This window comes from Eulemur rufifrons, chromosome 7, assembly GCF_041146395.1.
Source record: "Eulemur rufifrons isolate Redbay chromosome 7, OSU_ERuf_1, whole genome shotgun sequence".
NCBI classification, from domain to species: Eukaryota; Metazoa; Chordata; class Mammalia; order Primates; family Lemuridae; genus Eulemur; species Eulemur rufifrons.
The window spans coordinates 210,671,064-211,247,779 of NC_090989.1; the positions used below are offsets into that span (position 1 = coordinate 210,671,064).

Below are 576,716 nucleotides of genomic sequence, written 5' to 3' on the forward strand. Positions count from 1 at the left end.
TTATGGTACTATCTAATAAATTATAATGTTCACCTTTACTACCAACACCCCCATTTTTCCCCTGCTTATTTTCCCCCAAAGAATGCATCACCATCTAATTTACTATTTTAAAAATTTATTTTGATTATAAGCTGTTTCTTCCCACTCTAAGGCAAGCAGATACCTTTATCTGCTTTGCTGTTGCTGTATTCCCAGTGCCCAGGGGAGTGCTGGCAGGCAGATAGTTAGTAAAAGTTTGTCAAATTTTGCCCGAATGATGGAGGTGGTGGAGGAGGGGGAATTAGAGATGCATGAGTCACTTTGTTGGACAAAAACTCAAGCTGAAATATCTGGTGGAAACTTGGAAAAAAAGCCAGGAGCTCTGTACCCACCCTTAAACTTTGGAGTTTTCAGAACCCAGCATCCTGGAGAATTTCAGTTTCTACACTGAAATGCTTCTGATTCAACACAAAACAACTAAAATAGAAACTTCCATGGGCAGTTCTCAAATGATTTCAAACTCAGATGGCCAGGTCAGAAAGTCTGGCAGCCAAATTTAGAAAGCTGGAAATGGAAACAGCAGCAATCAAACAGCTACTTTCCTTCCTCAACTTGAGGCCAATAGCAGGATGGAGGAAGGAAACCCTGCGGTTTCTGAGAGCCGTCTGGGCACTGGGCGGCAAGTCGCCCTTTCTGTCTGTGGGCAGCATGGCTCAGCCTTGGCTCTCAGGACAGGCAGATGCCAGAGGATGCTCGAGTGCACTTTGGATAGGATTGGGGGAGAGTCTATTTGTCAAAAAAGGGATCCATCTGCAAGAGGACAGATCTCTTTCAATGGTATTGAAGTTTCTGAGTCCATCTAAGATGCATGTGCTGCATTAAGTAGATGGTAGAGTCTTTTAAAAAATGGTATTAAATATCTATGTGTTTTCATCAACACAGTGCCATACCTGAGCACAGATATCTTCTTATTGTACCCTTGGAGAGTCCTTGGAACATTGAGGCTAGAACTTAACATCTCTTGTGCCCATATCATCTCTTTTTTAAAGCCTATTATCTTTGTAAAGAAAAGTTTATCTGGACAACTGCAAGAAATCGAAGGGGTAATTCCACCCCTGACTCATATTCTCATATTTGTTGTTGGCATTTTCCAGCATTGTCCAGTTATTATCCACATCTACATTTTTTTTTTTTACAAATACAACTTTACATTTATGGGGTACAATGTGATGCTTTGGTATATTTATACAATGTGGCATAATCAAATCAAGCTAATTAACTTATCTGTCACCTCACTTACCTATAATTTTTTATGGTGAGACATTTGAAATTTACTCTCTTAGTTATTTTGAAATATATAATATGTTATTATTGACTATAGTAATCCTGATGTGCAATAAATCTCAAAACCTGTTCTGTCTTTCTATCTGAACCTTTGTACCCTTTGGTCGACATCTCCCCATTTTCTCCCTTTCCACCCCTACCCCCAGCCTCTGCTAACCATGATTCTACTCTCTACTTCTATGAGTTCAACATTTTTAGATTCCAAATATAAGTGAGGTCATGCAGCATTTGTCTTTCTGTGCCTGGCTTATTCCACTGAGCATAATGTCGTTTAGATTCATCCATGTTGTTGCAAATGACAGGATTTCCTCCATTTTTAAAGGCTGAATAGTATTCAATATGTGTTCTGTAAATAGCTACAATTTTAATATAGTTTCTATTTTGATTTTTTCCCTTAATTTAAAATGTACTTTGGCATATTTCTACATATACCTCATAATAGTAATGTCAGTAGCTGTGTAAGATTCCACAGGATTCATACATGGCCATTTCCATATTTTTGGATAGTTGGACTATTTGCTATAAATAATGTTTTAGCACCCCACTTAATAGCCTGTGATCCTCTCTTGATGGGAGTACGCAGAGCTGGCTCTAAGTGTTAACAGAACAACTGGTCGCTTGTTTGATGTGAAAGGAGGCCATTGCCTAACTCCTTTCCCCAAATTTCCCCATTAGCCTGTTCTATTGCCTAAAATCTCCATCACAGGCAAATTCAGACTGAGACTTAAACTTCAGTTAAATGCATGTTATTTTTATTTGGAGGGCAATATGTAAGTCGTTATCACTCGTGTCTTTTCTACTACTAATTAGTGTATTAGCCTGACTCATCATTCCACAGGGAGACATTAAAGAAGTGGGACTGGGATGGTCATGCTTTGACAAGGGGGTATGGGCAGTATCTTTGCAGGGAAAAACATGTTTCAGGCCAAGGACCCCTTGGACCTTCCATAGGAAGGCCCAAGATTCTTGGCTAATAGTGAGACTTCAAGAAGAAGAAGAGGAGTACTGTTCTGAGAGTCAGTGCATCCCATACCTGAAATCAGCTTCCTTACATTTCACCTCTTGATAAACGACTTCTTTTAGCTCTGGCTACTCCTCACAGTCTTATTCTACAGCTATAGCATGTGCTTTCAGTAAACCAGTGTGACACTGACATCAGTAGAAAATCTCTGACCTTAAGTCTTACCTGCTTGAGGTGACTTGGCATGGCGGGGCCCAGTGAATGCTTGAGAGGACCGCAGCAGGCCGCCCATGTGGTCGGCTCAATGGACTCTGCCCCATCCTTCCAAATCAAAAATAGCATCAGCAGTCTCTGGAATTCTTCAGCAGGATAATGGAGTAAGGAAGGCAACTGGAACAATGGTGTATGTGGTAAAATCTCATTATTATTATTACTTCCAGGAAATGGGCTCTCTGGATTAATGAGCCCACACAGTGTTTACATGGGAAAAAATTAAATTAAATATCACTGGCGTTGACAGCCCGACTGCCAGCCAGCTCCAAATGGACAGCCAAGAAACATTAAATACGAGCGTGCTTCCAGCATCTGCTGCCTCTGCCCTTGACGTGATCATTTGTGAACTTTGTCTTGCTCAGGGACCCCCAGCTGGCAAGCCTGCTCCACCTTCTGGCCATTTGGGGTTAAAAATCAAATGGCGAGCTCTGTGTGTTTCCTGGGATACACCTTGTACTGGTCCCTCACCTCCTGTCGTGGCAAGCTAAGCAGAGGTTCTTTAAGAAACTCACATAAATTTTGTGCTAGCAATCTGAAGTATCTGGTGACTGAAGTGACAGCTCTTGAGCATGGAGAATGGGCATGTTTCTCTCGTTACAAACCAATATCTGGCAGTTCAGCATGGATCACATCCCATGAGGATCAGGATAATCGAGACAGACCAGAGATGCCCTTTCTCTCAACTGTCAGGGTAACGGACTCCGTTTTTGTTGTGCTTTATTGAGGAAAACGTGCGCATCTTGCTCTCAGCTGGGCTGTCCATATTAAGTTGTCAGGTTGAAACAGTGTGGTTGTAATAAGAACTTAATATTCACATGACTATGCAAACAACATGGAGAGATTGAAGGTTGCCCATCCTGACACTGGTGACTTTCCTAGGGACAGTTCAGAGCTTGGCATATATCAGGGACTTAGAAAATTCCTCCCTCCCTCTGTCCCTTTCTTCCTACTTAGGTAGAGTAAAATTGGAGAGGAATACTTAGGCAGTAAGTGGGGATAGTTGGAGGTTTATACAGCAGTGGGATTTTTTTTTTTTAATTGGACGAATTGCCAATGTTCTCGGAAAGTCAGTTAACAAAGCTCTCCTGTGGCTTCCACTTTTGATGTGGCCGCCAGATGCTTGAGGAGTGACTCAGAGACCCAGCCTCTGAGACCCCCGGAGGGGAAGATGGGCCTGATATCTGGACATTCCTTTCCCACCGGCAGCGGACTTGAAATGAAATTATCGTGGCAACAAATTTTATGCGATAAGGACCAAGGAAGGGTCCACGGTGATGAGGCGGGCACACTGAGATGGCGCTGCAAGGTGGGGATACCGTCGGGAGACTGATTTTAAATAAACATGTCTGAATTTATACAAACAAATCATTTGAAGTAGTCACCATCTAATGATATATTCTTATTCCAGTAAAATAATGCAGGTGAAAGTGCTCTGAAAACACTCAGGCACTTTGTGGTGGATGATGTTTTGAGATGTTGACTAGTTCCTCCTCCAGCCTCCATCATTATTTTTTTCCCTCTTTAGCAGAGAAGAGAGGAGAAAGAAGAGAAAGCTTCTTCCCGTTTTTTTTTCTTTCTTTCTTTTTTGAGACAGGGTCTCACTGTCCTGCCCAGGCTGGAGTACAGTGGGGCTATCACAGCTCACTGTAACCTTGAACTCCTGGGCTCAAGTGATCCTCCCACCTCAGCCTTCTGAGTAGCTGGGACTGCAGGCACATGCCACCACACCTGGCTAATGTTTTAAATTATATTTTTAGAGATGGGGTCTGGCTATGTTGCCCAGGCTGGTCTTGAACTCCTGTCCTCAAGCAATCCTCTCACCTTGGCCTCCCAGAGTGCTGGGATTACAGGCATGAGCCACAGTGCCTAGCCTCTTCCTGGTTTTAGGTTTCAAAAGCCTGTGACCGATGTGAGCTGGAGAGGACTCAGGGCATAGCTGAAATGTTTGAGAGGAAGAGGGGAGATTCTTGCTTTTAGACTAGCTGGAGGAGGGTGGATGATGCCAAGAGAACAGATGGTAAACGGAGCCAGAGGGAGGAGGCCACACGGAGGGCACTGTGGGCTTGGTCTGAGCACCCACGAGCCAGCTGGGAGCCCAGTCAGGGCTCACACACCCCAGAGGACATTGTTCATCGTCGAGCCCGGGGGCTAAGCCAGCGTTTACTGGGGCCTAGTGAAGTCTTCACTTCCACAGTCACCAGCGGCTTCCCGGAAGCACTGTCACACTGTGAGGACAGTCTCCCAACCTGCACTCTCCTAGGACACCTGCAAGCCTGAGAGAAGTGGCATGGAGTCTTAGACACCGAGCAGGTGGGGGTGGAGTGAAGGCAAAGTCCCCAAGCTACTCCTGGGAGGGGTAGAGGTAGGGGCTGAAAGAAAACAACTTGGGAAGCTCCCGAGTTGGGAAAGTGCTTAAACAGCCTCATTCCACCTGCCAATTCTGCCATTGTATAATTCTATTTTTATTGCAAGTTTAACATTAATATCTCATTTAAAATAGGGTAAAACCCTTCTTTCACAGAGCCCAGGGCGCAGTGACAGCAAATCTTTGCCCTGAGAGATTGGTTTCAATATCTGGAAATGGCTAAAGGTCATTTGGAGGCACGTGTGTTGGAAGGGGCAGCTAAGGCACAGCACAGAATCCAGTCCCAGGTGGGAGCAAAGACTTACGTTCCTGTATTTATTTCTGGTTGGAGTCACCTTGAGCATAGCTTTTGAATGCCCCGTGGTGGTCTACCCAGGAGTTCTGTTTTTGTTAAGCTTTCAGATCACCTCCCTGTGTGGCCCCTGCTGGCTCCGTGTCTGAGGGAGTCTTGAAGCTGCTATGGGCAGCCTGTCAGTTGGTCATTGTCATCAGCTTGTATGTCCCCTGTGCCACAGTGGTGCTATTTTACCTGCCCTCTCCCCTACCTTCCTTCAAAGATTGGCAACGAATTTCAAGTAGTCAAGGATACCACAGCAAGAACCTACTACTCATACACGGTAATTAGGTGCCTCCTCTCATCCCAATTTATGGGATGCTCTTGCCTTCCGGGTGAAGAAACCTGTTGCAGTTGTCATCATTCCATGAGCATCTCTGAAATATCTAGCCAGATTGTTCTGTGAGTGTTCACCTGCCTGTCTCCCACCCTCCTGAGACCAGGAGCAACTGGATTCCATCCACTCATTTACTTCCTGCTTCTCCAAACAAATAGTACTTGCCCTGCAGCAGGCAATGTGCTACGCTGGGGTGACACCTGAGACATGACCCCTGCCTCGGGGAGCTCCCAGTGCTGGAGGACGATGGACACAGACACAATGGTGATGCAGCATGTAGCAAGTGCAGGCAGAGAAGTGCATGAGGGATGCGGGGATAGCACAGAGGAACGGAGGGCGGGCTTTGTGGCAGGCTGTGTTCTTGTTTGCAAATACACATGCCTGTCCCTTGGGCAAAGGCCATACTTCCCCACCCTATTAATGTCAGTCTTGGCCATGAGCCTTGCTTTGGCCAGTCAAGTGATATGAATCATTTAGAGTCAGAAGCTTTAAAACCAGCCCGTAGTCTGCTACATTCTTTCCCTTTGCCCTTTGCCAGGGTGACCAGCACATATCCAGGTTGTACTGTCAGCCTGGGTCCTGGAGTGGAGCTGACATGTGATGGTCATGTGGAATAAGCAAGACATAAATTGTTGTTTAAAGCCCTTGAAGTTTTAGGGCCATTTGTTACTACAGCATATAGCCTGGTAAATTCTGACAGATACATTTTCATTTGTCTTTGTACCCCAGTGTCTGGCGCTTGGTAGCCACTCTGTAAATGCTTGTTGAATGAAGAGCTGAAGGGATTAGATCAGCTTGAATGAGAGAAGAAAGTGAGGAAGGGAGGCTCGGTGGTGTCTGGAGGCCTCATGTGGAGAAGTTCAGCAAGAGTTTGGCTGAACTTGATGGGAAAGGCCCACAGCGCCTCTGTCTCCCCTCATGTCTTCTGTTTGCTTGCCATGTCACCAGCAAGCTTTCGAACCTGACCCTACCGATTGGCCAGAAAAGAAGTGACATTAGAAAGATACTGGGTAGCTCACAAAATCATTGGGCAGGGGAGTCATTGCTAGAGAAGCAGACGTGGGGCTAAGTTCTCAAGAGTAACACCACAGAGCTTCTCAGAGAAGGCAGTGTTTCCCAACTCCATTAGTAAGGGTAAAAATAGTGGCTTACAGAATACAGAAACTTACCTCTCCTTCATCTAACAGTTCTAAGGTGAGCAGTCTAGGTCAGCAGTCATCCAGGGACCCACAATGCTTCCAAGTCATTGTTCTATCATCCCTCAGGGCATTGTCTTCATACGGGTTATCAAAGCTGGGTGGCTTACATATCTTGGTTCTAGCGAGTGGGAAGAGAGAAAAGGAGGCACATTCCCAGGCTTGCCCTAACCTGAAAGCAGCACGTGACACATTGCTTATATTTCATTCGTAAGAAGTAGTCACACGTCAACACCTAACTCCGAGGGACATGTAGTCTAGGGAGGCAGCTGTGTACCCAGAAAGAGTTCTATTAGTATGTGTGTAAGTCAGAGATCACTGCAATAATGCTCTGTAACAAACTACTTCTAACCCTGGTGGCTTTTAAACAATAAGCATTTATTCTCGCTCTCAGGAATTTGTATGTTGACTACTGTTCAGCTGAGCTAAGCTAGGCTGAGCCAGAAGGCTCTGATTAAGGCTATAGGCTGGCTGGGCATGGTGCCAGGCTGTGGGCTGGGCTCGACATATGTTTGTTCTGGGGCCCAGCCTGAAGGGCAGTGTCTCTTCGTGGCTTGTTCTCAGAAGTGCACAGGAGTGAGCAGAGATGCTCAATGCCTCTGGAGACTCAGCTCAGAAATGCCACACTGTCACTTTCACCCACATTCCACTGGGCAAAGCAGGTCCCATGAGCAAGCCCAACGTCAATAGGGCAGGGAAAATACTGTCTACTTTATTGGGAGATACTGCAGACTCACAGAATAGAAGTATGCGTGTGTAATTCTATTACAGGGAAAGCACTAATGATTGAGAACCGTAATTCAATTCACACCCTATGAGTGAAAGAGATAATGTATGTTGATGGACAGCTAGAAATCTCTGCCTCATCTAAGTTTTTTGTCTCTTGACATTCATAGAATTTACATAGCACACTGGGATGAGTTGGAGAGAATTTGTGGCCATCAGTATGGGACTTGGTGAAAAAGCTCTGTATATACTTATAGTAAGATTATTATAAGATAGATAAAATACAAAATATTAGGGAATATATGAAATATTAGACAAATATTACACTTCTAAATGAAATATATTCAATTTTCAATGAGAAACTTGTGTTTACTTCTGTGACATGAATTGTTTCATTGAGATATAATTCATATGTAAAAATACATCCATTTAAAGTGTATCATTTTATAACTTTTGACAAATGCATGCATAACGTCTTTTAGATATCAAGTTTTATGCTTGAAATGGCTACTGTTAAGTCCTGTGGAAATTTCTCATGGTAATAGTGATAGATTTTAAATGATAGGCTTAACCGTATAGAATTGCCAATATTAGGCCATCTTTGAAATGCAGAAATGTCAATTTCATATGGTTCAACTTAACACAATTAAACTTTGTCTAATCAAGTACAGGAATACTTTGGAGATGTTGCGGGTTTGGTTCCAGACCACTGCAATACAGCAAATACTGCAATAAAGTGAGCCACACAATTTTTTTGGTTTCCTAGTTCATTAAAAGTTATGTTTACATCATACAGTACTCTATTAAGTGTGTCATAGCATAATATCTAAAAAAATATACATACCTTAATTAAAAAATACTTTATTGGTAAAACATGCTAATGATTATCTGAGCCCTTGGTGAGTTGTAATCTTTTTGCTAATGGTTGCTAAATGTTGGGGTGGCTGTGGCAATTTCTTAAAATAAGACAACAATGAAGTTTGCTGCATCAATTGACTCTCTCTTGAAAGATTTCTTTGTAGCATGCAAGGCTGTTTGATAGCATTTTATCCACAGTAGAAGTCCTTTCAAAATTGGAGTCAATCCTCTCAAACCCTGCCACTGTTTTAACAACCAAGTTCATGTAATATACTAAATCCTTTCTTGTCACTTCAACAGTGTTCACAGCATCTTCACCAGCAGCAGATTCCGTCTCTAGAAATCACCTTTGCTCATCCATATGAAGCAACTCTTCATCCTTTCAAGTTTTATCATGAGATTGTAGCAATTCAGTCACATCTTCGGGGTGCACTTCTAATTCTAGTTCTCTTGCTATTTTCACCATACCTGCAGTTCCTTCCTCCACTGAAGTCTTGAGCCTCTCAAAGTCACCCATGAGGGTTGAAATCAACTTATTCCAAACTCCTATTAATTTTCTTTCTTTCTTTTTTTTTTTTTTTTTTGAGATAGGATCTCACTCTGTTGCTCAGGTACAGTGGCCTCATCATAGCTCATTGTAACCTCAAACTCCTGGGCTCAAGTGGATCGTCTGCCTCAGCTTCCTGAGTAACTGGAACTACAGACACTCGTCACTACGCCGGGCTAATTTTTCTATTTTTTTTGTAGAGATGGGGTCTCACTTTTGCTTAGTCTGGTCTTGAACTCCTGGCTTCAAGCAGTCCTCCCACCTTGGCCTGTCAAAGTGCTAGGATTACACTTGTGAGCCACGGCGCCTCATGTTGATATTGTGACCTGCTTCCGTGAATCACAAATGTTCTCAATGGCATCTAAAATGGTGAATCCTTTTCAGAAGGGTTTCAAATTACTTTGCCTAAATATATCAGAAGAATCACTATCTATGGCAGCTATAGCCTTATGAAATGTATTTCTTAAATAATAAGACTTGAAAGTTGAAATTCCTTCTTGATCCATGGGCTGTGGAAAGGATGTTTTGTTAGCAGGCATGAAAATAACATTAATCTCCTTGTAGACCTCTATCAGAGCCATAAAATGAGGTATGCCTATATTTACAAATAAAATTGAAGGTTTTTTCTTCAGCACATATAGATATCAAGATACTAATCCTAACAGTTCATTAATAAAATTGACTAGTCATCACATGTGAGCTATTTTAACTTGATTTCTCCAAAGTTGGCATTTTGCTTTGAATACACAATACTAGTTAATTCACATACAGACAAACACACACATTTTACACATTTTTAAGTTTTAAAAGTTTAAAATTTTCAATTTAACTTCAGGTACACAAAAATGTTAGTTAAGCTACTATATGTAAGCTAAGAATATCCTTTAACAAATCTGCAAGGTGAGATTTGCTTTAAAAAAATCCTCATTTAAGCACATACATTCTTGACAACTCTCTTCCTTGGAATGCTAATACATTTTGGTATAAAAAATGCAATGGCACTCTGATTCCATGCTTCAGTGAAAGCTGAAACCAGACAGACTCTAGGAGCTTGTATTTTGTTAGATTCACCATTTTAGTTTCATCATTCAATGTGCAATGCAGAGGCATAGGCAAACATTTACAGAGGAGAGCTTCTCTATGAATAAACGACATGTGTTACTTGAATCTCAAGGTTTCAGATAAAATTCATGCTATATTGGACCTTTACATTTCCTGATATTACAACAAAATCATGAGTACACAAACACTTGTAGTATTTCCATCATATTTCTTTTTTTTTCCCTAAATCTTCATTTATTACATTGAATAATTCATCTGCAATAGTTTGATTTAGTATTTTGGTTGTGGAACAAATAAATAATGTTTCTCCAATCACTTCTCTTTGAGCTTTCTAATTAATGCCATAAACTGACATAGTTACTCATATCTGCAGTTACACAGATCAATTGATAATCTTCTGAATTAGTGTGGCTTTTCCATTATATGAAATGTCCTCTGTGTGTCTACTGTTAGTATCATCTGATGGGGAACTCTTTTCTGTTTCCTGTGCTTTCAATGGCCCCAGTTAGGCTTTTGACAATTTCCATGCAGGCAGACAAAAAGAGCAATTCTGCATTTGTGTGAGGCATTTTAGCTTTAGCGATTAATTTTCTAACTTTGTAACTAGTGTTCTGATATTATTGTTACCAATCTCATAAAAGAACTTTATTTCTTATTTTGTGCATGCAAATGCATAAAAATGATGGCATATTTTTTTGTGTAATATGTAGTAGTAGGGTGAGGTGGTGGTGTAGCTTGTATGGGACCATTGTTTCATTTGATAACTGCAAATATTATATCTCGCTGAGGAAGATAAGACTTATTGGGGCAGATAAATCCAACTTTCAGAGAGTCTTTATAAATTACCTAGTGATTCAAACTCTTTTTTTAACTTATGTGTCTCTCTTATGAATCTGATAGCTCTTAAAATTTAATTAAAAACCTTTCCATAAACAAATATGTGTAAAAAAATAAATATTTAACTACAAAATACTCAATGGGACCAGCGGCCTTTAAGAACTTAAGAAAATCTTTTCATCAATATATTTCATAATCAACTTCATTCTTAAGAATGTTTTAAAATAAATTATATGGAAAAATTTAAAAAAATGTAGTGCATACAAACAAAAATGTTGAAACTTTAATTTTCATTTAATTCAATAACAAAAATTCTGAAAAACTAAACAAAATATAAACATTACTGACCTACATAACCTAAAATATTTTTACAAACTAACCTCCTCATGTTGTAAAGGCCTGAAATAACTTTTAATGAGTAGAATTAATTAAATTATGTTTATCATTATTATTAGAAATACAAAGAAATTCTAACAAGCACCTGAAATTGGCTAATTGAAAACTCCCAAAGCAACTAAAAATTAAAAAAGCCCCAAGAAACCATGGAGAGAATTCATAAAAAATTCAATCATTTAATAGCATCTTTTACACAAGTAAAAAAATTGTGAAAAGAGAAAACTTATAAAGAAAACTAAATGTTTTGCATCCATCTGAAAGACAAACAGTTTCTCTAATGATAACCAAATTACAGTTAAATTAACCATCAGAGGACTTGGGATGATCTAACGGACAAGGCAAAGGCACAGGCAGGTGCTATGTGTTGTGACTCCTGTCGAGTGCTTGCTGGCTGCAAGTTAATAATGCACGGAGTTATATGTCCCAAAATAATATTCATTGAATTCAGGAATTTCATAGTGTTCAAAATATTTTCAATGATCATTTTTAATAGACTTTATTTTTTAAGAGCATTTTTAGGTTTACAGAAAAATTGTGCAGAAAGTACAGACTTTCCAGATATTCTACCTACCCCACTCCAGGTTCCCCTATTTTAACATCTTGCATTAGCATGGTACACATTTATAACAATTGATGGAACAATATTGATACATTATTATTAACAGACATCCATAGTTTATATTAGGGTTCACTCTTGATGTTGCACAGTTCCATGGGTTTTGGCAAATGCATAATGTAATTTAACCATCATTAGAGTATTTACAGAATAATAGCTTCACCACCTTGAAAATATCCTGTACTCCCACTTATTCATCTCACCCCTTTCCCTGAGCTCATGGTAATTACTAATCTTCTACAGCTGGCTCTATAGTTTTGCTTTTTCTAGAACGGTATGTAGTTGGAATGATACATACTATAGCCTTTTCAGATTGGCTTCTTTCACTTAACAATCACATTTAAGGTTCCTCTATGTCTTTTCATGTCTTCAGAGCTCATTTCTTATTTCACTGAACAATATTCCATTGTAGGGATGTACCGCAATTTGTTTATCCATTCACTTATTGAAGGACATCTTGGTTGGTTCCAAGTCTTGGCAATTATGAACAAAGCTGCTATAAACACTCATGTGCAGGCTTTTGTGTGGACAAAAAAATAAGTTTTCAATTCATTTCTATGAAGGCCTAGGAGCACAATCGCTGAATTGTATGGTAAGACTATGTTCAGTTTTGTAGGAAACTATTAAACTGTCTTCCAAAGTGGCTGTACCATTTTACATCCCTACTGGTGATAGATGAGAGTTCCTGTTGCTCCACATCCTCACCAGCATTTGATATGGTCAGTGTTTTGTATTTTAGCCATCTGATAGGTGTGCAGTAGTATAGGTGTGTAGTTGTTTTAATTTGTGATTACCCAGTGAGATACGGTGTTGGGCACTGTTTCATAGGCTTACTTGTCATTTATATATCTTCTTTGGTGAGGTGTCTGCTCAGAGCTTTTGCTCATTTTTTCCAGTGCCATTTGTTGAAAAGACTATGCTTTCCCCATCGGATTGACTTTGCTTCTTTGTCAAAGATCAATTGACTGTATTTGTGTGAGTCTATTTCTCAGCTCTCTATTCTGTTCCATTGATTTATTTGTTTATTCTTTTGTCAGGACCACATTGTCTTGATTGCATAGTTTTATATTATGTCTTGAAGTCAGATAATCTGTCTTTTGACTGTGTTTTACTTCAGTAGTGTGTTGGCTACTCTGGGTCTTTTGCCTTTCCATATAAACTTTACAAAAAAAATTGGTTGATATTCACAAAATAACTTGCTCAGATTTTGGTTGGGATTGCACTGAATTTATATATCAATTTGGATTGACCTGACATCTTAACAATGTTGAGTCTCCCTATCCAAGAATGTGAACTCTCTCTCTGTTTATTTTGTTCTTTGATTCCTTTTATCAGAGATTTTTAATTTTCCTTATATAGATATTACACACATTTTGTTAGATTAATAACTTTCTTTTTAAATTATCAATCTTTAATGGCTGTAAAAATGCTTAAAAATTTTAAAAATCAATATGCAATATTTATAACCATCAATCTTTTGTGGTCAGGCCACCTGTTAGCCATTTGTGGCTCACCAAAGTGCTGTGACCCATGGTTTGGGAAGTGTTTTGATAAGGAACAGCAGCTACTACGACTGAGCATAAGACACTAAAATCTCTCCAACTGCCACTTCTTTATTAAGAACTGGACATTGCAGCCACTGCTATGGCTGATGTTCTCATGCCTCAAGTGGACCCATCTTTCCTTTACTCAAATGTCTCTGGTTGTCTTGGGAGACAGGGTCAGATCTGCGAATATTTGTAAGGGGATTTTAGTTTGGCTTTTGTTCACCAGACATAGAAATTTTGTTTATACTACAGATCAAACTGGATCTTAGTTGGATGCTCATCCACCAGCAAAATCTCTATTGGTCACACCACTGTGAAGTCCACTTGGATGCCACTGCTCATGACTGAATCAGTCCTCTTTGGTACTGAAGGTTAAGACCTACATGTACCACTATTTGTTCTCTACCGACTCTGGCTCCCATTATCCCCATTTAAATCAGGGAGCTCCTTTTGCCTGCAGTGGCTTTCCCAGCATCCCTGGCCACAGAGAACAGCCACTGTGGTGTTTTTCAAAGATGGTGGCACCTCCTTCACTAGTGATCCCCGGAAAGCCTTGGTGGAAGCCCCCTCAGGAGAGATACAGTTAGAAGAGAGGTAAGTTGGCTGCACGTGAAAATCCACTGCAATATTTTCTTCTCCTTGATTCTCTGGATTCTTTCCTACACACATATCAGGAAATTTCCTCCTTCTCATCTTCATTTAGCTGAGTCCAGAAGTTAGTCAATCAGTTTAGATGGTACATTGAAATCAGAGCCACCAGGAAGTCCACTCAAATTGAAAAATTTGGACTTATTCACACACACACTTTTCAGTTTAAATTAGCAGAATCTTGCAATTCTTTCTCTTCCTGGGGTTGACTTTCTAATTGATCACCCAGGGTGTGCCTGGATCTGGTTCAAGTATTAGGAGTGGGAGTAGCAGACGCAGTGGGAGGGGGGTGGGAGGAGATTGGCTTCCCTTTCCAGGGGGACTGGCTCAGATGAGGTTGGAAGAGGATCTTCAACCAAGGCAGGAACAGCCTCTTTACATAAGGAAGAGAGTCTGCTTCTGCTGCCAAGGGGGTTTGGGGGCTTGAGTTCTTGGGAATCCTCCAAGTCCCGTTCCTACTCTCAGATTCCCACTCTTTCCTCCTGGTAAGTATGAAATCTGGTGAGGCTGATTATTTAATTGACTTTATAGTTTTGCAATTTGTGGATGAAATTGTGAAGTTTGGTTTTTCAGTTGCTTCAGCCTGAGGGTTCAAGTAATTAAACATTTTTTTAGCTCTGTCATTTGAAAAAAAATATAGATTTTTAAAAAGAGAATTTAGGACTCAGAATGTGTCACTGCTTTTTAAAACAAGTGATCCAGTTTTAAACTCATCCCTGGAGTTCATTCTTTGAGTTCCTCTTGCTCTTCATATTATTATTATTTTTGACAATGGCCACTTGATTTCCCAAAGCCTAGTCTTCAGTGGGTGCTTCAACGCAGGTGACCATAAATGGCAGTTTACCTAGCTGTTTTTTTCATGTACGCCAAGTGTTTCCAGAGCCCATATCTTCCTACCAGTGAAATCTCAGTCTTTATTCCTAATCAGGCCAGATGACCAATCTCAGCTTCTTCTCATTTCCTCAAAATTTTGTTTCTTGCCATCCCACATTGGGTGATCTCTGTTCTTTGTTTTTCCCTGCTGTCCTTGTTGGTCTTATTTTACTTCCTTGAAATTTGAGATAATTTTCGGGTATTGACATGACTCTTTTGGGGACTACAGTTCACTATAATAGGATGGAAAATGTGTGGACTTAGAGGAAAAGTATAGATTGTGTCCAGTAGTGACTTCTCTTGGATCTCTAGGCTATCTGCTCTTTGGATTGGGAGAGGATTCAACCATAGCTGCAGTTTTCATCCCTGCCACCTCACCTGTATATATGGGGTTGACAGGTGATAGGCTGTAACCTGGCCTCCACTGGCCTGGTCTCAACCCAGCTTCCCCGTCGCCTGTGGGATGAGCAGAACAACCACAGGTGTGCTCCCCTTTGAAATGAGAAAAGAAATGGAGAGACTTTTTGAAGATCCCAGGTTGGCCAGTTGCTGGGCTAAGGATGAAACCCACATCTTTCCAGACCCTTAATACTGACCTCTCCATCAGGCCTTGCCCTAACTCTGGAAGGGCCCAGGATAAGAGTACACTTGCAGGCCCACGTACTACTGTCTAAATATTTGTAAGCAATAATCCAGCTATCAAATGTTCCATGAAATAAATTCTATCCTCCCATCTTGACAAAGCATTGCAGTTTGGAGTATTCAGAAGAAATGTGGAGACTGAGTCTGGCCTGTAGGGTATTTATGAGTGATCAACCTGGGACGAGGCAGGCACAAGCGGAAGAAGGAGCCCAAATGCCATGCAGACCCCGCCCCCCCAGGCCTCAGTCTACCCCACCAGGTACCCTAGAGCATACACAGCCCCTCAGACTGGACCAAGGTAGGGAAAATTGCTGGGCCACCCCTCCTCCAATCCCAGGACAGGGCATACCTGCGGATGAGGGGCATCTGTTCAGGGTCAGCAGCAAACCTTGAAAAAGCTGACAGCTAGGCAACAAACCCTTTCTCTGACAAATGTTCCTGCACAATGGCCTGCTCTGTTCAGGCAAAGGCAGTAGGGCGAGAGGCCTCCATTTCTTCCCTCCTGGACATCCCAGCCCAAATATTCAAGCTCCATCCACCTGCCTCAAGAGCCGCCCCTTGACAGCCCCTGGGCCTACGGTACATCACACAGGGGCTTGAGCCTTCCTGGGGACAACAGAGAGGCAGGAGATCCCTTTAACATTCTGCAGCAGGGTAGGGAATTCCAGGGTCCTCAGTACCCAGAGATTGGGCTAAAACGGGGTGGGGCACACCTCCTTTGCCAGTAGACTCCTCAATTCCTGGGCGACAGGGAGCTGGAGGAGGGCTTCTAAAGGGGGAGGGTTGGACAGGGACCCCTCCTGCATCGGGTCTAAGGTCCTGCTACCAACAATTATACTGAGATGTTGGGAGATACAAATGAGGAATTGCTTAAGGAAGGCTCTGAATTTCTTAGAGAAAGGAATTGACTAGTGGTTAACGTTAAATAAAACAATGGCTTAAAAAATCACCGTGAGTACCAGGGATTGTCACTATTAGCTGTATTCCCGGTGTAGCTGTGCCAGGGCTTCCTGTCACTCTCAGGGGGCTCGCCCTGGGCCCAGCAATCCTTGCCGGCGGCGGAATCCCCCTGGGGGGCGTGGGTCAGGATCGCTCTCCGTCCCCCACCCGCGGCCAGGTCCCCGGGGCTGAGCAGAGCAGGGCGCTGTCGGGCGCGTGGGGGAGCGGGACAGGGGCGCGCACGGCCAGGAGCCAGAGAGATCGCGGCCAGGGAAGGGAGGAGGCGGCGAGGCTGAGCAAGGCAGCCCGGCCCAGCCTGACGCAGCGGCGGCGGCGGCGGAGCAGGCCACCGCCAGGGCGCCCGGGCCAGCCGCGCCAGCCGTCCCTCCGCCTCCTTCTTCAGCCGCTTCGCGCTCGTGGGAGTGTGTCGCGCGCCCGCCGGGGGTCACGGGCTCCGGGCATCCTCGGCTGGCGATCCCGAGCGGAGGGAGGCGCACGAGCGCGCGCGACACAAGGAGGCGGGGAAAGGAGCAGGCGAGGCGGAGGCGAGCGAGGAGGAGGGAGGGACCCGCCCGCCGCGCCCCGGTCGCCAGGCATGTGTGGCCGCAGGCGCCCGACGCTGCCGCTGTCCCGGGGCTGAGCCGCGCCCAGGTGTCCCGCACAGTGCGTGCGCCAGTGTGTGTCCGCGCGGGCGAGCACCGCGCCGGCCCCCAGCCTCCCGCTCGCTACCCCCGGCCGCGGTGCATGTTCGCCTCCTGCCACTGTGTGCCGAGAGGCAGGAGGACCATGAAAATGATCCACTTTCGGAGCTCCAGCATCAAATCGCTCAGCCAGGAGATGAAATGCACCATCCGGCTGCTGGACGACTCGGAGATCTCCTGCCACATCCAGGTGCGGGTGGTGCCAGGCGAGGGCGCAGGGCGCGGGGCACACGCCGGAGTAAGGCAGGGGGGCCTCTGCGGTGGGCGTGCGAGAACAGGGACCCCACTCGGGGATGGGGGGCGGCTGGAAAGCCAGATTTTGCTTCCTCAGTCCTGTGAGGCTGGGAGCCCTAGCCACGCAGGGGGGCACGGTCCTCCGCAGGTGCCAGGCACGCGTTATCCGTGCCGGGTCCCATTCCTCTGGCATGCACCTTGCGCGCTCCTCTCGCGCCCAGGCTGGGGGCGCGGGGTAGCTGCCCCTGGGGGGACACTGGCCTTTCTGGCCCCTACTCCGCCAAAAAATGGGAGCTCGAAGGGCCGAGAGGGGCACCTGCATGTCGCCCACTAGTCTTTCTTCCCTTCCTCCACGTGGAAAGGCATGCACAAGCCCGGGTTCACTCATTTCTCTCTGTGGGCACAGAGGTGCCCTCAGTCCCAGGCACCTGCTTCCCGCTCCCTGTTGCCCCCCTGCCGGTGGTCTTTACTTCGCTTGGGGCGGTGGCGAAGTTTCCCCAGAGTGAGAGGCCGGGCAGTCATGGGCTCCAGCCTTGAGGGATGGAGCGCGCGCTGCGTCGGACTGGAGCTATCTGGAAAGGAACGTGTGAAGTCTTAGTGTTTCAGAGAAAGGAAAAGGGCTTGTGAGGCCAGCAAGTGGAGACTCCTGCAGGAACCTGGGTCCTGGAAAAAAGCGCCCCGTGGAATCTTGGTGGACATTCACTGTTGCCCAAGTTAGAGAGGGCAAGTTGGGTGAAGGCTGCTTTGCTGGCAGCCCTACCCTGGGTTAGTAAATGCCTTCGAGCTGTCAAGGGATCTAGTGTGAACTGCAAGGGTGTGTGTGTGTGTGTGGGCGAGTGTGTGTGTGTGCATTTGTGGTGTGTGTGTATATGTAGGCAGGTGTGAGTCCCTCTTCCGTGACCCCAGAGATGCCCCACTAGGCACGCATGATCTGGAAAGATTGTATCAAGGCTCAACAGTATTAGCCTCTGACTTTTAAGTCTGTTTAATTATTTATATCTGGGATTTCCTCTTCTCACCTACACGAGTCTTGAGGCTCCAGGACTGAGCTGTTTTTAAAATACAGGGCACACCACCTTTGCCCGTGGGAGGTGAGTGAGGCAGCGTCTCCCAGTGGCAGGAATCTGCCTCTAGGCTGTGTGAGCCATGAATGAATGAAAGGTCTTTCACTATGGTTTTTTTTTTTAAATTTTTACTTTAAATTTTTGCTAGTGGGAGTTAACGACACTGGGACAGTTGCAACTAACCTGTAAGCTGACAGCTGGACAAGTTTCAAGGCAGGAATATGGTCCCCCCCACGATCTCCCAGGAAAGTAGGCTCCCATTGAATTTTCTGGAGGATCTTGAATTTCATTCTGAGCTAAGCACCACTGCTAAACTTAATAATAAAAGGATTAGCAAGATAGGCAGTTTTTCTGCTGCTACAAGGGTTGCACAGAAACGTTTGGCATGTACTGTCTTGTGACTCGGAGAGTATGGTTTGTGCACTCTGCTTTAAGTCCTAGAGTGGGTGCACAGGTCTTTTAACTCGTAAGGAATATGTAGATAACGGAAGGACTGGCAGCAGAGAGCGAAGCTCTGCCTGCCCTGAAACGCTTGGAGTTGACATTTGTTTTTTTCCCTCCCTCAGGACTAAGTCTTCCTTAAAATAGATAAGTGTCCCCAAAGGACATGTATTTGTTGTCTGGTGTTCTGGGAAACAATAAATTGTAGCTAGTCTAATACCAGTTTGGAAAGTTCGAGTTCTTATGGCCTAACTCATGCCAATGAGGTTAAAATGTTATGTTTCAAAACGCTGATTTGGGCATTGATTTTAAATGATCAGATGTTTTATTTTGTGGTACACCTTTTTCTGCCCCTTCTGCTCCCAAATGGAGATTATTATTTAACCAATTAAAATGAATTAAAAGATTTTATTTTGGTAATTTTGGACCTCATACTTTCCTAGAATATTCCTAACTGGGAATTTAAATTGCACTTCCAGATATGAGGTTACAAAGATCTCCCATTTGTTTAGAGGGAGAACAAAAAGATTAAAAAACAAAACAAAACAAAACAAAATCAGTTGGAGTCACCTGCACTTGTGCTGGGAGAGTCCATCCATGTCTTCTTCCTTCCTTCCTCCCCATAGATTCACAAAGTTAAAGGATTGTATGGACTGTCACAGTGTCACACATACCCTCCCTGCTAGCCCATGCCTGCCTGCCTGAGTTAGGAGCCCTCACCTCTGGTGCTTGCCTGGCTCTGGAGGCTCTGTAAGAGCAGCAGAGGCTCTTGGAAAAGTGTTGGTTGCCTGTTCGCCCCAGAAGTGCCTGTGGAGCCCAAAATAAGTGGGGAAACTCAGGCCACACATCCCTGGGAGCTCATTAGTCTGCATTCTCTAGTAAGCGAGCATTCCAGATTGAAAGAATGAGCGGCTCACACAGGTTTCCCTAGCCAGGTGCTGGAGGGCAGCTGCAGGTGATGGATGCAGGCGATGATAGAAACTTCAGGACTGCTCTTTGGGACCATGCAAATAGCTCTGGTGCCATTTCTCGAGCATCTCCCATGTGCCAACTGTATACTCATTATATCTGATTTCTATCACAAGCCTCTGAGTAGATATTATTCCCATTTTAAGGATAAGAAAACTGAGCCACTAAGAGCTTAAGTGACTTGTTCAAGGCCACATCTCTAAAAAGAAATTGAGCAGCTGGAATTCAAATCCAGAGTTGTCTGGATCCAAAGCTCCTGTACGTCTTTGTTATATTTCCCGACAGTTAAAATAGCTGAACTTTCAGTGAAATTTCCAGACACTGAAGGAGGTAAATCCAAGGTATGGGTTTTGAACCAGTGACTGAAGGCCAGTGGGGATTCATGATCTGAACGGCCAAAGCGACCCTCCTTGCGAGTTTGCAAACTTAACGTGTCCAGAGTCTGGCAGGGAGGCTGTCATCCAGAGCTGATTGGAATGCCCCAATCCAAAGGCTGTTGGGGTCCATTTCCATCTCCAGGAAACTTGGTGTTTGCTTTCAAAGAAATGGTACTCATAAATGCTTTGTTAGATTCTACACACTGCATTCTTACATTTTAGATTGTAGTACCCCCAAAGTATGCCTGTGCATCAAAAGATGAAGCCTTAACCAAGCCGGAAGCTAAGGGAGAATTGCCTGGTTGTACTCTGATCACAGGGTCATGGTGAAGGGGCATGTCTTTGTTCCTCTTCAGCGTGCCTTACGCAAGGGGGAAGAGCCAGTATATTCTTCTTGCTCTATTCCCCACCCCCCACCCCAGGATCTTTGCATCTACCACCATATTGATTATAGGAAAGAGCTTTTGCAAATTAACAGCTTTTAAGTATTCCTTTTCAAAGTGGTATATTTTTGGTGGTATTTGGGCAAAGAAAACTTTTAAACACACAACCTAATGGCCCGGTCTCAGCAGACTGGTGGCCAGTTCTAGTAGGAGATGCAAAAGTCACTGGCTTTGTCTCTTTTCTCAGTTCTGGGATGTTGTCCCATCATATCACTTGTGTGTGAATGTTTAGGCAGGTGGAAGAGGGATTCCAGATGGACAGGGAGTGAAAGGAGAGTCTAGGGCCCCAGACAGAGGCCTGGGGAAGGGAAGGAGTTGCTTCCCTTCCTGGGCTTATCCAACTGAGCCAACCCTGAAGTCTGGATTATTGTAGGAGGATGAGGCTTAGCCCTAACTCTCTTTCATTCAGCATTGCTGTTTCAGTTCTGGCAAGGTTGGTCACAACTCTTTCTAATGAAATTGCCATTTTTAATTCTGACTTTTATTGGGCAAAACATAGACTTTTGACATTATTCATTCTTTGGCAAGGCCTGGTAAACGTGGCTGACATTGTTGGAACTGGCTGGAAATTTGTATTGGAATAGAAATCCTAACATAGTGCTTTGTGCATAGTAGGCACTCAGTTAATATAGATGTGGATTGAATAATTTCCTCTCTAGACTGTTAAATTCATGAGGGTGAAAACTTTTGTTGTTGTTCACCACTGAATCCCTAGTACTTAGACTAGTACCTGGCATACAGTATGTGTTCATTAAACACTAGTTGAGTGAATGAGTTCTAACCCAACCAATATTTATTCTAGCCCGTTACCTATCAACATGAAGTTAACATGACAGCATTGGATTAAAAATCAAATGTGTGGTTTAGTTGTGTTACCAACCAGCTGTGTGATTGTGAGTGAGTCATTGGACATTTGGAGTCAATTTTCTCTCTTTGTAAACCAAGGAGTTGGGTTAGATAGATGGCTACTTTTTAGAAAGTCTATGGTTTAATTATTAACAAGACAAATTACATTTGAGCAAAACATTGCTGGTGACAGAGTGGTTGTGTACACATTGTCTCATGTGACGTTCATAACTATCCGGCATCATCTTCATTTTATGGATGTTAGTGTGTTACTGAGTGTTATCTCAATCTTATAGATATGGAAAATGAGATTCAGAGAGATTAAACAATTTGGGACACTGGAAAAATAAGGGGATTAGAACCCAGGTCATTTGACTCAAAATCCAGAGCTCTATCATCTCTAGATCACTGCTTCTTGGGACTTGAGGGTTAGGCTGCTTTTGGCTGCAAGTAAGAGAGAAGACAAGTTACAGAGGACTAAATAATAAAGCACGTATTATCTTACCTAGCAAGACATCCAGAGAGAGCGGGCAGCTTCAGGGTTGTTCCAAAGCAACCTGGGACTTTGCATCTTTCCACTATAGTCACTGTGATGATGAGGTGGCTGCAGTAGTTTTGGATGTTAGTCAGGGACTACCACATCCACCATCCAAGAGGAGGTATTTTTTTGTGCACTTCTTTTTTTTTTTTTTTTTTTTTAAATCACAGAGGAACACCTTTCCTAGAGGGCCCATCACTCTTCCCATCAGATTCCATTGGCCAGGATTGGGCCACATGCCTAGGTCCTAGCTGCAAAAGCTTCCAGAATTGTGTGCATCTGGCATCTTCCCTCTCTATAACGGGAGGTGGGCTTTGCCATTATGGGAAGAATAGAGGCGGGTGCGTGTGTGTGCATGTGTGTGCGTGTGTGTGCATGTGTGTGGTGGAGAGGAACAGCTGTTGGCTAATCGTGCAGGAATGTCTTTCAGAATATGTCAAACTGAGCTGTGATTATTGTTACAATAAACCTTTCAGGTGAGTTTAATAAGATATTATCTAAGCCCTGGCTGATTTTAGGCAATCTTTGTATGATCAAATATCAGAACAAGAAAAAATTATTAGGTAATTCTTTACAGTGTGTGTTGTTAAATATCAGTTCAGTCCTTACTGAACTGGTGGGTTCTGCGCAGCTAAAAGGCATCTTGTCTAGAGCAGGCACAGCTCTATACAACACGCAAGCTTTGTGCTTGTTCCAGTGGCAGGGTGGCAAAGTAGTCATGAACATGTGTTCTTGGACGCTGCTTGCTTGGATTTGAACCTGGCTCTGCCATGGATTAGCCAAGTGTCTTTGGGCAAGTCACTTTACCATTTTGGGCCTCAGTTTTCTCATCTATCAAGTGGAAATAATAGTAATACAGACTCATAAACTTGTTGTAAGGATTAGATGAGGAATATATGTCAAGTGCTTAGCTTAGTATCTGTCCCAAAGTAAGAGCTGAAAAAATAGTGACTGTTACCTTAATACTTTGTGAAAATATATTAGAGATAACCCTAAGTAATGTAAAGGTTTTGACTTAGAATCCAATGACTTTAAGTCCAAAGTCCATCACTTTCTGACTGTATAAGGCCTCAAGCAAGTCACTGGGCCTCCTGTTCTTTTCTATAAAATGGGCATAATCTAATTCCTCCATTGCCAACTTATATGGCATAGGTAAAAGGATATTGTAAATGTCAAAACATCACGTAAATGCAGAGTGCTACTGTTCTAATCAATTTAGTTGGAAAAAAAGTTAGTTTCTTACCTGTTGAAATGGGAATTGGATGATCACATGCAAACATACACATGTGCTAAGTATCCAGGCCCCATGGTTATCCTGTTGGTGAAGTCCAAGCTAGGTCCTGCTGACAGCCCCATCTGGTAGTAAGGATAATCCAACACTTTTCTCTGTCAAACTCATCTACAATGCCATTCAGAGACGACTGAAAGTCAGGCACAAAGGGAACAGAGGAGAGAGACAGTTTGTGTAATGCCGTGGCCCAGCTCTGACGTTTTTAGGCCTAGATTACATGCGCCAGATCTTTATATTAAGGATATCCTAAAAAAAAAAAAAAAGTGATGTTATTCCAATGGTCTGCTAAGATCTTTTCTCTTGGTACATTCAAAGCAAAGGCAAAGTGTACTGACTTCAGGGATAATGCGACTCTGTTAGTTCCGTATTGTTTGGATGGTGTATCAGCTGGAATGCCTTTAACTACATGCAACAAATTTCGATTCAAACTGGCTTTAACATTAAGGACATTGATTGACTTATATGTCCAGAAGTCCTGAGTTAAGGACTTAATTTAAGCACTGTGGCACCGTTCTCTGGAGTCCCCTTGCCTCTTCCTGCTTTTTGGGATGGCTTCATCCCAGGGCTTGTAGTGAAATCGTTATATTAATAGCAGTGCCAGTTTTCACATTTTCACAGGACACCCTCCAGGGTAAGAGAGAAGCCACTTCCAATTCGTCGTCATCCCCAGTAGAAGTCCTGCAGTCATTCTAATTGGGCCTCCTAAGTCACATTCCCACCCTGAACCAGTGACTATGACCACTGGAGGGGAAGGTGCCAATTAGCTTAAGGCACAGAGCCTAACCCTAGGACTCAGGGTGGGGTCAACTTCCTTCCTGGTGGTGCTTTACATAGTGGAGAGTGAATACCCCCAAATCAGGGATCTCCTTGGTAAGAGGAAGGGGGAAATGCCTCCTAGAAAGGTAACTCACAATACCTATTCCAGACACTTTGTCTAAGTGGTTCTCAAAGTGTGGTCCAGGGACCCCTGGAAGTCCCTGAGATCCTTTCATGGGATCTGTTTTCAAAATAATACTAAGATATTGTTTGCCTTTTTTGGCTAACAGTTTTATTGAGATATAAATCACATTCCACATAATGCACCCACTTACAGTATACAATTTAATGTATTCATAGAGTTGTGTAACCATCACCACAATCCATTTTAGAATATTTTCATCATCTCGAAAAGAATGCCATGCCTTTTAGTGGTCATATCTCCATTTCCCTCCAAACCTCCCAGCCCTAGGCAACCATTAATCTACTTCTTGTCTCTGTAAATTTGTCTATTCTCGACATTTGATAAAAATAGAAGCACACAATATATGGCCTTTTGTCTCTGGCTTCTTTCACTCGGCATACTGTTTTCAAGGTTTATCCATGTTGTAGCATGGATCAATACTTCCTTCCTTTTCCTTGTGAAGTGGTATTCCGTTGTATGGATATATTAATTTTGTTTATCCATTCATCAGTTGATGAACATTTGGGTTGTTTCCACACTTCGGCTATTATGAATAATGTTGCTATGAACATTCCTATTAAAGTTGTTCTCTAGACACATTTCATTTCTCTTGGGCATATATCTAGAAGTGGGATTACTGGGTCATATGGTAACTCTATGTTTAATATTTTGAATATCTGCCAAACTGTTCTTCAAAGTGGCTGTACCTTTTACATTCCCACCAGCAGTGTATCAGAGTTTCAGTTCCTTCACATTCTTTCCAACACTTGTTATTGTCTATTTGATTATAACCATCCTAAGTGAGCGTGAAGTGGTTTTGCTTTGCATTTCCCTGATAGCTAATGACATCCAGCATCTTTTCATGTGCTTATTGGCTATTGTATTTCTTCTTTGGACAACTGTCTGTTCAGATCCTTTGCCTATTTTTAAATCGGGTTGTCTTTTATTATTAAGTTGGAGTTCTTCATATATTCTGGGTACAAACCCCTTATACAATAAATGATTTGCAAATATTTTTTCTCATTCTGTGGGATGTCTTTTTACTTTCTTGGTGGTGCCAAAAAAGTTTTTAATTTTGATAAAGTTCAATTTATATGTAGTTTTTGTTGCTTGTGTTTTCGGTGTCATAGCTAAGAAACTATTGCCCAATCCAAGATCATGCAGATTTACGTCTATGTTTTCTTAAAACAGTTTTATAGTTTTAGCTCTTACATTTAGGACTTTGATCCATTTTTTATTGATATGTAGTTCACATACCATAAAATTCACCACTTTAAAGTGTACAACTTAGTGGATTTGACTATATTCACAAGGTTGTGCAACCATCACAACTATCTAATTCCAGAATATTTTCATCACCCCAGAGTCAACCTGTACCTATTAACAGCCACTCCCCATCTCTGATCCATTTTGAGTTAATTTTTGTGTATAGTGAGAGATAGAGATCCAACTGTATTCTTTTGCATATGGATATCCAGTTGTCCCAGCACCATTTGTTGAAAAAACGATTCTTTCCCCATTTAGCTGCCTACTGTAGTAAGTGTTTCCCAAATGCACTTGCTCTCCAGATGAATCTTAACTCTTAACACTCTAATAACATAAAGCCACGTCTTATTTTGAGATCCCTCTTTTGATTATGGAAAGTGTGCAGCAAGTATTCATTAAGCGTTTAAAATGTAAACTGTTTGAGTCAGGCCCATTAGTCACTTGAATTTTTAAGCTGTTACTTCTTTTTCTGAGTAGGCATTTTGGGGAATGTGAAAAATATTGCAGGAATGGAAATATCAGGATTTATCTCCTGGCCAGTCTAATATGAGATTCACACGGCGTAAGTGATAGGCATTGGGAAGAAAACACGGCCCTCTTTTAGTTCTCATCTTGAATAAGTCCAAGTTGCTCCTCCCATGAAGTAGCAGAGGGCCAGACATGGAGCCCAGAGATGGGAAAAACCAATGGGATTGTGGTCAGGATCCATTAGGGCAGATTTTACAGCTGAGGTTTTGAACTTGATTCAGGTTCAAAAGAGTCAGCATCGAGCTCTGGAAGGGGTCTGTACGTGCTTCTCCGTCTCTGATGTTTCTGTGTATCTCCTGAATTTTTATCTAAATGCAGATTCTGATTCAGGAGGTCTTGGGAAAGGCCCTGAAATTTGGTATTTCTAACATACTTCCAGGTGCTGCTCGTGCTCCTGATCTGTGGATTGCACTCGGAATAGTAAGGCACTAGTGGAATTTATGTCTCCTAATAATATTCTTAATTTTCTCAGGAGTGGAGACTGTTCCTTTTTGGCCTTTATCTCTCTCAATAGTGCCCCACCAGGCATGTTTCTTGCAGTAGATGTTCAGTGAATGTGTGAGTGAGTGAGTAAATGAATAAGGAAATCCATCCTGGCATGTCTATCACAGATATATCCAAGTGCTGATTAGACACTGTTGCTAGGGATGGAATAATTCCTTTTGACTCTTTGCTCCCAGCCACATCAAGAGATTGTTTTTCGAAAAAGGATTTCCCATGATGGCAAATCTGATGAAATGTTCAACGTCCGTGAGAGCACACAGGGGCCTGGGGTTAGTGACTGCCTTCTTGTCCCTCTGGGCCACGTTTCCCGTTCTTATTTTCCTGTACCCTGGAGTCTTGGTGGAATTGCCGAGGAACTCTGGCAATATCTTGGCATAAATAAGTCATTGTGTATAAGCCAGCAGCGCCTGGAAGCCCCCAGAGGCACGGGGGGCCCAGCTGTTCTCACTCGCAGAAGTGACCCTGCGGGACAGTGACCATGGAGGACAGTGCAAATGCGTTCTAGTTGTAACAGAAGCTCTGGAGCTGTTTGCTGTGCTGACTTTCCCTGAAGGTGCAGGATGGAAAGGAGAGGATCACTTTAGAAAAAAAAACGAAACTTATTCTAAAAAGGAAGAACCATTTGTAAAGATCAAGCAATTATGTTTTTCAAAAGGGAATTAAAGTTTTTGAAACCATGTCAATCTTATTCAATAAACATTTGTTAAATATCTTCTATTAAAATATATGTCAAGCACAGAGCTGGGAACTAGAGACATAAAAGAAAACAAAATCAGCTGTCAAGAAGCTTGCAGTCAGTTGGGGAAAGGTAGACAAGATAGTAATGCGAGGACACAATGACAGATGTAGAGACAGGTGTATGCAGGTGGAGGACCAAGAGGAGGCATCTATATCAGGTGGGGCATCAATTAGTATCTCTGGTATAGATGAACCTTAATTAATAATTAAAGGAGGGGTGGAAGTCGTCAACTCTTCCAGAAGGAGAAAAGGGTATTACAAGCAAGGTGATTCCTTGCTTGCTTGGTATAAAGTCCTGGGCACGAGACAGCATGACTGGACGTGGGAGTGAAGGAAGGGAGGATCAGGATGAGTCCCCGTGGCTGGTCTCAGTGATGGGGTAATGGTGATGCCATTGCAGGAGAGACAGCCCCAGTCACATCCTTTGTATAGCCCACTGCAAAATGAAAATGCTGTGGCTCACGCCTGTAATCCTAGCACTCTGGGAGGCCGAGGCGGGTGGATCGCTCAAGGTCAGGAGTTTGAGACCAGCCTGAGCAAGAGTGAGACCCCATCTCTACTAAAAAAATAGAAAGAAATTATCTGGCCAACTAAAATATATATAGAAAAAAAAAAATCAGCTGGGCATGGTGGCGCATGCCTGTAGTCCCAGCTACTTGGGAGGCTGAGGCGGTAGGATCGCTTAAGCCCAGGAGTTTGAGGTTGCTGTGAGCTAGGCTGACGCCACGGCACTCACTCTAGCCCGGGCAACAAAGCGAGACTCTGTCTCAAAAAAAAAAAAAAAAAAAAAAGAAAATGCTGGCGGGGATCCTATTAAAAAAATTGTTAAGAATTTCAAGGTGGCAACAGCAGACCATTAGACAAAGTACAGGGTCCCTGAGCAAACGTGCAGGTCACACACCCATGAAACTGATGTTGAAGAGACAGACTAAAGGAGAAGCAGGTTGGGGAGAAGGTGGTTAATTCCATTTGGGGTACATTGACTTTGAGGTGCCCATATGGCATCTTAGTGCAGAATTCTCAGTAGACACTTGGATACAAGGAATGAAAGTTTCCAGAGACACAGGTCTTTCATAGAGACACAGGTCTTTCATAGAGACACAGATAAGAGAGTCTTTAATGTCCTTGCAAGTGGTGGCAGAGACTATGCACTATGAACAAAACCAGCATGATGAATCTTCCTTCTTTGTCTATTAATAATATATTTCTGCTTGAGGCATCCCTGTAGATCAAATCAATGGATTATGAGCTCTGGAATTCTTTCCAAGAGTATTTGATCAATTTTTCTTTGTTAGGCAACTCTGGCCTGAACAAGAGCTGGTTTCCATTTTCTTCTGCAAGTAGAACAGCCAGACCAGGGTTGTCAGTGGAAAAGAATTTTCCTGTCCTTAATCCTCATGTCCTAGCTTGGACTTGCAAATGAAAAAGACCTCTCTCAGCTTTAAAGTTAGGAGTTTCAAAGCATAGGATTTCCACTCTAGGGAAGTTGCCCTTTGAGACAATGTCATGAACATTAAGTAGATAAAACATTTTAAAAGCCCATCAACATGCTACAAAATTAAGCATGTTATATGAGGAGCAGCTTTGCAAATTATGCTGTAATAATTTATCCTTTATTTATTAATTGCTTATCTCTCAGATATCTCTTATGGCAAATTTTGTTTTCTACTTAGTTTCCAGGGAGTTATTGTGAATATTAATTAAAATAATTCAAGTTCTATAAAATTACTCAAAGAAATAATCTAATATTAGTAATGTAATGACCTGAATCTTAGATGTACTATAGAGTTTTGTTTGAATATGTCTATGCATTATGCTAAAGTTTGAAATATGATTATTCTGTAGCAGGGAAAAGCAATTAGCATGTTAACAGATCAGGGTTTGGTTTATTATCTCTCACCTCAGAAGTATAATCTGTTGCTTTAAAACTGTAGGCCTTGAGGGTAAACATTGATCTGGAAAGTCAAGATTGACTGAACCAGGGTCTTCAAACACAAACTGAAAATGCAAACACAATATCATTTACTAATGGATGTCATGATAAAATTAAGCAGTCTTAAAAAGTCAGTAACTAATTAGCCTTATTAATAGTAATAGAAGGGAGAACAAAAACCTAATTAACTAGCTGGCTAATAATTCTTCCTTGATGTTTCTAGCTAATGTTATTTTTTGGCTGGTCTATACACAAATCACTGCCTATAGTTCTGAAAATAATGCTAGTCCTTGTTATGTAGGTGTTATGGTAGTGTTGGGTATTTATTGGTTCTTTGATTATCAGCAACCTTTATCTTCACTTATATTCCTCTTGATGTTCTTGAGTAGGATAATAATAATATGTATTAGCTAGTTAATTAAATTGAGATCCAGAGATGTTATGTGATTGGCCTAAAGTCTCATATTTAGCAAGATTAGGATGGAGTATTGTGTCTTGAGATTTGGATTTGCTCCCATTATACTAAATACTACCCTTATTTTGCTTTTGAACCTTCTTGGTAGTCTAAATGATATAAAACTTTCCTTTCCACTGACAACTTTTTAAATAGCACAGGAGAAAAGCCATACACTGATCACACTTCTGGGTAGAAAAAGCAAACTGATGTCTTCGAACTGTCATCCAAGGACACAGTGTAAATTCTTTCCTGTCTACTTTCTTTTAGCAACCTGTGGCTGAATGTATATCCAAATAAAATCATAATCAATTTATCATGGTTATATAATTATTTGGCCGTCTAACGTAACTAGATAATTGAAAGATATCTCCCCTTTCCCTTTATATGTTTGGCGTAATACAGATATTGCTGGTAGTTTGAACTTTCAAATTAACTCCCAAGAAACTACAAAGAGAAGAAAAGGAAGGATGATGTCAATAGCATTTTCTATCTGTCCTCTAAAGTAATTTACCTTGCAGTTTTGTGATTGACTATGGAAGTGGAAATCTTAGCAATCCCAGAGTAGAAGACCTCTAGAAAAATATGAAAACCAAGTGGTTGTTGATTAGGCACCAGCCATGGCCTTGTCAGGCTCTCTTTCTTTTGAAGGCTTAGGAAGAAGAGAAATACAATCTCAGGAGTCAGGGGTGGAAAACACACTCCAGGTTCTTTCATGCCACCTGGAGCTTTGTCAAGGATAACTTCACCTCCTGTGTTCCCAAACATCAAGGGACAAGTATTTCTGCTGAGGGTCATCATGGCACAGGGGACCTTGAGTGACACCTTTGGCCTCCTGGTTTGGAGATATAGTCTCTCCACCAGGTGTAGATGGCATCTTCTTGGTTCAGTGCTGATTAAAAGGAAAAAAGGAGGAAAAGTTGTGCAGTAATTCAAGGGCAGCCGTGAAGCCTGAGTTTGCAGCGCCAGCAGCAGTGTGGTAATTTGAGAAGAGCAAATTAGAAGAACAAAGCAGATTTTAATCATATGCCACAGAGAGGAAGGTGGTTTAGGTTTATCTCCAAATTGTACCTCCATTAGAGAAAGGGAGGCTTTTAATGCTATTATCCAATATATATTGTTAAAGATTTCTTTCTTCCTTTCCCTAGGCTTTCCTTAGTGTGCTCACTGGGTAGGAAATGGCAGCCTTTTTCTCCCTTAGTGTATTGAGCTGTTGTTAAATATAAAACATTTTCTTGGTGTTACTGGAAATGGGGGGAGGGGAGAGAGAGAGAGATATTTTGAGATTCCAAGTCTTTACCCTTTAGGAGATTTCAGTCTGAAGGCAGAATTGAAGACTTAAGAAACTGTCTCCTCTCATCCATCCATCCATCCATCCACCCACTCCTGCACTCCTCCATCAGCCCACCCATCCACTCATCTACTAATGCATTCATTCACTCACCTGCCCATGCATCCACCCATCCATCCACTCACCCATCTACTCCACCACTCATCCATCCATCCATCTAAGAAACATTGAGCACCTCTTCTGGGAACTGTTCTGGGTACCAAAGATACAAAAGGATAAATAAGAATATGGTCTTGCCAATCTAGTAGAAAAGACAGACACATGAACAGATTCAAGGTGGTACTGTTATGACAGAAAAACACCAAGATGTTATTGGAGCTCACAGAGGGGCCAAGCAGAGCCAGAGTGTGGCTTGGGGAAAGGCATAACCCTCCTTTAATCTTTAGTGGCTCTCCTCCCAAGTTACTATGTCTTTTAAAATATATTATTTATGGTTTATTTCTTTCTATTTTTAAAAATTTTTATTGTGTTAAAATATATATATATCATAAAATTTACCATGTTAGCCATTTTTAAGTGTACAGTTTGGTGGCACTACATAATTCACATCGTTGTGCAATTATTTAATGTAATCACCTTCCAAAGTTACTACTTCTTGAAAGGATAGTCTTTGAAATGGATCACTAATATTTTCTTACTCACATCTAAAGTGTGAATAAGAACATCTTTAAGAACTTTGTTCTTTTTCTTGCAAATATCTCAGCAAAAATTGTACCCTGCTATAAAATGTGATTTGAAGACAAGTCACACACACCCTGCCTGGCTTCCTACCAGATTTTCACCCTCAAAGTGTCTCCTGTATTGAAATGCTGAAGCAGCCACTGGGGGCTCCTACTCCAGCCTGGAAAGGCCAGGAAGACTAACTGGAGGAGATGATGTTGGAGATGAGTTTTAAAGAAACAGTAGACACTGGCCAATAAATTGGGGGAATGTGTTGACGAGGGGTGCAGTTAGGGAAAGAAGGACATTCTTGTAGAAGGTTGAGCATAGGGAAGATGGTGTTTGTGAGGAACTGAAAGAAATGCATTGTAATTTTACACATCAACAGAGAGGTCCATTATATGCAGTGGGAAGTTGGCAGTTACCTGCCCAGACTGTGCAGACAGTGGAGTGGATGGTCAGAGTCTGGAAAACAATATTGGCCACTGTTTATTAGTGAACAATTAGTACGACTCCATTGAGGCATGGTGTGTATGGGCCAAAATGAGCTGAAAAATTGTTTTTCAGGTCTGACTCGGCTCACACTTCCAGAGTTAGAGGCAAGATTCCTTGGGTGTCTCGTCTTGGGCTTTGAATGCCTTAGTGCTTTTTGAAAAGCACCACCTGGAGGGACATTAGAGTTTTCCAGTTCTTAGTTAAGGTTTTAAACTTTTATGTGCTGTTGGGAGTGGTGATGGTTCCACATCCTATGGCCTTCAGTGAGCCCAGTGATGAAGCAAGTCTTTCTTAATTACACATCAGGAAATTGGGAGAACTTTCCAAGGCAACTCACCCCATTAACCTGTTAATGGCCTTGCCAGAGAGGGCCGCTATAAGTAACCGTAGAGGCTCCAGAAAGTCAGTATTTAATGGAGGTGAGAAGAGTTCAAAAAGGCGTCTTTATGCATGTTGGACCAGTGCTGTCAGATAGAACTTTGGTGATGATGAAACTGTTCCATATCTGTGTTGTCCAGTATAATAGCCACCAGCCTCGTGTGGCTATGGAGCCCTTGCAATGTGACTAGTGTGACTGAGGAGGTGAATTTTCATAGTTATTTAATTTTAATTCATTAAAATGTTAATGTAAATAGCTACACATGCTGGTGGCTGTGACATTGGACAGCACAGCGTTAGCCTCTTAGTAGCGGTTAACTCTGGAAGGAGCAAGGAGCGGAGTCAAGGTGGAGGACAGCACAGAACGCTTTGCTCTACACGTCTGTGTCGTTGGAAACTTTGGTAAGTGTGTGTTACTTCTGTAATTTTAAAACTATAAGAAAATTTGAAGAAAATAGACATGTTTTTATTCTCAGAGAGGACTTAGAAAGTGGGAAAGGATTTTAGATTTTTAATCCAATGCCTGCATCTCTCTCAGGGAGCACTTGAAGTCCAGAGAAGGGAAGGGACCCGCTTACCCTGGCGAGTGACAGATGGGATTGGGACCCAGGGACTCCCATGTTCGTAGTTCTTTCTACTTCGTGATAAGGCTTGTTACACGAGCTTGGTTAATGTGATATTTTCTCTTTGTATCTAGAGATAGGTGACATAATGAGTAAGAAAAAGGAAATTAACTGCTAAAATTTGTAATTATTGATAAATAAACAGCACCTCTCAAATCGACAGCTTCCCCTCATCATTTATTTTGGGTATCTTTTCTATTTAATAATAATTATAGAAGCACATGGAAAAAATTCAAATAATACTAAAGATTATCCAATAAAAAATAAATCATCCTCCTATACCTGACCCCAGACGTGCTCCTCAGAGGTTGGCACTCTCCACAGACTTTTTGGATGCAACATTCCGGAATTTTCTTTTTCCTTCCAGAAATCAATATTGATCATCATTTTTTAGGGAGTAATACTAACTCCATTGAGGTGTAGTTTGTATGGGCCAGAATGACCTGGGGAAATGATTTGTAGGGCTAGCTTGGCTCACACTTCCAGAGATAGAGGTCAGAGGCAGGGAGGCTTTTGTCTCGGTCTGAATGCCTCCAGAAATGGTGGAACCCATTTTATATTTGTGTTTCTCTAGCTCTTGTGTTCTCTTTGGTGGGTGTGCATTTGTGCCAGATGGTTGAAAGTCACTCCCAGGTTTTTGGAAGTGTCTTTACTGCCTCTTCCATCACGTCATTTTATTTCCCTCCTTATTGTGACTGGAATAGGTGACGGCTCTTTCGTGCTCTTCCCTTTCTCCCCTCCATGTCTTGCAGACTTAGGATGTCTTCAGAGAGGATCTTTCCTCCCAAGGGCCCTGTTTAAAATTCCACTGTCTCGGTGATGTGTGAAGAACGGTCAGAGATGCTGAAAGACATCTGATGTGCAAGATTCCACCCAAGGAGTAGTGACATTCTTAGATCCCGGAGGACTCCGGAGAGTGGGGGCAAGAGGAAAGGGGGTCTGGCCTCCAGGAGGAGGGCAGCAGAGGGAGGGCCTGGAGATTAGTTCGGGTGGGCGTGACATGCAGCCGAGGGGGTCGGGGGTGTGCATGACTGCGGTTGTCCCCGTGGTCATTCCTGCAGGAGGGCTTAGGGAGGGTTAGCAATTGATGAATTGATCAGCCAGTAAGCATTTACTAAGCCAACAAAATCTTAATGCCCAACAAACACACTGTGTGAGTCTTGTCCCTGAAGTGACACTCCAGCCACTCCCAATCACACTACCCTCCGTCACTTTTTCAGAGCACTTACGGCTGTTTATTAACTTGTTCATTCCTTGTGTGCCTGTTTGTTGCCTGTTTTCCCCACAGATTGGCGGCTCCATGAAGACAGGGGTGCTGCCGCATCCCAGTGTCTAGAACACTGTAGGGCTCAATAAAAATACTGATTAGGCCAGGTTTGGTGGCTCATGCCTGTAATCCCAGCACTTTGGGAGGTCAAGGTGGGAGGATCATTTGAGGCCAGGAGTTCAAGACCAGCCTGGGCAACTTAGTGAGACCCTTTCTCTACAAAAAATAGAAAAATTAGCCGGGCATGGTGGTGCCCACATGTAGTCCTGGCTACTTGGGAGACTGAGGCAGGAGGATCACTTGAGCCTGGGAGTTTGGGGTTGCTGTGACCTATGATGACGTGGCTGCACTCCAGCCTGGGTGACGGAGGGAGACCCTCAGATTAGCTGAAAGAATAAATAAATGAACACCTTTTAAACACCTTTTATCTCACTTAATCTTCAAAAGCAGCTCTAGAAAGTGGGAATTAATGTCCCTATTTTACAGGTGAGGAAAATGAGCCACAGAGATGTTGGGTATCCTGTCCCAAGTCACGTAGCCAGTAAGTGCTGGACTGAGATTTGAATCAGAGTCTGTCAGTGTTTAACAAATTAAGGTGTAATTTCTAGAGATGTCAATTTTGAGCAATAACTTCAGAGAGGGGCCCTACAAAATAAGCAGGTTTCCTCCTTCCAGAGTGTCGGCGGGGAGCAGATTGGGCACCTGCTCCACAGCAGTGTAGACGGAGATGCCCACACAGCCCTGTCCACATGGCGCCGTGGAGCAGGTGTATCCCTGGCGTGGCGTCTTGGTAGATACTTTGAGCAGTTGTGAATTATTTAGGTGTTGAGGCCGAAATGCTTCCTCACATTGAATCATAACTGGAAATTGTGCTGAAATGGAGGCCAAGACGTTGAGCAGCTATTTATTTTTCTTCTGTTAATGAACGGGGGAGAAACAATAACCCTGGCACAATCAGCCGTATGTTTCACCTTTTTGCTGTTCTTTCCCGGCTCTCCAAATGGCCCCTCGGTGCTTGTGAGTATTTTTATTTTTATGATATAATATTTTGCAAAATACCTGAGAGCCACTTTCGCCATTCCGGGTGCCCAGAGAGCACTCAGCTTGATCCATTTTCCTACCAGGAGAGCTTAAGCCGAGAGAAGTGAGAGGCCTAACGAGCACTCCGGTCCCGGCGAACTCCCTCCTTCTCTGGGCCTCACGGCTTCCCTCCGCCTCGGCTGCTGTGCTGTGTCGGGGATCGATTGAGCCTATTATTGTGAATTTACACAGCACATTATATTTTGTAAAATGCCTTAGATTCCATTTATTGGTCATTTCCTGAGTAAGTCACTAAGTAGGGGAGGAGGAGAAGCCGGTAGAGTCCAGGCCCACACCAGGCTTTGCCTCGTGCCTGAGCCTGGCCAGGGCACAGCTTTTAAGAGGGGCCAAGTGCCTCTTCTCAATGAGGGTCGTGCTGTTCAGAGTCTCTGAGTGGGATCCTCCCACGTTTTTTTTTAAGCGGCTTTATTGGGATGTAATCCACGTACCATACGATTCACTATTTCAAGTGTATAATTCAATGGTTTTTAGTATATTCACAGAGTTGTGCATCCACCACCACAGTCCATTTTATTATTTATTTATTTCTTTATTTATTTTTGAGACAGAGTCTCGCTCTGTTGCCTGGGCTAGAGTGCCGTGGCATCAGCCTAGCTCACAGCAACCTCAAACTCTTGGGCTCAAGCAATCGTCCTGCCTCAGCCTCCCGAGTAGCTGGGGCTACAGGCATGGGCCACCATGCCTGGCTAATTTTTTTCTATATATATATTTTCAGCTGTCCAAATCATTTCTTTCTATTTTTAGTAGAGACGGGGTCTCGCTCTTGCTCAGACTGGGCTCAAACTCCTGACCTCGAGCAATCCTCCCGCCTCGGCCTCCCAGAGTGCTAGGATTACAGGCGTGAGCCACCGCGCCCGGCACAGTCCATTTTAGAACATTTCATCACCCCCCCCCAAGAAACCCCTTAACTGTTACTCCTCCACCTGTGCCCCTCCCTCGCATTTCCCCCAGCCCTAGGCAACCACTAATTTACTATAGATTTGCCTTTTCTGAATGTCCCACATAAATGGGTTCACAGAATATGCAGACTGGCTTCTTTCATTTAGCAGGATGTTTTCTAGGTCCAATCATGTTGTAGCATATATCAGCACTTCATGCCTTTTTATTGCCAAATACTATCCAGTCGTATGGACATACTGCAGTTTGTTTATCCATCCACTGACTGATGGACATTTGAGTTGTTTTCTGCTTTTTGGCTACTATGAATAATGCTGCTGTGAGTGTACAAGTTTTTGTGTGGCATATGTTTTCATTTACCTGGGAGTAGAATTTCTGGGTCGTGGGGGAACACTGGCTTTAACTCCTTGAGGAACTGCCAGACCGTTTCCGACATGGCTGCACCATGTTGCGTTCCCAGTGGCCACGTGTGCGAGTTCTGATGTCTCCACATCCCCACCAGTAACACCAGTTATTACCTGACTTTTTGATTGCAGGCATCTGAGTGGGATTGATGGGGTGCAGTGCATTGGCATTGTGGTTTGGATTTGCATTTCCCTGAAGGCTTCCACCTGCATCGTGCCTATAATTTTTTTCCTTACGTGGCTGGAAGGTCTGTTGGGAGTTTACATTTGAACAAGTGAGAAGGGTGAGGCTCTCTTTGGAAGCCCTCCTCTTCTTAGGCAACCTCACGTCTATGGGACATCCTTCATGCTTGAGTCTTCCCCATGCATAGGGCTGTGATAGGGGGACCATCACCAAACTGCTGCCCAGGGCTTTACTCTGTTAGCCACCTTCAGAGTTCATTTTTAATAATTGCACAATCCACAAGAAAAATGAAGACTTAAGGCAATTTGACTTTAAAAGTCAGTTACAGATGTTGTTCTGTTATATTCACAACCTAGGTCAGGAAAGTTTCTAAGGTTGCCGTGTTTTTGTGAAGACACTGTACGTCAAGCCCACAACACAGAAGATGTGTGTTTTCCAGCTTTTCTAGGTCCTCAAAGAATGAAGAGATAAACAAAGCCCAATCCTTGGAACTGTATGTGTGTGTGTTTTTAATTAAACTCTATTTTGAGATAATTGTAGATGCATGTGCAGTTGTAAGAAGCAATGTGGATAGATCCCATCCTTGCAACTGTTTTGCTGTGGGAGAAAATGAAGACTTACTGAGGACTGGAAAATAACTCTGGAAAGGTGCCAAGAATCCAAACTATTTCTGCTGCCATCAGCTCCCTGCTTCTCCCAGGATGTGGACCACATGACCAAACAACCCAACAACCTGCTCTCGGGGAGTGGTTACTTATTGACAGTGGCTGTTCAGTCTTGCAATTTATTTAGGCTTAAAATAGACAAACCTAGTAACGATAATCGTTTTCTTCCCTCTCATCTCATTCTTAGCCACTTGCTGATAGTGAATCTTTTTTGGCCATGGCTACTGCTGCTGCTCCTAATCTGTTGAACTTTTAAAAGAAATCAAGCCTGCCAAAGATCTCGTTTTAATTTAGATCTAACTCGTGCTGGAAGAAAAAAGTACTCTAAATGAGGCAAAGAATGTAAATGAGCTAAAGATCGTAAAGTCAGTCAGCGTAGTACCTGGCATATCATTTGAGTTTGGTGCTCTCATTGCTTCAATACATATTTATCAAGTAGCCACTGTTAGGCACTGCTTGAGGTGCTGAGGACACAGCTATGGACAGGACACACAGGGATTCCTGCCCCCACGGGGCTTACATTCTCTGGGAGAGAAACCAAGAAAAATAAGTAAAATATAGAATATGTCCACTGCTGGTAAATGGTTTGGATAAAAAGCAGGGGAGGAGGAAAAGTAGGAGGGAAGAGGAATCAGGATTGAGTCCAGCGTTTTTGTTTATTTGTTTCTTTCTTTCTTTGAAACAAGGCCTTGCTCTGTCTTCCAGGCTAGAGGACAGTAGCGTCATCATAGTTCACTGCAACCTCAAACTCCTGGGATCAAGCGATCTTCCTGCCTCAGCCTCCCGAGCAGCTGGGACTGCAGGTGCACGCCACACCTGGATAATTTTTCTATTTTTTGGAGAGACAGGGTCTCACTCTTGCTCAGGCTGGTCTTGAACTCCTGGCCTTAGGTGATCCTCCTGCCTTGACCTCCCAAATTGCTAGGATTACAGGCATGAGCCACTGTGCCTGGCCTGATCCTAGTTTTAAATGAGGTGGTCATAGAAGACCTCTCTGGGAAGGTGACATTAGAGCAGTGGTTGGCCAACTTTTTCTGTAAAGATCCTGATAGTACACACTTTAGACTTGGCTGACCACGTACTCATCAACCCTTTGTAGTGCAAAAACAGCTATAGACAGTATGTAAAGGAATAAATATGCCTGTGTGCTCATAAAACTTTATTTACAGAATAAATAAAGCTGGGTTTGGTCATGGGCTGCAGTTTGTCAATCCCAAATTAGAATAAAAATGTGGAGGAAGTGAGAAACCAGGCCTTGTGGTGTCCGGGGGAAGAGCAGTTCAAGCAGAAAGTACAGCCAGTGCAAAGGCCCTGTGGTGGGTTTGTGGCTGCCTTAACTGAAGAACAGGGAGAGCTGAGTGAACAGGCAGAGTCGAATGAGATGAGGTTGGAGAGATGATAGGCACCAATCCTGTGGTGGTCTGTAGGCCAATGTAAAGTCAACACACATTTCTTACGGACACTCACAAGAATAATTTATGAACTGCTTTTTATACAATTGAAATATAGCATGCATAGAAAAAAGTATGCAAAATTGTAAGGGTGCAGCATGAGACATTTTTATATAGTAAACACTCTTGGTGACAGCACCCGGACCCAGAAACACAACATGACTAGCGTCCTAGAAGGTCCTGTTGTGCCACTTGCCAGCACTACTCCCTGAGGGTAAACCACTGTCCTGGCTTTTGACGTCATAGGTTAGTTTTCCTTGTTGAACTTTATGTAATTTTACATAAAAGGTTTTGTGCAGTATGTACTCTTTTGTCTTCTTGTGCTCAACGTTATGTTTGTGAGTTTCATCCTTGTTGCTTGTAGCTGTAATTCTTTAATTCTCACTGATGTATAGGAGAATATAGTCATGCACTGCATAGTGGTCACAGCCCACATATCTGATGGTGGTCCCTTAAGATTATACTAGGGCTGAAAAATCCCTATTGCCTAGTGACGACGTAGCCGTCCTAACATATCACAGTACATTACTCACATGTTTGTGGTGATGCTGGTGCAAAGAAACCTACTGTACTGCCAGTCACATAAAAGCCTATCACATATAATTATGTACTTGATAATAAATGATTATGTTACTGGTTTATGTATTTACTATACTTTTATTGTTATTTTAGAGTGTACTTCTTCTACTTACATAAAAAAGTTAACTGTAAAACAGCCTCAGGCAGATCGTTCAGGAGGTATTTCAGAAGAAGGCATTGTTGTCACAGGAGATGACAGCTTGATGTGTGTTGTTGCCCCTGAAGACTGTCCAGTGGGACAAGATGTGGAGGTGGAACACAGTGATGCTGATGATCCTGACCCTGCAGAGGGCCAGGCTAATGCGTGTGTGTGAGTCTAAGTTTTACCAAGAAAAGTTTAAAAAGTAAAAAATAAATGAAAATTTTGAGAATAGAAAAAAGCTTATAGACCTCAGATATAAAGAAAGAAAATATTTTTGTACAGCTGTACAATTGTTTGGGTTTTAAGTGAAGTGTTTTTTGCAAAAGTCAAAAAGCCAAAAATAAAACCCTAAAATATTTATAAAGTAAAAACATTACAGTAAGCTAAGGTTAATTTATTATTGAATAAAGAAAAAAACTAAAACTAAATTTAGTGTAGCCTAAGTGTACAGTGTTTATAAAGTCTACAGTGGTGCACAGAGATGTCCTAGGCCTTTGCCTCCACTTACCGCTCACTCACTGACTCACCCAGAGCAACTCCCGGTCCTGCAAGCTCCATTCATGGACAGTGCCCTCATGAGTACACCATTTTTTATTTTTTATACTGTATTTTGACTGTACCTTTGCTATGTTTAGATGTTCAGATATACAAATGTTTACCACTGTGTTACAGCTGCCTGGATTGTTTGGTCCGGTCATGCTGCACAGGTCTCTATTCCAGGAGCAATAGGCTCTGCCATCCAGGTTTGTGTATACTCTGTGATGTTCACATGACAATGCAATTGCCTACAGTTGCATGTCTCAGAACTTATCCCTGTTAATAAGCAATGTACGACTGAATTCTATCATTTAGGTTTTTTTTAAAACTGTTGATAAATATTTAGGTTGTTTCCAGTTTGGCCATGACACATTGCTTTGCTGGCTTTAACTTAAAAAAAAAAATAATAAACACTTCAATATACAGAGCCAGCCATATTTAGAGGCTTTTGGAATTTTTGGAAAATAGCTGCAAATGTCTGAGAACAACCGACTCCTCCAGGGATGAGGGGACTGAGTCTTCCTAGTGAATCTCAGGAGTTCAGGGCCGACCAGGGCTGCAGCTGCCCGCAGACCCAGCTGTGCAGGGCACCGTGGAGAGCTGGTGTGGTTTGCACAGGTTGTTGTCGGGGGGCTCCATCTTCCCCTTCCCATTCCTCTAGCAGATATCTGTTTGTTCCAGAATGAGGCTCCTGGGTGCAGGGGCCTCTGGGTTCTCCCAAGCTCCTCCACAGCCAAGGTCTGTGGGATCATGGAGAACCTTCATTCTCTAATTCTGTCAACCGGCCATGCGGGGAAACTAAGCTAAGGCCACAACACTTTCTCCTCACCTCCTAGGCGGCTCAAGATGGAATCTACTTAGAGAAGGGAAGGTGGCATTTGTGAATGTTCTTCATGAAGAGCTCAGGCAGCACCGCGAGCAGATAACGTTTTGGTGATTTTGAAGCTGACCTTCGTGAAAACACGGCTGTTGTGCTGAACCTGCAGACCAGGTGCAATTTGCAGCTGTAGAGTCATGAGGCGGAAATCTGATCTCTTCGTTAGGAGGACCTTGGTGGCTCTCCCGTTTCTCCTGTCTCTCTCTCAGGCCACCTGTCCTATTGCCCCTCTGCTCAGTGCCCCACCCCCAGCTGCAAGTCATTTCCTTAGTAAACAAAATAGCCGCTGCCGATCTGGTGGCCTCAGCACTCGGCTACGTGTAGAGCTCTCCCGGGTCCCCAACCCGGGCTTAAGCCTTCATCGTCCTTCTTGAGCACTTTCCAATCTGCCTGGAAAGGGACGTTCCCCCTTGTGGATTTGTTCTAAATTGAGGAGCCCAAAGAAGACAAACAAGTAGATAAACTGAGAAAATTAGTAGGCTGGAAAAAACAAGACAGAAGGCAGCCTTTCAAGTTAGCAGTTCTGAGCTTTCTCACCTATTCTCACATTTATGCTGTATTTTATAGGATTTCCCAATAGAGTGGATATTTCTAGACTATTCCATCACTTCTATGAGAATCATTGCAAAATAACCCTTTCATGGTACATCATTGTAGGAGGGGTGCTCTCCTTTTCCTGAGTGGAAGAAATTCTCGTGCTTGGCACAGAGGAGATGCATAGAAATTGTTTGTCAAAAGAGTGAATGAAGAAATATGTCTTTAGCTTCCTGCAGCAACTCTGACATCCCGCTATCCTGGGGCACCCTGAACCCAACATCGGTTTTTGTTTCACTCTAGCTGACCCAATCTGAGCACCGAACATCTCCCAGGGATTTCCTGTGATTCATTCATTCACTAACTGTGCAGGGTACTGTGAGAGGATCTTGGACACAGAGCTGAGCAACACAAACTTAGGGGGCTCACGGAGAGGCTGAGAACAAGCAAACACTCATACAAATAAAAATCGTGGCAGGTGGTGAAGGATTCTATGTAGAAAAAGAAAGTTGGGTAAGGAGGACTAGAGAGAGAAGAGGTAGGGAAGAGGAACTATTCTTTCTTTATAGTCTGGGCTGGGAAGATTTCTCTGGGAAGGTGATACATGAGCAGAGGCCTCAAGGAAGTGGGGAAGAGCACTGAGTGGTGTCTGGGAGAAAAGCATTCCAGAAAGAGCACAGGTGTAAAGGTCCAGAGGCAGAGGGGAGCTTGGTGAGTGTGAGGAGCATGAGGAGGAAGAGAAGACCAGAGAGGGGGTGGTGGACAGCCCTGGGGGTCTCATAGGCCACCTGAAGCACTTTGGAAGGTTTTGGTGAGAATGACAGGGTCATATCTGTGTTTATAAAGAGGATCACTCACTTGCTATGTTGAGAATAGATCCTGTGGAGACCAAATGCAGGGAGACCTGTTAGGAGGGGAGAGACGTGCACATGGTGGTGAGAAGTTTTCTAACGCCCAAGGCCACCAGAATGTCCACTGGTCATTGGGGGTGCTCTCCTTTTGTGTGAATTTCAAGCTCAGGAGATCAACGCTGGCCTGGCCTTGGAGAGGGAGCTCGCAAGGACCATCCCCTCTTCCTGAGCCCCAGCCTCTCTTCCTCTCCGAGGGCCATGACCACGGAGCAGGACAAACCCCAAGGGGGCCGTGTCAGCAGCACTCAGCACACACCGCCCACATTGCAGCAGCCTCCTGAGTGTATCCTCCTCCTTCACCACCTGCCAGGGCAGCCCCTTGCCCGAGGGACAGGAGAGTTTCAGCTTGTGCTCATTACACAAGGCCTCAAGAAGCTGTCATCTCCCCTTTCCTTCCTGCCTGAATGAGGTGAGGCTTTCCTGCCCATGATTTCAACAGGGCTTCTGCTCTCCTCCAGCTTCTCTGGATCAGGACTCAGCTGTTCTGCTTAGCTGGTGGAGGCATGGTCCTGGGGCACTGGCCATTCCCATCCTTATGTCCAGTTTACAGGGCTTCATCATTGCCATTCGGAGTCCACGTTGGTTATCCCTTGCTGCACAACAAATGACCACACACTTACTGGCTTGAAAACGACACCCATCGATGAGCTCTGTAGGCTGGAAGTCTGGGCAGACTTGGCTGGGCTCTACGTTCAGGGTATCACTGGGCAGCACTCAGGCGTCGGCTGGCCTGCGCTTTTATCCGGAGGCTCAGGGGAAGAATCTGTTTCCAAGGTCATTCAGGTTGGTGGTAGAATCCAGTTCTTTGCAGTTGTAGAACTGAAGTCTCCATTTTCTTGCTGGCTGTCGGCCAGGATTCACCTTTAGCTTCTAGAGGTCACCGCATTCCTTGTTATGCGCTCTCCCCACCCCCCTCCAGCTTCAAGTCAGCAACTTCGAATCTCTCTCCTGCCACCGGCTGGAGAATGCGTTCTGCTTTGAAGGGCTTTGCTGTATTTGTTCCACCTAAAAAGTCCAGGGCAATCCCCCGACCTGATAGTCACTCTTGCCCTGTAGCACAGCATAATAACTGTGTCTGTAACAGCATAATCATGGCAGTGCTGTCTCATTGCATTTGCAGGTGCGTGGGGCAGGGCAGGACATCATTAGGAGACCCATTTTAGAAATTCTGCCTACCCCGCAGTCAGTGGTGTTGCAGACCCATCCTTGTCCTCGTGGCTGCTTTGCTTTGGTAATTACTACAGTGCGCTTTCATTTCCAGGACCTGAGTTCCCCCTTTCTCAGAGAGGCGGTTGGCATTTTGAAGCCACTTGGTGCTCCAGAACCCAGCACAGGCATCAGAAATCAGTGTTTAGTGTTTCTGCCTGACTCCGAATGGCAGGGGGCCAAGGAAGTGATGGCCTATTACATCATTATATGATCATTAAAGAGTCTCATTAAAGCTAAAATTATGGGAGCCAAGATGTTTAAGACATTTCTGTGGTTTGATGTAAAGTCTCCTGGATCGTGAAATTGGAGGCAACCCCTACTGTCCCTGTGCATCTGCTTCTCCCCGTCACAGCCAGCCTCCTGGTGCTGTACCCGACACGTCTGCCCACCTCTTATGGACACCTCCTGTGACCTCTTCCATCCTTTGGCAGCCTGTTTAGTAAAAAAATTCTTCCCTCTCTTGGGGCCATATCGGTTTCCATCTGACTTTTACCCAGCGTACCCATTTATGGTCTATGGCCACACCAGATGTCTCTTTTCTTTTGTAAAAAGTGGTTATTCAGATATTTAGAGGCAGATATCAAGCCTCAGCACATCTCTTCTCCAAGCTAGACTCCAGCTTTGCCAAGCACCTGGTGCATGAACTCCACCCCGGACACTGGAATCCACCTTTGGGATGCAGGCTCGGTCAAGGGCAGAAGCCTTCTCTGTTGTACTCGCCACTGTCTCCCCAGCTCCTGGCGCACTGCCTGCTACACAGTGGGGACCGATAAATATTTATTGACTGGAACTAAACTCTAAGTGGCCCATGCTTATTTGCATATTCTCCGTGATTGACATTGCCCAGGTTTGTGATCCATCCTAGGTCCCCACCTAGAAACAGTTTATGTTTTCCGTATTAAAGCTGTTCCAGAACAAGGCACACACACAGGTAAATAGAACAAGTTAATGATTCAGGCACTTGAGAGAAGTTGCTTCCATAAGAAACAAATTTTGGTGCTTGATTGAAATCGTACCTCATTTAGAGCTGCAGTGGAAAGGAGGAGGTAAATTCATTACAGAGAAAAAAGGGCATTAACCCGAGATTTGGTTTTCCGTCTCCCTCTCCACTCATGTGCATGGAGTCACTTAATCAGATACGTTTCTCAATGTGGGCGCTGGCTGCAGGGACGAAAATGAAGCCCTGCTAGCAATAAGAAGAAATTCCTCCCCAGGACAAATAGGAGAGTGGCTGCCTTGCTGCTTGTTACATAGCAATCACCTTATTACCCAGAGGCAGCAAATACGGGTTTTCAAGGTGGGTATTTGCTGCAATAGTCTAACATTACCGCTCAGCGTAAAACGCATAGTTTTGTATAATGTAATTATTGACACATTTATATCATTTTTCTATGGGAAAAATGTAGGTAATTATATCTGTAAGAAATTACAAGTATATCCATGGCTGAGTAGCTCAGCTCCGCCTGAATGTATTTTAATGCTCCCGTGAAAGAACATTGCACGTTTATAAAAATTTCAGTATGTAGCTCTACTCTCTGAAAAATTAATGGGGAACCTTATATGTATAAGAAGAGGCTTACCTCATCTCCGTAACATTTATCTTTCCTCCTCCCAACAGATGTTTACAGATTCCTGTGATCTGTAAAGAAGTACAGTTTTTTTGGAATAGGATTTTCAAAGAAAAATCTCTAGTTGTATCACAAAGATCAGTAGAAAAGCAGTTATAGAAAACAATTGCTTGTTGTCTTTTAATGTTGTTTGATGAATATCAGAATAACTAGATTAGTTTGTTTTTGACACCTTTGATTTGGATATAATATGTTTCCCATATATTATGCAAGTTAATTTTTAAAATAGAACTAATCATTCTAGGTGGGGAATTTTACTTAATTATTTACTTTTATCTCTCTTAATAGTGTGCCTAATAATTAACTGGCAGTTGATTATAAAGCATTGAACTGTAAGTTATAAAGTGCTAGAGAGAAGCTAACTCCTATTTTCCACTCTTTTCCTTGCCTCCAAACTCATATTATGCTGTCTCTAGATATTTGCATGTTATTAAAGTCCAAAGAATGGATTAATTCTGCAACCTTTTTAGCAAACTGCATTGACTAATTAATTGACTCTGTCATTCAGCAAACATGCACTGGGCACCCCTGTGTTTAGATCACAGAACTAGAGATGGAGAGAAGAAAACCTCTATAAGAGATAGAGGGGCCTTACCTTCAACAAGTCTACCAAAGGTTCTCAAAGTGTGGCCACATCCTGATATTGACATTGTGTGTGTGTGTATGTGCGCACACATGCCCACGCACTGTATGCAGGCAGACAGCCCTGGAATATGCCAGAGTAGCAAATGGATATTCAATGATTTTAAAAACGTTAATAGACTTTATTTGATTTTATTTTTTTTCCATCAGAGGGGTCGGCATTCATCAGCACTCTCAGATATCCCTACCACAGTAGGCTTCATCAGAGCTAATAGACTTCATATTTTAGGGCAGTTTTAGGTATGCAGAAAAATTGTACAGGAAGCACAGAGCTCCCACCTACCCCCTCCTCCACCCTCCCCCACTCTTCCCTATTTATGAACATCTTGCATTAATGTGGCACATTTGTCAGAATTGATGAACCACTGTAGATACATTATGAATTAAAGTTTATAGTTTACATTAGGGTTCACTCTTGGTGTCGTACACTTCTGTGGATTTTGACAAATGCATAAGGTCATGTATCCACAATTACAGTGTCACACAAAATAGTTTTCCTGCCCTTACAATCCCTTGTGCTTTGCTTATTCATCCCTCCCTTCCTCCCTGCTAACCCCTGGAAACCCTTGATCTTTGTATTGTCTCCGTAGTTTTGCCTTTTCTAGAATGTCGTATAGTTAGACTTGCCTTTTCAGATTGGCTTCTTTCACTTAGCTTTATGCATGTAATTTTCCTCCATGCCTTCTTGTGGCTTCATAGTTCATTTCTTTTTATTGCTGAATAAGATTCCTTTGTTTGGATGTACTACAATTTGTGTGACCATTTACCTATTGAAGGACATCTTCGTTGCCTCCAAGTTTTAACAATTACAAATAAAGCTTTTATAAACATTCACTTATGTGAATGTAAGTTTTCAATTCATTGGGTAAGTACCAAGGAGCACTATTGCTGGATCACATGGTAAGACTGTGTGTTTAGCTTTGTAAGAAACTGCCAAACCATTTTGCATACCCACCAGTAATGAACGAGATTGCTGTTTGCTCCATATTCTCACCAGCATTTGGTGGTGTCAGTGTTCTGGATTTTAGCCAAAATGGTGTATAGTGGTATCTCCTTGTAGGATAATTTTTTTGTACTGTAGGTTAATTTTTAAAGGCAACCAAGGCACTTGAACATCATAAATGCACCACATGAGTAGGCAGCAGTGGAAGCTAAGAAATACGAACGCATTCTGCTCTAGGTCCATGTTTCAGAAATACTTACTTTCATCATCATTTGTACTCGTGAAGTTACCTTTTTTCAGCCAAGAGAAAGAAATGGTGAAAGCTTCTGGGGCCCCCTCATCAGCCTCCTGCTCAGGTAGAGTTTTCTTTTCTACAGCATTTCCTGCACAGTTATTCCATTTTAAAGAACTGGCCCTGTCAGAATTTTCATCCTATTGTCAGTGCGGTGAGTTTGCAGCTGACTGGCCCTGAGGGGGAAAACATCTTGCTCTCAGGTGTAGTCTAGTGTCATTTTGGACAGTTCATCACCCATAGTTTTTGTTTACTTAGACAATCCCATGGCTTCTTCTAAGTCGGGTTTGCTTGGGTACCTGACAGGTCAGTGTCAGCAGCAGTAGTGATCACCAGCTTCACCAGCTTTTCCTGTTTCAGCAAGATTTTTGCATCCTGGTGACAAAAACCAAAGACCCAATACAAGGCTGTTGCCATGTTCGAGGTAACAGACTCATTTTTCACATCTGTCTCCTCTAAAAAGTCTGAAGAACTAATGTGGTAGATCTTAGGGTAAAGCTTTTCTTTCTCTCCCGGCTATTTCTCCCTAGTGTTGCTTTTCTTGGTTCCATCCCATTAATATTTGTAATAATGTTAGTTGGGAGAGGGGGCTGGGAGTCTTGTCTAAGAGCTCTTTTGCTTGGTCAATACATTGTTTTTTCTTTGATTATATTTTTTCCGTGGTGGCGGAGAGTGGCTTTGAGGGCAGATATTGAAAGGATGTTCTTGGGCAGAGCTGTCCAATAAAACTTTCCACGATGGTGGAAATATTCTGAGCTGTCCAATATGGTGGCCACACGTGTCTCTTGAACACTTGAAACCTGGCTAGTGCAATGGAGGGACTATATTTTTCATTTTATTTAGTTTCTATTAATCGAAATAGCCTCATGTAGCTAGTGGCTGAGAAACGTAGGTGAGCACATGAACTATTTATCGAGCGCTCACTCTTTCTTTTGGCAGAATGAGAGAGATTTTATGAGAGGTGGAACTAAATTAAATTTGAAAACTTTTTGTTCTATTATCTTTCATCATAGAACTTGAGATGATTACTTAAAAATGTTTCTTGATTTGATTTTCTGTGTCTCATAGTTATTAAGAAGTTTGTAAGTAGTACCCAGGGGGTTTAAGGAATGTGAAAATCCAGTCTTTTCATTGGTGTGCTCTATCACTCAGGATAAAGTAGGGAAGAATCCTTTGCTTCGGTTTCCAGGTACGATGAGGACCATGGAGAGTACTCCACCAAGCTATCTAGTTGCAGGGGTGGATGTGACCTGGGCATAGCCATTGAATGAATCCCCTCTGCTCTGGAGAATTCTGATTTGGAAACCAGAGAAATGTATTAGTCTGCAAAGTGCACTAGTCAGGATGGTTATGCTGTTACAACAAATTCATCCTGAAGTCTCAGGGTCTCAACACCCCACAGGCTCTGATGCAGCTGGGCCACTGTTGAGGGCAATTGTCCTCCATGCTGTCACTGGCTATCCTGGCCACTTCTATCTTGTGCCTTCATCATTGAAGCCACCAAGATCCCTGCAGGAGAGAAACAGAGAAAGCGGAGGGCTGCATGCCAGCTCATAAGTGTTTAGACCCAGGAATGACACAGTCTCTTCTGCTCACACCCCTTTGGTTGTGCTTGACACATGGCCCTGCCAACTGCAAGCAGGCTGGGAAATGTGGGGGACCCTGTGGATATTTGGTGAGTAGTAAATGTCTTTTCCATACCAAATCCTTAGCACTTAAAATAATCTAAACACTTTAGAATGCTTTTGGAATTTTAAGCTATTTCTTTTAAGTCACTTAGGTATAATTTGGGAGGTTGTACAAAATGTTTTATTTCTAGGTTTTAGTCCCATGTTGGAATTTATTCACATATCCTATTTTTCAGTAATTTTCACTCTATTTACTTTCTAACATTTGCTTGTACAATGCTAATGCACCTTGTGTTCCTTTGGGCATGGTGCTCATAAATAAAAAAAGTTATGGTAGCAATTTCATTATCCACCTGGACAATTTTTAGTTTACGTCTTTTTGGGATGTGAACTGAAATACAAGTGGAAAGAGTATCATGCATGATTCCCTCAAGCATGTACTGAACTTGAGTATTACTATGACATTTTATAAACACACGGATTTATTTTGTTTATTTTTAGTTTTGTAAAACCCTTGTACTGCAGACTCTGGGGAAACACAGTCTTCATTCATAATAACCAGTCTTAAAGTGGCAAACATGATGAAACCACCTAATTTTTCCTAAATCTCCTCTCTCCTTGCCTATCATTTTTTTCCTGCTGTCAAAGGGAACTTGCATAGATGTGCATTCTATTATTATATCCCAAGTTTCTCTAATTATAGAAATCCCCAGGGCATTTGTCAAAAATGCAGATTACCTGTTTTCAGTGGATCTGAGATGGCGTCTAGCAATGTGTATTTTAACAAGACTCTGTGGTGATTCTTAACATAGGGGTAGTTTGGAAACTTTATCTTACTTTAAGGTAACCAAGTTGGTTTGGCAGGTGGGGAGTAGGATTCTTGTCACAGGAGTAAGGTTAATGGCAAAACACCAGCTAATGTCCTTAATAAAGAAGAGTTGGTGATCCAGGGTTGCATCTCATTAGCTTCCCAAACTTCAGTCATCGCTCTACCATTTTCACAATTTTTGCCATGGTCACCTACTATTCGTGCAGTTATTTAATATTATTTTTCAATTACATAAAGCAACTTATTTTAATTGAAAATATTATGCTGTGGAATCATGGTTTTACCATTAAAAAAAGCCTGTGTGTCACTTATAATAATTTTAGGTACTCATTGTGGAGCAGACGCTATGTTTGAGGAGCATGGTGTGAAATAATTCATTATGCCAGTGTAAGAAGGTCTCATGCTTACAAAGCAGCAGTTTATGAATCTGTTGACTGAACCGAGCCATGCAGGCTGGAGACAGGCAAACGTGCCTGCCAAAATTCAAGCATTCACATTCCATTTACAGCCATCGTTACCCTTAATCAAAGCAGAACATTTTTGCTAATGGTAATAAATACCCAGACTTAATAATCAATGGGCACTGCAGCTGTAATTTGTGCACTATTCATTTGTTAGCCCCTGCCTTTAGCTGGATGTACCCATCGCTATGTTTATTTATGGTGACCACATTTAAAAAAAAAAATACTGTTTCAAATAGCCTAGGATTTTTTTTGTTGTTCTTTTTTAGTGAGTACTACATCTGTTTACCATGATTTTTGTTTCAGATAAGATGCTCACTGTACAATCACTAAATACATATACATCTATGTCCAGACATGGCACATTTTCCACGTTCTGTGGAAGGTTCTGGGAGGTAAATTTAAATGCGTGCTTTGTTGATATTTTTGGCAATTTGAAATAATATGTAATAATTCCAGCTTACCTGACAGCTACATCCTTTCTATTTTCGTGTATTTCCCATCATTCTAGCACCCTCCCTTGGCCCCATTTCTCCCTCAGTTCCCACTGATTATAACAAAATTCCTTGAAAGATGATTTCTCTTCTCCCAGCCTTTGTTAGCCCACCCCCATCAGCCTTCTGTCCTCTTACCAAGGGCACCAACGACTTTCACTCACTCAGTGCAGTGGCCAGTTCTTGGATCTCCTCTTATCGACCCAAGGGCACTTTTGGACACAGATGGCCACTCTGTTCTCCTGGACACTTGCTCTGTCTTGGCTTCCAGGTCCCTCCCCACTGTCTGGGTCTACTTCGGCCCCTGTTCTTGGCCTATCGGTTTCCTTGCCTACTTCTCCCTCGTCTCTGCTCCCCTTACACTGGGCCCAGATAAGGACAGTGTGATAAAGACAAAGATGAATGTAGGGAGATGTTTTGCAGCATAATTATATCAGTAGACAATTGGAAACAATAGAAAAACGGTTCAATAAATCATTAAATGTCCATATAGTGGAATATTGTGCAACTGGTGAAACATATTTTCTCAGAAAAATGGATGACTTTGGAAATGGTTATGATTTTTTAGATAAGAAAACAAAAGTAGGATGTACAACTGTGTGTATAGAATGATACAATTCTGCAAAAGATCGTGTACAAATCTACGCATCCACACACATCACATAAATGCATAGACAAATGACCCACATAAATAGATCACAATTTTAAGAGATGTTAACTGTTTAAAAAAATTCCAGGAGGAAAATGTGTTACTATTATAAGGAAAATAATTTTTAAAAAAGCAAAATCTGCAGAGATCTGAGAAAATCCACCCTCGGAATGGGTAGATTTCCAGGGAAGAGTGTGGCAGGGAGCCAGCTGGGGAAACATCCTAGATTTTCGTGAATCACATCTTTTGATTTAAAAAAAAATTCAAATGAGCATGAATTCCAAGGATATTATGCGCCTTCTCATTCTAATGTTAGACGAAAAATACATATGGAAAAACTTTATGTGATTTTTTTGAATAACCACTATTTTAGAATAGTTTGCTCCATGCCATTAATGCAAATAATTGAAAAGCACCATATCATAGTCTCTGTAGAGAATTGAGAATGATTAAATTTCCCTTGTCGAAATTTACATGTTAGCAGCGAGGCAGGACGAGGGTGGGGGGCTGCGGACTTTCCCAGACTCCCCTCGGCCCCCAGTCGACTTCCACGCTCAGCGCATTTCATGGCAGGCACTGCTGTCACATGGGCTCTTCCGCAAGGGAGGCTAGGAAAGTGGCCGTTTGGTTTTTCCACCCTCTGTAGTAGAAATGGCGGGGAGAAGGGAGTCGGACATGGCTTTTGGGTTACTGGGCGACGAGCTTAGCACACGGAAGAGCTGTGCAGCCATACTATGAGTTGGCGACGCTGGCCGGAAGCACCATCACAGCGAGAGCCTCACAAAGGAGACCATGACAGTGGCCTGGACGGGCAGCACCGGGGAGGCTGGGCTGCCGGGATTCCTGAAGATTCCTGGACAGGAGCAGCCTCAGCAGGGCACGAGAGGATCCTTACAAGTGACCCCTCCTTTGACTTTGGAGAAGAAAAGAACCTGCCACCTCTCCCTCTCTCCATGAACACTGCCCTTCCCCCAAAGCTGCCGACCTCACCCCCACACCCCTGCCCACCCCTTCTTCCAATCATTTCCTTGTAGGGTTTTCCTTGATAGGATTAAGACCTACGTTTCCCAAAGTCTGTTCCTTGTGATGGTTATAGGTGTTCTATGAATAATAAGCTTGAGAACTGCTGCCCTTCATATCCTGTCTTGTAAATTCACAAGTTTCATTAACATCTTAAAGGCTCTGAGAAGTCTTGAAGTCAAAACAAACAAACAAAGCAACCTATTTAATTATCAACTACTTAACTGTGTTAAACTCAGAATTTCCCCACAGCATTTGGCCACTGGGGCCCTCTTGTACATATCAGCTGCCAGGATCCGTGTTTCACAGGACACGTTTTGGGGAGCGCCAGGTTAGCTGGAGAGTTGAAGATGGCAGGGATGAGAGGATTGTACAACTCACCTATTTCTCTGGGTAACAATATGGCCAGTGAGATTCCATGATGTTTTCCCAGACTTGGGGCTAGGGCACAAAGCTGATAATAAAAGACGTTGACCTCCTCACTTCCTGAGCTTGGGGAGGTGCCAGCAGTTGGGCGGTTGGGGCCAGCCACCTCCCTGCAGGTCTTACTGAAAAGTAACAGTTCAGAAAAGTGGCTCCCCCACCAACATGCCCCAATGCTCCCTCCTCCCCGCCAGCTCCTGGGGCTGCAAGGAAATGATGGAAGAAGGGGTGGGCAGGAGTGTGTGTGTGAGGTCGGCTGCTTTTTGGGGAGGGCAGTGTTCATGGAGAGAGGGAGAGATGGCAAGTTCTTCTCTTTTCCAAAGCCAAGGGAGGGGTTCTAGAAGGATCACTTGCAAAGCTGGGGGCATCTGCAGGAAGGGAGACTGGTGTTCCATTTTCCTGTAGGATGTCTCTTAGCCACCGGACTGGCTGTCCCCACTCTGTGCTTCCTGAATAGAGGCGAAGGGAATGGAAGAAGGGAGGAGGAAGCCACTGTGAGGACAAGCTCTGCAAATTTCTCGTTCACCCGCCCGGTGACTTGAAAGGCTGCTGCGCTTGAGCGGAGCTGCTGCCACCCCACCTGGAGGGCTGCCTGCGAGGCCAGGGGACTCCTGAGAGTTGTGGGTGGTGGAGGCTGAGGAGGTGGTGGGCGAGGTGGCTACGGCTGCATCTTGGAAGTGAGTGGAGGGGAGACCCTGGCAGAACCCTCCGAGGAATGCATTGGTGCTGAGAGTTGGGGTGCCTGCTCCCCTAGAGGCCCCCGTGGCCAGACAGGGTTAGGTGGATAAGCAGCAGCAAATAAGAAAAAAGAAAGGGGGGCAGTCCTGCCGCCCTGGAGGAGCAGGGGTGGAGAGGAGGGCAGGCGGGAAGGGGCCCTTCGTGCTGGCTGCTGCGGCCATGGTGATGCAGTGTGTCACCCCGCAGCACAGGGGCAGCTTTGGGGAGCAAAACCCCCACACCCATGCCATGGTCATAGCCCAGGGAGAGGAGATTTTTTTTCTTTTAAAAATAATAACATTTATGCTGCGAATGAGATTTCTTAGTGGATGAGCTGCAAGAGCTTTATCATCTCCCCTCCATGAAGTGCTTCTGCCTCTGCCAGTCCTCACGGTGTAGTTTTAATCTTTTCGCTTAATGCTCTCAGCTCTGTCAGTTGTAGATTCTAGAGGGAAGAGGCTTTAATCAAATCGTGCTCTGTTAGGACATTAATTAATTTAGGGCTGGATTGTCCTGGGGTGACCTGTGGGAATGACAGATTTCCTCTTTTTGTCTAGGGGACTTTTTCCCTGGGGGCTCAGGGTGTGACGCATACATATTTTTAAATTAAAAATTAAATTATATATTTCACAAATACATACAAGAAGAGATAATATTATAACAAACACCATGAGCGGCCATCCAGTTCGGGGAGGAGCCCATTGACAAATACCACCCAAAGCCCCCTCTGGACGCCTGTCCCTGCCCATGTCTTTTTTTCCCTTCCCCAGAGTCACCTGCTGTCCTGACTGTGCTGCTACAAATGCACATTACTGGAATTTATCCATTTGAATAGGATAAATTTCCCAGGCAACTACATCTGGTTAAACAGACAGAGCTCCAAATACAAGGTCGTGGCTGAGTGTCACATAACCCCTTTCCTACTAGGGGCCGCTCCGAGGTGGTTTTCTTGGCTAACCTTCCTTTGTGCTGCCCTGCAAGGGTCTGTGTGGAAGGACGAGGGTCGATTAGAGCTTGTGGAGTTGCCAATGCGGCAGAATCTTCCAGACAAGTGACCCCTGACGGCTCATCACAGCCTGGAAGTGCCCATGCTGGCCCCTGTGCTGTGTGTGGCCTCTCTCTCATGGAGGGACAGAGGGCAAGCTGGCCGGTGTGCCGGACGTCCCCTGAGGGTTCATTACTCAGCAGGCCCCGGGCAGAGGAGTGAGCGTCCAGAGAGTAAGGACACCCAGCCAGCACCATTTTTATATTGTCGAGAATCATATTTGTGATCTTTTCTTGATCACAACTCAGTTTGTTATTGCAGCTGTCCCCTGTTGCTTACGCTAAGTGGAACAGCAAACTAAGGACTAAGTGTTCTTTTTATCTCAAGTTTCTGTACTCAAATGTTGTAATTGAGGTAGCTAAGAGGATCCAGGCTGGTGTAACTGTATTTCCTGAAGTGTTCTAGGTATAACTCAGAAAAAGCGATTCCATGGGAGATTAAGGGTTAAATAAACTAAACTCCTTAAAAAACGACAACTACAACTGCAGGACTTCACAGAGACTTCAGTAGACTAGTCTTTGTTGTGATTATCCAAGAGTGAAATATCCATGTGGTGGTTGACAAGTTATTGACCCTTGAAACCTTTTAAAAAATGAAGCATCTCATGAAATAAATGATGGGCTCAGAACATACTTTGGGATCTGCTGAAATGAAATATTTGGAATATTTCCATACATTTTCACATTGTGACGATTGCTTTCCAAATGCCTGCTACTGGCAATGACAAGGAATTGTGTGTGTGTGTGTGTGTGTGTGTGCGTGTGTGAGCATGTGTGTGTGTGAGACAGACAGAAAGAGAGACACTCACAAACTGGATCTTTCACAAGCTGTTTAATCAGTCCATCAGTCTGCAAATTTTAGAAAGCTCATTAAAAGCATTTTTTTTTTTTTTACAAAAGGATTCTGTTTTCCTAGTATCCAGGTTTCCTACATTCTCCAAATCTTTTTTGTGCCAGATAGATTAAAAGCTAATTCCATTAAAGAATGTACGACTGCACAAGGAAGTTAGAAAAATGCCTGTTTATTTTTCTGTTGCAGCCTTCCCCGGGGTGTCCATCTTCGGGTGAACTCTATCTCCAACGGCCCAGTGCTTTTGACAGATTTGCAGTCTGTTCTGCTTCTGGGATAAGCAAGCCGCAGGGAAGTTCCTGTAATGACTGGGGAGAGATGCAATTAGCAGATTAAAAAAACAAGGTGATAGAACATAAAAGAGGGGCTGGGCATTAGTGTATTTTAGAGTTGGGGGGATTGAAGGTCTCTAGGGCATGAAACAGAAATCTTATTTATTAGAATTGGGGCCAGGTGTGGTGGCTCATGCCTGTAATCCTAGCACTCTGGGAGGCTGAGGCCAGAGGATCACTTCAGACCAGGAGTTTGACACTAGCCAGAGCAAGAGTGAGACCCTGTTTCTACAAAATATAGAAAAATTAGCCGGATGTGATGGCGGCATGTACCCATCATCCCAGCTATTCAGGAGGCTGAGGTAGGAAGATTGCTTAAGCCCAGGAGTTTGAGGTTGCAGTGAGCTGTGATGAGGCCACTGAACTCAAGCCTGGGTGACAGAGTGACACCCTGTGTCAAAAACAAAAAAACAAAAAAACAAAAAAAGACAAGAAGGATGGAATTGGAATGCAACTTGGTTGCCCTCTTGTCTTTGAAATCTCAGCTACCTGGCCGGCTTAAAGTGTCTGACCTGGGAAGTCTTGGGCAGTCATGAGCCCCTCGTTTCTCTCTGTTTATTGTAGTTGGTCACCACATTGATTGAGATTTTGTTTAACGAATTATCTGTCTTGAATATAACAGCAGGTAATAGCAGCTATTAAAAACCATTTTTCTACAGCTATTCGAGGTTGAATTGAAAAGAATAATTTAAAAAGTGTTGATTTCAGTACAGTTGTTTAAAGACCAATGAAATGATGTCTGAGACGAAGGGAAATGGCATCATTAATTGTCAGACTGTCCAGGTGGTTTTACTGAGTTTCATCATGAGCTTATATAAGTTTATTGTTCTAGATGCCCATCTCTCAAGTGGCCTCAAAATATGGTGCCAAGGCCCCATACTGCGGCAATTGGAACACTTCTCTTTCCTTCCACTCCTGTTTAGGTGATATGGGAGCCTGCAGGGTTTTGCCATGGGTCACCGCGGAGCCACTTGAGGGGATTGTTGAGATGGCTGGGGAGACCTGAGCAGGATTTCCTCCTGTCACTTGACACACACACACACACACACACACACACACACACTTGGCTGTGGGGCTGAGCTCTAGCTGAGGGAGAAATGGGAGGACTTGACAATCTACTCAGCTTCTGGTAACCTACTTAGTTTCTTTTCCCCATTTTCCTCGTAGCGTTTTATTCATTGTGTAACATGGACAATGTCTAAAGTCATTTCTCATCCATGCGCTTTCGTTAGTCAGTCAAACATTTATTGAGTGACGCTGATGGTCCAGAATTAGATCTGGGGACTGGGAAGATTTGCCGTTGAATGAGACAAGGTCCTCGCCCTTAAGAATCTCACCCTTGAGTGGGTAAGCATGTGATGAGCCAGGGATGCCTTTGCAGAGAAAGTGAATGTTGAGTGTGAAATGAAGTGAGGAGAATAATTCAAATATCAGGAAAGTGGAAGTATTGGCATCTGACTTTTTAAAAAACAGGGATCCCCTTTTCTAAATTGTAGACATTTTGTTTTGGGCATCATTGACCATTTATCTTTTGTAATCCTGTATGTCCCAATCCATGGTTTTAAGCAACTGGGTGTTTCATTGTTGATTCATTTCCACTTGGGTTTCAGTAGCACCATGACTATTTGCATTTAAGGATGGCTAAATCAATGGAACTATGTGATTCACACATTAGCTCTGGGCCAAATGCAGAGTGAGGTGTTTTAAAGGGACTTTGAACAAAATACCCATATTTCTGGTATTCTTCCTTTTCGCATACCAGTTTGCTCCTCTGATGAACTGAGGCTGAAGGGGAGCATATCACTGAGACGTTTGTGCATTCTCAATGCCAATTATTTAGTTGTATATAAGTTACGTAACTGTAATAGAATTGTAGAAAAGCCTCACTGGTTAAGCCTGCTTTTTTAAAAGGAGGCCAAAGAAGTACATATTTTGGTGTGTTCAGATGTGATACACGCAGTAACCCAAATAAGAAAAATTCTAATAGTCAATAGCCTGGGGTCTATTTCTGTTCTGGTTGTTACCAAAAATTGGTAAAAATGTAGTTTCTGTTGTTCTTGCTTGGGAACTGGATGAAAATTTATTCTGAGTTAGCTTTGTATCACTTTGATGGGCAGTTAGCTCACAGTGAGGTTCTGAGTAAAGACATTTTGGTAAAATTTTAATACATTTTTGGTATCATTTGGTATCATTTTTGGGGTGTTGGATCCTTGAGTCTACACTTCCTGCCAAACTCTCAAGCCTGTGCATCTCCCAAAGCCCCTCTGACCTGGAGTCAGCCCTGGAAGCTCTCTTCGGACTTCCCCGAGGGACTTACTTGTTCCCTCCTCTGTGCTAGTTCACATATTCACTGTTGCATGTTCCCCAGGGCAGTATTTGGTTAAATCTCTCTCTCCCACACCGGGCTGATAAGGACTTCCCAGTACATCTGCATTCCCAGTGACCCACTAGGGCTGGCTCGCATTTGGTGCTCAGTAAATGTTTGTTGTGTTAAATGTGTCTGTGGAGAGCCTAACCACTATGGTGGCTGGCGTTCCAAGTTCACCAACTCCAGCAGCATCCTGCAGATCTGCTATTACATCCCACCAGTGCATTCAGAAGCCTTTTTAGCAGCTTTCTGAGATGAGGAAAATGTAGTTCATGTCAAAATTCAGTTTCCTACAAGCAGAGGGAAATGTAATACAGATAGTCTTAAGCTCTCTCTTCATTCCTTTGAGGTAGGCTTTTTTTGGGGAGGGGAGAGAGGTGGTAAGTCTTGGTTTTTAGGAACAAGAGAAAAATGAGAAATGCTTTTCACAAAGCCTGCCTGATTCACTTTGGAAGGTGGCTTTTCTGTGGCCTTTCATAATCTACTGCTAACGACATTTTCCCCACACAGGATTGTGAAATAAATTTTACATCCTGGTAATGATAACTTGGGTGACACCATTAATATTCTCTTCCTTGCTCTGCTGAAAACAAATAGCATGTTGAGTGAGATGAATGGCAGGGGTTGGATAGGAAATAATGCTATTTGCCGTACAAGCAGTGGTACAGCATCCTTGTTAACCGAATGCTTAGACAAAACATGCTTACAGTGGCTCTTGGGAGAATTTTCGTAATCAGTCTATGGCTTCATGTTGATTCAAGATGTCATTGTTAATGCACGAGTTTAATTCTTCATGTTGCTAAGCTCAGGCATAGAGCTGAATATTCAGTCATTGCTCTCAAAGGACTTAGTGATGGGTGTGTGTATGTGTGTGTGTGTCTGTCTGCGTGAATTGAAACATTAACTAATGTTCCTTTATGCAAAGGCACAGAGTAAGCCCCATTATGTTACAAGTTTCATTGGCTTAGAAATAAAGTCATGGGCCAGTTGATGAGATGGGCTGGGCAACAGCTTGGCTCTTTGAAGGGTAGGCAACCTGGATGCCATCTTTGGGAAAATACATCTTCCTTCTCTGCTGCCTGCTAGCCACCAAATGTAACTTCCAAGGGTCTGTGGAGGCCCTGGTGGTCAAGTCCTAGGTGACTGCAATGTGGACATCCTGGAAGGGATGCTTGGTGACAGTCAGCCTTGGTGACTCCTCAGCACCATGAGTAGGCAAAGTAGGTTTTTATAGCTCCATTGGTCTCAAATTTCAAATTTGTGCCTCTGGGTGGAATTTCGTGAATGTATTCATATTATATTATTCACTATTGATTAACATAAATATTTGCTTGTATAAGGATGTATTAATTATTTGCAGTAGGATTGTACATTAATATATTAGCATATACGTTATATATCATATTATATACACTATACATTATATAATATATACATTAGCATATTAGAATCTGGTAAAAGAGCTCTTTTTTCCCATAAAAATTTTCTGAAGGTGTTTAAGAATCATTGACCTGGAGGAGAATTTCACCTAATTTTTACAGGTAAACGATCTTCATGTGTGTGCATACGTGTGTGTGCACATGTGCATGAATGACATGGTGCATTAGTGCCTGAATGAGAGGTGGAATTTGGATCTTCTGATGTTTAGCCTAACATTCTTTCTACTACTTCACACTAACTTGTTACTTCTTTGCCCTTTTCTGGCTGACCTGAGTCATATCTGGATAGTGGGAATCCCAAATGCAAACTCTTAGTGATTCAAGATGGCATTTCCCGTCTGTCCCTGAAGTGGGGGATGGGTGCAGGTTGTACTGGAAACCTACAGGGCTTGGCAGGAAGGCCAGCTTTGGACATAAGACATGATGTGTCCCTTGTTCAAAAGTTAATGACTGGAAGAATTCAAATGTTTCTAAATTATTTTCTCTGGTTTTAAGGAAATCGCTTAATGTAATTGAGTGACATGCAGCAGCAAAGTACAATGAGCTACTTACAGATCTCTCATCTCCTAAAGATCAAAAAGGAGCTGGAAAATTAGTCATGTGCTTGTTAAATTATTTACGAATTACCCTGAGGTCTAATGAGATGGATGCTCGTGTTGAAGGCAAACCAGCTGATTTTCCACATTAGATTACTGAAAGGCATTTTAACATCAGAATTATAAACCATAAATACATGTAATACTAAACACCAGGGAGCAAACAGAATAAGCATAGCTCAGGTTTGTTGTCTATGTACGATCTTTCCCAGACCCTCTGGTGTAGAATTTCGATTTGGGTTCATCTGTCTGGTATCGCCTCTAAGAGGATTTATTACTGAAAGACCCAGACGGAGCTAGTCATCAGTATTTGTTTCTCTGGGGAGTCCTCTGGGACAGACCTGCAACAGTCCTGCAGTACACGCGGGAGCCGAGGCATAGGCATCTATTTATTTAGTATCCACAACAGTGGACCTTATTTTATTTTTTTTTGATAAGACCATATATGTCTCTTGACTGATCTACCTGTAAGAGAGAGTGTTTCTCTACGTTGTTTCTTTTTACAACTACTTTGATTTTAGTAGGATGCAAATAATATCTCCCAAACCTGCATCATTTCCCTTTGAGTAGATTTGAGACTTTTACTTGATATTTCATACCTCTTTAAAAATTGGCAACACATTTGTAAAGTATCCATGTCTACACAGGACTCACAATCTGTCTTCCCCAGTCTTTTGTCACATTTCCCCAAAATTGATTGGGGGGATTTTATGACTTGGAAAAATTCCAGTACATATGCTGTATTCTATATATTGGCAAAGAATGTTAACTTACAAACATGCTTGAGTGTGTGCCCCAGACTTCCATGAGGTCCCTTCCTGTAGCTAGAGTGGAAACAGATAATGAACACTTGGTCTAAATAAACTCTCTAAAGAGACTGATAAAGGATTTTGGGGAAAGATTTGCACTGATTATTAAGTTGGCTTTAGACGTATTCTGTTAAGGGATAAGCACTTATCCTTAAGCTCTGAAATTTTCATCAGACATTTTCTCTTTCATGAGAAGTATTGAGTAAATTCTCTTTGGTGAATTTGAAGGCCTGTTATGTATGTACCCTTAGAACCAGCAGCTTTTCTTGAAACACATTTCCCCGGGGCCCACAGGAGAGTGTGCAAGCTCAGTACACGCACTTGGATTCTTTATACCCAACAAATGTTTAAATTCACCTCCTCTCACTTTCCATGGGGCCACAAGTTACATTTGTATCAGATGAGGTTTTAGTTGCAGACATTAGAATCCACAATAGCTTGTTTATTCACGAGGACTTACTCAGTGGTGTAGGTAGCTCACAGATTCACTGGCAGGGCTGAGCTCCCAGGGGTGACTCCAAAACCACACTCCAGAGCCAGACCACCCAAGGTTCTGCTGCTTCTGCCACCAAAGGGCTGCCTGTCACTCCAGCGTGCCCCTGCAATGGCTCCTGGTCCACAGGCCTTCTCTGCCATCTCCTAAGCCTTTAAAAGCACATCTCACGTGGCTCTCAGGGGAGGGCATGGGCTCAGTGTTCAGGCCTGGATTCTTTGACTCACACTGCTCAGCTGGTGGCATCCTGTGTGTTTGTGTGTGACCCACCAAACTGGAGTACCCCTATTTCTTGCCCTCTGGTTGCATTGCCATCATCCTTCTGTTGACACATAGCCTAGGATGTCTTCCTTCTTTCAAGAGTCCATCCTTAGTAGCTTCTGGCTTCAGGAATTTTCCTTTTTTATAACGTCCTACAGTATTTATCATATATACCAATCACTCTGTCATAATAGTTTTTAGAACATTTATATCTCTTATCTTACTGACTAGCTTGTAAACCCACATTTTACCCTGTCTCCCTGACCTAAACCCAGTAGAACCTACTGTTAACAACCTATGCACATTTGCTGTCAGTGATAAAGAAATGAAAGCGTGGAGTCTGCGTTTTCTTGGACTATCCTACCAGCGCTTTCAGGCATTCTAAATAATAAGTGCTTAACGGAGGCTGCTGACCACTCCAGAGGCAGATGACAGTACCAATCGGTGTCTTTAAAAAAGAAAACTCTTTGTCCATTGTTATTTTGTGAGTTACACATGGTTGTAAAATGCTTCCCAGTTTTTGTTGAAGTCATCTAGCAGGGAATCCAGCAAATAAATATTCTTCAAAGTTTCCAAACAGATGGGGTGCTACTTCCAAAAATGTACCCTGTACGAACTCCCTGTAAGCCAACACCTTCCTTGTGCATAAGTCTTGGCGGTGGTGGCCGAGGACAACAGTTATCGCCAAGACAGCAAAGAGCCATAAAAGAAGATTGCCTGGCAAAGGGCAAGTAATTTGCTGTCTTCACTTTTGTTTTTTTTTGTTTTATGTCTAATTTGTTAGGCTTCCCTTCATTGTTCTTGTAAACTCGCTTTTTTTTTTTTTTTTTTTTTTTTTTTTTTTTTATGAAGCAACATTTCCTGTGTGTGTTCTTTAGGCAGGATGTTGGTTCTCAAGTGCTCTGTGGAAAAAAGAGTTCTGTGGTCAAATACCTTTGGGAAACATTACAATTCCCCTCCTGGGGATCACAGTGCACATTAGCATATGAAGAGTTCAGAGAAGCCTTGCCTGGAAGAAGAAATGAATGCAATTTTATTTAGCTTTCAGAGTTTCCTGTCCTCATTAGAGTAGGAACCCCTCTTTTTCCATACTACTTTTGAACACCCCATAGAAATACTCTTAAATTAAATACCCTGAAAATTTTGGGCAAACTTAGGTTTTATACATGAAATTTGGGTTTAATAAATTATGTATCTTCTAACAAATTTAGTACTGGATTCCATTCTAATGAGATTAGTCCCTTCCATATTTTTTAAAATGTAAATTTATATGATCATATGTTGGTTTTCTGTAATGATGCTATTGTAGTATTTGGTTTGTCTGTATACAAACCTTATATAGCCTTCTAAAAAAATCTTTGTAATGATCACTTTAAAATGCTGGAAGTAGAATTTCTCTCAGAACGATAACTGTCCTTTTTAAACAATATACCACTGTTAAAAGAAAGCCATTTTCCCCTTTCGTATTTGTTTTTCCTTAAAATATCTCTAGTACACAGAATTGGATTAATCATAATCCTTAGTTCATGACGCACTTACATCATTGGAACATACAAGGCCTCTCTTTTATTTGTTATTGTTATTTGTTTATAATAATTTAATAAGTCTCTATAACCCTGTTGTCCAGTATAAAAGCTGAGACCTTAACAATAAGTGACATCTAACCATATGTGCCCTCCCCAGTCCCATCTTCCTGCTTCCTTCTACCTGGGGTACCATTATCCTGGATTCTGAGTTCATTATTCCTTTGTTTTTCTTTTTAGTTTTCTTGCATCTATATGTTTTTCTGTAAAATACTAAATATATCTCATTTTTCAGTTTATAAAATGGTTACATTGTGCTCTATGTAATCTTTTGGAGCTTAATTTTTTTTCACTTAGTATTACAATCGTCCCTCGATATCCGTGGGGGATTGGACCACCAAGGATACCCAAATCTGAGGATGCTCCAGTCCCTTATATAGAATGGCATCGTATTTGCACCTAACCTATGCACATTCTCTTGTATACTTTAAATCATCTTTAGATTATTTATAATACTTAATACAATGTCAATGCTATGTAAATAGTGTTATATTGCATTTTTAATTTTTATTGTTTTTTAATGTATTGTTATTTTTGTTTTATGTTTTTCAAACATACCATTTTCCACAGTGGCTGCACCATTTTACATTCCCACCAGCAACGCACAATTTCTCCACATGCCCACCAATACTTGTCGTTTTCTGTATTTTTTAATCCTCACCATTCTAATGGGTGTAAATTGGTATCTCATGGTGGTTTTCATTTGCATTTTACACATGATTATTGATGTTGAGCATCATTTCATATGCCTTAGGACTCTTTTGAAAATCTTATGAAATTTATAGTCTTTCTGCATGGAAAAGTGTACATATGTTCACCACATTTTGCATAACAACCAAAAGGAGGGTGTAACTGACCCCCTGAAGCCTGGACGGGAGCCATAAACCTTCTTATGGGATTAACACTGTGGTTCCATAGCTCTCTCTAAGTTATTGTCATAAAGGGAATGGACTGCATGGCTTTAACTTTTGTTAAGAAGTGTGAGAAATTGACAGTTCTACACTGAAATCTAAGTCTTTTGCTACAGGAGCTTTTGTTCTTTAGGGTGTAATTTTTGGGGTGAGAGAGAGGAGAAGGAAGGGAAGCCAGTCCTGGGAAAGTGAGTAGAGCTGTAGTTCAGGCAAAGAAAATTGGTCTGAACATCAGAGCAGGGCAAATGTTTGATATTTTGGGATGAATTCTCCAGAGGAGGTGACCGTCTGATGGCTTTTCTCAAACTGAGAGCTCAAGCCATAGTGGGAAAGGACCAGTAATATGAGTAATACGTGAATTATTTTAAGAAAATGTCTAAATTGAGTGAGGAAAGTGTGGGTAGCATCAAGGAAGGCTGCAAATAGAGATGGGAAGCCCAGGAAAGGGGGCTGAAGATTCATGGCCAAGAAGCTAACAAATGAGTCATGGATGGCATCTGGAAGCACGAGGGCAGGGCAGAATACTTTTCCTCTCCAGACCCAATCGAATGGTAGTGGTGTCTGAAGCACCTTTTCTTCACCAGTAGTAGAACTTTGGTTTGGAAAGGTCTTGGTAATTTGGCTGGGAGAAGTGCAATCATTGAGGAACTTGGAAACAAAACCTCATATTCTAGGAATGGGATCAGAACACGATCAGGTTCTGAGTGACACCAGACGCCAAGTGGCTCATTGTGGAGCTGGTCACTCACTGCCCTGGGGCATGGCATAACCCCTCACTAGAGAGAGGCTTGGGCGTAGTCTGGGGCACACCTGGTTAAGAGGCTTCAGGGGCAGGAGCTGGTTCTCTGGGGCAGTGGTTCTTAACCTTGATTGTACATTGAGTCACCTGGGGAGCTTTACAAATCCCTGTGGCCCGACAGGCGCCAGACTCATTAAACCAGAATCTCTGGGAAGGGGAGGTGCGACCCAGGCATCAGTGACTTCTGAAACTGTCCAGGTGACTCTAATATACAGCCAAAGAGAAAACCTGAATTAGAGGTAGGCAGTCAGACAGTCATTACACAATCATAGTTGCCTTTGGAAAAAACTAGTTTTCAAATAACTTTGGTTGAAGCCAAACTGCTGAACCAAAATCATTTCTTCCATCTCCCTCCACTCATTCAGAAGTCTTTCTTGGCCTCGTTATCAAAAGTGCCTAAACTGAGCCAGGGCTTTTCAAATGTTTATGTGTATACAGATCACCTGTGGGTTGTGATGCAGTAGATCCAAGCCTGAGAACTGGCATGTGTCACAAGCACTCAGCTGATGGTGATGCCACTGGACCATACTCTGAGTAGTAGATTCTAGGCTCATAAGCATTGAGCTGATTTTACTCATTCTTTTATTCACCAAATTATTGGAAGGTGCTTACTATCTGCAAGGTACTTTGCTAGTTAGGTACTGAGGATGTGGTTGTGAACACAAAAGAGACAGCCTCTGCCCTCAAGGATCATAAAATCTAGGAGGAATGATAATGAACCCATCATTTCACAAAATAATTACCTAAATACAATCTCAATAAGGGCCCCAAAGGGTAAGTCCAGGCTGCTATGAAACGACATGATGGGGAGCCTTGATCTAGTTAGTAGGACATGACTGTGGTTCACCAGATAAAGTAAGTCCCAAGAGACTCGTGTTATGTACTGGCGCTCACTCTGGCTGTGGGAACTTGGTGACTTCTTTCTGTGGTTCCCAAAAGCATAGGCTATATTTAGTGTATTGACCCTTTTTTCCTGTTGGACATTTTCCCATGGTGGGCTCAGCCATTTTTTTTTTTTGGCTTTCCTTATCCACCCGATCTCAAGGTCTGCCTCTTGTCTGAGCTCCAGGTTCAGGTTTCTCAGTATTGAGGCACATCTCCTACGAGGAGACATGTTAGCATCTAAAACCCAACATATTCTGGACAAGCTCCTCATTATATTCACCAAACCAGCACTTCTTTAATATTTTCGACAGTGTCACCACCATTTTTTTTTTTTTTTTTTTTTTTGCCAATGGGGCAAAATCCAACATAGTTTTTTAACTGATATGGCTTCACTATTGTTGGCCCAAGGATACAGTGCAGATTTTTGTCATAGGATCTGAAATAAATGTATAGTAAGTACATTTGCTTGATTCATGGGTGACCTAAGTCGAATAAACAGCCCACTGTAGATGCTAAGTGAATGTTGTTTAAATAGTTGAGGCTTGGGGAAGGAGGGTAGGGAACGGACATTCATTTCATCCATGTGTTTTTGCTAGATAATTTATGTACCTTAACTCCCTTATTCCTCTCAATAGTTTTCTAGAAATTTATTGTTGCCTTTCATAGATAAGGAAAGTGAGGCTTGTAGTGTACCCAGTGAGTAGATGGTAGCAGCATGGCATGTAATCTTAGTTTTTTTTTTTTTTTCCAACCTCAGAGAACATCATGTTCTTTTACTAGGTTTCATAGCTTGTACACAGTAAAGTGCTCTCTGAACTCTTATCATTATGAATATATTTTAAAAATCAAAACTCTTTCAAATATCAGTTATGAATGTTTTTTTCTCAAATTTGTAAAATATAGTAGTAAAGTGTATCTTATAAAATCAAGCTTAGTTACTTTAAAACAACTGAATCTAACCTACAGCATGTACTCAATAAATATTAGTGCACTTTCATAGATTCAGATACTCTATTTTTGTTTTCTTTGTATTTTTCTGTCTTTTTACTTTTTATGTTCCACTCTGGGCATTTTCTCCTGAACTATCATCTTTCAGATCACTAATTCTCTCTTTAGCCAGGTCTATTTTGCTGTAAATCAATCCATAGCACTTTTAATTCCTTTTATTACGTTGTCTTTTTCAGTTCTAGAATTTCTGTTGGATTCATATACATGTATATATTCTGATTCTTTGGTGAAATTTTCATCTTGTCACCTATTTTCTTACATGTGTTAATTATTTTAAAGTCTATGCCTAATAACCCCAATATTTGGATCACCTGTGAGACTATTTCTATTGTCTGTTTTTTTTTTTTCTTGGACCTGTCTCTTGATATGCCTGGTAATTTTTAATTGAATTTGGAAATTGCAAATAAAGAATTAAGGAGGATTATGATGAGATATTCTTCCACAGAGCCTTTTTTTTTCTTTCTTTATCTTCTGGTAGGCAGTTAGAATTTTAATCATCTTAATTCACTCTTTCTTATCCAGAAGGTGTAGCCCTTTAGGGGTCCTAGTGGAAAGCCCAGCGTATATACCAAAGTGGATTCCTCCACTTTGGTGGGCCCTGAAGTCCAATTATTATCTCCTTATCAGTAGTGACAATTCTGCTTAGTTTATCATCCCTCTAGCAGCTGTTTTCTGCTGTGCTTCTCCCCTCTCTGCCTGTAAAATTTATAAATCAGCAAATGCCTCAGTGGTGATGGTGGTGGGGAGAGAGTGCTGGGTGACTTCTATGCTTCTGTACTCTGGAAACTTGGCCTTTCAGGTTCTGGTTGTCTTGGTAACTCTTAGATGCCTTTAAAGAGAAATTTTGTTTTTAAATTTTATCAGATTTTTTTTATATGCTCATCTATCATTGCTGGAGAGTGACATGTATTCTTTTCCTTTTAAGCTTTGAAATTTAAACAAGTGGGGCTGTTTCTTGATTCATCAGATTGCCCCAGAAACAGATGCCATTCAGGTATTCAGGTGTGCAGGTGAGAGGTCACTGTTTGAGTTGCAGTCGAGTCTGCTACCTGCTTGTCCCATGAGAACCTTTGACTTTTCCCTTGTCATAACTTCTTTGCATTCTAAGGAGGTAATTTGAAAATGAGGGAATTAAATATTATGTACTTTATCAGATGTGGAATGGCAGCTTTATTTAGCAGAGAACAGGTTTAATTAAGTGATAGAGACAAGGTAACTCAGGAGACTCAGGTCCCTATTTTGGTCTTCTAGATAGTAACAAAGAATAGTGACTCTTTTGTACAGGAAGTGGAGGCCATGATGCCTAGTGGCTTCATCATGCTGATACTTTTGCTGTACTTTGTACTTTTGAGAGTTTGCAATTTTGAAGAGTGTGGTAGTGATTTTTTGAAGTGTGTTTAATACTATTTTTCTGTATTTGTATACATGCATAGATACCATGTGTGCATATAAACACACACAGTACACAGGCCCTTGCATTTATATCCCCGTTTCTCAGAAAAGTATTGAATGCAAAACCATAAGTTCTTCCCTAGGAAAGGAAAGAAAATTTATTTTATTTTATTGAGACAGAGTCTCGCTTAACATGTTGCCTGGGCTAGAGTGCCGTGGCGTCAGCCTAGCTCACAGCAACCTAAAACTGCTGGGCTTAAGCGATCCTTCTGCCTCAGCCTCTCGAGTAGCTGGGACTACAGGCATGCGCCGCCATGCCCGGCTAATTTTTTCTATATATATTTTTAGTTGTCCAGATAATTTCTTTCTATTTTTTTTTAGTAGAGACGGGGGTCTCGCTCTTGCTCAGGCTGGTCTCGAACTCCTGACCTTGAGCGATTCTCCTGCCTCGGCCTCCCAGAGTGCTAGGATTACAGGCGTGAGCCACTGTGTCTGGCCAGGAAAGAAAATTTAAAGCCAGAAGTTGTTAGCCTCAGCAGGTATTTATGAGACACCTTGCTGTCTCCTCTGGTACAGCCACATCTGCCACAGTTTATTTACTTTTCTGCTTCCTTCTCTGCCAGGAATGAACCTGGAACTTGAAGTGGAGCAAGCTTCATTGCTTGTGATTATTATGAGGGAGGGACCCCAGGTCTTTGGAAACTGGAAGTTGTCCCGAATGCTTTCCTTCAGAGGGGTGGATTTTCCTATTCAAGTTCACTAACCAGCCCATTCATTGCCCCGCCCCCCCATTATTCTTGTTAGTGAGATTACACAGCAAGTGTATGATGTGCCTTCTGTCCCTCATGAACTTGGCATGTAGCTGTGGGGAAAGTCAAAAGCACATGCAAATTTAAATATCAGTAGAAAAAAGTCAAATAGCAACAGATGTTAATAAAAGGCAAAGTGCTCAAAGGAGCATACAGAACCCGCTATAGAAGTTACATAGTGGGAGGACTGAACTGGCGCTGCGTGGAAAGAGTCTGTGGCCCCCAAATTGGGAGTTCTTCTGGATTTAGAGTTGGTGGGGGATCCTTGGCAGGGAGACCAGAGTGTGCAAAGGCTGCAGGTTGGAAGGAGCAAGGTGGGCTCAGGGGGCTCACAGAGTGTGCCAGTATAAGAATATGGTGCAAGATGTGGGGCTGAAGTCCCGAGGTGGAGAGCCTCAGATGCCAGTTCCGGGTTGAGTTTGGATATTCCATAAACCAAGGGGGAACAGCAAAGGTCTTTTAATGGCGGAGTATAATGATGATTGTTCTAGGAAGGCTAAACTGGCAGGGTGCAGGATGAGCTGGAAGAGGAAGTATCATAAGCATGGAGGATGGGAGGTTTCATTATGATCCCAGTGAGGGTGGCGAGGGCTGGTGACGGGAAAAGAGATGTGAAGAGGCAGATTGGAGAATGATTTTGAGAGGACACTGATGAATGACTGTGAGGAAGGCATTTTATGTGCATGTAAATTATGTTTATTCGAGGTAGTCCAACCTAAAAATATCAACAAAGATATTTTATATGAAAAATTTTGAAATGACCCTAAATCCTTCCTTCTCACCTATGACAGAGTCAACTCTCTTGGCGCAGATTCTCACACTTTACAAAAGGGATCCATTCACACAAGAAACAGCTTTTCAGTGAGGAGAATCTACATGCACTATAAAGTTAGGGAAATGTTCTCATGAAATAAAAAGTACCTGCTGGACGTTGTGGGCCCTTTATGAGAGGGAGCTGGGTAGGGGCTGACGTGGGTCCTTCGGCTGAAGTTCTCCTTTCCTGGTGGCAATGTCATCATTTCTGGCTCCAGAATGTCTCCTCCATCGTGAGGGTAAGTGCCAGTCAGGAAGTGTCACATCCCATAGGGTGACTGGGCGAGCCACCCTTTCTCGTGTACTACCGACCTTTGTCCCTGATAAGCAGTTGCTGAACTGTGGGCCACGGAACACTCTTTGGGGCATGTTTAATGTATAAGTTGTAACAGGAGTTTCTTGCAGAATTAAGTTTGAGAAAGTATTTTATTTCCCTACCCTGAGCCTTCGAGAAAGTATTTTATTTCCCTATGCTGAGCCTTCTCTGAAGATCACAGTACACAGTAGCATATTTATGGCTCTAGAACTGGGCAAGTGAACAGAATGGTTTAACATTGTTGACCCAGGTTTGCCTGTACCTACTTGACCATGGAACACTATTGTTGCATTACACTTACTAACATCTGGTTGCCGAGTTCTGGAGAAAACCAGACTGAGAAATGCAGTTCTTCCCCGGGGCCTCTCTGATAGCAGCACAATTTCTTTTTTTTTTTTTTTTTTTTCAATTTCTTAAATGAATGAGCAAAGGGATGTTTATGAAGCCTCTGCTCTGTGCTGTCGCTATGCAAGGTGATTTACATGTATTCTTCCATTCAAACCTCAAAACAGCCCTCTGAGGATCTATGAGGCTCAGATGAGTTAAGACACTTGTCCAAAGTTACACTGTTAGGAGACGACTGGCCCAGATCTGAAGTCCGGATCAAGTCCAAGTCCAGTGCAGGACCCCATCGCAAGCTCCCTGGTGAGAGTTCTGGGTTCAGTCAATAAAACAGCAGCTGTTTCATTGCAGAGGTTTCATGCTTCATCGCTTAAACAAATATAAATGTCTCTGTTGGTAAAATAAATATTCCAGGTATTTTTCAGAGCCATTGTGGTCATAAAAGAAGCTTTGAACAAGGTGAATCTGCAATGATTGGTTTTCAGCCCTTTAAAAGGGAGATGACAAGTCCAAATGTCCATTGATGCCTTCCCTTCCTTTGCACTGGACAGTATGGACTCTCCTGAACCTGTCCATCCCACCTGGCCTTCCTGGTCTCAGAGCTCTGTGCTGGTGTCCCCCCCGCCCCACTGACCTGCCCCTTGTGTCCTCATGCCCTTCCCACGTGAACGATAGTTCAGAACAGCCAATGAGGGACTCTGTCATCTCCCGAGCATCATCGTGTGAGGCTGAATATTGACCTGAGAAATTGGAGCAGAGCTGAGCAGACAATTACCCGTCTTTCCAGTTGCATGTTGGGTTGCAGGACTCTGCAGTGAGTCCAGGGATTTCTGAGTTGCCCAGAATGTTTCAGTTTCCTTTTCCAGCTTCACGTTTTCAATACATGTGCCTGTTTGGCCAGCTGAGAAGAAGGCTAGAGCAGTTCTCTGCGCTGTCAGATCTGTGCTGAGTGTACTGTATTGAGGGAGTGCTTGTTAGTTCATCTTTTCTTCTCAATTTCCTCTTACCTGTCAAGAGTCAGGGGAATGCCACCTTCCCCCCTTCTAGAATTGGAGCTTTATAGGATGGAGTTAGAAGTAAGTAGTTTTCCTCTGGCATTTAGGCAGGACTATTAAATTGCTCTCTGCTGCTGTTTGCTTCTCTGTTGTTAGTAACAATTAATTAGTTTTAAAGACTTAGAAACTAAACAGATGGAGGAAACTGCTCCAGCTTGTTTAAGATTCTATCTTTCAGTGACTTCTACTGCATGTGAAGGAAAAAGGGAATCATCCTACAATGAAATTCACAGGTTATCTCCAAGCCCTCTTTGAGTAATGCAGCCCTTAAACATTCATTTATTATTCATCTGCAGTGTGCAAGGTCTTGGACACCAAAGGTCACTATATCACATCCTGTCAGATTAACCTGTGTGTTCTGTTCATGCATCCAGACCTTCTGATGGGGACCTTCCCGGGAGGTCAAAGGTTAGACCCTCTGTTGAGGTTAGGCACACACTGGTGTGTGCAGCAGACTTGGAGAGCTGCGTTGTCACAAGGCAAGGGGATTTTCGAGGCTGGAAATCCAAATCTACTCTCCAGTAGCAGCATACGCTCTCAAGTGAATGAACAAATGAACACTACATTCGGCTTCCGCCCTGTGCAGTCACTATGCAGGTGATTTACATGGATTCTCACTTCAATCTCAGAACAATCTCTGAGGCAAATCTGAGGCAACTGAAGCGCAGATGAGTTAGGAACTTGTCTAAAGTTATAAAGGAAATGGCAGGGCCAGAATTGGAGCCCAGACCAACGCTAACCCCATCATTGTGTCTCTAATGATAAGTTTGAGTTCGGTAAGTGTAGTAGGGTGGGATCTGGAACCTTCTCTGGGCTTTCTTAGACGTGCTCTGGTGGATGGAGAACTAGGAATGGAGCTTTGCAGCAGCTGAAATCTGGTCTGTGGTGCTTACGTGTTTCCTGAACGGTAGGAAAAAAAAAATCTTCTAACTTTGCTGTATCAGTTTCTCCTGGAACATGGGAATTGTTATGAGCTCATATCTCCTCTCAGCCAGATTTAATGGTTTCAATACCCTGGTCAAGTTGTACTTTAAAAAGGACAGATGCCCCGGTCCTATCCCCAGAGGTCCCTGGCCTGGGAATCTCTTCTTTTACTAATCCCCAGGGACTCAAATGTGCATCTGAATTTGAGAACTAGTGGGCCAGCAGCTACTCACGCAGGCATCCTCTCCACCTCCATCTTAGTTTTCCGAGACATCCCCTAGAGGAGGAGCCACTTGCTGCATGAATTTTAATTATGTATGACCATGGAGCTTTGCCCGACAATAGCTGGTTTTAATTCCCATCTCAGCTTTGAATTCAGTCATCCTTCTCTCCTCCAATTTAATGTTCTCTCTCTCCACCTCTCTCTCTCTCTCTTTCTCTTTCATTTAATAGGATGTTGTTGCTCTAATTTAATTCTATGTTTTCTGAGAGGTGGCTCATGCATTTTTGTCTTTATCAATGACTTTGAAAAGGTGCAATTATTTGGCTTAAGTTTCTCCTCCACAGTGAGTGATAGTCTCATGAATGAGATATGACTCCTTTTTCTCACCGGGCACTTCCCTGCTACCCTTGTACTCTCTCGTTTGCTTTTGATATTTCAACCTGGAGAAATTCAAATTCTCCATGGCAGGTGTGAAATCCTTAAGTTCCTTGAGATATATCATCTAATGACTGGCTGTGAAGCATCGAACTTTCTTAGAAGTGGCTTTACCAGGGGGAGGTTTTGAGTGAATCCCTAGTGGATTGCTTTTGGCGCTGTTGAGCTCTGTTGGAGTGTCCTCGATAGTAGTTAACCCTCAGCAGTGAATTGCTACTTACCACCCATGGGGATGAGACCTAATTTTTGTTTGTTTCTGTCTTTTACTTAGGTGGGTTTATTTGCTTGGTGATGGATCCATCCTTGGTGATGAATTGTCTTCAGCCAGTGTAATTCCTCATCCCTGCTGACGTCTGTATCATGTCACATTTTAGTTTAACCTCCCTTGAATGCCTTGCTATATAGTTGGGCATTTGTAGAATCTGCTGGGGCAGCATGCCTGATTTATCTTTAGTGGTGGCGGCCTCTCAGCCCCAGGCATTTCCAACACTGATGTCTTTTATTGGGCAGGGGTGTTGGGATATACTCATTGGGTCAACGTGCTGTCAGGGCTTCAGGGTGGAGCTGGAAGTCAAAGCCATGGCTATTATCAGGCTGTTTGGGTGCTGTCATGGGCTTGGCTCCAAAGAGGAGCTTCCCTGACCCTTTGTACTCTCTCCCTGCGGGTCCCGTATTGTCAGGGATATCTTATCCTCTCCTCGACCCATAGCTGGGGCAAAGGTCTATGGTGATAAATTGCTGTGTTTTTCCTTTCTGTTAATTGCCCAAAAGTTTGTACAGACAAAGTTACTAATCCTGCTGTTGGGAAGGGTGGGAGCAATTTACTAAGCCTCAAATTTTCTGGAATCTGGGACAATAGGGATTTGTGGAGCTGGTGGTAGAGCTGGGAATCAAATTCAGCAGGACTTGACTTGTCCAGGCCCTGAGCCTACATAATTCCTTGTGGTTAGTAAAGAGAAGGAACGAACCTTTTCAGAACCTGAAATTTTGTCCAACTCTGCCCAACTGCTCTTTGTGGCCATGTGCTTCCAGAAACATTTGGTTCTGAAACCTGCCTACCTGAAATCCCTGGTTTGATTACTTCTCTTCATGTAGCAGAAATTCATACAACATAACTTGAGAATGCAACTTCAGGTGGTTGTTATGATTTTGGTGGGCGATATTCCTGGAAAAGACATACAAATAGACACAACTTCAGTCAAATCTATTTTCTCATAGAAATCAAGTTTGTAAGGAAGGACTGGTTTCTGGCCTTGAATCTGTCTTTTGATTTCTTATAGAAATGATTTCAAATGATTACAAAACCTATATTTTAATTTCTTATGGAAATGATTGCAAAACTATATTTAATCAAGTGGGGTTAGCTCCATGCAATTCCATTTTAGCCCGGTGTCTAATAAGATGTATTACTGAGAACTCAAAAGTAGGTGCTTTTAGGCTGGTGTCTTTTTTCCCACTGAATTTTTCCTAAGGGTATCTGGGAACGAGGCTTAAGCATGACCCATCCCCATCTGATGTTGTCTGATAGAGAAACAGTAAAACTGGCATTTCAGTATAAGCACCTCATGCTTGTTAATCCTTCAAACTATTTACTGTGACAGAAATCAGGAAACAGGATTTTGGTAGCAGTGAGATCTCTATGAGTAAACAATGCAGTACTCAAACTGCGGCAAGCTTGGACCGGAGCCCCAGAGCTCCCAGAGACAGATGACAAGATGGTGGCAGTCCAAGCAGACCACGGCACGGCAAATCCAGCCTGTCTTAGCACGGCACGAGGAGGCCTGCTTGTGCAGCTTTCAAAGGTATGTGCCTGTCTGTTATAATGTAATCGATTCAGGTACACTTTTATTCAACATGCTGCATGTCATGGACTGCTCTGCAATGTTCTGTGTTATTTTCACAGAAACAAATTAGAAGGAGGTGTGAAATTCAAGAGGGTCTCTTTCCGAGGGCTTCTGACTGGTATACTAGAGGAGCCTTTTAGTTCCACTTAATGGTCTTTTGAGAAACCAGGCCAGATCTCTCTGCTTTATTATCTTTTCCCCTCACAGTAAAATTTCTCCAAAGCCCTGTGATCATAATAGTTCTGAAGGTGCTTTGTTGTCTGATTAAGCCCAGACACCAGGGTCTCAACCCCTGAGCTTCTCGCCGAGGTCAAGATTGAGGTGTAATTCTTTAACATTGGCCAGGCAAATGTATTTTGGTTTGGGTAACACCTGACATTTTCTCTGCAATTTGTAAGAGAAATCTTTCGGCCATGAATGTTTTATTTTTGATTATCTGTATGGCAAATAGTTTGGTGCTTTCACAAAGGATTAACAAACTTGAGATCCTTTGGTTGATTAAGGAGCCTGCAGGGCATTAAGATGCACGTCTTACTGTGTCTCAGACCTAGGTCTGGGTACCAGTTACTGATTTGCAGCAAGGGAGAAGGTAGGTGGAGCCTTGTCTGCCTGCAATTTGAACATGATTTTCCCATGCCCTCTTGTTTATGTCAGCAGTACCAGCATCTTTGTGAGTGGTCCAGATTCTTCTGTTTTAAACATTCTCCCAAACTCTCACCAGCTCTGTCTTCCTTAGTGAGCAACTGGACATTTTGTAGTTAATCGCCCGTATGTGACCTGTACACGTGCACACCTGTGTATGCAGGGAGATGTTTATTGTAGAATTGTTGGATTTTAAATTGCTCGCAGGTAATCACAGTTCAAGTTCGACATGGCAGAGGTCTGTTTCAAAATGATGCCCCTCTAGGCACTGCTGCAAGCTCTCATTATTTGCCTGTACCTGCTGGTACACGTTGCTGTTACAGCCTTTTCTAGGGTACCCGAAACGTTGGGCTCAGGGAGTGGCTTGGTGGGATGCAGCATCTGTTAGGCAAACACTCGGCATGTGGTGTTGAAGCCTCTTTTCTCTGATGAACTTACTGAGATTCCTTTCTCAGCAATATGTAGCCAAAAAGGGTGCAACTGTGGCCCAGGACTTTGGGATCTGCGGGATTGTAGAACTCAGCTCCACAGCTTTTGTGTTTGGAGCAGAAATTTGAAACAGAACAGTTTTCCAACCCTGATAGGCAGTCTTTGTTGCCAGAGGGAGGGCATATTATCTTTTTGAGGTATTTGCCCCAAACCAAAATGCAAATTCTGAAAGAAATAAAAACCAGAAAACCCCAACCCACCTCTGCTGGTCATGGTAACTTCCTAGCCAGGAGCTCTGCCCCCTTAGGGATCCCCCAGTAATTACAGGGAAGGCCACTAAGGGCCAGGTTGCATTAAAGCAGTCACAGTAGCAATTCTTGTCTTCTGTTGTTTTGTTCCATTTTGTTTGCCCCTTGGACTGGATGCTCGTGGTCCTCATGTTAGGGGGTGTTGAGGAGCCCAGTTGCTGCAGGAATCAAGGCTGTTGTTCGATGTGAAAGGAGATGAGGGAATTCTGAGTGGTAACTTTCTTGTAGAAAGTTCCAGAACAGTTTAAGTAGAGGTGCTTACATGTATTTCATGATTTATCTAAAACACCTAATTGGGAGTTTTGTTGTTGATCAGTTTAAAGCTCATGATTAAGACTTTTCCAAAATAAAAAAAAATTGTAAATGAGTTGAACACAGCTTAAATTGATTCGATGGAAAATAGTCAATAGTTTCTAGTGCTTTCTTTCCTACCATCTACTGACTTTAAAGCTGAAAGATACAATTTCAGTTCAGCTGAGGGAGCCGGCAGGCAGGGTGTAGCTTGTACACAGATCCCATTGTTGGGTTCTGTAGTATCTTTATGTCACCTTTATTTTTGTGACTTATGTGCAAATTCCCCCTTCCCCAAGGAATTCAGGCACATAGAGAATGTAAAAGGCACAGAATGCTGAACAAGTGAAAAACAAAGAAAAATCAAGCAAAAAGGCCTGGTATTTTCCTATCCTTTGGAGAAGGATTTGTGTGGCATCTGTGCTGGAGAAGGAAGGATGGAGGGAGGAAGGAAGGGGAAACTGGAGTTTTGGGAAGAGCAGTCCGGACATGGCTGTTATGGACACATGACAGTTTCCCCATCTGTAAAATGTGGTTCATTTCTGTCTTACTTTATGAACCTCGAAAATTGTTGGTAGGTTACACGGACAATGTGTGTACAATAAAGAATGAAATATAAATTCAGCTTAAAAGACTCCCTAGGAGCCACTGGTCCTGTGTCTAAGGGGCCTCATTCATCTTTGATCAGTTTAAATGTCCAAATGGAAGAGGTCTTCTCAAAGGGAGTGAAAGCCCACAACCCAGGAAAAGTGTCTGTCAGGAAGAGCTGTAGGTTATTAAATCGCCTCTCTGACACAGGTCCTGGGAGTTTTGGTCAGGCCTTGGTGTGTTTGGGCAGCTCGCACCCACTTTCTGAGAGTCTTCCCTCCCAGAGAATGCTCACTGATGGCATCTCTGACCTCTTGGGAGAGCGAGAAGATTTGATCTTAGAACAAAGAGGGGTGATGGTGACCGTCACTGTCTTCCACCATTGAAGGGGGCAGACCAAGAGCCAGAAGCCAGCTGGTCTCACTAGGGAGAGAGTGCTGATTCTTGACCCAGCAGCCCGAGGACTTGGGCTTATATCTGGAGGCAGCTGCCCCACCGGTAGAGAATATAGAAAGTGATGGGTGGATGAGTCCGGTTTGGTCAGGACGCTGCAGCCTCTGATCAGAACACACCATTCTTCACCAGCCCAGATAGAGGAGCTGTTGAATAATGTATGAGGATTGCCTTCTGCAGTAACTACGGGAATGGTCCATTCTGAAGTTCAAAGAGTGGTGGCCACTCCTGGCAAGTGTCACGATGGGAGAAAGTTTGATGACCTTTGCTGCCAGGGAACAGTGATTACTTGTGCATGGGGTGTGTGGTTAGAGTTGGGTACTTGAATGGATATGCCAAAGGTCAGAGAAGATGCTCGGGAATCCTGACACAAAGAATAGGATGGCAGTGGGGCTGGGAGGAGGCTGAAAGAATTTTCATGAAATGTGGTGGTCAGGCAGGGGTGTCTACACATCAGATGACATGTTCTTCCCTTGTCCTGCTGGCAGAGGGCAAACATTCAGAGGATTCTTTGGCCATCGACAGACATGGGCCTGATTTTCCTATGGGGTGGAAGGCAGGTAAGCATCGCACCAGGTGTGAGCTGCTTAGTAAATAACATTGCACTGATTCTGAATGGCTTTTCCATAGGGGGCCAGAGCATTTTCTTTCTAGGCTAGAATGAATTATCTTGGCAAGAGCGAAATGGCAAACAGGTTATTATTATTATTATTTTGAGATAAGAAGCCACCTTATTGTTTATTGCCAATAAGGAATCCTGACTATTTTAGTGTTTAAGGTTAATAACTTCTTGAGCAGGCTAGAAAAATCCTTTGGGCAAGATGCTTGCCGATAGCTTCTGAGTCCCCACGCTGCACTTCTCAATTGCCTCATTTCCTTTGCTGCCAAGGAATCTCCAGAACATCGTGGTGCCATTTTTACATCTTTCTCATGCAGCCTAACAAGATTAGGATATTTCTGTGGTCCTGCCAAGCACTAAGCAAACATGAATATGTATTTGGACTACAAAATACTGAGAGACTATTATTATATTGGGGATAATACTTGTTAAAGTTAATTTCATGACCATAATCGCTCAAGTGGTGTTTTTCCCTGTTGAGTTATGTGTTAACAAAAAATTATCATCTGTTTCTGAAACATGGGTGTGCCAGGATGTTCCCTGAGATATTAATTAAGATACATGTGGTCTTCTGTCACCTGCCGTTCTCTCTGATTTGATTAGGGGGGCGATGATAACTGCTGGGAAACTGCAGCTCTTCCTTTCTGTTGTAAAAGGTGAAGCTCTAGGACGAAATATCTCCAGGTGTTCCTTCTGATGGATGGAAATAAGGGCCTTTGAGATCTGGAAGCGAGTAAGAGGAGGTAGATTCCTGGAGCCTGGAAGGGGTTGCCATGGGAGCATTTCTCTAGGGGAATGGGGGTGCCACCCAGGAGATGGCATCATGTCATCCCATTGAAGGTGGACCTGGGAATCTGGACTCCCAGCCTTACCACAGAGCACTGGGACCCCAGAGGGATTGGAACCACTGGATCTGAGATGCCAGTGGGGACAGTGGGCATCTCAGCTGTGACCACTGGGGACCAGTGACCTGACTGATAAGACTCCAGGTGCCTCCTTGATGCTTAGATGCTTCAGAGACTCCTCCACCGCAGGAACTTGGCATAACCTTGGCCAGAGTAGAGGGCATGTATATGCACCAGTAATAACTGGGACTGAATTTCCTTCCAGCCCAATGATATGGGGACCAGAGCCCAATTTATATGACAAAAAATGCGAAATGTTCTATTTCTTGCACTCCTGAGTTTATCTGCTAAATAGTCATGGATAGGCATAAACTTCTCTTGAGTTCCAGGGATAAGGATGTGGACAGCTTTGGAGCCATTGTTCTTTCCCCGCCCACCTCATTGGCACTATTGTCACACTGTGTGGTGACTGCCTGTCACCTAGGCTGTCCCTGCCTCTAGACTTCTAGAGCTCAGGGGCTGCGAGCGTTCCTGCTGTCTCCCCAGCAGTTTGTACAGACATTTCAAACTAGCAGCTGTAAGATGATGGCATGGTCTGTGCAGTATGATGAATAGATTTAAATTAGTTACTAACATTTAAAATTGGGAGACTTTGCATACTTTGTTTATATTTATTTTTTTAAGTGGAAGGATAAGCAAAAAACTAATAAACAGTTACCCATGACGGGGAGGGGAAACTAGGTGGAAAGGATGGAAATTAGTTTTTTCTGAATGTATCTTTTTGGTATATTTGATTTTGGAACAATGTCGATGTTTATATCATTATAAAGCAAATTAAGTTAAAATGAGACAAAATGAAAAATGATCCTATTTTTTATGAAAATAACAATTCCCATTGGTTTCTCTCCCCCGTAGGTCGAGAGAGGGTCCTGGGAGAGTTAGTTCTCCTGCCCTTGGCATCTCTCAGTGGCCTCTGTGGTCTTGGGGAAGGAGCTGGGGAGAGTAAAGATGTGGGGTGCTTGCAAGATGCTGTCAGCTCGAAGTGAGCTGAAGTCTGCCCGCAACGGTCCACCCAGACTGGGCTGAAATTAGGGGAGAGGCTGAGAGCATGTGAGTCAGGGCACCGGATGTGTCTGCTGGTGGACAGCTGCTCCAGGCAGGGGGTCAGGATTCAGGAGGCTCAGGGTCCAGAAGTTGGAGTGAACAAGCAGGCAGGCTGAGCTCACTGGCGGGACATTAAGGCCGGGCCAAGTGGCCAGAGCTCCGAGGAGTGCGAGTGGAGTTACCAGCCGTGCAGGCTCTTTAATGAGGAATAAATGGAACCTGTTGATTCTCCCTAAGACCCAGTTTTAATTTTTCGTCTTCCTGCTTCTTGCATGATGTCATACAAGCTTTTACTATTGCAACTTACATAAGATCAATTGCCAGGAGTTTTAACTTTTCTCTCTGTTTACTCTGTTGGGTGGGAGCCAGCTAATGAACAATGTAATAACTTGATGGCAGGCAGCAGAAAGGTAGCTGAGTGTAACAAAATGTCTAGAATAATAAAAATGCATTAAGCAAATGAATAATTAAGTCATAAGTGGAAAATAGTGCTTGGCCAACTGACTATCTTCCTTCCTGTTTTAGGTCTTCAGTTTTGTTTCTTTAGTTAGGTCCCCCACCCCACCAGGTCCGTTTTGTTTAGCATCTATTTTTTGGCTGAAGGAATTTCTATATTTGATAAAGATGACCATTATGGGATTTTTTTTTTTTTTTTTTGAGATGGGGTCTTGTTCTGGGATAGACCTGATTCAAGAAAAATCCACTTCAACCTTTTTCATTTCAATAGATGAAGAGCCCAAGGCCACGGGGCTCAATGGCTTGACTGGGTTCACTGAACAAGCTGGTCGCCAAGCCCGGGTTCTGACCCAACGTGACCTAGCTCCGAGAATGGGACAGTCATGGGGTCAATGAGAGTGTGTGTGACGTTGGGAAGAACCACTTTCTTTTAGAATCAATTTGTCCTTCATTTTTCTTTGTTGCCAGTTAGGTCTGAGAAAGCCATACAGCATAAATCAGTATGTCACGTAGACTATTGATATTTCTGAGTAGTTAATCTTCTGTCAGCTGCTGGGTGGTTCTCCCCGTATGAGAAAACCCACCCGGAGTTTTTATAGAGCTTGTCACATGTGTCAACATTCTGAATTAGTTTGTTATAAGAGGCTGGGCTATATGATAATGATATATTTGTCTTTTTTGTTCACATGAACCTAATAAACCCATTTATAGGGTGGTGCCATGCCTTGAATTTTATAGTACCATCCTCTTACCAAACCCAGAGTGTCTCATTCGGTCGGCTCGTCTTGTTTATACAACAGCCCTTGGCTTGTATTGTGATATCCCTTAGCTTGCACTGTTTCGAGTTGCGGTTATTCCTTTTAAAATTGAGGATTTGCTAATCATTTAAAACATTCACGAATTACCATTTACCACTTAGTATGACAAACAGAACACATAGTACATTACATTGGCCAGGGGGTAGGAAAAACATGCTCTCATACATGTCTGGTGGGAGTTAAATTGTAGAACATCTATGAAGGACACTTTTGTAATGTCCATCAAAATATTTTCTATCTATGTACCTCTCACTCTCACTCTTCGACTTAAAAGTTTTATTTCTAGGAATTTGTGTTGTGGATGTTCTTAAGCATTGTGAAATATGTCCGGGGAGTACTCACAACAGCACTGTTTATTTCAAAAGATTTGAAACTACCTCTCCATTGACGGGAGTTAGGCTAAATCAAGCATGGCACGTCTATGCACCGATAGCAGAGATCTGTGAGATATGCTGTCAAATGGAAACAGCAAGCTGCTACCTTCATATTAAAAAGAGGGGGTTGTCTATGTGTGGAATATTTCTGGATTTATACATAAGAAGTTATATTGGTTACCTGTGCTTGGGGGTGAGGGCAGGAGAAAGCTTACTTTTCAGCGATTTCCAATTTGCCCATTCCATGTTTTCAATGATCATAGAACACATGGAACAACTTTTATTATGCTTGCTGTATACCATGTATATGCACATATATAATCATATGTAATACTTAAATTTATGTTCATTTACATATGACTTGGGTGATGGGTAAAAATAAAAATGTATTTTTCTTTCTGTAAGCTTGGTAAATTGTTGAGGTTTCTGGTATAGTAAAAGATAGTTGCTTATCTTGACTTTATGTAAGTTTTAAAAATATTTATTTAAAACACAATTATGTAAACATATATTTTTTAAATTTTACAATATTACAGAGGTACAAATGTTTAGGTTATATATATATTGCTTTTGCCCCACCCGAGTCAGAACTACAAGTACGTCCACCCCCCAGACAGTGCGCTCCGCATGTCAAATCACATATTGCCTAGGGACACGTGAATATGTGGTAAAAGCTTAAAGAAATGCATAGATATAATAAACTTGAGTTCAGTGGGGTCAATGGCATGGGGAAGTAGGTATGGAATTCAGGAGGAAAGGGTACATGATTGTTCATTGCATTTTTCTTTATATCTTCTTGCATATTTTAAACATTACATAATTTAAAACTTAGTATGTGTTACTAGCTTACTGTCAGGAAATTATAGTCAGAATTCTGTGAAATCATAAAAAGATGCAGAAACAATAAACAGAACAACAATTTTCCTTTTTCACGGTTGTATCACACCAGTACCTAAAACAGAGCCTGGCAGAGGGTGGGACCTAAACAATGTTGGTACAAATGATCAGATGGGCATAAAAGCCCTGCAAGCTGCTGATGTGGTGGCTGGTGGGCTGTGTGATGTTTCGGCATACATCTTGTGTAAGGTGACCCAGGAAAAGGAGATGCAACCGATGATGTCTACAGCCTTGCAGACGGGTAAGAAAAAAGAACTTGGGGAATTTTTTCATTAACTGGAAGTAAAGATGAGATGTAGAGAGGTGATTAGGTCTATAATAAAATTCGGTTGCTACCTATACTGCAGAACACATAGCTTGCAAAAGACCTTTTCATGGCTCTCAATAAGACTGGGATGTTGTATTTATATGTCACACTCAACGCCCCCCTGTGTAAATACTATACATTTAGTTAAGACGGTTAACGTGGGTGTAAGTCTTGATTCCCCTCAGCCATGCAATTGCTGCCTCTCGTGTACCCGTGTCCAGCCCAGGAGTCAGGGTGCATGGGAGTGATTGGAATGCCTGGCATTTACTACTGCTCACTGTCAGTGCTAGGATAAGTAACCTTTGTTTCTTAGGGTAGCCATCAGCCATTTGGTTCCTATATTTGATTAATATTTAGAGATAGGATGAAAGGAGTGTGGGAAAGTAATAAATGTAGCTATCTTACACTAGCTAGGAAAGATGTGCTAATATATAGTGACAATAAATGAATAATATGCTATTGTTGCTAGTTACCCTACCATATATAGCTAGCTAGAGCAGTGCTGCCCAATAAAAATATACCACGAGCCACAGATATAATTTAAAATTTTCTTGTAGCTACATTAAAAAATAAAAGACACAGATGGAAGTTAATTTGAATGATATGTTTCCTTTAACCCAGTATAAAAAATTTTCGTCTCAATACATAACCAATGTTAAAAAAACTATTAATGACATTTTATTAGTAGATTCTTTTTCTCTGTACTAAGTCTTTGAAATCCTCTGTGTATTTTATATTTTCGGTAGGATGCTAAATTCTCATTAGAAATAATTGATATGTATTTAGATTTTATATAACTTACAGTTGAAAAAGCAGATTCACATAGTGACGTTGTTCCATATAGACTTAAAAATTTTCCAATAAATGAATTGGGCATCAGTTTTTAAATTAAAGTTAATTAAAATTAAATATTTAGTTTCTCAGTTTCCCTAGCCACATCTAAAGTGGTCAGTAGCCACATTTGGGTCCTGGCTCCCTGTCACACAGTGCAGAGCTAGAACTTATTCACAAATTTCTACATTAGATATTTTTTTCCAATTCCAGGAATCTGTGAGTAAGTTTTTGAGAGGCTGTGATGAGGATTAGACATATTATTATGCTTGAGAACCTTATAAACTAATAAAACAGAAGTATGTATTGCTTTGTGTTAAATTAGATTTCTGAATGAGTGTTGCAGCTGTTTTGACAAACCTAATTTTGAGAACTCAGGCTTATGATCTGAAATTTAAGGTGAATAAAACTTTGGATGATAATTCTTTCACAAGTACTCTTAAGCTCACGTCAAAAGATCTAAGTAGCTCTTAACCAAGAAGTGATATCTAGCCTTCTGGTTTTTAGAGAAAAAGATAATAAATTTGGAAAAAAAGAAAGACTCCATCCACGAATAATCAAATTGAACTTCAAAAATCATGGAAAATATAAGTTCATGATTTCAGTGAATCTCAAGAATTAGTTAACAAGGGGATGGGTAATTTAGTTACTGAACATAAACTAGTAGACTTTGAAACTGGGCCAACTAATTTTGAGTGTGGATTTCACTCCAGGTTTTTGACAACTCCCATATCATGTAGGAGGATATTGATGGTGTGTGGATATGGAGAGTCCATGGCATCAAGGTTGACTTAGCTAGAAGAGAATTATTGAAGGAAGGCCACAGTTGTTCCTCCATCAGCAGGGCTTCTGGAAAGCTCTAAGAGCCCCGAGAAAGGGGGCAAGTGTTGATAATCCTCCAGTCTCCCTGTGTCTCCCTGTTGATATCTTGTTAAGAGGAATCAAGTCCGGGGACTTGGGGTTTTTATAGAAAATGGAATGAAGTCTTCCCATTAAACTCACAAATCACCAAGAATTCACTGGGGATCCTTGATAGTTATTAATAATTTACTAAACTCAATTATTAGCTATGAAATAAATACTTATGAGTTATAATAGTTATTAATTATTAAATATTAGATCATTAATATTTATTAATAATTCATAAGCAGTTTTATCTGTCAAATGGAGGGCCAGGGAAGGGACCACATCTGATTTGGGTGCTATTTGGTGGGTGGGTGCTCTGGACCGCTCACTTAGGAGGGGTGAGGGAATAAAGCTCTTTGCACCTCCCTGCCAGCTCCCACTTCACTGTCTGCCTGGTTACCCCTCCAGCCTGATGTCACGCACATCCTGTGAGAAGCTGGCCATGGGCGTTTTGTGGAAAGCCCACGCCAGCATCCCTGCCGGTCACTTGCCCAGGCTAATACATGGCTGCGTTGCCCTGCACGGTGTTTTGCGGTCACTGGGTAGGTAGTCACTGCTTCTCATTAGAATAGGGACAGAACGGGCATGACTAGTCAGTATTTATGCATGTGTGTGATGTGTGTGTTTGTGTGCTTGAGTATGTGCAGTGGGACAGTTTAACCTTTCCATCTGTTGCTCTTAAAAAAAGTTGAAAAACTGCTTTTTCTAATAAATACATGTGTATTCTGGAAAATACAATCTAACCTCTTTAATTCCCCCACCTCAGCATAATCACCAAAGAGGAATATTTCCCTCCAGCGTTTAAAAACCCTTTGTGAAAAATCCAACTGACTTTGTTTAAAAAAATAAGATGCATTTTTTTTGGTCATAAAAACAAATTGCTCATGATTTAGGACACCTGTGCTCATGCTGTCGGGTTGAAGATAATTTTGCAGTGGATTGCTGACGCCTCAGAGCTCCTGCACAAAACATACTTCATGTTTGGGTACTTCTTAAATGGACATTCATTAAAGCCTCATTTCCCACATTTTAGACATTTGGAGAGATCCGCCCACCCCCCCCACCCCCAGTTTGAAATAGTGTCTCTTTCACACCGCTCCAACTTTGAACTATTCCGCTAGTGCAGGTGTTCAGTGTTCTGGTCCTTGATTTGCAGCATGGTATTTTGCGAGAGAGGCAGTTTCTTAGCAATTTTGTTTCTCCTGCCCAGGACAGGCCGGCAGGCAGCATCTGTAGTAGCTGATCGATACCCGGAGCTGGTGGCCACCAAGGCCCCAGCTCTGCCGTCTTCCTGGAGTCTGAGCCTCCTTGGCCAGGGAGCCCAGGTCTTTGTTCCGGGATGCCGCGTGAGGACTCTGCCATTTGGAAGAGGGAGGAAAACGGATGATAATATGCATTTTTGCCCTTAACTGCCTTTTGGGCAATGGTCTGGGAATGAAAACACTAAAAACAGATATAAAAATGGAGGGTGACAGTTGGGATCTCATTAGCTTAGTGGCTGTCATAATATATCCAGGAAAGAGGCTGTGGGCATACGGCTGGCTGGCTGAGATGCTGGATCTGCACGTGTGTGTGTGTGTGTGTGTGTGTGCACGTGTGCGCCTGTGTGCTTGGAGGTGGGGCAGGCATTTCAGGCTTTGCCATATAATTTACTTGCTTAAGCTTTTAAAAAAACTGTCAGTTGGGTTGCAACAGGCTTGGTTATTTTTCTTTATGGGTGCTTCTGTAAATATCTTAAATTTCAGCTTAGGCTTTTTAGAGGGGCACTCAATGTGAAGAATAAACATACTGTGGCTTTGCGTTTGTTTTTTTCTTTTTAAAGTATTGAGGCAGGAAATGCACAAAGTGCCTCAAGTGTACTTCTTAAGCAAACAGCCTAGATCAAGATGAGAGTATTTCCATGCTCTAGAGAGCGCAGGGCCTTGGGTTAGTCATTTTGGGAATACATGGGGTTTCCAGTCTTAGGGTACCACCAACCCCGCCCCCCCAATCCAGCTTCCAATTCTGGAATCTTCATAGAAAGCTTCTGGGACTGAGTCTGTCACTTGGTTATAATTTCCCATCAACAAAAATGAGTCTAGAGCTGAGATACTGCTGCTCCGATTTTTCACTTCTGACGAAGCTGAGCTTGGCAAACGGTGTGCAGTGCCACACGGGCAGGAGGAGAGGGCCCCGAGCAGAGGTGCGTTGAAGCCTGGAGAGTCTCAGAGTGGGAAACAGAGGCCTGGGCTCTGAACGCAGCGCCGCCACCAGCCTGCCGGGAACCTCCCTGTGATTTCTGAAGGCCTGTCCTCCAATTTGACGACATTATGATTCCAGCAGAAATATGGCTCTTTGTGTAAATATAATAAACCCCATGACCTCAGCGTTCAACCGGGAAACTTCTGTGATCTGGGAACCAGACCAGATGTCCCTCTTCTAAAAGACATTTTACAGCTGTTCACTGGCCTCATTCTGTCTTCCCGGAGGCGGCGGCCGGGCCTCTCAGCTGACCGGATGGGAGCCGATAGAGCTGTTCACTCGTTCAGTGCTAGGTTTTCAAAACTGTAAAATGTGGATAGTAACACTGCTTTTCCCAGGGGGCTGTTGTGTGGCATGCCAGAGTCCCGACTGCTGGGGCAATCACTGTGACTTGGTGGTGCCCCTTGTCTTCCTTTCTTGTTAAATATTTTGAAAATCACCCCCAGCCCCCGAGAACATCCCCTCAATGAGTGCTGTTCTCCCTGATGTCCCTGCCATCTGCAAGGGCCCAGCAAGCTGGCCCCTCCCAACACAGCGTGTTTCACACAGAAAAGACCCCAAGGCCCATTTGGCTCCATCCCAGTGAGCTGAGCAAGGCCATGGGCTGATAGAGGCCAGGAATTCGCAACACAGGTTGCTGTCTGGGTGTTTTCTACCTTGACTTCTTCCAACTGTACCAGTAAAGCTGAAAGAAATTTGAAGAGGAAACTGTCGGTCACTGCTTATCTCCACTGCTGCCAAGATAATTGGGAATTTGTGGAGACCAGATGCTTTCGAGGTTCGGGTAGCTTAAGTCATCTTAGCCAAAGCGAAGTGGAAGCTTGAAAATCAGATCTGCTTTCAAGCATTTTTTTCCCCTCTCTGTGGTCTCAGGGAGGGGACTGGAGAGTGACTCACAGGCCATAATTGCCTTGGGCAATTGTTTCTCTTCTGATATACAGTGGAGCTTTGGAAACTGATAGATAGTGGAGCTGGTGCCGACTTGCTACCTGTGTTGACCACCCCCAGAAGGCTGCTGATGCACCTGCTTTTCCTCTCCCCACCCTGCCAAGGCTACCATTTGCCTGGTGCTACCTGAGGAATTAGAGCTGTTCTGCTGGGTAAGGCTCTGCTACCAGGGACCTTCTGTCACCCTCGGCAGTAGGGTGGTCATCGTGGAATCATGGCTGTCTATGATAGGGTTAGGATGGGCCCTCTGTTCTTCACCTCTCCTATGTCTAGGCCTCTCCCTGGAACTGGCTCTGATTCTTGGTTTAAGAGCAGGGGTCACAAACTCAGATGCCTGCAGGGCCAGGCAGGTAGCATCAATGTGCAAATAGGGCCAAGGGTAATTAATAGGGAATGGTGGGGACTGTGGCAGAAGTGGGTATGCCCCTCATCAGATATTATTTTCAGGTATGTGATAGAATGTTTCTTAGATCTTAGAGAAGTGTATTTAAGAATAATCTATAGGAAGATTAGAAGGGTATAAAGGCTGCAGGGGAAGTAACATTGAAATTGAACTCATAGACACTGAAGAACTGACCTTTAGATATTCAAACTAACCAAAAAAAAAAAGAAAGAAAAAAAAGAAAACCATATCTACAGGTTGTATTTAGCTTGGGGCACAAAGAATTTGCAATTTCCAGTAGAGTTTTAAGAGAAGAAGATGCATTTATTGAACACCTACTATGTGCCAGACAGTGCATTGGCATTTTTATAAATGTCATCTCATTTAAGGCTCACAGCAATCCTGTGAAGTAGGTGTCTTACTTCTAATTTTTGGATTAGGAAACTTGGGGCACAATGAGGACATATTTTGTTTGGAGTTAGGATGTGGAGGCATTAGGATTTGACACTCTGATTTTTGCCTTTTAGTCCAGAAGCTCCTACCCTGTGCCACAGGATGGCTGGGTTTTGTGGCCTCTGCCCCACTCTGGTCTCCTCCACTGTGATGTTAGCATGTGCCCTCCTGAGGCCGTCTGCCTGCTCTGGACTGACTCTCAGCTTGCTGAGGTCCAGACTCCCATCTGCAGGGTGGGCCCTGCCGATGCCAACTGCTGGATCCGTCTGTGGTTGGTTGAGGTGCTTGCTAGGCCTGAACCTCAGCCTGTGGCCCCCCTGAACAGGGCCCACGCTGGAGGGGAGGGCGGCTGCCCCGCTCTCATTCCTGGAGCTCCTCACACATGGCGAGTTAGAAACCACGATCTGCTGTCTGAGGAGAGCTTGGAAGTTGACAGTGTGCGGTAGGGGAGGAAGGTGTAATTCGCCGCTCAGAGTTGTGTTTTCTTCCCATTTCACGTACACTCCATTATAAATAAATTAGAACATTTGGAATCCTGTACATTTAGCACCCCATACCCAAATGCCCCAGAAATGCTTTCATATATGCAGAGTAAATGAAGAACAATGGGTGTAAAGTACAAAAAAAGACTTTCCTACTCGGCAGGTGTTTTCCTGCGTGTGAGGTTTTTATTTTCTAGTGTTGGTTATGGTTTCGCTCAGAGCTCTGCACTGAGGGTTGCTGATGGGCAGCCTGTGGTGCAGAAGCCTCTGGACTCTTGTGGAGGGACAGTGGGATCAGAGCTCACATTCGGCACCCAGGTGAGCCCGGGGCCAGGTGCTGCCCAGGTTGTCTTTCTTGTGGGTGTGGTGCAGGCTGGCCGTACCGGCTGTTTTCTGGAGGAAGGGATCTGTGCTTTTGTGTACCCTTGGACAAGTTACTAACCTCTCTCAGCCACAGTTGTCATATTTATGGAATAAGACAATAATGGACATCTACAGGGTCATTTTGAAGATTAAATGAGATAGTATGTGTAAAGAGCTCCTTGTAAACTCTGAAATAACTATGACGTGCTGGTATAAACATCAAGCCCTTCACCACAGACTTTTGGACTTGGGTTTGGACGTTTGTTCCAAAGTGTGCAGTAGGTAGGGTGAGTTTTAGCCTATTTTTGCTCCTCTTGTTATATCACGTAGCTTTTCACTTATGAGCGTGCTTGCCTCAGAAAAGCAATTCCTCGATGTGCAAATATTCCTAATCCTCAAACATGCCTTAAATCTTTCATCAAACTCAATTGTCCTTTCTCTTTTTGTTGCTTTTCCTAAATCCACACCTGTGCTTAGCTATGTATGATCAGACAGGGTAGTAATAAATTTCTTTGCAAGGATGAACAATGAGGCATGCTTCCTAAGTATCTTTGCTTTATCTCCCAAGAATAGGAGAAAGCTAGTTTTGCTAAACGAATGAATCTAAAATGCACATTATCGTGCAGCTGAGACTAGATGGTGGTGGGGAAAGCACAGGACCCTTCTGGTGACCTTTGGATCATATCCTCTGGGTGGCACCTCTCTGACATGGCTGGTATCAGCCAGCAGTGTCTTGTTAATTTATATCTAATGCATTTTATAAAGGATTTGAGTTGGCTAACAGGTGGTACTAGAATAAATTATTAAAATATTAAGAAATCATACAAAGTAAGAATGAGGGTAAATATAAACTAAATGAAACATCCAGACCATGGGGAAAAGTTGAATGCATGCATGCAGGTTATTCAACTTGGCATAGTTGAGGCAGGTGGGCTGTGCATATGGCTTTGAGCTTCTTGGAAGGCAACAAGAAAAAAGAAAATGTAATCTAGTCATGAGAGAAAAAACATTCATCTGTTCCTGTGGAGGGCCAAGATTTCTCAGTTCTTCACTCCCATTTGGGGCAGCACAAGAAAATAGGTGATGTGGTCAACAGCAGCCTCAAAAATGATCATACAGCAAAAGAAGGAGCAAGTGTTTAGCTTGTTGCTGCTCTTCAGGTTCTTGGTCAAAGCAGAGGGCCTGTGACTTCCAGAACCTGGTGTTAGTGGTAGCCTAGTAGGTGGTCACTTTGGGTCACTGAGGTTCAAATGCACAGCTTCCTACAGCCGTATTGACTCCGCTTTGGGTCAGGGAGAACTAGCTTCATTTATGCACAGTCAGAGGACATGTGAGTTTTGAAGGAAAATCCAAATATAGCCCACGTGCTTTCTGTTGTGCCTGGGAAGATTTGAAGAGGAGGAGATTTAGTTTATTCCTGGCTTGGATTTTCCGAGGCAATCCGGGCAGCCATGGCTGTCTGAGATAATCACCAATCGTTTCACTAGTGATGTGGGGGCCAAGCCACGCCTAAGCTTGGTGTTATGTGTACAAATGATCATTTTGGGTAAGAGCAGGGGGAGGAGGTCATTGCCTGGTCAGGATCTTGGAAGAGCCTGGCTCTCTGACTAAGGTCCAGCCGCCCTTGCCATGTGAGCAGGTCCGATGGCTGTGCTTGGGGGCCTCCCTGCCTCCCCCTGGGGTCAATGCCTGTCATCTTGGGCCCACTGTGGTGACAGCTGCCTGTTCACAGTGTTGAAGGAATGTCGAGCTAAACAGCTCTCAGTACAGACTAGATTTCTTTTCTGTGCATGAACTGCAGCCTTTGAACATTTTTTTAAGTAAGCAAAAATAAAATAAATATAGTTTTAATGACTAAATTACTCTTGTTTATTCTTGAAACAGTAAATGAAAATGTTGAAAAAAATTAAAAAGAGCCCAGTGGTCTCCTTCTATGGGTTTGAAAAATATTTATTGTTTCCTGCTTGTGAAAGAAATGCACTCTCACCAGACACGATACAAAAGAAACTTACAGATGAGAGCAATCATCGTGATTCCAGCATCCTGTGAGAGTCACTGTTAACATTTCCTTCCACTTTTTCTGTGTTTATATCTATACACACATCTCTGAAGCCATATATATTGTTATGTGGATATCTATGTCTTCATAGAATAATGGGAAGTTTAGTATGATCATTAAGACGTGTCCCAGAAGTCTTTTTTAAGACTATTGGAGATTTTAGGTTTAGAAGGAATGTTCTAGACACACCATTGGGAAAAAGGTGGGAAGGTGAAGGGGGTAGAATGAGATGGGCAGGGGAGGGGAAAGGAGGGGAAGGAATCTGACACTAGGTGCGTGTTGACTGGGGTGAGGGACAGTGCGGGCGTCGTCCCCTACACGCTGTGGTTTCTGCTATCCCAAGAGGCAGGCGTATGGAGCCGACGTCCTCAGGAATCAGAGCTCAGGCTTAGGAGGCAGACGGATCTGAGTTTACATCTTGGCTTTCCTTCCTACGACGAGTTTAGAGCCTCATTTTTCTCCTTTGTGAGATCCATAGAAATCTTCCTTCATTTGGCTATTGTAAGGACTTAAGGATTTAATGTGTACCAAGCTCTTAGGCCTGACATGTAATAGACCCTCAACGGTGGTACCTATTATTGTTACTATTATCCTAAATATGAGCGAACTGAGGCTTCGAGAGGGTAATACACCTAAGATCACACAGCTAGTAAGTGGTAAAGACAGGATTTGAACTCAGATGTGTCAGGTTTTGCAGTTCATGTTCTGGTCCATGACTAGGGCAATGGAAAAGGAAAAAGATTAATTTATTCAGTAGTCCAACATATTTCATTTTCTATATCTGATGTCTGTAAAGAAGAGGATGCCGGTGCTTTGGTGTTCATATTGGCCTTTTTTGGGCAATTACAAGGAAAGCAAAACATTCTGCTCTCCGTTTGGATGTAAAACTGGGGAAAAAGGTGTGCCTCCCTTTCTGTGGTGGCATCTGCAGCTGGTGGCATCTGCAGACAGCAAGTGAGGAAGGGTTAATGCATGTGTTTGTTTTTGCCTTGGAAGATGGCAATGAATTTCATGCTTAGGGGTGCTGACTACTATTTAGCAATGATGCTTTTTTCCACTAGATTAGGAAACAGATGTTTTCTGGTCCATTGAGGAGTTTTAAATGCTGGAAATACTTAGGAGTTATTTTCCAGGGCTGTTGACCTCAATTCTTGGATTATGATCATTCTGGCTGGGGTCCAGTGCTCCAGAGCTTTTAAGCTGTAGAGACTCTTTGTGTATTTATTCTATTCAGCTCAATGTGACCTTTTAAATCCTTAATTCATGGAGGCATAGTTTGGATTCAGGAGCCAAGTTTATTTTTTTTTTTTCCTCCTTTTAAGTCTAAATAACTATATCAGGGTCCTTGACTGGTGAACTACCTTGGGATCAGTCTTGGGGGCAGTTCAGTTGGGATCTTTGCCTTCTCAGGCATTCCCACATTCCTTTCAAAGGTGAAATTTTGAAATAACAAAAACAGAATGAATATTAGCTAGAATTCACTGGGTACTTATTCTCTCAGTCAGTATGGGATAGGTTACGCAGCTGTAACAAAAACATCCCCAAATCTCAGTGGCCTAAGACAATACTTACTTTCTTGCTCCTGCTATAATGTCCCATGGGGGTCTGTCAGGTGTCCTGCTGGTTATGGTCACATAGTTACCCAGGATGATGGAGACTTCATCTCACATGCTTCTAAGACCTCCATAGTAGAGGGAAGGGTGTGTGGTGAGTCTCTCACAGGTTCTTTAAGCTTCTTTGACCAAAACAAGTCTCATGGACAAGACCTACTTCAAATGGAGCTGGGACGTACAACTCTATCATGTGCCTGGAAGGAGAGAAGAACCAGAACACAGGGGGTTCCCCAATGACTGCCACACCTCCTGGGGACCAGACTCTGCATTAGGCACCTCACATATGTCATCTGTAATTGTCATTCCAGTTCTGCAAGGCACAGGCTCCTATTCCCAGCTTATAGATGAGAAATCGGGGACAGAGAGGTAAGGTGAATTGTCCATGGACACACAGGGTTGGGATTGAAATCTGGTCTGTTACTAAAATGAATGTACTTTCCTCCGTGTTATATTGTTTTTGGCAGTTTAGGCTTTCATCTTCTTCCACAACTGGACATTTCCCACAGATAGTAATGTTACCAGTTAATCCTCCTCCTGTGATCAGTTTTTACATATTGTTGAATATTGGCGTGGGAGGCTGGAGCTGACTATTGCCGATGGCCCCATGAGAGTGCTCCAGCTGGGAGCTGATCTACTGAACCATGTCTCTAGGGATATGGAGAGTCCAGAGGTCAGAAGTGACTAAAAAAGAATTGGGGGTCCTTTGGGGCAGTCAGAAACTGGACAAATACTCTCTTTGGTTATTGCAGTCTCTAGGGACCACCACATGACTACTACACTGAGTGCTGACACACTGATCAGCATTCACATTTACAAGGGAAACTTTGTGTTTTGTTATTTTTATTATTTATTTATTTATTTATTTTTTGAGTTGTGCCGGTTTTCAGAATCAGTGTTTTATTAATCTAAATGACAGTTTGATCAAATAATTGCCTTGAGCATGGCTTGGATTGCAGAATTAGAGTATAGGTGAAGTGCTGTCCTCACTTGGTAAAGGACCCAGGCCTGTGGCGAGTGGCTATTAAGAAGTTGGGTCTGGTCTCGTCTGCTGGTAGAGAACAGAGCATTCTCTTGGGCAGCAGTCTGTGCCAACGAACTTACTGATGCCCAAGACTACCTTCTCTGGTTTTGTAATGGCTGTTGTCAGGGAGACAGTGACACCAAGGTAGAAGTGTGTATTTTGGGACATTGAGATAGATTTTGAAAAGCAACTCCCTACTTGAAAAAAAATTAGATTATAATGAAATAAATTTAAAATAGCAGATTAATGCCTTCTATCTAGTTTTCCTACCAGTTCCCTCCTGCCCCTTATTTTATATGTACTACTGCTAGTGTTATCTTTGTTTACTTATTGGTAACTTACTGTCACCGACTGAACACCTTCAGGTATCTTCTCATTGCCTGCAGGGAAAGTCGAAACACCTTGGCAAGACACAGGTAGCTCTTCATGATCTTGTCTGCATCTACTAACAAAATAATCATGATATGTATGTAATGGTGAGTCCAGGAAGTTTCTGCACACCAGAGGACCCATTTTCAACTGCCTGCCAAAGAGAAGGCGAGCATTTCTGCTAAGAGAGGTCTCATCTTTCCTCCCTACTCAGGAACATGCTGATTCTGCAGGAAGACACTAACTACAGGAAAGACGGCAGACACAGAGTGGTCACGTTAGAGGGACAGGTGCTTTGGTGTTCTGTAACCAGCTGGTTCATTGTAGCTAACGGAGACTGATCCATCTCTGGTCCATCATAAGCCAGCAGTGGGCTCCTCAGAGCAGACCAGACCTGAGGAGGAAATGTTCCATGTAACTGAGAGGAGAGATGCTAGACCCAGTCATTCTAGGGACCTTCCCTTGGCCATTGGTCATGGGTTGTTACCACGTCCTTCAGGAAGAGGAATTGGAAACTAATGTCATAATCTTCCCTGGAGCTTGTGTGGACACTATCCATTTATGGACATTAAATGTTTTATGACTTCATGGCCCGAGCTATATTTGACCATATTCATCAAGTCTTAAGTAAAAGACACATTATTATATACAGTCCCCTGGACTGGGTATGGCCTTTATTTGGTGACCAGCATGAAGATTTTGGGCTCAAATAGATGTGTCCAGGTGAGTGGCATCTTCTCCCAGATGCTTTTTTAAAAGATGTTCACTTGTGTCTGGAGGTGCAGCTCACACAAAAAGGGCTAGGGTGTGCAGGGGTCTCCTCCCTTTCCCCAGAAGGATTCTCCTTCTCTGGAGAGAGACCTATGGCGGCCATTCACTGTGTGGGGGGAAGGGTACAGCTCAGAGGCAGGAACAACCTCTGATGGCCCCTCAACTGCAGTACACACAGAACAAGAAAGGCTGTTTCTACTTCTTGCTCTGATGAGGTTGTTTGGCCTAATTTAAGGGCTGTGCCCTGGGTCACACCTGACGGTGCAAGTCCACATGTGTGTGGGGAAAACACTCTCTCAGTGTGAGACAGGTAGAGTGGGTAGAGGGAATCTGCCAGTGGCTGCTGCTAAGTACCTGCGTTCAAGACCCATTTAGGACATCATCTGTAAGTGACAATTAGGATTTTCCCCAAATAGTCGGTAAGTGTCTGTTTCAGCAATTTGAAAGCTGAAATTCATAAGTTTTGTGTCTTTGGGGTAATGCCATATGCATTTAGCTACTCCATACTTCATGGCTTGTTTTGGAAAATACATTTTCTTTTTCCTTTTTTTTTTTTTTTTTTTTCTGGAAAATCCAATAAGATGCTTCCTTGAGTCAGACCTTTTCTTGGTATGCTCAATAGTAATTTAGCAGAAATTTTTAGCCTTTTACTGGCACTTCCAGCCTCCCTGGGAGTCTGCTTATAGCACCAGAACAGCCGGCGTGTGGGAGTCGAGGCTGATTCTGCAAAACCGAGTGTGTTTCCTGCACGTGCCCTCACATGCCCCTGCTCCCTCTCACGCTCTTGAGGATCTCCCTGCTGCATTCCTTTAGCTTTGCTCTGTCACTGCCACTGAAATAGGGTCCTGGGCTTCAGAAGACACAAGTGTGCCCTGTCTCTTTTCTCTTTGCAAAAATTTTGTTCTACTTCCACGGAAGACCCAGGTCTGTGCCTTGGTTACACGCTGGGTCTCAGCCAGGTCAGAGAATGGTGGGGTCTGTCTGGAGGAAGAGCTACTGTGATTGTGGTCAGGGTGACGGATCCGTGACAACCGTGAGCCACGGGACTTTCGTCGGCCGCATGGCATTTTGGAAATAATTTTCAAGCTCAGACTTCAGTGACAGAGAACAGAGCAGGCATTTATTTCCAGGACAGGGAGATGGGTGGACCAAATGGTAAAGAAAGTCCCAATGGATAATTTTCAATAAATTGAGTATGACTCTCATACAAACATACAGTGAGCATTCATCAGAGATTTATTTAACTCATTAATGAGAGGACTTGCGGTTTGGCAAAGCCAGTTCAAAGGAGCATACGGTAAGTATATATAGTCAATGAATGCTGGAATAAAATTTGCTGAGACACAATGAGATATATAATGGTGATAAGGGGATAAAACCATAAATTTTGGATTGCTTCCTATGTGGAACAGAAATTTTCTTGCAGCTTATCAATCTTCTAGAAGTTAACATCTGACTTGCAATCTGAATCATAAAGAATAGTAAATATTTAGTTACAAGTCATCTTCCCTAAAGCATCGGGTGCCCTCTACGTGGCTTCGTTAGACAACACTCCATGTGGCCTTGAGAGGGTACCTAGTCATCTTTTTGCCTTATTTCCAAATTTTGGGTAATTTTTCTTAACAATACATGATGGAAGCATTGCAGAAGAGGTTCCCGTGGTCAGCATCGGAACAGTCTTCTGATTTCTTGGTTGATAGTTATATTCTGAATTGTTAGCTATTTCAGAGGCATCTGTGGCTTGAACATTGTCTCTCCTGCTTTCTTTCTAGTGTGGTGTGTTGTGACTGTGTTCAGGGATGATGGCTCCTAGGTAAGCCATCTGGAACAATATTCTTTTCCTCTCTGTCTCTCTTGTTTTTTTCCCCTTGGTCCAGGTTGGGAAACTTCAGTCGCGGAGTAAGAATGTGTATCTTGAAATGGAATGATTATTTTGGGGATGGCATAATTTAAAAACAAAATTGTATTTTTATCTAGGTCCAGAGCAGAGTTTTAAATGAATCTTGGGAAGAAACTGGTTTCAGTATAGGAAATGACTATTTTATCTTTAAGTTTATAAGCAGCAATGTTTTTTATTTTTGAATTGAAAAATTGCAAGTTATCTTTTTATTACCTCATGAAGCAAGGTTTTCTTTGCTAATTAGTTGATCTCTTGTGCATGCACACACACACACACACACACACACAAAATCTTATTAATTTAAATTTCCTGAAAGAAAAATGTGTGATTAATTTGGACACATTAGATTCTTATTTAGTGAAAAGCTAAATATAGCAAAGCCATTTGAGTCCTTTGTAAAACCTGCTGGGCAGACAATTTTATGTGTCAATTACTTTATTTAATTATGTTTCAGGAGCTATGATTTTGACCCCCAGTGTGACAGAACAACAAATGTTTTTAATGGATTTCCACGGTCATTTCTTTCTTTTGGAACTGCATAATTTCAAGGAAGATGCTACCACGTCAGAGTCTAAGATCAAAATCTTGGGAGAGGGACCGCTGGGCGTAGGGGTGGGGGAGCTCGTGTCAGAGTGAAGCCGGGAGGTGGTGGCGCTACGTGGGGCTGCCATGGGTGCTTTGGTGCCCCAGGAATTTCCTTCTCTGATCCCTGAACATTCAGCACTCTCTTTTCCTAATAATTAGTTTGCAGAGATTTCACTGTTGTCTCAAGCCGAGTTAAGGTTCTAGGGATTTTTGGGTGGCACAACCAGATCCCGTTTGTCCAGATTGTGGTCTCAGGATCATGTTAGAGTCACTGGGGCAGAAGGTTGTTAAAAAAATGTAGATTCTTGGTTTCCACCTCAGATTTACTGAATCAGAAGCTGGGGATGGGTTAGGGAATCTCCATTTTAAACAAGCCCTTTAAAAAATTTCTGTTCTAAACAAGGGGATTCGAGCATCAAAGAAGTGGATATTGTCTTAATTCTGCCCCCTCTCTCACCCCTCAACTTGTGCTCCAAGTCCCAAATCAAAGCAAAACAAAGCAAAGAATGGCCTTTATCAAAAAGTCCCAAAACTATACATGTTGGCGTGGGTGTGGAGAGATAGGTACACTCATACACTGCTGGTGGGACTGTAAACTAGTGCAGCCCTTGTGGAAAGCAATGTGGAGATACCTTAAACAGATTCAAGTAGACCTACCATTTGATCCAGCAATCCCATTATTGGGCATCTACCCAAAAGAACAAAAGTCATTCTTTAAAAAAGACACCTGCACCTGAATGTTTATAGCAGCACAATTCACAATCACAAAGATGTGGAAACAACCCAAATGCCCATCAATTCATGAATGGATTAGCAAAATGTGGTATATGTATACCATGGAATATTACTCAGCTATTAGAAATAATGGCGATATGGCATCTCTTTGGTTCTCCTGGAGAGAGCTGGAACCCATTCTATTAAGTGAAGTATCCCAAGAATGGAAAAATAAGTACCACATGTACTCACCAGCAAACTGGTTTCCCTGATCATCACCTAAGTGCACATTTGGGAATAACACCAATTGGGTATCGGACAGAGGTTGGGGCTGGGTGGAAGGGATGGGTGTATACCTACTTGATGAATGCGATACGCACTGTCCGGGGAATGGACACAATTGAAGCTCAGACTCGGGGGGATGGGGAGGCATGGGCAATATATATAGTTTGAACTTTTGCACCCCCAAAATGAGCTGAAAAACAAAAAAACAAAAAAAAAAAACAAAAAAAAAATCAGGAAAAAAATATAACAATGTGTTGTCAAAAGATCTAACTTGTACTAAATAAAACATTTTCATGAAATCCTGTTAATAAAATGTAATTACATAAAAACAAACAAACAAACAAAAACATTCTTTCATTGCAATCATCTTGGATTCTCGTTAAGCTACCCAGATTACAATAATTCACACAGAAGGAGCGCAGGATTGAAAGGCAGCCTTCCTGAGGGTGTCTGTGGCTTAGGGAGGGACTTTGGCACCCCGGTGACTTCCCAGTGAGGCCGATGTTCGGGGGAGTGATTTGATCCGACCACCGTGCATTCCCTACTGCTTCCTGGTTTGCAGTAGCTTCGAAGCCCGCTTTTGAGAGACACAAACTTTCATTTAAGCAGAATATTTGCTTTCATGAAAGCTTCCATTTTTCAAACTAGGTTGGACAAAAGGATTTGCTGGGTGGGTCTGAGTATGTGAATTCAGAAGCACACGGCACTTTGCATGTTGACTAAGAGGAAATAAATTGGAAGTCTGTGTGTTCAGTGGTGGTGTTCCAATGTCCACAGCTGGGAGGCTGCAGACCTGGAGGGGCACTGAACAAGAAGCACTGAACAAGGGGTTCAGATGCTGTGTCTTCCGTTAATCATAGTCTCCTCTTCAAAGGGAAGGCCATAAATTAATGATCATGTTACCACACTTTTTTCTTCTTGTTCGCCTTTGGAAATCATAAGAATCCCTAGGCTTTAAGTCTAAGACATCGAGAGAGAACTGTTGATAAGCAGGGCCTGGGTCTCCCTTGCTATGAGCTAGTTTGCTTGCTCATTAAAATGACTTAACGATCCAGAAGCCCTACTGTTCTACACCGAGAAAGCAGGAAGGAATGGTTGACTTGAGGTTGCCGGCTCACGTCTGCCCCAGCCAGGTAGGATGCTAAGTGCTTCATGTGCATCCTCCTGTGTCATGGTGGACACTGTCCCCATTCACAGCAGAGGAAACCAGGGCTCAGAGAGCCAAGTGACCTGTCCCAGGTGACACAGCCAGGAAGGGGCAGGGCTGGGATGTGAACTGAAGTCCCATTGTGTCTAACACCACTGCCTGGAAGAACAGTCTTTTCTGTTTTTGAGATGAGGTCTTGCTATGCTGCCCTGGCTGGTTCCCGAACTCCTGGGCTCCAGTGATCCTCCCACCTCAGCCTCCAGAGTAGCTGGGACTACAGGTGTGTGCCACTGCACCCACCTTGGCCAAATTCTTTTCCTTCTGCCCTGTAGAGACCTACAACTCCCTACAAGTGACCTCAAACTCTACCCGAGGCTCAGAGGGCTGAGAGTCCAGGGGTCAAGGCATGGAAAACCCAGCCAGGAGTAACGTGATATTTTTAGTTTGGGGAGAATTTGATATTTACTAAAGCACATTGCTAAGCCTATGGCCTTGAGGAAAGAAGTTTATGAAGAAACACTCTGCCTCCCCGTGGACACCTTTCAGGTCAGGAGCCCCCGTCAGGGCCGCCCTGCTGCTCTGCAGAGGAGGCCATAAAGGGGGAGTTTGCAGAACAGCAAGATGGTGGCTTTTGACCATGTCCTTTATAGTCCTGCCCATGAGGAAGACTCGAGGGACAAGGCACAGATCTGTGGGGAGGCCTAATCCCTCATCGCCTTCTCTTACGGTCTCTTAACCTCTTGCTTCCACCATCATTGCTGACATACAGAGTTTTATGACGTAGCTAAGGGTCATCCCCACCTGTGTCCTTTATTAATACAGTGCACTAAGCAAGCATTAATTGGCCTTCCTAGCCTCCTGGGATTTTTTTTTTAAATGAACATTTTAGGAATGAAAAGGATTCCTTTCTTATTGAACTTATATTCCTTTTATATTGAACTTGCAAACAGATATTTCTGCCGACTTTGGATCTATATGACCTTTGTTTTAAAAGTCTGAGCTGCTGGGCTCAAAGCCCTTGAAAGTTCCCGAGGGCTTGGGGCAGTGGGTGGCCTTCTCTGTGGGGTGGAATTGGGCTTAACTGCGACTCACACATAAAACCTTGGAATGTGAGTGGGCTGCCGGCAGTGTGGGCCAGCCAGGCTTTGGGCAGGGAGCCACGCAAAGGGCACAAAGTCACATTCCTCCCGGGCCACCGAGCAGGCTTGGTGGCTGCCTGCCATCTGGCAGTGCTCCTTGGCATTCTCCTGGGAGTGGATTCCTGGATTCTCTGGTGCAAGTGGCCTGGGCACACACGGGTCCTGGCTCAGGAGCAAGGCCAAGCTGTGGGAACAGGTTCTGGAGGAGGTTGCACTCACAGTCCAACTCTAGCTCATCGCTCACCTGCCTGGTATAAGTTAACCAGCATCTGGGGTTGGGGCGGGGCATCCAGAGGGTAGGGGACGGGGAAGACTCAGAAAGGCAGAGTTTTTATTCCATCCCTGCCAGGTGTGCAGCATGGTCCTTTCCTGCCACCAGATTTGGGGATGCAGCAGGGGAAGGGAATTGGGTGGAGGGTTCAATTAATAGATGGGGTGTTGCTGCCTAATGAGGATTGTCTGTGCCTAGAGCTGCCACCGGTTCCTTCTGGAGACTCCTCGGGTTTCTCTGAATAAGGCCAAGCCCCACACTGAACTAAGTGTCCTCTCTCTGCAGAGTGCTGTGCTAGCAGCTGGCAAGCAGGCATGTTTATGAGTTGGTGATCTTTTGATAACAGCTCATTCCTGAAAGGCAAATGGAAACTTCCGGCTAGAACTCAGATCAGGTCATGATGTGAGAGTATGGAAAAATAATGCCAAATGCAAGCACAAAACAGGGGAAGCCAAAACAATAAAGGAGCTGCAAGACTGTGGAAGTTAAAAAGGGCATTTGAGTCAACAAATCAGAGAAAAGGGAAGGCCAAGGCAAGTGACACTTTTGACACCTTTATGGGTTCAGCAAAGGCTGATACTCCAGGGAACTAAAATAGCAGAGAAGTCAAATGTTTCACTCAATGTAAGAAGAAAAAAAAAAAAAAAAAAAGAAAGGAAAACTAAGCCACAAACCACAAAGATTAAATTAAGATTATAACTTGTGAAATACAGAGTAAAAAGTTAAAATAGAATAGAAAAAAATCAGAATAGAATAGAGAAGAAAAGGATTGAGCACAAATTATAATCAATTCAAATTTTGGAATTTAATTAAGTATGTTCTAGAGTTTTTAAGAAAACAAAGATGATCTTGGAAGGCAGAACAAGTCATTCTAACCCATATTCCTGGAAATGTACTAGAATAAATCATTCATAAGGGAATAATAAGCATTTGGAAGCACATGTGGTGCTGGTTTCATTTTGCAAAATATGAAATATATTATACCAATGCCATATTCATTTATAGCTGGTAATCTTGTTAGATAGGGGAACATCTAAAGTGGCAGATGTTCCCAAACATCCATGCTGTTGGACATTCCCAAGAAGCTAGAGATGCACAATCTGAAACAAACATGCTCCTTCGGTGAGTTCATAAAGGGCAATGGCTCTCACCTGAAAGGCAGTGTTGTTACTCAGTGTGAGCTTGCAGGGCGTGCTTTGTGTGTCAGAGGCTTCCACCGCCATTTTATATAAATTACAATATAACCTCATTGTTTAGGGCTCAAAGCATCAAATTCCTGAATGCCTGGAGGGTCAAGTAGGTAATCTAAATGAACCAAGTGGTACAGACCTGACTGTGGCCAGAGTAGAGTGGGTGGCCTGGCCAAAGGCAGCCAGTGGTTACTCCCCTCCAGCCAGTCCTGCCATGGGGGTGCTGAGCCTGTATTACCTGGTCAGCTGGGTTTTCAAGACCAGCTTTCCAGATTTTAGAAGAATCTTCTTATTTTTAAATATTAGCTTAAAAAGCCTTTTTCTTATTTCAGCATATTATGGAGGTACAAATGTTTAGGTTACTTATATTGCCTTTACTGCACCTGAGTCAGAGCTTCAAGAGCGTCCATCCCCCAGACAGTGTGCAAGGCACCCATTAGGTGTGTGTATACCCATCTCCTGCACCTCCATCTGCCTGACACCTGATGAATGTTACTACTATATGTGCACTTAAGTGTTGATCAGTTAATACCAATTTGATTATGAGTACATGTGGTGCTTGTTTATCCATTCTTGGGAAACTTCACTTAGTAGAATGGGCTCCAGTTCTAGCCAGGATAATACAAGAGGTGCTAGATCACCATTGTTTTTTGTGGCTGAGTAGAACTTCATGGTACATATATACCATATTTTATTAATCCACTCATGTATTGATGGGCACTTGGGTCCATATCTTTGCAGTTGTGAATTGTGCTGCTATAAACATTCGAGTGCAGATGTCTTTTTTATAGAATGTCTTTTGTTCTTTTGGGTAGATGCCCAGTAATGGGATTGCTAGATCAAATGGTAGTTCTATTTGTAGCTCTTTGACGTATCTCCATATTACTTTCCACAGAGGTTGTACTAGTTTGCAGTCCCACCAGCAGTCTATGAGTGTTCCTATCTTTCTGCATCCATGCCAACATTTATTGTTTTGAGACTTTTTGATAAAGGCTATTCACACTGGAGATAAGTGATATCACATTGTGGTTTTGATTTTCATTTCCCTGATGATTAGAGATGTTGAGCATTTTTTCATACGTTTGTTGGCCATTAGTCTATCTTCTTTTGAAACGTTTCTATTCATGTCCTTTGCTCACTTTTTGATAGGGTTGTTTGATTTTTTCTTGCTGATTTTCCTGAGTTCTATATACATTCTAGTTATCAACCCTCTATCAGATATGTAGCATGTGAATATTTTCTCCCATTCTGTAGGTTGCCTGTTTGCTCTCGTGATAGTTTCATTGAAGCTTTTTAATGTGATCAGGTCCCATTTATTTATTTTTGTTGTAGCTGTGATTGCCTTTGGGGTCTTCTTCATAAAGTCTTTTCCTAGGCCAATGTCTATAAGAGTTTTTCTAACATTTTCTTCTAGAATTCTTATAGTTTCATGCCTTAGGTTTAAGTCTGTTATCCACCGTGAGTTGATTTTTGTGAGAGGTGAAAGGTACGGATCCAGTTTCAGTCTTCTACATGTGGCTATCCAGTTTTCCCAGCACCATTTATTGAATAAGGATTCTTTTCCCCAGCGTATGTTTTTTTCCTCCTCTGTCAAAGATTAGATGGCTATATGAGCCTTCTATCACGACTTGTATTCAACATAGTGCTGGAAGTCCTATCCAGAGCAATCAGACAAGGAAGGAAATCAAGGGCATCCAAATGGAGGCAGAAGAGGTCAAACTATCACTTTTTGCTGATGATATGATCTTATATCTAGAAAACCCCAAAGATTCTGCCATGAGACTACTAGAATTGATAAAACAAATTCAGCAAAGTCTCAGGTTACAAAATCAATGTACAGAAATCAGTAGCATTCCTATACGCCAACAACAGTCAAACTGAGAACCAAATCAAAGACTCAATACCCTTCACAATAGCAACAAAGAAAATAAAATACCTAGGAATATATTTGACTAAGGAGGTAAAAGACCTCTACAGGGAGAACTACGAAACACTGAAGAAGGAAATAAAAGATGACGTAAACAGGTGGAAAACCATACCATGCTCATGGGTCGGCAGAATCAACATTGTTAAAATGTCTGTACTACCCAAAGTCATCTACAAATTCAACGCATTCCCTATTAAAATACCAAAATCATTTTTTTGCAGATCTAGAAAAAATAATTCTATACTTCATATGGAACCAGAGAAGACCCCATATAGCAAAAGCAATCTTAATCAAAAAGAACAAATTGGGAGGCATCAGTTTACCAGACTTCAAGCTATAATACAAGGCGATAGTAACTAAAACAGCATGGTACCGGCACAAGAACAGAGAAACAGACCAATGGAACAGAACAGAGAACCCAGATGTAAATATTAGATTTTAAACATCAAAGATGTGGATATGGGGCCATTGGTGTGCTGCTACCTCTGGTTTCAAACTTTAGAGTAAAGGATATAATAGGTGAATGTTTGCTGGCTCCTTGGTGTGAAATGAAGGACATTTCTACAGAAAACAAGCAAGTTTATGAAAATAAAAAAAGCTTTTCTATTATCATGGTCATCATTTTATAATTTTACCAAGCACAGGAACAGATATGTGAAGAGACTTGTGGTCTGTCAGCTTAGTAATCACTCTTTTTTACTCTGAACATTGGGCAGAGTTAGGTCTTTGTGCTCCATGTGCATCTGAAACCATGTGCTATACATCTGTGTGTACTTACATGCATATGCAGACATAAAAATCCCTCAACGTGGCTGCTTGTATTGATTACTCAGTTTCTACCAAATGGAGCTGATCCTGGGATTTTATTTGGCAGAGGCAAGGGCTGCAGAAGGAGGGGCAAAGATAGGAATAGGGCTGTACTTCAGGAAGATCTTTCTGGATCTTTCTGGTTTTCAGGAAAAAGAGGAGGGAGGAGACAAAGGAGCAGGGAGAGAGAGAGAGGCAGGAGTCTCTTGAGGTCATCTCAGCTACAGGTGTTGAGGCCAAGACTAGGGATAAAGAAGCTTTAATATGAAAAGGAAGGGCTTGATTAAAGCATTATGTGTTGTGTAGAATAAGACAGGACTTAGTAAGTGATCAGTGATGGGGCAACAAAGGAGTTCATGATGTTCACCAAGTCTCATGTCTCAGAAACTCGCAAATGGTGAGGAGGAGCAGTGGGGGAGGAGTGGGTTCTGTGTGGTTGGGGTTCAGCTTGGGACCTGCTGACTTACAGGTGAGAGGCAGCCACTCCTCTGCACATGGGTCAGAGCTGGAGCTAGGGGACTGAAGGAGATCCCTGAGCAAAGGACAGACAACAAAGACCCAGAACCAGGAAAAGGAATAAGGGGCAAAATGGAATTCCAGAGAGAACATATATTCAGGAAGTGGAGGAAGAACAAGCTCCCACTTGGTACCTGGTGTCATATACACGTTCTCATAGAAGCCTCACAAAGGCCTATAGGACGAGGCACGGTTGTCCCAATTTTATATGTGAGGAAACAGAACGAAACAATGAGAGTCTGGCAAGGACCTGGAAGTGTGGGACAGGCTGGTCTCTTTCCAGGAGGTGGGTGGAGGAGGGAGTGGGAAAGAGAGCTTGGTGCATGGGGGCATATCAGAATGAAAGCCAAGGGCATTTTCGGGGATGTCATGAGGAGCATGTTTGTAAGCGGAGGGGAAGGATCAAAGGGAGAGGCAGATGCAGAAGATGAAAGCTGGAGATGGACTAAATCATTGATAGGGCTGAATCGCCAAGATTAGGGGGAGGGGCGGAGTAGAGACCAGATCAAGATGGATCTGTAGAGTGATGGGAACCTGCTTCGGAAGCTCTCATTGGACAGAAACATCACAGCAGGGGAGCTGCGGGTTTGGAAGATGTCACCTGCTCTGGGAGCTGATGGCCAATTAGTATAGCCTGACTGTGAAGAGAAGTATTAACTGTTTATTTCCTATTTACCTAAATGTTTTCTACAGACCATTCATGTTAATTCTCATGAATTATAGATACTTCAACACAGAATTAGCTTTCATTTTTTTCCTAAGGAGACCATGCTATTATTAGTTGCTGTCACATATGAGTTGGGTGTTTTTTTTTGTTTTGTTTTTGTTTTTGGTTTTGTTTAGCTTCAAGTGAACAGTAGGGCAACAGGCAACTTACGTCATTATCAAGATAATGGGTTTAACAGATACTGTTGTAATGGAGACTTTTCTGGATAAAACTCCTGTAATATGGTAGAAAGAACTTGGGCTTTGGATTCAATGGGTACAAATCTGAGCTGTAGTATTTCCAGGTGATGTGATCTTAGGCTGAAGACATCACTCAGCTTTGTTTTCTCCAACTGTGACATAATTTTATTTTACAAGGTTTTTGTGATAATTAGAGATATGTAAAAAAACACCTGCCTTAATAAATGGTGGAAATAAGAATAAGAATTATGATTGTTGTTAATCGCTAAATGAACTGAGGACTAAATATTTTATGTATAAAATATATCAGACCAACATGAGTACATATAATATATGTATAATATGTGCGTTTGGTTTGCATGTGTGTATATGTACATGCACGCACACACACACACACACACACACATATATATATATATGAAAACATATTTTTCCATTCTTTTTTTGATGGTTGTTTGAATTGCTCCCAGTTTTATTCCATCACAAACCATGCTGCTATAAACATCCTCATATGTATCTCATGTGTTAGGCTTTCTCTAGGCTTTCTGTCTGGGAACGGAAGTACTTAGTATGCTCACTGTCACCTCTGCTAGGTAATGAAAAATCATTTTCTACAGTGGTTGTGCTCATTTACACTCCTACCAACCATGCAGGAGAATTTCCAGTTTCTCTGGATCCCACTAACCCTTGGAAATGTCAGACTTCAAAATGTTTGCCAATCTCTTGGGTAGGAAATGATATCTTGTTTTTTAATTAGTATTTTCCTGATTACTGGTCAGTTGGACATCTTTGAACATCTTTGCTGGCATTTTAAGTTTTCTGTGAAATGCCTATTTATGCTTTTTGCAGAGTTTTCTTCTAGTCTCATCTTTTTAAAAGGTATAAAGACACTGTGTCAGATAAAGACATATATATAAATATTCATATTTGCCCAAGTTTAAGAGTCAACTCATACAAACATTAATGGATCCATTCATCTATCAGAAAACTGAAGTTTCTTGCCTGTACCTATTAGGTGCCTATACATAACAGGTGTTGAATTATGAGTATCGAATGGATCAAGTATGGGGAGAAGAACACGTCTACCATTAAAGATGTGCACTTAGCACGTCATGCCTGACACCTTTCAAGGTCAGGACCAAGCGAGCCTATTTTTCATGTTCTGTCCCCTCAGGGCTGTGTGACCTGAACGACCTTTCTAAAGAGCTCATCCAGTGATGCCAGCGCCTTCTGACCTCTCGTGTTATTGTGGTGGGAGGGAGGGGCCTGAGACTTGCCGACCCCTTCCAGGCTAGGAGCCAGGTGCTCTCCATCCCCGCCCCAAAGCTCCCAGGTTTCCTGACGTGTGGCATCATCCTGCCTGTTTCCAACCCTGTGATCCTCAGACCGCTCCCATGGGTTTCTGATTCCACAGGTTGCAATGGAGCCTGGGAGTCTGAATTTTGAACAAATGTTCCAGCTAATTCCTATAACTGGGTGATTTTGAGAAATCTGGAACTGTGATCTAGTGGGGAAGGCCCTTTGAATGCTTTTCTCTTTATTCTTGGGCACAGATGTAGCTGGGAAGAAATATCATTAAAAGGAAAAGAGTGGCTCTAGAAGGACGTTTTCTCGGTTTCACAAAACTAAGCTCCTTCTCCAGGTGCTCAAGCCTGTGCCAGACCACTCTTGACTCCCTCCAGCCCAAAGCTGGTCCAGGTCACCTGAGCTCCTGGGTGTCCCCACTGCCAGGTACAATGATGTGTCTTGGTCTTGTGATCACAAGGCTCTACCTGGACTTCCTCTGCCCCCCATCCAAAGCGTTTCCTTTTATCACCACCTCTAGCCTGTTTCTCTGTGCTCCAGGCATGTTGATCTCTGCATTCTGGGAATGTGCACCCGTCCTCTCATACCGGTCATTCTGCTTCTGTTTCCTGTGTTTTAAATGCCCTCTCCCACCCACCCCCCTTGGGCTCATTCATCCTTATTCTTTAAGGCAGCTTTTCTCAGACTTTCATGTGCACACAAACAGCACCTTGACCTTGTTGAGATATGGCTCTGATTCAGCTGGTCTGGGGTGGGCCTGAGATTCTGCATTCCCAGCAGGCTCCCAGGTAGTGCAGGGTGTTGCTAAGCCCGGAGCCAAGAGACTTTATGACTCAGCCTGTGCCTCACCTGCTCCTCCTTTGTGCTCTTAGCACGGGCCGGCCTCTGCCACACTTCTCACATGGTACTACAGCAACTGCCTTGTCTGCCTACAAGTTTCTTAAGGGCAGGAATTGTGTCTCGCTTATCTTTATTTACATTTGCAGTACCAGCCTATAGGAGATGCTTAGCAAATATTTGTTGAACAAACAAATGATTTGAACAATCCAGGTGGATATTTGTCTGGCTGCGTTTTGTTGTTGGTGACTGTTTCCTTATTGAGGCCAATGGCTTGTTGCTTTTCCAGATGGTGCCCTCTGGCCGGAAGGGTTGGCTCCACTTTCTGCAACGCAACAGACCTTGCCAGGGGAGGAGCGCGTGCGTGGGTGGTTAGCTTTGGCATTGGAAAAATTCAACTTCTTTGTGCCTAATTTAGGTCAAGATTAGTGGGTTTAAAATTAGCCCTGGATTCTGAATTTTCTTTGGCTGGTTTGCTCACGCTTGTGAGCACACGTGCACACATCTCTCATGGATCAGGCTGCTGAGGTTTAATAGCCTCTTCCTCTTCTAACCCCATTCTCCACTCAGCGGCCAGGATGGTCTTTGTAAAATGCAACGTGGGATATGATACACCACTTGTTTGGTGGTTCCCTCTCCTTTCAGGGAAAACTCCAGCTCCCCAACAAGGCTTATGAATATAGGGCTTGATGGTCAGGTTTCCCTAGGCCAGTCCATCCTTACTCCTGCTGTCTGTGGGTGCCGCTGTCACTCTCAAAAGTGGGGATAATGAACGCTATGATGGCCCCTGCTCCTCAGCCCGTTTGCTGCTGGCCCTGACCTCTGCCTGCAATCTCATATCTTACCTTGCAGCCAGGTTGCTTGGTTGTGAGAACATGCTCATACCTGTCATGTCTCTGGTTCAGTTAATTCTCATGAAGGGGACCTTGTTGGAATTGCTCTGGCTCAACTAGAATATACATCTATGTTAACCTGTAATTACTGTAAATCCTCTAGAAATCAGCAAGATTAAATAATGAACACATGAGTTTTTGTTTTCCCTCAGTGCTTTTTGCAGAAATCTCTTAATGATTGGATTAATCTTTTAATGGGCAGATAGATGAGCCAGTCTAGTTGTAGGCAAGTAAACAGTAGGCTAGATGGGAGAAGAGGTTGCCCGTCTGCAATAGTTATTCTGCTTACAGGCTGTAATCTCCCTCCTCTCATCTGATCATAGACTTGTTTTTCAGTATTGGTTGAAGCAACAGCCCAGGACAACAAAAACAGTATTAGCTGCAAAGCCAGACAGAACTGGTGCGCCCCAGGCAGTTTCTTTTTTTTCTTTTTTTCTTTTTTTTGAGACAGAGTCTTGCTCTGTTGCCCGGGCTAGAGTGAGTGCCGTGGCGTCAGCCTAGCTCACAGCAACCTCAAACTCCTGGGCTCAAGTGATCCTTCTGCCTCAGCCTCCCGAGTAGCTGGGACTACAGGCATGTGCCACCATGCCCGGCTCATTTTTTCTATATATATTTTTAGTTGTCTATATAATTTCTTTCTATTTTTAGTAGAGACGGGGTCTCGCTCTTGCTCAGGCTGGTCTCGAACTCCTGACCTTGAGCGATCCACCCACCTCGGCCTCCCAGAGTGCTAGGATTACAGGCGTGAGCCACCACGCCCGGCCCCAGGCAGTTTCTTAATTCTTCTGAGAGTTAGTATTCACACATATAAAAATGAAAATAATGAGACCTACTTTGTGTGGGTAGTTATGACAATTAATTGACGTAATGTGGGAATATTGGGTTATGATCACCACCGGTAAGTCTGTCTTCTTGTTTTTAAAGGCTAAACCATATGAATTATTTCTGTTTGGAAACAGTGGCAGTGCTACAAATATATCATTTGGTATTTACTTGTGGCATTGTTTTTCTGTTGTGATGCAATGTTCTGTTTTTCAGCTGGGAGAGCTTCTTTCTTCCCCTTTATTACTATAAATATATTTGACTAATGCAGTCACGTTGAATTTTTGCCCATGCCTGACTGTTTCTCTTTGAGATATCACTGTGTCCAGGATGTGAAAGGACTGCTCTTATCGTCTGCAAACACAGCTGCTTTCTGTTAAGGAAATCTCCACTGCAGATAGTGGAAACGTAGCAAAGACGGAGATTCAGTGGTCTGCATGTTTTTGCTGCAAGTCCTGGAATTTTTGAAAACTACATAGTGTCAGGGTGGAGGGGTTGGGAAGAGAAAAGGATTCAACAAGTTCTACGTTGTCTAACATTGCTTGTTCTGTAGAAGCGCCATTTGAATGTGAAAGGTGCTGTTTGTGTTAGAGCTGGAGAAACGTTTACTGTTTGGTGGGGCCAGGCCACTGTTTCACAGGGTCCTTGTGAATCTTCTGCAGCCTCTCCATGTGGGCCACGGCAGGGAGGTGGGGACCATCACCGTCACAGCAGCCTGTTAGAAATGCAGAGTCTCAGGCCCTTCCCCAGACTGCTCAGTCAGAAGCTGCATTTTAACAAGACAGTCCAGTGCTTTGAACGCACCTTAAAGTTCAAGAAAAACTGCTCTTGGCCAGCACTGTCCAGTAGGATTTTCTGTGATAATGGAGATGTTCTGTATTTGCAGTACTGGATAAGATACACACTAGCCACTTGTGGCTGAGAACTTGAAACAGGGCTAGTGCAACTAAGGAACTAAAGTTTAAATTAAAATTTAAATAGCCACAAGTATGTGGTTTGTGGCTACCAAATTGGGCAGCAGAGTGTGAAACTCTACTAGGTTTTGTTTCCAGGATTCCTCTGGATGGTTATGTTGGCTCCAGGAGCCAGGCGGTCCTCCCCAGTGGTCTGGGGATACCGCTGCATAGTCTGGGGTCCTTTGCTGTGACTGTGGCTCTACACACGGTCATAGATGAGTCCAGCATTCTGACACTCTAACTTTCCTCTCAGGAGGCTCTCAGCTGGTCAGCTAGTCGGGAAAAACACTTGGCAACTAAACCAACACATGGAAAACTACTCTTTTCTTGTGGTGTTATTTCTATTACTTCACAAATCCCGGAAGATCAGGAGACATATTTCTTTCTTTTGCTTCACCTACAATGGATGTGTCTTACAACGTATATAAATGGACGCTTTTTAAGTGGCTTTGTTTCTCCTTTAATATTATTCTTCCCCCATGGTGAACTCTAGTTTGAGTAATTTTAGTTATGATCCCCTGAAGAAGCCTTGAGAAATTTTGCTTCTATATCTTTGCTCAAGCATTAGGTCCCTGACTGCAGCCTACAGGGTGCTCAGTTGGAGGTGTCTACGGCATAAACATCACCTTTGTTATTGTGGCAACTGAAGCAGGTTCTGGAACTTTAAGACTCCTCTTTTTCTATCTCTTCAGGCTGATCATCTCTAACCATTGTTCCAAACTTAAATTCTTTTTTATGGCATTTGGCAATACAAAACACTCCCCAGCTGCTCCCTGGTGATAGGCGGCTAAGCGATGATGCAAACATCTGTTTTGGCTACAGTGGCTCTCGTATTTTCCCAAGTGGAGTTTAGTGACCATCTGTCCCTCCCTCCCTCCATGTGACCTGGAGTTCTGTTGAGGTGATGGAAATCCAACAGCCATTTTGTGAAGGAAAATGAAGCTTGGTGTGAGAGGAAAGAATTTTTATTCTAAAATTGAAATAGGTATTGGCAAACGTTGTCCATTTGCTTACATGTTAGAGATGTTTTGTCATCAGGTATGGGGGAGTTTGTCATCTTCTTATGTTTATTTCTGTCCTTAAATACTGCCTGACTGCTTAGGAGGCGCCCACTCTCAGACCCTCAAGAGTGGGAAGGGGCCGAGCGATCAGGTCACCGTAGGGAGGAGTGAAGGGTGCTGGGAATTGGCAGGAGAGGCGAGTTAGGAACTTGGCCCTTTTGGCTTATAGGTCTATGGATGGGCTTCAGGGGGTTCATGGAGCTCTAAAATTATAGCAAAGTTTTGTGTGTGGGGGCAGAGAGTCCACAGCATGTGTGACTTGCATCATGTGATCTGTTCTTTGAATTCCCCCCATGTTTAGTGGTTAGTTTGACCTCAATTCCTTAGATTTAGGATAAGGCCTATAGAACATCTGCTGGGTAATGAGGATACTGAGAAAAGTTAGCTTTACTGGGTGACAACTTTGTTACAAACCATTCTGCCAGTGGGACGCTGGCCCCATGGAGGAGGAGGGGGCAAGAAGGCTCCACTCCCTGCAATAAGGACAAACAACACCCAGCCGCCACCGTGGGGATTGGTACGGATCGGGGGATGGCAGGGCTGTCCTGATGACCTGTGCTGGGAGCCCTGCTCTGCTACCTCCGGCCTGTGTTATCTAGAGCAAATAATTTTTTCTGTACCTCAGTTTCCTCATGTAAAAAATATAAGGATAGGCCGGGCGCGGTGGCTCACGCCTGTAATCCTAGCACTCTGGGAGGCCGAGGTGGGCGGATCGTTTGAGCTCAGGAGTTCGAGACCAGCCTGAGCAAGAGCGAGACCCCACCTCTACTAAAAATAGAAAGAAATTATATGGACAGCTAAAAATATATATAGAAAAAATTAGCCGGGCATGGTGGCGCATGCCTGTAGTCCCAGCTACTCGGGAGGCTGAGACAGGAGGATCGCTTGAGCTCAGGAGTTTGAGGTTGCTGTGAGCTAGGCTGACGCCACGGCACTCACTCTAGCCTGGGCAACAGAGTGAGACTCTGTCTCAAAAAAAAAAAAAAATATAAGGATAGTAACGCCTGTGTGCAGGGCTTTGAAGAGGATTCAATGCAAGAATGTGTGTAGCATGCTGAGCACATAGCAGACCCTCCATAGATGATAATGATAATTTTCATTATTCTCTGCTGACTGTTTCAGAGCTGCTGAGGACCTGTGTCCTTCTAGATCAAAAAGCATCTTTTTTAGGTTTCCTGTTACCGTAAGCAGAGGGTTGGGCTGTTGAGGAATCAGAATTCCTGGGAAAGCCTACCACTGGGAATGATCATGGGATATGTATATTTGTTCATTTGAATAACGTAGGAGGCATGAGTATAACTGTGTTTGTTTATAGTGTCTGATTCCTTGAAATGTAAATGCTCTGACTCCCACATCCCTGAAGCCAACTGGTCCCCTTTTTGCTGTTCAGCCTTTTGAGGTAGTTCGGGATAATATGGGAGATGTTGCTCATCTTTGCTGGTTTTCCCACTCTCGGTCATCATCCACCAGGCTGTCCCATCTGCTTGCTGGAATTCCGTCGAGTTTACAGGATAACAGAGCACACAATCTTACGGGAAGCTAAGCGCCAGCTGGACATATCATTTTGGGAACAGAGCCATGAAGAAACTGTGTTTTGGGCAAATCTTTATCTATTTTATGAAGAAAAATAAGTGATGGCTGTATATTTCTATCTTGGGCCACAGAGGAGTCTTTCCTTGTGGGCAACATGCAAGGTTTCTAGTCCATGGTCTACCTTGGATCATTGTGTGGCATAGTTCCACTCACTTTCCCTCATTTCTGAAAGAAAAGTGCCTCCAAGAGCTGGTATAAAAAATGAAACTTTGCTTTCAAAGAATAATAATGACAATAATAATAATAATATCATTAATTATAAAACAAACTTGGGTAATGAGTTAAGGTGGCTGATGAAGGTGATTGTTAGAATAAGGTGAACACAGAATAAGAAACATGCCTCCCAGATCTTTCTTGTTCTACATCCCAGCACATCCACGCAGCACACACATACCACACGCACTCAACACACATGTGTACACACACACACACACACACACACTCTCTAGCCCCTCACGATCATGAAACCTATAATGACTTCTCTCCCATGTAACCTGTTTGTGAGATTGGGAACCCATCGTAATGTCTGATAAAACTTCTCCTAACAAATATTTTCTTTTGGGCTTTTTTCTTCCCAAGTTAAAAAAAAAGTTAAAGGCAGAACACCCTCAGCTTTAGACTTAATGCATTTCAAAAGTCAAGGTTTCTAGGCATGGAAAACTCTAAATTCAAAATAAAATTTAGCACCGGTTTATGCGTCTTGCCCACCATCAGAAATCTTATTGTACTCCCCTCCCTATATATTTAGCTAATGTATCCCATTGGAAGTATTTACATTTTTAGCCTTAGATGTTTTTAGTCAATATTTAGTGAGTTCCCTGGCAGAGCAGCACTGGTGAAAGGAAGGAAGTGACAGGTGCTATTTCATTCCCACCTGGGAAGAGTTTCTTTCTTCATTATCGCGCCTGTGGGTGTGCCGCTTCCCCTCTCTGTGTGAGCTCTGGGAGACTCGCTCTTCTGGAGTTTGCATTTGGTGGCTTTTCTCGTGTCTCTGCTCCTGTCTCTTTTGCCTGGGCTCCCCCTGCAGCTCACCCCTGCCTCTTGCCTGGCCTCACCCTCTCTTCCTTCCCTGTCCTTCCTGGAGCCTGTGGTTTTGAACTTCCATCATGATCCAGCATCACGTGACATCAGCGGTTCTCAAAGTGCCTCCCAGACCCGCAGCCTCAGCAGCAGCTGGTGTGGTGGGCAGAATGACAGCCTCCCCCAGGCCCATGTCCTGACCCCCGGAAGCTGTATGTGAAGTCCAGGGTGATGGGGAACTAAGGTAACAAGGTTCCTTATCAGTTGACCTCAAGATAGAGAGATTGTCTGGATTATTCACATGGATCCAATGTAATCACAAAGGTTTTCAGTGTGGAAAAGGGAGGCAGAAGAGCCAGCGTCTGGGCGTTGAGAGTGTGAAAGACTTGACCAGCCACCATTGCCTTTGCAGACAGAGGAAGGGGCCACAGGCCAACGAATGCAGGTGGCCTCTAGAAGCTGGAAAAAACAAGAGCCTTGAGAAAGGAACGCAGCCCTGCTGACATCTTGATGTCAGCCCAGTGAGGTCTGTTTTGGACTTAACGCTCTGAATTCTCAAACCAGAAGCCAATAAATTTGTGTTGTTTTAAGCCACTAAATTCATGGTAATTTCTTACAGCAGCAATAGGCAACTAACACACCTGGGAACTTGTTAGATATGAAAATTCTAGAACTCCCACCCTAGATCTACTTACTGTGTCAGAAACTCCAGGGGTGGGGCCCCGAAATCTGTGTTTTACCAAGTTTCCCAGGTGACTCTGATGCATGTTTGAGAAGTACTGCTCTCTCCTCTGGCCTTCTTGTGCTTCCTCCCAGCCAGACTTTGCCTCCCACCCACTCTCAACCCTCACTCAACCCAATCACCATCGTCTCCCAAATCCAGGCAACTAGAAGGTCAGGGCTCCTCCGCAGTCAAGGTCGCTGGACTTCCTGACAGTCATTTTCCATGGTTGCATCTTCTTCCAGTCATCCCTCCAGGCTCATCCTCGACCTACCCCTCCAACTTTTTCCATTCTCTGGCCACTTGCAAGACTGTCCCTGAGGGCAACGTTGTCTCACTTCTCACTGAGAAATAATTCATCAGGTGTGGATTCAGTGAACTTCCTGGCTCTCTCCTGCCACACGTCACTGCATCTGCTTCCAAGCTCTCCTCCTTCCTGCCTCATTCGGTAAAGAGGTTTCTCTCCTCCTGTCCAAGGCTGGCCTCTGCACTGGTGTTATTGTAACAGCCCTGTCTGCTGTTGCTCACTCCTTCCTTTTCCTGACAAGCTTTTTGAAAGCACAGCCTTCCCTTAAAATGTCTCCCATTCATTTCTCAGTTGTTTTCAGCCTGTCTTCTGCCCATGTCTCACTATAACTGCTCTAGGGAGCAGTGGTCACCACACGCCCCAAATTGCCAAATCTAATGCGTGTTTATCAGCCTGATCTGAATTTACCTCTTGGCAGTGTGAACACTATGACCCTTCTTGGAACTTCCTTCCCCCTGCTCTTCCTTTATTTTCTGTAGGTCTTGATCTTCCCCTGCACATTCCTTAAATGTTGGTGTTCCTCTGGGCATCCCACAACACACTTAAAAGAAAGAATTTATACACTTTCTTTGCAACAATTTTATTCATTCAAGGGCTTCAACTTGGTTGACTTCCAGATTTGTATATCCATTATAAACATCTTCCCTGAGCTTCATATCTTTATATTTAATTGTCTTCCAGACATCTCCACTTGGATGTCTGCGTGTACTTCCAGCTGATGGGTTCAAAGTCAAACTCCCTGTCTTCGCTCTCTCTAGACCTGTTTCCATATCTACAAAATGCAAATGTAGGATCAGGTTAGTAATTTTCAAGCTATGGATCATGACCCATTTGTAAGTCTGGAAATAATTTAGAGGGTTGCGACTGGCACTAAAACAAGTGTGAAGACAAACAGAAGATACACACACACATACATACACAAATGAGTTTACCTTAGAGTGTAAGCTTTATGAAATCAGGCAGGGTTTTGCATGTTTTGTTTATTGTTTTATCTTTAGCACCTAGATGTGAGCTAGATGAAGTGGTATGGTCTGACGGCTTCATGTGGCCTCCCCACTGAGCGGGCTGGCTTAGCACAGCATGGGGTTTGTGGGGTGAAGCCGGATGGTGGACACTACCCCTGCAGCCAGCCAGTCAGCTTTTCAGAGAGAAACAGAGAGGTTTTAGGGGCACCCTTTGGTCTCCATGCAACTTGTCACACGTAGACGTGTTATAAAGCTGTCTGAGTTAGAGAGGGCAGCAGACTTAAAGCCAGGTGGTACGAAAGGAGAAGTCAAAGAAAGGAATCCCATGCAGGTACTCATTTATTTATTTAGCATACATTTAGCCGACTAGGTGCCAGGCCCCTGGCTGGGCTGTGAGGAAACATGCAGAACACACAGACACAGTCCTTGTTCGCCTGAGCCTTTGCTTTAGCGGAGGAGCCAATAGACATACAAACTGATGAATATACAAGGTTATTTCCAGTTCAAAGAAGCCCCCTGCATAGAACAGCTTGGTTTCACTTTGTGCCTCCATGCAGAGAGGTTTAGAGTAGGCAGCGACTGAGTACGCAGTGTCCCGGCTCACCTTGCAGATGGGAGTTTGTGAAATGGAAGAATGCATCAGCGGGCTTCTTGATTGACACTTTAAAAACCTTTTAAGAAAATCAATGCAGACAACATCTCGGATCCTGCACTAATGGAAGCTGTGGTTGGGAACCGAGAAAGGCTGAGCGACGGAGAAGAGAGAGTGGGCTCGCGGTGGTGGGTGGGACAGCTGAGAAAGCGTGTTGAGAGAGGCTGAAGGTCCCTTGTGGGCTGTTCAGACTAGGGAGAGGAGATTCACTTCGTATTTCTGTGGGACGATAACCTTCTCCAAGTGCCCAGATGCTGGTTCTGAAGGGAATTTGAGGAGGCACAACCCCCCCTCTGAGAAGCTGTGTCACATATGCATTTTGGATAGGCCTCAGCTCCTTATTCAATCAATAGCAAACAAATTATTCAGGGCATTATCTTGGTTGGATATATATGATAATGAACTGCTACCTTTTTTTAAGTTACTGTGAATGTCTCCAAAGAATCTCCTTTCTCTATCCCAGGAGCACAGTTTTACCGGTTGTGCTATTTGTGCATTACTTATTCCCGGCATATTTTTAAAGGCATTCCAGGGAGCTTATATGGTGTGCCAGATCTCTGCCATTCGCTCTGCCTTTCCTGCCCCAATGGCTGGCCTGACAGGTGGCACTGATATAAGCCACCTAGTCTTTTGGCATCTAGCTGGGTTCAACCCAGGGGGGCCCTGGCTGGGAGGTGACAGGGAAGAGAGGGTGAGGTCTGAGTATTTCCCCTGGGTCCCTGCTGTGAGGCTGCCTCAGGCTGATTTTGCTCCTGGACTGGTGCACACGATTCCTCCTGAAGTGGCTTCTACACGACCCTCCTCAGTGGGTTCCGTTATCTTCCCTGTGCCTTTGACCTGGTTCTTGAGGGGGCAGCACTTCTGCTGCTCCTCACCTGCTTCCCGACCCCCTCTGGTGGTTCCCACTACTTAGCTCAGACCCTTACGAACAGTCCCTTTGGAAAGAAGCCCTTCTGGAATTATTCTACGTGGAGTAGACTGCCAGCCTCCTGTGGGGACTCTGGCAGATACAAATATCAAAACATGTAACAAAGAGGTAAAAACCATTAAACAAATTGAGAACACGAAGACACAGAACTAGAAATGGAGATAACCATGACCGGGATATTTTTTTACCTTTTAATGTGTTTATTGGCCAATTGGATGTCTTTCTTCTCTCATGAAATACTTGTTCAAGTCTTTTGCCCATTTTAAAATTGGGTTGTTTGTCTTTTTGCTTATTTGTGGGAGTATCTTAAAAACTGTGTTCCAGACAGGAGTCTTTTGTCAGATGTAAGTATTGCGAGTGTCTCTCCCGGGCTGTGGTTTGCCTCTTCACTATCTTAGAGACATCCTTTGTCTCACAGACATTCTAATTTTAGTGACGTCCATTTTGTCATTGTTGTTCTTCTATAATTAGAGCTTTTTGTGTTCTGTTTTAAGAAATCTCTGTCTACTCCCAGCTCATGACAATATTCTCTTATATTTTCTTCCAGAAGCTTTATTGTTTTACCTTTCACATTCATAGCTATGATCCATCTCAGATTGATTTTTTAAAATAGCTTCATTGAGGTATAATTTACATACCATTAAATTTACTCATTTTAAGAGTACAATGCAATGATTTTTTTTCTTTTTAGTAAATTTACAGAGCTGTGCAACCATCTCACTAATCTAATTTTAGAACATTTTCATCACCCAGAAAAGAAACCTCGTGCCCATTTGCAGTCATTTCCTCTTTCCACGCCCAGCCCCAGGCAACCGCTAATCTACTTTCTGTCTCTATAGATTTGCCTTTGGAATTGCGTGTGTGTGTGTGTGTGTGTGTGTGTGTGTGTTTATGGTATGTGTAGTTATTTTATTTGAGCACAAATGTTAACTCCATGCTTTCTGGAAGTTGAAGCAAAAAGGGAATCCCAATATTTTGCATGATCCTCCTGGCTGGTTCCTGCTGGACTACAATTCTATTATTTCTAGGAAGAATTCCTTGTATAAATTCCTATAACAGGCATTGGGTAGTATAATGGACAGTGTCTGGCTACATTCTGGCAAGAGATATAGAAATCTCCAATAGTTATTTATCCTGCTGCCTCTCTCTAAGAGTTAGGGAGTTATTTGTCACCCAGTTGTGATTAGTTAAGGCACTGCTGAGAGGAGCTATTATACAATATTAAGGCTGAGAGGAGCTATTATACAATATTAAGGTTTATGCCCATGCATTTCTGATGGTCAAATTAATATGCTGGAAAAACTTAAGAAAACTACGGATTGGGCAGGCAGCATGGTTCTGTTAAATACTGCAAGTCTCAAGCAGGCTTTGAGGGCACATCACAGTAATTTTCACAGTTGAATTCTCTGAGGGATTAGTACCTAAAGTGTTGAAAATCTATATTGTTTAGTAAAGTAGGATCCATGTGCTGTGTCTTCCCACCGGGCGTGAAGGTGGCAGAGCTGACATATTGTTGTGGACATTTAGGGGCCTGGTGTGCCCTTGTATCCTGCCCATTGAGGGCTGGCACACTGCTCCCTGGTGTATTGATGTGGAGGGACTGTGAGAAGAGCCAATGTGCCCCCTGACAGGACCTTCCGTTCTGTGTGGGCACCTGGAAAAATAGATGTCTGTTGGTTCCCTAGATTTCTGCACCTTAAAGTGTGAGAGAAAAAGAATTTGAGGGGCCTATCTAATTTTGAGAGAGTTGTCACCTCTTAACCACCTCACAAGATGGATTTATACTTTGATATACTCAACAGGATCAGTTAATTTCAAAATACAGCCCTAAATAGCCAAATGAATTGACTTTTTTGGTAGAGTTGCTTATAGTTCATTCACTAAACATTGAAGACTATCTTACAAATGCAATTAGTTTATTTGGACCATTTTTGATGCTGAATGTTTTTAAGCATCATTTAACCAACATGTTCAGCTGCTCACAAAGGTTACTCTTCCTGTTGGTTGTGGCAAAAGTCTTATCACTGGCATAGGAATGGTTGTCTTTCTGTTTGTCTTAACGGTGGTAGGATATGTATCTGCTTTATCCAAAAGCTATATTAATTAAATATGTTAAAAATAAAGACTCTTATGCATTGCCTGTGTAAGATGGTTCAACCACTTTAAAAACTCTCCGGAAGTATCTACATACTGTGTATCTTAGCAATTTTACTCCTAGGTATATACCCAGTAGAAATACCCACGTATATTCACCAAAGATACATACAAGTATGTTCATAGCAGCTTTATTTGTAATTACCCAAAACTGGAAACTATGCAACAGTAGAATGGACAAATGAATTGTATATTCCTACAATGGTAATACTGTAGAACAATAAAGTGGATAAATGACTGTTCACAAAACAACATGTATGAATATCAGAAATTATTTGAACTAGAGAAGCAGAACACAGAGAGAGCAAGGCTGTAGAACCCCATTCACTTAAATTTCAGACACAGGCAAAACTGTTTGATGATGGAAATCAGAGCAGTGGGTACCTTTTTGGAAGGTAGTAACTGAAAGGTATGAAGTGAGTTTTTGAGGTGCTAGGAATAATTTCGTGCCTGATCTAATATTATAGTAGTTCTATGATTTGTTCAACTTTGTAAAAATTCATTGAGCTGTACCCTTAAGGTGTGTGTACTGTATGTGTGCTGTACCAACACTCATGTTTACTGGAAGACATGAAGGGCAGCTGGAACAGTTCTGCCTTATGTGTTGAGAATTATCTGATAAAAGTTCATTTCTATGTACACCGATTCCAGAAATGGTGCCGATTTTGAAGAATCATGAATAACCTGACGTAAGTGTGAATGGATAGCTTGGCTCGCTGGGGGCTTCTGTGTACAGATTCAAAATTTGACACATTAATGAATGAAGTGAAAAGCTGCGTACTTTGTAAATGTTCACCTCTCTTCAATGAGATAAAATAATGTATAATAGTGAAATGGTTGTGTCTAAGACTGCTTACTTCTCAACTAAGACACTATGAAGCTCAGGTTTGCCACTACCACTGGCAAGCAAGGAGGAGTCCTCGCTTCACTCACCTAGACAAACAGACAAGCAATTTTATAAAGGGATACCCAGCAGAGTAACTAACTGTTCTTACTTTTGAGAATTTCTTCCCTTTCTCCTTCCCTCCTTGAGGAATTGGTAGATAATACTTCAAACCACTGTTAGGGTGATGAACCATTCAGTGTGGATTTTTTTTGGGGGGGGTGGTTAGACAGGCAGGTTTTATTGTTTCTGATACTACAAGAAAAACAAATAGAGCAGCATTTTCAAATTGCTATACCCAGGAAGCTGGGAGAGGAGTAGATGTCACATATTGAGTTTCTGAGTACAATTTCATTAAAAAAGAGAAAAAGAAATGCATTCTGCTTTTTTTGAAAACATGTACACAATTCTTAGCTGAAAATGTCCTTTAGAATTACTTCACCATTATGCATGCTATGATTTAAATTCTTTCTGTCTATCAAATAGCATAATTAGAAGACCAGAAAACTAAGCAGCACAATTGTATTAACTTGCCATATATAACCTTGAGTAAACAGCTTAATTTATCTGATTCTTAGTTTGATTTACCTGTAAATTAGGGATAGTAACACAATACAGTATGATAAATTGCACGATATGGGTACGATGGTGATACTAAGGGGAGAACATTTAATCTCCATCCTAGAAAAAGGAGAAGAAAAATTTCTGAATTGATGTCACAGCTATATGAGTTTTAAAGTCAAGAATAAATTTGTTGGAAAAGAGAAGTAGGGGGAAAGAGTGGAACTGCTCCATGGTGAGTGTATCAAGTGCAAAGAACTAATAGATTTAAAAATCTTGTGCAAGGCAGAGTGTAGGAAAAACACATACCTGAGCCAATCGTGCATTAGTAGCTTGCATGATTCAGTGTAGAAAAGGCAAGAAGTAGATAATAAATTAGAATTGGCCAGATACTAAAGATTCTTTTATGACAGATTAAAGATCTCTATCTGCAAGGGAATAAAACATTGAACTATTATGAACAGTAGAGAAAAATGATTGAACTTGCATCTCAAATATCACTTATGTGGCAATGTGAAAATGGATTGGATGGGTCTAGAATCGTCACTATTTGGTGAACTGATAAGAGGAGAAAAGTTGGTTTATAAGAAGAATGGACTCTCCTAAATTGGTCCTCAGGATAATCTATGATGCTATCGTCAGGGCCAAGCCCTTTGCCCTCTGAAGTTTTGCTGAAAAATCAACTCATAAAAGGCAAATTAATTAGAGAAAAGACATACAAATTTATTTAATGTGTACATGACAACAAAGTATGGATAGCCAGGTAGAAATATGATTGGACAAAAAGGCTATGATCCAATGCTAACAGACTGAGTGGGGAAACCAGCAAAGCCTGTCTGTCTAGATTCTTCTTGGCCTCTCTGAGCAGCATTCTTTCCTTCAGGGTATGGGGCAGGGCCCTCTATGGAATGGGGGTCCTATGATCTATGATCAAACAAAGTAAGTCAGATAATGTCTTCATGGCTAGCTTTCACACAGAAGGGTGGAGGGAAAGTTAGAGTAATATTTTTAGGTTTTATGGTGGGCTTTGAGGAAAAAGCGTTCTGGCTTCTATGACCCTCCTTGGGGAAGAGGGATTCTGGTTTCTATGGCTAGTCTCAGGGTAGTGTGGGACTGAGAGACAGGAGGGCTGGAGGTCAGAGAAAAACTTGCTTCTGAGGCCTTCTTTTTGGTAATTTGGTAATTAGATATTTTGTACTAGGTATTTCTTTATATTGAAGTTTCTGTACCAAATAACAGATGGTTCCTGTCTCCTGATTGGACCTTTACTGATATTATATGTTTAAATATGTAATTATTGAAAACATAAACATAAAACATAAACAAAGGGTATAAAATTAGAAATAAGTTTCCACAATAAAAAATTTTTAAAAGTTCTAAATAACTCATTGGTCAAGGAAGAAATAAAAATGGAAGGTTTAAAAATAGAATTAAATCATATGTTTATTCATATGAAACTTCAAGAATGCTGGAAAACATAAATATTATTCATTATGACATTATTACCTATGTAGAGAAATATACAAACAACTTTCTTAGAAAATACAAGAGAAGCTACTAATGAATTATTAGAGTTAATGAGATTCAAATCAATTCAAAACTGGATTCAAATCAATACCCAAGTATATTAATAGAGCATATAATTTTTCAAAACCTACAGATTGTAGTAGCAAAAAAAGTTAGATATATAGATGTATAAATACTTGTAAGACTCAGAAAATTATGAGACATTATTCAAAGCCATTAAAGAAGTTTTACGTAAATGGGAGATATTAAAAGTTTCAGTATCAGAATGATGTCAATTCTCCCAATATAGTCTATAGATTTAATGCAATTCAAATTAAAATGCCAACATGTTTATATAGTGGTTGACACTAACTCTAAAATTTGGATGGAAATATAAAATGCCATGCATAGCTAAGGTATTCTTAAGAAAAACAAGGTAGAGTAGATATGTCCAAACAGCTATCAAGATTTATTATACATCTACATTAAGATGGTAATGGTAACATAAGAATAAAAAATTAACCAATAGAGAGAATAGGCATATAGAAATTCAGTTTATGATAGAGCTGATTTTGCATACAAATGGGGAGAAAATAAACTATTAAATAAATAATACTAGGACAACTGGTAATTACTATTGACAACTATGACAGTTGGCCCCTATGCCACATGGTGATACAACATTGATTTCACTCAGATTAAATAATTAAATATAAAAGATGAATGTATGAAACTTTTAATAGGAAATATAGAAGGATAATTTATAGCAGGGTTTATTCAATATGTTTTAAAAAACAATTCATTAAGGAAAAGCTGTTAATTTTAATCATATCAATATTTAAAACTCCTGCTTCCTAGAAGATATAACAAACAGGGACACAAAATGTAGATGGTATTTTCAACACATATTAATAATACAGTTGATAACATTTGTCTATATTTAATATAGATTTAAATGTTGGCTTTTTCATGGTTATCAAAGGTTATGGTTGACAGTTTTATGTAACTTTGACTTTTTTCAAAAATGGAGCCAGCACTTAAAATGCTAACATGCTTCTGGACAGGATGGCTATTAAAAAAGAGCCATTGGCAAAAGATTAGAATCTACTGTAAAATCCAAAACAGGGCAAAAAACAGTTGCCATAGTCAGAAAGGGTAATTGAAGAGCACTCAACGAAGGGTCCAAAGTATGGGCAGGCTCAGGGAAATCGGTAAGTAGGAAGTTGTTACCAACCTTGTCCTAAACCTGAACTAGTGATGCAGCATGACAGGACCTATGGTTTCTGTAGAAAACCAGACCTGCTCCAAAACTGTCCCGGCAGCTTGAGAGCCAGGGCAGAATATCCTTTCCTTCTAATTCTTACCCTCCTACTTATGCCTCCTGTTGACTAAAAACAACTAAAAGAAAGCAAAGTAGAAACTTGGGTGGATTTGGAGGCCATTGTCCTAACTGAAGTAATTCAGGAAAGGAAAATCAAATCCCACATGTTCTCATAAGTGAGAGCTACACTATGAGCATGCATGGCCATGCAGAATGGAAACACTGTTATTGAAGACTGCAAAGGTGGAAGAGGGTGAAAAATTACATCTTGGGTTCAATGTACACTATTTGGGCGATGGGTACTCTAGAAGCCCAGTCCTCATCTTTATACAGTATATCCATGCAACAAAGCTGCACTCGTGTCCTCTAAGTCTATAAATGCAGTCTCTCACCCTCTTCTCTCCAGTTATTGTTCCCCACATCAGGAAGAACTTATACATGAAGATATTTCAGGAAGTCAGTTCAAGATGAGGATGAATACATTTTCACAGGGCAAAAAAGCTAGCACTGAGGAGCTGAACCTCTAATATATTAAGTGAAATTATATGGTTGTCCCTACCTTACCTATTCCAAAATGACTTTATTAAAAGCCTAGGAGAGGAAAATGGCCTGCAGCCTTAGGCACGGATGGCAATTGAGTGTTTAATAAGCCAGGTCTCCAAGGGGCAGATGATGTTCCAGCCCTACAGGAAGGTGAGACGAGGATGTTCATTCCTGCTGCAGACATTCTGAGGCATTCTGGGGAGGAGCTGTTTTTGTTAAGAATTGTGTTCCCAAACACCCTGAGGGGCAGCAGAAGGTACCCTTTGCTTCTGAGGTACAGGGATATGTGATTACAGTTACTAAGCAACTCATCCTTCTGGGCTGGCCTGGCCTCATTATTCTGACCTACAGTTGGGGGATGGGGATGGATGGGAGAGGGATCAGTGACTTACTGGAAAAGAGCAGAAGCTTTGAGGAGGCACAGAATACAGTTCAAGTCCTGAATCCTGCTTGCATTTGTTACCTGAACCTCCACTTCCCAATCTGCAAAGTGGGGCTAATAATATTGCTATCTGCCAAAGAGACTGTATTCCTGCACTAGTACATGTAAATGGTTGATCACAGTGCCTGGCACATAGTATGTGCTAAGAATGTTTGCTCTTATTAATAAATTTGATGGTTGTAATTGTATACAAGAGGGTCTTGTGGCCAATGTACACTGGAGTCTCACATTCTCTTTCAAAAATTCTTGTCCATTCTCCAAACCAACATGGGGAAAAGTGGATCAAGTTTTCCCTGTGCTAATGGTGTGTTTTTGTTTTTGTTTTTTCTTGAGAGAAAGCAGAAGTCAGGTGACAAGGCAGAGAGCCACAGTCAGAGAGCAATCAGGAACTTAATAAATGGAGGTCCAGCTTAATAAATGCTAGAAAGGAAGATACAAGCCAAGGGCAGGAAGAGTGGGGCAGCCGATCCCAGTAACTTGCAAAATCAAGAGCGAGCATTCACTTCCACATTCCTGCCTTCCTTCTTGTCCTGGGTTTGATATTGTGTGCTTTTAACAGCCTCGTGACCTTTCTACTCTGCAGCCAACCTCAAGGGGCTACTCTCTGGGAGCCTGGTGGAGAGGAGGTTAACCTCCATGCCTGCAGATGGACGACATTTGTGCTCCCCGACGTGTGCTGCTGACATGCACAGAACTGATTATTCTGGGGCAATGGGGAGCGTATGTAATTTACTGCAGCCTTCTTCGAGCTGCCTGGGTAGACGTTCAGGACAATGGATTGGGAGTTACGTTGGTTCTGGCAGGGTTGCTGCCCTCTCCCTTTCTTCCTCCTGCCCAGCAGGGGAGGAGAAATCCATCTCCAAAGTGAACTCTGTGTTAGCCTCCCCACCATCTCCTCTGCACTTGACTGGTTGATCTTCCAATTCTTGTGCTGCTGTGGATTGTGCCCAAGGGTGTCAGTCACTTAACTCTGCTCTGGTAATTAGCGATGAAAGGAGATGGAGCAGAGGGCCCAGCTTCAGGAGGCAGAAAGACTTCACTCAAGAATCAGGTTGGAAGAAATGAAATTTAGGGTTTGAAAGCAAGGTCAGTTCCCAAACCCAGGATGGAAGAGATATCGCAACTCTGTTTTCCATAAATCATCCCAATTTTAATGCCAAGCCCCCTTCTCACCAGGGTAGTTGGAAAATTTTCATCTGTCTTTTCTAAACTTACCCCCATCTAGGAGTTGTGCCAGGTTCTGGAGTCTCAATGGGTGACAAGATACTGGAGGGAGACACGTTCATTATTGGCTGTGTGTCCACATCAGCCTGTCCCTTGGACCCGGTGGGGATTCTTGGGACATGGCTACATGGTGAGGCCAGAAAGCCAGAGTTTGTGGTCTTTTTTCTCTAGATATACCACATCTTTCCTCCCTAATGTCTTTGTGCCAGTGCAGAGAGTGTCCAAGGAGCCAGCTCAGGTTCACACAGCTTGTCCCTTCTTTCCTTTCAACCTGGAAGAAGTCTCTTTTTCCCTGTGGTACTTCAACGATAGCCATACATTCTTGGCTACTCCTCCCACAGAGAGGAAACGTTTAATTGCCCTTCCCTCGAGTCTGGCCTGGGCTTAGTGACCTACCTGTAACCAGCACAATGCAGTGGACGTGGTGGTGTGTGAAAGGCAACTTCTGCCTGGGTCCTTTGGGGGAGGCAAGCTACCCATTGAGAAGTCTGGCTTCCTAGAGACTGCCGTGGAGGGAGGATATCCAAGCTGGCTACGTGGAGAGGGAGAGAGAAAGAGAGAGAGACTGAGAGAGAGAGAAGGAGGAGAGGGGAGGGAGGGAGAGAGAGAAGCCCAACAAGCCCTCGCTGTTCCAGCCAGCCTGGCCCAGGCATCAGCCATATAAGTGAAAAAATCTTCAGTTGCTTCCACCTTGGATGGTGACAATATAATGGACTCCAGTCAAGAACCATCCAGCTGAGCTCAGCGAGTACACAGAGCTATGAGAGAATACTTAATAATTGTTTTAAGCCTCTATGTTTTAGAATGGCTTGTTACACAGTAATAGATAACTGCAAAACTCCTCAAATTCTATTCTCCTTAGTAGATGTAGACATTGAAAACAAAATCCAGGAGGTCTCACCAGCTACTCATTTTCACTCTGCTAAACGTGTCCCCTGAGGTTAGGGATCGCAGAGCCTGATACTTATTAAAAGAGGGAGTGGTGGCTCAGGGAAACATACGGAGATTAAAAATCCCCTAAATTATATCTAAACAATTTTCTCCCATATCCAGTCTAGTTTTGACTTCTATTAGCATGTGATTCCACTGTTGCACTCTTGTCATGATTGGCTATTTTTAGAATTACATGGCTTTGTGAAATTGATAGGTAAAAATGGTATTTCATTATGGCTTAATGTATATTTTTACTAAATATTTACCATGGACAAATTATCCTGTGAAGCGCAATGAATAATTTGTTGAAAAATAAGTTCCCTCGAGAAAAGAAAGTTTGAGAGAAGTGATGAAACTAGAGTTACACAACCATACCAGACAGCAATATGAGACATGACCAAGATGGTGTTTCATCAGTTTCCAAATGAGGTCAGAGGACAGGTGGGTGAAGGGGTGGGAGGTGTAAGGGCTGTGATGCAGGAGGAGGTCCAGGAGTGAATTCTCTGCCGTGAGCAGGCGAACATTGCAATAACAGAATTTCGATAGATAGAGGGGAGGGCTTTGTTCATGTAGGGGATGGCACGAGTGAAACCTCGGTGTTGGGGCATTTTGCGGAGTATTTTGAATGATAAAATGAACTCGAGGAAATTGTGGAAAATAAAGCAAAAAACAACCAAATAACAAAAGCAAAATAAAACTTAGCAACTTGAACGACAGACAACATACAGTTATATTTTTGGATTTGCCTGTCCTCTGCAGGGTAGTGTGTCCTCACAGACACTGGCTTGCATTTGCTGGTCACCGAATAGGGACCCTTTGACATCCCGTTCATTGTCCAATGGCCAAGGAGCCATCTTTGTAGGATACAGTGTATAACTTCCAGGAGCATTGCTCATGGGTTGAAAGTTGTGTTCTGCTCTGGGAGGGTTATCACCAGGACATTTTGTTGACTTGCAGGAGAAAAAGCCACTTCCCTTCCTGTCTTGAGCTCCTTAAAACGGACTGGCGAGTTGCCTGTGGGAGCTTTCCTCCTTCCCAGGAGGCCTGGGTGAAATCTTTGGGCTGCTGTTTCCGCTCATATGCACAAAGCATGTGCATGGAAACTGTGGTAGAGACCCAGAGTGATGCTTCCAGATGGGCTCTCCAGGACTCTGAGGCTCCTCATGAAGAATTCTATGGCTCTGGTGGCCTTTGATTTTTTCCTTTTCACATTCCAACTTTTGGCCGTGTAAATGGGGAGGCCCTTCATAGAAAGAGACAGGAGCTAGGAGGTGTGGGTGGCGGGGGAGAGGGAAGCAGGGAAAGTTGGTGTTGGTTAACTGGAGGCAGAAGGATCACAGAAGGACTTTTCTGTGCTCTAGAAAGTCTAAAGATCTGTGTAGCTCCTTAGCAATACTGTTTATCTGCTTTCTGATTCCCAGCCCAAGCTGCCTTGTAATTAGTGTTGCAGCCAACTTCTCAGAGCATGTGTGTAGGGGGTGTGGGTAGGGGGAGTGGAATGTGATAGAATTGTTGAAAAAGATAAGAAATTGCCTATGTGAAATGAAACATAAGTAACTGATTTAATCTGTGACTGAGTAAAATTGGCAGAATTTTCATCAGGACAGAAAGTAAGAACCGATTATGCAGCCTTGTCCCACCCCCAACACACTTGTCAAGCTAAAACCCTCTGCCAGCTCTGGTCCCACCATCATCACAGGCATTGGCTTGAGGGTGAATGATGAATATTTTCAACACCATCCCTCCTCATCTTCCCAGAACCCCCCTTTCCTCATCCATTGATGCAACTTTTAGGGGACCCAGCTGATTGGATTGGGTTCAGATGCAAGTGGATTGACATGGGCCTTGGGTCAAAGCCAGGGCCATGCTCTATGAACAAGGCAGCATGGAAACCCAGAATTGTCTGAGCTTGGGTCTACTATGGATCTTCACTATCATCTGGCCCAACCCACTGCTGCACACCTGGGCACCTGGAGGCTTAGAAATGTTGGTGACTTGCCCAGGGCCATCAGTTGGCAGAGGCAGGGGACTCTAAGCCAGTAATTGGACTTTAAGATCAGAGATATTCTCTCTCCTCTCAGCCTCTTATCTCCTGCTTCTCTCCCTTCGTGGATGGGAAGGAGGCAGTACTTCTGGATAATGTGATAAGAAGAATTCTGGATAAGGAGAATACCTCTTAAGGACACTTGTAGTCCATTGGCCTATGGAAATATATTCTGTGTGTTACCTTTAGAGGGTAAACCTGTGCCCTGTGTGGTTAAAAAGAAATACATTATCTTTATATGATGATCAGCAGCCTAATGCCTGCTATTTATAGACAAGCTAGAAAACGCAACTATAAAGGCACAAAGAAAAAAACTAAAATAACCTAAATCTCATCTCTCACAAATATCACCATCAACATTTAGCTTTTTGGCCTTCAAGTCTTTATTCTTTGTGTCTATATGTGTATATATATATAAATTTGTGTGTGTGTATAAATATGCACACATATATAAAATGTACAAATCAGACAAAAATGGTTTATTTTGTGTTTTTTTTTTCCTTTTGCGTTTGTCTTGAATATCTTTGCTTGCCTTCTGAAGAGTGAATCGCTAAAGGGGGTGTCCTCCCTCTTAGACTCGATTGTGAGCGTGCATTTCTGTGCATCCTTCTGTGTTTATGCAGTGCCTTCGGGCTCTGCTGCGATGCATTGCTAAACAATGGATGCAAACGTTCTTCAGGAAGAAAGAGCTGCTGGATTGGATGTGATATTTTCCTTCCTTCAGGAAGCTGCTGTCTGCCACCCGGAATGAAAAAGAAAAAGGCAGAGGAGGCCTGAAGACGAAAGCTGGTTTGTGATAGCTGATAATGGTGATTAAAATTCACATCAATCAATCTCCGTATTTTCAGTTTCATCAAAATGAAATACCCTTGGCTTGGGTTGCTGTGTAGTCAGAAGAGATGTAAATATAACTGAGATGTTTTTCCTCCTCGGTGACTAATCGCTTGAAGAAAGGGGTAGGTGTGATAGTCGGGAGCCCAGCCTACATCTTTCAGTCTTTAAATATTTGTGACAAATTGTTCTCGTGTGCGTGCCAGCCTTTGTGTGTGTGTGTGTGTGTGTGTGTGCACGTGCGTGAGTGCAGGAATCCCCTCAGCACACAGAGTGGTTGTTTCAGGAATTCCAGGAGCTGTGTGGGCTGCAGGCCTGCTGATTGCGCGGCTGCTGGGAACCTTCTGGAATGATGCTGTTGAAGTGAAACGTTAGGCCTTCACAGGGTGGAATTGTGGGCCATACTGGGTTGGAAATAAGGAGTAGAGTTTGAGAGGGAAAAGAAAGTGGCTTGAAGGAATTAGAAATGGAGGTGGGTGGAACTCATACATTTCTAGAAGGTCATCCACCCAAATAAGGCTGGTGCTAGGGTTGGTGGAAGAGCAAATGACATAATCTCTGTGCAACACTTAGCACAGGCCTTCATTTATAGTTAGCACCCAGGAATGTATAGCTGTTATTCCTATAGGGCTGTGACCTCTGCCATACTTCTTATCTGAGTGACACTGGATTGTGATTTCTGGTGGTGTGGCCATGTCTAGCCATGTGTGTGCCAAAGAAGCAGAAGACAGTCTGCAGCTAACCCTGTTGTCTGGCGGGATCTCCTCTCTTCCTGCTCAGCCCATTACACCCCCAGCCTTCTCAGTCTTCTCAGGATGCTTCCTGGGCAAGCTACACCACGATGACCGTGATATGCTCTGGGCCATTGCAGAGGCCCCTTTAAAACATTAATTACCCCAGTAGTTTTAAGCACACACATGGGTTCAAGCCACCCTCCACCTTGACCTTCTCAATTTCTCCTTCCTCCTCTCTGCTGGAGAAGAAAGATGATTTCTTGTTCCACAAAAAGCTACCAACATACATAATATTAGAGGTTAGGTCAGAGGTGGGGAAAGAAAAGGTAAAGCCTCGTGGGCTTGGCCCAGGGGGAGGGAATTTGGAAGTTCTGGCAACTGAGAGTCTCTGAGGCATCTTGAGGCTGCAAGAAAATTTGAACTGGCTAAGGGGGGCTTTTGGGAAATGTCACTGTGGCTTAGATCTTAGGCTCTCTTTAATGTTCCTTGAAAACTAATGAAGAATTATGTTTCTTTTTGAGTATTTTTGCTGTTGACTTGCTTTTCTTTCAATGTGTGTGAGCCCTGCAGAGACTGATCCATGTGGACTCCCTGGTTATATCAGGACTACTTGCATATAGCCTCCCCCTCCTAAGTTCTTCCCGTCCCTCTGCCCTTGTTTAGTTTTCCTCTCTCTGCTGCCTAGCTTGAAGGGATTTTCCCCTTGAGCAAAGCCTAGTTAACTGTGCAAGTGATAATGAATTTCTAAATTTCCCCATAAACCATCCAACCACTCTTGTTCTGGTGGCTTTCTGCCCCCATCTTAGAGAGGCCAAGAGCTGCCCTGTCAGATTATTCTCAGAAACTGGGGAATCCCTCGGCCCAGGGCTCTTGTCAGATAGACGGGAGTATGAAGGGGGTCTAGGCTTAATTGGATCCATGGGTTTGTTTGGTTTTTTTTGTTCACTGATGATCTTGGTGTCATCATCCTGTATGAAGTTTCAGAAGGAATTCTGCCTTCCTTTCTAAACTCCTGGGGGCGATATGAATTCCACACGCAGAAACCATCTCTTTGCTTCCTGGGTGTGAATGGCAGCTCCTAATTGACTGCTGCCATATTTTTCTTGGAGCCCTGTAATCACAAATCATTTAAAAAAATATGATCAACAGGTGATTTTAGTTAGACCATGGCCTCCAAACTCATTGAATTCCTTAAAATGCAAATAACAGTTTAGGATTAATTATGGAAATGCCTGAGGTAAATTTGTAAGGATTGTGAAATGAGTGACAATGTTCACTCATATTTTTAGGTGAATTTTTAAAAAATACTCCTTTAGAGGGCAAATCCAGCATGCTATGCTAACTGAACCAAGTGTTGGACTGAGCCCTTGAGTGATAGGTGTTAGGACCGTTCACAAGCATTCTTTCTCCCATCCTTGTAGGCACATGGTGGAATTTCACTTCCTTACCCTCTCCGAAGTTAGGCAAGGTGTGTAACTCGTTCTGGCCAATGAGCTGGAGTGACATATGTCACTTCCAGGCAGAATGTTTAAAAGCCAGTGTGGGATTCATCACGTTCCCTTCCCACTGCTGCGGTAATTGTTGAAGCAGCTGTCAAGAGGAAGCCTCCATCCTTCTGAACACCAAAGAGAGATGAGCAGAGCCCTCCCCTGCCAGTATGCACTGGACATGGACACAAGGGAGAAATAAACCTTTGCGGTGTCAACCCACTGACATTTTGGATTGCAGATCGTGGGCTAGACTAAGAAAAAGAGGCCGATATTAAGTGAAAGTGTATTTAAATTCAGGAAGCACTGCTTAATAAAAGCAGTTCACTTCTTAAAGCACTTTGCCTAAAAACTTACCTCAGCTACTGTAGTAGGGATCACTTAAAAATGTATTTTCTCCTTTTGGAACTTTAGATATTAATAATAAAAGAAAACATGTTTATGTACATGTTTATTTTGAATAACTACATTTTATTTTTTTGAAATTTTTTTGTGGGTTGGTCTCTTAAGTTGCAAATTTTGTGTTCATCCCCTGAAGTTCTCTGTTGGTCTTCCTTTTTTTAATTTCCTTCCTTCTTCCCTCCCTCTCCTTTCCTTTCCTTTGTTGATAAACTTTTTATTTCAGAGTACTTTTAGATTTATAGGAAAATTGAGCAGGAAGTACAGAGAGTTCCCATACAATCCCCTCCCCCACAGTTTCCCTTGTTGTTAATATCTTGCATTGGTGTGTTACATTTGTTATATTTGATGAACCAATGTTGATATATTATTGTTAACTAAAGCCTGTAGCTTTTATTAGCGTTCTGCTTTGTGCTGTATAGTTCCATAGGTTTTGACAAATGCATAATGTCATGTATCCACCATTGGAGTGTCACACAGAATCATTCCACTGCCCCCAAAGTCCCCTGTGCTCATTCACCTTGTCACTCCTTGCCCCACTGCCACCCTGCAGACAACTGATCTTTTTATTGTTCTATAATTTTGCCTTTTCCAGAATGTCATATGTATGCATACAGTATGCAACTTTTTCAGACTAGCTTCTTTCACATAATATGCATTTAAAGGTCATCCATTTCTTTTTTTGACATGATAGTTCATTTCTTTTTATTGCTGAATAATAGCCCATTGTATGGATGTATCAGTTTGTTAATCCATTTACCTACTGAAGGCCATCTTGGTTACTTCCAGTTTTTGGCAATTATGAATAAAGCTGCTACATTTTTGAGCAGGTTTTTGTGTGGGCATAAGTTTTCGACTCATTTGAGTAAATACCTAAAGACACAATTGCTGGATCAAATGGTAAGCCTGTGTTTAGTTTTATGAAAACTGCCAAGCTGCTTCTTCCAAAGTAGTTGTTCCACTTTACATTTCCACCAGTGAATGAGAGTTCTTGTTGCTCCATGTCCTTGCTAGAATTTGATGTTGTCAGTGTTTTGGATTTTAGCCATCCAGTAGGTGTGTAGAGGATCTCATTGTTATTTTAATTTGTGATTCCCCAATGACATATGACACTGAGCATTGTTTCATATGCTTATTTGTGATCTGCATATCTTTTTTGTGGTTAGGTGGCTGTTCAAACATTTTTGCCCATTTTTAAATTAGGTTGTTTGCTTTCTTATTGTTGAGTTTTAAGAATTCTTTGTGTATTTTGGATATAAGTCCTTTGTCAGATATGTGTTTTGCAAATATTTATCCTAGCCTGTGGCTTGTCTTTCCATTATCTCAACAGTTTCTTTCACTCAGCAGAAGTTTCAGACTTTAGTAAAGTCCAACTTATCAATTTTTTTCTTTCAAGGACAGTGCTTTTGGTGTTGTATCTAAAAAGTCATTGCCAAACCCCGGGTTGCCTAGATTTTGTGCTGTGTTACCTTCTTGAATTTTTATAGTTTTGCATTTTACATTTAGGTGTACGATTCACTTTGAATTAATTTTTGTGGAAGCTGTAGGGTCTGTGTCTAGATTCATTTTTTTGCATGTGTTTGTCCAGTTTTCCCAGCACCATCTGTTGAAAAGACTGTCATTCCTCCATTAAATTGCCTTTACTCCTTTGTCAAAATCAGTTGGCTGAATTTGTGTGGGCCTATTTCTGGGCTCTCTATTCTGTTTAATTGTGCTATTTGTGTATTCTTTTGCTAATACCACACTGTCTTGATCACTGTAACTTTATAGTTAGTCTTGAAGTTGGGTTGTATCAATCCTCTGACTTTGTTTTTCATTAATATTATGTTGACTCCTCTGAGTCTTATGCCTTTCTGCAAAATCATTATAATCAGATCATCAATATCCTATTGAGTTTAAATCTATAGATGAAGTTGGGAAGTATTGACATCTTAATATTGAGTCTTCCTATTCTGTTCATGGATACAGGAATACCTCTCCATATATCCCTTCTTTTATTTCTTTTATCAGATTTTAGTAGTTCTCCTCATATAGATTTTGTACATATTTTGCTAGACTTATACCTAAGTATTTCATTTTTTTTTTTTTTTGGTGCTAACATAGTCTTATCTTTTTAATTTCAACTTACAGTTGTTCATTGCTGGTGTATAGGAAAACAATTCGCTTTTGTACATTAGTCCTGTATCCTGCAACCTTGCTATCATCACTTATTAGTTCCAGGGGTGTTTTTTTGTTTGTTTTATTTTGTTTTGTTTTGGTAGATTCTTTGGGATTTTCTACATAGACAATCATACCATCTGATCTATCTACAAACAAAGATAGTTTTATTTCTTCCTTCCTAATCTGCATACCATTTATTTCCTTTTCTTGTCTTATTGCATTACTTAGGACTTCCTGTATGATGTTGAAAAGAAGTAATGAGTGGGGACATCCTTGCCTTGTTCCCTACTTAAGGGAAAACATGTAGTTTCTCACTATTAAGTATGAAGTATAAAACCTAACTATAGGTTTTTTATAGATGTTCTTTATCAAGTTCAAGTTATTTATTTCTTTATAACCATTTGAAAATATTTGGCAATAATAACCAACCAAGCAGAGCTGAGTTTAAATATTGACTGTACCACTTTCTAGTTACGTTGACCTTGGGTAAGTCAATCAGCCCCTTTGAGCCTTAGTTCTAGTTTCTTAAGCATGAGATTTAAAAAAATCACACTATTGAAATTGTAGGAAGGATTAGAGTTGGAAAACTTTTAAATTATTCTGAAATGAGTGCTTTTAAGAATTGGGCCTGGCACAAAATCCTGAAACAGGAAAAATAAGAAAAAGATGGAGAAGGAAAAATCTTTTGAGCACTAGTCTGTGGCAAAAACTGCTAAGAAGAGTTGACAAATCAAATATGGTTCCCTAAGCATTGGGATGGATTTGTGTGCCAGTCAGAACAGAAATGACCCAATGACTGGAAACAGATACACAAGGCATTTTCCAGAATGAAAGCCTTGCAACACAGTAGAGGCCATGGACGCAGAAAACACCCAGAAGAAAAACAAAAAGAAGGAAAACATTAATAACTCCAAGCTACCCTGCTTATTCAGCTACAACACTCCTTCAGAACAAACTGTTCAGCATCCTGATAATGGAGTGACCACCTGTTCTGGCTGCTTCATATTCTGGTGGATGCACCATTTCTTTGTCTGTTTTCCTTAGGACCCTTTTACCTTCCCTAGCCTGGGTGCTACTAAGCTTCTTGCTGTGATGTTGACAGTCTACTTCTGTATTCCCAGAGTGTGGGGGGGCTACCACAGACTTTGGTGAAGCAGCTGGTTTGAGTGAGGTGGTCACTTGTGTCTTGCCTTTATTTTTGCGCTCACTTTCAGGCAACAAATGATTTTTTTTTTTTTTTCCTCATAAGTGACTGGCTTTGGTAGTTGTTTTTATTATTATTTTCTGGTTTTTAGGTCACTACTATAGTCATAACCCTCCACCAACTTATAAATAAAAATGCTTTCAGTAAATTTTGCCTATATTTTTAATTATCTTAACCATATCTACTGATTATTACTCTGAAACAGATGTATATTCCGAATTAGGTATTTATTCTTGAGTTTACCTTCCAGACATCTGAAAATACTTGAATAACACAAATCAAAACAACTTTTGATTTCTGTGAGAGAACCATAGATTCAACCGTGAGTGGTCCCTTTGTTATTGTTTTTCTTTATGTTTTCCCCCATTTAAACTGTTTTAATATTACTTTTTTCCTCACTGTCTTGGAATGATGCAATTTTCCGAATATATGTCACAGCCAAATATCAAATACTAGTTACTCTCTGCAATGGGAAGGAACAATTAGCAAAGCAATATATCACTTGCTGTTTAAAATCTGACTATAATGGTTAATTTCCTTCTAAAGAGATGCTGTTTTGATTAAACCTATGGTCCATACCATAACAAAATGTGTGAATTTACAAAAATAGGCTTGAATTCTTTTAGCCGAGTAAAAACAGAGAAAGCATATAAAAATGAACATAAAAGTTGTTCAATCAAGCTATAATCTTTCTTAATTAATAAATGCTTGTCCTTTACAATCGAGAACTATTTAGTTCACCAGTTTCTCATTGCTATTCTTTTTCATCTGCCTATGAAGGTAAATGGATTGAGGTCCTTAATTCACTAGAGAAATGCAGCCATCTGTTCCTAGAAGACATAATCCTAGCAGCAAACTGAGCATTTAGTTGCTGTTTAGGGCCTTATAATTAGCTAGAAGCTCCCCTTGGAGTTTCTAGGCATCCAGATGGGAGTTGGATTCTTAATTCCCAGGCAGAAGAATCAGCAGAGACAATTCCGATCTTCCCCAGATATGCATTTGTCATGGCTTCCCCTTCTCAAGAGCGACATCTGCAGGCATAGGGTGCCAAGCATCAGAGTCCTCTGAACAAGAACCTCACAACCTTTATTACCAGGAAATGAGGTCTCACAGTTCCCACTCTGTTTGTCACAGAGGGGTCCTGGGAGGCACAGTGCCAACCCCAGAGTGAACTGTTTCCAGCATCCTGAGGCTGTGCTTCTGACTCCTCTGGCCCTTGCCTGCCCCCCTCATTCCGGTGAGCCTCCCCCAGGTCTCTGTTCTGTGTTGGACTTTTCTTCCTCCCAAGGGTCCCAGGACCTCAGTATCTGGATAGTCTTAGTGGGCAGCTCCAAGCTGTGTCCACTGAGGACTTTTCCTGGCCTTGAGGTTGCTCCAAGCAACTTTCCAAGGAAAGTTCTTTTAAGGATCTCTTTCTGAGACTTCTAGGTTGCCCAGATTAGGGGCAGTAAACTCAAAAACCTCCAGAGATCAGGGAAATGGGGAAAATAGGAGGAGGGGGAGATCGCAGGAAAAGTGGAATAGGGTAGGCTGCAGAGTTCATTCCCCAGGGAAAAGAGTGGCCGATACCAAACTCCAGCAGGCCTATACGGTGCAGCTCCCAGAGCCCCCAGCTTTGCAACAGCAGCCAGCGTCCAGATTTCCTGTGCAGTCTCCCGACTTAAAAATGCCAAAACACTGTGCTGACTGGACAGAACACGTCAGTGGATGTACTCAGCTCTGGGCTCACCAGCGGGTGCCCCTGGAACCGTGTTTCACACCAGGGCTGTTGTCCTCTCTGAGCTCTTCTACTTTGATTTGTCTTCTCCCTCAAGTGAAAATTTTGGTTTCAACAAGCAGAAAAGCCAATCCATACTAGCTGAAAGAACAAAGAATTTCATGGGCATCCCTGGAAATTCACATTAACAGACTGACAGTCTGGAGACACAGGCTCCGTTTCTCTGTGACTGTTTTGGCTTCATCCTCGATCTGGTTTCAAGATGGCTGCAGCAGTTCCGGGCCTCACGCCTCTGCGTATCATCCAGAGGGAAGAGAAAGTCTGTTCTCAAAGCTCTTTAAGAAAACAAAAATCATCCTGGAAACCCCAAAAAATTGTTCCTCATGTCTCATTGGCCTAATCTGGGTCTCTTGTCCTTTTCTGAACCAATCAGATGAGAGAGGTAGGATTTCCCTTATACCAAGCAAGCCTGATCCCTGGATATAGGGGTAGGTCAAACACAGTTCCTTGAGGCTCATGTGTGTACTTGCGTGTGTGTGTACATGCATGTGCATACCTGAGGGAGTCATTAGGAAAGACAAAGGGGTACACGGATCCTGGGCAGTCAACCAATGAAGTCTATTGTAAGGTGCTTTGTATCTTGCCTCTCCCCAGCCTGGTGCTCAGAGCTCCTTTCCACCAGTGTCCAAATTCTAGCAGCTGGTGAACTTGACAGTGTTCCCAAATCCTCATATTGCTGCTTTTCTCTGTCTCCCCATAGGGAAGGGGGACATGCAGGGAAATTGAGTTCCTAGAATGGCTTTGAAATACATGTTAGACCTGGCTTTGACAGCCCTACAAACAAGCCTAACGTTTCTGAGTCCACTTTCCTTGTCTGTAACATGGTGAGACTATTAACTACCTCAATGGATGTCTGGTTGTCATGAGATTAAATGCAAAGTATATTGCAAGCTCTTGGTGTACAGTAAGTATTAAATAAATAGGAATCCTAATTACTATATTCATACCTTCATGTCTGAAGGTAGCTATTCAAACTCTAAACTTTGGTTTATAGCAATCTGTTAAGTATTTTGAGGTTGGAACTGTTTTCCCCACTTAACCAGTATCTAGAAGGCAACAAAAGGCCTTGACGTAGAGTTTTAGGAATTGGGTACTGAAATCTGCCAGCCATTTTTTTATTGAAGATGAGCTATTGCTGACTTAGGCAATTTGATTTCTTTGCTCTTTTTCTTTAAGCACAAATTTATTGTTGCTTTAACTTTGCCACTCAATTGGGGAGTTGAAGTAAATGCATCGTCAGCAATTGGCTGCAGAGGAGTCAAGCAAAGAATTGAGTTCTTTATTTCTTTGTTCACTTTTTTCGCTATAGTGGCCAATTCTGGGAGGTGAATACTATTCTGCTCGACTTCCTTGTATCTAAAAGGATCTGTAAAGTTGGAGACAAAGATTTAAGATTGAGATTATTCTTAATATCATTAATAATGACATCTTACATTGGTGTGATGCTTAGCAGTTTACAAAGTGCTTTCACGTTTTACAGAGCACAGGGTTTTAAGGTCTGAGAGATGATAAATTGGTAAGTTTCACTCACTGTTTATCTCTAAGTCCTATCCCAATGCCTAGTGCATAATAGAGGTTTCACAAATACATGATTGAGCCTTAAAATAACTCCATGGGGTAGATCTGGAAGTCACCATCATTATTCCCCCTTTACAGAAGAAGAAACAGTCATGGAGAGATTCTATGACTTGGTTAAGTCCACCCAGCTGGGAAGTGGTGGAAACAAGATAAGAGACAGTGGCTTATTTTGTTTTCTAGTATATTCTTTGGGGTAGAATTTTTTTGACAAGTAGGCTAATTTGTGATTACAGGAATTAGGTTCCATGGGGTATAAGGAAGCAAGTCAAACCCATTCTTTGAGAGAATGAAACATTCTCTGGTCACCTACATGTCTTACTGCTGACCCAGCCCACTCAGCAGCATGCAGAGAACAGAAGGGGCCACGAGCCTCAGAAGAACAAAAGTCACCTTATTACGAACAGCAATAATAGTATAGTTTTCACTCATTGAGCAGCTACTATGTGTCCAACAAGATGTTTTATGAATATTGTCTTTAATGCCTGGCTTACCCATGAAAGCAGGTGTAATTCAGTTTCCAGACCAGGAGGCAGGATTCAGAGCACCTAAATTATCTTTTCACTACCTCAAAATGATTAACCAACACTTCTCCAACCTTCCCCAATCAGACATGTAGCTCTGTTATATAAAGTCTTTTGAAATGGAGCCTAGTTTGCCACATCAATGAGTCTTTAACTCACTGAGAGAATTTGCCCTTTTTAAATGCCAAGGATTATGCCAAGTGTCCTGCCAAAGTACCCAATAGGCTGGTACTTTCCATCCTATGGGAGAGGACCCTGAGAGAATAGGGGCTTATTGAAGGGAGTTCAGGGACCCACACACACCCCAAGAATTGTCCACAAAATGGGCAGAGAAGGTGGAGAGAGCAGCCCAGCCCCCTTTACACTCTGAGGTTCCTGGATAAAGAAATCCTGGACAGAAACTCCAAACCTGGTGGCACAGCTTAGAGCAGAGAGTCTGCAACTCTCTTGGTGAGAGACCAGTACCAGATTTTGTCGTCCCAATCTGTTTTGGACAAATACTTATAGAAAACACAATAAAAATAAATTACTCTTAATTTCTGCACTTGTCTCATGGAGGACCAGTAACAGATGGTTCATGTTCTGGCGTGGTGCATGGACCACACCTTGTCTATCACTGGTTTATAGATTTTTCAACACATTAACAATATTACAATCAATCATATTCACATTATTTTAGTACAATATCTATGAAAATATGAATTCACAACACACTATAGATGATATGGACCAGTATTGAGACATAAGTTTAAATATGTAGGTAAACAAATTCTTTCAATGCTGTAAGTGCATTTCTGGGAAGGTATAACCTCACTTAGAGACAGTATCAAGTCTATCCTTAAGCACTTAAGGACTGTAGTCTCAGATTATCAAATCCCACTGACCCCTAACGATTCTATGAGGCCCTGCCCACTCATTTATGTCCTACTACTTTTCACATGTAGGAAATGCAATTGTGATCATAAAACACAGCTTAGATAACAGCTCTAAAGAATTTATATTTACTGTTTGATCCCTCCCCCCCCCCCAACAATTCAATCAGTACTGGAAGTACAGGGGCTGTCCTGGGAGAGAATCAACAAAAACTTGACATTAAAAGGAAGTCTTTTCACTTGAAATCTTTGATAACCACTTCTTCACACAGACCCTGAAGCAGATGCATGAGCATTGGCAAGTTCCAGTACATTTGAGGAATGGCCAATAGAGGACTCTGCTGTCTCACCCCAGGCTCACGGTTGGTGCTGTGCGGCCCAAAGGGAAGCACCTCTTTTTGTTCCCAGACCTCAGGTTTTCCATGAGAGAAAAGCAATGCCTCTTTTGTCCATCTGGTAACATCCACGGTGTCAGGCACTGGCTTAGGCAGCAGGGAAGGTGCCTCTGTCCTCAAGAGGCTCAGGAGGAAGTGGGTGGAAGGTTCGGGTCAGAGCCACTGTTCACCCTAAGCCCCTCTCCTGAAGTGAGATATATGAGCAAGTAGCTGGATTCTGCCCATCACACACCTGATCCCCGATTGAGCTCTTCCAACCCTTGGTACTGGGCCTGTGCGGCCTTTTGTTTAGTGCAAGAACTGAGCTTGGTGCACAGAAATGATGATAATAGGGACTTAAATGACTTATGAACATAATCCAGATTTCCAGACAGGAGCATGTGGGTCTGTAAGCTGGCTTCCTTGGCACAACCATGGAGCATCTCAGGGTGACAAGGGAAAATGGGCCTTTTTTTCTAGTGATCTTTGGAGGCAGGTAAAATTTTGCACTTTTCTCATGTCAGAGAAGTCCCAGAGACCAAAGCCTCTTAAACTTTAATGTGCATGTGGATAACCCAGGGATCTTTCAAAATATAGACTAGGTTTGGCAGGTCTGGGGCAGTGCCTGAGATTCTGTGTGTCCAACAAGCTCCCTCCCGGGTGACACTGGTGCTGCTGCTGTGCCGTGTTTGCTGGTCCACAGGCTGTACTTGGAAGAACAAAGACCCAGAAAGCACCTGGTGGCCTGGAGCTGGTCTGATCTGCGTTTTGGAAGGCACTGACCCAGCTTCAGCCTCCCGCGCACACTCCAGTCACCACATTGTCTGCAGCAGCATTTTCTTCTCTCAAGGGTCTTGTGTAGTCTCAGGACATATTGCTGGAGGGTCTATTTTGGTGTGTTTAATCACTTTTTTAAAAAAATCTTTGTTGTGCTGTTGAGTACATCTTCTTTAGGGCAAAATGTCAGCAGTATCTGTCACGCCCCATCAAGGAGTGCTCAAGCCCGTATTACTGCAGTGCACAGCCTTGGCCCACATACCTTGTGTCTGTTGCACATGGTAGGGGGAGTTTCCCGTAGTAAATCCTAAGGAAGAAAGGTTTGCCATTCGATCATAAGATGAAGAACTCGTGTGTTATGTCCAGTGAGTTGATAATGCAGCAGCCTTTTAACGATGAATGGATCGCAGAGTGGGTGTGTAAAAGGATCTAAGTCCATTGATTATTTTCTGGGCATTGAATTCAGCTGTCATCAAATATAGCTTGTCATTTGAGCCTCCTGGATTGGAAAGCAATTACAGAAATTTAAAAACAAATTCCATTTTGATGGTTTTGTCTCTTTTGAGCTACATCAGATGGTTCCTCTTAGAAAGGAAGCAAAAACTCAAAGATTCCCTCAAAATTAAACTCAAAAGTGATTTCAGGAGAATGGAGGCTCCATATCACAGTGTGTGCTGATAAGCGACCGTCCTTCATTCAGTGCGGTGCGTCCCAAGGCTGTGAGCGGCTTGTTCATCCAGCTTCCTGAGCTGATGGTAGTTTTTCATGAAAAGATCATCATATGACATAGACCAAACTGATCTTCCAAAATCATTTTTGGTGGATTGGGAGAGTGGCTCACTTAACGTCTCTAATTTCTTCATTGATTTTTGCAGGTCACATTCCATCCCTAAAACATTTCATGGGTCTGTCATCGACTTTGATTGAAGCAGAAATTAATCTTAACAGATATGCTGATGAGGGCTTGGAAGGGTCTTTGCTCTTAGGAGGGTTTTGTTGTAGTGGTATTTATCTTAATCAGATTCGGCTGGTATGTCTTCCACTCATAGAATTTTAGGAGGAAAAATAATCTAACCAACATAGAAATCATCTGGTCTGGCCATCTCATTTTACCCAAGTGCAAATAGCCCAGGGGTTTACTCAGGGTCGCAGGGTCCTGTCTTGGGATCCCCGTCCTGGGCTCCCCCTAATATCCCACCATGCCTTTCTGTGTTGATTTCTGGATGTGATACAGTGGCTCTGAGGCCCGAGGAAGCAGGTCTCCCAGCATTCCTGGTGGGAGCCAGGTAGTCTCGTACCACTCACTGCACTGCCACCCCCACCAGACCTGCTCCTGGCAGAGCCGAGGGGGACACACGGATGCCCCAGGGAGACCGGGTGGCTCAGCAGGAGCCTGGATTCTGCAGCCAGTGGCCTGGCTCAAATCCTGCCTTGCTCCCTGCACGTTGTGTGACTTTGGGCAAGTCACTGAACCCCTTTGTGCCTCAGTTTCCTCACATATAGAATGAGGGCCTTCCTCCTAGGATCATTGGGAATATGTACAAAGCAATTAGAGTAAGCAGTCAGTGGTGTTGTATGTGTTCTAAGAGGGTTTGTAAACTATGGGTTTACAAACCACAAGGTACTGAGTTGTGAAGTCAGTGTTCTGAGTCATAAATGGCATTAGAAAAACTAAATGGCATGTATGAGAGCAAAATGGAACATATTAGAGCACATTGTGTAATAACTCTGCAGGGTGTTGGTGGGTGTCCCTTTGGCGCCTCTTGGTGTTTCTTTTGGTTTCGTGTGGGTGCGTGTGTGTGTGTGTGTGTGTGTGTGTGTGTGTGTTTAATGGCTCACAGGGTAAAATGTATTTCTCACTGAAGGTTGTGGGTACAAGAGTTTGGAAGCTCCTGCTCTAGGGACTGGAGCAAATGAGTCTATTTTTCTAAGCACAAATGCACGGGGTGAACGAGGCCGCCGTGGACTTGAGTGCGCAAGGTGAGCTCTGGCTGAATCTTACATGTGCTTCCTTTGCAGAGAGAGACCAAAGGGCAGTTTCTCATCGACCACATCTGCAACTACTACAGCTTGCTGGAGAAGGACTACTTTGGCATTCGCTATGTGGACCCAGAGAAGCAAAGGGTAAGAGAGCCGATCTCTGCCCAGAGCCGTTTTACAGGAGTGACCCAGACTGTGGGGCAGTGTGGGGTCTGTCTCAGAGCCGGCATGACACCCTCATTCTCAAGGGTCATTGGCCACATGGAACTGTGTGAATGGCAGAGGCTGGCACTGTCCCCACTGCACCGTGTGGAGCAGGAGAAGGGAAAAGTTTCCTTATCGGTCTTTCTGGAAGGCTGCTCTTGTCTGATTGGAAGAGACTGTCCCTGTGCCCTTTGAACCCAGGGTTTGGCAAAGCTCCTCAAACAGTGGCCAAATAAGATCTCATTATAGAACCGCCCCCCACCCCACTGCAAAAAGCTATCAGTAGAGAGGGGACTAGGGGAATGGATGCTTCATGGATAAAGGGTTTTCTTTTGCAGGGAGGAAAATGTTTGGAACTTGACAGGTGTTGGCTGCACGACATTGTGAATGTGCTAAATGTCACTGAAATGTAAACTTTCAAGTGGTTAATTTTATATTATGTGGCTTTTAGCTCATTTTTTAAAAAAATCTTTTTACAGATGAAGGGTTAAATCACTTGAGAAGCTGCTCTTTGGGCACACTAACCCTGACAGCCCTCACCGTGCTCCTGCTCCTGGACACACCTGCCCTTTTCAGTATCTGTCGGTGGGGAAATGTGAGCAGGGCAGTCTCTCGTTATTGAGCTGGTGCACCTGTCTTAGGGCATCCGGGTGTGGCATGTGTCAGACTCGGTGAAGTGACATCCAAAAGTCCCCTGGGAGGGAGTCTCCACTCCAGCTCCTGGGGTTTCCTAGTCCTGCAACCCTGCTGTGGGTCCCAGCTATGAGGGGGCTTTGTCCCCACTCTGCTCTCTGGTGCTTACAGCAGGGCTGTGTGCAAAGGGATACCCAGGGGGTTGCCCAGGAGGGGGACAGGACTCCTCTACCCTCCATAATTTGATCTTCTCCTCCCCAGCGACCCTGATCTTCTTCTCAGCTCCCCCTCCCTCCTGCCAGCCCAGCCTGGCTCTTAGTAAAAAGACATCTCAACATCATGCACCTCCTGATACGATACACTAAGGGCACATCCTCTCTGTGGTCTTCTTCCCAACAATGCATAACCTCGGTCTTACCTTGAGAAAGCATCAGACAAACCCAGAGTGAAGGGAATTCTCCCAAATAACTTACCAATAGTCTTCAAAAGTGTTAAGGTCATGAAAGACAAGGAAAGACTGCGGAACTGTCACAGTTTGGAGCAACACATCAACTTAAGGCAATGTGGGATCCTGAATTGGTTTCTGGAACAGAGAAAAGTATAGTAGTGAGAAAACTGGGTGAACTCCAGATTAAGCACATAGTTTAGTTGATGCTATTGTGTTAATATTGGTTTATTATTTTGATAAGTGTGCTGTGGTTGTACAAGATGCTAACATTATGGGATGAGTAAAGGTCATACTCTATTATTTTTGCAACTATTTTTATATATCTAAAATTATTTTTTAAGTTAAAAAAAGATAAGTCTTTAGGTTGATGTGCTTTATTGTTCTTTATATTTTGACTTGATTTAGCTTAATTTTTAATGCCCATAATTGGTTGGGTAGTAGATTAGAGGAAAAAGTGGGGGCCTCCCTGAAAACAAAACTGCCTCATCTGATGTAGCCACTAAATTGCTTAGAGGGGTGCCTGAATACTTTGTTTTTTTTTTTCTCTCTGAATCATGCAGCTCTTATAGCCATCTGATTACGAAGATGTCAGTGTAGCTTTCACATGGGTTGCAGAGTAGTTGTTGAACACACACAGTTGCAAGGACTTTGGACTCAGAAAGATATGAATCCAAAACCACCTCTGCTGATTGGTAAGCTGTGTAATCTTGCTCAAGTTAGTTAGCTTCTCTGAGTCTCTGTCCTGATGGATAAAACAAATAACAATGCCTACCTGTAGGGTTGCTATGAGAATCAGAGGTAAGGTATATGAATGCTTAACACATGGTATACATTGAGTACATGCTATGGTTTATTTTTACTTTTGATTGTTGTTACTATTCTTACAATTATTATGCATTGGCTAGGTCCAGGTGACGTAACTGCCTGAGGAAATACAGCCATGATTAGCACCTCTAAAACCTCAAAATGTTTATATTAATAAAGACTTCTTTTAAAGGTGAGGGGACCACTAATTGTGATCTTTGGAGAGAGAAGGTAGCAAGTGAGACTTGGATAATTAAAAAAATGGACTCAAAGGCAAAAAGACATACCGGCATGGGAGTTTTAAGCAGAGATTAATTAACCAACATTTTTTTTTTTTTTTTTTTACCACCTCCTGTACTTTTTCTTATTGGCAAATAAAACTGATGAGTAGTTTGCATAGAAAGCTAATCAACAGAGAAAGCCAAGTGAGTTAGAGAAACTGAAGTGGAACTCACCTCTGCTGTGGGGGCTGGTGGTTTGCCTACAACTCTTCACAACTCGATTTACAGTAAACCATTGTGGAATATTAAATATTTAGCACTATTACATTTGGAACACCATATGTTTGACAAGATGTCTCATGCCCCAGATGCTCTGAAAGTGGGAAAGACTGAGTCAGGCAATGGTAACTGTCTTTTGCTATTTTAATGGCAAGGGCCCAGGAATTCCATTATTATTACTATATTTTCATTTGATATAGGGAGGGAGAGATTGACTACTGGTCAGTAAAAATCCCCTGAATTTCTACCACATTCGTCCTCTGAGGAACTCATACAATTTTTGTTGCTTAAGATTAGGGGAAATGTGGGTGGTGTTCTCCCCATTTTACTGGTAGAGAAGCCTGGGGCAGTGAGTTTAGAAGTCATGGGAGAAATAATCGTGGAAGGAAAAGGTAGCACTTGGCTTAAGTCCAGCTTTTTTAAAATATATTTTTTAAACTCCAGCATAGTCTTTCCACCACTTCTGTTCAAGCATTCAGGTAACTTCCCTTTGGAAAGATGAAATTTTGAAATAATTAGCTGTATTTCGTAACTCTCCTTTCTGTGGCTGTGGTTTGAGATGTCCATCTTCCTGGATTTCCCCTCTTGTTCTTCCACCCCCATCCTTTCCCCACACCCAGGTAAGGAAGACATCCCCAGTGCCTTAGAGCTGAAGTGCCCCAGCCCCCAGCCCAGCCAGAGGAGCAATTACACCAGGACTTTGTTATAGGTGATTGATTTACAGTCTGGAGGGAGGCTGTACTCAGAGCTTTTGGCTTTAACTTCCCTATTTCTAAGTATCTGTTTAAGCCATTTACATCAGTGTTCTTGACTTTTCTAATGTAAGGATGTTTTGACTCATACCCAAAGATAAGGGGTTCACTTTGGAAACTCATACCTCTGGGGTACACTTGCTGAAGTGCCCGGTATTGGCACATAGGGCATTGTGTGTCATGTGTCCGCTGGACACCAGAGGGTTTCACGTGCTTTCTGATAGGAGGATGAGCTGGAAAATCACAGATGCAAGGACACTCTCATCCCCCACCCCCGTATAATTATAGCCCTGAGGTTTTTATGTTGGTAACCAGAAAGAACTAGTGAGCCTATCAGTGAGTTTTATTAGCAGCAGGAAAAGACCTTGTCTGTGTTAGAGCAATTTGCTTTTTCTAGAGGCACCTTGGGGAGGACAGGGAATGGAATACAAACTGGCCCAATGATTTGAGGTCTCACTCTGGGGATGGTGCCAGGAAGCCAGAGAGCATTATGTCCCACCAGCTGCTCCTGCCGTTGAAAGGCTGCTTCCTGATCCTCAGGATAATTGCCGCACAGATGCTCATAACTGGGAACAAGAGTGGTACCTAAGATTTAGGGCAGCCCTGCACTGAAGAGAAGGGTTGTACTGCTGCCTCAAGTCACCAATCATGAATTTGTCTGTGTAAGGAGTCCCCTTTTGCTTTTCAGTATCAAGAGGCATTAACAATCAAGGCTTCTTGGCGCCTGTGTGTTGGGAGAGTGGGGGAGACATGTACAAGTAACTTGGCTTTGTGGGAAAGGACTTTGGGCACGCAAGTTACAAGAAAGACAATACTATCATACGAGTATTAAAACTGAATATATTGTCTGGTGGTTCCACCGTGGCCCAAGGTGTGAACACTGACAGATTTGGGGAAATTGTCAGATTCCTTCAGTAGAAAGCAGGACTTGGTCTTTAATTAAAATGGTTGCTCATAATTGACTCTGTCTACATCTGATAGCCTCTCCCGGGAAGGGAGAGGAATGCCTCGTATAAGGTTGTGATCTAGAAGTCACTTTGCAAACTGGGATGTCCTAATTTTAATGGGGGGAGGAGACACACATGAACTGGTTATCTTGTGTGAGCCAGAAGGCAGGGGCTGGGAAAATGCCATTTTATCCTTTTCTGAGTCAGAAAAAAATAGGAAGATATCCAAGGTAGGAAGTTTTTCCTTCCTTGGTGGTGGGAACAACCTGGGCAAGAATCAAACTATGGAGATAAGGCTTAATGTGATCATTAGAAAGAGAAGAACTCACTAGAGGCTTCCAGCAGGCAAGGACATCAGAGCCAACTAGAGATCAGCAGGTTTGGAAGTTTCAAAGTAGCTTTAGAGATAACTTTTAAGTCGAGGTGGGAAGAAGACTAGATTGTATCTATCGTGTATAACTTGGAGAAATAAAAACAGTATAGGTTAGGCAATGTCAATTTGGATTTTTTTTCATTCAGCCTCCAGCAGATTTCTTTTAAGTTCAATTGTAATTGTGTTTTACCTGCATGGAGGGTCACAATTAGGAGCAAGTGTTCTAGTTATCTATTGCTGTACAACAGCCTCCCCAAAAGTTAGTGGCTTAGAACAACATAATTTTATTATATCACAGGATTTTGTGGGTCAGGAATTTGAGCAGGGCTCAGCTGGGTGATTCTTCTGCCCCACATGATGTTGACTGGGGTCACTCAGTGATGTTCAGCTGGTGGCTGGTCCTGTCTGGAGGGTCCAAGACATCTTCACTTATATGCCTGGTCCTTGATGAGGATGGCTGGAAGGTGGGGCTCAGGGGCCCCTTCTCGTTTCATGTAATATGGGAGCTTCTCCCGGCAGTCTCTCCAACAGGGTGTTTGGACTTCTTACATGGCTGCATAGGGCTCCAAGTATACATGGAGCCACTTACTATATAAGTTGTACTGAAAAGAGAGCAGATTTTGAGGAAAAGGTCATAAGTTTTGAACATGTTGTGTCTGGACTGCCTGAGAGATGTTGAAGTTGAGATCTTCAGTGTGTAGTTGAAAATATGAGTCTGAAGATTAGCAAAGTGGTTTAGGCCACAAAGATTTTGAAGCCAATGAGGTCTTATATTACTTCAAAGCCCTGGGAATAGATTGCAAACCAAAAAAAGGGGACTGACAAGGAACAGAGTGAAACAAAAAGAATGTGGAGAGAGACACATTCTGTAAACAAGGGTAGTTATAGACTTAATAAGAGGGAATGAGCTGCAGTTTCGACAATGGAGGGAGGACTGGAGGACATTGTTGCTCAGGTGCTAAGAACTTTGACATCAGGAAAACAGTCAAATCCTGTCTCTGCCACTTGCTGGTGGTATGACTTGGAGCAAGCTCCTTACACTCTCTATGCCTTAATTTCTTCATCTGTAAAATGGGGATACTAATACTACCTATGCCATAAGGGTGCTGTTTAAATGAATTAATCTGTACTATCCACTTATGTAATTGATCTTTTTACTGTTCTATGTTTTAAAGAGTTTAGAAAGGATGGCGGTCTGGCAACTGGGTGACCTTTGATCTTAGAACAGGTTGGTGACAGTGTTGTTAAATTTATATGGCATGATAGCAAATGCTGCATAGTGGTGAATTCTATTGTAACAAGCTTGAAGGAATGTCCTAATTTCCCTCATGATTACATTTTAGTTAGCTTATGTACTTTAAACAGTAATAAATGTTTTTATAACCTATTGCATTTTCATCAGACTATGACTGTTTTTTTCTTTGATCATACATTAAGGATTTCTTGGAAGTAGAGTAGGGGCTGGCACACAGGTGTCATCATGGCCCTCAATCTGTTTTTGTAAATAAAGTTTTATTGGAATACAGCTACTCCTATCATTTACTTATTTTCTGTGGCTGCTTTAAATCATCCAACAGCAGAGTTGGGTAGTTGTGACAGAGAACGTATAGATCACAGGGCCTAAAATATTTACTATTTGGTTCTTTACAAAAAAATAAAAATTATCAACTCCTGTTAGCATTTAAGTTAGCAAAAGGGTGGTAGTTGCTGAAAGGATTAATGGACTATGTGACTGCTTTCTTAGACTTCGTGGCCCCTCCTCCTCTGTTTTGTACAGTGTCTCTTCTCCTGGCTAATATTTCTTTTTTGCCCATCCCTGAGACCCTAGAATATAAAAGCAGTTACAGCTGAAGGAGTGAAAAACACTACACTGAAGAAATGAAGATTTTCTTACATGGATTGACTTCCAAACAAACAATTTTTGAATGTTCTTGATCTACAGATTTGTTTTTGTTATTGTTGCTATTATGTGATAGGTTTTATTAAAATTGAGGTGGAAACCATTGTACTGGTAACTATTAATAAATAACTAGGGTCTAGCTATCACCTTATCATCTGCAACACTGTTAAGGCTGCATTGATTGGATGGCATTCTTTTATCCCCAGCAGAGGCCAGAGGGACTGGAAATGGCGTAAATTGGCTACATAATGCAAGGACTGAATTTCTTTAGGGCTTTGTCCAGGTGGATGTGAGAATCAGGCCATCTTTTTAGGGCTATCATGGGAATTGTCAGTTTTTGGATCTGGTTACTATTGAGGGGAAAATCAATCTCCTGTTTGGGGAGGAGCATTCATTCTTTCTTAAAGCCCCGTGGGTTAACACATTTCTCCAGACTATAAATTACTCTTGTTTAGGGCACCAAGGATTTTGAGAAAGATAGCCGAGAGTTGTGTAATTTATTCTGTAATCATAGCCTGAATTAATTTCAACAGAAGACAGAAGCCAAACATTTGAAGATAACGAAAGTTTATATTGCCTACTTTTGGAAGCGTTTTTTTTTTTTTTTTTTTGTCTCAGCAGCTACCAAATTAGAAATCAATCTACTTAGTCGCAAATAACTGCCTAATACCCACCTTCTTTTTCCCCAAACAAGCCTAAATGAGAATGTATGAATGATACCCATCATTGCTATGATGGCGTAGAGGAAAACGATCTCTCGGGACTAAGCGTGGCTGGGCCTAGCAAAATTAAAGAGAAAGAAATATTTATTGGCAATGTCCTCATTGTTCATGGAATGTGGACTGTTAGAGCTGCAGGAATCTTGGGGGTTCTCGAATCTGCTTTCCACCTCCTCTGCCAAAATTACAGATAAGGAAATCAGGACACAAAGGGTTTAGGAATCTCTCTGTTTTTCACCTCCTTTGTGTAGCTTCCTCCTACTCTTCTTTTTCTTCAAGCTGCTCTCAATCAAAATAAATTTGTTCTAAGAAACAGTTTGAAATGTGATCAGGCTAGATTGCCAATACTGAAAACCCCCTTAAATTGGGACCTCTCACAAGGGCTTTGCAGGTTAACTTAAAAGCTTAAGGTAAAAGGAATAAACCTCTAAGAGAAGGAATTTATGCACCATGGAGGAAGTTTCTGGTAGAATAGTTAAGACAGATAGGGAGGCTGTCTGGTTTTAAGAAGCAGACCTTGACATAAAAATTCCAGTGTAAGTGATTTATTAGGAAATGTTTCTAGGAAAAATCTTGTAGGGGAGTGGAGGATTGGGACAGGAAGGGAAGAAAGCCAAGCCAGTGTGTAATGTTGGGCAAAGTCGTACAGAGGGTAACTTGGGTTCAATCCAACAGGGAAGTTCTGGAATCAGTGCTAGTCATGTCTTGGAGTTGTTCTGTCCAAGGGGCGAGGGAGCAGAGGTGTTTATACTCCCACATCTGTCAGTCATTAATTAAGAGCTATCATGGCCTGTGAAGGGTGTGGAGGGGTAGGAAGGCTCAATTCTCTACCCTGCAATGGTGTCCAGTAAGCTGAGGGCAGCCTTCCTGAAAAGAGTCAGACTGCTGAGACCCGACAGCACCTGCTGCCGATGCCTTCCTCGTGCCTTTGATTCATACTAAAGGAGGCATCCTCTGGTTCATTGTACTCCCTGAATTCATTTTGTAGACAACAATGGGGTCTTAGCTTCCTTAGCCTTTGGAATTTTCATTCTAAATGAGAATTGAGCAAATGAAGGTTTCAGCTACAGTAAATCAGCCACAAATTTGGATAGTTGATTTGCCGGGTCTTCCTTTCTGCCTATCTTAGGGAAGATCAGTTTCTAGCAAGGAAACAGACTTTAAAAAATAGCATATAATCCAAGCAGCAATCAAAAGAAAAATAGCAATGCAATAAATGTTCTAAGCCTTATATCTAGTTGCCAGGCATACAACATCATGGTTATTTTTTCACACCAGTGTAATCCATCTGCACATCCAGCAATAGCAGAGTTATTGGTGTAGCTCAGATTCCATGTCATTGGTCAACTTGTCATTCTAGTTGGAAGAATGAGAATAGGGAGGAGAGAGAAGAAGGGGACGAAGAAAGAGGCAAAGGACTGGTAGCTGGTATTCCAACTACACAGATAAATAATCTCCTCTTGCCACACAGAAGGGATAGTGATATGGGGACTGGAGGAGGAAGAGGAGGACAAAGTTGGATTCACTGAAGCTGCCATTGCACCAACTGAGGAGTCTCTCTCAGCCAGTGTGAAGACGGTCACGGCTGGTGTTTATTGGGCCTTCACTATCCACCAAGCTCTGTTCCGTGGCCTTCTTCATGGATTAACCTGTTGAAACCTCATGATGATACTGTAAGTGCAGACACCGAGGAACTTGCTTGAGGTCACACAGCTAGTCAGTGTTAGGGCTGGGCTTGGAGTCCAGGCCTGCTGGCTCCTGGGTCTGACCACAGTGTCGACCCCGGGTGCTCAGCCGGATTTGGTGTCTGCAGGTCATGTATGAAATTCTCAAGTCTAGATTAGGTGAACTCTACCATCATCCTCTGAGTAGAGCTTAGCCTTTTTTTAAATAATAGATTTTTAATTATTCATGTAATGCACCAATACATGTAAAAGGTTAAAGTTAAAACATCACAGATGAAACATCACAGAAAATATTGAAGTCATAGTTCTCTTTGACCAATACCCCTAAATTTGTGCCCCCACCCCTATTATCCTCTCCCATTGGTATCACTTTAGTGTGTATCAATTTCAGAGCTTTAAAAATAAGTTTAGATGCTTATATATGTATTCTTTGACTATACAGTAGTGTTTGTACTTTTTATTAAGAAAGAAAACATTAAATTACATGATATAGTAGTTCAAAGCTTTCTAAGCTTTCTTAATTTATGGATTTCTTAGAATCTTATTAGTTATTTTATGGTGTTCATAGGCCAAGAGAACATCTAACAGTTCCATCTAATAAGAGTTAGATCCAAATAACTTCATAAGTTTTGATGTTTTAACAACTTAGTAGTCATTTAGAACATTATACACATAAATTGCAAGAAAACCAGTATTTTCAGTTAGTTCTTAACTAACCACAATTACTTAATAAAGGGAAGTGTGTGTCTGTTTGGCACCCCTGGGATCTTATCAGACACCACCATGCTCATTGCCTGTTCCATACTTATTTTTGTGGGGTACTTGCTTTTTATCACAGCAACTGCTGTAAACCCCTCTTTGAAAAAAGAAAGTATGACATCAAAAGGAACATAGCTCAATCTGATATTGGAACTGTGTACTCCCTTGAGTTCATAGTTCACGTGGTGCTGACAGATGTCTAGTATGGCTGTGTTTCCCTGGGGTGCTTCAATGCACAATTTGGGAATTCATGGCAGCCATAGTTATAAATTTTTCAGTTCACTTTTTTCATCCCACAATGTGCCTTAGAGATCTGTCCATGTTACACACAAAGATCTACCTTATATATAAAACACTGCTGCAGAATCATCCAGAATATGAACAGACCATGGTTTATTTGCCCATTTTCCTGATCTTGGCCATTAATGTTATTTCTAATGATTTGTAATTTTATATAATCTTGCAGTGAAAATTCTTGTTACGTGCCTCCTTGTTGACATGGTTGAATTGGAGAATAAAGGCCATAGGTCAGTCAGGTTTTGTTTGCTTGCTTGTTTGTTTTAATAAGTACTGACAAATTGAGCTTAGCCCTCTTTGGAGAAATGATTTCCTTTAGTCCCTTGAAACATGATTATTGCTGGCTGATTTTTCGTAGGCCTCTATGCACCATGACTACCCCATTGGAGAGGAGTAGCTGTAATAGCTGTCCTGCAAAAGTATGCAGTGATCACTCTGTAGGTCACTGAGATACACAGGGAATGAAAGGCAAACGTAGCTGTGATTGGCCTAGAGGAATAGGACGTTAGGAACTGATTAGAAACTACAAGGCGTATTTCTTAGGACAACAAGGAGGTCAGTTCATTTAGAGTAAATAATTTCTTTAGAGCACAGATGGCAAATACATTGCAGGCATGCCTTAAATATTCCCTACCCCTCCATGGCAGACATAGCCAATCTATAGTGGCACAGCAGAAGGACATAACCAATCTATAGTGGCACAGCGGAAGGACATAACCAATCTATAGTGGCATGGCAGACATAGCCATGGCACTCATTCTCCCCAAGCCTTCACCCAGTCTTGAAACCCTCCTTACAGCTCTGGTGTGAGCACACATGAAACTAACATCACTCCTGGACCCAGAGAGAAGTTGGAGAGGCAGGCTGAAGTTAGGCAACGATGGGCTAAGGAGTTCAAAGAATGCCAAGCAAACAGAATTTGGAAAACATATTTATATTTCAGATTTTATTGGCAAAATGACTGGTGATCCTCCTCAGTGAAACAATAGCAGTAGGTATTGATCTCTGGCTGCTGTTATTTGTTTTCTTGCCTTAGTTCTAAATTATCCTATTTATTTATTCCTAGAAAAGAAATTTAACCACCAGGGGCCTTTTTATTATTCTCCTCCATGAAACTCCCATATTGGTAATCGACCAATTAAACTGTACCTATTAAGTAACAACTACAGCATCAGCCAACAAACATTTATTGAGTATTTTCACACTTACAACAGGTCTCTGAGGTGGGTGTGATTACAGTTCCCATTTTGTAGTGGTGGAAACTGAGACACAGAGAGTTTAAACATCCTGTACCAGGTTATATAGCTAATAAGTAGAACAATTAGTTCATTTTCTACTGTTCAGTTTCAACTCTGCAACTGATTAGCAGGATAATGAGGGTTCCCAAAGTGAGTTGATACAATTTTGGCCAGAAGCAAAGAAACTTGCTTTTTCAGCTTGTCTGTGCACCTGGTCAGGGGTAAAGGTATTTTTATTTTGCTGTTGTTAGATTTTCCCAAATGTTAAAACAGGTACAAGATTCTCATTATTGTTTTTGAAGACTGCAGAGATCTGAAACTACAGATTGGAAACCACTGATTTGACTACTCAATTTTTCAGTTTCTGAGAAAACAGGGAGTGTTCCTCAAGGATAATATGCATTTTAGAGCAAATTGATCAGTCAGGAGGCCACATAGCTGAGAGGTTAAGGGCCCATGCACCGGAATCCCTCTGCACGACTGGCTTCGCCACTCATCAGCTAGCTGGGTGACCTTAGGCAAGTTGCGTAACATACTGAGCCCTAGATTTCTCATTTATAAGTGAGTGGTAATGAGGACTAAATAAGATAGTACTTGGAAACCCTAAAATGGCAGCTGGCACTTAGCCCTCAACAAATGTGGGCTCTTAGTAAACTGTATGGTTATACATCGACATCAAAGAATAGCGCCAATATAGAACCTGAGGCTTATGGATGACACAAAGGAGATAGAGCGAGGTGTGAGAGCTCAATGGATGGTAAGTCTGTTCCTCCTCTGTCCTTTCCAGCATCAAGCAGGTGGGGTGCCCCCAGCATGAGGGCTACCCGACCTCAGGATGGTACCCCCTCTTATCATCTTTATAAACTGCAGGTGTACAAAGTGACTCTTCCTGACATTCCCTGAGTGGCTTCGGGACCTCACAGTTAGTGAGCTCAAGAGCTGCCCAGCTCTCAGCACGTTGAAGTGACCTTTGTACCGCTCTGGAGAGAGCCAGCCACCGGGACCAGCGTGGTGTCGGCTTCAAATGCCCGTCAGTAACACGGTTCTGAGATTCCCCAGGCCTTTCGGTTCCTTTGTTTGGTGATAAAGCTGATTTTTCTTCTTGATGACCTCAGGCCTCTGAAAATAAGATATTTAAGATCATGTTTTCCTCCCTATGAAAAAGGAAGAATTGCCTCTGCACGTGATGGAATAAAGCTGGCCTGGCCCATTATTTATTTGAAAGGAGTCTGGCCTGGCAGGGGAACAAGGTGTGGATGCTGTCTTGGGCTGTGACTCTTAAAGGTCATGGTTGTCAAATGCTCAAAGTCTTTAGTCATCTGTGGCTTTCCCAGAGCAATGGGGCTCAAAGAATCCCCTAGGAGTCGACTAGAGCTACCAGAACATCCCATTTAAGTGCATATCCTCTCCTAGCAACTGTGTGACTCAACTCTTACTCAGAAAATGTTAACTCTCTGTAATTCATGTGCTCCTCTGGGTTATGATTATTGACGAGTTTATGTTGGTCTTCAGAGGGTGGAACGCTGAGGAGTATCTATGGAAACCGAGGCTATGCTTTGGAATTCCTGTTAGTCATTTAATATTAAGTATGCATTGTGTGGTCCAGCAATTCCAGTCCTGATCTCTGTTTTTTTTTTTCTCTTTCTCCTCAGCACTGGCTTGAGCCTAACAAGTCCATCTCCAAGCAAATGAAATGTAAGTGTCAATTTGTGACTTTATTTTTGCTACAAAATGTCCAAAGATAGATTCTGTTTCCTGACAAAGTTTCTCCTGCCAGAGGAAAAATGGGTAGAGTTGGAGATGTATGGGCAAGTGGGAGCTGCTCTCTGTCAGGAGCTGGCATCTTCTCTCCTCCTCTTCTGTGACCCTGGCTCCCCTCAGCAGTCCCTCTCCCTTTTGTTCCCGGAGCCTCCCCACCTCCCTGTGTCTTGCCCTCATATTTCATACTTGAACAGAGGCTTTGAAATTGGCTGGTTAGATATCCCTTAAACATAATCACCGGGTACCTGGTTCCTTTTGACTGTGGGGGTTGCTAGTAAATGGTTCAGAGTCGGAGGAGGTGAGTCTTGAGGGGGATGGGAGAAGCAGGTGTGTTTGGAAACTAAAATCTTACTGAAAACTTTACAGATGATTGTACTGTACTTTTCCACCCCTTGGACTCTCAAAAATGAAGTAAAACTAATTTTTCTGGGTAATTTTTTTTTAAGCTTTGATATTCTGGAGTCCTTTTTTTTTTTTTTCTAATGAGCTCTTGAAAAAGTTGGCTTGGGTAACATCTCTCTCGAATCCTTGGTCACTCATCTGGGATTCTGTGAGGAGGGTGTTCACCAGTAGTCCTGGGCGACGTGATGTTTTGTCCTGGTCACCCATGCCAGGCTGTAGCCAATCTGCTTTCATTTATGGCTTGAAGGGGAACTTCCGAAGTGCACCTCAGAAACTCTTTGCCTGTCCCCCCCATCCATGTATGCCTCCACATCAACTCTCCCAGGGCTCTGAGGTGTAGGCGATGTATCAGTTTCTCATCGGAGATCAGGTTAACGTGTATTATGTCACTTGTCGTCATTCAAGGGATTCTTTTCTTTCTCAAATATGAGGAAATTATTCTGGACAGGATTTTCAGGTGCGAGAAGGAGGAAACTGAACATGGACTACAAACTAGCAACCAACATATCTCTTTATTAACTCTCTTCTTTTTCCCTTCCCTTCCTGTCCCTTTTCCTCTCTCTTCCTCCCTCCCCAGTCCTCCTTCCCTCTGTCTCTTTCTTTTCCTTCCCCTGCCCCCCCACCCACCCCATCTTTTAAGGGTCAACTCTGTGTGGCCAGTGCAGGTGTCTGTGCTGAGATGGGCACAGGTGCAGCGTGGGGGTGGGGAGTCAGGGAGGCCAGGCTGTTGGGCGAGGCGGGAACAGAGCCGGGGCACATGTCCCAGTAGAGGGGGTAGGACAGAGGTCCTAGGAGGCTGCATGTAGTATGACATGCAGGATAATGAGAATGAACTAACATGCCTGAGAAGAAAGAGCTGATGCCCAGCTTTTGTCCCTTCACTGCCAACTGTTGACATTTTGTTTATAGTGTATATATTTTAAAATATTTAGGCTACTTCTAGTATATGAAATGGTTCCTGACTTTTGTTGTTATACATCATGCAACATTTTTGTTTTTCCCATAGGCCATGTGCATTTGTGAAATAGAAATTTATCTTTAAAGATATTTCAACACCTAATAGAAGAAAAGATTTAAACTTTGTGAGAAATGGAAAGCTTGTGAGGCATTTACTGCTTAAGAATGTTGTCTTTATAATATAGCAAATCTGAATAGTCAATGGATAAGTATAATGTTTTATAAAAATGGTTTAGATGGGAGGCCGAGGCGGGTGGATCACTCAAGGTCAGGAGTTCGAGACCAGCCTGAGCAAGAGCAAGACCCCGTCTCTACTAAAATTAGAAAGAAATTATCTGGACAACTAAAAATATATATAGTAAAAATTAGCCAGGCATGGTGGCACATGCCTGTAGTCCCAGCTACTCAGGAGGCTGAGGCAGGAGGATCGCTTAAGCCCAGGAGTTTGAGGTTGCTGTGAGCGAGGCTGATGCCATGGCACTCGCTCTAGCCCGGGCAACAAAGTGAGACTCTGTCTCAAAAAAAAAAAATAAATAAATAAATAAAAATTAAAAATGGTTTAGAGACTGACATTTCACTACTGGCCAGTTTCAATCTAATGACAAATGGGATCTGCATCTGGATAAAAGAATTGTGTAAAATTCAATTTCTAAACCTGACAGAGTGACTCACTGATTCTAGGAACTGGCACAGGTCTAACCCATCACCCAGTCCCCTGTCGTATTGCTAAGGACATTACTGAACAAAAAATTATGTAATTTTCTCAAGACCATAAATCTAATTTTGTTATTGATAATGTCTTTCAGTATCAAGAACTTCCATGTTCTTGTACATATGTCCTAGAAATATTTACTGTAAATTAGAAAAAAATTTAAACTAGGCCTTATATATATTGTTAACCCAGAGAAACTGAGTCCAACTCCTGGGACTAATCCATGAATTTATCAAAAAAGATCTGATTGCAGGGCCCTGGGCAGCTTTGTCCTTTTAGTAGGCAATCATTCCTTGGAGGAAATGCTTCTCACTCACACAGGATGGTGGACGTTCAGGTCCTTTGCTCTGACCCTATTAAGATCCTTCTGACTTGGGGTGTTCCCAGGAATGATGTTTCCCAGGGTTGGTTGAAGGTCAGCTATCCTGATTAATAAACCCTGTACAAAGGCATTATTATTTCTTTCTTACTAGTTTTTTAAAAAATATCATGTTTGTGTTTTTTTAAAACAGATCAGAAATATTTAAAATAAAGATGAAAAGTATTTCCTTCCTTCTCCCTCTTATATTCCCAAGCTCACCCCAAAGAGATAACTATTGCTAACTATATTTTGTATATCCATACATATTTTGGGGTATGTACAATCCCCCAACATATATAAGGCCTTTTATAAATGACAATTGTTCTTCATCTTGCTATTTTTTCTTGATTAATTTTAGAGACTTTTCAATATCAGCAAGTGATGATTTGCTTTGTGTTAAAAATGGTTTTCATATGGTTAACTGCATGCATGTGTATAATTTATTTATTAATGCAGATCAAAGTTGTTTCTAGTATTTTGCTACTATAAATTACACCACAGTAAACATACTTGTATACATTCTTGCATCTTGTAAAAGTACACCTGTATTAAAAGTTCCTAGCAATGAAACCATTGGATCAAAAGATATACATAGTTTAAATTTCCTCTTTTGTGATAAATATCCACCCAAGGAGCTTGTAGCAATTTGCTTCCACAGATGTTACCTGAGAATTCTTGTTTCCCCAAAACCTTGTTCAAAATCGATATAATTAAACTTATTTTTCTGGCAAATTCAAGTTTATGAAGGAAGAGAAATATTTGTTTGATTGAAAAACTAATTAATTAGTTACTTAATTTGGTATCATTTTAAAATTGGGATGCTTCTCAAATCAAAGACTTATTTCTTCTGTGAACTTAGGAGAGACACAAAATTTTATTTTTTAAATTAACATATGGTAAAATTGACTTTATTTTGGTGTGAAGTTTTATGAATTTTAACACATATAGATTTTCATGACCTCTGCCACAGTCAGGATACAGAACAGCATTCTGATTTTCATCACCCCGAAAACCTCCCTTGTGCTGCTCTTTTGTAGTGACTTCCCTCCCCCAACCACTGATCTGTTTTACGTCAGTGTACTTCTGTCTTTTTAGAATGTCATATAAATGGAATCATATAGCATGTAACCTTTGAGACTGGCTTTTAAAGTCAGCATAATATTAATAACTCTTGAGATTCACTTAAATTGCTATGTTTATCAATACATAATATACAAAAGCCAATGAGAATAGAAGCTGGTCTTTGAGAAGATTAAGAAAAGTGATGAACTAGCAAGACTGAAGAGGAAAAAGGAAGAGAAGACACAAATTACCAACATCAGGAATGAAAGAGGGGACCTCACCACAGACCTCACAGAACTACTTTAGGCACATAAATTTGACAGCTTAGATGAAATAGACTTTTTCTTCAAAAACCGTGACTTACTCCAACTAACCCAATATGAAACATATAACTTGAGTAGTTTTATAACTATTAAAGAAATTTGGTTTAAAAACTTCCAGAAAAGAAATCTCCAGCCCCCTTTCTGTTGCTACTGTTGCCGCCAGAATTCCCTTTCCTTTCCTGTCCCTCAAGCCCTAACTAGGAGCTTCTCCTGGAGTTTTCTCTGTCTGAGTTCATGTCTATTTCCAGGTGTCTCCCAGGCACTGGCTAGATAGTACCAGAGAAAAGAGCATGGAACTCACCACTGGTTTAGTGGTCTTTTGAATTCTCATCTTCCTTTCCAATCTGCCCTCTACTTTTTACTTTTCAGAGTCCTTAAATAGCTGCTCCATGTATCCTGTCCAGGTTTTGTAGCTGCATTCAGTAAGAGAGACAGGGTGGGATGCAGTTAGCCCATCCTACCTGGAACTGGAGCCTTAAAAATCAAACTTTTAATCTCACCTATTAGGAAAAATGCAGGTGGGCTACGTAATCGTCTGGGCAGTGTTGAGGGAATATCTTTCTAATTTCCCTGTGTCATTGCATGTCCATAGGCACAAATGTGGACTGAGCTGTTGATCCTTTTTTTATTTTTGTAAGATTACTCAGATAACAGATTGCATGCAAACAAAGTGTTAACTCAAGTGGCATATTTTTGAATGTTTGGTTTTCAGAGTCCTTCCTTTTCCTGAAGGAGTGTTGCTATGCAACCTAACAGTGACTCTTCTCACTTATTGCTTTTAGCCTTGACCCCATAACCGTGGAATGTGGCCCAGTGTGTATACATGAAGTACATCAGGAGGACAGATATTGTATGTTCTACAGGATCTATGTAGCTGCAATAATTACATTAGCATGGAAAGATTTTTTAAAAAGTTACACACTATGGCTCAGATGTGCAGAAATGCAACATTATTTTCCAATGACTAAACTCAACTTACTTGTTGAAAGTCCCTGCCTTTCCCTTAAGGGCAAAAAGTTTAATCTTTCCACTTTAGGGTTACTCAGGATCTGCTAGTTTAGAATTTGATCTCTTTCAGAAAATTACTGAGTCAATTCATAATTTAAACATAGTCCCTTGAAAATGCATGCTCCATTTTGCAGTATTTTTCCCATATCGAGAGCTTTTCCCTTTCTTCCTACCCCAGGATGGCACTATGAGGCAAGAGAAGTTTATGCACTATTGTGGTAGTGAGGGTGATCTCTGTCTTGTGCACAGTCGTGCGAGTCCTCCCAGTGTGTCTTGTGTGATTTGGCCTTTGTTTGGTGGCCTCTTTCCCTACTGTGGCCTCTCTGGGTATAACAGGTCCCACCGGACTCTGAGCACACGCTGGTGTGTGCTCCTGAGGCCCTGGTTCCTGCCATGCATGGCCATAGACTGCAAGTCTCCACTGCTCTTGTGGTCCCCACTCGGGGTCTCTTTCACTCCTTGGCACTTAGCACGTCTGTATTTGCTACTGGGACAGGCAGAAAGTGCTCAGCCTTGAGGAAACTTGTGTACACCATCTGAGGCTTCCTCTCTGCCTAAACGTACCATGCAGCCATTTCTTCAGTTCTGCACAGAACATTTCCCCTCAACTACCCTGACATTTCTTGTGTCTTGCTCCAATACCTCACTCTGTTCGGCCAAGCCTAGAGTGTTGAGGGATGCTGGATTCCTTCTCAGCGATCCAGATGGTGTCTTAAACTTGGTTTTGTCCTCTCCAAACTCTCCACCTACCTTCCCTCTCTACCTCCTGCCCACAACTAATGATGGCTTTTCTCCTTGGGAACAAGATTAATATCCTAAAACAATAGCTTTTTTATACACAAACGGTAACTGTTTCTCAAATGTAATGGGAAAAAAGTGCTATTATTTTTTTTAATTTCAAAATATGAAGGGAGTGCAAATGTTTTTGTTACATGGACAGCTTTTATAGTGCTTTAGTCAGGGCTATAAATGTGCCTACCACTTGAATAATGTTCATTGTACCCGTTAGGTAGGTTTTTAAGCCTCCTCTCTTCCTCCCTCCCCCTTCTTGACTTCCAGTGATTTTTACTTCTCTCTGTGCCCATGTGTGCCCATCAACTAGTTATAAATTATTAGAGAGTACATATGGTGTTTGTTTTTACCATTCTTGAGATACTTCACTTAGGATAATGGTCTCTAGTTCCATCCAAATTGCTGCAAAAGACATTAATTCATTTCTTTTTGTGGCTTAGTTGTACTCCATGGGAGATATATACCATATTTTGTTAATCCACTCATGAATTGATGGGCACTTGGGTTGATTCCACATCTTTGCAATTGTAAATTGTGCTGCAATAATCATTTGAGTGAAGTTGTCTTTTTGATAAAATACTTCTTTTCCTTTGGGTAGATACCCAGTAGTGGGATTGCTGGATCAAATGATAGGTCTACTTTTAGTTAAAAAGTGCTATTCTTTAGAATAGCAATAACAAATAAATACAAATTTCTTATAAATAAACGTTAACAAGAAATGTGCAAGATCTATATGAACAAAACTTGTATTATCTTGGATGGAGCTAAAGCCCATTCTTTTAAGTGAAGTATCACAAGAATGGAAAAACAAGCACCACATGTACTCACCATCAGATTGGTACTACTTGATCAACACTTATATGCACATATGGAAATAACATTCATTCATCAGTTGTTGGGCAGGTGGGAGGGGGGAGGGGGGAGGGGGATGGGTATATTCACACCTAACTGTACGGTGCATGCTGTCTGGGGGTTGCGCATGCTTGTAGCTCTGACTCGGGCAGTGCAGAGGCAATACATGTAACCAAAGTGTTTGTACCCCCATAATATTCTGAAATAAAAAAATAATTACAGATTAAAATTTCAGTGAAATTCTTTATGGTGTTTAACAATGGTCCTGAGGCTCATTTGCAGAAGAAAATGCTCAACACTAGCCAATAAATAGGTAGACGAACAATGATGGGTCCTTGTTCTGTTAGATAGCAAATCAAGGCATATGAGCTTTAGTAAAAGAGGCCTATTAATAGACACATTTAGTAATTAAGATAGACCCAAGAATGGGAAAATAATCAGTGGAATAGAAAAAACAATCACTATACCAATCCATTATGTATAGGAATATAGGTTATGACAAAGATTGTATGTCATATCAGAGACAGAAAGATAGTTTTTTTAAATAAAGGCATGATTTTTGGATAATTGCCTTTCTACTTGGAAAAATGAAGCTAAAGGCATACCTTACACTATACATGGGATTCATTCTAGATGTCTTCAAAAAGCCAGTAGATTTAACCATATGTGGAAGTTTTAGGTAACAATTCGATAATATTTTTTAGAATCTTGGGGTAGCACAGAGCTTTCCAAAGAAAATATAAAACTCAGAAGCAACAAAGCAAAATGCTGACACAATTGTGCAAAAATTAAACTTTTGAACCAGAATATTTGGGTTGTTTGCTGCACAGAGTAGATTCTCAGTAAATGTTTGTTGAATAAATGACTATAAAACAAATTATAACCAAATTAAAACACAAGAAAAACAAAGGGAAGAACATTTGCCAAATATATAACAAGTAGTAACGTGCAGAATATATAAAGTATGATGCTACAAACTAAACAGACGAACAACTCAATAGAAGGGTGCACAAAAGATGCAGAGAAGGAATAACAATAAATGACCAATAGATGCCCAACACCATTAGTAATAGAGGAAATGCAAATTAAAATGAGATATTTTTATTTACTATACTGAGAAAACTGTAATTATTGATAATACCCAGTTGATGAGGAGATGGTAACACGTCTGGAGAGAGTGTATAAACTGGTAAAGCCAGTTTGGAGGGTAATTTGGCTGTATCTTTCAAGATTAAAAATGCCTATGTCTCTTGGTCCAACAAGTCAATTTCTATGAATCTAGCTAAAGCAAAATTTGTTCACACACAGGTATGTATTACACAAGGATGTCCACTGCAGCCTTGCTTGTAACATTGAGGAAGTAATGAAAAGCCCAGCAATTCTAGCAAGACTAAATAATTATGTGGAATACATGCAGTCATTAAAAAGAACAAGACAGAGGTATATTATTGAGATGAAAAGATTTATTAAATATATTGTTGAGTTAGAAAGGCAGATAAAAATACCACATATAGAGTGATTCATTTATATGAAAACAAAAGATTACTTTTATATGACTATATAAGAGCATAGAAGGACTGGAAAGATGTACACTCAGTTGTGGTTACCTATGGGGAAGAGAGTGGGTGAAGCGACACGAAGCTTTCACATTTTATTATATATGTTAGTAGTTATGTTAGACTCTGATCTTTTACAATGAGAATATATTCAAGTATCATTTAGTAATAAAAAAGAGAAAATAAAAGGGAAGAAAGCTTTATGCAAAAATCAAGGAAGAGAGAAAGAAAGAAAGGAATGAGAGTGCATTATGCATTAAGCGTGTACTATAAAAACAGAGCCCTGGAAGAGAGAAAGCTCACTGACTCTTCTAAACAGGCTCTCTGCTTAATCCTGGCTGGTGCCTGTCTGAGGCCTGATTAGCCCAGCAGGGTAGTTAAGAACTTATTCTTGACCTATTTACTAGACACTGTGCTGCTGCCAAGCACCCTGAAGGTGCGGGGCTGCTTGGAAATGACTTCTGCTGGCAAACCACGGTGGGGGGGGGGACCCCCAGCCTCTGCCTAATACCTGGGTCCGACTCAGCTGTAATTGCAATATTGAGTCAAATTGCTGGCTGCTGTCTATGGTGCTGCTTCTCAGAAGCTACAACGGCTCTCTCTGGAACCCGGAGATGACATGTAATTCCTGACTCTGACGTTGATACTTGTGGTCGTCGTGTCGATGTCCCATTCTTTAGCTTTCCAGCATTCCCCTTGGGGCTAATCTAACAAATAGCTCTCTTGCTGATGAATGATTTTGTCAAAAGGGCGGGGGGTTGTGAGGAGAGAGAGAGAGAGAGAGAGAGAGAGAGACACGGACGGAGAGAAGGGAAACACCAAGAGCGTCGATTTTGCCCTGGTGTAAGGAACAGAAGGAGAAAAGCCACAGGTGCCATGCTCACTCATGAGGCCAGTTTGGAGGCTCAACTCCCAGCTCTGTTCTCCCAGTTGCTCCCCTTGCTGGGGCTGCCGTGACCAATTATCACACACTGGGTGGCTTAAAACAGCAGACATTTACTCTCTCCCAGTTCTGGAGGATAGAGGTCCAAAATCAAGGTGTCAGCAGGGCCATCCTCCCTCTGAAGGCTCCAGGGAAGGATCCTTCCTGCCTCTTCTGGCTTCTCGTGGTTTCTGGCCATCCTTGGCCTTCCTCGGCTTGTGGCTGTATCACTCCACTCTCTGCCTGCAGCTGCACACAGCCCTCCCTGTGCTTCTCTGTGTCTTTGTGTCCAAGTCTCCCTTCCCTTTCTTTTATAAAGGTACCAGCCAGTGGATTTAGGGACCACCCTAGCATAGTATGACCTCATCAGAGCTTAATTAATTATATCTGCAAAGGCCCTGTTTCTAAATATGGTCACACTTTCAGGTTCCAGGTGGACAGGAGTTTTTGAGTTTTTTTTTTTTTTAGACCTCTCATACGTAGCATTTGTCTTTACTCTTTGGGTGACCGTCATGCCTTTGCTTTGTGGCTCACTCCCCCTCTCCTTTATGTATGTTGTTAGTTTTTGACGAACTTGATCACATACTTCTGACAGTAAAGTTTTACACACTTTACTTCTCCAAGTCCCTATAGAGATAGTAACTCTGCCTCCAGACCTAGGGGCAGGCTCACCTATTGTCCTCATATGTATACCTATACTTGTCTTATCATAGCCCTAGTATTGGGTTTGGAAGATTCTTTCACCTAGTCCATGGCTTAGCACAAGGTTGTGCATATACTTGGTTCATAATAAATGCTTATTGACTAGAATTGAAATGCTGCATTTAGGGAGCAGGCGGAAGAAGTTCCACTGTCATGTGCTTTAAAAAAAGAAAGCAAAGCATATGACTGAGCACAACTCATTATGGAAATCAAAAAACATGAAGTCCCCAACTACTGTGCCTTAGTTTTGGCTGTTTTTGCTCTTTCCAGGTTTCTTCTTCCCAATCCTTCTTTCCAGGAAGAGCAGCTGTGATTTCTGTCTCAGCCATGGAGGGTCTCCAGCCTGGGAAGCTGGTTTCTCTTATTCTAGTGCTAGCTCAGTAGATTTGGCCAGGTATCTCTTTCTCTCCCGCGTTGGACTGTTTCACCAGAAATTTCCATGTTTGGTCCTTCTCCCAGAAAGTTAATGTAATTTGAGCTTATAAATGGTTTCCACATTCTGCTCTTTCTTTATTTCCCAATATAAAATGAAATAATGGTGACAATAGTAATGACAAAAACCCTTAATTTTATTGCATGCAATTCTAAATGACATGTGCATTTGACAAGCCATGGATCTCTAATCTTTAACTTATCCTTATGGTATGGTTGGTGGCGACACTGACATCATTTTGATTGGGTTCAGTCGTGGGTCCTGGGGCTTCGGGGAGGACCCAGCCCTCCTCTTCTTGGGAAGGAGGGGAGTGTGACAGGGGAAATGGGGAAAGCAGAAGGAACAGGAGCTTTTCCTGGCAGAAGGCCATATATCCCTGGTATGGTACTCGTAGGGGCCTCCTTCTTCCTTCGGGAATGCCTGCATTCTTTCATAAGGGCTCACGTGGTTCAAAACTACGTGTGTTGGCAGCATAAATGTCTGAGTGGCAACCATGATGGGCCAAGAGTTTCCATGCTTGGCATATGAGGACTGGAGAAGATTCAAGTGTGGGCCGAGTGTGTAGGAACACTTTATTCTTGCTTCCCTTTGGTTGGAAATCCTTTATAATGCCTGATTTTTAGATACAATTTTATAGTATAAAATCTCAGTACCAAGTTGTATAAGTAGTTGAATTTAGCTGTCCTAGTTATTATTACAGTTGATTTACACCTACCAACATGACTCCCAGGTTCCAGTTAGTCACACAACAGCAGCAGCAAGCAGGTGCCTAGATCTCTTCTTGCCTTCAGTTTCGTGTGTTCTTGCTAACTTTTTGGCTAAAATTCTCAGGTCATTGCACCCTAGGCTCAGGCAGCATGCTTTGGATGCCAGGAATGCCAAATAGCTCCTCATATGTGCACCTCTTTCATGCCTATTTCGTCCCTGCTCCTCCATGGGAGATGACAGTCCCCTCTCAGTCTTTCAACCAAAGTAAAGGGCGAGGTCAAGTGGAGGGATCTACCTCAACCATGTCGTTTCTTCCCTGCACTACAGAGTAACCATAACTGCTGTGAGTTCAGTCCTTAGGTCTCAGGCAGTCATTAACTCATACCATCCTCATCCTGGTTTCTATCAGATTGTCAGCCAAACCTGGCTGCCTTTGGGCTAGGAATAGGTTTCACATTTTTAATGGTTAAAAAAATATCAAAAGATGAATAATATTTTGTGACATATGAAAATGATATGAAACTCAAATTGCAGTGTTTTATTGGAACACAGCGATACACATTTGTTTTCATATTGTTGGTGGCTGCGTCCATACTGCAGCAGCTGAGTGGAGTAGTTGAAACAGAGACCTTGAGACTCCCAGAGTTGAAATTATTTATTTTCTTGCCCTTTACAGAGAAAATTTGCTGACCTCTGTCTCTGTAGTTAGTTCTATTATTATGTCCATTTTACAGATGAGGAAACGGAGGCTGAGAGTTTTCAGTTTGGCCATAGCTGTTTGTGCAAGCGATGAACTTAGTATTAGAAGTATTGGACCCCAAAGTCTCTTTTTGAGCTTCTCCTGAACAGGCACAGGTGAGCAGAGCATGCGGAGAGCAAGTACTTGTGAGGCAACCGCTCAGCATGCCAGTGTCCCCTTAGGGAGTTCTTAGAGCGGCCCCAGTCAGTGCCCGCGCGTGTGTGGGCACGCCTGTGTGCCGTAAAAGCACAGGTGAGAACTATAATGGGAGGAGGATGAATTAAACACAATTTAAAAAACCCATCTCTGCTTTGGAAGCTGAGGCAACAGTGGTGATCATTTCAGTAAGTGTGATGGAGGGATCATCGCTGTTGATGCTGATGCTGATAGTGGCAGTTGTTAAATGACAGTGATCATTTCCAAGTAGAAGAGCAGTTGTTGACATAGCCCACGCTCTCTGTGGCTGGCTTATTTACAAGTATCCCAAGAGTCCTAGCTGGAGAATGAGTGAGCAATGCTCTGCCCTTTTGGTGCTCAAGTGTCACTTTGCACGTGTACAAAGAGTTTGTGCTTTCGAGCAGTTTCATTATCAAATGCAGCACAGATGAATCCATTAGCATCACTGTGCGTGGTGTGTGCACAGCAGGGATGTAGGGCGCCCTCCTCAATCCTCGCTCTAAAGCCTCTCTGGAAAGACACGGGAGGGATAATGCTCATTTGCTTAGAAATAAAAATGAATCAGTTGTATGGAAAAGGCGGGGAGCCTCTGATGCCTACTTAGTGTCTTTTGGAAAGCAAGCCTCACATCTGCAGGTGGTAGAGGTCCTGTCTGCAACACCAAACCCTTTGCAATATTTCTCCAGAGTCTTAAAGTCTAACATATTGATCACACTTGGGTTTTTTTGTTTGTTTTTCAAAAAAGTCCCAGAGGAGGAAGGTACAAGAGAGATATATTCCAGGTACAGGAATCGCTGTACAACCTGCTGGAGCCACAGCCTCTATGCTTGAATTGCTACTTAAAGGAAACTGGGGAGATTTTTTCCTAGCCGTAAGCCAGATGTATATAAGAAAGATCGTGTGCATGCTATTCGTGCAATCCTGATGTAATGCTTTTTATTTTCCTGTGATTCTTTATGATGAGTGGTGGAAGACTTCTGAATTTTAAGAAAGCCTTCGAAGTGATGTTTCTCTCTCGAAAAATCCTATTTGGTTTTTAAAAGATTTGAGTAAGGTTGTTGGTTAAAAATAGAAAGTCCTTTTTCCTCCTTTTTAGCCAGGAGCCTGTTCAATTAATCGTTTCCTATCCCACCCCTGCTCCTGGGCAAGGGTTCAATGTGGAGATGAGAAATTCTGTCTGTGCTTTGTAAACAGCTGTACCTCTCCCCACGTTCTCAGTGCTAACAAACCACTGAAATGACGCCACCCCGGAATCTGCTGATGCGAGAAGGGGCCACTGGGCTGCCCCGAGGAGACGCTTGGCCTCCCAGTCCGTGTCTGGCATATATCCGTTGGCTGTGAGAGGAGCCCTCCTGCTCTCAGAGCTATTACATGCTGCTGGCGTTTTAAAGTGCATTTTACATTTTTTCCTGCTCTGCTGCTTGGTGGTATCCTTGGTTTTCAGCACTGACGTGGCTGAGTAAATGTTTTTCAGCTGTTGAGCTGGGTTCAGTTCAGTCTTCCTCATCCCCTCCCTCCCACTTCCACCTCTCTCTTTCATTCTCTTCTCCTGGCAGGAGTGTTTATCTCAACAAAACAAAATCTCCCATTTTGGCCATGCCCCATGTGCATGTGCCAGGTGGCCATTGGATCCATCCAAACACCTCTGAAAGGTACACACAGAAGCTGGCACTGTCCCCTCTCCAGAGCAGGAAACAGGAAGGTTAGGTGGTTTGCTCACGATCACTGTTGGAAGTCTCCTTCCCCTTCAAAACTCAGGGGCTCACTTCCTGCGGGACTTGGGGTCTTCACCACCCCGTGTGCCCCATCATGGTTGCGGAAGCTGAGGACCACAGCAGAGAGGGACAGACATCTTCTCCCATGGGTGACCATGCTGCCTGGTCTAGGAAAGATGCACAGGGGTTGTCCATGATGGCGCTGTTGGGATACGGCCCCAGTTCAGCCTGCAGGTTTTATTGGTCCACAGATAGCTCCTTCAAGAGGCATTTCCACCTACTGATTCTGCACTACATGTTTGGCATGGACAAAGTCTTTCCTTACTTCATCCCTCTCCCTCTTTTTCTGTAGCTTAAGAATAAGAAGACATAGAAACTGGATTGAGCAGAGACACTTAGCAGCTTGGAGAAGGGGGTAGTCGTCTCTCTACAAGGGGATTCAGGACTTTGGACACATCCCAGGAAGTAAATGGCAGCTGCCAGGCTGACCCTGGGAAGGCTCCTTTCTCAGCATTTACACGGCTGGTGTGGGTGCATGCCAGTGCTCCACTCTGAGCTCCTGGCCCCAAACCCATAACCCACAATGGGGGTTAAAGATGACCCCCCATCTCCTTGGTTAATGACTTAAAATTTTAAATGGTTGTATTTCTCCCCTTGTTTGGTTTTACAGAAGATAATAAAAAGAATTGCACTTACCTTCATGGATTTGATTAAAGTGGGAATGGGAAGAGGGAACAGAGGTTGGGTGGGTCTTCTCTCATCCCTTAATTCCTCTCTGCCTTATTCTTTCCATAGCATGTATGACCTTCTAATGTCCTGTATATTTTACTTACTTATGTTGATTTTATACTTGTCTATCCCACTAGAATGTGTCCTCCACGAAGACAGAATTTTTGTCTGTTCACAGCTGCTGTTATTTGTACAACATTTAAAATTGTGCCTGGTACCTGTTAGGTGCTCAGTAGATATTTATTGATTGAATTAATTAATCCTCCCTCCTAGAAGTAGCTACTGTAACTGAATCCAGAGTCCCTGAATTTGTTCTAGATGTTGAGGGGGCAGAACAGAGGCTGAGACAGACAGCTGGACGCTATCAAAATGTCAGTCCTAGGAATTGCTGTTGTGATCCAGGCTATGGACCTTCTAGATGAGTGTTTTGATTGTCAGAGGGGCCAAGGGATGAATGTGATGGTGGGGGCTGACTGTTCCCCTTGACATCTGCCTCAAAGCTTGGGGTTTATCACTCATTAATTCATTCAGCCAGACAGGCAGAGAGTCAATCTTGGATCAACAATTAGCTGAACAAGACGTGTAAGTTTATACCTTCGTGAATCTTGTCATCCATAACTAAATTAACATTTTGGGGGAAATTATTTATCTTCTCACCTTGCTCCAACCCTGTGAAGAAGCATTCCTTAGCTTCACCACTTTTTTTAATAATATAATTTTGCATCCAGAACCTTAAGTGAGTTCTTCAAGGAGAAGGCCGCTGCTGCAGTGGCCTCTCCAGGCCTGGGCGATGAGATCGATCGATTCCTTGTCAGCCCAGGTCCCGCCTGGGGTTACTCCTGGATCACTGTCCCAGAACTGAGGGCTCCTTGTAACTTACAGGGAAACTTTTCTTCTTCTATTGGTGACACGGGGTAAATGACACTGAGTAGATATGAGAAAATAAAAAACGCAGTAGGGGGGCATATGATGGCAGGAGAAAATAGGACATGTTGGGCTTGAAGAGTGCCTCCTGCTGTTTTTCCTGCAGCCAGCTCTCGTCCCTTCTTATAGTGGGCTGGTAGTGAGCATATCACTCCCACCTTGCATTAATGTCTCCTGTGATCACACCCAGCAAATGGAGGGAGATGTCAGGAATGTAGTGGCTGTTTCTGTGTGATTTAGCAGTAGGATATAGGAAAAGGATTAAGAATGTGGGTCCGTTATAAACTCAGAGTGAATCAACATTGAGTGGAGGCTGTTGAGAGGGGACAACAAATATGTCCAGAATGAGGCCAGTAGGCCTGGGGCCCGGGGCTTGAGGAAGCCCAGAGCAGATAGGAATGCACTGAGGGTAGAGGTGCAGTGGGAGGGAAGGGAGGGCTCTTAAACTCTTTCAAAAGAGAGGCATTAAGGAACTGGAGATGCTTACTTTAGAGAAGACTCAGAAGGACCATGAGTGCTGTCTTCAGATGGTGGAAGAGCTCTCCGTGTGGGGAAACTCTAAACCTTTCTGGAGCTTGGAGTGAGGATGTCTGGGTGGAGGGACTTCCTACCTGCAGACGTATTCGAAGAGGGCCACCTGGGGAGCAGTCCTGAGCCTCACTATCTGATCCCTTAGGATGAGGGCGAGGCCTGATTGGTATCTGATGAGCTCAGACACCAACTGAAGCCAACTTATGGCACAGTAACCCAACAGGCTGCCCAGGTAGAAGAGAAAGGACAGCTCTAGTTTCGAGACATCTTCTAGGATCCTGCTTTCCCCAGTTCACTTCCAGTTAGCTGGCCTTATTTTTTCTGCTCCCATGAAAACATTCTCCTATGCCTATTGATCCAACAATTCAACTTCTGAGAGTCTGCGTCATAGAATAAAAATGCAAGCACTTAGTGATCTGTGCACAAGGATGTATATGTGTGTACACATAAGTTATAGAATTATTTGAATTGCAAAAATGTGGAAACAACAAGAATGACAACTAAAAGGGAATAATTGAGTAAATTCTGGCATTTCCACAATATGAACTACTATGTAGATATTATAGACAATAAGTTAGATCTATATCTACCATCTTAGAGGGATGGGCAGGATGTAGAGCTAAGTGAGAGAAGCAAGAGAGATGTACTGTATGATCTCATTTTGTTAGAATAGATTAAAAATCCCTCCACATATAATCATGTTGGTGTATATTCATTTCAGGATGGCAAAAGGGATGGAAGTGTATGTGTGGCATTATTGATATGGGTTGCAGGGTTTGGGGTGGAATGGGGTACAGGCCTAAGAGACAGGCAGGGCAGGAATAGAGACAAAGTGAAGGAGAGTTAAGGGGCATGGATCATCTGTCTGTCTGTCTGTCTGTCTGTCTATGTATCTACCTTCTTCCAGTCACCATGTATCTCTCTTTCTGCTTATGTAACTATGTATCTACCTACCTATCTTCTATCCGTCTATTTATACATGTATGTATCTATCTGTTTATCTGTCATCTATCAGTCTTCACTGGTTGTGCTTAAACGTGCATGAATTTAGAGGACTTTAATAAAAGATAAAGAGAGAAAGAAAAAAGAAAATTTCTTTTGTCTTACGTGTTAATTCTATCTTTGGCACTATTGTTTTCTCTTGTAAGAACTGTCTCAACCTTCCTATGAAAGACAATTCAGAGGTTTTATAATAAAATAAAAAGACATTAGTTTTAATACCTTAAAGGTGGTGCTTTCAACAAATTAAAAAGGAATCTGGGGAATGTTTAAAGATACAATATTTTGAATTGTACCTGATTCTCTAGATATCCTGAAAGATGAATGACTTGATCATTTATATTTTTCTAAGTGGGTTTTTTTTTTTTTTTTTTTTTTGCCATATTAAAGGTATCCATTTTCTCCTAGTGCTTCAGAAAAAAAATGTTTCCTTTCTTATATCTAGGGAACATAGAGTCAGATTAGGAGACACCAACTCAGTTAAGAAATAGCTAGTTCCTGGTAGAGAAGTAGGGCTCTGAAGGGAAAGAGTTCTAGTGTGTGTGTGTGTGTGTGTATGTGTGTGTGTGTGTGTGAGAGAGAGAGAGGTCAGTTTTTTCCTGCTGCAATTGTTAGCAAGATGCAGTCATGTGTTGTGTTTTTTTTTTTTTATGTCCGATTTGGATGGTTTCTATCAAATTATTTTAAATAACTTTTTCCATATTAAATTATCCTCATTATACATTCATATTTGTTGCTGATGATTCTTTCTACGTAAAGAAATTATCTCAATCTGGAATAACCCAGACAGTGTAGAATTGATGGCAATTTAATTCCTGCTTACCTTGTAAGAGGACTTTGGGGAGAATTGGATGCTATTTCATCCTCACATCTGCATATAGACTCAGAACTGACCCCAGGTAGCTTTACTGATACAAACACGAATGTGCAGGTGTGTCAGATCCATGGAAATAGTAATACTAACCATCCTATTTCCTTGATTTTAAGTTGTTCATTTTATATGTGAACTGAAATCTGAATGTATCTTACTACACTTATATGCATTTGTTGGGGTAATATTACAAGTCAGTAGTGGTCTTATAATTGAAGGTGTTGGAAATCCTGTAGAATCTCATTAGCTGGTCACTGAGTTCTGGATATTTGATGCAGTTGGAATACTCCAGAATCATGAACCTCAACCAGAATTGGTCTACATGATGCCACCTTGATTCAGACAAACCAGGAAGATGTAAAAGTGTTTATTTTCATGCAGGTCACTGCCTCATAGGTAGATAATACTAAAAATGTACAAAGTAGGATCTGTGCATGGCTGACTCCATTTTGTAAATTTCAATTTTAATTTGGAAGCACCATGATTTTGGGAAAACTAGTCACATATAGTGACATTTTTCCACCTCACAGGCTGAAAAAATCTTTTGTGAGCCCAAAAACCTGAAGGGTGCTTATGGGCAATTTGTCTGTCACAGGGGGTGGGAAGAACCAGAAAAGAAAATGTTCCTTGGATCTGTGACCTGGAGGGAATGAAGGAATGAGGGCGAGCCGTGCTGTGAACCGCTGTGCTGACGGACTAGGTCGCTTGCATTCCTCATTTGCTCTGGGCGTCCTGTCAAGCATTTTCTTTGAGTTTTGTTGTCGCTGTCACTTTGTTTTCTTGGGCATCATATCTGCTTCTTCCAGAAAAATCAGCCTCTCCCTGGCAGCCCCCTTCCCCCCGCCCCCCAGCTAGTCCGTAAGGCTCCTCGGCTGCCTTTCCTGTGTGTGTGTAAGTCCATGGTCTTTTGCTGCTTTTCTCATGCTTTTTCTTTATGATGTTTCAGCTCATCCACCATACACCATGTGCTTTAGAGTGAAATTCTACCCACATGAACCCCTGAAGATTAAAGAAGAGCTCACAAGGTATTTTTTGTTTGTTTGTACGTTTAATGTGCACCTTTCGCCAGCCAGGGCCTCCGTGTCTTGCAGGCTAGACGTGCCTCCTATCTAGAGCAGAACATCTCAACGGCGCAGGCACTGCGCTCAGCGTTTTGGCTTGGAATGCTTCTCTTACACTTAATTGTCTTGGGATTTTTTTCAAACAATTGTCATTGGGAGTGTAATTAACTGCACAAAAAAGCAGTGGTTATGGGAGGGAGGTGCTCTCTGAAAACATCTGACAGTGGGATGCTAAAAATAAATAGAGGATGGCTGTCTTCAGGACAGGGGCAAATTCATAGCTAGCGCAGCCCCTCGCCTATCCTTTGGATCTAAGCTTTTCTGGGAGGGAAGAGATCACTAGACAGAATGCACTATCTGTCATCCCGCATTCCGCTTGCTAAATGACCCACCGCGGGGCCGGCTACTCTCTACTTGTAGACTCTTTTCAGCCCAACTCTTTGCATTTCCAGTCCTTGGACTTCCTCCCTCCTCATGCCTCTGCTGGGGCTGCCTTCAGCCCACCTTCTGGGGGTTGGCTTCCTCGAACACCCTCAGCAAATGCTGTTGCGCAGGGTCCCAGGAGGATTGGGGAGAGAGCTGTTGTGCTCTGAGTTCTTGATGAGGCTCCGACTCGGTGACCACAAAAATCACCATATATAATCGTCTTTCAGAATAATCTGCTTAGATGCAGAGGCAACAGGAAGGCTTCTGATGTAACTTGCTCTGATCATTTGCAGGGGGAGGTTTTGGGTTCTTAGATATTTTGCTTCCTTGTTATCCAGACTCTTGGTAAAGCTTGACCATAGTGGCGCTGAGGTGACTTTGGAAGGGAGCAGATGGTTCCGTCCTTTATTATTCATCTGCCCACAGCCATTTCATGACGTTTGTGCTGGAGCCGCGGGAGGGGAGAGAGCGTGTGTGTGCAGAGGCGGATGATACATAATGGACATTATAAGTGGGGGTTGGCATTTTGCAATCTGGCCTGCTTTTTTCTTTTTATTGAGGCAAAACTTCCATGACATAAGTTAATTTCACCATTTTAAAGTGTATAGTTCAGTGACGTTCACAATATTGGACAGCCATTACCACTATCTAGCTCCAGAACATTTTCAGCACCCCTGAAAGAAACGCTGTACCCATTAGCAGTCACTACCCACCTTCCCCTTCCCCAGCCCCTGGCAACCGCTCATCTGCTTTCTTTCTGTGCGCATTTGCCTGTTCTAGACATTTCATATAAATGCAATCGTACAGTAGGTAGGCTTGGCCTGATTTTGGCTTGAAAAATGTATTTATTTATTTGATCAATTCTTCCTCATTCTTCCTCACTTGCTATTATCTACCCAGGGGCCAGGGGCTGAATTAGCTACCAAAGAGAGAGAGAGAGAGACAGAGAGAGAGATTTGTCCTGCCCTCAGGGTACTAACAGTGTAATTAAGAAGATCAAATCAAATACTAATGCCCCACTTTTGTCATTTGTTTTCTGTACAGTCTTGTCTGGAGGATAAAGATTGAATTTGTGTTGCACTACATATTAAGGCTGGATAGTTTGATGTCATTGAGAAAAGTCTCATTTGAAAGTAAAAGAATACAAAGCTTTGGTTAACAACCCCAGTTTAGCCCCTCTCAGTTAAATTTGCTAGCATTTTCCTACCTTTGATTGAATAGCTCAGGTCTGAATGGTGGAATATTGTGAACATTTTGATGTTTCCAGAAGAAATTAAGATGACTCACTACCCTTGCAGAGGTAGAAATGGATTTTTCTTGGTCAACCTGGTCCTTAGAATTCCAAACTAAGTTAGTAGCTGTGGAACGCCCCAGGTACTTAGGGTTTAAATTCTTATCTTGAAGGCATTTAGTTTTTCTTATATGATAAGTTGTTATTTTATTTTAAGATTAATCTAAAATTTGAGAAAAATTTACTACATGTGAAGTTAAGGTCACATTCATGACCATGCGTTGGAGTAAAGAAATGTTAAGAAAAAGGCAGTTTCAAAAGAGCAAAACAACAAAAATACCCACAAAAAAAGATATTGGAAATCATTTTTCCATCCTTCCTTTGTCTCTCCATTTAAGCAATCATCTCATAATTCTTTAGATTTCTAAGGCTTTTGTAGATGCTCTGTACAATTGAATGTAACCAAAAGTATGTTGGTTTTATTATTATTATTTTTAGTAAGAACCATCTTCAAATCCACATTAGATAGAGAAGCAATGTCATTAATGTTGGTATAACAATTTAGGCCCCAGATCCTCTTATGTTTTTGTTGCCTAATATTTTCATGCAGGAGTGATGCTAAAGAAAGGTGCATTTTATTTTTGTGGCTATTGTATTAAAAAATGGGCATCCTGAGCCTGAAGCCATTTGTGAGGCTCGGTGGATTATGTTGAATCCACAATAATCCCCGATTATCTCCAGAGATCGCTGATATGAGCAGAGACCCAAGCTCTGCTGTGAAAGCTGCTCTTCTTTTCTCAGGGAGCTTCCAGCAAACTGGTTTCTGAGTTATGGGATTAGAATCCAAGCCTCTCATGCATCAGTAAATCTTTATTTCAAACTATTTTTCACTACCAAATTCACCAAAAAGTGGAAGCAAATGCTTATGTGTTCAATGCCTACATTCAACACATAGGGGGAAAATAAAAACCTCATGATATTTGGCCTAGTATTTTACAGTCCTTAAAAAGGCAAATATTTGCATTGACCTTGCTATTTTGAGTGGTTTAGGACCAGCAGCACCAGCATCACCTGGGAACTGTTATAAATGCAGGTTCCTGGTCCCTGCCCCAGACCTACTGAATCAGACACTCCGGGGCTGGGGCCCAGCAATCTGTATTTTAACAAGCCCTCCAGGTAATTCTAAAGCAGGCCAAAGCTTGAGAAGCACTACTGTAAGACAATTTAGACTTTTAAAAATATTAGTTTCTTTTGGCAGATATTAAAGTGTACAACTCAGTGGTTTCAATATGTTCACAGAGTTGTGCCATCGCCACCATGATCTAATTCTGAAACATTTTCATTACCCCAGTAGGAAACCTGGTACCCAAGCAGTCTTCCTTGGTGCTCCTCTCCCCGCAGTTCCTGGAAACCACTAATCAGTTTTCTGTCACTATAGATTTGTCTATTCTGGACATTTCATATGAACAGAATCATACAATATGTAGCATGTTGGGTCTGGCTTCTTTCACTTAGCATTTTTTCAAGGTTCATCTCTGTTGTAGCATCTATCAGTACTTCATTTCTTTTTATGGTTGAGTAATATTCCATTGCATGGATATACCATATTTCTTTTATCTAGTCATCAGTTGGTGGACATTTGGGTTGTTTTCACTTTTTAGCTATAAAGAATAATGTTACTGTGGATATTCATGTACAAGTTTAAGTTCTGACCCAGATTCTGATTTAGTTGGGTGTGGGGTAGGATTTAGGGACCCACAGCATTGGTATTTAAAAAAAAAAAACTCCCACAGATGATTATAATGTATAGTCAGGGTTGAGAACCACTGGTTTAGAGCCTTGTTAGTCAAAGTGTGGTCTATGGACCTACAGCACAGCCTCACGTGGGAGCTTGTTAGAAATACAGTATCTCACGCCCACCCCAGACCTTCTGAATCAGAATTTACATTTTAACAAGATCTCCAGGTAATTCATTTGTGCATTAAAGTGTGAGAGGCACTAGTTTAGGGCAATAGTCTGGTTCTTACCTACCAAGTATAATATTGCTCCTTTGACTAAATGCACACCAAACTCTGAATACAACATTTATCAGGGCTGCCTTTATCCCATGAATACAATTCCATACTAAGCTGGGGACAGAGAGTGTCATTTCAACTTCAATCACATCCCCTGTGCTGGGCACAGTGCTCAGCATGAAGCAAGTATGAGATAGAGATTCAGTGAATGAAAACATCAGTGAGCCCCTCAATCGCTCCGTGCATCCAGTGTGCTTGCAAGTGAACCAGCACCCCGAAACAGTGAGCTCCAGTGCTCTGGGGTGGGCAGCACCTCTGTGACCTCAGCATGTTAATCACCCTCTCTGATTCTCCATTCCTTTGCCTTTAAAATGCGAATTGTACATGTTGCTCCTCATAAGGCTGAGTAAAGATCAAATTGGGCACTGGAGGTGTGCATTAGTCAAGATTCCCCAGAGAAACAGAACCAGCACTGTATACATAAATATATGTACACACACACACACACACACACACACACATATGTACCTAGAATGAGATCTATTATAAGGAACTGGTCCACATGATTATGGAGGCTGAGACATTCCACAGTCTGCTGTCTCTAAGCTGGAGGCTCAGGAGAGCTGGTGGTGTAGCTCAAAGGCCTGAGACCAGAGAGCCAGTGGTGTAGCTTCTAGCCCAAGTCTGCAGCCTGAGAACCAGGAGTGCTGAGGACAGGAGAAGATTGACGTCCCAGCTCGTGGTCAGGCAGAGTGAGTTCAGCCTTCCTCTCTGTCGTGTGCTGTTCAGCCCTCAGCGGCTGGACGGTGTCCACCCACACTGGCGAGGGCCTCTGCTTCACTCAGCCTACCAGTTTAAATGCTCATCTCTTCCAGAAACACCCTCACAGACACCCGGAAATATTGTTTTATCAGCTATCCCATGGCTCAGTCAAGATGACACATAAAATTAACCATCACAAGGTGATAACTGGGACTGATTGTGAGATTACCCCCCTGCAAGACTGTGGGAAAAAAGATTGGTCTATGGGAGTTAAACTCTAAAATAAGCCTGGAAAGAATCTGCACACATGTGCAAAGTTATCTTGCTTAGAAACAATAGCCCCCAGGCCTGCCCGAGCCTCGAATGGAAGAGTTAACCTGGCTGAGAAGGACGAGGACATTGGAGAGAGCTTGGTCAACATGTGGGAACAGAAGGGACAGGGACAGGGTGAGCCCGAGCCAGGGGTTGCAAGCTGACATGACGCCACCCCTCATCCCTTTCCCGGCTGTTGTGGGGTGACTATTTTTTTGTTTGGTGCTACAGTGGTTTTACAATTTGTTGAAATGTCCGATTCAAAGATTATAAATTGATTTTCTGGAAAAATTGGATGCATCTGGTCTGCTAGTCCAGTGGCGGCACCGGGCTGGAGCTGTGTGGCGGCTGGCCCTTTCCTAGGGAGCCGCCACCTACGCCAGCCCACGCGACTCACCCGTGTCACAGGCCACAGTGTGCCTGACCCCGGTAGGCATCTGAGTGGTGTGCCGACTCTGGAAAGGAGAGAGAGCCTGTGCAGACGACAGCTCTAGCTAGGCGTCGATGGCCTTTCTGGCCTCATCATAACTACATCTCTTTGCGATTGATTAATGTGAGTCTGTCTGCCCCTGAGAAATGATGGGGCCAGTCTTGGAATACCGACTGAACCCGTTTCCTGACTCTCCATTTTAAATAGAACTTGGGCAGCATGTCTCTGAGTTGTGGGTGGCGATGACAGTGGCCAGGGCTGTCATCCTGTGAGAGTCTCTGCCAGGAACAATGACTGCTGGGCCCCGTGGCTTGCTTCAATTCTTCTCATTACTCTCTGAAAAGGCCAAGCCCACCCAGCTTTGGAAGCTGATAAAAAATCCCTGCTCTGCCACAGACACTTCAGATTCCCTGAATTCATGGGGCCCTTCCCAGTTTTCCTCTGCTTGCTCTAGGAAGGTCTTGGCTGCCTAAGCCACTCCCTGGAGCTGGGTAGGGCTCCCGTGACCCTGGTGACTAAAGCATGAATGACCCCACTTCTTCCAGGCTTCAACCAACACTTAGGGCAACTGTTTCTCCTTTTGTATTGCAGGTACCTTTTGTACCTGCAAATTAAAAGAGATATTTTTCACGGCCGGCTGCTGTGCTCCTTTTCCGATGCTGCCTACCTGGGTGCCTGTATCGTGCAAGGTAAGTCTGGCTGCAGCTCGCCCAGCCCCCCGGCTGCACTGCAGGGCTCTGGCTGTCAGAGCCTCCCTTCTCCCCACCCCTGCACATCCTGCCTGAGCCTGTGGTTGGAGGCCAGGCCGGGCTGGGCACTCAGCAACAGACCCCTTGCTCACTGTCCCTCCCGTGCAGTGGGTGCTGGCAGAAGGGTGAGCTGAGATGTTCACAGGGGCCTTTGCAAAAGCAAAGGGTCCCTTAAGACCCCAAGACAGAGTCCGAGGCTCTCTTTCAAAGGGGCTGGAATGAATGAGTTTACAAGAAGCTCTGAAGGGATGTGGGGTGCTGTGTGTTCTGAGGTCCATCTGCCAGCTGTGGGGCCCAGTGGGGGGCTGGGAGTAGGGGGGAAGTACATCCAGGAAGGTAGGTGTCCAACAAGGGGGTCATCCTGTAAGCATTTTCATGTATGTATATATATTTCCATGTGTGCATGTCCATGTATGTGTACGTGTCATTGTGTCTGATTCCTCAGCTTTTCTAGCCATGTAATGTGGTAAGGAGAGCACCAGGCCCATAATGGGTCAGACTTCAACTTGAACCTTTCTTCCCATGTCCTGGCTTTTCACCACAGGCAAATTACTTACACTGTTTAAGCTTTGGTTTCTTCATCTATTAAATTGGCTATTTGTCCTCTCTCCATGGCTGTGTGATCTCATGAGGCCACTGCACCAGGCCAGGGGAGGCGCAGGCGCCTCAGAGGTGCTGCTGTTCTTTTTAGGGTGGGGACAGTGGGAACCAGCCAATACACTGAACTGGGTTGGCTTCTGGATGTTTCTGTCTAGTGAGGAAAGTAGTTTGAGGGAAGGAGGCCTCCAGGGCCTGAGACAGCACATGGCCGGGGGTGGCCCAGCACCCAGGTGGCCAGTGGCTCAGGTGTGCCGGTCTCCTGGGCCAGCTGGGAGGCACCTGGCCTGGGGACCCGGATGATCCAGCCATTCATAGCCTGAATGTTAACAGACACGTTTGTGAAAGAGAAAGGGAGGGCAGGGAGTGGAGGAGGGAAGAAAGGGAGGAAAGAGAGAGAAAGAAAGGGGGGCAGAGGGAAAAAGGAGAGAGAGAGAGAGAGAGAGATATGACTGAGTATGTCACTCTTACCGTGGATCTGGAATAAGAAAGGAGCTCATGAAGGCCCATAAGCTGCTCAGCTGTGACAATTATCTGCCTGTCACAACACTGAGCCTCATTCACTGTGGGAGAAACCTATCTTTCCCCTGGGGATTTCTCAGTGGCCCACCTGTGTCCCCATGGGAAGCCTTGTGCTATGAAATAGTTCCTTTGTCCCCATTCCCAGGTGTGTTTGTTCTGAGAATTGTGGAGTGGGTGTGTGTTGTTTCCCCCCCTTCGCTAGGAGCAGCCTAGTGCTGGGCAGCAGATTTTGGCAGAGGCGTTAAAACCCTCAGGGATGTTTCAGCTTAAAGTGGTAGAACCACAGTGATACTGTGATTTTCCCTTCATAGTGCTTGCATCTGCTCTGAGGTGGGGTAGGAGCTTCTGGAAGCTTCCTCTCTAATCTCAGAGCGAAGGGCTGTTAAATCCCATAGTTCTCTTCCCCCAGGGGGAAGACTGCACATTCCGAGTCAGGGTGCGCTGTCTTAGGTAAGGGAAAAGGGGATCGATGCTAATACAAGCCAGAGACCAGCCTATGAGGATTTCAGGATGCATTTAGGCATTAGTGAATTATCGTCAATTCTCCACGGAGGAGCTCAATATAGATCTGTAATGGAAAGCTCTGCGTCCTGCTTTCTGTTTGAAAGAAAGCCACGAAGCCTCCATCCAGACGATCAGGGCCCTATTTTCTCCCTCACTGCTGTCATCACTGACCACACGCACACAGACGTGGTGGAGAAAGTAGAGTTGGAAATGGATCGGCAGGCCTTCAAAGGACCTTTTGGCTCTCAAATGCACTGGTGTCTGTGGTTATTTGCAGCAGATCCGGTAAAAGTGGTTCATAAAGTTCTGGAGGCTGGGGTGAGTGCCTCAGCAGCTCTGGAGGTCGTTTACAAATGCAGATAAAGATGGGCTTTCTCAGAAGTCTTATGCTTTCAGAGCAATAGGGAGGGTGGAGCACATGACTAGCAACCTGGAGGCTGTGACTTGTCATTGTCTTGTTTGCTAATGCAATTTTAAGGAGTACGTTTTAAGCTTCAGTACATTCTGAGTGTATCAAAAACAGCCAATCACCTGTACATACTGAATACATGAGCATATTCAATACATTTTCTTTCATAATGCTAATTGCAAAGCACACACAAAATCCTTGGGGTCTATTTATGTCCTTTCTTGGTAAAAACATCTTTCCTTTTCTTTTTTTGCAAAACAGCACCATGGAGGGATTGAGCTTGTCTCCTATGCCTGGTGTGTTTAACTCCTATGAAGTCTTGACTCCTGCTAGATATTCAGGACTCAGTTCAGATGTCCCTTCCTCTGAGAAGTCTTCCCAGACTACTCTATCCAAAGTAGCTTCCCTCCTGCACATCGTTCTTTCTCACACCCTTGTCTTCCTTGTCTTAAGTTTCCAAGCACTTAAAACTGACATTATTTTGTGTTGTTTTGCACTTCTTACGTGTTTCCTCCTATGTAGAATCTTATTGCCTGGGAGCAGGATCTGGGTGCCATTTTCACTGCAGTCTTCCTGTGTTTGGCACACAGTGGGCTCTCCACTAAATATGTTAAATGCATCAGGGCGCTTGCCTGAATTGCACCAGTGTGTGCTTTCTCTCTGTAATTCGGAAAGATTGGCTGGTTGCCTGCTTGTAACAGAGGGAACAGCCTCAAAAAGGGTATAATGTTTTACGAGTTGTCTCTTTAACCCCTCCCACTCTTTCTGAAAATTAAAACCTGCATCTCTGCCTGAGGCCAGTAATCAGCGGGGCTGGGGAGTGTCCTTTGTTCTTTGTACCACAGGAGATGGCTCAACAAAATTGTCCTGACAGAAGTCAGGGCAGAAGTCATGAGATTGTCTTCCTTGGAGATGCTATAATTAAACAGCAATACCCCGAAGCTGAAAACTCCCTTTAAAAACTCTGCATTTCTGCTTATAGACAGAATGATGGTGCTTTAAGATGACAGTCTCCCATCCTCCTCATTGCCTGACAAATTAATAGACTTCTCTTTCCTTTTCCTCAAACCACTTGTACTTGTTCTTCCAATGTGGCCTCGGGCTCCAGGGACAAGTGCTGAACTTTCAGTGACATGCTGGGATGGTACTTACTACCTCATTCATTTATTTGCTCGTGTGTTCTCCAAACATTTATTGAGCAGCTGCTGGGGGCAGGCACTGCAATACAAAGTCCCTATGCAGAGACAGACAAGTTAACACACCACTGTGATGATGTGTTCATGGCTATACGGAGAGACACACAGGTCTGGTCCCTGCTATGAGTGCTCTAAAAGGGCCCCTGGCCCAGCAAGCTTGGGTCAGGAAGGCTCCTGAAGGAGTTCACCCTGGAGCTGGAACATCCTACATGTGGAGCTCTTCTGGAATGAGTCCTTTGCAAACCAGGGGAAGCCTGCTGCCCTTTGGACTCTCCATCTCTGATCTTACTCACCCAACTGCTTCAAACTCTTTGGATTTTTCTCTTAGAATTGAATTCTGTCAGAAAAGAACTAGAGCCTGTTTCAAACCACAGGCAGTCCGGTGTGCTGTATGTCATTTGTCACAACTGGACTCTCAAAGTCATGTGGGGGAGAGAGAACCCCAGCTGCTTACCCAACTCTTCTTGGTATGAAAAGCTAGATGGCCTCATTCATTGAAAAACTTCCCTCTGCTTACGGGGAAGTCAGAGTGAAAGACAAGCTTTCAGGGGTGAGAGAGCAGGGCCTGTGATGGGGGTGGTATTGATTTTCACCTTGTCAGCAACCTGGGTGGTCTTTATGGCATTTCTTCTCTAAGTTTTCTAGCACTTTCCAGGCTACTCACCTGCAGAGTTTAGCAGTACAAGTCCATTGTACTTGGAAAGTTTTCCTGGAAGGAGCCGTGCCCCTCACAAACAACACCATCCTTCACCAATCACTCTGCAAGCTGACATTTGCATTGAAGATGACCCAGTTTCCTATTGGTGGTCCATTATCCCATCACCTATGGAAAATGAGGGCATTGGGTTATTCCATCTCTGAAATGTTTAGGTCCATAGCGAGCTTACAGGTGTGTATGTGTGTGTGTGTGTGTGTGTGTATGTGTGTGAGAATAGGTAGGCATGTTATGTTATTTGTTTTGAACTAGGTTGCGTTAATCATCAGTTCATGGCCCACTCTTATCATTATTCCCCGTGGGCCCATCTATTGATTGATTGATTTCCCTTTCTCCATTATTGCCAAAGGCAACAACTGGGTTCCTATATATCTTAGTTTTTTCATATATCCTTATAAAATGATAATATTGCTTTGTGTGTGTATGCTTTAAAATTCCATAAATTAAATGGGGCTGTAGAATGCATTTTATTCCTCCTCCTTTCTTGTGCTCAGAACAGATTTGGGGGTCTGTCCATGTTGCTGGGTACACATCTATTTTGTTGCTTTTAACTGCTACAGAGTGTCCTGTAGGGTGGGACTCTCATGTTTTACTTATTGTCCCACCAACAATGAACACCCAAGTTGCCTCCAACTTCTTACTATCATGATTGATGCTACAATAAAAAACCAAAAACCTTGGAAGTATCCTTTTTGGCACCCAGAATTTATTTAGGATAAATGCTCAGATGTGGGAGTCCTGGTCATAATATTTGACTAAATACTCCCACCTTGCTCTCTAGCTAGGATCCCCAAGAAGTGTGCAAGTGTTTTCATTTCCTCACGTCTCTGCCAATTTCCTAGTTTTTGGCCAGTGTTACAAAACGATGTCTTGTTTGGTTTGCGTATCTGATTACTAATGAGTTTGAGCATCTCTCCCTACAACAGACCTCTGCATTTCTCCTTCTGTGAGTTGTCTGTTCACATCCTTTGACCATTTCTGTGTTGGACTTCTGCCCATTTTTTAAACTGATTTTTTAGGAATTTCTTCTGTATTGTAGATATTAGTACTTGTCAGCTTTAGATTTTACAGATATATTCTTTCAGTTTGTCATCTATCACTCTATGATGTTCTTTAATAAGCAGAAATATTTTAATTTTGATATGATCAAATTAATCGATTCCCCCTTGTGATTGATAATTTGAGCCTTATTTTAAAAGTCCTTCATCCTGTGATATACATCTAGGTTGTTTTAAGAACTTTATAATTTCATCTGTAGTTTTCTTTTTTATGTTGTTGTTGTGTCTTTTCCTGGCTTTGGTATCAAGGTGGCACTGGCTTTGTAGAATGAGTTTGAGAGGATTCCCTCCTTCTCTATGTTATGGAATAATTTCTGCAGTATGGATATTGGTCTGTAGTTTTCTTTTTTTGAAGAACTCTGTAATTCGAATTTTGGTAAGAAGATTTAAAGAGCTTTGCTTTTCTCCTGGGTTTGTTCTTTTGGAGCCATTAGATGGTTTGATAGTGAAGGAACAATAGATACAAATTACAGATCTGGGTGTGATTTTTCAGCTGGATCTTTGTGCTCAAGGCTTACAGATTTTTATCTACTTCAAAGTCATGTTGGTGATCAGGTTCTTTTAATACAGTTTCTTCACTGTCTTTAGTCTACCCTCCTGGGCTGTATCCTTTGTTTGTGCCTGGGATACTTGCTTCTGGCTCATTTTGCATAGCAAGCTTGTGGAATCAGTAGAGAGCATGACCACAGCCAATATCACCTTTGCTCCTCCAGGCTGTGGTCCACGCACCTACCTCTGCTTGGCTCTCTGGACGCTCAGAGATGTGTAGGCATTTTTCTTTTTATCCTTGAAGATCCTCTGGAGGTGCCCTGTGTTAGAATCCAGCTACAACCTTACTTTGGTATGTTCTTCCATACTTAGATAGATGCCCTTTAAGTTGAACAGGAATCCATTTGTTTTTAAGTGTAATTTCCTTGAGTTCTTTCATGCTGTGATTTTTCATTGAATAAGCCACACCTGCACAGACATCAGGTGGCTCCAGCCAGGGAATTCCAAGACTCAGAGGACATTGGCTGTGAAAGGAACCTTGAGGAATGTCTACTGGTTTCCAACTAGAGTTGGTACCACCCTCCTATCCTGGGGAGCATTTGCGAATATTGGGGGGCATTAAAATGGTTTTTTTTTAGATTTAAAAAAATTTAAATTGATGAACATTGTATGTATTCATAGTGTTTAACATGGTGTTTTGAAATATGTATACATTGTGGAATGGCTAAATTGAGCTAATTAACATATGCATTACCTCACATACTTATCTTTTTTTTTTTGGTGGTGGTGAGACCACCTAAAAGCCACCCTTTTAGGGATTTTCAAGTATGTAATACCTTGTAACTACTGTAGTCACCATGTTTTACAACAGATCTCTTGAATGTATTTCTTCTGTCTAACTGAAATTTTGTATCCTTTGACCAACTCCTGGGAGGAGGCAGTTTTGACAGTCACCATGACTGAATATGCTATTAGAATTTAGTGCCTGAAAGGCAGAGGTATTAAATGTCGTATAATTCCTTGGACAATATAAAATAATAACATTTTCCAGCCCCTAAAATGCCAATAGTGCCCCAATTGAGAAACAATGATTTAAATTTCTTTATTATACAAAGAAAATGAGACCCAGAGAAGGTTCTGTAGTGCCCAAGCTCACAAAGCTAGAGCTGTATTGCAATGTGAGCTTCTAGACTCGCAGGCTGTGGTCTTTCCATGGGCACAGATATGTTTTGTTGGGTGAGCGTATTCCAACTTCTTCTTTTGGATGGCAGGAGACATTCCATATGCATCCTGCTCATGTTATTGTTTTTAATCTTTCTCTTTCTCCTTATTTTTTCCTGGTTGCAGCTGAGCTCGGTGATTATGATCCTGACGAGCATCCTGAGAATTACATCAGTGAGTTTGAGATTTTCCCCAAGCAGTCACAGAAGCTGGAAAGAAAAATAGTGGAGATTCATAAAAATGAACTCAGGTAATAATGGGTAGACATTTGCAATAATGATAAAGGTAAGAGAGTTCTTACTGCAGGGGATATGTAAGTTGCAGAGCAATGTTTCTGGGCACTGCCAAGGACATCCCGGTGTCCTCCATCAGTAACAATCTCAACGGTGTGGGGTCCCTGGGGTGGCTGTTTATGAACCATCAGCAGTTATTAGAGCCATATATTTTCTTACACATGTGGGTTTCTAATCACCCTGAGTTTCTGAAAGTCAAATCTGGGGTAAATAAGTAATCCTTTCTAATTTGAAGTTTGCATTATGCTTTCTTCTCCCATGGCCATTGCTGGAAGCATTGGCTCCAAGTAGAGTAGACACCATTGACAAGGTTCCCTTTGCTGAGCTGCTGTCAAGGTGACAGATTTAACGTCTGCTCCTCCCTTTCTCATCTGTGATGCTTCAGGATGATAAGCACATGGTAGAATTGGCAAAATCGCATCCAGTATTCACTATGTACCAGACACCGTTCTCACCACTCTGGACATATTGACTCATTTAATCTTCACAAAAACCTAGGAGATAGGTTACTGGTTATTCCCATATTACAGACGAGGGAACTGAGGCACGGAGTAGTTAAGCAACTCACTCAAGGTCACACAGATAGTAACTGTCAGAGCCAGGATTTGAATTCAGGCAGCCTTGGTCTAGAGCCTGTGCTCTTGAGCACTGTGTGATGCCTTCACTCCGCATAGGCCACCGGGAATGAAAGGAAGCATGCATGGGAACCATTGCCAACTCGGAATTCACGTAACTTGGGCATTCTAGGCTGTAGCTAGAATTTACATCCTGTGCAAACCACAGAAGAATTCTTTTTGATAATAATAGCAAGCATGGCCAGTGTTATGACAAGTATCAATGAAGAGCTGCAAGAGCTGAGATGCTTCCATCTTCTGGGCCTCTGGTAATTATAAAGAAAATAGCATCACTGGATTATGAATTCTGGAACAAATAACTGTCCCCTTGTGAGGGAGTGCTCGAGCTCCCTGTTTTATGCAGGCATGCCCCCTTCTGGTGAGTCTGAGAAGAGTATATGTGAGGGCATTCAAGGTGTTAGCTTATTTCAGCTTGGAAAAGATGGCCCTTATTCTTAGAGATATAGAGGATTAGACATCAAAGCATTATATTTACTTCTGAAAGCAGCATACCATCTATATGCGCAATTTTAGAGTATTGTCTCCTAATGAAAAGCTTTGTTGAAAATACACGAAATTCTCACTACTCTTTTGCCATTTTGGAGACAAGTGTGCTAGAGGTAAACACGAAGTTCCAATATTTCTGCAGAGGGGTTTGTGGCACAGACGGTCCTAGGGGTCACGGGGTGGGAACCTTTGGACAAAGGAGTCGCATCCTCTGTTTGGATTGGTAGGAGACGGGAATGGAGAGGTCCTCTGTGAGGCAAATTTGCAGGGCCTCAAATGCTTGGCACATATGATAATGATAAACATTTATTGAGCACTTACTGGATGCCAAAAAATTGTGCTAAGAGTTTTACATGCATTATCCCACTCAGTCCTCCCAAACTCTATGAGGTGGGTACTACTGTTGTTCCCAGTGTGGGATGAGGAAAGTACAACCTGGGGAGGTTAAAGAACTTGGGCTGTCAGTCAACAGCCAACAGGACTTGAGCCCTGACTCACCTGACATTAGCAGCATGCTCTTCTCCCTGTGCCGGGCTGTTGAGAAGGAATCAGGTAGTCGGCTGGGGGTTTCCCAGTGATCATCATGTCAGTGGTGCCCGAGGATGGAGACCCGGGGCAGGAGGGCCAGTTCGTAATTTCTGCCACCCAGGCAAGAAATGCTAAGGACCTGAAAAAGAATAGGAGGGAGGGAAATTGAAAGGAGAGAGTCTCGAGAGACACTGCAGCAAGACTTGGTGGCCTACTGGATTTCCTGAGGAAATGGGTGAATCAAAGAAGATTCCATATTGTTTTGTTAACACCAAGAAGCTGTAGGTTGGACCCTGTGCCAGCACCTGCGTGTGTTGATATCCATGAAAGTGGTCATCATGCGCTCGGGGCATTAGTCAGCCACAGTTTATTCATCTGGGGAGGGAGCTCCATGGTGTGATTCACGCTGCCATTTAGGGCACATGTGGCGATGCATGTTTGTCACAGCCAGAAAGCCCTTGCGAAGAGGTTGAAGGTGTGTGTCTGAAGGATGACACTGCCGGGAATGATGTGACACTGCAAGGACAGCTTGAAGGGGTATTTTCCTGTGTATGTTTGCTCATTCTCCCCACCTAGGCCTGTATTTCATTCCGCATCGTGCAGCAGAGAGATTGCAGGTTTGGAGCAGACGACAAGAAGAGCAGGTGCAGCTGACGGTGCAGCGGGAGGGGCGCTTTTGGAGTCAGATGGGAAACCTGCTGCAGAGGCTGTAGGTGCTTTGAGGGCTCTGCCAGCCCTTCCCTTACAGGTCAAGAAAGTGTCATCCTTACGTGGGGAATTGGGCCTACGGTTGGATTGCTCTGCAAACCTGACAGTGCCAGGAAGAATCACAGACGGAGGAGACCAGCGTGAAGCTGCACCGAGGCGTGGCCACCCCGCTCGCCAGTGTTATCCCATGACCTGCTCACATGGCAAAGGGAGAGTTTGCAGCCACTGAACTGTTGTTCTGGAGACTTCCTGAGAGGACTCCAGCTGGTCTTTGTTTGGGGCTTGAGGGGCCTGATAAATAACCCCCTTCGTCCTGCCTGGTTTCTGAAGTAGTTGAGAAAGAGAACAAAATAGATACTCATGAGTGGAAATGGTGAGGCATTACAGTGGCATAAACATGTGCACCTGGGCAGGGGTGGTTTCCTAACTTTCTCCCAGAGTCTTTATTGATTGGAACCATTCTGCTCCTATGCTCTCTGAGGAAGGGACAAAAGTTGCCATTCTTGGGAGAAAATTAATCAGCGAGAAAGCAGAACTTCCCTCTGTGGGAGGTTACACACTGCTTGGGGAGAGAGAGAGAAAGAGAGAGGAAGAGGGAGAGACAGATGAAAGATACTCCTAGGAGTTTTATGGTGCTCAGAAATAGAAGATCAAGATTTTATAAGAGTTTCTTCCCATGGACTAAATTAGATACCTTTAAATGTTTAAGAGATTAATGAGGGAAGATTAAAATTCATGCCTGGATCACATTCTCTTCCTTAAATATGCCATATCTTTGTACTGGAGGGTAGGGAGAAGTCACAGTTTTGCAAATATAATAGCATATTATAGTTATTGATCATCTCTGTATTAATCAAGATAAGCTGGATTTTGCTGAGAAAACAAACAACCCCCAAAGCTCAGGGCCTTAAAACAAGAAAAGTTCTTTCTTTTTCTATTTGGCGTCCACCAGAGGTCAGCTGGGGGCCTCTGCTCATCATGGTCACTCAGGGAAGTCAGAAGCTTGAATTTGCTAGTTGCTGAGCCAAACGGAAAAGAGAACTCTGGAAAGTTGTGCTTCGGCTTGGACATGGTACGTGTCACTTCTGCTTACAGCTCTCTGGTCTGGACCAGTCCTGCAGTCCTGCCCAATTCTATCAGGTGTCCAGAAGGTGGTGCAAGCTGGGGCATCTAGAAAACAGCTCCTGATGGCCTGCACAATCTCTTTGACTAACAGAGTTGTTTTCATTTTTTAAATGGACTGTATTTTTTAAGAGAACTGTAGGTTCACAGCAAAATTGAGGAAAGGTACAGAGATTTCCTCTATACCCCCTGCCCCCACACATGCATAGCTCCCCTCATTAGCAATATTCCTTGCCAGAGTGCTACATTTATTACAACTGATGAACCTACATTCATATATTATAATCACCCACAGTACACAGTTGACATTAGAGTTTACTCTTTGGTGTACGTTCTATGGGTTTGGACAAATGTACAGTATACCATGACAGTATCAATATCATGATAGTAAAATACAGAGTTAGTTTCATTGTCCTAAAAATCATGACTCCCTCTCCCTAACTCTTGGCAACCGCTGATCTTTTTACTATATCCAGAGTTTTGCCTTTTACAGAATATCATAGTTGGAATCACACAGTATATAGCCTTTTCAGATTGGCTTCTTTCACTTAGTAATATGCGTTTAAAATTCCTCTGTGTCTTTGTATTTCTCAATAGCTAATTTTTAAAGTACTGAATAATATTCCATTGTCTGGATGTGCTGCAATTTATTTTTCCATTCACCTACTGAAGGACTTCTTGGTTGCTTCCAAGTTTGAGTAATTATGAATAAAGCTGCTATAAACATCTGTGTGCAGGTTTTTATATGGACATTTTCAACTCCTTTCTGTAAGTACCAAGGAGTATGATTGCTTGCTACATCATGTGGTATGTTTAGTTTTGTAAAAAATCACCAAACTGTTTTCCAAGTGGCTGTACTATTTTGTATACTCACTTGCAATGAATAAGAGTTCCTGTTGCTCCACATCCTTGCCAACATTTGGTGTTTTCATTGTTTTGGGTTTTGGCTATTCTAAAGGTAGGTAGCTAATGGAGTTTTATTCAGAAAGATTTTTATATAGGGATCTTTGGGCCTCTTAATATCATGTGAACCAGAGAATAGGCAGATATATCACTTATAAAATTATCAAACAGATGTCAATGCCAAAACCCGCTGAGGCTGAATGATTCTTCTAGATAAGGAGTAGTTAAATCTTTTTCGCCTTCTGGGTCATGCAGTCCCTATTACAACTACTACGCTCTTCTTTTGTAGAGCAAAAGAAAATGTAGACAATTCATGAATGAGTGGGCTGCGATTCAATAAAACTTTGTTGATAAAACAGGTGGCAGGCCAGATTTGGCCTATGGGTCCCAGTTTGCTGATTCCTATTCCAAACGTGTGGCAGAGCAGGATCAATTTCTGCTTCGCTCTCCTGACCCTGTAGATACTTGTAAAGACATTTGGAGCCATATTTGTTTTTAAAACTATATGTGGAAAAGAATCTTCTATGATTTGCAGACTTCATTTGAGTTTGGTGTGCAGAGATGAGGTCCTAACCCTGGCACTAATGTAGAAATAGATTATTCCTCCTTCTGAAGCCCCCTGGAGGCTGGAGGAAGCCATTGCTGCAATCCCTGGGGACTTGACCATTCCGTTAATTTTAGCCCACTTGGTTTCTGTTTTTCACAGTTTAAATCATAACCCTCTGGGTTAAAAGGAAATTCACATTCCATTAGTCCTTAGGGTGTTCAGGGGGGGTCAAAGATCAAGAATAAGATTGATTTCACTATGAGGAACTCTGATAGCCTTCTCTGGAGGCATTTCCTAGAGTTTCTACTCAGCTAGCCTTTTTTTTAATTTCAAAATATTAGTGGGGTACGAAAGTTTCTGTTACATGGATACCTTTTATAATGCTTAAGTTGGGGCTTCCAGTGTACCCATCACCAGAATAATGTTCATTGTACCAGATAGGTAAGTTTTAATCATCACCCCTCCCCCTTTCCCCCTTTTTTGGTTTCCAATGTCCTTTACATCTCTTTGTGACCATGTGTGCCTATCGTTTAGCTTCCAATTACTAGATAATACATGTGATGTTAGTTTTTCCATTCTTGAGATACTTCACTTAGTATAATGGTCTCCAATTTCATTCAACTTGCTGCAAAAGACATTATTTCATTTCTTTTTATGGCTGAGTAGTACTCCATGGTGTATATATATACATTTTCTTTATCCACTCATGAATTGATGGGCACTTAGATTGATTCCACATCTGTGGAATTGTGAATTGTGCTGCAAAAAACATTTGAATTCAGGTGTCTTTTTGATAAAATGACTTCTTTTCCACTCTTAGACACCTAGTTGTGGGGCTGCTGGATCATGGTAAGTCTACATTTATTTCTTTGAGGACTCTCTATACCTTTTTCCATGGAGGTTGCACTAAATTGCAGTCCCACCAACAGTGAATAACTATTCCATTCTCTCTGCATTCATGCCAGTATCTATTGTATTTTGACTTTATAATAATGGCCATTGTGACAGGGGTAAGTTGTTATCTTATTGTGGTTTTAATTTGCATTTCCCTGATGATTAGTGGTGTTGAAAATTTTTTCATGTTTGTTGACCATTTGTTTCTCTTCTTTTGAAAAACTTCTGTTCATGTCTTATGACCACTTTTTAATGGGGTTGTTTTTTTCTTGCTGATTTGCTTGAGTTCTTTGTAGATTCTTGATATTATCCCTTTGCTGGATGTAGAGTTTGTGAATATTTTCTCCAATTCTGTAGGTTGTTTATTTACTCTGCTGATTATTTCTTTTGCTGTGCAGAAGCTTTTTAGATTATTTCTTTTGCTGTGCAGAAGCTTTTTAATTTAACTAAGTCCCATTTATTTATTTTTGTTATTTCTGTATTTGCCTCTGGGGTCTTAGTCATAAATTCTTTGCCTAGGCTTATGTCTAGAAAATTTTTTCCTATGTTTTCTTCTAGACTTTTTATGATTCATGCCTTACATTTAAGTCTTTTATCCATCTTGAACTAATTTTTGTATATAGTGAAATGTAGGGGTCTTGTTACATTCTTCTGCATGTGTCAATCCAGTTTTCCCAACACCATTTACTGACAGGGCTTCCTTTCCCCACCATATGTTGTTGTCTGCTTTGTCAAAGATAATTTGGTTGTAGGCAGATGGTTTTGTTTCTGTGATCTCCATTCTGTTCCATTCGTCTACTTTTATACCAGTACCCTGCTGTTCGAGTTACTATAGGCTTGTAATATAATTTGAAGTAAGGTAAGGTGATGGCTCCAGATTTGTTCTTTTGTATAAGATTGCTTTGGCTATTCGGGCTTTTTTTTTTGGTAAGTGTAGAATTATTTTTTCTGGATCTGTGAACCTTGGTAATTGATGGGATTGTGTTGAATCTGTAAATCACTTTTGGCAGTATGGGCATTTTAATGTTGATTCTACCAATCCATGAGCATGGGATGTTTTTCCATCCTCTGTGATTTCTTTCATCAGTGTTTTATAGTTCTCCTTGTAGAGATCTTTCACCTTCTTGGTTAGGTATATTTCTAGGTATTTTATATTCTTTATAGCTATTGTAAATGGTATTGAGTGCTTGATTTGAATCCGAGCTTGACTGTTATTAGAATATAGAAATGCTACTGATTTTTGTACATTGATTTTGTAATCTGAGGCTTTGCTGAATTTATTTATCATAGGAGTCTTTGGGTGGAGCCTTTAGGGTTTTCTAGATACAAGATCATATCACCAGCAAACAGAGATAGTTTGATCTTCTTTTTCCTGATTTGGATACCCTTCATTTTTTTCTCTTGCCTGATCACTCTGGTTAGGACTTCCACTACTGAGTTGAATAGAAGTGGTGAGAGTGGGCCCCCTGTCTTGTTTTGGTTCTTAGGGGGAATGCTTTCAACTTTTCCCTATTCTGTATGATGTTGGCTGTGGGTTTGTCATATATGGGTTTTATAATTTTTAGGTATGTTCCTTCTATGCCTAGTTTATTGAGAGTTTTTTTTATCAAGAAAGGGTATTGGGTTTTATTGAATATTTTTTCTGCATCTATTGATATGATCATGTGGTCTTTGTTTTTGCTTCTGTTTATATGGTGAATCATGTTTATTGATTTGCATATGTTAACCCATCCTTCCATCCTGGAATGAAACCTACTTGATCATAGTGAATTATCTTTTTGATGTGCAGTTGAATTTGGTTTGCTAATATTTTGTTGAGGATTATTACAACTATTTTTGTAAGGGATATTGGTCTGTAGTTTTCTGTTTTGTTGTGTCCTTTCATGGCTTTGGTATTAAGGTGATACTGGCTTCACAGAATGAGTTAGGGAGGATTCCCTCCTTCTTGATGTTATGGAATAATTTCTATAGGATAGGTACCAGTTCTTCTTTGTAGGTCTGATAGAATTTGGCTATGAATTCATCTGGTCCAGAGTTTCTTTGTTGGTAGATTTTTTATTACTGCTTTAATCTTGCTGCTTCTTATTGGTCTGTTCAGGGTTTCTATTTCTTCCTGATTCAGGTTTGGGGGGTTATGTGTTTCTAGTAATTTATTCATTTCCTCTATGTTCTCTAGTTTTTATGCATAGAGATTTTCGTAGTATTCATGGGTGATATTTTGTATTTCTGTGGTATCAGTTGTAATGTCTTCTTTTTTTATTTCTGATTGAGCCTATTAGAGTCCTTTCTCTTCTATTTCTGATTCATCTAGCAAGAGGTCTGTCAAGTTTGTTTATCTTTTCAAAGAACCAATTTTTTTCCACTAATCCGTTGTATTGTTTTTTTGGTTTCTATTTTATTTAGTTCTGCTCTGAGCTTTGTTCTTTCTTTTTTTTTTTTTTTTTCCTGTTGGCTTTGGATTTGGTTTGTTCTTCTTTTTCTAGTTCCCTAAGATGTGACATTAGGTTGTTAATTTGTGATCTTTCTGTCTTTTTCATGTGAGTATTTAAGGCTATGAATTTCCCTCTTAATATTTTTTTTTCTGTATTCCATAGATATTCTATCTTGTGTCATGATTATCATTCAGTTAAAAAAATCTTTTGATTTCCATCTTAATTTCTTCATTGACGCAAGTATCATTCAGTAGCAGGTTGTTTAATTTCTATGACTTTGTGTAGATTTGAGAGTTGCTCTTGAAGTTGATTTCTAGTTTTATTCCACTGTGATCTGAGAAGATACACAGAATGATTTTGATTTTTCTGAATTTGCTGAGATTTGTTTTGTAGGCTAACATATGATCTATCTTGGAAAATGTCCCATATGCTGATGAGAGGAATAGATATTCTGTAGCTTTTCAGTAGAATAGATATTCTGTAGCTTTTCAGTAGAATGTTTTGTAGATGTCTGTTAGGTCTATTTGTTCTAGAGTCCTTTTTAAGTCCAGGGTTTCTTTGTTGATCTTTTGCCTCAATGATCTGTGCAGTTCTATCAGTGGAGTGTTGAAATCCTCAGCAATTATGGTGTTGCTATTTATTTCTTTGCTTAGATGTAGTAGTATTTTATTTATGAATATGGGAGCTCCTGTGTTAGGTGTATATATACTTAGGATTGTTTTATATCTTCTTGCTGAATTGCTCCCTTTATCATTATATAATGACTGTCTTTTAAAAAAAAATTGTTAAAATCTATTTTATGTGATATGAGAATAGCTACTCCTGCTCACTTTTTGTTTCCATTTGCCTGGACAATTTTTTTCCATCCCTTTACCTTAGGTCTGTGAGTATCCTTGCAAGTTCAATGGGTTTCTTGGCAATAACATACTTGAGGTGTGTTTTCTCATTCATTTAGCCAGTCCATATCTGTCAAAAGGAGCATTAAGACCATTTACATTCAATGTTAGTATTGATATATGAGATACTGTTCTGTTCATCATGTTGAGTGATACCTAGGTGCTTTGTTTTCTCCCTTGTTACTGTTTCATAAGGGCCAAGAGGTTTAACTTATGGGTGTTTTCACATTAGTGGGTTAGTGGGTCTTGACTGGTCTTTTCCATGTATAAAGCATTTTTAAGCATTTCCTGTAGGGTAGGTCTAGTGGTGACAAATTCCCTTAGTGTTTGCTTGTCTGGGAAAGACTTCATTTTTCCTTTACTTATGAAACTTAGTTTTTCAGGATACAAAATTCTTGACTGCAGTTATTCTGTTTAAGCGGACTAAAAATGGGACCCAAATCCCTTCTGGCTCGAAAGGTCTCTGCTGAGAGGTCTGCTGTTAGTGTGATGAGGTAAGTAACTTGCTGTTTTGTCTCTCAGCTTGTAGTATTTTCTCTTTCATTTTGACTTTGGTCAGGGTGATGACTGTATGTCTTGGTGATGTCCTATTTGCTATGAATCTTCCAGGTGTTCAGTGACCTTCTTGCATCTGGATATCTAAACCTCTCGTGATATCAGGGAAGTTTTCCTCTATTATTCTCCCAAGTATTAATAGGTTTTCCATGCTTATTGCTTTTTCTTCTTCTCCCTTAGGATACCTATAATTCTTATATTAGTTTGCTTTGCATAATCCCATACTTCTCTCAGTGATTGTTCATTGATCTTTTTTTTTTTTCCTGTATTTTTTACTGAGTTATTTTGAAATCCTTGTCTTCAAGCTCTGAAATTCTTTCTTCTGCTTGGTCTAGTCTGTTGTTAATGCTTTCTGATGTATTTTGAAATTCCCTAAATGACTATTTCATTTCTTTAATTTCTGTTACCTCTTTTCTAAGGTTATCTATCTCTTTAGTGAATTTGTCATTCACATTCTGAATTATTGTTTGGTTTCTTTAAGATGGTTTTCTACCATCTCCTCAATTCCATTCACCTTACTTACCATTCATAATCTGAATTCCATACCTGTCATCTCAGCAATTTCCTTTTGGTTAGAGCTTATTAGTGGAGAGCTATTGTGATACTTTTGGGGTGGTGAGACAGCCTGTTTTTTCATGTTGCTGGAGTTTTATGCTGGTGCCTTCTCATCTGGGGCCATGTTTTCTCAGCTCAAAACAGATAGGAGATATGGTCCACCTGTTCTCCTCTGCTGAGACCTCTGTTGCTCAGTGAAGACAGGGTTGGGTTCCTGGATCCTATTCCAGAAGCTTGACTGGGCAGGAGTGGGGTGGATGTGCTGTGAGCCTTTAACACTGCTGTTCTGCTGCATCTCCCCTATTCCCCTGTGGTTGTCATCAAGCCACTGTGGCAGGGCTGCCCCGTGTTGCCAGGTGTGCATACGAGGTGGAGCTGGCCAACAGGATGGGGTGTATGCATGGGATGGAGAAGGTCCTCTGGGCACAGAGCCCATGTGTGCAGGCCTGGACAGCCAAGGTACCAGGTGCATGGGCTGGGCAAGGTCCATGCAAGGTGCAGTGCAAGACTTAGCAAGCGCTAAGGTTGTAGCGGCTCTATAGACCCACAGGGCATGGGACAGAGTGGCCCCCTATGTGGAGCAGGTCAGCAAGTCATAGCTCACAGGTGGGGTGGAGTGGAACCCCTGGACAGACCAGCCGTATGGGGCAGGGCACTTACCAAGGATGGAGCAGGTCTGTAGGGTGCAGCATTCACAGGCACAGCCCAGGGCAGCCATGAGGTGGGGCACACAGGTGGGGCACACAGGTGGGGCACACAGGTGGGGCAGGGCATACCCAGGCTGTGGTACTCAGGGCACCTGTGCAGGGTGGTGCAGGTCCATGGTGTGCAGACTGCCCACATCCAAAGGCCACAGCTGGGCTGGCTTTTGTCCAGTTCAGGGGCTTTCAGGCAGCAGTGGCAGCGATCCAGCTGCCTTGGTAGGGGGCAATGGGTGCCGAGGGCTACAGGCACATGCTCTGCCCAGGTCCTGCGGGAAGTGCTGTTGAGTAGGGTCGCCTAGGCCACAGCAGTGGGTGCCTGGCCCTTGGTCTTCTGCTCTGCCCAGGGCCCCCAGTGGTGGTGGCAGTGGCAGGAGGGGTGCACATCACCTTCCCCCGGGGCACGTGTGAGTGCCAGGATTCCCCACTCCCTCCCTGCCTGGTGGAGGGAAGGGGCAGACTGCAGTCATAGATCTGACCTCTGGGCAAAAGTAGCATTCTGAGGATGGGACGTTACACTGGTGCCATTCGCAGCACCCAGGACTCACAAGCCGACAATCCCTTCTCTCAGGGCAGTGCAGCTGCACAGACTCTAGTCAGGTCTCTGTATCGGTTGGAGGCCTGCTGCAGCAGGGGCCCCTGCCGCTGTGCAGTATCCTCAGGGGAAGTGTGGAGCCTGGGCTCTTCTCTTCTTTCCCTTTCCCACGTGTGGGCGCCTTCCCTAATTACCTGCAGTCCTGCTGAGCAGCTCATCGACTTCTGTCTTCTTTACTTCACTCCCACCTCCTCTCCGTGGATCCCCAGGGCTCTCGCTCAGAAGACTGATGCAAAGGTGAGCATCTCTGCACCACTTTTGATCTTCCCAGTGAGAGTGGTGTTGTGCAGGCTGCTTTTAGTCCGCCATCGTGGCCTTCCTCCTTCAGCTAGTCTTACCTTCCTCTCATCACCAGTTCATCAGGTTTGTCATTAGAGGCAAAGACATTTGCATTAACGTCAGTCTTAGGTCATCAGCTTTTACATATTCAAAAAGCTCAATTGGCGGTAAAGTGGTTTTGATGAAGCATATTCCTTGCCCTCGAGGAGCAGAAAAATAATTCAGTTAACCACTGCTGTAGTGATCCTGTGCAGTGAGGTTTGTGCTGGAAGCAACAGTGATGCAATATCCTTTACAAAGAGTAATTTTCTCTATTTCTCGAAACTCACATACTTTGTAAATCATGTGCCATGGCTTCCCAATGAGGAGTTACAGTTTAAAAAATGTCTAGCTTTCTAGAAATAAATGTCCTGCCATGAAAAATTTCCTCTACCTGTGCTTCTGATGAATAAGTCACAAGGGCCCTCTTGAGACACGCTTTTGTCAGTTTTGAGAAGAGTGTTTACTGTGTAAAAGGAAGATGGGAAATGTCCAATTATTTTACAGCCCTGATCTCTCTTAAGATGTACTTTCTGTCATCTCTCTTTCCTCTCCCTGTATCCTTCTGCTTCCTAAGCCCCTTCCAAATGCCTAAAATCTCACTCCCCAACAGGGTATCAAATCCATTGCATTTTCTGTTACTATTTGGTATAACACCCTTTTTTAGGAATGAGAAGATGGAGCCATTGGCATCACATGCTTTTCCTGTAAAAACTAAATCCTTGCATTATGTTTCTTAGAATCAGGGACATTTCTAGGGAGGGAGGGACCTGGGGCAAGTGGTGGGCACACCCGAGCCATTAACATTTTTTATACGGGTGAAATCTGGCTAAAGTGTCTTGAAGGGGGAAAGAGCAATGTCCCCAATGTGCAACGTGGCTCTGAAGAAGGAGGGAGGGGTTGCATTGAAAGTAGGAGCCAGCCATTACTTAACACATTCTCTGATTACCCCGACATGTGATTCTAACTTATGCATAGGGTCAAAGACCCTTTGAACTTTCAATGAGACTATAACAATGCATTTATTCACCCATCCTTCCATCCATCCACAGTTCATCCAGACATCCATGCACCTTTCTATCCATCCATTCATACAACAAATAATTATTGAGGGACAGCTTTGCATGGCGCCCTGTAGCAGTGTGGAATGGCCTAGCCCAGATTTTCCACTGCTTCAGCCCCAAGCTGGGGTCCCCTTCATCATCCACACTACCCCCATGGCCTCATGTTTAGAAAGATTTTATCTACATAATGATATTCATGAAGCAACAATTAATTTGCTTCCTAATTTTTAATAGTCAAAGACAGCTACAACCACCACTCAGATCCTTTAGTCAAAGACTATCAAGAGGTCACTAGTCAACAGCAAAGAAATTTGACACCCAGTTGCTACACTTGAGGGATCCTTGGAGCCCAAGGCGAGGGTTATAAAATGACAGTCCTTGGTCTACACATTGACCAAGATGTATGTACTTTGGGCCAAATAATTATTTAAAAAATGTAATCAGTTGTCGTGTAGTTCCAGCTTTGCTTGCAACGAGGGGATTTGATCACATTATGCTCTGACTTCCGTGTGGCAATACTCAGCAGCAGTGCCTGTTTAAAAGAGTCACTTGCTTTCTGAATTGCCACCATCCCTGCTCAGCCAATTCACCTTTTGCCTCTATTGGCATTGTGTTTGCAGCCATCGTCTTTTACAGTTGAGGAAACAGAGTTCTGAGAAATTAACTTACCCAAGGCTACACAATTGGGAAGCTATAGAACTTGACCTGAGTTTTCATGCACTGCGGTCTAATATCTGTCTACGTTGCTGCTCTCCTATAAGCCTTGTCTCTGCATGGCCCCAGGGCATCACTACTATCTCCCTTGTGGCATGGCAGTTACCCAAATTTGCAGTGTTTTATCTAATGTTCTGCACAGAGATGGTCCCTAATAATCCCTAAGGGGTTTGAAAGAGATAATGCCCCTTTCTAAGTAAAAGTTGGGAATGACAGACTGGGGACTCTCTCTTCCTTTCTGTTTAGGATGTAGAAAGGCATGAAACATTGATCTCTCCTGACACCAAAATAGTACCAACAAGCTGGAAAAACTATAAAATCATATTTCTTGAGCCCATCTGAGGATACAAAGAAATATAAACATACTAAAATCCAGAATGTCCTCCCCAGAAGAAGAGTTGTTTCCACTTCTGGTGGAATGATGGGAGGAGGACCTGTTCTTAAAATTCTGAATGGGATACAGCTCAATTTGCAGGTGTTTAGGTATAAAGGTCAAAGGGCATTTGACCCCCCAACTGGCAATTGTTGCTGTGGTAGGTAACTTCAATCTGCTAGTTACATCGTTCTATTAGATAAGCTGCCGGAGTTTTCAGCTCTGAATTACCAAGGTAGACTCAAGTGAATCAATAATTTATACAGATATATCTCATTCATTCTGATGGTATAAAGATACGTACTAACAGCCTGCTGCAGCCACAGAACAAAGCCAGAGACATTATCTGAAAAGAAAGAGGGAAAAAGAAATCCATTTATCTTTGTGAACAAAACCATTACGTAATAATGACCTAATGGCTTATTAATTTTATTTTTCAACTGTTTTAACAAACACCGTGATGAGATAGATAATCTCTTTATGAATCTCAATAAGATTTCTCTGGTGAATGTTAAGACAACATTTAAAACTTTCAGACTAATTTTAAAACAGAATGGTATTTCACATAAAAAGCCATAGGTGGGGGTAAGGGCAGCTAGCCAGGCCACTCACCAGCAGGAGGTGCAATCCCTCTGCTGCACTCCAGACCTTCAGCCAGGGCAACCGTGGCCCTTGCCCAGATGGCAGGGGACAGGACAACAGGGAGGAGAAAGATCTTCTGAAGTCCAGAGATGCAGGGATGGGACTGAAGAGCACGGGAGTCTCCCTGCAGCACCCAAAGTCTGCAGCCACGCTGTAAAGCATAAAGCTCTCTGGAGTCTCACAGGTGCTAAGGTCCCAAGTCCTGCTAAAGGGCAAGTCCTGAAAGCATTCCCAAACATTTGAAGCCAGTGGTGAGGAAAATATAAAGTTGCAACAAAGCTAATATAAGTGAAGTTGCAACCAAGTTGCAGCAAAACGTAATCTAACCCAAATTGATAATTTTACTTTTCAGAGTTAGGAGACCATTATGTTGGTCCTAGAGCTTGTAGATCCAAATGGGTGAGAGGGAACCAAACCCACGCCCTTGCCTGCCACCTGTGCTCCGAGCAGTCCAGGTCATTGCTGGCAAGATCCCCACCTCATTCCAAAATGAATGTCCACTAATAATCTGCATTTGTTCTTGTGATGCTGTGTGTCATTGTACTCTATGTAATGATTTGCTAAAGGAAGATCATTAAAAGAGAGATGGTTCCTCTTTGGCTAAATGTACTCAAGACTGGCAGAAGGGAGAAATATAGCTCAATACATAATTGCTTGACCTCACTTAATTTATTAGAAAAGTCTATCTTTGGAGAATTGTTAGCTCTTAAAAAAGAATTCAACTAATCACTGGTCTTTGCCTCTAAATGTCTCATTAGAGACACTGTTAATCTGAGCAGAACATTTCCTGGTGCAAGATTTAGAGGATAGAAAATCATTATTTTCCATTACCAGAGATTTTGCCAGAAACAAATGCCCAGTGGGAGATTCAAGGGGAAAAAACCCACATTTCTATTTAATTGATCTTCATGACTTCCTGAAAGATGGATCATTAAATGGTTTCTTCCTCGGTGAGTTGAGGGCCTCAGGAGTCTCCGGTGCTATCCGGGTCCCTGCCTTTCTCCTTTGGCTCTGATCTTTTTGCTTTCTCGGAGTGTTGTGGTTAGGTTTTCCCTGTGTGTAACTTTTCCCATTAAGCCTTTTAACTGAGTAGCCAGTGGAGGTCTGCAGTCAAACCCAAAGCAAATGATGCCAACTTGAGGATTTTTATTTTAAAGATGGACCTTTGCTTTGTGACGAATATCTTGACATCCTTCCTCCTACTTCCTGTCAGCTAGCATTTCTGACTTCAGTCATGTGCAGAGGTTAGCAAAACAACCAATGCTATTTTGATGGTAAGGACAGAACATGCCATGTGCCAGGCACTGTTCTGATTGCTTTACGTTTGTCACCTGCTTACTCTTTGTACCATATCTTGGAGGTAGGTACTGTTCTTACCTTCGTTTTGCAGAAAGCAACAGACATGGATCCTGTGGTTTCCTATTTCTGTGTTCTGGTCCCAGCTCAAGGTTCAGCAAGCCTTCTCTGTATTAGGCCAGCTATCATAGTAAACATTTTAAGCTTTGCAGAACATGCAGTCTAATTGGGACCACTCGGTTTTGCCATTGTAGCGTGACAGCATCCATAGACAATACGCAGACAAATGGGTGTGACTGTGCTCCATTCAATTTTATTTATGGACACCGAAATTTGAATGTCATATAATTTTCGTGGGTCATGAAATATTATTATTCTTTTGATTGATTTAAACCATGTACAAATGTAAAAACCATTCTTAGCTTGGGGGCTGTACCAAATCAGGCAGCAGTCCAGATTTGACCTGCAGGCTTTAGTTTTAAATTTAAATGGAGACATCTCTGCTCGCTTATCAGATCTAAGTATCAGTCACTCGGAATGAATGGCTTTATCATTGATAAGACAAATTTTAGAATTTGAAAAAGTTTTTTTTTAAATAAGAAAAGGATGGAAACCATGTCATTTTGAAATGGTGTGCCGTGGTATCCAGGAGAGCAGGCAGATGGCTCTTGACCATAAAATGTTGGTAATGATGTTGGTACAAGCCCTGAAAAGCACTTTGGAACCAGGTCAACTTGCATTTGCACTTACTAGCCATGGAACCTTGAGCAAGTTATTTTTGTCTTTGAGTGTCAGAATCCTCATCTATAAAATGAAGATAAGAATTCTTTCTTTATCAATAGTAAGTGAAAAAAATATGTATATTGCTTGGCAGTCTAAAAACTCATCTGCTCCTTGGGACTAGTAAAAGATACCTCTGCATGTGTATCTGTTATATTCCAATACGGTTAGTTCAGGGGTCTTTTTATAGACTGTATAGTATTTCATCCAGTGAAATATTAAAAAGGCAAAAATTGTTTCTTTTTTAATCATTACAAAATATATAATACATGAAAAAGACTATAACAGAGCACATACAATATATATATGATTTAAAGATTAATTGAAAAAAAAGACCCGTGACCTTCTACCTCTGCTTAGGAATGAGAACATCCCCAGCTGCTCTGAAGTCTCCTATGTCCCCCTCCCAGACCACTCTCCTTCCTCCCCCCATAGGTACACTCTTCAGAATTTTGAGTTAGTTATTCTCTTGTTTTGCTTTTATAAATGTCCTTCATATATATCAGTAAACAATGTATTGCTTTACTTTTGTCTATTTTTACTTTCATATAATTGGACTCATACTCTATTCTTGCATTTCATTTTTTCCATATCAACATTATATTTCTGAGGTTCTTCCACGTTGCTGCGTACAGCCACAGGTCTTCATTTTCACTTCTCTATAATTAAATTTCTATCATATGAACATACCATATTTTATGTATCCAGCGTCCTATTGATGGACATTTCCAGGTTTTTGCTATTACAAAGTTACTGTGGCTTCTTGAATAATTCTCTCTAGTTTAGTTACAAACCTACGCGTGGAATTTGCTGGGCCATAGAGTTTGCACAACTCTTAATTTTTCTTGGAAATGTCAGTGTGTTTGCTAAAAGGGTTGCTCTAGATTACTTTCATACCGACAGTAGATGAGGGTTCCCAGTGCTTCATATTCTTTTTTTCATTCTTTTCCTTTTTTCTTAAACTCTTCAAAGTTGAAGTATAACACAGAGTCAGAAAAGTGTACAAAGCATAAGTGTAAAGCTCAATGAATTATCACAAGGCTAGCACATATGTCACCACCACCCAGGTCCAATAGACAATCGGCAATGCCTCTGAAGCCCTCGTCATACCCTTCCCTCTTCCCCAAAGGTGATCACATCTCTGACCTTTAACACTTTAGTTTTGTTTTGCTCATTTTGGAAAGCCATAGAAATGGAATATACAGTGTTGTATTCATTTATGTCTGGGGTCTCGGTCCATTTGTATTTCTATAACTGAATATCAGAGGCTGGGGAATTTATAAAGAAAAGAAATTTATTTCTTACAGTTCTGGAGGCTGGGAAGTTCAAGGTCAAGGAGCTGCATCTGGTGAGGGCCTTCTTGCTGATGGGGACTCTCTGCAGAGCCCAGAGGGCTCAGGGCAGCACATGGTGGGAAGGCCTGCACATGCCAGACTGAATCTATTCATGAAGGCAGAGCCCGTATGACTCAGTGACCTCTTAATACTGTTACATTGGGGGTTAGGTTTCAACGTGAGTGCAGGAGGGGACAAACACTTAAATTATAGCATCTGGATTATTTTGTTCAATTTTATTTTTTGTGATATTCATACATCTTGTTGTATATAGCTTTAATTTATTTATTTTCGTGGCTGAGATGTCACTGGAAGACAGGAAACAGAGGGGATCCAGGCCAAACGCACACACAGGGTAGGAGTGGTTCTGGGTGCTTCGGGCAATGGATAAAATTGGGCAACTGCATTTGGAGCATTTGGGCAACTGTGACCCCTTCCTCTGGTTTGCTTGTCCTGAGTCGTGGGCAGCAGCAGGCTTAAGCTGGAGGTACCCTGCGTGTGGGCAACACCCAGAAGGAGTTAGAACTGCAGCCCAAAATCAAGTTACTGATACACGCTCTTTCCGTGTGTACATCCCACCCTTCCCTACAACCTCTGGGGGCTGCTGTGTTAAACAGATACCTCAAACATAAAGATGAGCGTCCAACCAAGAAGCACCAAACACTTAAGGAAGGAACAACTCCATGAATGAGAGACTCTTAGCGCGCTCAAAGACCTTCACCAAGGAGCAGCATGGTTGGAGCCGGCAGGATTGGACCTTAACAGAAAGGATGTGGTCGTCCTCAGAGGGAAAAGAGGAATTTATGTCCATGAAATAAGAACAGGCTGCTATTTCAAGATCCACATAGATATTACATTGGAAATTAAATATTTGATATTTTTAAAAACTTAGAAATGAGATGAAAAGCAGAATGCACACAGCTGATGAAGAAATCAGCAAGCTGCACGTTTGAAGTAAGAAATAATTCAGAATGTGGTACCAAAAAAGATACAAAGAATGAAATAAAGGTTAAAAGACATGGAGAACAGACCTAGAAGTTTCAAAATCTATCTACTAAGGCCTCTCAGAGGAGGGAAGAGAGTGGTTGGGAGTGAGGGAGGCGGGGAAGGGAGAGAAAGAATTATGAAACGATGAAAGAAAGACATGAGCAGTTGGGTTAAAATGGTCCACACTGTGCTGATCATGGTGACTAAAGATGCTCCGTAGACGTATCTGGGGAAAATTTCAGTGCACTAAGGGTAAAGAGAATATTTTGCAAGGCTTTAGGGAGAAGGTAGAGGGGGTGCTGCTTTGATTTAGAGGTGGGAGGACTCTTCCCTGTCTTGAGGGGTGGGGGGGCCATCCGTCTCTGGGGAGAAGCTTGGGTGGAGGTAGATTTAATACTGTGATATAATTTTACATTTTGAAAATAAAAATGTATTTCTGTTGTTTCCCATAGCAAACTCTTCTTGCTTGTTAAAGTTATATAATTATCCTTGGTGAATGATTCAGATTCTCTAAAATACATGCAGGATATCAATGTTAGTCAAAGTGGGGTCTTTGAAAGGTTGCACAATCCTGGTTTAGAAGTTAGCCCTGAAAGGGCTTCCCAGTCATCTATATTTGTAAGCTTTTTCCCCTCGAGGCCAAGACCTTGTTTACCACCCTGGAGGACAGTGCTAGGACGAGTGGTTGAGATTTCCTTTAGAAATCCAGGGCTTTCCACAGAAGGGTTGACAATTCTTTTTGCGCAGATGGCTCGTTGACGGGGTAACAGGATCACACATTTTCTACCCTGAGCGAGATGGCATGCCACTTACCCTGGGTGATCTTTTTAAATGAGTAGGAAAGAACAGATGCTGAGTTTTATTTCATATTAAGATTGAATTTGCAAGGGCCTACTTATTGGTTACTTGATAACCTTGATTAACTGTACGGGTCACCAGCGTGCGTGTGGGTTTATTGTGGGACTCAGATTCCTAAGTAAAGGACTCCTCCTGGTGAGAAATAAGGCTTAGTCTTACTGATTACTGTTTATGTAAGGGTTTTTCCTCTTTATTTAATTTAGAATGTTGTGTTTTATTGAAGGAAAGGACTCCATGTTTCCATTATTTTCCATTTTAACTTCAATTTTTCTTGTGTGATTTTAGAGGTCAGAGCCCACCGGTTGCTGAATTTAACTTACTCCTGAAAGCTCACACTCTGGAAACCTACGGGGTGGATCCTCACCCATGCAAGGTAACCGTCCTTCACTGCGGGTCATTGTGTAATGGTTGTTTTGCCCGAAAGAGAATTAATTGGTGTGCAGGCCTGGCAGAACCCTTTTAGGGTTTTTCCACAACCTGACCCCCAGCCCCTACTTGGGAGGGACAACAGTGGGTTTGAGTCACATGTTTTGGCAGCTGCTTTTCTCCACTGCAGTCTTCCAATTGCTCACTAATTGCTATGTGGCAGCGACATTTTCCTAAATTAACATACATGAATTCACTCTCCAAAGTTACAGGATCCTGACAGATTTGCTTTCAAGCCCATTGCCAGCGAGAATGCAGTCTTTAAAAACGGGAAAGTGGAAGAAAAAAAAGAAAGATTTCAAATTACATTTTGGCCTGAGGAGTACTCGTTTTTATGTTTTCCTTGATTCATATTATTTGACAGTATTTGTCTCCAAGGTGAAATGCAGACCCCCTATACCAGCATCACCAGGGTCTCACCCAGAGCCACTGCATCAGATTTCTGGTGGTGCCGCTGGGGAAGCTGCCTTTTTGTCAAGCTCCCAAGTGATGCTCATGTGCACATTTTCCAGAAATGCTTAATGGAAGCAATGCCTCCTTTCCACTTATTAAAACTAACCAGACAGCAGCCCTCATCCTAAGCTAAGCATTTGTATCAACCAGGCTCTTAAAAGTAAGATTTTGAGTTTTCCTGGAACATTTCTTTACTCAGATTGGACCAGCTAATAGTATTTGGCAAAGCACGAGGCCTGGAGCTCTCGGCACAGGATGCTCATTGGAAGCACCTCGGGACCTTCATAAGCACTTGCTGCCCAGAACACACCCCACCAATTATATCAGGATCTGTGGGGGTTGGAGAGCAGGCTCCCCAGATGATTCCAACCTGCAGCCAAGGTGGAGAGCTGGTGGTGCCTGTTCATATTGGCATTTGCATCCTCTTGTTCTGCCTACGCAATTGATTTTGGAATATTTTCCAGCTGCCCCTTCCTAGTAATGGCTTGTCTATTCCATTTAGTGAATTAGCTTTTACGCAGAAGTTTGAGCTTCTCTATTTATTTTATTTATTATTTGGAGACTGACTTGCTCTTTTTGTTGTTGTTATTCCTTTGTCTTCACTTATCTATGAGATGCTTAGTTTTCCTGATCTAGGCTGGAACCATAGTAGGCTTTTCTGGAGATGTTTTTATCCTGAAATTGCTAGAACTCCTGTGTGGGGTGGCATCAAGTTAGATGAGATGCTCAGGGCTTTGGTTTCATGACATTAGAGTGCTGTTGGCAACCAAGGACAGCTTGTTCACGTTGCAAAGCAGATCTGGGACACAGGCAGCACCACATGACACTTGGCAGTAGACAGCGTGATTGGGGACTAATCTATATTTTTCCAGGAGGTCCCTCAAGGGGCAGAAGGTCCCTTCCTAAAAGGGAAAAGCTACATAATCTTGGACCCCACCACGATTTTGGAAGGCCTACTCTTAGAAATTCCATCTCAGAAACTTACGTTTATTGCTATAATCATTGGAATTAATCTGAAATTAACCTGAGTGAGGATCAATAAGCATATACCATTTATCATTTATTTTATTTTCCTTAATCCAAACAGGTGTTTCCTTCCATTTTTTTTTTTTTTTTCCAGGATTCAACAGGCACAACAACGTTTTTAGGATTCACTGCTGCAGGCTTTGTGGTGTTCCAGGGAAATAAGAGAATCCATTTGATAAAATGGTGAGTACCTCTCTGGAGAACTAGCTTATCATTTTTCCTGATCTTGTTTCCCCTCCTCTCCTGTTTGGCTTTTTTTGGGAATTGTCAGGTAGAATGCCTAGCCCTGGAGCTTCATTGTGAAGGGATTTATCACATATAAATGAAACTCAGTCTAGGTAGCCTTTAGTGGGGAATTGGATTTGTTAAGCTGAGGGGTCAACTTAGGAGACCTGGGCTCAGGCCTGTGCCTTCACCAAGAGAAGGTGTCAGTGTCACCAATAGCTTCTACTGCTCTGGCCAAAGAGGGGACTCAGGGTGGGTCAGGGCGGGGTACAGGTGAGTTCTCAGGACCCACTCTCCCCTACTTCTTCTCTCTACCCTCCGCTTCTGTTGAACTCTTGCTGCAAACTCACCCTTTGTTATCCAGTGCATCAGTGGAGACGCTTTGGGCAAAAAGTAACAGGAATGGCTACTCACAATGGTTTGCACATAGAGGAGTGATCAGCTCACAAAGCAAAAGCAAGCAGTTCCGTGGTCTGTTAACTTAATTGCCCAACAACACCTCGAAGGGTTTAGATTCTGTTTTCTTCTCCGCCAACCCAGGGTGGTGGCTTTTGTCCCCAGGCTTGTGTGCTCCCCACAGCAATGCCCAGAGCCTGGAGGAGAACAGCCCCTTCCATATGTCTCCTTTTAAAATAAGGATAACTTTTTCAGAAGCCTGGTAGGAGACTGCCTATATCTAATTGGACAGAATTGGGTCACATGTGCCTACTTAAACCAGCCCTTGCGGAGAAGAATGGGAAGGGCATACCTGGGCTGATTGGATCAAGATCCATACCCTGGGGCTGAGAAGAGCACAATCTGCATGAACTCCTGACCTTGAGGAAGAATAAGGTTTAGGTTGTGTCATTAAGAAGGTGGGAGGCTGGAGCCGGGTAGGTGACCAGCAGTGCTCGCTGTGTCTAATCAAGGGACAAAATGGCCTTGATAAAGAGTGAGGAAGGCTGAACATTGTGAGTGCAGAGGAATATTGTAAAGGCTTAGTCTTGTTCATACCTCAGCTTGACTCAGTTCCCTCTCTGGTGGCCCCTGACAGGCTTGTCACTCCTGTGGCTTACTGGCCAGTGGGCTCACTCCGAAGACCCCATGGGTCTGAGGTTTGTCTTGACAGGCCAGTGGGCATCCTTGATCCTGGAGGGGAAATGCCCTCTTGCACTTACCTGAACTGCAGCTTCATGGTTCTGACAGCCTCCGGATATCTCCCAGCACCTGTTCATCAAATCCCTTCCCTTTCTCTGCACCTGGCTTCCTTTCAAACCTTCTCTACTACGTTAGCATCAGCTGGCTAATATATACTCACCGCCTACACCGCCTACATCTTCTGCTCTCCTTTAGGATCAGCCCTCCCTCTCTAAGACCCCAATTTTTCTAAATAGCTTCCTTTCCCCTCTATCACTGCCTTTCACTCAATTCATACTTACTTTTTTTTTTTATTTTTTGAGAGAGAGGGGGTCTCATTTTGTCACCTGGGCTAGAGTACAGTGGCATCATCACAGCTCACTGCAACCTTGGACCCTTGGGCTCAAGTGATCCTCCTGCCTCAGCCTCCTGAGTAGCTGGGACTACAGGCATGCACCACCACACCTGGCTAATTTTTCTATTTTTTTGTAGAGACGGGGGTATTACTCTTGCTCCGGCTGGTCTCGAGCTCCTGGCCTCAAGTGATTCTCTCACTTCGGCCTCCCAGAATGCTAGGATTATAGGCGTGAGCCACCGCACCCAACCAAAATCAATTCATACTTTCAATCTCCCTCTGTGCCTGCTTGTTCTCTTCTTCCATAATTAACATTCTCAGAACTCTCATTTGGCTTTAATACATCATTGAACTTCTCGGAGTCTCGGTGTACAGATCTGTAAAATGGGTATCAGGTATATCTGGCTGCCTTCTCGGGGATGGGGGAAGGAGAAGGGAGGAAAACAAATGAAATAGTCTGTGTGAGAGAGCTTTGTAAATCTGGCGTGATTTGTGAACTATAAATTGCAATTTCCATGGAGCATGCTGGTGTTATCCAGTGTTCTTCTCTGGATTTTCAGTACCTTGCAAAGAAGCGCCAATGCCAGTCACCTTCAGTCCATTCCACAACACCTTCCCTAGGGATTCCTACTGACTTTGGGGAGTATGGGTGATCTGGGGACTTCTCCATCCTACACTAGGACTGCAAAAGGCTTGGGGGTCCTGAAGGATGTTAGACCCTTAGGTTTTCAGTTGGTTGAACCCTGGAGTAGTTGGGTTAGAACCTGGTGCATCTCAGTGCAGATTAATTGCAAATCTCTCTCCTCATTAGGTCTCATTTTCTTCCTGGGTGCGCTGAAGAGTGGAGGTGGATAATGTCTGGGCCATTTGTTTCTGGCTTCTGCATCTTGTCTGCATCTTGGTGTTCCTGGTGCAGTGCTGATACACACTCCGTCCTTCTTGCCTTCTGTTTAGGCACGTGTATTTATAACAGCCATGTTACTAAAACAAATTTAATCCTAGTTTTTGCTTGTTTTAAAAAAATCCACTGAACTTCGTCACTCTCACAAATCCTCTACCTAGGTTCAAAGAGATTATTAATGTGACCTCGCTCTTCTTTTTCCCCGAGGAAAAGCACAGGGGCCTGCGTCACTATGCTAGGAGTTAGATCAAAGGAATAAAAATAGAATTCTCTCCTCTCTTTGCATGTATCTTCCTGTCAAGGAAGTGACCAGGGTCTACATTTCAGGCAGGTTATCACTCGGCAGCTCCTTATGATGAAACCTAAAATCACTATTTTGACCTCAGTTTGTCATTCCTCAAGTTGTTCTCACAATTTTGAACCTCTCAGTCTATAAAAACAATTCTTTTGTTAACAGAGAGAACAGGAATGAAAATTTTGCGGGTGGTGGATGTGCTTCCTGGAGACGGATGTGGAAGGATGAGAAAGTCAGATACTGTGACTCCCTATCATTTTATTAATTTCATTAGCAGAATCTGAAATAACCACATTCTTCCTACCTTGCTAAGTGGGCTGGCCGGTTAATGTTGTTTTGGTCATTAACGTTCACGAACACTCTAGAGCTGTTTGGAAGAAAGATGCAGCCTAACTGTAAAAAATGGCATAAATAATTCTGAGCTGTCTATGGATCCTCTCTTGGGAAGAAAATTGCTGTATAATTCACTTAGGGCTTTTTGCTGCTCATCAGACCTTCACCGATGATAAGATAATACCTTGTTTCTTGCAGTCTGCTTGGCATTTGTGAGTCAGTGGATCCCTATGGGAAAACCAGGTACCTTGGTTCGCCGCCACTGTTTTTCTTCTCACCCAGAGATTTTCTTTTCTTAGGCCAGATGTCTGCAAATTGAAGTTTGAAGGGAAGACATTCCATGTGATTGGCACCCAGAAGGAGGTCAGATACTGCTTCTCTAACTACCTGTTATTGTGTGTGCATGAGAGATTCAAGACAAAATATACCTTTAGTATTGTAGCACACAAAGACTATGACTTTGAAGTATGTGATGATAATGGAAGCTATATGCTAAAAACATTTTAGAGGTAAACACTGATTTTGTAATTTAAGAATAAAGTCAGTGAGCAATGCTGACTGTGTACAAAATAGACTGGGATAGACTTGAGAATGAAAGATGGAAACTCTGCCTACGTTTTTTTTTTGTTTTTTTTTTTGCTAAGATACAGATATATGAAACACATGAAGAATACTTACAAAGCTAAATATCAACCAGTGATTGTTAGAGTGTTATAAACAGAGTTCATTAAGTTCTGAGAGTTACCAGATATAGGTCGTGGGTTCACCAGGGAATGCATTTGGGAGGAGACCATTACCAAAGGTTCAGCCTCAGAGCTAGCTCTAGAATTTCGCAGATTTTCTTGATCGTAGTTTTCAGCTCAAGTATAGTCATTCAAGGATGGCAAACAAGTGTTTAGACTAATCCAAGTCTGATAGAGAGGGAGATGATGCCTGGAGTGTTGAGGAGAGGGATTGTGAGGCTGCTTTTTATCAGAAACAGGACCTAGATAGATTAGTGATGTCTGCAAAGGGTGAGAGAAGGGGGGAATACCATTCAACATCACTTTAAAGAATATAGTAATGTGTTCAGTTCCTTCAAATCTGTGTGGTTTGAGGCAGGATACAAATAAGTAAATACCTGAGGAAAAAACATGAAAAACATAAACTGAATTTAACATGCCCTTTCTGGTCTTGTTATTTTTTGTTAGAAAAAAGCCATGTTGGCATTCCATACTTCAACACCAGCTGCCTGCAAACATCTTTGGAAATGTGGAGTGGAGAACCAGGCCTTTTATAAGTAAGTAGCTTTTATTCCGTTAATCATAGGTTTTAAAAGCACCCACGGAACTCCGTATGTATTGCAAATGGCTGCATTTTCATTTCTTTTAATATAGTCCTTTTTTACTATATTTAAGTGAATTATAAATTTGGTGCATTGTTCAGGGTGACTCCCCATCATAGACCAAGTGCTGAGCTCTATGTTAAGTGTTTCCCAAAGAGTCGCTGTGGGCCAGTGTGTGTGTGTGTGTGTGTGTGTGTGTGTGTTTCAAATTGCTACTTCCCTGAAATATGTCACAGGATCGGTTTTTGTTTGGGTACCCGCCCCTAGAAGCTTACCTTGAGGTAGGGTTTAGTGCAAGTAGCTTATGTGAGATGCAGTCCATGGATATGCCAGCAGGGGAGTGAGCAAGCGAGGCAGGGGGGCATGCCATACAGGCCGCGCTATTGAGCAGGTCACTGCCATGGGCAGCTGGGCTCAGTGGCGCTGGGGAGCTCTGAGAGACTGTAACAGGCCTCAGAGTTCTCTCCCTGATGGGCAATGTGGGGACGCTGTTTCCCTATCAATTCTCCGTCCATTTTGGTTGAGGGCTTCTTTGAAAGACAGTTGATACTCTCTGATACTTCTGGCTTACTCTGAGTGTGGGTCGAATGTGCTCTCACAATCAGAGAAAGAGGCCTTTGGCAGAGAATCGCGTATGTTCCTAGTAAGAAGGCTTCAGTACGTAGAAAGGGTGAGATGCTGTCGGAGTCTAGGATCACAGACAGGACTTCAGAAACCATCCTGAAAGCTTTCAGGTTTCAAAAGAGCTTCAAAGTGAGGATCCGTCGTGGAGTCCCACCTTCTCTGCGAGAACCACTTGTTGACGGGGGGAGCAGTGGTGATGGGCGCAGTCAAGGACCTGACCCAGGTCACCAGCACTGTCTACCCCTGGACCCCATCCAGGTGGCTTTTGCTCAGTTTCCCCCTGGACTGAGATTCTTTCTTGTTCATCAGACTTGTCTCACTGAGAATGCCGAGTCTCTGAACTTCCTGGGCCATCAAGAGAATGATGGCTTGGATAATGACTTTTAAATCCATTTGCAGGTACAGAACACTTTCCCTTAAAACTGAAGTATAGGCAAAGCCCAGAATGTAAAAGAGATAAAGACAGAGAAGTAGTGGTTGTAGATTGGCCCTGGATGGGATTGGAAATTGAAGACCTTTCACCCCTTGCTTGTTGCTCTTCAGGATTTTGGGTGACTAGTTGTCCAGTTTGCACTGAGAGTCCCATGTCCCAGGAAACCCCTCGGTTCTGGCAAATCAAGGAGCATAATTTGAAACCCCCTGGATGAGATGACCGTGAAACGCTGTGCTTCTAGGAATGACAGGAAAGGGTGATGTGCATCTGCAGACCTTCCCACGGCTGTCACCACCTCAAGGCCTTGTGAGCCTCCTGCAATGTTTGGGTACTGGTAATAAAAAGGACACCCTGTGGCCCCTGAGAAATCAGCGTGTCTAGAATGCTCCACCCACGTGAGAAATCAGAGAAGGAAATGCAGGGCTTGGTACTCTCAGTCTTCAGTTGGAACCTAAGTGGTTTCTGTTTCCCTAATTATTTTAAAAATGGAAATATAATTCACATCCCATAAAGTTCACCTTTTTAAAGTATATAATTCAGTGGCTTTTAGTATAATTCATAAAGTTATATGACCGTCACCACTATCTAATTCCAGAACGTTTTTATCAGCCCCAAAAGAAACCTTGTACCCATTAGTAGCCTCTCCCCACACTGCTCTCTGGCCCCTGGCAACTACCTGTCTATTTTTTGTCTTTATGGATTTACATCTTCTGGACATTTTATAAACTTGGAATCGTAAACTATGTGGCCTTTGTTCCTGGCTTCTTTCACCTAGCATAATGTTTCCAAAGTTTATTTATGTTGTAGCATGAATTAATACTTCATTCCTGTTTATGATTGAATGATATTCTATTGTTTGGATAGACCACGTTTATCTGTCCATCAGTTGATGTTCATTTGGGTTTTTCCCCTTTTTTTTTTTTAGCTGTTATGAATAATGCTGCTATGAACATTGTATACAGGTTTTTGTGTGGACAGTTCTCTTGGGTTTATACCTATGAGTAGAATTGTTGGGTCATAAGGTAATTAGATATATAAACAGATAGATAGATAGATAGATAGCTTTTTGAGGAACTAACATATTGTTTTTGGAACCTAAGCTTTTGGAACGCTCTTATTCCTCCTTTAATGAAACCATCTGGTTCCTATCAAAGCGTAACTTAGATATATTCAGTTAGTTGTTTTCAATGAATATTTTCTCACAAATGCAGAGGTAATAAATGGAATCAAGAAACAAGGCCACACCAAGATACATCACATATCATATATTACTGTTGATTTTACTTGCTTATCTGTGCTAGATCTGATCTCTGTCTTACTGCAGATTTTACATACATATCTGCACTGGATCTGATCTTTCTGAGGCCAGAAAGTAGATTCTGCTTTTCTTTGTATTGCCTGAAGATCCCTGGCATAGAAAACATATTTACTGAATGAAATCGATAAGGCATGGCTCTTGTCCTCAGGAGATTTTTATTTCATGTAAGAGATCTAGAGGGAAGTGAAAATAAAATGCTAGAGGGGACGCCAGAGGAGAGGGCGAGTCTTGCTGCTGGTGGGGCTGGGAGGTGGAAGACCCTTTCAGGTGGAGGAAGGACATCCCAGCCTGAGCAAGGGACCAGGGCAGCGAAGTGGAAGACACAGTGTGGGGAGCGTGAGGGTGGATGAGATAGGAAAAGCGGTGATGAGGGGCCAGGAGGTCTTGGGGCCAGACACAGGGGCTCAAACGGCATGGAGAGGCGGCAGATGTGATTGCTCTTGAAGGCCCACAGGCAGCCTGGGGAGGGGCGGTGAAGAACACGGAGACACACAGGCCTTTCCAGAGCCGCCCCCGTGAGTCCTACTTGGAAGGACTTTGGCACAGCCTTGAAGATCCTGTAATGAAATCACAGGGTCCCTATCAAGGAATAACTTAGAGACATTAATTCATCATCTTTCACACATGCTATTTCATCATGTGCAAGGAAGTCAGTTGGTAGATGGAGCCAAATAAATGCAAAAACAGAATTGAAAAGAGAGGGAGAGAAAAAAACTGCAATCTGGAAAATCTGTTTTGCACATTTTGGGGTAAGCAGATTAGCTGGCAGCTAGCAAGGAGATCAGTCTGACAACTCTATCGTTGCCTAGGTCAGCTGGGCATGTCAAAGAAATCCCTTCCAGGCACTTGTGGGTGCGTCAGAAGACCCGAGCACAGACTGTATGCAGTTGACCGAGTCCTTGCACAGCACCTCTACGGTAGTTAGGCCAGGCTACCCCGCCTCTCGCCTGTGGAACGGAGGGGCCTGGAACTGACCTGTGCATTTGCTTGTGTCACTGTGGCATCGTGTGGTGAGCGTGGGCTTTGCATCTAAAGGGGCTTGGGTTGGGATCTCACCTCTTGTCACTTACTAGCAGTGTGGCCTGTAACAAAGCCCTTAAACTCTTTGAGCCTCGTCTTTATTTTTCATCTGTGAGATGCAATTGGTAATACTCGCCTTGCAATGTGCAGTTCTGCCAAGCACAGTAACCCATGGCTAAGTGGCAGCTGCTGCTGTGACGATTACCTCCCCCTCTGCTGATGGTGACAGTTTTTTGAGCATCAGTCAGATGCAGAGCTCAGTCCTTTGGTTTTGAAGGCTTGGATTCTGGTAGCCGCGGGGGTGGGGCTGCCGGCTCCCTCTGTAGCTCCCACCCTTCCCCAGGCAGAGGTCCTGGCCCTGCCTCCAGCTCTGTCCCGCTGGCACTGTGTTTTCATGGCTTCAGCTAGCAGAGCAAGGCCCTGCTCTTGTTTCTTGGGTTGGGAAGAGTGGTCTGTTCCTTCCATTTTTACTTCACCTGCAAGGGAGCAGGGAGGCCCCGTGGCTGCTGCCTACGAATTCCCCAGTGTGCTTTTAAGACATGAATGTGCTGCTGGTTGTCACCTGGCCCGGGGCCACCGATCTGTTTTGAAAGCCCTGGCTCTGAGATCTGCTGCCTGGGAACGGAGCCCAGAAGCAGAAACTCTGATTTTCCTGCCTACTCTGGACCTCGGGGGATCCCCAACACAGACTTAGTCACCGTTTAAGAGCTTCCTTTATGTCATGTGTTGTCTATGGAGGTGCTGCCAACCCCAGAGCACTGGGGCTCACCGTTTCTGGGTGCTGCAAGCACACTGGACGCAGTGCAGGATTCAGGGGCTCACTGATGTTTTCATTCACCGAATCTTCATCTCACACCTGCTTTATGTTGGGCACTGTGCTGGCACTGGGGACGTGGTGGGAGCTCAAATGACACTCTCTGTCCCCAACTTGGTATGGAATTGTCCCTGGGGGATAAAAGCAGTCCCTAATCAATTCCTCATTTGGAATTTGGAGTGTGAGAGGAACAATAATACTATAAGAAAGAACTAAGATTAGCTTCCTAAACTAGTGCCTCTCACACTTTAGTGAGCCTGTGAGTTACCTGGATTCTGGCTCAGGAGGTCTGGGGTTGGCGTGAGATTCCGTATGTCTAATAAGTTTCCAGGCCATGCTGTGCTGTAGGCCCACAGGCCGCACTCTGAGTAAGGAGGTTCTGAACCAGTGGTTCTCACTCTGGACTGCGTATTAGCATCACATGGGGGCGCTTTGAAAAAATACCGATGCTGTGAGTCCTTGGATCCTAGCCCAGACCCAATTAAGTCAGAATCTGGGGCTTCACCAAAACCTATGCACAAGTGTTCTTAGTAGTATTATTCAGAACAGCCAAAAAGTAGAAGCAACCCCAATGTTCATCCCCTGATGAGTGGATGAATGAAATGCGGTATATCCATACAGTGGGACATTATTCAGCCATAAAAAGGACTGAAGTACCGAGACCTACTACAGTGTGGGTGGCCCTTGGAAACAGTGTGCTAAGGGAAAGAAGCCAGTTACAACTGCCACGTGCTGTACGATCCTATTGATGTGAAATGTCCCTAGGAGGCGAATACACAGAGACAAAAAGTTGATTGGTGGTTGCTTAGGGCTGTGGGTGAGGTGAGAAGGGGAAATGAGGAGTGACTGCCAGTGGATACAGGGGGTTTCTTTTGGGGAGAATGAAAATGTTTTAGTATCAGATAGTGGTGATTAATTTTTTTGATCAATTTTTTTAAACTTTGTGAATTAAACTAAAAGCCACCGAAGTGTCCAGTCTAAAAGGGTGAACTTTATGGTATGTGCATTATATCTCAATAAAGCTGTTATTTTAAGAAAGCTGCATCTGGGATGAGGGGTCTAGGTGTTGGTTGTGCTAAAAGTTTCCCGGGTGGGGTTACCGTGCAGCTGAGGGTTGAAGACATCGCTCTGTTCCAGTGATTCTCCCAGTAGGGTCCCTGGCCAGCATCAGCACCCTGGGAACCTGTTGAAATGCAGATTCTTGGGCTCTGCCCCAGACTTATTGAATCAGAAACTTGTGTTTTAAAAAGTCCTCCAGGTGGTTCTGTTGCTCACTGAAGTTTGAGAGCCGGTATGGCTAAAGGATTGTTTTTAAAATACTGAAATCAGACACACTTGGGTTTGCAGCCTGGTTCCTGCAGCTTGTATCATGAGACCATGGTTAAGTGACTGTCCCCTCTGTGCTTCAGTTTCCTTGTGTAAAAATGAGGATCGCTTCCTCCTAGGAGAGAGCTGTGAGCATAAAAGGAATTAGTATATTTAAGGTGCTTTGCATGGAGCAGGACCCATAGTAAGGGCTCAGTCATAACAAATGTTGTCATTGTTACGATGACCCCAGGAGCTCTAAACCATGATTTCAATGGGAAATTGTGTTGTTGATTCTAGAGGAATCTCTCAGAGCATTACCCAGATTCCCCCCAGCACTTATCCTGCCCTCCGTCCAAGTCCCCGGTATAGCAGGTGCCAGAGGAGAAATTGCAGGCCAGGGCGAGGGGAGCTGAGCTACTGCAGTGACTGTCTGGATTTCTCCGTGTGCTCGGAGTTTGAGCATAGTCACGCTTCTGCACTGAGCTCTTGATGCAGAGTTGGAGGTGGAGGTGGGAGAGGGCAGGAGGGAAAGAAGGCAGAAGGCTGGAGGAAAGCAAACTGCTATTGTAACTAGGCTGTGAATTCATTGCTTTCTGTGAGAAGACTCTCCCCAGGCTTGCTGTTGATGGGAGAGTCTGGTGAACAGAGCGCCTGGAGCATTTTGGCTAGAGGTAGAGCTCTTTTATTTGCTTTTAGAGTGTTCAACATGGTTTTCTGGAACCTCCGCAATTTAGAGGATCGACTTTGGTGGCTCCTAGTGAGAAGGCAAGGAAGAGGTTTTGAAGTGGTATTAGCGAGGGAGGGAAACTGTTACACAACAGGCAGGTGCTACGCTAGGTGCTGTTGAATCATTTAATCTTATCTAACCCTCCTCAGAATATATGAAGTAGGTATTATAACACTCTCACCCTTTAACAATACCTGGATAAACTGAGGCTCAGGAAAGCTACCTGGCGTGACCAAGGTCATAGAACCAGAGGCAGGTAGGAGTCTGGGCCACTGTTCTTTTTGGTGAAATGTCCTCCCTTGGGTCATCCAAGAAGAATTTGAGGATACAGAGGTTCTCAAATGCAAGCGGGCTGCCTTGGAATCACCTTAAGGTGCTTGATTAAAATACAAACCCCTCTTCAGACCTGCTGAATAAGAATCTCTAGTGATCAACACTGAGAACCTGTGTTTTTAATACCTACTCCAGGTGTGGCTGATGCTCGGCCAGGTTTAGGAACAGGTGTTGTGGCTTCAGGTTCCCAGCCCGAAAAGCCACCATTCTCTTTCCTGGTCCATTTCCTCCTCCCAGTCTTGGTTTCCCAAAGGAAACAAAGGTCTTTGTTGTCTGAGCTCTCAGAGTAAACTCCCCTGTGGAAGGTCCAGTAAAGATCTCAACCGAAACCTTCCAGGAGTCTACCTGGACATCTGGGAGGGCGGGGAATTGGCGGGAATGCTCTCGGGGAAAGTGTCTCTGAGCCAATCACGTGACACAAATAATCATTCAGGGGCATCAACTGCCAGAGAGAAGCAAATGCTGCTTTCTGTCCCCTCATCCTGAGCAGCCCGCTGTTGGCTTTCTCTGTGAAGTGCATCTTTTGACCTGTTTTTCTTGAGTCAGTCTGAGGGTTTTGGGGAGGCAGAGCAGCGCTGAGGCCACCCTCCAAGAGGCCAGTTTGGGTCTGAGGGGACGATAGTGGCCTCCTCATGGGGCAGAAGGGTGAGAGCTGCCACTCTCCCCTCTGGCCCTGTGTGGGCAGGAGGTCAGCTGACCACTGTGCTAGGGTCAGGTGTCACTCTGTAAAATGGGCACAGTGCTGAGTTTGAATTTCAAAAACTCAATTAAGGTTCTTAATCACTTTTTTTTTTTTTAGCAGACCACTTTGCCCCAAGGATCTTTAGGAACCTAGAATAGAAACAAAACAAAACAAGACCAAAAAACCCAATAAAAATGTAGAGGCTTCTTTAAAGCACTCTCTTCTTCCCACCTCTGAGGACTTGGGAGCAACAACCCTGCCAAGAAGATGGGGAGAGGGTGGAGGTGGCTGTCCTGTTCCTAACTCCAGAAGATGGGTGTGGGGGCCACAGCTCCTTGGGGCCAGAGCAGGCGTGTGCTCAAGGGAGGAGGACCACGCAGCCCGGGCCACCTTCGTGCAGCCCTCTGGGGACTCCTGTCCTCTTGATGGGCGTGGTCTGGGAGGAATCTCTGGCCAGCAGGCTGCACTGCCACTTACGGGTGTCAGGCCCCTCTGAGGTACGGGTCTCGTGTGGTCCTGTCTGTCCTCAGGGGCCCCACGCCATCCTCTCTGGGCCCTGCCTGGACAGGAATCCGCCCTGCCCATCCCACTCTCCCTGCTTATCACTTGTCACCGGTGCCCTCTGTCACCATTGGCACTCAGGGATACAAGGGCAAGAGGCTTCTCTGCAAAGGATTGTTACTGTGGCTTTCACTGCTCTTTGGGTAAAGACCAAAATCCTTTGTCTTTAAGGTCGGGTCCTGCAAAATGGGACTCTGGCTACCTCTCCAGCTTTGCCTTATTACACCCTGTGCACTTTTCTTTCTTCATTAGGAAAAGAAAAAAAAATAACAACAATAATAATAACATGGGAAAATGCACATGGGGTCTTTTTATTCCTCAGATGCTCAGACTTTTGTGCCTGCTGGCCCTTCTGCTGGGTGTACCCACCACCACTCACCGCTGTCCCACCCTGGATTCCAGCTCCGATGTCCCTTCCTGAGGCCACCATCCCTGGCGCCCCGGGCTAGATCAGCCATGTGTCTTCCCTACACTACCTTGGTGTGCAGAGCAGGGTTTGCACTCAGTTAGTAATTGCTGAGTGAATGACGGGGCCCCTGGGTGGGGACCACTGCCTGCCCTGCACACTCCCTGGCTCTGTGCACGTCTTTGCTCAGAATCCTATAGAGCTTTTTGGTTTTGTGTGTGTGTGTGTGTGTGTTTAAGATTCTGTGACTATTGATATTTTAAATGATCCTAAACTCCGGGGTTCTTTCTAACGTGTTGAATTTAATTGCATAAGGCTTAAAGAGACTTCTATAGAGCCATCCTCAGCTGTCACAATAATTTAGTGCCCTGTGTGCAGCCTCTGAGTAACCCAGGTTCTAGACTGCTTTTCAGAGCGTTGCTGTTTTGTTTTTATTTGTGAGTACGGCTCAGAGGTGCTGACCCAGTGCTTGGCTGGGTTTCCTGCTCCTCGTGTATCTTAGTCATCTACCAATGTGGGTTCTTTTAAAGGGCACTGGGCCATGGTAACACAGGAGCCAGTGGCCATTCCTGTGGTGACACGGGGCCCTTGTTCCCTAGCTGGATGGTACATAGTAAGTGAATTCTTTGTAATACAGTGACTGACCTTTGTGCTGGGAAGCTGTTTTCTGCTGCAATGTGGCAAAGTCCTCAAAGTGCCCTCAACACCAGTGAACTTACCGATGCCATGTCACAAAATTTCATCCTCTCCATATCTTTCAAATAGAAATTGGGGAAGAATCCCTTCTGCTCATCAATATTGCCTAGTCCTTTTTGCAGGTTGTGACCCCATAATGAATTATGAAACCAAATGTGTGGGTCATGACCAGAATTTTAAAAGAATGAAAAGCAACAACATAGAAAAGACCAGATTGTAATACGTATCTTGAAAATAACTATCCTTTTGTGAGACTTTTCTTTCAGTTCCGATGTGTGTGTGTGCAGATGTACACTGAGTCACAAAAAAAATGTATTTTTTTCTTGCAGTCAAACTACCACATTAATGTAGCACTATGGTGTATTGTACTTGGATTTTCCAATGTCATTACCGCCTGTGGTATGTTTTTTCTTAAAGGTATGCAAAATCCAGCCAGATCAAGACTGTGTCAAGCAGCAAGATATTTTTTAAAGGCAGTAGATTTCGATATAGGTGGGTACCAATGGTTCCATTTCCGTGATGGGGTGGGGGTGGGGGCAGCCATTTATTAATACATTTGAATGTTTTGCTTGTGCGTAAGTGCACTTGGGTGTGTGCCTTTGTTTTAGTCTTCCTTTTCCACTCATTGCTCTTATGCTCACTGGGCACCCTCAGACTCTGCAGTAATTTTCTCCCATGGATTTCTATAGCTGGGTCAGACCACTGTGCAGTTAAAAACAAAAATGACACCAGTGCACACCTCTCCCCTTCTGCTCTGAGCGTCTGTGCCATACGCTGTGTTTGTCTTTTGCAGTGGGAAAGTTGCCAAAGAGGTGGTGGAGGCCAGCTCCAAGATCCAGAGGGAGCCTCCTGAGGTGCACAGGTGAGCGGGTGGTTGCTGTGGGTGCCGGGTGGCTTCTGGGATGGACGGAGGGTTTTAATAGCTGGTGTTTCCAAATTCTCTATAATATGCCTGTGTGTAGTGACATCAGCATTAAATAAGGACACTCTCACTTTCCTAGAAATCTCCATCAGACAGATTTGGCTGGGCTGTGGTTCCAGGGCATCTGGGCTCCATTTTGAGCTACTTGCCCTGTGGAGGGTCAATGATAGGTGTAGAGTGTCACAAGCGGGATGTGTGTGAGGTACGGCTTTACCACCTCCTTTCCAAACTCTGTCATCCTGTCCTCTTAGAGCTGCTCTCCGTTCCTGCCTGTGTTCCTCAGACTTGGCCATTCCCACTGCCCAACTCTTTCTAGCCTTTTCCACGAGGGGAGAGACTCCCCTCTCACGGGGCCGGTTACTCCCAAGGGCCACTCAGAGTAGTCGTCGTCGTTGGTTCAAGGGTACGTGTGTTCATTAAGGTGATGATATACGGTGATTCTTAGGAATTAAGTATTCACTTGGCCATGGCGGACTTCATACCACCACAGTGTACACAAATCATTGTACATCTTAAACCTCAAATGTGCTAAATAACTAAAGCTGAGCATTTTCATCATGACACTTCCCCTTTTTTAAGGCAAGATCATCATAAGCAAAATCTTCAGGAAGTTCCCCATATGCTGTTGGTATCTGCCCTTCTTTCCCCGTCTTTGGAACCCAGAGGTGTCACCTTTGTGCTCATGTTTGTTCCGTCTCCTCCACTTCCAGGGTGGCCACAAGATCTGGGTGCCTCACCACCTCGTTCTATGGGCTTGTTGGACAGGAGGTGGCTGCAGTCCCATGGCAACGTGGCTAAGCCAGTCTGGTGGGGGCAGCCAGAGGGCTGGTCTCTCCACGCAGCGGGGGAGAACCGCAGTGTACACAAGTTCCTGTGCAGATGTGTACAGAGGATAATTCATTCCTGCTTTCGGGTGACCGAGTGGGGAGCTGTCACATGCAAGTCTGCAAAACCAGTCTCTCCTGCTAGGAAGCAGGAGAAAACTGCAGGGGAGGGAAGCCAGAAGCCCTTGGCTGCAGGTACCTCAGGGCAATACCCGAAAGTCTCACAGCCTGGCCACCAATGAGAAAAGTCTTTTCATGGCCCCCCTTTCTTGCCCCAAATTGTGGTTATTCAATGCAGCAAAAATGAAGAAGAGGGGATGATAAAACATATCATTTCAACCCTTCCAGAATCTCTGGGCTGGAAGTGACGTCAGAGATTGCCTAGCTTGATGCTATTTTATAGACAAGGAAACTTGAGTCTCAGACAAGTTAAGTGATTTATCCACAGTCCTAAATTTTTCTGGTGGCTGACCTAAGCCTGGAACTCCAGTGTCCTGCCTCTGTGTTCTGAACTCTTTTCTCTGGAGCACCCTCGAACCCTCTGGCATTCTTTTAGAAGCTGATAGTAGAGACAGAACTACCGCACGCGGCTCAGCTTGGAGTTTATTCTTCCAGCTTAAAACTCAAATATTTGACCTGAAATCCTTGATGCTGGGGAAGTTCTCCTGATGGTATAAATACAAAGCAAGACACTGTTTATTTTTTGTTGCCAATATACTTTCAGAGAAACATATTCCAAAAATATAAGGCTTTCTGAGAGTCTCAGAGTTACCATCTATGGGGTGGTTCATGAGATCAGAAAAGAATTTAAAAAAAAAAATACTTTTCTTGTCAATTGGGGTTTGCATAGTTTATGGAAACCAAGGCTTTCAAGCTCAGGGTTTCTCAAACCTGGACTTGCACAGGGGATCCTGTTAAAATCAGATTCTGATTCAAGAAATCTGGAGTGATGCTTGAGAGTCTGCGTTTCTGACAAGCTTCCAGGTGATGGCCGTGAGGCTGGGACACAGAGCACACTGGGACTAGCAAGGTGCTCGGTAGAATGTGGGTGAAGGGGGAAGGGCGCAGGCTGGCCGGAGTGAAGCACTGGTGGTGGCGTGGACTGAGCCCCTGCAGGGGAGAGAAATGGAGTATCACAGTGATAGTATATATATGCTGAGGCATCCATTCATTCATAGTTTCCCTTTTCTGGAATCTTCTAAAATCTCCCAAGATATTAATGCAGACAAGGAACTAGAAGCTGTTGGGACCTGGTTGGCATGTTCTTTCTGTTCCACCACCCCCTTGTATGGGCATGTGAGAGACTACTGAACTCACATCCTCGGGATGCCTCTGTGTTCCGTGGCTCTTTGGCAGCATCTTGCAAGCCTCTGCCAACATCAGGAAGAATCCGGTTAAAGCACGACTACAGAGCAAGCCCTGGAAGGCAAGGCTGTGCCTGTCTTGGCCGTCTCCGTATTCCCCACTGTCTAACACAGTGCTCAGCACACAGAAGGGGTGGCTACGCATTTGCTGAATGAATGCATGAACTAGGACTGTGGGATGGCAGAAGCACCTCTGTCATGTTTGTGGATTTGAGATCTGTCCAAGGTGCTGCCTGGGTGACCTTGACTTCCCCAGAGGCAGCACTGTGGCCAGAGCCGGGGTGGTGCGTGACACTTTCATGCTGGCACCTTCTCCCTCCTTCCCAGTAGACAGTTGCATGGCAGGAAATTGTTTCTTGTGGACAATTATTTTGTTTTCAGGTTATTTGGACTGCTTTGATGTGGCTGTCAAAAGTGAGAGTATAGTAATGAGCTCTCCTTTTCTGGCCCTAGGTGTGCAGAGGTGACTGTGAGTCTAGAATGGTGATGATAAGCCTTTAATTAGCTATCTTTCCTCACATCTGAGATTCCACTCTTCAAAGAATGGCAAGTGTATGGAATCCTACTTCTGATGAGTTGTGTGTATGTGTGTGTGTGTGTTTGCAGAGAGATAGAAACAGAAACAGACAGACTGAGAACACTGTCATGGAATTTTTCTCTGCTGTTAGCTCACTGATCTTTATTGATGGCAAGATCCCCAAGCAAGTCCCCCCAGGCTGGCTCCTGGGGTAGAATCATCGGCCCATCGCAGGGGCCCAGTGAGGCAGAGGGCTGCAGCTCAGTGAGGCCAAGGCTGGCTGTGTGAGCCACCTGGGCAGACACCTGAGGCAGCATTTGTACCTGAAACAAGTACCTGTGTAGGAGTCATGAATAGGTTCTGATCTTGACTGTGTTGCTTGCCATCTGTGTGGCCTTGGATAAGTCACTTAACTTCTTGGGTCGTTAGTTTACTCACCTATAAAATGAGATTTATAACATTGTTTTGACCAGCTTCTAGGTTTTGTTGCGGGGATTACAACAAAGTGCTTTAAAAATTACAAAGTGCCATGCGAACGTGAGGTGGTGATGTTTTTACTACCATCTCTCCTCCAAAATTGGGAAGCAAGAATATAATGGATACGTTCATATTAAGATTCCTTCAGATGGAGTTTTTGGAGGCTTGGCAATAGGCCAGCCCTACTTTCTTTCATTCCCAGGAGTGAGTGATGCCGAACTCCATGAGCCTCGTTTTATTCACTCTATTTTATGCCACCGTTTTTGAGTTCAGAGTCTGCCCATATAAATATCTTTACGTAACGTCAGTTGCCTCATCTGTACATATGGCATTTTTCTTGCCTATCTTACAAGCACGTTGAGAAACACAAATGGGGTAAAGTGTATATAAACCACATTTGCCAATGTTAGAGTATACTTGCAATCCCCAAAGGAAACCTCTCTACCTCAACAGAGTTCTTAATGATATTTTATCTGGAGATGTTCTGTGCTGGGAGTACACGCCTGAGTGGGCTGCAGAGTGGGCCAGGCGTTTTTGCAGAGTCAGCGGATGGGTGGATTCTGAGAGAGGGGAACATGGCACACATCCCATCCTGGCCTGGGGAGACTCAGGACAGAAGTGGTTACCTCGGGAACACAGGCGGAAGGGCAGGGTGGAAGCCACCAGGACATTTGCATATACTGTAGAAAAGTGCCTGACATAGTGGGACCTCATGTAGCCGGAAAGGGCAAAACAGTAGGGACGGTGAACAAAGTCCCCTCTGGGATGTTGCAGGCTACTGCATGCAGAAAGGCCGCGTGGAGTGTAGCAAAAGCACTGGCCTAGCAATCAGGTGATCTGGCTTTGAGTCCCGAGTCTGCCTATACAAGTGTCTCTAGTCAGGTTACATAAGCTCCCTGCGTCTCAGTTTCCTCATCTATAAATATGGTATTTACCTTGCCTAGCTATAGGTACATTGAAGAAAAAAGATGAGGCAAAGTGTGTACAAACCACTTTGTAAACTAAAAAAGGGCTATGCAAATTCTGGGATTCTATTTGTCATTAGAACAACTGTGCCGGTGGGCTCTTGCTTTAAATGACACCTGGATCAGTTGGCACCTTTAAAAAGGTCTCAAGGGGGGAATTAGGTAAAAAGGCGTGATCTTTAGTCTAAGTCCATTCTGGCTGCTATAACAAAATATCAAAGGACTGGGTGGCTTATAAACAACAGAAATTTATTTCTCACCGTTCTGGAGGCTGAAGTCCGAGATCGAGGAGCCGGCAGATTCAGTGACTGGTGGGGGCCCACCTTCTCACAGATGGTGCCTTCTGGCTATGTCCCTTCATGGTGGCAGGCGAAACAAGCTCCTTCAGACCTCTTTTATAAGGACACTAATTCTATTCAGGGTGATCGTGACCTAATCATCTCCTGAAGGCCCCACTCTTAATATCATCCCATTGGGGATTAGGTTTTAACAAATGAAATTTGGGGGGACAAAAGCATTCAGGCCATAGCAGTAGGAAAAGGTGGGAGACTTGCATTTTTCCCCTATTTTTTCTTACTCTTTCCCCAGGCTGCCTGACACCAGGGATTGGGGCCCTGCATTCTTTGTGCTGCAGGGAAATCCCTTGTTGTATCCACCTTTGGGTTTATCTGAGTCTCATATCACCAGGGATGTAATGTTCCTCTCTGAATCACATTATTGGAGACCCTCAGGGCTGTAATTGCTACGGTAGTCATCTGGTATAATCTTACGTGGACTCTGTATGCCCTGTCCGTGGGCCATGGGTGTCTATTACCACAGAGCAGCAGCAGCCTGTGAGTGTGGGGGCCGAGTCAGCATCCTCCTGACCACCCAAGGCCAAGGCAGTCCCATACCTGGGAGGTCAGCCTGTTCTAGAACCATGGAATTGCCAGGACATGCAATGTTGCGGGGTAGGGACAGCAGGATGTTGATAGCTCCAGCTGAAGGATATTGAAAGGAGGGCTAATGGGGAGCAGAGCACCCTCATGAAGGCAGGCCAAGGGCCCATCAGTGTAGCATAAGCAGTGGTTCCTGGAGGACAGGAAGAGCTGCCAGATCAGCTGGCACAGACCCAGGAGTGGGGTAGAGCAATTCAGAATCTCTTTGTGCAAGAACGGATGGATGAGCTTTTCAGAAGTCAGAACACTTCATAGTCCCCACAAGCAAGACAATATGCTGTACTTTGCAGAGCTGGAATCATGGTCATGATCGGCCACAGGGCCACAGGAAATTCCAGAAGAGCTTAAAAACTGAGAACACTTTACAATAAAAGAAGGAACTGCTTATGGCAAATTTTAATTCATTCCTTCATTCCTTCTTTCCTTCCTTCCTTCCTTCTGCAAAGGTTTCCCTACTCCCAATTCTTCCCCTGTCAAATCCACTGTGCTCACCAGAACTTGCTGCAGGCATCATCCCCAGGAGGTCACCCTGGCCCTCCCCTTGCTCACATGGGTTCGAGTGCCCCCCTTAGTGCTCCCGTGGGACCCTTGGCCATCAGTCACCTTCATGACAGGCATATTTTTCCAACTGTGGCTGTAGCACATTAATGAGTCATGAAGTGAAGTAGTGGTCAACACGAGCACTTTAAACAAAATGAAGTAGTGAATTACACATAGCTACAGTTACTGTTGCTGCATAGAACATCCATTTTAGTTGTGTGTCCTCCTGTGTTGTGTGTGTGTGTGTGTACAGGGTGATGACATAAAATGTGGGTCTTAATGTGGGTCTCAGACAAAAATGTTTGCAGATAGTGGTTCTAGACAGTGAGTTACTTAAGGCGAGGACTACGGTTTCCCAGAACAAGGCAGAATGTCTGAGACATACATACTGTCTGCAAAGCAAGTGGCTGTAGAATGAAATGATGAAGCAAAGAACACTGCGGTTCAGGAAGTCCTCATATATGGCCTTTCCAGCAAGTGCCAGCTATGAGGACCCTTCTCTTCCTCCCCTGCCTACCACCACAGAAATGCCTAGGCCAGAAGGCTGGCCTGTCAGCAGCCTGGAGAACTCTCTGGCCAGTCTGGAATGGCGGCATATAGAGCCAGGATCACGTTCAGTTTACTTCAATTTCGAACCTGAGCACACTTTAATAAGATGCCAAGTGAGGTGCTGTAGGGGACAGGAGAACGGCAAGGTCAGCCTCTGCCCTGAAGGTGCCTATCAGGGTGGGGCTGATGAGTATGCCAAAGACTAGAGACAGACGGAGGTGACAAATGTGGTGAGCTGTGAGAAAAAGAGAGTAGTGTGAGAAAGAGAGAGAGTGTGTCAGAGTCTGCGTGTGTTCTGAGGAGAAATCCAGGAAGACTTCAAGGAGAAGGAGACATTTGACACTATCTTCGAAGGATGGGTTGGTCTTGGTTTTGACAGTAACCATGGGGATGGGGGAGGGGGCTCAAACACCCATCTGCAGGCCAGGGCAGGCAGCCGTGCTCCCTGCGGCAGGCAGTGCAAGTAGACCTCCCAGCTGTGCCAATGGTCTTAACGAGACACTGTACAGTTTCCTTGCAATCTGCTGCCAGTCACAGCCACTGTCACACCTGCACGCTCCCTAACAAAGAAGAAAACAGAGCCATGGTCGGTTGGTGAGTAGGGTGTAACTTTGAGAATATTAAGCACTGATAAACGCTGGACGTCCAGCAACACAAAAACAGCTCTTAGCTGCAGAGCACCTGTGTCATCTGTCTGGCTGAGTTTTGGGGGTTTTGTTTTTGTTTTGTTGTGGTTGTTAAATTTCTCTGAGCCATGCCCTTCCACCACCTTTCTGCTGTCTAGTTCAGTGATAGATGCCTCTATGTCTTTTTGTTTCCTACGTCTTTCTAAAGTGCCTGTGTTGTCACCTAGCATGCTCAGGTCTGATGACAGGCAGGGAAGTACATTTTCTTTCACTGGGTTGCATTAGAACATGTGGACATTTTGTCAGGACCTTAAGGACAGAAAGGGCCACGTGTCTTGAGTGTTATGTCATCTTTACCACTGGCCTAATCTGCTGCGTGTGTCTAGAGGCAGTCTCCAACTTGGGTAGCCTACGGAGATGCAGGGGCCCGAGTTCGCACCGGAAACCAATTCCCTCTGGCTTGTGTCTGTTTTCAGAGCCAACATTGCTCAGAGCCGCAGTTCCCACTCCTTGAACAAACAGCTCATCATCAACATGGAGCCCCTGCAGCCCCTGCTTCCTTCCCCCAGTGAGCAAGAGGAGGAACTTCCGCTGGGTGAGGGTAAGTCAGCCTCTTCATCCCAAAGGCCGGCACTGCAGGCTTGCTCTGGGGGAGCCAGGGAGGCACCGATTCTATGTATGTTGGGTAATGGGTTGGAGTGGGGTCAGGAGGAATCATAAACCGTGTTTTTAGTAAATAAGCTTTTAGCAGCTGGCAAGCTGTGTTATAGTGGGAGTTCTATTGGTTTCTCCTGGAGAAAGTTCACTGGTACAAAGTATTTCTAGAACTACATGTGAAAACACTAACAGTGCTAGCCCCTCACTGTCCAATATGGTAACCAGTAGCCATGTGTGGCTATTGGAAACTAAGTTTAAATTCATTAAAATGTAAATTCCAGTTCCTCGGTCACACTAGCAGATCTCCCATGCTCGATGGCCACGTGTGGCTGATGGCTACCATACCGGACACTGAGACTGAGAACATTTCCCATCTCATGGTGATGGTTTCCTCTGAAACTGCAATAAAATGAGTGGTTATAAAGAATTCTCCACAAGTGTCTCTACACCGGTTGTCCGCTTTCTGCCTCAGGATTTCCCCAGCCTCTTGTTTCCTTTTCCTCAGTTACATTGCCTGACAGTTTTGATACAAACTAAAATAAATGAAGTGTCTGTTTCAACCCAAAATTTATTATATTTTTGAAGACAATGATATATGTGTTTCTAGGCTTCTTTGTTTTTAAGGACTTTACTTACTTCAGGGAAGAACCTTACCACACTGCTTGCTACAGATGCCTGGTGAGGCAAATCTCAGACTCTTACTAATTTCAAAGGAAATTGAAAACAGGTGCACACAAAGTAAATGTATTGGAATCCTTGAATACAAACATGCTTTTTCTTAACTTTATGTGATTTTGGTTTCATTATTGAAATCTGATACTGGGCAGTTTCTAGGGGGCAGGTCAGCCTCTCCCCAAAGATCACTCACCTTCACCTCCAGCTTCAAGTCAAGAATTCCTTTCATAGGAGAACATTTTTCAGTTCATAATAATAACACGGCTTGGAATGCAGATGCCCATGAGAGAGGTAGCAGCAACCAATTCACACTGACATATACATAAAGAATTTTAGCAAAACTTTTTCTAAAAGGAAGTTTTGGTGGTTAGAAGGAGAATTGGGCAATCGGTTAACAAAAATCCCATGGGTAGAGGGAAGTGTGAAAATACCGAAGATGGGGTCTCAGAAGGCACCTTCTATCCCCAACTGGGCCATGAGAGATGATGATCAGAGAACAATCTTGTTATTATGGCCATTGACATCTGCCTTAACAACCAACTCCGTGAGTTCCATGCTAAATTGATTTTCTTAGCCCAAGGGTCTCTGAGTCCATGTTGCTTGTCTCTGTATTTCAGCAGATTGTTGTTTTTGTCTGTTTGACAAGTGAAAGAAAAGCAGCTTTCATTTCTGGTGACTGATGGCTTTCTTGGCTTCCTCTCATATGCCTGGAATATTGCTTTGAGTGAAAATCACTTTTTCTGAAGGTCATGATTATCCCAAGGTTGAATGAAGAAGGGTGTGGCTAATGGAGAAGAGGAGAGAAAGGACAGCTAATAACTGGAATTGTGACTGTACCTTGTCTGCAAAGATGGAATCATACATAGGAATAAAATGTGAAAGTCCAGACTGGTTGAATGGTTATTATGGGGAATAAGGAAGGTTCGGCCATTGCTGCCTTGGTCCACCCCAGAATGTGAAGGGAAGCTCAGACAAGCTTTCCTATGGACCTTATACCCTGTTCAATTAGAAACTTCCATTTTGCTCCATTTTCTATAATGAGGTTACACTGCTAAATACTGGAAGTGTCTTTGACATAGCAACTGCTTACAGCAACTGCTTACAATAGACAAACTATTAATAAGTATGGCCATTAAATATGAAATGTCCGATTTTGAATCAAAAGCTTAGTTTATTATATCTCAAACAAGAAGCAGTACAATTAATCAAAGTATGATTTTAATTATTTTCAAGATTAAAATCACTAGAATGGAACTTTTCAAACCATCGACGTATTGTGTGTTCATTAGCCACATCCTTCCCACACACTTTGCTGATATTTTGAGCTGTCTGAGCTGCATTGGTTTCACAATGGAACTCATATTCAAAAATATGAATTTTTGACTTGTCCATGGTTTCACAAAAATTTCTCTAAAAATTTTTTGAAAGATAATCACAAGCCAAAATGTGCATTTGAAAGAGTGTGGATGTACATTAGTAATAAAAAACAAACAAACAAAACAAACAAGAAGTGTCAAGGTGAAATGTCAGAGATATGAACTGTCAAACTCAGTACTTAAGGAAATCAGACATTCTATACTTAATAACGTATAATTAACTGCAAAAAATTAAATATCTCATGATAGCGGATAGGAATGTATAAGCTACCATTGCAATTTTCCGCATTGGTTTAAAGAACCATTTTACATTTCTTTCATCAGATGTAAAGCCAAACTGATAAGTCTCTCTTTTAGAAAGTCCATAAAAGCTCTAGCAATGTCTAAAAAAAATTATTTTCCAGCAGTCTTGTCCCCTTATAGGACATCTTTGTAGGTTTTAAAGCCCAGGCAAATCATAACCAACTCTGGGATATAGACTCAATTTAAAAGGAAGAAGTAAAAATAACAATATTGTTAATTGTTCAATAAGAGAAAAATCATCTTAGGTGTCATGAAATTCAAGTATGATTCCCACAGTGGACATAGCTTTCTGTTTCTGCTACCACTATGTCCCAGTGACTAGTCACATTCTGCTCCGTGTCTGTTGGCTTTGAACATCAGGCAATGGGATCCAGACATTCCATAGATCAACACTTATTTTATAGATTTACACTTCTCTGATATATAAAAAGAAAAGAGAAACGGAATACAGCTCTAAACAAAGATGATGTTTCTGCCTTTGTGGATGGGCCCTATTTCTGGGCTTTTGAGCACATACAGTATGATGAATTTTGTTTCCTTCTTATATTTTAATATTTCATTAGTTTTTATGTATGAGGAAGAGCCAAATTTAAAGAGGCTAGGAATTCATTCATTTTTTCATGCGACAACTACAACACACACAACGTATAGACCACACTTAACGTGTACACGCTGCTATGGGCTGTAAAGATGGAGACACCCTCTCTTCCTGGATGCTCATGCCTGTTGGGGTGACAGCGGGGGGGATTCCAGAGGCAATAAGTAAGTTCTCCCTCTGCTGATCAAGTTGTGTGCCCAGGTTTCTGTACTCCTGGCTGAATATCACTGCCTCCAGTTGCCTGGAGAGCGCCTTGTTCCTTTACAGACACATTTAAGTGGCAGACGTGAAATAAGCGGGCATAGGAATAGATGGGCAGGACTGCAAGAAGAGGGAGTTGCAAGTGGTCTGTTCCACCTGCATCGGCTGCATGTGAAGTTTCGGGGAAGAAGGGCTCGGGGATGGTGAAGGTGAGGCAGACAGTGAGGAAAGGGCCGGATCATGACGGGTTTAATAGGACTTGCTGGAGAGGTTCGACTTTGACCTGAGAGCAACTGGGAGGCACTGCAGGATTTGAAGCATGAGAATGACCTCAGTGGAGTTGTATTTTGTATCACTCTGGTGGTGTGTAGGGGAGGGATTAAGGGCAGGTGTGGCTGGAGCAGAGTTTCTTAACCTCAGCACTATTAACCTTTTGAGTTGGGCAATTCTTTGTTGGGGGGTGGGCTGTCTTATGCACTGTAGGCTGTTTAGCAGCCTCTCTGGCTTCTACCCAGTAGATGCCAGTAACACCCCACCAGCCTTGACAACCACAAATGTCTCCAGATATTGCCAAATGTCCCCTGGGGAGCAAAGTGGCTCTCTGGTTAAGAACCACTAGGTTAGATGCACAGAGACCATGCAGGAACCATCAGAAGAGCCCAGAGAATAGACACCCAAGGGCTGAAATAGGCAGAGAGAATGAAATGAGGGAGGAGGCAGTGGGTTCGAGATACAATGAGAGGGAGGGTTGTGGAGACAGGCCCACTGGTTACACAGTGGGTCCACGGCCCATGGACTCCCACTGTCCAGGTGCTGCCCTTGTCTTGGAGACACTGGGTAAGAGTGAAAAAACTTCAGCCTCTTTATTTTAAAGATGAGACTACAAAGACATAGGAAGGTTTAAGTAGCATGTCAGCACCATACAGGGAGTCCATGGCAAACATGGTATCGTGTAGATGTTGGAGGTATCAAGAGAGTTATGTACTGCCATTGCTTCTATGGGCTTCAAACACAGAGTGGGTGGTGGAGACTCAGATGCCAACACTTACCTTTGATGTCATTGCTCCCCATCTTGATATAATGGCTCAGATCCTTGTTTAGGGGAGTTTCAAATCAGATATTTTGGAACGGATTTATGAACAGGTCAAGATCAGCAGTCTGAGCCCTGTTAAAAGAGTTGTCTAGTTTTTAAAAAATCAGGTTGGGAGAAGAAAGATGGTCTTAACCCTGATTCTTGGAAGCTCCATCCCTGTGAGGTGATGGGAAGGTCCTGGCACCTGTCCCGATGGTGTGGTTCGTGGGGGCATCTCTGCTGCTGCCGTGGCTCTCTGGGGTCATGACCACCCATTTGTTTGACAAACTCTTTTCATTCTTTCCAGAATGTCGAGTTTCTCAAAGACAGCTGGACAGAGTATTATTGCCCAGATTAGTCCAGTGGTGTTCTGGGGAAATATGTGACCCCATCCACCTCTAAGACAGCTGGAGGATTAGGTCTGAAGTTGGCTGTGTCTGGGGAGAGAAAAAACAAAATCAGTTTCTAGGCACCACTAGGCAACAAGAGTGTTTTCAATGCTCACCCAAAAGTTGCTTGGTTACAGGATCTGAGAGAACCAGTGCTGTGGACAACTTTAGCTGATATGGCAAACCATTTGAAAATTGTCACTGAGAGCTTATTAGAATTTAGGGAGAAAAAAAGTTGCAAGTGAGAATTGTTCTGGGTGAAAATGACCTTTTAAGGAGTCATTAATCTGAATAAATTCACATGCAAAATGGAGCAGGTTCTCCATAGTGCAGATTGTAAAATGCTTGTATGTTTTATTGGTGGAATATATTTCTTGTTATGGAAGATGGCTGGATTATGGTAGAGAAGGGGAATGAAATTAATCACGTGAGCTTTGGTAACTGGCGGTTACGAACACACAGTGAGGATCATTCTTGTCTGCCATAGCCATGGTGCAGGCTGACCATTTTTTTTTATTTCAGCATATTATGGGGGTACAAATATTTAGGTTATGTATATTGCCTTTGCCCCACCAGAGTCAGAGCTTCAAGCATGTCCATCCCCCAGATGGTGCGCACCACACCCATTAGATGTGAATATACCCATCCCCTCCTCCCCATTCCCATCTGCCCAACACCTGATGAATGTTATTACTATATGTGCATTTAAGTGTTGATCAGTTAAAACCAATTTGATGGTGAGTACATGTGGTGCTTATTTTTCCATTCTTGTGATTCTTCACTTAGTAGAATGGGTTCTAGCCCTATCCAGGATAATACAAGAGGTGCTAGATCACCATTGTTTTTTGTGGCTGAGTAGAACTCCATGGTATACATATACCACATTTTCTTAATCCACTCATGTATTGATGGGCACTTGGGTTGTTTCCACATCTTTGCAATTGTGAATTGTGCTGCTATGAACATTCGAGTGCAGATGTCTTTTTTATAGAGCGTCTTTTGTTCTTTTGGGTAGATGCCCAGTAATGGGATTGCGGGATCAAATGGTAGTTCTACTTGTAGCTCTTTGAGGTATCTCCATATTACTTTCCACAGAGGTTATACTACTTTGCAGTCCCACCAGCAGTGTATGAGTGTTCCTATCTCTTGGCATCCACACCAACATTTATTGCTTTGGGACATTTTGATAAAGGCCACTCTCATTGGAGATAAGTGATATCTCATTGTGGCTTTGATTTGCATTGTGGCTTTGATAAACATGGTAGAAAAGCCATGCTTGATGGGGAAAACCAAATAAGAATGGAAAATGTTCGACTTCCCCCTGCTGGCAAAATGAAAGCATAGTGGAAACACCAGAATTTCTATAAAGGAGGGTCTTGCGAGGTAACAGTGTGGTTGGATTAAAGGGTGATTTGAAGCTGCTTTCGCATATGATAGAAAAAGTGTCTTCATCAAAGAATAGATGGAAATTAAAGAGAATGGTCAAACTAGCTCTCCCAAGCCACCCTTTACCACTGTCCCTATAAATGTTTGTGCCTGTGTGTGTGTTTGTGTCGTGTGTGTGTGTGTGTGTGTGTGTGAATGCATGCATGTATTGTGGCTGTGACAGGGTGCGTGTGGCAGGGGACGGCGGGGGTCGGGGGGAGCAGCAGGGGTGTTTAAATTGTTGCTTACAATTGTCTAGCCCTAACTGTAGATGGCTTAAGGTGGCTTCATTGAAATTCTAGAAAGTCTAGGATATAAAAAGAGTATTGCTCTTATGCCTCAAGCATGCCATACTCTTGATCCCACCCACACTCCACCCCAACACATAACAGGTGACTGCAGGGCCTGGGGCACTGTCCATGTGTGTGTCTTTCGTGCATAGCACAGTTGCTCCAATCCATCACCGGTGGAGTCTCTGGCTGCCTTGGTTACACTATGGTGACTTCCTTTTCTCACTCTCTACTGACTCTGGTCTCTTCCCTGTCTGTCTGATATGAACACTGTCCTTCTTTTCTCCCCTTCTGGAATTCCATGGTCATGGCCCAAACAGATTTACCCTCTTCTCACAGCAGCTTCTGTGTCTTCCCTCCCTACCACTTTGTCCCCAGGTGCTAAGCCTTCCCTTTGGCTCAGGTATGTCAGGACACATGCATTAGCAGTGATGCACTGGTGGTGTTTGAAATTTCTCTTATGTTATGTTCTGTGAAACAGTAGGCACTGCTTATAAATCCTGTGGAACCCCCTTTCCCCTGTGGTTGCCCCTAACTGGTGATGGCAGACCAACCAGCACCACCTCTAATTACACTTGCCCCTGCCCCACAGGGTTTTGTGATGGCTATTGGCTTTATTTTATCATTATAAGACTAGTATAGCATTGTCTAGAAAATATAGAAAGTAGCAAAAAAGCATAAATGAGCAGAAAAACTTATTTCCCCCTCCCAGATTGTTCCCCTGCTAGAGGCAAGTAACGTTAATGCATTGGCAATTTCCTTCCCTATGCATTTTAATGCAGTTGTGATCATCCTGTATATATAATTTTTCAAATTCCTGCTTTGTTTGGTTAATGTTTAAAACACTAGTGCATGAAAATGTGTCATAAAGCAAGCTATAGGTCAAACAATGGATTGGGAATGTATTTAACACAAATGCAGACAAATGGGTTAATATTTTAAATGTGAAGGAATGCACGCAAAGTGCTGTTTGGAGTACCATTTTAGCATCTCACATTCTTGGGCTATCTTGAATGTTCCCATTTAGTGGCTTCCACAGTCTCCCCGGCTGCTGATAGGCACAGGGCTGCTGGTGGCCGGACTTGCTTCTGCAGGTTCCAGGAGGCCTCCACGGCGCGGAGGGCAGCTTCTTCTTTTATTTATAATTGCAGTATTGGATTAGCAAAATCAAAACTCAAAATTCATTATCATACCTATTGAATTCCAGAAGAAAGCGCTGCAGTTTGGGGCGGCAGCTCCTCTAGGGTAGGAGATGCCAAGAGCAGCTCAGAGGATGAGATAAAGGCCTGAGCAGACTCCGCAGATTCACGTTTTAGTCTCTTCAAGAGCTTTTCATCTTCCCTTTTGTGCTGTTCTTTGGAGCTGTTCTCATCTTTAGAACTCCGGTTTCTGGTATTTACTGACAACTTAAGTACTCACAAGAAGTTTGTATCACTTGAAAGAGATCTTTGAAATTTTGAGTGTTTACTGTGATGTAAGGAAGCTAAATGCCTTGTTCCTGACTCGAGTTCAGTGCATTTTATCTTGCAAAGATTTTGTATTTTACATCTTTAGATGCCAACAGTGCACATAATTTCCATTCTGTAGTTGGCTAATTCCCCACAAATAGTCCATTTTATGAAATATCGTATTCCTCAAGTGTAAACGCAGCAGTGGTCGGGTGGCTGCTCTATTTCTGCATTAATGCCGTGGGTGAACTCCCCTGTGAGCTCCAGTGCCAAGCAGCTGGGTGACCACAGACAAGACTCTCCACCTTTCAGAGCTTCATTGTCCCCGTCTATCAAACAAGAAGATTGGACTTGAGCACCACTCGGATGCTTTCTAGCTCTAAACTCTGACTCTTTTGCTGAATGTCAAGGTCAAAAATCCCAGACTATGGCTGTGGTCTTTTTGCAATAAGAATGGGAACTTGGGGACAAGAATATTTTTCATAGCTTTTGAGGGTCAGAGGGAATGTTGAGGAAGGCCTAGCCCAGGGGTCAGCAAAGTACTGCCCATGGCCAGCCCAGTGCTTGTTTATTTCTGGGCTTCAAGCTAACAAGTGCATTTTAAATGATTATGTAAGTACCTATATAACATCCTTGATTTTGCTTCTCTTAAACAAACTTCAACTTTTAACTTTTTTTTTTAACTTTGCCTGCAAAGCTTAAAATTTACAATCTAAGCCTTTATAGAAAAAGTTTGTCCACTCCTAATCTAGCACATACCCTCAGGATTCTTCTACAAATGGGAGACCCTGGGAGGTGAGACAATTTGCCCTATGTCACATTGTTGGGTAAACACTCGGGCTGGGATTACATCCTGGCTCTCACATTCCCAGCCCAGATGGCTTAGATGACATTGAACACATCTAAAATGACTCAACTCCTTTTTCGCTAAAGCAGAACCAGTAACTAAGGAACTACATTAATTTTTCAATTATAGCAAATGAATTATCACAAGAGACAACTTGCTTTATATAAATGGGGGGAATCTCTGTGATTCAGTAGCAAGATCTCCTGTGTATTTGGGGCAGTGTCAAGCCTTTGTTGTTCTATCTTAGCTTGCCAGGACCTAGTGACGCCTTGGAGACTTCCATCACCTGGGAGTAAGTCAGAAGGCCGGGGACCAAGCGTGCTGCCGCAAACACAAAATTCCTAGTAGAGCCGGGCTGCGGGGGAGACAGACTTCCCACAGGAAGCTCACTGCCTTCTGGGAATCACGTTCTGATTTTAAAGTTGAATTCATTAAATAAGGAATGACTCACTCCAGGGCTGGTTCTAATTACTCATTTGCTCACAGTCTGTGTAAGGTCGTTGTTTTATTAGCAGAAACAGTTCAGTAGTGGAGCTTCCCGAGTCAATGGCTCCTGCTCAGGTGAGCACTTTGGTGCTGCACTTAAGTATTAATAGTTCATTGCTTTAAAGGATGTAGCTAGGGTGAAAAAATATGCCAGCCAAGTGTCCTCTGAAGTAATCCAGTCATAGTCCTTGGGGGCTAGGATTTGAGCCAGAGGAGGGCACTGTCAGTGTGACCAGCTGTGACTGCCTCAGCGTGACCTGCATTGGGGAAGACATTTTGCTTGGCACTTAGACAAGTAAACACTCCCACTGCTTCCCTAAGAAACCACAGGAGAGGAAAAGTGAAAATATTACCAAACCCATTGTTACTAGAAAGCAGACGCTAGGATTTTCTGAGTTTTAAGTGCATTCCACAGTTGGCATGGGGTTCTATTTTCTCGCGTTTTTGTTAGTGGGTTGGTAGTGAGTGTTAAGTTGATGTTCTTTGCTACCCAGGCTTAAATTGAGGCAGAATCTCACAGCCTCTCTCTCCCTCTCTTCTATTCTCTTAAGACCTAGTGCTTGCTTACACGGAAGGAAATGTTGGGCCTTGTGTGCCAGTGCCGTTCTTCTAGGTCAGCCCATAATGGTAGGTCCAAGGCAGTAGGGTAGAGTTCAGAAGAGGCTCTGGTTAGTTGGCTCAAGGCTGGCTATTGGGGGTGTCCATGGGGGTGTACGCCCAATGCCATGTACAGAGGGGTGCAGCTTCCTGCTTGGCTTGGTGGATGGTGGATTGAAGACCCTAGAGCCATGGCTTCCACAGCGGGGTACCTGTGCATGGGGGTGTCAACAGTGACCCTCCAGGGTGGAGGAAGAAACTATTCAGACTTCTGACATTTTATTTTTTATTACCTCTTTATAAAAGTTCTACTGTGTAGGTTTTATAATGTACATAACATGTAAAGACAGCTACATGTGTATCTAATTTATAAATAAATATGCAGTTATTCATTAGGTATGAATAAACAATTTTTTCCGCAGAAGATTTGGATACAGCCCCTCTAGATCTTACAGATGAGTCTACCAAGAAGAAAAGGTTGGGCGTGCTTTTGAAACTGTGTTCATGCCAAAGCTCCAGATTCCAAAATAGATGTGAGATCTATCTGCTCTAGTTACGGTGGTGACATGCCATTTTACATGCTTTTGGTCTATCACTGCGGTAAGCCAGAATGAGTCACCCAAACACAGTCTAGGCTTTTCCCAAGCTATCTGGTAGGTGCTGTGTCACTCTCATGAAACGTCCTATGGTGACCCTTGAGTCCCCAGTTTACAAGGGTGCTGGACTCCATTTGAATGGACACAGGACACAACATTAGTGAGAATTCTGTGGTGGTGGGAAGAGCGTTCATTCATTCATTTACTTGATAAACATTTACTTCTTATCTGGCACATGCTGGACACTGAGAACACCCAGATCTTATTTTTCCTTCTGAAAAACAAGGTGTGATGATTTCTGAGTTTCATCCCCACTTTGACTGTTCTTTAATCATTATTCTCCCAAATTGCTGCTGTTCTTATATATGCACTTTTGGATCATTGCTCATTGCCTTTGAAAGCAAAAGGAATAGCCATCTGCTTTTTAAATGTGGTAAATGAAACGGTAAGCATGTGGCGCAATGATCTCTAAAAGCAAGGTTTAATTTTGTTCCCTTCTTTTTGTGAGTTGCAAATTTCCAGCATAAAAATTGAAAATTAATAACTGTGAGCTTAAAAGGGAATATAAAATGAATGTTTTCCCTCTTGAAAGAGCCTTCGCTTCCTTTAAGAGGAGTCCAGTTGGGAACTTTTTAAACCACCATATCTCTACTTCATTAGAAATTTGAAAATGGGCAGAAGCTTTAGCTGAAAAAGAAATAAATAGAGTTTTTAGGATAGCACACTTGATAATCTGAACATAAACTGGAAATTTTACAATTAAAGAAAGGAGTATCCATATTAAAAAATAGAGCCGCCCTTGTGATCTGTGGTCTTGGGAGTCCCTGCTGGTACCCTCAGCCACAGCTGGACAAATTGGACCCTAAGTACAGGCTTGGCCCCACCCCGGCTCTAGGACCAATGTTTTGATTTTTAATGTGAAATCCAAAGCAATGCCATAGTCACTGTAGAAAATTTGGAAAATATAGAAAAACACAAATAAAAATTTAAAACCACCTGCAATCCCTGATGTTCAAACTGTGGTGTATAATCCATTTATATATTTTCACCAAAATTTTTTTTTAAATTTTAACAAAAATATACCAGGGATGCTATTTTATAATCTGCTTTTTCACTTCACAATAGAATATAAATATTTCCCCATGACATTAAATATTCTCCCACAATTATTATTTTTGATGGACATATATTATTCCACCACATAAATATATGAAAATCTTTCTCACCCCTCCCCCCACATTCCACCAAACTATTTTTGAGAATGTCTCTCATTGTAGCCTTGCAAAAACTGGGTATAACAATTTTTTAAAAATCTTTGCTAATTTGAAAGGCAAAAACTAGAGTGGTTGGATATTTTTTTTTTTTTTTGCATTTATTGACCGTTTTCTTTTTCACTTTTTGAGTCACAACTAGAACGCGCGAGAGAGATGCCCTTGGCTAGCGTGTCAGGTAGAGGATTGAGCCCTGCTACCTCTCGCTTCTTGATTACAGAGCAGCAACACAAGGAGAAGAGCCTGGATTTTTCCACAGGAAGAAACAGATGCCCTGTTTCTTAATACCATCTGTAGAGCTGCTGAGAAATATGGAGAAAAAATTAGAGCTCCATTTATTTATACAATCTAATTTAATTTCCTTTACTCAGAGAAAAATGGTGTATCTGTAATGGTGACTTGAGCCTGGAGGGAGTGAAATAATAAAGCGGAAGTGATGGGAAGCAAATTCATCCTGTGTAGAGACAAAGGAAGTAGCTTCTTGCTTGAGACTGTTACAGACAGACCAGAGGAGGCTGTCAGACTTGGAGCCGGAAAGCACAGCGTTGTCATGCATTTCTAATTCCAGGAAACCGCTGAGAGACTACACTGGCATCTCACAAAACTTCACTGTCAGTAGATTGCCTTGATGTATCCAAGTCATAGAACATTTTCAAGCGCCCTAGGTTCAGGCAGGACAGAGGAAAAACACTTTGTTTATATGGAAGGAAGAATCTGAATTATAGGGAGCCTTGGTCAGCGAGGTGGTTTAAATTCCACCCTGAGGGAATTCCTCATGCGTGTGTCTGAAGAACGCATGACAGTGGTGAAATTTCTAGTCTGTCTGATCTCTGTGGGAGATTTTCATCTGGTTCTATCTATGGACAGCCATGGAAGGTCTCCCTGCATGTCACTACCGCCCCTAGAGTGGGGGTAACCACAGGTATTCAGGTTCCTACTTTTATTCATAGGAGTTCAGAGGCCTTGGGCTGTTGAGTGTGAGGGTGTTTCTTATAGTAGATAAACCGGAGAGGAGATGGACAATGATGTTAGACCATCTCTGGGTTGCTTGTTGAGTAGTGATGTCCGTGAGCTTCCTTGGTGCTGTCATTATGTGACTCTTGATCCTTAGAGGCTGCGGTCCCCTTCCTCGCCCTCTCCTCTGCTGTGGCCCCTTCACTTCTCCCTTTTCTCGGCGTGTGGGTTCTTTTATCCAGTCTGCAGGGGAGGGAGGAGACCTTTCTCTCATGGGGTGATGACTTCTCAAATTAGTGGTCAGGTATTTGTGACCATTGTTTCATTGTTGGGTGGGCTGATTTTGCTCTCTGAGCTGAAGATCATGACACAGCCGCAGGAATTTCGTAAGTACGGGTGGAAGGAGAAGCCCGTCAATTAATATCTCAAAATATTACTTGTGTTATTGTTTGGTGTCTGGAGAAAGAGCAGGTGGAGAGAAGGAAGTCAGGATCCCAGGCCAAGTGTTTCCATGGGGTAGGCGGAGCCTGACCTCCTCTCGGCTCTACCGACCTCCACTAGGACCGCTCAGTCCCATGCTGCCGCCCCGCACTTCAGCTGCTGATGGGACAGCTCCACCTGCCTGGCACACACGGCTCACACTTTACACATCAAGCTTAATATGTTTATAGCTACACTCATAACCACTTCCTTCCCCCAAACCTGGTCCCAAACCTGCTCCTGCTCTGACTTGGCTAATGACTCACTGCACACGTAATTGTCCCTGCCAGACCTGGAAGCCACCCTTGCCTGGTCACCCACCTTCACTCAGACACCAGAGTTTTATCAAGTCTGTCTCAGAAGTAACTCTGACATTTGTCCCCTGCTCTTCACTCTGCTGCTACAGCTTTATTTGAGATCCCTTTTTCTTCTGTCTTGGGATACGGCAGCATCTTCCTTATGGATCTCCCTGTAACCTCTCCTCTGAACTCTGCCTGGAGTCCTTGCCTGAAGTTTCTGGAACCTGCCCACTGACTGTGAGGAGGGTCCAGCTGCACAGGGTTTCGTGGCTCCTCACACACTGGCCCCCGCTCCCCCTCCAGCCTCCTGCCTTATTTCCATCCTCTCTTCCTGCCTTCACCCTCTCGCCATTCTCTGAAGAAAGCTTCCCCTTCCGGTGCTGCGTGTCTGTGCTGGTTCCTTCCTACACATGCCTTTGTGCAGGCGGCTCTATTTTCTTTCTCTGGCTCCACCAGGTAAATCTGTACTGATTCCTGAAGTGTCTCCTCCTCTGTGACATTTCCTGGATCCTGACGTGGCAGTAATAGCTTTTCTCCTCTGCTTGTGTTTGCACTGTGGTGTTTAAAACACCTCTTTCTAACCATCGGCTTACATGTCTGGCCTAACTGCATGCCCCTCCCAGGACAGGGCCTGGTAGCAGATGACTGAATCATTCTGGCTGGCTTTTCTGGTCCTGACCCGAAGCGCTAAGATTAAATATAAGTTCTTTATTGTGGAGTAAAACACAAAATTCAGAATTCTAATTTGTGTCCATTGAAAACTCAGAATGAGTACGTTGTATACTTACAATGCGTTAGGCTTTTTATATTATTTAAAAAGAATGAGTGGCTTTTTATATTCTTTGCTTCGACTTTATTTCTTAAAGTATTTGAACATGACCCTATTGGAGCAGAGTATGATAATTTTAAACATTTTGTGCAGAAATATCATAGTCAATTTCTTTTCGGGGCGGGGGGTAAGGGGACGACTCCACCTGGATGGCTCCATTCCCTAGAACATGGAATCAGTGACTCAACATAAACGTCTCTCTTGAGTCACAAGCGTGGTTTTTGACTTTTCTCTCCCGAAGCTAACTTCTTGGAAAGACAAGCTCTTTCTTGTTTATAAATGAGTTGGAGAGTCAGGAAAATACGAGGAACTAACTCTGAGGAGGTTCTTAGAGCCACTGAGAACAGTGGTGTTGGAGCGAGCCTGGCTGCACCGTTTGAATTGTGCTCTGACTGCAGCCGTGTTCTCCGGAGGGTTTTTATTGGCCTTTCTCCTACCACTGCGTAGGGATTCCCGGCACTGCAGAGAAGTGCTCTCAATTTACAGGCAGGAAACACTCAATCTGATAACGGAAGTCGTAAGAAGAGTTTCCAATATGCCAAAACATCTTACAGGTTTCCGGAAGTTTTTATATGTAAGTTATCCTAATGTGCTTCTCATGACCATTTCTTTGAAATGGATAGGACAGATATTCTTGCCTTACTTTCTGAATGAGGAAATTGAATTACACAGATGGTTGGTGACCTGGCTCTATGGTCCTGTCTCTCAGTGGTGTTGGGAAAAGCCTCCGTTTCTCCTTACTTGCCAAGAATATATCCATCCTGTCACAAATATATTATTAAAATATTTTATATTTCATTAAATTAATAAAATATTAGAACAGTCCTCTGAGGTATGTGATAATCCCAAAGACTTTTAATAATGGATACTTAAAGACTAAATTTATTACAAGGAAATTTAATGAATATAATAATATTTTATTATCTCTCTACTTGGGGTTAGCAGTTAGCTAAAATTTCAGTGAATCGCCATAATTATTTTATAACTAATATAATAACTAATGGCCAAGTCTACTACATCTGTGAAATCCGTTAGTTACCAGCTGATAAAGTACATGATATTGATGATGATATAATGACAGCGTTATAAAATACCTCTCCTTATCAAGTAACCTAGTCATGTAAGCACCAATATTGTCACTGTTTTACAGATTTTAGCACACTTCCATGACTTTCTCAAGGTGACAGGCTGGTCAGGTAAACTCTTAACAACCAGCAATACTGCTTCTTTACTATGTGGGGAGAAGTAACTAGTAACCACATGTTAAAGAGACAGATGGTTGGCAGAAATAACAGAATACAGATTACTTAAATCCTCACTGTCTTCCTCTTAAGTAGTTAAAAGAGACCAAAAAAAAAAAAAAAAAAAACAAAAAAAACAAAAAAAACCCAGCATGTATTGAAAAAAAAATCACTAACATTTATTGAGTAATCTCTGTGCCAGGCGCTGATCTGAACATGCTATGTGTATTAACTTGATCAATGCTCCCAAAAAACCTTGGAGTTACATACTGCCTTTACAACGCTCATTTTACAGATGTGGAAACTGAGGCTCAGAGATGATAAACAGTGCCGCCAGGATTAGAACCCCAGGACTGCCCCAGAGTCTGTGCTTTAAACCTTCTTTCTACAACCACTTAGTAGGTTCTCGGTCACCACCTAGGAGCCAGCATCACGTTGGGCACTTGATGCGCGTATCTCAGTCCCTTGTCATGACAATCTGGAGAGGTGTTACTGTCTCCACTTCACCGTCCGGTGTCAGGGCTCCAGGCCATCCAGTAACTTCCAGTCGTCCACCAAGGAGCGGCAAGTGTGTTGCCTTGCCCCGAACCCGTGTCAGGAAGTTCACTGCAGAAGCGGATGGTGCATTCAGGCCCATGAACAGTTCTTATCACTGAATGCTGTCCCTCCTCTTTGGCTGCTGCCTGATTTCTTCTGACATCTCATTATGGAAAATCGATTCTCCTCTTCGCACATCCTCTGTTTTCTTTGACCTCCTGTCACTGCCCAGACATGCATTCCCAATTCTTCAAACGAACAAATGAATCGAAACAGGAAAAGTATTCAAGGGTGTCCAAATGCCATGCTACTGATACTGCTCTGTTGAGCCTGGCGCCCCGAACAAGAACAACACGCCTGGCGCAGTATTGCGCAGAGTTCTGGCGTTGACTCCGCTTCCCCGCTGACTTTTCTTCCACCTCTGGAAAGGCAGCCATACCTGTGGGCAGAGTCCAACAGGGTAGAGAAAAATCGCTGGGACAATACAAAATGCTGGTCCTGCTAGGTGCTCTTTCTCCAAATAAAACAGAAGGTCCACAAAAGAAAGAGAGCAAAGGAATTTACTTAGGATCTCTTGAAAAGTAGCATAGAGAGTGAGAGCAAATTTAAGAGAGGGGGGAAAAATAAGAAATGTATGAAATGTTAAATATTGTGACAGACTGTAGTTAAAATAATAATCATAAAAATAATAAATAATGATTTAAAAAGAAAAGGTAGGAAGGGGGTATTTGAGACAATGGTGAGATTTTAAGCTTGAGAATTAAAGGAGAGGTAAATGTCCTGGTGGAAAAGGATGGAAGGAAAGTATGGGGGTGGTTTTGTTGCAGGTTTTGTACTTGCTTTCTGTTTTGGTTTTGGAAGGTCTGTTTGTTGCAAGTGAGCTGTCGGGTCATGTGTTGTTTTAACACAACAACAGCAGAAAGATTTATCTCCATCCCCTCGGAACAGGCCAAAGGGGGTTCCTGCCAGTGTGGAGCCCTGGCCTGAGCCCTGCAAGTGAGGCCTCACTGACCTTTGCTTCATCTGTGTTGCTGCAAAGCAGAGATTTGTCTGGAACAGTGATTTTCAGATCTGTTCTTGAGCTTCCTAAAGATTTTCAGTAGTTCTTCAAGAACCACTGTTTGTGAGTATTGAGGAAGGCCCAGTAGGTACTATTCCAGGGCCCCACCTGTGTCAGTCCATCTGTTATTTGTATGGAGAGTCTGCTCAGAATCCTATCATAAGGGGAATTGCAAAGGGTGAAGATTTTGTGAATTTTAGGGATAACTTCCTTTCAAGCTTCAGGTTGAAAATTGACTAACCTGGTGAGAGTGGGGACTGCTGGGCCATACCTGGGACTGTGGACCCAGGAGAGGGGGGTGGGGCCCCTGCGACGTCCCGGCAAGTGGTCTACCCACCTCAGGCCACAGTGCATGGCCGGCAGTGTCCTTCCTCTCTCCAGGATTTACCGTCGGTCTTATTCTTTTTCCTGTGTGCATTTTTACATAGTTGAGGTCACACTGCTTATATAAATATGCTTTTTTCATTTAGAAGTGTATTGCAAGCATTTCTGACATCACTAAATTCCTCTAAACACGACTTTTAATATCTGTACGATATTCCATCACGTGTTTAACCATTTTCCATTAGAAATTTAGATTTAATTTGTTTTTAACTATAATAAATGATACTCTAATGAACATCTTTAATCCCCAAATTTTGGTCATCATTTCTGATTATTTCCTCAGGAAAAATTCTTAAAGGTGGAGTTTCTGGGTCAAAGACTACCACACCTGTAAAACTCCATATATTTTGCTAAATTTCTTTCCAGAAATGGTAAATCAATTTATAGTCGCAGAGTGAAGCATAACAATGCAGCATTTCAGCTGACTGCTCTGAATGTAACCCTTTGTTTCATTGGGAAATAAAATTAATATTTTTTATTAGAAAATCATCTTTTAGTGGCAGTAGCTATTTAAAGTATAAAATGTAAAAATGTATGCATGCATGATGAAATTGCATGAGGAAAAATTTTTCTTCTGAAAATCAGGGTGAGGAAAATGTACCAGCAAAGAAATATAACTGTAAGAGAGTATGAGGGGGTAGTTATTAATGACTTGAAATATTTTCAAATTTAGCGTGTCGTAAAAGGGTCGGTTCCCTGAGCACTTATACTGGGACGCAAGCACATTTTTTTTTTTTTTTTTTTGCCTCATGTATGTACAAGTGCAAGATTTTCAAAGTGCTAGGAGTCAAAATATGTTGGTTGATTGGCTCTTGCATTGAAAACACTGACAGCTGTCATTCTGGGGTGCTGGTGTTTTAGTCACCCATCCTAATTGGATGCGTAGGTTCAAATCATGACTTTGCCACTTACTACCTTTGTGACTTTGCTCAGGCCAATGACTCTCTCTAAGCTGCTGTTTCCCTATCTGTAAGATGAAGGAAATAGTAGGGTTGTTGTGAGGATGGAGATAATGACAGTGTGTGTGAGGAGCTCAGCACTTTGCCAAGAGCTAAACTGCCCAGTAACCCTAAGGAGCTACTGAACGCTTGAAATGTGGCTGGTCAGAACTGAGGTGCGCTATACATAGTGTGCAACACACACCGATTTCAGACTTAGTCCCGGAAAGGAATGTAAGCTATTTTATTAATGATTTTATATGGTTACATGTTGAGATACTATTTTGGATATCTTGGCTTCAAATAAAACACATTATTAAAATTAATTGTATTAATAATATATTTTTTACTTTTTAAATACTTCTTTTTCCTTTTTTAAAGAAATAAGTGGCTCGCATTATATTTTTACTAAACAGCACTGTTCTGGAACATAATAAAGTCTCAATAAATATTTTTTAAAGGAAATCTAGGTGGGTTTTTTTCTCTGTTGTTGAGTTACCCAGCTGTTGTCTTATCTTCTGGAGGCATTTGATTCTTAGGGAACTGTAAAACATTTGGGTGGGGTCCTCTGGTCTGGATGGTTTAGAAAAAGTGGGGATGGGGTGATGCATGATATTTCATTGTTTGTTAGAGGGGTGAGTGGAGAGTTTAAAAATAGCGTCCCCCTCCCTCCTCCCTGCCCATGCTGATCTCACATGAGTTATTTCTGTTGGCGCATTAGGAAGCTGACATTTGATTCATTCAGTGGGTCCTGCCCAGGTCCTTTAAAACAGAATGGACGGTTAGGGAAAGGCTGCCCCAGGGCCGTGACAGGCAGGGGAGACCTAGGGGGACTGGAATAACCAGTATGGCAAAATGCTTGGTCAAGATCCAGACTCGACGAAGTCTCCACTTGCACATGGTGAACCACTGCAGCAGTAACGTGTTTGTCCGTCTGCTGAGACACGGCTCCAAGGTCACCGCTCGGAATGCGGGTACGTGCCATGCCCTGTGTCATCCCGCGCCTGGAGTGGTGTGCAGGCTTCCAGCTTCCTGCTCACCGATGGTCACTCTGGAGAGAAGCCAAGGGTGAACTTGGTGTCAGAGGTTTTTGATAAGGACGGGAAGAGAGGGAAAGAGAGGGAGGGAGAAGAGCAGAGACAGGCAGGAAAGAGAGCGAGCAGGCAAGTGCAAAGGGAAACTGCAGGGCATGTTCCTTTGCTCAATGAAAATGATACAAAGTTGCGGTAAAGGGGAATTACTCCCTAGTGGGCAGCCAGTTAGGAGGGAGGCAGTGGTGGTGTGTTCCTCCAGATGGCTCCGTAATGAGAGAAGGTTGTGGGGAAGGCAGATTGCATGACCAAATGGGCTCCCCCTCTTTTCATTGTTGCAAGGGTCAGATCTCAGATCTGCTTGCTGCAGTGACAAGAAGCTCCCTTTATCTGCAAAGCAGAGCTTCACTGAAATAAAATATCAGCTAAAGAACTGGGATCAAACTGACATTCTGCCATTTTCCTTTTCATTGGAAGGAGGATATTTTATGTCATTTTATGGTCCTCAGGGGAAATAGAAATTGAAATAAGAATTTAAACAGAGCTTACAGCATGAAAGAAGCCGTAGTTATATATGTATATGTGGTTTTCACCAATTGATTAAAACAAAATACATCCTGGGAAATGTCTGGAATTGGCCATATCTCATGCACAAGTGTGGAACTGACTTCTGAGTGAACTGAGATAAATTAATTGTCTTTGTATGATGACATAAGTCATACATGTGTCCTTGTTGTACAAAAGTTTTAAAAGCACAAATACATAGGTGCTTTCTTTTACCCTAATGCTTCTAATAGCCAATCTGTGACTTTTGCCACATGGGGTATAGGATTTTTTCATGAATGGGGTTGTTTGAGGTATATGATTTTATAATTTATTTTTTTCATTTTATCATATGACTTGAAGGACTTTCTACATCAATATGTATTAATATGCATCCCTTTAAAAATGGCTGAATAATATTATGTAATATAAAGATGCAACAATTCATTTATTTAGTTATCAAATTATTGTTGGAAATTGATATTTATTATTTTGGGCTATAACAGATGGTGCTGCAATAAAAGTATATACACAGTCATTTCTGTATAATAAATTCTTTTTTTTTTTTTTTTTTTTTTTTTGTTGAGACAGAGTCTCACTTTGTTGCCCAGGCTAGAGTGAGTGCCGTGGCGTCAGCTTAGCTCACAGCAACCTCAAACTCCTGGGCTCAAGCGATCCTACTGCCTCAGCCTCCCGAGTAGCTGGGACTACAGGCATGCGCCACTATGCCCGGCTAATTTTTTCTATATAGATTTTTAGGTGTCCATATAATGTCTTTCTATTTTTAGTAGAGACGGGGTCTCGCTCAGGCTGGTCTCGAACTCCTGACCTTGAGCAATCCACCCGCCTCGGCCTCCCAGAGTGCTAGGATTACAGGCGTGAGCCACCGCGCCCGGCCTCTGTATAATAAATTCTTAAAAGTGTAATTTTGGGGTTGAAGGATATACAAATTTTAACTTTTAATGGAAATGAGCAAATTGTCCTCTAAAAGACAAATACTCACTGACAAGGGGAGTATGAGAATGTCTCTTTCCCCACTTAATGACCAACTCTGATGTGATCAATTTCTCAAAATTTTACACAATGACTGAAAGAAAAAATGAGATTTTGTTATTTTTATATGCATATCCCTTTGTACCAGTGAAGAAGAGCATCTTTTCAAATGATAGCTGTCCACTTTCATTTCTTCTTCTAGAGAATTGCCTTATTTGTTTACTTTGCTCATTTCTATTGCATTTTTATCCTTTCCTTATAGATTGTAGGAATTCTTTCATAATCTGAATATTAATCCTTTGTCTTTTAAAAATGTTAACTTTTTTCCTCCTAATTTGTTCTTGGCTTTCACCTTTTCTCTGAATGTTAAGTTTATGACAAGGGCACTTTTTATATACAGACAACCTCTATATGTGCAGACTACTTAATTTTTGTGTATTTTAGGTTTTATTTCTTTTTTAATGGCAGTTTTCCTCATGCCGAGATTATAAAATTGTCTCCTGTGTTTTCTTCTTCATAATTAATACATTAGCTTGAACTATATGAAATCACTGATAATCAACTGCTTTTGGCCTACAAAAATGCCAGTTTTATGTGCTATATAATATTTATTTTAGTTTAACCTTTTAACTTCTTAGGAATTTTTATGTGTGCATGACATGATGTAGGGATCATTGCAATTGATAAGCAATTTTTTGCAAAACTATTTATCTTAAACAAATTTCCATTACATTCAAGGTTATGTTTCTGAGTTGTGTCTTATATCATTTCTGCTCCATTACTAAATTTTTAGTATAGTTTTGATATCAGGTAAGTCAAGTTCCCCCTGCATTGCTTTTTTAAAACAATAATTTACTTTTTTTAGAGCGGTTTTTAGGTTTATAGCAAAATTAAGAGGAAGGTACAGAGTTCCCTTATCTCCTCTGCCCACCCCCCACAAGCACAGCCACTCCCCCACCATTGCCAACATCCTGCACCAGGGTGGTGTGTTTGTTACAATTGATGGAACTACGCTGACACATCATGGTTACTCAAAGTTCATAGCTTACATTAGGGTTCCCCTTGGTGTTATACATTCTATTGGTTTGGACAATTATATATGACACGTGTCCACTATAGTATCATCCAGAGTAGCTTCCCTGCCCTAAAAATCCTCTGTGCTCTGCCTATTCATCCCTCCCTCCCTCCAATCCCTGGCAACCACGGATCTTTTTACTGTCTCTATAGTTTTGCCTTTTCCAGAATGTCACATATAGTTGGAATCATACAGTATAGCCTTTTCAGACTGGCTTTTCTCACTTAGTAAGATGCATTTAAGTTTCCTCCATGTCTTAATAGCTCATTTCTTTCTTGTGCTAAATAATATTCCATTGTCTGGGTGGAGTCACGGCTTTTCTTATCCAGAATTTTTTGATTATTCATGTGCACTTTCTCCATTTGTCATTTCAGAAAATATGTTGTATTGTATTGAAATAGTATCAAAGTTTAATGAGAGGAGAGCTGAATTTTCAAAATATAGTATCAAGCCCTCCTATTCAGGAGCACCATTATGTTTCTTCATTTATTGAGATTTTACTCAGTTATAAGTTACTCAGTTATAAGTTAACACTGTCCTCATGCAAGTTTTGGAGACTTCTTGTTATAGATATTCCTGGATATTTTGTGGCTATTTTAATTTGTGCATTTAGCTACTTTGAATGAGATTTTTCCATTATCATATTTTTATATTGTCTTTGCTGGCATGTAGTAAACCACCTGCTTTAGTATGTTGATCTTGCATGTGAACATCTTACTGAACACTTATTAATTTCTCTGGTTTATTTTAATCACTTTTCTATGTATATAATCCTATCATCTGGAAATAGTGAGAGTTTTGTGCCTTTCTTTCCAATGTTTACACTTACTCTTTTTGTCCGTATTATATTACACTATCTAGAGCCATCAGAATAATAGTGATGTGTGGTGAGAGTTTTTGGTCATGTTCCTGACTTTGGTGGGAATTCTAATGTTTTGCTATTATATATGTTTGTCATCGTATGTGGTGATCTCTGCAATTCTCCAGTAGATATCTCAAGTTCCTACCTTTCAGGAGATCAAAGTCTGAAGGAAAAACCCATAATAAATCTGCGTCACAGTGCAACGACTGATGGTCATGATAAAGAGATGCACAAGGTGGTATGACAGCTGTGTCGGTTAGGATGTCATCAGTAGCAAACAATGGAGAATCCTAATTAGCCCTGGTTTAAATAATATGGTGATTTATTATCCAAGACAAGTCCAGAGTCAGGGAGGATTCCAGGGTTGAGAACTAGTTTCATTTCATCTCTGCGCTGCTCTTGTCAGTTGGCCAGGCTTCCCCTCCAGCACTTGCCATCAGCATCGGAGGATGGCTGCCAGAGTTTCTGCTGTCTCCTCCAGTTACAATGTCACACGATAAAGAGTCTGTGCCATTCCAGGATGATCTATTATTTAGAAGTAAAAACTTTTGTCAGAAGTCCCTCTTCCCAGCCTCACTGTCTCTCCCCCTTCAATTTTTATTTTCACAGTTGGCACATATGCCCATTTCTAAACCAAATGTAACCAAGAGACTGGAATTACCACGATTGGCTTAGACTAATCATTTGGGGAGAAATGGACAACAAGGAGTCAGCCATGGAAACTACCAGATAAGAAGCATCTGTATCAGACTAGGAGTGGGGGATAGGGCAGCCTTCCCAGAGGGGTGACACGTGGGGTCTTACAGAATGCGTAAGGGCCATCTGGGTGCAGAGCACACTCCAGGAAGAGGCAGCAGTCTGTGCAAAAGCACAGAGGCATGAACATAGCATGACACATGTGGGCCTCTCTCAATAGAGGGCATGAAGGAAGTGTGTGGGGTAGAGGAGGGCTTTTTGTGCTAAGCTAAAGAGTTTAGTCTAATATTTAGGCTGAAAGCCTTTAGGGACCTTTCAAAAAGAGGATTGATATAACTAATTAGGCATTTAAAAATGATTGTTCTGGAAACAGTTCACAAGGAGCTAGGCTGAAGTCAAGGAAACCAGATGTCGTTTTAAGATGCCGTTGCTATCATCCAGTTGAGAAGTGGTAAGAAAGTCAGGGACAGTCTTGAAAGTGAATAAGGTGGCAGAGTTTGTAGAAGTTGATGACAGGTGTGAGCAGTGAGTGAGAAGAAGTCTTGGCCAACCCTTGGATTGCTGGTTTAAGAGAAGGTGGTGCCATTTACTATTTAGTGAGTGGTGGAGATGGGAAAGACGTGAGTGGGAAATGATGTGTTTGGTTTTGAACTTATTGAGGTTGATGTTCCTATAATTGCCTGGTAAGTCTGGAGCTCACTGGAGGGTTTTGAGTTGAGATGGACCAGAGATTCGCCAACATGTGTTTCCCAAACTAAGTTGTAGTCTAAGTTCTTTCATAGAATAAGTTTGGGAAATATTGAGTTAAATAAAACTGATTTCTTCTCTTCAGGACCTCGCAGATATTTTAATGTACCAATAGTAATATTGAGTGCTTACCATGTGCCAGGCACTTTACATGCATGAATTCGTGTATCCCTCTTCACACAACATCCCCATGCACGATGTCCTGGAATTGTCCCCATTTTACTAATGAGGAAACCGGAACAGAGCAATTAAATAACTTGTCTGTGGCAATTAGTACAAGGTCAGGATTCAAATCCGGAAAAGTGACTTCAGAGCTTGGACTCTTAACCTTAGTGATAATATCCAAAAATTTGATAGAGCATGCACAGTTTCACACTCTTCTCTGACCATAGAACACTCTTTTCAAAGACTGGCAGCACCTTAAGGGACGCTGGTGACCTGCAGTAGCAGGTTGAGCAATGCTGCAGAGGTGTATTGGAGCCATGAGTGTGGTTGGGACTCCAGGCAGAGAGTACAGAGTGAGAAGAGCAGGGAGTTGAGGCCACCACAGGTGGAGGTGAAGAGACTGTGAAGACAGGTGGCTGAGAATTATTGCCTGAAAACCGAGACAGTGTAGAGTCTCAGAGGTCAAGGGATGAGTAGGACAGAAACACACAGACATTGGTTTTAGCAATATGGTGGACATTGGAGACCCTGTGCAAGTGATTTCAGTGGGCTGGCAGGGGCAGCTGGCTGCAGAATTGCCAGGGTAAGGATTGCATGAATCATCCTCATGACTTCTAGATACTGAAGTCACCCAAGATGATGGCAAGACATTGGGTGTCAAGACAATCAGTGAGAGAAGAGGCACCACCAGGATAGCAGATAATGGCCACAAGGAGAAGAGAGTTTAGTCTGTAAGGAAGAAGGAAGATGCAGAAAGGAGAGAAGGAAGAATGGCAGCCTGTGCTCCCAGCCCTGGGTGTCCGGAGAAGACTGCCTGCATGGGAGGCAGCAGTCCAGGTTTCAGCTGGGGGGTAGCAATGGGGGACATCAGGATTTGCCCTGTATGTGGGTTTGCACGTGTACGTGTCTGTGTTTAAGTTTCCATTCGTGCGTACTTTCCTGCGTCATCCCTGTGGGATGGCTCTTCACAGGTTGTAAATAGAATGAACGGGCCACCTCCCAGGGATATTCAGAGGCACCAGGAGCATTTCTAGTAATCAGATATTCTGCAGTGTCCACACCTGAAAGAGAAAACCCTCATCTGGAAAAGTAAATGTCCTTCTTAGGATTTTTTCTTTAAACCTACAATACAGGAGTTTCACTCGAAGGATTAAACTTTATCCCCAAGAAAGGGGAGATATAGGAATCATGTGAGAGGTTAATGGCACACTGTCCTACTAAATTTTGGAAGAATTCCTGCTGCTTAATGTGAATAGTAAAACATTTTGAGACTGATAGCACATATTGAATATAGTAAATTTTAAAGTTTATTTTATTTCTAATTTCTGACCTAAAGTGTTAGTTTCCACAACAGCAAGTGGGGTGTGTGTGTGTGTCCCCTATTATCTTGGTTATAATAAAAATTACAGGAGAGCTGACATGTAACTGACTGATCATAAAATGTATTAGGTGAAACTTTTGAGAGTGAAAAGGGCATTTTAATAATGCTGCAAACCCAACAGGCACAGAGTGGGACTGCTCCAGGCAGATGGGCAGATAACGATGTGTTCAGTGAATGGAATGGGCCGATGGCAGAGAAGGCTCTTCTTGCTTAGCTAAGAAGGAGGGTCTGTCTCTCTGGGGCTCTGGGGTCCCCTTCTTTTCAGGCAACATGGTAGTCTGGAGAAAGCATGGGCTTTGGAGTCTGACAGGCTTGGGTTCAAACCTCGGCTGTGTTACTTCTTAGCTTGGTTACCTTAACTTCCCTAAGCCTCAGTTTTCTCATCTCCTTTTCTGCATATTGCATGATTATGAACTTTACAGTATTCTATAAATTTCCATATTTATAGAAATTTACTTAAAATCTTAGTGCCCTTGTTTTCTTCTCCTCTCTTTCTACATACAACTTTAAGTGGGACAGTTTGACATAGCCTGAGATGGAGCCACAGAATGCTGGAGCTGGAAAGGGTCTGCTGCATTTTGCAGGTATAAAGTCCAAGACCATAGAACTGAAGTGACACGTCCAATGTTGCTCAGATAGCATGGCTCAGCTGGGGACCTGGTGTCCTGCACCCCAGGCCACTGCTCTTTCCACTCCATCAGATTTAGCAGAAGTGGAGTGGTGGCATGTTCCATCTTCCTCCCCGACTTTTCCTTCCCCTTCCTCTTTCTTAGCTTCAGTTCAGGAGCAGAGCACACCTCCCAGAGCCAGTACTGCTAAGCTGGTCCACGTAGGTAGATCAATCAGAGTTTAGCCCTCCTCAAGCAGGTGGTTCTGGTTGGTAACCGGCAAATGTGTGCCGCCTGCGCAGACCTGACAATTTCACGTGTGCTTGAGCGGGGGTTGTCAGCACTGTCAGATCCACTGCCCCACTGTAAAAACAAAAATATCGTAACGTTCTCCCTGCCGTCCTGAGATGCAACTTATAGAAAATACAGTCTACCCACACTTCACCTTAAAGTCAAAATCATGCTCCAACTGCAATATAAGGAGAAATTAGGAGAAAGTGATTTATAATAAAATAAGAATTTCTAGAGGTTTTTCTCGAGTGTGACTCACCAGGAGGCAGAATGAAGGAGTGAGATGCTTGGAATGAGGGGGAGATGGGCATCAAGGGACTCTCCCAGCATTGGCAGGGTGGGAATGTGTGCTGCCACGCAGGCCACTTGACACCTTAGACATCCCCGAGGGTGATGATGCGAAATTCTGGACTGCTGGACGACTCTTAGCAAAAATCTTCCTTCCATTTATCCAGTGGTTACATTCTTGAAAATATCAAAATATGTTAAAATCATATCTCAAATGCTTTAAGTTTAAATGTAAAACAGACGTAGATTCTAGATTCAGATCATTATAAATAGGTGTTTCATCTACATGGTTAATATCTGACAGTTGACATTTGAAAGTTGTGTGGGATACAAAACAATTCTTCATTTTGTGGGCCTATCCTACACACTTCAGCATGTCTGGCCTCCCCGGCCCCCACCCACTAAATGACAATCATTCCTTTCATCGTTGTGATGTCTAAAAAAGGCTTTATGATTTTTAAAGCATCCTCCTCTCAGCCGAATGGTGGTACTGCTGTCTTTGTACCACTGTTTTGGAGGCTTAATGGGCATTTGATAGCTGGGTGTCAGCACAGGGTGCTTCGGGACATCTCAGAGAGAACCAGAATGGTGGTTCCCAATCATGCAGTTTGCCAAAGCCTCCCGGCGTGGAAAACAGCCTCGTGCTCACAGGGCCAGCTTCAGGTAGTAAGGCAGGAAGTAAGGCTGAAGGAATGTCTCCTGCAAAGCGAGCCAGTGTGGTTTCAGCCAGATGACAGCAACAACCATAGCAGATTCCAAATGGGAAAGACATTGTCAAGTGGGTTTAGAGTTACCCCAAGGAACCCAGGGTCCACAGTCTTTTCTTAGGAGGTGAGAGTAATTAAATATGAATTGCAGATGATCTGTTATGTTCTGATATCACCATATTCTCCCCAAAGTGCTCTCTCACATTTTTCTTTTCCCCACACTATGATCCTTTCCATTTCCTTGTGAGATAGTTAGGGGTTACTAGTATCCTCATTTTAGGGTGTTTGTTCTGGTGACACCTGTATTGCATTGCTTTATTCATAAAGACCATTGCACATGGGCAAACTGGACAAGGGCCATTAGCCAGGCTCTTTAGCTGTTTTGTACACATGCAAGATGCTGGAAACCTCAGCGGCAGCATTTGGATTCTGTCACAGATATGCTCAGAGTGAACAGAGAGACTAGGCTGGCTTCTGCATGTCAATGTGAGCACTGCTCACTCCATTTTCACCTGCCACTAATTTTGCTGTGCACTAAACAGGTTTTATATTTTACCTTAAGCAATGAGATGAAGAACAGCTCTTCTAATAACAGCATCTATCAGTAGCCTGCCAAGTAGGTTGTGTTATGATGCTTGGCATATCTTTAGGGCATGCTCTCATATTGGGATCTATGTGAACAGTGCAGATGGGAGTGGGCAGTGTGCAACCTGCTTGACTGTACATGGCAGGCCCTCTGCCTGCTTCTCATCAATGACTAGTCTTTTCCATCAGCTATTGCTATTCCATTATTGCTGTTTCACTTTGCAAGGTCTTTCTTCAAATTAAATAATGATGACAACAGTGTAAAACATATAATTATATTGCTGTACTAAAAGGTAATAATAGTTAACATTTATTGAGTGTTTCCTGTGTGTCAGAAACTGTATAGCTATTATTTAATTTTAATTGGGTTACATAATTATATAAATTTGAAAGCTATTTCCTTTACCTCAATCATTGTCATTTTACTTCTAAAACAAAAAAGTTATCAACCTTAATTGAGCTTTGTGAATATATTCAGGAAGATTCTCAGATATGGATAAAGTAAAATAAATTTAACAAGCAGTGTAGACAATCTTTCTAATTCAGTATTTCTGGTACTATGGACATTCTTGTTGGAATTCACCAGTAAATGTGTTTAAGAAACTTTAAGCAGCTATCGTATAGATAAATTTCCTTATCACATATAAGGAAAATTGAGAAAATATGGATAAACAACTATAATAAAATTTACCTTTGTTTTCTATATCGTGGACTTGTTATGTGTGTTGATAAAATGATATTTTTTTTTTTTTTTTTTTTTTTTTGAGACAGGGTCTCACTCTGTTGCCCAGGCTAGAGTGAGTGCCGTGGCGTCAGCCTAGCTCACAGCAACCTCAAACTCCTGAGCTCAAGTGATCCTCCTGTCTCAGCCTCCCGAGTAGCTGGGACTACAGGCATGCACCACCATGCCCGGCTAATTTTTTCTATATATATATTTTTAGCTGTCCATATAATTTCTTTCTATTTTTAGTAGAGATGGGGTCTCGCTCTTGCTCAGGCTGGTCTCGAACTCCTGAGCTCAAAGGATCCGCCCACCTCGGCCTCCCAGAGTGCTAGGATTACAGGCGTGAGCCACCGCGCCCGGCCGATAAAATGATATTGTTTGATAATAGATCAAATATAGCCTGATGCTCTTTGTTGAGATAGTAACATTTAATTTCTGTAGCTATTTTTACTATAGACAGCCCTTAACACGACCATAATTTCACTTCATCCTCACCCAAGCCTGATGAAGTAGGTGTTACTTTTGTTTTGAAAGTTAGCAAAGTGAGCTCCAAGAATATTAAGTAACTTGTAGTTGCTTGATAACTAAGTCTCATACTATAAGTAAATGACAGAGCTGAGATTTAAACCCAGGTTTGTCCAGCCTTTCCCAGTCCCTTTCTACTCTACGCCTGTTCCCTTGCAGTGTGAGCGCCGAGAGGAGGGAAAAGTACACCCAACACTCGTAGCTAGAAAAACTATCAAAGGGAAGAAAGCATTCATTTCCCTGTCAACCTTTTCCTTTCCAGAAAAGTAAGTGAACACTTCTGTCATTGAGATCAAAGCACGAGAACACTTGAGTGACTTGAAATATGAAAACTCCAGCCAACTTTTATTACAGTAGCATTTATTATATTTCCTGGCAGCCTGTAGGCCTAAAAAGACCCACAGGAGCATTTTATGTAGACTGCACAGATTTTTCTTCAAGTTTGAATTTTAAAACTTTTAGATGGAGCTCAAAGTGGTCAGTTCTTCCCAGTCACCCCCACTCCTCATTGTCCCACACCTGGCTCACATCCATGCACAGTAGACACCTGCTTGGCCTGTGGAGGCCCTGGCCTTTGTGACCCCTGGATTAGTTACTGTGATGATGTCTTCCCCAGAAGCTTCACCCTTTGCTAGTGCTCTGTTTTTCCTCCTTATGTCCGGGAAGTCTCAGAAGAGAAATAAATGAGGTAAGAGAATAGGGATGCAGAGGGTGAGGACTCAAATTTTCCATAGCATGGCTAGGAAAGGCCTCACTAAGAAGGTGACATTTGACTCAAGACCTTCAAAGAGGAAGAAGGTGTGAACATGTATAAGGGGAGAGTGCTCCAAGCTGAGGGAGCAGCCAGTGCAAAGGCCCTGTGGTGGGAACCTGACTGGCATGTTTGAGGGATAGTAGGTGGTCTGTATGGCTGACATGGAATGAGTGCTCAGGAGAGGGTGTCATTGGGGAACAAGGTCAGAGTGGTTGAGAGGAAGTGGAGGGCACACTGAGTGTGGCCTCAGACATCCCCACCAGGACTTGGCTTTCACTCTGAGGAGGATGAAAAGCCATCAGGGAATGTTGAGCAGAGAAGTGGTGTGATCCACCTTCTGTTTTCAAAGGTGCTCCAGCTGCTGTGTGGGCAGCAGCCCTTACACAGGCAAGGGCCAAGGCAGGGAGACCAGATAAGATGCTGTTGCAATAATCTAGATGAGAAGGGATGGCAGCTTGGACCATGGTGGTAGCAGTGGACGTGGTAAGAAGCAGTGCGGTTCCGGATGTGCTTTGAAGGTAGAGACATAGAAGGCGCCAAAAGGTCCAGGATGTGTGGAATAGATCAGGGTCAAGGTGCTTGGTCGGAGCAACTGGAGGAATGGAGTTGTCATCAGTAAAACACTACAGTCTGGAAACTTTGGATTTCTCTTACCCTGTTGTTATAAGAGAGAAATATGGGAAGTGGAAGAAAGGGAGAATGTGTTGAATATCAGGAGACTCACGGAGGAAAGGCCATGTGTATGAGAATATGCTGTTAGTCAAGAGCAAAGAGCATGGAAGATCTGTGTGACCACAGGAGCAAAGAAAATAGCAAAAGAGGATGAAGGTGGTCACGGCACAGTAGCTGCTGCTCACGTACAATACGTTACTTTCGCTGCTTTCCTAAAGGGGCCAGTATAGCGAGCCTCCGGCTGGGACAGGGACGCCTACATATGTAAAGACATTAAGCATTCCAAAAAGCCGTAACACTTTTCATCCTTCCCTACACCGTGAATATTTTCTCCCTTCAGGTTTCATGGAGTATTATATGGGAGTAGACAATTTATAGCTTGTATTTATTTTTTACTTTTATTGAGGTGGAGTGTTATAACATAAAATGAACCGTTTTGAAGTGAACGATTTAGTGGCATTTAGGACATTCACATGGTTGTGCCACTAACCCCTCTATCCAGTTCCAAAATATTTTCATCACCTCAAAAGGAAACTTGTACCCGTTAAGAGTTACTGCTCATTTCCCCGTCTCCCCCAGTCCCTGGCAACTACCGATCTGCTTTCTGTCTCTAAGGATTTGCCTATTCTGGATATTTCATAGAGATGGAATCATATATTATGACCTTTTGTGTCTGGCTTCTTTCACTTAACATATGATTTTGAGGTTCATCCGTATTGTAGCACGGATCAGTACTCCTTTGAATTTTGTGGATGAATAATATTCCACTTGTATAGATAGACCACATTTTATTTGTCCATTCATCCATTGATGAACATTTGGATTGTTTTCACCTTTTGACAGTTGGAGTAGTACTGATTCCATAATTTTACTATCATACTATTATACAATGGATGATAGTGTTGTCTTCTATAATAAAAGACACTGCTCATAATTATAATATAATAGTCATTTATTTTCATTTTATTTTTGCAAACATGACCAAAGTTGGAGGTTTGTAAATCAGAGTTGCACACCTAAATGTTATAAATATGGCCAAGCATTTGAGAAGTGGTGGTTACTTTGAGTTTAGCATGTTGACCTTTAATACTTATGGCACAGGGTCTATTACTTAACAGGACTTTGTTAAAAGTCAGGATTCCACAGAATAATTTCAAAGATTCCTTGAATTCCATCAGTTGTTTTTTTTTTTCCATGTGTGTTGTTTCTACCTACACATTTTTTGTGGGGAAAAAAAATCTGATTTTTAAAATTAAGGAAAAAACGTCTCTTTACAGGTGTTCCCTTGCCTAAAGAGGACAACATTTCTGCCCCCTTGATCTCCAGCTCTCCAGTGAAGGAAGCCCGGGAGTATGAAGATCCCCCAAGTGAAGAGGAAGATAAAATAAAAGAAGAGCCCTTAACCATCTCTGAACTAGCGTACAACCCAAGTGCCAGCCTGCTCCCCACCCCTGTAGATGACGATGAGATTGACATGCTCTTTGACTGTCCATCCAGGCTTGAGCTGGAAAGAGAAGACACAGACTCGTTTGAGGACCTGGAAGCAGATGAAAACGCCTTTTTGATTGCCGAGGAAGAGGAGCTGAAGGAGGCTCACCGAGCTTTGTCGTGGAGCTATGACATTCTGACCGGCCATATTCGGGTGAACCCACTGGTCAAGAGTTTTTCCCGGCTCCTTGTGGTGGGCCTGGGACTGCTGCTCTTTGTATTTCCCCTGCTCCTCCTCCTTTTGGAGTCAGGTATTGATCTCTCCTTCTTGTGTGAAATCCGCCAGACACCAGAGTTTGAGCAGTTTCACTATGAATACTACTGTCCCCTCAAGGAGTGGGTGGCTGGGAAAGTCAACCTCATCCTCTACATGCTGGGTTGCTCATGAAGTTGATATCGCGTATGACTAAGGGCTATATTCAATACTAGTGATTCTTTTTTTTTTTTTTTTTTTCTCTTCAGTAAAAGCCTGGTTCTGAATGGTCATGGGGCTGTCAACAGATGTTCCTTACTCATAACCGATTATTCAAACCCTTAAGTTAGCTTTCTTTCCATAATTCACTGCACTTAAATAAGTTTCAATCAAATACAGTTATTTTAGTTACAGGTCAGGAGGATGGCCTTTACATAACCAAAACCAAGTTTATTTTTTATTATAGTGTAGACATACTCTTTATCTATTATATCATGATACATAATACCTTGGATCGAATTAGATTTTCCTGTATTCTAATAGTTGGCACCATTACAAGTTATAAGGTTCAGAATCAGAGTTTTAGTAAAAATCCAAGAGAAAGTTTTTGAATATAATCCTTAGTGCAAACAATGTCCTCTAACCAATGCCTATACAACTAAATTTATGCTGGGTTTTTGTTTTTGTTTTTTTAAAAATATTTTTATGTGTTCAAACTATTTTGGTAAATTTTTAGCAAAAAACAAAACAAAAAAAAGAAGCCTCCTGGAGTTATTTACGTGTACAGATTGTAAGACTAATGTGCAAAGGGTATATTGGGAATTTTTTAATGTTTTAGCACTGGTTTGTTTTTAAAGATATTTTTGGCCAAACGATCCCGTAATTTGTTATTATCTGCATATGAGCTAGAAAATGGGTAGAAAGACGGTGTACTAAGTAAGCTCCTAAATGGAACAGGTGATGGAACTGGAGGATGTAGAAGCTGAGAGCATCAAGTGGACATGAGGTGGTTCATGTTTCAAAGTATTACTGTTTGGACAAGAGGACTTGTTACATTCATTTGTAGTCCGTCCATATATTTTGGCTGGGGAAGCAGAACGTTTTGAAAAGAAAGTGACACTTTAAAGGAATAAAGGTAAAAGATATGCTAGTTAATTGCATATTAGTGTTGCATATTAACCAAAGCAGGAGCAGATAGGAATTGGATGAACGGAAAGTAGCACAAAGAGTTCCGGTGAGGCTGGCGGGTAAGTGGTGCAGGCGAACGGTCTGTGTATGAGAGTGCTGGTGATGCGAGTGTCATTCGCCGACGTGAAGAGCAGTGCACTCACGGTCCGAGTTAACGTGAACGTGTTTAAGGGGATCTAAATAAAAGCGGAGAAAGTTTAAGGTAAATTTTTTGGTCCCTTATGCCATTTGTTGTGATTATGTGGAAGAAATTTCAAAAATGTGTTTGTATGCGAGTGTGTGTGTGTGAGAGAGAGAAAGAATGAACGGTTCTTTGATTAATGTCAATGATCATCCTTTGTGGTGGTCATTGTACTCCTTTTCTTTCCTGGTTTCCTTAAGATCTTAACCCATTCATAATTGGCACTTCCATTGAGAAAATGGAGGGGGCTCCATTTGCTGTACCAATTCAGCTCGGGTAAAGTAGTGGCATGACGCCCTGCCCAGACAGTAGAGGGGACAAATGCTCTAGTACCTTCCTTCGTACCATTCAGTCCCTGACAGAAAGGGTCTGATGCTTCCCGTGCAGAGCACTTACCAACACTGTGATGTAAGGGAGAAGGAAACGAGTCCAGAGCCGAAGGCATGGAGCACAGCATTTCTCCATGGATTTGAAACTGTTCCATTGCCTTCATTTACAAAGATACAGGGCCCGTTTGTAGTCTGTCTCTAACTGTAATGACACTCCAACCCTATCATTACTATAATTTCCAAATTGGGCATTCCACTCTCACTTATTCAATGAAGCTCCGAGTGCTTTATTAGACAGTTAATTTTGAAAATAAGTTTTGAAAGTCAGTTCATGAAGCCGTCAGTTGAGCAAACGATATGTTTGCTATTAAGTTTGCAGGGTTTCATTTTTCATGTGCTTTCACTGATTTATTTTGCTTTTGAATAAAGAATGTTTATACCTGAAATTTGATACTGATATAGAAATATATTTTCTATCATTGGAGCCTTCAACAATCTATTTTGGAAGTTTGCAGATGGCAAGCTTTGACATTGAAGTTTTTATTTTTTCCTTTCTTTTCTTTCATGTGACTTCTAAGTCATTCCTTCTGACATAAGGGTACTCCTGCAGTCTGCACAAAACTACTTCCCTTATGATCTTGCAGCATATCACTTTCTTTGAAGTCTAACCACAACAAATCATCTAGCTGTCACGCTTTTAAAATAATCTTAGATAACGTTTTATAAATTATGGAAGTAATATATTTTCCATTGTGAAATATTTGAAAAATATGACAAAATAAATATCACATGTAATCCAACCATGCATATTTATATTAAGGAGTAGTAAATATATTATTTTAACATTTCCAGCTAACATTTCTTTTCTTTTATGTAGAAATTTCATTGCTGACTAGACATGTTTTTAAGTGAAAGAGTTGACAGAATAGGGTCTGCTGAATTTAAACAATAGCCACCAAAAGTTACACTGGGATCCTGAAATGCCATTTGCTCAGCATAGAATCAGAGCCTTTTAGAGACATCCATTTAAGTTTTGTTAGACGACAGTCACCCGTTGCCTGAATCGAATGAGGAAAAGATTGCTTCCAAAGATGGACAGTATATAATATAGTGAGATACAGAGTTCAAAGCAAGTGTGTGAGTATATGTATATTCCATATTATCGATATATGTGTGTTTATATATGAATCTGTATATATGTGTGTATTTGTATAAACACAACTGATAGGCCCTTCCTACAAAATTGTACTTATTTTTCCCCAACTGAGGGATTTGTGACATGTTATTGTTCCTTTTCCTTCTCAGATATCATGGTGGGTAAAACCCACAGCCTCGAAGGTTTAAATTTCCATGCAAACAACTGAGTGTACATTTGTGGCTATGTATACATATATATACACACACACTTATATGGCAAATACATATACACACACAATCTTGTCTTTAGTGCTAATACAAGTTGGATCATGAAAACTGTAGGTAAAGTATGTATTTCTGTCTGTGCTTGAAACATATTGTAAAATGTTATGTATTTGGAATATATTTCGTGGTTTGTCCAATATTTATAAACACAACTCGGGGTGAATTCACAATGAGTTGATTTCATTGAAATACTAGGGATATGGGGGCCACGTTACTGTGATTGGAGCCTTATCTTTGTATAGTGAAATCTGCATTTTTATGTCAGCATCCAGATTGTTTTATATGTTAATATGGTGGCAGGAATCCCTAATAAAAATACTCTGGGGTAAAATATTTTTGCAATCATTCAGTTTTGTTTAAAGTAAAGTTGGGTAGTCAGACTGTTGGAAACTACAGAAGGGTACCTGCTAGGACCATGAAGCGGGGTCAACATATAGTGGTGATAGTTCAAAAAAAATACCACATACTGGATGAGATTAACCCTTTGTAGAAGTCACCTAGGCCCGAAGCAGGAATACTATTAATAGCACTGGAAATGTGCTCAAACATAAAAGAAATCTATGATCTAATTGATGGTATTAAGATAACTAGAGAAATAGAAAAGCATAGAAAAACTAGAAAAAGGGGTGTTTTGACTGACAGGAAGCAGGGAGGATTTCAGAGTGCTAGAAATTAGCATGTCATTACCGCTGGCCAGAAGAGTCCTTCCCATGCCGGAGAGAGCTGCATCAGACTGTTAACACTGCAACACTTGCCATTTAACATCCTTTCTATCTGTCCGTGGGCCCCGGAAGAATCTTAGTATTCCACTGCTGTCCTTCCCTTCACACAGCACAGCCTTGACAGGTCTCTGCTTAGGTTAGGCACAGAACTAACGCCTCCACACCTGACAGTTAAGCGCCAGAAGTTGTTGCTTTGAGTGAAACAGAAGTGTGCTCTCTTAACAGTAGCAATTCCATAGATGTCAAACAGAATTGGTCCTCAACTGGGGTGGCCTCTTAAGTCTGTCAAGTTCTTACTTAGTAGTCTTCAGAAGTGCAGGCTCCAGAGAACAGGCAAGAAAAGGAATTCAGGTGTGATATGATTTATGATCTTCAGTAGGTCTAGCCAGCACCTTTGTTGGGTTAGTGCCCACTGACCCGAAAGGCCCACGTGAAATGGCTCTTGTCACTTATTCATTGAGAAGTTCATTGAGCTCCTGACCCAACCTCACCTCTTAGGGGAAACCCTTTTCCTTTATTCCCTCATTTTCTGCTCAGCCAAATAGAGAAAGAACCTCCCACCCACCATCTTGGCCTGGATAGAAAGTACATGAGAGAGGCTCCCATCTCTGGGGTGACTTCTGGGATGGTTGTGGTTGACGGGGTTTGAGTCCCTTTGGGCCATCCTTCTCTACTGGGCGGAGACAGTGTGCTAAAGGTCCCTGCTTACTTGTCCTTCCTGCTTCTTCTCTCTCTCTCTTTCTCTTGGACCTGCTTTTGGGCTTCCAGTCTCCATGCAGTAAACGGACCCAGCAGGATCCGCCCATGGTGGGCTCAGCCAGGACTCGGCTCTCCAAGTTCCCGCGTTGGTCTGTGACTGGGTGGGCAAGTTCGGTGAGCCCCACCCAGTGTGCTATGCTGTCGTCACTTCAGAGAGGAAGAAAGGAACCTCACTTAGGCCTCGGATCCCGGCTATGCTCTCCAATCCATTAATAAAGCTGGTTTTAACCTTTTCTTGGCCACTGTGTCTGGTGTCTACTGGGAACAGGCGTGGTGGCGGGGGCAGGATGGTGGAGAATATTTGGGATCTCCAAGCATGGAAGGAGTGGAGAGGGATGCTCTTGGCTAAACCTTGGGCATCAGAGAATGTCTGCCACTGACATTGGCCCTGACAGTCCTCACCAATGGGTGAGGGAACTTGGGAGTTGATATTAGTAAAGAACAGAGGGTTGGTTGGAGTCACACATGCCTGTTCACTACCTTTAGCTGATGCCTACTCCAAATATCTCTTTGGAAACAGAACTGAGGCCATTTTCCTGGTTATAAAGGAAAACTTTAAGCAGGACAAGGATATGCTTTCTTTGAGTACCAAGTATTGAAACATGCCTTGCAAATGCCAGCAGCTTCTCCTGCTAACACCCATTGCCTGGATTTCTCTCATACACAAAATTATGGTTATGACCATTGGCTTTCCGAGGAGACTACCCTTTGAGGGAGAGATCACACTAACAGACCAAAGTTAGTTTCTACTCTGAGAGGCAGCTACAGTCTTCATAAGAAGTTTAAAGGCTTAGTGTTCTGGATTAAGCATCAGTACCCTGGAATTTCCCTGGTGGAAATCAGGCCCCCTCCCCCACAATCAGCCTGAGATTCCGGACACCCCTGAGCTTCTGGGTCTGCAAAGTTGTCAACCAGACCCTGAACCGTGGTGGCCACATGAAGATACTGCTCTCATGTAATTTATCATCCAAACCAGGGCTCTTTTCAGAGTGAAAAGAGTGTTTTTAATGACCGTGTCATAACAACAGGCATTAACTAGGACTGTTGCAGACACTCTACCTGTAAGGCTTTGCTTAATTAGCTAGATGCCTTCTTCTAACAACTCTTTTATCGTGTTTCCCTATAGGATTGACAAGGTGAAAGAGGGAAGGACTATTGCCCTGTAGTTGTAGCTCTCCTATTTGCCATCAAGAATCATATTAAAATCCACCAAAATTAATTATATCATGTGCTTTGGTGTGAAATTATAAATCACAGAGAAGATTAGTTTAAATGAAGCTTCTGGCATCAAATATTTAATGCTACACACTCAATTTGTTTACTATTAATAATACTTAATCTCTTATTTAATGTGGTGTAGGTAGAGGGTTAGAATGATCTCAATGCTGCCTTTACCTCCATACTCCTGAATTCGACATTTATTATCTGCACATATGGAGCATTAATGATCAGCTTAACTGTGAACAACTGATTCACACTAAATACACTCAGGAATGAATTTTGCACAAAGCCAACTTGGTCATTTATAATGAGAAGTGTCAGTCTTCTGGGCACTTGTTCAACGCTGGATGCACCACACGTGCTTTTCCCTGAACATGAGCTGTAATGTGAACCAAACACTATCAATGAGAACAAGGCATCCCAGCTAGAAAGCTGCCTCCTGGGGAAGTCTGCCCCAGCAGACCAGGTGCTCTCAGACCCCTGCCTGTCTCAGGAGGGCTGGAGACACGTTGTACACATTTCACTCCAAATCTTCCAGTTTTGCAAATTTCTTGTGGCAGAGGATGGCAGGTAATCACTGGAAATCATTTTTTCTTCATCCTGGGACAGAATTAGACTACATTTTCTAGCTCTTCCCACCCTCCATGTAGTCAGGAATGCCTTATCCCTGAATTCTGGCAGATGAAATTTAAATGAGAAGTGATCTAAATTGCTTCCAAGTCTTGGGCTAGGTGTGAGCCTCCACCTGTCACTATGATGACCTTTCTTTATGCCACCAGTTGAGGATGGAAGAGCTGCCAGCTGCTTGGATCCTTGAATGACTTTGTGGAGCAGGGCACCTGAGTCCATCTGTGCTGCTGTAACAGAATACCCGAGACTAGGGAATTCATAAAGAAAAGAAAGTTATTGCCTCATGGGTCTGGAGGTGGGGAAGCCCTAGACTGAGGGGCCACATCTGGTGAGAGCCTTCTTGCTGTGTCGTAACGTGTCAGAAAGCATCACATACATGTGTGGGTGAGAGAGAGAGAGAGAGAGAGAGAGGAGGCCAAACTCCTCCTTTTATCAGGAACCAACTCTGTTGCTAAATGACATTAATCCATTCATGAGGGCAGAGCCCTTATGACTTAATCACCCCTTAAAGGTCCCATTTCTCAACACTGTTTCATTGGGGATTAAGAGAATAGAAAACAGATAAAATTTATAAAACCAAAAAGTTTGCTCTTTAAAAAATGACAATAAAATTGACAAACCTTTACTTAGATTGACCAAGATAAAAAGAGAGTACTCAAATTACTAAAACCAGGAAAAAGAGAATATCATTATAGACTTTACAGAAATAAAAAAGAATGTAAGAAAAATACTATGAACAAGTGTATATTAACAGTTTAGCTAGCCTAGACAAATGGAAAAATGTTTTGAAACACACTAACTAAACTAACTTAAGAAGAAATGGAAAACTGCAATAGATTTGTAACATGTAAAAGATTGAGTTTGTAATAAAAATCATCCAAAAATGAAAAGTGCAGGTTCTGATAGCCTCTACCAAACTTTTAAAAAACAGGCACCAATACTTCACAAATTTTGCCAGAAAACAGGAGGTGTCAGGGAAACAATTCTCCAATTACTCTGAGGTCAGTATTACCCCGATACCAAAACCAGACATTACAAGAAAGGAAAAGTACAGACAAATATATTCTATGACTATAGATGAAAAAAAATCCTCAAAAATATACAAGTGAACTATACCCAGCAACATATGGAAAGAACCATGATCAGGCGAGACTTATCCCAGAAATGAAAGGTTAACATGAAAATCAATGAAATACACCATATTAGTAGAATAAAGGATAGAAACTGCATGATCATTTCAATAGATGTAGAGAATGCATTTGACAAAATCCAACACTCTTTTACAATAAAATAAAATAAAAAAAAAAAAGAAAAGAAAACCACTCAATGACCTAGGAATAAAAAAAAAATTCTCAATCTGACAAAGGCTGTGAAATCCCCAGATCTAGCACACTCGGCAGCATGCCGCCTAGTGCTGGAATAGGACAAGGACATCTCTCTTCACCACTTCTGTTCAACATTGTACACTGCAAGTTGCGTCCAGGGCAATTAAAGAAGAAAAAGAGATAAAAGGCACCTAGATTGGAAAAGAATAAATAAAAATATCTCTATTTTCCCATGAAATAATGTTTTCGAAATTCAAAGTAGTGCAGCTACTTTGGGAAACTGGCAGTTTCTCAAAAAGAAAATCCAAAGGAATCCACAGGAGTAATTTTAGAGCTATTAAACAAGTTCAATAAGGATGCAGGATACAAGATTATTATATAAAAATCAATTAAATTTTTACATTCTGGCATGGAACAATCCAACAATGAAATTAAGAAAACAATTCCATTTATGATAACATCAGAAATAATAAAATACTGAGCAATAAATTTAACAAAAGAAGTGCAGGACTTGTACATTGTAAATAACAAAACTTAACTGAAAAAAAATTAAGGAAGACCTACATAAATAGAAAGTCATCCCTTGTTCATGGATTAAAAGATTTAGTATTGTTAAGATGGCAATATTATTCAAACTGATTTTCAGATTCAAGGCAGTCCCTATCAAAATCTCAGCTTCTTGTTTTATAGAAATTGACAAGCTAGTTCTAAAATTTCTATGGAAATGCAAGAGATCCAGAATAGCCAAAGCAATCTTGAAAAAGAACAAGTTAGAGGACTCATACTCTCCAATTTCAAAACTCAATGTAAAGCTACAGTAATTAAGACAGTGTGGTGCCAGCATATGGATAGATATATAAATTCATGGAGTAGAATTGTGAGTTCAGAAATAAATGCATGGCCATGTGTGGTGGCTCACACCTGTAATCCTAGCACTCTGGGAGGCCAAGGCAGGAGGATTGGTCAAGGCCAGGAGTTCAAGACTAGCCTGAGCAAGAGCAAGACCCCGTCTCTACTAAAAATAGAAAAATTAGCTGAGTGCCTTGGTGCACACCTGTAGTCCCAGCTACTTGAGTGGCTGAGGCAGAAGGATTGCTTGAGCCCAGGAGTTTGAGGTTGCAGTGAGTTAAGATGATGCCACTGCACTCTAGCCGGTGGCAGAGCAAGACTCTGTAAAGACAAAAAAAGAAAGAGAGAGAGGGAGAGAGAAAGAAAGAAATAAATCAGTCCATGCATTTGTGGACAATTGGTTTTCAACAAGGGTGCCAAGACAAAGGGGAAAGAATAGTCTTTTCAACAACTGATATATATGTATAAAATAATGAAGTTGGATCCATTCCTCACACCATATGCAAAAATTAACTCAAAATGGATCATAGGCCTTGATGTAAGTGCTAAAATTACAAAACTCTTAGGAGAAACACCTTTGTGACCTTTGATTAGGAAATGGATTCTTGGATATGACAGCAAAGCAAAAGCACTAGTGACAAAAGAAAGACTAGATAAATTAGATAGTAATAGATAAATTAAAAACTTTTGTGCTTCAAAGGACACCATCAAGAAAGTAAAATGACAACCCACTGAAGGGGTTAAAATATTTGTAAGTTATATATCTGATCAGGAATTTGTACTTATAATATATAAAGAATACTTACAACGCAGTAATGAAAAACACAAATACCGCAATTTTTAAAATGGGCAAAGTATCACAAATGTCTTTCTCCGAAGACAATATACAAATGGCCAATAAGCACATGAAAAGATGCTCAACATGATTTGTTATTAAAGAAATGCAAATCAAAACCACAATTAGACAACACTTCATACCCACCAGAATGCTTCTAATAAAAAAAGAAACAGATCATAACAAGTGTTGGTGAGGTTGTAGAGAAATTGTAACCCTCATATATTGCTGGTGGGAATGTGAAATTGTGCAGCTACTTTGGAAAACTGACAGTTTCTCAAAAAGTTAAACATAAACATACCATATAAGCCAGCAATTCCACTGTTAGATGTATACTCAAGAAAACAGAAAACTTGTTCATGATTTTCATAGCAGCACTTTTCATAAGAGCACAAGAGTGGAAATAATTCAAATGTCCATCTACTCATAAATTGGGTAAACAAATGTGGTATATCCACCCCATAAAAATGAGTAAAATACTGATAACATGCTACATCATGGATGAATTTTGAAAACATTATGCTAAGTGAAAGAGGCATACGGTCATATGTTGTATAATTTCATTTTTATGAAATGTCCAGAATAGGAAAGTCTATAGAAGCAAAAAGTAGATTAGTGATTTACAGGAGGGTAGGGGTGAGAAGAATAAGGAAGGACTGTTAATAGGTACAGAGATTTTTTGGGGGTGCTAAAAATTTTCTGGAATTATTGTATATAGTGGTGGTGGTTGCTTGACTCTGTGACTAGACTAAAGATCAATGAATTGTGCACTTTAAAATGAGTAAATATTATGGTTGTGAATTATATCTCAATAGTTATTACAAAAATTATATTTGTTTATGGTTCACTATATTATTGTTATAACATATTTTATGGGGAGTACATGAGTTGAGTGTTTTCTTATAACAAAAAGTCTTTCCATGTCCAGATATTTGTCAGCAAGTTTTTTGAGCACTTAATTCTAACAAAATGAAAAGTAGGTGATACTGAATAGTTTCATTTTAGCAATAAGTGATTTGTCCATGGATAAAGAATAAAGAATTCCATTTATATCATTTATATATTTTTTTAATAAAATTTTATCTTTATGTTTAATAGTTAAACTATTATGACATAACTATTAATATTTTATTATGAAGTAACTATTAATATTAATATTTTAATAATATTTTTTACACAAACTATTAAGAACAAAAAAATTTCTTTTTTAACAAAAGATAACTTTGTGCATCATCATTCTTGTTATTACTTAGTGCTTCTATAAAAATGACAAAAGGCCAGGGTATAAAAATGATGCCTAGAAGACACTGATACAAGCATAAAAGTGGCTGACGTACCTGGAGCAGAAAGTCAGTGTAGCATGACGGTCGTATCTGAAGCCATCTAGGTGGCCTGGGCTCTAATCTCAGTTTTGCCATTGCTAGGTGTGACTTTGGGTAGGTCATTTAATTTCCTGGATTCTTGATCTTCTCATCTTTAAAATGATGTTTAAGTATAGCACTTAGAGCTGTTGTGAGACTTAAATAAATTCCTATTTGCAAATGCCTTAGCAAAGTCCTGGACACATAGTAACTACTTTAGAAACATTGAAGGTTAAGGTGCTTAGTCTTGTACTGCCAGGGCATTCTAGACTCATGGTAATCATTTCATTTTTTCAGGATATCTTGTTCTTTTGAAGTAATAGCATCTTGGAGGCAATGAATAACAAAACTGGATTTGAAAGTTTCAGAAGATATAACAAGAACCAGAATTTGCTTTAAAAAAGCAACTGTTTTCTTCTATATTTATTAATTAACAAAGCATCTTGTTGCCTATATAATGGATATATATCCAAAATACTAATACATCAGAAAATATAATACATTAAAAAATTTTTTTAAGGTGGAAACTGTATTTGTAGGGAAGAAATGCTTGGAAAAGTTGTTTGGGCAGGGAGTATGTTGCAAATGTGTAGTCAAGTGACAAATGCAAGATCTCCTGATTCCTTTCTCTGTGCAACTTCTTCCTGTCCTGTGCTATTTATCTTTTAATGAATGTTACATGCAGAAGTTGATTTGCAGAATCTTGCCCAAGAACTCTTGGCCTTTGGCACAACAGCCTCAGCTACACATGCTCATTTTAAGAGTGAGTTTATAGCAGTTCAGAATCGTTGGATCTTGCTTTGAGTGCAGTTGAGTCTCCAACTCCTGTGGTGAGACATACCATGTAGATTAGAAATAAGCGACAATAACATAGTGATTGTAAAGATGAAAAAACAGAATTTGAGTTCATTTAATTTCACCATTCAATGTGATCCAATTGTGTTCAAAATTTAAAATATTTGCAAATTGTGAAGTGTAATTTTTGTTTCATAAGTGCATATTTTATTTCATAAGTGAAATATTTTTCTGAATAGGAATAACATTTTAAAATTGAAATTTATTGTTCTTAATTGTTAATTACTTGTCTTAAAGCAAAAGAAGTTTTTTTCTTATTTTTCTTAAAATAAGAAAATCAAACCTCACATTAATAATTGCCTAAACTATATCTTTTGCAGATATTTTAGTTTTATCAAAACCCAGCCATTGGATTATCATTTCTATAAATATTAATTTATCAGACAGCAATCAAAGGATCAAAGTTCAGCCATTTAGGTAGATATAAAAACTACCAAAAAAATAGTTGTGTTTTGTTCTTTTTATAATTTTTAAAACATATGGTTTTATATATATTATACATTATGTTATAAAATTATACATAATTAGTTTAATAGAAGAAAATTTTCACTACTTTGTTTTCCTTAGCACTATTCCATTTTTGTGTAAATATATATAAATAGGTATAATACATAATTGTGTATTATATTGCACATTATATATGATAAAGATATAATGATTGCCATATTTCATGATCATTATTGAAAATAATTTTGCTTAATAGAGGAAGGAAGTGTTAAAAAAATGATCTCCTCTGAGGGTCTCATGTATTAGATACCACACAGGACGCAGTCCTGACATCACAATGGTTCCTGAGAAGATTTGGAAGCTTGGAGTAGGGTCAGATGGTGACTCAGTGACTGACAGGATTTGCTTAAACTCAGAGTGAGGAGTCAAGTATGACTCTGAAATGCCTAGTCTGGGTGACCGGGAAAAGACCATGTCATTAGCCAGGCTTTGTTCCAGGAGGACCAGAATTTCTATTATTACTTATTTTAGTTTTTATTTTTAAAATATTTTATTTTAGTGAAAAGATAATCAGTTGGCCTTAGATACAGTGAACCTGAAGTACCTGTGGGATAATTAGGTGGACCAAAACTCAGGTGTGAAGTTGGGGCTGACCTCTGCAGTGTAGTGGCTTAGATTACAGGTGCTCCTAACATCGGTGGCATGGATAGTATCAGCTGTGGAGAAAATGTTTTGGGGAGTACAGAGGACAGATATTTAAGGGTACCACAAGAGAAAGAGATTTTGAAGATGACAGAGATGGGCCTTTGCGCTTCTGAGTTTCCTGTCTGTTTGCCACCCTCTACACAGACACAAAGCAATAGCTATTTTGTCTGCAAAATAGAGACTTGAGATGGAAGACGTACAGAGAGAATTTCTTTGTGCTAAGATTCCGTTTCCAGAAAGCATTATGACTTTTTAGAAGCTCAAGAAACTTCTCTTATGTTTAGGGTCATAGCCAGAGAAAGGCTGAATCTCTACAGAGAATGAATCAAAAGTTAAGAAAAATGGTAACATAAAGAGTCCGTGCATTGAGCCCGCTCTTGAGCATTTGCTACCATGTTTATTCTTGCAGAGCTCCGGTGGAAGGCCCATTGGAGCACAACAAAGATGCCTTCTGGAGCTCAGGATGCTTTGAGGTCAGCTGGCACGGGCTCCTGCTGCAGGGCTCCTGCTTTTACTGACAGGCACATCTTTAGTCTGCAGAGCTGGCTCCCTGTGAGACAGACTCAAAGCACACGTGTCCTGCAACAGGAGGGAGTTCCTGGGCAATCAGTATCGCTGTGTGAAGCTGAGTGAGAAGTACAAACAAAACGTGAGGATCAAAGATCAGAAGCTGGGCAAGCCTCAGCCTCTCAGCTGCTGAAAGAAAAAGGCCTGGGGCCCGCTGCTTTCATGTGGTTTCAAGGATTAACAAGCAAGTGTTGGAAAATATCTGACACCTCTTAGACGTGAATAAAACTCTTTAATGACAGGCAGTATCCAATGTTCAAAAAAGTTTACTCCGAAAGTCATTTGTAAGTCAGGTGTTTGAACCTGGACATGCTTTCATTCTCAGGACAGGCACTCCAAATCCCTTTACCCCTGTGGGCATCCATTCATTCTGCTGTCACCAGCCGACATTTAATGAGTACCTACTTTGTGCCCAGGAGGGTGCAAAACGTATAGCAGTGAACAGCCAGACAGAAGTCCTAGCTATCACGGAGCTTAAATCCTAGTGAGAGGAGACAGACAATAACTGAATAGGAAGTACATAGGGGAAGCTCACATAAGAAAAGTATTAGTGATAAATGCGAAAGAGAAACAGTAGTAAGGATGGGGAAGACAAGTCCTGGGGCATGTGGTTGGGGAAGGCCCCCCTGAAAAGGGGCTATTCAAGCAAGAACCTCAAGGAGTGCAGGAGTTAGCTGGGTGGGCACGTGGGGGTTGGCGTCCAGGGTTGAGGAGGAGTGTGATGCATGTTGGAAGAACAGAAAGGGGACCTGTGTGGCTGGAGTAGACTGAGCAGGCAGAGAGCCCTGCTGCTCACAGAGTGGTGAAGAGCAGGGTGGACCTGGTGCAGAGGTGGGGGTGGGGAATGGGTGGTACTGGGGAAGCTGCAATGGCCACGTAGGCCTTCCGTCCACAGAGGGAGGGACAGGTGGGCAGTGGAGTGTATGTGGGGGAGAGAGTAGCTCCTGGGCCCTGCATTTTTCAGATCCATGCCCTGGGCCACCACTGCACACCTTACCTGCTTCTGGCCCTTGCACTGAGCGGGAGAGGGCGGGTGGAGTGAAGGCAGCAGAGCCACTGGAAGCAGGGGAGGAAGGCCCAAGCCAGGGCAACAAGAGAGGGCATTCCAGTGGCTGCAATGCTGCTGAGCACGTGGTCAGGGCTGTTCCCGGAAGGCGGATGCTGGGTCCCCAAGGTTCAGTCACCTATGGGGCCTAGGAAAGATATTGCATAAAGGTCTGACTGCCTTGAACAAGGAGCTGGGAAAACACATCCTTGGGAAGAGGAAGTGGCCTTGAGTAGAAGGGACTATAGAGAAGGCTTTAGAAAGAGGGATGCAGCAAAGTGGGGAATTTAGTGGGATAAATTTAGCTGCTGTATCTTGGATGTATGACTTGGTTCCCATGAGTTAGAGAGGTATTAGAGAGATATTGAAGACCATGGAAAGTGTAGTCAATGCTATCTTCAAGTATTTCTCCCTACTGACACTTTTAGGAGGGTCCCAATAGCCCTGAAACTTTTTTCCTCTTCCTTGGGATAATTTCTTGGGGCTGTGCTAAGTCTTCCTGAAGCAGAATGTTCTTTGCTTCCCTGTTTTCTGTCTTTATAAAACAACCGAAACGTAGACATTTCTATTGCTTATTCTCTAAAATGCACTTCATTTGAGTCTTTCGTTACAAAAGAAACTCTTTCCGATTAAAACAATTGATTATGAAAATAATCCAAATCTATAGCAGTAAACTGGAAGAAGAAAGTTACAAAGAAATAAAAATCACTCATAACCCTACTACCCAGAAATAACCAATGCTAACTTTGGATTTCTACTCTTTCCTAATTGGAATAATGCGAATTCTTCAATGTGGGGCAAAGGGACTAAGCAGAGGGTCTCTCAGAGTGTTCTGCTGTATGATTTCTCACAATAAAAATACACCCATCTGTCTTTATGCTAGGCTTTCTGCCACTACCATCTGCCTACTTCTAACTTTCCCCATGATGGCGTGGGCCTCTCATTTTGGGAAGGCCCTGTTTTCCCTGGCTGCATGACTTTTCTCCCTTCTACTCTTTTATGCATCCTAGTTGGCTACAAGCATCCGATTCTTCTGATGCACAGCCTCGGAATCCTGTCCCCAACCAGCTGTTGGCCATCCCCGAGGCCCCCTGGCAGGGTCTGTTGCTTTGGCCCAACCACATGAAAAGCCAGTTTCTCTTTTCAACTGTTGATTTTTGGCTTCTTTAGGCAGCATGTCTCTCAGGTCTCTGGCCTCCACACCACAGGTCCTGCCAGAGGATTAAATTTCCGAAAGTTTGGCCTGTCATGTCCAGATCAAATTTAAGCTGGGTGCAAACTGTTCCCTTCATGGGAGTCCACATGAGCTGCCCCTGCTGTTTCCCCAGCAGTAGATCAACTAGCCTTGGCTGTATCTTTTTGCAGACATGCTAATTCTAGCCTGAAGGGAAGAGCCTGTGTTCTTCCAGGGCAGAACTCCACAAATACTGCCATTATCTGCTCCACGGACAAGAGGAAGGCACAGGCTCTAGCCTTCTCTCAGACATTTCTTTCTGTATAAGCAGGGCTGGCTTCCTTTGATCTCTGCCTGTTTGCTTGACTAAAGTGTCCCTTTACAGACATATCTCATTTAATTGTGCTTCACTGTACCATACTTCATAGATACTGTGTTATTTACAAATTGAAGGTGTGCAGCAACCCTGTGTCAAGCAAGTCTATCCATGCCATTTTTCTAACAGCATGTGCTCACTTCATGTCTCTGGTCTCATTTTGGTAATTCTCACAATATTTCAAACTTTTGCATTATTTTCATTTCGTATCTGCTGAGGTGATCGGTGATCTTCAATGTTACTATTGTAATTGTTTTGGGGCACCGTGGACTGCACGCATATAAGACGGTGAACTTAATCCGTAAATGTATGTGTGTTCTGACTGCTCCACCACCCAGCCATTCCATCATCTCTCTCCCTCTCCTCAGGCTTCCTTTGTGTCTTCCCTTAGGCCCAACAATATTGAAATCGGTCCAGTTAATAACCCTACAATGGCCTGTAAGTGTTCAAGAGAAAGGAATAGTTGCACATCTCTCACTTTCAACTGAAAGCTAGAAAGGATTCAGCTTAGTAAGGAAGGCACGTGGAAAGATGGGCGGAAAGCTAGACCTCTTGCCCCAGTCAGCCAAGTTGTAAATGCAAAGGAAAATATCTTGAAGGAAAATAAAGTGCTACTCCAGTGAGCACACAGATGGTAAGAGAGCAAAACAACCTTATTGCTGGTATGAGGGAGGTTTTAGTGGTCTCGACAGAAGATCAAATCAGACACAACATTCCCTGAAGCCAAAACCTAATCCAGAGCAAGGCCTGAACTCTCTTCAATTCTGTAAAAGCTGAGAGAGGTAAGAAAGCTGCAGAAGAAAAGTTTGAAGGTAGCAGAGGTTGGTTCATGAGGTTTAAGGAAAGAGGCCATCTCCACAACATGAACGTGCAAGGAGAAGCAGCAAGTGCTGACGCAGAGCTTCAGCAAGTGATCCAGAAGATCTAGCTAAGGTCACTGATGGAGGTGACTACACTAAACAATAAATATTCAATGTAGACAAAAAAGCCTTCTGCTGGAAGCAGATGCCACCTAGGATTTTCACAGCTAGGGAGGAGAATTCAATGCCTGGCTTCAGAGCTTCAAAGGACAGGCTGAATCTCTTGCCAGGGGCTAATGCAGCTGGTGACTTTAGGTTGAAGCCAACGCTCATTTACCATTCTGAAAATCCTAGGGCCCTTAAGAATTATGCTAAATCTACTCTGCCTGTGCTTTATAAATGGAACAACAAAGCCTGGATGACAGCACATCTATTTTCAGCATGGTTTACTGAATATTTTAAGCCCACTATTGAGATCTTACTACTCAGGGAAAAAAAAAAAGATTTCTTTCAAAATACTACTGCTCACTGACAATGCACCTGGTCACCCAAGAGTTCTGAAGGAGATGTACAAGGAGATTAATGTTGTTCTCATGCATGTTAACACAATATCCATTTTGCTGCCCATGGATCAAGGAGTAATTTTGATTTTCAAGACTTATTATTTAAAAAATGTATTTCATAAGGCTATAGCTGTCATATGCAGTGATTCCTCTGTTGGATCTGGGCAAAGTAAATTGAAAACTTTCTGGAAAGGATTCACCAGTCTAGATGCCATTAAGAACATTCATGATTCATGGGAGGATGTCAAAATAGGAATTTTAACAGGAGTTTGGAAGAAGTTGATTTCAACTCTCATGGATGACTTCGAGAGGTTCAAGACTTTAGTGGAGTAAGGAAAGAAATATCAAGAGAATCAGAATTAGAAGTGGAGCCTGAGTATGTGACTACATTGCTGCAATCTCATGATAAAACTTGAATGGATGAGGCGTTGCTTCTTAAGAGTGAGAAAAGAAAGTGCATTTTTGAGATGGAATCTACTGGTGAAGGTGCTGTGAACATTGTTCAAATGACAAGAAAGGATTTAGAACATTACATAAAAGTAGTTGAGAAGGCAGGGGCAGGATTTGAGAGGATTGACTCAAATTTTGAAAGAAATTCTACTGGGTACAATATTATCAAACAGAGACATGATTCATGAAAGGAAGAGTCAATAGATGCAGCAAACTCCATTGTTATCTTATTTTAAGAAATTGCCACAGCCACCCCAACCATCAGCAACCACCACCCTGATCAGTCAGCAGCCTTCAACATTGAGGCAAGACCCTCCACCAGCAAAAATACTATAACTTGCTAAAGGCTCAGATGATTGTTAGCACTTTTTGGCAATAAAGTGTTTTTTAATTGAGGTTATGTATGTTTTTTCAGACATAATGCTATTGCACACTTAATGGACTACACTATGGTATAAACACAGCACAGTATAAACATAACTTTTATATGCATTGGGCAACTAAAAATGTGTGTGACTTGCTTTATTGTAATTTGCATTATTGTAATAATCTGGAACTGAACCCATAATCTCCTTGAGGTATACTTGTATTTGCAACTGAGCTTCTAGCAAAACAAATTTCCCATTTTTTCCTGATCATATATCTTTTGAAGGATTATCTCCTGCCCACCATCAAATGCCAACACTGGGGGCTTTCTTCTGCTGACTATTTGAATGTTGACTACCCCATCCTCCCACTCTTCATCGCCCATTACTCAGGTTGCCATAAAAATAAAATCAGTTCTTCTCCTGCAACCCCTGCTGGCTGTCCTGATACTGGGCTTGAGTTCTTCCGTGTACTGTGCTAAAGAAGATCTGGCTCCAAACACCAGCCCTATCACTTCCTGGCTATGTGAGCTTGGATGTGGTATTTGAGAAATTCATGAGTGTCAGTTTCTTTGTCTATAAAATGGGGATAATCAATTTCTGAGAGAGTGGTTATGAAGATTAAATAACTAAAGAATGCCAAATCTCTGAAACATAAACATAAATGTGTCCTCCCTGCCAAGTTAATTCTTTATCTTCTCTGTTTCAAAAGACCACTCTCATCCCCCTCCTGAAGAAGGCAGTGCAAATCTATTTTGCCACATTGAAAAACCAGAAACGTCCAACAGCTCTATACCAGTCCTGCTTACAGAAACTTCATGGGGAGGCCACTGTTACTCCAGTTTACTGTTTTCTTTTTTTTTTTTTTTGAGACAGAGTCTCACTCTGTTGCCCGGGCTAGGGTGAGTGCTGTGGCGTTAGCCTAGCTCACAGCAACCTCAAACTCCTGGGCTTAAGCCATCCTACTGCCTCAGCCTCCCGAGTAGCTGGGACTACAGGCATGCGCCACCATGCCCGGCTAATTTTTTGTATATATATGTTTTAGTTGTCCATATAATTTCTTTCTATTTTTAGTAGAGACAGGGTCTCACTCTTGCTCAGGCTGGTCTCGAATTCCTGACCTCGAGCGATCCACCCGCCTCGGCCTCCCAGAGTGCTAGGATTACAGGCGTGAGCCACCGCGCCCGGCCCAGTTTACTGTTTTCCAAAGCATGTTCTGCAGAATAGTTGCTCTGTAAGTCACTGTAAAAAAAAAGGTTTTGTAGGAAATAAAAGTGAGAAATACTCCGTACTGTAGCTTTGACTTGAAGAGTCACATTACATACTTGCTTGCTAAAGTTTCTGAAAAGAGTCCTGCAGTAAAGAAATACATTTAATCAAGTATTTTACACACTTACTTGACCATGGGCCCCTTTCTTACATAAAACATTTATTATATTAATACTAAGTGATATATTGTAGTCTGTTCACTTGGCCCGAACCATTTCAGCCCCCCTCAGCCCCTTTTAGCAATAATTCATGATTCAGAAGTTTGAATTGGAGGAAGTACATTTTAGGCTAATAGAGAACAATCTGCTCTTACTTTTTATATGCCATGTACACCATAACACAGAAGTCAAACCTATGACCAGGTTATCAAAATAAGGCATGGTATATGCATAAGGCACTAGAAACTCATAGATTATCCCATTCAATAGAACTGAGCCTCCTCTAAACCTCTAAGAGAGGCTATGCAAATAGTACAGGTCCTGATTTTACAGTCAGAAAGGACCATACTATGGGAATCTCCATTGGTGTATGAGAGAGTCCCATCTCATCACCATCCTGCCTCCTAAAGGTGGCGAGATGAGGCTTATGGTTCCCTACGGTCCGGCCAGAGCTAGGGGTGGTCTGCATCAACCCTGAAGTCCTGCCTAGTTACCCAGTAAAGGGTGAGGCTCAGGGGGCTGAGGAATCTGCCCTCCAGTTCACTTGAATTAACCTCAAGGAGCGTGGATTCTTTGTTCTGAACCTAAGTGTAAACGAGGAACTGGAGCTAAGAGCTTCTTGCGTTTAAAGTCCTGGGCTCAGCTACTGCCCCGTTCCTCCTAAGGAACCATCATTCTCTGCACCCAAGCTCTGCTTTCTAGAAGTGCTTGTATTAACCAGGCTGCAGCTGGAATCAGCCAGAATCCACACTGTGGGCTACTGCTTTGCGGAATGAGTAGGAGCGAAGGACGAGGCTGCCCCCCAGTGGGAAACCCGCAAAGAGCAGCGACGCTTCCATTCCGCTTACACCTGGCCGTAGCATTTCAAGGAAGGGAATAGGCTGCGGCATTGCCAGCTCCAAGGACCCCCTTGAGAGCCGCTAGGGAGGAAATCGGGAATGCGGATTCTTTACCATGGGGGGCGGCGGGCTTTGAGAAGAAAGAATAGGCGAACCCAGTATCTACCAACCTCCCGACACTATAAATGTCCCCTGGTCAAATCCAGATTCCAGGTCCTCTCCTGGGAGATTCTGATTAGCAAAATTTTAGCTGGTTTTTGAATATTCTGGAGTGGAACCGACTTTCTGCTTCCCTTTCCCAGACCGCAGGCAGGGGCCGAGCTCTTGCGGGTCAAGGGAACTCGGAAGTCACTCTCTTAGCTCCGCGTTCGCGCAGCCCCCAGCCACGTCTCCGGCGCCTCCAGGCAGCCAGAGCCCGGTGGGCGCTGGGTCTGCCCCTCCACCGCGCGGTTTCCATGGCGACCCGGCCGCACCGCGTTTGCATCCTGCGCTGTGTGAGAGGCCACGTCTCTGCCCAGGCACCCACCCCCAGACCTGCAAGGGGGCAGTCCCCTCCAGGACGTCCGGCTAAAAAGTAACTTTCATTATCATTATCATCATCATCATCATCGCTTATTAGTTTGAGTAATTGTGACCATTATTAAAAATAAGGTTTAAGGGTTTTTGTTTTTATCTGTTTTGGAGGGGAGGGGAATGTGTGTGACATGTCTTTATAGTACTTTTCCTTAACATTTCACTTTCAGATTCCAATGCTTTGGACAGACTGACCCCCTGGCTGAAAGAATCCGGAAGTTTACCTGCTTAGCAATTTGCCTTTGCACAGTCCTCCTATGGGGAACGGGGACACTCAGGAATGTGGCTTATGTAACTGGTCACACTGAGGTGGTTTCCAGACCGTGGACATTCTCTTTCTTGACTATCTAGTTCTGCCTTCCTCTCCAAGGGCTGCTCCCTCAGCCGAATCCAGACGTGGGAGGTCAGGCTCCCAGGTGGCCCGTGGGAAACGCGAAGGCTATGCTCTCAGAAGCATCTGGGGTCAGCGTGGTGCTCAGAAGTTGGAAGAATTATCCTAATTAACTTCCTTTATGAGAGACACACTGACCAGAGGTGCTGGTTTCTCTGCTTGTCAACCCTAGGCCTGGGCATAGCTTAAAAGGTGCTTCTGGTAGCTTGGTCAGCATGTTTCAGCTAGTCATGTCCTACCCTGTGGGTCTGTTGGCTTTTCATTGTGGAATGGCCTGATGGACTTCGAGGACCCTAGATGACCTCTAATTCAGGGTGCTTTCTTCCGGGCAGTTTGCTGTCCAAGCTGGCCAGAGGCTAAATGGAAATCTAGATATCTCAGAAAGCTGGTTATATGCTGGGTGGCACCCACAGAGAAGAGGGGGTGCTAGGGAAGCACGTTGCACTACTTTTCACAGTCACCCAACGGGAAACTGTTATCATTTCCATGTTGTAGAAGAGAAAAGGGAGGCACAGAGAATTTCAGAAACTTGCCCAGGGGTGGAGACCAGAGTCAAGCTCACCAGGGTCTGGCTTCCAAGGTCACACTCAGTACTTTGAATTTAACTTGATTTTCTTTTACCCTTATGGAACTTTTATTCATGCCCCACCCCTCTCTGCCCCATTAATTTAACCAAATTCATGCACTCATTTATTGGTGAGCTGTTTCATTTCTGCCCTCTCCTCCTGGACTTTGGTTCCACGGGAACGGGGACAATCACATTTGTTTTATGAAGTTCTGTTTCTGGCATACAGTAGTAGCTGATGAATGAATAAAGAACAAAGACAGTGAGTGCTTCAGAGTTTTTGCATTTGTTGTATAAATTAGAAGAAGAAGGAAACATAAGTGACATTTACGATTACCTTTTCTGGGCCAGGCACCTAAATATATTTTATTCCCCATTTATTTCTGTACCATAAGATAGGAAAATAGTTTAATTCCCACTCCCCGCCCCCCCCCCAACTTTTTTTATGAATGAAGAAGCAGAGGTTGAGTTACTTGCCTAAAGACACACTCTTAGCTAGTACTGGACCTGGGATTTAAACCCAGGATTGTTTGCCTGACTCCAGAATCCATACATTTTCTATTTATTTATTTATTTACCTATCTATCTATTGACTGATTGGGATCTTGCTATGTTTTCCAGGCTGGTCTCAAACTCCTCGGTTCAAGCGATCCTCTCACCTCAGCCTCCAGAGTAGCAGGGACTACTGGTGCATGCCACGGTGCTCGGCAGAATCCATACCTTTTCTGCGTGCTATACCACCTGCTAAGGCATCCAGAATGTTGAAGTAGTGGACAAAGGGAAAGTAGAATCTTTTCTTCCTAAGCGAAAAGTTAACAGTGAAAATTTGATTGTAGTTGTGTTACTCTTTAGCCAGTCAGCGAGAGTGGGTTGAGGAGAGGGAAAGCACATGTATAACAATGAAGTGCTGAGGCTGGGAGACTTTGTCATTTAAAGCGGACTGTTCTTTCACCTGGGTCTTGGCTTAGGGAACTTTGAAGCTCTGGCCTCAGATTAGGGGCTGGGAAAACTAGGAGAGTTTTATCCATCAGTTACTTCCGTTATAGGCTTGCCTGAGATGGAATTGCAGGTTGTTGTGTTTTGTTATTTTGGATGAAAAAAGTATTGAATAAGCACCAGAAACAGAACATTAGTGTCTGTTGGATTTGGGCAGGGAGAGTCTTGCTGTGGAATATATAGTGTTTTTATAGAACCTTTGTTTCATTTGCTGATTTATCTTCCTAGAAGAAGAATCTATGTTGTGTTCTAATCATTTACCAGTGCGCACGTGGTTTGGCTTTCATAAAAGACAACCTCTGTTTCCAGTTTGTAAGTGGTACACTGTCCTTGTTTTCCCAGCCCTTCATTTAATGTGGTCACTCTTTTGTTTTCTTTCCTTCAATTCAGTTACCACTCTTGTCCCCACACTCTCTCTCAATGTTGCCGGTTTTTGTACTAACCACTCACCTTGCCTCTGCCATGACTTCTGCTCTGCCTGGGACGACAGTCAGTTAAGCAATCCTGCTGGCTGTGCTGGAGAAAGCTAGCATCTTTTTTATGCCTGTAGGTGGCATGTACAGACTGCAGTCTGAGAAGGGGTCAAGCGGTAATGCTTAATTCTTGGAAGTTATCAGTGAATTGCAAGGAACAGCTACTGATGCAACGAAGCACTGAGGTCCAAAAAGAAATCTTGTTATTCAAGAAAGAAGGAAATAAAGATTTATTAAACAAATATCTGTTTGTCTGCATATATGGACACCACCAGTTCTGTACTGTGCTCTTAAATAATTGCGAACTGTAATTTTAAAACATTTTTTTTTCTATTTAGCTTCAGATATTTTCTTTCCATGGGCAGACTAGTTTATTTGTGTTTAAATTAATGGCTTGTAAATTTCAGACCTAAAAACACACCTTGAGCTGTGCATTGGTTATGACAATGCAGAAGCAACAAAATAATGAAAAGTAAGAATATATCTAAGAGTTAAGAGCAAGACCTATGGAACCAGTAGGCTTGGGCTGGAATTCTGGCTCTCCCACCTACAAGCTGTGTGACTTTGAGCAAGTTGCTTAACCTATATGTGCCTCTGTTTTCAAAGCATTAAGTGCTTTGTGTTAGCAGTTACTGTACAGTAGTACAATTTCCTGACAGTGGGGCTTCGTGCTTTTATTGTTTGTAGTCAGAAATCTCTGGAAAGAACACCAGGCTTTGAAAAGTGTTGGGTTCCCTCATGGGCCAATTACTGCCTGTGGTCCTAGTATCTCTGGATCTGAGTGTCTGTCTCTAACAAGTGACAGGCACAGTTGGTCTAGACCAAAGCCAAGTCATCTCTATCCCACTGTAGCCCTAACAACACCCTTATCTGAAATCATGATGGAGAATAAGGCCAGTTCAAGGCAATGTGCAATGTAATAAGAAATGGGTAAAAAGTTGAGACCATAAATGTCCTTCAGACTAATTTCCACAGTTCTGGTATCTCACTCCTTGCTGAGTGAGTCCAGTCTGCTGAGACTATTGGGGCCAGTGAAATATCTTTGAAATATCTTTGGCCTCAAAAGAGAAAAGGGGCAAGTCAGGAACTGAGGAAAAGAGAGTCTTCCCATTCTTTGGCTTTGCTAGAGTGTGAAAACCAGGCTGTCTGGGAGTTTTATTGCTGTTGAGAACAACCAATGCAATATCCCAGTGGAATCCCAGTGACCTTGCCAGCTGGCTGACTTCATGTGTGTTGATCAGTTACTTATGGGGCACCTACTATGTGAATAAAAATTTTCTTGGTGCTCTAGAAGTACAGAAAACCCATAACATACCATATGTGTCCTCAAGGAACTTGGACCCTAATCAGAGAGACTAGACATGGCTACCTTAAAAGTTAGATAACATCATGGAAGTAAAGGAAAGAGTGAGAATCTGTCCCAGATTGAAGGAGACCAAAGAGACATGACAACTAAATGCAACATGTGGATTGGAACGGAATCCTTTTGCTAGAAAGGACATTATTGGGACAGTCAGTGAATATGGAATGAGGTCCAAGGAATGACGGAATGATGGCCTTAATATATCAATGTTACCTTCCTGGATTTGTATAGTAAGTTATAAAGGATAATGTCCTTGTTTGTTGAAAATCTAAAGTATTCAGGGATGATGGAGCATCAGGTTGTCAACTTACTCTCAGAGGGAACTTTGTAGTTAGGGTTACTAACCAGCCTTGTTTGCCTGGGATAGTCCCAATTTTAGCACTTATAGTCGAGTGTTGGGGAAAATCCCTCAGTCACAGGCAGACGGGCATGGTTGGTCACCCTATTTGTACTGTTTCTGCAAATTTTCTGTAAACTTGAGCTGTTTCAACATAAATATTTTTGTGAAAAGTTAGGTAATTCAAGCAATAATAATTACAGTGATCAATATAACTATGAATAAAAAAGCAATACATGTGTGATTAGTTTCCAAGCAGTGGTTCAGACACTGAGTGTTGTGTGGTTGGCAGAAGTGTTCACATGAGCTGGAATGGGCACAGATGGGTGATGATCCTACCTGAGGGGCTGCAGGTGTGCTACCAGTCTGAGAATGTCCCACGACTGTGGTGCAGTGGACACGGGGCCCTAGTCATGGCCCTGCTTTTCTCAACCAGACTGACCTTAAGCAAGTCACTTAATCATTCTAAGCCTCAGTCTCTTCATCTGCAAAACGAGAATGCTATATAGAGGATTTCAAATGTTCCTCTTGTCTTGGCAGCAGAATCCTTTCCATGGAGGAAATCTCACCATTTAAAATGTAATGGAACTGCTTTAGTTGAAATGTGTGAAGGGTTTCAAGTTCTGCAGTCCTGCAGGTCTCTCCCAAGCCCCCTCTGCCGTGGTCCCTGATCCTCCTTGCAACCTTGGTGCTCTGTAGAATGCAGTGTGAAAGCCAGTTGGCCAGAAAGTATTTCTTTGTCATTTATAACCACTCCTTTGCCTTCTGAGATGTATGGATCCCTTTCCCCTGGAAAATTCCATGATGCAAACATCTGTTACTTCCAGGGAAGATGTAGTGTCTTCAGAGATGATTTGTCAAAGTTCAGAAATACTTGTTTAAGAGGAAGTGTCCATTTAGTATTATATAGTATCAGCATTACGTGTATAGCATTATAATTTCTTGTCATTTAGCAACACCTAGGAAGGCATTTGTTTATGTGGTTGATTTCCTATTGGCCACAGAGTCAAATGCAGCCTGAGAACACTGAGCAGGGGGGACAAAGGGGGAGAGTAGAGGCCAAGTTCAGGCCAACATGGAATATGACTTTTTGAATATAAGGTCTTTGTTTCAACCCGAAAATTTTTCTCCAAAAACGACATGACAGTCATTATACTTTTTGTCATTATACTTTTAGTATGACGGTTAAGAAAATAGAAATCTCAAAAGGCTTCTCTGAGGTCAGAAGTTGTTTGTTTGTGAATGTGTATTTTATGAATTGCAGTGTTATTTGTTTATTATTCAGGCAATTCTTAGCTCACATAAGGATGCATCAACTGCTTGCAGCAACTGCGACTCACCCCAGCCCTAGGGGTCTGCAGATCTTGGCCTAGACCAGTTTCTTCTGGCTAAATGCTCTGTCATCTGGAAGCTTCACATACACTGTTTATTCTGCCTGAATCCTTCTTTCCTTGCTTTTCTTGGTTGGGCTAACCTTGGTACAGCCTTCAGCTCTCAGCCGAGGTGTCACCCCTCCAGAAGTCTGTGGAGATGCCCCTCCAGTGGGCACCTCCAGCATCCTGAGCTCTTACTCACACATGTCACACTGCGCTATTTCTGCTCATCTAATAGAAGAATGTTTATTAATACTCCCCTTCCCCCAGTTGTCCCTGTAGATGGACTGGGTTTCACTAACTGGAGGGACCTCCAGCCATGTGAGTGGGAAGGAGCTGGAACAGAGCCTGATTCTGCCACATAAGAAAAGTCTGAGAATCAGCGGTGGTGTCCTGCATGGAGAAGGAGAAACCCATTGATGGGAATCAGAGATACTTCAGAGAAAGTCATGTTGGGTGGGGATTTATGAAGTCGTACACTCTAGGGTTATGCAGTCTACCATTTTTAGGAAGTCAGAAAAGCTAATACAAAATTATGAGTACTTGACATGCTTAGATATTTTTGTAGGAAAAAAATGAGCCAAGTCCAGCATATTGATTGTTGTGTAGCCAAATCAGAATCAGCTGGCATGTTCAACACACCAGCCATACATTTTTTTCCCCTGCTCTAGACCCTAAGCATTTAAGCTCTATGCGTTGTTCTTCCCACATATACCACATGGTAGGTCCCCAATAAATGTTGGCTGAGTTAAGAGCCTTGGTTCTAGACCAGAGCATAGAGTGGACATCCAATGTTTTAAGTAACCCTTTTGAAATGGGGACCATTTTGATAAGGCCAAATGGGCATTTAACAACATCAAGTGATGTCTGGGACAGATATTCTCACTCCCACTCAGGCTCACATCAGGCCTGGGAGGAATGATGAAAAGTTCAGAGATGTCTGCAGCTATAAGAAATAACGGTGATATAGAATTCCTTTTGTTCTCCTGGAGAGAGCTGGAACCCATTCTATTAAGTGAAGTACCCCAAGAATGGAAAAACAAGCACCACATGTACTCACCAGCAAACTGATTTCCCTGATCATCACCTAATGCACATTTGGGAATGACACCAATTGGGTATCAGACTGAGGTGGGGAGTTGGGGGAGGGGATGGGTGTATACCTACATGATGAGTGCGTTGCACACCATCTGGGGAATGGTCACGCTTGAATGTGCTGACTCGGGGGGATGGGGGTGGGGGAGGGGATGGGGGTATAACTACATGATGAGTGCAATGTGCACTGTCTGGGGAATGGACACGCTTGAAGCTCTGACTCGGGGGGATGGGCAGTACATGGGCAATATATATAACCTGAACTTTTGTACCCCCATAATAAGCTGAAATAAAATAAAAAAAGTTCAGAGATGTCTGTTTCACACAATTCTTGGTAATAAAATCACAGCAATTGTGTTTTAACATCATAAGACCTCCTTCAAAATGTCCTGTTTCTCATGAAAGAAAAGCTGGTCCTGCCCCCTTAATGGGGAGTTTTTAACCATGGAGCACCTCAGGTGGGACTGGAAGTCAAATTTCTGTACCTGTGATTCACAATGAAGTAGGAGAAAGAGCCTTGGATTTGGGACCAGAAGACCTTACAGAAGCAGGTGTAATTCTGTGTCTGGAAAAATCTCTCGCACCCTTGGAACCTCACTTATGGCATCTAAAACCCTCTTGGGGTCACTATGAAGATCAAAGGAGAGAATATGTGAAAAATGGCCTCGCATACAGGCTGTAAATCTCTAAGTTATTAGCATGAGTCGTGTGTGCATTCATTATTTAATTCATTCAGAAATTTCCAGCAGCTTACCATGTATGGCAAGGATATACTGAAGAATTCTATGCATAGAAGGGTATTTTTTATATCAGCAGTTTTCAATTGCTGGAGGTACCTCCGGGGAGACATGGATGAATTAGGGGGAGGAGGAAGGAAGAAAGAGGAGCTTTGCTTTACAAAACGTGGCCTACGTCAGGGATAAAGGGCTCTGGTGTGTTATTATTATTACTTTTTAAGTGCAGATTTGCCAGGGGTCCAGTTTTGGTAAGTACTATATTAGAGGGGCAGATGACCCTGAGTTCACTTTCTGCTTTCTGGATTCTTTCTGTCCATATTCATCATCCTATTCCTCCCTGTCCTGGCCTGGGTTGGCAGGAGGTGCAGGAAGGATAAATTGGCATGAGATGGTTGCACTATGTGGGTCCAAATACATTTTCCTGTTTTTCCCTCTTTCTCCTTCCTTCCCCTCTTAAGCTTTCTTCCTTTAGTGCTTGTATAATAAAATTCCTAGACCATTTATAGAAATCAAAGTAACTTATGTAAAAAAAAGAAGTGGAAAAATCTTGAAATAAAGCCAATTATCCTTATTTAAAAGTCACCTACCTTATATTTACTTAATTGGCATATATTAGCCACAAAAGATAAAATTAACCTTTCTTATTCAATGACTAAGACCCGTAACATGACTGAATGTGATAAAATACTAACGGTGAAGTTTTTCTTTGTTTCTCTCAGGACTTTACTTGCCTTGCTGTTGTTGTTAGGAAACTGCCCTCAAATACTCATGAAAATGTCGATAATGAATGTTGATATAGTAGGGCCACCTCATAGCCAGAAGAATCATCAATGAGGTGTTTTTAGAAAAAATTTCTTTCTTTTTATTTGCAGATGAATCCCTTGCGCTCCACACCGACTGGACATTGCCTACAGAATGATACAGATGCTCCTCAAACCCGTGACATAAAGCACTTCGGGCCAAGCATGTGACTTACTATGAAAACAGTGGGATTCTCCAGGGTGATTCTTCCAGTAACGGCAGCCAGCCAGTGTCGACAGCTTCGCAAGACACCACAGTGAACCCCACAGGACATCAGACCTTTCGGCTGGGAGACCCTTAGGTGTCACCTCATCATTCAGCACGTGGAAAGAAATCTCTGATCCACGAAGTGTCCAAAGTGGCTCCTGGAGAAGTGGAGCAATGTCAGGGCCAGAGAGCCCAGAAAGAGCCCAGAGGAAGAGCCGACTGGCTGAACCCAATCTCCATATGTCGGCTGGTGCCTTGGTCCCTGAGACACAGAGCTGAGACATGGTATAAACTGGGCCCAGAAGTTCTTGCTCAACTCTCCTGAAAAGCATGGGTTGAAGAGTCCCAATATTTCTCTGGGACTCCCTTGGTGTAATCTTTGCCAAAGTTCGAAAGCTCTAGGAAGTAAGAGAAATGATCATCTGAGACCATCTAATCCTCTGCTCGGAGATCCACTCCAGTGCCCAAATGGATGGTCATCACTTCTCATTAAGCTCCCCAAATAACTTGTCAGAAATGGCCTTGTCTTCAGAATTTTCCAATTCCTTCCTGAGGAAAGATTTTCCTGCAATCAGTCTTTTGGGTGGCAAGAAACTGTGGTAAGTAATGAGAGAGAGAGGGGAGAGCTGCCATGTCCTCTGCTGAGAATCTTAAGCAGGAAGATTCTGCTCAGAAAAAGTAGGACGGAGGAGAAAATAGACGTATTCAGAATCCCAGTGAGGACGAGATGTTTCCTGAGAGGCTGTGGGTTCAGCCACAACTCAGACATGCGTATGAAGAAAGGGGGACTTCAGAGGAGACTGGACAGAGCCTGCCCAGGAATGGTTGCTTCTGGAGTTTACTGTCAGCTCAAAGGAGGAACCTCTAGAACAACCTGGGGGAGGGAAGGGAACGCTGAGAAGGGGTGTTCCATACAGGAAGTGCAGAGAATTTTTAGAAATTTCTGTATCTCCCACAAGTGATAGCACACTGATGTCAAAACCCACTGTGCTAGACAGTGGTGTTTCCTCCCCTGCAGAGACACCCCTGAAGGCCAAGGTCACAGAGGCATTCAGAGGAGCAGAGCCTGTGGGGGCCCCCAAGGATGTCACAGCTGGGTGTAAGGTTGACAGCCCCAGAGGTAGGGACCACATCCAGACTGCTTGAGGGCCAATGCACGCCTCCCATGACAGCCATGAAGGAAGGAGCAAGGAATCAGACAATGTGGGGTTCACTTGGGGTCTCTTCAAACTGATATTAACCATAAAAGTGAGTGGACACGAGCCATCACAAAGAGTGAAAGGGAGACCCTCGTGGGGGAAGTACCAAGTGGCGGTCAGAACAGTCGTGTGCAGAGTTCTGTTGAACGCAGCCTCCCTGCGATAACTCGGAGGCAATTTGGTGTAGCACAGCCTGAAAGTCATTTGGCCTCTCAAGTTGCCCCCCTCACTGAATGTGTTAGAGGCCCCCTGGGAGAATGTTGCCTGTCACATATGTTCAGGCTCTAGATCTTCCATGCACCCACGGCAGATGCACGTGGTGTGTGCGGCAGCACTTGGGGTGACCAATTGCCACCACCTGCGCTGGACAGGATCAGTGCAGACACCCCAAATGGTGACTACGGACACAATTCAGGAGAAACAGGAAAAGCTTCCACCTTCAAGTCACCTCATTTCCAGAGACTTTTTCAAAACTGGTTGAAGGGATCCTTCCCACTCCGGGATGCTGGCGATAGCCTCTTTTAGAGTAATGACCTATCGCATGTCCTGGAGCGAAGGCCCCATGTACTGGAGACATATTTCTACTGTTTGTGTGTGTTGGACAAGACCGGGGGTCAAAGAAGAGGGTAACTCTTCTTTGCCTTTCCAGAGGCCTGGACTGTCCCACTCAGAGTCAGTCATCACATCTCCAAGCGAAAGGCAGGTCTGAAGGGGCCAGCCCAGATGGGAGGGGCCCGCCCAGATGGGATGGCCCAAGAATGGAGAGATGGGAGCCAGAGCCATGCAGCTGAGGAAGGTGATGGGGGCGCCCATTCTCCAGGATGAGGCTGTGCTGAAGAGGCAGCTCCGTAAGACAACAGCTTTTGAGAACCTCAAGGCAACTATGGTATAATATCAGAGCTGGGCAAAAAGATCTCATGAGCAGCAAATTTGTTGGCACTTGCGTAATATATCACGTGGCCACTGGGGATGACACACAGGCTTCTGGCTTCATCGTACACTCACTGTATCACCTCTAGGCTTCATTCTCCATAAACATAAAATGGGGATAACTATCAGAGTAAAGTATAAACTGTATGACACTATGCCAATATTAGTTTTATTTGGGCAGACCAAAATCCATTAGCTAATTAAAACTAAGCTCACAAAATAGTTATTCTGAAAGGTAAAAGCTACAGCATTCTTCTGATTGAATATATCGCTCTCTCAGGTGCTGGCATTTTCCATGAGCGTGAGAGTTCCATTCATTTTGCCGTCTAGTAGTTTGCATGGAAATAAGCATTTTTATGCGTTTCACCTGAAATACATTTTAATAACCTAGCATTAGAAAACAGAATCTGCCTCTCCAATTTGAGTGGTGTGTAGATAGAAAATGATTAATTCATTTTTATTTCATAGAATTAAACCCAGATTAGGAATATAAAACACCTTGCTGGATCTTTATGCAAAAAAAAATTCTTATTTGAATTGATTCTCTTTCCTTATGTTTTAGAACTAGGTTACATGATGTGTTATAAACATTAGTAAAATATAACATTCCAAAGGTATTTTGAGAAACAGCTGAAAGGGTAGAAGACACAGATTAAAGTGTACTTACAATATTCTTATAAGATTTGGGAAGCTGAGGAACATGCCTTCCATCAGTGCAGTTAACAGAGTACATCTGCAAAATAAAATCTATGTGCTTAATAGGAAATGTGTAGGATTCATAATTTTTTTATTTTATACTTTTAGGGAAGTTATGTTCTGCTACCCCCAGAATGATATCCAGAACTACTGGCTATAGGGGTTACTGGGACATGTGTGATACTGCGTGTTCATCTAATACACGTGGAGCTATGAAGCCAAGGTGTGACTATTCTTTTGTCTTGTCATGTAATATTAACCTTTTAAACAGCTAAGTGTCAACATTGGCAATATTCTGAGAAATTAGTTAATATTCTAGCTTATACAATGTGGTAAAACTGCTTATGCATTGAAGGTCTACGGTGTGTAAGATAGTGTACAGGGGGAAGGAGAGACAGTTATTCCAGAGGATGAAGTTCTGTAAGAGAATGCAAATAACATGTTTGGGGAGCAAAAGAAAAAGAAGTGATTGTACCGGTGGGATCAGGAAAGGCTTTATTTAGCAGATAGTAAGTGAGGGGGTGTTGAAGGACAGATAGGAGTTCAACAGGTGAGAAAAGGAGTATCAGTTGGTGAAAAGACATGAGCAGATATAGAGTAGGACGTGTGGATTGGGCTGAGAGTCGTGAGCTGCTCAGTGGCATTGTATCCATCAGGATTATTTAGATTGCAAATGAGAGAATCACTACTCAAACCCATGGGGCAACAGAAAAAAATGTTTTGCTTATTTGAAAATTTTTTCAGGTTCCATCTAGCACAGTGCGGTGACATCAGTACTCAACCTCTCCCCATCTCTTTGCTTTGCTTCCAAGATGGCAAGAACCCTCATTTATCGTTCATGTTGTTTGGCCTCATGGGGACCCTCTACGGATGTATGTCCTAAAGCAAACTCTTCCAAAGATTTCCTCAGCTTTGTTTTTTGTTTCTTCTGGGGTACGTTAACCAGTGCTGGAATTGAGAAAATGAAGTTAAAGGCTTGGGTAGGAGTCATGGCCCTGCCACTGTTTCACCAAGTGTCTTTGGTTGACATTCAACCAACACTCTCTGAGATTTAGTTTGATCATTTGTTAAACGGGTGTAGTATTTGTTCCCCCTGCTTTGAAGGATTATTTTGAAGATTTTATGAATAAGTATATGTGTGAGAGGATTCAGAAATGCATTGTGCTGGCGTGTCACTGACGGTTTTGGTGTCACTCACTGATGTTCTTGTGCTTTGTTTCTTCCTAAGTCTGTATTTGATTCGCCTGGAATCCGAATGGGCCTCAACAGTCCTCTGCATGACAGTCTCTTTCTGGCCTCTGGTGGACGGTGCTGTTTTAACACACAGGCTGGCCGTGTTAGTTAGCAACCCCTGCTGCAAACAGGCTGCGGCAGTGTGAGCATCTTGACACACACCCTTTGGCTAAAAATATGTAACTCTCTATAGCAGGTATCTAACAGGAAAAAAAATATCCCTGACTTTGCCTTAATAGGTTGTTAAAGGTTAGGTGCTTTTGGTTTTTTATTAGGTCTGTCTAGACACCTTCAAAATATGTGGGGCAAATGATACCTTCTCAGCCTCCACCTTCCAAATGTGCAACCTAGTTTGTTTCCTGACCTAAACCCCTGTCAGACTTCGAAAAAGCATTGTATCTTATTTCTCTTGTGGAAAGTCTTGGAAATATTGGTGAAACGGTAATTAGTGACAAAAGCAATTTGGGATGAAAGCGTTCATTGCTTAGTGGTCACGTTGTCGCATCATGTATGACTCTTGGAAGGCAGAGTGGCTTTTGTGGCAGTCCTTTTGCTCCTCTCATTGTCTAAATATTTAAGATTTTATTTCTATAGTAAAATGTTTTCTCTAGGGTTTTCCCTTTCCCCTAATTATAACTTTTTAAATTGCATGAGTACAGAAAGCTACTCCTTCTGCCTTTTCATAGCCTTTTGGGCTGTTTTCCCTCCATGCCCACTTGCTCAGGAGGCTGCCGTGTGCTCTGTGCTGTGGCTCTCTGAGAGAGGAACTGGGCTTGTTTTCCAGGCCCATTAGGCGGAACTCAGCCTGCCTGAAACACTGCCCGGCTAAGGCAAATGGCCTGTGTTGAGTGGTGGGAGGAAACCTGGGGTGGTTTGTCCTCTGAGTAATTGACTTCCTTGTCTCCATGTGGCGCTGCATTAGTCAGTCCAGTGGTTTAACAAAATGCTCCCAGGGATCTGCCATCGGGGCAGCTGGCTTCGTGGTCCATCCACCAGGCCAGTGTGAGGACATGCAGAAAGTGGAAGTGAAAGACATTGAATTATGCATGAGGAAAGAGATTTCCTATGCAAAATAAAAGGGACAGTACTGTTGACGTTGCATTTTTCAGGCAGTAGAGAGAAAGGGATGAAGTCTGTAGAGCAGTCTTTACCTAAATTGTGTGTTGTCTGTTTCCTTTGAGCATAAAGGTTGTATAGTCATAGTTGTCAGGTGGCTCCTTATTTCCAAATTATATCAATATGTCATTGGGTAGTTTAGCAAAGGAAACATTATATGGGGACTCCTGATGTAGATATATAAAAGGGATGATGAACTGTGGTCACTTAACTATAGTAAATAAAATAGTCCAAGAAGTCATTTTGTTCTAGGCACGTCTCTCAGATCAGAGAGAGGGGATTTTGTGAGCCAGGTGTGGTTGCGATGGCATTGAGGAGATGTACGTGTGAATTTCTAAAAGACGATTCTCTCTGATAAGCGAGTGCAAACCACTGCCGCCGTGAGCAATTAAATCATTTCCCTGTGCCTTCCTCGCTGTAGATCTCAAAGCATTTCAAGACCAGGCTCAGCCGATGGAGAGGAGACAACCTCCACTGAGATTTATCCCAGTGCTTGTGCTGTTGGTAGGTAGCCAAATCGTTAATAAGCCAAGTGGTCTAATCTGTCAGGCTGCCAGAAACAAAAACGGAACAGTTGTGTGTGCCAGACCCAATTAAAATGTAAAATTCAGGAGGAGCTGATAAGGACGGGTGAAGAAAGGGTGCCTAGATCCATGACTCTCCAACTGCTCGAATGTTAGCATCACTTTTGGATGAGCACTCCTAACATCTGTGGTCTCAAGAGCAAGTTTTAAAACTTGACTTCAAAACTTCCTTCTTACAGAACCATGATTAAATGCCACCGGCATCACTTTTGATCATGTGCTCTCACTTCTCTTCCTCTTGCCACCGCTTGAGGATGGAGAAGTGTCAGGTTCAACCCTAGCAGCTCTGTGTGATGATGGACCAACAGGCCCATCAGAACCTCGGCAAAGACCTCTCTGCAGATCAATCTTTCTGTGGCTCCCATGGGCTGTGTTGATGCAGTAACAGAGGAGGCGCATCATGAAGTGGTTGGGCCACTCCTGTGGCCTTGATGTTTCTGCCCCTTGTGAAAGCACAGCCTGCCAGAGATAGGGTGGGACCTGGGTCTGCTTGCTGTGCATTGGCCTCTGCCATGGGCCATTTGGTTCAGCGTTTTCAGTGACCGCCGTCATGGAAGAAGAGCTCTTTCTTTCTGTTTAGGGAACCATATGCTCATCATTAGAGGAGCAGCACTAGAGAAATTTTGTCATTCCAAGTGTTGGGTAAGGATTTAATTGATCTGATGATGTTGGATTTTCATGTCTGCAGTTAACTTCTTGCCTTCTGAGTTACTACGAAGACTGATTTGCAAAAATCACAGCCTGAAGGAATCTCTCACCCAGATGTCAGAAATTTAGGGAGCCAATAATTCTAATAGTACCTCTCTCTTCCCTTCCTAGTTATGAAATTAAAGAATTCAGGCAAGGAGAGATTAAAATATCAGCTTTATTATGTAGCAGCACAGCTGTGATTATGGCTTCAAATTGGCATCAGACTTACGAGACGCAAATAGGTTTTAATGTTATGTTTAGATGGCTTTAGAGCAAGATTCAAAGCAGGGGGTATGGCAGGCACAGCATCTTCATCTTCTGAAGGGGCCCAGTAGCGACCCACACACCAGCGCTTTTGCCCTGTCTCCCTCTCGAGGTGTGCAAAGCCGCCATGGATGAGAGCCAAGGTGCCTGGGGTCACCTTGACACAGAGAAGTCAAACCTCCTTTCCCTGTCAACGTTTTCCATCATTCTAGTTATTTGCAGTTCCAAGACTTGCATGCCAACCCACAGCCCCCCAACCCAGGTACAGAGTCCCTCCCTTGTTATGTTAAGTCTGCTGTTTCTAAGAAAGCAGTTCTTGGGAAGACCAGATCTTTGGAGATGTGACATTAACCGTTTCCTTGCCATTACTATCTTAACATGTCTGTAATGGAACTGCTAATCCTTTCCACTCCAACCTGCTCCTCCCACAGTTTTCCCATCTCAGTCAAGTCCAACCCCACCCACCAGTCACTCAGGCCAAACATCCTGGAGTAATCAGAGGCTTCTTCTCTTTCCTGTGCCACGTCTACTGCCACCGCCCTGGTCCAAGCCACCATCATCTCTGGTTTAGATTCTTGCAAGAGCTGCCAGCTGGGTATCTGCGTTCTCCCTTGCCTTTTGCCTTCGCGCTGCCCACTGCTCCCATCAACAGGCTATTTTAAACATGCAGTCATAGTGATCCCTAAAAAGAGAGAAAAGAAGAGAAATATATTATTCCTCCGCTCAAAGCCATCAGTGACTTCCCGAATCGCTCATAGCTTGTGGCCTGCAGACCCAGCCCTCACCACCCTCTGCACACCCCCGTGCTCTCTGCAGGTACACCCTGCCTCTGCGTGTTGCTCATAGCCACCCAAGCTTCACATATTTATTTTTGTTTATTGTCTTTATTCCCCTGCTAATATGTTAGCTCCATGAGGGCAGGAAATCTGCCTTTTGTTTGCCTATGTTTCCACTGTTGTGTCACTTGTGCCTAGAACAGTGCCTGGCAAGTGTAGGAGGTAAATAAGCCCGTGCGAACTAAGGAACAAACCCAAATGAGTGAATGAGGGATGGGCTTTGCAGCATGGCCACGGTTGGCCTCCTCATCCTCCACCCTAAATGAGATTGTTGGCCTGTTAGACACCCCAGACCCTCCTGACTCTCAGACAGCTGACTACTGTCCCTGCTCTTTTCTTGGGCACATTGGAAAGAGAGAGCTTTGAAGGGATTCGGCAGACTTAGTTTCCTCTTTCAAAATCCCTAAAGAGATAATTCGCACTACCTCCTTTGAGGTGAGTGATGAGTGTGAGAGAGGGCAGGGAAATTACTCACACTGAAGTCCCAGCACGTAGAGGCATGAAGCCAGAGGAATAGAGGTCACCTCTGACATAGGGCAGCCTTAATTCAGTAAGCAGATGCTGGCAGACCAAGAGCATGCTCCAGAGGAAGGCTGAGCCCATCATAGCCAGTTCAGTGGGATCTCTGAGTGCAGAGAGTGAGGGGGCAACACCCAGTGCGTGGGTCTTGTTTTTTGACTCTGCTTTCTCATAAAAGAATCCAGGCCAACTTGGAGAAATGGCCATTCTAGGGCTGGGACAGGGAATATACAAAATGAGCCTGGAACATCCTCTAGTACCAGAAAGTAAAGAATTGCTCCAAAAACAGAAGAATGGGGCAGGTCACAGGGACACAGGTATAATCCTAAAAGAGCTGATGAAAGCTGGAGCAATTTGAGCAACAAAATAAATAATGTAGATTATAACAGAGAGTGTAAAATAAATATCCATGAGCCACTCTGGAATAAATGAATGAGTGAATAAATAAGTGGGGACAAAGAGATGAATCTTCCTTACAGAAGAATCCTAAATAATTTTGTCATAATTTTTCGTTTATGTAATAAGGAGGTGGAACTTAGTCCCTGTGCTCCCCGATTTGAGTGTGGGCATAGTCAGTGACATATTAGAGTAGAAAAGGGGAAAAAGAGTCACCTTCTGGTGGAGAAACCTGGCAGCCACTACCCCCGACAGGTGGTCAAGGCTGACATCCTCCATGCCAGGTCAGGCTGATGGCTTCTACCCACACGGAGGGGAAGGGCACTCACTCACCGCACCTCTGTAGTGTTCTCCCTCCCCACCCCTCCCCACACCCCAGTCTAACCATGACTGGGTCTAACCATTGGACAAGCCAAAATTGAGGAACAGTTTGCAAAATACCTGATCATTACTTCTCAAAAGTGCCAAGGTCATGAAAAATGAGAAAAGTCTGAGACACCGTCCCAGATGAGAGGAACCTGGGGAGACGTGATGACTAAATGTATTGTTATATTCTATCTTGGATAGGACCCTGGAATAGGTAAAGAATATTAGTGGAAAAACCATTAAAATCTACATAAAACATGGAGTTTATTTAATAGTAATTTTTCCAACGTTGGTTTCTCAGTAGTGACAAATATGCCTTGGTAACGTAAGATGGTAACAGGCAACATGGAGTGGGAGGGGGGATACAGGACCTGTCTGTATTACCTTTAGAGCTTCCCTGTACAAACAAATTATTCTGTAACAAAGTTTATTATAAAGTCTGAAGAATTGGTAAGCACTTCCATCTGCAGCCCACCCAGGCCCTTATGCCCTAGAACTCTATAGGCTGACTCTTTTGGATGCTTGGAGGGTCTTTATTGGCTGCGACTGAACAGACCTAATATAAAATACCTTTTCCATCATGAGACTTTAGTCTTTTTCACCTGTTTATGCAAATGCCATCTCCCTCAGTCCCTGTTGGTTTGTCTTCAGCCATTTATTGCCTAATTTGTGTTCTTTACCTTTGCTTTTTAAAGATATCTATGATTCTCCTTGTCTCAGTTATCACCACAAAGAAGCATGTGTTTAGATTTTAATATGTGACTCTGCATTCATGAGGCCACTTAGAAGAAGGAAACTGACATTTAGTGGACCCATGCTGTGTACCAGACACTGTGCTAGGCGCTGCTTCCTTTGATGCAAATTATGGAGAGGATCTGAATTCTGCCTACTCCAGGAATAGATTTTTCTCTCTGAATCTCATTGAAATACTAATTTTCTGCATAAAAGTTCATTTGTCATAGTGAGGCTGGAGAAATGATATTCATAGGGTAAGTGTCCACAGGACTTAAATTTTCTTCTTTCTCTGATTTCACATAGCTGGAGGTACAGTTCAGACAAGGATGTGAGCCCATTCTTCACTTTTCTAAGCCTTCCTTGCAGGGATGGGTTTCTGCATTGCCCTACTCAGGTCTGATGTGGGGTGTGATGCTGGTTAAGGGACATGAGGGCAGGCAGGGCCAGGGACCTGGCACCACCGCTGCCTGCTGGGAGCGTGGGAGCTCATCTGATGGACAAACGCCTGGGCTTGGCAGTTCGTCTCTGTCCCATTTTCCCTTGTGGACACTATTCCTCCTGCACTTGGATCCCAGAGGCAAAGAATTCCAACAGTTCTGCTGTCAGCAAACACATTCCATTCCAGACTTCAAACCTTTAAGAGGTCTAGCATAGGAGTGGATGTATTAACTTCTGGAGCTTAAAACCTGTTTCTCACTAGAAGCCTGGACACATTGGCCAACACCCATTCTCATGGCTTTTCAATAGTAAAGGCATTTTTGTAAGAAATGGTTATAATAAAATATCAGTTTGCATTTCACAATGAAATTGTTCTCTTCATTGCTTCAGCCAACATAGAGCAATTAGCTGTACTTGCTCCTGCTATAGTCAGCAATCTATCACTGTTGTCATCTAACTCGTTTTTTTAACTTTTTATTTTGAAATAATTTTATATTTACAGAAAATTTACAACAAGGCTACAAAGAGTTCTTGTATGTCATTCATCCAACTTTCCCTAACATCAATATTGGTGTATAATGTTTTAGGCCAACTTATTGTAAACAAAACATTTTTTGACAAGGGGTGAGGGAGGTCGGGGGACGTGGACAGCAATTTGATAGATTGATGTCAGTAATTCTTCAAATGAAAAGAATGGTCAAGGTTAAGGCTTTTAAGCATCGTGAGCTTCCAGTTTCTTCAAAGGTTGGTGTCAAGGGGTCTTCTAGGCTTGATGTAATCACAGACCATGTGGTTCTTTCCCAAAGATTCTCAGTGTTTAAAAAATGATGCCTGAAAATTGTGACCAAAATGTGCCTTACAATTGTCAGATGAAATGAGCGAATCCATCCAGTAGCTTTCCTGTGTTTATCACCTGATATCTTTTTATTCTTGTACTGTCAAAAGTAATAAAGGAATAGCTATTAAGCGGAAGGAACTGTTTCTTCAGGGGATTGTAATTGGTTCCTGCTAGTTCATTGCTCTGTAATAGGAACATATAATCAAACTAAGATGAGCTCTGTCTGCTGAAAGGCCATGATCTTTTCTGGAGTCTTTGTTAGCAAATTGATTTTCTTAATGATTGAAAGTTTGAAATTCACAGACTTGTCACAACTTCTCTGGATAGGTTTTCCTTTCTTTGAATTGAATGTGGTTACTTACAGCCTCCTTGGGATAGCAGTGATATTTGCTCATTAGACTAGAGGGATATGTCACTGTTTGGTTTCCTCCTGTCTTAAGTGCTAAATTTCTTTTTTTCTTCTAGGATCTGTTGAAACATTCTTTTGCAAGAATGTGTCTCAAAATATGGAGAGAGAAAATGAGGTACCCAGGCTGTGCGCTGCATGAATAATCAACGTCCTTGTCTCATTGTTATTTGATTTTGAATCTCAGTGTTTCTGAAAGGGAAAAGACTTGTTTGAGCAGGAAAGTCATTTGGTAATTACATGGGCATGGAATGTGCTGGGTGGGAGAGGCCGAGCCCCTGATCTGTGCTTTTTCCTAAAGCCAGGTGAGGATTGCAGAGTTTTTCTCCACCAGTCATCACTTCAGCAGCGTAGTGGCAATTGGGGTGAAAACATCTTTTAAATGGATCCTTGGCAATTATGTATATTAACAAGTGATTTAATGCAGGTGGGAACCTTGGCAAACAGCCATGCCATTTTCAGGTGTTCCTGCTCTCTTACTTAGATACCCTTGCTTTTTAATTCTAATATGCAAAGTTAGTATCATTAAGCACCTAGATAAAAAATGTAGCATTCACAAAGTAAAAATGTTGACTATTGTGAAATCCATAACCATAAGTAAAATGCAAAGCTAAGAATGTAAAGCTGAATCCTCAAAGGCTGGAGGTAGCATATAAAGGAGAGGCAAGCTCATCAAAGAGCAAGTGTTTTTCTTTTGTGTGTTGTGTGTGTGTTGATAAATGCCCATTGACCTATTAGAACTCAGTGGAACTTAAAATTCTCTTTTATGGCTTACAAATATATTTTTAAATGGTTTAGGTATTCAATAATACAGTGTCCTTTCCCCACTCTTTTAAACAGTACATTCTCCATGGGGCTTATATTGGACATATAGTTAGGATGCAAATACTTCATGTAACAGGAACAACAAATTTAAATACAGGACTATCAACAGCCTTTGGAACTTCTTGAATCCTACAAATTTATGTTGATAATTATAATACTGTGGAAAAACGCTGTGGAATTAGAGGAAGCGAAATAGGCCACTGAGATTTTATACTAGAAAGGAATAAAACTAGTAGAAAGAAATAATCAGAAGTGCAGGGGTATGGGAGTGGACGGGTTGGGAGGACATTTTGGGCAACTGAGAGACAGCAGCCTGTACAGCCCAGGGGGCTACTGCAGGGTTTGAGGAAGTTTGAAACGGAGAGAGACAGGGAAGCAGGAGTTTAAGACATTTTATTGGAGTTAGGTCCCCTTTGGTACTTTTAGAAGGACTCTAGTAAATATTTTAATTGCTTCTTAAATTATTTTTGATGATTGAGTTGATGTTTATTTGAATGAGACACACAGGGAAAAGCTCTAGAAAAGACTTAATCACATTTTTGCTACATTAACATTCAAGATCCTGGATCAAATTTATTCCAGAATTGCACAAGAGCATGAGTTTATAACGTTTGCCTTATTTATGCAATGTATGAGATTATAGAGTGAGCAACAACACGACACGTAAGATGTGAAATGTGATCATTCTCTGTCAGTTACTCTGAAAGCTGGAAGGTCTCCATGCTCACATTGGGATGCCAAGTTTTCAGGGAATCTGTGGTTTAGGATGGGATGTTCCTGGTGGAGACCCAGTTCTATGTGATATTATAAGGGTTCTCTAAAATGAGGAAGTCAGAAAAACTTCCTCATAAATGTCTGACCTGGAAAGTAGATTTTACTTCCACCTCAGTAGTAACTCAATATGTCAAGAAAATGGAGTCAACCACGGAAGGAGCAAGAAGGCTGGAGACAAAGACGCTTTGAGCAGTTCTAGGATCCTTTCCAGCACCAACAGTTGCCTCCCCTAATGGGGACCGGGCTGTGGCTGCGGGATGCAGTCGAACAGGGAACCACAGAACTATGGTCAGTGCTCCTACCTGCCAGACACTAGTAATGTTTGTGGAAAGAACCACACCAGAGACTGAAGTAGAAGACCTTGAACTATGGTTAACTAACAGCAATGAGAAACCACAGAGTAGTGAACCCACAGGGGTTTAAAAATCTTCAGTTGGGTTTCTCTGTTGATGTTTTTCATTTTGATTTCCAAACATTGGGATGTGGATGAGATGGGCTGAGGTAGGTGGAAGGAAAGAAAAGAGATGCCTGGCCTCTGTGTGGTATATGTGCTGTGTGCAAATGCAGTGATTTTCTACTTCTTTTGTTATGGAGATGCGTGACCTTTTTTTGCCTTTTAATTGCACCCTGTCTTTTGTTTCATTCCAGAAGCACAAAAAGGTGCTGATTTCTCACAGTGGCTACTCCTGCCTGATGCGATATGGAGCTGCGTATTTTCTCTTCTGAGGCACAAGGAACTTGCTCAGGTTGCACGAGTGTGTCACCACGTCCACCAACTTGCAAGTGACAAAAGCCGCTGTAAGCAGACAAACCCATATTTGAAATGAATGGGCCATAATTGAGAAAATTCATACGGTGTGTTGTCAAGTTTGCTCTCTAATTTTTCTGTTGTCTAAAAGAAGTCTTTGGGCAAATGCATTAACACTTTCCTGGCCGTTATCGTGTTGGTTAGTACAACGCTGCCCTTTGTGGGTTCATCCATCCATCTAACTGTAAATGAGGTGCTGTGGGGATGACAAGGAGAACAAGTCATTGGCCCCACCCTCAAAGTACGTTTATGCTATTAGTGAGACAGATCTATAGCCAACTAACTGAGACACAAGTATAATGATAATAATAATCATCATTAGAATAATTTATTGAGTACTTACTATATGCCACATATTATACCGTTTCACATATTTTATCTCATTTATTTCTTCCAGTGATAATATGAATCAGAACTTTCTCGATCCCCATGTTGCACATGATGGAAATCAGTCTTGGAGAGGTTAAAGACGTGTTTACGGTGCCATGGCTCATAGATGGCAGAGCCCTTTTTGGGCTTCAGTACTGCTGTTACACAGGCGGAAAGCAAAGCATTGAGTGGCCGTGGAAGGAGGAAGTGGCATTTGTGCCCAGTTTTGAAGAATGAGTGGTATTTTGAAAAGTGGAGGAACTGGAAGGTAGAGGGAGGAAGGGCGTTCTGAGAGGCTGAATAGCATGAGGAGAGCAAAGAGCCACTGTAACAGTGAGAGCTTACATTTGGCTACTGGTTACAGATGCCTGAAATAACTGTAGCTTTTAACCAGAAACAGTTGGAGTTTTCTCTCACGTAACATGAAATTTAGAGGTAAGTTGCTCAGGACTGATTTAACTATCTAGTGATGTCATCAAGGAACCAGTTCCTTTTCTGTTTTTGTTTTGCCATCCTTAGGTCCAGGGTCCTATTGTCAAGGTCAGTTCATTATGAGCTCTAATCATGTCATAGTTCCAGAAACAAGAAGAAGGAGGGAAAAAAAGCTGGGAAGAGTAATAGGGCAGCTACCATCTGAGTCAACCCTATATTTTGCATTTTTTTGTATGATGGGCAGTCAGGTGTGGCCACAGGAGGAGACAGAGAGAGAGGAGAGGTTCAGGAAAACAAACCCTATTATAGTCACATACCCTAGAGACAGAGGCAGGGCACACCACACAGGGCCACATGGGGGAGACAGAGGAGAGGAGAACGTTCTGACCAGAGCCTTTACTGGGGTTTCTGGGAAAGGCAGGGCAAGGCAAGGCAGCGTGAACAGTTCGAGATCTACTAGTTTGAATAATTTTGCAGGGAGGACTCTTAAGTTTTAGGGGTGGTGTCTAGTTGCGTGGTGCCTGGCCCTGGGATGATTAAGGGAAAGGAATGTCCTCCTGGTGTTACAGGCCAGAGTGGGAAGGCTCTGGGTGGGTTAGTTTACAGATCAAAGGCATGCCTTTACTTTCTCTAAGAACTGGCCAACGTGTGGGGGCGGGGGCGGGCAGTCTCGCGTCCTGGAAATGTTTCATAAGAAGTAAAAACAAAACATCGTAATATACAGAGAATAAAAATGTGTACAATATACCGTATTTAAATATTGTTTCCCTTAAATTTAAGGAAAATTTTTTTTCTTTAAATAATTAAGTCATTTAGTAGCCAACAACTTTCTGTATCACGTTGGCCACCCCTATGTATAAGGTCGGCTAGGAAATGCAGGCTTTTCTGTGAGTCCGTTGTCCTCCCCAACACTGGGGGGATTCTGTTAGGAAGAAGGGCGGCAGGATGTGGGGAGGTCATTGGCAGCCCGTGCAGCAGGCAGGAGGGTGCTCGGAGAGTGAGCACGCGGGGTGTAGGTGTGCCAAGGGTGCGGGGACACCTGCAGGAGGAGGCTGCGCCATGCAGGGGTCCCTTACGTGCCCTGCTGAGAAGCTTAGATTTTAGATAACACAGAACAGGGAACGCTTAACGGGTTTTGAGCAGGGAGTGACTATTTCAAAAGATCAGTCTGGAAGTAATATGAAACATGCATTAGACAGAGAAGACTATGTAAATAGAAAGAAAACCCAGTAAGTTGGACTCTGGAGTTTACCCTGGGCAGAAGAAGAGGATGGCAGGGTGCAAACAGTGGGCATGGAGAGGAGGGGATGCATGCTGGATACTCTGTGGACAGAATCTGCAGCCAGAACGAAGGTCCAGGTAGCTGTTTGGAGGTGGGATAAGGGTGAGTTTGAGGTTTTCACCTGAAGGACAGGGAGAATCCAGTGGCCTCCCTGTCTCATCATGGCTTCATCTGACTGTTAGCGAAACAGTGCTCAATAATATGTTGTAGACCTCATCCCAGCAGTCGAACTCTGACATTCCAAAGACAAGGATGAACTTCTAACAGGGGACTGGGTCATTAGTGAAGGACTGTCCTAATTTGGGATCACTTTGCTTTTTTAGGTAGCTTACTCCTGGGTGTTTGCTGTAAGCCGTTTCCCTAGGCAGCAGGAAAATTATAGGTTCCCAAAACTAGGGGTTCACAAACTTGGGCCAAATTTGGAAGCCATCTGTTTTTGTAAATAAAATTGTATTGGAACATGGTCGCTCCTATTCTTTTCCCCGTTGTCTAGGGCTGCTTTCCTGCTACAACAGCAGAGTTGACTAGTTTCCACAGGGACCAGATGGCCTGCAGAAGTTTCTTTTGTGAACTAAAATAAAATCTTAAACCTCTCAGCTGACTGACCGGACCCCTTCTTGGCCAAGGGGAGCCCCAGAAATTCCTAAAACTGAGTTCCTGGCCGAGAGAAGGGAGGTCAGACATGCCTCATCATGCCCCCCTTCCTTCTTGGAGATGTCCTTTGCAACTCATTAACAGGGCCAAGGCTGTACAAGACAAAGCTTAAACCACACTTGCAGTTCCTCAATTTACTTAACAGATCACTTGAATCTGGGTATATATCCCAGGCTTGTCTCTGATTAACTGACTTCCTTATCTTAAAACATTCCAAGCCTTTAAAAGCTTCATTTCTTTAACCAATTACAGATCAAAGAATCTTTAAACCCACCTATAACCTGTAATGCCCTGCTTTGAGATGTCCTGCTTTTTGGGACCAAACCAAGGTACACCTCCCAAGTATTGATTTATGACTTTACCTGTAATTCCTGTCTCCCTGAAATGTATAAAACCAAACTGTAACCCAAGACCAGTTGCTCAAAGCTTCTTGGGTGTGGCTCTCTGGGCTTTCGTTGCACATACTTGACTTAGAATAAACCTCTGAGTTCGCGTCTTTTACCGTTGACACTTTAAAAGTTTTAAAAAACTAGTTTGCAGACTCCTGACTGAAACATTAGCCTCTACTTGATTCCTCTTCTTCCAGGGTAATTTCTATGGAAGAAGAATACTATGGATCCTTTTGCTCCTGGATCTGAGCTTTAAGGGCTGCGTATATAAACTTCATATAATGTTTAAGCTTTCTTGGAAAACAGGTTTTCAAAAATAAACAACATCAAATAAAACAGAGAAATACAATAAAATTTTGTTCTATTTGCCCGCTCTCCCAGATGACCATGCAAATTACGTAGCCATCAAAACCTATTATTAGAAATTAGTTACGAGCCCCAGGCAGGGCTTTTTACATTTTCCATTTCCTACATATTTTTTGAGTGCAATTTCAATGTGAATACTGAGTCTTTGAATTTAAAAATTTTCCTCCAGTGGAGCAAATAATAAAAGTGAACTTGTTAGTTTGTGGCTAACCTTAATTAAAGGTCATTTTCAGGTTGTGATTTGAGGTGTGGAGACAAATGAAATGATTCTTTCAGCAGACTTTTCCTGTGCAAACGGTTGCTAAGACAGCCCCTCTAATTAGCACTGTAGCTCACGTTGGCTCCATGGAGAGGAACACAATTCAGGAATACATCAGACACCCCCTGAGCCTGCAGACACATGGGGCTATGTGTCTACCCCAGCATTTAGCTGGCTGGAATCTGGGGGCTGCTGCTGATCCGTGTCTGTCGGCAGCCCCGCTGGGAGAAAGGGGATTCGCGGAGGAGTGGCTGAGGCTCTGCAGACATCTATCTGTTCTTCTGGGCACCCGGAAATATGTCCCTGGATTAAGTTCGGACCTTCAGGAGCTGCTTGTCTTCCTGTCCTTGCTGGGGAATTTCATCTGGCCTTTGGCAGTCATTGGCTTATATTGAGAAACAGCCTTGGGAGACTCAGTTGTGCTGTTGGGAAGACTCTCGTGTGTTTTGTGTTTGAGAACATCAGACTTGATGTTACACAGCCATCTCCCTCCGAGGACCCACGGGGAGGTCTCACTACCAGAAATAGTTGTACTTTGAAGTGACTCTTTTCTTTCATCTCATGGCACTGAATTGCATAATTGTGCTTCTTTGTAAAGCAGAGAGCCGCATCGATGGCTTACCTCCAACACGTATAAAGGATTTTGCAGGTATTTCTTTTGCAGAGCATGGGCTCTGTTAAGTTTTCCTACCCTTGTTTTCTCTTTGAATCATTTTTGTTCTTATTTAAATTATTTTTAAAACTAAAAATAATAACAAAAATTATCACTGTATATTTTTTCTGTATCTACAGACCCTTATAAGCTGCTTGAACTTGTTTTGGGATTCGTGCTTTGTAGCAATGGTTCCTAAACCCAAGCATGTGTCACAATCACCTGAGAGGCTTGTTTTAAAACACAGACTGCTGGCTCCACCCCACAGTTTGGGACTCCTTGGGTCTGGGGCAGGGCATGCGTCTGTGCCTTTCTAACACATTCCCAGGAGATGCTGATGCTGCAAGTTCAGGAACTACACTGCGTACCACTGTCACAAATAAAACAACAGCAACTGTTGATTATTTATTATATTAGTAACCTGCCAATCAAGCAGTGAGTTTTTGTTTTTGTTTTTTTCCCTTTTTTCTTATTGTGCACCTGGCACCAAAGTAGGCATCGCAGGATGGTCCTTGTCCTGAGGGCATTTTTTTGATTGACTACAGAGAAGAGAACTATAACACATATAACTCAGAGAAGAGGACAGTGTCTAACAAGCTGCAGATCAGGGGTGGGACAGTTCAAGGTGAGTTTGGATCTTTAGGAAGAAACAGGGAGAGATAGGGCTTGAGCTGATCTTGAAGTGAGGGTAGGGGTTGAATGGTGGGATAAAGAATGGTGACAGTGGCCTGTCCATCAGAGGACCAGCACGGGCAAAGGCCCAGCATTGGGAAAAACGCCCCCATAAAAGCACGGAGGGCTGCATCCTGCCAAAGACAGAACTTCTAACTCCAAGGGCAGTGTGCCATGGAGGGGGCGTTCCCCACAAGCTGACACCACCCTCCGGTGTCATCTCCCACCTGCTTTTCATTTCATCAGATCCTTCATTGACCCTGACAACATTCTGTACTTCCCAAGGCTGTTCCTTTGTCCTCTCATCTCCTTCATCTGATGTACACTTTTCTCCTGTCTTTACCGATCTCATAAGGCGCAGGTCAAATGTTACCAACCTCTTAATGAAAACGCCCCCGGATACCTCCCCAAACCCTACCTTGGTGCTCAGCTAATCACTTGCGCTGACAAGGATACCATTCCTTCCCCCCTTTACTTGTGTCCAGGTTTTACTCATAATCTGTCAGTTCTAGTTTCCCTGCCTTTCCTCTGTGGCAACCCCTGTTCTCAAAGTGTGGCCCAAAGACCAGCAGTATCAGCCTTATCTGGGAACGTGCTGGAAGTGCAAATACTCTCTACTCCAGACCTGAATGGGGAACTCTGGGCGTGGGGCCCAGCAATCTGAATTTTAACAAGCGCTGCAGGTGATTCTGACAAATGCTGCTCTATGAGGAAAGCTCATTATTGCCAAATGGCCAGTGAAGGCCTCCCAGCAGGACTGCTTTCTGCTCTCTAATTACCAACAGTCCATTTTAAGAGTTCAGAATTTTGTATTTCTTACAGGATGAACAGTTTTAATTTCCTCGGCAGTTTGCTTTAAAAATAAAATGAGGATGTTTTCTCCATAAGTTTAACATTTCACTGACTTTATTAGTAGTACAATTGCCCTGACCACTTTTTTAAATGATTATAATTCAAACATAGATAATGAATGCTTTGGATTACCATAACAAATTGGATTATAACAATGATTTAATAGAAGTCAAGTTATCTAACAGTAGGAAGAAAAACCCTGCTGATTAATTTAATTTTTCTGAAAATTATGTTCATTTAAAGTATGCCATATTCATATCTCCTAATTCCTTGCTCAATCTATATCTAATTTATATACTTTCTTATAGGAAAAATTGGAAAAATAACTCTTATCTAGAAACACTGCAGTGTTCAAAGATCTGCAATATATTGCTTATTCTCCAGTGAAGTCGTAACTGCCTGGCCATTTACCATAGAGTATGTAAGAATGTTGCTTTCCACAAAAACACACAAATTTGTATATATATAAAATCTAAGTGTATCTACGTGATCTAATTGATGTTCCTTTTGTAAATTTTCTCTTTAAACTTTATTGAAGTCTAATTCACAAAATAGAAATGCACCCATTTAAAGGTACAATTCGTTGAGTTTTGACAGCTACACTCATGAAACTGCCATCACAATTAGGATCTAGAACATTTCTGCTACTGTCCAAAATTTCCTTGTGTATCTTTGCAATCTATTCCACCCTCCACCCCTGGTCTTGGGCAACTTTTTGTTACTATGGATTAATTATTGATCTATAAATGGAGTCATAACAGTATGTACTCTTTTGTGTCTATCTTCTTTCACTTGGTATAATGATTTTGAGATTCATCCTTTTTGTTGTATATGTCAGTAGTGCATTCCTCTTCATTGCTAAGTAGTATTCCATGGTATGAATGTACCACATATTCATTCACCTATTGATTGATATTTTGAGTTTCCAGGTTTTGGCTATTGCAAATAATGCTGCAATGAATATTCATGTACAAATTTTTTGTGTGGATATATTTTTTCTTTAATTTGCATCATGGTATCCTTATTTTTTAAATTTTAAATTTTTTAAAAAATTTAAATAGATTTGGGAGTACAGGTGGTTTTTTGTTACATGGCTGAAATGCATAGTAGAGAACTCTAGGCTTTTAATATACCCATCACCTGAATAGTGTACATTGTACCCAATAGGTAATTTTTTATCCTGTAGCCCCCTACCATCCTCCCTGTTCTGAGCCTCCAATGTCCATTAAGTCACTCTGTATGACCAAGCATACCCATTGCTTAGCTCCCACTTGTAGGTGAGAACATGTGAGATTTGGTTTTTTGTTCCTGGGTTATTTCACTTAGAATATGGCCTCCGGTTCCAGCCAAGTTGCTGCAAAAGACATTATGTAATTCTTTTTTAATAGGCTGAGTAGTATTTTATTACATAGATAGATAGATAGATATACACCAAATTTTCTTTATCCACTCATCGGTTGGCAGGTACTTAGGTTGGTTCTACATCTTTGCAATTGTGAATTGTGCTGTGATAAACATATAGGTACAGGTGTATTTTTTTTTTTTATAAAATGACATCTTTTTCCTTGGGTGGATCCCCAGTAGTGTGATTCTGGATCAAATGGTAGATCTACTTTTAGTGTTTTGAGAAATCTCCATACTGTTTTCCATAGAGGTTGTACTAGTCTACATTCCCACCAATAGAGTATAAGCATTCTCTTTTCACTGCATCCATGCCAGTATCTATTGTTTTTTGATTTTTTAATAATAGCCATTCTGAAAGGAATAAGATGTGGTTTTAATTTGCATTTCCCTAATGATGAGTGATGTTGAGCATTTTTTAATACATTTTTGGCCATTTGTTTAGAAAAATGTCTATTCATGCCCTGCCCGCTTTTTAATGGGGTTATTTTTTTTTTCTTATTGACTTGTTTGAGTTCCTTATAGATTCTGGATATTAGGCTTTTGTCAGATGTATAGCTTGAAAATATTTTCTCCCATTTCCTAGGTTGTCTATTTACTCTGCTGATTATGTCTTTTCTCATGCAGAAGCTTTTTAGTTTAAGTCTCATTTATTTATTTTTGTTTTTGGGGTCTTAGTCATAAATTCTTTACCTAGGCCAACATTGAGGATAGTTTTTCCTAAGTTTTCTTCTAGAATTTTTATGGTTTCAGGTCTTATGTTTAACTCTTTAATCCATCTTGAGTTAATTTTTCTATATGATGAGAGAAAGGGATCCAGTTTCAGTCTTCTGTTTGAGGCTATCTGATTTTCCTGACACCATTTAATGAATAGGGGATCCTTTCCCCAATGTGTGCTTTTCTCTGCTTTGTTGAAGATCAGATGGTTGTAGATATTTGGCTTTATTTCTGGGTTTTCTATTCTGTTCCATTAGTCTATGTGTCCCTTTTTATACCAGTATCCTGCTGTTTTGGTTACTACTGCCTTACAGTACAATTTGAAGTTGGGTAATGTAATGCCTCCAGATTTGTTATTTTTGCTTATGATTTTTGGCTATTTATGCTCTTTTTTGGTTTCATAGGAATTTTAGGGTTTTTTTTTTAATTCTGTGAAAAGTAACATTGGGATTTTGATAGGAATTATTGAATCTATAAGTTACTTTAGACGGTATGGCCATTTTAACAATATTATTTCTTCCATCATGAGCATGGGGTGCTTTTCCATTTGTTTGTGTCATCTACAATTTCTTTCATTAGTGTTTTGTAGTTCTCCTTCTAGAGATCTTTTACCTCATTAGTTAAGTATATTCCAAGGTATGTTTTTTTTTTTACAGCTATTGTAAATTGGATTGAGTTCTTGATTTGATTCTCAGCTTGATTGTTATTAGTGTATTAGAAATACTACTGATTTGTGTACATTGATTTTGTAAACTGAGACTTTACTGAATTCATTTCTCAATTCTAGGAGTCTTTCAGAGGAATCCTTAGGGTGTTTTAGGTATAAGATTGTATCATCAACAAATGGTTTGAGGAAGGTTTGACTTCCTCTTTTCCAGTTTGGATGCCCTTTATTTCTTTCTCTTGCCTGATTGCTCTGGCCAGGACTTCCAGTATTATGTTGAATACAAGTGGTGAAAGTGGGCATCTTTGTCCTGTTCCAGTTTTTAGGAGGAATGCTTTCAGCTCTACACCATTAAGTATGATGTTAGCTGTGGGTTTGTCATATATGGCTTTTATTATTTTGAGGTGTGTACCTTCTATGCCTAATTTTTTGAGAGTTTTTATCATGAAAAGGTTCTGGATTTTATCAAATGCTTTTTCTGTATCCAAATGATCAGATGGTTTTGATTTTAATTCTGTTTGTGTGGTGAATTGCATTTATCGATTTGCATTTGTTGAACTGTCTTTGTATTCATCAGGTGAAACCCACTTGATTGTGGTGAGTTATTTTTTTGATATGCTATTGGATTCAGTTTTCTAGTATTTTATTGAAGATTTTTGCAACTATGTTCATGAGAGATAGTGCAGTTTTCTTTTTTTGTTGTGTCCTTTCCTGATATGATACTGACTTCATAGTTAAGGAGGCTTCTCTCCTTTTTGATGTTATGGAACAGTTTCTGTAGGATATGTGGCTGTTCTTTGTAGGTCTGGTAGAATTTGACTATGAATCTTGTCTGATTCTGGGCTCTTTTTTGGGGGGTGGGGAGATTTTTTATTACAGATTCAATTTTGCTACTCAAGATTTCTATTTCTTCCAAATTCAAGCTTGGGAAGCTGTTTCCAAAAATTTATCCATTTCCTCTAGATCTTCTAGTTTGTGTGCATAGAGATGTTCATAGTAGTTTTGGATGATCTTTTGTATTTCTGCGGTATCAGTTGTAATGTTTGCCTTTTAATCTCTGATTAAGCTTATTTGAATCCTCTCCCTTCTTTTCTTGGTTAATCTAGTTAGTGGCCTGTTGATTTTTTTTTTTTTCAAAGAACCAACTTTTTGTTTCATCGATCCTTTGTATTGTTTTTTTGGGGTTTAAATTTCATTTAGTCCTACTTGGATCTTTTTTATTTCTTGTCTTCTGCTAGCTTTGGGTTTAGTTTGTTCTTGTTTTTCTAGTTTCCTGAGGTGTGACATTAGGTTGTTAATTTGTGATCTTTTTGCTGTAGGCATTTAGTACTATGAACTTCCTTCTTAGCACTGCTTTTACTGTATCCTGGAGATTTTGGTATCTTGTGTTGCCATTGTCATTCAACCGAAAAAAATTTTTTCTGGACATTTTATTTATCTTGAGTATCTAGTGAAGAATAACTGGGTCATATGCTACTTGCAAAAATGTTAACATTAAAAAAACCTGCCAAATAGTTTTCAAAACAGTTGTACAATTTTACATTACCACTATTAGTGTATAAGACTTACATTCTTACCAACACTTGATATCTTCAATCTTTTTATTTTGGTTATTCTGATGTGTGTGTAGTGATATCTCTTTGTGTATTAATTTGCATTTCCCTGATGATAAATGATATTAAGCAATTTTTATGTGTTTATTGGCCCTTTGTATATCTTCTTTTGTAAAGTGTCTGCTCATATAGCTTGGCTTTTTCTTTTTCCTTTTTTTGAGTTATTTTCCATATTATGTTGTAAGAGTTCTGAGTTCAAGTGCTTATCAGTTGATGTATTGCAAATTCTTTCTCCTGTGTGCAGCTTGTCTTTTCATTTTCTCAATAGTGTCATTCAAACAGCAGAACTTTTTTCATTGTGATAAAGTCCATTTTATCAATTTTTTTCTTCTATATTATGTGCTTTTTTTATCCTATCTAAGAAATTATTGCCTATGACCAGGCCACAACAATTTCTCCTGTTTTCTTTAGAATTTTTACAGTTTTAGTTTTTAGATTTAGGTAGTTTATTCATTTTAAGTTAATTTCTGAATGATATGAGGTAGTGGTAAAGTTTTTTTCCGTATAGATATACAATTCTTCCAGCATCATTTATTGAGAAGACTATCTTTTCCTCACTGAACAGCTTCAATATATTTATCAAAAATTAAGTGACCATATAAGTGTGAGTCTATTTCTATATTCTCTATTCTGTTCCATTGATCTATATGTTTATCCTTATGCTAAACATATAGATTGATTATGGTAACATTATATTAATAAGTCCTGAAATCAGATAGTATGACCTTTCTAAATTTGTTCTTCTTTTTCAAAATTGTTTTGACTAGTTTAGTTTGTTTGTATTTACATTTAAATTTTATAAAATCTTATCAATATCTATGAAATGCCTCCTGGAATTTTGATTGGGATAGTGTTGAATCTAGATATTCACATGGGGGAAAGTTGTCATCTTTAACAGTATTGAGTCTTCCAATCCATGAACATGATCTATTTCTCTATTTACCTCACTTAGGCATTTTATTGTAGAGGTTTGCACATCTTTTGTTAAATTTATTCCTAAATATTTTATGCTTTTGATGCTACCATAAATGGAATTGTTTTTGTAAATTTTATTTTTCTAATGTTTGCTGTTAATATAAAATGTACAATTTATTTTCTATAACATTGTATCCTATTACCTTGCTAAATTCACTTCTTATATTTAATAATTGTTTTCTAGATTTCTGAGGATATAAATAAAATCACCTGAATATACAGTTTTACATCTTCCTTTCTGATACTTTTGATTTTTTCTTCTTCTTGCTTTCATGCAGTGGCTAGAATCTTTGGGACAATGTTGAATGGAAATGGTGAGAGCAGACATTCTTGCCTTTCCCTCCAATGTTAGGGGGAAATAGTTGCTGTGATATTGGCTGTAGATGTTTTATATGTGGCATTTATTATATTAAGAAAGTCCTCTTTTACTCTTAGTTTGCTGAGTTTTATCATGACTTGATATTGCATTTTTTCAAATTCTTTTTATACATCTAGTGAAATGATGTCACTTTTCTCCTTTATTCTGTGAATATGATGAATTACACTGATTGATTTTGGAATGTTAAACCAGTTCTCCATTTGAATATTAAAACCAACTATATGTAGTGAGTTCTTAATTTTTTTCTTTTTATATTTCAGTTCTGGAATTTCTGTTTGTTTCTTTATTAAATCTGCTATATTACTTTTTAAAGTTTCTAGATATATTCCAAGACTTTAAAACTTGAATTTGGTTTTCTGGAGCATAGTAACCCTACTTGGGTGTCCTTCTGTTGTCTCTTATTTGTACCAGGTTTTTGTTCATGTTATCATATCCTTTTCTGAAGCTGGCTGTCCTTGATTATATATGGAATATCATTTTTGAAAAATTATTTGTGGGAAAAATTGAAGCCTAAAATGGTTTTACATGCACCTAGCTGGTGTTTTTCTAACTAACAATTTCATCCAATTTTAGTGCCTGAGATTTTCTTAACCACCTGTAAAGAGTCCATGTCCTGTGAGGACTGGTTTACTTTTAATTCACCCTTACTCCTAGAGTTCAGCTCAAACCCATGAGTGGTTGCCTCAGGGCCTCATCCTTGCAGAGTCTGGATTCTGTCTTTTGATTTCCTGTATCCCTAAGAGTCTGAGAACATCACAGCTGAGCCTCTCAGCAGCCTTTGCATGCCCTAGGAAAAAGGAGACTTTCAAATGCTAGACTCACCACACTGGATTCCAGATTTTCCAGGATTTCAACTGGGTAGTTTCTCACCATTTAGTTAGCTTTTTTATCACCTTTAAGGTGACTTTAAAAAATAAATATTACCTAACTTTTTCAGTTGTCTTCAGTGGGAGATTAGCTTTGAGTTACCCAAAGTAGATGCCCGGATATTACCTCCTTGATCCCTTTTAAAATGATCAGTTGGTGATATTCCTCCATGGGCTCCACATCTCTTCTTCAGATCATGCACTTTGATCTGTTCTTTGAGAAAGAGGAGTTATTTTCCAACCACAGATCTCTATTTTATTTGCACATATGCTTCAGCTTATCTCTCTCATTTGGGACACTTTTCAATTCAAGGCTGAATCAGGCACCAGTTTATCCTCATCTGCACATTCCAGGAAGCACACACCAAGCTCCATGAGTAGTCTTTTTAAATTATCTCTCACAAGGCTGGTGAGGAGGACTGAGTACTACCACCCTGATGGTTGTTACCCACAGTACTTCAACAACTCTTTCTAAAAAAATTCTCTTTAGTCCAACTTCTAGCCTCTTCAGCATCAACTCTTTGATCCTCTCAAAGTAGGTGAATGACTAAGTGTTGCAAAACTGGTTTTCAGAAACTCCCTTTATAAACATTTAGAATCTAGATAATTGACACATATTGCCTTGATTGTGAAGTTGAAATATGTCAACACCCTATTATGTATTTTACAAATGTTTTCCAATTTGTCATTTGCCTTTTAATTTTGTTCTGTGGTGTTGGTGTTGTTTTAAAGTACTAATGTTAAATTTTAATATAATGAAATGATTTTATGGTTTCTAACTCTGTGTGTTTTTTAAAAAACATATTTCATATTTTTGAGGTTTAACTATTTATCTATATTTTCTTTTGCTATGTTTACAAATTCCTTTTCTATACTTAAATATTTAATCTATCTGACATTTGATAAGTTAGAGAATCTGTTTCTCCCCACATGGCAAGTCATCTAAATACTTATAAATATGTATTTTTTTTCTAGACTTTTATACTCTATTCCACTAGTCTGTCTGACCAATCTGCTAACACTAATGTAATTGATGAATTGAAACCAAGGCATAGATGTATTTGTTTAAGTGTTTACACTAATTCTGATTATGTAATTCTTTATTAGATAATTGATTTTGAATTAAATAGCCTTATTAAAGATGTTTTAATGAAATTATACATAAATTGGAATTTTGTCAATTGAATGACAGATTTCCTTTGATTTATAGTATAATTTTTGGTTGTTGAATGATAGTGATGGTATGCATGTGGGAAACTACCAGTTTTGATGATCCAGTCAAAAGGAGGTTTATGGCCATAAACAAAATACATTTGAGGTGGTGCCAATGTTCAATGGATTGGTCTGGATTTCACCTGCTACTTGTCAAAGAATCTTGTTTCTGCGACATTCTCACAGTGAAATTTGAAGCTAATAATTAACTCCCTGGGTTAACAAGACTGAATGGCTGGAAGCAGCAAACCCTTGTGTCTGAGACACAATGTGGCAGTGTTTGAGACACCAAGCACAGTGTTATTTATAGCGAGAGAGACTCCTGTCCTTGAATCCTGCAGATGGGGCCAAATGTTTTGAGCTGTTGCATGATTACAGAGCAGCCGAGGGGAATGTGTTGGTCATTGTTGAGCCACCCCAGAATTTTTTTCATCTGAAATGGAATTGAAGTAACCAAGAATAAGAGTGGACTCTGACTCTGGGGAGTGATCTGAACAGGGCATACTGGAAAGAAGAAACCTGTGTTTTCCTGTTTCCAGAAGTGGATAAATATAGAGAAAGCAGTTTGCATAATATTACCATTGAATTTTCATTTTTCTTCACCAAAGTACATAAGAAAGTAGTTTGTAAATATCTAAAAACACTTTTATTATGTTTTATTACTATCTAGTTATTTACTCCCTACTTTTTCTAAAAGAATTTGAGGTGTTCGTAAAAATATGTGAAATATGATAAGTTTTATTTTATAAGTTAATGATATCAAGGCAAAAGGAAAGTAAGGGTCAGATAGAAAGATAAAGGCAAGGTGGGGATAAATACATAGAAATGACTGCTCTTTTTATCCTTTAATATTTGTAGCTGCAGTTGCTTCACAATTGACTCCAAATTTTATCAGGCCCACAGAAAGAGATGAAGATGATGAATCTTTTTCTTTTTAAAATTCATCTCTTGTCTTCCCACTGTTTTTTCCTAAACTCTGTTTTTGACCTGATCCTGCTTGCTTTTGAAGATCTGTGGTCTGATGGGAATTACTTTATTACCTACTGTCACTCTTACTACAAACCCTTCTCAAAGCTTTCTTCCATTCAGGTTCTTCCCCAATATGATTGAACAAGTCCAGCCAGTGCTCAGAAATTTCTTTCCCATGTAGATATGAAATCTCCTCCCTGTAACTATACCTATGGTAGTTGTTTGTCTCCTACAACCACACAAAGCAATTCTATACAAGTCCTTCTCCTTAAGTGGCTGTTCCTCCTGTATTTAAGACAACTCTCATGACTCATGTTAGCCTTCTCCTGGATAAATATGTAGTCAGAAAAAAAAAAAAAAGAAGAAGAAAAAAAAGAACTGAAGTATGCTTACAGGACCCAGAAGAAGCCTCAAAAAGGCAAATCTAAGAGTTATTCACCTTAAGGAAGAGGTAGAGAAAGAGACTGAAGTAGAAAGTTTATTCAAACAAATAACAGAGAACTTTATAAAACTAGAGAAAGATACGAATATCCAGATACAAGAAAGTCAAAAAATACCAAGTAGATTCAACCCAAATAGGACTACCTTCCAGGAATATAATAACCAAACTCTCAGATGTCAAGGACAAAGAAAGGATACTAAAAGCAAGATGAGAAAAGAAGCAAGTAATACGGCTGGGTGCAGTGGCTCATGCCTATTATTATAGCACTTTGGAAGTCCCAGGTGGGAGGATCATTTGAGCTCAGGAGTGCAAGATCAGCTTGAGCAAGAGCGAGACCCTATCTCCACAAAAAATAGAAAAACTAGCAGAACACTGTGGCATGCATCTGTAGTCCTAGCTGCTTGGGAGGCTGAGGCATGAGGATCACTTGAGCCCAGGCATTCAAAGTTGCAGTGAGCTATGATGATGCTACACACTCTAGCCCAGGCAACAAAGAGAGACCCTGTCTCCAAAACTAAATAAAACAAAACAAGACAACAACAACAAAACCCCAAACAAAAACAGAACAATAAAACCCCCAAAACATAAAAGAAGCAAATAATATAATATATAAAGGAACCCTGATACATCTGGCAGCACAGTAGACTTCTCAGCAGAAACCTTACAGGGCACAAGGGAGTGGGATGAGGTTCAAAGTGATGAATAAAAAAAAACTTTCAACCAAGCATACTGTAGCCAGCAAAGCTATCCTTCAAACACATAGGAGAAATAATGACCTTCCCAGACAAATAAAAATGGAGGAATTCATCACCATCAGACCTGTCTTACAAGAAATGCTAAAGGATGTTCTTCAACCTCAAACAAAAGGACACTAACGTACAAGAAGAAGTCACCTGAAGTTATAAAACTCACTAGTAAAATTCAGTACACAAATTCAGAATACTCTAAAACTGTCATTGTGGTTTGTAAATCACTCATATCTTTAGCATAAAGTCTAAAAGATGAATATATAAAAAATAATAATGACTACAATAATTTGTTGAGATAGACAATAGAAAAATATATAAATAGAAAAAACAAAAAGTCAAAAAGTGGGAGGGGAGATGAAGTTAAAGTGTAGTTATTTTTGCTTGTTGTTTGTTTTCTTTTCTTTGTGATCAAAGTTAAGATGTCATTAGTTTAAAATAATTTGTTATAACTATAAGATGTGTTTTGTAAGCCTCATGGTAACCACAAAGCAAAAATCTATAATAGATTCACTAAAAATAAAAAGCAAGAAATTAAAACATACTACCAGAAAAAAATCACTTGTCCACAATGGAAGACAGTAAGAAAGGAAGACAAGAAGAGAGAGCATATAAATCAATCATAAAACAAATGACAAAATGACAGTAGTTAAGTCTTTACCTGTCAATAATAACATTGAATGTAAATAGACCAAATTCTCCAATTTCCTCAGCTACTTCTCTGGAGTAGCTGAATGGATTAAAAAACAAAAACAAAAACAACAAACAGTAGGCCCAGATATATGTTGCCTACAAGAAACTCACTTAACCTATAAAGACACACAGACTGAAGGTGAAGGTATAAAAAAAGAAATTCTATGCAAATAGAAACCATAAAAGATCAAGAATATCTATACTTCTATCAGATAAAACAGATTTCAGGTCAGAAACTGTAAAAAAAAAAACACAAAGAGGTCACTATATAATGATAAAGTGGTCACTTTGGCAAGAGGATATAACAATTTTAACTAGGTATGCAACTAACATTGAAGCACCCAAACATATAAAGCTAATATTATTAGATCTAAAGGGAGAGATAAACTGCTCTACAATAATATGGGGGACTTTAATACCCTGTGTTCAGCAATGGACAAATTATCCAGACAGAAAATCAAAATCAACAAAGAAACATCTGAAATAAACTACACTCTAGACTGAAATGGACCTAACTGAAATTTACAGAACACTTCCTTCAAATGCTGCAGAATACACATTCTTCTCATCAGCACATGGACTATTCTCCAGGATAGACCATATGTTAGGTCACAAAACAAGTTTTAACAAATTGGAAATAATCAAAACATCATATCACCTATCTTTTCTGACCACAATGGAATAAGGCTAGAAATCAATAATGTAATAAAAGAAACTTTGGTAAATATAAAAATCCATGGAAATTAAACAACATGCTCCTGAATTATCAATGGATCTATGTAGAAACTAAGAAGGAAATTTAAAAAATTCTCGAAACAAATGGAAATAGGAACACAACATATAAAAACCTATAGGGTACAAGAATAGCAGTGCTAAGAAGGACATTTATAGCAATAAACACCTACATCAAAAAAATAGAAAGATTTCAAATAAACAACCTAACAATGTACCTCAAGGAACTAGAAAATCAAGAACAAATGAAATCCAAAATTAGTGGAAGGAAACAAATAATAAAGATCAAAGCAGAACTAAATAAAATAAAGCCTTAAAATACAAAAGATCAATGAAACAAAAAATTGGTGTTATGACAAGATAAAAAATTACATAAACTGCTAGCTAGACTAACAACAACAACAACAAAAAAAAAAACAAAAAACACATAAAAGACCCAAATAAATAAAATCAGGGACAAAAAAGGAGACATTACCATGGATACCACAGAGATTCAAATAATCATTAGAGACTATAATGAGCAACTATATGCCAATAAATTGGAAAAGCTAGAAGAAATGGATAAATTCCCATATACATACAACCCACCAAGATTGAACCATGAAAAAATAGATTTAATCATTGCCCATTGTATGCTTGTATCAAAATATCAAATGTATCTCATAAATATGTAATATTATATATCCATAAATTTTAAAAATTAAATAAAAAAACTTTAAAGACAAATAATCTAATTAAAAATGAGCAAAGGACATGAATAGACCTTTCTCCAAAGAAAATATACAAGTGGCCAATAAGAACATGAAAAGATGCTCACAATATCATTAGCCATCAAAGTAATGTAAATCAAAACATAGCGAGATACCACTTCATACTCACTAGGATGGCTACAATAAAAAACACTTAAGTGTTGTTGGGAATGTGCAGAAATTGAAACTCTCATTCACTGTAGTTGGGAATTCTGGTACAGGTTCTTTGGAAAATGTTTTGGCAGTTTCTTAAAAGTTAAGCATACATTTAACCATATGTCCAATCCAGCAGTTCTACTTCTAGGTACACTCTGAAGAGAATTAAAAATATATGCCCACACCAAAACTTGTGCATGGTTGTTCATAGCAACATTATTCATAATGGTGAAAAAGAAACAGCTCAAATATCCATCAACTGATGAGTAGCTAATAAAATGTTTTAAATCCATACAATGGAATATTTTTCTACAATATACAGAAATAAAGTACTGACATAGTATGGATAGACCTTGAAAACATTATGCTAAGTCAAAGAACCTCATCACAAAAGATCATGCATTGTATGATTCCATTTATATAAAATGTCCAGAATAGGCAAATTTATATAGACAGAATGTAGATTAGTGGTTGACTAATTCTGGGAGAATGTGAGGAATGAGGGTTACTGTTAAAGGACATGAAGTTTCTTTGGGAGGATAATAAAAATGTTCTAAAATTGATTGTGATAATGGTTGCACAAGTCTGTGAAAATACTTGAAAATCTCTCAATTGTACACTTTAAATGGGTGAGTTCTATGGTATGTGGTTTATGTGTCCACAATACCGTTAGAAAATAAATACAGGGGGCTTATAGCCAACACTTGTAGAACATTTATTTACAAGGTGTTGGTGCCTCCAATATCTTAAGGGCTTTCGTAGCAATCCTGCGAAGAGGTTGGTATTGCTGGCCACGTTGCAGAAAATAAGGCCTAAACACTTTAAGTGATGGACCCATGACGTTGGCTGGTTTGTAGTAGAGCCAGGAGATGCCACCCCCAAGGCCAGGCCTGTTGTTCTTTCCAATATACTAGTTTTTTTTCTGAAGTTGTCTCTCACTCATTATTTACTTTGCCTCAATTGCCTTATTTAGGGAATCATAAATAAGTCTGATTTTGTGCCAGACACCATTCTAAGTCCTTCATGTATATTAACTAATTAAATCGTTACAACAACTCTCTGAAGAAAGTGCCACTTTGACCCCATTTGCAGATGAGGAAAGGGCAATATGGAGATTACTTTTCCCAGATCCCATGGTTAGTAAGTGGCAAAGCAAGGATTTGTATCCCAGGGAGTCTCGCTCCAGACCTTATTGCTCTTAAACCTCCACACTCCACAGAGAGGGTCTCTTCCTTTAAGAGTCATATCTTGGACATCAATCTCAGTTGTAAAAAGAGATGAAGAGAGCTTCTCTATCTGTTTGGTCATGCTGAGTGAGAGCTGACACCTGTGCACTACCTGAGTGTGCCAGTGGCCTTGGGCTTCCCAGCCCTAGCCCCAAAGGTGAGTAGTAGTGGTCAGTCAATGACTTCACTGCCAGGAGCAGTGTTTGCTCTTCAGTAGCTAAACAAATCCTTCCTCTGTCGTGGAACCAGGCTGTGGTTGGGATGAGGCTGGAGTTGGGATGAGGAAGGCAGAGGAGAGGAAGAGCTGCAGAGTTTGTGTGTATTCAGTCTTAGGAAACCACACCCCACTGAAGGAGACTGAACAAGAATTCTTTCTCACTACGCGCGCTCACACAGACACACACACACACACACACGATGTGCTGACAGCAATGCCACAGTCCTCACACTGTCTTACTGCTGACACAGCCGCAGTGTTGCACGTTATTTTACATCCTGGCTCTCTGGGTTCTGCGTCAATGGGGCAGCCCACAGCCAGTTCCTGGACTTGTCTTTCTGGTTGGTTGTTTAGAAAAGACTTAAGGGTGTGATAGTGCTTCTCTTGTGACTTTCAGTCTCTATTAACAAACCTGTATGTCGAGTGTAATCAAGAGCTCTTACCAGGCCACACATGAACTTCTCTCCCCCCGTAGTGTCTGTACCTGACTCTCTAGGGGAAGACCCAGCCACTCTTGTATTTGCTTTGAGGAGAGGAGCCAAGTTGTTTAGTTTCACAATCCCCTGGGGCGCTCAAAGAGTTAAACAAAGGGTTGGAGCGGAGGAATCTGTGGTTTCCTGGTGCTGACGTGGGAGCGCAGGGCTGGATCCACCTGCATGAGAGCTGTCATGCTTGCTGCTCGGGGGTGGTTAAATCCAGGAACTGTACAGGTTATTATTCAAGGCACGGTACATGGCCGGGTAAAGATTAATAATGACCGTGCCTTTAAGAGATCCTTTTAGGATACAGTCTTAGTTTCTCTATAATTTGGAGCTTCTGTAATTTATCCTCCCCTGGGCAATACTTGGTTATGTCCTATTTACTCTTTATTTTATTTTGAATACAACGTAAATCTGAATTCTGATTAGAAAAAAAGGTTCATAAGTGCTCTGTACTGAAAGTTAAGAATAGCTTAGAAATGTTGGTAGAGTAAAAGGACCATTGAGGTTTATACTACTTTTAGTGTATTGTGGTTTGTACTGTTTAGTGATTGCAGCTTCCACCATCTTCTACTACTCTCTCTTAATTAGCTATTGGAAAACTTTGATCTAAGTTTTAAACTCATTTTTAGCAAATATGCAGGACATTATGACACATATGTGGGGCTTAACTTGTCACTACCCATGTTTCCCCCCTTTTTCCTAATTGTCTTCCTTTTTATCTGTTGAAATGTGGATTCAAATGCTTTTTGCAATGAGGTTGGGCATAAAGAAAGAAAAAGACCATATCATGCATCCATACCATAAACATTTGTTGGAAATCTACCGTGTGTCAGGCACTGAACCGGAAACACAAAGAGAACACAAAGTTGACTCCTTCACACCCTCAAATAGCTCCAATATCAAGAGCTATTATCAAGCTATTATCAAGCTAATATCAAGGTTGTTTCTTCAAACCTATCTCATGTTGTTCATTCCCTGCTTCATTTCCATGTTTTACCTGGGATCATTTTCCTTCTGTATGAAGAACTTCCTTTAATATTTCTTTTGGTGCAGTCTGATGATGACCAATTCCCTTAGGGTTGATTGTTAATTTTTTGTATAAAACATTCTTATTTCAACAACATTTTTTGCTGAAGTGATTAATACTTTCTTTGATCAATTTAAAGATGCCATTCTATTGTTTTCTAGATTTCATTGTTTTTGTTGGGAGTCAATTGTCAATCTAATTCTTGTCCCCTTTTGAAGGTGATCTTACTTTTTCCTCTGGTTGACTTTAAGCTTGTCTCTGTCTTGTTTTTTTTTATCACATTGTGATGTGCCTAGGGCTAGTTTTCTTTGTATTTTATCTTTTTTGAGTTCACCGTAATCCTTGAAAGTCTGAATTGTTGTCTTTCATCAGTTTTGGATTTTTCATAGCCATTACTTCTTTGAATATTGCTTCAGATTTCATTGATAAAAGACATCTGACAAAGTCCTCATGGAATGAGTGAGGGAGTCTTGTGGAAGTAGTATTCCAGGAATTTCATCTTCAATGCTGACCTTTTAAAGTAATTTACAGTGGGATTCACAATAATGTAAGAAGTTTCAGTTTAAGGAGAATAATCTTCCAAAAGCTTTACTTTGATTTCATGAATTGGATGAAAAAAGGTAACCCTTACTGAAATTTTCTTAAATAATCGTTCATTTTTAGTATGTTTTCATGTTAAAATAAAACTGGCATCATTTAAATATTATCACTTTGGTTTTCTTACATGTACAGGAAACCTTGGACTCAAAAATGAATTAAATTCATTTTTAAAAGCAGTAATATGAAAATTCATGCCTCCCAGATGATATTTAAAGGTACCTTTTATAGTTGCATGTTCTGAATCATCTCCAGGTATGGTCTTCTTGCAATTACTATTAAATTAAACTTGAATTAAGTGTCAATGTTTCTTCAGCAGATTTGTGTCTTCTGGTTTTCATGTGGTCACTTATGTCCTTACAGCCCCATGGTGGATGGTAAATGTCAACATTTTGTAAAAGGTACACTTTAATTGTCAAATATTTTTTAGATCAGTAAATTCAGTGCTTAATTTTTCATTAAACATGTGCTTTCATTTTTTTAACTCATTGTGGCTGAAAGGATTTATTGCAAAAATTAAAACTATGATATCAACAATAAAGTAAATAAGTAATTGTAGATTTATAACATTCAGTGAATGACAAGATCTCTTTTGCTTAGTCTATTTCCTGTTGCTATAACAGAATATCACAGACTAGGTAATTTATAAAGAAAAGAAGTTTAACACATTAACTGCCATGTGAGTTGTATTTAACTCATGCTTGTTTTGAGCCAGGATACTGGTGAAGCATATGTAACTCTCACACATCTCTTTACCTTGGGAGCCGTGTGGTGTGCAGGCAACGCATGCTGTCATGCTGTAGCATACGTGTTATGTGATCGGTGGTCCCCTGGGCAAAACTCTGTAGTTGGTTCATGAAAATTTTACTTGTTGGTTTTTTTTTTTTTTAGAGATCTGAAGTGATTTTACTTTTATTTCCTTCATGTTAAGCCAATCATGAGATTTCACAGTGATTTCTGGGTGGGGGCAGAAGGAGGTGGCGTTAAGCATCATCAGGGCTGTGGCCCCGCTGGCCTGAGGAGGCACAGGCAGGGCGGGTCCTCCCTCACTGGAGCAGCTGCAGGAGCACGGACTGCCCCGCCGGCAGGTAGGTGATGTTCCGAGAGCGTGCCAGCTGGTATGCAATGTCCTCTGCGGCTTCCAGCTTGCGCAGCTGGATCAGGCCGTCCCCCGCGGTGGCCAGCGAGTTGGCGATCAGCTCGGCTGCCTTGGAGTCGCCCTCAGCAGAGATGATGGCCGCCTTTTTCTGCTGCTCAGGCTTTTCCACCACGAATCTGGCCCTCTCTGCTTCCTGCTGAGCCACCTGTTTGGCTTCCACCGCTTCTGTGAACTCCTTCCCAAAGGTCAGATGCGTCAAGGACACGTCGTCCAGGATGAGCCCAAAGGTTGCTGCTCACCTGCCTGGAGACCAGCTCTCTCTGGGTGATTAGTTCTCCTGCATCAAAGCGAGCCACCACTGACTTGAGGATCTCTGTAGTGGTGGATGGCAGCACGCGCTCGTCATAGTCCTCTCCGATGCTGGTGAAGATGCGAGGAAGCTGGCTAGCAACAGGCCGGAAGAGGATGCGCAGCGTGATGTTGACATTCTGTAAATCTTTGCTACCAGTGGTCACTGGCACGTTACGTGGTCGAGAGCGGCAGTCAAAGATAATTGGTTTCTGTACCCATGGGATGAGAAAGTGAGTCCCTTCCCCTACCACAATGTCCTGCACTCCACGGAATCGGTCAAAGATGACAGCTCTGTGCCCAGCATCCACATTATACAAGGCAGAGTTCACCACGCCTCCTGCAACTGCTAAGGCCAGGCCGAACTTGCCAATGTACTCAAACACTTTGGCAGCCATGATTCCTTCTGTTGGACCCACTCACACCTGCTTCCACTCTGATTGGAGAAAAAGATACAAATTTATTTAACATGTATACCCAGGAGCCTTCAGAATGAAAACTCAATTCTGATGTTCTTATTGTTACAATTAATATTGACAATTTAATTGCATATAACTCACAGAAAATAAAAAATAAATTTTTCATTAAATCAGAAAGGATTGTTTTGTTTTTGAAGGTTTTATTCTATTTTCATAATAAAACACGGTGGCCCCATCAAAAAAAAAAAATCTTTTTTCTTGTGTGGCAGTGAATGTGTTAATTAGCTTACAGTTCTAGAGGCTGGGGAGTCCAAAACATGGTTCTGATATCTGGTAAAGAACTTCTTGCTGTGTCATAACATGGCAGAAGGCATCACATGGCAAGAGAGCAAGAGCAAGAGAGCCAGACAGAGATTGCTTTTATAATAAAGCCACTCCTGTGATAACAAACCCACTCCCATGATAGCAACATTAGTTCATTCATAAAGTCAGAGTCCTCATTAAGCCATTCATGAGGTCAGAAGGATTAAGTTTTCAACACACAAACTTTTAAAGGACACATTCAAGACATAGCACTCTGTCACAAGAACATTCAGACTAATCTACTTGTAGAACTGTTAAATCTCTATTTCCTACATATTTTTCACGCACAACTACCCTATAATTTGTACTTCCTATGTACCTTACTGACCAGCTGCCTGCATCTTTGTGCATCTTACAGGCCATGGTGGCAATGCATGGCAAAACTGGCTGGTACACTAAGTGGCTAGCTACAGCAGTAGCTGCCAATAGATTTCCTAGTGCTGCTTCTCACTAGAAAGAGTTAGCTATCTCTTGTTTCCAGGACATTTTTTATTAAAACAAGCAAGTATCCTGCCTGCCATAGGTGAGAAGGAGGCATTAGTTATAATTCATCAGGAAATGGTTGGAAAAAGAAGGATAAGTTATTTCTAATGTATCCACATGTCAAAGTGAAAACTCTGTTTATTGCCTGTGCATCTTACATATTAATACTAGACAAGACCACGCCAGGAAGGACGTATGGAGTACAAAGTGGAGGTCTTGCTAACTCAGTCCAACTTAGCATAACTAAAATCATGATGACAGTGCTTCCTATAAAAATGAAAAATACAGGACACATGCTAAATCAGATTGGATGCTGCTCAGACCACGGGCACAATCCAGGATTGTCTTGTGCAAGCCAGGAAGGTTCTGGACAAACTGGGAAGGATGATTACCCCACTTTAGTCAAGTGGCGATAGTCAAGGAGGCGGTTAGGTAAATGAGTTCAGGGTTCCTGGCAGGCATCTGTTCCAGCTCTACACATTTGGCAGTCATCAGTAAGTGGATCGTATTTAAAGTCATGAGATTGGATGGGGCCACCAAAGAGAGTGGGTGTAATTAGGGAAGAGGAAAGGCCCAAGATCTATGCCCTGGGCATGCCAGCATGGGGTGGGGAAAGGAGATGGGGAACCAGCAGAGACTGGAAGTTGAAACTCACATTGCAGAATGTCACTTAGCAGGTTGCAAAGAATGCTCAGATAACCAGAGTATTCATTGAGTGCTTGCTATCTGCCAGGGGCTTTCACAGCTTTGTGGTGTTCCTGAAGAAGAGGTTGAAATTAAATGGCTATGGGCCTGAGCAGGGAATGCAAACCCCTGATGCAGGTCAGTATCAGACCAGAGAGAGGAGTATGCGTGTGCCAGATAGGAGAAGGCAGACCTCTTCTAAAGGAATTAAAGAAATGCTTTTCACAGTTTTGTGAGATAAGGAAATTATGTCTATAGGCCAGATATGGCACATGGGCCATTAATATGTGACACTGGCTATGAACTCTTGAAAAGACGTATTATTCCTATGTTTCCAGGCAGGGTAAGGGAGTCCCAGGGCCACATAACTATTAGGTGGCAGATCAAGGATGGGCTGCAGAGCCAGCATTCTTTTCACTGCACCAAACCACTGTCACAGAATTTCTGAAACCCAATCATGCTGGCAGTTGACTGTGGAATCTGAGCGTCAAGTTGGCTCTGTCTCAGATGACTGTTGAGGTGAACAAATAAAGGAGAGAAAATTATGTTTTGTTTGTTCCAGAATATTCTCATTAGTACTTTTATGTTTCCACCCTACCGCATTCAAGCTTTAAATGTAAAATGAAGAAGCTTTGTATATTTTTCACGAGAAGTCCCTTATTTTTGAAGTCTGGGGAAATGTATAGAACCCAAGCACAGACGGAAGAAGAAGGGTCATAGAACATCCGGGTATCTTAAGGGCCGTCAAGTATATGCAGGGTTCCCTTAACGTGACTCTGGAAGACTGGAGGGTCCCGGAATGCTGCCCAGTGTTCTGGGAGCCAATTGCCTTTTCCGTTCTTTCATTTCTGGTTTACCTTTGGATTCAAGTGGCCTGTTCATACCAGGTGGCACCAGTGTGCTGTCTTGGCTATGCCTCTTGTTTTTCTTGCTAACCCACAAGGGGCAGTGGAAGGACTGACTGAGTCAGCAGGCTGGCGTGCAGCGCCAAGCTTTGCCACCTGCTGTCTGTGTGACCCTGGGGCAAGCCACACTCTTGTCTGGGCCTCATGTTTTAATTTTGAAATTCTAAAATGGGAATGAAAATACCTTCCCCCATCACTTCCTTAGGTGGTTGTAAACCTGCACTGAAGTATTTGTGATTTCACCTACATGAGAACACTTTATTAACTCAATGAGTGTCAGGATTCTTATTTTAAAAGCAAGCAGGGGGAAATGGTATGCTGTTGTGGAGAGAGAAAAGGCAGGGTTTAAAAACACTGGATTGCGAGCAAGGAAATTTCCATAGAGTAGAAACAGGGATGGCCAACTTAGGTGGGCAGCTTGTGAAAATCATGCTCCGACTTTGTGCTTTGGAAGTTCCTGACTTTTGCGTTTCAGAGGGAATCATGTGTACCCAGGAAGCGGGAATATGATGTGAGGGCAGGGAAGGGGAGGGGACCGGCGTCCTGCCCAGCTGTGGGTTTTCCCGCTGTGACTCTAATGCAGAGGGGGAGCCAGTGTTCAGAGTGCCTGGCCTGTCTGAAATTACGTGGCTGAAAATGAGGACTGTAAATGGTGCTTTCAGTGCTGGGGAGAGAGGGCTCTAGAAAGGTGTGAACTTTCCAACGGGACCTTATAGGCAAATGGATAAAGCCAAGGGACTGAATGAAGGAAGGTGTCACTCAGTCAATTTGCAGAAGATTGTGTAGTTCATAAGACTTTCCACACCCCTTCTCTCCTTTCCTCCTAACAGTGACACTATACAAACAGGGCAGGTATTATTGTCCTCATTTTTTAACTAAGGAATCTGAGGCAATGAGCTGGTAAGTGGCAGAATGTACACTAGAACTTGGTCTGTTATCTTAATCTACTCTTTATCCTCCAGCTATCTGGGGTCCATATTTGCCAAGGCCCAGAGGAGTTAAGCAACTTCTAAAAGGTCACACAGCACTAAGTGGCAGAAACAAGACTCTTATCCAGATGTGCAGACTCTACCCTGTGCACTCTCCACTATTCCATGCAGCCTCCAGAATGGAGAGTGGAGATGTTATCTGACAACTTTCAGGCACTCAGCAGGTGCCAGGGCAATGTCTTGGCCTCCAAGAGATGACAATCCACAGTAGTAGGTGACACACCTGAGCCTACCATACCTACTGGAGAATATGCCACAGGATCTTCACTATATGGTTAGGTGTACCTTTTGGAGTTTCATTTTTTTATTTCCCATCTTAAGGTCTCTTGATTCTGAGGACTAGAAGAGATTATCTGAAGAAGAGAAACTGTTAAACAACCTCATACAATGGGTCTGGTATAAGAACTCAAGGGGTGGAATTTGAGATTCTTTGACAAGTAGCTGGAGCAGAAAGACTTCTGTGACTTCAGGGGAAGTGGAGAGGCAGCTCAGGGTCCCCATGATGGAGAAACAAAGGAAAAAGGGCCTGGTAACTTGCAAGGGACGTGCACCTTCTCTGAAGTTTCAATAGCACTAGAGATGGTCTTCTTAGACTCAGTGACAATTTTGTAGTGCCTTGGAAAATATAAGTGGTGGGTTTCCTTGAATGTGTAGGGAACAAGAAATTTCTTATAAGCAGCAACATTTAAAATAAAAAGGAAATGTCTTTAATGAAGTAGATACTATTTAATAAATGCCTTGTCATGGAGAGAGCAGTAGGTCCCAGGTTGAGAGAGAGAGGGGGAGAGAAAACAAGAGAGAACGAGAGAGAGAGAAAAACAAGAGTGAATATGAATATATACAGTGTGTGAGGGAAGTAGTGATGTTAGCAATACATCTTAATTTAAGAGAAAGAATTGATGGGACCTGCTAAACTATATCTTAACTAAAGTCTTTACAGTTGGGTTGGAATTGATCAAACTTATTTTTAATTTCTACTATATTTTATATTATATAGAAATCTCTGCAAAGACAAGTTCTCTCAAGCTATTCTTTATGGCAAAATTAAGCAGCATGGAGTATTTCATTAAGCCAGAGTAGAAGACATTGCTCTACCAGATTCTCCAATGGCATGTTTTACTTTGTCCTGAATGCAGAGTTACTAACTGCCATAGAGGAGGTGTATGTGGCTAGTATGGTTTAGTCTTATCAACAGTACCTGAAGTTTTCCTAGTATCTCTTTCTTACAGCTGCACTGTCAACACTGAGAGATTGATGGTAAATAAATAAGTAGGGTTTCTGAGTTAGGCTTCATTTACAGTTTCCTGTGTGTTTGTGTGTATGTATGTGTGTGTGTGTGTGTGTGTACACATGTACATTCAAAGAATCAAGTAGTCTTCATTGATAATTTCCAGCATGTTAGAACATGATTGTGGAATTCCCAGGAAAGAATCATATGATACTTTTAAAGAAAGAAGACTGGGGGTGGGGGGGGAACCTTCAAAACATCTTTGTTTTAGTTCTGTGCATGGAGAAACACAAAGGACCTACAGGGCGGAGCAGCGGCCTGGGAGGGGGAAGATGTGCGTCCAAGCCTGACTCCCCTTCACCCTTCACCGAAGTATAGGCTCTTTCTCAGCCTGGGGTTCTTTGAAATGAGGAGCTGAAAGAACAGATATGGCTCCTTCCAGCTCTTGATTTTTGAATCTGTGATACATTCTCATGAATGTAGGGCAAAATGTTAATTATTCAGGAATTGGTCATCCTTTCTGTAAAATTTTAGAACTGAAACAAGTTGGACCAATCTCAGATTAGTTAAATGATTTCATTAAGGCTGTGCATTTGGTTTTTCCTAGAGCTGAGTCAAGGTCCAGGTAATTGATTCCTAGCCTGGTGTTCATTCTACTTCGTAGGAGTTTTCATCACCTTGCAGTTACTGAGTGTGTATCATGTGAGAGATCCTGCGGTCAGGCACTGGGGACGGCAGAAGGCACAGAGTCCAGTCCTATTCTCAATGAGCTCATGGTGTAACTCGGGAGGGCAGACACCTGTCTGGGGACACAACGACCAATACCAGCACAGGCAGCCTCTCTTTTGTCCTTGCAATACCTTCCCCTCTTTGTTTTTGAGATGCTGTGTTTTCTGGGCTTTCTTCTACATCTCTGGCAGCCTTCCTGAATTTCCTGGAAACCATGTTTAAATTAAAAAATCATTTATTTCTAGAGAAAAAAAATTGTCTCTATCACTCCTTCACATCACTTGCTCTTTAGGTTTGAACTCCAGTTGTCAGAGACTGATTGACGTCTGTAGGCAATTTTTTTCCTGGCATGGCACAGTGATAAGCCCTCGTGTTATTTTTTAAGATCTCCAGAGGTTTTAGAAAGGATGGTTCCTTCTTAAAATGCAGTTAGATTAAGTTACTGCATGCACATAATTAAGGCAAAAAATAATCCTGACTCTACTAACTCACTTTGGGAAAGTGATTTAACCATTCAGTGCCTTGGTTTGCTGGTTGCAAAGTGGAGATAATATTTGCCAACCTCGTTTCAATGTTAGAGTTCATTAAGGTTTAGGACCATTATACAACTCTCTCTCCCAAGGCAATTGCTTCCATTCCTCTGGCTTCAGTCCCCATCTATATACCAGCAAGTCCATTATCTACCTGATGCCCCGTTTAGAAAGCTTGGGGCTAACATGGCCTCATTCCTGTCCCCACCTGCGTATTCAATCAGTCACCAAGTCGCACCACCTAAATTTCGCTGGAACGTATTTTCCCTGGTTAGGCCTCCATTTTCTCTCCCATGGGTTTATCTCCTAACACAGGGGTCCCCAACTATGGTGAGTTGTATGATTATTTAATTATATATTACAATGTAATAATAATGGAAATAAAGTGCACAATAGATGTAATGCTCTTCAATCATCCCAAAACCGTCCCCCCCCCCCCCCCCGCACCCCTGGTCTGCAAAAAAATTGTCTTCCATAAAAACAGTCCCTGGTGCCAAAAAGGTTGGGGACCACTGTCCTAACAGGCCTCCTCAAAATACCTTGCTTGCTCCTTCAATTCATTCCTCCACACCAGTGGTGTCCCAAGGGCTGGGTTGGGGGAGAGGTCTGCCCAGGGTGCAGCCAGGAAGGAGTGCACTGCCTATAAATAATTTAAAAGCAATAATAAAACCTATTAAAAGTCAGTCTATTTTTTATTATCAGTATGCACTGGCAATTCTAAACAGTTTCAGCAATAAAAGTACTAATCCCTGAAAATAGTCTTTTGATGGTCTAAGTCCTATACAATTATTGCAGTTGCTGTTGAGTTTTAATAATTAATATATAAGCTTCAAATCAGCTCATTTTTAATACTGACCCTCTAATACATATTGTATTCTATGTGGAAATTAACTCAGAGAGCTCCCAGTTAAAATAGTGGGCCACTGACATACGTGATGTGTTCATACGGAGAGTTAAGTTCCTGATGATTTCAGGATTAGAGAAGATCACTTTGGTTGCGGTTTCGTGTCTCCAATTCTCCTGGAACTACACATTCAAGCATTTAAACAGCAGCTCCAAAATAAACAGTGATGGTGCAGTGATTATAAAGAGGAAGAAACAGAGCTTGAACTATTTTATTTCGTTATCATATCTGAGCACAGAGACTTTATATGTTTAAAATTTATTACAGTGAAACTTTGAGGTATAATATCTTTGGTAGGTACACATTTTGATTCATACATGAAGTGATTTACTAAATTTAAATAATTCCTTTAAAATTGAAAGTATTCTTTTAAAAGGTATTGTTTTAAAACTAAACAGTTCAAGAAAATAATGATTATTACTGAAAATAATTTGTTCTGGTGGCATCATAAGAGATACGTATTTGGTCTTTGTTCCCATTCCTGACACAGAGCTCCTAAGTCCCTTGGAATTTTGTGAGTGATAGGAGTATCTTTTGTTCTAACGAGATGACTCTTGGGGGGCCCCTGGGTAGCTTTGTCATAGGGTTGATGTCAGAAAGATCAAACTTTAGTTGGAAGCCTGAAACTTTCAGTCTTATTGTCCAAACTCCAGGGAGGTGAGAGGGGCTGGAGATGAGTTAATAATATGCCTACATGATGAAAACTCCATAAAAACTCCCGAACAACGGGGTTCAGAGAGCTCTAGGTTGTGGGGGGTGGCACCAGGAGAGGCCATGGGAGCTCCACACCCCGGTGCCATACCTGTGCAGAGATTCCATTTGGCTGTTCCTGAGTTGTATTTTGTATAATTAACTGGTGATAGTAAGTAAAGTGCTTTCCCGAGTCCTGTGAGTCATTTTATCAAATTATTAAACTTGGGGGCGGTGTTTGTGGGAACCCTTTATTTGTAGCCAAGTCGGACAGAAGTGTGGGTGACCCGGGGACGTGGTCCTTGCAGCTGGTGTCTGCAGTGAGGCTGTCTGTGGGCTCGCCCTCGACCTGTGGAGGCCGGAGCTAAGTCAGAATGGAAGTGAACTGTAGCACTCCTGGTTGGTTTCAAAGAATCAGAGATTTGGTTGTTGGCGTGGAAACCGTCACACGTTTGGTGTTAGCAGTGCTGTGAGTAAACACAGCTCATTGCCCTACAGAGGAGGGGGGTGTTAAAGACGATCTGCTCTGGTTGGCCGTCGAGTACCTGACACAGTGGTTAAGTACCGTGGTGCTCTGTCACAGCTCTGTGGGGTAGCCAGAGTGATCTTTCTAGAAACTCAAATCTGATCCCTCGTGGTGGCCTGCGCGGCCGTGTGCAATCTGACCTCTTCCCACCTTGCTGCCTTATCTTGGGTTGCTCCTTCCTCGCTGCCTGTCACACCAGCCTTTATTCACTCCTCCCCGCCCCGTGCCAAGCTCCCTCCTGCCTCCGCGCCTTCTCACACACCCTTTGCTGGAACGATCTCCCAGGTGCCATGCTCCCCTTTGCCACGTGAATTCCCATCCTCCTTTGCTCCGCAGCGTAAATGTCTTTTCCTGGAGGAAGCCTCCCCTAGCTCCCTACGTAGACCTCATACAATCTCCCAGCACGCTGCGTTTCTGCAGCATTTATCAGGCTCACGGATCCCTGGACATTTGATGCATGTCAGCCTTCCACAGACACACTCTGAGTTGCCTTAGGGCAGGCACGTATCTATATGGCCACATTGCCACCGGGACTTGAATGCCTGCCACACGTCGCATGTGGCGCTCGGTAACCTTTGTGACCAAGGAGAGAACGCCCTCAAGCAGGCCCTTTCCTGGAGGGCTTGTCAAAGGGAGCTCTTTAGGTCCATGTTTTTTTGTCTTTTTGATTTTTCAGTCTCCAGATCACAGACTGCCACGTCTGGGAGGATGACTGGCTGGCTGCTCTGGCTCGCTGCAGAGCTGCCACCGTGCCCTCCAGGCTGTCACAGAACAGGGCTGAAGAGATGCCGCAGGGATGCAATGCAGGGATGTCCTTCAGGTACTCAGCACATGTTACAGGACCACCAAGTTCGACTGTCTGTCGTGCCGTAACAGAACAATACACCGAAATGGCGGGAGTTGCAGGACAGAGTTTATTAATCGTAAGGCAGCTGAACAAGGAGGTGGGAGGAAACCTCCAATCTGCCTCCCTGAGGATCTGGGGGCTAAGGTTTTTAAGGGAGTTTTGGCGGACAGGGCGCTAAGGAGCTGGGGTCGCTGACTGGTTAGGGCATGGGAGATGGAGTCACAAGGACGTAGAAACTGCATTCTTGCGCTGAGTCAGTTCCTCAGAGGGGGTCTTCAGACTGGCTGGCATCAATGGGCCCATTGGAATCCAGGATTTGGAAAACGTCTCAAATGGAAAACTTGAGTTTTCTTAACAATAAGGAAGTTATACATAGAAGCAATGAAGGAGAGTTAGGACCTTGTGATGGGACTATGTGACTTTTAAGCAGTGAGCAACGGCAAGGAAAGGGGCTAAAAAGCAAGCTGGTTGGTGCTTGGTGTTTCTATTCAAAGTCTGCATTTTATTATCCTTAAAGCTTAATATTTTATTTTCATGAGGATGGTTTCATATGTGCTAGAAAATTTCTGCTCCCCCCGCCCAGAGGAGTTGTATGGATTGGATTTTTTTTTTTTTTTTTTTTTTGAGACAGAGTCTCGCTCTGTTGCCCAGGCTAGAGTGAGTGCTGTGGCGTCAGCCTAGCTCACTGCAGCCTCAAACTCCTGGGCTCAAGCAATCCTCCTGCCTCAGCCTCCAGAGTAGCTGGGACTACAGGCATGTGCCACCATGCCCGGCTAATTTTTTCTATATATTTTTTAGTTGTCCAGATAATTTCTTTCTATTTTTAGTAGAGACAGGGTCTTGCTCTTGCTCAGGCTGGTCTCGAACTCCTGACCTCTAGTGATCCTCCTGCCTCAGCCTCCCAGAGTATGGATTGGATTCTAACGGCTTTCTCCCTACCTTTCCCCTGGCTCCCCATACAATAGTATCTCATTAGCGTGGGAATGTATACAAATGTATTTAACGGACACTACATTCACTGGGCTGGAACAATTAAGATAATATAAAAAGGTACCCTTTGAGGAATCTCACTCTAGCCAGTGTTGTATTAGTCTCCAGGGGCTGTTGTAACAAAGAACCACACACTGTGTGGCTTAAACATCAGAAATGTGTTGTCTCACAGTTCTGTGGGCTAGAACCTGAGATCAAGGTGCTGGCAGGGTTGGTATCTTTTGAGGGCTGTGAGAGAGAATCTATTCTATACCTCTCTACAACCTGTTGGTGCTGTGTTGGAAGACTTTGGCATTCTTTGGCTTGTAAATCATCACTCCAGTCTCTGCCTTCATCTTCACATGGTGTTCTCCGTGTGTATATGTGTGTGTGTGTGTGTGTGTGTGTGTACCCAAATGTTCCCTTTTTATAAGCATACCAATTATATTGGGTTAGGGACCCCCCTTACTCCAACATGATCCCATCTTAACTGACCACATCTGTAAGGCCCTGTTCTCCAAAAGATCACATACTGAGGCATTGGGAGTTAGTTAGGACTTCAAAATATGAATTTTGGGAAATCACAATTCAACCCATAACATGACATTTTAATATATAATTAGACATTTATGTAGGTGAAAAAGCACTTTGTAATTATCTGAGCATAGAAAGTAACAATATTTTACATATAAATTCAAATTAATTTTTGCACAGTTTTAATATGCACTGATTTTCTTAGAAATGTAACTAGCAGATTTGTTGAAGAAATGGGGTGCTTTGTTTTGTCTGGAAATTTACCAAGAGTTGAAAGTCATGTCATTAACAGCAGCACTGTGCATAGTATTTGTGTCACCAAGACAACATACCTAAAAGCACTCTAAAAATATCAGGATCCTGCTACTGTAAAATGACCTGAAAAATGCTTTTTATTTTGTTACATAATTGTTTTTTCTGAAGTGAAAAGAATAGGATTGCAAACTGTTCTAAGCCAGGTTAACGGATACTTCCTTCTAAAGTATGATGGGATATACATATAATATATGTATACATATGTATGATATATGTATTAAGTTACATATTTGTGGTATCTGGGCAGTACAAAGCATAATCGTATTCTAAAATACTTTGAAGAGTCTACTCACTTTTAAAACTTCCTCCTAAGATTGATGCTTTCTTGTTAGCCTTAGTTTTGTCATTCTCATCCAGTTGCTGGGGGCTCTGTCTGCTCTGCCTGATTTTGTTCCCAAGGTTTCAGAAGCCCAACATTTTAATTGTGTCTTCAGTGAAGGGTTTTTAGTGGTGGGAAATGTTCCCGGGAGTTTAAAGACGATGACAGTTTAAAACAGCAGAGTGTTAAGTCCCTCGATTAGCACATGCACCCATACACATATTAGTTTGAAAATTTCTGACAGAAGCTGTCAAAAAGGGTTTTGAATATTTGATGAGAGTTTCCAACTTTCATCCGAGTTCACAGATGAACAATTTAGGAGCTCAGAGGCTCTCTGCTCTGTTGACATTCGCAGATCAATTGGTGCGCAAGTACTGGATTCTTTCCTGCTGTAATAACAGGCAAATAGCAGGAATTCCACTCCCCAGAATAGCAAAATTATGAAATGCTCACTCAAAAGGTCATGTGTGTACCTGTGTGTGTATGTGTGTGTGTGTGTGTGTGTGTGTGTGGTGGGGGGGTTAGGAATCTTTTTTATCCAGAGAAACATAGCACATAGTAGGGGCTAAATAAACATTTAATTAATTAACATTTTTTCATTTAAAAAAATCACACTTTTTCAGAGCTAGGAAGACCCTTAGGGATTAGCCTGTTCTACCTCTTGGTCATTCCCTTCTTTTCCAAGTGGTTACAGAGGTAAACTGAATCGCTGATGTTTGTTCGTATTCTTGGCCTATCTTCAGGGATCTTATAGAAAACAAGACTTCTTGAACTTTTATACAGGTATCTTGGAGGACCTCACTTGCAAGCCACCATATGGCTCCCTGAGGAGTGTCACCTTCAAGAACTCTTTGCCTTTGGCCTTTTCAGCACTTCATTTGTCTGCTTCAAATATCATAGATTATGGAACTTTAAGGCAGATCATTCTTTATAACTACATTATCAATTGTCCTCTTTATAAGGACCCATGAAATAAATTTCTCAAAAAACTCAGACCTGTGGATATTTGTCATTCTTCTGAGTTACTTGTTTGATGCTATTTTATGGAAAGTACGATTCTACTTTCTTCTTCACCTTGGCCACTAGGGAATTCAGACTCAAATTTGTGAACTTAAACATCTTAATAGAACATAGGATGTTGTGATTCACATTTTGTAAACTAACCTAACCTGTGGCCTTATTTTATTTCTCCTATCCTTTTTTTCCCTGTTTATTCCTATTTTCTCCCTTCTTTATTTTTATCTTATTGGACTATAGATATTTTTATGTTTCATGATATCCTTTTTAATGCTATGCTTAACAATTTTCCTTGGATCTACTATTTATTGAACACCAATGTATGCTAGGCACAGTCAGTAGACCAACCTTAGAAGTTGCAGTGAGAGAGGCTAAAATGATAGCTAATCTAAGTAGTTATCTTTTCAGTATTGAAATAAATTTTGAGGCCCTACCAGGTAGGAAGAATATGAAAAGAATGCAGGCTTATCTTTAGTTTAAGGTCTCTCGAGCTAAATGTCAAAATATCATATTCAATACATATTAAAATGGTATATCTTAAAAATATAATACCCAGTGAAATTAATCCAAAGTTCTCTGAAGTGACATAATAACCCTGGATGAGGTTATAGGCTCAAATCTGACAAATTATGTCATGGTATGACTCAACCACAGAGATGTGTATGTTTGATTACCTGCTTCTGTAAGTTTTATTGTCCTTGTTAAAGCTATAAATAGGGCTCTGTCCTACCTGTATTTTGAGGAAGAATTCAGTCTGCATTCCAGCCAATCATTATTGTTGTTAGGGATTTTTTTTTTTTTTTTTCAAACTGAGAAGGCAACTGCAAAGATTGCTTGGAAGGGTAGCTTCAGAATTATTTGGGATAATTTAATTTTTTAAAATGAGTTAGCCCAGATTAATCCTGGAAAGATTTAGAATTAAGACTAGAGATGTTTATGAGAATCAAACCCATGATATTAACATTTTATGTAAAAATCTGCACATATTTGTGTTTTAGGTATTTATAATATTTGTGAGGATTTGGTTTATGAAAGTAACAGATTATTCTTATGATTCTAATAATAAAAATGTATAATTGACCAAACGATTTATCCTTATAAGCCAACATTTATATCCATGCCACTTTGAGCCTTGTTTGTCTCCTCCTCCATGCTGAATGCTGTAAGAAGTGATTGGTGTGTAACTCGGTTTCCCACCAGAAATCAGGCAAATGCTTAATTTCTGGGTGCTTTTTCCTTTGGGCACCAGCTGTCTCATTTTCCCTGGATGTACTGTGCACTTTCACACCTGTGTGTGTTTCTTCAAGCTGAACATCTGTTCTCAATACTCACTACCAGTCCTATATCTGCTTGGAAAAATTCAACCCATCCTTTAAGGCACAGTGAAAAATGTCACCCTGGCTGAAATCTCCCTCCCCCCTCCTTTGACCATCAACTATGAGATCATACATCCATCAAGACACAGATCGTGACGTAGGCACAGTGACTGGTCCATAACGGTCACTTAGTACATGTTAAATTGAGCTAACATAATGAGATTACTTGGCATAAATTAAATGCACTAACCAGTTAGATAATAGACCATTCATTACGTGGCCAACTCTTATTCAGAATTCCATAAAATCGTACAAGATTCTGAGGGATTTAAAGGATAATCTAGTTCTGTCTATTTCATATTTTTGCATTCTATGGAGAATTTAATTTGAAGAAAGACTTCTATATCATAAAGCAGCATGAAAGCCACTGATTCTTGATAAACACTTTATTTTCAGATGAGTAAACTGAAGATTTTTTAATATAAAAATCTAGATAGCTAATTTGTCTTGAAAAATTAAAAGACCCTGCAACATGACTTCCCATTCTTAAAACGTGTCAATCCGCTGAAATCCTCTGGAGTTTGCTGCAGGCCTCACCATTCCCTATAGTTTCTCTGATGCAGAAGCTAAGTATCAAAAACAGCATTCAAACTCAGAAATGATGACTCTGGTAATGAACTTGGCCTTCTCCCTTCATTTATGTTACTCGACTGTCACTGAAGACAATTGAACTTGAGGCTTCAACCTTTGCAATAGATGTATTGCTCTGAAGTATCATGGGAAAATATTGTTTACAAATCAAACTTTATCTAACATGCAGGTAGTTTACTGTTTGGAGGCATCAACTGAACTCTCAAAGTCTTTTATGCATCAAGTAAGCACACTTGCTTGTATTTCTGTTGCCTTGACAAGAGCTGCCTCTTAACTTGGCATATAATTTTGAGAGCTCAACTCATTCTGTTAAAAATTCTGCAAAAATTTCTTCCTTTGATGATTGTGACATTTACTTTTGCACAGGGGAAGCTTGCATTCAGTGTGATTGTTCTTTCTTTGTAAATAATCTGTTTGTCTGGCTTTCTTTTCCTGTATGAATAAGATCATCTTGCTTATAAAATTTTTATCATGAAAATAAAACTCTTGCCAAGACAAGTTTAAGACTGAACAACATTGATTTTTGCCAAGGACATGGTGAGCTCATTAGAGCTGTAGACTTCAACTTTCTTTTCTGCTAGAAAGTTTTTCTTTTTGTATATAGTTTCATAAAACAGTTTTATTGGCATATAAATTTCATATACAATTTACCCATGGTAAGTGTATACAATTCACTGATTTTTGGTTTCAAAACATTTGCATCATCGCCAAAGCTCCTTTGTGCTCATTTGAAGTTATTCCTGCTCCCAACCCCAGCTCTGTGTAAGCCTGAGCAGGAATGTACTTGCTCCGGTCCTGACCTTGGGCACATAGAGCTATTGGCCTTCCCCATTCACTCATCACCAAGACCATCACTTTCACCGACAATGCCACTGAGTGTGGGTGTCTCCACAACACCGAACTGAGTAGCAGCTGCCTCTCTTCACAACCTGTCCCCTGCCCAGGCAGAACCTTTGTGGCCACTCAGCTGGTGAAGCCTGGGGGAAGGACTAGAGCAGCCCCAGGCAAGAATACCTCAGCCTCCTACTGTTCTTACCTGAAGTTCAGCCATTTTTCAAGCATAAATCCTTTGCAAATTATTGTTTGCAGCTGTTTTAGGGAGGAGGTTTTGCTGACATCTTCACACAGCCATAGCCAGAAGTCTCGCCTTTTTATATATGTTAGGCTTTTTTTCTCTTCATTTTTTCTGGTTTTTTTTTTTTTTTTCTTAAGGATGGCAATGGCCAACTAATGGGATCTTTGTGCTCTGTAATCTATTGCTGTCTCTTTTGATCTCCTAGTCTCTATCTCTGCTTTCTCATGGGGCTTTTCTTGTCGGTCTCTGATCTCACTGACTATGCTTTCTGCCATGCATTTCCTGCCCTACACTGCCTTTGAGATGGATTTTCATTAGCTAGTGCAATATTAGATTCTTTATGCTTGTTTTGTGTCCTGGCTGTCTACATTTTTATATCAGCCTTGCACCTCAGTTTTTATATATTTTTTTGATTCTGTAAAGTTATTTTCTTCTATACCTTTGAAAATAGAACTGCTTTCTAAATTTTGTTCTGATTCCTTAGTATTAACAAGAATAATTTTTCTGTGCATTTTTGGAACAATAATTTCCTTTTTTGATTTTCAAGTGTTGCATTCATGTAATTGTCCTGATTACTCAACCTTGAATAAGAAAGCTTGATCCCAGTCTGATGTAGGCCAGCTGATAGGACCCATATTCTGTTTGGATTCTCTCACTGTCTTCCAAGGTCCCTCAGACCTCCGTTTTCAAAATATAAGCTGAAAGTCAATTACATACACAAGTCCCTAGCTTTAAGTTCTTAATGTCTGGAAGACATTTATCTAGTTCAACACTACTATAATGAGGCAAACTACTTTTGTTCCCATTACCTGGTTTTCTGTGAGCTGGTGTATTTATGACTAAAAACTTTATTTTATTTTTTAAAAAATCAACATGTAGGTCTTGCTGTATAACAGGTAGAGCATGGGGAACTCCAGTCTCGGACGTGGATTGCTGTCTTGTTTCTGTCCCCACCTACAGGTGACTTGACATCAGAAGCTCAACGCGCTGTTGTAGTGCACAGGGCCCTTGAACTCACAGGCAAGTTTAATGACTGGATATTATAGCCTCGAAAGTCAATCTAGCAATGAAGCCCTGAAGCATTTACAGGGAAGAATTCTTTGAAGGAAGAAGACCCCTTCAGGACACAGGTCTCCAATATCATGGTAAACCCATTTGGCTGTGTTGCTCTTTCACAGACCCATACACAAGTCCACTGGCGATGGTTTCTCAGCACTGCCCATGTACAGTACAGTTAGGACTAATTCCTCCCAGTGATTAAAAAACATCATTGATATCATTGATTTATATCTTTAGTTTTCCACTGCTGTTGTGATTTTTTTCCATGTTGATACTTTAAAGTGTGCGGGGGGGGGGGGGGGGGATTACCAACCATTTCAATTTTCTGTATTTTAGCAAACACTAAAAATTTCAAAATATTGACTAAACTGATAAAGTGTTTTCATTTTCAGAGGGAAATTTTTTTCCATGACCCTTAAGATTTTTAGCATAAATTCTAGAAAAATACATTTTCTGCTCTGGTTTATACAGTTTACCCTTGAACTCGCACTTGAACTGTGCGAGTCTACTTATATGCGGATTTTCTCCTGCCTCTGCCACCCCTAAGTCAGCAAGATCAACCCTTCCTTTTCCTCTTTCTCTTCCTCTTCCTCTTCCTTATCATCCTACTCAATGTGAAAATGACAAGGATGAAGCCCTTTATTATGATCCACTTTCACTTAATGAATAGGAAATATATTTTCTCTTCTTTATGATTTTCTTAATAGCATTTTTCCCTTTAGCTTACTTTATTGTAAGAATACAGTATGTAATGCATATAACATACAAAATAAGTGTTAATTGTTTATGTTACTAGTAATGCTTCTAGTCAACAGTAGCCTATCAGTAATTAAGATTTGGGGGAGTCAAAAGTTATATGCAGATTTTTGACTACACAGGGTATGCATCTCCAGCCCCCATGTTGTTCAAGGGTCAACTGTATACAAAGAAATATCTTGAAAGAGTGTGTGCTAGAGAAGTGAATCTCAAGTTTTCATGTATGATGCTTCTCAGACTTGAATGTGTGTAGGAATCCCATGTGATCGGTTAAGATGTGTATCTTACATCCCTTACAAGCTCCCTGCTGCTGTGAGAAGGAAGGTGGCAGAAAAGCTGGGGTGCTGCGTCCAGGATTTGGAGCCCAAATCACTCCTATTCTGATTTCCATTCAGGAAGACTCAAACTGGGAAAAGTCTGCGGTGTTACCATTTTCAGACTCACGGAGAGCCTGGTGTTTTGTGACCCTTGCCCCCAAAGTAGAAACTGTCACCAAGTGCTTGCTCTGTCAACAATTGTGTGTCATTTCATATTCAAATACCCAGGGACTTTTTATCTGGGAGGAGACTGTTAGAATAAGGAGGTGGCGACCACAGATAAGCCTTATCATTTTCGTGACACCAATCATAAGTTTTTACTTTTTATAAAATCTTCTAAGGGTTTGAAGTGCGGTTTGTTGTATAGCAGGTGATGACTTAAAAATTCACAGACAGCCTTTTGAGGCCTTGGATAGAGCAAGAGGTCATAAAGCTCCCTAGGGAGATTTCTGAGAGGCACACTGCTGTCTTTCAAACAGGAAATGGCCAAGTGTGTGGTGTGCTGGAGGAAGGGAGTGAGTGATCTGCTTTTAAGAAGGTGGTTCTGCTCTAAAGGAGCTGAGTTATTGATGCTTTAGCATTCAATAAAAATGCTCCCATAGGTTTGGAAACTATGTTGCAGAAGACCTTTCAAAATAGATTCTATTATAGTTCTTTGCCAATTTGGGCATTTTTATGGTGTCAAATTTAATTTTAAGGGTGAGACTCCTTTTATCCCCCGTCTGCTTGACAACCATTTTCTATACCCCTCCTACAGCATAATTACTTTCTTATTCTAATATTTTCTTTAGAGAACTGTCTTCATTGTTGACAATGTTCATTTACGGGGTATGTTGTGGCTAAGGATTGCAAAGCATTTAGTTGGAAATATCTAAACAGTAAACTTGGGACGGCACATAAAAGAAAGATAATAATGGCATTTTCAGTGATCATGCCATCTGAAACTAGCCTGCTGGGATGATCTGGACAATGGATACATGTAAGAAAGCAATGTATCCAGGAAGTTTTAAAGATCTTAGGTGTTCGGCAAAAGCAGATTGATACAAGTACCACTGACACCAATCCTATAGCCTTGGACAAATCATGGCTGTTGTTTTTTAATTTCTCTTACTATGTGGTATTTGTAAAGTAACTAAAAATCAAATTGCCCTTCTATCTTAAAATAGATCAGCTCCTTCTGAGGATAATGTTTGAGTGTTGCATGTACATCCTCTACCAAAAAAGTCAGTCTTTTAAGGATCTTTTATCTTTCTTTTTTAGAAACATAACAGCTTGTTGCCAGCTTAACTTGCATCCACCCCTCCCTTCCTCTTCCCTTCCCTTCCTCCTGCCTCTTAGCACCTACTGCTTTCTGTCCGTTCCTTTTCGGTCACTTCATATAGAAAAGTCTCTTGTGGCAGCTCTACTGTTCCCTGCTGAATTTCCAGCCTCCTGACTCTGCATGGCCCCAGGCTGTGCCTAAATAACCTTTGCACGTCTTTCCATATCATTCTGATAAAATGACTTCCAGTGGCTCCTCGCCCAGCCGCCCCGGCTTCTGACCAGTTAGCAAGCTTTTCGGTGATGCTCTCCACAGCTTGATTTTTCTTATTCCCAACACAAGCCCACCTGTTACTGTCTTACTGCCTGTAGCTCTTTCTCCTTCTTTCTTAACATTCACCATCATCCTTTTTCTGTCTACTAAATCATGTCCCATGATTTTCAAGATTAACCTTTAATACAAATAGTTTGCAATTCTTAACTTCCTTTTCCAACTTAATTAGTTTTAGGATTATTGTTTTCATGACATCTACTATCTTTTTTTTTTTTTTTTTTTTTTTTTTTTTTTTTTGTTGAGACAGAGTCTCACTTTGTTGCCCAGGCTAGAGTGAGTGCCGTGGCGTCAGCTTAGCTCACAGCAACCTCAAACTCCTGGGCTTAAGCGATCCTACTGCCTCAGCCTCCCGAGTAGCTGGGACTACAGGCATGCGCCACTATGCCCGGCTAATTTTTTCTATATAGATTTTTAGGTGTCCATATAATGTCTTTCTATTTTTAGTAGAGACGGGGTCTCGCTCAGGCTGGTCTCGAACTCCTGACCTTGAGCAATCCACCCGCCTCGGCCTCCCAGAGTGCTAGGATTACAGGCGTGAGGACATCTACTATCTTTATTATTGATTTTTGCATCTAGTGACTATGTTCTTTTTTAATGTCTACCATGAGCTTCAGACCATAAAACAACAATTCTCCAAACAGTATTTTGCTAAATAAAAATAGAAATCTCAGCTAATATCACAGACTGGACAGTACCCATATAGGTACTTTACATATATGTATGTAAAACTGTGTGTGTTTAAAGTGATGAAGGAAGGATTGCTTAATATAGGGAATTATAGAAACAGGGTAACACTTTGCAAAATAATAAGGTGAATCTCTCTTTATCATGTAACACAATCAATCCATATGGAATAAAGAATTAGATATAAAAATCTAACCCAATTATAATCAAAACTGACAAAGAATAGAATATTTATTCAATATGTGGAAGACTAACTTCTTCATTTTTGAAGAAATAAAAGAAATTGTAAAAAGATGATTGATAGCTTCAAAAACAGACATGTTCAAAATGTTACATTAATGAAAAATCCCAAGAGGTTGATATATACAATATTTTTAAAAATTTATATTTATAAAGAAGAAATCCAAAATTTAAGGATAGATGTAAGAGAGAATATGCATGTATTGCCCTAGACCATAAGCCCCGCAAGGACAAGGATATTTCCCTGTATTTCACACATAGCAGACATGTAATAAATATTGAATGATTAAATGAATGTGGGGGAACAAATAGAAAGCAAACTTTTAAAAGCTCATCATTACAAGAATAAATATATGAAGTAAACAACTCTGGACAACTAAAATATTCCAATTAAAATAGTTTTTAAATGATACCATACAATACCAGCAAGGTTGTAGTAGAATTGGTACACATTTTTTATAGTGGCTGTTCAAATTGGTTTGTACCTTTTGGAAGGTAATATGATAATTTGTAACAAGAGCTATTAATCCTCCATGCATAAATTAATCTTAATGAAGTAGCTAAGGTTAAATATGTCATATGTACATACTAAATGATATAAATATTTACCATTTCTATACTCAATATATATTTCTACATTAAATGTGTTCAACCTACCTTTATCTACAGTAATATTAGGGGAATGGTTATATGCAATTTCACTTTGCACTAGGGTATATTATGAAGCCATGCAAATAATATGAATTCTAAAGATAAGTGAAGATTGTTTCTTAAGTAAAAACAGAATATATATTATGTATTATGATTGCAACTATAAAAAAATTCTATAAGCTCATAGATGACAATATGCATACATGCAGAAACAAAAGCAGTTTTATAAGGGTGGTATATTTATGGCCTTACTATTATTGTTTTTACATATTTTAATATTATAACTTTAATTAAAATATATAAAGTGTACTCTCTACTATATATTATATATATGTACATACATATATACACATTCTCATGAGCCTAGTAAAGCTGTTGGTCTCCCAGGGAAACTGCAATAATTACTTATTGACTAATAGACTTTCTGCTAACAGCATTGATACACTTGCTAATGAATAAGAAAATGGGAAGTGCAGTTTCAACCAAGGGTCAAGGGGAGACTTGGTAGCAATGCTTTTGAAGCTCATCTGCTCTAACATGCCTGTGGAGCATGAAGCGGGTATTGGTTTCTGTGTACAGAAAATAGGCTTATAGAGGCATTCAGGTTGTGTTTGCAACAACAACAGATGGGACCATTTGCAAGTGGATTAACTGGTGAATACCCTTTAGGAGATAATTTACAACATTTAAAATATTAACTGCACTTATTTTTATGTCTTGGATTTACAGATGGCTTTAAAAAATAACTGGTTTATGGATATATAATTTACATACCATAAAATCCACCCTTTTAAAGTATGCAATTCAGTGGTTTTTAATATATTCATGGAGTTGTGCAACCATCACTACTATCTAATTTTAGAACACTTTGTGACCCCAGAAGGAACCCTGTACCCGTTAGCAGTCGCTCCTGATTTCCCTTCCCCCCAGTTCGTATGGGTCACTAATCTACTTTCTGCCTCTATGGGTTTTCCTAATTAAGACATGAAATCATACAACATGTGGCCTTTTGTGTCTGGCTTCGTTTACTTAGCATAAATTTTTCAAGGTTCATCCGTGTTGCAGCATGTGTCAGCAGTTCATTCCTTTTTGTGGCTGATTATTTCCATTAGATAGAGATACCACATTTGCCCATCAGTGGATGGACGTTTGGCTTGTTTCCCCTTTTTGGCTATTGTGAACAACGTTGCCACGAGTATTCATGTGCATGGTTTTTTGTGGACATTATGTTTATTTTCAGTTCTCTTGGGTGTGAATCTAGGAGTGGCATTGCTGTGCTGTGGTAATTCTATGTTTAACATTTTAAGGAGGTACCAGATTGTTTTCCAAAACAGCTACACCGTTTTACTATCCCATTGCAGATGGCTTTTACTTTTTTTAATTTACTTATTCTTCTATAATGGATATATATTATTTTAATAATTAGAAAAAAGTTATTTAAAAAAATATGTGATTCCCATCTGTGGGTCACAGGCCTGGCACAATGGGGTTTTAATCCATTTGGGGACCATCTTTGTCTTTAAACTGAACAAAGACTCTGAGTCGTATGTTATATATAAGTGCTATTGTGATCAAAGAGGAACAAATTTTTTCGTGGGGGAAAGATGCTGCTCCCAATCAGTTTGGCCAAATGAGAACCTCTTTTCAAGAGGTGTGGACAAAATGTTCTTCACAGGATTTCTCCAGGTAAGTTGTTGAATTTCTATCCCATGTGTTCTCCGTTACAACTATCTGTGAAAGTACATCAAAACCATCTCTGCTGATCAGATGTCTAGAGTAGAAGGGGCAGAAGAGGGATGAGAAAGACTATAAGAGGGAAAATTTCATTTCAGTACATTTGGTATAGATAACTATGTCTACACATATATCCATATATATCTCTATGCCTATACTCATACCTATATCTCTAATTATATCTATTAAATTTGGCTATCATAATTTGGACTAGTGCAGAGTCCTAAAGTGATTTCTTTAATAAATAGGTAAGTGTGATCTATACGTAAAAGAACGCTTCTGAGTTGCATGGGGTGGGGTTGGGGGGGACCGAAAACAACATGAGCGTTGGTTTCTTGTCTGTTGCAGTGATTGTATGTATGAACTGGTGGGACTCATGTGACTTTTAGGGTTCAGTAATGGCACCATGCTGAGCCCTATCGGGAACTTGAAGCAAAAGGAAAAATCAGTATTCCTGATCCTTTTTTATTGAAAGTTTTGACATTTTATTCACCATAGATTTTATGTGCATTAATTTTGATTTTTGAAAAATATTTCTCTAAATATTATGTATCTTGGTTACTGAGATTTTTGGTGCCTTTTAAATTTTGCACCCAAGGGATGCAAAAGCCTCATTGGCTTCGCCCTGGTCTCAGCTGTGACTTTTACAAGACTTAGAGTTCTTCAGGGGAAAGGGCTAGAAAACTGAGTGGCATTTTATTTGTGGAGAAACTGAGTCATGGGTTAGATCATTTGATGTACTCATGCAGTGACTCACTGGGAATCAGATAAGTAACTCCTCACTTCTTTTATCAAATCAGTAAGTGATACTCCTTTGTTATATATTGACTACGATTTAACACCTTTAGCTTAATTTCTATTTCACATATTTGATTAGAAAAATGAACTATTTTTAACTTTTTCAATATTGTCTCTAATTTTTAAACAATTAAAAAGTGGACAAAATTTTTCTAATCACCAACAGTTAATCCTCATCCTTGCTTGGGCTTTCAGAATTTTTTGGATAGGAAAGCACTCTATTGTAAAGCCACATAAGGAACTGCTAATTCACTGGCTTGGAGTTGTCTGCATATTTCCCTCATTCCTCTCAAAGACGCTAGGGACAAAAATCTCTCTCCTTTCAGTTTGAAAGTGAATTAATCAGAAGAGCCAGAGGGTTATGAAAATTTCAGTGCATTGAAATGTTTGTCGAACCCAATGGAAGAACAGCACATCCGGGAGCTATTATTGGCAATGCAAACAGTGAGTGACATTCAGACTTCATGCTGTTTGCCCTCTGATACTGCTGGAATGAGTTTACGTCACATGCAGGCGTTACCAAGAGGTGGCTTTTTCTGAGCTGGGCAGTAACTGTTTGTTCTTCAATTTATTATCACAGTGAAGTAAAATCTTCATTATTGGTAGTTCAGATCACTACAGAAGAGGGAAATCTACCAATGAGAAGACAGCATTGTTTTAGCCTAGCATTTGCCAAAGTCACCCCATGAAAATAGCTACAAAAAGAGTTGCTTGGGGAAATAAATTGGAGAAATAAAAATAATGCATATTAATGCCAATCTTGGAGAGGAACATGTGAAAGGCTCATTAGCATGTGAAAGGCTTTGAGAACTCCTGTGGGGTGGGGGTGGGAGGACAAAAACCTAGAGTTTGGTTTAATCCAGTTTTGCCCAAATTTTGTAATGAAACCTCTTATTATTGCTTTGAAACAAACTGCTCCAAAACTTACAGGCTTAAGAAAATAATCATCTATCTTATCATCTCTCATAGTTTCTATGGGTCAGTAGTGTGGGAAGGATTCTCCTGGGTGCGGCTTCTGGCCTAGGTCTTTCATGCCATTGTAGTCTGGAGGTGGCTGGTGCTAGAACAGCAGGTGGCAGGAGCAAGGGGAGACTGGCTGGGCATCTCTCTTCCTGTCAGCTGAGAGCTTCTCCTTGTGTTTTCTCCATATAGGCGGGATTGGGTTTCCTCACAGCATGGCTGCCTCCAGGCAGTAAGACTATTACATGATAGCTTAGAGTTCCGATGCCCATATTGCAACTCACAAGGTGGAAGCTGCAGCTACTTTTATGACATAATCTTGGAAGTTAAGCAGCACTACTTTCACTGTATTCTGTTATGTACAAGAGAGTCACACACCCACTCAGATTCAAGAGAAGGGGGATTCAATTCCATATCTTGATGAGGGAGTCACAAAGTTCTACAAGAGCATGTAGGACAGGAAATAGTGTCACTACTATCTTTGGAAAATACAGTCTACCACAGAGCCCATCTTTCTACATGAAATCTATTCAATATTGGTTCTATGAAACATACTTTGGGAATGTTGCCTTAGATAATTATCACCAAAGCCGCTTCTACGTAGAAAGGTGGACTGATCAAAAAAGATTTGTCTTTATAATTTCTAGAGACATTCAGATAATGCAAGCCACAAAGGGGTGATTTGGCATGACTATATTAAAAGGTACCATTATTTTAAATCCTACAGCCCAGGGTATAACCATTCAGATGTTTAGTTTTTATGGATCAGAGAGAGTTAATAATGCTCCAGTCTCCTATATCAGTGTCAATGACTGAACCAGGTTGCATGGAGTCTCTTGGCACTTACGTATAGAGAAAGACTGGAGCAGATTTAGAAGTGACCCACCAAAATCCAAAATGGCTCTGGAAAATCTCCAAGTCAGATGGGTCCTTGTCAACAGAATGGCATTCTGGTAGTGTAACCAAATTTTGAGAAGTGTATCAATAAGCTTTCCATTCCTGAGGTTATAGAACTGAGGTGTGATGAACTAGCTTTCATCTAACCCCCTAGTTTTCATTTGTTAACTATCTAGTACACAGCCTTTGGGGGATGCCTCCTGCTGGGTAACACTGTTCTCAAGTCAGGCCTGTGGGGTAAATTACTGCCTATCAATCCAAGAAGCCCTCTTCTCTGACAACCTATCATAATTTTTTGTCCTCCATATGCAAAATCAACTTATTTTCTCTATGTTATTGGCATTTATGCAATGTCAAATACAGCATTTCATGTAGGTAAGCACCTTTGTGTTTACTATTTTTTTTAATTAAAGAGTTTACATTTTAGATAAGTTTCAGGTTTACAGCAGAATTGAGAAGAAGGTACGGAGATTTCCCATATAACTCCTTCCCCGCCCCCATGCATAGCCTTTTCTATCATCAATATCCCCCCCCCCAGAGTGGTACACTGTTACAGTCAATTTACCTACAATGACACATCATCATCATCCAAAGTCCATAGTTTATATTAGGGTTTACTCTTGGTGTTTATATTCTATGGGTTTGGGAAAATGTGTAATGATATATGCACCATTATGGTATCAGGACATTTTCACGGCCCTAGAAATTCTCTGTGCTCCGCCCATTCATTCATCCCTGCCCATCCCCTGACCCTTGGCAACCTCTTTACAATCTCTATAGCTTTGTCTTTTCCGGAATGTCATACGGTTGGAATCACACAGTATAGAACATTTTCAGATTGACTTCTTTCACTTAGTAATATAATTTCCTCATGTCTTTTTGTGGCTTTATAACTCATTTCTTTTTAGTGCTAAATAAAATTCCGTTGTCTGGATGTACCACAGTTTGTTTATTCATTTATCTACTGAAGGACATCTTGATTGCTTCCAAGTTTTGACAATTATGAATAAAGCTTCTATAAACATCTATTTTCAGGTTTTTGTGCAGATATAGGTTTTCAACTCCTTTGGGTAAATATCAAGAAGCACAATTTTGGAATCATATGGTAAAAGTATGTTTGGTTTTGTAAGAAACTGCCAAATTGTCTTTCAAAATAGCTGTACAATTTTTGCATTCCCACCAGCAATGAATGAGAGCTTCTGTTGCTACACATCGTTGTCAGCATTTGGTGTTATCAGTGTTTTGGATTTTAGCCATTCTAATAGATATGTAGTAGTATCTCATTGTTTTAATTTGTATTTCCTCGATTACATATGATGTGGAACATCTTTTCATATGCTTGTTCACCTTCTGTCTAAATCTTTGGTGAAGTGTCTTTTAAGGTCTTTGACCCATTTTTTAATTGCATTTTTTGTTTATTTATTGGGTTCTCAGTGTGCTTTGTATATTCTGGATAATAGTCCTTCATCACATGTGCCTTTTGCAAATATTTTCTCCCAGTTCATGGCTCATCTTCTCGTTCTTTTGACACTGTCTTTTGCAGAACGGAAGTTTTTAATTTTTATGAAGTCCAGCTTAGCAATTATTTCCTTCATGAATCACACATTTGGTGTTGTATCTAAAAAGTTATTACCATATGGAAGGTTACTGAGGTTTTCTTCTATGTTGTTTTCTAGGAATTTTATAGCTTTGCATTTTTCATTCAGGTCCATAATCCATTTTGTGTTAATTTTTATGAAAGGTCTAAGGTCTTTGTCTAGATGCATTTCATTGCATGGAGATGCTCAGATGTTCCAGCACCATTTGTAGAAAAGACTGTTTTTACTCCATTGTATTGCCTTTGCTCCTTTGTCAAAAATCAGTTGAGTACACTTACATAAGTTTAAATCCTGATTCTGTATTCTATTTCATCAATCTATTTGTCTCTTTTTCTCACCAGTACCACCCTGTCTTGATTACTGTAGCTTTACAGTGCGTTTTAGAGTTGGGTAGTGTCAATCCTCCAACTTTGGTCTTCTCCTTCAATACTGTGTTGGTTATATGGGGACTTTTGTCTTTCCATATAAACTTTAGAATCAGCTTGTCAATATTCACAAAATAACTTCCTTGGATTTTGATTGAATGTATAGATCAATTTGGGGAAAATCTACATCTTGACAATATTGAGTCTTTCTATCCATGAACGTGGAATATCTTGCTTTCATTTTTTTTAAATCAGAGTTTTGTAGTTTTCCTCCTATAGATTTTGAACATACTTTGTTAGATTTATACCTAAGTATTTTATTCTTTTGGGTAGTAATGTAAATTGTATTGTGTTTTAATTTCAAATTCCACTTATTCATTTCTGGGATATAGGAAAGCAATTGACTTTTGTATACTAACTTTGTGTCTTGTAACTACAAGTATTATTAGTTCCAGGAGTATTTTTGTTCGTTGTTTCAGATTTTCTCATAGGTGATCCTGTCCTTTGTGAACAAAGATAATTTTATTTCTTTCTTCTCAACTAGTATACCATTTATTTCCTTTTCTGATCATATGCATCAGGACTTCCAGTATGATGTTGAAAGAAGTTTGAGAAGGGACATCTTTGCCTTATTCCTGATCTTAGTGGGAAAGCTTCAAGTTTCTCCCTCTTGAGTATGATGCTAGCTGTGAGTTTTTTGTAGATATTCTTTATCAAGTTGAGGAAGTTCCTTTCTATTGCTAGTTTACTGAGAGTGTTTATTATGAATCAGTGTTGGATTTTGTCAAATGCTTTCTCTGTGTCTAATAACATGATCCTGTGATTTTTCTTTTTTAGCCTGTTGATGTGTTGGATTGATTTTTGAATGTTGAACTAGCCTTGCATACCTGAGATAAATCCCACTTGGTCATGGTATATAATTCTTTTTATACTTATTGGATTTGATTTGACAATATTTTGTTGAGGCTTTGTGAGTTTATGTTCATGAGAGATATTGATCTGTAGGTTTCGTTTCTCATAATGTCTTTGTCTGGTTTTTGTATAAGAGTGATGCTGGTCTCATAGAATGAGTTAAGAACTATTCCTTCTTCTTCTATCTTCTCAGACAGATTGTACAGAATTTGTATAAGTTCTCCCTTAAATATTTGGCATAATTCACCAGTGAATCTATCTGGGCCTGGCCCATTTTAGAAGGTTATTACTAATTCAATTTGTTTAATAGATATAGGCCTATTTAGATTGTCTGTTTCTTCTGTGAGTTTTGGCACATTGTGTCTTTCAAGGAACTGGTCCATTTCATCTAGATTATCAAATTTATTGGCATAGTGTTGTTCGGTGTTCCTTGATTATCACTTTTATATCCATGTGATCTGTAATGATGTTCACTCTTTCATTTCTGATATTAGTAATTTGTGTTCTCTCTCTTTTTATCTTAGATTAGCCTGGGTAGAAGCATCTGATTTTGTTGATCTTTTCATAAAACCAGCTAATGATTTGGCTGATTTTCTCTATTGACTTCCTGTTTTTAATTTCATTGATCCTTGCTCTAATTCTTTATTATTTCTTTTCTTCTGCTTGCTTTAGACTTAAGTTGCTCCTCTTTTTCTAGTTTCCTAAGATGAAAGCTTAGGTGATTGATTTTAGATCTTTATTCTTTTCTAATATATGCACTCAATGCTGTAAATTTCCCTCTAAGCACTGATTTCACTTCATCCCACTAATTTTTATAAGTTGTTTCATTTTCATTTATTTCAAGATATTTTAAAATTTCTCCTGAGATTTCTTCTTTGACCTATGTGTTATTTATAAGCGTGTTATTTAATCTCCACATATAGTATAATTTTCTGTAATGATTTCAAGTTTAATTCCACTGTGATCTGAGAGCAGACATATGATTTCTATTTTTTTAAATATATTAAGTTATATTTTATGATCCAGAATGTGGTCTACCTTGGTGAATGTTACGTGTAGCTTGAGAAGAATGTGTATTCTGCTGTTATTGGATGAAGTAGTCTAAAGATGTCCATTCTATCCAGTTGATTGATGATGTTGTTGCAGTCAACTATGTCTTTACTGATTTTCTGCCTAGTGGATTTGCCCATTTCTGATAGAAGGGATAGTTGGGTAAAATCCAACTTTACTAGTGGAGTCATTCATTTTTCCTTGCATTCCTAGTTTTGCCCTCTGTACTTTGGTGCTCTGTTGTTAGGCAAATGCATGTTAAAGATTGTCATATATTCTTGAAGAATTGATCCCTTTATTATTATGTAATGCTCTTCTTTATTCCTGATAACTCTCCTTGCTTTGAAGTCTGCTTTGTCTGAAACTAATATAGCTATTTCTGCTTTGTTTTTATTAGTGTTAGCATGGTATATTTTTCTCCATCCATTTACTTATATTCAATACTTCTTCATATTTAAAGTATATTTCTTGTAGACAGCATATGGTTTGTTCTTGTTTTTTGATACATTCTGACCATCTCTGTCTTTTAATTGGTGCATTTAGGCCATTGACATTCAAAGTGATTATTGATATAGTTGCATTAATATCTACCATATTTATTACTGTTTCTATTTGTTGCTCCTGTTCTTTGTTCCTATTTTTGTCTTTCACTCTTTTTCTACTTTTTGTGGTTTTAACTGAGCATTTTATGTGATTCTGTTTTCTCTCCTTTGTTAACATATCAATTATAATTCTTTTTTTCTTTTACATTTTTTATTGGTTGCACTAGAGTTTGTTATATACATTTTTTTTTTTTTTAACAGCTAAACCAAGTCCACTTTCAAATGACATTACACTGCTCTCAGGTAGTGTGAGTACCTTATAATAACAAAATAATTCTAATCCTTCCCTCCTGTCCCTTGGACCATTGCTGTCATTAATTTCACTTGTATGTGTAAGCACAAACACACACACACACACAATATCCAAAAGCACAGACAATAGAATACATTTTTGCTATTATTATTTTTAAAAAACCTGATAGCTCAATTAAGAATAAAAAATAGAAGTTTTATCTCCATTTATTCCTTCTTTGTTGCTCTTCTTTTCTTTATGTAGTTAAGTTTCTGATCTATGCTATTTTCCTTCTCTCTAAAAAACTTATTTTAAGATTTCTTGCAAGGCAGGTCTGCTGGCAAATAATTCTCTCAATTTTTGTTTATAGTCTTTATTTCTCCTTCCGTTGTGAAGGATAATTTTTCAGGATACTGAATTCTAGGTCAGTGGTTTTCTTCTCTCAACACTTTAAATATTTCACTTCATTCTCTTCTTGCTTGCATGGTTTCTGAAGAGATATCAAATGTAATTCTTATATTAATATTTTTTCTTCTATAGGTAAGACATTATTTTCCTCTGGCTTCTTTCAAGATTTTTTTCTTTATCTTTGATTTTTTATAGTTTGAAAATGTTACACCTAAGTGTACTTTTCTAGCATTTATCCTCTTGGTGTTCTCTGGGCTTTCTGGTTCTGAAGTTTGGTGTCTGACATTAATTTAGGGGAAATTCTCAGGTGTTATTGTTTCATATATTTTATCTCCTCTCTTTCTTCTACTTCTGATATTCTCATTATGCATATGTTCCAAATTTTGTAGTTGTTCCACAGTCCCTAGATATTCTGTTCTGTTTTTCTAAGTCTAGGTTCTTTTTGCTTTTAAGTTTTAGGGGTTTCTAAAACTCAGAGAGTCTTTCTTCAGCAATATCTAGTATACTAATAAGCTCATCAAAAACATTCTTTATTTCTGGTACGATGTTTTTGATTTCTAGCATTTCTTCTTGTCTTTTTCTTAGGATTGTTATGTTTCTGGTTACATTGTCCATTGTTTCTTACATCTGTCTACTTACCCATTAGAGGCTTTAGCATATTAATGATAGTTTTAAATTTCTGGTTTGATAATTCCAATATCCCTGCCATGTCTGGTTCTGATGCTTGCTCTATCTCTTCAAATTTTGTTTTTTTTTGCCTTTTAGTATATCTTGTAAGGTTTTTTTTTTTTTTTTTTTTTTTTTTTTTTTTGATAGCTGGACATGATGTATCAGGTAACAGAAACAGCTGTAAATAGGCCTTTAGTAATGTGGTGGTAAGACGTGGGGGAGGGGAAGTGTTCCATAGTCTTTTGATCAGGTTTCAGTGTTTTATGAGGCTATTTTTCTGGACTGTGAGGTTCACAAATTCTTCTCCATTTATCCCCATCTTAGGTGGGATAGGATGGGCAGAGTGGGCTGGAGTTGTGTATTTTCTTTTTCCCGTGTGGAAGTTTAGAGCTGGCTGGAGTTGGTATTTTTCTTTCTCCAGGTGAGTTAGACTCTGATAAAAGCCCAAAAGGTTAGGGTCTGGTTAAATAGTTTCTCCTGAGGGTGGACCTTGCTAAGAAGAACAGAGTGGTCTGACATATTTCAAAATGCTTCCTCTTCTCCTCCCCCTGCCAGAGGTGCCAGGGAGTTTTTCTCTGATATTTACTGTAAGAACCTGATTGACTTCCTGGAGATAACTCTCACCAGTGGGTCCTTCTATGTGTGGGTCCTTCTATGACTAGGTCCGTCTGGAGTTATTTTTTTAACTCTCAGTCTTCGCCCACACTGATTCTACAGCAATTTGTCAATCACAGCTCAGTTTTTCCCACCTGGTACTGTTGCCTGCAATGGTTTCCACTAGTGAGTGTCTGCTCTGGTAAGCTGTGACTGCCCGTATTTGCCTGACTGTCCCTTCAGTCTTGAGGGCAGTGCTTTGCTCTCTGTCCCCATCTCTTTACAGATCTGAGAAGAGTTCTTGGTTTTTCAATCTTTTAGCTTTCTACTTGTTAGAATGGAGTGGTGACTTCCAAACTCTTTACATGTGGAACTGGAAACCAGAAGTTCTGAAAGTACTTTATTCCTAACAATGGTATGTCTTTGTTTGGGTTTCCTGGAAGTAGACCCTGGGACAATAATTTGAGTGTTGTGAGGTTCAGGAAGCACGAGCAGAAAAATAGAGAAGTGGTACAAGAAAGGAAACTTAACCAATGAAGATTTCATTGTTAAGCCAGCTTCCATTGTGGGCAATTAGAGCAAAATTCCCCAAGGATACTCTGGGAAATGGTATAAAGCACACACTTCTGAATTATGACACCTTAGGGGCAAGAGAGCTGAGATCTTTGCACATCAACTCCCAAGAGTCATTAGTAGAGGGCTGCTTTTTGAAGGAGTTAATTCTTTATCATTTCCAGCTTGCTACTCATGAGTGTGAGCAGAGCAGCTCTCTGAGGTTCTGGAAGAAGTCATCAGGCAAAGAAATAGAGATTTTGGCAAGGTCTGAAGGACAGGGGTGGGGCGCTGATGGCATCTGCTACACGTACAAAGATACTCAAGGGTAATAAACCCATTGTTAAAGTGATGCACGAAGATCAAAGTTAGAAAGGACCCAAGACATCAGCTTGTGTGATCCCTTCATTTCATGCAGTTGAGGAAACTGGGAGCTAGAGGTAGAATATTTTAGAAATGTCATACTGCTAGCTAGGGTTAGAGATAGAACCAGAACCCAAAACTCATGAAGCCAGCCTAGGACATTTGTTCAGTGCCTTCCACAGTGCTTTGCACACAATGAGCCTTCAATAAGTGTTAGATGACAAGATGATTTGGTCTCTTTTATTCTTGGATGGTCCTGCTGGCTTTGGAGGAACTAGGCCCACTTGGTTATTTCTCCATTTGCCAGTGTTTTATAGCTCTTCATACACACTGCTCGTCATCCTGTGCATGTGTAGCTGTCTGGGTTGGGTATTGGTTTCATTTTCCTAGTTTGTGAGTCACTGAAGACAGGAACATCATCCTTGTTTCCTTGTTTGCTGACTGGCTTAGGGTTTAGCACCCAGAGGCACTCAATAATGGTTAAAAAAACGATTGAGTAAATGAATAAATGCTAGTGAGTTACTCTCACGTGAGGCAGATGGTTTCACTATTGTGTCACTAGGGTATTTGTCAAATTGATTTTCAAGACAATATGTGGTTTTATTCTGCTGAATAAAAAATTACACAGGGTTTTTTCAAACTCATAGATAGCACACCACCAAGAGTGAACCCTAGTGTAAAACTATGGACTTTGGGGGATAATGACGTGTCAGTGTAGGTTCATCAGTTGTAACAAATGTACCACTATTGGGGGGATGCTGATAATAGGGGAGGCCAGGCACATGTGGGGGCAGGGGTATATGTAAACTTTCTATACCTCCTACTCAATTCTGCCATGAATCTAAAACTTCTCTAAAAAGATAAAGCTTTGAACAAATTTCTAGACAAATAAAGAAGTGTTTAAAAAGATGAGATAACCCAGGAAAGCCATTTATGCTTCTCAGATTCAGGGATGCAGTGGGAAATAGAAACGCTGACTCCCCAAGAATGTCACCTCTACAGAATGTCATCTCTAGGCATGGGACTCCTTCTGCCTTTACTGACTTGGTATTGCCTAGGCCATTGACTGCTCTAAGCCATTTGGCTGAACCGAGACATTTAGCTACATTGAGGCATTTGGCCACACCATGCCATGGAATCTCATGGATACATCAGACATATGTCACAGAACTGTGGTCCATATTCGTTTCCCCCCTAATTAAAAAAAAAAAAAATCCCAAAGCACTTCTAATCATTCCCATAACAAAAGAAAATCTATTGTGCACCTAAGGATATATTGTTTTGTTGTGTTGTACATTTCTTTTAAGTCAATCTATTTTCATGGTTGTGTGGTGCTAAACTCAGTAATTAGAACCAGTGCTGTAGCTTTTGGCCCTCAGCTGTTACTCCATTTGGAGAGTTCAGGGTGTGAGCAAACACCCAGGACTGGAGGAAGAAGACATTGAATTGGGTAGAATTTTTCATTAGCTTCAGTGGTCACGTAGATATTTTTCCCCATCCCATATGTTCTACATAAATGCTTATTTGCTAGCTAAGCCCAGCCTAAGGAGGAGACACACATTCTAAAATAATGAATAAGCTTCCATTTAGTATCTTACTCTTGTGTGAATTGTAGGCTTAAACAGGCAGAGGGCACTTCTCTTAGAAATAAATACTGTCGGTTTATAACAAAGTATTTGAACTTAAAGCAATAGTTGTTAAATTTTAATTGACTTTAAATCAAGCGACTTAAAATTCTTTCTCACAATAGTGATGAATTCTTATTGATTTTATCACAGTGCCATCTTGGCCCCAAAGGCACTATTTAAAAGTTATCTGACAGAGTTAGGAGTATATGGTCTGTGACAGAAGATAAATGGAATTTTTAATCTTTGTTTTTGTTTAAAGATAACTGACCTATGTGGCGATAAAATTTGTTGATTTGAACACTTTTCTCTGAAAATCTATGTATATGCAACATGTTCTTCTAAACTCATTATTAGGGTATGAGTTTAAAAGAACAAAATAATATGGAGTAGACATGATATTGTCCTTTTATAAGAAAATGAAAGGTCTGAATGCTAAGCAACTTGCTGAGGCCACACAGTTCTTCAGTGGGAGGCCCAGGATCAGAACCCAGCCTTTTCACTGCTAAAACAGCATTTCTGAGCTGTGCCCTCGTAGCACTGGTTCATGGATCTTAATACATGCTATGTGAAAAATTAAATCAGGGGTCATAAAACCCTGAGATACTTTAGATTGAGCAAAACTGGACAGTTTCTGTTACCACAGGACTTCTCAGAGCCTTTACTATGTTAATGGCACAGTGAATCTCTAGTGGAAGATGGACTGTCTGCAACATTCCCAACCTTATTGGATTGGGCAGCTACTTCTCCTGGATTGTCTTTTTATAGAGCCTGGGGCCCTACTATTAGTTATTCTTATGGAGTAAGAAAGAGTAAAAAAACAATGTTTGTTAGTCATGTTTGCTTACCTATTTCCCCCATTGTTGCAAAAGGGGCGTGGTGGATTTCAGAATGATCTATGACAAAATAAGATTTTTAAGAAAGAAAATTGGATATAATGCTAAAATAAATTCAGGAAAAATTAGCACCCTACAAAGGGAAACAGCAAGCTGTGTGATCTTGTGCAGCTATTATCAATACAATGTGGGCAGCTTGCCGTGTCAGTTTCTTACTGCTGCTATAACAAGTTGCCATACACTGAATGGCTGGAAATAACACAAATTTGTTATATTAGAAGCTTAGAAGTCTAAGATCAGTGTCAGTGGGTTAAAATCAAGGCGCTGACAGGGCTGTGATCCTTCTGGAGGCTCTAGAAGAGAATCTGTACCCATGCCTTGTCCGGCTTCTAGAGGGTGTCTGCCTCTGTAGGCGAGAAGCCATATCAGACCTCGGTCTTGACTAGATTTTTCCCAGTGTTTTATTATGAAAAGTTTTAGATATACTGAGATGTTCAAAGAATTGTACAAACATCAGACTCACCATCCAGATCTTACAATTACATAATACTGTATTCGTTTTATCACACATCTGTCTACCCATTCCTCTATCTATCCATCCACCCATCTTTTTCAAAAAATTAATTTCAAAGCTAGTTACAGAAGTCTGATATATTTCACCTGTAAGCACTTCAACACACATATCATTACAGGTCCTTTCTTTCCTTTTTGAGGTAAAATACATATACAGTGGAATGCACACATTGTCAATGTACCGTTTATTGAGTTTTGACAAGTGTGTACACCTGTGTGACCCTCTCCTGTTCAGACAGAGACTATTACCGCCACCCAGAACGTTGTGGAGTGCCTCTTTCCACCAGAGGAAATCATTGCTCTGAGTTTTTGTACTGTAAATCAGCTTTGCGCGCTGGCAAATAACACTTTTTTAGGCTACAAAATTAATACATATTTATTAAAGAGTACTTTAAAACAACACTTAAAAAACATAATGGAGATAATAAAATATGTAAAACATTTTTGTAGTCGTTTTTACTTAAGTGTTTTCTCAATTAATTAGAAGCTCCTTATAAACATCCCTTTTAATGGCTACATAATCGTTGACTGTTTAAACAAGCTGCAAGTCCTAGAATGGCTCTTGAGGTACTTCTCTCCCGTAATGGAATCTGCTGAGCCCAGAAGGTGGGGTGGAATCCGTCAACAGGCCTGAGGGCATATGGCCTGGCCTAGGCAGAAACACTAGTTTTAATTGCTTGGTCCTTTCCTTCCTCCTCCTTTTGCTGAGCAACTTATGCCTGGGCTGATGGCTTCCATGCTGACTTCTCTTATTCCCTCGCCTTTGTATCATTCGTTACTAAATCCCGTTTCGATTATGCTCTGTTCCGAAGGCATTCTGAAGCATTTCTAACGAATGCTCCCTTGGTTTTTTATCACCCAGGAGCTGAATGTGACAAGCTGCAGTGGTCCTGGGCTGGGGGGGGACCAGGTCCTGCTACACGCAGGGGCCCTGTGCAGTTGGCTGACGGTCGTGGGTACAAGTTGGTCTGGGGCCACGGATGTGGGTGTGATGGCGCTAATACAAGGAGCTTCAAGGTACCTCACCCAAATTGACCCTGCCCTTCCCCTAATTAATTAATTGACAATAAATTAAAAAAAAAACACTTCTTGTTCTTATGTACAAAGCACTGCCTTAAATGCTATATCTGCGTTAATTATTCTAATCCCCAGAATAGCTCTGCAAGGTAGGTGTGTATTCTTATTATTTTCCTCATTTTGGTAATGAGCAAATGCAGGACCAGTGAGGTTGAGTGACGTGCCCAACTGCACACACGCCCTGAGCAGGAGCCTGCACTGGAGTCTGGGCACTGCGATTGCGGCCCGATTGCCCTTTGCCTCATGTCTGTTTCCTGCAGAAACAAAAAAGTGAGGATTTTTTTTCTTGATTTGATATTTGGCTCTAACAGAGTCATGGTATTTGTGAAGTGCCAGGTCTCTAGATGGAGCACAGTCCCGAAGAGTGATGGGAACACTTTCTCTCTAAAAGGCCAGATCAGGAATATTTTAGGCTCGGTGGGCTGGGCAGTCTGTCGTAACTATTCAACTCTTTGAGTAGCAGCCATACAATGTAGAAATAAATGAACACAGTTATGTTCCAGTAAATCTTTGATTACAAAATCAGGTGGCATGTCCCATAATGGCCCAAAGACCATAGTTTGCTGACCCCTGGTCTAGAGAAGTGCTTCTTAAAATGTTCTGAGTAACAAATTTGAGAATCAATTGAAAGCAATGGATTCCTTGCTCATAATGAGCCTCATAAATATGTACTTAAAACCTTTTTTGATATGCTTATCAATATATAGAAATATGTATATGCATATATTATACATGTGTATCATCCATATATCAATTGATATATTTGTATATATATTAATTAGTATGATATATTTACATATGTTGATATAGTACCTTGAAAATTTATTTTCTTTAGAAAAATTGGAATACAAAACAATCCTCACGAATAATTTATCTCATTAATAGTTTTCATGCAAAAATAAATTGCACCCCTTGACGAAACTAAAATAACTCCAAATTGTATAATTAAAACATAAAGCAAAAATTAAATCTGCTCAAAGCAATTCTAATATGAAGGCATATTTTGAATGCAAATGTCATCTTTATCTTCCTTAATGGTTGTGACCTTTTTTGTTCCAATGGTAACAAAAACTAAGAGCTGAGCCCTGACTTACAGAGGTATGTAAATGGAATCAGAACTCTAGTTAAGTACCTTTATCAGATAATTGTTGATACGTCTCAAGAAATCCTGTTTTTTTCAAAGACTCTTCCATTAAATTGATCTTGTATTACTTCCGTTGTTCTTAAAGCAGTGAAGTCATCTTGGCAAGGTTTTCATCACCAATACTGTCGATGGCACCAAGAAAATGGTTACAGATCTACATTTCTATTCGAAGGGTCATCTGAGTTGAAGGACCTTATAATAGAGTCCTGTGACACTTCTGATTGTCTTCAGAGTTCTACTTGCAGAAGCACTCCCTCTAGCAATGAAAAGTTGGCATCATTCTTGTATCAATCAGGAAAAGCTAGATTACGCTGTGGTAATGATCAATCTCTAAATCTTAGGGGCTTAAAGGAACAAAAGTTTATTTATTGCTTATGTCCATCTTGGATGGGTTGGGGCTTCCGCTTCACAACATCATCATGTCCACTCCAGGGTCCACGGCTGGCAGATTCCAGGGCCAGCAACTGTCATGGAAGAACAGAAAGAGAATGTGGTGAAGCAAGCACTGGATCATAAAGCAACTGATTACATTTCATGGCCAGATCAACAAGCTCCACGGGATGGGGAATTGCAATCTTACATTTTTGCAAAGAAAGAGAAAAACCAAACATTTGTGAACAGCCCTCTCAATATCACAGTTGACTTTTTCTAGTTTCTTTTTCCTAGAGTAAGGTTGTGGCTAAAGTAGTTTTAGTTTTCCATCTTCCTTCCTGACTGCCCGACTGCTAGGTCTGATGAAGTTGATGATAATTCCTCTAGCAGTTGGCAAGGCTTCTTTCAGATTCATTAGCAGAATCTTAGATGTCAATATATGTCAAACGCAGAAGACAATGAATCTCTATGGGTTTTCTATCCAAAGCAGCAAAATCAGATGTGTTGTTAATTATAATATTATAAGTGTACTTTCTGTACATAGGGTCCATAAGAGATGCTTGGGAAATACATTTAATATCATTTTGAAGATATTGATGTTTTTACCAGTTTCCTAAAAGGTGAAAGCAAAAGAGAAATCTGTCTTTGACGATGTGTATGTGTACATTACAGATGAAAACCAGGAAACAGCTGCACTGAGAGTTACCAGTAATTTCATCCAGCTGTCTGTGTGAGGAAAATGGTGCAGCTCCTCCATGGCTTGCTTCAAAATTGCAGATGACTTGCCCGATGGGGAGGAACGTCTTCAGGCCAGGGCCATTGTTTCAGTTTTCGCCCTCTGACCCACGCCATCATCATGCAGGATAACCGTCTCTATGACGCATGACTTTATCAAGGATCCTCTGATCATGCTTCTCAATATGGTAAGGACTTTGTATTGCATCAACTCCAAGTTTTAGTAAAGTTTGAGCCTTTTAAAATTGAGCCTTCTTTTCACAAAGCATTCATACTGCTGATATAAATTTGTAAGCGTGAGGTAAGATGCTGTTTTAGCTTTTCTGCTTTTGTGCATCCAATGGGAAGAAATGTGTCATGTAAAAAGCATGGTGGCTTTTATGTCCTACTATATTTGGTGATAAATATATGAAGACCCATATTTCATTTCTTTGCCAATTTCTAGCTGAAACTTGGCTTAGTGGTAAGCAAAGAGAATCTATCTCTATGATGATCATGATTCCATTGTACCCTTATTTTATTTCCCACAGGAAACTATTATTGGCTTAATAACATGGTGGTGATGATGGAAACTATACTTTCAATGGCCTCACCCAGGAATGTTCCATATCCCTCACACAACCATAACCTTACACAACCATATGGACAGAACCAAAGCCTTGACTAAAATAATTTGAAATGAAAATATGTTTCTATGAAGGTAAAATCAAAGCAACAGGAAAGAAATAAAAACATGTGTTTGTGCCTGATATTTGTGCTCTCTCCAAGTTAAAGTGCATTGTTTACAAAAACACAATTCCTTTTTAGATATCTTTGAGGCTATTTGCATAACTAGTGAACTGCAATCTTTGGGTATAAAATCCTTCTTTTTAAAGAAAAATATTATTGAGATGCAATTTTTTTGCAAACTTTCAGCCTTCAAGGACTCTCTATTAATGGATGCCAGATTATAGAAAAAACCATTTTAGTTAAAAAGGATGGAAACAGATAATGTTAACTTCTCATTTACATATTACATTTATGCACCATGTATCAGCCTACAGAGTGCATTCTTATATCTTACTTGTATTATATGATTTGGTATTTTCATCAAGCACCATTGGAGTAGGCATTATCTACATTTGTCACTTGAGTAAACTGAGGTCCAGGGACATCAAGTGATCTGCTAATGGAGACAGAGTAAATTAACAGAAGCTAGACCTTCCAGTTTCAAGTATCGTGTTCTTTGTGGTATAGCACAACTCCAAGCAAACGTCTTGAAAACACTTCAGTTCTTTCCTCTTGTTTCAAAGCTCACTTATAATAGAGAAAAGATTAGCACAAATAACTGGGAACTTTTCTCAACATGATTTGATTTCCACAGTCTTGGGCTGAAAGAGTTAATACTACGCAGTTACTGCACCATTATGAGAACATCATCAAATGACTGTGTTTTCAGGAGTTACCATTCTCTCACACTTTGAGAAAGAAATGATGCACTCACTACAGCAGGATGACCAGTGGCAGATAGCATCTGCCTGAAGGTGCTCCAGACTTACAGGATTCACAAGGGACTGATGCCGTTTGACTTCTGTAGCCTGGAGGTTCAGCAGGCTGGGGTTTGAGAAATCTTCAGATAAGGTGGCATCAGGACCCATGGTTGGAGTCTCAGGGCAGCAGCTGTTGCTCCCACACTCCACAGGAAACATTTAGAAAGAACCTTAATGGAAAGCTTCTTCCATATTCCTGAGGTGGAATGGCTGAGGTTGACAGATTTCTGCTCCTCTAATTTGAATCTGCTTCTGGTTTGTGGATAATCCCAAAGGAGTCTAGCAAGTTTTGCCCATGGTGGAGACTAAGGTTTAGGCCCTATGAATAAACAACTCCTGGACAAGCAGAACTCTTGTGCCTTTAGTAACTCGTAACTCCCTGTAGAGAAAGCCTGCTCTCTTCTCTTCAGCTTTTTGTTTGGTTTAAAATCCATTTTCCCGGCCGGGCGCTGTGGCTCACTCCTGTAATCCTAGCACTCTGGGAGGCCGAGGCGGGTGGATCGTTTGAGCTCAGGAGTTCGAGACCAGCCTGAGCAAGAGCAAGATCCCATCTCTACTAAAAATAGAAAGAAATTATATGGACAGCTAAAAATATATATAGAAAAAATTAGCCGGGCATGGTGGCGCATCCCTGTAGTCCCAGCTACTCGGGAGGCTGAGGCAGTAGGATCGCTTAAGCCCAGGAGTTTGAGGTTGCTGTGAGCTAGGCTGACGCCACAGCACTCACTCTAGCCCGGGCAACAAAGCGAGACTCTGTCTCAAAAAAAAAAAAAAAATCCATTTTCCCAAGACCATCAGCCTGGGAAAGTCTAACCGAATAGTACATTACATGTGAGGATGTGTTAAAACACATGGCAAATGACAGCCCCCACATGAATTGGGGGTTTGATTTATTTTCAAGAATCTGTTTGAAACGTCTTCACTTTGATCAACTCTCTTCTTTATAATTTTATAAGTCATAGAACATAGGAGTCAGTTTATATTGTATTTCTGAAGAGTAGCATGGGAGACTCTAGATATTTGCTTAAGACTGTGGTTAGTTTGTTGCCTTAGACTTTCTACTTTATAAGGAGAAAAATATTCTGCTAGACGAACCCACATAATTGGTCAGCTTGTTAAAATGAAGAAGTGTTCAATAGATTATAATTTTTTCCAGAATACCTATTCTCTTACCCATTGACATATGAATCATTTTTTCCTCAAATCCTTACTGTTCTTTGCTTTGAGTTGTAGGAAAAAATTGTGGGAATCACATAAACCTCTTCATTAGTTATGTGAGTTTGGGAAAATTATATACTTTCTGTGCTGTAGTTAACTTATTTATAAAGTGTGGGCCATAAAGACTATCATGGGGAGGTGTTGTGAAAATGCAAAGAGATAACGTATATAAAACCCTTAGTGACTAGGACTTAGTATGTGCTCAATAAATGCTACTTGAATTGTTTTCTTCCAGCCCATGTTTTCTGAATGCCTGTATCACATACTATGCATTCCCCAGTATTTCTATAAAGATGACTCTGTCTCTTTAACAAATATGTAAAGCAAGAATACTTTATGCACCTGAAGGATTTGGCACAATGCAAGAATTAATTTGGGGAAACACCATGAAACCTCCCAAAGTCAACAGCCTGTGAATTGTGTCACAGCTTGGTTAGTAGTAAAACACACCAAGTAGTGTGGTCCATGTGATAAAAAAGGCTATAGCTGGCCAATAAAAATCTCATCAAATTGAATTCTGATAGCCAAAGTATACAAGTAAATTAGGAAGGCCAACATTTCTTAAATAAATTGGCAGCCAAGCTGTGGTTTCTCCAAATTATCTCAAGTCTTTTGAATCCTGGTCCTTGAACAATTTTGACATAAGTCAACATTAAATGGAAAGATAAAATTATAAATGAAATCTTGGCAGGGAATTCCAAAATGGTCCCTGTTGCCACAGTTTTCAATCTCATCTTCACTCACTTTGGAATGTTAATGCCAATGCTTTGGTTCAGAAAAGGTCCAGTATATGTTTCCTGTTTCTTTGTTAAAGCTATTACTATTTGGATATATTTTCTTCTAATTGTTTTTAATGCAAAGATTTAAAAAGAATTGTAGCTTTTTTTGTTTCTAGCATTTTAGCAAATATTTTCCTCATTATTGCAAATTTAGCATCACTTTAATGTTTGCAGTATTTGTTAGCCATTCCCTAAATTTTGAACATTTAGATACTTTTAATATTTTAAAGTAAATATTGCCTCAGTGGATATTCTCATCTCCCCTCTTATGACTATATATTTTGGCTAGTGGGATTTCTAAGTCTAGCCAGATGAATAAATTTTAAAATCTTGATTTCACATCTCCAAATATTCTCAAAGACTGAACTACTTTATACTCCATCAACATTGGAAGAGAATGCCCCTTCATCATACCCTGGCCAGTGACTACTTTTTGGTGGTGGGGTGGGAAATTGAGGTGTGAGGATGAAGAGAACTTTACTGATTTGATTGGAAAAAAAATGTTTCACTGTTGCATGATTGCTTTAATACTCTGATTACTTGGTTTTATTTTTATCCATAGCTATTATCCATTAGCTCTTTATATTTTTTCAATTGTAAATTTTCTGTTCAAGTTCTCTTAAAAACAGTGGTTTTTGTAACAAATTTCATTCATTAGTTTTAGAATAACAGTTCTTTTCTATCCAGATATCAGATTATTGTATTGATATTTTATTTTATTCTACTACTTATATATTTGTTGAAAATTGACTTTTAACATCCATAGGTATTTTTAAATATATTGCTTTTTTTAACTATAAAAACAATGCATTTTTTAAAAATTAGAATCTATATAATTAGAGAAAAAAGATTTTAAATTGCTCTTAATTCTACTACCCAGTGATAAGTGCTGTTTACATCTTACGTATTTTCTTTCAGTCTTTTTTGTATGTATAGAAATTAAAAAAAAAATACAAAACCACAATCCCAAGGATAGAGTATCATATCCTTTTTTCATTGTCTGCATTGATAGCATATTCCCAATTGATTACTCCCAATTAATTCCCAATTAAATATCCTTTGAAAGCATAATTTCTAATAGTTACATAAAATGAATGTACCAGTTCACTAACAGACATTTGTATAGTTTCTAAATGTTTACTTTTAATGTAATATGATGAAAAATCTTAGGATAGAATATTAGAGGTATAATTACTGGATTAACAGACAAGAACATAAATGTTGCAAAATAGCTTTCTAGAACGTGGTCACATGTATTCCAGAAGAATGTGAAAGTGTCAATCTCAACTCATTTTGCTAGCATTGAGTATTATATTATTATACATAATTTTAAATAAGAAGCTTTTTTTTGATAGATTTAATTACACATTATCTTTTTGCCTTGCTGCCCTTTAATAGCAAAGTTAAACATTTGTTAGTACATTTAAGTTTATTGATTATTTGCCTCTACTCTTTTGTGGAATACATGTTCATATTTTCACACATAAATATTTCAGAAGTTTTATTTAAGAGCTCTCCATATAGAGCATATTAACCTCTATCACAGCTATTGCAAGTATTTTTTTGGTTTGTCATCGACAGTTAAAAATTGTTGTTTATGTTCAGAATTATAAAAATTATTGAATTATATATTAATCTCTTTTAGGCTTTCTTCCATTGTTTTTAATTTAAAAGGCTTTGACTACCCTGAAATTAATTAAATATCACCCATTTTTTTCTATTTAAAAATTTTTTTCTCAACTAACTCTTTTTTTTTTTTTTTTTTTTTTTTTTTTTGAGACAGAGTCTCACTCTGTTGCCCAGGCTAGAGTGAGTGCCATGGTGTCAGCCTAGCTCACAGCAACCTCAAACTCCTGAGCTCAAGCGATCCTCCTGTCTCAGCCTCCCGAGTAGCTGGGACTACAGGCATGCACCACCATGCCCGGCTAATTTTTTCTGTATATATTTTTAGCTGTCCATATAATTTCTTTCTATTTTTAGTAGAGATGGGGTCTCGCTCTTGCTCAGGCTGGTCTCGAACTCCTGAGCTCAAACGATCCGCCCACCTCGGCCTCCCAGAGTGCTAGGATTACAGGCGTGAGCCACCGCGCCCGGCCTCAACTAACTCTTAAAATATTATTCTTTGGAAACTAGATATATAATATCTAGAAATATAATATCTAAGAATATTATAATATTATAATTATTCTATAATATCTATATATCTATAATATCTATATATCTATAATATCTATAATATTATAATTATTCTATAATATCTATAATATCTATAATATCTATTCTATAATATCTAAGAAATATAATAATTATATGTATTCTTTTTTCTCTAACTTTATTATGGTATAATTGACAAATAAAAATTATGTATCTTTAAGTTGTATAATGTGATGTTTTGACATATGTACATATTGTGAAATGATTACCACAATCAAGCTAATTAGCATATCCCTAACCTCAGTTACCTTTTTTTATTTTTATTTTTATTTTTTGACCTTTTTTAATTTTGTGATGAGAATCCTTAAGATCTACTCTCTTAGCAAATTTCAAGTATACAGTATGTTATTATTAACTATAGTCACCATGCTACACTTTAGGCCTCCAAAACTTATTCACTTTATAACTGAAAGTTTGTACCCTTTGACTAACATCTCCCCATTTTCCCCACCTCCTGTCCGCTGGTAACCACCTGTCTACTCTCTCGTACTTATTTTTGGAAGAATTGATATCTTGTCTGCATCTGAATTCTGTTACATATATTGTTTTCAGATTTATTTCTGGTTCATTAATTCTTTAATTACATGCATTTTACTATTGAATCCATCGGTTGTGTTTTAAATTGTATTACATTTGTAATCTTAAAAATTTTCTTTTTTTTCCCCTAAATCTGCCTAATCAAGTTTGATAGTTTCTTGTTACTTGCTTATATTTTCAACACTCTTTGTTATTTTTTAGGGACGTTATGCATTCTTATCTTACATTCTACTCTAAAAATTCCAATATCTGCAGGTTTTGTGCATCTGATTCTGCTGCTTGTTGTTTCTGTTAGTTCTTGCTCATGGTGCCTTGTTTCCTCCTGTGGTTTGTAATTTTGTAGTGTTAACTCATGTTTGGTGTTCTGTTGGGAACACCTGGAGGACTGGGTGAATGTACATTTCTCCAGTAAGGATTTTCTTTTTCTTTTTCCTGGTTTCTGGAACACGACTAACCCAGAATCACTTTGAAACAAATTCTTGACTTTGGGCTTTTCAGACCAAACAAGTAGTATAAATTTAGGCCACAAAGCAGGGAGAGAACCAGCTGTAGATTGTGAATAGTCAGGTCAGGGAAGATGGGCAATTTCTGTGGTCTCCCTTCTTGGGAGTGAACATGGTTTATCCTTTCACTGGAGGTGGAGCCACGCAGGGCTCTGGCTCTATCTCTATGAGTTTGCTTCTCTTCTGACTCCCCTCTTTGTACAAACTCTAGGCTTCCTAGCTTGTCTTCTGGGGTGGCCTTACAATAGAAAGTTTGAAACAAGTTGCCTCATTTTCATTCTAAATCAAGGTGCTAGATCACCCAAATAGGATATACCAAGAGATTATTATATTAGGTTTGCCAGCGCTGGCAAACATCTGCCCTCAGCCTGCATGAGAGGTGGTGGAGATTTAAGAGTTGGGGCAAGGGTTTCTTTTGGAATAAGTTATTGGTATACTCTGATGGGGGATGGAAGTGCCTGTCTGACCTCAAGTGAGTTGGGAAGGGCTGTTGAGAACCACTAGGAGAATTTGCCCCATGTCCTCTGTGCTTTAGGAGTCATAGGAACTTGTATCTGCTTTTTATTCTTTTGAGTCTATTCTGGGTCCAGAATATAGTTGCTGTGATAGCCATCATCTTTCCACATTGAAATGGCCACTTTGCATAGGCTCAGGTGTGCTAATTACTCTGAGGCTTTAATAGCGCTAACCACTAAAAATGAATACCAACAGGAGTTTGGGTCATTTAATTTTCTTTAAAAATATAATTGTCCAATAAAATGCTTTTTTAATAAACTTATAAGAGTTCAATGTTAGCACAGATCTGTGCATTCTTATCAAATTGATACAAAAAGTAGAAAATATAGATTGAAATATGTTCACCACTTTGGAAGTTGATTCATTGGAATCAGAGAGATTTAGCCTCTTGATGAACCCATAAAACCTTTTTACTCTTAGGGAAAAAGCATTCAATCTCATTGAGGGGAGAATTTATAGCATTGCGTCTGGGAAGAAATGTACATGGCTTTTACAAAATGGGCTGAAGCTTGCACAGTGGTAGAAATGACAATTTTTGATTAACAAATTGTCAGCATGGGGCACATTCCTTCAATTTTCAGCAATTTAATATCCCAGCATTAATCAGCTTTTGTAGAATGCCACCCACTGTTCATAGAGCAGCTAAGAAGGCAGTAATGAAGAATTGCAGAATTAACATTAAATCAGAGATCATGCTGACTGGAGTTTCTTATTTTGTGTGAAGATGGCTTTTTTATTATTTAGGAATTGGTCAAAACATGCCGTGTCCTCATTAAATAACTGCTAAGAGTGCTTTCTTTCAGGACAATAAATGGCACTAATAAGTTGGCAGGCCTCCCGCCAAGTAGATCTTTGATATATGTTTTGTGAGCACATTAATATGAAATCAAAATTACAAAAACACAGGGAGTGTTCTTATAATTGTCTTTTTCTGGAAAGGAAAATAAATCAAACTCCCAGGAAGCCTAAACCATTTATAAAATAATGACTTTTGTTTTTATAAATTGGCTTAATTCATCCATTTCTTTATTACTTATTAGGTTCCTACAATGTGTGAGGCACCACAGGGGCTTAATAGATGCATAGGCATAGCCCTGCCGTGAGAGAACTCACAATACCTGCACATACTCCATTGTCTGGTCGACACGTGTTTTTACTTGAGTCTGTGAAATTGAACTAGATGTTCCTATATTCTTCTTATGTGAGTGTGACACTGTAAATATTGCCTTGTGCTCTCTCTAGTATTGATGCTAGAGACTGCCAGTTCATCACTTCTGGCATTCTTGGTCTATCTTGGTACCAAACTTCATACATTTTCAGAAAGGCTTCTCAAAGTTAGGTTGTATTAATGTATAGATTGTTCTCCTGAGGGAGAACAAAATGAATTGATTGATACAGGATGGGATATTGTGATCTGGGTAATTCTGTTTTTGGCTATAACAATGAGTAGTTCCCTGGAGCAAAGATATGAAACGGAAGTTCAATCAGAGGTAGTGCAAAGAAAAGAGAGCCAGCCTGTAGACTGTTCTCAGTAGAGTGGTTTAGTAATTTGTGATGAAGACCTTGAATGGAAGGTTTTAGGTTGGGGTTGATGACTGTGCTTCAGAGAGTACATGAACTTCCTAAAATTATAAGTATCATTTTGTATTTAAGAAGCTGTGTGTTTTCTTGAGGAGATAATCTCTGGCCTTCACTGGATTCTCCAAGAGATCCATGATCCCCTCCCCCCACAAAGTTATGAACCATTGGCTTAGGTCAGGGGTAGGTGAACTTTTTCTGAAAAGGGCCAGATAGTAAATATTTTAGGCTTTGAAGAATGTATAGTCTCTGTAAACAAGGGGGTGTGGCTGGGTTCTAATAAACTTTATTTACATAAACAGAGTTACCCTGGGGGCCATAGTTCTCTGACTTCTGGCTTAGACTATGATTTGGTAACACCAAACTTTTAAAATACTGTGCTAAAATAATCACATCCAAGTTTTCCCTTTTATATAAATCATATTTGACATAATTTAACTTTGTCATTTCCTTCATATTGAGGTACAAGTTACATGGGATAAAATGAACACATCTTGAATGTACAACTTGATGAATTTTTACATATGCATATACCCACGTAACCACCACCCAGATCAAGATATAGAACATTTTCATCACCCTAGAAAGTTCCCTCATGTCTCTCTCCAGTCATAATCTTCTCTCTCTCCTTGAGAGTAACCATTTTCTCTCTTTTATCATCATAGCTTAATTTTACCTTTTCTTGAACTTCATTTAAATGCGATGATAGAACAGTGTGTATTTTTTGTGTCTGGCCTCTTTTACTCAACACAATGTTTTTGACATTCATCTGTATTTTTGAACACAGACTTTTAATACAGACTTTCTGGCTTATGTATGTCGTTTCTGAAGACCATACTTGCTTAAATAACAAGAGTTTGTTGGTCCTTCTAGTGGTTGTAGTGCTATACTAGAGACCATAAGAAATTGCAGAAGTATTTATATCTCCACCCTCCCACCACTTAAGAGTTAAATCACAAACACATACATTGCAATTCAAGAACGCTTGGTTACAGATAACATCAACAAATTTAAACACAAACTCTGAGTGCTCTTTCTCATTGGAGAATTTAAGAGTTTAAAGATATTCTTAAGGAGTATAATTTGCTTTTATACTACCATTGGCCCATAGAATTGTGGGGGGAGTTTCTAATGTATTTAAGTCTAGTGCTTTTCAGACTTTAATGTATATGTGAATCACCTTGAGGCCTTGTTAAAATGCAGATTATGATTCAGTTGGTCTGGGGTATGGCCTGAGAATCTATACCTCTGGCAAATTTCCATATATTGCTGATGTTGCTCCCATGTGGAACATGCTTTGAGCAGGAGAACTCTTGTCTAATAATTGTTACTGATGTTGTTTAGACCAGGGATGCTAGTATCCAAGAACAGTGACAGTGAAAACTCAGAAGGGAGTAAGATATTTATAAATAAAAATGTATGGAAGCTTCTGAGAAACCAGAACAGATATGAGAAAGAGGAGATACCAAGGATGATTCCTGGGAGTCTGCCTTATACAGCTAGATAAATTGTGTAGCATCCAATGACAAACATGGAAGGGAATGTTATTTGGAAAGATTTGAGTGTGTTTTTTTATCTATGCTGAGTTTGAAGTGTTTGGGGATATACAAGTCGAGATGTTGAGTGTTAAATAGTTATTTGGATATAGGGTTCTGGATCTCAGAGCAGGATCTGTCTGGAGAGGTAGATCTGAGAAGCCATGACCACGGTTAACATCTAGAGAGAGATTGCGGTGAGGGGAGAAGAGGACCATGGGCTCGGCACTGAGGAACTCCAATAGTCAGTGGTCAGATAGAAGAAGCTGAGCCTGCAAAACAGACGGAGGAAACACCAAAGAGATAGGAGGAAAACCAGAAGGGGGTTTGTGAGAGAGAGAGAGAGAGAGAGGAGAGAGAGAGAGGAAGAAATAAAAAGAAGAGAATGGTTTAAGACATAAACAGTGGTCAACAGTGTCTGGTGCTACTGAAAGTATATAAAATAAGGATTTAAATATGTCTGTTGGATTTAGCTGCTATCCATAATTAGTGAGCTTCATGAAAGTTATTTTAGTGGAGTGACACAGTAAAAAACTAGATTGGCATGAACGGATGAATGAATAAGAAATAAAAAAAATGGAGATAGAAAATAGAGATTTTTGTCCAGAAGGGCAGGAAAAGAGATATGGGGATGACTGGATAGGAATGTGAAGTCAAAGGAGACTTGGTTTCTCATTGATGAGATTTGAACATGTTCAAATTTCAGTGGGATGGATCCATTTGAGGTAGAATGATTAGATTTACAAGATGGGAAAAATATAAATGATAGTGTATACTTTTCGAAAAGGCTGGAATTGATGGGATCCAAAGATTAGGATTTGGCTTTTGAAAGGAAGAGATTGTTCAACGAAGGTAAGAGGAGTGAAGAAAGATGAAACAGTGTGTGGAAGGGTGTGGTGGTGATTGTCGAGGGTTTGACAGTCTTCATGAAGTAGGAGCTGAGGTCACTGGCTATGAGGAAAGGGGAAGTTGGTGCAGTAAGGACCTGTCTACAGAAGAGTACAGAGATTTGAAATTGCCATTCTAGAGAAATGTAGCAGGTTGCTGATCATTTGTTTAAAATGTAAGTCTATGGTGTGACTTGCTCCAGTATAAGGCCAGAGAACGGATAGCATTTATGTTGATTGTGATTATGCCAAATGTGTGACAGGACACTGGGGTGCTGGCCAGATTATCACTGAAAAGGTAGATCATGGAATTTAAGCAAGAGAATGAAAGTGAGGAAGTAAGGAGGCTGATGGTAGGAGTGACAGTAAAGAAGACCATTATTTAGGGGACCTGTTGAGCTGCAAGAATAGTCACAATGGGAGTAGTTAATAAAATATTTAATAAACAGGAAGGGAAAGAAGTCAGGGTCTAAATGAAAGATGTCACAGTGAGTAATTTCAGGCTATGACAAAGTCCAAAGCCATCTTGTGGAGTGGTTGGCTGATGGGGCACAAAGGAGAAGGTTGTAAGTGATGAGGAGGTCAAGAACCCAAGGTCAGGGTGTCAGATGGGTCATCCACTTGGCTGTTGAAGTGACCCAGGATACTGGCAGGACTTGGGGTGGAGAGGAAGACTGTGATCATGTGCCAAAGCCTTCCATAAATGGTGGTGATTAGGGGACAAGGGAAGTTAATGAGTCACTGGAAGAGTGGTAAAAGACAGTTAGGAGGAAGGGGCGAGGCTGTGATCCATGACGTAGGAGGAGATGAGAATTGTTGGCAGGTGATGGTGGGAAGTACAGAGGACAAAAAACTCCACGTCCTAATTTTGGGCTACCTTGACAGTATGAACAGTCTCTACTTATGAGGGATGTGGGAAAGCATTTGCACTGGGGGTCTCTCTTAAAACAAGGTGGAGGGATTAAGCAAAGAAACAGATAAGTTCATAGAAGACAGTTTATGAAATAGTATTTCCAGAGGTCTCAGATCAAGGGTTTTGGTGGGTGAGAGAGGGATAGTCTGGGTCCTGGGGCCAAGAAGTACCAAGCAGGGGGGATGAGGGTGGAGGAGAGGATGGATGGCCAGAGACTTATACTTGGGGTGTTCCTGATGAATATGCACAGTAGTTTGCAGTTAACTTCTTGGAAGAAAGTTGGCACTCAGCCTTATATTCAGAGGACTTCTCTGGGCTTAGATGATCTTGGTCCCAAGAGCTACAGTTTTTGCAGCCACTTGGCTTTGGGTGGTATTCTAGGCTGCAATCCTGCAGCCAAGGCATGGGATAGGGTAAAAACCCTTATTGTTATTGAGTCTTATAACCAAAATTTCTGGCTATGATTATTTCAAGCTTTTATATCTTAACATCATACCCATTTGGCATAAGTTGTCAGGGATCTGTAATAATGTAATCGCACATATTCATAGTGTTTACAGGCTTCAGAACACTTTCAATGTACTTTTAAGCGTATCATCCCATATTAGACTATGTATTTTCCTTTTATAAACACAGAGCTTTTACCTTGTGGTTTATTTGCATTTCTGGGAAAATTCAGACTAAGAAAAGAGAATTTCATTTTGGATTAATAATTTCAGTTAGATTAATTGGTTTGTCAAAAAGCACATTGAGGGGAATTTAGATTTGACAAATAAACTTGGGAAGTGAGAAGCAAGGTATATTCTCTGTCAATTCTTAATGGCCCCAAATGGGTGAAGTTGAAACTAACTTTAGCAGGTGGGTCTTCATGCTGCTCTCTAGACTTGATGATGGTTGCCCCTATCCTTTGATTTTTCACTTTTAACATAGTGCTGCTCAGTATAGGATTCTACACTATCTCATTTGACTTTGTGACTCTTTTCAAGGGAGCACGGAAGTGGTAGATATTCCAAACATTTGGCTGGTAATTTAAGTTTCAGTTTGACTTCAGAGGTAGCAAAAAGAGGTGGAAAGAGCACAGGGTGTTGAAGTTTAGTCTCTGACCGATGCCCAAGCTTGAGTAGGATACATAACAACTCCTGAACTCCATTTTCCTCCCTGTTAACAATGAAAGTTATGGAGACTTATTTACCTTGAACCATTCAGACACTTAATAAATGTGAAGCTTCCATTTCTTCTTCTTGGCTGAACTATTTGTTTATTCTTGGCACCAAAGTGAAATTTGAAAGTGTAGAAAGCATGCAAAAAGGTTTTTTGTTTAAGGCAAACTAAACTTGGTAGTGGGCATGCGTCTAGTGACCTGTTGCATTTTATACTTTCTGGATATCCTTATGTTAGTTTGAGCAGTTAAATGTTGTTAGAGAACTGACAACATTTTAATTTCATTGTAGGCTATATTAAAGTACACAAAGTTAAATGAGGGGTTGGAAAGTTGATGCAGTCTACCAAGAATTTAATCATTTGGGAAATGCAGAATGGTTTGGTCAGATGAAGCAAAAACTTTTTCAGGATTTGTCACTAATATTTTCTTTTTATGGGAAGAAAAAAGAAATAGGCCGGGCGCGGTGGCTCACGCCTGTAATCCTAACACTCTGGCAGGCCGAGGTGGGTGGATAGCTCAAGGTCAGGAGTTCGAGACCAGCCTGAGCAAGAGTGAGACCCCGTCTCTACTAAAAATAGAAAGAAATTATCTGGCCAACTAAAATATATATAGAAAAAATTAGCCGGGCATGGTGGCACATGCCTGTAGTCCCAGCTACCCGGGAGGCTGAGGCAGTAGGATCGTTTAAGCCCAGGAGTTTGAGGTTGCTGTGAGCTAGGCTGACGCCACGTCATTCACTCTAGCCCGGGCAACAAAGCGAGACTCTGTCTCAAAAAAAAAAAAAAAAAAAAAAAAGAAAAAAGAAAAAAGAAATAATTCTTTGTAGTTTGAATGAATTGATACCATCAAGTATATCTGTGTGAATTAATCTCCTGTCCTTTTCTATAGCAGAGACATTGGTTATCAAGTGTTCTGTGGTTACATACAGCATTTCAATTAAAGGGTTTCTAATATTGTCTGTATCTTTTTATTGCACAGAGCAACTCAATGTTTCTTGTCATCCCTTTCAGTGTCTTTACAGATACCAGGAAGAGATGACTCTTAATTACTTCTTTTTAAATTTTCTGTTGATTGGCTTATAGTTATTGTTCATGGATTTTTTTTAAAGGATCCTTATTTCTTCAGACAGTAACGAATTTGGGAAAAGAGTTTCCTCAAGCAAAACGTTGTTCATTTTATGGAAAGTTTAAGGAAATGCTGTGTAAAGCCAATACCTAGTACATGTCTAAAGAAAAATCCACTGATACCAGGATCAATATATTTTCCTTTCCTTTTTGCCTACAGATCTTATAGGAATTTTCACACAAGATTTCTGAGTGCTATGTTTGAAAGATCCTTTCATCAGCTTGGCACAGATAGAAATGTCATCTTGACCTTGTTTCCAAAAGATGTTTTAACCTCACTAATTAAGCAACCTCCACAGCTATTCAGTGAAGTTCTCTTGAGAGTGAAGGGCCTTTGATTGGGGAAATTCCCTAATTGGATAGGACTTCTCATCATAAAGTAGTCATAACATGTTGATTATAGTTTTACCATTAGGAATTCCATTGCTTAACACAACTGTATTATAACAAGAATTTGATTAATCTAAGTCAATATTAGCCTGGAGGTATTTGGAACCAGTGAAAAGATCCAGTCACCTTAGCAATCCAGGAGTCCAACAAAAGAGGATGGGCTTTTGAATCATGACCTTAAAAGTAAATATTGTACAATAGAGTTTGGGTTTTTACATAATAGTAATTCTCCAGTGATTGCTAATGTCTAAGATTTTCTTCTATGTCTTTCAACCTGCATTTTAAAGTTTTTATTATGCAAATATTCATGAATACACAAAAGGAGGATTGTGTAGTGAATTCCCATGCACCCATTATCCAGCTTCAGTAATTACCAATATTTTGTATTCTTGTGTCATCAATCCCCTTGAATTATTGTTTGTTTGCTGCACTCATTTAAAGAGAATCCCAGATATATTATTTCACCCATAAACACTTCAGTATTCACCTCTGTCAATCTATTTTTATGCTGTTAAAATAACTATAGATACTAACTCTTACATTTACCTTTATATCTTAAAGTACCTTATCTCTTCATTAGGTTATCACAAAAATTTGGTATATATTATCATCGCTATTGAGCAGATTAAGAAAAAAGAAAAAAACTTGAGGTTCCAAGTGTCTAAATGACATTTTCAGGGACTACTGATTAGTGATAATGGACTTCAAACTTGGGTCTCCTACAAATATGCAATTCAATTTTTCACTCTGCAGGGTATACCACCATATCAAGTAAAAGGCTGCTGCCTTGGCTATTTGACTTCAACTGCTCTGAGCAGAGGCTCCCTTCTTTTGATTTTGTGATACCAAGGGACCAATTAAAAGAGGTTGAGGGTGGCCAGAGGAAGTGGCCAGCAGAGATGTGTATTAAACATGCCTTTTTTATTCTGATGTTTTGACATCTGGGGCCTTGCTAACTTCTGGTTTCTTCAGAGCCAACTCATGAGCTTGCAACTTATGCCAAGTAGACAACATATTACTTAACTATCTTCCCTGTGCTCTTACTATGACCTGAAATTTTCTAGGAGGAAGCTCCCAAAACACATGTTTAAGTAGTAACCCAAGTCAGACAAATACGTTTGAAAAATACACCAGTAGCACCTTCTCCTAGTGGAGATCACTGATCACTGGAGAGACTGTCCCTCCCAGTGCTAGCCAATTCTTGGAGACTGTAAAGGACACACAGTGAGTGTGCTTTTCATGTGCAAACCCACCAGTGAAAAGCCTATGCCCACACTACCTCCCTTATCTACTAGCTCTCCCACTTCCAGGCCCCTGTCCACCTGCCCTAATCACCAGAAACCTGGCGATGACCCATGTGCCGTAGAGCCTGCTGCAATTACTCAAACTAGGCAATCCTAAACCTGCTTACCTTGCCTCACTTGTTTCTCCCTTCTGGAGGAAACCATGCTAAAGGTTCTTACCCACATTTTTCCCTCACTCCCTCTGACTGCCCAGTGCTTCCCTATGGCCCAGCATGCTGTAGCATGCCTCCTCCTCTCGGGAGCTAGGAGTTTAAGAAATTGTCTTTTCCATGGCTGTCATCTCCTGATCAGTTGACTTTTACCATACCTGGATAATAATAAAACATACATTTTAATATAAGAAGGTTTGGAATGAGTGAAGTCTCTGGGACCTAGTATTCAAGGGCTTACTGCTGGAAGATCCAACAAGCTTAGTTGGAAGCAGGTGAGTGTCCAAGGTTAATTAATCAGGTTGGAGATCAAAGGCTGTGAAAAGACAGCAATGAGGGACAGGCAGTGAGGTCAACAACACCTGGAAGACATTGTCATTGAATGGCAGTGGGCAGACCTAGTAAATGAATGGTGATCATTCAGTTGTCTTCGTGGCTTCCTGAGGTGGGCTGAGTTCAAGGGGGAGTTATGTTTTTTCTTAGGTACGAATGTCATCTCCAATATTTGCACTCCTCTGGGACTACAGGAAGGCAACATTCCCTTGCACCCTGACATCAATGCCTCCACCATATTTCTTCTCACAGGCCACCATTCCTGCTGGGCCTGCATATTCCATCCAGTCTTGCAACAGTCAACAGCAAAGGACTATATATGAGGCTTTCAGTACCTGGTTTTACCTCAAGCATTTCCTCTTCTGTGAGACTCCAGTTCTCAAGCTAACTCTTACATTTCCAGCCCAGGCAGAATTTTAGATCTAGAAGAGATCTTAGAGCTAAGTCCAATATTCTCATGTTACAGATGAGGAAACTGAGCTTCAGAAAGAGAAAGGAGCTGGTCTCAAGAACACAGACTTCAAAAAGGCAAAGGCTAAAAACACAGGCCCCTTGACACTAATGTACACATTTCATTTATATGCTGATAATTTTCAGTAAAATCTGATTTCTATTTAATATAGATCATAGCTCACAATAAAAAGTTCTAGTGGACTATATGAGTTACTTGGCTATAGCACAATCAATATAATAAATACTTAAATAACTGAGAAATTAATTATTTCTGTATAAAAAAGTTCTTGTAATGGAGATATGTCAATATTGTCCAATGGACATTATTCCATATTTCATTATAATTCTGACATAGTGTAGTATGCTAGATTTTTCTTTCTGACTTTTGTTTACACACACACCCATAAGATAAACACACCCCACACCTGAATACTCACTCTCCACCTGTCTTTCTAAGAAACTTTTAAACTCAGATTAACCTATATACTTGGGTGGGACAATAAATTAATAGGCCATGTGTTCAAACACTTCATAGTAACTCATTGATTTTAATATGAATTGTTTTGATATAATATCCCAAAAGGCTATCAGTTTTAAGGAGATATTTTGTTATTTGTACTGGTTCTGGGAAGTATACTATTAAAGCCCCATTTTTCAGAATCAAACTCATTTATCCAAAAATGTAATCATGGACTCAGGCCCCACGTGCCTTTGCTGACCACTAAAGTGACCTGGACACCATCAGGAAGATGCCTTAGGTCAGCAGTTCTCAAACTTGAGAGGTGTGAGAATACCCCAGAGGGCTTGCTGACCCACAGATTGCGGGGCCCCCTCAGAGGTTCTGATACATCTGAATCATGGGCCCCAAGCATTTGTATTTCTAGCAGGTTGCTAGTGATTTAGGAACCACATTTGGAAAGCTGCTGCTGTAATTATTTTCTTGAAAGTCATACAAAAAGAGGCTAGTGGGAGTTTCCTGATTTATTCAGAGCCAACTCATGAGTTTGTAACTTATGCCAAGTAGACGACACATTTTTAATACCTGTCTTCCCTGTGTTCTTACTATGCCCTGAACTTTTCTAGGAGGAAGCTCCCAAAACACATGTTTAAGTAGTAACGCAAATCAGACAAATACGTGTGGAAAATACACCAATAGCAACTTCTTCCAGTAGAGACCCACTAATCCTTGAAAGCTTGGATGCATTAAAACAATCAGGCAGGTTTTATATTTCCTGTAATACCTTGGGAGAGAGGAGGCAGTTACATATTCTTATAATGTATACTATTAATTTGGAAGAAATTTTCATAAACCTCCCATGCCGTTGAGTGTGGCTATGTTGTAATTTAGGTGTCACAAGAGCAAACTAAGGTAGTGCTGCTGGCACTGTAAGTTGCCTCTACTCATACATGCTAATTTTTTATTGTAGTGTATCGATATAGTCAATTCTCATTATTCATGAGTTCTGTACTTGCAAATTTTACCACTCTATAAAGTTTATTTGTAACCCCCAAATCCATAGTTAAGGTTCTTTCATGGCCATTTGTGGACATGTGCAGAGAAGCGGTAAATTTGAGTCACCCGAAGCGTGTGTTCACAGCTGAGATCCAGCAAGGCGAGGCTCTGCCTTGGTGTTTCTGCTCTTAAGCCGTCAAGAAGTGTCCTTTTGCTTTCATGCCACATTTTCCCCACATTTTTATGCTTTTTATTTTTGGTGATCTCATTGTTTAAAATGGCCCTCAAACATAGTACTGAAGTGCTAAGTGTTCCTAATTGCAAGAAAGCTGTGATGTGCCTTATGGAGAAGATACGTGTGTTAGATAAGCTTTGTTCAGGTGTGAGCTATAGTGTGGTTGCCCATGAGTTCAATGTTAACGGATCAACAATGTATATTAAATAAGGTATCTTTAAACAGAAATATACATAAAATAAAATTATGTATTGATTGGTTGACAAAAATGTGACCAAAGGCTTGCAGGAACTTATTTCCCCCAGGAACAATGATTCGGTATTCACTAATTCAGGGTTTGCAACAGTTGTATGGAACATAACTATCTTCTGCTGAAGAAGGCTAAACAAAAAGAACATAACTACCATAAAGAACAAGAACCAACATGGCTTGTACTTGCTGAGGATACCACACTTAGAGAATTTTATCCATTTATTGATTAACTTACCAACTCATTTCATGTTATCAGCATTACATATTCACTTCTCAAATGTGACGTTATCATGCAGACTTTCTACCACGAAAAAGTAAAAATGTCACCCAAGTAACTTTAGTAATCTCAGGTGTAGTGGGTCAGGGTACACAGTGTGGTATTTTGCAGACTTTTTTTCTCTCTCAGTCTCCACAGAAGAGAAGTCTTTGGCTGCCTTGCTCTTACGGCCGGGAGTATAGGCTCCCTGGCCCTGAAATGTCCACACCTGCGGGCTCTGAACATCGGGAGAGTCCCCAAGGTCTCTGAGGTCTGCCCGGTCAGGAGCCTGGAGAATTTATGAGAAATAACCACGCTTAATGTTGCTGGTCTCAAAATGGTGAGACTTTCTGGACCCAAATTGACTTTTTCAGTGGCCTCCTTGTTTCTACATTGCCAGAACATAACTCAGATAACGCTTCTGTGGCTTTTGCACCACATCATGAAGTAAGGATCTGAAATACACATTTAAAGGGGGGAAGAATTCCATGGTACCTGTGTGGTAGAAAGAGTGTGCACACTGGATTATGACTACTTGAAAGAAGAAATATCTGAAACTGGAGGAGCAAATATAATTCCCCTAAGGAAACATTGCTATTTAGTAGGTAATAGATCTAAGAGTCAACCCATTAACTGGATCTTTTGCCACTTCTAGAACTAATATTTATAGTAATCAATAAAACTATCCAACAAATAAAAGGTAAACATAATAGCTGTAATTTATTGAGCTCTTCCAAGCTCCAGAAACTGCACAAGGCACATTATTTCATTCACTTCTCATCTTCCCCATGTGAGAAGTAGCATTCTCCCCAATTTATAGGTACAGTGACTAAACCTCCAGGAGTTGAAAAATATAGTCCAGGTCAAAAAGCTAGTAAGCATGGACCAAAGTTTGCTGTTACCTCTGTATCCCATTGGCTTCCCTCTATATGGAAGGAGAAAAGGGCGTCTAATTCTCCTTCCAAATATGATTAGCCAAAAGGTAATATATGACAATAAGCTGGGATGATTTTCAAAAATTGAAAATGATTCACAGAATACTCTGTGAATTTACAGTGGAGAATACTTCTTGGCTGAGAACAGATTATCATCGCGTGGTGTTTATGAAGTTTTAATACTGGTTGGTTGGAAGCCAGTGAAAGGATGTTCTGATGTAAGCAGCTGAATGAAAAATTTTAGGAGCTCAGTTTCCTATAATATTTCAAATAAAACATTTTCAATTTATTGTAATAACATTCAGATATGGCACTATTACAATATACTTAACTATGGGTCACTCTGTAAATACAATTTTGTATCTGTCTCTTTTACAACCTAAACTTATATTATGGTCTCCTTGTTATCCATCATTTTTTCAAAAATATTATTCTGATGCTTGAGTAATATTCCATTATATAAATATAAAGTAACTTATGTACACATTGTCCTTGTCAAACATATAGATTGCTTCCAATTCTAGTTAGGAAAAATAACATGGTAATTAGTGTATTTGTACGCAAATATTTGCATCTTTGATTCAACCCCTAGAAATAGAATTACTAGTTCGAAAGTTGTGAAATGAACATTTTGAAAGATTGCAATACATATTGCTAAATTCCTTTCAGAAAGACTGTACCAATTTATCCTTCCAATAGTAGTGCATCAAAGTGCCTATCTTATTACAACATTGGAGAACTCAAGCCTTTTTTAAATATAGAGCCAACATAATATAGGAGGTGTCTCATTTTGTTTTGCTGATGATTCTTGACATTAAAATTTTTATATGCTAAATGGCATTTTGAACTTTTTTTTATTTCTTTTGTATTTTCTATGTGTGTGTATATGTATTTTTTGGCCCCTTTTGCTATTGAAATGTACATGATGTTTCATAGATTTGTAGATATTCTTTATAGATATTATGGTATTGATGCTTGGTCTTTGAAATATTTTTGTAGATACCTGTCCAAGTATATCATCTTATCAAAAATTTTCAGTTGATTCTCTTGTGTTTACATATTGAGCACATTTTAAAGTAAAATATAAATAGTTGAATATGTACAAAGTATATATGCTTCAAAATGTGTTCACATAAAATTCTTAAACCTGAAGTTCTCTTATTAAAGATAATAAATGAGACATTCATTTTTAAATTTGGGAGAGTCACACACAAAGCCTTCTTTGGAACTCGTCTGTACTAAGGCAGAATTTTAAGGTGTGACCCACTGACGTTCTAGAAGAAATATGATTACACTTGGTTTCTTCCTGTAGAACTGTTTATATATTCAATCTAGCATCCACAAGTGGATCTGAATGGAAAAAATAGGGCCACATTGAATAGGCATGAATCCAAATCACCCATGGGTGTTTCACTCATTTATTAAAGATATATTTAATACAATATATGCCTCTATATTGCAGATCACTGGGCCCATGAACTTCTATTAGATCTACAGAATTGACAAGCTTCCACATCGTGTGCTACTTTTCCAGTGTTTTCCCTCTAATTATACTTCTATCCATTACCTCCTTCGTAATTTCCTCAGCAGTTGGTAGAGAAAGTAAACTTGTCAGAGTCCAATTAACTTTTCTATGAGACAGTCAAAACAAACAGAAAGGGAGACATATTTACTTCATTGTATCTTAAAGCCCAATTTTAATTTAAGCCTAACTTGTTATTTCTCACTTTCTGCCTTTCTTTCTCTTTGTTTTTCATTTGTGAATATCTGGATTAAGATTGTAGTTTGATCAGCCTACTACATATATTTGAATTTTGCTTTTAAATCAGACTGAATTATAATGAAGAAAAAAGTGAATATAGGGTGTGCTGGGCAAATGATGAGTCGCTTTTAGATTTATACAACTGACTCTGTCTGCTGGGACAAAGGTAGCTCCCTTGGGTGATGCGGAACTAATGAGAGTGTTGTTATTCAGCTAGAGTCATGGCTTTCCCTGGGATACCAATGGTGGTAAGCTTTCATGAGTGATAGATAGGTTAGGTTCATTCTCTAATTAGGAAATTATCTTCATTTTTGCAGGAGGCTATGTCTCTAATTACGATAATATGTGACAGAAGCTCCAGAGAGAAAACTGCCTAAGCACAGAACGTTGCCAACAGGCAGAATGAAGATAGCTTTTTCCATTTTGGCTTCGTTCCAAGGGCCAAGATCACACTAATTAAAGTACAGAGAAGAGAATGACCCCGGTCTTAAGAGCTTATTTTGCCACATTTTCAATATCTTCCTGACATTGAGAGTCTAGGGTATGTTTCCTAGTAACCATGGCAACATCCCCACTTTCGTTGGCTCTCCTGGCACTCTCTTAGAGGATTATCTGGTTTATGTCTCCTCAGTATCTTCCATTTATATTTTACTTCTGTGTCTCAAATAAATAAAACATTCAATTGACTGATATGTGAATTCAAAACCAGCTACATTGCACTGTTTATTGCACCCAAGCCAGTACTTCAGGAGTTTAATTTATAGAAGGGTGATCAAGTTGGTAAATACATGACAGGCACTTGGAGACGCTGGTGTCTTATCGTTTTACTACAACTCATGGAGCAAGGGTACCTCCTGAGCCGCACTGGCCTAGTTTAGTGGGATTTACTCTATTAAAGAGAGAAAGGAATGTTCTATTCTAAAAGTAATGGGAACTTCCAATGGTAGTTTAACAATTTGAGAGAAACATCTTACAGAAATATAAAACCTGTCCTTATGTGGCCTTCCTCACATAAGTGAATTTGTTTTCTTAGAAGAAAACATGGAGCACCATTCTTGTGCTCATGAAAACACTCAATAGAAACTTGTGTCTGCATCTTGTGGTGCAATCCCAAGGTTTTTATGCTACTGTTCAGGTTCAGGCCAGAAATAAATAAAAAAATTATACAAAAACAGAGTCATGGCTACTCATTTACTGACAGACTATCAAAAAAGAAAGGCAGATTACTTTCTCTGTGTGAAGCCATAGATTAAAAGAAAAACCAAAATAATGGAGTAAGTTTGACGAAGTATGGTTTACCGATTATAAACATCTTTTAGAAAATTAACTAATAATTTGTTTATTGCTAGAAAACATGAGTTGAAAGCTTGAAAGACAATGTAACCTACATTGTCTTCAGAAGTCATCTCTAAGGGCAAGGCATTTTCAACAAATGTATTGGTGGGGAAAGAATTCTGCCTTCTTTCACTATCTCATTTCATGGTGCAAATGTGACCTTTTTTTTTTTTTTTAAACTAGCTATTTTATCCACCTATGTGATATGCTATTAAAGACTCATAAATTAAGAAATTCTTGTAACATCATTAGAAAACCTGACTATGTATTTCCAGTTACTACATTAGTGAAAAATTAGTGTCCTAGTTCATTGTTAATCTGAGACTCTTGGGTACTGGTGAAAAGAGACTTATTTGACTATCTCAGCCATTGAATACCGAATTACGTAATGCTTTCCAGAAGAATTGAAATGGTTTTAGAATTTTTTTAGTTCTTTTTCTGATTGATATAGTTTGTCTCATTTTGTACTACTGAGAACAGTAGATTTAATCTTTTTTTAGTCTAAAAAATAGATGAATATTTTAATATCTCATGTTCTAGAATTGGGAACTACTTTCATGCCACATATAAATGTGTATTTCTCCATTATTTTGGATGAATATAAATGTATCTCTGATCTAATAATACACACATTGCATCCCGTGGAACAAAAAGTAATTTTTGAGAGTTTGAGATCAAATTCATAGGCTTCCCTAGGAAGAAATCTATTGTAGTCTTAGAATATGATTTGTCTGGTGTTAGAACATAAGCTTGGGAAAAAGGTGAGTGTGTCCTAAACTGCTGTAAAATAATTAGGAAATTAATAACAAGGAAATGTTGACATAATTATCATTCTGATAGTATGAACGTTAAAATGAACATAATTGCCTAAGAGTTATTTGTAATTATTTATAATTTATCAATACTGCCTTCTTTCAAAAAGACTTTGAGACTTTTTATAGTTAAAAACACACATGCATGCACACACAGGTAAGCAATTCAAAATTATACTAAAAAATGTTTGATCAGAACCACCTAGAGAAAGAGTGGAAATAGAGTTGGGGTTAAGCTGAGCACTGCAGTTTTAACACTGTAAGTCTGTACAGACTCTATTCAGTTGTAATTTGCTGTCAGGTAAGGCAAAATGGGAAACAAAATGAGTATCACTTTGGTCTTTTTGCCTTCTAAAAAGAGGTCTGTCAATTTTTCACAAAAGGCAAAATACATACATTCCAAGGAGAATTTATCATAGGATTCTTCTGTAATATTGAGAAACTGAAAAGCTTAATCAGACAAAATGACACAAGATTCTGCAGATCTTCAGTCGGTATTTTCTTATTTAAAAAGGTTAAATAAGTTATCATTAATAGAATTTCGATAGTCTTTCTTCATTATACTACCATTCTCCCGTGATGACTTCACTTCTTTCCCTGAAAGTTGAATTTTTATGTTTTTAATTGGTTTGAAGAATTTTTACAGGTACTGAGGTAGAAGACTGGTTTGAAAATAAGGAGACTCCCTGCCAATGCATAAAATTAACTGGAGCTATGAGCGTAAGTGAAATGTGCCCTTCCATCACTTCTTCCTCCAGAGCAGGGTTGGCAAACTTTCTGTAAAGGGCCAGAGGAAATAATTTAGGCTTGTGAGTTATATGTGTGTGTCACAGCTACCCGGCTGTGCTCTTGCAGTATGAAAGCAAATGGGTGCAACTGTGTTACAATAAAACTTTATTTATGGACACTGATATTTGAATTTCATATAATTTTCACATGTCCTCACATATTTTGCTTTTGATTTTTTTCAACCATTTATAAACATAAAAATCATTTTTGGTGCATGGGCCCTACAAAAGTGGGTGGTGAGCTGGATCTACTGACATCTGCTTTAGAGTATCTTCTTTCAGGGTAGGGCCCAACACCCTTTCCTACGGCACATAGACATAGGTCTTTAACTTGAGATATTCTCACCATTCCCTCACTAACCATGCACATGACAAATTTTAAAAATATACTTTCAATACTCAAATTTGATGCTATCTTTCTCCTTTGAGAAACATAAAGTGCTAGCCAAGGTTATCTGAAAGACTTTTCATGCATTTAGCATGCCTAGGCTCAACTGTATCCACTCCACATCATCTGTGGTCCTCTTCTTTTTTTTTAGATTGAAGAGTCTCCATCTCTATGGCTGCACCATCACTTCTGACTTGAGCAGCATAAAAGACGCTTACGAAAGAGTCAAAGTATTTTATGACACTTCTGCCCTTACCTGCTAACATTTTCAGGAAAAGAGAATTTCTACCAACAAAGACCTTGAAAATACACTCAGTTAAATATGCTTAGAATTTTTCCCAATTGAAGTGAGATATAAATTATTTTTAAGTTTACCTGGTGTTAATCAAGAAACAACTATGTGAAATTTCTGCATCATATGAAAATAATGCATTTTTGTATGCCAAACACCTCTTTCCTCCTCCAAATAATGATAAAGTAAAAAAGTACAACAATTTTAAATATAAGTATTTTCTTGCTTGTTTAAATTATTTGTAATGCTTTTTAATTCGTACCTGAGATTACTAACTGGTATACTGCTATCTTTCCTTCAGTCACTGAATGTATCATGACAGAAGAATAAGTCAGATAACTCAGGAAGGAATATTTACTCTTTTATACACCAGAAATATTTAGTTGTATTCACAGTGGCTTTATATGTACTAAACAGTGTCAGATACAGTGTTGGTTTCTGTAGGTCTTGTGCCAAGGCATTGCAGTGGCTTCCAGACAGCCCATCTATGACACATGGTCCTTTCTCAAACTGCAGACGCCACCGCAGCCTTAGACTGGAATCTCTTTAGAGCTGTTTCATGCCAAGGAAGTGGTTGTGCACTATCTTAGCTGGGTTACACAGACGCTGGGGTGAGGATTAATGTGAATGTGGAAGGTTAGGGGAGGGGTTAAGGCAGAACTGGGGAGGGATAGGCCACAGTGCAACAACTGACAACAAACATTGTCCCCTGGAGGGGTGACTATCTCAGTACCATAGCTGAGGATTGTGTATGTCAGTCTCACAGGTGTTCTACATAGAGAGTAAGGGGAAAATTGGGGTACTTATTCCACCATGATTCAAGGGCTACCTCCAGAGGGGACACACATTGCCAAGCACCTGTGACTCCCTGGATACACAGGCAAAGCAAACTCTACCAGCTGGAGGGCAGCCTTCTGACAAGTGACAGAGGGGCTGGCTGTTGAGTGGAAAAGCACGGGGTGTCTGAGGGGACTGGATGGAGCAAGGTAGCATCTGCTGCACGCATGCTGTAGGGACACGTGCAGTAAACTCGACTAGGGTCATTGGGTTTGAATCCTAGTGCTACTAGCTGCATGATTTTAGTCACATCGCTCAATCTGAAGCTTACTTTTCTTGTCTCTAGAGTTGGGACACCTATCTCCATGACGGATGTTTAAAGCATTAATAAGATAGCACAGTGGCAAAGTAGGGAAAGGATCCTGGGTAGAGGAAATAGCATGCAGGAAGTTTCGAGTCTTAGAAAGAGGGCTTACTACTTAGGAAGCAGCATGGCTGGGGGGCAGGGCACATGTGCACAAGGTATGGGGATAGCAAATGGGGTCCTGTGGGGACACTTAGGGAGGCCCGGTCTCTTTTTAGAAGGTCAGGGAAATAATACCAAGTTGAGGACTGAAGCATGGGAAGGAGATAGCTGGTCAATACGATGGAGCTGATGTGGGAAATATACCATTTCACTTCAGACATACAGACATGTGGAAAAAAATTTTAAAAAGGCAGATTAAAGCATTAAGGCTGGCACGGTGGCTCATCCCTGTAATCTTAGTGCTCTGGGAGGCCGAGACAGGAGGGTCACTTGAGGCCAGGAATTTACGACCAGCCTGAGCAGCATAGCAAGACTCTGCCTCTACAAAAAATAGAAAAATTAGCCAGGTGTGGTGGGCCATGCTTGTAGTCCCATCTACTCAAGAGGCTGAGGCAGGAGGATCACTTAAGCCCAGGAGTTTGAGGTTGCAGTGAGCTATGACGATGATGCTATTGCACTCTAGCCTGGGTGACAGAGTGAGACCCTGTCCCCCCCCCCAAAAAAAAAAAAGGTTGATTAAAGATGATCCCAAATATTTTACTTCTCTTCCCACATTGAAAGGTGGAAACTAATGATTCTCCCATTGAGTCTGGGTTAGACTTAGTGACTTGCTTGACCAATGAAAAGTGGCAGAAATAATGTTCTGGGACTTCCAAGGCTAGGATATTTAAGAAGCCCTACAGCTTTGGCCAAAGACTCTTTGAACGCTCACTCATGGAGCACTGAGCCAATAAGAACCCCAATTTCCCTGATGGAGATACCATGTGAAGAAACCCTGAGAACACATGGAAAGTGAGAGTTGGATTAAAATAAAAATCCATCAGTATAATTCACCACTATTAACAGAATAAAGGAGCAAAAACAAAATAATCATCTCAGTAGATGTTGGAAGCATCTAAAAAAATGAAAAATCCACTCATAATAAATATTCTCAGCAAGGTAAGAATAGAGGAGAACTTCCTAAACCCAATAAACGGCATCTACCTAAAGACCCTATAGTTAATATCACAATGAATGGTGAAAGATTGAATGACCTCCCCTCTCATGTGATTAGGAACAAGCAAGGCAATCTGTATTTGCTACTGCAACTCTACATTGTACCAGAAGTCCAAACCAGTTCAACAAAGCAAGGAAAAAAAAAAGGCATACAGTTTGGAAATGAAGAAACTATTTTTCATAGATGATATGATCATGTATGGAGAAAATTCTAAGAATTCTACAAAACAGCCACTAGAAGTAAAAAGTGAGTTTAGCAAGGTCTCAGAATATCAGTTCATAATTATACTGAAATCAATTGAATTTTTATATACTGGCAACAAACAATTGGAAATTGACATTAAAAGTGCAAAGTCATTTAAAATAGCTCAAAAAATCAGGATATAGTTAGGGATAAATTTAATAAAATATGTGGAAGGTCTATAAATCATAACCTATATAACATTGTTGACAGAAATCAAAGGAGTCTTAAATAAAGAGAGATAGATCATGCTTACTGACTGGCAGACTCAATGTTTTTAATATACCAGTTCTCCCAAAATTGATCTATAAGATTCAACACAATCACCATAGTAACAAGATATATTTTTGTATAAATTGACAAATTGATCTTAAAATTTGTATAGCAATATCTAGGACCAGGAATGTTCAAAACAACTTTGAAAAAGAATAACAAATTTGGAGGACTGATACTGCCTTATTTTGAGACTTATAGTCAACTTATTATCAAGAAATGTGCTCAAAACCATATGGTGTTGCTGAAGAGGAAAATAGATAAATCCATAGGAAGGAATGGAGAGCCCCAAAATAGACACACACATGTGGTCACTTGATTTCTCACAAAGGTGATTCAACGGGGGAGTGTTTTCAAGAAATAGTGCTAGAAGAACTGGATATCCATATGGAAACGAAAAAAAAAGAACTTCAACTTTTAACTCACCCAACACACAAAAGTTAACCTAAAAGGGATCATAGACACAATAGTAAGTGATAAATCTATAATATTTCTAGAAGAAAACATAAAGGAAGGATACCTTTGCAACTCAGGGTACACAGAAGTTTCTTAGATGAGTCACAAAAATACAAAGCATAAAAGAAAAACTGATAAATTCGATTTCATCAAAACTATCTGTTCTTCAACAGATACCGTTTAAAAAAAATGAAAAAGCAAAGCACAGAATGGGAGATTTTCAAAGTACATATATGTGACAGAGACCTTGTTTCCAGAATATATGACAGAACTCTTACAAGCCAAGGACAACTCAGTAAAAAGTGGGCAAATGATTTGAACAGTCATTTCAGAAAAGAAGACATAAGAATGGCTGATAAGCATGTGAGAAGTTGTGTAACATCATTAGTCATCAGGGAAATGCAAATTAAAACCACAATGGGATATACATCTGTACTATACATCCATTAGAATTGCTAAAATTAAAAAGACTAGGGCTACCAAGGGTTGGCAAGAATGTGGAGCAACTAGAACTCTCTTGCACTCCTGGCGGGAATGTAAAATTTTACAATGATTTTGGAAAGCACTTAGTTGCTTATAAAGTTAAACATATACCGTCCTTCACACAAAGACCTGTACAAGTATAGTCACAGCAGTTTTATTACAATAGCCAAAACCTTGAAATAACCCAAATGTCAACCAACAAAGGAATGGATGAACATCCTGTATTATAATTTATAATGTAATGCTACTCACTACTAGAAAGGAATGAATTAGTGGAATACACAACAGTATGAATTAGTCTACAAACCTTATGCTGAGCAGAAGCAGCCAAGCACAGAAGTGTGCATACTGTACCATTTACAGGAAACTCTAGAAAAGACACAGTCACATTAAACCTATAGTGAGCAAGAACAGGTTGGTGGTGACCTGGGGACTGGGGTTGGATAAGAAGATGGACTGGGAAGGGGCTCAAGGGCACTTGTGGAATTATGGAAATATTCTATATCTTGATTGAGTGGTGGCTACACAGATATTTATATATCTGTACAAACTCTTTATATTTTAAAATGTGTGCATTTTATTGTATGTACATTTTACCTCATTAGAAGTGATTAAGAAATAATTTTCCTCTCAGTAGCAGTGGTCAAAACTCTCAAATTCATTTATGCAGAAGAACCTTAAGTATTAACAGAATCTCCCTTAAGTATCCTCACAGTTTTATAACAAATTATTGTTCTTCTCTAGAGTAATAATTTGCTTTAAAGGCTTCAACTGTTTTTGTCTGAAAAATGTGTTATCAGTTACAGGTGGGTAATATTATGGCTTATGTTTACGAGGCCAAAAATTGTTGCTGCCCAACCAGGTTCATTTGCCCACTGCCCAAGAGGAAGCCAGTGCACTGAAACAGCAGGGTTTGCAGCAAAGAAAGAGTTTAATAATTCTGCATAGCTCTAAGTGGCAGATGGGAGGTATTTCTCAAATCCACCTCCCCGAGAATTTGGGAGAAGGGTTTTTAAAGACAGTTTGGGGTAGGCAATTGAGTCTGCTAATGCGCTGGGTTCAGGGCAGAACCATAGGGTTGTAGAAATTGTCTTCTTTGCTGACCAGGTTTTTGGGTGGGGGTCACAAGACCAGTTGAGTCAGTTCCTTAGTAGGTCTGGGTGGCTCAGCCATTCCACTGGAATTCAGGACCTGGAAGATATCTCAGAAACTATCCCTAGGTTTTAACAAGGTGATACTATCTATGGAGAAAGATAAGAATTTTTATGACCACCAGCTATGTGGCTCCAGAGTGGCAATTATAGAAAAACAAACAGGGGACAGTAGGTAATTACTATCGTTATTTTTAGCTAGGCCCTTACCACAGTTCTTGCCTTGTAGCCCTTTATCAATGTGAAAAGGCAGTTTCAAAATGAAAGTTCTCAAAAGCTACTTTAACTTAAAACTGCATGACAAATAGTTTCCAGTGGTACAATGTGTCCTGTTTTGCTAGCAGCCTTTGTCAGAGTTTGGATTCTTCAACCTTTGCCTCCTTTCTTCAAGAAAGCGAAGTTATATTTGTCTATTAGTCTATGATTGCTGCAAACAAATGACCACAAACTTAGCAACTTAAAGCACCACCAATGTATCATCTCACAGTTCTGCAGGTCAGAAGTCTGGGAATAGTGTAACTGGGGTCTCAGCCCAGGGTCTCACAAGGCTGATTTCAAGCTGGGCTTGTGTTTTCAACCTAAGCTCCGAGTCCTCCTCCAAGCTCATTCTGGCTGTTGGAAGGATTTGATTCCTTGCAGTTGTAGGACTGAAGTACCCCTTTCCTTGCTGGCTGTCAGCCCAGGATCATCCTCAGCCCCCACGGGCCACCTTCAAGTTCTAGCCAGCTTGCCTTCTCACACACGCCAGCTCACTTCCTCAAAGCTGGCAGGGGATCGGGGGCATATAATATAATCACAGGAGTGACTATCCCATCACATTCAAGGTCCTGCTCACTCTGAAAAGGAGGGGATTATGCAGAGCATGTATACCAAGGGTGGAGATTTGGGGGACATGGTAGAATTCTGCTTACCACAGTTTGCTTTTTCCGCTGTCCAAAAGTTGAACTGAGGCCCATGTATTTTCACTGGATCCAATTTCTCCCTTTCTCTATTTCCTGTACACATAATGCCAGGGGACTTCAAAAAGTTTGTAGAAAAATGGAATTAAAAGATAAAAATAAAAAACATAAACTTTATTTCTCAACCTAAGCTCCGTCAAGTTAAAGACACTTTTGTAAGTGATGGTATCAGCCATTTAGTCCATCCCTAAAGAACTGAGGGTGCCGGGACTTAAACCATGCCAATGCAGTCCTTTCTACTCTATTAACTGAAGGAAAATGGGTGCCATTTACAGATTTTTAAGATTAGGAAACAAAAAGAAGTCAGAAGGAACCAAACCAGGACTGTAAGGTGGATACCTAATGATTGCTCATGGAAAGTCTCACAATATTGCCCTTGTTTGATGAGAGGAATGAGCAGGAACATCGTCGTGGTGGAGAAGGACTCTCTGGTGAAGCTTTCTGGATCATGTTTCTGCTTAAGCTGTGGCTAACTTTCTAAGGACCCTCTCATAATATGCAGAGGTTATTGTTCTTTGGCCATGCAGAAAGTCAAGAAGCAAAATGTCTTGAGCATCCCAAAAAACTGTTGCCATGACCTTTTGCTCTTGACTGGTCTGCTTTTGCTTTGACTGGACCACTACCACCTCACTTGTTTAAAATCTCCACTGAAAGCTCTGTTCTTGTCCACAGCTGATCTGGGGGCAACTTTGGGTTGTAACTTTAATTTTTCAGTCAGAATTGCAAAAGCTGAACCAATTGAGATGTCTATGGTGTTGGATATTATTTCTGCTGTTAATTTTTGGTTCCCTTAAGTTAGGGTAAGAACAAGATTAATTTTTACCTCAAAAGTTGATGTGGATGGTCTCCTGCTGCAGACTTCATCTTCAACATCATCTTATCCCTTCTGAAAACAAGTTATCCATTTGTAAACTGCTGATTTCTTTGGGGCATTGTCGCCACAAGCTTTTTGTAAAGCATTAATGATTTCATGAGTCTTTGAACCAAGCTTCACCATAAATGTGATGTTTGTCCTGTTTCAGTCTCAGCAGAATTCACATTGCTTTGATAGAAGTTCTTTTCAAAGGCCTCTTTTCTTATCCTCCTTAGTGCTTCAAACTAGATCCTGCTCGGACATGTTATAACAAGTTAGTACAAGTATATTTTGATGGAAAAAAAATTCTGAACTTCATGCAAGCTTTTTTCATAATATACATTTCCCATGAACTTCTTGAAGACCCCTCACATAAAACACAAACTTTTGTCTCACCTGAGAGGAGCAAGATGTACGAGACACACAGTTTGCTGATGTGGGAAAATGGCCAATGAGCTTTGCTTAGTTACCACATCATGGGATCACAACTTTGAAACTCAACACTTCTCACTCAACTCTAGTAATGAACACCAACTCTGCTCTGGTTTGCAATATGAAATGTTATTTGATACTGTCTGGAGTATTATAGAGATATTTAATTTTTTTTAAATGAAAGATTTACCAAAGCCTGATAACTGCCAACACAACACATACACAATGCTATATGTTAATTATAGAAATAATAGGCAATCAGTGGGGAAGTTCAACAGAGTCTGTAATGCTTTATTTTAAAAATAGATCTGAAGCAAATATGATAGGATGTTCACATTTGCTAATTTTGGATAGTGGTATATGTTATTATTTTCTTTATTTCTTGCTTTACATAAAAAGTAGATACTATGATGTAAGTCTTCTGACACATTCTTCTTCATAAAATCTCCAACATTTTCCCTATAACTTCCTTAGGAATAGTAAGCTGTGGGTAGGTATTCATGAGAAAACTAAGACTCAAGCTCTTGCAGGGGTGCATATATTTCAGAGAGTTCCTGAACCTACTAATTTGTCCCTCAGTGCTATGCCATTACCTGGATATCTAGTTCCATCTTAACTGGCATATCAGATCTTTCTGGGGCAGAGTGAATGCTGTGTTAAGTCATGCTTGGAGGAAGGCTCCAGTACCTGGAGTATGGGCTTCCACTAAAAGCTTCTCCCACTTACTGCGTGAGAAGCAGGTTAAGGGGATAGTGCTCATTCCCCTTATGGGAAGTTGGGCCAATTTATGATGCAGCAGCAAGGGATCATGTCTCATGACTCACCATTATTGTCTAACATGAGGTTTCCTAAAGTATGTTTCCGAGAGCACTAACTGTGGAAAACTCACAGACATTGAAACCAACCAAACCAAAACCCAAAACTAAAAGCTTCCACAGTCAAAAACATTTAGGAAATATTAAACAGCTTTCTTTATCTCACCCAAGAAAGAATATAGTATGATTCGTTTCCAAATTTATTTGCATTTTACAAATGCATTTGAAAACGAAACTATTTCTTTCTAAGGATATCTTTTCACTTTGAGAAACATGCTTTAACAAGATTATCTCTGATTTTTAAAATCCTTGAGCTGCCAGAGAGCAGGCTGGTATTTCTAAAAGTCATGCTGATAACTATGGGCAAGCTCTCCTTACCTACCAATTCAGGGGCTCTGAAAGGCTGCTCTGTTATCTCCAGTTCCTGGCTAGCTGTTTCTGGATGCTAAAATAAAAAAGAAGTGCCTCCTATTTCTTCTCTCTTTACTCTGTTTCTTGAAAAAAATTAGAGACAGATTGTATAACCTTGGCTTTCCCGTGAGTACACTGCTGAGGATATTCAAAAGCATTCCTGCAGCCTGTTACTTGAGCCCACATAATACATACTAGGTGATGTATTTGTGAATGGCAGGTCACAATGAAATTGTGGAAACTCTGGTAGGAAAAGCAGGATCCAATTCTTCTACTGATGCTGCAGATCGGTTTGGTTAGACAGAGGAGAGAAAAGCTAAAGTATTTGTATGATTTTTGCATTTGGCCCTGATAATAAGGAGCTATTAACTTAAACACGTGATGAAGTGTGGCTTATTTGAAGGACAGTGGAAACTCTGATGGAGACTAAAGGGTGAAATATTTGGATCTGTACTGTGGGACCAGATTGCAGAGGGCATTGAATGCTCAGATGAAGAATTTACCTTTGGTTCTTTTTGTTGGGGCACCACTAGGGGTTTATGAGCTAGGGTGCAGGCTTTCTCAACCACAACACTGTTGGCATTTTCAGCCAGAAAGTTCCTTGCAATGGGCTGGGAGGAAGGGGAGGCACTGGTTAACACAGGGGATTTAGCAGAATCCCTGGCAGCTACGTACTAGATGCCAGTAGCATTTCCCCCTTCTCAAAGTAAGACAACCAAAAATGCTCCAGACATTGCCAAATGTCTCCTGGGGAACAAAACTTCCACCTGATTGAGAACCAAAGAGCTGGAGAATGACAAAATAACGGGTGTTTAAGAAGGACTGTCTGGCTGTGGTTGTGTAGAATGATCATAAGGCTGGAAGGACAGGAGCCTGGAAGAATACAATAGAGGCTGTCCTGGTACCCTAGGTGTGGCATATTGTTACAGTAAGGGCCTCCAATGAAGTACAGGTACATCTCCCTGTGTTCATGGCCTTGTATAGTCCCCTCCCACATTGACTTAGGGTTTTGCCATGTGACTGGCTTTAGTCAATGAATATCAGCAGACATAACACAAGCTGAGCCCTGAAAAGCACAGTGGGGCTTACCCTCTTGGAACACTTCCACCGTGTAACAAAGCCCATGCTAGCCGCCTGAAGACACATGGCCTAGCCAACCACCAGCACCAACTTTCAAACATGTGACTGAGACTCTCTAAGGTCACCTAGTCCCAGCTGAGTCACCATGACAGCCACCCAAGTGATCCCAGGCAAGCCAGGAGAAAAACCACCTAGCTGAGCCCCGCTCAAACTGATGACAATGGAATTATGAACAAATAAAATGGCTGCTCTTTTAAATCACTACATGTTGGTTGTATTCTTATGCAGTGATAAATAATTGATACAGTAGGTATGAAGTAGATCATATCAATGGAAATAAAAAGTATGCACAAGACATTTGGAATAATCCATGTTTCTTGATGACTCTTCAGTGAAGGGGCTCTGGATAGGGCAAAGTGTTCATAGGATATAAGAATTCAGAAATAATGAGCACAAAGGTCAGAGTGGAAATTCAGGAATGGAGTTGTGTGAATAGTCTTCAAGAAAGCAGTTCTGCTTAAGTACTTAAAAATATTATTGACTCATCTATTTTGAAAGATACAGATATTTATTAATTGCTAACATAATGATAATAATTATAGTTCAAGGAGACAGTTTACTAAGTATATTTGTAAAGCTTTAAAGGTATTACTAAGCTAGCCACTTTTTACTTTATATGGAAAAAATCAATCTTTAGAATAAAAAGGAAAGCACATAAACTCAAAATCAATAACAACTTATACTGCACTAATGGTAAAATTCATTTCAAATATTAGCTATACAATTGTATAAAACTATATTCACTTAGCAATTAGGTTGCTAAGACCAGGGCTTCCCATGGAATGCCTCTCATAATTTATCAGTTAAATTTGCAGATGGAGGTTACCAGTAGTATTTATAACCCGATAAAAGCTGTTCATGTTGACCATGTTTATTACACAATTCAAGAAGAAACAGTTCCTCAGATGTTTATCACTTAGCTTTATGTTTAAGAACAGTAGCCTGGAGAGACGGTGCCAGTCAAATCGCCTACTTAATTACCATATTCTAAAAAATTAAAGTAATAAGTGATAAAGAGAATCCAGAATGAGATAAAAGGAAAATATAGTCATAACTAAAAGAAATGCCAGTAAATGAAAGCTAGTCTAAAATGCAGAGGGAATGGATAATGTAATAAAGTAAAAACAATCCAAATATTAACACATTTTCACAGGCTATGAGAATCACCTGCAGGACAAACCATAAGACAAACTGACAGTGTCCTGGAAATGGATGGACAAGACTTTTATAAAAATAACCAAAATGGATGGCTTTAAAAAAATCTCGCATCCATTAAGCAGTCAATGTTAAGGAAACAATAGCATTGTCGAAATAAGTGTTTAAAATCAAAGAGTAACATACCTTTGGATATATAATTTCCATGAGGTTTCTTTAAAAGAAAAAAAAAAAAGATCCCAAATCAAAAGTACCCCAGCCTTTGTTTAAAAGAATGCTGCCCGCCAAGCGATTTTGGTTAATTTTCTCTCAGGTTGAGAAGACAAGGATTGAGAAGAATTGTTTGGATTTGGAAGTTCTATGTAATTTCTAATGTACATTATCAAGTAGTGAGACCTTAATGTTGGACGAAAACTGCAGTGAAATTAGAGAATGGGGACTTCTGGCAAATCTTGTACTTTGGGTTGTAAGAAAACTTGTATATAACGAAGTTTACCAAGTTTCCTGAATTAGAAGAGAATAAAATGAACCTACCCCTGCCTACCTTTCCCCTCTCCGTCCCGTTGATTAGCTTCCCACGCTCACGCCAGCACCACGTCTGGGGCGAGCGGAGCGCTGGCTCCACCCGAGCAAACAGTGTTTACGCCGGAGGGCAAGGCTACGGCTGCACCCCGAGTCCTGGCCAGGGCCCCCCACTCCTGCGCGGAGAGCACAGGCCGGCGCCCGGAGGCGTGGGAACCAGAGCCGGGCGCTCCTCCTCCTCCCTGGCTGGGCGGAGCCGGACCCGCCGGGAAAGTGGCCAATGCCACCGCGCCGCGCGGGCGCGCAGTCCCCAGCGCGTGCTGCTTCGGGGTGCCCGGGGTCGGGGGCGCACCCTACAGTTCCCGGGGTCTACAGGGGGGCGGCAGGGACCCGCGACGGAACGAGCCGCCTCACCCCCCGACCTGCCCAGACGCCGAGCCCCGCCTGGATCTTCTCGCAAGTGGTCTAACCAGCCCGACGAGCCGAACTTGCCGCGGCTCCCGCGGTGGCAGCAGGTGGCCCCGGACTGCCCGCTAACGCCGCTGCGGGGGAGGGCTGCGCGCCCCGTTGCGCTCCGGAGCCCTCTCGGCCGCCCCCGCCAGGCGGGATGGAGGCGGACGGGGACCAGGAGGAGCTGGCCCGGCTGCGCGCGGTCTTCGCCGCCTGCGACGCGAACCGCTCGGGACGCCTGGAGCGCGAGGAGTTCGGCGCGCTGTGCGCGGAGCTGCGCGTGCGGCCGGCCGACGCCGAGGCCGTGTTCCAGCGGCTGGACGCCGACCGCGACGGCGCCATCACCTTCCAGGAGTTCGCGCGCGGCTTCCGCGGGGCCCTCCGCGGGGGGCGGCGCCGGGGCTGGGGGTCGCGCGATCCTGCGCCCGCCGCGGCCGAGGCGGGGTCCGAGACCCGGGACAGCGAGGAGGAAGAGGGTGACGAGGACGCGGCGGCGGCGCTGACCGCCTCGTGGCGCCCGGAGAGCCCAGGCCGGGCTTGGCTGGACTTCCAAGCGCGTCTCGGGGACGAAGCCAAGTTCATCCCCAGGTGCGTGTGTGGGTTGGGGGCGGGAGGTGAAAATGGCGGTTCCTGCTTTCTTCCCTCCCTCTTAACTTGCAGGGTGTGCACGCAGCGGACCCTAGTCTTCTACGTGAGCTGCTTTTCCCCATTCACCTACCCGCTTTGACTTTTCTAAGACGAGACCCCCTAGAGTTAAGGAAAGGGAATGCGTTCAGAGAGTCAGGGTTTGGGGAGAAAGTTTTACTTGTTGAATTCTGGCCCCTGCAAAGGGCACTTTGTTAATTGCACGGGCCACCCTGAAATGCAGCCTGATTACATCACCTCTACCCAAGGCTTCCAGGTTGCACCCTAGCGCGGGGGCCCTGGCTGTTTGCCAATTTGGCATGCTCTCTAATAGTTTGCGGATATGTTGTTTTCCTAAGACTATGTAGAAAAGGCAATGGGCATTTATATTGCTGGACTCATACCGTCATTGATGCCTACTATGTGCTAGGCATTTTACAGAGTTCATTCTCAATATTCAGAACATCCCTAGGAGGCAGGCTTTGCTTATTTCTGATTGATTGAGAAACTTAGATCTAGAAATTAGACCGAGAGATGTTAAGGGACTTGCCCAGTTAAAGAGCAGGGATTTGATCCTAGGTCTTGTGAAATGAAAAACTCTCGCTTTTTATACGACAAAATAAAACGACAAAATCATACATTTTATCCTGCTGCTATGACTCTCACAGAAATAAAATATCAAGTTACAGGCTTAAGGAAGAGATGTTCAGGTTTTCTTCTGAGTTTGATTTGCAGCTCTCCATGCCTTCCTGTCCTGGTATGTCTCGAGCTATTTTTCCCTCCCGCAAAACCAACATTTTAGTGCTGTAAATGTTTTTCTGCTTTCTGTTTGGATTTTAGCTGAAGTTTTATTGAACCCTGGCTGTTATTATTGAGAACATCTGAAGGGCATTTTGGTTGGTAGTTTGCATATCTGAGAAAAGGAAATAGCGCCGGGAGGGGTCAACGTGCTATTTCATTGCTTGGGAGCTTAGACCTGCAGGGCTTGGAGTCCTCATTTCCTCCTCCTCCTCCCTCCAGTTTGGAGAGTAAGGAGAACACCAGGCCTGGTGAGTGACTCACTGCAGTAGAAGAGGGATTGTGTAGAGAAAATGGGTGTGGTGAGGATCTTTTCTGTTATTTACAAATGAATTAAAATGCCATGTCTCCACCAGGGAAGTAGCAAGATTTAAACATTGCTATAAACTATACTCTTTGAGTCATCTTTCATCTGTAACTTAGTTTGGGTCCAGCTAGTTAAAAAAAAGCAAGAATTTTAGAAATGAGGCAGGATGAGTCCACATCGTATTAGATATTATATATGTATACATATGGATCTGCTTTTCACAGTTGTCTAGTCTTAGCAGTAAATATTTCACACTTAACCTTTAAATGATTAAAGTGACCCTTTTAGGATCAGTGTACAAACCAGGACTTAGTATTATTGGTGGCATTAGTATTATCATGATGCCTTTCCAAACTCTTCAGAGGTTGTTACATTTAATGAGCACCAGTTGTCACCTGCTAGACTTGAGTCGTAAGCCCCACCTCCTTCTGATGTGAGATTAGCAAGTACAATGTTTGCCTTCCTATACTTGTTCAAGTGGAAAAGAACTAAACCCGGTTGCTTCAGCTGATTGTTACCATGGCAGCTGTTAGCTGTTTTGGTAAATCGAATTGCTTCTACTCCACTTCCTCATACAGCTGTTCATCTTTCCTTCCTTCCACCCAAATGTGATAAAAAGTCTTTTGTTATTGATAATGCCATTGCCATTATTTCAACCAGATTTATTCCACAAACATTATTGCGTGCCGGCTATGTGCTAGATACTGTCATAGGTACTGTCCTAGGTCCCTGGGGACAGAGAGAAGGTTGAGATGTAGTTTGTGCCCTCAAGATGCTCATCGTGTGGGTGAAACATTTCTCAAAAATTTCATCAAGGAACGTTTGTTTAAAAGCGAGAGGGTTATTTGCAGGAAACTCCATATATGGGGGAGGTAGCCCAATAGACTGTTGCAAGCAGGAGTTGTCTTTAAAGTCGGGGGTTTTTATCTTTAAAAGAAAAAAAAGTTCATTTTAGTACATAATATATTGGGGCTTGTTTTAATATAAAATGTGTTTTCTTCCGAGGGGAAAATTGTCTCTCCAGGAAGGTGTGCCATTCCATTTTATGGCTTTGTTTCCCACCTGCCACATCGTCTTACCCTGGGGGCTGTCCTTCACAACCTGTTTGAGAGAACGGATATTAAATATAAGAATATTTGGCTCCTGTAAAGGCAAGGCATGGTAGTATTGATTGGCAGGGTTTCCATTTCAAAGACCTTTCAAGCAAAGTATTAAGCAATTTGAGTTAAATTCCCCAGTCATCAGTAATTGTGATATTAGAGAGAAAATAACATTGCATTATGAAAGAACGAAAATGGCCTTTGGGATGTGTGCCACTACATGCTTCAGTTTGTTTTCTGTTAGAGAATTGAGGGGCCCTTTCTTTTAAAGATTGGGAAGGAGATTGTCCCGAGGAGTTGTGGGACCCCTTAACCTGAGGACAGCAGGTGTGAAAGGTCAACAAGGTCAGGATGGCCTTTACCACTTTCTGGGAAGCTTGAATAAGGTCAGCCATGAGTGAAGCGGGCAAGGTGATATGGTTATGTAAGAGAATTCAGGAAGGAAGGTGGTACCAGGCCAAGAAAAGTCCTGGAAGTAGAAAGAGAACATGGATGGGAGGGTGGGGCAGGCATAATGTAGTCTACCCAATTTCTGGTGCCAGAGAAATTGGTGAAAGGGAGTTTTGTACCCAGTAGATTCTCAGTAAATGTTTGCTGAATGAATCAAAGAAATCTGTAATCTTCAATTCCTTGGTTCATGTATCTGTATTCAGAGAGAGAGAGCAGTTAGTTCCCGCGGTGTGTGTTTTCTCCATTTCTTTTGCAGCTTACCTCATTGTTTTTTGTGTTTTTGGGTTCCTGATGTGAGCTGGTCCTGGTGTTCAAAAGATAGCTAAGGACATAAGTTTTGTGTGTGTGTGTGTGTGTATGTTGAACATTTGATGGAGGAGGGATGGAGGAGGGACGTGGGGGTCCATCTCTCTTCTCTAGTGGGAGCTGAAGCTTTCCAGAGTTTTCTCAACTCCATTAGAGATTTTGAGTGTTATCTGTGAATTGATTCACTTTGATAAATTAACATGGAACCTCACATTCTCCCAGACAGGAACACGAGGGTACAGCTGCTACTGGAACCATAATGGATTTATGAATGGGCACAAGTAGCTCAGCAGTAGCCAAATCAGGGACAGGAGCAGGCTGGGTACCTGCTGTGTAACAGGTGTCAGTGTGATTGGTGACCGGGCAAGGGCAGGATTTGTTGAGACATTAAAATCAGGCTTGTGTGGTTTGTCAGCAGTTGAACACCAATCCCATGTAACTGGGAAACATTTAAAAACAAGGAGCTGCCAGTGGGCAGAGACAACATTTCAGTACTGGTCAGGGTTCCTTTTATATTTCCCCATCTTGGGTTACAGTTTAGCTTTTGTCAGTATAATTGTCTTCTTTTGTAATAGTGTCGTTGCTTCATCGGCTCGCTTAATTTATATGGTATGGTGCATGGCAAGATGGGGAAAGGGGAGGAGACAGAGGGAAAGAAAGAGATAATAAACATGTGGACAGTGAGCAAGAGAGCCGGCCAGAGACGGGGTAAGAGAGTGAGTAAAAGACAGAGATCCACAGAGATGGAAAGGAAGGAGAGGCTGACTGACGCCATCTTCCTCAGTTTCCCTTCTTTTCCACTCAGCGAGGTTATGGCCCTGAGCTTCCTTGAGATGAGGAAGGCAGATCAGCTCTCATTGATCTCAGCTCTTGAGTATCTTCAACATGTGAGCATCTTGGTGCTTCAGAATGTGTAGTGTTTAAAGATAAATGTATTTTTTTTCACACATGTAGCCAGTATTATCTGGTTTTCATCCAAAGAGGTAAGATTTGTTCTAGCCTTGCGACACAAAGGTGGGCTGTACCCCAGTCCCGGATGAGGTTCAAGGGTGGTGTTGACTGTATGGGATATTTACCTTTGGTACTGGCTTTGGGACCTATCAGTGTGCTAGCCATAGGTTTCTTTTTTCTTTTCTTTTTTTTGAAACAGAGTCTTGCTCCATTGCCCCAGCTAGAGTGCAGTGGCATCATCGTAGCTCACTGCAACTTCAAACTCCTGGGCCCAAGCGATCTCCTACCTCAGCTTCCTGAGTAGCTGGGACTACAGGCACGCACTATGACAACTGCTAATTTTTCCATTTTTAGTAGAGACAGGGTCTCACTCTTGCTCAGGCTGGTCTTGAACTCCTGAGCTCAAGCAATCCTCCCTCCTCAGCCTCCCAGAGTGCTAGGATTACAGGTGTGAGCCACTGCTCCTGGCTTTAGCCATAGGTTTTCTGGAGGTTCCTTTGTCTTTTCTAGATTCTGAACCAGGGTCCTAATATCTAAGTCTATGTCTGTGTATCTGTATCTTTTTATTTTTTTCTTGCTGTTCTGTAGCTTTCTTTTTTTCCTCTTTAATATCTCCTCTGTCACAATTATGTATGTCATTACCCTGCTGAGTGGGAGAAGCCTGTCTGTTAAGAAAACCACAGCTTTACCTTTAACCTTCCAGTCTTCCTCCTGGAACTTGTATGTATCTGTGTATGGCTTAGGTTTTATGGACTTTATTTGCTGGTAGTGGTTGCATCTGGTTCTGATATTTGAATTTAATCTCAAGGTAGTAGTTTCTTTTTGGCCTTTTGATCCTAGAAAGGTATTCTGGCCTGGTCCTTAGAGGACTTTCAGTTTTGGCCTTCTGGGTACTGGCCTGCTCTGACCCTCAGATCTTGCTGATTGCTCAGAGCTTTGCTTTCAGAATTTGAAGAAAGATGATTTATTCTGTTCTTATGGTTTGGGCAAACAAACAAACGAACAAACTTAAAACTGAATGTTGTTGGGAAGAGTATTGTCCCAGAACTACAGAGTCTTCTCTAGCTTTTCTTTGAACCTGAACTTTTGATTACTCTTCTCCCAAATTACTGTTCAAATTCATGGTTATACTACCCCTGGGTCACCTTAAGCGTTTAAAAATCTTTATCTGTTTCTCAATCTCTGTGCTGATTACATAGTCTTTTTTTCATTTCTAAAATGGAGTTAGCTGCATCATGCTGATCTGCTTTGAATGGGGGTTCAGAAGCTATTGGCTGAAAGGAGAACCTTTAGATGTTGGGAAAGGTTAGTCTGATTAGGAAAGGTTAGGTGATTCCAAATGTGTTTCCTTTTATTCTCCCAAGAAGGCATATGCAATATACGTTCTTGTTTCATGTATAAGTTGTTACAATTTAGATAGTACTTGACTGCAGCCTATAATTTGAAAGAAGAAATGGGAAGAGATTATATATCCTGGGTATTCAGGGCTGCTTTACCTGACTATATTAGTCTTGTAAGAGGTTGTAAAATGGAAAGTAAGCATTATCTCCCAGAGGGAAGTTGTGGTGGAATTTTTTTATGATACATATGATATCCTTGGAATTATTTTCTCACATAAACAAGTTCATTCCTTCAACTTGTAAATATTTGGGGTCTTCCAAATGATGATTGCTTTTGTCAGAGTAATTATAAAAAGAGAAGAGTGAATTTTAACCCTTAAAGCTATATGTCTACATGTCCCATAGAAACTAGGTATACATCTGCAGTAGTGCAAATATGTGTCTTCAATCCTTTCTCTAATTCACCCACTATTGACATTGTCCTTGACATCTCACTATGCACTAGTGAGGCTATGTAGACCTGCTCCTGCCCTTCAGGGAGCTCAGTGTGTCACCTTCTTAAATACCCAGGAGTTTTGACACCTGAGGGACCTGGGATGCAGAATAATGAGTGGGAAAACCGCTCCTGGCATGCAAGCACTGCTCTCCCTGGACTGTAAACATTGCATGTCAAAAGAGCTTCTCAAATTGGGAGCTGCAGACTCTTCGGGGGTCTTTACGTGTATGTTTGGGAGTTTTAGAAGACTAAATGTTCTTGTTTACATTTTGGTGATAATATAAAACAAATTAATGTGAGCATATTCCTAATCACCTGGATGACTCCCATGTTATAGATTTAGCTACACAATTTCAAAACCTGCCTTTGTGTTTGTGTGGCATCCCATAGCATAGGTGCATTGTCATGGGCTGACAAGGAAGGCAGCAGGGTGAGGTTGGCATGCCAACAGTATGTTCACGTAAACTGAAGGTGACTGACAACACAGAGTGCTGGATTTTCTGCGGTCTCAATAGGAAATCGATGGGAGCATGTGGTTTTGATCATAGTAGCATGCTCAAGAGAGCCACGTGTGAGCCGCCACGATGACATTGGCTGTGAAGATTTAGTTTCAGTAAAACTGCATGCCCTGCCAGATTAGCTGACTATTGCTAGTGCTCATTCCACTGATTTTGTAAATTTGTGTTGGTTTCATAAATGTATTGATGCTATCAGTATAGGTAGTTTATATCTGATTTGTTTTTGTTCATAGTTAAGTACTGTGTTACAAATAATGCTTAAGTCAACTCTGAAATTCATGGGGTATACTTTCTTTAATAAGGTCTCCATGTTAATCACAGATGAAAAAATATTATTCTAAAGGACTTGAAATCCCAAAGAGCTACACAGGATTGAAAACATTAGTCTCTCATTTTTCGTTGCGTACTGACTCCTCCATCATGTAAATCGAGGGCATGATACTGTGGAAGAACTTCATCAAGGGACATCTTTGTTGTTTTCCCACAGAAGAAACTCTTCTTACCTTTTTATGTTTTTCATTCATTCATTTATTCCTTCACTTGTCAAACATCTTTTCCTATCCATGGTGTGCCCTGAACTGCGCCAGGCACTGAGTGCTTAGAAATAGTATCCTGCCAAAAATTGCAATTTCCTGGCCAGTTTCTCTGTATCCAGAAGGTTGACACCAGTGAGTACTTAAAGTGGGAAAAATCACGAGGTGGATGGGCTGGGTCTAGCTCTCACTGGTGGTCTGAAATCAAGCAGACCAGCTACATTCAAGGAGTTTCCTCCTATTCATCACAGAGAAGTGACACCTTCATGCCTTCCCTAGCAAGGCCAAAGCATAGCAACACTCTCTCTTTTCTAAGTGTGGATCAGCTCCATGGAGAGAGACTTCAGGCCCCTGTCAAATGGTCTCCAAGCTCCCTCCTACTCTTACCACCCCGTGGGCTGTGACTGATGTAACTTGATATAATGGAGAAGGGCTCATGAACTCAGAAGACTCCAGGGCCAGGCAGGTGACACTGACCCAGTGACATGAAGTCCAAGGCCTGTAAGAGCCTCTGCTTCATCTGCTGGGGGGCAGCTGCTGCCATGCAGGGTATAGGTCCATTGGTCTTGGGAAAATGGATTTTTTTTTTTTTTTTTTTTGAGACCGAGTCTTGCTTTGTTGCCTGGGCTAGAGTGCTGTGGTGTCACCCTAGCTCACAACAACCTCAAACTCATGGGCTTAAGCAGTCCTTCTGCTTCAGCCTCCCGAGTAGCTGGAACTACAAGCATGTGCCACCATGCCCGGCTAATTTTTTCTATATATATATTTTTAGTTGGCCAGATAATTTCTTTCTATTTTTTAGTAGAGACAGGGTCTCGCTCTTACTCAGGCTGGTCTTGAACTCCTGACCTTGAGCTATCCTCCCGCCTCGGCCTCCCAGAGTGCTAGGATTATAGGCATGAGCCACCGCGCCCGGCCTCATGGTAGATTCTTAATAGACATTGGAATGCAATAGTCCAGAATACCTGTAGATGTTATAAAAATGAAAATAAAGGATTTTTCAGTTTAATTTTTTTCAAAGGTGAAGGTAGCTTGATGGAAGGAGGCATATGGGTTGTGGCTTCTTAGTTATGGGGGCAAGGACAAAATGCACAAAGATCTGAGTGAACCCAGGCAGAGCACATGGACAATCTCTGCCAGGAGGAAGACCATGGTATAGGACGGCATCAATGTCCAGCATTCTGCAGCCTGCTGGAGGCAGCTGTGTTGATGAGTTTGCATTCAGTGTCTGTTACTTGGGGACGTAAAACATTATTAACACACTGGAAAGTCACTTCCACTTTAGCATCCTTCACCTATTGACCGAGGGAGGGAGCTAACTGATGCTACGGGGACCTCCCTCATGGCAGAGCAGTCCTAATCTCGCGTACAAGTTTATGTGGTCCTCCAGCAAGGCACAAAGGTAGAAATTAATATTAGATTGGTTCTGTGTATACAGATTCGAGGTTTTATATTAGTCTTGTATTTATAAGGATAATGCATTACCTCCGTCTCTCCTTAGAGAGTACAGTGAGGAGCTGTCTTCAGGCTAATGAAAGTCTGTCAGTCCACAAAAGTCCACAAATCTTTTAGACAGGTTGTTAGAGTCCTAATGACCCTGGCTAGAGTTAAAATATGATCAGATAGCCGAGTACTTGGAGCCTTGGAAAGTGACCTACTCTGCTGAATGATATTTAACATTAAAAGTTCTTATTCAGCAACAAAGTTTTTTGACTCTTTTAGTCAGCGCGGGCATATAGTCACTGTGAAGCTGGTACATTTGATGACACTGATTAGTCCCAATGAAAGTTCAGTGATTTGAGCCTCTTGTATTAGAGTTCTCCAGAGAAACAGAACCAATAAGATAGATGTGTGTGTGTGTGCATATATGTATATACATACACACATATATGAAATATGTTATGTAGATATGTATATATAAATACACAGGAAGAGAGAGCGAGAGAGATTTATTTTAAGGAATTGGCTCACTGATAGTGGGATCTGGCAAGTCCAAACTCTGCAGGTAGGCTGGCAGGCTGGAGGCCGAGGGAAGAGCTGAGATTGCGGTTCCAGGGAAAAGGGAGTCTGCTGGCAGAATTCCGTCTTCCCCAGGGGAGCTCAGTCTTGTTCTATTAAGGCCTTCACTGATTGGATGAAGCCCACCTACCCTCATTATGGAGTGTAATCTGCTTTACTCAAAGTCTGCTAATTTCAATGTGATTAATAATTCCACATACAAAATACCCTCACAGCAACATCCAGGTGTGTTTGACCAATTACCTGGGTACCATCACCTAGCCAAGTTGATATATATAAAATTCATCATGGTCACTAAGAAACTTTTTCAGATATGCTCAGTTTTTGAGATTCACCGTGTTGTGGGAATCAGTTTTGGAAAGATCAGAGAGCAGTTTTGAGTGCTTCCAGCTTATGTTATAACATATATAACAGAAAAATTTCAAATGATTTGAGTCTGGAAAAATCCCTACACATGTATTATATCCCCCCCACTCCCCCATACCTCTTCCAAATGCCTAAACATTCCAAAACAAAGTACCAAGTTTCTGGGCAACTTTAAAGTTATTGACATTTTTCTGTCTGCCAAGAAAAGGCTTGGCCTGCATCTGTTTATGGCTCTGAGATACACCCTAGGAGAAGAGGACTTATTGTTTATCTTTGTTCTTACCCCTCCATCCTTATCCTACAAACCCACCCTTCATCAGAATACTCGTAACACCAGACTGAGCAACGCGCAGAAGAGACAGCTTGGGTTTAAGCAGCCGTAGCCATCTGGCAAGCCACGCCAGCATTTCACGTTACTGGACTCACCCAGGCAAACTGCTTGCTGGCTGCTTTTCTTCCTGTCCTTCCTTCTCCTTTCCCACCCTCCCTTCTGCAAGTGCTCCGTGAAAGAAAAGCATTGTGCCAAGATGTCCAAAGGCTATTTTAATGAGGAACAGTAAGAGATTTCTTAGAGGAGGAATGGGTTCTTAGTCTGCTGTCCCAACTATTAACACTAGTTTTTGTCCCTGAGTTGGTACTTGCTAACAGGGACTGTCACTGGAGAGGCCCAAAGAAGCCCAGAAGTACCACCAGATATAGGACCTAAAACTCAGCCACAGAGAGCTACTAGATTCATTATTCAGTTCCCAGGAGCTCAGCGGGCCCTGATTTTAAATCACATCTTTTCTCAGGCTTTGCTAGTGAGGGACCTCAAACCAGCAGCGTTGGCAGCACCTGGGAGCTCTTCTAGAAATGCGGACTTGTAGGCCCCACCACAGACCCACTGAAGCTTCTGCATGTTGACAAGATCCCTGGGCGACGTGTGTGTGTATGAAACTCTGCTGGGATGTGGCCACGTTTGCTTCCAGTCACTACAGAGCCCTCTCCCGGGGGTAGTCATTGTCCTTTGCCTGGTTTTTTTACCTTCCCATACGTAGGTTCATACTATGTATTTGGCTTCTTTTATTCAACATTATGTTTGTGAGCTTGTAGTTTAGATCTTCTATTGTCTTTGCTGTAGAGTATTCCACAGTGTGAAAATGCCACAATTTATTTATCCAGTTGACTACTAATGGCCATTTGGGTAAATTCTATTTTCTGGCTGTTCCATATAGTGCTGCCATGAGCATCTGTCTTGAGGCTTTCGGTGGGCACATGGACCTGTGCCATTGCGTTGCTCGGAATAATTGCTTGCAAAATCTTTTAAGCTTTCCTTGCTAACTCAGAGTCATTACCATGAAGTCTAGTTTTATCCTGGGCTGTAGGATAGTGATATCCCCAGGATTTGTGGAGATGGTGGTTCAGCTTGGCTTTCTGAGCTACTGTGTGTTTTTTCTGTTCTTGGTGTCAGGTGACGTGTTACTACAGTCAGTACTTCCTTCCCGGGTACCTGTATCTGTTGAAGGTTTGGAAAACAAATGATCAAATATATTAGAATTATGTTTTAAAACCCTTGTTTGAATATAGGTTATTCCTATGCCAAGCACAGGGGTGTCTCAGAGGTTTCTTTTTCCCTCTGACTTTCAACTTTCTATCGGATTCTTCTTGGTGGCAGGTACCTGAGTTTCAGATGGCTGGAATGCTGCCATCCTTTTGAAATTATTATTGTTATTTTTTGCAGTTTTACCTCCTTTCCATTTTTACTCCTATTTTAACTCCTTTTTCAATTTTGTTTATATTGAAAGTTCCTCAAGTAGACACTGCAGCTCTAAGTTGTCTCTGTAGAAATTACAAAGGCCATTTGGAAAGATAAGCATAAACCATGGGGTTCTGTTATTTTGGATGCAGGTGAGAAGTAGGTGTCTGGCCAAGGGGGGCATGGCTCACACTGAGATGAATCCATGGGACTCTGTCATGTCGCGTCATGGGCCCCCAGCCTAATAATTGATCACCGAAATTATTTTTAACTCTCTTTTTTCAGTCTTAGGGGCATTCTTAAAAAACTATACACGGAGGTACGCAAATACTACTACTTTGTGGAATCTTCTTGTTCATTCAAGGGAATTATTGTAACATCTCTTTCTTTAGTACTTGCATTTAAAGCAACAATTGAGCATTTACTGCCATTTTGTTTAGTAGCTTTTGTACCAGTTTTGCTGCCCAAAGGGGGTGTTATCTAAGCAGCTAAGAGCAGTGCAGCTCAGACCACAGGGAACTGGAAACCAAGGGAATGTTCAAGGTTTGGGATGAAAAATATAAACTGAGATAAATGTAAATACACAGCTCACTGAAATTGCTTTTTCCTTATCTGATGAAGCAGTGAGTTAAGATGATGACTCAATTAAGGGAAGACTAGTTTTCCTTTTCTTAACTCTTCTGGGGGGTTGAGGTCAGATTCTTTTGGCAGATAGTGTTTGCAAATCTGCAGGTTATTTGCTCTTTTAGTGAGCGGTGGTTCTGGGAGCTTAAAAGCAGACTGGTTTCAGGACTACTGATTCTGCTGCGTATAATGTGAAAAAGTCAGATTTTAATAAGATCTTTGGCCACCTTCTTTTTAAAGCACATTGTAGAAAATCGCCCTTCGGTTCTGCAGAAAATCAAATGAAAAAGTAATTAAACTTTTGAGCAGGATGCTGGGAAAGCTGCAGAGTGGACAGATGATGGGCAGTAGTGGGGTCTGTCTAGGAAGCTTCCGCCTTGTGGAAAATACACCCCAGGCACCACTGGGTCAGACCAGGGGCCTCTCAAAGGGTCTTAACTGTTGCCTTGTCGAATTAGAGATGTCAACAACAGTTTATTTCAAAGGGGAAATGCGTTCAAGAAAAGGTGTAAGAACAACTAATTTTGCTTTAGTTTGATATTTTTGGTCCATTTTTTATATTTTACATGAACAGACTGGAATACTGTGATTGATTTATCTTTGTGTTTGACGATTAGGTAGCAAGGTAGGTAGGTAAAAATCAATGATTCTTAAAATTAAAGTAGATTTAAAAAAATCTGACATGTTTTTTGGACAGTAACTAAACACACAGTACTGTGCCTACAGATAATTTTAAGATAATTCAAAGATGTGGTCATAGAAAGTAATTTCTTGCTTAATTACATGATCTTTTCTAGCAAATTCATGTGACCCCTGAAAGAGGTTTTTAAAAAGGTCAGATTAGGTTGTGTACAATTTCGAACAAATTTTCTTGCCGGTATCATCTGCACTCAAACATAAGGTTTATTTAACTGTTGAAGAAAATGTGACTATAGCTTAGGCACCAAATAGTTATCCTTCCACCATACCAATAATAATTTAGCATTAAATGCCAGCCATTTAATAATTAGTTCAATATGTAATAAATGCTAATTCAGGAAATATATTTGCTATTGAGTGAACAAGCAGAAGGCACTTATTTATATCCCCAAATGTAGCGATTTTAGGAGAGAAAATGTCCTCTTTACTGGTACTCACGATTCTGAAGTATATTAAGAAATCATTGGGAGATTTTAGAATGACAAGTGAATTCTTATCTTTTATAGAAGCTCGTGGTGGGTTATCTGTGTATATAATATTTTAAGTCTCGGTTTATATACATAAAATCATATAATTTGTGGTTTTGAAACTCCCATATATTACAAAGAAATATAAATATTATTTGTTAAAAGTGCATCCATGTTTATTATTGAAATATATTCAGGATTCAAAACATTGATTTAGCCCTTCCCCTGGAGTTGAGATTTCAGCAGCCTAAACCCGCAAAACCATAAATCTGAGGTGGAAGGAAACGAAGGGGCCTCTGCATGTCAGAAATTATAGTTCCATATCACAGCAGGACAGATGGTTTCTCATTGAAAATTTTGCCCTCTTCTCAGCGTTCTTAGTGTCGGCGATGTGGTAAGCTTTGGGTGCATCCCCCATGGGAAACATTGTGAAAGGAGAGAGGGGAAAGCCAGTGGAGAGGGCAGCAGCGCACTGAGACCAGCATGTGCTCCTGCGTGTAAGTTCAGGTGTGATCTGGTTGCTTTCTGGAATCTCCTCCTTTCTCACTGGGCTCAGAAGAGGGGACCCTTGTTACTGATAGCTTGGCAATCAGGTTTCCCGCAGTTCACCCCTGCCCTGCCTCTGTGCCAGCGAGGCTCACCGCTCACTCCTTCCCACCATCATCCTCTTTATCGATAACTCTTTGAGTCAGAGTCCTGAGCCTGCCTGGGCCCCAGAACAAAACCCCACCTTCTCCACTCCAGTTCAGACTGAGTCCCCCTTCCCGAGGCCTCCTGCCTTATTCATTCATTAATTCAGGCTCTGCTGCAGGTCGGGTCTGTGGGTGGTTGAGAATCTGATGGGGTAACGGGGAAGGTAAACCATCTACAGAAAACCCAGTACACAGAACTCAGATAAAGTGTGGCTGGGATCTAAGGGGAGGGATTTCTGGTGGCTGGAGCAGTCAGGGCAGACTTCGTGGAGGAGGCAGCTTTCAGGAGAGCCTTGACTGATGAGCAGGGTGTGACTTCTAGATAAGAAATATGAAAGGTTTAGATTCTGATCAGAGGAGACTGATATTAAACTATAGTATGACTAGCAAGGGATAAATCTGTTTCTCCATCTTTTTCAGTCTCAAAAATCGGAAAATAAAATAGTTTAGGGATAGGATGATGTGAAATCAACCAAAATAACATGTCTTATCAGAACACTGGCTCCTTTGTTGAAAACTTATGAATTCTGTGTCAAGCACTGTGCAAAATGCTTGAGGACATTGGATCCCTAAGGATGGGAGAGGGTGAAGGAAGTGAGATAGGAAATGACAGTGGGCATAGAATTGATTCCGCAAACCAGGACTTGGTTGAGAAAAAAATAAGAAGAAAGAACTACTATACTTTATTTTATATAATTTTATTGAAATACTATTTTATCTGACAAATTGCTTTTATTATAAGTGGTCCAATAAATAGTTCTATTAAAAAATTTTTTTAAATTTCTAAAATATGTAAAAAGTTTACATTAAAGCAAAGAAAATCTTCATATCAATTATATAAACATTAGAAATTGCATAAACAGAACAGTTAGTACTGAAACATATTTAAGTATTTTAATCAGTTAATTACCTGTATCTGTCTCTAATGCTGTAGTCACTGGTATTTTTCTGAAGACTATATCTTCCCTCAATGTGGTCTTATTATGTTTTATTTTTTTCTATAATGCTTGTAATTTCTTTAGAGTTAGATTTTATGATTATTAAATTTGAAATTGTTGACAACAGTTGACTTTTCTACATAGATGATAATATTTTTAATTAAGAAAACACTCCCAGGTGCTGAAGTATCTGCATAGATCAAATTCTGGTAAGTGGGGGATATTCTCAGTTCTTTTTCTGTTTTGGTATTGGCATGTATAAATATCAATGTGTAAATATTTTAGTCTATGAGTGTCACAGGTTCTATGGCTTTACCTCCTTTCAAAGTACTTTCTGTGACAAATTCTTTGACAAATTTCTTAACTTTTATGAGAAAAGACTTGTATGTTGTCTTCATTTATGATTCTTTTGAATATTTTCTCATACTTAAATAATTCAGAATTGTAGGACTTTTCATTCCTTTCTATTCTGTTACAGAATATAATCAATTAAAGAAGCCCATCAAAAGATTTTTCCTATAAATTGAGATATTCCAAATAACAGTTACAGAATTTCAGAATTAAATTTGTACACGTGAGCTCTTGTCATTTAATCTGTTCAGTTCCTCAGTGTCTTCCTGTTTTTAGGTTAGTTTTCAACTAATTTTAATCTGCTAAAAGCTTCAAACACTGAAGGTAGCTTTTATAGCTCCCATTGTTCAGTATATGATTAAAGTTTTCCAACTGATTTTGAACAAAATGTGATGAAAACTTATGAGGAATAGTTTACAAAAAACATAAGACATTTAGGAGTTCTTCAAAGGTTCAAACATTTCCCAAACCTGAAGGATGATAGGTTACAAAGAGATTAAGTGACTATCACAAAACTGTTTAGTTTAGAGAATGTAATTGTGTGTGTAAATATATTTGAAATGTTGACAGCTACAGATTTTATTTCAGGTAAAATAAAAATCAAAGGCAGAATATCAAAGTTTGTTTGAATTAAATTATACATACCACCAATTTCAGGTGTATTTCTACTTCACAGATTTTTTAATTTAGTAAAAGTAGAATTTTTACCATAATATTTTACCCTTTTATTTTTCACTGAATTTATAATATCATTTATAAAAAGGTTGGGTGTTTTCTCTTCGACTAGGCGCACTTCCAAAAGCTTTACTTTGATTCCATTCAGTGGTTGGAAAAAACCAAACCATTATTGGAATTAACACAAATGATTGTATTTAAAGTATCATATTGCACTCACTGATATCAAACTAGCCTCATTCATCTTTGAGAAGTTCTTTTTCTGCCAATGGAGATGACCTAAACAGCTATTGCTCTACTGTTTGCATTTGTACAATAAAATTTGTAATCAAAAGTATGCAAAATTAATATAGAACAACAGTTTCTTGATTTAAGGTAAAGTTATGCTTCACAGGCAATGTATAAATGAACTTCTGCAGAAACATGAGTAAAATTGTAGACTCTGAACACAGTTTTCTTAAAAGATGTATAATATTAATAGATGTACAATATTAATAGATTCTGTTACTTCTTCAGGGGATTTGTATCTTCTGGTTTTCAGGTGGTTCATAATATCACTATAGTTTACCATGGTGGAGGATAGATGTTGACAAGCTTTTCTTTTTTTCTTTTTTTTTAAATACACTTTACTTTTTTTAGAATGGTTTTTAAATTTAAAGAAAAATTAAGAAGATAGTACCGAGTTCCCATATAACCCGTATCCAATTAGTATTAACATCTTGCTTTGGTGTAGTACATTTGTTAGAATTAATGAATTGATATTGATATAAGTCCTTGTTTTATTCAGATTTCCTCAGCTTTTCCCTAATGTCCCCTCCTTGTTTTGTCCCAGCATCCCATTCAGGATACCATACTACATTTAGTGTCATATCTCTGCAGGCCTCTCTTGGCTGTGACAGTTAAATGTTTGAGCAGTTACACATTCATCAGTTTTGTCAAGGAAAGGAAATTGGGTACTTAACTTTTTATTAAACATGCACCTTTTTTTGTTTGTTTTTTGAGGCCATTGCCATCAAATATAAAAGCTTTGCTATCCAATGAAATAACTAGATATACACTTAAACCATACCAAGAAATGGTTAAGTCATTGTAGCAAGAGCATTCCGATTACTCTTTATCGTGTATGACAGGTCTGTCCAACTTCTGTTTTCTGTACCTCTTTAATGTGCACTGTGCTTGTGATTTCCCAGTTTCCCACTAATTTGGCCACAAGCTGCCTGGCAGCATTGCACATCTTGCAGGCAGCAGCACAACTGGCCAGCTGTGCAGGTGGCCAGCAGAGGCAGCTGCCTCCAGTCTTTCTCCAGCAGCGCCTGAGCTCTGAAGGAGTTATCTATCTCCAGCTTCCCTCGTCCAGGCTTAATTTGTTTTATCAGTGAGTATTCTGTTTCCTGGTCCTGAAAGGAATGTCTTAGTTACATTGTGCCTGGAAAGGGTCAGGAAAGGAGAAGTGAGTTCAGTATCACTGATCGCTTCTGATTTAGCCAGGTATAACTGAGAAGTCTTTTCACTGCACGGATGTCTCTCACACTACGAGGTGAAAGTGGAGAGCCACCAAATCCATCATGGCTTGTTTTAATGAAACTGTCAATAACTTTAAATGCACAGTTAGCACATAATTTAATAACAGTTAAGAGCAGTGCAGCTTTTTGATTAAAATGAAAGGGAAATTCTGGATAAGTGCTAAAGTGGACAGGATATAGGACAATAAGCATAAACTGGAATTACCCCTGTGCAAACCTGGGAACAACCTTGTTTACGAGGAAATCTTACATAGAAACTGATAGCAATTCTTATTTTCTTCCCAAACCCTGTATTTCTTGCCAAAATAGAAATAAATTTTCAGTGAAAAATAACTATAATGTACCTATTATACTAATATTAGTAGATTATGCCTACATTTAACTTGACTCAAGGCAAGTTGATGTGAGGGAAGTAAGTACTGGAAGAGTAAATGTGCATTGCAAGATAAGTACTCTTAAATAAAGAAGTACGTATTCTTACATATATACACACACACGTATAGCACATTAATAATGTGATATTGACAGAATGAACTTATGTATGTGAAAAAATTTGATCTGGATCTTAGGGGCAGGATGTGAAGAAGAGCCTGTCTTCCTGGGTGTGAAAGGGCGAGGTCCGTATTGCTCTGCTCAGGGCCTTACGTTAGTAGACTGTAACAGGGGACAGCAAAGCAAGACCCATCTGGCACTCTGCCTATTTGTGCAAATAAAGTTTTGTTGGAGCGCAGCCAAGCTCATTCATTTATGTGTTACCTAGGGCTGCTTTCACTCTGCAATGATAGAGTTGAGTAGTTGCAACAGAGATTGTATGGCCTTCAAAGCCTAAACTGTTTTCTAGCTGGTGCCTTACAGAAAAGATTTATTCACCCATGGGCTAAAACCTTTGCAGACTGACCTTGAGCATGACCTAACTCTCCTTTTTCTGTTTGCAGAGAACTGGCACCCCTAAGACATTTCTGTCTGTGGGGCTTTCACAACACAAGGCTTTCTTCCTTTTAGTGCTTTCCTAGAACACCACACAGACGGGAGACAGCCACTACTTATCTTGAACTCCGTTGAGCAGTGGAGTCAAGAATAATAACAGATGATAGCAATGGCTGCACTTACTAATTGCCCACAGTGCACCATGTACCGTGCCCAGTGTGTTTCAGCAGATGTGCGTCCTCACAATGACCCTGTGTGGTTAGGCTTCATCATTCTACCCACTTTATGGATGAAAAAACTAAAGCTTGAGAAGTTAAGTATTTTTCCCTTGGTCATAAAGCTTAGATGTGGTGCGGGAAGCATTTAAATCTGGCCAGACCGTTCCACTTACCCTGTGCACTGTTCATTCATGACTTTAGAAGTCCTCAGTTGTTTTGAGGCTGTACCTTCTCTAAACCTTCAGCACAACGCCTCTTGCTGTTTCTGTCTTCCTGCCCCCACTGGCGAACCTCCCAGTATCCAAATGTCAGTGATTTTGAATAGGAGGCAATTTGCAATCTGGATTGTTTCTAGACATTGCATGGATCTAGTTAACTGTCTCATCTTCCAGGAAATTTCCATTTTAAAACCTTTGAGGGAATGTTACCCAAATAAGTACTCATTCAAGTAAAACATTTGTCAGGATAACATGAATCCAGAAAGAATTTTATCTTCAGGAAATGCATTTGGGCAAGGGGCCCTGGGTGAGACATTGGTGGTTTAATGCCTGGACCAGATCCTCCTCTGATCAGTAGAGGCCAGGGAAACCCAGGTTGCTGGACCAGGTTGTCTTTGCAAGTCAGCTGGCTGCTGGGACCAAGCTGAGGAGAACATTGTCTATTTTCTCTAGAATGGAAGGCCAGATAACCATCCTGTAGCTGAAGTAATGAAGGGAGAGACCTATTTTGAGAGTACAGATTGGAACCACTTCCAATCATAGGCAGCTCTGTAAGTAGGCAGAGGCCATCCTGTCCAGAAAGCAAGACTTGAACTTCAGAAAGAGAACTAGTGTTGCCCTGTTCTAGCAGCATAGCTGAATTTGGCCCTTGGAATTTTTTTCTCTGGTTAATTGGGGTTTATTCTGGAAGTGTACATACTATGTAATAAAAGTGCATTTTAAAAAGAGTAATTTTCACTTAACTTGTATGAGAGGAAAAGGAAAAGCCTTTGTGCTTAGTGACTAAATAACAGTGTGGTTCTTTCGGGGCATCTAAAAAGGTCAACCGGTATTACGTTAGTAAGAATATACTCCTTATTCTTACCCCAAAAGAGAAATAATTATACTATCAGATTTTAACTGTTCATGATTTTACCACTTCTATGGTAAAGAAGAAGCTAGTGACAACTGAAGCTTCATATTTCCAGATTATATGATAATGGTCTTAGTTTTGTCTTCATCTCTGCAAATTTATTTCAGAACCCTTTGTTTAATTCTCTGCTTCAGCCAAATTTGTGTGAAGATACCAAGCTTGATTATGACATCTCTTCCTTTAAATCTTTCTGTGGCTTCCCATCCTCTCGGAGTACCCTCTCCACCCTGTGTCTCTCACATGCTTTCAGGCCCTTCGCGTTCATCTGGCTCCTGCCATGTCTCCAGCCCCATCTGCAGAACGGGAGGCTCCTACCCTGTCCCCACCCACCTCTGCCTAAGGCTTTGCACAACCTCTGCTTATTGATGCCTAGAGCAGGGCACTCCACTCCAGCCCCCTTTCTGCTTTCTGCCTAGTTGACATCTGTACATGTTTCACGTATTTCCCCACGGACTGGTCAGGCTTACCTGTTCTTTGCTGTCAGAGCATCTTGTACTTACTCTTTACAGAACTTTCCAATCATGTGTGAGCTTCCTTCTAGTTATGTGGCCTGAAACTCGGTCTGCTTCTTAGCATTTTATTTCTAGGATCTCCTGTGGTGCCCCTTGGATGCCATGCATGTTTTCAGTTCTTATGGTTAGTTATTAGGATCTTAGCATCAATTTTCTTGGGGCATTCCTTAGTATAGAATGATGAAGACGTTTGCATTTAATACTGTTTGCTTTTGTTCACACAAACTGCCTTGGGTTTTAGATGTATATAACATGTAGTTTGAATAAATGGTTTAGCTCCCTATTTTGATGTTTAAAGCGGCAGGACTTGGAATCTAAAGGCCAATTTTCCTAATAACTCTATGGGGTTGCCGTGTTCTGTAGTGTGGAGGGGGGCTGTCTGCACTTGACTATTTCCCAGGGATGTCCTGAGATCAGAGGTGTCCAGGCATTCTAGACACCAGCCTTACTGCATTACCGATAAAAACATAAATATACATATGATATTCTCAGTGAAATGTTACATCTTATGAAAATGTGTAACCTTTTGAAATTTTTATATATCTTAAGTATACCTGTCATTTCTTCGAGTACATATAATTTTCTTTTCAGCATCAATGGGAATATTTGCCATTTAAGATGCTTAATTCCTGGGGATCATTTTAAAATTTTAAGTTGTGAATTTTTCATCAGTAATTAGCCATTACTATTGTCACTCGTATAGTTCATCATATAATTTATTGAACAAGAAGATAAATAGACTTAGGTTTTAAGCATCTAAAACTGACTGATAATTCAAGGTGTATTTTTCTCTAATTGCATGTCATTTTTGATATTTTGAGATAGAAATCAGATTATTTTCAGTGTTGGTGGCTCTCTCAGCACAGAAGTAGAGACTTTTTTGTCTTGGCCAACTAATGCTTATGACTTGACCCTTAATCTTTAACCAGTATTAATATTTGTCAGGTACATCCATAAACAGGTCTGCATGGTCTTTGTGAGTCCAAGTGTATTTGCCTTAGATGAGGCCCTGGGTCCTAATGAATTGAAAGTGCTTTCAAGTCTTGTCATTACCGGGCACCCTTCTGAGCACTTGGATGTGCCAAACTGGGTCAGGCCCCGAAGAAAACAGAGTTGTGTGTGTGGCCATTGTGTAGTTTCTGCTTGCTTAACCTTTGACGTCAGGAGCAAGGGTGCCAGGAGAGGCCAGTGACTACTACACCCTTGGAGGGGAACAAAAGATTACCTTGGCACCAAGTCTGTTGAGTTGAAGAATCCACAGGTTTTTTTGGCTGCCTGTGTAGGGCATAGCATTTCAGTCTGAAACAGAGGGACCAGGTATTATATTTTGCTATGGCGAAGTCGTTTTTTGTTTGTTTGTTTTTGTTTTATTTTTGCTTTTTCCATCAGGTGTGAGAATGGCCAAGTGCATTATGTTACAGTCTCTTGGCATAACCCAGATGGTTCTGTAGTTTCACAAATACGGACCAAATGAAGCAAGCACACAGGCAGACGGGGGCAGGAGGGGGCAGGTGGGGGTGTGCCCCACTGCATATAATAGCGCTTTCCCCAAATAGCTTTAAGTAAACTAAATTTTGTAAGGTTATCTCATTTTAACCTTAGTCATGCTTTCATTCTTTCCAGGAATCCTTCTGTAATGTGGACACTCCTTGTAGCAATGATACATATCCTCCTCCAAAGTGATCTTTAAAAATATCTACATTACGTTTTCTTAAATGAAAATATGTACTTGGGACCCCTTGAAACCAGTTCAACACCTTTGGCATGAAGGGCTAGTTTCGCCCTAAAGAGCCAGATTCTGCAGCCAGATGGGCTGAGTTGGAATCCTGGCTCTGCTACTGGGATGATACTTACCTCTCTCTACCTCAGTCTCCTCCTCAGTAAATAAGATACTAATAATAACTGTATAGGGTTGAAGAGAATTACATGAGTAATCACGTAAATGCTTAAATCATCACCTGGACTGCTTAGATAAGGTGCTCAGTAAATGCCTGCTTCAGTATATGATTGCTCCACAATAGTCTTTTGTTTCCTTCTAAAGAAAGTGGGTGTGGTGGTTAAGACTTACCCTGATCATAAAAGTTTTATTACTTAGTTAATGTATGAAGCTATCAAGTAAGGAGGTAAGGAAGTATTTTAATTTGGAAGACGATGATAAAATACCAAAAGAGGAAACTGTAATGCCAACTTTCTAAGCTTAAGCTGACTGTAAAGAAGAACTTCCAAGTCTCGGTGGGTTCGTGCAGTGCGAACTTACTTCTCGCTTATGTGTCGGACAGGCTGAGGAGATCAGGTAGCTCTCCTGGGCAGTTTCCCTCCACGTGACGATGCAGGAGTCCCAGCACATTCCACCATATGCCTTTGCCGTATTGGAGTTCTGCGCTTCAGCTATGGGGATGAGGGGAAGGAGAGAGAGAGGAAAGGGGGGGGGAGAAAGGGAGAAGGTTTATGTGTGGGAGGGGGAGAGGGAGAGAGAGAGACAGAGAGAGCGAGCATTGGAAAAACTGAGAAAGAAAGAAATAAAAAATGAAAGAATAAGAGCTGAAGATCTTGCAAAGGATTTTAGGGGCCAAGCACAGAAGTTGCAAACAAATACCATTTCTGCTCCCTTCCCTTCCCCAGAACTAGTCATGTGGCTCCAACCTACCAGCCAGCAGGGGCTCTGGGAAATCCAGTCTCCCTGTGTGCCATGTAATAGAAAGGATAGTTGAGTATTGATGCAGTTCTGGCACCGCACTCAACCATGTAACATGTTTTGTTAGTGGTAGATGTTCTCTGTAATTAATCTATTTGTATAGTTCACTGTGAACTAATCCTGAAATTCTGTGTAATGAATGCCAGAACCAGCAAACGACCCAAGAGAATTTATGAATCATTATGTTTGTTTCTCGTTTTAGAAATTTGCAGAAAGTGGGGGAATCTACTGAGACATCCGCTTCTGAACATTTTATTTTTGTACAGTTAGCCAGTAAATAAGGACCCTAGGTGACAGTATCTTAATGGCCATCCCTGACAGTCAGTTGCCTGTTAAGGAGCCTGTTAAAATGCCTGTTTTGCATTCAGTAAATGACAAGGGCAAAGAAGTTAATGATACAAAGAGTAGAAATTGTTTGTTTGTTTGTTTTCCTACTTGTCTCTAATAAATAGGGCTTGCTGTTGAAACCAGTATTTGTACTCAGCTCTGATGGGAGGGTGATAGCAGTTTTCTGTGCCTTACATCATCAAACAAAGTGACTTACTCCTGCAGATTTATTAGTATTTCACTTGAGCAATTCTTTTGAATCATAATTGGCCTCTGCACAGATCAAGCATTGTATGTGTAAGAGCAAACCTGGGAGAGTTTACAGCCACATGGACGTACCTTGGGGCCATGCTTAACTGAGCTTCAGAGATAATGTGCACCTTATGTTTTCCAGTGTTTCTTGGGTCTGTGGATTGATTTTGAATCCCATTGCTTCTACCAGAGTTCAGATGTTTAACACATTTATGAAGCGTTTGATAATATGGTGGGTCACGTGGTCTCCAGCAGGTGACTGAGTTTGAATCCCAGCTCTGCCGCTTAACCCCTGTGTGACCTTGGGCACTATACAATATTTGTTTGCTAGGGCTGCCTAGTTATTATTGGTAACAAATACCACAGACTGGGCGGCTTAAACAGCAGACATTTATTTCCTCCCAATTCTGGAGGCCTGAAATTTGAGATCAAGGTGTGGGCAGGGTTGGCTTCTTCTGAGGCTGTGATGGTGGAAGGGAAGCTTAACATGACTGGCACCATTTTGCTTCTGACCCCTTGAGGTAACATCCTTTAGGTTGAAAGCTTCTGTATAGCTTTGCATGTAGGCTAGAGGAGAGCTGACAACCGCGCCTTTTCCAAAATTAACTCCTGGGGAGATAAGAAAGGTATACACACAAGTAACAATGCTATGTTAAAGATTTTTAGGAACATCCTAACCTTTGTCCTCCAGAGTTAACTGGCCAAAAGCAAAGTTTTACAACCTCCTCAGATCCTCACTGATGCCCAGATGCCTGTGACCCTCCGTTACCTGTTGCAACCCAACCACATCTTCCCCTTCCCTTAAGATGTAATAAAAAGAAGCCTAAAGCTCACATGTGCTTAAGATAGTTTTTCGGGAGGTTAGTGCTATCTTCTCCCGTTTGCTGGCTCTCTGAATACAAGTTGTTTTCCTTGCCCCAACACCTTGCCTCTCGACTTGCTGGCTGTCCTGCAGCGAGTGGTCCCATCTGGAACTCAGTTCTGAGCCCTCTGTCTTTGGCTTGTGGATGGCTGTCTCTGCCTGTGTCCTCACATGCTCTTCCGTCCGTATGTGTCTGCATCCAAATCTCCTCTTTTTATTATGTCACCAGCAAGATTGGATTAGGACCCACCCTAATGACCTCATTTTAACTTAATTACCTCTTCAAAGACCCTGTCTCCAAATACAGTCACATTCTGAAATAGTGGGGGGTTAGGATTCCAACATACGAATAGGGAATCAGCCCATAGCAGGCCCTTAGTCCTGCCTAATCTGCAAAATGGGTTAATAAAAGTACTTCAAAGATATGATGCATACAAATTACTTAGCACAATACCTGGAATATAGTGAGTACTTACTAAATAGAACTCTCATAAATCTTATTATATCTATGTCATCTGTTCCAGTTGGGAGATGACTCTATGTGTGGGCTTTTAATTACTAAGGGCTGGGATTATTTTGTGTCTTCACAGCATTGTGACAGGCTGCCTTCAACAGAGTAACAGGGCAAGAGCCCAGGGAATGTTGATCATGCGCAGGGTTTGAGTGGTCTTCTGTGGCTGTCACTTTGGTGTCACTAGGCACCATAGATGGCTGTGAAATGCTCTCAGACGTCCTGACTCCTGTAGTGGCCTGCCCAACAGCTTTACCCGAGCTGAACAAGCGCCCGAACAAGAGTAATCTCTCCATGCCAGGGGCAGGAGACAGAAGGCTTTTTGCATTTTGGGAGAAGTACCTGTAAAATCACAGAAGCAGATCACCAAACATAAGAATTATCCACGCACTGGAGGTGATTTTTAAACGAGGCAGTGTGTGAAAGTGATTAGCTTTCCTGTGGTAATTAGCTGTCCCCTAACGTTTCTAGACTTGATGAGAACTGATAAAATTCTGTGATGTTGGTATTATGGTAAGTTTTCATCTCAGGCCGAAAGAATTCCATAGTCTCTAAATACCTGGCATTTCTTATTTCACTGGTGTAAATGTTCTTTGCTTTCAAAAAAAAGTGATGCTACTGTTAGAACTCCGTCACAGTTTATGTATGTTAAATGCTAGCAAGCGTGGCTTTCCACTAGGATCAGAAGAAGGAAGGTTGGATTGCATGGACTGTGATGTAAGCTAAGGAGGCCTATATGCAGTCCTTCAAACCAAAAGAAGCTTTGATATGGTGGGAGAGAGTGTGTTTATTAAGTCCACCCAGAGTGCTAGCATCTGTCAACAGCGGTTGAGTTAAACAGACTTCATTAAACATAAAGGTGCATTATCCATAGATCGTGCTAGATTCCACTTAGGGCATCATCCCCTGAGCTGTGAGTCAAAGACACCACTAGCCTCACCAATTAGCTCCTTTGCTCTGTCAGATCAGGCACTGAATCTGGTTCCTTTTTCTTTTGAAATATCTCTGAAAAATTTTATCATTTTTTAATAAGAAGGTATTAAATGATAGGTATGAGGCTATCACATACAAATACTGTAACACAATAAGAAATACAATATTTTGTTTTTGTTCCAGGTTCCTGGCACACAGCTCCTAAAACCAGTGGAATCTCCAGAGTGACAAGAATGCCCTTTAATGAGATGACTGGTGGCTGGGGGCTTCTAGATAGCTTCAAAATGGGGGCTGCTTGCCAGAAAGACCAAGACATGATTAGAGGGTTGAATCGTTTGGCCCATCCCTGACCTCTGGGGAGGACAGAAGAGCTGAAGATTGAGTTAGCCATCAGTGGCCAGTGATATAATCTATCATGTCTATGCAGTAGAACCTCCATGAAACCCCTAAACAATGGAGTTTGGAGAGTTTCTGGGTTGGTGAACGCATTGAGGTGCTGGCATGGGTGGTGTGCCCAGAGATGGCAGGAAGCTCTGTGTACCCACCTGCCCCCATACCTTGCCCTAAGCATCTCTTCCATTTGGCCATTCTAGAATTGTATCCTTTATAATAAACTGGTAAACCTAAGTAAAGTGTTTTCCTGAGTTCTGTGAGCTGTTTTAGTAAATCATGGAACTGGAGGAAGGGGTCATGGGAACCCCTGATTTATAGCCAGTTGGTCAGAAGTGCAGGTGGCAATTTGGAACTTGTGATGGGTGTCTGAAGTGGGGGCAGTCTTATGGGACCGGACACTTAGCCTGTGGGGTCAGTGCAACCTCAGGGTGGTTAGTGTCAGAACTGAACTGAATTGTTGGTTGCACAGTTGATGTCTAGAAAGTTGGAGACTTTGTTGGTGTGAGGAAAAAATGCACGTTTGGTGTCAGAAGTATTGTGAATGACAACAGTGCAAATACATATATAAATATGAATTTTATATGAAGTAATTTTTAACTGACTATAAAATAATAATTAACAGGGACTGATGAAACATGGAATTAAGTAATTGGTTTAATGTACCTAACTGTTATGTAAATTTATTAACTTTCTATTTAAAAAACAAAACAGCAATGGCAAAAAAAAAAAAAAACCCCAGCAAAGCCTTCCCTCCCAGACCCTTCCTATGCGTTTCCACTGCCCTCAGAGGCCTCCATCTCCTAATGTGGAGAAAAATGCAACAGCGTTTCTGACTGTATCTTCCCTTCCTTCTGGGTCATTTTATCATTGCTGGTTTTCCCTTCCTTGATTTTTTTACTTACGCTTCTCATTCTTAAAAATATTCTAAACAGTTGCCTTTTTGTTTTTTAATTGATTTGATTTAATTTAATTTTTTTTTTTTTTGTGGCAGAAAAGAGCAAGTTAGTACCCTGTATCAAAACATCAACCTTGTGGAGCCAAGACTAATTCAGCCGTATGAACATGTTATAAAGAACTTCATCCGTGAGATCAAACTCCAAAGCACGGAAATGGAAAACCTGGCCATTGCAGTGAAGAGGTACTGCAGTCCTGCCTTTCTGAGCGGCATGTAGGGCCCTCTGACTTGCTCTCGGACACGGGTGGCGAAGGGACTGAAGCACATGGTCACATTATGATGTGGGAGGTCCTCTTGAACCTCAGGAATCTAGAGCTTTCTAAATTAAGCCAGCACAGGGGAAGTTGAGTCAGGCAGTAGTTTATAGGGTTAGTCAGCAGTCAATCAATAGGTCATTAGGGTCTATTACATAAACTCTTCAGGACCAATATAATTGATTCCATATATGATTCAATATAAAACAATTCAGAGATTTATCTTATATCCAGCCACTGGAAACACATAGGAAACTTTAGAAACGTAGGCAGCATTTAAAGCCTGGACTTGTAATTTACAAGTGTGAGACCTTGGGGGCGGCAAGTTACTTACGTATCTGCAAAATGAGGATGAAAATATTCTCATCCTCAGGGTACTGAGACTTAGTGGATGAGATCATGGGTGGGCCCCTCAGGCTGTGCCTACCCCTGGAAGGTGCTCAGCAAGGCCATTTTCCCTCTCTCTGGCCCTCATTACCCAGCCCTCCCCTGTGAACTGGAAGCTAAAAAACTATCAAACTTACTGTATCACAGACAGTTGACATAAGACATAGCTGGCTTACATGGTATATCTTACTCCTTTTAGCAGCCACTTTGTTGCAGAAGAACAATTTATATGTGTTGCAATCCAAGCATCAGCCTCTTTTCTCCCTTGAAGGACCACATTCCCTCAGCACGTATTGGGAAAGAGAGCATTCCGTTTGCCACAAATCTTGGGTGTTGTGTCCCATGGATGCTTCTTGCTGCTCCACCAGCAACTTCCGCCATTCTGCACATTCTCCGCCCAGAACTTGCACTCATGGCCCCTTTGACTGGGTGCTGCTGGTCTGCACAGGGCTCCTCTTCTCTTTATTCTTCCCTTCCACGTAATGTCGAAACTATCTAGTTGAACCTTTGGAGTAACTGAAAGGAATTAAACTGTAGAAGAGAAAATGTTTTAAAATCCTGATGCCAAGTAGGGCCTTTCTTGTAGTCCTAGAGTCAAGCAAGGGTTGAACTATTCCCAAGGGGTTTCCTATGAATGTTTTCAGTCCCTGACTCTGATCTTTCCCCTCAAGTTCTAATAAGATGAAAGGTGATCCTTAGAAGTGCGGATTCTATAGAACATTCTGGAGTGTGGAGGAGCCCCAGAGTGGGCCACCTTTGGGGTGACAAGCAGACGTACATACTGATTTTTCAGAGTGTCAATGAGTGTCTGTTATTAATAAAACAGACAAACTCACAGGTACACATATACAGACCCACACAAAGATGCACACATGCACAGACACACAAACACAACATCCTATCTAAAGACAGTAGCATGTAAACCCACAAGCGGAAAAAAAAGACTGGCGTGATTTGTGTTCTTATTACCAGCCACGCTGCTCTCTCACTGTGGAGTGAGTATGTCACATTAGTTTGAGCTGTGCTGGTGTGTCCCTCCACCCCTCTCCTGAGCTCCCTGGGAGGGATGCAGAGCCAGGCTCTACCCTGGGCCTAGGGTCTCCTAAAAGCTCCTCTATTAGCTATCGAAGACCTCCACAGAAGTGTTTAAATAGCTGCTGGTGTACCGTTCCCTGCATTGTCAGACAAGGAGCATTCATCCTCATCCCTATTTTTGGTTGGGGAGGGTCTCAGTCTTTCCGCTCTGCACTTGCCCTGGACAATGGGCTCCCAGTGTCCTGGTAGGAGCCTAGGTTACAGGGGATGGACATTTTACTAGAAATTAGAAATTGCTGGGCGGACACTGGGTCATTATGGATTACCCTGATTTACAAAAGAAGAAAAGTGTTGCTTGAAAGTGAGAAAGGCAGAGAGAGCACATTCAGGAGCAGTCTCAGATGTCTGGGACTGGATATCTAGAAGAAATGGGAAAATGGTCATAACAAAGGGAGAAAGGATATGTGGCTTAGCTATTTACAGTTCCGGAGTTGACAAAAAAAAAGAAGTTGCTTTGGAAATATATAATTTCTAGACTTCTAGTAGCAGGTATTTATAAACAGAAACTAGTTGACTTTCTAATATTGGTTAACATAGCCACGGGTAAGCTGTAAGGTGAGGAGGAAGTAAACAGGAGTAAAAAATAGTAATGCTACCCGAAATTTTACTTTGGGGTCTTTTTCCCCCCCATGGTGTTTCTTTGGAGTTTTATGTAGCAGTTAAATTATTGCATGAACCAATTGTGTTGTGAGGAAGTAAATGTCAAAAACAGGTAGAATTCAAGGCCAAAGTGGAAGATGGGAGGGAGGTCTTATATTTAGGCCCTGTAATTAACAGCCCAAGTTGATCACCTCTAAACCCCCAGGTGGCTGTTTTCAGGTTACTTATAATCTAGTTGAGTAGGCAAGGCATGTGCACACGAAAAGTTAGACAATTGGACATGTAGCTCAGAGAAACAAAGGAAAATAATTTGTTAAGGTTTAATCTGAAGTCTCAACCATTGTAAAGTGACAGACATCTCCATGCTAGACAATTGCTAAATAAAATAATCCTGGAATCTCTCTTACCAAAATTTTTCCATTTCTAACTTTTTAGCAAATCAGTATGCTCTGCCTCCATAGAGATGTGATCTATTAATTGTGTTAATAATAGAAATGGAATTTTTCCAAACAGTAGTCTTATGTACATTCTAGAAGTTTAGGGAACTAATTAGAAATAATTGTTGAGATTTTTTTTCCGTTTTAACTTTAACATAAAGCATTGTGAGTTTCATACAATAAAATTTTAACATTATATCTAATCATCTCTTTGCCTTGAAATTTTTTTTGTGTGTGTGTCCAGGGTTTTAACTCAGTCATGACAGCAAAAAGGATTTTCAGAATTTATTGAGAGCCTCTCAGAGATTTGGTACCTTTATTCCTTGCCACAATCTAGTTTAATTATTTTACTTAATGTATTTCATTTATTTAATACAGTCATATGCCATTTCATGAAGTTTTGGTCAACAACAGATTGCATGTACAACAGTGGTCTCATAAGATTATAATACTGTATTTTTACTGTACCTTTTCTATGCTTAGGTATGTTTCCAAACACAAATACTCACCATTGTGCTGTAATTACCTATAGTATTCAGTACAGTAACATGCTGTATAGGTTTGTAGCTTAGGAGCAGTGGACTATAGTATATACCGTATAGCCTAGGTGTGTAGTAGGCTATACCATTTAGGTTTGTGTAAGTACACTCTGTGATGTTTGCAGAACAACAGAATCTCCTAACAGCACATTTCTTAGAACATATCCCTATTTTTAAGCAATGCACGACCATATCTAGTTTTAAAATCATCTTACACCAAAACAGTCAAATTGCCCATCCCATTTTATTATGTGGAAGAAACGGGGAATATTATGGATGAATGGTGTGTTTCTCCTCATCTGTAAAATATAGGGCTTGAAACAGATGAGTTTGAAGTTTTCTCTTCATGTTACAAGTCCAAGGGTCTAATCAAAAGGTGTGTACTCTTTTAAATTTCAGAGCCCAGGACAAGGCGGCCATGCAGTTGAGTGAGTTGGAGGAGGAAATGGATCAGAGGATTCAGGCTGCAGAACATAAGACGCGGAAAGACGTATGTTTCTGGGATTGGCCATTCATTCAGCAGATCTTTACGAGGCACCTTTTGTGCACTGGGCCCCGGGCACTCCCCTGGGTGTTGGGACATGAGTACAGCAAGTCCAGGCTCCCACGGACACTCCCACGGAGGCTCCCAGCAAGGGGATTTTTACTGGTGGTGTTTTTGGGGCATAAGTAAGGAGTGATAGAGATAATAATCGAATAAACAAATAAAGCAGATAATTTCAGATAGTGACAAGTGCAGTAAGAAAATGGCGTGTGTGATAGACAGTGACTGGGAGAGGTGGCTGCTCAGGTTGGGGGCCAGAGGCGTAGTTGAAGAAGGTTGACGAAGGCAGAGCCAGCCTTCAGTAGAGGTGGCTTGACCTCCACGTGCCTGTCTCAGTGCCCATCTCCGCTGCCAGCTTTAAATGTAGATTACAGTGAAATTAAAATCCTGTCTTCAAACTTGGTTTTATAATGGAATATAGTCGTCCCTCAGTATCCACAGAGCATTGGTTTTTAGAACTCCCCCAACCCCCATACCAAAATCTGCATGCTCAAGTTCATATGTAAATGGCATAGTATTTGCCTGTAACCTATGCACATCCTCCAGTACACTTTAAATCATCTCTAGATTACTTATAATACCTAATACAATGTAAGTGCTATTTACAAATAGCTGTTATACTGTATTGTTTTTATTTGTATTATTTCTTATCATTGATTTTTTTTTTTAATATTTTCAATCCATGGTTTGAATTCACAGATGTGGAACCCGTGGATATGGAGGGCTGATTATATACCTTTATTCAGCATTGTAGGGTCCCTTTGCAGTTGAAAGTTGCATGCTACCTTCAGTGATTTTCACTGAAGAAATAACTATTTTTTTTCCTTATAAAGTGTTTTTGAGTGAGTAATGTTACGAAAACAGAAAAAAGACATACTTCTTTGAGTAGCCACTGTTAGGTTAAGAACCCCGTTTTAATTTATTCATTTGCCCTGTTAACATTGAAAAGCAGGCAGCTAAATAGTGTGGTAGTGGCCTGAGCCAGTAGACCTTGGTTTGCATCCTGCCCCTGCCCTTAACTAGACAAGGTGGCACTGGAAAAATAACCTACCTTCTCAGCCTTTGTTGTTCCGTCATTGAAAATGGGATAGTGCCACCTGCCTGCTTTAACAAGGATAGCATCATGATCTGACACAGTGCCTGGGGGGTGGTAGCTGCACTGGGACTGTCACTGTGCTTCTCTGTGGCCCTGCGCACCTTTGGTCCCTTTCAGATTCTGCATCTTACATGGCATTACCCTGTATATGCCCATGGGTCTCTGTGTTGTCCTCTCTCTTTATAACAAGTTGAGTAAGTATTTGCATGTCATATTCAACTAAGTAAATGGGTCAGGGTTCACCGTCCAGCTCTAGTGCAATGGATATCCCATTCTTCTGCTAGCACTTGCCTTTTTGCAGTCTAAAAACAGTGATATCATTTTTTTTCTGCCCTGTTTCTCTTTATCCACTGTTTTTAATCTGTGCACTCAATTCATTCGTGAGACACTTATCAAGCACATGTGTTATTCTGGTAACCAATCTCATTGCTTCTTCCAGCTAAATACCTCCCAAATTTATTGTTGGTAATGGGGATAGGACCTTGCCCCGTACCCCTTATAAATTCACATTTTACTAATTATAGCATCTTCCTTGGTTTCCTTGGCCTTGGTCCAAGGGTGGCATCCATGGCGTCATTGCTCTATTCCACGACAAGGGGTATGCAGCCAGTCAGTCATTCGCATATTCACGCGGCCTCTGAAACCTCAGCAGGCCAGCACAGGACCTCACTGCCAGCTGGGCAGCTTTGGCACTGGGAGGAAACCTATTCGCCTGCCTGCCCTTGCACCTGCCTCACACCTTCCTAACGCAGTCTGTCTGGAATAACACGCTCGGGCCAGTTGAAGATTTTCCCTAATTTCCCTCCAGTCTGCCTGGCACCCCTCGTTCCCCACGGTTCTTCACCCTGAACTCTGGTCGGCCACATCGCTGCCCTCTGCCTGCGACTCTGCTTTTGCTCCAGCTGTTTCCTTTGCCTCAGTGGTTGTCCCCCGACTCCTTTCCACTGTCCTAAATTCTGCAGAGCTCAGAGAAAGTCTCGCCTTCCTCGTGATGCCCTCCCCTGCTCCTCTGGCCATATTCATCTCTTCCTGACCCTGACTCCTGTGGCACATAAAGTGCATATTGCATTGTTTCCACTTGGTTCTTTTTAAATTGTAACAGCTTTATGGAGATATAATTGGCATGTATATAAGCTGCACATATTTAAAATATAGAATGTTAATTATATATATATACATACATATGTATACATACACACAGACACACACATATATATACACATATATATAGTGTGAAACAGTCTCCGCAGGTAAGATGATGGATATAACCATCTACTGTGGAAGTCTCCTCATGCCCCTTTGACGGCATAACAAGCCTTTCTTCCTCCCTATTTTGCCTCTCTTTGCCAGGTGACTGCTATTCTATTTTCTGTCAATATAGATTAGTTTGAAATTTATAGAATTGTATAGAAATGGAATTATGCAGCATGTACTATTTCTCGTCTGGCTTCTTCCACTCAGCATAATTATTTTGAGACTTATCCATGTATCGATAGTTCATCCTTTTTTATCGCTGAGTAGTAGTCCACTGTGTAGGTGTTCCACAGTTTGTTTATCCGTTCATCCGTTGAAGGACATTTGAGTTATTTCCAGTTTGGGGCTATTGCAAATTAAGGTGCTGTGAATATTCACGTGCAGGTCTTTATATAGGCACATAGTTTTATTTCTCTTGAGTAAATTTTTCTAGAGTGGAATGGCTTGGTCATCTGTGCAGGTATGTGTTTATTTTTCTAGGACACTGCGCAGCTGATTTCCAGAGTGGTCGTAGCATTGTCCCTTTCCGTCAGTGTGTGAGAGTACCACTCTTTAAGCATTCTGATAGGTTTGTAGAGGAATCTCACTGGTGTTTTAACTTGTATTTCCTTAATGAATAGCAGTGTTGAGGATCTGTGTTTATCTGCCATATGTGTATCTTCTTTGGTGAAGAGTCTTGTTAAAATATTTTTCTCATTTTAAAAATTAGCTTTTTTATTTGTGAGTTTTGAGAGTTCTTTATATATTCTTAATTTGTAAGTCCTTTATCAAATATATGATCTATAAATATTTTCACCAAGACTATTACGTGTCTTTTCATTCTCCTAACAGTGTCTTTTGAGGAGTAGAAAAATTTAATTTTGATGAAGTCAAAATATATTGTAGATTCCATTAGATTTTCTAGGTTGATGACTATACGTGAATAAAGTCAGTTTTGTTTGTCTTTCTGATCTGCGTGATGTTTTTGTATTTCTTGGCTTATTGCACTGGTTAGAAGATTAAAGGTGATGGAAGAGGCCATCGTTGTCTACATTTAGTCTTTCAACATTAGGTCTGAGGTTAGCGGTCTGTTGCTCATAGATGCCCTTTATTAAGTTGAGGAAGGTTCCTTTCTGTTCCTAGTTCACCGAGTGTTACTGTTCTTGCTGTTACTGTTTTAATCAGGAATGGATTTTCCTGACTCTATGGAAATGATCATATTTTTTTCTTGTTTGGAATATTAATTTTTTAGAATATTAATATTACATTGATTTTTGAATGTTATAATAACTCACTCTTGAGATAAACCCCAATTGGTTATGATGTATTATTCCACAGTGGCTCATGCCTGTAACCCTGGGACTCTGGGAGGCCGACGCAAGAAGATTGCTTGAGCTCAGGAGTTTGAGACCAGCCTGAGCAAGAGTGAGACCACGTCTCTACAAAAAATAGCTGGATGTGGTAGTGCATGCCTGTAGTCCCAGCTACTCGGGAGGCTGAGGCAGGAGGATCCCTTGACCCCAGGAGTTTGAGGTTGCTGTGAGCTATGATGATGCCACTGCACTCTAGCCTGAGCAACAGAGCTAGACCCTGTCTGAAAGAAAAAAAAAAAGTTAATCTTTAGGTAAAATGCTGCTCTTCTACTAAGCATTGCGCATGGATTATTTAATTTGTATGGATTATTTAATTTTCATGGGGTATTTAATTTACTTAGATTATTTAATTTATATGGATTCTTTAATTTACTTGGATTATTTAATTTAATCCTCACAATAATCTAATAAGAAAATGGAGGCATGAAGAAGTTGGGCAGCTTGCCCAGGCTCCACAGCCAGTCAGCAGGCAGCGAGACCCTTTCTCGGTGGCAGGTACGCAGATGTGGGAGCAAGCCGTCTCTGCACATGGTACCCCCGTCAGCTGGCTTCCCGTCACATCTCCCTGATTTTTCTTCTTCTTCATATCATTGCCTAAAACCATCTTTGTTCCCTGTCCCCCCACTAGAATGCATGAGGGTGTCGGTTTGCATTGTCCCCTGCTCTGTCCCCACCCCACGTCCCAGGTGCCTGTGCCTAGAACCCTTCTTGCTATATGGTTGGCAATCGGTGAATGTCCGTACACTGAATTTCACTGGCCATCGATATAAAACTGTTTGAATACTGAACAGAGGATGTAAAATTATATAATTTATTAAGAGAAAAAGGAAATTTAGAGACGTTTCAGCTCATGGGAGCTTCTGAATGGCAACCCCCTGACCTCCCAGGGTACCCTCTTGCCGTTCTCTGCTCCAGGAGAACTTGAAGGGACACGTTTGAGAGGTACCAGCCTGTGGGGAAGGACTTGGCATAGAGATTTGCAGTGATGTGATTTGAATTCAGATGAGGCGTGAGCTCTAGGAGAAAGGGCGTAGCCGCTGCGCCTGATGGCATGATAGGATGTAGGTGAGCACTGCAGCCCTTTGCTGTGCCATAGCTTTAAATAATTATAGCAATAATTAGTTAATTAATTAATTGATGTCCTGGGGCCTTTATCTTATGTGAGTAACTGTCTTAGAGGTGTCACTCCCAGGTGAGGCGTGTACGTGGGTTGTGGGACTCGGCAGTTCTTTCACTTTCGTGGGTTTCGATTCTAGAACTGCTGCACATCTGAAGTCACTTGGTTTCCGTCTGCCATGCCTTGTCACCCTCCCTGTGTAGGAGAATTGAGGTCAGCCTTAGTTTGACACAGAATGTTTCTCACCTTTGGGGGTTTGAAGGTTGTTTATTTTAAGAGACTGGACCTATTTCAATTAACAAAATCTCTTTTTTTTTTTCCTTTAGGAAAAACGCAAAGCTGAGGAGGCCCTCAGTGACCTCAGACGTCAGTATGAAACCGAAGTAGGAGATCTGCAGGTGACCATAAAAAAGCTTAAAAAGGTAGGAACGTGGCAGCTAGACGTTGGGAACAGCCTTAGTGTCTCAGTGCTGTTAGCAACTACAAAGTTTGGAATCGTGCTGAAGTGGCAGATAGAATTGGATTTCAGAGTCAGATGGACTCTTTGGAAAGAGTTTTTTCTATGGGTCCCCACATTCCTCTTGTGTTTCGGGGGCCACCTGTGTTTTGCAGAGATCTCAAAAATATTTCGGATCCCTTGAAGTGTCCATCAAACCTCAATTTGCTTCCTTAGTCTTCCCCGGGCCAGCCCCGTGCCCTCACGTCCCTGTGTCCCATGGACTCTCTGCTCCATGACAGCAGAGGCACCGTCTTTCCTGGCCATTCATCCCTGTGTCCCTGCCCCTGGCTTACTGCAAGGTGCATGGTTGGTATGCGGCGACTGTTTACTAAGTGAAGTGACTATTGCTGTTCTGAGTAGAAAGTTTCAGGTCCAGGGGACCCCTGATCAGCAAGAGGTGAGAAAGAAGTTCTTCAAGTATGAGCAAAGGTGTGAAGGGGTTTTGGCTTTTGCTCCACTTGATTTCTGATGAGCAGGGTCTGTTTTGCTCAGGGATGTGCTGGCAGCTGGCTCTGCAGGTGGGTGGAGGAGAAGGGAGGGATCTGTAGCATTTGCTGATTTCCATGGTATAAACATTCACATCATTACTGATTTCAAGCTACCAAGTTGGTGTCACTGAATTCAGAGTTGGGAAGAGATGCTTAAAGTAGACTGTTCCCTGCCGGTGCGGCTGGCTCCAGCACTGTCCTGGACTCACTTCTCGCATGCGAGTTGTTTACATAACTAATGCAAATACCTTCGCTAAAATGAAAATGAGTAGTTAAAAAATAATCACCCAAGAAAGTGGTAATGAGATTAAGTGACAATTAACTGTATTTTGTAGGCTGTTGTAATTTAAACCTGGGATGATGAAGAATTCTCCTCAGTAGCCTTTGTGGAAAGTTAACATCAATGTCAACCTTATATTTAATTTTCAAAAGTTATTAGACCGTACATACTACGCTTGGATTACAGAATTGAGTGGGCCAATCTCCTATTCATGCCGGAGCCACAGATTCTCCTATTAATAGTAACTGTCCTCAACTTATTTCTCTGGCTTCTTGAATCTTTAGAGATGACAGTGTCTGCAAGGAGAGACAGAATTTCTTGCCCTTATGCGGCGTATGGTGAAGACTAAATGTCACTGAACAGTAGGAGAGGCCGTAAGTGAGGAGTGAGGAACTCTGAGTCCTTGTCTGGACTGTCCCGGTTTCTCCCTGAAGCAGCTGGCACAGTTCCCTTTGTCTCGCTGGTCTTTAGCTTCTCATCTAGAAAATGGGGTTGATAATGAACTGTCCTACACAACCATAATAACTGATAATTTATTGATTTTACAGTTTATAGAGCTCTTTTTCATAATTTAAAAAAGATTGAATTGTCAAACTGTCTCTGAGGAAGGTGTAAATATCCTACCTTTATAGGCAAGGACTGAGCTCTAGAGAAGTTAAATAACTTGTTCAAAATCACACGGCCAATAACTGGTGGCATCATCTCGCTACATGGTTTGTGCTTTCTCACTTATTCCAGACTTCCTGCCTGCCCGGTGTGGGCGTTACACAAAACAGTAAGATAATGTGTGTGAAGGGCGGTGAAGAACCACAGGAAAGTTTACAGTGTGTTACAATCAGTGACAACTTATGTCAGTGATTCTGAGAAAATCATTTGTTCCCCACAGTTTCTCTTCTCTGAAGTCAGAATGCTCTTCTCAGTCAGCCGTGTGGCAGTCATGACGTAGTCGTGTAAAAACCTTCCCTTGGTACCACCTGGCCAAGTGAAGAGGGTCCAGAGTCACAGCCATGATGGAATCGGGATCCATTTCATTTCCTAAGTGCACCCACAAATCCCCTCAGTTCCCAGAGATGTAAGTTAGTTGTAGGAAAGACATTTTTGTTCTCCATGCTATAGATGTTCCTGAACCAGTTTAGTCTGGTAATTAATACTAATGAGTCAACCAGCATGCAGAACTCACATAAATATTTGTATAAGTGTGTGTGTGTGTCCAGCTTCATGTCATGCTCAGATTTTATTGATTTGGGTTATTTCATAAGCATTTCTTAAACTCACCATGAAGAAAACACAGATGGATCTGACACTACCCCTGCTTTTAACAAAATCTTACACTCTTAGGAGGGGAGATAAGACATTCCTAAATAATTATCAATTTTATGCCGGATAGAAAGTGTTACGTGTGGATAATATAAAGGAGAATGTAAATATCCAGACTCACTCAGTATAACTGGAAAAGTCAAGGACTGGGTTGTGTAATAGTTAAATGGTTTCTAAAAAGAGCTTTTCAGTTGTTTCCAAGAAAACTTATTTAATAATAAAAACTTTTAGAAAATGTTTCAATTATTTAGAATAAATCTTTAAATTTTTGTTGGATTTTATGTAGTTTAATGATTTATAAAGTTGCGTAATGTTGAAAATTGAAGACTTCTGGAATTCCCATATCTGTGTTCAAGGATAATCCTAAACTTAAAGCAGGTCAGAGTGAGTCCGTTTGTAAGCACACAACTTCTATTTGCTCTTTCAGCTCGAAGAACAATCAAAACACATAAGTCAAAAGGAAGATGTGGTTGCATTGAAAAAGCAAATTTATGATTTATCGATGGTAAGAATCACCTTTTCACTTCCAGAAATGCACTTCCTGTTAGACTACATAATCGTGCTGTTATTTCAGTGTTCCAGGAATAGCAGCTTAAGGAGAAATTAATACTATGGTTAGAGAAAGTCTTGAAAATACATTTGAGCAAAGGTATTATTTATGCAGGCTTTTTTCCTCAAGGATATGCCACTTATTGTGAAAGCTTTTAATTTATTTTTTATTCAAAGTAGTAAAGACGTGGTGCTTCAACTTTAGAGAACATGATTAACCCTGCGTTCTTGTAGCATTGGCTCTGGTCTGTGTCCCTGATTTCGTGAGATGAGGATGTCAGTGCCTTGCCCTTCCTCCAGCTTTTCCCTTTCAGTCTCTTTCCATCTTCTGCTGACCATATCCTTACTTTTTCTATGACAAAACTGAATATGTACCTCTGTTCTGTTATCATGATTGAGTTTTCTTTGTTTTGATTTTAGGTTAACTCTAAAATTCAAAAGCAAATAAAGAATATTTTCTTTGTTATGATACTAAATCCTTTCATCGCAGAGCCAGCAAGTGAGCAAGGATTGCACTTCTTTCTCTCCAGTCATTATCCCTGTACCACTTAAAAGAGAAGGTTCCTGGCTTCAGTGTCTAGAGAATTCCCTTAATACAACAGCAGTTACAAATATTGTCGCATCTTAGTTGGCTTTGTATTTGGATCATGACTTTCTTATAGAGTTACCTGTTGTTCTTGGATTTTCTGATCAAGTTTTTGGTTTCTTGTTGTAAAAAGAAACTGTATCATTATATCACTGATACTTTGACTTCTTATTGATTCTTCCTAGTGCATGAAATTTACTTAACTTTTCTCCTTGAATGTATTAACTTTAGAGTTCATGAAATTTCAGTTCTTATTGGACTGTTTTTTTTAACTTATTACTAATATATCATCCTGGAATTTCTTTTTATTGGGTCCTTTGTTGAATTGCGATGTTTTGCATGTTACAGTTTTCGTCCTTTGGGTTTTCATCCTCATTTTGCTATAGTGCATCCTCAGGGAACTTCTTCAGAAAGGGTGTGTGAGAGAGAAATTTTCTCAGTTTTTGAATATTTGAGTATGTCTATATTCCCTTCACAATTTGTTGAATTTGTCTAGATAAATAGGCTTCTCTTGGACTTCTCTGGGGTTTATTTATTTAGGTCTTTCAGCTGCCTTTTCCTCCCCAAATACGTGGCAATCCTTGGTGATCTGTTTTTTTTTTTTTTTTTTTTTTTTTGAGACAGAGTCTCACTCTCTTGCCCAGGCTAGAGTGCTGTGGCGTCAGCCTAGCTCACAGCAACCTCAGACTCCTGGGCTCAAGCGATCCTCCTGCCTCAGCCTCCCGAGTAGCTGGGACTACAGGCATGTGTCACCATGCCCGGCTAATTTTTTCTATTTTTAGTTGTTTGGCTAATTTCTTTCTATTTATAGTAGAGATGGGGTCTCGCTCTTGCTCAGGCTGGTCTCGAACTCTTGAGCTCAAACGATCCACCTGCCTCGGCCTCCCAGAGTGCTAGGATTACAGACGTGAGCCACCGCGCCCGGCCGTGTTCATATTTTAAAGTAAAGGATATTTAGCTTGATCATTTTAGGTGGCTGATGTAGGAGTTCTGTGTTTCCAGATAAACAGCTGTTTACCTCAAGGCGTGTCTTCCTAGGAGCTCTGCGTGTGCAGGTGGCTGTCACACTGCGGGACCCCACACCAGAATGAGTGAGGCAGGGATATTCAGAGGGAAGCATTAGCTTTCCTTGTAGAGTCATTCAGTTTTTAAAAGACAGTCTCCCAGTCTTGGTGCTTTTGGGATCTACCCTGGCTCTCTGCTGTTCTCTGCTAGAGGAAGAGAGGGGGTGGGCTTGGGGGGGCTGCCTTAATATACAGTCTTATATCTTATATACAGCCCCATGTCTCATTCTCTCTTTCTGAGCTTCGGCCTGGCCTCCTGCCTCCTCTTTGTTCTACATCAGAACCTTCAACACGCTTCTTTGGAGTTTCCTTCCCCCAACTCTCTCCCCTTTGGCGGCGTATTTGCATTCAGTTCCCATTTTCCAGAAATGTGTGTAAGTCACTTGAATGCTCGTAGGCCCCTCTTCCATCCTTTTAACTGTTATTGGTTTATTTCCTTTGGTATTTCACGTTAATGGGGTTTCAGAAGAGAAAAACAACAGTCACGTACTCAGTCCACCATCTTAAATGGAAACTCCAATTTTTTTTTTAAAGAAAAATGTAGAAATTTCCTAATCACACAGGTTTATTTTTAAGTGCAAAAGTTAAAAATGTTAAGTGATAACATTTATTGTAAAAGGTAGCCAGTGTACCTGGTAATAGGTACAGTTAATTCCATGAAATGTTTATCAGTGCTTTGTAGCTCTCATTAAGTAAAGATGGTATCCAGATGTTTGTTGTTAGTTAATTTGCCAGTGACACGTGAAAGTACATCATGATACACTCTTGACTATTGTAATCTGGTACCAAGTGTCACGTATAAAAAAATGAAGAACAACTTTGAGGATTTAGATTTTTTGTACTTTATTTATAATAATTTCAAATTACCTTGAAGTGACAATGAGTTCTTTTGACACCAAAACTTGAAGAATGGTGGAAGGGTGGGTGTAGCCTAGGAGAAGGCTGAGCTACACTTGGCTTCACTTCTCCCTGGCAGAGGAAGCTGACGCTCTGACTCTGAGGCTCTGCTGTGTTGCTTTTCTCTAGGAAAATCAGAAAGTTAAGAAAGATCTTTTAGAAGCACAGACAAACATAGCCTTCCTTCAGAGTGAACTAGATGCTTTGAAAAGTGATTATGCTGATCAGAGTCTGAATTCTGAAAGGTAAGAAACTTTACTTCTTTTTTAGTTTGAATGGAACAGTCATTTAGATGATCATCCAGGCAAATGAAGCTCATGTATATGAAGCTACGTAATAATAAAGGGTGAGGTATTAACTTTGCTGATATGTTCTTTTCTTTCTAATTATTTTACTTTCAGTGTTAGATTTCCTCATGCTTTTTGGTTTTGATTTTTTTAAACAAACATTAATTATTTTAATTATTGGCTGCTTAGGACAGTGCAGGGCTTAATAAAGATTAGATTGGGAGATAGAAGAATATACCTAAAGTGTCAAGAGTCAGTGCTTAGTAAAGTGCTTTACAGTAGGAATCCTGGCCATAAAAGATAAGAAAGGGAAAAGCAGACCTCTTAGGCAAGTCATTTTATTTTTCTAGGTGTTAGTTTTGCAGTATGGTGTTAATAACATAAGACTTAATACACTCACGCACTCATACACACTCACAGACATGTATTTATATAGAAAGGATATAGACATGGATATTTATATAAGCATATGTAAATATAATAATATAGATATTTGTATACATATGTATCCCCTAGGACGTGTACACTTGGGGAAAACATCTTGTTCTTTGTCTTCAAGCATTAATCAGAATTAAGGTCTTTGCCATTTGACCCAGCAATCCCATTACTGGGCATATACCCAAAGGAAAAAAGGTCATTCTGTAACAAAGGCACGTGTACCCAAATGTTTATAGCAGCACAATTCACAATAGCAAAGATGTGGAAACAACCCAAATGCCCATCAATACATGATTGGATTAGTAAACTGTGGTATATGTATACCATGGAATATTACTCAGCTATAAGGAATGATGAAGATACGACATCTCTATGGTTCTCCTGGAGAGAGTTGGAACCCATTATATTAAGTGAAGTATCCCAAGAATGGAAAAACAAGCATCACATGTACTCACCAGAAAATTGGTTTCCCTGATCATCACCTAAATACAAATCTGGGAACGACACCAATTGGACATCAGACTGAGGTGGGGGGTGGGGGAGGGGATGGGGGTATGCCTACACAATGAGTGCATTGCGCACCGTTTGGGGAGTGGTAACACTTGAAGGTGCTGACTCGGGAAAGGGGGGGTGGGGAAAAAAATATGAAACTATTGTTTTTAACTTGCACTGTTCACTTAATAATTTATCATGAATATTTCCCATATTATTTCATATCATTGTACAAGAAATAATGTATACATTATGAGGACATACTGTCTCTAACAAGATATACTGTTAGACTCTTTGATTCTGTAAAATTAAATTGGAAAAAAAAAAAAAAAGAATTAAGGTCTTGTAATGGAAAACAGTGAAACATTTATTAAGTACTTACTAGATATACAGATCCCTGAGCTAGATAAGGAGCTGTGAGTGTAGAGTATACACAAAAGAAAAGATGTGGTCTCTGCTGTTTGAGCACTTCAAGTTTGGTTGGGGAAAAAAGCAAAAAGATTATGGAGTAAAACATCATAAGAGCTAAATAATCTCAGGAGCAGTGCCACCACCAGGGTCATGGTTTGGGTTAATTGCCATGTGATCACGGAAAAAGTTTTTAGTTGAGAAGTAAAGAACTTTATTAAAAAGGAGACGCTAGAGGTGTGCTCAGGCAGAGGGACAGGTTTGTGCTGGTGAACGGAGGAAGAGGCAGCGAGACAGCAACATCAGCAGCTCAAAGCTTGTGGCACTGCCACCTGCCAGGCTCTGTCCTCAGTGCCGTACTAGTACTAACTCATTCAGTCCGTAGAACGCCCCATGGGATAGGGACTTCCATCATCGCCATTGTACAGATGGGAAAGGAGGGTCTTGGAGATGTTCCAGGCGAGGCAATAACCAAATCAGGGGCAGGGACATGGGGAAGGATAAGTCTGGCTGGGGGAAAGGCGGTTGGACTGCTGGACAGAAAGAAATATTTTGAATTGAAAAAGCAAAAGACGAAAAAAAGTATGAAAGGTCATTTAAGGCTATAGTGTTAAGGGTCCGGAATTCTGAGCTAAGGAATGTAAATGCTTATAGACAATTGGGAAACTTCTAGCTTTATCATCCAGGGAGCAAATGGAAAGGATCTTGTGGACAGAACTTGAAAGCCTGAGAGTGTGGGGATGCTAGTGATGGGGTTTGTGTGCTAAGGGGGAACTGCTGGCTGGAGGCGAGTGGCAAAGGCTCTGAGTGTGCAGTTAGAGGAGGGGCCCAGGGCTTCCGTAAAAAAGCAACAGAGGCATGGCCGGTGGCAGTTTCTAGCAAGCCTGGTCCTATGAGTATCTCCTTGGCTTAGGGTGAGGAGAGGAGGGAGAGCAGGGCCAGGGTTGAGGCCGGGAGAGGAGAAAGAATCACAGGACAGGAGAAAATAGATGGAGCTGGGATTGTGTAAGGCTTGGAATGAGCAGAATGCTCAGAGGATTGAGGGCACTGCTTACACGACAGGCTGGGGAGAGGGGACTCTGGAGCTGGTCAGGGTTCAGTCCCTGTGGAGAACAGAGCTGGGCAGCAGGGGCGGGGATGGAAGAGCTGGTGGGGGCCGCGGTACAGTTAAGGAGGAGAAGCTCCAGGTTTCCGGTGTCAGCGGTGGGGCAGATGCTGGCACGGGGAAGCGCAGGCTGTGGGTGTGTCTGTGGAGCTGCTGCAGGACAGGAGGCTGCTGAGGCCACAGAGGCGTGGAGAGGAGAGAAAACTGTGGCCGAGGACACCTGTCTTTGAGAAAGGTGGAAGAGGTTCTGGGAGGGCGGGTGTAGGTGAGGCAGGACTTGACATCTAATCCTCATTCAAACATAAAATATAATCTTACAGGGATCTGGAAATAATCCGAGAGTACACAGAAGATCGAAATAGTCTTGAGAGGCAAATCGAAATACTCCAGTAAGTGCTCAAATCAAATCTCATCACATTTACATTTTACTTATTTCTTGTTAATAAAACACATGCCACGTAGAACGCGAGTTGCCATCTCAAGACGGGGTGTGCCGGTCAGCGTGTGTTCCTTCCCACTCAGCGTATCTGCCTGGCCTCCGATGCTTCTAATCCTAAACACATCATTCAAATCCAGGGAATAGAGTGTGATTCTCTAAAGCTCCTCACAAGTCAGGGATCTGTCCCGTGTGTCTGTTTCGAGTCTGTTCTATAAAGAATGGCCCTGACCCCCGGGCTGCATGAGCCCTCTCTGTGCACCGAGTCTGTCAGGCTCCTGCCGTGCGTGAGGGCCTCGGGCCCTGCCCCCGTGGTCCTTCTTTCTCAACTTGCTGTGTGTGGTTACAGGTGTTTTCTTCCTTAGGTTGTTTTTCTCTCCCCAGATGGACGTGTCACACTTGCTCCGTCAGCCTCACAACTGAGTTGCTGTGATTCCGTCCTCTGAGGGTCTTCCCCACAAACCTCCCTTCTCCCTCCCCTTTCTTTCTTTGCCACCCGTGCAGTATTTTCTTCTGGTTTTAGTTCCCCCAAATGAGGCAAAATGAGGCTTGACCAATTTTTTTATTACCATTTTTAAATACGTATTAAGTCTGACTTATGGCAACTGTAGAGTTCCTTTATGACAGTAATCTTTTGAGTTCATTCATTCATTCATTCAACAGACTTTTAGTTAGCACCTTTTACAGGTCAGGTGTGCCAGGAGCTGAGGCCTCCTTGTGGGGCCAGTCTAGGGGGAGAAGACAGGAACTGATTGATCCGTAATCATAGAAACACATAAGAAATGCCAAGTGCGAGAGATACGGCAAAGGGGAGGTCCATGTCTCGTAAGGGGAGCTCTGACCTACCCAAGAAGGTCACGGAAGTGCTCCCAGAGGAAGTGAGGACTGAGCTGAGGTGTGAAGGATGAACCGGCCTTAAGCAGGGGAAGATTAGCCACCATGTGAAGTAGGGGCTCTGTTAATGTCCTCATTTTGTATAAGAGAGCACTGAAGCTCTGACAGCTTAAGTGACTTTCATTAAGTGACATGGAAATAAGTACCTGCGTTGCGATTTGAACCCAGATCTGGCTGAGGTTACCATCCAAGTGTTTACGTGGTACCTGATGGTACACCAGGCCTTGAGTAGGATGCCAGGGGTGTGAGGCTGACAGAACGTGCTGCATCCCTGCCTGGCCCTGGGATGTGTGGACTGGCCGGCTGGGTTCAGGCTTTTAGGAAACAAACGTGCATGAAGCCTGTTCAAACCATGGAGGTACCTGAGGGAAGAGTGAGCTCCACAGTGTAGCTCATTCATTCCTAAAATACCCCAAGACCTTTAAAGAGCAATAACCAATCAATTAATTTGTTGTAGTTTGAGTAGTGAATCATGATCTCAGTTAATGGGGTTTGAAGGGAGGTGGTAGAAAGTTCCGAACGGTGATGTCATTCCACATTCTGAATGTCACAGCCTGCAAAGAAGGTGATGACGTTGACCCCCACTAATACGTTCCTTGCCTCTCTCTCTCTTTTTGTGTCTTTACTCTGTAGAACAGCTAACCGGAAGCTGCATGACAGTAACGATGGCCTTAGGAGTGCCCTCGAAAACAGTTACAGCAAATTCAACAGATCCTTGGTAGGCCACATAATATACAATATATTTCGTTCTTTCTAGTGCTAGAGGATCTTGAAGGTGATGAAAATTATGTAATTTCTTAGAGAAGAACATGTAGATCCTTACAATAATGCAAAACTCTTCCCATCAAATAAAAGGAGACAACATTTTTCCAAATTAAAAATTATGCTACCCCTCTGCAGAAATAATTGCCTTGCTGCTAACCAACTCTTTTGTTAGATGTTCTAGGAAACTAGAGAAAATGTATAAGATGACAGCTTTGCCCTGGGAGAATTTATAATGTAGTAGGAAGTCAAGATGTACACAAATAGATAGCAGTAATATAAAAAAAAGTGGAAAATCCCAGGGAGGTAAAACTAAAATATTGCCTAGCTGAGAGGAGGGAGAAGGGGGGTCTGGCTGAGGGGTGAGTTTAGACACACTGAGTTTTCTTTATGACAGTGCGATCACCAGAATGGGGCCTTGGATTTCAAACCCTCCTGCAGAAACGAGCTAAGTCCCATTTGGAATTTTGAAGACTTTCCCCAAACTGCATTTGGCATAAAGCCTCTTATCCCACTTTTGGGGACCAGCTTCAATCTTAAGACTCCAGTGCCATATTTGGGTATGGAAGAGTCAGTCACTAAGCCAAATTATGGTTTGAGAAGAGGTTAAGTCCAAGGAAGTTGGTGGGGCAGCATCCTGGCAACCTGGGAAGCCAGAGTGCTCCTTTACGGAATATGCAGTGGGCTTTGGAATTAAGTAAGATATGATGAAGAGGAGAGAGTACTGTGGTCAGTTATCTTTGTTGCAGATTTTCCTTGATTTTCATGCTCACATTTGCTCCTGTAGCACACTGAACTTTTAGTTAGATTCGAAGTTAAATAGTGTGCTACAGTTTAAAAAAAAAGTGTGTATGTGTGTGTGGCCCTGCTTGTGTGGGTATAAAATGTTTACATGGACTAACAAATAATTACTTATATATTACAGCGCATAAATAATGTATCCCCAGGGAATACAATTACTAGAAGCGGTCCCAGATTCAATGGTCATTCTCCTCAAACTCCGGGCTATGACAGGTATGTTAACACCTGTTTACTTTTTGTTTGACTTCTGGATCAAAGTTAAAAGGAAAGTAAATTTTCTTAGAGGTGAGTTAAAATAATAGAGTGTATTTTGGTCACTAATGTCTATAATCTTATTTTGAAGTTCTGAAATGCACACCATGTAAATGCTAAAAGTAAAAATGTTTCAGGGAGGGCAAAGTTATTCCTTAAGATGTTATGACTTGGTTTTATGTATGCTCACCATTACCTCACCCCTCACATCACATCTTGGTTCTTAGAAGTGGACTCAGTAAGAGACGTTTCAGGGAAACCAGTGGAGTTGTGATACATGATGCTGCAGTGTACGTGGCTTATGACGTTGAGACTGTTGGCATGATCTGTAAATGTTTAATAGCCCAGCATACATTACGTGAGCTAGTTGCAAGAACAGGAAACTTTCAAAACAGATGGAAGCATGGCTAGTAGATGTTTATAAGCTACTGTATTGAAGGAGTCACAGAGGTTTACCAAAAGTTAAAATTTAACCTTATTGTTTAAACAAATGAACTAAAATATTGGGCCTGTTATTTAGACCTAGTAATAAACACTTAAGGATTACATGTGCATATATACACATATGTCCAGTGTTGCTAATTAAAAAGTTAATTTTGTAGTATGTCAAAATTTGAAAGTGGAAGTAAAGGCATCAACTAAAGGTTTCCAGCTCTCCATTGCTTTGTGACTTTCTGATTTGTGTTCATCCCCTTTTCAGTTGGGTACTTTTGGTAAAAAGAATGATGTTGTTAATATCCTGATGATAGCAAATGGTCAAGCTGCCATGCAGGAAGGCCTGTTACCAAGGCTCATTGTTGACCATTTCTAAGAAAATTCTATCCAGGTGTAAAATGTTTTTATTTTTCACTGATTTGTTATATGATACATTTTAATGGCCTATTGATAGGCAGTTGACTGTTCTGTCATTGAGAAATATAGATTTTTTTAAAAATGTGTAGGTGTGATGCCATGTTTCTTGGCTAATATTTAAGATCAATTCTGACCAAATGGGGGAAATGGTATATAACTGAAAATTATTTCAGAAATTTTACCGTGATTCATTTTGAAGAATAGACACCAGAAATAAGGTTCATAAGTACTGAACTAAAAGCTCCTTAACAGGAGGTTCTGAGGGACAAAGTCTTCACATCATTGGCCCCTGTGAGTGGCAAGAACATAGCACTCATGTGCTCATCTTGAACTGTAACTGGAGGCCACTGTGGCCTGGACTGATTGATGTTCTTTCTGGGGGGTGATTAATTTGATATAGGACATTAACATTTGTTTTCTTCTTGATGCTAATATGAAAGCTTAATAAAAGCATGTTGCACATTTAATTTTATTGTTTTTATAGCTTTATTTGATTTTAACTTGTAAATTTTTATTTATAATCAAATATTGGTTGATTGTAATTTATAAATTTGGCTTTGTGTTTTTTGTAGGAACTTGAACCAAAAATAAAACTTGTTTTATATTTTTACATGGTTAATTATAATGAAAACATTCTTAGCACAGGTAAAAATGTTTTACTTTGAAAAGGATGTGTGTTTCAGTTGAGTTTGAGAAAGTTTGATCTATACCTATCATGTTAATTCAGAGTCTAGATAGATATTCACGGAGGTGATCCCTCAATTTGGGATTTCCTTTCTTCTTTGCTCTTATCAAAAATACAAATAGGTTCTTTTTTAAAAAAAATTCTGACCAGTAATGAAGACATAAATAGTTTTCATATTATAATAGTTTTCTTATGTACCTTACAGATTGACTTAAAATGTTTCAGAAGGAGACTTTCTTAAATGATGAAACAACAAAAATATATTTACACACACACACACACACACACACACACGCACATTTAGCTGGCTGTATAAATTGAGATATGGTATCAAATTCCTGCCTCAAAATAAAGACTTAGTAATTGAGCAACATAGAGTAAGATGTTAATTTTTTCCTCACTTATAAAGTCTTAGGGTGTCACAAATGGAAAAATCCATCAAGTCAGAAATTCTATCTAGCCTTTCTCTGAGGCATCTCCCTGTGAAACCCTTCACACACACACCTATGGGGTGTTTCTAGACTATGTGTCAACACTCAGGGGCGGAATACTCATTTCATATGTCACACCACACATCCCAGGACCACGTATTTCTAATCGCCTGTGATCTTTCACCATGTTGATTAGAAATAGGACTCCCAGAAAAGTTTACTTTATTTTGTCTTGTGCAACCTGAGAGGATATATTCTTCTTCATGTGTCAGCTCTTCAAGTATTTGAAGAGAGAAACCGTTAAAACTGAAGTTGAGTGTACTATACTGTTGCTCATATCTGAGGGGCTTGAGCCTCAAGTTATCGTGCTTGCCTTTCCCATTTGGGTTTTCAGCATCCCTTTTAAGTAGAGATTGTTATCCAGAAATGGACACACTGTTCAGAATGTGGTCTGACCACATTAGAGTAAAAAGGCTTCATGGTCTATGTATACGCAACTTGAGATTGCATTTATGTCTTGGGCATGCTGATTCTTTTTGTATCTGGAAATAAAGAAGGTGATTTTTTTTAGAAAAATAGCTTCATTTATTAAATATTTGATTTGAGGGTCTTTATCTTAATTGATTGTTGCATAGAGTGAACTGATGCTGCTTTGAACATTTTGTTTCCCCTGATACTTAATCATGAACTACATCAGGGCTCTTGGCAAAAGTGAGAATGTCACTTTCCTCAATTCCATGTGATAGCGTGTGGTCTGTGGCCGGTGCATTCTTTAGCATTGCCAGCTCGGGTAAAGTGGTCTCCTCTGTCACCAGGTCATTTCGCTCTTCCTACGTGGATGAGGACTGCGACTCCTTGGCCCTCTGTGATCCTATGCAGAGGATGAATTGTGAAGTTGACAGCCTGCCTGAGAGCTGCTTTGACAGTGGCTTGTCTACCCTGAGAGATTCGAACGAGTATGACTCGGAGGTGGAATACAAGCTCCAGAGGGGATTTCAGAGGACACATGGGGCTCAGGAGAGCTTCGGGGGCGATGCTTCAGACACAGATGTAAGCCCCTGCAACCACCGCTCTCCTAGGCCTTGTCTTTCATTGAAGTCTATCATCGTCTTTGCCCTTTATCTGTCATAGAAATCCATTTTGAAGGTCATACATATGAAGCATACCCAGAAGAATGTTTTTTTCCTCCACCAAGTTAGAGAGAAAGTCTCACAGATTGCCATTCAGGGCCACTGCTTTCCAGAACAGCATAACTGTAGATTCAGCTGCATAGTTTTCCTCTCTTTCATCCATGATGTTTATGTGTAATGAGAGACTTTGTTTTTTAACTGTTGTCTTTTTTTTTTTTTTAAAATAGGTTCCTGATATAAGGGATGAAGAGACCTATGGTTCAGAAGGGGTGGCTTCGGTCTTAGACTGGAAGCCCCAGGGCTCTGTTAGTGAAGGCAGCATTGTTAGTTCATCAAGAAAGCCCATCTCGGCACTTTCTCCCCAGGTAGGTCGTTTCTGAGACACCCTTATTCTGCACACTGATGAGTTTCTGTGCTGTGTTACTTATTAGGAGGAAACTGGCACTACCTTTATCACCCACTGTGGCTTTTCCCCCCAGACAGACCTAGTGGATGACGACCATAAATCTTCCAGCTCACAGAAGGCTTACAAGATTGTGCTTGCTGGGGATGCGGCAGTGGGGAAGTCTAGTTTCCTCATGAGACTTTGTAAGAATGAATTTCGAGGAAATACAAGCGCCACCCTGGGTATGGCTCCTATTTCAGTTAATAATGGAAAAATGACCTTCCTTAGCTTGATTTTCCCCCCCTTTGGGATTATATACATAGATACACAGATATACAGATCTCTTTTTCTCTTTCTCTCTGTGTGTACATACATGTATATAGGGGTGTGTGTGTGTGTGCATGTGTATCTCGTTGGTCCTTCTCTGCTTTTGGCTAAGGCTTGGCTGTCGGAAAAGAAGACGTGACAAAGGACAGAGTTATCTGCTTAGCCAGTGGGATGAACTGAACCAAGTTTAAAGCCTGAGATGTCAGATTCATCTATTCAGCATATATTTCCTGAGTCCTACCAAGAGCTAAATACTATTGTAGGTGCTAAGGATGAACAATGATAGCCAACTAAATCCCAGCCTGCAAGGAATTTACATCCCCATGGAGGGAAATGGACAAAAAGCAAATTTAATACAGTGGGATTTGGGGAGAGTTGCAGTTTTATACACGGTGACTGGGGAAAGCCTTTCTGATAAGCTGTCTTCTGATGTTGATAAAGTGACAACAGTGATTGCTAGTTTGTCATTGTGGTCAAAATCACAGCCAGATGTATGCTCCCTTCCCACCTTCACAACAGAAGGGTAGAATGAGTAAAACCCTGATTTCCCAGTTTGCATAATAATCGGTAAAAGGAGTTGAAGATACGCAAATTATCATTTATTTGTCCTCTTCATCTAAAGTGTTCTTACTCTGATAACCAGAAATGTTGAAACCTATTGATTGCCCTCTTCACAATGGGCGTCTTTGTAAATTTATGGTTTTCTGATACGCTCTTCATGATAACAAAGCTGAAAGTTCACTTCAGTTTGGTTCATAAAAAGACTGTTTTGTTTGGTTGCCGGAGACCATGATGCATACGTGTGTGTGTGAGTGTGTATGTGTGTGTAGATACATATACATTTATTTATACATATAAACACACATACCCGTATATACCTACATATACATGGACACATACACATATACCTACAGGTGCATATCTACACACACACATATACTCATAACACATCTACACAAACACATATACGAGGTCTGTCCAGAAAGTATCCAGCCATTGTTAATATAACGAGAATGATTTGCCCAACATTGATGTAACCAGGCAGCCAAGGAGAGTAGACTAGAGTGCACATGTGTGAACAATGATGCCTTCACTGTACCAGTCAGTGCATTGAGTGAGCGTGTGTACTGTGTGGCCGTTGCATTTAAAATGACTGAATGAGGTGGTCACCCAGCTAGCTCAGTCGATCAAGCACGAGACTCTTAAAATGACTGAGTGAGTAGACAATGAATCTGCATCAAATTTTGCATTAAGCTTGAAAATTCCTCTGCAGAAACTATTCGGACGATTCAGAAGGCTTTTGGGGATGATGCAATGAGTGCAGCTCAAATAACAGAGTGGCACAAATGCTTGAAAGATGATCGAGAATGTGTTGACAGTGATCCACATTCTGGAAGGCTTGCAACAAGCAGAATGCCTGAGAATGTTGAATGTGTACAGTTTAGGTTAAGAGACACTGGGAGAACTGTGTGAAGTCCCAGGGTGCCTACTTTGAAGGGAACTGAGGTGTCATTGTCCTGTGTGCAGTGTTTCTTGTATCTTGTATCTAACTCAATAAATGTCTCTATTTTTCGTATTATATGTCTGGATACTTTCCGGACAGACTTTATATATATATATATATATATATATATATACATACACACACACACACACACACACACATATATATACACACACACATGCACTTTCATGCATGTCCACTCATACACACGTGCACACACACACACACACACACACTCACACGACTGACTTCATCTAATCGTCTGAGGAAATAGAACATAGATTTTTCCTTTGTGTGTAGATTAAATCCTTCCCCAACTCAGCCAACCTGCAGATGGTGCATCCGCACGGGCACGTGTGGTCTGACTTATAATTAGTACTAGAAGGTCACTCTCCTTAAAGGCCATGTTCATTCCTTTCTACCTCACTGAGCTTGAGCTTATTGGCTTTTGCCTCATCTAAATAGGGCTTGAAAGTAAAAAGCCAATGGAATCATTTACATCATGTTCTCCACTCTCGTGTTCTTTCTCAGGAGTTGATTTTCAAATGAAAACCCTCATTGTCGATGGAGAGCGAACAGTTCTGCAGCTCTGGGACACGGCTGGTCAGGAGAGGCAAGTACTTTTTACCACATTACGAGCTCCACTTGGGTTTGCATAGACAAGCCTTGCAGGAGAGTTGATGCCCTTTATACTCATAAAATTAAAACATACTTTATAATTATACAGATAATTATCATTTTAAGAACACTTATGTTTTCCCACGTCCTCTCCTCCTTCATTTATCTATGGGTTGTAGGAGAAGAGGGTCTTTAAGCTTCCTTTGAGCTGTTGGGACAAAGAGAGTGCCCTTTCCTAACAAGAGAGGCAAAACACTCCCAAACGACTGACAGTGTAAGGAGTTACTTGGTTGTGGAACAATAAAGGATGGACAAGAGAACCGGTCAGCTCTCTTTGGTTCAAGGGAGAGGTACAGACTAAGTAGCGGATGCACATCTGGTGATGGTACCTTATCTTGCATACATTGCCGATAACCAGAGCATTAAGCACAGGTTTTAATCTTGTCTAACTCTGGGGACAGAACCTATTCAACTGTTTAACACGTAAGTGTGGGGTGCCTGCCTCTGTACCAGGCACTGTTTAGCATGCTGAGATTCAATGGTGGACAGACACAAATACCTGCCCTCGTGGAGCTCATATTCTTTAGCAGACTGGGAGTTTCAACATGTTAAATATATTAGTGGTTGACGTGGTCCTATTTAAAATACTTGAATAGGTGCGTAGAGGTGTGGTTTTCCCCACGAATCCTCCCACCCCCGTGTGTGGAAAGCTCTGGCATGCTGTGGTAGTCTACACTGTCAGTTCTTCCACCCATGTGCCATACTCCCTTCCCACTACCCCCAAATAGCTTTTCTCTAGTGTATACCTCCTTCTGGCCGCCTCTGCCTGCATCCCACAGGGGGGTTCCGGTAGTTTGTTGCCGGGGTTGAGATTTTTAGAAGTGATGCTCTCAACCTTGTCCTGGCTATGCTTTGGGGTGGGGAGACATTCTTGGGATTGTTTGGCAGGTAAAATGAATGGCTTTTCTAAATCAGTCAGCCAGGTTCTCATCCTGTTACCTTTCACCAGGTCATTCGAGGCCTTGGGGATGGCTATTTCACAAGAATAGGTTACAGTTAGATTCTTCTCAATTGGGGCTGATTTTAGAAGATGAGAAAAAAAATGAGCATAAAAGAGAAAAAGGATGAGGCAGCACAAAATGACTGATTATGTACGTTTCTCTTTCCCAGATTCAGAAGTATTGCCAAGTCTTACTTCAGAAGAGCAGATGGTGTTTTGCTGCTGTATGATGTTACGTGTGAGAAGAGCTTCCTGAACGTACGAGAATGGGTAGATATGATTGAGGTAAGAAATCAAAATGGAGAAACAGAAAACTGCACGAGGGAGTTATAGGCCATCTTGGAAAATGCTGTTGCTCTTCTTTGTCGGTGTGAACTTGATTAGAAGCCATTGATCCAGTGGCTTCTCCTATCAGGAAGAATTGGATGCTAGAGGCAGAACTGGCAGCATGGTCTCTTCCTCATGAGTTGGGCAAGTTTCCCTGAAGCCAGGGACACAACCAAAGGGAACTTCTGGGAATAAAACTTCCGGGTTTTCGTACAGATAAAATCAGAACCCCATGTAAGCAAATCAGAATTCAGGCAACCTAAGAAGCAGCAGCTCTTACAAACAAGGAGGTGGCGTGGCTGGGTGTGTAGCGTGGTTGGATGTGTGTAGAGGCTTCCGTGTGTGAGTATAGGCAAAGCGCCACCTGTATGCGAGACATGCTGAAGTCCACGTTCTGTGGCAGCTGTCTTTGCAGCCTCCTTCTGGCTGTGGTTTGGGGTCTTTAGACATCTCACGGTACTACTCAAACTAGTACTAGTTTGCAGTCCCACCAGCAGTATATAAGCGTTCCTTTTCCACCACATCCATGCCAATATCTATTGTTTTTTGACTTTTTAATAATGGCCATTTTGTGGGAAAACAAATACGACATGTACTCTCTAATAAATTGGAACTAACCAATGGGCATACAAGTGCATAGCGGGAAGTAAAAGTCATTTACGATCCAGCAGGGACAGAGGGGAGGAGGGGGAGGGGCAAAAGCCCATCTAACAGGTACAGTGAACACTATTTGGATGATGGGCACATTTGTAGCCCTGACTCAAGCCATGTAACAAAAACTTTTGGACCCCCTTAGTATTTTGAAATGAAATGAAATAGATAAATAAAACACTTTTTTCTGCACACAAAAATAATAATGGCCATTTTGACAGGGGTAAGGTGTTATGTCATTGTAGTTTTAATTTGCATTTTAGAGGGACAATTTATATGGCCACTATAAACATGGGCAGAGATGAATGTTATAGTCATGGAATAGGCCGGAGGATTGAGAAGCAGTGGACTCAGTGGTGAATGGACCCTCTGAATTAACAATTGATACCCTTTGGTAGAAAACCACAGGGTTACAAAATCTTGTAATGGAATTATGGATAAAATATAATTTTGGCCATTTATTTACCTGTCATGAAGAACCTGTTGATCAAATATCTGCATAAAAGCTGGGTAGAGATACTTGGGATGTGAGATCTCTTCCTGACTTTCACACTTTCAGAAACATTTTTTGATCATTTACTGTGTGTACATGAACTGTTCTAGGTTCTTGGGATGTATCTGTTAATAAAACAAAGCCCTATCCTTGTGGAGCTTGTATTCTGGGGAGTTTGGGGTAGGGTGGAAGCAGACACATGAAAAGCAGCAAACAGAAAAAAAGAAATAACATGCTAGAAAGTGATAATGTTATAGAAGCAAAAAGCAGGTTAAAAGGCCTTATGATGAGAACATGGTCCGCAGCGTTCGTTGGTGCGATCCAGGTAGCCTTGCTGCAAAGGAGATGTTTCAGTCAAGTCTTGCAGGATGTGCCAGTAGTCACTTGTATATCTTTGGGAAGTCATTTAGCTGCCCACGTCCTTAGCTTACTCAAATGAGTATTTGACTAATAACTTCCAAATAATACCCCCGGCATCCTGAGGCGATCGCCAGGAAATGCAATTAAGAGCACATGAATGGGTAGGGCAGCTGGTGTCAGAGAGAGCCTTCCATTCCCCTCTCCCCTTTGCTTTTATTACAGTCTGGTGCCTTCGGTCAAAGGAAAGTTGTGTGACCAGAAGGGAAGTCAAACATAATTTCATTTTAAAGCTCATTTCTTGCTCCTGTATTAGGTATAGCACCAAACCAAATGAGCACCCACTCGAGTCACTGCCAGGAGTAATTTCCACATATTTTTGTCAGGGCTGCCGTGTCTCTTGTTGAGGACCCAGAAGCCTGTGTTTCTGTGCTTGGTCAGTTTATCTTCTCTGACTCTCATCATAGCCTGCTGAGGTGGGCTGTGCCCTCATTAAGCCCTTCCTTTTTCAGATAGGGAGACTGAGGCAGAAACCTGGCGAGACTTGCCTGACTTCACACAGCAGCGAGTGGCCGGCTGGTGGGCGGGCGGGTCTCAGACTCAGCTCTTCCACTCGTATCTCACACTCCCAGGAGCTCCACTGTGACATGTGACACTTTCTGTACGCTGATGTGGGAACATCGTCCTTAGAATCTATTACTTTGCATGATTGGTAATTGGCTCTTTGTAAGAAAAGTGTTGACCTTCAGGACTTTTGTGTTTTGCTTTTGTTATAAATCAGAGAGCAGTGAGTATGGAACTTTCAGATTCCACTTTTGTCCCATTATAACCGAAGAATTACTTGTATGTTTCATACCTGAGATAGTGAACTTGACTTGTAATCACCATTGTTTGATGTGAAAGTTGTAGAAAATTATATGGGCACTACAGCCAAATACCCTTCTGTGGTCTTGCCTCTTGAGTTGGTATTGGTTTGTAGTGCTCTGTGTGCTGGAGATAAGAAATGAGCAGATGTATGTTTCCTCTGCTGCAGAACGGATTAATCCCGGTGCCTTTTACCCTCTTCATTAACCTAAGGGGGGAGCGTCGTATGGTGGTTAGGATTATGGAGTTAGCTTAGACCCCAGCCCTGGCCCTTACACGTTCTTATTTAACCACTCTGAATTTCAATTTTCTCACCTGTAATTGGGAAAAAAACACGGCTATTTTGAGAGAGATTTTGAAGTTTAAAGATATCATCTATGCATCGTTTGGCACACAGTGGGCAGTGGGAAAATGGTAGCTGTTGCTGCAGTTGTTGCTGCGGTTGTCATCATCGTCATAATTTGTCCAGCGTTTGATGTTTGCCCATCTTTTTTCCTTCATGGTAGGATGCAAGCGATGCGACTATTCCGATCATGTTGGTAGGAAACAAGGCTGATCTTCGTGACACTGCTGCTGCAGACGGACAACAATGTGTCCCAGGATTCTTTGGAGAAAAATTGGCCATGGTAAGAGGGAGTGTGCATCTAAATTGGAAGAGAACGTAGGGGTCTAATGGGTTCGGAGTCTGTGGCCTTTCACTTGGGTCTACCTTTGCTTAGGAGGTTCTTCCATAAACCTCCGCCCTGTTTGATGGGGCATCAGTCCTTCTTACACAGGCCGGACTCCATGATTCACCCCCTTTCATGAGTGTAAGTAATTGTGCTGAGGATTCAATGCCCCATGAAGGTAAAACGATCACATGATAATTTTCCCCCACTGAATATCATTGACAAAGAGGAGTCGAAATAAACTCACCTTCTACCCCTAGACTCTCACCCAGTTCCTGGAATCCTCCTTTAGTCCTGGAATCCTCCTTTAGTCCTGGAATCCAGGTAAAGAATGGGTGTCCTATTATGAAAAGATGGGTTTGGTTCCAGAGGGTTACAATGCCAAGGGACAGGAGATGAGGCAGTGTCTCACCTGGGTGGAAGGAAATTGAAGACTTCTTTGTGCCTAGTTGGAGTAGTCTAAATAGTTATTTTGGATCATGGGTTTGTATACAGGATATAAACACATTCTTATTCAGAGTATGACCATGGACAGTGTTTATTTTCCCAGTATTGTCATCTGTCATCTTGCCAGAATGCTGTGTGGCCCTCTTATGATCTGTCTTACCTGTACAAGGAACCAGATGCATGTGGGATCAAATAAGGTCACACTGTAGCAGTCTGACTGGATGTTGATGTTGTCGTTTGTCATCAGCACCAAGAAAGGACTACTCTGTAGCATGTGAACTTTCAAAAGAAGTTTCAATTTTACTAGTGTAAATGAGAAAAATCTTTCTTGTTTTAAATTTGAGAACTGCAAACCAAATGTGATAAGTGTCAAAACTAGGCAGCGAAATGCAGGGGAGATTCATTTGACACGTAATTTACTTGTATCCACCATGTGACAAACACTTTATTATGTGCTGAGCAAAGCAGAGGACAAAGCAGACGTTCCTTGCTCTTGCATAGTTTCCTGTCTGCGGGACACAGATGTTAAACTCCTGTAAGCCACGCGCCAGACTGTCCCACGCAGCCCCTTGGAGTTGAGTCGTTACTGGCCACCTGCAAGTTGTATTCCCTTTCCGTGATCTCTCAGTGTTCCCAAGGTTTGCTTACTTGTCCATCTCATGACCTCTACCCTCCTACATCCTCATCCTCAAGAGCATTGTCTGTTTCATCCCTATCTCCTCTGCTGGAGATAGAAGCCAGCAGCCTCGCTGTTTCTACTAGAAATACAGTTGCTTTGTGATTTCTGTAGATTTACTGTGGATTTGGGGGCTCATGGAGTCTTTCACTGTTATCTAGCTCTTTTCACTGTCCCTGCTCCAGAGCAAGCATCGCAGCCTCACCTTGTCCTACACGGGACCCACCACACACTCAACACTCAGTTGTTTAGTAAGAGAAAAAGTCTCCTGCTTATCAGACAGCAACACACAAAAATAACTTGAGCAATTACAGTTGTGGCAAGTGCTGTGCAGGAAGAATGCAGAGGTTTTATGATAGGAAGTCATAACAGACGTTTCAGGGTAAGAAAAGACTTAATCTTCACTTCAAGGAAGGATTATCTTAAAAATTCAAAAAGTAGGTAGGCGTCAGTCAGACTGGCATAGGGGTGGAGGGGGTGGAGGTGAACCTAGCTAATGGGAAGAGCAAGTGCAAAGGTCCTGCGGTGGGAGGGGATTGGGGTATTGAGGAAACACAGGAAGGCCCGGGCTACTGGAGCTTGGTGACTGACAGGGAGGTGGCAGGGGGAGGTGAGACTGGGAGCCTGGCTGCAGCCACGTCAGGCTGAGCCTTGCTGGCCACGGAAAAGCATTTGCACAGTTACCAAAAGAGGAATGGGAGGCATTGAAAGGTTTGAAGTGGGAGAGTGACATGATCAATTATCACGTTTATAATCACGGGGAGGTTAAATAATAGACGAGTAGAAAAGTCCAACGGTTTTAGCAACATGAAGGCTGCTGGGTCATGGCAGGACAAGGTGATAGTGTGAAGGAGGATGTGTGTTAGCTGCTGGCCCAAAGGAATCGTGCTTTCCATGGACGTTCAGTTCCTTAGTGGTACCTTTAAGCTATCATTTTTATCTCTCTCAAATTATTTGTTAGCAGACATTTGGTAGCATGTGACTGACAGAAATAAAAACCATAAAACATGAAATTTTTTGTTGTTTTTAATGCAAAATAAAAAATCTCAGACTAGGAACTGTTTCTGGAATAACTGAGCTCAAGTTTATTTTTTTGTTAGTACTGAAACTCAATTTCTTAGCTGTTAGTCATTCATGACATGCTCAACAGGGAAATATTTTTATTTTATTTTATTGATTTTAGAAGCTAAAATTCCAGGAAGCCCAATTGAAGCCTTTATTTTATCTAATTGTGTATATTTCTGTTCCACAGACCTACGGAGCATTATTCTGTGAAACAAGTGCCAAAGATGGTTCCAATGTTGTGGAAGCTGTTCTCCACCTTGCTCGGTAAAGTTTTGTCTTGTATTTGGAAAACCAGGTGTAGGGTTGAATTTTCACCAACTTTCTTGACCATGATGTGCCGTTAGAATATACATTGGAAAACCCTGGCTTTTCTTTCAGTCGTGGTAGGAGAAACAAATACACATGGATGTTATAAAAACTGATAATGCTGCTGAGAACATTGGCAAAATACCTTTACTGCCAAACAAAACAGGTGCATCTGAGGTGCAGTTGACATTTCTGCAAAATGTCACCACAAAGCTAATAGTTGACTCGTATGAATCATTTCCAGGAACCAGATTTTAAACACAAGAGACTATTATGAATACAACTATCTACTATGATGTTTTCATGGGGAAAAGAGGGGGAGACCCTACAAAGCAAATTGTATATCTTGCCAGTTGGAAATACTTTGTCAAAATCATTACCTAGGTAATTATTAAGCTAAGGCAATGGTGTTAACAATAAATAACATTTTTTGGATGTAAATTAGAATGAAATGGCATCATTAAAGAACTTGAATATAAATGTGTGTCTTTTAATCCTTGAGGTAGTCTCAGGAAATAACACCATTATCTGTTAAGAGTTTTCTCTTCTGCCTAGTTTTCTGCTATAAATGGAAAGATGATTCTTTACTGGCCTAAAGGGATTAAATAGAAGGAAAAAAAGGGAAAAATCAAAACATTCATTAATAAAATTCAGGACAGTGATCTTTAATTGCAGACAAAGTTAAACCATAACTTTTTCCAAGTCATTCTTTTTCTGATTATTTATGGGATTTTACAAGGATCTTAACTTTAGTGTGATAATTGGCCTCTTCTGCTGGTAAACATTGACAGTTAAAATACTTTGCAATATCTTTAATACTGCTTTTCAATTAATGACTTGGTATTTATAGTGCCCAATAGAATAGAATTCTGTTAACAGAACGCTTGGATTAGGACCTTGGGATAGACTGTTGCCGTTACTTGGGAGAATCAGGAAATGGATCCCAGGACTTTAGGTGGCCTGCTTGGCATTAATTTGTAGCAGGGCTTGGCAGATGCCCTGGGCTTACGCTCAGCATCTTTGAACATTTTCCACTTTGACATCAGTCCAAGAGAGATAGCCAACCTCTCCCCACAACACTGGAAATCATTTCTGTTTAGAAACAAAAACAGTGCTAACTTTGAGCGTGACCTGGAACAGGTGTTTAAAAAAAGGCAGATATTTAAACATGTATAGAGTCAAGTGAATTACTTGGTTTTTTGCCTGTGATTAGTATTAACAGAAGAATCATGGGCTAATATCACAATTGTCAAGAAAGAGCCAGAGTAAAACCTTTATACACTGGGGCACATACCAAATTTGACACACTTGTGGGTGCATAGGCAACACCAGTCGTTTTGCCCAAAGGAGCTACGTTCGGTAAAGGGGTGGGGTTCAGTGAAATGCGGTGTGTGACTTCCCTGAAGATGGAGTCATTGCTGAATCGGCAGGTGTTTTCACTTTTTCAAATGATTGTGTTGGTGTTTCATTAGCGTGAGGACTCCTGGATGGAAGTGATGTCGCTGCTGGGGCGGGTGGCGGCGGGGAAGGACCTGTAGGTCTTCAGAGCGCCACGGGCTGCCTCGGCCTTGGCCAGCGGAGCGCTGGGTGCTGCTCCCGCACGGCAGTAAAGGATCAGGCCTCGCGTGTGGTCACCGGCTGCTGCCCAGCGTGTTGGAGGACTGTGGTGTCGGGAGACTTCAAGTCCATTCTTACTCCACCCCTAAATACCTATGGAGTCTTGGACAAGTCTCCTCTTACTTTTGGCATCTGTAATCTGTGAAATGAAGGATGGGGGCTGAGTAAAATGGTCTCTAGGGTCCTTTCTAATTCCGGGAGTCCAGGATTCTGTGTGGTGACCTGTCCGCCACGGAATACCGTAATCACTATTTAATGCTCCGTTGTCTCATGGGGTCATATTAAAGTTAAATGGCTCCAAAGTGCCCTGGTCACACCCAGAGCGCAGAGTGGATTCTCTTTATTGTGTCGTAAAGATGGGTGAGGCCGTGAGGCACTGGTTCCCGCCCCCTCCGGGTCAGCCCGCACCGGCCCTGTTTGCGGTGTAGCTTAGACACCGGCTTGTGTTTGTTTGCTTAAAACAACTGGTGTGCAAAGGCATTTTGGTGAGGAGCTCACTTCAGCTTTGTAATAGGCAGGTCACGGTTTTTTTTTTTAAGGTTTAGACAATTAAAGAAATACGATAAGCTTTTTGTGACTCACTTTATCATGGAGGTTTTCTTTTTTTATTGTTTTTATTGCATTATGGCCTGGTTTGGGGCCTTTGTTGATATTAGTGATGTGTTAAGTATAAAAATTATAAATAAAGCACATCTGTGAAGACTTTAATTGCTTTATACTCTGCCTTCAGATTTGCTTGTCAAAACACCCAGGTCTGAAATGGAAATATTACAGTCTCCACAGGTAAAATTACCATTTTTAAAAGTTTTACAACCTTTAGAAAGTTACATGTAATGCAAATCATACACACTCTCAAGTTAGATCTCATAGAGTAATACCAGCACGGTCCCTTCTGCACCATGTAACGTCATAAAACTTGGTCCAAAAGACTGTGTGGGTGAAACAATTTGTATTTGAAGGAAGGCCATCAGCGTTTTGTTAACAACCTGAACTACTCTGCTTTTTCTTGGAAAACCTCTCAATCCCAGGAAAAGTTTCTCCTAGAAATGCAATTCCCTGTAGTGCTGATAGTTCATCTCTCGCAGCCAGCGTCCCATTAGTAAGTCCATTTGCCATCACCAGAGCCACAGGCTTTAAACATTTTGCAATAGATTCAAGTTCAACAGGCATATTTGATCGACCAATACCTTGAAATTGGAGAAAAACACAAAAAGCTCAGACTGATGTATTAATACCAGTTCAGGGTAACAGCTGAGCCCTTTGGTGTAAATCTGTCCATAGACTAAGTCATTTAAAATGCACTTGTTCAGGAGATGGTAGTTTTTAGTCAGGTGACTTAATTTTCCCAGCCTTAAGTCTGCTTTTGATATTTGGAATTGTATTTCTGATTTTCTTAAAGTGAAGCATGCCTGCATTTTTGGCAGATTAAAGAAACTGAAGGCTAGTTGAAAGATGAGGGTGTATGTTTTTGCTCCTTAATATTTGTGTTCAGGTTCAGCACTGTCTGCATTACAGGTACTTAATGTGTGCATAGCCCCATATTAGGTTCAATAGAGAGATCAAGGGAATAAAAGACATGCCTTGCAATTTAACATTAGAGGGAAAAAAATGACAATATATGACCAGGCACCTGTAGGGTATGTAGCTGATAGAGGCCATTGGACCTCCGAGAAGGGAGAAATGTGAGCTGTCCTGTGAGGATGCTATGATTATTATACCCATTTTATAGATGGGAAAATTGGGACTTAGAATGCTTAATCAGTTTGCTCAAAGTGACGCCGCTAAGTAAGTGGCAAAGTGGGGACTCTTCACTAGTAATCTGAGTCACTGGCTTGCCACTTAAATGCTGATAATCTAAGGGTTCCCCTGCTGTCTTCTCTATTTTCCATCCCAGGGCTTCTGAAACCATCGCTAGCTGGTGACTTCCAGTTTCAGTATTTTTAACCCCCACCTCTTTTTAAAATCCCATAAGCATATTCTGAACCACGAACTGGAAATTCCATACATGACTCTACGTGTCCAAACCCTAACACGTTCGTGTTTCTTTACGGTTGTTCCTCGTTCTGTGTTCCATCTCTGAGGAATCTGCCAAAATGAAAATTAAGAAATAGTCACCTGGAGCCAGTCTCGATTCCTTTCCCCTCTTGCTTCATCCCCTGTCTCCAGTGGCTCCAGTGTGTTGTTGATGCAGTGACCTCTGTCTCTTGCTCGAATCCATGCACTTTTTTTCCTCTCTCTGTTTTAGTTAAGGCTCAAAATTTCCTGCCTGGGTTAACATGGAAGTTTCTGCCTCAGAGTTTCTCTAATATCCATTCATCCTCCACTCTGTAATCAGAGTAATCTTTATAAATAAAAATCTAATTAATATTTACTTTCTTGCTTACAGTCCTGTATTGGTGTCCTACCTACAATATAAAGTCCAGGCTCTTAGCATGTGGCTGTCTGTCACAGCCTGACCTCACCTACCTTTCTGGTTGAATCTCTTATCTTTTTTCGCAAATGAATGAAAACCTGTAGACGCAGCAAGCTTTGAGTCCAGTCTTGGCCCAGGTCTTTTATGCTGCTGCCTTTACGCATGCTTTACCCTGCACCTGCAGTCTCCTTTCCTCACTGACTACAGGTGAGTTCTTATTCTTTCAAAAAGGCCTTCCAATGTCAAAGTCTCCATGAAGCCTGCAACACACCGCACATGTGTGTTAGCGGCTCCCTTGGGACCTTGTAATTATTTATTAAGACGTCTGTCTTTCCCGCAAAGCTCACTAGCTGAGGGTCCCAGAGCCTGGCATAAATTGGGCAGTTTTTGAATCACAGAATGACCAAGATTTTGCATCTAGAGGTTGTATTAATTTTCTATTGTCACTTTAACATATTCCCACAGATGCTGTGACTTAAACAGTGCACATTTATCATCCGACAGTTCTAGAGTTCAGAAGTCTGAAATGTGTCTTACTGGGTGTTACATGTTGAAGTATATCTCCTTTTTATTTTCTTAAGTCTTTGTTTCCTCATCTGTGAAGTAAGAACAGTAATACTCACCTGTCACCTGTCAGGGATGTGTGTGTGTAGGGGATAGTGTATTAAATAAGAAAAACATGAAAACGTGTATCATTGCATTTATTAGCTGGACTGCAGCAAGAATTTGTTTCCTTTTTTTCTTGCTGAGATGTTACCTTTCCAACTCACTGTGCAGTGGTTTTTAAAAGTTAGGACTTATCAGTACCTTCTGAAGCTGCGCTAGCCAATTTGGTAGCCCCTGGCCGCTCGAAATACAGCTAATCCAAACTGAGATGTGCTGTATTGGATTTTAAAGGTGGTATACAAATTGTAAACGATTATTATTAATATTGATTATATGCTGAAGTGACAATATTTTTGCTATACTGGGTTAAATAAAATATACTAATAAAATTAATTTTACTTATTTTTGTTTATAATTTTTAATCTGGCTACTAAAAAATTTAAAGGGAAATGTGTGGATCACATTGTATTTCTATTGAACAACATCGCTCCACCGGAAATACGCAGATTCCCAGGAGCTTCATTTAACCACTTCTTCGTAAAACATCCCAAAACTTAGTTGCCTAAAACAACAACTATTTTTTATTTCTCATAATTATCAGAGTTGGCTGGATCTCAGCTGGAAGGTTCCTTGACTGCCCTTGCTTGGGGCATTTGCAATCAGCTGGCCACCAGGGCTGTGGCATGGGTTGGATGTCTGCCACCAGGGTGGTCCCTTGTGTGGCTTCTCTCCACGTGGCATCTTGTTCCCCAGGGTCACTCTGGCTTCTCTTCACTGAGAAACCCTGGGCTTCTTAAATGGCAGCCTAGGGCTTCAAGGCAGAGGAGGCTGAAGTGGCCAGGCATTATGAACGCTTGGGAGTGGAAGTCACAGACACCATTTCCTCCATATTCTATGGGTCAAAGCAGGTAGGGAGCCAGGGCTGACCAAGAGGAGTGGGCAAAGCTCTGCCTCTCATTGGGGGAGCGCCGAGCAAGGACAAGGGAGGGTGGAATTGTTTGGGCGTGAGCTCTCACACTCGTCTCACCCACAGAGATAGCCATTCAGCTTGTCTAAGGTGAGACTTTAGGGTCCTCACTTTTCACAAGCTTTCATGGGGGCTGCCTTTGAAGGACAGACACTTCCCTAGGGGACTTTCATAGGATCTTGGGGAGTAAGACGTTTTATGTCAGTGTTGCCTCTATCAGTTAATTCTAAAAGAAATTTAGGATGACAGAAAAGGATGGTTTTAACTATCCATTGTTCCCTTTGTAATCGTGTATAATTAAAGGATGGTTGGCCGGGCGCGGTGGCTCACGCCTGTAATCCTAGCACTCTGGGAGGCCGAGGCGGGTGGATCGCTCAAGGTCAGGAGTTCGAGACCAGCCTGAGCAAGAGCGAGACCCCGTCTCTACCAAAAAAAAAAAAAATAGAAAGAAATTATATGGACAACTAAAATATATATAGAAAAAATTAGCCGGGCATGGTGGCGCATGCCTGTAGTCCCAGCTACCCGGGAGGCTGAGGCGGTAGGATCGCTTAAGCCCAGGAGTTTGAGGTTGCTGTGAGCTAGGCTGATGCCACGGCACTCACTCTAGCCCAGGCAACAAAGCGAGACTCTGTCTCAAAAAAAAAAAAGAAAAAAAAAAAAAGGATGGTTATAAAGCCACTGTTGCTTTTGTGAGGGTCAATAAGCGTCACTTGGGCCTGGAAACCAGGTTGCAGAGTGTTAAGGAGCAAGCTGTTCCTGTGACAGACTGCCCAGCATCCCAGAGCCTTGGGAGAGAGTGAGGGGAGGGCCGTGTGTGTGCCTGTGTATGTGTGTGTTCCTGTGTGTGTGGTGGGCGGCTCGTTGTCAGAATACAGGCACGGGAGCCAGCCCACCTGGTTTGAATCCCACTTCTCCAGGCCTGTGACCCAAGGGAAATTTCTTAACCTCTTTTCGCCTTCATTTCCTCACATATAAAATGGGGCACAACAAATTTATATGGTTCTTGTGAGGATTAAATGTCAACACCTATAAAGTATTTAGAACAGTGTCTAGATGGCCCATGCAAACATTCAGCATTGCAATTTTTATTTCTACAGAGCCATCTGTGGCTTAGTTTTGTACTTAGTAATTCATTCTCTCTCTCTCTCTCTCCAGAGAAGTGAAGAAAAGAACTGACGAGGATGACAGCAAATCCATTACCAGTCTGACCGGGACCAGTTCCAAAAAGTCAACACAGATGAAGAATTGTTGCAATGGGTAAATCCCAAACATCTTTGGCCTGGGAAGCCTTCATTTCCCGAATACTGAGTTTGTGTGACTTGTTTGGTACTTAACAGATTGGTGCATCCTGCTGAAACTGCCATATGAAGGGTTACAGAGTGGGAATCTGAACAGTTCTCTTGGGTCCCTGCAGAACCTCAGCTCTTCTTTGCTATATCTCAAAGAGCAACATGGTCCTCCGGTTGAATAGACTTGTCTTGTCCTTCCAGGTTTTAAAAGATAACATGTAAATGTTTTTAAAGTGATAAAAAAAAAATCATATGTTCAACGCTATAGAAGAAACTCAACTGATATAATTAGATTCATGTGGTAGCTGACTTCGTAGGTAACCCAGGATAATGTTTACTTAGAATATTTGCTACTAGAGTCCTAGTGAAAGGAGGTTCTCATCCGAGCTTTGTTGTTAACTAGCTTTGTGATCTTGGACGTGTCCAGCCCATGTCAGACCTTTTGCTCATCTGTAAAACCAGCAGCTCGGCCTTTCAGGCCTTGGCACCTCGCAGATCCCAAAGCCCTTTTGCCAGTAGTGGGGAGAGTGCAATGACCATTGACCCATAGTTAAAAAGAACTCTGGCTATTCTTGCTTTTTTAATTTTGGGGTGTTGATGTTTATCACTTTTGCAATAAGAACAGAATGTAATTGAGAAAAAAATGGAAACGAACATCTATTTTTTTAATATATAAAGAAAACATATACTTGACAAAAATATTCATATATAAAAGAAAGTATTTCATAATCTCAGAATATTTACAAAGTCTGTGGTTTAAATTTAGTGTTAAAAATTCCAATGAAAACATGTAAAACCACATACTACTGAAAGTACAATGCCCAGGAAAGTTGTCACTCGTCACTTAAGAAAATACACCAACGAGCGGCTGCCAGGGGCTGAGGAAAGAGAGGAACTGGAATGACTGCTAATGGGTTTGTGGTTTCTTTTGGGGATGTTGACAATGTCCTGGAATTAGAATAGTGGTAATGGTTGTAAATTTAGTAAATTTCTAAATATACTAAGAACCACTGAATTGTATACTTTGAAAGGGTGAATTTTATGGTATGTGAATTACATCTTATTAAAAAATGTACTGACACTTAGAGTGATTTAACATTTTGCCAAATGAAACTATTCATGCTTATTTCAAACCTTCCTATGGTTTAAAAGCATAATCTGTAATATAATGCAAATCTCCTAACTCCCTGGTTGCGAGAATTAACTTCCTTAAATAATGAGCAATGAAAGAAAATACTGTGCATGGTTTTGGAAAATAATGTCTTGGAAAGAGGAATTGTCATTAAGAAAGGTAAGTCATAGTCCTTTGTTTAATGTGACCAGTGACTCATCATCACCAATGACCTGTTGGTCCTGCTCTCCTTCTAGAACCTGCAGTGCCTCCCAGATTTCCCCTCTGAAATGTCTCTAAGAGCCAAAGAAGTCAGCACCTGCCCCCAGGGTGGGCCAGTGATGCCTAGTTTTCAGTGGCCCAAACCAGTTAAGTTATTGCAACAAAAGAGATTTGAACTTGCCTTGGTTCACAGAGGTGTAGACCCCAAGTAACTTGCTGAAAAACTTAAATTATAGCTGTTATTTATTGTATTATATTAATATAAGCTAAAAACATTTATTTTTGTTGAATTAAAACAATTCCATGTAGCAGTCTTTTTCCTATTTTTGATTTTTGTGATCAAACCTTAAATTCCCCAAGCTTCATTTTTTTAAAAATGGAAATTGACCTGATATGTTATATACAAAGATTATAAATAACTACAACATTATTTAGGTTTGAAAAACATGCCTTCTCCTGTTGAAGACATCTAATATTTTTATTGGACAATTGGATCTATCTTCAGTAATTCTACCATGAATTCCTCTTTTGTGTTTCATGGGTTTTGGTCCCAGAAAAAAAAAAAGATTACATTTCTGATCAAAAAGAATGCCTTGTTTGTGGGGAATTGTCAAAATAAACAGGGTGGGGGAGTACTATATTTGTGGCATGGTGAGACAAGAGCTGTGCCATTGCTGTCTGCCTCATGTCATCTGTTGAGCTCATGTGAGATTGGACTTGATACATATGTCTTGATGTATGAGACACATGTTTGAGTTTTGGTGCATTTGCGCAAAACCGTGTTAGTGTTTGTGTTATCATGTTGCCCTTATTTATTTACTCCAAAGTGTCTCTTTATATTTATCTTAACAATCTGTAAATAAGAATATGCTTTTAATACAGAAGTATGATCTTGGTGTTTGCCTCTGGATTGTACACCCAAGTTCATTAGGAGATTACACAGGTGCCTTTTATAGACAAATCAATTATCTTTATTCGAGCCCAGATAAATATTTTGGTCACATAATCCAAATTAGAGACTTAGAGCTCTGGTTAGCAATCTGGTTTAAAGAAAAGCTACTTAAAGCTCTTTCAGCTGCATTGCTGGGAGATCATGATTGTTTCCAACATTTTAAATTCATGAAGTATTATCAAATTTAAAGTGTATTTTTGGTAAGGACAAAAATATTTAATGTTTTTAACTTAGACTTCACTTGATAAATTTGCATATTTGTAGGGCAGTTACACACCTCTCTGGTTTTCCTTTGAGAGCTTTTAAAATCACAATTGCACTGCACTCCTTTTTTTTTAATGTATCCTGGTACATTGGAAAATATTTTAATTTCATTATAGAAAATAATGTTGGATAAGGAGACATTTTTCACTATTACCCTTTAGCCCTATGCAGTTTTGTAATTTATTTTTTCCACTTGCTGCTTTATATGACATATATGACATTTGATTATTTAATACTAGATGTGATTTGCATAAACCCAGTTGAGCAACCCTCCTGCTGAAGATAAAATTGAGGTTAAAGATAAAGATTTATTTTCATATTTGTACAGTGATCAGCTTCAGAGTGATGGTTTTTGTGGGCTTTTATTGTGTGAGTGTGCAAGAAATTTCATATGTATATATTAAGTAGGCCTCTGAGTATTGAATAATTGTTTTATGATTTTGATTTATATGGTTTACATTTTCATAGTATGGGCCATATTTCGTTTATACTGTTTATTTCTCTTCAAACCATTAATAATTATATCGTAAAGTGTAATTTTTATAGCAATGCAAATGTCTAAGGAACTACAAATATTTTCTGTGTTGTAAATTCAATAAAGCTTGCTTCCTTTGGCCTTTTGGGTGTTGCCTTCAGCTTGACTGCAGATATCCCTGAAGTAATTTTAATTCTAGGATGTGTCTGCATAGAACCGTACCTCTGAAACACTTGTCTTTGCTGGCCGGGGCAAGCTGGCTGGTGGGGAAAAGAATCCATGCCTGGCGTGCCATGCTGTGGCCCAATCCTGTCGACTTGGCCAACAGGGCAACGGTAGACCAGCTTGGGTCATGGCCGCCAGGAACAGGGAGGCTTTTGTAGAAGAACTTCAGTGCTCTGGCAATCCCCATGGCTTCTGAGGGGCTAGTCCCTTTCTCTCCCACCCCCACACTGCCTAGCTAACTCCTCCAGGAAGTTTTCCCTGAATCCCCAAACTAGGATAAGGCGCCTGCTCCCACTTCTGTAGCACCTTTTTAAATTTATGGACATCCTTGTTGCCCTTATATTTGTTTACTTAGACAGGTGCTCCATACCCCCAGCCACTTTGCCTACTGCTTCCTCCCTGCTGTGATACACGGTGCTTGGTACTTTCATAGGTCTGATTATTGAATGGATGATCAGAGAATTAACTGGCTAAATAAGGCAGGCTTTGCAAAGAGTTGCTGCAGACACACACATGCACACATACAGCTACACATACAAAATAATCCTGGACAGTATAAATAAGAGACAGCATATTTTAACAGCCATGGGTATGAACTCCGCAGCCAGCTTGGGTTTGAACTTGACCTCAGACCTACAACTGTGGGCAAGGAATTTAACCTCTGTGAGCCCCAACTTCTTTGTTTGTAAAATAAAGATAACAGTACCTTTCTGTGGAGTTGTTCTGAGGATTGAATGGGTTAATGCATATAAAGGGCTTAGAATGGTGCATGACACTTTGATCACCCCCAGTTAAAAAAAAGAGTTTTGAAGCCCTGTTGATTGCATTGGCCTTGCTCAGGACCCTGGGAACTGCCTTCAATGAGTAACGAGCTCCAGAGATTTGCCAGATCACAGGGGGATGGGGCATTGTGGAGGGTTCTCTCTGATACGAGTCACGGACCACCTCCCACATACATTCTTCGTGGTTCAGTAGACACAAAGTTGGGGAATTACACAGAATAGGATATTATGTGGGATGGATTGAAAGAGGAGGAAACAATTGAAGAGAAAAATGAGAGCCTGAAACTTAGAATGGGCTCATGGTAGGGGTAGGATCTCCATTTATTACGGTGGATGGCATCGAGTAGTATAACAAAATACTGGAGTTCTGACTGTGATTTTGAATCTATGACAGTAAAAGTGGTTGTGGTGGGGTGAATAAATTAACTAAATGGAAACTGACCTTTATGTTTATACTATGACAAGTAAGTAGCCTGTTGAAAAAGATCTTCCATGGATAAATCTCCAATTCCACAAGATGGGAATGAATCCCCAGGAAAGCATATGGTTTCGCAAGCTTTAAAATAAAAATAAATTTTTCTTCCCTGATACGGATGTTAAAATGTTTTCATAGCTGAAAATGGAAAAAAGATTAAAAAGTACTTCAACTTAAAATTACAAAGTAAGGTAAATTTCCATATGCAAAATTCTAGGAATACTCATTTTCTTTATTTTTCTGCAACTTTTTTTGTATCTGTGTATCAGATTTATTTGTGAATTTATATTTCTTAATTTTCTGTAGAGTGGGCATTTAGTTGTGAGACCCTGTAACTCACGACCTTTCCAGCTGGCAGTTCATGAGCCGCGTTTCGTAACATTTGACTTAAGCTTTCACAGAGTTCCTCATTATCCGTAGGATGTTGGCTTTCTGAATATCTTTCAATCCAAGTTCGTGTACATTTTCCCATTGCTGTGCAGTGGGCTAGAACTTGATTGCTGGATAAATACTCTTTCAGGGAGAGTCTTAGGAGTAGTTCCAGTGTGCTTTTAAGGTTAAAATTAATGCTCTTTAAATTACCATAAATCCCTTCTTGCTTAATCATTCCAGAAACAAATATTTTACCCCTTAGATAAAATCCAGAAACTTCTTAACACGATGTTTAAGGCTCTCTGTGATCTGGCTCATGCCTGTTCTCTCACTAGTTGAGTCAATATTTATTGAGCCCCACTGTGTCCTGAGTGCTATTCTCGACAGTGGGGATAGGCCGTAGCCAAGACAGACTGTCAGAGGGATTACGTTCTGGTGGGGGTCGAGAACAAACTTGTAAATGCATAGAGAAAGGGATCCACATTCTGCCCCCTCCCACATTACCCAACCCCGAAGTCTACACTGGGGCACAGGAAACTTCCTCAGACGTGCCATGCTCTCCCTCACTGCCAGCCCTTGACTCCGGCTTTGCTTTCTGCTTGGTACACTGCTGTTCACTCAAGTGTCCCTACCCACCTCCTGCACACCCCATGCATGTCAATTCAGAGACCACTTTAAGCAGCTGTGCTCAGCCCCAACGTCTAGGCCAGATTCTCTCCTCCATGCCTATCTGCCCCAGTGCCCAGCTCAGCACAGTGTCAGACTGGCCTGTAATGATAGTTCATTCGTGAGCCCGGCTTGTCCAGTGCTTTCTGCCTCCCTTTCAACTTCACTGAGGGGTAAACGTCCTCCACCCTGGATGCACACTTCAGCAAGCTCGTGACTCTTCCAGCCCTACTAGATCAGGGTCTGATGTTCTCTATGCCACAGACCTCTTTGAAGGCCAGGAACCCCTCAGAATCATGTTTTCAAATGAATAAAATAAAATCATAGGATTATTTAGGAAACCGATGATGTTTGTTGAAAGACCATTCCCAGAATACTTTTTGAGTTTTGTGATAATAGCAGGATTTGTGCTGCTTTTCTGGCACGTTAAACTACAAATCTGGCGATAGGCTTCATAGCCACCATCATTTTGCCATAGTGATGAAGGTAAACAGCATTTCAAGACATCGGCAAGCAGCAAGCATGAATTGTGGACATCCGTGATTTCTCTCTGTGACACGGTCACAGGTACTGATCATAATACCGGGGTTTGTTGCCAGCATTTTATATTATTAAATGAAATGCTAAATTTCAATTAGAGTTTAGTGAAAATAAACAAGTAATTTTTTTTTTTCCCTATCCAAGATAGAAATACGGTTTTCTATCCATAGACACAATGGGCCCAGCGGCCCAAATTAGGAGTTCTTGTCCTGGGTGAGAAACACATGCTGTATTTAAGTTGCAAACATTAATATTCAGATGAGTATTCCCATGTAGTAATCAAAACCCCAAGCTTGATGTAGCAGTGTCAAGCCCTCTCCCTCCTCCAGCTCAGGGCTGCTTCAGCCAGGGAGCCACCGTAGGAAGGGGAGCTTGGTCCTCCTGCTCTGTTTCATCACCCCATCCCTGATGTCTATCTACTGATACACTCCCCTCGAGCCTCCAAGCAAGGGGAGCACGGTGCTAACACACAGATGCTGTTTTGTGTGTTAGCAAGATGGATGTCACAGAAGACAAAGAATACATATGGCCAGACCTTGACCATCAAGTGTATTGAAAGTCAAATATTAATACAACGAGTGCAGCGGTGGAAACCTTGGTTGGACGACAGACTCTGGGGCATGGCGTGCGCGAGCGGTATTCCCTTGGATTCTACTTACCGTCGGTAACCCACACTGGGTTCTGCAGCCTTCCCACTGATTCTGTGTCTTACCCAATGCCTGTTGGATAAGGTCATTTTCTGCTAAAGTTCAAAAGTAAAACAGAGTATAAAATACAGTTAATTCATTAATCTTTCTAGTTTGTTGACATGTGACATCTCTTAGTTTTGATATCAAAAAGCCAAAAAAGTTACTATGTATATATATTATGTCTTGTTTTTCTGCTTGATCTGTTTGACTTTCCTATTGCTGAGCTAACAAATTACCACAAACTTCATGACCTAAAACAACACAAAGTTATCTTATAGTTCGGAAGGCTGGAAGTACAAATTTTATGGGATAAAATCAAGGTGTCAGCAGGATGACATTCTTTCTAGAGGCTCTGTGGGAGAATCTGTGTCTTGTCTTTTCCAACTTCTAGAAGCCACCTGCATTCTTTGGCTCAAGGCCTCTTCCAGCAATGCGTCATTTCAGCTTTGGCTTCCGACCTCACATCTCCTCCTCCGACTCTGAAGTTCCTGAATCCCTTTCTCCCTCACACAGATGCTTGTGACTACATTGAGATCTGAATCACTCAGGATAATCTTTCCATCTCAAGATCCTTAATTACATCTGCAAAGTTCCTTTTGACAGTAAGGTGACGTATTCAGAGTTTTTGTGGATTGGTTCTTGGGAACCTATTCTGTCTATTGCCTCATCCACAATAATTTTATGCAATTAATTGTCTTTTTCTTTTCACAATTTTCAAGTTATGAGGTGATTTAAATTTAAAAAAGAAAGAATGCTTTATTTTTAATAGTTTCCTTTTTAATCTTCCAATTTCGGAAAACTAAGTAAACGCACAGCCAAAATATATGAGGTGTGTTGGGTTAGAATTTTTAAAAAATTTCTAGATGTCCTTTGAGAACAGGAAATGAGCAACTTAATCATCTCAAACATTGTGTACCTAAATGACCACAACTTGACGTACAGTTGGCCGACTGACCATTTATATAGCACTGATTAGGGGGAGACCTCTTTGAAAGGCTGGGCAGAAATTAAAACAAAAAGAGATTGCTCCTATTCTTGAAGAACATTTCAGTTAGTTGACAAGATCACAAAAGAGGCCATCTTCTCGTCAACAGCAGAAAATGGAGCCGTTAATAAAGTCCGGCAGCATAGCAACCAGGAGAATGTGGGTTTCCAAGGATTTTTCGACCAGCCACTGGGTTGTCTACTCTGTGCCTCTTACTGGTTTAGAAGCTATTTTAAATGACCGTAAACTTATATGGCCTTTTGAGGCATTTATAACTCCTGAGATTTTTAGATCCAATGGGATTTCAGTGGGAGCACTAGGCAAGTACACAGAGGAATGACTGAAAATACCCACTGAGGCATGTGCGACTGACCATGTGCAGATGATCTGTCATAAAGGATGCTAGAAATCCCCTAGAGAGCACCCATAGAGCAGCAGTCAGACTTGTGGTTAGACTTCTGGCAAGATATAGAGTGTACATTTATTATTGCAGACAGGAAAGCTTATATTTCCTAAGTGTTTACTGTGTCCTACAAGCTTTTCACAGGTTTTCTCATGTCATCCTTGCAATAATGCCTGTTTTAACAGATCAGGAAACAGGCTGAGCCAAGTTGAGTGGCTTCCTAGGTGTGGTGGAGTCTTTCCATCACAGCACCCTGCCTCAGCCAAAGCATGCCTTTAAGATCACCCAAATTTTGAGTCTTAATGTTCTTGAAGAAGAAAATATCTCATGACTTAATGACGTTTTCTAATGTGTATTGAAAAAAAATCACAGGAAACATCTTCCCCTTCTATTGTCTTAACTCACTGGGCTGAAGTACCTGAAAGGAATGGATGACACAGTAAGGTGGGAAATGTTCTGTTTCAAATTCAAGGTAACCATCTCAGTGGCCTTTTCCCTGTGGGAGACCAGGATTCTTGTAATTCTTGTTTTAGAAAGAATATAATTTTCTTCTTTTTTTCCATCAGTCTTGAGTATTGGAAACTCTCAAGTTCTCTTAAGAACTAATTCTTGATTTCCTAACTCAATGAGGGGTAGAGGGAACCCTCTCATCTCCATGGACTTGGTCCCGTGAATGGACACCCGGGATAGAATTGCCAAACGCCAGTGCTGAGAGGGAGCCTAAAGACCATCGAAGCGCTTTGTTTTTAATTGGTGAGGTAACGGGTAATCAGGGATAACCTGTGGTGGTCTGTGCGGGTTCAGACTGGGCCCAGAGGCCAGTTCTCCTGTCTTCAGGCCAACAGTTCAAGACACGACACTTTCTCCTGCTTTGCAGGACTGGGAACTGAGTGTGGTTTCTTCCTCTCTCTCTCTCTTTCAGTTTTTCTTTTGTTCTCTCTTTTTTTCTCCTTCCTTCCTTCCTTCTATGAAGTATGCATTTCTTTCTTTCTTTTTTTTTTATTAAGTCACTGTTGTGGATTGAATTCCGTCCCTCCAAAATATATGTTGAAATCCTAAACTTCAGCACCAGTGAATATGACTTAATTTGGAGGTAGAGTCTTTGAAGACGTCCTCCAATTAAGATGAGGTCATGTGTGGTTCATGTGGGCTCTACTCCGATATGGCTGGTGTCCTTACAAGAAGAGGAGAAGACAAAGAAACTCGCAGGGAGAACACCATGTGACAGCTTGGAGTGATGTGTCTTCAAGCCAAGGAATGCCAGCAACACCAACAGCTAGGAGAAAGGTGTGGAACAGATTCCACCCCAGTGCCTTCAGAGCACGGCCCCTGTAGACACCTTGATTTTAGACTCCTGACTTTCAGAACTGTGAGAGAATAAATTTCTGTTGTTTTAAGCCACCCAGTTTATGATGATTTGTTACAATTTCCCTAGGTATCTAATATAGTCACTAGACATTTCTAAAATTCAAGCTGCAGCGAGGTGCTTTGAGTGATGTGTGTGTGGGGGGGGGGGGGGAGGGGAGGACCAAACAGGTGACTAAGACACAGTTGGTGCCTCTAGGGTCTCACAATCTAGCAGTTAAGTTAGGAGCCTTAGTGAGTCCCCCACCTCACCCACAGGTGTCTCCACGTTCAGGACAGCAATCAAGGACAGGTGGCATCTATGGTGACATCTGTGTGTTACACTTTTAATGCAGGGATTAATCGCAAGAAAAACTGTGAGGAAAGGAAATGTTAATTAATCTTTAGGGGCAGGCAGTAATTGAGATTGGCCTCTGAGAACAGAAGGCTGAAATTTTAAATCATTAAAAAAGAATGTTGGTGATAGTGTGTAGTGTTCTGTTTTGAGTTATTTTGGGATCGTTCGCCAAGATGAAGACAACTGAAGAAATCAAAAAGAAGAGGCTGAGAAAGTTCTATCTGAACATACTTCCAGAGAAAAATGGGGTGCAGAGATTGTCAGCTTCTCGAGGGCCCCGATCACATGCCACCTCTTCACATCAACCCTTCCCAGCCTCTTTCATGTACTTAATATGTCCTGTGGGGCTGGCTTGAATTAAGCTGTAGTCACTTCCCCAGACTTTATTTCACATAAGGAGCTGAGCTGGTGAAGGGGAGGAGGGGAACTGCAGCGGCCCCACCTTTCGTGCCTGTGAACACACCCGGGCCAGCCTTGTCACCTGAAGCCTAGTTCAAACCAATTCCTTTGTGGATTTTGGAGGAGATGATGAAAAGGAGGACGGAGAAAGAGTGGAAAGTCTGCAATAGGGTAGAACAGCAAAGAGCAGCAAGAGCATGACGAGGAGACATTTGTACCCCATCAGATGGCGGTGGTCAGCCTGCTTCCGCCCAGGGGACGAGTAGGGTCACGCTTGCACCTGGACAGAGCCTGACTTAGTGCTTTCCAACAGCGACTTTGTGAAATAACTAGTGGGTGACTCCAATTAGCTGCCCGCTGATTGATAATTTCTAATTTAGCAACTCTTATTTGGAAGAGGTTTGTAGGTCTGAAGGAAATAGACAAACGGGGAGAACGGGAGGCAGAATGTCGCAGGAGAAGGCACCACTGGCCTGCATCGGGGACATGTCCAGATCAGTGTTTTTATGCACAGTACATACATCTGTGCTTTATACAGTAAAAAGTAAGAGCTCCTCTCACCCTCCCCATGAGAAATAATTTTCCCTCCTTGGGGACAGTATCACCCTGACTGAGAATTTGTGGTCTGGATGAGAACTGACTCCAGGACCTAGGAATTCTTGAGCTGGGACAGAGGTCAATGTACCCAGCACTGTATACAGATGGGCTTAAGAATCTGACAGCCCTGGTCTGGAAGGCCACTGCAGCTACTTCCTAATTCCGTGGCCTTGGGCAATTTACATAATTTATCTTGAGTTTTAGTTTCATCATCTGTCTTATCCAAATTAAAGACTATGTAAGAGTAAAAGATAAAGAAAGTTAAGCACTTTGCACATTGCTTGACACCTAGTCCGAGGTTGGAGTGGATGTTCTTTCTAGCTGTTTGTTGGACTGTCTTCCCGTTCCCTGCTCAGACCAGCAAATGAAATGGGGTATGTGATAGTTAGGCCAAGGAGTTATACAAATGTGAGCAACTAATTTGCAAAGATTGTTTTTCTTCTTGAAGAATCTTCTCCATAAAGAGCACAGTAACCTCATTCTCGGAAGGGATTTGCTGTCCTGGGAGACCTGGGCCATCGGGGAAGCTCTGTCTTTGCATCCTCTTGAAAAATAAAAGCAGCAATACAACAGTTCATCTGTGGTAGTTTAGTTATTTCTAAATGAGCTGTTTAAACATAATCAGCTCTCAATTTTTAGGAGATGATAATGATGCTTTTGATAATCCATGACACTTTCTTTCTTTCTTTTTTTTTTTTTTAATTTGTAAGATGTCAAAATTTTTGCCATATTCCAAGGTCTTAAAGTCTGATACCTGGAAGGATTTTAAGGGAACAACTCCAGTTTTTTGACAAATTAGTTGAGAAAATGGAGACCCCCACCAAAGAGGTTAAATCATCTACCCAAGGTTACATGCGTAGTGAATAACAGATTGATAGACTAGCCAGGTTTTCCAATCTCAATTCCACTGGTCTTTTTGTTTCAAATTAGCAGTCAGTAAAGCCGGGACTTGGAAAAAGCACAGGATGTGGAGTTCAATCCACTGGGACTCGAGTCTAGCTCCACCACTTATCAGGTATGTAGCTTTAAAAAATCATATAATCTGATTTTTTAAGATAAATAATAGCATTGTGAAAGAGCAAAATTCTGCTCATTTTGAGGCGCAAAAAATGTCTGTACATCATAGGTGCTTCATCAATGGGAAGTTATCTCAAACTTCAAACCCTGGTCTCTCGGTCCCCAGAATATTGGCCCCTTTGATTGCATGCCTGTGGAATGGGTGTGAAACATCGTAATACACATGATTCCAAGAAATCCTAATCAATTTTTATCCCAGTCATATTTTATCATATAAAGTTTGTTCAAGATCATGCCTTATAAGAAAAGTGCATATTAAAAAACCATAATGATATCTCACTTTTCCTACCGATTAGCTTGGCACGTTCAAAGGTTTGATAATAAAGTGTGTTGGCAAGTATTTGTGGAAACAGGCACACTCATGGTTTGGAGTATTAACTGGTGTCACCTCTTTGGAGGATGATTTGGCAAATATCTATTGCAATTTAAAGTGCACGCATTCTCTGACCCAGGAGTTTCACTTTTACAGATACGTCCAGACACACCCAAAATGCATTATCATTGCAGCATTATCTGCTGTAGCAAAATTTGGACAGGACCTAAACATACATTTTAAAAAATTAGTTAAATTAATTATGGGACATCTATACAAGGAAATATTATGCAGCATCAAGAAGAATGAACCAGCTCTACACATATTTCTCTGGAAACATTTCTAAGGTGTATTGTTCAGTGAAAAGGAAAGATGCATCCTATGATGTGGTTTGTGATATACAGGATGTAGATACATATATGATTACACATGTATAGGCTTCCTGTGGCAGGATACAGAAGAAATTCAGGAGAGGAGAATGGGGAACTGAGAGACAAGAGTGAGAATGAGATTACCACTCAGAATACCCTTTGGAACTTTTTGAGATTTGCTCCAGGTACATGTATTACCGATTTTTAAAAATAAGCACAAAGCCAAAAGAAAGTCTGGCCAAGCAAAATGCTTGTGGTCTCCAATGCCCTGTGGCCCATCCACTCTAGTTTGCTTGGCTCATCCTCTGTGGCTCTGCCACCTCTTGGATTCTCACCTTGGCTCTCTCTTGATTCCTGATACCCACCAGCAGCCTTCTTTGTCCTGAAATTCATTTCATATGGGCTCCTCTGGCTTCCGTCTCTGGCACCCTCTCTCGGACACGAGGCTGTGAATGCTGTCTGGCTCTGCATGCTCAGCTTGCTGCAGATCACCAAGTCCTGGCCAGGCCAGCCAGGTTGCAAAATGGCATTCACCTTCTGGGTCCAGACGCTGCCTACACTCAAGGACAAAATGGTCCCTGTGGCTATCCATTGTACAGATGTACAAGGGGAGTTGCCTATGGCCAACATTTTACCTTGGATTGGCCCAGGAGATCTGGGTTCCTTCATTGGCTTGTTTCCTCATTGGTTGATTTGTTGGTTCTTTTGTTCATTCATTCAGTCAATACTTCTGAATGAGAGAAACAGAAGCTACAGTCCAATGGGATTAGTGTTAAGAGTGTGCCTACAGATTTCATATCCCTCCATTTCCCTCTTCTCCAACCTAATGGATGATTTATTAATAGATTTTATTACATCCTGTTAGCATGAGATTTAATAATTAAACCCATTGCCAACTGAATATGTTGCGTGAACAGTGGCAGCTTCTGGGAGTTGCCATGACCTCCCCTTGACTCTCACTGACCGGAAGGATCTGCAAGGTACAACAAAGACGCATTTAGTTTAATGACATTTGCAGATGAGCTTTATTTCCCTTGGCTGATTTTTTTTTTTTTTTTTTAACCAGTAAAATTCTTATCAGTGAGGCTTTTCTGTATTTCAGTTCTCCCAGAGGGCATCTTGGGAAAAACAATGAATGCCTATGAGGCAATCGACCCCTTTCTGTCTTCAACCACCTGGGACCTGGGGTGCAGTTAGAACTGCTGCCAGGAACCCCATCAATATCGAAAATGCCTCTGGCTTGATTAAGCCTCGGAAATGCCTCCATTGATCTTATTCAAATATTTATTGAACATCTACCGCAGACATGGTATACTAATTGACCTCCGAGAAGTCACCTTTGCCCAAAGCCTGGGAGGGGGAAGTGCACATGAACCCTGGGTGGAAAAAGGAAATTCCTCATGGGGTGACTGACAAATGGGCTGGCTCAGCTCCAACCAGAGAAGGATCCAGGAGAAAAAGCCATTAAGTCCCAAACGCTCATATGGTTTATGGCTCCTGTTATCAGCTAGGTGATGATCTGACCTGAATCCAAGAAGTAAAGAAAGTCTATATAGTGGCTCATGCCTGTAATCCTAGCACTCTGGGAGGCTGAGGAGGGTGGATTGTTTGAGCTCAGGAGTTTGAGACCAGCCTGAGCAAGAGTGAGACCCCGTCTCCTACTAAAAATAGAAAGAAATTAGCTGGAAAGCTAAAAATATATAGGAAAAAAAATTAGCTGGGCATGGTGGCGCATGCCTGTAGTCCCAGCTACTCGGGAGGCTGAGACAGAAGGATTGCTTAAGCCTAGGAGTTTGAGGTTGCTGTGAGCTAGGCTCATGCCATGGCACAATAGCCCAGGCAACAGAGTGAGACTCTGTCTCAAAAATAAAAAAACAAGAAAGTCTATACAGTAGCAGCAGGTATGGACAATGACCCTCATAAACATAAAATGACCTTTGTGAGACACCATCTTGAACAACCTCACCGGACAAAGCATTACAGTCTCTTTCTTGAGTTGTCCTATAGAAAGTGTTTTTGTTTTTTTTTAATAAGACAGTATTAAACTTAGAATTTAAGAGTACAGACTCTGTAGACACACTAACTATGTGGGTTTGAATCCAGGCTCTACCTCTAATGTGCTTAACCTCTCTATGCCTCCTGATCCTCATTTGTAAAATGGGGATATGATAGTACTTACCATATATGTGGGTGTTTGGGCACTAAGATGGTGCCAGAGCCATAGTAAATACTTAAAAACATAAACAGTTAACCATCGCAAGTTTTGCTCTTCCGAAAATGACCATGTCTTCCAATAAGTGGGATTGTTAACTTGCCTAGTTTTGAATTTTGTACTTATATGAGTAGTAAAATTTTTGTGCTGCAAAATTCTGTCTTTTTCCTTTTTGTGACTTTGCTTTGCTGTCCTTTCCAGATCATTTTTTGATCTCATAGAATTGATACAAACAAAGTGAGCCACATGGTCTATGGTACCAGGGATGTGCTACTGAGTGTATGCGGGCTCCTTCAGTTCAAAGAGGAGTCATCGTTATTATCGGCTTAAAATGTCACAAAGATGTTGCAGCTGAAAATTCCTGAGCTCATGAAGATTGGTCTCAGATTTTTCCTATCTCTTACCACAAATATCATTAATAATGTTGACTAAATTCTCTCTCCAAAAGTTTGCCTAAATTATCCTTTCCATGAACTTGTGTTTCATTGTATTATTAATAGTTTTGAAATAACTTCACGAGATACAGGTTCCTCATGTTTATTTAAAATGGTTTGCATTTGTGTGCAAGTTCACATTGCCTGAGGAGAAAGTCAAACAAAGACCTTGTCAACAACAACAGCAACAAGACTTTTTGAGTTTGCCTTCAAAACAGTGATGGCTATCAGGAATATATCCGTCCCATTCTGTCACTTGCAGAACTTAAGTATTCAACAAGTTGTCATTGTCCTTGTCTTTTTTTCTGTCCCCACAGTACTTCTTGTCCCCTGAGTTGACCCTGAATAACTTTTGAATAAATTTTATTTTTGAATTGAATTGCAGTTCGATCATATGGACCATTCAGACTCCTGTAACATTCCATTTCCAAATGATTTTCTGTCAATTCAGTTCAAGGTGCAAATCAAATCTAACCTTTGTAATGAAAAGAACTGCGGAAAAAAGCCTTTTCCTTAAAGGACTTTCCACTTTAAGGCTAAGAGTAATTTTTAATGAACACACTCATGGTAACCCTTTTTTTTTTTTTTTTCATAATCTATTTTGCTTAAGTGACACTGAGGGAATAATTTCAGTTCTTTTGCCCAGCCCCACGCAGTGGAAGAAAGGTCCCATTTTAACTCACCAGCGGCCGCTCTCTGATAGCAGCAGGGTAGTTCTTCATCAGTACCTCTAGGTGGCAGTGCAGCCCAAGACAACGTTCTCCATACGAGGCCTCTCCCCTCCCCCTTTATCTGGGTTGGCAGCACAGGTTGGATTGGCATGCAGGGAAAATAATCATTAAAAATAAATTCAATCAAAAGAAGTAGGTTATTATAGTGGCACATTGGAACTGCTTTAGTTAGAAGTCTGTCAGCCTCCCATTAGAAATGTTGTTTGGGAGGAGTTTGCCACTCAGCTGTGAAAATTTGCTAGAGGTTAAAAGTGACACTTTCTGGGACTCAACCTTGTAGCCTATTTATTCCTGAGAAGTTTGATTTTACATAGTGGGGTGGCTTTGAAGTAGCATGCAAAGACGCACAGATGGATTTGTTTTGCTTAGGGCAATTCATAACTGTTTTTGTAATACTGAAATACATTATGACCCCATGACATATTGAGGTTTCATTGGCTACGACAGAGTGCACGTCCTTATTAGGATTTTAAGATTAAATCCTGAAAAATATTGTCGTGTGAGTAGAGAAAATATGATTAGAAATTGCTAGCCAGGCAGGGTGGTGTGCACGTGTAGTCCCAGCTACTCAGGAGGCTGAGGCAGGAGGATCGCTTGAGCCCAGAAGTTTGAGGCTGCAGTGAACTATGATTGCACCACTACACTCCAGCCTGGGGAACAGAGTGAGACCCCATCTCTAAAGAAAAAAAAGAAAAAGAAAAGAAATTGCTGCTTAGCAAAAAATTTAGATAGGTTTAACAATAACCCCCATCCCCTCCCTTATCTGAGGCCAATCCCTTCTGAGGCCGTGTACTTCCCGAGTGTCGCAGGAGGAGTCGCTGTCCACGAACACTGGCATCAGGATGTTAAGTCAGGATGGGTTACACTGTGGTAACAAGTGAGCCCCGAATCTGAGGGATTTAACGCTACCACAGTGTTTTTCTCACTCATCAAACACGTCTATCTTGGGCTGCAGGAGACTCTGCTGCACGCTGTCCCCAAGCACCGCCATCTTGGAGCACCACCTGGAATAAGGGAACTGGGGCCTTCTCTTCTGAGCTCTGTTCTCGAGCCCATACCCATCACTTCTGCCCTCAGGTCATCAGTCACGACCACTTACAAGGCCCCACTTCGCTGCATGACAGCGGGGGAAATACTGGGTGGGCCTCTCCGCCTTCATCATAAGTCACGTTAGCTCTGCGTCTTACGAGTCTGTGATTCTGCTGGGGGCGCCATCTTATTTACTCTTTCATGCCCTCAACCGTCAACACCAATGCTGGTTGACTCCTCAAAAACTAAATTTCGTGGAATACTCGTTAAGGCCCCCACGAAGGTGCAGGTTTATGTGATTTTTTTTTTTTTTTTTTTTTTTTGTGAAGCCTCATTCTCCTTTTCTAGGCAAAATGCATTGCTTCTTTTCTGTGCCGTGGAGGCACTATGCTCATGCTGATGGCTTTGCGTTTGGCACACACCCACTTTGTTGCCACTCTACCTGCTCTGATGGAGTATAATCTCCTCAATGGCAGGGAATCGTTTTTACCCATTGTTATATTTGTGATGCCTAAAAAGATAGATGAAAAAAACCCGATGCATGAAAAAGATTATCCTATGAAAAATGATACCAATAATATTTTTGAGCTCTGTGGATTTCAAATGCTAATTCAGTTTCTAACCTATTAAATATACACAGATGCCTCGTCTCTTTCAATTCCTATAGTAATTCTGTGAGGTAGGTGAGAGAGCTCCATTTTACAGAGGTCAAATAACTTTCCCAAGTTTGCGAGGTAGAAGTGGTAGAGCTGAGATTTGAATCCAGGCCTCTTTGACTGCAAAGTTGTACTTCTGAACGATTATGCTGAATGCCACAGTGACATATCCTGATATGCCTGTTGCGATAAGAACAACAAAATATTGCAAACATAATTATGAATGAAAGAAAAGTGCACCGTGCAAAAATAGTGTCAATTTGGAGTGGAGCTTTCTCTAATGACAAGAGGCTGGATTCTGTTTCTGGTGCCAGTTCTAACATTTAATAGTTGCATGACTTTGGGCAAGACTCTTCACTTTGCCTTACCCCAGTTTCCATATCTGTAAATTGAGAGCTAAATCTGGGTCGTTACTTTTCAACGTTACTGTACATACTGGAAGTCTTGCTAAACTGCAGATTCGGATCCAGTGTTTCCTGCGGCCCTAAGATCCTGCAATTCTAACAAGCTTCCTGGTGATGAAATTGTTGCTGGTCCATGAAGCACCTTTTGAATCGCCAGGAGCTGGGATGATTGCTAAGGCTTCTTGCTATCTGCTTTTGTGAGGATTTAGGAACTCTTGCATTGAACTAATTCTTAATTTAAATAATTGGCACAAAATAAATACAGCAATGGATTTGGTCATCTTCATGTACAGATACTTGATCATTCACCCCAACATTCATTCTCCCTTCTTCCAGCAACAAATCTAGAGTTTCCCTGGAGATTCTCTCAGATCCTTAATCCATGTGCTTCAGGTGAAATTGGGAGGCTGCAGTGTTTAAAATTTACTGCCCACTACAATTGGTTCAGGGAGTGTCATGATACAGGCTGAAAGACACTAAAATACAATTAAATGTATTCCTGGGAATTCAAGGAGAGAGACAGACACTTTATCCTGCCACACTTGAACTCAGAAGGACTAGAGCTGCCATAGCCGTCTTACTTTACCACTGTGAGGATAGTAAGACACGTGGAGAAAATCCATCCAAGATGTGGAGGGAGAGAAGGCAAGTCCCAGGGAAATCTTTTGAGCTCTACTTGTAATAAAAACTAGGCAGGCCCAAGTATACATGGTGAGGTACATTTATTAGTGTGTGTGTGTGTGTGTGTGTGTGTGTATACTTCCACTGTGTGATTGACCAATTAAATGCTAATCTCCTGTGTAGGTCCAATCTCCTCCCAGATAGGGGGTTTGGGCCCTGGAATCTGAGCTCAGCGTTGGAGATGATTCACAAGTCAGAATTCAAGGCTGAAGACACCACGACAAGCCAAGCAGAAAATACAACAGAAACATGGATGAAGCCAGAGGCAGGAAATGGGAGGGAAGCCGCAGAACCACACTGGAGATATAAGGCCACAGCCTGAGGGCTTGAGGGATGAGACTGGAGCCTGCAGAGAGGCTCTGAGCTGCTGGAATCTGTCTGGCGTCTCTTGCACAGGGCATCTCTGGCCTGTGGAGTGGGCGAGGGAGGAACCACAAGCTGTGCCAAGCCAGGAGGACATAGAAGGAGGTTGTGCTGCTCTCAGGCCTTAATAAGGCAAAGGCACAAACTGCAGACTGAAATTTGTTTTGGTTGGTAAACTGCAGCTTGTGATGGCTGTGTGTGTGTGTGTGTGTGTGTGTGTGTCAGAGAGAGACACACACACAGAGAGAGAGAGAGAGAGATTATTTATTTTCCCGACAGAAGCAGTAATCTCCAATCACCTCTTGAGACTAGGCGGCTATTATGCATGTCACAGATGAACTCCTCTTAGGACAGACGACTTCACTTTGACCTGAGGCAAAATTCTATTTAAATTTTATTAGGGAAGCAGGCCAACCACCCTATTAGACCTTTGGGTGATTAAAAGAAAATCATCCTATAAAACGTTCCATTTTACACATATATATGTATACATATCTGTTAAATGACCATGGCTTCTTGATGAATTTAGAATATCTTATAGGCAGATAGCATAACAGTAATAATTTATCTGAATCAAACTAAACGCTTGAACCCGATGTGATGGAATATCACAGGATCCCTGTTCTTCCTATTTATGAACAGTCCCCTTCCTTTTCCCCTCCCCGCAAACATGGTTGCTTCAGCATATTCTGAAATCCATGTTCCTGTGATTGTTTTTGTCTTGCTTCAGTAACTCCGGAGCATTTATCCATGTAATAGCATGGTCTTCCGCTCCACTGCGTATATAGCCCTCATGCCTCAGTGAGTTTGCTTGATGGGATGCAGACAAAATGCTGCTTAGTATATTTTATGTATTTAAATGAATATTTATAGCAAACAAAGGAGGCAGACATTTTAAAAAAGATATTATCATTTTGAGGCAAATGGCTAATTAAGTTTTTATCATATATAATAACTTATATCCTCTACATCCATTTGCCATATAGGACAGGATGTTGTGCCATATTTGAATAAGTAGTGCATACTGACGTGTTGGTTTATTAACAAACCCAAACACATCCTAAAATATGATTGCAAGCTACCTTCTTGGGTTGATTATTCTGCAGTAGTCATTCACATGTACAAAGACGTAGGTATAAAGATATTCTGAATAGAAAAATTTTGATTGAGGAAAATTAGGCAAAAAATGTATCAAAAGGATGCCCACATTATGGTACAGACTCATCTGGAATATGATACAGTTGCTATATTGCTGACCAGGAAGGATTTCTAAAACCAAAGACAGTTTTATGTTAGGTATATATAATGTAAACCCATTTTTATTAAAATATTAATTGTAAACATAATATATTTTACATTGTATTCTCATAAAACTATGCAGGAAATTGTACCAAATTTTTGTCAATAATGAAGTAAGATAGTGGGTTACTGCCTCTTTCTAAAAATATTTCCATACAATTTTATTTTAGAATTTATTTTACAATGAGAAAAACAAAGAAAGTGTTTTCTTTCGAACTTGGTGCATATAAAAATAATTCTGGCCTAACATTGGATATGTGGCCACCAAAAAATGACCCATAAGGAAAAATGAAGCAATTTCTATTGATGTTTATGGAAGAAAAGAATAGTAGACCTTTCATCATAATAGAAATTTTGAACTTCTGGCCTAGCAGGGAACTTAGCAACAGCAAAACCAACTCATCATTTTGAAGATGATGAAAATGAGAGATTGGCAGGGCTAACGTCTGTCCTGAGCTCATGCTGTCAGATCTTGATGAGAAGGCAGGAGAAGTGAGGTTGAGACTCACCAGGAGCCCTACCCAATGCTCTCTCCATGAATATCTTCTTTCCAGTGTAAGGTTTAATACCACCCAAGTTTTGGAATATTTCTGTGATTGCATTTGAAAGCTAAATAATTCCTTAGTTCCTTAGCTTAAGAATCCTGAAATATCTGTGTCTTCATTGCACATACTTTGTTACTGTGCTGTATGTTCTGGTTTTGCGTGTGGGAAATGAATTAATCGTGACCCTTCTTTGCACCTGATGAGGCAGGGAGCCCTTCATTTTCCAGATGAAGGAACTCGGCACCAAGAAGGTAAGTGATGTGCCCAGGGCCACATGTTGGGTCAGCAGCAAAGTTGTTAACCATTAAGTCTGGATTGGAGGGTTTTTATCTCAGACGTGTCCTGTCCTTCTGCATGAAAAGCAAGTCCCAAAAGTCCAGAACACTTGCTGTCGACTCACAGAGTCTAGTATTTTGGGACTTCAAAGATTTAATTTTTGTAATACAAAAGAGAGACAAAATGACAAAGTTAGAAAAACAGATATATAACGCAGAGATATTAAAGGGATAATTAACCCGTTGCCATTGAGCCTAGATTTACATGTCTGTACGAATGTAGTACTGATAAAATGCATGCACATAAACCATCTATTTCCATTCTATGAGGAAGACACAGAAATACTCTTTTTGTCTGCTTTATTCCTATGAAAATGTGCGCAGGGTCTATAGAAAGGTTTTAGATTTGCCTATCTCAGACTTGTATGCTGTAGCAATGAATTTGTTTTTATTGGATCTTTCTGTGCATCAGAATATTTCAATTATGTGTTCAACATCTAAATTAAATCCTCCATTAATTCAATGGGAAAGAGTCAGATAAGGTGAATCACATTATCCAGACACTCTTGTGACACTCACACCCTTGATGAACCTACTGGGACTCTCAATTCATCAAGTGCACTTGTGAGAATTCACAAGCAGGTTGCTCACCCTTTAGGTCTTTTGGGGAACTCTGTTTATACATGCAATTAATTTTGGTCATGTGCTTCCATATGAAACACACACATTTATACTAAAAATGGTTCTTTGTTGGTGGGATAACCCGAATCCCCCACCCCCTCTATAAAGGCAGAAACTTGGTGATCAGAGAGATGGCATGAACTTTGCACCTGTCATCATCTTAGTTGCCTCCAGGAGTTTATATTAATTTCTGTCAAATATAAGCTGACTAAGGAAAGTAGCAAGTGCACCTTTAGGATAGTATGGCCAGGGGGAGCTATTTGAGTGTTGGGCTGAACTTAGGTTTACAAGATCAGTCCTATGAGTTGCTTCCCAGGTTGGCTGTGGGTATAGAGGGTAGTCCTGGGATACTCCAGACCAGGTGGTCTCCAGAAGATGACTTAGAATGGAGAACAGCTGTGTTTGTGTCTGGTTCCTTAGGAAGAACTGCCTCCCCCCATCCCTCCTCCTTGCCCCTTCTAGTAATGCTGGTGGAAGATGTGAGCAGAGTTCAATCCCACTTTCCTCCCAGGAGGAGTCTTTCTTCCAAAATGAATCTGTGGAAGCCTCATTTGGTACCAGCTGCAGCTGGCAGATGAGTATAGAGAATGTGGAATGAGCTGGTCTGAACCTCGGTCCTTCTGTGGGTGGGTGGCAGGGTGGGAGTTAGTTGCATGTGTCCCAAGGGAGGGCAGGGACATTCATAAGGAAGGCTTAAAGAGGATACTGCAGGAGAAGCTGGGAGGGCATTTGGGGAGCAAGGGGAAGTTAGAGATGAGGAAGAATTCAGGAAGTATGTGTGCAGGGGTGGGGAAAGGGAATATCCTCCAAAGACCTTTTGTCAGGGGCTATAATGAGAAGGGGTCTAGGCAGAGAAACTAGTGTGAACCAATGTAAAAAGTGTATAGTTGAGGTAGGACAACAGCTTGTGGTGACTGAAAGATGGTGCATGGTTTGGGAGAATGACCAGAAAAGTAAATTGAGACAGATTGTGAAACTTATTTGGCATCTGTTCTTAAAAAATAGATTCTTATAGGTGTTAGCTAGAACCATTTAGAGTGACCCATTTGCCTTTTGGCCAGAATTACCTGCCACATCATTAATAAAATATATCATCAAATTGTGAATACAAATAGAGAGGGGGACATGTTTTTCTGTTGGCGAGCCTCGCATTGCTAGAATAATACTATTTGCATAGCACTGTCTACACATCTTTTCAGCACTGGTTACCTACATGGTAGAAGTAGTTTAGTTTAGGTATTATCCATTTTACAGGTAACACAATGGAGACCCAGAAGAATGCTGGCATTTCCAAAGCTACAGGGAAAATTAATTGTGAAACTAGAACAAGAATCAAGACACCTCAGCCTCGGTCTCATATCCTTTCCTGTGAAACTGCTCTGTCTAATATTACTTTAGCCAGAATCTTGTCCCTGGGAAATATTTCTCTCCTTCCTCACTGGTTTCACAAACATAGAAAGAAAATATAAATCATTTGAGTGACAGGGTCACCTGGTACTAACAAGAAACAACTTTGGATAATTTCTTCATCTCTGCCGTTGTCAGTGAGATGTATTTCCTCTCTCTCCTTTTCACTCCCACCCTCCCCTCACCTACCAGCACACGGGTCACCCCTCTTCATTATAGACAAGTACTGAATCCAGCTTAACAGTGTAGTTTGTATAAGGTCTAGATTGGATTTATTTTTTCCGTCAGAGAAAAAAATAATCACAGAAAAGAGAGTATTTCTTTTCATTTAGGGCATAGCTTGTCACATCTAGCTCAAGAAGCACTAGCTGAAATTATTTATTATGTCTTATCTGGGCCCTGCAAAAAAAAAAAATTAGACATTATTTTGAAACATCATTGAGTTTGATCTTTCTTTTTTTAGTGGAGAGTTGTCATTAATTTATGCAATTGTCAGGATTGGCAATCAAGCTGCTTCATGTTTGAGTGTACACTCTGTAGAGTGAATTCTTTTTGGGCATCGTAAGACTGCAGGATTTAGAAATATGTAATGACAGAGATGATTTGCTCTTCTATTTATTTTCTCTCTTTCAAGAGAATTTGTTATTTTACAAAGGAAGACTGCAGTGCAATCTATTTCATTCCATTTTGATGGTAGCCTCCCTTTGTACAACATATCAATTTTAAATGATACAGATTCCCTTCCCCCATAAATGCATAAACCTTTGAAGCTTAGAGAGTCTAGCAGACAGCTGACAACACCTTAACTTTCCTCAACATGATGCTATAATTAAGGAAATGTGGACTCTGGAGGTAATCATTATTTCTTCCGTATGCACATCTAGCCTGGGATTTTGCCGCCTACTATGTTTCCTGCTTAATGACAATGGGGAGGCTTCCATGTAATTGAAATTGCCCCCTTTGAAGAATTGATGTGTTAAGTGATCATACAATCTTGTGATGAGCTAGTAATGGAGAGATGAAGAGAATTTATATACTGGCACAAAGTGGAAATATACAGACAGTAAATTTCTGTACCACTCTGCAAGTCTGTGCTGTGGAATTAAGGTAACTAGCTGTTGTCCATTGATGCACACATTTAGAAAGAAGCTTCTAGACTATTTTCAGTAGATCCTCCACAGACTGCAATCATACTCCATGGACTCGGCCACTTGGAGTGAAGGGCCATGTGTATGTACTTATGTATATGCTGGGAGTGGGAGTGTGAAGTGTATTGCTCAGGTATTTCTGCAACCGTGTTGCATTTTGAGCATCCCCAGACCTGCTCACAGGTCTATGGGTCTGGTGCACTTTGACTGGCTGAGGCTGGACTTAGGGCTCCAGGGTCCGGGCTGTGGCACAGGTTGGGTTTGGGTCATCCGCATGAGTTTCTCATCCTCCTTGCACCAGCAACTATCCAGAGCCTGCACTTCATATGGCAAATGGTAGGAATGTAAAAGAGCAAATGGAAACAAGTAACACCATGGAGGGCTCCAGCGCTGAACTCTCTCACTATCTCTTGCACATGTCGTCCATTGGCAAATTCTGTCACCAAGTTCAACACAGCTGCAGCAGGGCATGAATTTTAATTCACAGAGCAAAAGGCATGGATGCATAGAGTTATGTATAATAATTGCAAATAATGACTTAAGCTGTCTCAAGGCCAATAGTCTTTAGTCCTATAGGCTTCTCAGGTGGTTCTCATGGTCCCCATCCTTGAGAAGTATTGGACTACATCTTGTCTACTTTTGTAGTCTCTTTCTTCTCAAATTCTCAATACAACAGTAAATGTTGAACCATTAATATTGAATTCCCTTCAAATGAAGATGACAGAATGTGCTGTGAGAGGAGTGTCTGCTCTCTGGAGGGCCCTGTTTGTGTCTTGGGGGCTTATTGATGGATACACATAATTAGGTCAGAAGAAATGTTTAGATTTTTGTCTCAGTCACCAAATATGTTTTAGAAGATATGTAGGTTTCCTTGTTATAGAAGAGCCCACATATCAGCAATCCCTCTCTGTCATGGGCAGGAGGGAGAACTACCATCTCCTTCCCCAGCACCTTCCATGCTCTTCTCACTCCTGGATATCTGGCCAGTTAGCACACGGCTACCCCAGGTGAAGGCTGGGGCTGGCAGTACCCAGAGCTACTGTGTGTCTTGGGAGAGCTGCTCTCAGTTTCCATGTTGCATGAGTATGGAGTTGTGTTCAATTCTGTAGGAAAGAATTTAGGTATGAAATGCATTTAACATTAAATTAAAATATGAGAATGTGCAGTACTCTTGCCTCAAGAAACACGTCAAAGTTCACATTCTTTTGCAAACGTTTCTATATATTATAAAGGAAAAGAAAAGAAAAAGGGTTAAAAAAAAGTCTGTATATCTTTCTTGTCTGGTTTTGCGTGTGGCCCTGTTACATCTTACTGTACTCTTTGCTCCACATACTCAATTTCTTTTATTTTTACATTGTCTGAAGATGACTGTTTTTATGGGACAGACTATGTGAAATAGGAACTGTCCACTAAGCCTTGAAAAACACGGCCATTGAGTTTGTATATGGTTTCCATTCTGGTGAGCTTAAATCCACTTTCTTAATCTCAAGCCCCAAATTACCTATAAGCATGTCACAACTGCATTTGGATTCTGGAATAATTTTGATTCAAATACCTGGACACAGAGATGGAGAAATGAAGGTAGCCAGAAGGTTCAGTCCCTCAGCTCAGTCCCTTGCACTAGGTTGGTGTCCTATGGGAAAAAAGATCATTTATGCATGAAACATGGCTCAAAAGAGAGTAAAAGGCACACAGGACTGTCCTGCCGTCTACAGGGTATGAACCGCTCTTGGTTTCCCGGAAGACTAAGCACTAGAGAAGGCGATTCTCTCAAGGAGGCCACAGCAGCAGTGTCTGTCAGTGCTGCGGAGCCATCCTCAGATAGCTTTGCTGACACCTGGCATTCCAATGGCTGCCAAAGTGGAAGAACAAATTGAATATGTTCTTGGAGTTCATGCAAGACATCTCTGAGGATGCCCAGAAAGTATCGGGGGAGACTTAGTATGTGCATACATAGGGAGACTACAGTGCTCCAAAACGACAGAACTATAAACCAGCAAATTTTTGCTTATTGACATTTTTGGAATTTTTTACCCACAAAGGGGTGAAAAGCAAGCCAATTCAGGGCACTCATAAATTGACATGTCTTTGGCCAAATGGATATGTTAAATATCAACTGTTGAGTTTCTTGGCCTCATCCAAATAATTCTCCAATGAGTGGGTGAAGTATCCAGTTATCTGTCTCATGAAAGCAACTCCACGCCCCTCCTTCTCTGTCTTACCATCATATAGTTCTTTATTCCATTCCATGCTCCTGCTAATACAGGCCTTTTAGGAGATGATGTGTCATTCTTTAGTATTTCAGTGAAACAGCTGTTATCAGACCCCAGGAATACGGATATTTATTTTTTGCCTGGTTGGAGCTAAGCATTTTGTGGGCTCATTCCTTTCCTTGGTGTGCCATGTTCTGAGCCCAATACTTTGAGTGTAGAGATCTGAGGCATTGCCTTAGAATCTGGCCAGCTTCCTGATTTAGAAGACTTACATTGGCCACAATCCTTAAAGCGGCCCTATCAGAACATATTAGGTACAGTTCTAATATGTCTTAACATTTTGGAATGAGGTACTTTTGGGTATTTTTATGCCACAGACATCATGGAAGCCACATTTCAAATGCATTTCAATTACTGACTCATACTTCTGCAATATAAATTTTGTAACATCTTGCCCACAAATTAGGCTGCGTTTTTAGACTGCCTTCACATGGTGCAAAAGGGATAAGCTTGCTGCCTACAGGTTTTTAGAGAAAGTCATAGGAAACATACTTTTGAAGTAGCATCAATGCTAAAAGAGTTATCCTGGAAGCATAAAACATTTTCAAGGTTTTCCTAAGTGCTCCTTGAGACAACGGCACCTCAGTGATTGAGATTTGAACTCCTGTGATCTGTTTAATACTGACAAGGTTATTCTAAGGGCTCTGAGCTCTTAAACATGAGCAGCATTTCATTACCCCGGATTTTAACAGAACTTTTGAAATGCCAATGGTTTGCCTGCTGTTCTCAAGCTTGGTGAAATATAGCCCGGTCCATCGGGTCAGAGGACCTTACCTTTGAATGTGGCCCACCGTGAATGCGAAATGCTAAATCTTTATAGCCAGAGTATTTGAAGTGGCCTTTCTGTCCTTAATTAGCAGATGCTTTCTCTACCACGGACTACCTGGGACTGATGTGATAAAGAATTTGCCTGCCTCGCAGGGGGCCTGGGTGAGGCATTATCCATCACAGTGTGTTAGAAATGAAAGATTGAAGAAAAGATGATTAAAGCCCCAGCGGCTGCCTTCACAAATGAACTTCGGGAGAAAAAGCAGTTTTAGTGTAGACGTGGCAAGTCTTCATATTGGAGCTTGATGAAATTAAAGGCAATGCCAGGTGATATAAACCATTGTTGAATCTTTCTTTTATTAAAACTGGGCTAAAACAAGGAGTAGAAATTTGTCAGGTGCAGTAATTACTTTGGTACTTTACTGATGAAAGCTGTCTTGGGCAAAGCCCTCCTCTCATCTATTTTCCATTTCCTCTGAGTTCTACTTTCAGCTGCTAAAGAAGAATAAATACAAGATGAGGTGAGGGCGACTTCACAGCCCATCTATTTATGGATTAAATCTTTCTAAGGGCAACAGAGGTGGTTATTTTTTCTCACTCTTTCAGTTGCCCTGAATTACTACCTTGAGAAAATTTCTAGATTATCTGGCCCTTAGGAGAACACAGAAACATACATGTTGGTGACCATAGAAACAGGAAGAAAAAAAAAAAAAACTAGTGAGACAACATTGGTCACAAGTGTAAATAATATAACCCAGATATTGCAGCTGGGGCAGGAGAGAGGACGAGGATACTGGGGCATTGATAGTAGGATACAAGAAACTGATAAGGAAGAAATGACAAATCTCTTAGGTCATCGCTGCTCAAAGAGTGTGGTCCTTGAAGAACCATAAGCCTCACCTGGGAGCATGTTAGAAATGCCCAATCTCAGGCCCTAGACTCTGTAATTTAATGAGATCCCCAGGTGGGTTATATGAACATTAGAGTTCAAGAAGCTCTGGTCTATAGACAGCCCTTAAACTGAGTGATACTAAAGCCAGAAGACCCATAAAACTCAAAGAATATTCACAGGCTCTCAGTAGGCATTTGCAGAGGGCATGCCAGTCGAAGGAATTACACACTGGTGAAAACAAAAATAAATAGCTAGAGGAATGGAAATTCACACAAAAGTTTTAGAGCTAAGGCAACAAAGCTCTCTCTGTCCTTTAAAGGCTGAAATTTGTGCAATAGTAGAAAGGAGTTAAAAATCTTTGCAATAAATACACTAGTTATGAAAAAGTTGTACAAACAAGGGTGACATGAATGAGTATCAGATGAGCTATTAGAAGCAGAAGAGATAAAATCAGCATCAAGCAAAAGACAGGAGTGTCACCTGGGATAAAGATCCGCTTCTAATCACTTTTTGCTAATAGCTCTAACAAAAGCCTAGTGCTGTGGAGTTAACAATAAACCCAGAATGTGGTTAACTGTGTTAATTCTTTGTAACTTACTGCATGTCCTTATCTATTCATGTGTGCACTTAAATTGACTCTGTAATAAGCCCTAGGTAATTCATCCATAAATAGGTTTTGTTTCTTCAAAGCATGAGCTCATTTTCTAGCTCCACTTTTGTATGCTGTGAGACTTGACAATCCATATCTTAGTCTCCCTTGCCTCAGTTTCTTCAGCCATAAATTGGGTACAACAGTAGTACTTATCTCATAGGGTTCTTTGAGAATTAAATGAACTAGTACGTGCTATTTGTGTAAAACATAATTAGGGCTTAATGATTATTAGCTATGATTGTTGTTTATAAAATCCTAAACTAAAAGTATCTATTCAGGTATTTTTACAGAGAAGTAAAGGCACCAGGGGGAATTAACCAGCATTTGCAATCACTCTGTTGGTACCTGGAGAGGACAGATCACAGCAGTGGGGTGTACTATTTTGAGGTGCTTCATGCCTTAAATATGGGCAATAACATAAACATTAGATAGGATTTTAAGTAGTCATAAATGAACTTAAATATATTTTCAAAGAGCCAAGAAATGAACTCTTTGGAAATAGAAAATCCATTACTTATCTTTGCTTCCAGAAATCTCATTCATTTTCTTGGATCCTTTCTATTCTCGCTCACTTTGAAGGCCAAGTCCACATTAGTCGTTCCTGGATAAATAGTAACCATCAAAGTAGTGTGGCTGAATTTCATCCTTTAAAATTTCATTGAGGAATTGAAATTAATTTGCAGTTTTATTATGCATCTTTTTCTGTATGACAGGAATACTAGAATATAATTAAGATATGGTGAAATTGTAAGCTATTTAGGATCAGTTGGAACTCATTAAGAATGAGAGTTTATTCTTAAAAACAGCTTTAACAAAAAAGTGTTTTCCCCCCCGATCATTTTGCAGTTTTTAATGTGAATTTTGAGCATTTTCCTCGTCTTCCTCATCCGCCTCCTCCTCCTCCTCCTTTTCCTCTTAATTGTCCTTCTCTTCCCACTTCTTCTTCTCCTTTCTTGAATGGCATTTCTGCAAGGAAATGCCATTAAAAAACACAATTTGCCATAGACAATGGCAATCATCTCCGAAAGCAATGCATTTTAACAGTTTTCCTTGAGGAGGTATAATAAATATGTAAAATAAATAAATTTGACCCATGTTATGGCTTGGATATCTGAAACCTTTTTTCTTGTTGCGACTCTGTTCTGACATTGTCGTTTTGTTTCAAAACAAGTGCAATTCCCTTCTTTAGGCCTCAGTATCCTAACTGAAATCTGGACTAATATATAAAATGATTTAGCCAAACAAATTTAAAATTTTAGGCCTCAATGATTAGGACACTGCAAAAAAGATTTATGAAAAACATTTCTAACCAATTGGTTTAATTTCACCTGGTTTAAGAGAACTGGGGTTGTGAAACACCATGAGGCTGCCTGGGTGGAACTCTAAGTCTTTCCCTAAATGTAATACTTTCTTTGAGTGAATATAATTCCTGAGAATGATTTCTTTCCCTGGTTTCCTTCAGCCTGGAGCCATTGTTGGTCAGCCTGTTTGTAATACGGATTTTTATTTTCAAAAGTGATTTTCCTGCATCTGCTCTCTACATCATTGAAGATGTTGTTGGAAATCTATACAAAATCAGGATAAAGGGGTCCTTGGGATGTTCATGCATGACACTCACAGTTGCTTGGCCCACGTGGCCCAGATTTGGCAAGATGGACATGGCAAAGACACGGTGGAAGGCGTGAACCAGCAAGGATTACTGTGATTGAATTCCTGTGCCTGCCAGCCCAGGCACGCTTCTTCGCCTTTTTTCTATTTTCTTTCTGGCTTCCATAAATAATCTGCAAAGTGGACAATCGGCAGCCAGAAAATCAATTGGCCCTTATATCTCCTCTAATTAATTTCTCATTGTCAAGCACTCACAAGGCATTTGCAGGAAATAAACTCACTCTTCTAGCTGTTATGGTGCTTTTGATAGACAACAAAACCAACAATGGTTCAGGGTGCAGCAAACAGCTAAAATTCTGTAACTGGGAACACTCTTATCTTGACTTCTGTATCTCTAGAGGACAATATTTTCCCAAATAACAAATTATTAATATAAATAATAATTATTTTGAGTTAAATATGTTATCTTTATTTGCTCTCTACTCTTTTTGATTACATTTTAGAGTTGGGTTACAAAACAAACAGAGGGCATTAGAGATAAACAGAAAATAAAGATGGCAAAATGAAAAGAAAAATCACAAAGCACACGAATATTCCCAAGAAATATGCACATGAGGAGCACAGTAGGCACATAGTAGATGCCTAAAAGTATTTAATGAATAAATGGAATTTTCAAGTATCACTCTTATTTATATTCCCAGCTGCCAGCAGCTTAGGAGATAATGTATTTGCCTTACATTTGCCAATGCTGTTTAATTCTTTTCTAATTTTTTTGTTTAAAAAGAAATTCGTTCTTCTTACACACTTATGAGAATGGCTAAAATGAAATAACACGAAAATGCCGAGTGCTGATGAGGGTGTAGAGCAACTGGAACTCTCACCCATTGCCGATGGAAATGCAAAATTGCACAGCAACTCCTTTGGCAGTTTCATAGAAAGTTAAATATATGTTTACCTAACACCCAACAAGTACATTCTTAGATATTTACCCAAGAGAATTGAAAATTTATGTTCCTACAAAAACCTGACACAAATATTTATAGCATCTCTATTCATAATCACTCAAAACTAGAAACAAAGAGCCCAAATGTCCTTCCGTGGGCAAATGGATAAAGAAACTGGTGTACCCGTGTGATGGAATACTATTTATTCAGTAATAAAAAGAAACAAACTTTTGATGCATAAAACTACTTGGATAAATCCCAGTGGCATTGTTCTGGGTGAAAGAAGTCAATGTTAAAAGACTACATACTGCATGACATTCTCAAGAAGTCCTATGTTTGCCAGGACAGTTTGAGGGGGGTGGGGGGAGGCGGGAGTGGTGGGGTGGTGTAGTGTATGACTATAAGGGAGTGCAAGAAGGAGTTTTTGGGCACCATGACACTGTCCTGTATTCTGATTGTGCTGGTGGTTACATAAATCCATACATGTGTTATAATTCATAGAACTATTATAATTCATCCAAATAAAAAAGCCAATATTATGGCATGATAATTTAAAAATAAAATGAAAAAATACATTATTATTGAAGACTGTTAAACAATACGGAAATGTAAAAGTACAATGGAAAGTCTTCCTTCTCCCCCACCCCCACATTTGGGTGCACACCTTTCAGAGTTCTCTGTGGAATGCTGACAGGCTGAGAGTCATCTCAGATGTGGGGCACCGAGGACTCAGGAGCATTTGAGTCATTTGTGTCCCAGACCCTCCACTTGTTCATTGTAGCTCTGTAGCTCCTTGGGAAAATTACTTACCCTCTCTGCATATCTGTTTCCTTCTGTATAAAAGAGGTGTTAATGGTGGTGTTGTAGGCATTTATATAGTAAGCACTGTGTAAATGCTTGCATTTTACTACCCAAACATGTATTACAAGCACACATAAAATAGGTTTGTATTGTTTGCATAGTTTTGATGGTGACTTTTTTCATTTGACATTACATTAACATCTTCATGCCAGTATATAAAGATCTTCTCTACTACTGTGTATTTCAAAAGCTGCAAAGTAGTCTATTCACATGTATGAATTATAATACACATTTTGCACATTATATATAAACTATATGTATTAAATTTAAAATTAAAATATGTTATATATCCTAGTTAATGCATAATCAATATATAATATATACTTAGTAAAATTCTTATTGATGAGGGTACCCTTTCGAACTTAAACTAATGTTTTTCATTTTTGCTTTTGAAAATTTTTCTCCACCAATCCAATCTCAACGTGTTTCCTATCTTCTAGAATTTATTTGAACTTTATGGCTCATTGCTGGTGCCTTTTATTCCTTCTCAGCCTCTTCCTCCTCTTTCTTCTTCTTTTTAAAATCTTTTCCATGAGTCTGATGGGCTTTTGAGAGGCATTGGAGATGATGTGTGTAGTGAGTCTACCATCTTGAACCACATGCTCTTACTATCTCCTAAGATCCTCCCTTAAAAAGGAGTCAGATGCTTAACCTAAAAAGTCATGAAGAGTTGAGCAGGCTTGGGACAGCCATGTTAGCTTAGCCATGTGGAAGCTTCAGGATAAACCGTGCCCAAGAGAAGCAGCAAAGAGTCAGACCCTGCCCCTCCAGAGTGGCCCTGGTCCCTGGCATTTTGGTTCCTGTTACGAACTGAATGTTTATGTCTCCCCCAAATTCATAATTCATATGTTGAAGCCTAATCCCCTGTTGAAGTCAAAATAAAATATACAGACAAATCTTTACATTTAAAAAAAGGCGTCAGGGGAAATAGGCAGAGGGGTGCAACTGGGGAGGAAAACAACTCAAGCCAGGAAATTTGGGTGTTGATTCTGCATAGCTTCAGTTAGTGGGGTGACGTTGGGAATGCACTTTATATTCTCTAGCTCCCAATGTCTTTAGCTGTAAAACAATATGGTTAGGCAAGATAGACTCTAGAATTGTACACTAGCTCCTGTTACATATGAGGAAACTGGGGCTCGTAGAATTGCCAACGATCCCCCAGAAAGCGAGATGTAAAACTAAGTCTTGAACTGGTCTTCAGACTTCACATGATGGCTATACCATCACGCAGACCTGAGCGACTCCACCTGGGGGTGTGGGACCTGAGGAGGAAGGAGACAGGAAGGCCTCCAGGTGAGCACCGTTCCTTGTGTGCAGCCGCACATGCAGGTGTGGGCGTGTGCGCCCGCGTGCAGGGGGGCTGTCCTAGGTCTTTGTCTTTGCAGCCTCGCTCCCCTGCACCCTTGTCGACAGAACTATGTTTAACTAGAGCATTACCTGCCCCGGTTCCCCCCACCGAGGTGGGGTGGGGGTGCCTCTCTGGCTTGGCCCGGCACCGAGGAGGCAGCTGGGCAGATGGTGGTGCGGCTGGTTGCACAGTGGTCGGCCTCTCAGCGCTGAAGAGCTCGGCGGTGCTTATTGGAAGTGGCTCTGACAACATTCCTCTCCTGGCAGCCATGTACTCTCTCCTCCAGCCTTGTGCAAGCAAATGGCTTTGCAGCAGCTTCCCTCACGACCGGGCAGGCTAGGATGCAAGCATCAGCCCTGCGCATTTACATACATTTTATTTGTTTAAATCTTTCCATAAGGCCTTCCCCAGATTTCATTTTCTCTTTCCTTTCCCCGGGTTTCCCTCCAGGTTGTGTGAACACAATTTATTCTTTTTAGTCAATATTAGGATTATTTAAAAAAACAAAGAACTACCCCCCTCCACGTCTCCAAATTCACAAATAAGCAAGCAGAACATCAAACGCATGTATCCTGTAATCTGTAGTCCCCAACCTTTTTGACAGCAGGGACTGGTTTCATGGAAGACAATTTTTTCCATGGGGCGGGGGGTGGTCAGGGGGAGAGGTGGAGGGTAGTGGGGGAGATGGGGGGATGGTTTCGGGATGATTCAAGTGCATTACATTTATTATGCAAACCTCTCTGCTAATAATTATATGTATTTGCAGCCCCTCCCCAGGGCTAGCATCACCACCTCAGCCTCACCTCAGATCATCAGGCATTAGGTTCTCCTAAGGAGCCGCAACCTAGATCCTGCCCATGGTTCATGCCTATGAGAATCTAATACCCCTGCTGATCTGACAGCGGGGGTGGGGGAGGGGGAGCTCTGGTGGTGATGCGAGCGTTGGGGAGTGGTTGTAAATACAGAGGAAGCTTTGAAGCTTCACAGCTCACCTCCTACTGTGCAGCCTGGTTCCTAACAGGCCACAGACTGGCCCACAGCCTGGGGTTAGGGACCGCAGCTATAAACCCATTAAAAGTGCTTCCTCAGCACGATCCTAGTCAACTTCTGATTCAGAGACTGTTTTTTTCTTACATGGTTTAAGAATCAGGTATTTGTTGCCACACACTTTACTCCCTTTGGCTACAAGCTTTTGAGATTTTGATTTGTATCTTTTCATTCTTTCTGTCTCATATACTGGGGCCTTGTTCTTCCTCCTCCCTTCTACACTACCTGGCTCTGTCCATCCCCCTGAGTCCTACGCAATTATATAATCTGGCCCATCTCTTTGTGACTCCAGACCAGCCATTATCAACTCTGGCTACACATTAGAATCACTTGGGGATATAATTTGTCTTTGTTGGATCCTAGGTTTGCGTATCTTTAAAGGTACCCCAAATGACTTACAGGCTAAAGGAAATAAGAAACAGACATCATTTATAAATGAGATCAACTCCTTCCTTTATCTAGCTAGCTTAACCTTTTCTTCTTCCAGTAATTCTCAGAGAGGATATAGAAGGTCCCAGGTGGGTGGTTGTTGGCTTTAGAACGTTTGATCTGGCAATGCTTCCACGCTCTGGGAATGTGGTGGCCCACTCTATGGGCTTACAGAAAATTTTATGGGTCACAGGATGAACATGAGGTACAGCAAGGTTTTTTTCTTTTTTCTTTTATTCTTTGAATAGCTTTTTTGAGGTATAATTGATATACTAAAAACTGCCCATATGTAATGCATACAATTTGATGAGTTTGGACATAAGGCATACACTTGTGAAACCATCACCACCAAAGTAATAGACATATTCATCACCTCCAACAATTTCCTTGTGTTCTTTTGTTTTGTTTTGTTTTTGGTGGTAAGAACATTGAACATGAGATCTACCCTCTTAACAAGTTTTTAAATGCACAATATAGTATTGCTAACTACGGGTGCTATGTTGTGCAGCAGATCTCTAGAATTTACTCATCTTGCATAACTGAAACTCTACACCAATTGAACAACATCCCACATCACTCTTTCATTCATGGTTCTAAAAACAGCAGATGGATTATGCAGGGTTTTTAGAATCTTCAATAAAGTGAGAAGGGGAAAGGAAGCTCTAGGTTGCATAAATTTGCATAGAAAAAAGATTTGCCTCAGTCATTGTACGTTACAGTATATATGATATCATATTTGGAGTGCTTGTGGGTCTGGTTCTGTTTAAAATACTTAGGGACATCCTGGCTATAAACACACAAGGCATTTTGCACAGGTTGTGTATTTAAGCTCATGGGAAGAGAGTCATAAAGCGTATCTTCCATGTCCACCTTCTGCTGGGTATTGAGAAAACTCTTTTCTCTTTGCCTAAGCACCTGTGTTGAATTTGGTAGCTGTGGTGTTTGGACTGATTCAGCAGTAATTAATCTCCAGGCTAATTATGAGCTCTGTTGTCATTTTGCTAGATGTAATTAAACTGCATAGCTGGAGAAAGTTTGGAAACTACGGCTTCCAAGAAAACTCTTCTCTGTAACTTGGCAAGGAGCTCAGGAGTGACAACATAATCAGCCAATTAAATATAAGCTGGAAGCCCGATGTCCTTCAGGATGAGTTTACAGGAAGAAGACAAATGTATGTTCACAAGAGGGACTCACTGCTTTACTGCTGCCTTTTTGGAGAGAGTTTGGAGTATTCTAGAGGTTTTCTCTCAATCCTTTTGATAGCTTTTTTAAAGAGTAAGTGGGACAAGCTTTTTTAGGCCCTTTCAAACAGATGAGATGATTAATATTGTAAAGGTCACCGGTTTTGTTAAAGGGCATAGTGACCACAGGTCAGAAGAGCTTTCGATGATATATTTTCTTAGAAAATATTCTTATCAGCACAGATTCCTATAACAACCCTCAAATATATAAGGAGGTTATACTAGCACAAAGATATGAATATGTTCTTTGGTGAATAAATTCTTTAAGTTTCTGGGGCCAAGGTTCTGTTCCATTTTTTAGTTTAAGGTGAGGAGATATAGACCATATGCTAACTGTAAGCTAATGAAGAGAGGGTGTTGCTGAGCCACACTGGCCCTGGACTTGTCTAACCAAGAACATCTACTGTAGTTACAGTGTTTCCAAGAGCGTGTGTAGGTGGGTGTATGTGTTCCACTGGTCATACTCAAGAACTCAGGATGATTTGAGGTGATACATGGACTCATATAGGTAGAATTTTAAATTGTTGGGTATTTTTCATAGTTACCTTTTATTTATGGCAAAGGTCTTCTACTAACAATCATAGAAAAAAGGTCCTTTTGAGAAGAGTTTATTTTAGTAAAACTGTGAACCATATGAATTGTTAAATAATGATATGGTTGATAAGTGGGTAGAGCCCAAATCATGAAGATGGCCCTTGAATGACTAACGTTTGAAGAACAGGGACCTCCATCCATTGTCACCTACTCTTATTAAGAGGTCTGTCTGTCTGATTCCTTTGCTGAAAAAGTAATTCATTTTGTGAAAGGTGGGGGTCAGGTAAGAAAACTAACCTTTTGTGCCCTTAAGTCAAATGTGTATGCCACTATTATTGCAATAAAGAAAAAAATAATGAAAACCTTACCCAAGCTCTGCCTGGTGTCTCCTAATTAATTTTAGTGCCCAACTATTAGACTAACAAAGGCCTGGATCTTATGAGCATAAGATTTAGTGCTAGTAATAACCACAGGTTAGATTTATCCTTTCCCTGGCATGCCAAGGAACAAATGGCCATACTTGTATCCTTTTCTTCTTAACCATGACAGAGCTATAAGTGGCCAGAGACCCCCGTTTTGCACATTGACTTTGGCTTTAGGAAATAAGGGAGACTCTAAAGGAAAATATCCCAATCCATACTTCGCCAATGACTGATAATTGTAAGTGTTGTGATCCAAGTGCTGATTTTTAAAAATTCCATTTTATTTACCTTTCTTCTCTTGTTTTCTGTTGATCTCAAGTGAACCATGTTCACTTTCTTACGCTTATGACACCGTTTTCTTTCCTACCACAGGATGCAAACCTTGACAGAACTAGCCCTCAGGGTTGTTTGCTGATCACAGACCCAGTTACTTCTTCTCAGACATTGCAAACAATCCAGAACAGCTCCTTTTTGTTCATTTATTTCCAAAAGACCTTGTAGGATACTGCCCACCTCTGTGGCTTCATTTCACAATTTTTTTTTTGGCTATGTTTCTCGACACACACTGTATGTATCATCATCTCACTTATCTCTGGCTTACTAATCAATACATCAATTAACTAACATTTGCTGAGCAATTTTTTGTGGTGGGCGTGTGTCGTTCGTCTGGACTGGAAAACATTTCCATTTCCTGGAGTAACTAGACTTTGGTGTTCTGTGCGGGGGTGGGGGTGGGGTGGTGAGGGGGGTTTCTTGCAGTTCTCAGTCCTTTGCTTTGCATCCTTGTCTGCCCCTGTGGTGGGCACATGCCTTAGATTGCCCAGTGGATTCTGTCCCTCTGGCCCAAGGCCATTGACTCATGTGCTGATGGATGCACAATCTAAGGCAAGCCATTAAAAATCAATTCTACGACATTTTGCCAGGATTGTTTGGAAGGGAAGCTCTCTTTCCTATAGCGTTTCTAACCAACTGCATTATTTCTGGGGCTACCTTTAATCCCACTATAAGAAAGTCTTTGGAGAATGAAGCCAATACAGAGAAAACCAGAACCAAGGGATGGAGAGAGAAATTCTGATGTCCTCCTTAGAAAATATGATCCAACTTGTCTGAAGCTGATATCAGTCTATTCTTCCAGAAGCCAATATTTTTTCACCTAATTAAAGTTGGGTTCTGTCCCTTACTAAAGAAGACTATGGACTAAAATACTCATTATGTGCAGAGATTCTGGAAAATGCAAATTTCTAGCTTCCAAAGGTTTACAATAAAGCAGAAAGTATGAAAGTTAATTAAATCAAATTAGCATTACTCTTTAAAACGCGCTGTTTTTTTTTCTCTATCCCAGAATGCACTACTTTAGGTCGTGTTTATTTGCATATATTTCTTTCTTATCTGATAGATTACAGAGAAGAGAGCCTGGACATTTATTTGCCTTCTTGTCCTTAAATATCTAGCACAAGTGCTTTGCACATGGGAAATATTCAGGAAGTCTTTATTGAGTTTACCTAAAAAGACAACTAATATTACTCAGGGATTTATGGTAACTATCAAATGAGCAGTTTAGAGCATGAAGTTTTACAGGTTTGGAGTTAAATGGCATTTTTTGTCCTGTGGTCTGGGTCCTCACTTAAATTGCTGCCACCAGATGATTTGAGTTTTGGTTTATTCTATGGAGCAAGGCAGTATTTCTGGGCCTTGGTACTACACAGAGGCAGCTTTATAGGGACAGGAGAAGGGGAATTGGGAGAGTAAGGCTTCAGGGATTTACATTTTTACAAAGAATATGCTTCATTATCAAAACAATGTTAAATTAACTTGTTCTTTTTCCAAATACGCTGGACTGGCAAATCATAAAATCCTAAGTTTAATAAGAAAAGGAAAATGGAGGAAAACTCACTCCCATGAATCAAAAACATGTGCAATAACAATCATATCTTGATTGTAATCATTGTCTTTGACCTTTTCTGGCTCAAATTACTCGTAGCTAGTTTTACATAGTTGTACTGTGAAACCAGTTTTACAGTTAATTAGAACTAAATGTCCTGACAAGGTCTGATTCTTTCTTTATTCTCAGAGCTGTGAGTCTTTGTTCTTCCTAGAACAAACTGAAATGAACTTCCTTCCTGTCTGATATTTGTCTTCAGAAGTGGAAGCACCTGAAGCTACTTTCTCCAAAGTATGTAACTAGATAGCTACACTGAATATTTCTTTCTTTTAAATTTTAATCAATATGGGCATGAATGGGAAGGTCTTCCTCTTACAGGAGTATGTTTGTATCTGAGGACAAAGACGATGCTTTTACTACAATAGGCAAGACTCAGAGAAGGAATTGGAAGTTCACGAGTGATGTTGAAAACCTGTGTCCTCGTTGTCTTGTATCCTGCCATTCTGTGGGATATGAAATAATGATGGACTAACTTTAATAATTCCTTTCTGTGGTTTCATTCAATAAATGAGATCATATGCTTTTCATAAGAGGGTGACAGCTGGGATCAGAAAGAGCCAAGTGCGAATCCCTGCTAGATTGCGAGAGCTCTTAGTGTAGACAAGCCACTTAAGCTTTTTCAGCTCTAATTTACTCTTCTGTTCCCCATTGGGTTGTTGTGAAGATGAAATGGTCTAATGTCTACGAAGCCAAAGCACCATGGTGGTAGTAACAGTGGTTAAGAGTTAGCAAGACTGGTTATTATTATATGACCTTGCTCCGTTTTCTTCCTGGGAAACATGACGTAAGGGCAAATCCATTTTTTCCCCAGGGTTTATTGAGCAGTATGGCTGGCTAGGCCCCTTCATCCTTCACATTCCAGATGTTCCCCTCCAAGGATGTACATGCGGTTGAACAGAGTGTCCTTCCAGGATGGAGAAAAACTGTCCTTCAGTTTAGGGTATGTTTTCAGGGAACATGGGAATGAAAAATAGCAGACGAGAACTGGCCCAAAATGCTGTCAAATTGTGATAATAAACCTAATGTTGGTTTTCATGTAGCTGAATTTTTTTTTTTTGTCAAAGGAATTAAATTCCAACAAAACTAGCTTTGATCACTGAAGTTGACCCAATTTTTTACAAGAAATAAGAATGTTACTGAGAATTGAACAGTTGATTGCTAGAATAATAAAGACCACGAGAGGAAGAATTTTGACTCTTTTGTTCTCTGTTGTATCCCAGCTCCCAAAGTGGTGCCTGGCATATAAGAGGCACTCAATAAATAATTATTGAATGAATGAATGCACTGCTGCTAAGAGAAAGAACAGGTGGACTTGGGCTGAATTTTCAGCATGATAGATGTGGCTGTACAAAATAAATTAAATAGAAGCAAATTGGTTAACCCGGGAAACTGAAATATCTTTTCTCTGAAAGTCTCTAAGAGTAGGCTTCACTCTCCTATCTTCAAGATTGTGTCAGGGTGACCTTTGAATAGAAGAGAAAGGCCAAATACATTCTGAGGTTTAAAGTTCCAGAAGTCTAACGGAAAACTCCATATCTGGTTGCAAGAGTTTTCCTCATCTTGGGATTTGGCGAGCTTTCCCAGGCTACAGGAATATTTATCCATGGTTAATCTTCTATCCCAAATCATGCCTTAAGACAAATTCTCCTCTTGCAAATCCATATTGCTTCCTATACTATTTCATTACAAGCCATCTGCCAGCTGTGTGTGCAGACGATCACGGCTGCAGTGATATTTATTCATAGATCACCTTTGCTCACACAAAGCGGGAATTAGTTCCTGTATCTGGGCCATAAGTAAATAGCTAAATAACATTGTTGCTTTCTGTCTACAGTCTTGCTCAAGAGTTCATGGATAATACCGATTTTCTGTGTCCCAGACTATCTTCATAATACATACATCATGGTTCTCTTTTCTTTTCAAAAATAGTGTAGTAGATCAAAGTACTTCTTTGCTTTCCGTGAATAACGCGTCATTCATTCAAACTCCTCCTCTGAAACAAGCATATTCACTAAAAGATTTCCTGGAAACTTTGGGTAGAAAAAAGTGCTCAGTTTATAATTAGCTTGAAGTCAAATGATATTTTGAGAAAGAATGTTCTTAATACCATGTTGAGGTACAGGTGATTTTTTTTAGGATAAGATAACTAATTGAATAATTAAGTGCCCTATATTTCTGTGTCAAAACATCTAATAATGAACAAGTTTCATGCTAAATTTCGAATTAATTCTTGTTTGACTACTTAATAATTATAATACCAGAAATAAACCACAGTCCAGAAGTCTCCTTTATAGCCATAAGAGATCTCAGGAAGGCACAATTAGAAGACAAGTTTGAACCAATGAAACTTAAGATCAGAAAGATACCTACTACAGATTTAAAGATCACCCATCATCAAAAATGCCCTATGATGATGTTGATGAAATCAAAAGACTTAGTTCATTAAAACCAATTTAGTTAGACTGTATATGTAAGTAAAAGATTATACATCTGGTGAAATTAAGATGACTAAAATAGCAAAAGACATCCATTTTGAAGGTATAATTTACAAAGGTACTTTAGGATTGTATGTAATGCAAATGACAATATTTCTAAAAATATATTTGTGCTCTACGGATTTGTGGCTGATAATGCCTGGAGCATTCCAACAGAGGTAGTTGCATGAATTAATGGAGTACATCTGGGCATCAGTCCAATAAAAATGTTGGCTGAATGCTTCTTTGGGGGAAAAAAAGATATTGGGAATGAGATAGCTACAGGCAATTGATACCGGTTAAACAGAACATCCTCCTTGCTCTTTTTCCACTCATTTCTGAACTAGGCCAGCTATGTGCCTTTGAGAGAGGAAGAAGGCGGCTTCTAGGGCCACGTATACTTCAATGCAAAGAGTCACTTTGCAAGTAATTTACTTCTTTTTGGATAGACTGACATTGCATATGAATACCCAGGCTTACCAGCAAGCCTTTAATAATGAAGTCTCCATATTTAATACTGATATCTCAGATTTATGCTGCATACTTCTTAGAAGATCAAAGTACAGTACTTAATTCTCAATTTCTATGGAACTATATATGTGAATACATTTATTTTGTGTTGGGAACAGTGGGAAGAAATGGAATAACATTAACCAGGCCTTATGGGAAGAGTTACGTTCTTTCCAGATCACACTGTTTTCCAAGAGGACATAAGGAACTAAAAACCTGAGGCTCATAATCTCCGTGTCCCACTTGCCAATCAGAAATAGAAGGCAACTGGAAGGCCTTTAAAAGATTGGTAATGGGAACAGCAGGGAGGACAATGGGGGGTGTGATGGCTGAGCTAGGTAGACAGTCACTTGGTCTTTACAATTGGTCTGAAGGTCACCCTCCCCATTTACAGTCATGCAGTGACTATATCAATGGAAAAATAAAAACTCTCCTCCATATATCACAATCATTTTCTGAGCCTCCACTGGAATCATGTATGTAGAAGCTTTTGCTGCTTGTGAAGAACTATGTAACTGCGAAGTGCTGATGTTATTATCCTCTCTAATGGAAAGCTCCCTGAGGGTTTATACCTTTCATAAACCTCTTCCAGCTGCCTACTTTATTTCCCAAACACTCCTCCTTTGGCTCTTCCTTCTTTTTGTTCTAATTACATCCAGGAGGAAGCCTCCATTAGGAATTAATGAGCATTAGCACCTTAATTTACCATCTGCTCCCCCCCCTTAACAAATGAAGGTGTGTCTCAGCTTCAGGACCTTATGTTGGTTGTAGCCAGGCAGATGGAGCAATTCAGATGAGAAGGATTCTTTTTCTATGGTACCAAGGTCATATTTGGATTCGGTGCTGCTTTTGGAAGCCAGATGGTGACTAGAAGATGAGAAGTCCCTCTGTTTAGAGCCCCTACTATGGGACACACTGGACCCACTGGCATTCATTTATTCAAGCATGCATTGATTAATGCAACTGCATTTAATGTGTGTCTGCTGTGTGACAGTCTATATGCTATATGGTAGAGGTATAAAGCAGAATAAAACAGAGATCTTTTCCTGGAATTGCTCACAGTCTAGTGGAGGAGGCAAATACATGTACTCAGGTAATTACGGTGCAATGTTTCATGTGCTTTAATTGTGATACAGCACTGAGTTTAGCTTTGGATGTAGGGAAAGTTAGAAGAACTGAGCTACCCTTCGAAATTTGGGCCTTCGGAGAAAGGACTGTGCTGTCAGCTCCTTGTGTCCATTAGCACAAGGAGCCAGTTTGTGAACCAGTAGCCAGCTGATAACTCCAATTCCACTTCTCTCTTTGCTTTTCTGCCTATATATGCTACGTTTGGAATTCACCTGTGGGCAACTGTGGTATCAGAAGTATTTATACATATGTAGAGAGTGTCATAATCACTCCACCTCTATTTATAATAACTGTCATTTATTGTCTAATGAATGGGGGCATGGATTAGGGCCTTAATAGAAAACAGATGGCACTCAAAACTATTTACGAAGGTATGCATATAACCCCTACACAAGCGATTGTGCAGGAACCTGGGGGAAGCAGCAGCCAAGTTGACACAACCTCTATGTCCAAAGGGAAAAAGAGAGCAATCCATTTCTGAAATCCAGAAAAAGTAGGTCTTGTAGAATTGGCCTCCTCGAAAGGCGCAGTAGCCTTCCAGTGTGGGGCCATGGCAAGCCCACTTCAAGGCTGCCTTGCAGGGAGAGAGTCAGGAGCACATACGCCCTCACCCCACTCTCCCCTTCCCTCCTTCCAGTCTCCTCTCTGGTGTTTTCCATTGTCCAGACACCTCATCCATGCAGGTCACCAGAGAAGGATGAAGAGTGGATGTGGAGGGAAAAACAGAGGGTAACTACCAATGAGAGATCAGGTTTCCCAGCTGTAACAAGAAGGTGTGAGAATACAGACCTGGCTGCTCCAAACAGTCATGAAGTGTGTATATGTGTAACATAGATTTATATATATACATTATATATACACACATATTTTTCTTATGCCTAAATTCATATATATGCAGTATGTATATAAATGTGTATTTTAAAAATATACATGCATGTGTGTGTTTTCTGAAAATAATAGCACATAAGTTTTGTATAATTTTACTTTCTTGAGATGCTTTGAGAGACATTTGGTATAAACACTGTGGTTTACCAAAAGCTTAACTATTTTCCTTTTTTTCTTAAATTTTTTTTTTATTATGGAAAGTTTCAAACATGTCAAAATGTGGAGAAGAGTATACTAATCCCCTAGATGTCCATTATCTTGCTTCAATACTTGTCAATTCATGACCAGTCTTGCTTCATTTATACGTCCAGCCAGTCTCCCCACTCCTATTGTTAATATTTTGAAATACATCCCAAACACCACATCCTCCCTCCTTTGGCTTTTGTGAGGTCAAAGGCATGTTAAAATAACTTTTTAGTGGACCACATCTGTCAATCACAAATTAAGCACGTATGTTTAAGAACTGAATCGCAGATGGTATTTAATATATTTTTAAAAAGATCAATTAGCCTTATCTAGTCCTAAATTGTTCTAAAATGATGAACAAATAATTGCAAAATATAATCAGGTCACATGATTTACATAATGATTGTGTAATGATTTAAAAATACTGGCATATACTTTTTTTTACCTCTCTTTTTCTCTTCTTTGCTTTTAGTTAAATGCAAGAAAACTAAAGAAAGCTTCATTTGGGAATTTAGTCACCTATGCTCTCTCAAGAAAAAATATTGGGAAGCTCTTGCGGGGCACCGTTAATTGCAAAGAACATTGTTTCCTCTGATTTGTAAAGTCACATCTAGATATCATATTTCAGTACCTGAATGAGTTTGTGTTGGGTGTCTCTTTTGATTCTGTTGTTTTTTTAATCATTGTACCAATAAAACATTGTCTTAATTAGCATAACTTTATAATAATTCTTTATATCTGGTATTTGGAATCCTAAAAAGTGTTCCGGCTTTTCCTGGCCTGCTTTTCCACATACGTTTTAGATTCAGTCTGTCAAATTCAATGGGGGAAAAACAAAAACCAAAATACCCTATCGTATATGGTAGTGTTTCTAAAAAGATCTGAACTGCAAAACTTTGAAAGGTTTCTGGAAGTTTATGACTTGAAGACTGCATAAGACCAAAGCTTAAGATAAACTGGAATGAAATATGACTCTTTTTATTTCTGTATGCATTTTAAGTAGCATTTAGAAAGCTTAATTAAAAAAATATATATCTTTTTAATATTTGTATGTCGAGTATAGGGCTCATATCTCTTTGTTTAATGTAGTTTGCTACTCACCTTCAGATCTTTCTTTGCAATATGGGCTGCCGCCCTGAAAAAAAAAATGGCAAGACTGAGAAGAAATGAAAAAATGATTGATAGAAAATCTCAACCAGTTCTTTCCAACAATATGCGCCGTGGACCCCACGGATAATGCACTGATGGACGAGATTCACTGGCTGATGATTTAAAGGTATCACTGATGAGGTTCATGGCTGTAACATACCCGAATTCCCATTCAATTTTAAATGGGGGATCTGAATGCTCATTAGCTATCACTGCATAACAAATTACTGCAGACTTACTGGCTTAAACCAACACAGGCTGTTGTCATTGTCTGCCAGGTTCCATGGGTCAGAAGTCCAGGCATGGCTTGACTGGGTCCTCTGGTCAGGGTCTCACCAGGCTCCAGTAAACGTGTCAGCTGGACCACATTTTCATCTGGATGCCAATCTAGGGAAGAATCCACTTCCAAGCTTCTTCGGGTTGTTGGCAGATTCATTTCTTTGTTGCTGCATGACTGAGGGCCCCAGCTTTTTGCTAGCTGTCAACTGGAGGCCACCCCAGGTCCTGGAGGTCAGCTGCTGTCCCTTAGCAAGTCAGCACGGAGCCTCTCTGGCATACACAGGGCCCCGTCCTCCTTTTAAGGGCTCTCCCCTGATTAAGCCAGGGCCATCCAAGATCATCTCTGTTTTGATTTACTCAAAAATCAACTGATTTGGCACCTTACCTATAAATACAAAACCCTTTTACTTTTGCCATACTTGATCATTTAGAAAAAAGTCATAGGTCCTGCCCACACCCAAAGGGAGGGGATGATTAGACAGGCTGCGAACAAGAGGGAGACAGGCATCAAGACACCCTAAACGTTCTTCGCCATAAGGCTGAAATGAAATGAAAGAAAAATTGTCATCTGTGGTTACGGTTCCAGCCACCTGTTTCTTTCCAAAGTACAGGGCATTTCTGGGATGAGACTTGCCGAGGCAGAGGTGCGTAGGGGCAGAGTGGCTCCAGCCCCTCTCCGCCTGCGTTTGTGAGAGTGTCACGCTGCCTTTGAAGGGGCAGCCTCACTGGGTTGTCCAGAAAGACTGTGTCATAGAGACTGAGGAAGTTGCTATGGGCTTTGTCCCCTTCAGAGGAGGGGATGTGGGGCTGCAGGTACCTGGCTTCGTCAGGCAGGCAGCAGAGGTCTCCTTGCAGCGAGCAGCCCAGGAGAGAGTTAAGCCCTGACTTTTGTTCCCAAGCCAGGAGTTTTTGATTAGATGCTTAATTGTGATTGGAAGCTTATGTTTAGGGTACAGGCTTAGTGACCTGAAACATTCAGAGCCACATTTAGTACCTACTTTTAAGCCTGCTCTCCAGGACACGAATAAAGGGAATTATGGGGTGCATTGTTGGCACAAATGCTAGGCAAACAATCGTCTTCCTGGCCATGCTACAATTCGCTGGTACAGGTGATTTTGTACGTGGCATTTATGTCGTACATCTCCCTTCACCTTTCTGGCCCCAACCTGAGAAAAATTTCCTTCACAGCAGGGATTAGTGCCTAATGGCAAGAGAAGAAGCAATTAGCATTTTCTAACAGCTAACCAAACACAAAAGCTTCCCCCAGCCTTGGATGGAACACCTCTGACCATTCATTGCTCCTCGGCTGTAAAGCCAAGCACCTTACAATTTGTGCTTAATTACACAGGAAAAGAGAAATCTGTTTCTCAGAGAGAGCCTCTGAGAACCTGTTGGGGAAAGCTTTCAATTTTAATTACAGAAGAAATACTGGTTGAGGCAATGTTGAAAGGGAATTGCCTTTCCTTTTTTTCCAATTTTTGCAAAACAGCTGGCCAAACAGAGCACCGCTGGCTCTGTTTAGGCAACCTGGGCAGGGCGGCTGCGAGGCCCGTGCTGGGGTTCATTTTGCAAATCAGCTGGAAAGATTTCTTTGGGGTTTAAGGAAGCTAATTTAAACATCGCCTGTGTACAGAAACTTTAATCCCTCTTAATATGTCAGCTGTGCCATCAGAAAAGCAGACCTCCTGCGCTGGTGTAGTCGAGAAGAAAACCAATACCGTCTTCATTATTCAAACCATCAGCCCATAGACAAAAGGGAGAAACAAGAAACAAATCATCCCGGTGACACCCAGATCTTTCCTGTTTCATGGTGACAGGGTTTTGTTTCAATGCCGCGCTCTGTCCCCCTCCCCCTCTCTGCAGCGATTGCCTCCTGCTCCTCTTTATGGTAATTGGAGCTGGGCCCCAAAGCCCTCAGAGGCTTGTATCTTCTTCTCACATGAGTGACGCTTCAGTGATAAACTTGAACTTAAAGTTACCGAGGCGGAACTGAGGGTTCATTTGATAGCTAGTGGTTTTCAGCAGCTCCATGGGGCTTCGGGAGGCAGCATGAGGTAGATTGTTAATGTCCTGTGAGGGAAAACAATAACACATTTCATTAATGCGCTCATGTGTGAAGCGTCCATTAGTGCACCGGAGGTATTAATGACGTGATGCTTTAAACTGACATGCGGGGCATGACAGGAATTGCAAGGTCGGATGGGAACCGATGACAGAATGAGCAAATATTTGAATGGCTTCATTTGCCTGCAGGTCAAATGGTGGGTGCAAGGGATGGAGGGGGCGGGGGATGGAAAAGAATCCTTTTGTTTGAACGTATACCAGTGGCAGCAAAACGCAGAAGAAGAAAACACATGTGTGTGCACGTGTTCCCCCCTCCTCCTTGCAGAACCGGGAGGGTGGGGGGAGTGAGCACAGAGAATGGGCAGGACCAGCTGAAAGCCGCAGATCATGCGAGGGTTGGATCTTGGGAAGGGGCTTTGCAGACTCTTAGCTGACAGACTTTCCTCGGGCAAAAGCTTAATCCCATCATCAAGCCAGGATAGAGAGTAGGGCTGCGTTCTCTGCCCGGCCTGATAATGAGGGATGTGGAATTTGCAGACACAAGTGTTGGCCAGTAGGATTGTTGGGTCCTTTGTCTCATCTAGCACCTGGCGGCCTAAGACAGTTACCGTATGGTACCGGGAGCAAAATATGAAGAATCAGACGTGACGTTGACCTCTAATAGCGGATGTTTGTTGCATGTTGAGCAACTATGCAGAATGTGACAAGTGTTGAAATGGGGTCAGCGTAAAGTGCTTTGGGAAACAGACAAAAAGTGACTGATATTCAGGGTCACATATATCTGAGTTTGCCACCGATAGTCTTGGTTTATGCCTGTGGTCCCAGAATGATGACTGGGACTTTTGAAGGTCTCCTAATCTGAGGTCAAATGAATGCGTGGTGGTAAGAGTCAGGATCGTGGTTCTAGAGTAGTGTTCTGGTTCTTGTCCTGGGTGCTGGCTCCACAGGAGTAGTCAGGATGCAAGTATGATTTGCACCATTCTTTACGTATGTGTGTGTTTTTAATTTATGGCGATGTAATTCATTGAACTGGTTTTGTAACTGAATTGGGCAGTTACTGTTTAGCTTTTGCTTTGCTGACGAGAGGTACAAAAACTATTTGATGTTCTTCCTGAGTTGCAGTGGCTGAATACGCTCCGTGGGTTCTGCGTGGGGAGGGTTTCACGGCTGCAGATCCAGATCGGGTGGGGGAAGTCAGCAACACGCATATCAGGGCCACAAGTGTAATTCAATGTGATAAGGCTTCCCTGAAGAGGACACCCTTTGTTTATCTTACTCAGACTCCAGCGGTCTTTCCCAGCTAGAGAAGACAATTCCCTTAATGCTGTCCTAGAAGCAGAGAGAGGGCTGACCTGCAGCTAAATTAACCAGAAAGGGGGCTTCACATGCTGTGAGAATCAAATGCCAACCCCCCACACTTCCACATCCAACAGGAAGCTCATGCCTTGCAAATTTTCTTTTTCTGAAAGTGGACTTTAGATCTGTTTTATACTATTCTCAGTGACCAGAAATTAGGCAGTTTTTAAACTGTAAGGAATTAAAATATTAGCAGCAAGATCAAGCTCCTCAAGTACTTATCCAGTCAATTAATATGATATTTGTCCCCAGACTAAATTGAAATTCCTATGAAGCTTTAAGATGTTTTTCCTCCCCAATTAGAAGCTGAGTACGATGATTCTTCCCTGATGATATTTTAATGTTGCTATTTATTCATTGCAGTCACCGGCCCTAGTTAATGTTGAAAAAGACAGAGTTACAATGAATCAGAATAGCAGGAACATGGCAGGAATGCTGTGAATGGCATGTTTTTTATGCCAAATTTCTTTGGAACCAGGACTACTTACAGTCAATCTTGTCTTCACCACCTCCCCTCACTCCGCGGACACTTGGACTTCAGTGTGTCTTTCTCTGCACATCCAAGATGCTATCTCCTCCCAGAGTCTGCCTGGACCCCTCCAGCACAGCTAGAGGCTATCTCTAGTGTGTTACTTATGAACCCATAACCCTCACTGCAGGTATGTCTCTTCCACCAGAATATGGGTTTCATGGACACCCGTGGCAGTACTTGACATAGATATTCAATAAATAGATATAGATATATCCATTTATATATCACATATAAATATGTGATATAGAAGTACATTTCCTTTCATAAGGAAAGTGACACAGTTGAAATGTTTCTGAGATAAGATATTTGCTTACCTTGGTTATCTTGGTGTACATGTCTCAGATTTCAAACTCATGGTTCAAATCCTAGTTAAGTAAAAAGCAATACTGGTGCAAACTCTGGCAGTTTGAACCATGTGGAATTGGTGATAACTGACTATCTTTCAACCTATTATTTTGATTTCTACATTAACAGATATTATTTTTAATTGGAAACGATGTGCTTTCCTTCATACGGATTTTAGTACGTTTTTGCCAAATGGGCATAAGCATCTGGATGCTTCTCATTTTAAGCCAAGCTCAGAAGTTGTTGAGCTTTTGCCATCTCTAATTGATGACACTTGACTGTCTGACATTGACAGTGATAGTTGATGCTGGCTGGTGTTGGTGCAGGAGAGGTGAACGACATCGAGGAGGGAAGCCTAGATCTAGCCTGTCCCCGGGTGCCTTCGTGACGCTTGGCACTGTGACCTTTCTGCCTGGGAGATGACTCATGGCAGATGGCAGTGAGCTAAAGGGCAGGGTTGGCATTAATTAAGTTCAAAAAAAAGTTCTGAATAATTTGAGGAGATAACATTATAGCGTTCCCTTTGATGGCAAATGGGACTTTGTGTTTTTGTACAGAAGATCTCTGCTTTTGCAGACTTCCTGTCATTCCATAATTTAAGCACAGCAGAGAAATTTTCACATATTGGACAAGGAATCTTTTGTGTCGGAGGTAGAAGGAAGAGATTGAAGTGCCCTTAAAAGTGGGGCAATAAAGAGCAAGTACAAGTACCAAATGTGAAGACGAGATGGTTGGAGGAGTAGAAAGAGGTGAGCTCAGAAAATAATGTCTCCTATGCTGTTCTGAGTACAGCAGTCTAACTGCAATTAATAACTTGTGAAATGATCTCTTTGAATGAACCTGCAGTTGAGCAGAAAGTTAGGAAATGTGTTTCCACAGCTATACCTTCCATTGTAAGAAGAGCAAAGACTTGGCACAAAGATAGCCATTCCTCCTCCCAGGCAGACATCACTAGTCAATGGCAGCACTCTTTCCTGCTGAGCCTGATCTCAGACAGGACTTCAGAGTCCTCAGTACAGAGCTCTGGACAACCTCTATGAGGGATTCTACTTACCATTCCTGCCAACAGCCTTAGCAGAAAAACTTGGAAAAAAGAAAAGAAAAATTGAAGCAAACTGACAACTTGGCTGGCTCAATTTGCCGAATAGCTTGTCAGTAAAAATCTAATTCAAATAAATTTCCTGTAGCCTTTCCCCTTCTTAATGGTCTCACAAGTTTACAGCTTTTCATGTAAACCTAGGCATTTAAGATAGAAGAGCATTAAAAAAATTCATTTGGATTTTCTTCAAAAGATATTCTTAAAACTTTTATCTTCAGTGTTTCATGGGAGAGATATATCTCTCAATAGTCACTTATTTTCGTTTGAATTCTGAATACTTGGAGGTATAATTAAATTCTATTCAGATTTTATTGCCTGTTTCATTATGAGAAAGAAGGATGATGCCTTGATACATTTTTAAAAATTGGCTATTGAGACTGAACATTAAAACACACTGAAATTTAAATATACTGAATTTATATTTGTAATTGCTGTGTGTGTATTATTTTTTTCTGTTCAGAATAGGTCTATGCTGGTGTAAAAAGTGATATTTCTTTCTCATTTAAATGTTAAATTCCTCCCTTCCAACTTCCAATACTTGGAAATCAACATTCATTACTAATTCTAGGTCCCCCTGCTGCTTTTATGGAAACCAACAGAACATTAAACACTATAAAATGGATTCATATTGTAATGAAGCATTTTCTCTTTCTCTCTCTCTCTTTTTTTCTTTTCATCAATGGCATCAAATGCATCCACTGCAAATAGCCAAGGCCTCCACAGCTTATTTACTGGCCATGCCTTGCACTCAGGTGGCCTGGCACAAAACGCTAAACTGTGATGCTAAATTGAGGAATGGCTGGCTATTTGGCCACAGGATCTTTGTTGGCTAAAGCCAAGTTATTTTTATGTTCTGTTTACTTGTGTTTCAGAAACCCCAGAAATGTTGGTGCAGGCATAGAGTTAACAGGTAAGAGAAGGCCTCTTCTGCAGCTCTGTCTCGTCCTTTTACAGCGTTCTTTTAATACTGAACACATGGCATGTATCTTCCTCATTCTGTTAGATAAGTAGACATCTCTCAGACCACACTCTCTATGAAAGGTGTCACAGGGGCTTGTGATTTTTGTAGCCCATGAATGTCTGGTTCAAATAATCTCCTGTGTTTGTTCAAGTAGGCTTTACAGCAGTTAAGGCAAACACTGGGCTCATCTGGGGGCTTTTTGTTGTCTTATTTAGGCTCACTGAAAGTAAACTGGAAGCACAAATACACTCCCATTATTTCAGTTCCCAGAAACTCTTTGTCTAAAAAGGTCATATAATTTAATGTTTCTTTTTGGCCCGCTAGAGTTTTTATTTACCTTGCTGGTAGGCTTTAGCACTGGCTGAGGCAACTCGTAACATTGGGAAGATGTACAAAAATGTAAGTGTGCAAGGAACCTACTGTTTCCCATCTCACATTTCTCCAGGTACTTCATTTAGTGAGATTGTGTTTCCAAGTCCTTGTTAAAAGTGGTTCTATTATTGTCTAGGGCAGCGCTATCCAATAGATCTATAATGTGAGCCATATATGTAATTTAAAATGTCTATTAGCCACATTTAAAAAGATATCAAATTAATAATTAATTAATAAGTAAAAAGAAATCCATCTAATTAATTTTAATCATCTATTTGATTTAACTCACTATTTCCAACATGTAATCAATACAACATGCAATCAACATAAAAAATCAATATGTAGACTATATAAAACTTTTTAATGAGTTATTTTGCATTCTTTCTTTCATACTATCTTCAAAATCTGGTGTGTTTTACACATACAGCACATCTCAGTTTGGAATGGCCACATTTCAAATGCTCAATGGCCACATGTGGCTAAAGCTACCACCCTGAACAGAACAGTGCAGGTCTACGGCATTGAAGCACACAGTATACTGATATGTATATGTGTATATGTGTGTGTGTATATATTCATCTTGAAGTTATTAATAGCAATAATGGCCTAGGAGGGTATGGGATAATGAAATCAAGACATAATTTAGATTTTAACCTTTTGTAGGGGTACTTCCCTAGGAGTAAGAAGGACCAATTTTAGTTTTAGCTTCACATTTTAATTATTTGTCTATTTAAAATTACTTGTATTATATAGTGCTTTATAAGTGTTCAAAACATTTTCACATACATTTTCTCATTCGCTGCTCTTGACAACCTTTTGAAATTGGTTGGGCAAGTGACTTTATTCCCTTCACTCTTTCAAGATGAGGAAACTGAGGCAATGTGGAATGGTGGATGACCCCCCTTCACTTGTATAAAACAACAGTAACCGCAGGCTGGCACTAGAACCCATGACTCCTTAACTTTCCTCTCTCTGGTACAGGTGCTAAAGTCACTGAACTTCCCAAAAATGTGCAATAGAGAGGAAACTGAAAAGTTCATTATTTGGATCATGTGCTCCTAAATGAATGGAAACTGTCTTTTATTAATCAGGAGTCCTTGGTTCACTTATTCCCGGGAGGATCATTTGTACCAGTAACCACAGACACTCCTCCAAGAACATGTCAACTCATTTAAACCTCAAAAAAAAAACAAAAAACAAAAAACAAAAAAACCCCAGGGTAGATACTATTATTAGATATATCTTATAGATAGGGAAACAGATTCAGAGAAGTTAAGCCACTTACCTAAGGTTACACAGCCAGGAATTGGCAGAGGTTGAATCAGAACCCAGGCTGACCTGGCTGCAGAGCCCTGTCCATAGCAGCCACTGTGCTGTTCTGCCTCTGTGTCGTGTCTGGGGTTGAGGGATTCAAGGTCCCCAAGTTTTCTCAAAAACACAAAGAGAATTTGTCTTTGGAACACAGTGGTTTGGAACATAATGTCAAAGGAGGCTTTTCCCAGATGGCTTTCTGTCTAATTCCTTCCTCCCTCACAGGACTGGCTCTATTATTAACAGAACATGATTATAAAATGCAATATGAGGTTAAGGAATTTTCCTTTGATGCTCTTTCCCAATTAATTTGTTGTTTTTCATGTTTCATTAAATGCATATCATTGAGTAATAGAATGGTAGTCCCTGTGAGAATTCCATTTTTCTGATGGTTAAGAATGTGAACAGAGGACAAGAACATTCTTCAGGGGTGTCTGCACCTGGCTGTCAGTCATTAGTCCTGGGCAGGAGGGCAGGTGAGGTGAGGAGGAGGGACTGAAGTTTATATTTTGAAAATTAGAACCTATCTTGGCATTTATTTTCTTGGCTTTTGTGTCTTTCTAAAGTAGCATCTTATTTTAATTTCAAGAGTTATATATACTTGCCCTAAATTTGTAGAAAACAGAATTATAAAGAAGAAAATAAAATCACCAGTAATTTTACTACTTTGTTATTTACTGTATACTTTCTCCCTTTCCTGCCTATCTATGTCATATATTATATTCTTTTGCACTTAATGTTTTATGTTTTGCTAAATATACCTATTTTGCCATTTTAGTGAAAATTTTTCATAAGTGTAACTGGCTTACCGAAGAGTCTTAGTTTTGGGATGTATAAATGTGAAGTGGTTTTAGTTTCCTAGTTATTGTTTTCCACTTACACTCCTTTCCTCCTGGGGTGTTGGCTTTCAACCGCATCCTGGTCAGATTCCCCAATTTTTCTGTCATTTTCTCTTTCTCCAACAGTTGTGTTTTCTGGTTCTTTAAGGCTGTGTGGGTCCTGTTTGTTTGTAAAACTTCAAGCTTCAGAGCTTGGCTTGTTTCATTTTCTGGAACAGGCTAGCTCTGTGAGCCTGGTGCTGGGGAGCTGTGGGTAGAGATAATGGCATTGTCCCCCCTTCATCTCAGCTTGTCACCTCCCGAGTTGGGGGCAGGAGGTGATGGCCCCAGGTAGGCAGTGAGGACATGGTTCCCACCTTCCCCTTCTGCTTCCATCTGATGTTGGTGCGTGTGGATGTGCATATTCTGATGCATTCTGTGCATAGTTTCCTCTGGACCCTGGTCACGTCCTTCTGACCCCCTACGTCACTGAAGGCCCCTTTCAAGGGCAGTCATGTTTAACGTCTGCACCGGCGTGTAAGCTGTTCATACCTTTGATTCCTTGTGCTGGATAAGCCTCCTGTTTTCTCAAGAACCCAGTCCCTTCCCCAAATCTCGATATCCCTTCCTGAGGAGCCATGGGGATCACTTATGAGGGGTCCTTTGCACTCTCCCAGGGCCACAGGGAACTGTACGTGGAGGGCCTGCCCTCACTTCTTCCCTGGAGGGTTGCACTGTGGGCAGAAGCCTTACCGTGCTGCTACAATAGTGGCTCCCTCAGTGATCTCTCCTGGGCTTGGCATCCACCTGTGCCCCACCTCCACAGGGCACACATCAAGCCTCCCCAGTGTTTTTTCTGTAGCATCAGATGGAGCTGTGCCTGTCATACCTTGGCAAGCTTCCTGCAAGGAAGCAAGAGTCCCATCTCCCTTCTTTAGGGTATCCTGCAACTGCTACCATTTTTCCCTTGGAGCCTCCTCTCTTGGCTTTGGGAAGGAGCAAGTACCCCACAGGAGGGAGGAGAGAGCATCTCAGATGAACTCAGTGCCTCCGGGAAGGTGCAGGGGGCTTCCACTGGGGTCCTCCCAGCTGTCTCCATATGGACATTGGGGAGGGGAAGGTGGGTAAGAGCAGGGGTGGTTTTGTGCCTCTGAATACACAAAACGAGGCCCCCGACTGCATGCAGCTGCTTTGTGGCTCCCTTTAGAATATCAGGATGCATTGCACCTTTGATTTGCAGCTGTAGGCACAGTTGTCAGCTCCAGCACTGGAACCAGCAGGAGCCTGTCACATAGACATTCATTTTAATTACTTCATATTAATTTATGCACATAGCCTGATTGTAAGACAATTATTTTGGGCTCTCCAAAATCAGACCTGAGACAAGGAGTTGGTGCAGGTAGTTGATTTGGAGGCAATCCCAGCAACCACGATTGATAAATGGGGAAAGTGAGGCAGGAAAGCGGGTACACTGATGAAAGGATTACCACTGGGCGCCCTTGGAATGCAATCCTGTTGGGAGACCACTGAGCAACACACACGGCCTCGTATCCCATAGTTATTGAAGTTGTCCTGGGGGGATGTTGACTTCCTTGCCCTTCTCTGGTGCCAGAGAAAGCTCTCAGACAAAGAGGAAGAGAGATGCGGGTGCCTATGGTGGGAAGCTGTCAGTGTGCTAGAGATTCCACAGTGATGCCTGGTGAACTCCAGGGGGCCCAGGTTATTTGGAGCAGCTAGTAGGATATATAGTCAGCCACACGAATTAAATTAATCATTTCCCTCATATTGGACATTTAGGTTGTAATCTTTTAATTTTGCTATCATGAATCATGCTATAGTGAGTTGTTATATTTTTACATACTTTTTTTGCTTATTTACTTAGATTCTTAGATGTTGGATTACTTTGTCAATGGCAAGGCATTTTTACTTCATTAATACATTTGGGGGCAACTTAGCATATGGACTCAAATGTAATGTTGATACAAATGATATTTTTAAAACAAACATTCTTCAGCCAATCCCTATTCCCTGCTGAACTCTAAGTAGGTGTTGGGAAGACTGCCTCGTCTACCCATAGGAGTAGAGTATTGCAACCTTGACTAGCACCCCTGCCTCACTGCAGAAGGTAATCCTACAGCTGTGGAAGAGATTTCTCTGAAAAGGTTACACCTTCACCACTCGATTTTTAAAAAACTGTTATCCAGTCTCCAAGCAGTACCTGTAGAAAACTATGTCATGGGTGACAATGAAGTGTAGCAGGGGGAGATATTAAAAGTTAAAGAGGCAGCTTTTAGTAGAAAAAGAATGAAAGAAAATTAATTCAACAAAACTTTCCTGAGCACTTGCTCCAGGTAAGGAATTGTAGGTGCTATCTGGAAAACATTTAAGAGGGAATGCTCTTGATTCTTAAAGGGCACCTAATCTAGCTGAAAAAATTTTTGCATCATTTTGTGATAGAAAGTCATCTGAGTTGGAGATACTTTGACTGGAACATCTTAAGAAGGATGCTTTGCATGAAGTGGCATGCAGTTTCTGCAAGTCTCTGGAGGTTACTTGTAACAGAACTCAGAAGAAGTCTTTTCAGTGGCAGGTTAGAGGTGGAAGCATCAGAGAAACGTTTAGGGAGAGTGGCAATCCCCAGTTTAAAAACTGCCGATCCCCTCTTGGAAGCCGTTGGAAGAGGCTGGGGTGGGGGAGAGATATTTCACCGAGTCCCTTAATTGCAGTTCTACTTCATTATGGATATTAATGATCCAGCATTTCTAACTGTTAGGAAATGAACTGAGCTGGAATTATGGCCCATAAGCATGATACATTTTTAAATAGATTCAAATGATAATTAGGAGATGCAAGCACATTGCGGTCTGAGACAAAATGGGAGCCTTTCAGCTTTCCTGAATTAGCTTATTTTAGCTGAAATGAAAACTGGAATTTTCCAGGCAGCTATTCTCACTCACTCTTCCAGACTGTCATAGCCATGCCGGCTGCACTAGGTGTCACTGTGTGAACTTCTACTGAATGAAAAAATACAAAAGGAAGAGAAGAAAAGTGAGAATATTTTAATGTGCTGAACTGTTTGATATTCAGTATTTCTCTCTCAATTATTTCCTTTTTAGTATCAGCTATTTTTAAGATTACGGAACACGCATATACACACATTATTGAATGAGTAGCTTGTCCAAATAGGAATTTTTCTCTGATTTTGGGAATTATTGTTCTTTTGGGATAGCTCAAAGAAGATTTCTTTGCATATGTGTTCAGAAGAGACATGAGATTTTATTTTAAAAAATTAAGCGTTGAATGTCTTGTTCTGAGTCTTCTTGTATTATTTACACAAAATTTCACCCTAACGGTATTTCCCTTATTTAGAAAAAAGAAAAGGATTTATCCTACCAGATACAATGTGAAAAAATGTTCAACTTTAAAATTCTAAAGAGGACAATTCTTTTCAAATACTTTATTTCATTTATTTCCATTGCAAGTTTTGTTTTCCTCTAATCCATCCCTTGCTAATGTAATAGAAACTTTTATGATCCCTGAGGCTGTGGTCTGATATTTGTAACATACAGTGTCATCTCATACCTTGGTGCCTGACGTCAAATAGCAGAGATCTTTAGTGTATGCAATAATCCTATTATTGGAAGATGTGTGTAGGTCAGTGTGAAGATCAGTACCATGTGTGCTTTGTATAAAGGCTGTGGAAAATCCAGATGTGGCACTGCCCGAGAAGAAACACAGACAGAACCCCTAAACACACCATAAAACATTGATATCCCTTAAAACTATATAATTTTCCCTGTGCCTGAAAGGCTGGAATCTTTCAGTCTGTGCTAAGTCAGTCAGTAGCATCTTCCCTTAAAATATATAGCCCATAATCAATTAGGGCCTAGAAAGACTGTTATTCTATATTTTATGCAATGCCTACAGCATTTTGTAGTGCCCAATAAATATTTTGTAATGATAGCTGCATGCCAGCTTTCTAGCATGTGTCATAGATAACCTTTATTTTCAGGCAAATGGTGGAAATACACCTCAATTGTTTGACACCTGTGGCTTGTGTTTTTCATTTCTATAAAAATTGTGATACCTGGGAGTCTGCAAACTTTTTTTTTAATCAAATGATGTTTTTTAGAGCTAAAGGCAATAGACATGTGAGTTAAACCTATAGAGTTAGCAGACAGGTGTCAGAGACAGAAGTGAAACTTGAATGATATTCCTGGTGGCTCTTAGAGTGATAATAATTAATATTATAACACTTAGGTAGTATTACCTATGCATTGTTCTATGCAGTTTCTATATATTGACCCATTAATCCTCATAACAAACTATCATCTTGAAGTAGTAACTATTATTATCCCCGTTTTTGCAATGGTGGCACAGAGAGGTTAGGTTACTCTTCTAAGGTCATACAGCCTTACGGTGGCACAGGTTGGGGTTTAAATGCAAGCGGTCTGGCTCCATAGTCCCTGCCTGCTCAGAACCATTGGACTGTAATGGCTGTTTTATGAATCTCTCCCCAGCCAGCCCCCTTCCCCAGCCACTAGAGATATCTCCAGGTGCCTTTCACATTCCGACATAACCTCTCTGGGCTTTAATTTTCTGATAGTTGGAAGGATGGGTTAAGGCTAGATTACCTCTTAGCTCCTTTCCTCTCCAGAATCTTATCATTATTTGGTTCACAAGATGTGTCCAATAGAGAGTTCCATGGTGTAGTCTAGAAGTGGACTGGAACCTGGACACAGTGGGGCAAGTGTCCTTGTGGTTACCTAGAAGTATGATAACGCCATAAACGGAAACAGAGAAGTCAAAGTCTGGAAAGGCTGTGTTTAAATTTATGCAAGTTTAGTTTTTAGTGGCGGTGAAACATTTCAACAGGTTCATGAGGCAGCTGGTAATATGGTTCCAGACCAGTTTCTCAAACTCTGTCTTATAGACCATAGGGATCAGAATCATATGGGGGCTTGTACGATGGGACTTTTGGGGTTCCTCTTCAGATCTCGTGAGCCAGAAACTCTGAGGGAGAACCCTTGGAGATACTTGTGGACCACTATTTGAGAACCACCAGTTGAAAATTTCAGGGGCAGCAGTTGGAGATGTCAATTCAAGAGCCACACGACATTAAAAGTTCAGTGGGGAAGGGGTATCCCCAGAGAAGTGTTGGATAACAATCCACATTGCAGAGGTAAGCGGGCAGGAGTTTGGGAAAAGGGCAGAGCAGCATTCAGAAATGAGGAGGGACCAGGAATGTGCAAACAAGAAGGGGAGGAGAGCTGTACTCTTCATGGACATAGACATGGCCAGAACCATTTCAGCAGAGGGAAGAGGACAAATGCAAGCCACGCTGAGAGAATCAGGAATGAATGAGTGACGGCAAAATGCAGACCCTGAAAATGAGGATTGAAAGGAAATGGCAGAGGAAGGGGCAGCATTGCAAGAAATGGTTTCTTAAGATGAGAAAAACCTGTGCTCATTTGAAGCCCAGAAGAATAACGTGAGATATTCCTATGGGAGGTAGGTGCCACACTGGGTCAAGCAGGGTGACATAGGGTGAGCAGGGACTTGGCTTTTCACCCTCTCCTATGTCATCCTTTTGATAAAATTACCATGGCTAGGTAATAAGGAAATTCTCCAGTTATCGTTGATGCTTTGGTGATGATTGATAGAAACTGACCTCAAAAGACGTGGAATATTTTCAATGCATTCCAGTGGTGTCTGTGTAGGCTGAAAAATGCCCCCCTCCCCAAAGATATCTACATTCTAATATCTGGATCCTGTGAAGCAAACATTATATGACAAATAAAGTGTCTCTTCAGATATGATTCAGTTAAGGATCTTGAGATGGGTGATTAGTTTATATTATCCAGGTGGGCCCTAAATGAAATCACACATGTGCATATAAGACAGAGGCAGAGGGAGACTTCTCTCTCTCTCTCTCTCTCTCTCTCTTTCTCACACACACACACACACAGAGAAGAGACTAGGAGGTGATGTAGGCCTGGAGGCAGAGGTGGGAGTGACGCAGCCATAAGCCAAGGAATACTGAGAGTGCCTACGGTTGTAAGAGGCCGGAGACGGATGCTCCCCTGGAGTCTGTGGGAGGAGTGCCGCCCTGTGAACCTGATTCTAGCCACCTTAAGATTCATTACAAACTTCTGGCCTCTGAACTGTAAGAGAATAAATGTGTGTTGTTTTAAAGTTTGTGGTAATTTGTTACAGCAGCCATAGGAAACTAATACAACTTTAATCAAAACAGCATAGGACAAAAAATCAATTTTTTTCTAATAAACATTATAACTAAATAACATTGAACAAAACAACTTTATTTGAGGACCTGCTGTGGTCATTTCACTTAAAGTCATCGTTTCCAAGAACCTAACTGGGATGTAAAGTGAGGACTTACTGTGCTATGTCCCATACTCTGTCCTATGTGTGAGTGTCGGCAGGGGTGGAATTGGTAGTGGTGACATGTTGTACAGAGAAAAGGTTCATTCTTGGCATCCCCCAGCCCAGCACTGCCTTTGTTACTGGGTGACTAACGGTCACGTCCTTGACAAAGGCACTTCCAACCGTTCCATTCCTCTCTGTCTTTTTGACAGTTTGGAAAGAATTAAAGCACTTTGCTTTCCCCACAGTGACTAATGGGGCTTGCTGTGCTATTAGAGCGGCGCTTTCCCATACTTTTTTTGGGTAAATTGTGGAACTCATTACTGTAATACTTGAGCAAATTTAAACACCTAACTCACACTCCTCTTTTATTCCTTTCTCCCTGGGTGACTAACTGTAGATATGTGTAATGAAACCAAATAAACTCCATGAAGTGTGTAATGCCTACTTAATTCTATCCCTGTTCTCTAAATCAAGTACTTCTTTTTTCCTTCTGACGAGAGTCAGTCATTTAACACATACAATAATGCACATTTGTCCACGTTAAGTTACCTGGAGTTAATACAGATGGAACTTGGTCCACTAAGATTGTCAGGGCACTTGGTGATTAATGTAAACAACCTTTATATTAATGTGAAGATACGAAGTAGAATTTATAAGGCTCTTTGATTACAGTCATGCATCCCTGCCTTCTTAGAGACTTTAAGAAGAAAACAAGGAAACACAAAAGTGATTACAGAGATATATGTATGCAACCTGCCCTCACATAAACATACACTACCAGAGAATAAGAGAGACAAATAACAAATGATATTCAGATTTTTTTCTTCTTTCTTAGGCTGCCAATAAGTGGTAAACTCATTTTCTTTTGTAGGTGGGGACGATTTGGACTGAATGTTAACTGGTTTAAAAAGCCCAAGTTGGCATTAAAAGAGATTGATCTCTCTCACTCTCTCTGACCTCTGTTTTTCTTTCATTCCTATGAAACTTAAAGGAGAAAAAACAGGTAACTGAGTGAAAATATAGCAGAATGATATTTTAGTTGTTTCATACTGTAATAAATAGCTTGCAGATCAAATTAACTATTTCTTAGAGATAAACAGCACTTAAAAAAAAATTAACCAATGATCTTAACTTAGTTAACCTGAGATATTTTCTAAGTTCCCTTTTGCCTCAATCTTTGGTTTTATGATGCAACTTTGTGATATACCTGGCCTAACTCAACTTGGACTGAACTCTTGACTGTATTTTATGGAAGTCTGTTGTTATGAGGTTATTCATTTGATTTTAATGGTCAGGACGACTGGAATTATGAGTTAGGAAGAAGAAACCAATTGTCTGAGTATTCATGCATTCAGCCCTGAGCCCTTTTAAATGTACTCATCACTGTTCAGGAAGCATAATTCATGTCTCCATCAAGAAAGCAATTGCTAGGGTAAATTTTCCAGAAATCTGTAGGACAAAAGAAACCTAAAATGGATGTATGTCCCAGGATTCCATATGCTTAAATCACCAAAGCTCCTTCTTTTTCTGATTGCCTTTGTATCCCCAAAGCCAAAGCAACTCACTAAGTGGAAATGGTCTTTACGCTTTCTCAGTCTGATTCAGGTAGTCCTTGCTCTTTTTGATTCTCTTAAGTGGTTTCTCCCGATTAGCCTCACAAACTTCTGACTTTTTCTTCCTTCTAGCTCCATTCCAAAAGGAGTCTTGTGCTGTTGACTGCTGGTGATTGGCCTCGTGTGGACTTCAGGGAGCTCTTTGGTTACGACTTCAGGTTCTCAAGCCAGAAATGCTTCCCAGCTGCGCTCGCCTTTTCTGCATGAACTGTAGCACCAGCAACGACTACAGAAAGTCAGCAGGTTGGTGCCCACTCTTCCTATGGTGTATTGAAGTTAAAACTAGCAGTCCCAACTCATTAGGCCACCACTAATTGCAAGGTGTCATGAATGACCGAATGACCCTTTCATGAAGAAGAATATTATCAGAGGGCCTAATGGGGCATGTGTTCACCCGTCGTGACATGTAGAACAGCTGTTGTGATAGAACTGACTGCCTCACATGGGAAAGGCCACCAGGTGCTACCATTTGCAGGACCTAGAACAAGAAGATGCAAGGAGGCCCTACATACACTCCTCCTTCTCTTCCCATTTTTCACACCCTCCCAAACCTTGAGGGGCTCTTTATGCATGCTGACAGACATGGCAGCCGGCGATTGTCAAGCTCCCTGTACATTTCCCCACCCCAAACAGCTGCTGTTGGACACCACTCAGATGGCTGACCCAGCATATCATCAAAAGCATAGACACAGAAAGAGGTCCTGGCAAGCCGAGTGGGACAGTGAGAGTCCTTTGGCAGGGGATTCTAGGGACCCAGGTATTCACACCAGGGTCTTGAGAGGGAGAGGGGACAGGCTCCAGGTGGGCTGTCATTTTGGACCCTCCGACTCCTTCCCCTGTAAGGATGGCACTGTTGGAGGAGAGACAGATCAGGTGCCTCTAAATATTCAAGGCTTAAGGAGGGCCTCCAACTTGTCTGGTGGCAACTCTAGAAAGAGATTTTTTTCCCCCTAGATTAAGTTAGAGTTGTGTCTGCTTCAAAGTTCTAAACTCCTTCTACATCTCTTCTTTTTCTTTTCTTTCCCCTCTTCCATTCTCCTCCTCCTTTCTTTCTGCTCTACTCACTCTCTTTTTCTGACATATTCTTCAACTTCCTTGCTCCCTCTTCATGACACAGATATGTAATAGTGTTTTGTTCTAGAATTCTGAAGTTTGGATGAATGCAGACAGTTTAACGTTAGCTCTTCCTCACTAGCGTGCCACCCTAGAGTTGTCACACTCATTCCATGGCACAGGTGAACCGTGGAACAGAAGGAAGTCAGCTGTGTAGTTTGGAGACATTTTTCCAATATGCCCCATAACACATTCCTTTTGGTCTTCAGTTTCCAAGTTGGATGAACCTAGACACTACCATCTGCCATGTTGCCTTTTGTTCTTAATAAACTTGCTTTTTATTGGCTCTGTCTCTAATGGCACAGAATCTGCCTGACAACACATGCACACGGGGCCTATACATTTTTAGGGGTAGGAGATTTAAAATGCACGATGGTAAAAATGTAAAACCTTTTACTTTATTGGGATGATAAAAATGATAAGGAGGAAGCAAAATTTCTGTATCACGAAATAATAAAATATTTAATTTCTAAATACTCTCAATATGGTATTAAAACATGAGGTGGCATAAGGCCAGGACATATTGGAAGATGTGAAAAAAAAAAAAAAAAAAGAAAAGAAAATGCACAGACATTGCATATTTTGGCTTTAGTTTCATTAACCAAGAACTTTATTAAAAGGAAACATTGTAACTTTTAGGCACTGTGCTATTCAAACTATAGACCTGCCCTGTCTAGTGCAGTAGTCACTAGCCAAACGTGGCTATTGAGTCCTTGATGTATGAGCTAGTTGGAACTGAGATTTCAGTGGTGTAAGTATAAAAATCACACTAGCTTTGGAAGACTTAGTTAAAAAAGGTAAAATATCTCATTAATTATTTTCTACATTGTTACATGTTAAAATATTAATACTCTAGATCTATTGGATTAAGTAAAATATATTATTAATATTAGCTCTACCTCATTCCTTTAACTTTTTAATGTGGCTACTGGGAAATTTTAAATTACACGTTTAGCTTGTATTTTCTTCCTCTTGAACAGTGCTTGTAAAGATGGCTCTGAAAGTTGAAAGTTAATGTCTATCATATAGTTTATATATGTACATACATATATGTAATATTATTTATATTTGTAAATATATAAAATTCTATTTATATATTAATATATTAGATGTTGAGAAATAATTGAGAGTTTGGCTGGGGTGGTTTGCATGTTTGATCCAGAAATCAACCTCTCTGGTGGACAGATGACTGAGGAATTTCCTTTTTGCTCCTCTGGAATGACACACATAGTTTCTCAAGGCTTAAGAGAAAGGAGCAACCTAACCATGACCAGAGAGACTCTGGCCTGTCGATTCCCAGATGTTGGTGTGGGAGGCGCCATCCTGTCATCCTCATCTCTGCTCAAGGTCACCTCTTCATAGAAGGTCCCCCAAATACCCCAGCTCAATGCCACCTCTGCCCCATCCCAGTCACTCTCCTTCCCAATTTTACTTTCTTTGGAACACTTAACATCATCAGAAATTACCTTGATTGTTTTCTAGTTTACTTTCTCTTTCTCCTAGTAGAATGTAAGTCACATGGGAACTCAACAGTATCTAAATTAATTTTCACTGTGTCCCCAGTGCCTACGTGTGACAGTGACCATGGAGTAGGGCAGGTTGCAGAGCACTTAACAAACACCTGCCGCCGGTTGAGTTTCTAACCCCCCGTGCACTATACTGTGGCCAGACACACTGACCCAACCAACCGAGATCAAATCCAGACACCAAATGAAGTTTTTAATGTTTTACTTATTTGAGTGCTTATAAAATATGCGTATTTAGCAGCAAGGCTGACAATAGGTTTAATAACTAGACTCAAGTTCTAGGGTTCTCTTGGCTCAATGGCATAGACGGATCAATTAAAGTTTGGGGTTTAGTTTTATCTCAAAAAATGAAAGACTTGAATTAGATGATTGTTTGAAATGTCTCTGGTTCTGAAATTCCATGCTATGGGTTTCATCAGGGGGTTGAGGGTTGGGTATCACTTTAGCTACTAACTGCCTATGTCTGGTTCACCCACTGTTATGTAATGTAATGAGAGGACAGAGCACGCAGAGGATTAAACAAGGGGAGGAGTTTTGGTTTATTGATTAATCGTGGGGTAATGGAGGGCCAGCTTGGGGGATCAGAGACAGGGCATGGCTCCAGGATGCCATGGCTGAGGGTGGGGCTCTAAAGAGAAACTTGTCTATTTTCCAATTTATATTCACGAAGTAACTACGTGTATTTGTGCATGTGTATGTTTTTTCTTTCTTTCCTTTTTGTCTGTTTTGCTTCTCTTCTATTACACTATGACATTGTTTTTCTGTTGTATGCAAAGAGAAGAATGAGGAATGACCCTTTGCTGTGGACGGTGAACTAAACGGATCATGCAGTAAATGCATGAAAGACATTTAGGAAGTGAAAAATAGGAAAGAGCTTCAAAGATAAAGTGACACATGCTTGAGACTCACCAAAAAGTGCTGTTCAGCTTCAGAGATGACGGGCAATGCTGCGAAGGGTGCGTGTGAGAGTCTTTTGAAAAGGACAATTTCTCTTAAAATGTGTGGAGATAAATTTTTCTATAGCCCTGGACTTTTGGCACCAGGTGGCCTTCTCAGTGTTTCAATTTGGTTTTATAGACATTTCCTGATGAAGACCTATTTCTTTGCTTCATTGTTTATAGTAGGGCGTTCGAATGTCCGGGTGCACAGTGACCAGGCATCCGGATGAGCAATACTCTCAATAATTCTTAAACAAACTCCACTGATGGGATGCGTAAGCCATTAAAAAAAAAAAAAAAAAAAAAGGTTTCCTGGGTTTGGAGGAGGTGGCATAGAGTGGGGGGAGAGTTTATTCTATTTACAGTAGTGACAGGGAGGGACCAGTGGGTGTTTGAGCATCTAGATGGCTGGTAAGGGAAGAGATAAAACTTTTCGAGACTTTCATTTATCTTGTTTTTCGGTGTTGGAGTTCTTGAAGAGTTCAGGTATAATCACAGCCTTCTGTTACAACAGGAAGCACCATCTGCTGAAGCATTCTGTAAGCAATATAACATCTCTCCAGAGATAGTTTAGCATTCAATTCACAAAGAAGGATGGCAGGGACTTGTAAACAAAAGGAAACAACTGAAGCAGCGAGGAAGGGGCTGTGCTCTAAACATTCAATATGTTTCTTTATAGCTGAGAAACCCTGTAATGCTACAAAACCCTGGCAGAATTCTCTGATGTATTAATTGTTTTCTTTTGTGTGTGTGTGTGTTTAAGCTTCAGTATTTGAAACTACCTCTCCTAACACACTACTCCTGTTTTTTGACTTTCTTTTGATTTTGGTTCCTGTTTTCTTTCAAGTTAAGCCGTTTCTCATTGATCAGGTGGGTTGTGAGTGGTTACTAGTGACAAAAAATGTAAGTAATACTTAACAAAAACGCTGTACATTGAACGTAGCTATGTGTTTGGGGAAGAAACATGAATGGCACATCGAAGATTGGGAGCAGTAGACACCACGATATGAACTGAGGTCTCAGCAGAAGTTTCTTACTTAAACCTTCGCTATTTTGTCACAGGGGAAAGAGCCAGAAGTCCCACAATTTATTTAAATGCCAGATTAGTTGAAGATGCTGTGTTGTACCCTAAAGGAGAGGCCTCTAGAAGCTAATCTGCACTGTTGAAAGATCAAATGTTTAAGAAAAGTGGCCTTTGTTTTACTCTCTGATAAAAAAGACACAGTGGGGAAAAATTGCTAATACTGTGGAAAGAAAAGACACTAACTTTTTAATTCAATACTTTAAGCAGAGTGTGAGCTCAAAAATTAAGTGTCAAAGGATGAATGATTTGAGGGCAAATTTGCATTACTACCCCCTCCATTCAGCTCCTTCCTTCATTAGACACACAGACCTGCGAGATTTTGGTCTTTAGTTGCATATTTTATAAAAATGTTCAATATATGACTTTATGATTTATATGGCCTAGAAAGATTTACAGTAGCATTGACCATGATTTAAAACCTTAACCTCAGAACCTAAATTGTAAATATCCTGAATTGCAAAATTATAGGGGGAAAAAAAAACCCCAGAAGTCTCTATCCTCAGAAAAGGTATAATTCTTGCTGTTGTATTCTTATATAAATTAATGGTACTCTGTGCATGTGTGCACGCGTGCGCATGTTGCACCTCAATAATTGTTTTATCTGATGGTCTTTATTACCTTGTAGAAATTATAATGTCATAATTAAAACAAGTTTCATTATTTTCTACTTCCACTCCCATATAATAGATCACTACCATTTTAGCAGTGGGTCATTAGGCAATACAGATTGAATTGTTTTCCCCTAGATTTGTCGGTTTACTGCTTTTAAAAGAATTAATCACCTGTCTTATAGCTTCCCTTGTAACTCTGCTGGCTTCCACTCAGAGGGGATGCTTTACTTTTTAGAATCATGGAATGTCTGGGGAGAACCACAGACATCAACCCCCTTCTGACCTGGGTAGAAGAAACTATGCAGTGTTGTTTCTAGAGTACATGGAGACGTTCTGTTGGCTATTTTAGTTGGTTAGCAGAGCATTTTACATGGTTACATATACTTTTGACAGCACTGTGAAGTAAACACTATTAGAGACAAGCTTGGTTCTGATTTTGAAATCATCACTTAGCAGTTATGCTTTGTGATTTATTATAAAGCAGGGCAGAATTTAGGCATTCCTTGCTTACTGATAATGACACCATAAAATACCAAAATTGTACACACACGCACACACACACACACACACACACATCACCAGACACATACATACACATCCCATGATGTGAACATATGATATATTGGTATATAGTGTATGTTTCATCACATGGCCACTGGGCTTCATTTTAAATCAAATATTCATTTTTGGAAGTTTTAAAATACCACATATAAAATAAAATATTATAATCACTGGTGTCATTATGAGAGAAAAGATTCCAAAATAACATTTATTCATTCACTCAACATCTTTTTCATGCTTGTTGAAGATCTGTCCTATGTTGGGTATTGAGTTCTGGAGCCGCAGTGACCCTACAGGATGTCATCGATTTAATATCACTTTATCGTTTCTATTGACTAAAGAAACTGGGGATAATCATGACATGGTCTGGCTAAGGGAATCTAGCCCAGATTACGTTCCTTAATTCTCTTTCCTAGTGTCAATTCCTGGGAGATGTTATTTAAGTTAATCAGTTAGTTCTTAGGGACCTTAACTCAATATGTGCCCCTACGGCTAGTGGCCTGATTTGTCACCTTCAGGACATTCATCTCTCTGAATGCTTTTATTAGGACTTCTTGATGTTCCTTGCCATGAGTAGGGTCTGAGAGTCCTGACCATAGAAGTGGGGGGGTCCCTACATATCTCCTTGTGTAGGAGGGTCATTTCTTGTGGTAGCCTGACTTGCAGAATGAACCCCAGGGGGGGTGTTCTGACACCTTCTGTGAAAGAACATCAAATGTCCCCCTTACCCTAAAGCAGCAGTCCCTAGCCTTTTTGGCACCGAGTACCATTTTTATGGAAGACAATTTTTCCAGGGACTGGGGAGGGGGGGGATGATGTCGGGATAATTCAAGTACATTACATTTATTGTGCACTTTATTTCTATTATTATTACATTGTGATATATATAATTATACAACTCACCATGGGTTGAGGACCCCTGCCCTAAAGCACTTCGTGTGTGGTAGAATAAAGGTCCCCCCAAGATGTTCGCATCCTAATCCTTGGAACATGTGATTATGTAGACGGAAAAAGGAAATTTACAAATGTGATTGAGTTAAGGATCTTGAGAACTATTATCCTGGTTTATCCAGGTGAGACCAATGTAATCACGAGGGTGTTTATAAGAGGAAGACAAGAGAGTTTAAGTCAGAGAAAGGAAATGGGGTGGACAATGAAGCTGGTGGCTGGAGTGAAGCCCTGGGAAGATGGAGGGGGCTGTGAGCCGAGAACTGCAGGGAGCCTCTTGGAAAGGGCAAGGAGATGATTTCCCCCTGAAGCCCCTAAAAGGAACACAGGCCTGTCAACACCTTGATTATAGACTTCTGATCTCGGGAACTGAAAGGGGACACATTTGTTTTGTTTCCAGCTGGTACGTTAGTGGTAGCTTGTTACAACAGCAATGGGAAACCAGTACAACATGGTAGACACTGCACAAGCAACCTCAAGGAGGCTGGTCTACCTGTGGGCAGAGACCTAAGTCCCCTCTCCAGAGGGAGGGCGTATTCGGTGCAAAACAATTTATTCACATAAAGCCTCTAAAAACCAAGGAAGCCTGAATCTCCTTCTCCTGAAGAAGCCCATGAGAGTCTCTTATTTCTGCCAGGGTTTCAGGTAGCTTGTGTTTTGCCCCACCTCTGTGTCCGCCTCATTTTTTAAGAGAAAATGGGGCTAGCAATGCCATAGGCTCCTCTGAATACACTGGGCCAGCAAGGATCACAGATCCTCGGGTGTAGTTGCGAGAGAAACAGCTGTGTCACCTCCACATGGGAGTCTATCCATTCACACACTTTACAGTCCAAACTTCTGACAGATTCTTTTTCTACTGTGGGAATTTATGAGACTGGCCTCGACGACAGGTCTTCTGAGTCTTTGTCCGGTGTCCTTTCTATTATATCATGGTTGCTGCTAAGTGAACTGGAGCTGTCCGGACAAGAGTCCATGGTGACAGGTGTCCTAGGTGTTCGTGTGGAAGGATGCCAAAGCCCCAAACTGAGGATATCTGTCTGCTAATCCTCAGCGTTGGACAGTAGCGTCCTCCCACGTTAGTGCTCCCACCATCGAGGGCAGTTACAGTTTCCCTGGTGTCTTCCCTGCCCTTTTAATTGGTCGGGAATCCCCAGGAAGGGGTGTCCTGATATCTACTTTATAATGAATGACTTCTCATTGCTTGTTGAGGCACAAAGAATAAACTGAGGTCCTAAAATAAAATTTCTCTCCTAGGACATTTTTCTTGTCCTCTGTTCACCCCATGATACTCTTTACTCCTTTTTGCAATGTGAGCCCAGAGAAGCTGCTGGGCATGAGGGTGAACTAGTGATTCTGCCCTGAAGATTTAGGCAACACAGGGATGTCTTCCTGAATTTGTATGAAGGAATTCCAAAACCCCATTGGCTTCTCTGAACATTTTTATAAATGTCCTAATCCCTGAAAACACTAATAGTTGTGTTCCCAAATCCCAGGACTTCCTCTCCTAGCACTATTGAATTGTGGGACAAACACAAGGATACTAAGTGAATTTCCCATACACCCTAAACAACTAGTGGCCCAATTTCCTATTGCAGAGGTCCTGGCCTCAAGTCTAGCTCTTTCAATAGAGTTGTTGGCAGACTTGGTGAGAGAATTTTCCACAGTGGTCATTAAAATACCTGGACAGATTTAGAAGCAATGTTAGATTTTTTATCTGGAGAAATATGCATTAGACCACCGATTTAGGTAGAGGAGGTATAGGTCTGCAAGTTCTAATTTAGAATTAAAGGAATTGTCCACACAGGTCAAGGATACTGTCAACCAGAAGGCTTGATTATTTTCTGAAATCATAATTCATTTTTTAATTAAAAAATACTTACAAAGCCATGTGACAGGCATTGTAACACCCTGCAAAGTTGGCATTGTTATTATTTCCCTTTTACACTGAGAAAACTAAGGCACAAAGAGGTTAAGTAACTTTTCCCTAAGGCCATGTAGCTGGTAATCGCAGAGTTAGGATTTGAACCCAGGCCATCCGCATCCAGGGAGCCTGTTATGATTAATAAAACTACATTATGCTGCCTCTCAAAGACAGATACCAGGAAGAAAGAGAGTCCAACAGATCTGGTCATTATCGAAGGGTGACTGCCATGGTCATGGTAGAGATGGAAGTTTATGAAGGGGAGAGAATTTAAAACAGTTGACTGAAGATTTCTGACAAAGAACTACCAAAGCGTTAACATTCTAGTGCACCTCGTCACTCAGCATACTTGATGAAATTTCTATAGTGTAATTATCTCCCACGGCTAAATTTTTATTGTCTGCTTCCAACATTCTGACTGCCTTGAGAATACTAGTACAGGATGTTAATGTCACATGTCCTGTAGAGATTCAGACCAACTGAAAAGAGGTGGCACTCAGTGATCATGTCCATTTGATGAAAAATTTTAGCAAAGCTGACTCAGTACACTGAATGAAGCAAACAATAAACAAATTAACAACAGAAACAAAAAAGCTGTCCCAGGCTTTGTTCTTGGTTAAAAATGATAATAAATTTACTTTTATTAACCGGCTGTTATGTGCTATAAAATTCATGAAAAAAAGTGTCAGTGAATACCTTGCTAATCCCCAAATTGTTTGGTTTTACCCTCTCACTTCTTACTGGGAAAGCAATGTTGTAGAGGACTCATTTTCAAAGAGGCTGGTGTGTGCGTTGTGGGCTGAACAATTGTTGAATGCCAGGAAGTAGCAGCCAGAATAACACCTTAAATTTGTATATGGATTGCAGGTTATAAGCCACTTTCCCATACAGTATTTTGCTGACACTCAACAATCCTGGGGTGTAGGAATTCTCTTTCCCCTACCTGTGGACACCTCAGGCTCAGTGACATGCAGAGAGTTGTCAGCGGTCACAGCAGTCACTCGTAGGGTGTGTGGGCCCCAAATCTGGGTCTGCACATGCCATGCCTAGGGCTCTTTCACTTACACAGCTGCTACCCTGACTCTCCCTCTTCATCCCCAGGGTAAAGTGACCCTAGAAAATTTGCTCCAGTCTCCAGCTTCTGCAGGCAGACGAAGCCAGTGTGGTTGCTTTATCCTACCTCTGTGCACCCAAACTATACCAAGCACACCATGGAATAGATTTTAAATTTCTGTGGCCCTTGAGTCCAGTGACCCATTTTCAGGTTTCCTTTGGCAATTGGTGTCTTGTGGCTGTGGTGAGACTCCAGCCTCATTCGAGAGTTGGTCCATGTACTCAGGGCTGAGCTAGGATCACATTGAACTCAGGAGTAGCACATCATGCATCTCAACATTCATCTCCTGATAATATCCTTGTTGGAGGACAATCATGGGTCTTCAAAGACCATATCTAAAGTTTGTGATGGCGTTTAGGGTCTAACTACATCAATCTTGTTTAACTGCTAGACCCTTAAATTCTCTCATTGCTACTTGTGCCTTGCCTATGCTAAATACGGGGGGGGTGGTAATATGAATATGATGATAGAGACACAGTCCTTGCTTTCAAGCAGCTCATAATCTAAAAATTTTACAAACTCCAGAAAAATTATTACTAGGTTTGTAACCAAAAAGGTTAACCCCATGTCTAAATTTCTCATAATGGTGATTCTGTTTTGGTGGATACATCCTGGTTGCTCCTTGACATCCACTTTCTGCCCTTTTTTCCCCTGCTCTGTGTCTGTAGGGCTGACATTTATTAACCAGGTAAATGAGCTTTCTTGTTCTGGCTTCTGCTTGGGTTCACTCTTTGCTTTCCTCCTTGCTGGGCTGCATCTCTCTTGGCACTGACTATACCCCTCTACCTAAGACCACAGCTCATGCTGGTGGCCCAGTCCTAAAGCCATAGCCACCACTTTTTCCTCTAGGTTTCTGAGTCCCTCCATGCCCAGTCTTCTTCAAGATGATAAGGATGCCCTGCTGTGACTAGCCATAGGGTACTCTAGCCCTTGTTAGTTTCCCTCAATCATGCCCACACCTTTGTAAATTTTCCTTTATTAAGCTGTCCTTGATTATCTTACTTGAACTTGTCATCAGGCTCTCAAGAGCCCCTGAATCATGCAAGACTCTCCATGATCTGGCTCTAAACTCTTAATCCAGCCACATCTGTCAAGACATCTCACTCATAGTCTCCACCTTCTCCGCAGAGGACCTCACGATGGAGTCATATTCTGGAAGGGCCTTCTCAACAGCCTGTTAAGTCTTTCTCATCATTCAAGGACAACAAATGCTACTCTGCTCACGTAGACTCACGATCCCACCCAAAGTCAAAATTGAACCGATCTTCCTCTCTGCCCTTAATACCAAATTACATGCTGAAGTATTGCTTACTGCATCTGTCCCTCTCTCCTCTTGTTTGCATGTCTGTCTACCTTGTCCAGCCATTGCACCCTGAGGGCAGAGCCTCCCCCCTTTTCAGTCTGGAAATCAGTCCATACGGTAGGTAAACAAGCAGCGACTCTGTTCAGTTGATGAGTGGGCTTGCTTGTAGGATGAACATGCCACCATTTGGTGGTCAATAATTCACTCTGGGAATAATCTAGACTACTTGTTTCTGATGTCCTCACTACTCACTTCTGATGTCCTCACCTACTCCTTTGCTATGGATAGAAGACTAGAGGAGGCGGGGTTGGAATGAATCAATTGTGTTTATCAGGAACAATTCTGATGAAAGCATATATTGACAAGGCTGAAAGTTTTAAAGGCTAAATTGTGTTTTTGGACTCAATATAGAAGATGAAATGCTCTCTCTTCCATTGACAATGGCTTTTAAGCATTAACTCTTCTGTGCAAACTCTCTAATAGCATTTGCTGTAGTGAGGGAGAATTTGGCTTGGCTTGAATTGGTGGAGAGAAATAGATGCCCAGTGGAACTCTGCTTAGAGAGAACTTCCTTTACCAGCTACAACCTTGTTTCCAAGCACTTTTCTCACATATTTTCAGTAATTAGATATGTTCTTTCCTTATAGCTCAAAGCTTTTCATGGAGGTTAACATTTAACTGTTTTATTGCCAGTACGGATTCCCAACATGTGAGTTAGAGAGCAGCTATTTGCCCCTGGAGCCCCTGGACTTGAAGACTCTGTATAGACTTTCCTCATTACTTGATCAACGCTGTCACTAATGCAAATCTATCCCCCACACGAGGAGCGACATTAATTTTATGTTGTTTATGTACTCTTGCCATAAGGTTAAGCAATTCCTACTATTAAGCTTGATGAAATTGCATTACCTTAATGAAATGCACTTTACTGATAAAGAAGAATGTCACTTTCACAAGTGGAAGCACTGTTAGCAAATTTTTATGAGAGAATTCCCAAAATCATATCTTAATTGCTTGGACAGCTGTGTAGTTTACATAACGAGCAAACAATGCCAAGGTTTTTTATTTCCTTTGTCAGCTGTACTGGATGTTAGTATGCATGGTGGACCTTTTTTGGGCCTTTTATTACTTGATTGCAAATCATTCTTCATTGTTGCCCAAATTTATGGAAGGACATTGCTCCCTGAGGTGCCATTTCCTTTCAGGTCTGTAACTGAACATGACTGATGGCGCCAGAGTAACAGTTGCTTATTACGGCGTTCACTGAGCTGTGATTGCTCCAATACTTTATGTTGGCAGATGTGTTTCCCTAGGAACAGCATCTCCGAGACAGAGGTCATTGATCAAACCCCCTCTGGCTGTTCCATTATGTGCAAATTATTGCTAAAAGCAGAGAGGCTGCAAGGGAGGTGGTGTGTATTCATTGCAGATATTGGGGAGGGAAGTCCAAGAAAAAAAAAGACAAGTGTAATGAAGCAGAAAAAAATTCCACCTAAACTAGAACAATGTTTTTATAATGTGAATTAATAGGGGAAAAGGGGAAATTAAGTGACTGTGAGAGACACACAATGATAGAAGAGTTCGATTTTCTCATTCGGGGGTAACCTCTAAAATTGGGCTTGCTGACAGCATCCTTAGCGGCTGCCGAGGCTTGAAGGGGGCCTGTGCTGGGCTATGCCACAGCACTGTCGTCCTCATGGATAAAGATGAAGGCAGTTAAGCGGCCAGTGCACAGCATTCCCTTCAGCCCATTTCTGGCCAAGTATTTGGAAAATGCTAGAGACATACGGGGGACATATGCCGACATGCTCCCTGTCCCCCAGCTTCTCAGAGCAGGATAGAAATGATAATGGATTGATGGTAAATGGGAAGCACTTATATCTAGAATGTCCTTTGCTCAGGCTTGATAGAGTAGGACTTCTTAGCTTTCTGTTCATCTGCAGCAGCGGTTCTTCCCAGCAGATTTCCATTCTAGGAAAGACAAATGGGTCTCCCATGTGGGTGTCTCTGTTCTTTGCTGCAATGAGACTATGGGATGGCTCAGGTAGAGTGGGTAGCCTGCACACTCAGGGCTGGGCCTTCCTAGCCATAGACTGCCACCCCGTTTCTCACACTGACTTGCTTTTTAGTGTTGGAAAGACTCACTTTTTTATTATTTCAATTCAGGTCTCTTTATCTGTAAAATCTTTCCATGTATTGAGCCAGATTCTTCCTAGGGTATAAGTCAATTCCTTGATCCGTATTAGAGGCTTCAGGAATAGTGTATGCTAATTCTTGGGACATTGATGTAACCTTTTGGGTGTTACTGGAGTCCCTGCTAAATATTGTATGTACCCCTGGGGTAATTTGATGTGACCTCATCATAACCTCAAGGAAAGAGGAAGGGGAGAACAGAAGCTCCTATACCTACAAACATGATGGGTGCTGGAAGGCTGAGCAAGGCTTTATGTTTGTAAGTCCAGGGTGACTGCTAATGTTCTCTGATGGTGGCAGGCAGATTAGGCACCTTTTTTTCTCTGGTGGTAGTTGTGGTCCGAGTGATGATGGTACATTTGTTTAACAAAATGATCTTTTCCAAAAAGAGGAAAAAGATTGACTCATATATACACGAGTTTATTAATTAAATGAGGGAACTAATAAGATGTTAGGATCAGTTCAAAGGAAAAGTCAAACAATAGATGCATGTATAAATCAGGAATATTGAAATGAATTTGCAAATGCATTCAAAACTGACTTGGGGAAAATTAATTTTCATGGCTATAGACAAGAACTTTCTGCATTGCTATTAGTTAAGCTCTACAAATTAAGCTTAATCTCTACAGAGTCATGAAGAGCCTAATCAAAAACAAAGGCATATATCCTTATGTGCTTAGATAACCTCTGGAGCCTCTGACATTCCATTGGAAGAATATCCAGTCATGCTTTACTGTATTTATGACGATTTTGATTTGTAAATAATGGGGTCAGACCACATGCAGCTCCTCCACTGTGCTCTCCCAGCCTGGCCCCTTGGGATGCCGGCTCTGAGCCACCTGCTGAGTGACGTCTACCGTCTCCTCCTTAACCAAACCGTCTGCTTCAGTGGCTCTGTCCAGAGATGCCTACCTCTTTGCATACCATGTTCGTTTCTTCCGTGCCTTTATCCACGCTCTCATTCTAGCCTGAGTTCCCTTGAGCAATAGTTTCTCACACTGGAATTCTAATAATCCTTTAAGCAAAAGCTCCTGATAATATTTCTTACAAGAATCCATGACTGATCTCCCTTTTTTCCTGAACTCTTATTTCATTTTCAATCTGTTGACAGTGTTGAACTTCACCTGAGCCCTGTGGTCCCAGAAAACAGCAATGGTTAAGATAGTTCCCCACCCTTCAGGAAATAGCTTGCTGCAAAGAACCACCCTTTCCCTATATGACTTAGACAAAATGTGCAGATGACCCCCTGTCTACCTATGAAGAGGCCAGACATGGGCTCTCTGAATTCCTATTCTTGTTTCGTAGATGATTAGCTGAACTGTTTGTCTCCGCCAACCAATCTGGACAAAATACTCACTAATGTGTCTTGACCAAACTTTGGTTAGCCTCCTTTCTTTCTCCCTGGCCCCTGAACTTTGCCTTATCCCTGAGCATGGAACTCAGAACAACCTCTCCTTAGCAGCTCTCCAGAGAACTGATTGTCCTCAGGGAAAAGACATTCCCAGAACAACTGTCTGATAACGCCACCTGCTCAACTCACTCTCCCACGTTTGGTTCTTTCTAACCTTTTTTATTCCTCATTATACAAGGAAAGCCTTTTATTCCCAAACTTTGAGATTCTTGCATGTCTTACCGGATAGGAACATTCTCCTTATTGCAATTCTCCCCTTACTACTTCATTGCAATAGTTCCCCATCCCTATTACAATGGTCTTTTTGTGTAAAGTCTCTATTCACCTAAGTCTGGATTTATTACTAGCTGATGCTCTCCTTTAGCACCAAACTCTCCCCTACAATTTGATTACTTATAGATTGTTTCATCAGTATTTAGTTTTATTTACATCCATACTTTTTTCTAAAGAATCAATCACAACTTATAAAATAAAAGGATAAAATAAATTATTGAGAAAATCAGGTAAAAAAATAAGGCAAACAAAGTGATAAATCTATAGATAAAGAATGACGAATAAATATATACTACATGAAGTCCCATGCAGTTGCTGAGGTGAACTGAACCACAAATTTGGCTGGGTTTCCTAGTAAACCAAGCAAAGAGGGAAATTCTTTCAGTTATAAAATATATAGGGTCCCCAAAAATTCAACCAGTTATACACAATCCATGTGTGTCAGTCTTTGTACCCCTAGCAGATTGTAACCTACTAAAAGGCAAAGAATTGGGATTTCTTGAGGGCAAAGGTTTAGACTGAATAATAGCAGTAATAATAAATTACCATTTACTTAGAGCTGGTGTTATGTTAAGATTCTAATAATTAACAATTAACTTTAACCCAATAAAGTTCCCTCTGTAACAATTTTGTCCTGATGCTATTTAGGAACTGAGAGTGTTAGCTTCTTGAGAAATATGTTTATTTGTTCCTCCTTGCCATTCTACTCACAGAAAAATAGAAGGCTGAAGATAAAACAGTTTATTTGAGTAGATAGACACTTAAGTAGGGAATTTTAAGTCATAAAACAACCTTAGTAAAAAGGCAACATAAAGGGGGATATTTTTCAATTTTTAAATCCATGTCACTATTTTCCTTCCAGCTTCATCAAATGGTTAGAACATGGGGACAAGTAGAGCAGATGACTGCAGAGCACACTGGGGGCATGTGGTGGGATTCCTTGCGTGCCAGAAGTGAGAGCTCTTCAGTCATGACCTTGATGTTGGGATGCCACTGAATGCTTTGAGTAGGAAAAGTTGTATTGTTAGAGCTGTGATTTAAAAAGAGCAGTCCCAGGGCTTTTCTTTTTGGGAAGGTTTTTTATTGCTGTTTCGATTTCAGTTCTTGATATTGGTCTGTTCAGGTACTCTATTTCTTCCTGGTTGAGCCTGGGAAGACTATGTGTCTCTAAAAATTTGTCCATTTCCTCCACGTTCTCCAGTTTGTGTGCATAAAGATTTTTGTAGAATTCATAGATGATATCTTGTATCTCTGTAGCATCGGTTGTGATTTCTCCTTTCATGTTCCTAATGGAGGTTATTAGAGATTTTACTTTTGTGCTCTTGGTTAGTCTAGCCAGAGGTGTGTCTATTTTGTTTATCTTTTCAAAGAACCAACTTTTTGTTTTATTAACTGGGAGAATTGGTTAGCCACTTGCAGAAGACTGAAACAGGACCCACAGCTTTCACCTCTCACAAAAATCAAATCACGGTGGATAACAGACTTAAACCTTAGGCGTGATACAATCAGAATTCTAGAAGAAAATGTAGGAAAGACTCTTACAGACATTGGCCTAGGCAGAGAATTTATGAAGAAGACCCCCAAGGCAATCGCAGCAGCAACAAAAATAAATGAATGGGACATGATTAAACTAAAAAGCTTCTGCACAGCCAAAGAAACAGTCCAGAGAATAAACAGATCACCTACAGAATGGGAAAAAATTTTTGCATACTACACATCAGATAAAGGACTGATAACAAGAATCTATTTAGAACTCAGGAAAATCAGCAAGAAAAAATCAAGCAACCCTATCAAAAAGTGGGCAAAGGACATGAATAGAAATTTTTCAAAAGAAGATATAAAAATGGCTAACAAACATATGAAAAAGTGTTCAACATCTCTAATCATCAGGGAAATGCAAATCAAAACCACAATGAGATATCACTTAACCCCAGTGAGAATGGCCTTTATCAAAAAAACCCAAAACAACACATGTTGGCGTGGGTGTGGAGAGACAGGAACACTAATACACTGCTGGTGGGACTGCAAACTAGTGCAACCCCTGTGGAAAGCATTATGGAGGTATCTTAAACAGATTCAAGTAGACCTGCCATTTGACCCAGCAATCCCATTACTGGGCATATACCCAAAGGAAAAAAGGTCATTCTGTAACAAAGGCACGTGTACCCAAATGTTTATAGCAGCACAATTCACAATAGCAAAGATGTGGAAACAACCCAAATGCCCATCAATACATGATTGGATTAGTAAACTGTGGTATATGTATACCATGGAATATTACTCAGCTATAAGGAATGATGAAGATACGACATCTCTATGGTTCTCCTGGAGAGAGTTGGAACCCATTATATTAAGTGAAGTATCCCAAGAATGGAAAAACAAGCATCACATGTACTCACCAGAAAATTGGTTTCCCTGATCATCACCTAAATACAAATCTGGGAATGACACCAATTGGACATCAGACTGAGGTGGGGGGTGGGGGAGGGGATGGGGGTATGCCTACACAATGAGTGCATTGCGCACCGTTTGGGGAGTGGTAACACTTGAAGGTGCTGACTCGGGAAAGGGGGGGTGGGGAAAAAAATATGAAACTATTGTTTTTAACTTGCACTGTTCACTTAATAATTTATCATGAATATTTCCCATATTATTTCATATCATTGTACAAGAAATAATGTATACATTATGAGGACATACTGTATCTAACAAGATATACTGTTAGACTCTTTGATTCTGTAAAACTAAATTGAAAAAAAAAAAAAAAAAAAAAAGAGCAGTCCCACAGAAGTATCTTGGATGACTTGGAGAAGGAAGAGATGACAAGGGGGATGATATAGCTTTTGCAATAGTTAGGTAGTTAAGTTCGAACTATAATGGAAAGGAGTGGTCACAAGTGTTACTTCAGATAGGGCCATAGAATTTGGAAGATATTGGCTGTCAGAAAAAAAAACCTGGTTGTGAAAGCAAAGGATGATATGTGGCTTGAGAACTAGTTTGAGTTTAGCTCTATGTGGCTGAAAGGATGGTAAGGAACATTAACAAAAATAGAAAATTCTGGAAAAAGTGATATATGGGGAAGAAAGATGGGTTCAGCTTTGAAACTACTGATTTTGAAAGAAATGGGATGTTCAAATGAAGATGTCTGGGAGGCTACTGGGAATGTTAGGAGTGGTGCAATCACTGACAAAAAGACTGTAAAGAAAGAAAAGTCCTGGGCTGAGGACAGAGACATGAGGCTGCCTGCACTTAGGAGAGCAGGGGGTGCCAGAAAGGTTGGGGACCACTGCAGAAAACCCTCCCCGAGATTAAAAAAATGCAAGTAGATGAATGTAAAGAAAGTGAAAGACTTTAATAATGTATTCTTATTTTAAAGTTTAAAATGTTTTTTTTTCCAAAAAATATTAGGCAGATAGCATAACAGGGCCTTTTTACAGAGGTGGGTATCTGTGTGTGTGTGGGTGGGTGGGCACGCCTGTGCGAACATGTTTGTTTAAAGCAAAGATGTAAATGGAAGAGGTTAGCGATGTAGAGAGTGGCACAGTTCTGTTATGAGACCACGACCTGATTTTTCCCCTCCTTTTCTTGCTAGTCTTGGGCCATTTCACTGCTAATCTACACATCCATCAAACAAACAGGAAGGGGAAATGGAGAGTTGAATCACAAATCTGTCCATTTTGTTATTCTTGGCAGTTCAGGTTAAAGTTTTGGTGTGGGCAGAGTTTGAAACAGATGACAAAAATTACATTTCCTGATTGTGGGAACATTGTTATGGATAATGAGTCAACTATTTGAAGTGTTACACATAGGCCAGATTTATGGCTTCTTTAGGTGTCCGATGAAGTCGGAATACATTTTTTCCCCAGAGGAATTTAGTCACTAACCTTGCTTTTCTTTAAGGTCTTTATGCTTTTTATGTTATCAGCTGGAAAGCAACAGCAAAAAACCTTGGAGCACCTGGGAAATAAAATGTAGTGGGTATGAATGTCACAGGCCACAGACTCAGATGTTAAAAAAAAATAAGACTTAACATCTATTTCACACCCCTTTTCGGTTGAAAGCAGAAAACTTGATCTCGCTGATTTTAGATAAACTCAGTCAACGTTGTCTTGCAGATATTTCAAGAGCAATATGCTCAAAACCGGAGATTTTACAACCCCACTCCTACTCCCCAGTGTAGCAGACTACAGGGCTACAGGGCTTCCTGGGCTTCATGGCACTGAGGAAAGAGGGCATCTGGCTCATGGTTGTCCTCTGTCCCCTGCTGGCATCCACAAAGATAGGTCTCACCTTGGCTGGTCCTTTGCTCATTGTGCTCTAGCGCCGACTGGTATCTGCTGTGATGGCCCCTGGCATGGCCCCTGGTTGACATGTCAGGCCATTTGTTTCTTCTTTGAACCACTCATGAGGTCATGCTGGTCCACTAGCCATCTTTCAGCCATATGTGAGCCTCTCTGTGGGGCCTTGGTGATTTTCTGTGCACATTATCTAGGACTTTGAAGTTTGTCCTCACCAGCCCACCTGGACCCTCACTTAGCCTTTGATACTCTACAGTTCTGAGACTGTGATGGATATAAGGTTTCTCTCTAAGGCCTGTAGCTCTCCAACAACCATGCCCTCAGAGATGAGGCACAGGCCATCTGATATCTCCCTAAACCTGTGTAATGTTTTCACTAATCTTAAACTAATTTCACCCAGGCCTCTGACTGTGTAGGCGGAATATGGGGTCCTTTCTCAAAAACACCAAATGCTCTCCTCCTCCTGGTCCTCCCCTATCCCCCATTTTATCAACTCCATTTCCTTTTGGTTAGAAAACTTGCTTTTATACTATCAAGTTTTCTTCCCAAATCTATTAATTATACTATTAATTTTACAAAATTTAGTCATATTGAAATCAAAGATTTGGGCACTCAGATAATGATATCTTTGTGTAGCTTAGGCAAACCACATGTCCATTGACTTTCAACATCATTTTCTTTGTTATGAATTTTAAGAATTATTTCAGAAACTAAGTGGAGTTCTTTGTTAACTGAAAGTCAATTGGAATGAAAACTGGTACTTAAAAGACTGGATAGTCAAGAAAAGACTTTGTTTTCCTCTTGGTTATAGTTTCCAGAATCTGAATTTGATAGTTATTCCATGCTTTAAGCAAAAGAATGCTTTTGACTAGCGTAACCATAAAATTTGTCTTTCAAACTGGAATAATTATGAGAGTGAAAGGAGAAGCTATTAATAACTATGCCAAGAAAATTGGCATACGCTAGGTAGGACTAGATGTAGGATCATCCTACTTTCGATCATGGAGACAGGCTAGGGCTTAGTGAAAGGCACAGTAGTGGTGTGTGGGGCATCATAAGCTGAAGATGACTGAATCTCACACACTAGATTGCCTTTTTGTATATTCTTCTCTCTTTAGAATCTTTAGTGAAACCTGCTTTAAGGATTTCAGTATGGCCTTAACTACTTCTAGGGTTTGTGTGTGTGTCTGTGTGTCTGTGTGTGTGACATGGCTAGAGATTTCAGTTGAGAACAGCACCTTCTAGGGCTGTCATGGGGAAGTGGATGAAGTAATTAGCAAGAGGAAGGAAAAGTTTGAAAGATAAAAATAAAACGTCAGAAATGAGATCCAGGCACCCTTTCTGAATGGATAGTTCTCCCTCCATGACCAACCGGAAGGGACCTGAGAGTGACTGGGCTAAGGAAGCATGCCCCGCAGGGTGCCTGCCATTTCGTCTCTGAGCAGTAATTATTTCCCCAGCGTCCTTTGCCCTTGGAAAGCGGTGCTGTAGTGAGATGGCTGTAGTCTAGGTAGGGCTGAGGAAACCAGTGTCATTTTAAGTTATTTAAAAATATATATATTACATTATTTGGCTTGCTCAGTGTTTACATTTTTAAAAAATTAATTGCCAAAATATAAATATCAAGTATTTGACATAAATATATAGATTTCTGATTTCTTTTGAAAAAGTAGAACATCTGGTAACTCTGGATCAGCGTCTCCAAGAAGTAAAAATCAGCTGGAGCAGCATCTGATGGCTCCTATGAGATGTAGGATTCTCTCTGCCCTTCACCCGGGGCCCCGCCACGCCTCACTGTCATATATCCAGACCATTTCACGAAATTACGTGTTAGCTTGTTGGCCGCTGCAGATTCGATTTTGTGATTTCTGTATTACACCATGCTGTGTGTTGGAAATTTGCAAAATAAACAGGACTAAGCATGGAAAATGTATCAGGGTTCATGCTTTTCTAAGAAATCCCAGCTGTCATGATTCATACAAGGTTATTAAACATTTATTTTTAATATTTAGCTACATAAGGCACACAGTGAAATGCACAGATATTAAATGTAGAGTGCGGTACATTTTGCAAATGCATATTTCCTGCATAACTGACTCACTAATCAAGATACTGAACATTTCCATTATCCCAGAAAATTCACTTGTACAGCCTCCAGCCAATACTTGCTCTTCTCCACTATAGGTAACCACTGTTTAAAGTTCTATCACCATGGATTAACTTTGCCTGCTTCAGAACTTAGCATAAACAGAATCACATAGTCTGAACATATCTGTGTCCAACTTCTTTATTTTAGCATGTCTTTTTGATTCATCCATGTTGTTGGGAAAAGCCATCATTTGTTCTTTTACATTGCTGAGTAGTTTTCTATTACTGTAAGTATATCATCATTTGTTCACTTACCTTTTGATGGACATTTGAATTGTTCCCAATTCTGGCTATTTTTGAATGATGCAAGTAAATTGTTCTTGTGTATGTCTGTTTATAGATAGATGTTTTAATTTATCTAGGGTAATTACCTAAGAGTGGAATGTCTTGATGATAGGGTAGATGTAAGTATAACTTTATAAGAAACTGCTAACAGTTCCAAAGCAATTGTATAATTTTGTATTTCTACCAGCAGTGGATGAAAGTTCTAGTTGCTTCACATCCTTGGCCACAATTGATATGGCCAGTCTTAAATTTTATCTATTCTGTTGGATATGACTGGGTCTCATTGTAGTTTTAATTTCCATTTCCCTGATAACTGGTGACATGGAGCAATTTTTTTTCATGCACTTATTGGCTACTCAGAGAGCTTCCTTTGTGTAGTAGTCTAAGTCTTTTGTACATTTTTATTGCATTAATTTTTTTGACTTGTAAGACTCTATATTCCGCATACAAATCCTTTGGTAGATATGTGTATTGTCTCAGTCTTAACCATCTAATTTTACACAGTGCTGTCTTAGACATGATAAGAGAACTGTATGTAGAAACAGTTTCTAAATAACATTAGTGTCAGTTATTTAGTTAGTGTAAGTGATGCCACATGGCTATAGATTATTTGTTAGACTCATGGAAATGGGCAAAATTGCATTCTGCAGTGATGAACATAAAGCTTGGAATTTGCACCGATAGTAAACCAGGTATTTTGCAGTTAAGACTTACGTTTCTGTATCTCTGTGTGTTTGTATGTATTTTCTTTTTCAGACAGGGAACTTCTAACATTTTGCCACTAAATAAAAGGAACACGTTCAATTACACAGCGTGTGATCGTACCTGTTCCCTGGGGCAGGCTGCTCTCCTCTGGAGAGCCTCCGACCCCCCTTCTGCTGGAGACAGCTACAATTCACCTGAAGTGGTGTCAGCGGAACTCTTCACCCTGCGCTGGATAATACTTTCTCCTTTTAGTGTTAAAAGATCATATCCTTCTGTAGTTCTTGGAAGTAAGAAGCTGGCTTGGGGAGGCATGCAGTAAGTTCTTCTTTGGAGAGTGAGAAAAAGCACGAACTGAGTTGATTTGGAACAATAGCCAAGTAGTAAGTCTCATAGTCTGGATGCTCATGTAGTGTGTTCAGACTAGAGCTCACCCCATTATAGTATCACGTTCTGGCTCAAAACCTTCAGGGCTGGCCAGGCGCTGTGGCTCGTTCCTATAATCCTAGCAATCTGGGGTGCCTAGGTGGGAGGATTGCTTGAGATCAGGAGTTTGAGACCAGCCTGAGCAAGAGCAAGACCCCTGTCTCCATAAAAAGTAGAAAAATTAGCGGTGTGTGGTGGCATGAGCCTGTAGTCCCAGCTACTAGAGAGACTGTGGCAGAAGGATCAGTTGAGCCCAGGGGTTTGAGCTTGCAGTGAGCTAGGATGATGCCAATGCACTCTAGTCAATGCTACAGAGAGAGACTCTGTCTCAAACAAACAAAAAACCTTCAGGGTTTCCTGATATCCTAAAGCATGGGGTTCAGAGTCCTTCAACATTAAGTACAAACTGGTGTCATGAGACTCATAACCCACACACAGCCTCCAGACTAAGTGCTATAGTCATCAGTGCTACCAACCAAGTATCTCCAACCCTCCTCTTTCTGAACACATGGTAGTTAGGTGTGGTCATGTGACTTGTTCTGGTGAACAAAATGTGAGAGGAAGCAGCATCTGTCAATTCTGCCAGAAAACTTTTAAAACTTAACTGCGTGATTCCCCAGGTTCCCTTTCTCATTGTCTGTTAATTGTGGGATTCCATTTGTAGAATTGCAATTTGGGACATGGCATTTCTTAGCTTTCCTAGGGAAATGTTTAAATGTGTACATGCCAAGGTGTGGAGAAAGATCTGGGGCTTGGAGGAAGTCAGGCAGCTCTAGATCACAATCTGAATGCCACTGCTCCTAGCTTCCGCCTCATGAATCTCACACCTGTAAAAAGGATACAGGTTAAGCATCTTTTACCCAAATGAGATGCTTGGGACTGGAAGTATTTTGGATTTCAGATTTTTTTTTCCAATTTTGGAATATTTGCGTATACATAATAAGATATCTTGGTGATGGGTCCCAAGTCTAAACATAAAATTTATTTATGTTTATATATATGTTATATACATAGCCTGGAGGTAATTTATAGAATATTAATAATTTTGTGCATGAAACAAAGTTTACATTCATTGAGCCATCCGAAAACAAAGGTGTGACTGTCTCACACCTTTGTGTCTGTGGTTGTTTGGCATCACCATCATTCCTGACTCTGAATTTATGTGCTTTTGATAAGCCATCATTTTCTAACACTTATTCACACACGAATACTTAACAGCAAAAAATATTGCACACCAATAACACGATGAAAAAATAATACGTTCAGGGTAACTAAGCAGCACAGTAGCACCACCAGATACCTGCATCAGCTGCCAAACAACACCGACAGCAAACAATGGCAGGCTTTCAGTCTCCCCCATGACACTGTGTTTTGATTAAAAGGTTACTGTACACTGTAGTTTGTATTTTTAGGGGAGAAGAAGCATCAGAAACAGTTGAGGGACCAAGGGGTTCTCTAGGGATGAGTGGGCATTCTGCTGGATGGCTTTTAAAAATGTTTCCTCCAGAGCCATCTGTCTCATTAACCACAGTTTTTGTCTTAGAATTCTCTTTGATTTTATAAACTGGAATGATTTCTTGTTCTGTTATGAATGTGCCGTGCTCTAGTCCTTCCATGAGCCCATCACACGTTTTTACCCTGTTGTCTATAAGCACTTTTTCAGCAGTGTTTTACAACGTCATCTTCATCAGTGTCATCATGATCACCTTGATTCAGAACCATTTCAGGTGTTTCACTATTGGTCAATGAATGAACTGGAGCCTCATTATCAATGATAAAAACTTCTTTGATATCCACTTCTTCCAGTTTACTGATGGACTCTGAAGGTATATTTTTTGCATATGTAAGGAGGTCAGACATCACTTTTTCTCAGTTGACATATGGAATTCTTCAAAGTCACCACCTTGTGCATCATCACCACTGACTATAGTCACAGGCAAGAGGCTGTGCCAGGCATGCACAACTGTATCCTTTGTGACTGTTGCCCAAGCTTTAGCAATAGCATATATGGCATCCCTGATGTAAAACTCCTTTTGAAAACCTTCCGCACCCACACCTCTGTTCACTGCTGCTAGCGTGTAGGTCAAGAAAGTGTTGTTATATTTACTCTTTATTCATCTAAGGATACCTTGGTCACATGGCTGAATTAATGAAGTCATATTTTGGGGAAAGAACATGGCATAAACATTATTTTTGATGAAAGTTTCAGCTGGAGGATGAGCAGAAAAGTTATTAAGGAATAACAAAATCTTGCAGTTGTCATTCAGTCCAGCTTCCCTGCAGTAAGCCTGAGTCACTTGGTACCAAATGTTTGTGAAACCAATCAGAAGAAATGTCCCTAGTGTCCTATGTCTTTCTGGTAGCATAATAGTGGACTGGTAAGAAATTCAGTCCTTGAAAACAGCAAGCGTGCAAGCTTTTGCCTATCAGAGCAAGTCGATGCCTGTATGTGCCTGCTGCATCAGCACATCCCTGCACAGTAATTCTTTCCTTGGCATCCTGAATTCCTGGAGGGCTGTCTCATCAGCTGTGGTCAGGGTCTTTCTGAGGCAATGCTTCAGTGATGTTTCATCAGCACTACAGATTTGCTCTGCTATCAGATTTTTATCAGTGATGACCTTGGCAAAATCATCAATGAATTTCTCCTCTGCTTCATGATCAGCAGATGTTTTATCACCACAAATATTTAAACATTTAATGTCATGTCTTTTCTTAAATTTCTGCAACCAGCCTGTTGAATGTTCACAATTCCCTTCAATTTTTAGTTAATTGTGATAGATCTTTCTTTGTTTCATGATTAGCATACCATGAAGTGGCATGTGTTCACTGCAAAGCTGATGGATCCACTCTTTCAGTACATGATCAAGATCTTCATTTTTGGTTTTATGCAGTGTTTTTCTATTGTTCGTTTACTTCTGTTCATCACTTTTAGCATAGAATGTCAATAGTTTATTCTTCTGCTTCGTCAGGTCATGCACAATGGTCATTCTGACACCACACTTTTCTGTAAGACATTCCTCACGCCATTGTCCACTTTCTCCAACACCTGGACTTTCTGTGCTACAGATAAACACAAATGCTTCCTTTTTTGCTTATCACTGTTACCCATAGCAGTATCTTCAGGCACTTTAGACATTTCCAAAAATATCTTTACTCCACAGAGCAGAGAATAAACAAAAAAAACACAGTGAGTGATGCACGTAGGTTTTGCTCCCATGTAGGGGGCACTGTGAGGAACATGTGATGGGTGCATCCAGCCTGCACATTTGCCATTTTATTATCCTTTGTGGGTGTTATTGACTGGGGGAATCTGGGCATACTCAGAAAAGCTATATTGCAGCTAAAGGGAGCTGAGAGTGTCCTTTTTTTTCTCTTGGGAATGCTGAATAAACGGAATAAACCCTATATTATGTGCCTGCATTTTGATTGCAACTTGTCACATGAGGTCAGGTGTGGAATTTTCCATTTGTGTCATGTTGGAGCTCAAAAAGTTTTGGATTATGGAACATGCAGGATTTTGGATTTGGAGATTATAAATGCTCAGCCTGTAATTATATCTACCTTGAAAGATTGCTACCAACACTAGAAACAATGTTGAGGAACTCTTACCCAGTAGTTGATGCTACACACCTACTTTGTCAAGCAAACTAGTCAAATGGACTAATGAAAGTTGAATTTTTCAAATGAACAATAGGAGAAGCAGGCTGAAAAATTTTTCATTTTTGGTTTTAGGCTAGGTTATTAATCATGATATGAATATTTGTCAAGTATGTTTCCATTTTAGAGTTTTACATGAGACCTTTTATTTGCAAGGAGAATTCAACATGGCATTTTATTTATAACCAAATGAAGTGAACAGTCTTTTATTTCCTAACAAGTCATGTTTGATGGCAATAAGTTGATAATCAAATGTAAACTAGGTACTGGTAGGATTTAGTAGTGAATGCTCAGGTTTTTTCTACTTACTAACTTGTCACCTAGTAACTGAACTTTTTACTTCTCCAAATCTCTAAGTTACACTGAGAAAGTAAAATTTTGACCTAGAGCATTTACAGCTCTATGGCTTAACTTTAGCAGTTATATTAAGAAAGACAATTCTTTTTAGAGATTTTATCTAAGAACCTTCAGTTCCTTGGTGTGATTTAATCACTAAGAAAACATTTCAGGTTTTTTTTTGAAGTGAAGTGAACTTGTTCTATTTTCCTAATTGCAGTAGGCAGAAAGAGATATGAAGAATCACTGTGAATTTTTAGACATTTCCAATGTAAAATATAATTATTTTATCATGAGCATTAATTATCATGCTGCTCAGTGAGTTGGCTCTCTTTTAGTAGTTTACAGATCTCAGATTGTCAGGGAAATTACATGTAATTTGTTTACCAATTAAATTATTAGACAGTGGCATGGCTTGTGCACTCAAAATTTAACTTGGAAAAACATTTAATAATTAAAATGCCAAATGTAGGAAAAAAGGAAAACATTTTCCCACATTTTCAAATTATGTTTATTGGAAAATCCAAATTAAAAGTTTGGGCCTAACAAGAGATATAATGAAGGGATTAAAGTATAATGGCTGAGGACTGTTGCAGAAGTTTGACTCTGTATAAATCATTTACTTTTAGTATGCAGTTTAGTTTAATCTTTATAAGTTATTATATCCTGAAGTCTCATGCACTCTCAAATTTGTCATAATGTTTATAAAAACTGCTGGCCTTGCAAAAGAGGAGGGTTAGAGCTGATCATCTCAACCAATCCATTTGGAGAATTGAAGGCCCACATAGATAATTGTCTTGCTCTACCTCATAGTGGCAGAGCTAAGACTAAAAACCAAGTCTCTTATAGTCCTGGGCCAGAGCTCTTACAGCTGCACCCAACCCAATCATACCCTAGGCTGTCACATTTCTGCAGTGTCCAAGTTACAGAACTGAATAAAGCAGTGTCAGATTCAAGCATCAGTTGAGTAACTGGTTTATACAAACTATATGGTCTCTTCTAACTGTAAGATGCATAATTGCTAGTGGAGAACTAGTGGATGCAGATGACTGTAGAAATTTATTAATCCCCATCTTCTCCAGAAAACCAACCAAAAGCAAGTAACAAAGAGATGTGAAAACAAAAACACAAACTCTATTTTCTGAGAACTAAAAAAGAGAATGTAAAATAATTTGTAAGGAGTGACAAAATAAGTTTAGTTTCATGCAAGGGACATTAGGAGTAAGGCAAGAGAAGCAAGGGGGAGAGAGAGAGTGAGAGAGCATATGAGTGCAAACCCTGGAGAAATGATTAGGTTCAGAGAAGCAGAAGAGATTCTGTTACATACAAAATCCCACAGACCAGTATTATTTGCAAAAGCTGTCTTATTTTTTGGTAACTAAAGAGAAGAGAACCTCTGCAATGCCAAATCCAGCTAGCCTGGAGTGCAACCTTGCTCCTTCCCACCCATGGAAATTCCTTGCAAATATTGGTCCATAAAATTCCAACTCATTTAATAATGAGTAATAAAAAAATTGCACAGCATTGATTAAATGATAATATTAAAAAAGAGAAAGAATTAGTAATAAAATTCACCCCTTGAAAGACATCTGGGTTGTTTCCAGTCTGGAGCTACTACAAATAGTGCTTCTATAAACATTTTTGTGTCCACTTTTTGTGAACAAAATGTCTTCATTTGGGGGAATAAATGACTAGGAATGCAATTGCTATACCACATCGCAGTTGTATACTGTAGCAGCTCCAAACGGGAAATAACCCAAATGTCCTTCAATGGATGAATGGTTAAACAAATTGTGGTGCAATTATGCTATGGAAATACTACTCAGCCACAAAAAGGAATAAGCTATAGATACAAGTAACAACCTCCGTGAGTTTCTAGAGAATTATGCTGGGTGGATAAAAAAACCATCACAAAAGAGTATATATTACATAATTATTTGTGTAAAATACTCCTGATATGATGATATGATGAAAGTACAGTAATAGTCACAGATTAATGGCTGCCTGAGGGTTTTGGAGGGGATGGAGGTGGGAAGGAAGTGGGTGTGGCTATGCAGGTCTGCGCTAATGGGCTGTTCGCCCCCTGGGTGCTGTCTAGGCTCTGCAACGGTGCCTAGGAGAGCTGCATTTCTGATTGTTCTCTGGACCATCTGCATGTTTTCCCCATGCTATTCTTTCTCTAGGTGTATACGCTTGGGTCTGAACCCTGAATCACAAGGATCCTGTCATCCTTCCCTTTTCTGACCCGGCAGGCATCTTCTGCATCAGATGCCACTGGGTGTCTGTGATGAGTTCTCCAGCTTGACTCTCTTCTAGTGCAGCTCAAGTGGGCTTTCTGTTTTGCCACACTGGACTTGGCCTCAGGGATTTAAATTCAGTGAAACATTTTTATTTTATTTTGTTTTGAAAATTTCTGAATTGACACATTATAATTGTACATATTTATGGGGTACAATTTAATGTTTCAATACATGTGCATGCTATATAATGGTCAAATCAGGGTAGTTAGCCTATATATCACCTCACGCATTTATTAATTTCTTGTGGTGAGAACATTAAAAAAATCTCTCTTCTGGTTATTTTGTAATATACAATATCTTACTGTTAACCATAGTCTCCACACTGTGCAACAGAATACCAGCATTTATTCCTCCCATGTAGTTGTCAATTTGTACCCATTGACCAACTTCTCCTCATCCTTCCCCCAAGCCCTCCCCAGTGTCTGGTAAGCACTGTTCTACTCTCTATTTTATAAGATCAACATTTTTGTAGATTTCACAAATGAGTAAGATCCTGTGATATTTGTTTTTCTATGTCTGGTTTATTTTACTTAACATAATGTCCTCCAAGTTCATCTATGTTTCTGAAAATGACAGGATGTCATTCTTTTTTGTGGCTGAATAGTACGCCATTATGTATAGATACCACATTTTCTTTATCTATTCATTTATTTGTGGCTACTAGGTTGCTTCCATATCTTGGCTATTGTGAATGGTGCCGCAATAAACATGGGAGTGAAGATGTCTTTTTGACATGCTAATTTCATTTCCTTTGGCTATATACCCAGTAGCGGGATTGTTGCATCATATGATAGTTCTAGTTTTCATTTTTTGAGGAACCTCCATATGGTGTCTTATAGTGGCTGTATTAATTTACATTCCCACTAACAGAGTGTAAGTGAGGCATTCCCTTTTGTCCACATCCTTGCTAACACTTGTTTTACCTTTTAGTAGTAGCCATTCTAACTAGAGTGTGGTGGTATCCCAGTGTGACTTTGATTTGCATTTTCCCCACAATTAGCAATGTAGAGGATTTCTTTAATGTACCAATTGGCTATTTGTATGTCTTTCTTTTTGAGAAATGTCTTCTAAGGTCTTTGCCTATTTTTTAATTGAGTTACTTGGGATTTTTTTTTTTTTTTTTTTTTGCTGTTAAATTCCTTATATGTTCTGGATATTAACCTTTTGTCAGATGTATAGTTTGTAAATATTTCCTTCCATTCTGTAGGTCATCTCTGTGCTGGCTCTGTTAATTGTTTCCTTTGCTGTGCAAAGCTTGATGTAATTCCATTTGTCTATTTTTGCTTCTTTTTCCCTGTCTTTTTGAGGTCTTATCTAAAAAAATCTTTGTCCAACCCAATGTTGTGAAATGTTTTCCCTGTTCTCTTCTAGTAGTTTCATCGTTTCAGGTTTTACATTTAAATCTTTAATCCATTTTACTTTTTTTTTAATATGGTGAGAGGTAGGGTTCTAGTTTTATTCCTCTGCATGTGGATGTCCAATTTTCCCAGCACCATTTATTGGAGACTTTCTTTTCTCCAATGGTTTTTTTTGGTTGTTGTTTTTAAATGGAATTGTTTTCTTGATTTATTTTTCAGATAGCTCACTATTAGCTCATATAAAAACACTACTGATTTTGTATGTTGATTTTATGTCTTGTGACTTTACTGTATTTGTTTATTAGTTCTAACAGGTATTTTGTGACGCCTTTAGGGTTTTCTATGCATAAAATCATGTCATCTGCAAACAAGGAAAATTTTACTTCCTCCTTTCCAATTTGGATACATTTTATTTCTTTCTCTTGTCTGATTGCTCTGGTTAAGATGTCCAGTATTACGTCGGATAAAAGTTGTGAAGTGGGCATCCTTATTTTGTCCCTTATCTTAGCTGAAAGTTTTTCATTTAAGATTTAATAATATGTTAGCTGTGGGTTTGTCATATATTGCCATTATTGTGTTGATGTACATACCTTCTATACCTAATTTGTTGAGAGTTTCTATTATGAAGAGATGTTGAATTTTGTCAAATGCTTTTTCTGCATCTATTGAACTGACCACATTTTTTTAAAAAAATCTTTCCTTTTGTTAATGTGGTGTATCACATTTATCAATTTCCATATGTTTAACCACTCTTGCATCCCGGGGATAAATCCCACTTGACTACAGTAAATGATTTTTTTAATATGCTGATGAATAAAGTCTGCTAGTATTTTGTTGAGAATTTTTGCATGTGTGTTCATCAGGACTATTGGCCTGTAGTTTTCTTTTCATGTTTTATTCTTATCTGGTTTTGGTATCAGGGTAATGCAGGCCTCATAAAATAAGTATGAAAGTATTCTCTACTCTTCAACTTTTTGGAATAGTTTGAGCAGAATTGGATTTAGTTCTTTAAATGTTTGATAGAATTCAGCAATGATGCCATCGAGTCCTGGGCTTTTCTTTGATGGAAGGCTTTTGTTATTGTTTCAATTTCCTCACTTGTTATTTGGCTGTTCAGGTTTTCTATTTCTTCATCATTTAATCTTGGTAGGTTGGATGTGTCCAGGAATTTACCCACTTCTTCTAGGTTATCAAATTTGTTGGTATATAGTTGTTCATAATAGCCTCTTATGATTCTTTGTATTTCTGTGTTATCTGTTGTAATATCTCTTTTTTCATCTCTGATTTATTGAGTTTTCTCTCTTTTTTTTTTTTTTAGCTAGACTAGCTAAAGGTTTGTCAATCTGTTTATCTTTTCAAAACACCAACTCTTCATTTCATTGATCTTTTGAATTGTTTTTCTAGTCTCTATTTCTTTTATTTCTGTTCTGAGCTTTATTATTTCCTTCTTTTTACCAATTTTGGGTTTACTTTGTGCTTGTTTTTCTAGTTCCTTGAGGTATACCATTAGGTTGTTTATTATAAATCTTTCTTCTTTTTTTGATGTTGCCATTTATTGCTGTGAACTCCTCTTACAGCTGCTTTTGCTGTGTCCCATAATATTTGGTATGATGTGTTTTCCTTCTGGTTTGTCCCAAGAATTGTTAAATTTCCCTTTTAGTTTCTTCATTGACCCATTGGGTATTTAGGAGCATGTTATTACGTTTTCATGTATTTGTAAAGTTTCTGATGTTTTCCTTATTGTTGATTTCATTTTATACCATTATGGTTAGAAAAGATATCTTCTTAAATTTGTTAAGACTTGTTTTGTGGCTAACATATAATTTATCCTGGCAAATGTTGCAGGTGTAGCTGAGAAGAATGTGTATTCTGTAGTAATTGGATGAAATGTTCTATAAGTATCTGTCAGGTCTATTTCATTTAAGAGACAGTTTAAGTCCAATTTTTTTTGTTGTTGATTTTCCATCTAGATTATCTTTCCATTGTTAAAAGTGGGGAGCTGAAGTCCTTTATTATTGTTATTTTTCAATCTCTATCTCTCCTTTTAGATATAATAGTATTTTCTTTATATATTTGGGTGCTCCAATGTCGGGTGTGTATATATTTATGATTGTTATATACCCTTGTTAAACTGATTCCTTTATCATTATATAATGACCTTTTTGTCTTTTTATACAGTTTTTGACTTAAAGTCTATTTTATCTGATGTAAGTATGTTTGCTTTTGGTTTCTATTTGCATGGAATAATTTTTTCCATCTCTTCATTTGCAATCTACATTTGTTGTTAATGGTGAGGTGAGTCTCTGTAGGCAGCATAGAGTTAGGTCTTGTTTTTTTATCCATTCAGCCACTTTATACCTTTAAGTTGCAGAATTTAATTCATTTAGATTCAAGATTATTATTGATCAGTAAGGATTTACTCCTGCCATTTTCTTAATTGTTTTCTGGTTGTTTTCTAGAGCCTTTGCACCTTTCTTCCTCTCTTGTTGTTTACCTTTGTGGTTTGGTGCTAAGCTTTATTTCCTTTCCCTTTCTCATTTGTGTCTCTGCTGTAATTTCTTTCTTTGTGGTTATCATGAGGCTAACATAAATACTCTTGTGGTGTCATAGACTATTTTAAGCTGATAACAACTTAACATTGGTTGTAGACTTTTTCCCTCTTGCCCACAATTTGTATTTTGTTGTCTTATTTTACATCTTTATCTATTGTGTGTTCCTTAGCCACTAATTGTAGCCGTTGTTTCTTTTGACCATTTTGACTTTTAACCTTCATAGTAGAGGACTGAAAAATTTACATAGCACCATTATAGCACTGGGTTTTTCTTGGTTTGATTATGTTTCTGTGCTTCGCAGGGATTTCCCACTTCTCAGTGCTCTTCAGAACACTTCCTTGGTCACTGCAGTGGAAATATAGTTGTTTGTTTGTTGTTCTGGTTCCTTTTGTGGGAGGTGTGGGCACAGGCAACTCTAGTCCACCATCTTGCCGACGTCACTCCTAAGAATCCAGTTCAACATGTTTAGAGTGAGATTCCGCTGTATGTCCCTCCTCTTCCTCCTCATCTGCTCATCATTATTACCAACTCTATTTTAAAACATTTTTAACTCCACCAGTAAAAAGATTTCTCAATAAAATTACTTTTAAATGCTTCCTTCCCAGTGGATTTTCACCTTCAGTATGTCACTCCCAATGACAAAATATCTTTTTAAAAATATTTCCCTCTATTGCCACTCCTTTCATTTAAGGAATGTGTACCTGTGCAGAAATATTGAACAGAAGAGATAATCCTGAGCTACGGGTGGGTGCATTTGAGAGATAGTTTGTTGTTATTTTTATAGGTCCCTGACAAGTGTCTTTCCTCTGGAAGGAGTTTCAGAAAGGTACAGGGTCACATCCCTTATTTTCTGGACACACAAAAAAATATGAAGCTAGAAATTCAGCAGTGACTTAAAGTGAGTTATGCAAGAGTGACTTTTCCAGATGTCTTTGGGCTTTGCTAGTTGGTACTGTCTTTAGGGAATGGCTTGGATTTGATTTAACATTTTCTAAATTAGTTCACCCACCTTTGAGTTTGGAGGATGTATTGCTTCATGCTTCCTCAGATTAATGTACTGCCAGCAACTCTGATGTTCCCATCTCAGGAAATTCATTAACACGTTGGGAAATCCGGAGACCAGGTGTGGCACTGAAAGGTTAATCTATCCTCATTCCTTCTTCATAGCAACTTCGGAGTGAATTATACTCTAGTCGTTTAAAGTGAACAAATGAAGGTAATATACCTTACCTGTGCTTAAAGGGTGATTTGTGCAACTGCTCTATTTTAGTCAAGGTGCGTGGACATTGTGTGTGTGCTTATGTGTCCTAAGATGTTTAGGAAATCTAAATATCTTTAATATGGTTATATTACATTTTTCTAAAAAAAAAAAAAACTGTTTTAAATGTGTACTCGTGCTTCAGTTCATGAGTAAAAAGAAATCTGCAGTCACCATTACAGAAATATAGATTTTTTTCCAGGACATTCTAATGTGCACAGAGAAAAAGAAACCCTCAGAGCTTGAGAAGGAGTGATGGGCTTTGTCTAGATGCCTTTGCTTTGTTTGGGGTGAAGTTATCCTGACACCTTCACTGGTCTGCAGTTGCTGGCTGCCGTACTGCTTAATGCCCTCAAGACTGTTATCTTTCCATTCTTGCTTTATTTTAGCACATTTGCCATCTGTAACTGCTGCTTCCACCTAAAAAACAGTGGTGAATATGTTGACCACATGTGTTCCATTGTTTTTCTCTTCTCCCACTAACGTAAACCCTAGTTTGCTACAAGACAAAGCCCGTGGCTGACTTCAACCCTCACAAACTCAGACCTACTGTCAAGAAATTGGAATTTCTTTATTTTTTTCTCCCTCCAATCTATTTCCTTCCTCATCTCTTTCAAGCACCACCAACAGCGCCCCCCCAACTCTCCCAGCCTGACTGTATTTTAGAGATTATCAGGTTTGCTTTTTGGTTTTACTGTTTTCCATTCAAATTTTGTTCATAAAACCACTTTACTTTTACAGAATGAAATATTATTTTCATTATCTTCCTACCCCAAATACAAATAGCAATAACACACTTGTGATGTATAATGAGTCCATGTGTATTAAATACATGATAATACATAATAAGAATGTATCATTTTAATGAAATATTTTATTTCCTCTTTTGTTACTTGTAATTTGGTTTAATTTGGCTCTCCTAACCTTTTTGCTCATGTGTAACTCTTAAAACGCATTCTTATGAACACTGTATATTAAAAACGAAGAAAGTAAGAAAGAAAAAGAGCCAGTCGGCTTCAACTAAATATCAAGGTGAACATAAGGTCAGGTTCGAGTTTGGGAAAAAAATAAAAAAGAAAATAAAAGTACAAAAGCATGTAAGAGAAAAATCTCATTGAGAAACTGTGCACAGCATCTTGGCATGATCCTGTCACCAAGACAGAGCATTATCAGTGAATTCAATCTGCTACTCCTATATCCAAATTCTGTTATTTCTAAAATTAAGGGAATAAAGGAACATTCCAGGACCCAAGAACCAGGGCCCATTGTTACAGGTCTAAGGCTTTTGTCATAGATATACAAATAGGTGAGAAAAGAGCTCTCTCAGCTAGACTGTTTGGATAGAAGAGCTGGTTCCTTTTCTTTTCAGCTTAATCATTAAAGTGAAAAATGCTCATGTGGCAGAACAGCTCCACAGGCCTGCCTTGTTTAATAGGTTCTTAGTAAATTATATTAGCTCTTGAATACCATCCAGATTCTTAACGATGATATTTCTGAAGGTGACAAGCTTCGATAGCTTGGAAAAGTTCACTGCAGTCTCTGCTGGTTGTGATTTTACCCTGGTAAAATCATCATTTGTACACAGGCCTTTTAGCAGTGGTCTAATTTCTTTCCGATTCTGGGAACTGGCACTCTAATATGTATCCGGTGTGGGGAAACCTGAGGACCAAATCCCTGGCAAACGGTGTGGTCTGAAGTGCTGGCTCTCAAACTTGACAGTGGTCAGCAGCACAGGCAGGGCTGGTGAAGGCAGCACAGTTGGCATCTGTTATCTTTCATGACAAAGGGGGGTGGAAGTTGCAGGTGGAAATAAGGTTGTTAATTAGCTGACCTTAAAACAGGGAGAGTATTCTGGATTAGCTGGGTGGGCCCAATGTAATCCCAAGGGTCCCTGAAAGTGGAAGAGAGAGGTGTTGGTCAGAGCAACAAGATAGGGGAAGGACTTGGCCCACTGGTGCTGGCATTGAAGGTGGAGGAAGGGGCCACAAGCCAGGGAAAGCAGGTGGTTTCTAGAAGCTAGAAAAAGCAGGAAAATAGATTCCTTCCTGGAGCCTCTAGAAAGGAACAGCAGCCTTGATTTTAGCCAAGCGAGACTTCTAACCTACAGAACTATAAGATAATAAATCCATGTTGTTTTATGCCAAAACGAAATAAAATGAAATGAAATAAAATAATAGATTTACTGAACCCCACCTCCAGAGTTTCTGATGTAGCTGGTCTGAAGTTGGGTCCGAGAATGTGCAGTTCTAACAAATTTCTGGGTGCAAACGATGACTATGCTGTTGATCTGGGACCATATTTTAAGAACCTAGATTTAAAAAAAAAAAAAAAAGCAAAGCATCTTTTTTTAAAATTTTTATTTTTAATTGGCACATAATGTGCATATTTATGGGGTACAATGTGATGTTTCCACACATGCATACATTGTGTAATGATCAAATCTGGGTAATTCTGAAGAGCTGTGAATAGTAGCTAATTAATAACAATGTCTCAAAGAGGAGTGAGCAGCTACCCTTCTCCGAAGTCTCAGTGCACTGCTGTGCTAGTATCACAGAAATTGTCCCCTTTTGCTGTCACACTCTTTCTGCTTCGTGAATTTTGATTCATTTCTCTTTCCTATTCTGTAACCTTCTCTCTCTTTTGTTTTAATTATCATTTCACAGTCACACAAGCTTCAATTTTGGTCCTGACTCCATGTAATCATTTACTAGTTATACAGCCTCGGGCAACTTATTAGAACCCTCTGATCATCAGTTTCCTTATCAGTCGAATAATAATACCTGTTCCTCAGGTGACTGTGAAAGCTATAATAAAAGAGCCCTTATGTCCTAGGGCCTTGGAACAGTACAGGTGCATCGTAGTACACAGTATGTATTCATCACCCTTGGTTTTCATTGCCTGAGAATATCCTTCTTCCCTCTTTTCCTTCTTTACATTCTGTCATTTTGCTTTCATGCTTTCTGCTGCCTCCCCTTTATTCCTGTTTTTTTTTTTTTTTCAGGTTTGCTGAGCTACCTATGGTATTCACATAATCCAGTGTACACCACCAGATCTAAACTAATCCCATATCAGAGGCCACACGAAGTTCAGAAGAGGCAGACTTCAGCTTTCCCAAGGTCACCTCATCAGGCTTTTTAGGAATTTACATAGTTATTCACTAAAGACTGGCAGTAGTTTGAAATGGGAATTATAGTGTGTGTTTTGGGTCGGGGGAGAGGGGAATGTTTAAAGTTCTTGCTAAATATATCTTACCTGGGAGTCCAAAGTGAGCTGCCCAAGGAAGGTATCAAGCCATTTGTTAATGCTGATCCCTGATCCAAGATTCATGCCTTTTTCCTTAAAGAATTCTCATTTCTTGACAAGTCTTAACTCACCTCCCTAGAATCCTCGTGTCAAAAGCTCAGAGGAGAGTAAATACTTGGAAACTTTCCTTTTCCCATATTCAATGTACAAATCTAGGTTATTCGGTCTGGGCTTTGGGAGAAAGAATCACTGGTGACTATAAACATCTACTTCTCACAGAAGAGACGAGTGGAAGTATGAACAACTCTGACGCAGGGCTGCTGGGGT

At 41.3% G+C, this 576,716-nt stretch overlaps 2 protein-coding genes, 1 non-coding gene and 1 pseudogene across 4 annotated transcripts; 2 read left to right on the forward strand and 2 right to left on the reverse strand.

The window, feature by feature from the left end:
* Nucleotides 1–17,054: 17,054 nt before the first annotated feature.
* On the forward strand, nucleotides 17,055–271,209 carry FRMD3 (FERM domain containing 3). 2 transcript variants are annotated; one of them, XM_069474091.1, is made up of 15 exons: nucleotides 17,055–17,371; nucleotides 145,631–145,735; nucleotides 158,503–158,545; nucleotides 177,033–177,111; nucleotides 182,915–183,012; nucleotides 189,910–190,033; nucleotides 210,285–210,372; nucleotides 211,999–212,087; nucleotides 215,429–215,492; nucleotides 216,320–216,408; nucleotides 225,793–225,867; nucleotides 226,169–226,237; nucleotides 233,574–233,698; nucleotides 265,975–266,436; nucleotides 270,989–271,209. In XM_069474091.1, exons 1-15 carry the CDS (start codon nucleotides 17,225–17,227, stop codon nucleotides 271,000–271,002), a joined length of 1,671 nt encoding a protein of 556 aa, XP_069330192.1. In that variant the 5' UTR covers nucleotides 17,055–17,224; the 3' UTR covers nucleotides 271,003–271,209. The 2 variants fall into 2 exon arrangements, with proteins under 2 accessions (XP_069330192.1, XP_069330191.1); XM_069474090.1 differs by lacking the exon at nucleotides 270,989–271,209 and having other exon boundaries at nucleotides 17,225–17,371; nucleotides 265,975–266,573.
* On the reverse strand, nucleotides 46,420–46,499 carry LOC138388973 (small nucleolar RNA SNORD74). The gene has a single exon (XR_011234420.1). It is a non-coding gene; the product is annotated as a small nucleolar RNA SNORD74 (small nucleolar RNA).
* Nucleotides 271,210–332,068: 60,859 nt separating the features above from the next.
* Nucleotides 332,069–333,048, reverse strand: LOC138387189 (prohibitin 1 pseudogene; annotated as a pseudogene).
* A 75,885-nt stretch (nucleotides 333,049–408,933) lies between these two features.
* On the forward strand, nucleotides 408,934–475,887 carry RASEF (RAS and EF-hand domain containing). Its single transcript, XM_069474092.1, has 17 exons — nucleotides 408,934–409,364; nucleotides 436,041–436,187; nucleotides 439,716–439,806; nucleotides 445,006–445,101; nucleotides 447,691–447,768; nucleotides 450,489–450,604; nucleotides 453,410–453,478; nucleotides 455,053–455,137; nucleotides 456,107–456,195; nucleotides 459,018–459,252; nucleotides 459,560–459,697; nucleotides 459,812–459,959; nucleotides 462,080–462,161; nucleotides 463,337–463,451; nucleotides 466,365–466,484; nucleotides 468,902–468,978; nucleotides 475,782–475,887. The coding sequence occupies exons 1-17, from the start codon at nucleotides 408,934–408,936 to the stop codon at nucleotides 475,885–475,887; spliced, it is 2,223 nt and encodes a 740-aa protein (XP_069330193.1).
* Nucleotides 475,888–576,716: the final 100,829 nt, after the last annotated feature.

Excerpts from the sequence above, each read along its gene's own strand:
- RASEF (XM_069474092.1), top strand. The coding sequence starts at position 408,934 with ATGGAGGCGGACGGGGACCAGGAGGAGCTGGCCCGGCTGCGCGCGGTC. Across the intron at positions 453,479-455,052 it reads AGGCAAATCGAAATACTCCA|AACAGCTAACCGGAAGCTGC; the intron begins GTAAGTGCTCAA and ends TTTACTCTGTAG. Across the intron at positions 459,698-459,811 it reads TCTCGGCACTTTCTCCCCAG|ACAGACCTAGTGGATGACGA; the intron begins GTAGGTCGTTTC and ends TTTTCCCCCCAG.
- FRMD3 (XM_069474090.1), top strand. The coding sequence starts at position 17,225 with ATGTTCGCCTCCTGCCACTGTGTGCCGAGAGGCAGGAGGACCATGAAA. Across the intron at positions 158,546-177,032 it reads CATCTCCAAGCAAATGAAAT|CTCATCCACCATACACCATG; the intron begins GTAAGTGTCAAT and ends ATGATGTTTCAG. Across the intron at positions 183,013-189,909 it reads GGGTGCCTGTATCGTGCAAG|CTGAGCTCGGTGATTATGAT; the intron begins GTAAGTCTGGCT and ends TCCTGGTTGCAG.